Below are 460,624 nucleotides of genomic sequence, written 5' to 3'. Positions count from 1 at the left end.
AGAGTTTTCTTCAGCGGAAAAATATTACGTTATGCAAATGACCTCATAGTCAAGCATGACCAGGTTCATGTTTGTTGTAAATGTTACCATTAATAGTAACCACATTTATTTCCAGATGCATCTCAATTGCAAATGTGGGAAATTTGTGTTCCATTAGCATATCTGAAAACAGAGTTAAGCTCCAGGCTACCAACCCTCAGACTGTAATTGTAACTTCTTAGCTTCTCACTAGACTGTATTTTACACAGTGTCTGAAGATGATATGGATCCTGACTTTATTGGAACATATTCACTCACATCTTGGCCAACTCACTCATGGCTTGGATTGTTGAAGATAACCTTTTGCTAGTCACTCCATTAGCGTAAAGCTAGCTCACGACTACATTTTTAGCACACAACTGCTGTGGGTTCAGATGTTTTGGTGACATGTTCGAGGTTTCAGGACCTTTAACCGCTCAAACCCGGGGTTTGCACAGAATTGAATGTGTCCAGTGTCCTGTAATGACCACCGCTGGCCACAGAGGTCACTCTCTGATGTTGCACAGTCTGGATATTTATTCAAAACTGGTAAAAACATTAAACCGCTCACTAGAAAGAATTTAATGAATCACTGATGCCTACATATTTGTGATGCTTCTTGATGCAAAGTCAGATTGGAAGTGATACAGTAGACATTTTCGTCCTCTTTTCTATTATGGCACCAGTTTTTATGAGAGTGGAGTCAAATCTGAGCATAAGTGAACTGTGAAAGTAACAGGACTCCAGTGTCCAGTGTCTGATACTGAGGCATCCAGTGATGTGTACAATAACAGTCAGCTGCAGCAGGGTGACATGAGGTGACTGTCAGGCCGCTCTATCTGCATATATAACATGTGCTCCTTTGTCGTAGCCACTTACTCCTCTTGTCCATCAACGTCTGCATGTGACGGAGTCGAGCTACGGATCGGTGCCTCATAGACGTAGAGGGGAGGGGAGGGGTGAGTGGAGGGAGGAGCTGGGGAAGGACAGTGAGAACGAGGGAGACTGGAAGAGAACCAAGAGCTGGGATGAACACAGAGAGCCATTCACGGCGTTGACACCGTGGGATGAGTCATCTCGCTCGGCACTGCGCTGTGAATGAATCAGAACGGGGAGGGACACCTGCAGAGAGGGGCTGGAGAGTGTGTGAAAGAGGGCGAGAAAACAATACACACTCACTGAGGAAAAAAAAAAAAGGAAAAAAAAAACAACCACATGATGTCTACCTCACATTCTGTCAATGAAAGTGGGAGGGGGGAAGTCACAGACAGGAGGACACGAGGGAGGGAACAGAGAATAGCATCTGCATTTATGTGATGACGCAGTCCGGTAGGGTCACAAGTTGCAGCCTTAAAGCTGCACTAATCAATATTTTTATATTTAGAAAATGAAAATATGACTGTGACGTAGACAGATAATTATCATCTGACTCTGCAGTTCCCCTTCAGCTCTACAGTGTGTTTTAGCATCTTACAGCTCATTGGTTTTGCTTTATCAGTTTGATTATGTGATTGTATGTCAGTGCTGTGCTCACAGCTTGTTGCACAGCCTCCGACTGGCCAAAAAGTCGTTTAGGTTTAGGTCAGATCAGGACAGTGATATTTCCCTTGTGATTCAACTAGCCTCATTAGTGAACCAGCAAAGCAACTAGACTAACCCAAACTGTAGTGGACTACTTTGAAATGTAATACTTTGTTAAAAAGACTCATGTAATTACTAACTTGAGAATGAAACTGTTTAGTCCCATTGAAAACCTGCAATATTGTCTTTAACATTAAACTTAGTCATTCCTATAATCATGAATGTCGCTGACTGACTGACTGACTGACTGAGCATAGTTCCACCATTGTTCTCGCCGAAAGCCACATGACTGAGTTGGAGTTTCCCCATTGGCCTTTGCTCTTTCAAAATGAATGGGTGCAAACAGTTTCTATTAGGAGGGGGTGTTTATAATCTGCAATGTCGCCAACACAGTGCATTTAAAGCCAACCGAACTGAAGCCACCACTCTTTTGCCATTGCATATTACTCCTGCTGTAGACAGATCACATGCTATCGCACTGGGATACTCGAAAAAATGGAACCATGGTGCAGAGAGGAGGAGAGAAGCAAACAGATAAAGGGCTGAAACACTGGGCAGAATGCAAATAGCCTACGGCGCGGTTCAGGCAATATACTAGGTTTGGACCTAGTCTTGTCGTATCTATCAGCTGCTCACTTCCTCAGCCTGGCGAAAGGGGCCGTCTGTGGTATTTTGATGACTTTGCATTGTGTTCCACCGATGAAGTGAAATAACAAGTCAAGCTTTTAGACTTACAATCAAATACGACATCCCTGCAGTACACATGAGGTCGCAATGACTCATATGTTCACGTCTTTACTGGACTCCAGTGAAATGATCTGCTGGTGTTATTTCCTTGTGTCAAGACATTTAGCCTCAGGGTGCGCACCAGTTTTAATTAGAGGCCAATGACCGGGTCAATCAACCCATCAATCAATTATTTTAACCAATCACTTGTAAAGTCATTTGTCACAGCTCACCACCTCTCATCCAGTGCCAAGGGGGAGGCTGCCAAAAAATAACATGAGTTGGAGAGAAAGAGCAAAGGAAAGTCAAAAGAATACTGTGGTGCTATTATGCATACAAATAATTTAAAGCAGAGTTGTCAATATCAAAATGCCGATGGCGGCATCTATTGAGGTGGACAAAGACAAAAGCACAAACAATGGAGTGAGGATCAATAGATGGAATTGAAATCTATTGCTGAGCCAGTGGGTCAACAACCTGAAGCTAGATTGAGATCTATGGATCTGATTCCTTTGAAGTTGGACCTACAGGACAAGAGCATTAGAGATTAAGGTTTCACAAAGAGCTGCCCACTCAGTGTTTTCTCTTAACTCCTTTGTTGTTGTGTGGGACTCAACAATGGCATCTCACACAGCACCAGTTTAAAAATGTAGATGGATGATGCATATTGTGATAACGGATAACTCCTGTTTATGTTTTATTCTTTTAATAATTCATCCATGATGAAGGCCGATAGGGCAAAAACATTCGTCAGATGATCAGACAAGTAGTAAACAATGCAGCAGTTCTAATGATCTCAGGTCGTTTATTTGACATTTAACCAAAATTGAGTGCACATATAAATGTCATCAATAATGGATGATTACATGGCAGGACAAAACTATGAGTACGATCTGTGAACTGCGAGGGACAGTTGGGTTTGTTTTCAACATGTCTGATGATCTGTTTTTTTTTTTTCTTTTTGCGTTTTTGCCAGGTTCCAGTAGCTCAGTTATTCACAGAATGAGTGGTTTTATTTTTACTGATAGGTATGATGACCAAACTTTAGAAAGAAGACCCAACCTATGATAAACTGGAATTATCCTTGATGATCAAAATTTCAAAATATGAAACTCGACAAAACTTGAAAACTGTGTTATATATATTGACATTGACATATTGAGTTACCAGTTCTGATTTAGGCTAATCAACCTGATGGAACACAATAAAACAAAAATCAAGGGTAAAAACTCAAACACTGACATGAGACATGACATGTTAATTTTGTCTGTCTACTATATGATGCTAAGCAGCTACTGTAGTGTAAGGTTGCAGACCATAAAACCAAAACAATAAGCCAAAAGACACTAAGACAGACCCTGGAGCCAGGGGGAAGTGCAGAGTCAGGTGATAATTCTGTGTGTTCATTACCTCCCACAACTGCTTCACCATTACACATGGTCATTTGAGCCATTGTCAATGTAAAATATTGATTAGTGCAGCTTTAAAGTTAGAGATGTTAAAATAAAATGAACAAATTTAAATTGAAATCTCGTCATCGCTGATTCAGATTTGACAAATATTGGAGGCGTGATATATTACAGTGAAAGGCTGTTGTGCTGTGAAGGTCAAAATTTAAAAGTGAACAGCACTACCGTACCTTGAGGAATATTGCTTTGAGTGACCCCAAGGTGTGTGTGCATCATCTGCAGAGGATGTTTACTGTGTGCATGCACATGTCCCCAGTGTGTTGAATCACACTGGTGTTAATCACACCGTGCTGTCCTGATTGGTTTGGAGCTAATCCCTGTGGGAACATTAGCACTAACATACATCCTCATACAGACGAATGCACACACACACACACACACACACACACACAACACACACACACACACAAACACACACACATATACACACACTGCTCTGCCTCTTCCTCACACACCCTCTAATATAGAGCCATTCATCAGTGAGTTTTTCTGCTCTGATCCTCTGGCGAGCCGGCACTGCTGATGAAGATTTAGGACCTCCACCCCAGGTACGTGTGTGTGTGTGTGTGTGTGTGTGTCTCCCTGTGCTAGCTGTTAACACTTGCTTCACTGTATCTATCTGTGTCTACCCCCCCCAGCATAATGGATATTCATCCAGGGAAAGGCAGATGTCACACTCACAACTTATAAAGTTATCTAACATCTCACACTTGCACAAACCAGCTGACCTTGGGGACGCTGTCATGTGTGCAGGCTGCCTCTTAGCCTCTCTCACACTGCACACACATACATGCTCGTGGTGTGTGTGCCAACATGCATAGGAATGAAAGTGGACCCAGTGTTTAAATTAGTGATCAAACTGTTTATTTGCCTGATTCTTTGCACATATCTGAGTGTATTATTGACGATCTCCAAATGCTTTATTTTTCTGTGTGTGTCTTGTGTGTGTGTGTGTGTGTGTGTGTATGTGTGTCTCAAGGGTAGAGCCCAAGATGTATCAGAGTGATTGGGTTAGAATTATATCACTGGGGAAATGCTCTGCTGTGATTGGTTAGTTTCAGAGGCTACCATTCGGAGGAGGGGGTGCAGTGCATTTTGGTTATCAGTCCATTACCCTTCCAGGAAGATAAAGGATGTCCACTAGATGTTTTGGATTGTGTGTGTGTGTGTGTGTGTGCTGGTGTTTAACCGCCAGTGCATTAGGACATGTGTGTCTGGGTGCACACACACACACGTGCATGGTTCACCTCCACGTACAAAGTGTCCCATGTGTTTTCCATGCAGGAGAAGGTCGTAGGAGGCATCTGGAGTGTTCCTCCAGGTAAGGCAGTCAGTCATAGCGGAGCTGCTGATCCACTCACCTCTGCAGAGGTCATATCTGTGGTCCCCAAAGCCCCGAGGCCTCTGAAGGAACATCAATCACTACAGACCTTGGACACACGAATGCACACACACACACACACACCTCCATTTCAACATTAGAGGACTATAATGTGCTATAAGGACAGCAGTGGCCACCCCCTTTCATGGGTAAACACTGTGTTCTTTCATCATGTGAGGCACACCCCTATTGCTTCAGAAGGATATCTTAAGAGTAATTTCAGCGCTGTTTGCCTAGATGCCCACATATTGGGTAACGGGTTGGTTTTGTCATGTTATTGGCTGAGTGGAAATGTCACAGCATTTGATCGAGAGATCAAGGTTGTTTTTTGATGTCCTCATCAGTCACAGTAACTTCTCCAACCTCTCTCACCCTGAGAACATATTTTAAAGCACAAGGACAAGAGTCTCGCTTCAGTGTGTATCAATACTACTGTAAAAATTCTTTTTTTTTTCATTAATTAAACACAATGTTTACCAGCTAAGGAGGTCTGTGCTTGTTAAAGGAATAGTTCAACATTTAGGGAAATATGCTCATTAACTTTCTTTCTGACAGCTGGAAGAAGTATTAAGTATGAAGTTGCTGTTGGCCCTTTAGCTACAGTTGCTCCCTCTTTCTCAGCCCAAACTGGCTTTAAAAAGAAGCTAAAAACTGCTCTATTCTCCACTGCCTTTATTTACTCATTTAATCTTGAACCTTCATAAGATATTGCCTGTTTTAAAATCCGTTTTATAATCTGTGTTTTTAAACTGATTAGATTTTGCTGATCACCGTCCAAAGGTCAAGGTCAGTGTGATCGCACTATAAACTTTTTAGCCGTAACTCGAGGCTTCACACGGCAAATATGACGAAATTTCACATAAATGGTTCATGGACTCTGGATAAACAGGGATGTAGCCTGAAATTTCTCTGGGTGTCAGAAGCAGACAACTACTTTTATGCTATTTTTTTCATGGAACAAATTGAATGACCTCTGCATATGACAATGATCAATGTAATCAAATGTGCTTGTTTAGATCAACAAGCTGTGGAACATGTTAAAGATTGCTGCTGCCACGTCACAAATAAAGACTGAAAACATAACTCAGGCTCAGATTTGAGATCATCTGTGGAGGGTACCAGTTGGATGCAATCCGCTAAATGCTTTGAAGGTTATTTAAAGATACACTTGTTACAGTGCATAATAATGCTGCAAGAATAAAAATAAAAAAATCCCAGAGTTAATTTTAACTGCTGTGCAGTGCTTTGGTGTGTGTTAAGCCTTCAAATGCATTAATGTTCTCGAACTGAACTTCCTGGATCATATGTCTCACCAGTACCTGAAGCGACACATGCCAACCAATCCAGACCTGCACATTTTTTAACACAGGGCTGTTGTTTGTCTGAACTGCCACTAACTGTAGCCCAAACACTAAATAAATAGCAGTAGTAGGAGTTCATCTGTCTTGAGGAATATGGTTTCATTAATAAGTGAAGAAACCCAACTGAGCAAATAACTAATATGCATTTTATGTTTTGCCTCTCGCTGGTAGAATATGAGAGAGGGAAGGTCAGCAGAGCCGCTACCATGAAACTCTCATGTGCTAGACATGAAGCATGGGGGAAAAGGAGGACAACATGTACAACAAATACCCCCGCAGGTGTTTTCATTCAGTATTACTAACAGTGACTTTTTAATAAAACCCTGAAGATAATAAATCAAAATGTACAGCAAAGACAACTTTTCTTTGGGGACTGGGCTGCGCGAGGTTTAAAACTTTACATAGTGACTATAAGAGCAAACCAAACAGAGATGATAAGTGCTCTGGCCTAGATTGTACGAGTCCTCTTTGTGCCTTCCAGCACAGTATCAGCAGTATGGTTACTTATGCATGCATAGCCTGGTCAGGGCTGCACAGATGAGTTTGGCTCAGCTTAGTGGAAGCAAAAGCCATCTTCTAGTGATAACAGCAAATACTCTTACGGTAATTTATATTTTAATTTTTTTTTTTTCTTAAAATATTAAAATCCCAGATACACAAAAAAAAAACAGATACACAAACACTGTCTTATGAATCCAAACCTCTTGGCAATGCAGGCTGTTTGAACCAGAGACTTGTTTAGCTGAGCCAAAATGTATTGAAAATATTAAAATTAAATGCATCTAATGTCCAGTACAGTCAGCTGAAATTTTAGTCCCATGTTCAGTTTAAGCATAGAAATGAAATGTTCACTGACAAGGAGTAGAATTATTTTGAAAGAGTTATATTTCCTGTATTTCATAAAAATGCTTTTGATGACACTGGTCTCCATTTGTGTAACTGTTTACCTGTTTTCAGAGGCATCTCTCTTCTCCACAGGTTGTTCCTACTTACCAAGTATCAATGTGATAAAAAAAAGAAAAAGAAAAGTTAAACATATTGTTGGGCTGTACGAGAGGGTTTTCAAAACCCTGAAAAAGAACATTAGAGTTAGAGAAATCTTTATGCGTAAACAGTAACTACAGAGAAAATGATTAAGGGGTTAAAATGAATAGTATTTATTTAATGGATTTAAAGACTATCATTACAGAGACATGACAACAGCAACTAAACACAGCATGTCATCTTCTGCCACAAACCAGGGAAAAAGGCACACACTCCCTTCTTCTTCTTCATAATTTTATAGTCCTGCACCGAGGATTTCTCTGTCTCCAGTCTCTGTCTACCTCCAGCTCGTCAACCATGTAGACAACGACATTGGTCTCCAGTCTGACCAATGATTCGCTCTTAACATGATGCATAATGGCTGCCAAAGAGACCTCTGGAGAAGCCTCCCTCTTTTCCACAAGCTGTTTCTGCAGCTCTGGTGTGGCAAAGACATTTGGAGAAGCCTCCCAATTCTCCAGAGGTCCAGCAGTCTGCACTGTGTGGTCCATGTCCTGGATGGTGGAGATGATGCCCTCTCTGGCAGGGAGACAGGTGTCATTGCAGTGGAAGGACTCTAACCGTTTGATGATCCTCTTGAAGATCCTATGGTGCAGACACCAAGCACCAGAGATATAGGAGCCAATCAAAACCGAGAGAGGCAGGGAACTACCGCGTTAGTCGGAAGTAAGCCAATCTCAGCGCTGGCAGCTTCACTCTTCTCCTGCTCTGGTTCCTCCTGCAAGAACTTCAGAGCAGCTTCCACCACCTCTGGTTCCAGGGGTGCAGCGCTCTGTTCTACCTCCAAGAGCTCGGTTGGAGAGTGGAGCGGTGGTGCAGAGTTGGGAGGAAGGTTTTTACGTCTTCATCTGCTGCTGGGTGGACAACAGAAACAAAGGAGTTCTTCTTCCATATGAGTCACACAGAAGTGTCTGGCTGTGGTTCAGGCCTGTCAACATCAGTCTGTTAGTCTCAACACCAAGATAATGAAGCTGATAGTAAACTCATTTTGCGTGAAACTAAGATGGAAAGATGGGAAGTTTAGTATAAAGATGTATTGTTTTACATTGTGACTGAGACTCTGTCATGGGCAGAAATTCAAACACAATTTGATTTTCCTAGCAACCTGTCTACCTGTGCTCTAGATAACATTTGATTTTACTTCACTTAAGTGAAGTACTTATTCTATCCCAATTGAAATACAACATTTTACATATTACCACCATTGAAAGTTGTTTCTAATGTGTTAAAAAACAGTTAGCTATTTCAGTCCAATACTCACTCTCCTATTAGCTGTGTTTTGGTCGCTAGCTAGTTGCTAACATTGCCTGTGGGCTGATAACACAAAACAATGGTGTAAAAAGGACTAAAAGTGTATGGGAACTGAAGAGCTGGGTGATAATTATCTCTGGATTTCTCACTTTTCACATTGCACATGGTCATTTGATCCATTGTTAGTATGATAAATACTGACAAGTGCTGCTCTAAATTTCAGTTTACAGTGAACCCTCGCTATAACGCGGTTCACCTTTCACGTTCTCGCTGCTTCACGGATTTGCATTGTGCATTGTGTTCTGCATTCTGATTGGCTAAACAGTCTCCCCGCTTCTTCTCTACCTGTGTGTCAATAACGTTACGGTTTAATATGTATATGTACGTAAAACAGCTTGCCAAATTTAAGTTTGCAAATTTTCTCTAAAACCCATAATGTCGACAAAACGTTCTGCACCGACAAAGGCACTTGCGGTCGGGCCCAAAAGGCAGAGGAAGATGCTAACTATCGCAGAAAAGTTAAACTTCTGGACATGCTAAAGAAAAGGTAGAAGCTATGCGGCTGTAGGTCGACATTACGGAATTAATGAATCTTCCGTTCGTTCCATAAAGAAGGAGGAAAATAACATAAGGACGACAGCAGCAATAAGTTTTAATAAGGATGCAAAAAGGGCTGCAACTGTCCGCAACAAGACCTTGGTAAGGATGGAGTCTGCATTAGCTTTGTGGATTAATGACTGCAGAAAAAAAAACATTACGCTGGATACGAACGTTATCTGCACAAAAGCTAGAACACTGTATCAAACCTTTGCTGACAGCGATGACATTCATGACAGGGAAGAGGAGGAGGATGCAGATACCGGGCCATCATCGAGTGCTGTTCACGCAGTACCAAGCGCATTTAATGCTAGCAAGGGCTGGTTTGAAAAATTTAAGAAACGCTTTGGACTTAAAAATGTTTCTCTGCACGGAGAGATCGCCTCTGCGAATACTGCTGGAGCAGAAGCGTTCGTGAACAATAAATTTAAAGCGATCATTGAGGAAGGGGGATATAAGCCTGAACAAGTTTTTAATATGGATGAGACTGGCTTATTTTGGAAACGAATGCCCTCCCGCACCTTCATCATGCAGGAAGAAGCCAAAGCCCCAGGATTTAAAGCCCAAAAAGATTGTTTGACTCTGGTTATGTGCGGAAATGCTTGGGACTGTAAAAAGGTTTTGTTCTTTGGTTTCAATGTATTATAGAGTATTTCATTGTATAATAATTGTAAAAAAAAAAATAAAGGTTACTACTTCAACGCCACTGACACCAAACCAGTGTGATATAGCAGATCCCAACCTGAGATCTCCCCACGCCCAGAAGGACATTAGCTCTCTTCATGTAAAACAGATGTTCCTCATTCCTCAGCACTCGCCACAGCTGCTGCTCTCCACCCGAAGAATACAAAATGGATGGGCTCTCCAGGATATTTATCATTAAGTAATTGCACGCGAATGCAAGCGAGAGTCATTATACCGAAAGTGGAAAATAATCTGAGTGATTTGACTCCCCCCACCCCTCCCTCCTTCAGCCTTCCTCTTCCTTCTCTCTCATCACCGACTCCTTTCTCTACTTCCTCTTTCATCCTCCACCTTCTGCCCTTCCCCTTTCACCCATCTCTCCTTCACTTCTTCTCTCTCCTCTTCTTATCCCCCCAGAGTGACCAGATGCCGGCAATTTCACGACTGTTGACTTATTTACATTTCTGCAATCATGGGAATGAATGAATATTTATGACGCTGGTCTCTCGCTGTGGGGCATCTGCCTATACAGCCTGCTTATTTGTGTGTGTGTATGTGTGTGTGCCTGTATGCATAATACCCATGAATTGTGTATCATTTCTCAGTTGGATTCTGTGTGTTCATCAGCCATACTTTTTAAGTGTGTATTTTTTGTCGGCAAGTAGAGAAGACGGAACAGCTGGTCAGAGTGTGTGAATGTATGTGTGTGTGTGTGTGTGTGTGTTTGTTTTGCGTTTTAGTTTCGTGAGTGGTACAGTACTACAGATCCCTCGGCTCGGCCTCTGAGCTGAGGTTTCTTTCCAACTCTCCGTGACGACATGCGAGTGAACGGAAGAACAGGGAAAGGCCAGATGAAAAAAAAAAGTCAATCAATATTTCATGAGAGTTAAAACCTCAAGGCACACTCAGTTTTATCTTTTCTCCCCCTCAAACTTGTAATAAATTGAGGGTGTATGCAAGTCTGTTGGTAATTTTGTGTCATCAGAGCCTCTTCAAAAGTCCTCCTGTAGAGTCACTGTCCTGTTCCTTAAATGTATCAGCGTGTACTGCCACTTGAGCTGTGTCTCAATTCACGGTCTACATCATTCATCTTTCGGTCTACGAAGGTGCAGCCCTTCGTTGCCTTCGTAGACCGCGAAGGTCAAACCGAAATGAAATGCTCTAGTCTACGGGGGCTTTTCGCTGTGAGTCGCCAGCTGTGCCCACCCTTACCGCTTGGCCAACCTTCTTATCCTGGGCCACAAGGCATCCAACAGGTGGATCCTTCGTGGAAAAGAAGGTTGCATTTGAAGGAGCCATCAAAATAGGGACAACCTGTGACGCAGTCAGACTTCAACTGCAGCCTCCAAAATGCGGCACCTGAATTGGGACAAAGCTTTGGTTTGGCTACTAGTTGGATTCAAAGAGGAGGAATGTAAGAAAAGTATTCAAACGAGACCATCCTCACCAGAAAAGTGACAATTTGTCAAATTTTGTCGAAGCAACGTAGACGTGTCTGGCACAACTTCGCCCACGTCCACCGTGCGTGGAAGTCTAAAGATGTGAAAACTCCAGTAAAAGTACAGCATACAGAAGAACTTTAGACCGGGGAGTTTTTTCAGCTTGTGGCCTTCATCAGGGTCATCACAAAAACACATTACAATCTTTTATTTTTGCAAAAAAAAAAAAAAAAAAACCTACTACGAATGTGCATCATTATTGTCGTCATATCAAACCCCCATTCTGTGTTTTACTCTTATGTTCCCATTATAGCCTGTGTTCAGGGCTGCTGTAAAAGAACTGCACAGCAATCAGGACTCATTCTGTTTCATCAAAGAGAATGAGATCAAAAATAGAAGCTGGATCATCAGCTGAGTTCATTCAAGTACCTTTTAACAGCCCAAATGATTATCACTGCCTCTCACCAACCGAAATGGTCATTAAATGAGACGAAACTTGGGCGGAACGTGATAGAAACATGAACAGGGCTCCGCATGGCTGCTGGCGATGTGTAGAATGGTGAATGGACTGCATTCAAATCGTGCTTTTTTTAGTCTTATGTACCACTCAAAGCGTTTTACACCACAAACCACATTCACACACATATTCATGCAGCGCTTTTCTACGCTTTGACACGCAGACAGGAAGAGATGAGAATCAAACCGTCGACCTTCCGATCAGTGGACTGACTCTACCTCCTGAGCCACAAAAGTGTTTCCAATGGGAAAATCAACTTTTATTTTGCTTATGTGTTATACACTGCCGCCCATAAAGTTGGAATAATTTTGTTTTCAGACACAATCCTCTGTTTATTCCTATTTAAATGCATCAGTAGTCACTTTTTACCAGCTACAATGATTACATTATGTGTCCCAGTTACCCAGGTGAAATGAACTCATGCATAACATTTGTTTGGCGCTGTAAAAGACATTTGCTGTATTGTACGTTTCCTGCTTAAAGCCTGTATGCAACAGGTCCACGTTTTCAGAATTGTCTGAAATAAATTCCAACCAAATTTAACACAGAACTTCCCTAGGCTATGCCTCGTCCGACGCCACTGGCAATACGCCAAAGAGTGCTGGCACTCTGACAGGATGGACACAAACAAGCCAATATTGCTGATTTGCTTGGAATATCCCAGGGTGCAGTCTGTAAAATCCTCAAAGTTCATCGAGAATAGGGTTGCACGGTATACCGGTACCAGTATAGTACCGCGATACTAGAGTTTTGAAAACGGTACTATACCAGCATTTAAAAACAAACGGTACTTTTATTTTATTTTATTGAATGCAAATGAATTGGTAAATTGGAGCCTGTCTCTTTAAGCACAGCGAGGCCAGCGAGTGTGACATAGTTGCCCTAGCGGATTTAAGCCGCCTCCCACGCGCACTCGCATGTTTAGACTGAGGAGGAGAGAGAAACGACAAGTCGCGTCTTAGACAGACGGAGCGGGTTGAAGAAAATACAGTATATAGAGATGGCAGCTGCAGAAAAGCCCGTACTTGTGGTCAAAATGGGGGCTCGAAGTACGGTGTGGAAATATTTCGGGTTCAAACCGAACGATAAAGGCGAGCCACTGAACCCAGAGGCACCGCAGTGCAAGCGATGCTACAAAGTGTGTCTCGCAAAAGGAAGCAACACTTCAAACCTGTAGTCGAAACATTTAAAGGACAACCATGCGGACTTGTTCCGAGACTTCAGTCAAGAACGACAGGTGATAATGTTGTTCACCAGTTCACTGCACTGTAATGTCAATGAAAGAAGTACAAAGCCCCTCCCAGCCCAGTAGTAAACCTACAGTAGCCTGCAAACAGAGAGCTAAAACATGTCCATGGTTAATAAATACATTAAAAAATATATTTTTAAAAATTAAATTATATTCTTTAAATATTTAAATAACCCATTAAGGCAATACATAATATAATGAAATATTTTTTACAAAAAGTATCGAAATACATATTGGTATTGGTATCGAAACAGAAATTTGGTATCGTGACAACCCTAATCGAGAGGAGGGTCATTTGAGGCCACGAAAATCTCCAGTACGACCATGTCTGACTACCAGACGAGATGTTCGGCAACTGCTTAATCTGTGCCGTAGAAACCGGAGCTGCCTTCATCATTTGCGGAGAAGACACCATTGAATCAACATTTCCCGCCAAACTGTAAATCGAAGGTTGCTTCAGCATGGTTACCGAGCAAGACGAATGACCAAGTGTCCACGCTTAACTGTTCAACACAGAGTAGCTTGACTTCGCTGGGCTAGGGAGCACAAAAGATTACAGCTCTGGCACTGGCGACATGTTATCTTTACGGACGAGAGCTGCTATATCCTTAACCATTAGTGATGGGTCATGCGCACAAGCATCGGCTCCGAGAGCCGGCTCTTTGTAGTGAATCAGAAGAGCCGGCTCGCATCGAGTGAGAGCCGGCTCCCAGTTTTTTGCCCATTCACTACTTAGGTTTCACTCTCAGTGCTCAGTCCCAGCTCTGGTTACAACAGAGCTTTGTTATGATTGGCCAGCATGGCGACCAGCATGCAGCATTCACGTGAGAATTAAGGATGTGTAAACAGAGAGGGGGGCGGGGCAGACACACCACTTGACTCCACTGCAAGTGAAGAGAGAGACAGAGCGGTGAGGACTGAGGAGCGTGTGTGCGTCTTGCATTGTCGTGTAGTTTAACTATGAGTGGCACTAGAAAGCGAAGCAGCATCTGGCTGCAGTTTATGTATGAGTGGTTTTGTCACAGAATAAATGCACAGAATTAGGCAATTATAAGGTCTCTCATAAAAACACTGAAAGCAAAAGGGTTTTCTTGCAAAGTTAAGGTAAAATACAGGCTACAAAAATTCCTAAATAAAGAGCCGTTCGGGAGTCGAAAGAGCCGGCTCTTCTTTGGGAGCCGAGTTATAAGAGCCGGCTCTCGGAAAAGAGCCGAACTTCCCATCACTAATGCAACAGGTCCACGTTTTCAGAATTGTCTGAAATAAATTCCAACCAAATTTGACACAGAACTTCCCTAGGCTATGCCTCATCCGACGCCACTGGCAATACGCCAAAGAGTGCTGGCACTCTGACAGGATGGACACAAACAAGCCGATATTGCTGATTTGCTTGGAATATCCCAGGGTGCGGTCTGTAAAATCCTCAAAGTTCATCGAGAGGAGGGTCATTTGAGGCCACGAAAATCTCCAAGACGACCACGTCTGACTACCAGACGAGATGATCGGCAACTGCTTAATCTCTGCCGTAGAACCCGGAGCCGCCTTCATCGTTTGCGGAGAAGACACCATTGAATCAACGTTTCCCGCCAAACTGTAAATCGAAGGTTGCTTCAGCATGGTTACCGAGCAAGACGAATGACCAAGTGTCCACGCTTAACTGTTCTTGTACTTCGCTGGGCTAGGGAGCACAAAAGATTACAGCTCTGGCACTGGCGACATGTTATCTCGACGGACGAGAGCCGCTATATCCTTAACTATACAGATGGAAGACAACGTGTTCGGTGACTACGTGGCGAAAACCTTCACGACGACTGCATCCAGGAAACCACTCAAGCTGGTGGCGGCTCAGTGATGGTATGGGCCGGTATTCATTATGGAGGAAAAACACCATTGATGGTGCTGAATGGAAACGTCAACGCCGTTGTGTACAGGGAGATCCTGGAACAACTTTCATCTGCAAGACGACAACGCTAGAGCACGTAGGGCAGCTGCAGTGAGAGAATTTCTTGATGCAGAGGGGGTGCAGCAGATGTCACGGCCCGCTTGCTCCCCTGATATGAACCCTATCGAGCATGCCTGGGATGCCTTAGGCCGAGCCATCACAGAGAGGGACAATATTCCTCAAACTCTACAGGAGTTAGCCCAGGCTCTGACCGAAGAGTGGGACGCCCTGCCCACTGACAACATCATCAAGCTTGTGGACAGTGTTCCCTGACGTCTTAATGCACTGATCCGTGTCAGGGGTGGCCAGACTCGATATTAGTGACTGTGTGACATTTGAAAGAGTAATATTTGACATTCATATGCATGAAATCTCCTCAAATATGTTTCCTGTTAAAACTGACAAAGGCTGAAAATGTTAAACAAAGCCTTAATCCTATTGTTTCAATAGCCCAAAGCCTGACAACAGTTTGTAAAGGTTAATTGTGGTTTCATTTTCATTGTGATATGTTTGGAAGATGTTGACTACTAAAGTTTTGAGAAGATATAGACTTTATCTGTCAAGAATAAATCAGATTGTCGCAATCATTTCATGGAAAGAGGCAAAAAATATTTTATTCCAACTTTATGAGCAACAGTGTTTATAGGTTCTGTTTATAGATTTTTACACATATAAATTCCTGTGTTTCTTTCGAAATGTGGGAATTATTCATTTTTTCACAACAGCAGTTTGATACTGCATGAAGTGTGACTGTTCATCAGGTCCATGTGGCTACAACAAGCTGAAAATGGATTTGAGCTTTTCCTGCAATACAATTTTGACTTGCTACTAGCCAGTTTTCTGCAGCGCTGCTCATCCAACAGACAGATTATTTCTAGTTTTATTGACCAGCAGACACCGCATAGTTGGATTCATTTGATTAGATTAGCTTTATATTTGTTTAGAGTTTTATTTTATCCCTCCTGACTTTTAAAAGACTTTGATGATTGTGATTTACTGCATTGACTCTTTCTTGTCACCACCCTGCTGTTAAACCTCTCAGTAAAGGTTAAAGGCTGTGTACATGTGGTTTTATGTTGTGTGTGTGTGGTTGTGTGTGTGTGTGTGCGCGCGTGTGCGTGTGCCTGTGAGCGACAATGTGACATGCACATGGAAAACATTGGTGCTATTTATTCCACTGGCCGAGAGAGCAAGTGCATACATATACACACACACACACACACACACACACACACTAGACTATGCCATGACAACTAAGGGCTGCATGATTTAAGACTCTGGTCATCCTCTCCTCCATCTCTTCTCCAGCATGTACACACACACATACGAAATGATATACAGACCCTTATAGCCTGTTGCATGGTAAAAGCACATGCATTGCCATAGACCCAATTACACACTCACATCAGAGTAAATAACTCAGGGTTCACTGAAGTCGACTGAGGTTGACAGCGTGACCCCGCCCAGTAATTGTCTGTCTCTAACAAGCGGCAGATTGACAGGGGTCACAGCCGCGCTGCATCTCCTACCTTTTATTATCCCTTTAACCAGCAGAGAGCTCCGAGCCACTCCCCCAGCTCCCCGTAATGTCCCACCGGCCCCAACAACACACTGACTCACCACGGCTGCATGATGTAACAGCTTTATTTAACAGTGTCTGCTTTTGTATTCATTATATTAGACCTGAAGGGCTCTTTTCATCCTGGGACTTGAATTATGTTCATCTGATTTTTTTTCCCTGCGACACAGGCTGATTAAAATACACTTGTTTTGTCGTCACTGAGGAGGGGTCTGGAGGGATCCAATGGCAACAGAACGAACATATGCAATATGGTGCTTTTCTTATCCATAGCTGCGAAGATTGAATCATCACTCATCAGTCATCATTAAATCATAAAGGCAAAATTTCATTTTAAACTTTTGCGTCCAGATTGTATGACAACGTTAAAATAAGAATATAAAGAATGTTTGAAAAATGAATTACTAATTAAAATTACTTTAAAAATAAAATCTTGCACTGCTGGCCAGAACACCGTGATTCAGATACACCAGATTTTTATGAATCTATCAATACGTTTATGTGTTAAGTCTCAAATGAGTGATTTACTAAATCAGGCTGCACCATGAAAACTTAATAAATGTCTTAATTAGAAAAGCCCTTTTTAATGTGTGAATGGTAAATGGATTACACTTGTATAGTGCTCGAAGTGCTCCTCTCACACACTTATTGTATATTCCTCCACAGCTTTTTATTGGTTCACTCCCAAACCCACTCATACATTTTAGTTGCTTTCCAATCACTCCCAGACTCTTGAACCAATTTGTTTCCCTCTTTTCTCTGGGCAATTCTCTAATAACCTCATCATCATCATCATTATCAACATCATCCTCGTCTTTCAGCGCACCTTCTCTCCCTAACGAGTGTGACTGGCTCAGTATTCACCTGTCATCACTTCCATTATCTCACCAATATAAACTCCCCATCAGTTATTTAGGAATATTCAAAATATTACAGCCAGTGTTTGTGCTTCTAAACTGTCAAAGTCAAGTAAATAATCATAGTTATCTGCTTGAACACTTCTAATTCAAACAAAAAAATGTGAATTTAAAATGAAATCTATACGAACAACAAAGAAGCAAACAAATAAATTTAACAGACAAGAGATGAAGGCTTTGTATCATGGTCCCGAGCCGAGTGATCACCAAACTTCAGCTCTCATCAGGCACCCAATCAGCTGCAAGGTTGCCTCAGGGAACCGCCCACTCAGAGCGTGGGCCTTATATGACAGAAGTGATCAGCTGTCAGTCATGCTATATGGAGGATTGTCCCCTGGCTGCTGCCATCATATTTGTAATCCTCGGTGATAATGGCTAATCTAATTTAGCAAATCCCTGCTGTCAAAAACTCAACTGTACAGTATGGAACGTAAATATAAAATACACATAGGACATCATGCTGTGTGAAAAACTCTCCCTCCCTAACACACACTCATGTATCACAGAGCTAATACCATCAAAGGCCACTCTGCCATCTCTCTTCATGTGCCAGGCAGTGCTGGAAAACACTGAGCCACTTCCTATAGGACATGAAGGGAGCAGTGAGCAGAGGGACGTGAAAAGAAAAGAAGAAGAGGAGGTTTCACACCAGGAGATGTCATAATTGTTGGGATTAGAGGACAGGGCTGAGCAGCAGGGACACACTTCCATATTTGAAATGAGGGCTAATTTACCCAGGGGGTCGACTGGGAGGCGTATCTGCCTGTCAAGGTAAAGCAGGGATGAGATAATGATGAAGCCTGAGGCGAAACCAGAGAAGAAGACAAAAGAAAGGGAGATAAATTGAACAGGAAAAAGAGTTTAGAAAGTGGACATCATCCAATCACTGTAATATTGGCAATACTGAGCAGCAACAAAAGTACTACTGTGTGTGTGGAGGATATGACAGAGGAGGAAAAGAAAAGATCTACTTTGGAGGATACCCCCTCCCAAATTATGAAAGCCGCTCTATAGCTCTATCTCCATTTCCCTCTCCATCCCTCGCTTCCACTTCCATCCTCTTCCAACTCTTTTCTCCTCTGTGGATCATGGCAGGCTAATCTCAATCTGTTTCGCTGTGATATCATACAACAGCTCTATAGCTGCAGCGGTGCCAGCCTATTGGGCTCGGCTGCCCCCAGCGCCAGCTCTCTGCAGTCTGCCAGCCGGCACCGGCTCGCAGCACTGGCGCTCCGCACACTCCACGGTTTAGTGGAGGGTTTTTCCGTCAGCTGCGTCCAAACGCTCGGCTCTGCTGCTGCTACAGTGTGTCCCAGCCATTGTGCCGCTTGTTATGTCCTCCTCCAGAGTGTTCTGCCTTTTTCTACACATTTTGTTTTCTTTCAAGTGCATCTTATGCTGAGGTGTCACGCTCCACTTCCTAATGACAGTGAGAGCAATTAGGAAAACAAGTAGACGTGTTGGCTTTTATGCAGGCCTCTAAAGCAGGGGTGTAAATCTACTAAAACAGTCAGGAATGGATCTGGTTTGATGGGTCACATCTGAACTTGGTACATGTTTAAACTCCACCAGTTTTTAGAGGCAGTTTCACTTTCAATGGCTCCAGTTAATACATCAGCAGTGGACCAGGTGCTGATGGGAGCTCCTCTGTGAACAATTGCTTAAACTGTTTTAATTAGATACAGTGTGTGTATGTGTGTGTGTGTGTGTGTGTTTGCTCTCTATCCAAGCTGTTACTGGAAGTGTGAGCACAGTCTGTAAAACTGCCTCAGATGGATTTCCCAGTTGTGCACCTACATTTCTTTCTATTTTATTACACTTTTTTTTTTTATTACTATTGACCACTGCAGACTGTTAATTACAGTTAACCACTGGAAAGGAAGATACTACAGCTTTTTAATGATGATTACAAGATCCAATTTTGGTAAACCAGTTTCACAACTGCACCAAGAATCTGCAACTTTTTATATCTAAAACTTTGAATATAAGATGAAATATGTCACTGTATTCTGGATTTAAGACTTATGGTCTACATAAACTAAGCCAGAGTCTCTCACATTACCTACATGCAATCACTTATCATAGATTTCACATGTTAGTGTGGTGTGGTGGCATGTTAAATTAAAGAATTATATTGTTTATCTGAATGCCTTTAATGCGCCTGAAAATGTAAAATTATTCAGTAAGCAGTAGTTCACAAGCAAAAAGTAAAGTTTGTCCAAAAAGTCACTAGATTTGTGGCTAAGTGCTTTTTTGAAAAAAAGTCTCTGTGCAGGTTGTAAATGCCCCGATATAAACTGTTTGCGCCAATTCATTTTGAAAGCACAATGGCCAATGGGGAAACTCCAACTCAGTCATGTGACATTCAGTTGACCAATGGTGGAACTATGATCACTCAGTCAGTCGGTCATGGACATTTTACATTATAAGAGTGGCTGTGCTGTTGCAGGCCAGCCAAAAATCACATGACCTTTTGTACCACAAATGTATTTACTGCTTTTCTGTCCTGCTAATCATGTCATGACATCTCTGGTTTATCCTGTGACCCAACGGGGCGCCCTGACTTCAAAGATGGGAACCAGTGATCTAAGACATTGAAAACTGTAAACAATCCTGTTATTTTGTATTTCATCCTTTTGTTTCTTTTTACCTTAAATTCCATCGTGTCTCGTAAAGTGGTAATTACCCTGTACTCAGTGAATGTGGTGAGTGTCAGGAAAAGATAATATTTCAGAGTGGACCTGCCAGAAAGTGGCTCGTAATAGACTCAGTGGAGAAATAAACAAGAAACAGCCTCTTCTCTCACATTAAAGTGCTTCTGTGCGACAAAGTCACTGTACATTTATTTGCAGGTCTACTACCTAATAAAGGACAACCTGCTGTCACTTGTAGAGAGTATCTTTTTTATACACAGTACTTTATTTTATTATTTTGAAAATCTGATGAGTTTGGAACATGATCAAAGCAATTATCACAGCTTAAAGGAGATCTTTACTGATTTTAGATCAGTTAACTTGTCACCCTGCCCATGAAAACCGATGTCATCTGTGGCTCTGGAGGAGCTTTGGCAAGTCTGATGATGTCATCAGGGTTGTTTCTGTTCAGGCTTGGAGATGACAGCCTTATAACAGAAAGTCTGAGTTACCAACTACATTGCTGTTGCTTCTAACTAGTCAAATAGTTTTATGTTTGGTGCCAAAACAAGAAATGCCACTGTTGTACCTCCAAGAAAGCTGCAACCCACAATTACACCATTTTCTTAGTACAAGTGGCCTTCTGTTTTTGGCCATGCTAATGGCTCAATGGATGTTGGGGGGTCCACCACTTTGGTCCTGACTGAATTACCTCAACAACTATTTGATTGGATTGCCATGCATTTCTGTAAGTGGTCAGGGTCAGGTCATCAGGCATAGACTGTAAATTAACATGGACATAGCCTCTGTGATGTCACCCACAGGCTTCTGAAGAGCGTTGTTGAAGCTCAGAGTGAGCTGCTCTACCAACGCCATCTTGGCAGTGTCTGACTCTTGCCTAATTCCCAACTAATCTAAAAACAGGCAAAGACGTGGGGCATGTGTGGAGCATGCTGGTTTGTGGCAAACATACGCTCACCTGCCCTGTCATTCAAAGCGGCCTCATTTATGCAGAACTTTAAGCTTTAACAAAATTTAAATGAGTGAGCTATGTAAAAATTCACCCTCATATAGTTGTCACGAAGGAGGAAATAAGCTACAGAGACCAAATTTGCTTTTTGTACCAGGCTATAAACATGTTAATTTCTGCTGTAAATTTGGGCATTTTAATATGAGAATCTAGGGGTTCAGTTTCTCGAGTCAGCCTCAAGTGGTCATTTGAGGAACTGCTTTGGGTATGTCCATGCTGGCTTTATTTTGCAGCCTCGAAGGTTGCTGCTTGACATCAGGTCAAAGTTTAATTTCAAATACATTAAAAACTGACATTCCCATCCGCCTCAGCTGTACTTTGTTTTTAGTGCTAATTAGCCTGTTTTCTTGGGCAGTGAGGTATTATTACCACCACTCAGACATGTTATTGTTTTACTGCCATAAAAACAGTTTCTTGCCCCATCGGATTTGTGGCTGCATTCCCAGATCTCAATAATACCCAAGTTGTAATAAACCTGAATTATCCTTCAGTTGAAGCTTTACCAACAACTGAGGGTGATAGCAAATATGTGGTCCAGCTTCTCTCACAGGGGAAAAGCACTGTCACAGTGGGTTTGCCTTTGTCCATGAAACTGTCCTCATTTCCCCCTGTATTTAATCTGTACTGCATCCATCTCCCCAGCTGTCAGAGCGGGTAGCAACACCGCACCGTGCATCACACCCTTCATCACCCAGGAGAAAAAGCCTCACGTCGACACACACTGCTGCCGTCACGTAACAAGTCATCAAACACTTTCATTAAAAATGAAGAAACACAGGGTGTCGTATAGCTCAGTTGGTTGAGCATCCGCCTCATATACAGAGGCAAAGGTCCTCGCTGCAGTTGGCACCCGGTTCGAGTCCCGCATTGGACAAGCCCTTTGCTGCATGTCATTTCCCCCTCTCTCTGCCTCCCCATTTCCTGTCTCTCTCCACTGCTCTATCAATAAAAGCCCAAAAAAAATAACTTTAAAAAAAGAAAAATGAAGAAACACAGCTCATTTGCAAGGATAGGGGATTGACGGTGCAATGGTGTGAAAAAACAAAGTTTTACTAGCAGTATATGTGCGCCCCACTTCTTCCACAAATCTCAGAGGAAGTGAAGAAACTTCTAATGAACAGAACAAAGGCGGTGGAGCTGGTGGAGGCCACAGAGCTGAGTCCTGTGCTGTGCTGCGGAGAGATTGTCCGCTTTGCTCGACTGGGTGTTGTATCTCCACAAGACAACGGGTCAGTTCTCTGCCTCTCTCTCCGTCTTCCTCAGTCCGCTGTGGCTCTTTAAGTATTTAGAGCTGCTAGCCTTTTCTTCCTCTCCTCTCCTCTGTCGGATTGAGTGGGTCTAATGCTCTGTCCCTTGTCAGCTTCCTCCCTTCGTCTTTCTGGGTTTTTTTTTTCATCTTCTTTCATTTCCTCTCATGTCTTCTTCCCTTCATAAGCACATTTCTGTCTCTGGGCATAATGTCAGTGTTTCCTCTTGTCTCCTTGCTTCTCTGTTGTTGTTTTTTTTTTATTTATTTCAAATCTGTGTTGCATCTTTGTTGTCCTGTCCTGTCATGTCCTGTTCTGTCCTGTCTCCTCAATAAAGCTTCAATGAACCCCTCCTGTTTTTAACCTCTGCTTAGGGGTCTAGACTTCTTATCTGCGCGTGCACACACATGAATATTCATGGTTGTGTCAGCAGAAGAGACACATGTACAGGCTGCATGTGTGACTGTGAGAGAGACTGACTGGTCCACAGATGGAACAACTGCTGTTTGGATCAACACCAGTGGACATACAGTATACTCAGCAGCAGGAGCACACACACACACACATACACACATGACACTAGAGAGGAAAGGGCTGTTTCTTGATCCATGTATTGTTTCAGACATTGCCAGAGAGCCTTCTGAACTGAGACACTTTCATTTTGCTGTAAAGGGGAGCTTTATTGTGGAAGTGGCTGGTGGGATCCTGCCTTAATTGGCTTGATTCATTAGGTTTTCTCAACCTCTTTGTTCTTAAGTGTGTGTTAAGCAGATCCACAAGGAAGCAAAGACACAAAGTGCTTCTACTGACACAGTAAACGCATTTCCATCCACCTGATTTTCTGTGCATTTTCTGTTTGTGCATAAAAAAAAAAGGAGTGGAAATGCCGGAGAATAAAAAATGATGTATAATTAGCAAGCAAATAGATCATGACACAGAGCTACATCCACCAAACGTCCAGTTAAGCAGGAGCAACAAAAAACTGCAGCAAATGAAAACATCAGATTTTGGTTAAAATCTGCTTTAATCTGATTTCAATTTAAACCTGGATGAAAACTGGACAGATGAAGCAGAGAGTGAAAGGCGTAAAGTTCTGGCTATGCTGTGTAAAGAATACAGAAGTTTTAGACAAAGGCTAAGGCTACGAACATGTCATGTCCAAGTTAACAAATTAAGACCATGGCTGTAACAGTGTAATATCAACCATCTTAAGGTCTCCAATGATGTGAACGCTTTCAAGTCTTTTACAACTAAACATGGAAATCTTTCAATGACTGCCTTAGACCCACCATGACATGAGCGCTGCACGTTTTACCTGCTAGCTTAACCCTGAGCTAGCTGTCTTAGTTTAGCGGTCAGGTTCGGAAATGCTAACTGCACAGCTAGAGTGCAGTTACAGTGGTTTGGCTTTAGCTCCATTTGTAACTCAAACTTTACACACTTCTCAGGAATGGCAAATTTCAGTAGAATATTTAATATGGGGTAAAAAATAAAAGAAGAAAGATTGGCTTTATAGGGCAGTGTGGGTAAATGTTGGCTAGAAACTCATTTTAAGGGATTTTTCAACTTTTCCTTAATGAGACAAGATGAGTAAAAGCAGACTCATCTACAACAAAGCTTTTACCACTGTAATAGGCCAATATGTAGTATTTTGGGGTTCTAAGAGAGCGCCAACTGTCAACTGAAGTTAAATGTAATTATAAGTGCTATTTCCTTGTGTGACTTTGTGATAATCTAACGACACTACAGGCAGTGAAAAGGCACTTTGAAATATGAGATTTTTTATTCATTAAAATTGGAAATGGAAATGTTTTTTTTGGATGACTTCGCCCTGTAAAATGCCTGCAACATGTATGGATTCAGTGTTGGTTTATAATATTTCTCACATTTTCTTCTTTTTTAAAAATCAAATATGGGTAAAGAGATGAAGGAGGACGCTACTGTTGCTCTTTAGTGTTTGATGGTGACATCTCTGTAAGGGTCAACTCATGTTGAGTCATTTCCTGTTTAATTTAGCATCTTGTCCTTTTGTGAGGAAGCTGCTCTATCATCAAATGGCTCCCGCGTCCTGATCTGTGTCCTTTTTGTCCTCTCCCATTCATTCCTGTCTGCTCTCTGAATGGCCAAATCACAATGGTAAACATTCAATGCAGGCATTTGGTACTTACAAAAACAATCTTAAAATCACATCACGTCGTATCATCGTATCATACCTTCTCTTTCCCGATCTTGATAGCTGATTGGCTGGCCAGGTAACCACTTGCCACAGGCAGGAAAAACAACCTTGACCGAGCGTGACTACACCTTCATCTCTCTGCGTCGTAGAAACAGTCCAAGGTCTGGCTTTGTCTAAAATGAATGGCGACAGAGGGTGGTGCAATATTTATGACGAGAAAATAACTAGCAAGTTCTGCCAAACCTTCAACCTAATGAACCTCTTAATAGTACACAGTGTTGACTGGAGGCAAAAAGAGCTGTGCTGTGTTTCAAACAGACACTTTATTTAAGTGTGTCACTGTGTGTTATTGTGAGTGTGAAACTATTTTGTAGATGGCTATAATATCTGAAATATTAATAAATTGCTTGTACGAGCTTGTATTTTTACAGCGAAGAAGAAAATTACGCTTTATATATTAAGGAAGAATAATGACAAAACATTTACGCATCAAACTAAATGTAGTTTGATGTGTAGTCACCCCTCCGTGTACCCTCCTCTTTAACTGAAGCGAACAGCACCTGTACTCATGTTAATTGTCACATTGGTTCCAGTCTATGGCCCTGAGCTGTGTACAGCTACAGTGTGAGTTTGTTTATTGAATCATTAATGCATTTTTGTAACAGCCTTTGTCTTGTTACTTGTGTTGTACTGCAAACACCGAAATAAGGAGAGGAATGCTTAAGTGCACTCACATTATCATTTGCAGATAACAGCTTCAGTTCCTTGCACAGCCATAAATTAGAGTTAAAAAAAAATATATGAATCCTACAAAACCTGTGACAACAATTAAATTATTGCTTCTTTTTTTTTCACTTTACATTGCTAGAAACCTGTCCACCTCACTGCATTCTACCCCGTGCCTTGGAGTACTGTGGTGTTATTGTGCTTGTGAGGTTCAGGGTACGATTAGCCCACTTTGGACCACTGGCTGACTGCTTGAATAACTGTATGAGTTGCTGCATTTAAGCGCAGAGAGGTTGAGTCTTACATTTCAGAAGATCAGCTGGAAGGAGCGTTCAATAAGGATATCTTACATTGTTTTCAGAGAAGCGTGCTCTCTGTTTACTTCATACCCGTACAGACTGAATATCTGTGAACCCTCATCTCTTGGCCTTTGGCTCTGCTGCTGTGGGGAATCACAGCTGGATAACGGGTGGACACTGGAGATAAAACAGTGCTGGATTACATGCCGGGTCATTTTCCTGTGAAGCCCTCATGCCTCAGTGGGCAAACTGCGGTGCAGGAATGTCAGACTCTAGAAACTACCAATAAAAACTAATGTATAACAAGCTAATTACGACATGTAAAAACATTGAATGGTTGACAAGAAATACCATCAGAAATGAAAATCTTAAGGATTTAAACTTTAAAGTTGCTTCATTACTGTTGTGATTTTTGCATCTTTCTAACCTTTTCTAATTGACAAACTCACCATGTACAATAATTAACACACAGCAACTGAGCAATATTCCTTATCTGCTGCTATTTTTTGACACGTTTTAACACTTTTTTAATATCTATTTGTACATACTATATTGCTATACTATATTATTTATATACTATTTATCTTTTGTAAATCTTCACTAGAGGACTATCTTACCTTATTTTATCTTATCTTATGTTATCTTAATTATTTTTAAATGTTTTTATTTGTGTAGTTTTTTATTGTAGAAAAATACAGTCTGTTCACTGCTGGGACAACTGACTCCAACTCCAGGAGCAACTGACTACAAACGTTCAACATTTCACCAGTAAATACTATTGGGAAAGTATTTAAAACTACTTTTCCTCCTCTCGCCAGGCTGAGGGTCAGTGTTGTATAATATGATATCCTGTAAATCTATGAGGGATCGTCCACATCTGTGAAGCGCGGCGATGAACATCCAGTAAAACACTGACGACTAAACATTAGCATCCTGTTCCAGCCTCACTCACTGTCACCAAGAGGTTTATTTGCAGCATCTAATGAGGCCAAAGTGGCGGCTACCTGCATTATGTGTTCATTAAAGTCCCCCACAGAAAAGCCCTCCATATCAATCCCAATTTGGGGCCCATTTGTCTCAGACAGGCACTGACTGAGACAGAGGGATGGCGCATTATTGCATTATTTGAGGCAGCACAGCGCCGCTGAGGCATAATTTACCAGAGCCTAATCCACAGCTGTATCAGGGGATTTAGAGGTGAGCAGGGGGTAACACACAGATGGAGCTGCACTTACACACACACACACACACACACACACACACACACACACACACACACACACAAGCTAACTAACATTCACAAACTCAGTTCAACACAGTTCATAAAACACACAAATGATAAACATGCACTTTTGAACCTCTTGTATTCGCTTTGACAGAGCTCCATTTGTGGTGTTATAGATGCACCGTGTGTGTTTTCTATCTTTATTGTGTATATTTATCTGTGACACCAAGTCTGGGCGGGACGTAGGCTGAAATATGAAGTCATATGTATTAGCGCCCTCAGCTCCCTCCACGCAGTCGCTGAAGTCAAGATGACAAATCCTGAGATATTCGTTATATAGCTCTGTCTGCACTGTAAAGGTTTGTTTTTTTTTCCTATACAATGTATATGCTTGAATTCGATAAAGAGAACGCTCTCCTTGAAATCCATCAACACTTCTCCAATTTCCTTCCTGTGCTTTCTCCCCCAAGCAGATTCAGCTGATAATTCTCTGACGGCTGATCATTAGGAGTGACCCCCTTTGACACCGGCCACACTGTTTCCTCATTCTCATTTGAAAGTTAGTAAAGTAGCAGCTATACCAGGACAGTTGCAAAGTCTCCCTGTCGGTGCGTTCAAGGATCTTTCAACCCACATGATTTCATAGTTGCTTCCCAGGAAATTCACATTAACCTTTACAAGACATTATTGTTTGCAAGTTTTCCCTCTGTGTTGGATTTTCACAGCACAGTAGCTCGTAACCTTTAACACTCATATGTCAGAGCATTCCTGAATGCACCTTCCAGAAATGTTGTCTCCACTGCCACTTCTGCGAAAATTCACACACTATAGGTGACGCTTAGACCAAGTACAAATAACATCACCCAGCACTGACCTCCGCTGCTTACAGTACCTAGTTTTATTTACATTAAATAGAGCAATTTTTACCCCTTCCCTTCCCTGCTGCTCTTGTGGCGTTTTGCAGACCTCCCTGCACCACCGAATTCTGAATATCAGTGAGCTGCCCGCAGCGAAACCCTCACTGTGTGATCAGTCATGCAAACACAAAGTGGGGATTTTTTTTTTTTTTTTAACTAAATGTTTTCCATCTGTGACAGGGAAAACAAAACAACAATTCACGCCTGATGTTCCCTCCTCAGTATTTAAATATATAAATGATAATAAAACACTCTAAATGCCACAAATTTAATAGGTCACTTATCACATTTTAAAACCAAAATGTAGATGATACCTCAGAACACAAGGGAGGAACCCTTCTCAAATAAGGGCAGTGTCAACCGATAACAGAATGATAGAAGGAGGTGGAGAGAAAGAAAGGTGAAAACCCCCCCCAACCCTAATCAAGTTTATTGGAGCCAGAAATAACAAATGAGCCAACACACCTTTACATAATGAGCCTGAGATTAGACTGAGAGGCAAAACAGGACCAGTCACCTCTACAGTGTCAGAGAGAGAAATACGGTTATATGAGGAGAGACGGTGGGAGGGGAAGAGACAATGGAAGGAATAACATGAAGAGGAGGAGATGGAGGAGAGAAGTGTTACATGTGAAGAGGTGGAAGATAAAGGCACAAAGAGCTTTAAAGAGAAAGACGGTAACGATGATGATTTGTATTTTAAACTAGTGTTAGACAGTACATATTTTAAAGGAATGCGATCATCTCTGTATAGTTTCATATGCTTTTGTAATATTCTGTATGCCAAAAGTCATGCCAGGTCACTGAGTTGAGATGAGACAGAGAGACAGAGAAGATGAAGATTGGAAGGGGAGTGGGGGTGGATAAATATAGAGACAGAGCAAGATAGAGGAAGAGGCAGTAACAAAGCTTTTTTGCCAGCCTAATTATTAGGCTGGTTAAATAATTGAAATGTGTTTGATAGACATCATTATCAAAATTTACTGCGGACATTCATGGTCTCCAGGGGGTAAAACATGAAAACATTGGTGATCCTCACTGTTCATCTAACTTCATATGCAGGTAATTGGTTCCACCTGTGAAACATGAATGAATGACATGACACCTCTACAGTAATTTAATACCTTTCATGAGCAGGAGAGTGGGAAGGAGAGAGAGAGAGAAGCAAAGCTAAAGAAACTAGCAGATTTGAATAGTATGTAAACAAAAGAAACGCCAGAAACCGGTAATGAGACATTATGCATACCGCAGCACAGCAATAAAGGCCCTGTTAAGAAAAAAAGGTTTTCTATTCACTGAAGCGGGCTTTTAATTTGAAACGATTACAGGAAGTGTTTAGTTTGTATTAAATAGTAACGCAGTAAGTCAAACAACAGAGCGGAGTGACTCAAAACGAGGCATCTACTGAAGTACTGCTTTGACTAATTGTACATGTCAAACAGAGAGGAATTAGAAATAAAGACCTGCCTGTAATACAAGCATCGCCCAGATAAAGACCCGTAGACCTTCTGCAGTCGAGGTAAATGAACTTCCCGATCACTTTTTGAGGAGATACAGTAGTTGAAAACTTTTGCGGATCCCAGACAGAGGCTGTCCACTGTGTGACACACAAAATAAGAAAGATATTCTGTCGCTCGTAACTTTCTCACTGAGTGATAGTTTTACAAGTAAATCTAGCCGAATTAACAGTCTTTATCTTTAATTTATGTGATTAGTGATTTCGTCAGATGACGTCGTGGTTATAAAATCAGGATTAGCTGCAGAGCAGCAGTTTACAAATAGCTTGGAAGTTATGTAGTCGCAGTGGGCTGCGTTTCTGTCACTGTCTCATACTTTTTCAGTCACTATCTCATACTTTTTCTGTTACATACAGAAATTTTTTTTAAATGAAAACAGCTTTATTGACAATTTGGCTGTATTAAAATACTGTATGAGCACAGTCAGTAGGAGACAATAGGATGCAATGATGTCAGTTGTGCTAGTCTTGTTAACATAAGCAGGACAATGTTAGCATATTAGCAAGCTGTCTTTTAGCTCAAAGTGCAACTGACCTTAAGCTAAGGTCGGTAAAGCACACCTGAGGCTGATAAATGTCTTAAGGCCATTGTAGAGAGGATTTTGGTTCAGGTGTGGTCTCTAATCTCTCACCACTGTTAATTTACAGTCACACCAGAGAGTTAATGAGTGCCTGCCTCACAGGATGACCGGTGAACTACTGCAGCTAGCCAGCCAACAGAGTTTAGCTAACGCTGGTAAGTCAGAAAAAACTCTTTTTATTTTATTTGCTCTCTACTGGGCCGTTTGCTTCAATAAAGAGTTATTGAAGAGGGGAGGAAAAACCTCTCCAAGCTAACAGGCTAACTCACCTAGCAGTGAGTTAGCTTAACCCAGTTCGCAAACTTGTTAGCTTGGTTGCTAAGGCATTTGTTTTCACTGACTGTTTAATGACTGCCTGAAAATAATTCTTGTTTTGTGGTGCAGTTACTAGTCAGAAGAGATTTAAGTAAAAGCAGACGGTGCAACAGAGCTAAAAAGCTATGATAGCCTCCTTTATCCATATTCTCTGGTTCTGTGTTCCCTTAAGTTTACCAAAGTTGAACCTGAGGTGAAATGCACTAATCACAGTGATCGTGTAGAAATGAATTGATTACACAGTGGATGTTTTAAATGCTGTTGTGCCTGTTCACAGTTGCCCTCTGCCTCTCTAGTGGCGAGGATCTAAGAATAGCATCCATTGGCATCATCATTGATTTACAAATTTTGTTTCCTGGTGTGTAGTGAGTGTTACAGCCTTGCTAGGCTGTTGGTGTGGCTGAAATCCCAAAATGTAAACTCCCATATGTGTAACAGCAAATTCATGTCAGCTTGCTCATTATGGAAACATTGCAAATTAAAACTCATATTTGGTTTCTCTATTAGTATATCATTCACTCAAAGTAAACAGAACTTTAGCAGAATCTTTCTTTGTTAATGCTGCGTGTGTGTTTTATAGTTAAGCTCTCCCCACTCAACCAGTAAGGAACCTTGTGATTTGAACTGAACTCGGAGACATTGCAGACAGAACTGGGCCACTCTGTCTGGGTGAGGGAGGCAGGGCGGGGGGATAGATGGAGGGAAGGGGCAGGCAGGATGGAGAACTATGCTGTGGCTGCCCTGTGACTGGTGAGCCTGATCACGGTGTCACCCTCAGAGGCATTTGCCAATGGAAACTGACTCACTCAAAAAAACAGATTCATGACCAGCCACCCATGGATGGCATTGGCGCAGGCACACATGAGCACGGACGTAAACGCACACACACATGCAAGCTTGCACACACAGATGTTGCACAAACTCAGTGCATATCTTTGCTGCTCTTGTCCTCTCTGTCCCTCTTTGTTTCATTGTCGCTCTGTGTCTTGGCCAGAGTTTTTGTCTGTCTCCTTGGCGGCTTTGTTCTCCCTCCTAGTACTCTCTGTACCGTGTCTTGGCTCGTCTGTGCCCAATGATGTCTTCATTGCAATCCACCAGCGTCTGTTTCTCTACACCCCCATAAACCAAAACTCGCCTCCGTGCAATGTGCATAAGCTGCTAGGCATTTCCCACAGCCTAGTGGACTGTGCCTCGGCAATGGATCAATGTGTGATTGAAGAGGTGGCGCTGGAGCTGGGGATTGTGGGGTAACCTCCAAAATAGGTGGGTGTGTTTGGGGAATGAGGGATGCCCTTGGGTGGGGTTTGGGAAAGATGGCCATGGTGCAGTAAGAGGACAGGAGAGAGAGAGAGAGAGAGAGAGAGAGAGAGAGAGAGAGAGAGAGAGAGAGAGATAATTACGTTATTTAACAGCTCAGGAAACTGCAATACGGAAGTGATAGGTGACTGAGTGTATGTGTGTGTATGTGAGAGAATGTGTGTGTAGGGGAAATCCTGCAGGGTTTTCTCTTCACGTTCCCTGCTAGGCCAGCAGAAACGGAGAGGGGGAGCCCAGTAGCAGGTCTGCCTGCAATCACAGAATCCCACTATCATTATACATTTGCCTTCTCAGGGGAACGCCGACTGCTCCGGGGGTGAGGTTCTGTTGCTCTGCTGTCATCACAGTTTAATGTAAACCTTGTATCACAAACAGGAGGGGATTACTTTTTTCTTTTTTTTTTTTAAAGCCGTGTGGGCAGTTTATCACTGGAACTGCCCTTAATAGTTCTTCACTAGTCTAGTCCAGTGTAGCTGGTATAATCAAGGAATCTAAACTTCCTCTAAACTAGCTGCTACCTACTCTAACAGAGGGTGGTCGTGATGACTAATCTTGATGGAAAAACAACATGAGATTTGGCTTGAAATGTTATGACATATTGATTTCAGGTCATTATTCAGTATGAAATTATCTTCATATTCGCCATTTTCGTATTTTCCCTATCGTTTCTGTTGCCCTATTTTATTGCGGTTTATCTGGTGCTGGCACAGGACGATGACGTCTCTGTCACTAATTCTGCCAGCAGAATGTTAAGCAGAGAAAATCAGGTGATTACATTTTGTACCAGTGCACATAAATTGGGTAATTTATGAGGAGAATTTGATGTTTAGACTATAGTTCTATAATTTGTTCATCCTTTTGGATACATTGTTCGTAATAATGCCAAAATAAGTTATTTAATCAGCATTTTTAAACAAGTATTTGTATTTTTTTTTTTTTAAGCTCAAAGAATACCCCATGATCAAAAATGGCAGAACATTAGTTAGCTTATGTGTTTCCTGTTTTGACAGTAAAAATATCACTGACAGTTATTTAAACTTGTTCTCAGGAACGGTGTAGTAAAGTATCACTGCTTTTGTGATCAATGAGATGGATGGAAGATATAAGATTGATACTTTTGGCTTGATGCGATTCAGTGATGTAGTTTCACCATATCCCCACATCTTTGGCTACAGAGTGATGAAAATCTTGCCGTGTTGCCAGCTTATCGCCAGGGTTATTCAGCCCGGGCAATGATGAATTCACCCTCACGGACCAGAGTTTGAATGGAGGCCAATAGAGAAGGTACAGAGATGTCAACTGAAGTCAGAGGCAGTACCAGCACACTCAGAAGATTAAATTGCGGGATAAATTTGATGTTGGTATTTCCTCTTGCTATAGCTGGCTCAAGCCCTGTGGAGTTTTATTTATTTGTACTTGTTTTATTTTGGCCTTAATTTAACCAGGATGGTATCTTTAGGTTGAATAGTATTTTCTGTGATAGAGGGAGATAGTCTTGGCTGAAAAGGCAGCACAATTACAGTATGTTAACATCTAAGTTAACATCCACTGGCTAAAGTAAGTGTGGGCATTATTAATAGTTTTTATTTGCTGTCTAAAGAGACACATTTGGTACCAAAACCTATCTTACACTGACCTCACCTCTTACTTACTGATAAATGTTCCTGACATTGACTATGACTCGGTCTCCAAGGATTCACAGTTTACTCCTCCTTTCATCACATGCTAAACTTCCAGAGCTGTCAGCTACATCGCATTGTCTTCATCAGCAGATGCAGTTTGCTCAGTTGCATCATGTGTCATACGTGTGACCTCATCGCTGCCCATACCTGTGCTTAAAGGATAATTGTGTTTTATTACAACAACCTGGATCTTATGTTGCCATGGTAGTTAAACTGTGAGACTATGCCTAGGCACCACGCTGCTGTGAGCTAAATGCTATTGTCAGTGTGCACACAATGACAATGCTAACATGCTGATGTTAGGGAGATGTTTACCATGTTACCATCTTAGTTTAAGCTGTTAGCATGCAACTATTTGATAAATAGCACTAAACACAAAGTACAGATGAGGCTCATGGTGATGTCATTTGTTTTGAAAAGCTAAGGGATGACATTTTGTGCCAGTTCCTCCAGTAGGTGCTGGAATATTTCACTGGCAGTTTGGTAACTTTGACCTGCCGGTGGTGCCAATCGAAAAGTCAGTAGGGTTCATTCTCTGAGGTCTGTGAATGTGTGTACAAGTTTTAATGGCAATCCATTAAATATTGAGTTATTTCAGCAGACTGACTATCCCTAGAGCCATGCTCCTAGCGTGCCTGAAAAAAACAAGTTGAATGTTGACATCTGGCAAAGTGGATACATCTCTAAAAGGAATTCCAGACAAGTACAGACAAGTAAACAGACAAGTTTTTAAATGTACTGTTAATTTTTTTTGATAATTAAAAGGAAGTAACGAAAAAAAACCCCATAAATGCTCCATTTGTGTCTCAAGGGCTGGAGGGACATGTCTGCGTCTGTCGGTGGTATTAAAGAATAAGAACAGCACCGGCATCTAACGGACTGCAGTGACATTTCAAGTTTACGTGCTGTTTAATGTGCTGCAGCTGAGCAGCTAATTGTCTATCTAGCCTGCAAACTGATGTTAAGAGGTGCACCTTCCTCTGCTGAAGCTCAGGCGCAGTGTGTACATGTTTGTATGTTGCGTATGAAGGAGAGGACACAGCACAGTTAGGGATTATTATCCGAATTTTGGGCGCAAACACTTGGTTTTATATCCAAATAAAGTAGTTCAGATAATCTGATCTCACAGCTAGTTTCTTGCCCCGTCGGACTTGATTGTTTACTGTATGTGCAGTGTATGTGATCGAGTGTGTTTGTGTGACTGACTGATGTGTTAACAGATGTATGGGCGATGTGATGGCAGTGACGCAAGGTCCCGACTGACTCAGACTGTGTCATGGCATCTATACGTCCTTGTCATAGCTGAGAGAACAACGCTGACAACCTTGCTTAGTTTGTCTCTTTAAGACAACATCACATCAGAGATGGTGGGGAGTGGGAGGGCGGAGGGGGAGCACCCCAGCCCCGACCCGGCCCAGCTCAGCCTGGCCCTGTTGGCAGAGAGGTGATGGAGAAAATAGGGGAGACTGGGGAGGAGGAGACTTTGAATCACAGACGTCGAAGGAGGGATTTGAGTGACAGAGGGGGAGGAGAAAGGGGAGGGAGAAAGAAGAGCAAAGGGGAGGGTTTAGGGAAATAGACTTGGAGAGAGAGTGAGAGAGTGTGTGTCTCTGTATGAGAGAGAGAGAGAGAGAGAGAGCGTGTGGAGCACGCTGCCAGCGCTCGCTCGGTAATGCACTGTGAACAGGCAGAAGCAAGAGAGTCTCACACACACACTCGCATTCACACACATACACGCTGCCTCTGTCACACACCCTCACACCCATACACCTTCACACTGTGCTGCCTCCTCACACACATATGTACACTCTCCCTCACACGTGTGCACAGAGGCTGAGAGGTGCCTTGTTCAGGAGACACACACTTCTTTCACACACACACACACACACACACACACACATGGACACACAATGGACTCAACAGAACCGGATCGGACTACTGTCACCCGCCGGTGGAGACTCTCACATGAGCAGCACAGCATCTACCGTAAGGCATGGCTACCTGCCAGCACACCCCTCTCTCCTCCCCACTCCCCCTTCACCTCATCTCCTCTCCCTCCCTCCCTCTCTGTCTCCCTCCATTCATTCATCCCTCGTTCTCCCAACTGCGAGGTGGCATGCGTGGCTGAAGGACACAGCGCTGCGCTCTGCTGTGGTGTTGCGCGCTGCCGACAGAGTTGGAGAGCCCGATCCGACGGGGGGGATAGATAGACTCACAGCACTCCCTCCCTCCCTCTCTCTTTCTTTTCAGTGTCCCTGTCTCTCTATCCCCGCGCTCTCTCGTTCATGAATGTCACCTCTGTCTCTGGGAAATGCTGGATTTATCAAGCCTCTGTCTGTTTCCCTCTTTCTCTCAGGGTGTGGGTGAACACAAGGGTGATGCCAGGAGAGCTTGAACGACAGCAAGGGAACAAGCTGCACTCCGTCCAGCAGTGTCTGTCCGCATCCCTCCATCCCTTGTCCCAGCTTGCGGAGCTGATACCTCAGGTCGGACGGTCCCCACTTCTTCTTCTACTTCTCATGCTCTGACATTGTTTCGGATGGAGAAATTTCACAGGTGAGGGACAAGAAGAAAAGCAGCTGCAGTGTGTCCCGACAGAGTCACTCCTGTTATTTTGGAGAGTTGGTATTTGGACGTTTTTCATCCCACTGAGTCGGATCGGGTTTCTGATCTGCAGGACTGAGCGGGTTAAGAGGACTAAATGTGATTTTTGTTTGGGTCGGGTTTCACAATGCGAAGAATGGTTCCGTTGCTGAACCCTTTCGGACAGGATTGAGTCAAACTTCCCAGGACCTCCAGGACGAGGGTGAGGGTACAGTCGGACTGGGACAGAGGCATCGGGGCACACTGACTACAGCGCATTCGTTTTTGGGTGGATAAGACCATGACTTGTCCCAACAGAGGAACAGTGACGTATCAAAGCTTCACCTGAACCTGACTCCCAAGCAGAAAACAAACAACCAGAAGGACATTTAAAGGCAAACGCTCATCAGTCGAACTGTCAACGACGCAAGTTGCCTGTTTTGGGTGGGCCTTTGAGGGATCCACCCTTCTTTCCTCCACCTCCTCATCTTCCTCCCCTCCTCTCTCTTTTTCTGCCCTTCTCCCCGCCGCTTCGGTCCATCCTCAGAAGCCCCCTCCTCAGCTTTGCACCCCTCCCTCAGCGGTGTCCCGTCGCCCTGGGTGAGCGGGCAGGGGGGTGGCCCACGGTACCCCCCGACACCTGGGCGCCACCGAGCCGCCAGCGACTGGTGAGGCGGCGGCAGGGTCAGCGCTGGGAAGATGGCCGCTCTCGCCAGCTCCCTTATTCGCCAGCGCAGGGAGGTCAAGGACCCCCAGGCAAACCGGCAGATCGCCAGCAAGCGCAAACCCTGCCCCAAGAGCAACAAGTCGCTCTGCCAGAAGCAAATCCTCATATTAATATCCAAGGTTCGACTATGTGGCAGTCGAGGGAGAAAAATGGAGAAAAGACCAGGTGAGTTCCCACAGGCCTTCCTGTTAAAATCTCACGCTTTCCAGTTTCTCCCTTCCTTCCTGCACCCTCCTCATCTTCTCTTCTTCTTTGCTCCGTTTTCTGCCTGCACTGGATAACTGGATTTTGATGGTTGACTTGCCAGACTACAGATTAATCCTCAACTGTAAAGCCTCAATACAGAACATCCACAGCTTGTAATTTCTCGTTCAGGACTTAATCTGAATCTGGGAAACATCCCAGTCCATCTTCCTGGTAGCTGCACACAACATGTCCTGTATTTATGGTGGTACAGGAAATAGACAGAGTAAATTCCAGCTTAATACGCACAGATCTGTACCACGGACCAGAGGCAGGACCCTATCCCATGCTGTGACTGAGGTGATGACTTTGTCGAGGTGCATGTCAACACATCTACACACACAAGCCGGTAATCTGTAAGCACACAACGAACTTGCCTCATACATACGGTGATTTACCGTGATATAAAAATGTCAAGAGGCGCCTCATTTGTGATTCTGGGAGCCATTACTCTCCCTGTGCTTCCCTCAAGGCAAGTGGAACACAGTGCGGCCTAATTCATCTTGTGTGTTTGCATGTTAAATGTAATTGCAAAATTATTCATTGAAGCTAAATGAGACAATGACACTTGATTTGCGTGGCTGTGTGTGTCTGTGCTGCATATGGTGATGGTTTTTGACATTATGAGCCAAAGATAAATTGAATATTGAATCTTTTGTCCTGTTGATTTTGTACAATAATATGGTTCTTAAGAGCTTCTGTGGACTTAATGAAACCATTTGGCTCCATTTGGAAATACTTATCTATATTTAGATATGGATAGGCAGGAGACTGAGCAGTACGAACAAACACACACATAAACACACACACTGAGTTGACTAAAGGTCCATGAACAAAATGTACTTTGGTACCAAGGTTTGTTGGAAATGATTTGAATAATAACATATAATAGGTTTTTTTGGGGGGGTGGAGGCTTTTTTCAGGAATCATTTTTTCTTAAAGTTAATTAGGCTTTGTTTAATTTGAGATTTTTTTTTAATATCACATTGCAATTTTTTTTCTGTTTTGTCTAGTTTTTTTGGTTTTTGCTTTTTTAGTCTTTTGTTTTTAGTTTTGGAAGTCATATTGTCTACTTATTTTTAAGGTGTCATGGGACACATTATACTAATTTGTATGTCCCCTGACTGAGCTTGTCCTTACCTCACCACTGTGCTCCTTTTCCCATATCTGCCTTTCTGTACTTCCACATACAGTACAGTCTGTCTGTGTCCTTTCAACCCTGTGCAATATGTTTGTGTGTGTGTGTGTGTGTGTTCTGTGATATTTATTGCCTCGGTGTGCCAAGTTCATCATGATAATTACGTGGGGAACCTCTAACGTGGGAAGCAGCATCTGCCATAGAGGCGGCTGCTCTCTATATTGTAATTATGGTTGTAAAATATGTTGGACAGGTCGTGGCAGTGCCAGCTCTTTGGGAAAAGGCCACACGTGCCACATGCCCATTGTTTGAAGCCATTTTCATCCTAATGGCTTCAGTGCTTCTCACACTCTTATGGATTTATTGTGGTAATCATGGGGACATGACGTGGAGGCTTTGGTTAGAGACACATTGCCACCTTCACCACTTCAGGCGGTGACCATTACAGGGGTCTGTGTTAAGTCCTGTGTGTGGCAGTGCGCGTCTTCATCATTCTCTCAAGGAGTTGGTGCATTTGCGTAAGTGTGTGTTCAGCATATGGAGGACACAGCTGACCCCTGGCCATGAGTGTGTGTGTGTGTGTATGCTGGAGCTGGTATATGTGATTGTGTATACTCATCATGTGTGAGTTTCTTCCTCCCTCTCTGAGCTGCAGCCCGAGGCCACAGTTGACCCCTGGCCAGGAATAAACTACTAGAATATTCCTGAGCCTCCACCTCCTCCTCCTCTTCTTCCTCCTCCTCTTCCTCCTCCTGGCAGGACTTCAGAGTGGCCTGCTTATAGCTTGCCTTCACTTTGCCTCCAGCTGGCCTCCATTGTTTCTACTGGCATCATTTGGCTTCTATTGGCTTATTCTGCATCCCGTGGCTAACAGGCTCTTGCGTTGACTTGTATTTTGGTTGGTTCCCATTGTTTTCTAATGGCATCCATTGTCTTCCATTGGCTTCCTTTTGGCTCTGGTTACCTATTTGTTGACTTCTGTTGACTTTTGATTCCTCTTGAAAATATAAACAGGGATGATAAAATTTCAGGAACTACCCGAGACTTTCAAATTAAAGTTCCACCAAGCATTCACTATAGACCTCACATGACATTGATTAAACTCCTAAAAACTCACCTTTGTTCCTCAAAATCACATATTTAGAAGGTTTTTCCTCCTGATCGTGATCTTGATCTTCATGATCTTTGAACATGTAAATTAGCCACCTCTCAGCTGCTTCCCTACAGCTCTGACGCTGCTTATCAAGCACACTAACTTCTAAATGTTTTCTGTTTTACTAGCTACTACACAACAGCAAGTGGTAATATAAGAGTAATCCAGGCATCCATGTTGGAACTGGAAACCGACCTGTACAGGGTCGCCTACAAGTCGATGTATCACAATGGTAATGTATAAAATGTATTGCTTTCTACAATGTTAGAAGCAGCGTAAGAGTAATAGATACCATGAGCTTTTGGCTTGACTACATCATGAAACAGCTAATAATGTGTTACTAATGTTAGGTTAACCGTGATCCCTGTCACTACATGATTTGAGTCGCAAATGCACCATTTTACGACAGTAGCTGACTGCGGCTAACACTAACACATGGTAACACATAGTAAAACCCCAGTCATCATCGGACGGTGCCAAATAACAGCTGTACTGACAGGGTGGGAGATGTGAGAGCAGTATTTTCCCTATGAAAAATCCATAAACTCCAGACTGTGGGAAAGTGGCCCATGATTTCATATACTGTAATTCAGTGCAGTTACAAATTCTTGAAATGTGGTGAGATTGTTTCATTGGCTATACTCCAGCATCTGCTTATTCACATGAAACCTACTGTACTTTGCTTTATACACTACAACACGCAACGATTTGCTGACTTGTGAAATACATTCTAAACATTAAGTAGATCTCCAATGTGAGACTCACACTGTGTAGTGTCTCAGGTCATGTAGTGACAGTCCCGATTGCAAGCTCTGACCTAGCTACCTTAGCTAATTTAGCTAACTTAGCTTGCAAAATACCAACAGTAAGCTACACCTGGCTTCCCCTCTGATGCCCCTCGTTTCACTGTAGCACGAGGGGTACAAGCACGCTATGGTGAAACGATATGGAAACTGTCATTGGTCACTACAGTTGCAAGTTGGAAATACTATTATCAGACATGATATAGATAGAAGGGGTCTTTTAAAGCATCAGAACTGGTTACAGCCTTACAATTCCTAATACAAGATGAACAACACATTTGTCAGTATTATAGATGCAGCCCTTATTGATCATTATAATGTTTGCATCTCCCCTAAATGTCAAATGACATCCAAGACAACATGTGCAGGTACGGCCAAGTCAGTAAGTCAGGGGGCAGAGAAACACTCACCAGCACCAAACAATATGGTCACACTCATGGAAAGTTTCACCAGAAAACCGATAGAAAACTGGCAGCTTTCTAGGTCAGTGGCGTAACATCAAACAAGTACCAGTTGTAATATAACGTCTCTTTGTGGTTTTATTGTTTTTCCATTTTACATTAAAATCATAATCAGGAGCAAGTAGCTGCGTCATTGAGGCTGATCACGTCACATGCCTCTATTGAGAGTACCCTAAACTGTCAACATCATGTACCAACTTTACTCTTTTTAATTCTTAAATATCAGTAGTAGATTCTACTTGTCTCTACTGAATGCTGCTACTGAATGCATTCAACTATTATCTGTTTGCATTGGCTTCTGCAAGCCCAATTTGAAATAACTTAAAAGACTGAGGATGTTTCCTTCCAGCTTTACCAGTTTTTTTGGAATAAAAAACAAAAACAGTGCAGAGGCCAGAAGTCTGCGTAACCTGGTTGAAGTTCTACAAAAAGGCAAACGATGAAACACCTGATTGAATTGGACCCACTGGGTTAGTGGATGGGAAAAAGGCACTCTTATTTTTAATTTGCTTTCATTTTAGGATGCTTGAAACTCAACAATATCTTGATGAAACCATTGCTATTGTAAAATGTCTGAATTAGCTATTATAACATAGATAATCTGATGAGTCAGTCTTTTCAGTAAAGGTAGAAATTCTCCTCTTGGAAAACAGGAAAATCACGTTAAGCTTCGTTAACAAGAATCAAAACCTTGACCTAAACCCATGTGAGCTCACACAGAGTCCTGTGACTCAGATTTTAAAAACCCGGTCACTCTATTTGCAGACCAGTATGTTGTGACACTTTCCACAGATAAACTAATGGCACCTCAAATACACAGTGTGTCCATGTATGTGTGTGTGTGTGTGTGTGTGTGTGTGTGTGTAGATGTTATCATGCAACAACACCGTCTGCGGGTGTGTGAGTGCATTGTAACCGGATAGTTCAGGTTCCCTTTGTACTGTTGAAGGCCATTTGAGGCTATTGTGGCAGAGGGGGGAGTAGTATTAAAGAACCAGTTTGTGTGTGTGTGTGAGAGAGAGAGTGTGAGTGTGTGTGTGTGTGTGTGTCCTCAAACATTTGCTGTGTACCTGCTTCCAAGTGATGGGGAGGGGGCAACGTGTGTTTGTGTGTCCCGGCCTGACCCACATACGTTCCCCTCTTATGTCCTCTCTTACACTGTCATCCCCCATCTCTCCCCACTCTGTCACCCCCCCACCTTTATATACACACACACACACACACAAACACACACACACACACACACACACAACACACACACACACACACACACACACACACACACACACACCCTCTAACCCTCACCTAACCCATACTAATGATGCCCCAGCACTACAGCCCACTCAGCTTATAACAAGGTCAGCTCGCCCTGCACAAACGCACACCCACACTCGCAAGCACACCAGCCTTTTGCAGACACACACGTTCAAGTGCAGATATACACAAACACGTCTGTGTGTCATCACGAACACGCACACTTACACAAATACAAACAGAAAAACACACCCACGCACATTCACACACCAAACACACAAACAAATGATGGGATTTCATGATAATCTAGGTAGGGAGTGTGGGAGAGAGATAATTTTGCTCCGGCCTTGTGTGTTTTTGTGTGTGATGTGTGTGATGTGTGTGATGTGTGTGATGTGTGTGTGTGTGTGTGTGTGTGTGTGTGTGTGTGTGTGTGTGTGTGTGTGTGGTGTGTGTGTGTGTGTGTGTGTGGTGTGTGTGTGTGTGTGTTGTGTGTGTGTGTGTGTGTGTGTGTGTGTGTGTGTATGGGGCTGATATGATCTAATGAGGATGTTAAGCCGCCTATTGGATATCAAAGCAAAACTGAAATAGCTTGTGTTGTCCTCTGACTGCCTGCTGGAGCTGCTGTGGAAGCCCTCCTCTCTTCTGTTAACAGGATAGAATAACACTTGGAGTTGTTACTGCAGCATGGGGGCCAAGTGTTCATCCAGCTACCGCAAATTGGTGTGTGTGTGTGTACGTGCGTGCGTGTGCACGGTAGAGGGAGAAAATATGTGCGCGTTTGTGTCGGAGACAAACGACAAATGACAGTGTGACGCACCTCGGCCAGACTCTGAGGTTGTGTGTGTAAGTGAGAGTGTGTGCGTGTGCGAGGCTCATTGTTGTGCTGTGATTCATCAGGCCACATCAGCTCCTCTCATTAACACACACTGATTTATCAATAATGTGCGGCAGCATTTGGAGAGCACACATTGAACTGGGGCGATTTACTGCCTCATAGACCGGACAGGCCACACCAGGGAGGACTATATTTCTCTCCCTCTGTCTCTCTCTCTGTCTGTCTCTCTCTCTCTCTCTCTGTCTCTCTCTCTCTTTTTATCAGCTTTCTCCCTTTTCTACTCCTGCGTCTCAGTCCATCCAGTGACTGGCTTTCTCCTCATCTCTATCTCACCTCCCTTTCTCCCACAGCTTTGATCACCCTGTCCCCTTGCCACACTTATCTTCTCAAGGACATCTGGCTTTCTTATAACTGTCTCTCTCTCTCCCTCTCTCTCGCTCTCTCCCTCTCCCCCTCTTTGTCTGCCTGTCTCTCTTCACTCTCTGTATTTTCCCCCTGTGTCTAATCATCTTGTCTTTGGGCCAGTCACTTAGTCACTGGATGCTACAATGGCAGAGATACTGTAGGTATTGTGCTGCCATGTTGCGTAACCGCCGTTCTATTGTTAAAGGATCAGGAGCTAGCATGATGCCCGTCTAATGTATGGTACTATAATCTCTGTTTTGAATTTTGGTTTTTGTTCTTCCCTTTTAGTGTATAGATGAGATGGAAGACGTAGGTTCGGTTGAGGAAACAGTGGAATCTGAAATGTTGTTACCTTCTCCTTAATTGAACGTAAGATTAAATGCAACTTTGCTGCCTTGTCTTTTAATTGTGCTGTTCTAGCATCTTTTTTTAGAAGCATATAAATTGTAAATCAAATTATAGATGAGGAGATTTTTGTAACCAAAACATATGCAGAGGAGGTGTAAATACCCTTCTCAGCCCTCCGCAGTGTCTCCAGAGCTTCCTCTGCCATTTTTTCACATGGCTCCTGTTGAAAGATCTGTTATAAACTATAGTGAGCTTGTTGTAATATTGCTGTGGTTGTGTTTTACATATTGTTGCTACTTTTGACTTGCTTTTTTTTATCCATCTGCATGTCCACATTTTTCTTTTTCTTCCTTGCCCCATAGTGGATTTGCTCAGAGTAATCCTTACTTTCTCCTTGTTGACATTTTCGATGACTTTTTGTTGTCCGTGGACAGAAACTGAATCGGTAGTTCCCTGTTTTCATTCAGGAGAATCACCCATATTGAGACATTACGGTGTGAGCATAGTAGACCAATCAAAACTTGAGTGATTAATAACACTGCAGTGTCTGCAAAGTGTAATACAGCAGTACTTTCCATGTGGCAGATTTTTGTAACTTCCAGGCAAAAAAGTCACACATTACTGTTTCTATTTTCATCACTCAAACATGAAAAATCTAAAACCACATTCATCTTTAATACAAATGAGTACAAGGAAAAAAACTGAGTGAAAAAAAAATTCTATTAAATCCATTAAAATTAGCATTTTGCACTATCCAATTATTTTTTGACAGACCTAAGGCTCAGAATGCCCCATCAGTGTGATTTGTTTATCATGTGATCACGTCCTAAATAGGAACCACTTACATGCCAACTGACGACAGCGTAACATATTCTGAAACTAACAATATAGGGAATGCCTGGCTGAGGGATGATGTAGTGACTGTACCATGAGCCTGTAGATGAAAGCAGTGAAAATAAAGCAGAATGAGCCTCGAGTTCAGAGTTAAAAGACGCTGCCGCCTTTGAAACAGTGCAGTGAAGATGCAGACATGAACAGCTGTACAGTAAAACACAGTAAATTAACCTGCTGCAAGCCAGTGGGCATTTGAAATTGCTTCATTACATGGTTGTTTCCAAAAGGATGCTCATGAAAGGATTTTTACAGTACGCTCGACCGCCTCTGACTCTGATCCTGTACTGGCCCTTTAGTGTGTCAGCTGTTCTGTAGCGTCCACAGATATCATTTGATCACACAACACCACTGAAAGGGTTTCTCCCTCCTTTTTTTTTTTTTTTTTTTAACAAAATGGAAACAGCGTGGGCTGATATCCCAATGGAAATAACCTTTGCCACAAGAAGTACTTCACTATTCTCAAGTGGTAACAGATAAGCAAACCTTCAGGGATAGATTGGACCCATCTATCACCTAGAAGAAATATGGCCACGTGCCGTACACTGCGTGCATTACTGGCCGCCGATGGCCTCTGTTGTTTTGTAACAGGTTCTGCCCTCTGTCTCTGCCAGTGCGGCAGATGTTGTGTATGAAATGGTGCCCGGAATAAATGATTTGGAGATGCTAACATTTGGCCTGCGTGATGATCAATGTGGGCTTTCAGTGCCGCCCCTCCCAACCAATTGATTTATGGAGCCGACCACCATTTGTTTTGCCGCGGAGCTTTTTTGGATGGGCATCAATCATCATTATCAGACAAAATAGAATATTTCTGGTGGACGTGGCCTCTGTGTGTGTATGTGTGTGACTGTGTGTGTGTGTTTTCTGTTGTACTTCAGTGTGAGCTAAAAGTTTGCTTGTGAAGAAGCCTCTGAAGTATGTGTGAGTGTGAGTTGGTGAGGACGGGTTGGGTTTATGAAGGCTGCAGTGCCCTGCTAGGAATGAGGTGAGCTGCTTGGACCCAGTGTGGCACATTCTTGGCACGGCACGGCACAGCACGGCTCTGAGAACACCCAAGTGTAATAAGAGCAGGGCAGTGAGGCCAAAGGGTTTCAGATCTAGAAACTTTGCTCTTCAAATGACCTCCAGCTGAGATTACGACACACACACACACACACACACACACACACACACACACACACACACACACACACACACACACACACACACACACACGCTCAGTCACACACACACAAAAACACACACACTTACAGTGAAGCATGCATGCAAATATGCTTATGTATGTATACATTTATCTACACCAGCACTCAACATCTTATTTTGCATCAGACGATTTCCACTCTGCTGGGATTCACTGTCTTCAGAGCCCAAGTAACAAACGACCGGCGAGCGTCGAGTCAGCATCTTGCACCCCCCCCATCCCCCGCCCACCCACCAACCAAACCTTGCCTTCCTCAATGTCACAAATCCCCACAGAAAGAGTGCACTGTCCCTTTAATCAATACCTATTGTTAAAATCACAATATTAACATGCTGAGGACAGTAAAGCCTGCATTAGCATTTTATATGCAATCAATTTGTCGCATGGTTTGTGTGGACGTGTGTCACATGGAGATGCCAGCACACACACACGTAAACAGACGCATAACAAGGGGAAAACACAGACAGCATGAAAGCCTCCGGCTATACCCCGAACAAGACATAGACATACACAACAACACAAACACACTCACACACATCACCCTAAACACTTCAATCCTGCTGTCGAGTGATGCACGAGAATAAAGCGGCCGTATGGGAGAAGTCTGTGTGCGCATGCTTTCCTGCTTGCGTCGGTATCTGATTAGGTGTTAATTTACTTTGATCACATAGACTGTGGCACCCAAGGGTGGTGTAGAATTTACTGACAGGTGTTCAGGACCAACAGCTCAGCACACTGCGGCAGTGCCTCGGCCCTCACATTCATCTGTTCCTGGAAAGATCAAATGTGTCTTTCTGTGCCCCGCAGAAATATTTATTACATGAACTTTAAAATGTGATTAAATGAATATTACTTCACTTATGAAGAGGAGTGATAGAGAAAGACAAAATATCACAGTTATTTGTCTGAAAGTCAGAAACTCCCCGAATTTTCAAGCCTCAGTAATATGCAAATTCTTTAGCCTTCAGTATGTAGAATAATTGAAGATCATTAGCTGCTGGCAGCGGTAAAACTGGATGGTTGGTTAGTTTTAATGAGCATAAACCGACCAGGCTTGTTTAGTGGCCTCACTGAAATACACCTCATGTATTTATCAGACAAAGAAGTTTTTAAGCTAATTGTAATTTTGCCTTCAAAAATTACAAATATTATGACCGTTAGGGAAATAAAAGATTCTTTTAAAGGCTCTTTAAGAAAAATTACAAGGAAATGTTTTCACATATGCTCCATAGGTTTATTATTGGGGCCGTTGATTGCACAGTTTCTGTGTAAAAAGCCAATGGTTCCGATGCTGTGAGCACCACAAATGAAATTCCATTCTTACCCAATATATTGTGATAGGGTTTCCTCAGCCCTGGTTTTACAAATATATGCATGGCTAGATACATGGGAACATGCAATTTTTATCATTGGTGTAAACTTTCCCTTTAAATTAAAATGCATATCATCATATTTAGAATATAGAAACTGTTTGAAATCTCTGTCACTGACAGAAAAAAATTATTTGAGTATCAATCATGTGCTATTGCGATCAAATGGCCAAGAAGTTTGATTTTAAAAGAAAGCAAATAATTAATCATAAAATGACATTTCATGTAATATTCTGAATTTTTTTACATGGCATTAGATTTCACAGCTCTCGCATTAAAAGTTTACTGTGGAACAATAGCACACAAACAGAATAGTCTGATCCGCTATCGTTCAGAATGTCTCTTAGATTTAGACGTGAAGTTAAGGTTACTTGTCATGGGGAGTTTTATTTAGCCTGTAAAAAACGAGGTTTAATGTCCTGTGGTTCTGGAAAGAGCTAAAGTCAGGAAATAACCTTGACAATGTCATCAGGGTCAGAGATCACGAATTTACAAGAGAAACCCTATATATCAAACTGGGTATAGAGTTCTAAGGCAGAGAGGGTCCATCAAAAGATGGTTATAGAGTTGTATTATGGGAAATGTAGGATTAAGCATTTTGAGCCATACTTAGGACTAAAAGTGAAGACGTTTTGGCCTCTGATGGTTCATTTTTTACCATTTGTTTTAATGTGGAAGCACAATACTGAGTCTCAATCAATACTAAACACTTTGTTTATGTCAAAATGATTATAGTGTAGCAGCTAAAACCAGTATTCAGCCCTAATCATGGTGTGCCATCTAATTTTTTCTTGTCTTTGTCATCACCTCTCTGCCATTTCTTCCGTCTCTCTGTCCTCCACTTGTGCTCATCCACAGCCCTTAAACATGCATGGTGCATTTACTGCGCTTTAAGTGCTGTCACCCAGTCAGAACATGAATAACACTGAATAATGTAACTCGCGTGCATCTGTAGACAGACAGCGAAAGGCGAGAGTTCCCACCATATAGAAACAGTCCATTATGTTGTACTGTATAGAGACAGAGCAGGCATTCACGTAATGTACATGCACACAATCTGTGTAAACAAATGCAGACGCCAACAATTTCTCTCGTTTTGAAAAGAAATGTGGCAAATCACACCGACTGGCATGCGGCTTACATTTGCAGCCGCTCACTTTTTCACACTGGCTGCACACACACACACACACACACATACACACACACATACACACACAGAGGGATGATAAAAGGGGACGTGGTGCACAGAGAGCTGTGATCTATACAGTATCGACCCCTCCAGGCACAGTGTGAGCCTTCAAACACACACGTGTAGATGTTGACTCGAGACCTACAGCTCATACATGTTTTCTTTGCGTCAGGATTTGGCATGTGGTTGGTCCTTTTGAAAAAATATACAACATACAAGTCAGATACATTGTAAATTCCCAAGTGTATTTGTGTGTGTGTGCAGGGCACCTTGCTGATTGCAGCACCCTGTCTACCTGTGTGTTGTTCCTCTGTGGTACACAAGCACAGGTGCGTGACGCGTCCTTCACTTTAATGTGCTATCAATCTGTAAAGCTGGAGACACGCCAGAGCACAGCTTCCCCAGTCCCCTGCACACACACACACACACACACACACACACACACACACACACACACACACACACACACACACACACACGCACAAGAAAAGCCATCCACATGCATACGTCCAAATACTTCTAGAAATGCCTGCTGCACTCTCAGAAGAGATTTGGCGTGCAGATGATCAAGGCTCCTTTAAAACTGGGGCTTTACCTCCACCATTAAATTATCCATCATGCAATTAGACTCCCATTCTGCAGAGAGGGAGGGAGAGGCAGATGGAGACGGACAACGATAGAAAGCACTCGCAGCCATTCATTAGGTCGAGCACTAAGTCTTAACATCTTATTAGTCAAGTGAGAAATGTAATTTATTTTTATTTTGTCTTCAAAACTATTTTACTGAATAATTTTGCATAAACCAAGTGATTTTATCATGGAATAATAACTCAGTTCAGTGACATCAAGATAAAACTTAATGCTTGCACCTAAAAAATGTGAAATTATATTTACCCTGATTGTTTTGGGCTCATCCTAGGAATTAGACCAAATGACTGATAATTATTTTTACAGTTAAATCTCTACTAATAAAACATGTTATATTAACAGTATATTAGATAACTATATTTAATTTGAAAGTGGTTTGTTGTTGTGATCAAACGACTCTCAGTTCCCCTCATTCTGAGCATTTTTAGCATCTTTAGGCTCATTGTTTTGGTTTTGTGGCCCAGAACGTTTGATTCAATCTCACCACTCCATCAACGCAGCTTCCAGATGTTGGCAGCTGCTTCCCTACCCAGCACCAAATGGCAAACAAAGCTAAAGAGAAAGCTGAAGAGCCAGATATTTCCCCTGAGGAGTTTAAGGACACAAAAGACAGAGCTAAAAGAAGAATGAATATGCGCTGGCGTTCATCAGGTGGCAAGAAATGTGATTCCACTGCATTGTCCTGTACGCCAACACGTTCACCATAACAACTTTATTTAAGTTGTAACTTTAAGTTGCTAAAATGTCAAGTTTGCTCTGTTGGTCAGGAGCGGACAAAGAAATTCAGCAGGTTTAAAGTTATGATTCTTCAGTCTTTGTTGACCTTGTGACCCCTGTGGTCACTTGGAGTAATGTCACTATGTTTTACTGCAACAATACAGGTCCCAGAATTTAGTTCTAGACCTGTTTCCAAAAAAGTCCTAAATATCTGTGGGCTGAGGAGATTCATCATCACATTGTTCTACTCCGACACCAGCTGTTGTCTTCCATATTACAAATGATGAAATTTGCATGATGTACTATATTGAGAGAAAATGCAGCGAATGGCTTTTAAAAGCAGAATATTGGCCATATGGGAAAACGTAATGGATTATAACTGTGTTTATTACCAAATAATCTGTGGCCTGTATGTCCTGTATTTATTTAAGATCATTTTCTCCATGAGTTCATGTTTTATGTTTTTACTTGCTGCACAGCAGTTGACAGATATTCCAAGAGAGACGGAGGTCTCACTAAATCCTACTTATCCTCAAGATGAAAGTCCTGTAGGTTGGTGGGGAGTCAGTTGAAATAATTTTCATCCATTTACGTCAAATTAGAATAGCTCACGGTTTCATGCTGGATATGTGAATCACATCAGCACCAGACAGCTAAAGGGCAGAAGAGAGACAGAGAGAGGGGAGGGAGCACTGCTTGAAATCTTTGCAAGTTGAGACGTTGTAAGCCCCTTAAGGTCGTTGGGCCATGAAGGACAGCCATTCACAGATATTTATCATCATTATTTTTAAACCATTTCAGTTTTATTAGACGTTTTGAAGTGGTAAGTGACAGGGTAGAGCGGCGGCCGGGTGCTGACATTCACAAAGGTCACAAGACAGATTCAAACCCACGATGCCGTCTACCACGATGACTAATATCTACAGAACATCTATCGCTCGCCCCTTTAATTCATGTTCAGTGAATAAGTAGATATATTAACATATGTATTCATGTTCAGTGTGTTTCATGTAATCCATCTAAGGACATGCTGAGATGGAGGTCAGAAGCATTAAATCCTTATAATGAAACCATATGATATAACTTATTCAAGTCAGTTCTCATCACAAATTCATGTCACACTTTCAAATCAAGGCTAACTATTTCAGCGTTGCAGAAGATCAGATTTTAAACTAAAGAGACTACTTACATCATGTACATATAGTACAGTATATCAGAGTGAAACACACTCCTATGAGCTGTAATCCGACATAAACAACAGGAATAAAATGTTCATAGCACAAATTGATGGCGTACTGTAGAAGGTGAAGCTCAGATCCTTCCTAGAGGAGGGAGGTGGATGGATGATGATGAGATGACAGAGACATGGAGCTGCTCAGTGGATGAAATTGGATGTGACAGAGAACAAGCAGGATTCAGAGAGCTGAACCACAATTAGACAGGTCTGTCACAGATTCGTACATGCTAACGTGTTTGAATTGTGCGGGTCTTGTGCACGTTCATGACTGATCCTCCTGGAAAAGCTCTCTCCTCCAAACCCAGCTGTCCCCCAGCTGTGGGCCAAGTCTATCTCCTCTCATCAGGCAGTGGTCGGCCTCTGCCAGGGCCTCGGCTGCTTGTTCCCCGGGACACGGACTCTGTGGCAGGACGCCATCTTAGCACCATGGCAGAGAGAGTGAGTGAGTGACTTGAGCCCATCATTCTGCGGCTATGTCCACACTACAACTTTTTAGTCGACCTCTTAAAACATAGATTTTTGGAAGCACTGCTGGACCCGTTTTAGGGTGAAAACTGAGACCTTTTGGAAACGATGACAAAGAACACCCATGGTTACTCCCTGATTGGTTCTCGACTAAGCAACGTGGATGACATATTACAGGTGTTACTGACCTTGTCGTCTTTGCCAGCAGCTGCTGTGCTGTTAAATTCTGCATTTTAACGCCACAGCTGTATTTGCTGTTCCTCCTTCGTAGTATTTTGTGCAACTACTCAACTGCAGAGTAGACAATCTGCTTCCTGTTTACACCGTCTCACGCATGCCCAGTGTATGTGAATGGTCATGTATGTATGTGTTAGTGTGGACGGAGATCTTTTCTGATAAGGACCCATACAGTTGCCTGGGTGGAGATCGTTTATTGTCTTTTAAAATGCAGTTTTAAATAGAAAACATACTAGTGTGGACGCAGCTTGTATGCAACAATAGTTTTCACTGTGGCTTCTGTGTTGCTTCTACAATATATAGGGTTATCATCATTCTATGATCAACTCCCGAGCTCTACAGGCAAAACGGCAGTAGAGTAGGGGGTTTATTCAGCCAAACGTGTGCAAGTAAATAACATAATATTATACAACATATTTCAGTGTTTTCCTGTGTCGCAGGAGAAGGCGTCTTACAGCACGGTGGGACATTTCTTTATGCTACTGCTGTAACCAGCACAAACATGCATTTATATTTATCACACACTATCGGCACAGCAGCAGCCCATCTGTGAGGAAAGTTCATCACCATTTGCCGATTCCATTCAGAGCTTAAACATCATGATTTGCATTAAAAAAAGAACACACACACACATCCAAATTTACACAAATATTTGCTTTTTTTTTCTGAGTCACCACAAGAACAATAAGTGTGAAAAAAAAGAAACCGATGATTTTTTATTAAAACAATTTTCTGTGTGTGTATATATGTATGTAAATAATTCACTTTTCTAAAGAAATGTGTGTGTAGTGAAGTGAAGCATCCACCCCCTCTGTCTCTCTCTCTCTAGGACTAAAAGTGAATTGGGAGATGGTGTGATTAGAGCAGACAAGGACAGACTGAAGTCTGACCTCTAGCTAGAGGTAACCAAGAGAAAAGAGAAGGAGGAGGAAGGAGAGATAGAGAGATAGAAGTGTGATGCCAGAGGTCAGGAGGTCAAGAGAAGAGGAAGACATGAGTATCTATAAATGATATTGTATTTTAATCATCTGACATTAATGTGATGATGAAGCTGATGGATGGAGGAATCATTTTCTTGTGTTTCCAGCCTCGCACATGTTTACACTGAGATGTAGTTGTATGAGGATCACTTCACTGAGCATGAATTGGACACATAAGTGTATTTTGGTTGCAGCTTGCCATGTCTGGATTTTGCAGGTGTCTCTTGCACAAAGTGGGAGCCTGTGGAGAGTATTGACTTTTTGTCAGCTCTTGTTGAACCAGAGAGTTGGAGTGGAGGGCTTTAACTCTGAACTGCCATGATATCAGGACATCTCTATTTGGGTTTGGAGATACATAAGCACAACCAGCAGCAGAGTGTGTGTGTGTTCCCACCCAAGAGTGTCGACATCGCACTGTCTGAGTGTTTGCTCACGTCATGAGGGTGTGCCATTTTAAAGTAAATGACAGCCATTATTCATGTGTCAGATTGGAGAATGGCAGAAATCGTGTGTGTGCGTGTGCGTGCCCATACCGGCCTATTTACATAGCAGTATTTGTGTCAGTTAAAATTAACAATATTTTTAATTAGATTTTCTGAACAGTGAGCATTTTTTGGGTTTTTATAATTTATGTTTCATAAGCTGTGTATCCTAAAAAATATTGTAGCTTTATACAGTCCAGCAAAGTGGAATAGCCATACTTTTGAACGAGATAGGGCAAAACCTAGTTTATGGCTGGAGCCCATTGTCGGCTATTTCAATTCTGCCTGGTGTTTCAGTTGGTTTCAGCCCTTTATGTGTTTGCGTCTCTCCTACTGACTGTGCTCACATATACAGTATCATTTACCTGTTTTTTCTGTTTCTGTTGTCAGACAACAGAACAATGTGAAATAGTGACTGAAACGTGGTCCATTAAGACTACATGTTAACCGCCAAGCCATTTAAAATCCTGATTTCTAACAATAACAATGTCTTCAGACAAAATCACCAAACATATGAGTTAAAGACAATGACTGTGTTGTGATTTCCGCTATATTAACTTGTAAGTTGTTCACTCAGAGAGAAAATTAGAAGCTCAATCCTGTCAGCTGCCGTGGGGTCAGCACAGAGAGGTGTATCTGTGGAGAAAAAAAGTCCAACCTTGCGCTCACCGAGCAATACTGGCGACTGTCCCCTTTGGAAAGTCCCTAAGGTTTGTCCAAAAAGTTGTTAGCTCTGTTGTTAGGTGCTCTCTTGAAAAAAGTCGCTGGAGGGGTTCTGAAAAGTCGGTTAATCTAGCGACAAAGGGGCTAATTGGCAACACTGCTCATTTGAGCCATTTTGAAAGAGCAAAAACCAATGGGGAAACTCCAACACTCAGTGGGCCAACCAATGATATAACCTTATCACTCAGTCACACAGCATTCGAGTTACTCTGTCAGTCAGTCAGTCAGTCAGTCAGTCAGTGACATGTGCCAACTGAAACAAACAACAAAACAGGTATAACTTCCATTGAAACAGAAAAATATAATTTAAAACATCACGAAATATAAAACATTGTTTACGAAAATTAGTTAAAACAAATGGATTTACAATAGCATGAACTAGATTTCAAGACCAATGTTCTTTGCAGTATTCTTTTTAGTTTTTGATTAATTTCAGACCTCAACATATTTCACGTTTTTAATAAAAAGGCTACAAGGACTGGCGGTGTTGCAGGAGCTGAGGAGAGGGAGGTAACACGGTAAAGAGGTATGGGTGTGAGAAGGTAATTGAGTAAGGAAGGAGGGAGCATACATATATCTTGGAGAGCCAGAGAGAGATGGACAGATAGGGAAGGGGAAGCAAGAAGTAAAAGCAGCTCTAAAATGGCGAGGAAGAGATGGTGTGATAGAGAGATAGAGGGATAAAGTGGAGAGAAGGTAAGCGGGTGGGTGGAAGCAAGGAGGGAGGTAAGAGGGTGAGGAGCAGCAGGGAGAGATGGACTGATACAGAGAGAAGGGAGGGATAAAAGATGGAGGGAGAAAGGAGGAGATAAACACAGGCATGGGAGCGATGAAGTTCCTGCAGTGCTCAATTATATCATGAAAGGGGGATGTGGTGGAGGAGGAGGAGAGAGAGTAAAATGAAAGACTGAGTGAGGCTTAAGTCAATTCATGACTCTCATTGGAGCCTTTATCAGATAATTTAGTCTAAAAAATGCCAGCAATTCAGTGAGTGTGTTTGTAATGAAGATTTCAGCACCGACACGTATATAAGTTATGTATATAGGGTGTGTGAGAAAGGTTTTATGTAAACATGTACGTACGTTGGCGTTGTGTGTGTGTGTGTGTGTGTGTGTGTGTGTGTGTGTAGCGAAGCTGAGATTAGAGTCTGGGGGCAGTGCCCGGGCTTTAGAAGAAGATAAGCAGACATAATTAAGAGGCCATTAATAAATTTGTTAATGAGCACTCCATGTAACAGAGAGAGAGAGACGGAGAGAGAGAAGGGGAGCGATTGCGCGTAATTGTGTTGCATGCATGCGTGTGAAGCGGAGAGAAAGGGGGAGGCACACTCACTTTGTGTGTCTCTCATATTCCATATCGGGCGTATCTGCTGCCTGAGATAAGTTATCATTATGAGATATGTCCTGCCTGTGACACATACACACTGTCATCTCCGTTTCCCTCCATTTGCATAAAGAGGGCTTTTAGCGATGCCCTTGTACCCTCAATGACAGTATCTCTGCATTAGTCAATGCATGCACACACACACACACACACACACACACACACTCACTCACACTTCCACACACTCACACACATATGCTTACCCATACACATGTATATATTATGTATTAATTACTTAACATCTACAGTCAAGTTTTGAATATAAGGATAAATTTAATTTCTAAAATTTGGAATTACTAACTTTTAAATTATCCTAATGATATACCAGTAATGAACGCCTGCTTGTTAATAGACTGACCTAATAGAAATGGGTTAGATTTTATTGTTAAGAATATTATCCAATGTCATATTACATGCATGCATGCAAGATCGCATAAAAGACAATCAAAGCGATTTTAATGTGGAAGTATATTGTCGTTGCTGTGATGAAAAGCTCTTTTCCTGAGCTTTTGACTATTTTCTTCATTAAAAGGAACTTGCTCAGGTGTCATCATAACTTTAAACATCTCTGGTTGGAAAGTTAATCAAATGGCAACAAAGAGAAGAGAAATGATCACAAAGGGTCACAAAACGATGCCATTCTCAATCTATAATTGTTTTGTGTCTCTTTCAGTGTGGGTGTCTTGCTCCTATAGAGGGCTGCAATACTCAAGTATTTGCACAATTCACTTATACTGTCTAAGGTATTCTAATATATATACTGTCACTGCTTTAATTTATTATTTCATCCTCTTTATTTCATTCAAATAGCTTGTTGTAAATCCATTTTCTTACCTCTCTGCTTGCCTGAGTGCTAGGATCAGTACAGTCTTATATGAATATATCTCCCAGCCTTAAGTTAGATCTTTGTAGACTTTCTGACTCACCCTTAGTCGGCATTATTTCACTAGGAATTGGAAATGATACTCTGTGTGTTTGCAATGTTGGAAAATGTCCTGCAGTAAAAATAGTAAATGGTGTTATCTGGGTTTGAGGGCATGGGTCATATTGAGCTGAATCTATTATTTAATATTTTTGAAAACATTATTAAACCTGAGATGTGTGTGAGCACCAGGTTCCACGGGCAGATACAAATTTGGAAAACCAAAGCTTTGATCATGATCCTATCAGATTTACTCAGAAAGTCAACATGACACTGGATATATCTTTTAAGACACTAAAGAAATTAAACCAATGAAAGATAATCCAGTGATGACATCTCTAAACTCGAGATTTATACAGAATACAAATATTCAGTCAATAAACTTGTAGTTTTTGAAAAAAAAGATCTTGTAGTGTCATTTCTGACATTTCAAATCTGGATCTTACTAAGCTGAGCCACATAAAACGAAGCCCCCTTAAAGGATACCTGTTATACAGCAGTATGTGGGCGTAACTTGTACATGTGGAGCACTCCTCCTCCTCCCGCTACATGTCAAGGTAAAGTGAACACTCAAGCCTTAGACGCATCAGCTTCAAATATTGAGTAGCTCAGACACACACCCACTCACCCTCGGGGTCGTGTTGTGTTCTGTGTGGCTTTCAGCGGAAGTATAAATGTTAGATTACTGTAAGTCAGGGAGCTGGGGAGTGATTATGTCAGAGAGGGTTGTGACATAGGAAGATGAAGTGTGCGCGGATCACAGTTTACATTTGAGCATGTGTGAAGTTCAGCGAGTGAAGCACCGGGACTGATTTTTGCGTGCAGAGTCACTCGGGGGGGGGGGGACACCGGATGGTAACAAAGGAAACAAGGGGAGAATCCTTCCATGGAGAGAGATCGATCATTACTGTGTTACTGGACTTGCGGCTCGTGCACAGATGAGCTCGGACTCGTGCTGCTTCACCCTCTGCTTCTCATCCAGGAGCTTCCTTGAATCATAATGTTTTTTAAAATGAAAATTACCTTCAGCTCTTGTGGGCTACAATGCCTTGAAAGCTGCGCAGAAGCGGACATAAGACAAAGATAGAAATGGGAATGGAAATGGATATAACACTGACATTATGTTTTGTTCAGTGGATACAATTTAAAAGGGACTGGCATTCAATTTAAGAACACTCACAGGTTATACTTATAGCCTTGGACACTCGAGCAGCTACTTTCTGCAGGCCTGAAGCTACGGCACCCAGACTGTAATCTGTAATGTCAACATGATGTACAGCCTGGAGGTTGTCCACTGACAATGACTTTGTGGACTCACACAATGTTTGTCTGAATATATACATCCAAACAGGCTTTTTGCTGTGGTTCTGTAATCTCGCCAAAAGCAGAAGTACCTTTCATCGCCCGCGTAACACTGCCAGCATCAAATGGATATACGTGCTAAATGTATCTTGGCAACCTATCCTAAAAGTCCCTTATGTATAGAGCACATATTCACCTATTTATTTGTCAGATTAGTTTTTATAGCATATAATAATGGTTGTAGAAGCATTGAGACGATTGCTTTGAGAATTGACTCGCCCTGTGTGCCGGCCCTGTTGGTGTATTCCAGTTTTACCTGAATTACCCGAGTATAACTTCAACCAGGAAAAAGACGGTCCTCGCCTTGTTCAAGGTTTAACAATTATAGATTTAAGTCCACATTACGTACATGACAGCATTCAATATTCAGCATATGGTGATACAACACTATTTAACTCACTACAAGTGGTACTTTTGGACATTGTTAAAGAAAAACTCTTGTTTAATAGCACTTTATTTTTATTTTTGTTTGTCGGTCATCTTAACACATAGCATCATTGTTAAAAAGAGATCCGAGCTAACCAAAGTAGCTACTTTATTTGGAGGTACAACTGAAAGTCGGCTCACTTGTAATGTCACTAACAAACACCGTGTATCACAACATTTCATCGTGATTATTAACAGCCAAACATATCTACTGGATGCCTTGCTCACTTGACTTGAAAATCAATGTTTTACTTTATTGGATGTGTCCTCTTGTTTCACGTTACATTTAAATTACGTTGCCATTGGCGCCAACAACGTGTCCTCCTTCCTCGGTTGCCATTTTGAAAATAGGGTGGTGCTCCTCCTTCTTTGACCGTCTTGAGTGCACAGCTTGGGTACTCATAGTGCACTGCGTGTTGCCGTATTCGTCAGTGTGAGCGCATCTATGCACTTAAGAGCAAGTAAGGAAGTATGTGAACATGGCGCAACAGATGGTTGCCAGATGATTTTTCACATAACTTCACAGGTTTCATTCTCCTTTAAATTTAAGTGTTTACATTTCCACGTTTCTCAGCCTCCCTGCTCTCGATCCTCATGCAGCCTGAAGGGGCTTTGACTTAACTGTAATTACAAAAACCCTACTCCCACACCCGCCGCAATTAGATAGACAAAATGGCCCTCCACCACCACCTCCTCCCGCTCACCTCACCTTCTCTCCGATTAAACCAAAGAGATAGAGAGAGAGAGAGAGAGAGAGAGAGAGAGAGAGAGAGTTAAGCAAAATAGGCAAGCTGATCACTTTATTGAAAAGCTGCCTCTCTATCCTCCCTCCCTCCCCTCTCTACCCCTCCAGAAGCCATCATTTATGTACACAGTGAATCTCATGGGGCCTTAGAAGGAAGCAATTAGTCCTGTTTTGCCCGCCTGTTGCATGACAGTAATGATTGGCCTGACGATAGTCATTATGGCTTTACATGTCGGTGTGGGTCTGTGAGTTGTTTGCCAGATTCTTTGCATACGCCTCCTTAAACAGCGACTGAGTTGTCCACTAAAGAATCTCTGGCTCTTGAGGATTTTGGAAGATGATCTTAAGTAAGCTCCCATTAAGCCACCCTGCTGGGAGGCATCTGCTCTTCTGAGGTGACCTTCAGTGTCCTTCAGAAAGGCAGAAAACATACTGCCACTGCCAGAGATGCTCTGTGTCTGACCTTAACCTCTGACCTCCCTGTGGAGAGAGAGAATCTCTCCACAGGCTTGTAGTTATATGAATGAACTAGAATAGATGTAGTTAATTAAATAGGTTTTTAATTGGTTAGATATTGAAGTGATGGTTTTGTTATTTTGTAATCTGAGTTGCTACAGATTGATATTTAGCATAGTTTGTAGGTTGCAAAAGATGTTTTAGTATGATTTGTAAATTCTCCATTAACCCTCTGCGGGATGTAAAGCAATGCCGTTTTAATGCCGAATTTGCTATGTGACATCCCGCTGGTATCTGACAGACAGATTTAAAGCTATGAGCTTTAATAACTACTTAAACACAATTAACTCAAACATGTTATGAGTAAAACTGAATGTATTTACCGGGTGCAAGTGTTTTAGTGTGTTCGTCTAAATATCCTAATACTGGGTATCGATTTTGCCCAGCGAGCAGCAGGGTCTAAAGATTAGGTTGGTGAGTTGGTCCGTCTGTTGGTATGTCTTTGGTTCAGTGCAAGATATTTCCACAACTGGGCAGATTGCCATGAAATTTACTGTAGATATTCATGATCCGCAGAGAATCAATCTTAATCTCTGTGACCTTTCCTCTAGCACCACCAGCAGCCCAAGTTTTCCACATGGAACATCAAAGTGTAATGTTGTCAGTAAATGCACTGTGCTCATTGCTGATCTCAAGGAGTTAACCCGTTTTGACTTTTATGACCCAATAACGTTTCCTCTAGTGCCATTTTTAGCCCCATTACTGTTTGCTCTAATCAATTCACAATTAATCTTGATAATCGCTAATTACCATATTTTATTACCATATATGACGACTGTGATTATAAGATGACCCCATCTTTTCTAACATTTGTTTTGGAAAAAGACTATGAAGAAAAGAAATGCTCTCAGATTAGTCTCGTGGGAAGTTCCCCCCTATCCCTATTCATCAGGGAGAGAAGATAGTCCTCATCCGTTAAGTCTTTTCTCTTTTTCACATGTATCATCCTGGGAAAATATTACATGTTTGAGTGTTTAGCCACTGATTAGAGTAGCCAGTGATAAGTACAGCATGTACTGGTTTCCTATTCCTTTACTTTTCCATTCAACTACGATATACTTAACCTAAACTAGAAAAAGTTCTGTCTTAGACTTCATGGAAATGTTTTTGTAGTTGATATATAAGAAATAACTTTGAACGCACAACAGTCAGCTAAACTATAGTTTATCACAATAAAATGCAGTGTTAATCTTAGAATCTGGGGGGCCCCAGGCAAAGAAGCCCATCAAAGACATCCCCCCCTATATGCAGACTATTGGCATACCCTACAATTAACAGATATCCCCTAAACGCCTATCATGCAGGCTATCAATAGATTATACAATTTACAGATGTCCAAAAAACACCTCGCATACAGTCTATCAATAGATGCTACAATTGACAGATGTCCCCTAAACGCCTTCACATGCAGACAGTCAATAGATGCTACGATTTACAGATGCCCCCTTAACGCCTCAGATGCAGACTATCAGTAGACTCTACAATTTACAGATGTCCCCTGAATGCCTCACATGCATTTATAGTTGCCATTGCAACATGTTGCCCCTGATGGCCCCTCATATTGCCATTTGCCTTGCTTGTCACAAAAATAATGATGTGTGCTTTGGCCTGTGTCTTACTGCCACTGCCTCAGCCAGCAGACACTATGTGGAGGCATGTTGATGGTGAGTCAAGCTGACTGTCAGATGTCACTTCATGACAGAAGCAACAAAGTGTGTGCACTTGTCTCTGAGTGTATGATTCTTCAGACACAAAATTGTATAATTACATGTATAATTTTCAGTACAATATGCATACATAGTAAAGCAATACATCATCAAGGCGGAATTTAATTTGATCCCCGGCTAAATCTTGTTCTGCACCTGAATTACTCAGTAAATCACCCACACAAATACACTAAAGTCTTTCAGTTCTCCAGTAAATGTATTCAGTTACTTTCATCCTCTTGGATAATGCAACAGATTTCTCTAAACCCAATTCAAGCGGGTTTTATCTCAGGGTTTTGTTCCCTCGCAGGAAGCCCTGCCCCGCTGCAGCGTAATGGAGATACATGACAGTAATAAATGAATCACTAGCAGCGAGCCAGACAAACTGACCTGCCGACAGAAAAGGAAGAAGGAAGGTACTAAAGGGACGACTGGGAGAAGAGGGACGACGGATGAACAGATGGACAGATGTAAGAGGAGATCACTGTGCCTGCTGGAGATGATGGGGTTGCCCCGATGGGTTTTAAGGGGAGGCCCGTCTCTGTATGCATAAAGGGAATTATCCCCGTCCAGTTCAATAAAGCAGCTTGTATAATTACAGTGCAGTTTATTAACTGGAGGGAAATTGAATCCCTCAGAACTGGGGCGAGAACGGTGAGAGAAAGAGAAGGAGGTAGATAAGCCGGTGAACAAAGAGGGAAATTATAAAGAGAGGAAGAGCAGGAAAACGAGCGTACTGTAGCCCCACTTTTTGTATTATCTCTGTGCAGAAAATTAGACTCACAGGCTCAGGAGCTACTGTACAAACCGTGTGTGTGTGTATGTGTGTGTAACTGTGTTTTCTCTTGTTTGCAATGATTAGCTGCAGCAGGTTTAAAAAATGCAACACACCGCTCTGTGAGGATAACCCCATCTTGCTCCGTTTCAATTTCAGCTGACAATTGAACTGCATAAACAACGGCCGGGGTGACAATTTGACTCCTCAACCCACCCGAGGTGTCATTTCAGGACATTCCGGTCGGCTGTTTATTGTCAAGTCGTCGCCGTTTGGTGTCACCAATCAAAGAGCGATTGTACTGGATGGGGAGCAGCTGCTTCAATGAGATCAGGAAATAATTAGGAGTAACATTTTGTGAACTGCGTGGCATTTCGGTTGATTGCAGAGCTGCCAACGAGAACATAGGGGAATGAGGATGTACTGCATGAGTGTGTGTGTGTGTGTGTGTGTGTTTTGGTATGGGGGCATGAATGAATTGAGGACAGACTGGAGGAGAGAGTCTCTGCAAATCAGTTTAATTAAAGAGTACCGATGCATGAGATTAGATCGGGAGCCTATGGTGTAAAGGATATGATTACACAGTGAGAGAGACACACAGATTGGAGACAGAGGAAGGTAGAGAGAGAGAGAGCATGGGAAAGAGTTAAAGAGAGAGAGAGAGAGAGGGTGAATGATGACAAGAGATTTGGGAGAGAACTCCTCCACATTGCAGGAGATTCCTGTGGTGCTTGTTGCCCGTGGCGATGCACAGTGTGCCGGTCCCATGGTGCTCCTTAGGTTGTCACGGCACCTAGGGTGTTTCCTGTCTTGACGATGTGGTACCCTCTGAGTCAGGCAGTGTGTATGTGTGTCTGTTTGTGTTTGAGTGTGTGTGTGTGTGTGGGTGGGTAAAACATCTCTGACGCTGAGAGCCTAATTAGTTGTGTCATACAGAATCTGGTGACAAGATGCAACACAACTGCTACAGGACACACACACACACACACACACACACACACACACACACACACACACACACACACACACACACATTACTTTTATGTCCTACGTCCTTGTTCGTGAGCACGCTCAATCCCATGTCACACTCTCTGAGGACAGAAATTCTCAGACTGCAGGCGACTCTTTTAATGTCATGAAATAAAAAGCGTTTGCTGCACGGTCGGTTTACATTCAAGTCATTTAGAGTCAATCAGGTTTCTGCTGCAGTGCCTGAAACTGGATTTACAACTACCTCTGTCCTGCATTAATCTGCACCGAGTGTTGGATTGACGCTTACCAGCAACCAGTTTATATCACTAAGCTCAGCAATATGTATTAAACTGACTTGTAGTGAGGTTTGTTTGCTAGTTCGACTGAGTCCCTTCCTTTGTTGATACCATTCTTATTTGTCTACCGCTAGTCTGATGCTTGAGACCTGATTTGCCCATATTGTGGCAAGTTGGCATCATTTAAAAGTATGCCGAAAGAGCTATTAGCACTTCCTGTTTGTGTTCATGGATGATACTGAAGAAAACTTTGATGTTTCTCAGTCAAATTCTGTATAAAGAGCATCTTTATTCCATGATTTCCAAGCAGATTTATGGATGTTTACTGGCGATGGACATCAGAGATATCGATCTTCTCGTTAAACTCTCAGCTTGAAAGCAAGTAAGCATATTTCCCAAGACGTCACTAGATTCCTTTAAGGCTTAACATAATTGTTGAATGCGTTTTCCGACCTTGGAAAACATGTTCAAAGACTTTCTTGAATATTTTCAATCTGCAATGGCTCGATCTCTTCTTCTTGTCTTTTTTCAATTTTTTCAATTTTTAGGTAACCATTAGTTATATCTAGCGACACATCAATTACTCAGCAACAACTTAAAACATGACGTTAAATACACCAGTGTAACACAAGCTTATACCACCTTACACAAACAGTACAAGGACCCACGTATCAAAAGATTGATCTGCTAGTTCTCAAAAACTTCAAGGATGTCTTTAAAAGTTTGCCTCCTGATCGTAGTCTGACTCTCCCAGCTTATGTTTGAATCTTAGCTGTGAAATACATTTAGTTTCAAAACACAAACAGTGAAGTGAGAAGGGACTTAGGGACTTAGGGACTTAGGGACACTATAACCAAATTAGAGAGACTTCTTTGAACTCTGAAGTAATTCAATCACAAACACTGTCCCAAAAGTGGTTCATATTAGATTGATTAGATCCTTTTGTCGGCTACAGTAAAAGAAATGTGCGGCAATCAGCACTTTGATGAGTGAATTTTATAAGAGATGTGAGACAGTTAACAAAGCTGCAAAGAGGCCAAAGCATCTGGGATCTAACTGCCGGTGCTGAAGTCAGACAATGACTAAGTTACTCAAAGAATCAAAAGGAACAGTTGTGAAAATCAAGGGACTGACATGTCAAAGTAGTATGACCTACCTTTGCAGCAGTGGTTGGCATGGTGATGTAGTGATGTGAAAGTTAAAGTCATTAAAGGTCCCATATTTTACCCATTTTTATTTTTTTATTTTTTTATTTTTTTGATATCCATCAGAAGATATATTTCTGGTTTTAAGAACCAAATCTCAATGTAGTCTTACATCTCTACCTCAGGCATCTCTCTGGAGCTCTAGTAACAACAGGTTGGTGAGCCAAGAGTAGAGGAGGTTCTGAGTCTGACTGCTTTGTTGTGACATCACAAAGTTACAGAAGTCCTGACGGATGGTTTTAAGGCTCAGTTTCTGAACACACACTGTGCATTTCTCTGTGGACTGAGCGCTTTGATACTTTCACAGTATTAATATAGATCTGCTTTATAATCAAGAAAGAACATGGGACCTTTAAATCTTGAAATCATTTCCAGTGCCCTGTATGTGTCCAAGTGTTTACTTCACTTTAAACAGCAGGTATTTTGTTTAGTTTTTCCCTAATCCTGAACAAACCGAAGGTCATAAAAAAGACATGAGTGAATCACACGGATATTTAAAGAGCAGTGTCCTAATTGACTAGTTGGAAAGTGGACAGGAGGATGATTGGCTGGATACGATGGAGTAATAATTTGTGATTGCTGAAAATTGGAGCACTAAGACATGTATGAGAAAACCTTCACCAAGGCTTCACATAGTTTTCAGCATCATTTTGTGGAATATTTAGTATCTTTAAATGTAACTATATGTGATGTAGTGTCTTGGCTTGTCAGAATTGGATTTCCAGTTGATGGCCAATTTATCACACCTTATCACTCAAATGACACTATTGTTGTTCAACTTGGAAATGGATATACCACAGTCTACATGACAGATGGCTGTGAAGTGTTAGGGATATGCCCTGAGGAAAAAATACAGTATTATACTTCCATGGCTGTTGATTGCCTCATTTGGGAGCTGACGCCGACATAAAAGGAATAAAAAGAAAGAGAGAGGGGAAGGGACTGAGGGAGAGGACGAGGAAAAGTGAGGCAGATAAAAGGCGAGGTGAAGTTTTGGTTCCTTTTTACGACTCCTGACACTCGTTAGACGGGGTTTTCTATCTCGCGCGCGCGTGTGTGTGTGTGTGTGTGTGAGGGAGGGAGGTGTACTTACAGCGGGAGAGGCTGATTAGCATTGTGCTCCATGTTCCACTGCTGTGGCTTGGAGAGAGAGGGAAGGAGCGAGAGAGAGAGAGCATTGATGAAGAATGAGAGGGAGAGAGAGAGAGAGGGTTGAAGGAGGCAGAAGTGCTGGCTCAGCACTGTGCCAAAGGAAGAAGGAGAAGAAGAGAGGAGAATAGAAAGGAGGTGAGAGGTGTTGTTTCCATATGTTTAGAGATGAATGAGAGGAGAGAACGGTGCGGGAAAAGACAAGCAATTAGGCTAGGAGAAGGTAAGGTGTCCTCTCTCGCTCTCTCTCTCGCCCTCTCTCTCCCTTGCTCACGTTGTCTAAAGCTGCCTGAAAGCTTTGTGATTTTGGGCCGTCCCAGATGAAAGCTCACAGTCAATATCAGCTGGATCGCACCGTGAGACACGTCCACCGACAGATGATTGATCAGAAAATAACGTGCAATTACAGACACGGGCCATCACTCCATTTTCAAATAACGTAGCTTTCTCCTGCATGTTTTCCTTTCTGTAACACTAAGAACCACCATTCATCCCACACCCTGACCTGCCTTACAGTGGAGGTCGTATAGTCTGAGAATAGATCACTAAGACTTTATATGAGACCCATCTGGCACTGTGTAACATGCAGTTGACCTGTAAGACGTCGGGGCCCGGACACTCACTTTCTCCCTGTTCCTTGCAGGTCTCTGTCTTTAACTCGCACACACACAGTCTCCCAAAGCCTTTCCCACTCATATTCTTTTCTCCTATTTTTCAGCACACACTCTAAACTTCTCTTTATATGATATCAACAATGATCTGCTTTGATTTACATATCACATTTTTTTTTTTATGTTTTTTGTTTCTTTGCTGTTTCTTTTATAATTAAATTAAGTACTAATACGTCTGCTATAGTTTTTTGTCTTTGTTAAAGGATAAGTTTGGCCATATCTATATTTTCCTCTGTGTCATTGAGCTCCATTGTTGTCCAAAAACTACTAGGATCACATCAGTGAGCTATGGAAAGGATAGCTTCGTAATGTAAGAATAACAGTTCAGAATATGACAATAAAGCGGAGAATACTCTATATTTTTATTTTCAACAAATCCTGCTACCGTCCTTCAGTACTTCAAACCAAGCCCAATGGTTCCTACTGAAGACATAAATCTTCTGCTGTGCCCTTTAATTTTCTTTTTTTCTGCAAATTTACTGTAGCAAGATTAACCCGTGCTTCTGTTGGGGACTATTTTGGGCGGTGGATTAACACACATTTGTTGCTTTTGTGAGCATTTCACACAGCAGGACGGTGTATGTGGGACTGAGTCAAAATAAACCTCAATGCCGGTCATCATTCGATTAAAGGAACATGTCAGCCAGTGCAACAGTGCACTCATTGACTGATTTGATCATTTTTGGACAACAACGGAGCGCCATGACACTGAGAAAAATATACAATATGACCAACCAAAGACAAATCACTACATATCCTAATATTACATAGTATATAACAAAATAAAAATGACCATATAAAGTGTAACTAATCATGTGTCATATTTATCTAGAGGGCCAGTGTCTGTCTGAAATACTGTATCAGTCTGACCCTACCAGCAAGATATCACAATTCATTTCCTAATGCCGTCCTCTCATTTAAAAGCAGCACATGTGGAGCTGTGAAGTGTTTCTGATAATAATGTTGAAGCAAATTGATTTGTCCTCTTTCTATCAGCGACTCTGGATGAGATCCAAGTGAGGAACCGAGCACAGAGTCCTTCTGGGTTGTTTAAATTCGTCAAGTCATTGTCGAGTCACCCTTCCCTCCAGCCCATTACCCATCTGCTTCATCACACACACACACACTCACACTCACACTCTCTCACACACACACATACACACACACACACACACACCTGCACTGTCTCTTTTTGAGGATGAAAGAACCCCCCTCACCTGTGTTTATGTGTGTGTGTGTGTTTTGCAGCGCGACAGCAATTGGTCATTAACTAATGCATGGTGGGAGAGCGTGTCCGCTGCTGCCGGCCTAGTCGAGGTCAGAGGTCACTGACGCAAAAGCGCACCAGTCCCTTGCAGGGCCGTCTCTGCCTCATCCATCTCTGTCAGAGTCTCAGCCAAGAACACACACATGCTCACACACACACACACACACATAAAAACACACAAACAAGCATAGATGCACATAGACACGTATGCAGCTATTCTCAGGTGGATATGTAAACGTGCAGCTCTCATGTCAGTCGTGCAAACAAACATGTAAGAATGCATTGCGCACACACACACACACACACACACACACACACATAAACACACACAGATGGAGCATCCTCAAAGCATCTGGTGTCGCTCTCACATGAATTTTGTTTGCTTACTTTTATTTGTTTGCTCTCATGGGAACCAATTGAGAAAGAGAATGACAGAAGCGAGTGTCATGACCTATTTTTTGTCATGACCTTTGAGTGTGTGTGTGTGTGTGTGTGTGTGTGTGTGTGTGTGTGTGTGTGTGTGTTTGTGTGTGCCCATGCTTGGGGACTCATCTTGCTTTCTAAACAAATGAGGAGTAACATGATCTTCAGTTGCACACATGAACAGACACAAAACAAACATGTCTGAAGCCGTTAAGTACAGTTTTGAAGCAAAAGTATTTTCAGTACATATTACTGAGCATAAACATCCACAAACTATTTTCTTTTCGTTTTTAATTTTTTTAATTTTTGTCATGTCATTTGGTTGACTATTTCTGCTTTTGCATGTGTAACTTTGACAGGCAACACTAACCAGTTGCAAACTGCCTGCAGGGCTGACAGCGCTATCATATTAACTGTCCTGCACAACCTGCGAATAAATAGTCACTGTGTCACCCAGCTTCCAGTTAGAGGTCTTCATGGGTCCAGTCATCTTCTAAGAACTGAGACCCAAAGTTATTTTTAGTCTGGGTCTGTGGTGATTGTGGTTAGCTGTGATTAGTCTGTGCATCATAAACACAACAGGTTGGGGTTTGGTTTTCTACATGCCCGTGTCAGATTAGGTCCACACTTGTGGACGTGTAGAGACTGTGTTTCCAGCATTTAACAAATTTCACAGCGACATGAAAATGAATTTTTGTTTCCCACTTTCTAGTGTGACCATACATGACATGACATCTGACATCACAAAGTTACAGAAGTTCTGACGGTTGGTTTTAAGGCTCAGTTTCTTTCACAGTGTTAATGTAGAACCTAGACCTGCTTTATAATCAAACAACACATGGATATCTACCTTTATATACTATATAGGATCTCTAATAATGCTGATAATATGCTGTTTATCACATCATACTGTATGTGCACCTCCAGCAGACGTGCACTGTAATCGCTGATCCCTAATCAGACTGGGTTCATTGTGTTCCCTCTGAAGTTTCAGGACTAAAAGCTCAACATTTTTGCAACTTCTGTACTTGTATTCAGTTAATAACATTTATCAGTGCTGTAAACTTTGAGAATTTGGCCAGTTTGTGTCATTCGGGATATTTCCATCACATTTTCATGCGTGATATTTACTTCCTCCACTTGTGCGTCGCAGTGAGTTATGGCTTAATATGCTTTAAGTGTCATCTAGAGAGCATCTACAGACAGGGAATTGGCTTGTATTTGCCTCTAATGGCTCTTAAGGGAATTTTCCTATTTATCTCTGTATAGGTCAGCACTTACCAGGAAGAGCAGAAATATAGAACGGTGTTAAAAAGCTGAAAGATGTAAGGTGTCGTTAAGAGAGGGGGAGGAAGAAAGCAATAAACTGAGAGAATATACAGAAGAGGAAAAGGGGAGGGGAGGGTATTCCAGAGAAAGAGAGAGATGTTGGTGATGAAGAGAGAAAAAAAGTGTGTGGGTGGAAAGTTTGGTTCCCGGCCATTGACTCTTTTCAGTGGTACAACACCAGGGCCACTGGTGATTGATCTCTCCATTCGCCTCCCACCCTTCTCTCTCCCTCTGTGATCGCCCTCCACTCCTTGGTCTCTTGCTGATTCACTCGCTCACTTTCATCCCCGGTTTCTGCAAATGTTTTCACACAGTTTATCTCCGTCCTTATTACTACATCCCCTCTTTTTTTTTTTTTTAACTCATTGATCCTTCTGTGTTGTCCTTCCATCATCACCCCTTTGCTCCAGCATCCTTTCCTTTCCCTTCCTCCCCCTTCCTCCTTAGGTTCCTCATCTTCCGTCTCACCTTCACTTCTTCTGCCTTCCTTCCTTCTGCTTCAAGTGCCCCCCCCAGTCCAACTCCTCCTTACCTTACTTACTCCTTACTTTTTCTAATTCTCTTCTTCTTCTCTTTCTTCTTCCTTGCCTCTTTTATCTTCTTAACCTCTTCTATCCTTTCATTTTCCTTCCCTTTCTTCCCTCTAAACTCTTTCCCTCTTGCCTGCAGTGTCCTTCTTCTACACGCCTTCCTCCTAAAGCTCCACCCATCAATCTTCCCTTTTCACTTCTCTTCCCTCTCTCTGTGTCCTTTTTCCTTCCTTCCTTCCTTCCTTCCTTCCTTCCTGTCTCCTCTCCTCTCCTCCCTCCTCATGATCATGCTTTCCAAACTCCCTCCTGTTCCGTGTCCAAACAGTCGCTTCCTTTCCTCTTCCATGTCTCTTCGTCCTTCCTCCCTCCCCCTCAGGTGATATTGGGTCCTGGCCTGGATCCGTACTGGGTGGGCGGAGTCTGCCTGCTGATCGTTACTGTAATTAACATCAGTAAAGAAGGGTCCTGGGATACTGAAAACCTCTGCACTGGCTGACTTACACTGCTCTCCATCTCTGTCTCCTCCTCCTTTGATTAGGGCCTCTGCAATGTTCTGTTAACAATATAAGCTTTATGAAGTGAAGATAAAACATCACAACATTAATTCGTTTCAATCTGTTTTGTTTTTTTTGTTTTTTTGTCAGAAAACTAGCAGCTGCTGCCTTTGTGTTGGTTTGCAGATAGAGATCCGCAGTCCTTTATCACATCAGGGATTGTGGCTGTTCCACCAGCTTCTGTCATTGAGTTTCTTTCATCAGCCTGTCTGAAGACGTGAAACATATTCCTCGGGTTTCTGGGTGCAAACATTTGAAAAGTTCTTGCTTTGTACAACATCTGAGCATGGCAGCTACAATACGGTTAAAGTGGTAGTTAGGCTTATTGGACGTGGGGTTGTGTGAGGTAGTTATCTATAGTCAGTGTATTACTCCAGTAGATTCGGATCAATGCACCCTTTCCTTTCCGCTAAATTTTTTCAGCCATTGATCTACCATATTCCTACATACAAGCGCACCTAGGCTTACCTCTGTCTGACTCAAACCGTAGACGCGCTTGTGCGTAGTAATACGTTCAACGGTTACGAATGACCCCGTCCACAGAAGTACATCGCTCAGCTTCTGTGATGGTGCTCCAAACTTCTCCGAACTGGGAGCAGGCTGATCTAAACCTACTGCAGGTAACACACGCACTGTAGAGAAGTACCTCGCACTACCCCGACTAACCTGAGCTATCACTTTAAGGTCATTAAAATATCGTCAGATATTCTGCATGCCCGTCCACCACAACAAGCTCCACAACCTTAATTCCTGCCTTGCCACACATTTGGCACAATGCTTCAAGCATGTGCAGTGAACATTGGCACTGGACGTCAATTGTGAGGCACAGATTTGTCCAATATACATGTAATTCCTAGATAAACTGGACTGGATTAACCTGCTAGGTCACTACTAACCCCTCATTCCAGCTCTCTGTGCATTGTGTGCAATTTTTCTATGCAGGAATATAAGCTTTAACTTATGCAAAGTCCCACCCACTAACCAACTGCAAACTATCTTGTCAGAACCAGAGCGTCTGAAATGGACGGAGCTATAATGTCTTGTCCCAAGACCTGTTAGGTTAGTAGACCTGTCTCACCTGAGGTTCACAATCAATATTATCTATATTCTATAATCAATCTCTCTAGGATCTACTGCAGAGAGGTTACTGTAGAGAGAGACATGAGGTGAGACATGGGCGAAACGACGTGCAGTGAAGGTCCCCAACCTTCGCCGCACGACGCTGACCATGTCACTGCAACTGTCAACATGGTCATCGACTCAAACCCCCGCTGTAGGTCACCGCAACGCCTCCAATGTTGGTTACTCTTTACCATGATGGTTCCTTAACCTTCACCAAGTACTGTTTTTTTTTTGTAGTTTGGACAACTTGTTGGAAAATTTACAGTAAGATTTAGAGCTTGATTTTGGTAGATTTTTTTTTTAACTTCAGGAACAGGACACATAAGTTCAGATTTCACTTTGCTTCTCTATAAAACTTGTGTTCTCCTCCTGTGTCTCTCTAGTTTCCTCTTTCTGTCTCTTACATTCTCTCTTTGACACTTGCTCCCCCCCCCCCCCCCCGCCTTGTTTTATGTCTCTCTGTCTCTGATCTTATTCTGTTTTATTTTTTTTTCCAGTGGTTTGTTCTCTTACCCACGTTTTCCTCTGTGAGGTTAGGCCTGTCTCACCAGCCACCACACCTTCCCTTTCAGTCACTCCTTTGTTCCTCTTCTCTCATGGTCTCCACATCTCCATCTCTGTGTTTGCCTGTTACAAAAACAACCCCCCAGGGGGACCCCCCCCTTCCTCTTTGCTCCATTCTTGATTTATGCTTGCCATCTCTGTCTCACTCTTTCTCTTCCTCTCATCCCATTCTCTATCTTGTTCTTTATTCCTTTTTCCTTATCTTCCTCCCCATATACGCTCCCTCAGTCATTTTCCGAGACAGCTGATTTTGTTTCTGTCGCTCTCTCTTTCGCTCCCTCTCTGACTTAATCATTAGGCCATTCATTTAAGCTTTAAATCATTAAGCTTTAGAGCGCGGACTGAAAAAGTTCACCCGTTGCTTTTCTAATTAATCCACCACGTTTCACTCTCCCTGACCTATAAGTGTGTGTGTGTGTGTGTGTGTTTGTGTGTGAGTTGCGTCACTTCTTGTTGAAGTGGTTTCTTGTTCCCAATGAGCATTTTTCTCAGTGTACATTCCTGGACTGGTCGCGTCGTCACTGTTATAATCTATCTCGCCCAGCATCCACAGGATTTCCATTTAATCATTCGCCGACTGATTCCACGGCGCACAATTTACGTGCATGTCAACGTGTAGCACCAACAGGGGTTTGGATGTCGCAGTGGTTTCCATGACCGAGCCCAGAGTTTGTGCCTCATCACACCAATTAATGTTGTTACCTAAACTTAATTATATGGTGTTGGATAATATAAAAATAAATTATGTTGAATAAATAATTAAAATCATTATTCAGTATAATTTTTTAATGGGTTTGGCATTCCTATCAGTAATATTAAAGTGACTATAATTAATCTTTTTTTTTTTCTTTTCACATGACTTGGGCTTGAAAGGTATTGCACGTTTAGAGAAGGGATAGTCTGGAGACAGATAAGAGTGAGGGTTCCCTGGTTGGGAATTGAACCGTGGACATTGTTGGTTATGTTACGGACACCCTCAGGTGACTAATGTACTAATGGCGACCCTCATCTCTGTAGAGCTTTTAGCTCATTGTTCCGGCCCACTACTCCACTGTTTTGTTTGTTTTGGCCCAGAACCAAACTGCAGACAGACAAAGTCAGCAACTAGCTGGTGAACGGAGTGAATACTGCACTTCTGTTTAATTAGTGGACAGAAACTCGACTCCAATCCAATGATAATGTTGTTTCACGTCCGTGAACATGAAGCTTGTTTTTGCTGCCCTCAAGTGACCAAAAAATCCATTCATGCAGGCTTAAGAATATATTTAACAAACAGATTGCAGAGATTTGTAAATGCAGAAAAGAAAAATATATAGGTGAATGGTGAAACTTCTTCCTAAAGTGTTCCTAAACATCCATCATGGTCTATACAGACCAATTTCCTGCTTCAGCTTTTACCTGTCACACTTGCTGTAACCATGAGAAATAAAACCGTTGAAATAAGATCAAGTCGCAATAAACCAAAATCAAGTTGAAAAATGCTGCAGTGAATGTTTCACTACAGCGAGAATCATCAGTGTCCCGTTAGTTAGTATCCTGGCAGCTATGTAATCGAATGTTTCCATGTTGGTGCTGGATTTACAACTAAATGTTAATCATCTATCCCAAGTGATTGTCAGACGGTTGCACAGTGTCAGAATCCCACTGCTCCGACATCTAACAATTTCAGTAATTCTCTGGAATTCAGTCCAACAACAACACCCACTTCAGCTGTGACTGAGCATGCGTGTGCAGAGGCAGAGAGTTTTAACTTGTGTGTGTGAGCAACTGAGTGAATGTCTATGAACACCTTTGAGTTGGCACAGTCTGGAAATATGAACCTTAATTCCCATTTTAATGACATCCCCCCCTTTTTTACACTTCCAGTGTGACCATTCAAAACCACTGTAAAGACTACAGCTCTCAAGTCGTTCTGCTGTTAGTTGTGCGTTGGCATTGATCTCTTTGCTGGAGTCTGACAAATCAGAATTACATTTTCACAAATATCAACTTGATCTTCCCTTACTAAGCAATTTTTCTCCTCCTCCACCTTGTCCAGTTTCCGGCGCCGGGGGGGGGGGGGGGGGGTGTTCTTTGGCTGCCTCGCCTCGGCCTGCCACTGTGCTGTCAGCCTTGTGTGCAGTTTATGTCACTGCCGTGTAATTCACATGATCCCTCCTGTAAGGAAAAACACGTCTGAAGTGGGAGGCTGGTACACTTTCAGCAAGGTTGCACTTCATCACTATTGATTTTCCTAAAAGCTAAAGTCCGACTGCAGCGAGACAGAGAGAGAGAGAGAACTGATCGGATGAAAAAGAGGGAGAAGCAGTTTGTTTTGAAGGCGTCCCGCCCCTTTCTCCCTCTCCATCCTATGAGGGATGAGGCTGCTGGCGGTTTGGAGATGATTGATGGTCCTTGTAAATATGGCCATTACCATATAGGCTCTCCCGGCCTTTATCCCCATTATTCATTGTCAGCTGGGGCCACTGTGAGACCCTAATTTTATGCAATTTAGCTGTGCACGTAATGCGAATGTTGAAATATGAAAATATGAGACCACGTGTGGTGCTTCCTCGTCCTGAGTCCAGATGTTTTTTGAGCTTTTGGGAGGAGTGAAAATATGAAAGAATAACTCTGCTTTCACTGTGTTATGAAAAAAAATCTGCATATCATACTCCACTTGCTCTCATCTCAATACAGGATGTGTTGTTGCTTGTGTGGCTGCCGTCAAGCGTTTAAACATTGGATGCAATAAATGCTGCGGGATGAAATACTAGCAGTTGTAAAATCCATATGTCCGTGGATTAATAGCTTCGGGCTCTCGTGCTATAGTGGTGAGAAAGACAATATTAGAGTCAGTGGGGAGTAACAAGCTTATTAACTCTGGACAAAGCTGAGAAGTGTTTTCTAGGAGCAGTGTGCAGAGGCATGGTGTGTTGAATAGCAGCAACCGTGCAGGAATTTGCCCAAAGTGTTATACTTGATAAAAGGAGAATTACACTGGAATGACCGTTGCCCACTGGTTGATGGAGAGCAACCATGGTCTAAACTGGAGGATGGAGGCTTTAAGGCAACGTATATACAAACAGAACAACCGCAGTATTAAAGTGCAAAAGAGCCGGATACACTAAGTTTGCATCCACACCCTCAGTGACAGCAGTGGAGGCACAGACTGGAAAGATTACACTCTTTTTACGGCAGGAGCAGCATGCAACTGTAAATTACTGCTGCTCTGTTGCTCGGCCTCAAGGAGTAATTACTTGAAATATTCAACTGTGCTTTGTTTCCACCTGTCAGGCAGCGCAAAGAATAATCCGTCAGCCCCGTTGACTGAGAGTTTCGTGTTACAATATGCCTGTTCGATCCTGCCTGACAGTTTAATGAAGGTCTCTGCAGCAGTGTAAATTTTGGCACCTTATTTGGATTTAGTTTTCGCCTTCTGACAGTGAAAATGCATATACATTCGATTTTTCCGTTAGTTTTGGTGCCGTTTTCTTTCAGTGGAATAGTTTGAAAGTTAGGTTATGTGTTCCGAATGCCTTCGCCTGCTACTGCCGTCGCCATCCACTCGTTCCGTCCATCACGAGGTTAGTGGAAACAGCACTGTTTACTTGTTCACACACAAACATTGTGCATGTTTTTTTGTCACTCCCAAGTCGTCGCATGCAGGCGTTCGGTCGGGGCCCCTTTGGCGTCACCTTTTTTCGAAATGCACTGTGGTCCATTTAATTATATTTGTGTACAACCGAACTGCAACAGCAAACACGTTCCGTATGATATGTAATTACGACGGGATTTACGTTTTTAATAAGTAATGAAGATATCTCGCCGAACATTTGTTTGGACTCTCACAGCATTTGGTTAAATGACCAAGTGCTTTTACTATGCATGCTATATCCTTTAAATTATAGTAGGAGTTGCACTAATCAATATTTCTTACCTTAATTATGGGTCAGAAGACTTGTGGTGAATAAACCACAGATAATTATCAACCCCACTCAACACGTCAACATATTTCACCTGATTGGTTTTGGTTCATTTTCACAGCTCTCATAAAGCTTTGATTCAGCCGTGTTCCCCCATGACTGCTGGGAAAACAAAACGTTCACCATAAAAAAGTGATAAGTGCTGCTTTAGTTTTTCCCCTTTTACTTATTCAAATCTAGTTATAATTAGTATTCAGTAGTCACCACTCAAAATGCTCAGTTGTTTATGGCGATTATGGAAAGATATCAAAATCAATTTGATCGTAATATACAGAACAGATGTTTAAAAACTTCTTAAGGTGAACTCAGTATTATGCAAGTCCAGTCCTTACAGTTGACAAACAAAAAAGCGTCTCTACATAACTTTATCATGGACATTCATCAGTGCTGTGCGCGAAAACTGCTGATTCTCTCCAGGGAAGTTTTCAAGCTTTAATTCCGCCAAACGCTGAAACAGTCAGCGAACTACAATGACCATAATTCATCAGTGATGCTTCAGTGATGTAGCACATCTGTGCTCCCTGGAGTTTGACATTGTTGGTGCCGACGCAGACCGAATGGAGGCCATTTAAGATGACGCCTCCACAAACAGATGGGAGTATAATAATCAGTGATTGTCGCAGTGCCATCAGCTTCGTGCGCTTTGACAGACTTTAGTGCCGGTTATAAAAAAAAAAAAAAAAAAAAAAAAAAACCCACAAGAATTATTGCACTCGCTAAATGAAACATCAATAACAAGTCGTCATGGTGTCGCCGTGCTGCTGAGGTGAACTGACTACCTGTGGGAAACACATATACAAGCATAGTGGTACAATCATAGAGCTTTACTCTCATCTCACCCTGTTTCCTTCATCATGTCTTCTTTACTTGTCCCCAATACCCCTGTCTCCTCTTCTTTTCTTTTCTCTCTTTTTTTCTTTTTTTTAACCCCCCTCCCTCCTTCTGGCCCCTCCCTCCCAGCTACACAAACTCTGCAGAATGACAGACATGTCACTGTCTGTCATTCTGCAGAGTTTGTGTAGCTGTTCAGTGACGTTTTATTGATGCTTGGCTCAAATACCACTAGTCTTCCCTCTCCTTTTCTCACTGCATCAATCCTTCACTCCCTTCTTTCACTCTTGAGAAAGCACAAGTAAGGACTTCCCTGCTGATTGGATATACATTTTTCAGAATAAGAAAGTAGAGAGGGAGGGAGTGAAGGGGTGTGGGGGGGGGGCAAGATGAGAAAGAAAGGGAGAGATTGAGGAAGAGGGAAGGAGAGAAAGGGACAGAGGAAAGGCAGAGGGAAAAGAGAAATGTAGGAAAGTGAACAAGAGAGATATAGATTTTAAAGGTACCCTGTGAAGTTTTTTGACTACTCATGGAGCTGTGTTTTTAACGTGTGGGTCACATTTAGTTTGTATGAGGATGCTCATGCGTGAGCGTGAGTCGTGCGATTCACACTCTGTAGCACAGGTTTCACGCTGTTCTGCTGCACAGTTGGCGGCAGTAACGCGTAAAGAAAAAAAAGCAAGCGTGCTAACAAAGGCAGTGAAGAAGAAAACTGCAAGCTAGCAAACAGAAGTCTAAAGCATCAACAACAAAAAAACTTTCGCCTTGCAGATGTTTTATGAGGAAGGAAATTCATTTAACTCTTTTGTCAGGCCTCAGAGATGCACACAATCAATCCTGGTGGGAAACGATGAATGCAAACATAACTTTTTTTTGTTTACCAGGAAACACACGGCACCTTTAAATGTGATTGTAGTGAATAAAAAAAAAAAATAAAAAAAAAGTTTAGTAGCTCTGCAAAACCTCAAATTACCTCCAATACTAATTTTCATTTTACATCCAGTGCTGCAATGAACTACAATTGCTTTGCACCCGTTCACCACCCGGTCCTCTTCACCCTTACTTTCTGCATCACTACATACAGTACAGGGCACCTACTGTCTGCCCTGGCACTGAAAGTTGGCACCGGATATAAATTGTGCCCTCTGCGATCGTTCAGTACGGACATTACTCCTCGGCCGGACTGTAAATGGTGAGAGGACACTTGAGAGGGGAAAGATGGAGGGAAGGAGACAAAAATATTTCCACTGTGTGAGTCGTGAGTGTGTGATGACAGACAGACAGATATTGTCCCTGGCAGATCATCTCTGCTTCCTCAGCCAAGCCCATTCTATTGGAGGTGTCCAACACACACACATTAAGAATTGCACTGTGTAACAGGGGGTGAAAATAACACTTGCTGCCGCCCAGTTGTCATCTGACTTGAGGCTTCAGGGTGACTTTAATGGTTGAAATTCTTAATAAGTAAAATTAATCCTGCTCTTTATTAAGGTCACTCCATAATTGGCGTTGAATGTCTGTGGGATTATGGGCACAAATCCCTCCTCATGCATATAAACACGCACGCACACACCACACGCTCTTGTGCTGTAGGATGTGATGCACTCTGATAACAAAACTTTTGTCTGTTGACTAATGCTGTAATATTCCCAGGATACATTCAAATGTGACAGTCTGATTGCAGTCCGCACGAGCATGAATTTGTTTTAGTCCCATGGTCCTAATGCCATTTCAGAGGCTTTTCTATCCTTCCAAGAATAAAACTCTAAGGGAAACTGTGAATAGCTGTAATTTTGGGGGAAAATAGTGAGAATAAAAATGGGAGCTTTAATCCCAAAATGTCAGTGTGAGCTTTAAAAGCTTCCTTCAGTTAAACCCAAGGCTGGATCCAGGCTTTATCTGGCCCGGTGTTAGCCTCAAAAGCCTTAACCGTTACTGGGGACCAACAGTCAGGATATTTCTGCCATTGCGGATTTCATTTTCAACATTTGCAAAAAATAAAAATATAGTTTCTAAGGCCCCCAGATTTATGGAAGTACATGACCAAATTGCTGAAAGACTCTACTGACGATTTTTCAAAGACCTTGAAATTCCATGGGAGCCTCTGGTGGCTGACAGGCTGAACCAGGTAGAACATGCAGTATATATAAATAAATATAGACAGAAATACAAGCAGCTTCTCCTTCCGAAATAATCTGTTCCACTTCAGTCTGCAGGTTTTTAGTCTATACTCACATGCATATTCAATTCTGGTGTATGACGTTACTACAAACTAATTTTGCTAAATAAACAAATACAAATTTAGCATCATTTGCAAACGTGAGTACTGGTTCCACTGGATTTAATGGCAACATCCATCCATCTGTCCAAGTACGGCTTTTAGACAAAGATATCTCCACATTTACTGGCTAGATTTCCATGGACTTTGGTTAGGAACCTTCCTGATCCCCAGAGGATCATTTCTGATGATTCTGATCACCTCCTAATTTGTTGGGCGCCACAAACAACAAAATTCTCCTTGTCTTTCTCAACATTTTGGTCAGATATGTTTCAAAATCTAAATGTAACTTTGTTCTGGAATGTGTTGTCCTGAAGTGAGATATTTGTAGTCCTCAGAGGTTCAATCCCAGTGTCTTTGATGGACGCTGAGTTTTCCTCCAGTGCCACCAATTGACCAAACTTTGTGCACATCAGAATATAAAGGTTTCATTCACGCTGCAGGATTCATTGTGTGGAAGCTTTGTTTCTTGAGGAGAAAGCAAGGCTATAACCAAAAGATATAACTCTTATTGAATTATAATAGAGTTTTAAAAATGAATTTATAAAAACTATCATAAATCATACAAAACAGTCACACAGTCCGCACACTGTTTGTGTGTGCGCATTTACACCCTCAGTTTAACTCGCATCCTGCCTCAGGTATGACTCGAGGTAATTCCTCTCGGTTTTTAGCCTTCGCTTCTACCTGGATTAATCAACATGGATTTTTGTGTGTGTGTGTGTGTTTGTGTGTGTGTGTGTGTGTGTGTTGGCGCTGCACATGCACCAGTAGTCTTGCATGTCTTTCTGCGTTTCCTCTGAATGTTTTGGATCACAGCGCTGTTACCAAACAGCGCTGATCGGAGGCGGAGTCACGCTTAAAGGTCAACATCAGCCGCCTCCGTGTGTGCGTCTGTTGCTCGGCTCGGCTCTGCACTGTGGCAGATGTGTTAAGCAGCACATGGCCTGGTGTGTGGTCTGAGGCTTAATTTGAGATTAACACTCAGGATATTACAGATTACCACACTCCACATTTGACCTTCCGCGTCTAGTCGGCCAGCGATGGATGCATGAGCTTTTATCTTTTAGTAGTTACATATACTCAATCTGGCTGCTGAGGCCCGAGCCTCCAATGAAAAGCTTCCAAACATGTTGGGTCACACTGTCAGCATGAAAGGGAGGATTACGCACTAGTATTTCTTTGACGAATTCACAGACTTCAAGGCTTAACTCAAACCCTAATGAGCTTCAGCATGACACACCATGCAGGACTGTTGAAAAGTGTTTGCCATTATCCCTATTTGAACATTCATCACATCTTGCCACAGTCTGTGACAGCACGCCCTTTGAGTGTGGCAGTTCAGACCGACTTTACACTTTTACCTTTTGACGTGTTTGGAAAACACTTACACAAAGTAGCTCTTTTGAGGCATACCGAACCCTTGTCACATTGTACCGAGCATCTACATCTCAGTCCAGTATCTACATCTACTGACCAGCTCATTGGAGGGGGAAAAAAAAAAAAACGTGCACATTAGCCACTAAGTTGTTTTTCATTGGGACTTTCTAATTGCTGTATCTCCCATTGGGCGAAAACATAAAAGCTACAGATGTGTTAATGAACCAGAGGAAAAACAATCATCTCCATCATCACTGAAATTTTAATCCAAATAAAATCCAATACCATCACTAATACAAATAATTCAATTAATAATAAAATTATACACAGTTTGTTCTTGGTATTACACAAATGTAACACATTAAAAATGGGGTTAATTAGGCTGAATTTCCATTTCTGTGCTGGGATAATTGGAGTTAACCATCTCTGAATGATGTGTGAAGTCTCTCAAGGGGGAATAATATGAGGTTGCCCTGTTATGCCCATGTTGCCAAAACAAAAGACAGAATTGGGTTGCATTATGGGAAACATAGGATCCAAAAGTGTTGGCCCTAAATGTCTGGATATCTGGATATTTTCATCCATCTCTTATCAGCCCTCTAATGAAAATACAAAATTGTTGGAGTATCCTTTTGAGGCAAATTGTGGTTGTGGTAGAATTACAGAATGTGTTAAGTATAATTACAAAAAAAAAAAAAAAAAGCCCATACTGAAATATTAAAAAGGGTTTGAAATACCCAGAAAGATAAACTCAGAAAATTCCATAAAGAGATTTATTTGTGTTATATCATCTTTTTCCACGTACTTCAGGGACAATTTAAAGTCTCTGTATGAGTGTAAATGCCAGGCTGAATATTTTGCAGTACATGTCTCTCTCTCTCTCTCTCTCTCTCTCTCTCTCTCTCTCTCTCTCTCTCTCTATCTCTCTCTTTCTCACACACACACACACACACACACACACACACACACATATACCCCTGCTGTCAACCGAGGGCCAACTGCCAGCTGCCTCCGTACTTCTCTGTCCTCATCCATATTTGATGCGTCTCATTAAAACTTGATTGTGGAAACACTTCAGCATTCTGACATTCCTTCTGATCCACTATTTAGTCTCCCTCAGCACTTCGGAGTGAAAGAGCCCCCACAGTCATGCGTGTGCAGCCTGAGAAAGGAAACACAAACACGAGGTTAGAGAAAGACACGTCAGCTTATCTGTGGAGCGGCGGCGGCGGATGGAAATGCCTGATTGGCTCACTGAAACAAATAGTAGTCTGATGCTTCAGAAAGCTTCAGAGTAAATGACGACAGTTGGTATTTGAGAGAGGGGTAAACAGACGAGAGGAGATGGTTCATTAAACTTTCAGCATGAACGTGTTTGTTTCTTGAGCTTTTGCCATCTTACATGCAAGAGAGCGAATAAGAAACAGAGATAACTACACAGTGTAAGGGAGCTACACAGCTAGTGTTAGCATTAACAGCTGTTTATGTACCAGTCTAGAAGAAACTTTGTGAGTTCAGCATCAAACTTCATTCCTTTTCTCACCAAGAGCTGTCTCCAGTGGTGGCAAGCAACCCTCTTGTTTTGCTTCTATTTCCATCACTTCTTTTCTACCACTGAAGTTAGCATGCTAACCAGCTAGCCCTGCTCTGGCGGGCCCGCCTGATCACTTTCTGATACCGAGTCACTGTAGACTCCAGGCTACTGTGAAGTAGTAGCTGCACAGAGGGCGTATTGAAACCTCTTGTATTGTAAGCACAACAATGGCTGAAGCTCTTGACAAGACCGGTAGACAAACAGCTGTTAATGCTAACATTGGCCATGTAGCAATAGCAAAATAGCTCCTTTAAACTCATGTCTATTTATTTTCGACTGTACATGTAAATAAAACTGATCCCAGATACCCCAGAAGAAAAATAAAATGACAGCTCAATTGTGAATTGAAAATAACAATTTGCCTTAATATTTTTGAAATTAACCAAAAAATAAAAAGCCCCCCTACAAAATCTGATCCCTTTTAAACTGAACATTTCAGGAGTTAGCAAAGTAAAATATAAATCAGGCAGTATAAAGGTTTAAACAAGTGTAAACCTACTGTTAGGTAGGTTCTCTTTAGTCCTTTAGCTCTAAGACTGTTCTGCACGTTTGAAGTGCTCACCTCATTGTGTGTGACGGGCAGCTGCTGCAAACACACACACACACACACACAAAATGAACAGCTTACCTTCCTCACTTGAAGCTGTCTGCGAAAGATGCTTCTTTTTTGCAGACACCAAGGTCCCATCAATCCTGCTGAAAGCCACTGACACACACACACACACACACACACACACATGCAAGCGCACACACTTCACTGTTTGACTGTCTCACAGTGTAAATATCAAGACCCGCCTGTTGTTTAGTCAGTGTGTACGCTCATAGGCAGGTGTGTGCATTAATATATGTGCACCAACATGTGTGTATGTGTGTCCCCGGGTGCTAACCGTGTGTTTAACCCTGTGTTTGCTCTGCAGAGCCACAGCTGAAGGGCATCGTCACGCGGCTCTACTGCCGACACGGCTTCTACCTCCAGATGCTGCCGGATGGCACCATGGAAGGCACAAAGGACGAAAGCAGCTCCTTCTGTAAGTGAACAGTCAGACACACACAGACGCTTTCAGTTAGTCCGAAGAAGGCGTGTGTTTTTCGTGGCTCAGTCAGTACACGCAACACTGGGATTTCACCCTGCTTCTGTGACAGAGGACATTTAAAGGGGGACTTCCTGGTAGGACAGCCATATATCTGAACGTCTCAACGGCACATGAATGCACAGCAACACCGCTATGCTTTCTGGTTTGATTCACACTAGGATCAATCAGGCTGAAAATGTATGCAGACTTGGCGAGGTGCACTGGGCGAATGCCAGCTAAATGGGATGCGTTCGCATTACGTAATAAATCACAGCAGATCCCTGGCACAGACGCAAGCTTTTCAGATGCATGTTTTTAATTGTTTTGCTTACAATCATTCTGACCTTTAAGTTACAAGCCTCATGTATCTATGAATAACTCATCTGTGTGACTGTATTAGGTATACTATAGGTGTGAGTGCTTCTAATCCTGTCCTGGCTCTAATGTTCCCAACATCCCTGCTTATCTCAGGCACTAGGTGTCAGCACGACATTGAGATTCCTATAGAATTTTTTTTTACAGGATACTTTAATCACTATACACATTATTATACTGGAGCTAAATGGTGTCTTCTGCTGCCCACTTTGATCCTGGAGAAAAAGGTCACAACAGCTGCTTTAATGTTGCAAAATGGTCTCTACATTGAATCGGTCTGTCAGATTAGTGATAATCTGATTTTAAATGGTGATCGTAATATAATGTATAAAATATAATGATGACAAAAAGAAAAATACACACATATAATATAATTCAGTGTAAAAGTGACATCTGTATTAGCCATGTAGCTAAGAGATGTATGTATGTGCATGGGTTTTCCCACTGCCCCTCGATTTAACAGTGGTTGAACATTTGTATCTTGGCCATAGCAAGCACAGAAACACACACCTCGCCGTGTGAGGGGTCATCACCTGGGTGATTACTGACCAAAAACATCATATCCCATGATAACCCCAGAGTCCCTGGACTCCCTCCAACCCTCCCAGGAAGATCAATATTGTATTATAGGATATCCCTGATGTGGCAAGACAGCATTTTTTCTGTCAAAACACCAGTTTGGACGGAAAACACGAAGTTAGCACAATTTTGGATTTAGAATCTACAGAGAGTAGGAAAATAATCACACCTTCACTTGCAGTTGTGGTTCCCTCTATAAAGTTTGTATTTCAGCATTTTATGAAGATGTCAGAATACATGTGGCAGCAGCGCTTTTACCAAGTTAGAAAAACCCGGATTTAACCTTCAGGTATTTATCAGGAGGTTTTCCCTTGGTATATGTCCTGGAAAGAAAATTTAACAGCATGTTTTATGTGACTTAGACTTTGGATTATTTCTGCTGATTCTAAACTTGCAGTTGTGTTAGGGAAACTTGTGAGAGAGCCAGTATGGCACCAGGTTCATGGACCCTCCGTTCACATTGGTTTGGTTAAATTAGAACCCGCATCAGCTGCAGAAAGCTCCACCACAACTGATTAGACCCGCTCTCACCTCTCCCTCTTATGTAACAGCACACCTACACCGAGGCAAACATCGCCGCACGTTGAACTTTAAACATTCTCATGTCCAATCTGAAATATTCATCACATAATACCGCAGGGAAAATCCGAAGGCGAACAGGGCTCATTTCCAGATGGATGTAAAGACTGCTGTTGTGTAACAGCGTTTCTGTTGTGTCGGGGTGTTAGACATCAGTCAGTGTGGGGTCACCTCACAAAGTGTTTGTGTGGGTATGACTTACGGTTCAGTTTATAACAACTGTAATTCCATCAATCCCAGGATCTGGTTTAATACCGTCCCGGGCTCTTTGTATTCTCAGGGGACAGTGTGAGGGGGGAGTGACAGGTAAGTCCTGTGAAACTCATAAATTGTGCACTTTTTTTTTTATTTTTATTTTTTTTTATCTGAGTCAGATTATTTATTCATGCGGGAATAGTTGAGTGATTGACATCATTGTAACTGAGTATCAATCAGCAGCACAATCACCTGGCTGCACAGAATATTGAAAGGGTAGAAATAGCTGTGTGAGCATGTACTGTACCTCTTTGGAGGTAAGTGTGTGTGTGTGTGTGTGTGTGTGTGTGTGTGTGTGTGTGGACTGTCAGGCTTATCTTCAGTAGTCTCCTGGGGAGAAGAGACTTACTGTATAATGCAAACTGGCCTGGAACCAGACAGCTTTCAGTTTCACTCCATTTCAATTGTAGCTCCAATTTCCCCCTTAAATCTTCCTCTTCCTGTTTTTTTTTTTTGTTTTTTTTTTTTACAGCCAATAGTGATCATGTTTTCTACCAACTCTATCAACAAAGTGCTTCTTACTTTCACATTTACTTCTTTTGGATGGCTGAAGCAAAGTATCTGAAATGTAGCTCTTGATCTGAATCAAGACTTGAAGCTCTGCAGACTCAGTCATAAGAGGAGATAAAACTCATCTCAGAAGGTAATTAGCCAGGCCGCACCTTACTGCCCTTATCACCTTAGTTGATATTCATTAACAGACTTCTTTATCTCATCTTTTCCTCCTGATAGGTGACACACATCTTTTCTTTTCTAATAGGTCTTACAGGATCATTGAGACTTGGGTCATTTCCTTTGTTGTATATACAAGCAGTTAGATGATCTGACAGGTTGTAAACTACTCAGCAGTTTTGAGAGATTATCTGAACTACTTTGTTTGAACTGGACGCACGCAAAATTTCAGTGAGGATGCTCCTCTGCAGATTTGTGTCGGAGGGATCTCTGTCACTAACAAGTACTGCATTGTAGCACTGTATTATGATGTCCCACTCCTCAGACTGGGAATCCTGAGGCCTGCATGCTACATGAACCTGTCACCACCTTCCACTCCCCGTCATCTCCACATCAGTTGCAAATGAAATAAATAATTAAGGGCGCAACGGTGCAATTCATGTCTGAGGCCTTTACCCTGATGGACTGGTTGTCTGGACACTTTAGTGTTAAGCCCCTTTTCCACTGGTCAAAAAACCAGCTAAGACTCGCTAACATCAGGCTTTTTCCTGGCAATGGAAGAAATCAGCATTCACACTCGGGTGACACCCAAACGGTATTGATGTGAACACAACACCCGGGTGAACTTGCTAGTTTTCGCCCCCTTTTTCACGTTCAGATAAACACACCAACACACACACACCTGCAAACACACCTTTTCAGGCATGCACAGTACTGCTGTGACCCGGTGTAATGACTTCCATGGGGGCAGGAAGGAGCATGGAGGAACAAGGGTGAATGGTTTACATGTCTGACCCTCCTCTTGTCCCCTCTCCTCCCGACATGCCTGGCCTTGACCAGCAGCATTCACCTCCTGGTTCTCGTGTCTGAAAGGTAGGACTTGATGCCGGGACAAAAGATGGAAGGGAGGTACGGAAGCCCTCGGGGGAAGTAGCGAAAAGAAAAGTGACAAGAGTAGCTTTTGTATGGCTGTGCAATACTTTTATCTTTTTTTTTTCTTTTTTTTTTTTTACTAAGTTCCCTCAGGGCTTCCATAACTAGGTGATAGAGGAAGTTGTCAGGAAGCTGGAAGTGACTGGATATTAAAGCGAAGCGCGACAAAGGGATGGAAACAGAATAGGAGGATCAGAGAGTAGAAGAGGAAGAGAAAGAGGGCACAGTGGAACACGCCAGAGAGAACTGAGCCAGCGAGACAAGACGGGTTTGGCAGAGGAAGAGAGAGGAAGTGAGAGGGAGGGGAAGAAACAGGACGATGACGGAGAGAAAAGGGAGAGAGAGCGTGAGGGAGCGATGGGGACCAGTCCGGAGCAGCTGGCACACAGCTGATGGCTCCTCGATCACCGTGTCTCCCCCCTCTGGTGGGAGGTCAGAGGAGCTGCCACCCCCCCCCCCCCCACCCTGCTCCTTTCTCCCCTCTCTTTTCCCCCGTTCTTGGCTCCTCCAGGTTGTTATGTAATGAAGCTGGAAGAGGAATGAAGGAAGGAAAGAAGAGTATGGTGAGGGCGTTGAGATTTATTATCTAGTTGTTGTGGAAGAGGATAAAGCCATTAAAGGACGATACTGATGTTTTTTGCACATTGTAGCCACTGGAATCACTTATTATTTTACTGCTTACTGAGAGTTTTAGGCTTTAATGCACTTCTCAAGCTTCCAGGCAGCTGTAGGTTTCCATTCACCTCATTATATAGTAAAACACAGCTTCAGAGACATGAAATTTACTTGAGATACTTGAGATAGGTTTCTCTTTTCAAATTTACAGTTATGTGGTAATATGGTGATTTTAAAGGAAACCAACCTGTCACCGATAAACCACCTTTAGTCACAAGGCCATGTATGATTGCACAGTCATCAGTCGAACAGTTGCTGAGACATTTCACTCTGAACCACAAACGTCAACCTGCCGGTGGCACCAGAGGAAAAGTCGGGGGGGGGGGGGGGGGGGGGGATCAGCAACGTCATTGTGACACATCCTGTCAGGGCCATGAATGTCTGCAAAATTTCATCACACTCCATCCAAGAGTTGTTGAGATGTTTTCAGTCCGGACCAAAGCGGTTGACAACCCTTGCCATCCTAGAGTCACGCTGCTAGCATGGCTAAAAGTCTGCACAGCATTAAATGCATAGTGTGAACTGTGATGGTGTGCACTATTAAAGCCACTGCATGTGACTTTTTCTTTATGTGCCTGGCATAAATAGTTAATTGTGGGTGCCAAGGTGTCTTTGTTGGTACTATCAATAGCTTCATCGAAGTCCAACACACTAAGAATGATTTGCAAAATGCTCAAAAATACATTGCAATAACCAGGGGTGGACAGTTACAGTAAGCACTGTACTAAAGTATATTTTTTGGAAACTTATGACTTTTACTCGACTACACTTAAAAGACAAATATTGTACTTTTGACTCCACTGCATTTCTATGAAGTTCTTGTTACTTTGAAGCTTTTAGCTTTTAGTCAGAGGAATGAATTTTATTTTATTTTGAAAACATCTGTCAGTCATGTTGTGTCCTACCGATGGCTGTGTTAGATAAAGATGAGGTCCATGTTTGAAATTTTAGAAATAAAGGAAGACTCCTTTCCTTTTAAACGTATGCTGCGTTTACCGTGCAACCAAACTTCATCACTGCCAAAAAAATAATTAAAATAAATGCCAAAACAATGGCCGTCCTTTTTCCTTTTGTTAAATTAATTGTGTTTTTATGGCCATTCCTATCAGCTTTGTATCATATTGTACAAGCTTTTTATTCTACAGTTTCTTTAGACAGTCAGTTCATTGAGCAGGTTGTTTCAGAGTCATTAGGTTCTGTAAATGTGGAACAATACAACAATGTGGTGACATAAGAAAACGTAAATACTCAAGTATTTTTTAAAAAGAAGCACTTAAATACTTTACCTCAAGTAAAAATTTAACTGAACAACTTTGACTTGTATTGGAGAGATATTTGACCAGGAGTATCTATACCTTTTATTCAAGCAGTGGAGCAGTGTACTTTGTCCACCTCCTGGCAATATCACAACATTCATGATATTCACCAGTAGTTTATAGGAAATGTGACCTCTTAAACCAAAGCAGCCGAGTGGAGGTACGTTTGTTTCCCACATTTTACATGAGAAGTTTTTGGAGGCCTGAATTAGCCTAAAAGAAAAACAAGATACACTGGAGGAGTATCTGAAAAAATATAAATGGCCTATAATAACATACAATTATAATAGAGAACTGTCAGATTTCCGCCCTTGTAGAACTCCCAACTCCAGGGTTGGGAGTCACTTCTTTAAAGGCCCTGGAAACTTGTTTTCAAGTGTTTCTCTATAACATTAAGTATTCATGACTAAGTTAGACTTTGTTATTATTTATTTAAAGATTTGATTGACAGTGCTGGTAACTAAAGCAAACAATCTCACAGCTAACTCCAGTGGCTCTAAATGGTGCAGGGAAATGTGTGACTTTTTCCGACCCCCCAACCCCCCCACACACCCCCGCCACCCACTTCAAACCAGTGAAAGCAGCAGACAATATATCGCTTATATGAAATAATCCAAAAAAAAAAAGTTGAAACTTTACCAGATTATTTTGTAGGATCCTGCAGCTCATGGTAAGAGGATTGAGAAAATAGGTTTTCAGGGTTTTTAAATGTTCACGCCATAATCTGGGAGATTGTGTGTCCATGCAGGGGTTAATCCAAGAGTAAAATGGGACATTAGAAAGAATCCCACAGCTACAGCGGAAGGAGCAACAAAAGCGCGACAGGTAACAGAATCTGTCACTAAAGAAAGAGTAATAATAGAAACAGATCTCAAAAGAGCTGAAGGAAGATTAAAAAATTCATAAAAGAAAGCGAGGAGAGAATAAATGTAGTGACTAAGAGATGACGGATGGAGCTGCTGGTGTGGTTGTCACTGGATTTGGGCTCTTTCTGAATTCTGTTTTTTGGAGAGGAGGAAATGAGACAAGGAGACAGACAGCTTGACAGACAAAGAGAAAAGAGAGAGAGATGAAAGCTATTGACTCTCACTGTGTACATCGGAAAGCCATAAGGAGGAGCTTGATTCCCTGACTACTATCCACTGTAATTACCATCTCCCACTGTCGGAGGGGAAATTTTACTTATCTCTGTCTGGGCTCTGGAACAAGTCTGCTCTGTCTCTCTGTCTAACTTTCCCCCAGTGCTCGATAACGCCGCTTCGCAGAGGGCAGAGGGAAAAAAATTCAAAGAGTTGAAAGGCGGACGAGGGAAACTTTGCTCTGTGTGAGAGCTGCAGCATTCAAGGAGGAAGAAAGAGAAAAAAAAATGCGAAAGCTGTCTCAGCCAGATGAGGAGGAAAGGTAAAAGAGGAGCAGATCGGGCTCGCGAGGATGAGAGGAAGAGCATGAGGAATACCAAACGAGGGGAAGTGAGGATGGGGGATACAAAAGAGGGGAAGCAAAGACAAGAAGAGTGAGTGATGAAGAGACAGACAGAGAAGGCTGCAGGGCAAAATAGGACAAAGATGAATGGACGGCGATGGGAAAGTATTGGTTTCAGAAGTCTGAGAGAACGACAGCAGGCGACGAGGGAATTGAAAGGGAACAAATAAGGAAGAAAAATGGAGAGATGTATAAAAAAAAAAACAAACCCACAGTGAGAAAAGAAAAGCGTTGTTAATTCATGACAAGACGGGGTGAAAAGACAGAAAGCACCGGGGAAAGAGAGGAGAAGAGAGGAAAAAGGGGAAAGACAGATGGAGTGAAAGGAAGACAGATAAAGGCACAGAGAAAATCAGTTATGGAGAGGAAAGCCTGGGGGAAGAGGTGGAAGTTAAATAACAGGAGAATGAAGGTAGTTGTTGTCACAGCCATCGACCACCAGGGAAATCAGGCGTGAAGCTCAGCGACAAGTCATTTAATCTACTATTGAGTCTTTAAAGCTCTTTTTTTTTTTTTTTTTGCGCAACATAAATGACAGTGTGTGAATGGACGCAGGCTGTTAGATTTGTAGCCAGTGCAAATCAAGCTGTTTTCTCCAAGTGTAATTTTCCTGATCCCAGCGCAGTGGCCTGTCCTGTTTCAAGATGTCGGTTATTTATCAGGTCGATTTAAGTATTTAATATTTTTAATATAAATTTTAATATTAAATAAATATTAAAATTTCATTTTCGACCTTGCCATGCAGTTTAGGCCTTGACCATTTTGGATGCTAATTATTTCTGTATGAAACAAATTTACTGTACCTCTAAAAATCCATGCTCATATATACACGTAGTGTACTGTAGCTAAATATATAGTGTATTTTCTACATTTTTATTTTTATTTTTTTACAAAATTAAATATACCAAAAGTAAGTATGCATGCTGCAAATATCCACAGAAAAAGTTCACAAATATAAGAGATAAGTTTTAACCATATAACAAGGTTAGCAACAGACACATTAGACTCTATCCATCTGAAGCATCTTTATTGAGTGTGTAGGCTCATATGAAGATGGGAGAGAGGACAGGACCCCCGGAGTCCACACACTGGTGGCGGTGGAGGAAAGCCATGGCAGGTGGATGATGGATCTTAGTTGAACATCCAGAAAAGCCCGGAGGTCGTGGTGATGATGGGGTAGTAGTGGGTTGGGTCTGTGACAGCCTGGTTGACGAAAAAGGTAGGAGAATAAAGGCTGAGGTTAAATTAAAAGATCTCTACTGTTCACACACTTCATTCAAAAAGCATGAAAACAGTATGTGTCAGTTACTAGTAGTACTTATAATATTACATGAAGTATGGAATATGGGATTGGGTAATCTACTAATTGCACTCTATTGCGGTCTATGACGAGGCTCGCACAGTACACTCACACAAACACCTGTCGGAGCTCACCTGCGCAGCCTACGAAAGGTGTAGCCCTTCGTGGACTTTGTCCCTCTTTATACTACCTCCATCACCTGACTTCCATTTTAGATGCCTATGCAGCTATCGCATCACAATGCTCTTATCCAGTCAGCTCGTTCACACAGGAGACAGAATAAAGAGTGGCGCCCGTTCAGAAGCTAAACTCTGTGTGACTTCTCACAGATGACTGTAATCCTCTTCTCATACCAGTGGAGACCGACTGGGCCGCACAGTCCCAACACTGCAGAGCGACAGCGCAGTGTGCAGGCCTGCAGATGCCCTCTGCTCAGCTTAACTTTGTGTCCTGCTACCACCCCCACCCCACCCCACCTCCCCTCACCCCATCTCCACTTTCTCCTTGTTTATTTATTGTGCAGACGATCTCGAGCCTCAAATTGACTTGTGGGATTGATTTGGCAACACCCTTCTCCCTCCCCTTCATTTCCCTCCCCTCTTCTCCTTTCCCCTCCCTCAAAAGACTTTTGATTAATCTAGCGGCTCCCAGCTCACTCTGAGCAGCAGAGGGAAAAAAAAAAAAAGGAGTCAAACAGAAGGACAGAGAGAGGGACGAGGATAAAAAGGGAAAACTAAAGAAAGATGGCATGCCTCTATTATCCAGGCAGAAAGTTATGTGATCTATATGATAAGCAAAGCTCTTTTTGACTGAGGATGGGAATGGAAAAACTCAAACTCTTTGTATAAATAGAGATATACTGTATGCACAGAGAGGGAGAGAGAGGGAATGAGACGCACGAATGAAAAAAAAAAGCCTTTATTGCTACTGGGCCTGTCAAGCTTCACAGTCTCACACTTTACATATGCAGTTTACATTGGTGAAAGTGGCAACGTTACCATTGAAATTCTCTGTAATTTTCCAAACAGTGAGTCCTTGATGACAGACAGAGGCAGATAAAAGTTAAGCTCTCATTCTCAGCCGGTGACAATTTTTGCAGGCTGAAATGACAACTGTAAGCAGCTGTAGCGAGCTAGCTAATAAGGCTAACAGTAGCTTCATGAGTCGGTTGAAAACTGTCCAACTCTCTCATGTTTAAAGCTGACTGGTTTTAAAACAATAGCCATGTAAAAGGGTCTAAAATGAACAGGTGATAGCTACATATACCACATCAAGCTTAAAGATGGAGGCTAAAGCTACATTTCCAAGGTAAAATGGCATCATCACCGGTTGATAATTCACGTAGAAGATATTTAAATAGAAAAAAATGCAAATTATGAGCAGAAATAATGTAAAATCACACTGATATTTCAGTCTAACATTAGCTTAGCATAAGCAAAACAGGGGTTAGCTGTATGCCTTATTGTTTATATTTACATCGTAGGTTTCACTTTCAAAATGACAAAAGAAAGGATTTTTAAATATAATGCAATATCCTTCATTCTGATCTAGTATGTATAGTTTGTGACAAAAATGTATTTACCATTTTACAACCGCTTAACATATGGCTGGGCCCAGAGTCTGGCCCATATACTTCCACATCTGGGCAGATTCCAGCTGTTATCCTCTAGTATTGGCTGAAAGCCAGAACATTTTCTGTGTGTGTGTGCATGTATGTGCATGTACGTGCATGTATGTGCTTGTGAGTGCATGCGCTTGCCAGAAATGTTCCAGATGTGGAAGTAGCATCTGACAATTGTCAGATTCGGGCCGTGGAACCGGGCGTATACTGGGCCAGAAGAAAACAAGCATGTGGCCCAAGTATGGGCCGGATTTATTTAACTACTGGGGACTTTCTAGTGATTGTGTATGGGGAAAAATTATGTTGGTGCCATCACGAGATGAACATAGAAATTGTAGTAACCCGGTTTGGCCACCAAAATCACTTCACAATGCTTTTCCTGGGGGCTTGAGATAAACACACTGTTTAATCCTTTCTTACACTCATACTCTTGTATTTTTTAGTATCGCTCTTACTACAGCTGCATTCACACCACTTCAACATGCAGAGATAAGAAAGCCTATGAGAAACCCTCTTTTCATTATTGAGGCCAGTACAGTATGTGCGCTGGTGGTGTACTCTCTGTGTGTGTCTGAATGTGCAGCAGGTTATATGGGGTCATCATCACCACAGCCAAGCTACTAGTGTATGTAACAGAGCGAGAGGAGGGAGAGAGGAGGGCTAGAAGCAGGGAGGTGATGTGTGTGTGTGTGTGTGTGTGTGTGTGTGTGTGTCTGTCTGTCTGTCTGTGTGTGTGTGTGTGTGTGTGTGTGTGTGTGTGTGTGTGTGTGTGTGTGTGTTCCCTGCTCTATTTGTCATCCTGGCCATGGTCTTTGGTGACACCTTGTTCATTTGCGAAACCGACTGTTTGAGATGCAGTGATCGATCGAGCAAATAGAAGCACGGCCCTGAGGATAGAGAGGGAGGGAGAGAGAGAAAGGGAGGGGAGGGGGACATGTATGTGCACTTTTCATTACAAACATTTGCACCTTCAGTCTGGACACACATCACTATCTTGACTCTTGGACTGTGGACTTCCCTCCTGCTTAATGTGAAAAAATAGTAAAAATCTGACTACACTCACATTGGTGGTAAAAGTAGAATTTTTTTTTTTTTTTTTTGCACCACACGTTTCCAAACTACAAAATGTAGCTGGGGGTGGAAGAACCTGTGGCACCTGATCTTTGAACTAGTTTATTAGTGCCCGAGTTTACACTAATAAACAGAAAACCAAACTTTTGAGGAGGCTGACTTCTCCAGCACTGACTTTCTATCGCCATATAACGACTTACGTCATACATCACATATGACTTAACTTCCATCCATTATGTTAGCAGAACCTCTGATTCGAAATTGATTTGTCTAATAGCAACTAATGGCTCCATGAATCTAAAACATGCTTCTGAGAAATCAGTCATCTTGACAACCAGGCTGTCACTTTATAATGTACACTTGTAATTTGTCACAGAAAAAATAAAAATCACAGTGATGCAAGTTTTTGTATTTCTTCCCAGGGCTGCATGTGTCTACCAAAAGTATTGAAAACCAATTATTTATGTTGGAGTCATACAAATATGACTGAAGGTAAACAAAACACAGAACTTGATGCTGAGTCAATTATTTGTCTTTGGGCCATGTTTTTATCCACAGCCTCTGACAACAAGACATTGATCTCATATAAGAATGTCAAATATACAGTATATACCTAAAACATGGATTGATGCAAAAAAAAAAATCAAGGGCCATTTACCCCCCTTCTTCCAGAGCTTTTAACTGTGTCGTATGGTCTTCATGAGCAGAAGGATTTTACTGAGTTGCCCATGACAAATAAGCAACTCAACTAATATATGAACTCAATCACCTAATTAACCCATGAGATTCGATTGAAAGCTCAGATGAGGTTAGTAAGTTGACCTTGAAGTAGTACAGTACTATATAGAAATATAATAGCATGAGTATGGAAATTAATTTTGCTTTCTTGCTCAGAATTAGAGGAAAACATTGATGCTGCTCTCATATCAGTAGATTTGAAGCTACAGCCAGTTAGCTTAGCTTAGCTTAGCATAATGTTGGCTTGGTCCTGCCCAAAGCTAAATAAATAAATCTGCCAACTAGCACCCCTGGAGCTCACTAATTAACATGTTATTTTTCATCGGTTTATTCCACCCCCCCCCCCCCCCACCACCACCACCACCCCAAAAAAAAAAAAAAAAGTTGTTTTGTTGTGGTTATGAGTCAGACATCATTTTGAAAATAGCTGTGTAATAAATCTTTTGAAACTCATCTTTTTTTAGTTGTCTCTCTCTTCCCCAGTGGAATCCGCTCGGGGGACTTTGATCATCATGGTAGCATTTGGTCATCATGACAACATGACCACAGAGCAGCTGGGAGCCAGAGGCCATTTTGTCAGTGTCACTCAAGTTGTCACATCTTATAAAGCATTATTTTGGGTGACGCACTAAGCACACACTCCAGAGATGTATAACACGTACAAACGCACAAGTGCACGCGCATGCACACATACATATTGGATGTATCACACAGACAGAAGTTCAGAAGTGCTATACACACGCACGCATGAACAGAAACTAATTACGAGAGCATACGGTGTGTACGCAACCCCCACTTGTGATGACAGACTTAAACACACACTGACACACAAACACGCACACACATAAATACACAGTGTGAGAGCTGCTCCAGTGGCCAGGCTGAAGATAGTTTATATGGAGAGCTATGCACATAAGAAATCCAAGGTTCCACGGGAGGGGATTCAGTGAAGTGCATTACAAAGTGCTGTTTACTGTGTCGAGATGGAGGAAATGAATTCAAAGCAGGCTCAGGAGATGTCACTTTCTAATGTACTGTATTCTTAAATCTCTCTGCTAAGCCATGCTGTCTCTCTCTCTCTCTCTCTCTCTCTCTCTCTCTCTCTCTCTCTCTCTCTTTTTCTCCCTCTCCTGCAGGGGAATTCTCCGTACTGTCACTCCTGGGTTTGTCCGCCCTCTGGTGTACCATCACCCAGACTTCATTCCTCTTAAATCTCCCTCACCTAATCCCTCCTTCCTTCACTCACTCTCCTTTTCACACACTTCCTATTCCCGCCTTTGACAGATATACTGTACAACAGGGAGGATGAAATAGGAGACAGCTCGAAAGCAATTGTTTTTTTTTATGCCACAAAGAAGCACTGTGAGGGTTTAAGAGAAAGAATGATTGCTCTAACACCACTCCTCCCTGTCTGTTTTTTTTTTTTTTTTTTCACAGTGCAGTTCAACTTGATTCCTGTGGGGCTCAGGATAGTGGCCATCCAGAGCACCAAGACAGGGCTCTATGTTGCCATGAACAGCGAGGGCTACCTCTACACTTCGGTACGGTCAGCACATACACTAAAGTGTTGCTGTTTAAAGATCTAATTTGTGATTTCATTACAGCAGTCCCGGTTGAAAAACTGCCACCCCACTGCTGACTTTGTATTTGTTTTGTACTTAGTTAAACACTGTGTACAATGTGTGACAGCTACACATGCATTTCAGATGTTGTGGCAGTGTTTGCTGAAATGGGGGTAACTGATCTTTGATAGCCTCGGACACATGACTTCATGTCGCCCTTAAAAGTTCAAGAAGAGAGAAATAGGCCTCTTCATCTTTATTGATTCTTATATTAGAGTTGAAATCTGTTCCGTAACTTACCACACACTACGCTGCACATTACACCCTGCAGCAGCAAAAGGTAATTGCAAGTATATGCGTAGTATTACAAACAATGCAAACGATTATGATAAAGTTGCTTTGTAATTGTTGCAAAACCTAAATCAAGCAGAAGCGGCATATGAAAATGCATTTGTGTCTCATCTGCTGCATTTTGCATAGACTTTATAGCCACTGTCCAGAAATACAATACACACCAGATAAACTGATGGATATGTATAAATAATGGATTTAAAGAGTGTTACGTCACTAAATGTGCAGACCCCCAGGGGTTCTAGAGGTGGTTCCTGGGGGTCCCAGCAAAAAGGTGAATCATTTATTTTCACTATAATTCCATCAATTAGTAACACAATGACATGTCTGACTACTTTGCTCATGGGTTTCAAACACTTTCTGTCATAAAACATCAGAAAGCAAAGGATCACAAGATCTTATCAATTAAGGTCCGTGGTCTAGTTTGTGTCAGTTTAGGGGTCCTTGATATAAAACATTGAGTACCTCTGGTTAAAGTATAATTGCCATTTATACTGTTCTTTTCTCAGTAGTGGATCAACTGCAAATATTTTCGTCCGTATTAATCCTAAGGCCCAGGTTAAAAAATCCTGGAGTTATAGCTTCGCAGATACCAACTTTAGTTTTTTGCACTGTAAAACCTGTTATACGAGGGGCGTCGTGTGGCGTAGTGGTTTGAGCGGGCGCCCCATGTGTAGAGGCTGCAGTCCTCGCTGTAGTTGGCCCCGGTTCGAATCCCGCATCGGACGGCCTTTCGCTGCATGTCATTCCCCCTCTCTCTGCCTCCCTGTTTCCTGTCACTCTCCACTGTGCTGTCCATTAAAGGCATAAAAGCCCAAAAAAATATACTTAAAAAAAAAAAAAAAAACCTGTTATACGTTGTTATGACTTAAAAATATATAAATCACAGTGATTCTAGTTTTTGTATTTCTTCCCAGAGCTGCATGTGACAAAAAGTACTGAAAACCAATTATTTATGTTGGAGTCATACAAATATAACTGAAGGTAAACAAAAACTGAGTATTAGGCATCATGTACTAATCAGAATGGGATGAAAGAGAATAGAAAAAACACAGAATTCGGTCCATCAAGTTTGGTCAACTTAAATTGTGCCGTTGTCGCTTTCAGAAACTTTAATCATAGGCTCAGTCTGGTAACTTAAAAGGATGAGTTGATTAAATGTTTTTTTATATAACCTAGTTCAAGGTCCCATATTTTATGTTCATAAGAAGATGTGTTTATGGTTTAAGAACCAAAAAGCATCTCATTGTCGTTTTACATCTTCTCTCTCAGGCTTCTCTCTGGAGCTCTAGTAACAACAGGTCAGTGAGCCAATCAGAAGAGAGGAGGCTCCGAGTCTCTCTTTGAAAAAGTTATGTAAGAGAATTTACATTTCTGAATTGGACAAAGTCAAAGTTCATATCATGTCATTTTCCTTTAGATACATGTCTTATTACTACAGTATAATATCATAAATGAATTCGCCTGAGAAGCAGCCCAGACACATAAGCACGCTGTGACTGATACACACAGCAGCACCAAGTGACGCTATGAGGTCATATGAGACGATCTGAGACTAAGTGTTTTCACCCCAGCCTGGTTTTTTCTCTTTGCTCACGCAGTGGCAGAGAAAGGCTGAGGTGGTAACATCTCAAACTGTACGTACCGTCTGTGCATCAAACAGCTTCCCGCTCGCGGTCACAGCAGCACTTGTATGCTACAACTCATGAAACGGCTCATGCGACGCTTCCTGAGAGTTGTTTTGCATTGATGTGCGGAGAGAAGCGGATTTGAGAGCTAGATGGAAGAGTAGATGAAGAGACAGAGGAATAGATCAGAGTGCACTCCATCAGGATGCAGAGAAAAGGTTTTTTTTTCTTTTTTTCAGCCTGTTTCCTCGTGGCACGCAGGCAAACTATGTGAGATCTTGTTTGAAGTGCATCAGCGCGCTCACTTCAAAGTCCATCCAACGCTGCCTGCATGCAGCACACTGGCAGAGACGGGGGAGGGGGGGAGATACAAGGTTTCTATCGGGTGCTACAATGGAAGATCAGCCTGGGAAAAAACACATAGACTTATATGCACAAGTCATCCCTCTGCTGCGTATCCAGTCATCCTGCTGAGACACAAACATGCACGCTGCTTAATGTCTGTCCTTAATTCTGGCAGCTTCTCACTTTGCCAACCACAAACTGCAGCGAGATGTGACAGAATTCTTGTCTCTTCAAGTTCAAAGCCCTTCTCGGCCCAGAAATCACATAACATGACATAAAGTAGCTGGCAAGTCTGGTTTGGACTGAGTTCTTGCAGCCTCCTGAGGTTTGTTACTTCATGTTTGATGAGGAAAATGTCCCATCAAACTGTACAAGAATTCCAGTAAGGAATGTGCAATCTATGAGCCGCTGTTTCAAATCTCTGCTTGTGGTTAAAGAGATATGTCAGTATTTTTCAACTTGGGTCTTATACCTATAACTGTGGCCATTTTCACTGCAGCTTTGAACTTGTAGAGATTGCAAAACAACATAAATCAAGGCAAGTAGCACAAGCCTCTTAAAGCTTTCCAAATAAAGTTACATTTGATCATTTCAGATGCTTGAAAAGAGGAATTAGGGTTGGAATGTAGATCGACTGGTAAATCGAAAGCTTTGCCTTCCGGCTCAGCTACCTCTGCACACATTACTGCTGATGCTGCACCAATCTGCCTGTCAGTTGTACACTCCATATTTAACCTCACTCGTGAACAGGACCCCGAGGTACTTCACTTGAGGCAGCAGCTCGATCCTAACCCAAAGGGTGGCAATCCACCTTTTCACAGCAGAGTACCGTGGCCTCGGATTTGGAGATGCCGACTCTCATCGCAGGTGCTTCACACTCAGCTGCAAACCATCCCTCACCTATCTGCTTTTTCAGGAGACCCCCCTAGGCCCTCCCTCTTCAGCTTCATGGCCTCCTTCACTGCTTGTGTCCACCAGTGGTTCTGAGACACCTACAACCTTCTGACTCTCAACTCCAAGCAGCTGCCACCGCAATGGCGGCTTTGAACACGGCCCACTCAGTTATCGGGATGCACGAGAAGTTCTTCTGGAGTCGAGAGTAGAAGACTTTGCCGACAGGGGCCTCAGTTGGGTGTGAGCTAACCAGGAGAGGTTAGCTAACTAGCAAACTAATGCTACAATTTCATCTGCAGCAATAAACTTTTATTACTTACACAAATAGCATGATTTTTATACCAGTCACGTTTCTGAGTTCTCTATAATGGGAGATGGCAAAGGGAAAATGGTGGGAGTGGCCATCATGGTAAATAAAACACAGCTTTAAAAATACCAGAATTTCCCTTTAAAGCTTTTTCATCACAAAAACCTCCGTCAGTGCAACTGCTGAAATGTTAAAACATAGCCCCAATCCATATTTCAGCCTAACTCTAAACCCTACTCTGGCCCCAACCTAAAAACAAAAAAAAAACAGAAAAAAAACTTTTCCCCTAATGAGCCCCAGAAAATGGTCCTTGCACATGACTTTTCCAGGGCTTGGAACCCCCCTAGACAGTAAAAAAAAAAACCTTGTATGCACACATGGATATAGAGGTTATACTTACCCAGGCATTCTCCTGACAGAAGAAAGGTGACCCATTTTCACTAAGGGAAAAAACCACAGGGAGAGAGAGAGAGAGAGAGAGAAGGGAAGACAAAAACTGTTTGAGAAAATCCCTCTGAGATGAGAAAGGAGGGAGGACAAAGAAGAGGAGGAGGAATTTTTTTTCTTTTTCTTTTTTTTTGTACCCTCTCAACTCAAACTACCTGCTCTGCTATTGTTCTGTGCATATGTGAGAGACGGAGAGGAAGACGGGGAACAGAAATAGAGGAGGAAGGCATGTTTTGCACTCGTTGCCCTCAGGCCTTCAGAGAGCGGCAGCGCGGAGCCTTAACACCCTGTTATGCAACCGTTAGCATGTGCAAGGGAACAGGCCTCCTGCATCATTCCCTGAAGGGGAAATAAGCAACTGTTTGCTAACGTGTTAGCTATATGAACTGAAAAAAACAAAAAGTGATGATATTGCCGAGCTGCTTCTATAGCTTGTTTCTGCCCAACTCAACTAAAACAGCCTGAGTTAAAAAGTTTAAAGAAAAGTGTTGTTCCAACCAGCTGTTACTGCCTGGATCACGTTCTGTGGCCATGTTTTTTTTTTTTTTTTGTGTGTGAAAATTCTTCAGTTCAAGTCACTGTTGGCTTTTTCAGTATTTAACCTAGACAATGATCTTTTCTTAACCTAAACTGTAAAGGCCTAAACATAACCATACATGCTTTTATGGTTAATCCTGCTTCAGCTGCTGTAACGGCAGAGGGGATGTTGTAGGAAAACAAAAGAACTACATCGTTAAGTGAATGGTTTGCAAACACTTTGCCAAATTCAATAATTAAGAACGTTTCAGTGTTATGTTGATTTAAAATTGTAGCACAGGGGGGCGTTCTTGCAAGATGTATTCACGTAGGTAGTATTCTAAACCTACTTTCAAGGAGACAAAGCTGACAGTTACAACTTCATGATTTGCTTTCACAAGCGCAGATCAAAGAATATTCTCCAGCAGCATCGGTTAGAAAAAGTGTATCCAAGGTGGAGAGGTGTTTCCTTTTTTCGTCTCCGTAGCAATAACAAAGGCTCACCTCGGCTGCGGCAGTGTTCCAGTGGCTACTCAGCATTAATCTTTCATGGGCCTCTGTGGCAGACGTGTTCCCCTCTGCAACCACGCACACACAAGCAGATAATTACAACACTTATTTAAAGGATCTGAAAATGAAGTACCTCCTCCCAGCTGTACATTTGCCAGTAATGGCAAAGAAAAAAGTCGTTTCTCCGGCTCGGCCTTCCTTAGACCCATCATTTATCTTTATTTATCAGTTGCATCATTCCTATTTAAAGCGTCTTTGTAATAATTTTTTTTTTTTTGTATTATCTTCAGTGATTTCTGTTTGTTCTTTTCTTATTTATATTCTCCAGTCCGCTTTCACCACAGCTCATTTACCCCATGAGAATGATGGAAATTTCTAATCTAATCACCTAATCTAATTTAATGATAACACCTTTCATAAATATTTCAAATATTTGCGGTGACCTCAGTTTATCTGGCAAGATGATTAAACAGCCTGAAACACAAAAAGATTTTCTTTAAAGAAACGTGTTTGATCTTGTATTCCACTCTTCTTTTGTTGTTTAATCTTATATGATTAGTCAGTAAACATGGCCTTGAGGAAGGAAAGAAGTGATTAGAGGAAGACAAAGTCCCATAAGCAATTTTTGGTCAAGGTCACAGATGCCCGTAGAGGAAATGTCTTTTCCCCGTCTCCTCTGCAAAAAGGTCAAAGGTCAGGGGCGAGGTACAGAACAGCAGTACTAGCTGATGTGAATTTAGTCTCTTGCTCACTGACACAGGAAGGTTTTAAACCAGGGTCTGGTAGAAGTGCAGTGTTTACGCTGCTTTGCCACCTCATGGGGGCACTCTGGTGCTTTTTCTTTATTTGTATACTTGATCAAAATTGTAATTACCAAAACGAAGAAATTTAAATGATATAATTCCTTGTATTCATCATGAGTGAATGATGAATGAAAAGGATTTATTCTGTCTTTAAATTTTTACTAATTAATCATTTAATTCACTGAGCAGCTCAGAGGCTATGGGCAGCATCTTTTAAGGTGGAAAGCTGTCTTTCTTCTTTCTTCCTCCTTCTTTCTTTAGTGTTGATTTCGATCTTCAACTGCTTAAAATGTAGATAAATATCAGCCAGAATGAGAAATCCAAAAAAAGCAAGCATGTCTCATTTTGCTGCCTCTCTCCCTCATTGACTCCAAAAGTTCTATTTACCACCATAAAAAGCAGCAGGATAAGAAACCAAACTAAATGACGTGTGATTTTAGCTCGGCCTTCGTTAATCTGTGTCATGATTTGAATCATGGCGAGGTTGTTGGTCTGGTCATTTGCCACCAACACAGCGAGGCAGCTAACACTAGCCGGACGGCGTCCCCTGCTATAATGTGTGGTGAACACTGAGTGTGCGGGAGCTGACAATGACTCAGCAGATGTTGAAATAACATAAATGAAAACTAACGTCTAGTAGGAATTAGTTTTATTGTTAGGCTAACTAGCTTCCACTTTCCAAAAGGAACACAAACTTAACAGTGCGATGGATCCTTCCAAATGTTAAATGTTGTAAAGAGACAAACAGCTGAAATTGATAAAAGCTGATAGCTAATGCTATGGGGGGGGGGGGGTCATGTACACATTGATCTGTGTACATGACGTTTGATTACTTTAGTTGGCGCCGTGGTGTTTCCCTTGCAAACACACAGCATGAATAATTGATCACCTGCAAGTGTGGTAAATCCCAGACTCCCCTCTTTGGCTTTTTTCAACCAGACGACACACTCAAACCTCCAGACACATTTTAACACAGCGGCAGTGAAAGCAGCTCCTGCCCAGGACAAGAGGGAAAAAAAACATAAACAGCAGTTACTGAAGAGGACTCAACCTTTACCTCTCTGGAGTGTAGATTCACTGATACCCGAGTCAAGAAGTAGGCAGCCGAACATCTCAGGGTAGCCGCGGGAGATATTTTAGGATCACCCAAGTAACACTCGGGGTGCTTCTTTTGGCACTCAGGGGAGCGCTGGAGAAAAGGAAAGACAAGGCTCAATGCATATTTCCACAAAATAGACTACTGCAGAGAGCAATAACACCCTTCTAATGCCTTAAACTGTTTGTGGATTTGTGAGTTTTTGTGCGCAAGATAAATAAATATGGAGTGGGAGTGACAGGCTAAATGATGGAGCAAATGTCCTTTCGTCCTTACATGAGCCTCTTGTTTTGGGAGGATGAAACGAGATGATAATAGAGGCGGGAAGGAGAACAGAGGAGTGCGGCACTGCAAAGCGTCACTTTTTCTGCATTTACATAAAAAAAATATGCAGGAAGAAGATGGAGTCTTGTTTAAAAGGAAGCACCTACTGACACCTAAGCTTTAGTAATTACTTTTAAAGGGAACGGAAAGCTCTTTTTTCTCTTTTTTTTTTTTTTTTTAAGAGAAACAAACAAACAGATGAAACATTTTTGACCTTCTCATGCAATTTGTAAAGCTGGCTGGTGTGTACCCGTACAACACACACACACGTGAATCTGTATTCAAGGCCATGGCTCCTCAGGCTCCTTGAGGGTAAAGATGGTGGCAGGGCAATTTGATTGACAGGGTGGGCTGGATCTTAGCACTAGTAATAACAAACAGGGGCTGATTGTTGTTGCTATCCTGAGAGGAGGGAAGAGAAAAGGGGAGAGAGGAGGATGCTGGGAGGGAGAGGAGGAGGAGGAGAAGGATGGCCTGACAAGCCCAGACTCATACCGAACATAACGTCTCCGCTGGGAGCAACAACCGCCGCCATGCTCATCTTTCTTCCCCCCTCCCTCCTCCATCTCCTTTCACCGCCTCCCCCCTCTCTGTCTCACTTGTACAGCTTTTACTCGCCTGTCAGTCTGTCTTACTCCCTGTCCGGCCATTTGTGTCTGTTGGCTTCTCTTGTGGTTTGCCTTTTTCTCTCCCCTCCACCATCACCACTTCCCTCCTCCCTTGCTTTCTGTCACCCCGTGAACCTCTTTAATTCAGAGTATATATCCCCGTCTTGATGTGTCCCTTATCTGCTGTCCTTGTCCTAGCTCTGTCCTCTACCTCTCTGCTCTCCTTTCCCCTCTCCCCCTTTGTCCTCCCCGAAACCTTTCCCTTTCGCCGTCAGCTCTACCCACTCACATTTTCACCCCCCCACCCCCTTTATTTCACCATTCCTTTTGCTGCACCCTGTCTTTCTACAATCTTTGTTGAATCAATGATCGAATGATTTCTGTATATCTGTTGCAACATCTTCATTGTAATTTTGACTGAAATGAAGCCTCTCCTAAGATACCAATCAAGTGATCTTACTCCATGTCGTCCATGTTAATGCTCGCTCAGCAATTGTATGTTTTGTAAGTAAAATTTTAATCAGTAAAGTAACTAGTAACAATAGCTTTCTCTGATAAATGTTGAGTAGACAAAAGTACAGGAGTATCCTCTGAAATTTAGTGGAGTAGATTCACAAAGTAGCATAACAAGGACATGCGCAAGTAAAGAACATAGTGACTTCACTCCACTGTGCACAGTATAATTCAATCTAATCATCTAAAACAGCCTTGGAACCATATCCTGGTGAAGCTTATAATTTTTTTCAATATTTGAATATATTAATATATTTAATATTTTGCTCTAGATTGCATGAATAAGTACAGGTGTTGAAGACCCATTTCCTGTGAGTTTAAGCTAAAGTGTGAAAAAATGAGCGAAAACACTATTTCACATTCACATCACAGTCCTCTCTGTTCCAGTTACTGAGTGACCTACATCTAAACATTTTTAAAATTCCACTTTGCCGCAATTCACTGATAATACTAATCAGATATAAACGAAGCCCGACTTTGTGATGATAGCATGCACAAGCAGGAAACTTTTGCACGGCAGAGCCAGAAACACCAGCTGTATGAAGAAAGAGGCCAGATGGACTGTGTGTATCCATCTGTCTTTACACGTCCCCAACAATACACACCTCCTCTTCATCATCCCCTTGTCGCCTTCACCTCTGCAGTACCTTTACTCATCTGGTCACCATACATCTCTGTTTATTCCCCAGCAACTGCCTCTGCTTCCGTCATGCCTGATGCCCAGCAATTCTCAAGTCATACATACTGAGAAAGAACTAAAGAGCAAATAACAAGCATTTGACTGTGATCAGTCATGTATCCATTTTGTCTGAGTGATTTAAGGTAAAGTAAATGGGTTTTGGAAGTTTTGATATTGATCCAGGGACCAGGATCAGGTCCATGCAGACCTCTTTGGTGGCTGTGCAGTGCTCCTGGAGCACCGGGGCGTTCACGAGAAGCTCAGCAGAGGTTAATGGCAGGGGGAAACTCCTTGTCATGGCTTCATTGTCTGAGGCGCTGGGACCCGCTTACCTGTGGGCACCTCCTGAAAATTGCTTTCTGATAAAAATAGTGCTCAGCCGCGGACCTGGCCCACTTTATTAGCCGTGCGCTCTGGAAAAGCCTCCCGGGTAGAGAGATGGCTGTGGAGAGGGAGGGAGGAGTGATTTGTGGAGGGGTGGGGGGGGTGGGGGGGGGGGGGGGGGGTAGGCATGGTGTTTTGCGATGTAGTCAAAGGCATACACACACACACAGCAAAAAATGAACCTCTACGCATGCACGCACACACACACACACACACACACACACACACACACACACACACACTCACACTCACACTCACACTCACACTCTCCCCTGTGCAATTTAGCCACTCTCCACATCCCCACAAACACACATGTGCAGCCAGGTATAAACAATCTGACAGAGGCAGGCAGACATAATTGGGCCGGACTCCGATACCCGAGACTAGCTCCGGCCAAACTCTTCGCAGCTAACAGGGGAAAGTTGGACAAAGTAAAACTTTACTCTGCCAGATGACATTGTGGATCTACACGCAGAGGATAAACGAACACAGCTCCGCTTGTGACCCAATACAGAGAACCATTGATGGGAAGAGAAATAAAACCCATTTCCTGCCGTTTTTCACATGCAGTGTCAGGGGAGAGACAAATACAGATTCACTGTGTCAAGTCATGTTGGGGTGTATGAGTTTTTCATGTGTGAGTTGTAACATTGTGCGTATTCAATGCACACTGACGTCCAGATAGTTTAAAGTGAGTTCAGCAACAGAATGAGTTTTTATTAATAGATCACCGACATGACATGCGAGCAAAATTCAGGGGGCCAAAGGCCACATTGTTCACATGAAAGACATGTCCTGGCCGCCATTTTCTACCTGTGTGGAGACGACACACATGCACATATCAAGTTTCGTAGTCACAACATAATTTAAAACACTAACATCTTGCCGTAAAATCAGCTCATTTTAGTTGAACTGACACCAGCTCATCAGCTCAATGGCACCAATTAAATCCAAGATTATTTTCCATGTCAAGTTCAAATGCAGTGAACTTTGAGGCATTCATTTGCGCTGTTGACTATTAGTAAACGTCTTAACGATGCTAACTTTTGGTATAACTTTGTTGCATCATTTAAAAACCTTCTCTGTTGGACTATAAACTTTCCTCAAAAGAGGAAATGTTCTCAGACAGTTATGAGACTTGAGCTAACGAGCTTGCGAACTAGCAAGCAGTTGGCAACCTGGTTAGCCCGCCATTTTTCCCTCATCAATGAAACTGAACCTGAACTGAATGAAAAGATGTACAATCTCGAGAATAAAAAGAAACTCGGAGAGCTAATAGCGTTGACTGGCTAATGGCTGGCTATAGCGGTTAGCACGCCAGAGAGAGTAGTTCACCAAGCTTGTTTTCTGTTGTTAAGAGGCCTCGTTACCTTTCCTCCCTTCTCTATACTCTATTTTTTATTATCTCTCCCACCACTTCTCCCCAACCTCTTACTTGGTTGTTGCTCAGCCTCCCTCCCTTGTTTGTTCCCTCCCCTCCCTCCCTGCTCTCTGCACTGTTTGTGGCCTCCTCTAAGCGCTCCACTGGGGACTCCTTTAGAGATGCATGGAGGCACCAGCTGCTAAATAGGGAACACCTCTGCTCACACGACCAACCTAGGTGAGATAGGAAAGAGGGAGGGAGGGGGAGAGCAAGGGAAGCAAGATATGGTAAAGAGATGAGTCAGGAAGGGCAGGGGAATGGGTAAAAAAAGATGTGGGGCATCATGCAGGAAGAGGAGGGGGGTGATATGAAACAGGATTTCATATCTACCTAAAAATGCTGCAGCTGCATCCAGAGCCAACACAATAGTCTTGCTTTATTTTGACAAGAGTTACGGCTGTCCCAACGAGCAGAAGGGGTAGAGCCCTGTTCCACATTCTGATAACTGCTAACAATCCATAAACACCCTCACACAGGGTCACATACATGCAGGAAGACGGGGATACATATATAGGTGTATGCACAGATACATATTATCTGATCATTTACAACATACCGAACACAAATTGTTAGAGTAAGTTTAAGTACACACGTTTTTTTACTGTAAATGAATTCCTATGAGTGGAGTTGTGCTTTATAAATTCCATGCTGTGGCATTCTGCTGCCATGTTTCACAAAACCAGTTAATTGGGATGGATGGTCTTTGGTGATATAGAGAGTTACCACATCCATCATCACACTGTGTTCTATAACAGCGAGCAGTTCCTTTCTCTGTGGAGACTGGCAGAGAGGAAGTGTGAGAGGGAGAGTGTGTGTGTGTGTGTGTGTGTGTGTGTGTGTGTGTGTGTGTGTGTGTGTGTGTGTGTGTGTGTGTGTGTGTGTGTGTGTGTGTGTGTGTGTGTGTGTGTGTGTGTGTGTGTGTGTGTGTGTGTGTGTGTGTGTGTGTGTGTGTGTGTGTGTGTGTGTTTTCCTGCACTGCTATTGTGAAGAGTAGGTCACAGGATCTGTGCAGGGCTGAGGATATACTCGGGAGTTTCTTTTTTTTTTTTTTTTTTTTTTTGTTCAGTGTTCTCCTTAACTTTTCTCTAAGTAAAGAGACTAAGGTTTTAGAAATTAAAGCTACATTTGTTTTATTTAAAATCATTTGAATTCATAGTTTTAAATAATTATATACAATGTTGGCAATGTACAATGTTTGGCAGCATGTATTCATCTACTATAATTTTTTGAATGCACAGACCCTTACCTGTCATCTCGTGTATGTACAGTTTATGTACTGTTTGGCAGTGAGACCTTAAATCTGCAATAGTGGATGTTTATGTCACATAGTTGGCAGGAGAAACCAGCTGTAAACACAACATTGACATATTATCACCTTTTTAGTGAGAATGGCAAACTTGTTAATGCATATTTGCTTGTAGATGTGTAGCTGTTAAAGTTGCTAACTGACTTGTGTCTTTTGTCCTTGTCTTTTGTCTTTGTCTATTGTCTTTGTATTATCTGTTTTGGTGCTGAGTAGGCAGAGTGCAGTGGGTTTTTTTGGAGCTTTTTCACTGCCTGCTGTGGCTGCATATGTCATTATGAGATTAGTGAGAGTGAACTTAAAGTGTAAAGTTAAAACCAAAGCAATAAGCTAAAAGATGCTACAAGGCTTCATAGAGCTGGGGGGAACTGCAGAGTCGAGTTACATACATGTTCAGGAACAAATGAAGTCAATGATTAGACATGATGGGCCTTATTTTTGTGGCAGCACAACAAGCAGCGCAAGCAGAAGCTCTTACAGCCTTTTTAAACTCCCTGACATTGCAATTTGCTTTGCCCGTCTGTGTTGTATTTCTGTGCCCACAGCAGAGCGTATGGTGCACAGGCACATTCAGCCGAGATGGCGCAAAACAAGTTGTTGGTATTTAATTTAGACTTTGATCTGAGAATAATCCTCTCAGAACCACATCTGTTTCTGGCTCCTCATCATCAATCTGCTGCCACTTTGGTGATTTTATCATCAAGAACAAAGTAAAAAGAAATTACAGAATAATGCTCAAATAAACCTGTTTAACTAATCACTCCTAGGCCATCTGCATAAAAAAGCATCATTTATTGTGTTTAAAGTATGAACGTTAGTAAATCAGTCTATATATATATATATATATATATATATATATATATATATATATATATATATATGTGTGTGTGTGTGTGTAGAGAGAGAGAGAGAGAGAGATGATGAATATGAAGCTTGAGAAAGAAAGGTAGAACACCCTGGACAGCTCCCTGGCTGCTCCCTGCAGCAGGATCAGCACCTTGGACAGTACCACATCACACAGTCACTGTAAATGGTAGTTTGCAAAAAAGTGGTGCTTGTATAGGCAGATTGGCAGATGGAAATATTCTTAACAATGATTGGCTCATTTACAGCTGTGTTTGCCACAATTTGTACCGTATTTATATTCATGCATGTATACAGTGCGGCCAGTGCTATTTGCTGCCACAGTTCCCTCATGGGTATGGGTTTATTAAGGGGGATTAACTCTCACATCAGAATCCTTGTTGTGCAATATGAAGTACAACAATATAATACCGATAACACTAGTGGTCAGAAACATCAGCTGTGTTCTAGTTTTTGACTAGTGGTCAGAAACGACACTGGGTACTTTTTAAGTTGAGTGAAATGTTGTGTTACATTCTGCAGGTTTTAATTTAAAATGTAATTATGAAAAACTCATCACCTAGGCTTTAACGCTGAAGGAGTGGACCCTGTTAGAATAAATTATAGAGTTAGTATGCAGCACCAGAACAGTCTACTATATAGTCATGAATAATTTTACCCTTTATATTTTCATCACAGCACTTTTCAATGTGGTTCACTTCATTCATATTTTCCTATGTCACACCATGCCTTTAATGTGTTTATGGTCTATGCAGGTCAATAACAGCCACATATGATAATATATAAGTGTATATAGTATCAGCATGTAGTATATAAAACTACTACTTGGTCCCTTTTCCTCACCACCACACACACACACACACACACACACACACACACACACACACACACACACACACACACACACACACACACCTGACAGGTGGCAAACCGGCAATTAGTCAGGCCCCTCAACAAAAACCTTTAACAAAGTTCCTATAGAATGACCTGAGAGGACCGAGCTGCCTGCACGCACACACACACACACACACACACACACACACACACACACACACACACACACACACACACACACACACACACACACACTCACGCCTCCTCCCGTCTCCAACTCCCCTCCTCTGACCTTCCTCAACCACCCATCGAATCAGAAACCGCTTGTCTCTTTTTCTTTGAGTCAGCACCCTTGTTTCCTTTCCTCTGCTCCCCTTCCTTTCTCTTTTGCTCTCTGTGTGTCTTTCTCTCCCTCCTTCACACTCTGATTGACCCCCTCCTCACACACACACACACACACACACACACACACACACACACACACACAGCAAGGTGCGCCTGTGCCTCCTCTGATGTGGCAAAAAAAAAAACCCAAAAAAACATGCACACACATGGCCTTGAGGAAGGAGATGGGGGGAGGCTGGGAGGGAGGAAGAGGAGTAGAGAAGGAGAGATGAAGAAGGTAGTGTAGAGGTGAGGCAGGTTATCTCTGGTTCCCTTTGGAAAATCCCCAAACGCACAGCGAGGGTCTGGCTGTCAAGGTGAGAAGCAGAGAACATCCCTCCCTCCCTCTCTGCTTCTTCCCCCTTGTGCACTCGCCTGCACCCTCTCCAGCTGTTCTCATTACACTATGTGAGTTTGTGTGTGTGTGTGTGTGTGTGTGTGTGTGTGTGTGTGTGTGTGCGTGTGCGTGTGTGTGCGTGCGTGTGTGTGTTTCAAGTGTGTGTGTGTGTGCGTGTGTTTTTCGTCTCCACTCCATTTTTCTGTGTGTGTTTGTGTTGAAGGGTTGTTTCATGCATAAATCTTGTTTATTCATCCTTTTGTGCAGCCAGACCTCATGAACATGTGTTTACATATATATGTTTGCGGACAGTGTTTCTCCAGCCTGCCTGCGTGTGTTTTGCCTTATGGTGCACATGTGCCTCTCTCTCTGTGTGTGTGTGTGTGTGTGTGTGTGTGTGTGTGTGTGTGTGTGTGTGTGCGTGTGCGTGCGTGCGTGCGTGTGTGCGTGCGTGCGTGCGTGCGTGCGTGCGTGCGTGCGTGCGTGCGTGCGTGTGTGTGTGTGTGTTTTCTGGATGCTGAGAGCCCATCAGACCTGGTCGAGCTCCAGCACTCCTCAGGGCGTCCCTGTAAATGCCAGAATGTTGGCACAGATGAGGACCCCTCTCCGCCTGAACTGCTAAAAACTTCTTTCTCCTCTCCGTCGGGCAGCAACTCACGGACACTCGTGAATGTTCACAAGAGAACTCAGAGGCCAAAAGGTGGAAATCAGACAGAGGAAGACAGTAAAAAGACCTTTAAAGCCAGCACCTAGGTTGTTGTGAGGTCTGTATGATTCACAATGAGCCGGGAGAACTGTCTGATCATTCAAAAATCAATTCCCTGAGGAGAAGTGGGTCATTCTCTGAGTCGAATTCGATTTTCAACGTCGATTCTTGGCCTTGAAAACAGCTTAAGGCTGATTTGGTAGCTGTTCTCCAGCTTTCAATCATGTCACATGATAATTTTGCTCAGCTTTAGATGTTTAAAGAGCATTTTAAAGCTGCTATAATCAATATTTTTACATTAACAATGGATCAAATAATGTGCTAGTGAAAGTGGCTTTTCACTGTGATGAACTCACAAAAGAAAAATGATGAGCCAACTCCACATTTCCCCTCAGCTCTACAGAGTGTTTTTTTCAGCTCATTGTTTTGGTCTTCAGGCCCACAGCCTTACTGATTTTGCTTCCCGCTCTTGTCAGCAGTGTTTCCAAGAGCAGCAGGCAACATATATGCTATCAACGAACAGACAGCTAGTTAGTGACTAGCTGGTGAACACAGTGGAGCATGTGGTGGCAATTTCTGTTCAATTAAGCACAAGGTCAACAGTTGTCGTTCTGCGAGTTTAATCCAGCATCTGCAGACGGACTCGCAGCACAGTCAAGTACATGATACGCACGACCGAGCGCCAACTTCAGTGTGTGTCACATTACAGAAATCACAGCGGATAATACAGAGTTTATCTCGTCTTTGAACATTCTCGGGAACATCGATTTAAGGGTTTCACAAGTAGCGAGTTACAGAAGAGAACAGGAGAACACGCGGTTGTGTGTTTTCATGGTCATCTGTAATCAAACTCAAAATCTTGCAATCTCGTAAACTCGTAATAATATCATGGAGACTACATAAGCAAAAAGAAAAGTAAAAGTAATTAGATGAATGAATGAGTCGGTGGAGACCAGGACTCCAAATTAATGTTATTGTTGCTCTGTGACTGTTGGATGTGTAAATTAAGCATTGTTTGTTAGGAAGATAGGGCACTGTTGTACGAGCTTATACGTTCTTGACCTTGAAAACAGCAACTGACGGTAGGAAGTGTGAAAGCTCTTAGGTTGTATAAAAAAAAGTACATGTAACCGACTCATGTACATATGATCACTTCAGGGCGTTTCAAAGCACAGGAGAGATGAGGACGTTTGTGGCACATACCATTATATAAACGTGTCATATATTTAATGTGTTATTGTTTCCCAGTGCTGTTAGAGTCTTGTTTACATCAGGAAGTTGTGTAACGTCAGCCATACATTTCAGAGAGGCCTTTGAGATCAGCTCCACCAGGCACTACTTTAAAAAAAATATATATATATTTTACAGCATGTTATCTTCCACTATTACAGCAGATTCACACACAGCTACAGTGAATATGACACATCCCTCTTTTTCAGAGTGAAGCATCTTTTCGTCTGTGGATATTTCCTAACGGCACCGCTCACCAGTCGTAGCACAAGTCAGCTAGAAAAATGTTGCTTTGAAAACTGGAGTGAACAGACTATTTGCTGGTGCTGCTATGGGATTTGATAAAGTTGCTTTGAATGTCAGAGGTTGTTTTTCATCTTTTTAACACGGGAGCTGGCTGCTCTGTCACCCTGAGAATACTTTGCTCGTTTGCGGGGAGTTCTCCTCCCTAAATGCTGAGTGATGGTTTAGACAGAGAGTTCGAAAGAGCAGCGCTGTTGATAACACTACAGAGAGCGCCGGCGCGGCTACATCTTGTCCATGCATAAATTAATAAATGATAATTACTCCTATCTTTAGTCAATTATTTTGCCGGCTCCTGTGATGCTTCCTCAGCTGTTTGTCCTCAATTAAAGCTGTTTTTTTTCTGCTCATCTGCTCAGATAAAAATCAGCTTGTCTGGTAAACAAGCTTTTGCAAGGCTAACCTTGCTCTGTGTGCTTTTAGTGCTGATTCTTATCCTTCTGACAGGGGTTGCATCCGCAGGTAAATATTTCATCATTCATTGAACAGAAGCAAAAAACATCCCACTTTATTTCTCTTTTTAGATTTATCATGTGATGATTACAGTTTGAGCACACAGTTTCATTAACACAAAGTAACACTTCACAGGTGTAGCGTAACAACAGCTGCCACTTTTGAGCATCTAAATATATTGAATTTTTTTTTTTTTTTTTTTTTTTTTTTTTTTTACATATTATTGGATTAAACACAAAGTCTCTTCCTGGAACCATTAAGTGTCTTAAACTCAAGATGCCTCTGCCGACAGCACTGCAGCAAGTGTTCTTTTTTTTTTTTTTTTTTGGAAGAAAGAAAACATTTCTCACTTCATGATCAATCCAATATATTTTTATAACCTGGAAATCCCTTTAAAGCCCCCCCCCCTCCCCCCCCCCCCACAGCATATTTTTATGACAGGTTGTTTTTTTCATTGGATTGAGAAGTGAAGAGACAGCAGGGACAGGAGAGAGAGAGAGAGAGAGAGGCTGGAGATGTAATCCGACAGACTGTTGACTGATGTTGAAGTTTTGAAGTAAACTTGACATTTTGACCTTTATCATGACCCTCATTCTCAAAAAAGAAGCAAAAAGCAACATGAAATAGCCTGTACACATTCGTCTTTGCACTATTGTTTAAAGCTGCTTGAATCAATATTTTTGCATTAAGAACAGATCACATTACTACATGTAATGTGGACAAGGACAGTTTTTGTCAGGCCAGACCGCAGAGGTGTGGACTCAAGTCACTTGACTTGTGATGGAATCATGACTCATCATTGATAAAAATTAAAAAAGACTTGCAACTCGAGAGGTGGGTCAGGCAGAGGAGACGAGCAACAGACGACACCTCAGTTCATCAAACCTTATCAGTTTCTTTTGAAATGGAATGAAATTTATTTCAAAATAAACACAATTCTATTACAAACATTCATTACTTCTGAAAATTTTGGAAAGTGTTATTCTGTTTCAAAAATGAAAATTGCATTAGATTTAATGAAGCACACACAATAGATTGATTTTGGATTACTGCAGAAAATTAGCAAAGGTTTATGATACTGGCATGTTTTGTTCAGCAGGATCATCTTCACGAATGAACATCACTTGTGTTATTTGTCACCAGAAGTAAAAAGTTAATGTTAGGCTATAAACCAACTACACCACGGTCACATGACGTCAACTTCTACTACCAATAAACTTCCAACTTGTAGTTTGATTTAGCTCTTACCTGTTTTGGGAAAGGCTTTACTCTTACAAAGTTAGTATTAGTTTCCAAATAGCGAGTATAACAAGGTTGCAGTCTCACTTAGCCGCTTGTAGCAACTGTTTTTTTATTTATTTTTTATTTTAAGGGACGTAAAAGCTTAAAGAAATTACGCTGGAGTATTTCCTGATGTATCTTATGTCCTAGAATAAAACGTGAAAGTGTTTTGAGCTTGTGTTAACCACAGACATTAGTTCATCTAACCAAATAAACCCATTTAAACCAACCCATTCAGAGGAACCAGATGTGTTTAAATGCTAACTCATTTCTGGGTTTTAAGGTGTCATTCCTGCAGCACTCCGAATGTCACATCTATCCCGCCTGTCATATCTGTCATATCCATCATATCTGTCATCAGCAGAGCTGTGGGCTAATAAAAACCCATTGTGCTTGAATGAAGCCATCCACCCTCCTGTAATGATCAGCTGTATCAGCTGACACATGAAACTACAACCATCATTTACTGGAAGCTGTAAAAATTCAGTCCATCTCCTAGTGTTTCCTCAGTCATGTACAGTACAAACACACACACACACACACACACACACACACCAGTCATCTCGCACATGTGAAATACATTTGTCCTCTGAGACGTGGTCGATAAGTGTCTGCGACTCAAAGCCCCTGGATTAACCTGTGGTTGCCTGAACGCAGCTTGTAAGTCGTTTTAAGTTCCTCACGGTCGGTTGCGTTGCCACGTCGCTCGTCCAATCAAAGCCTAATCCAGCCTTTTTTCTTTTTTTTTTTTTTTGACCTAATGCCTATTGACTTTTCACAGAGGTCTTACATAGAATCAATTCCCCAGCCGAGCGCACGGGAGACTCAGTGGTTTATGGCAGCCATGTGCCCGTGAGCAGGGCTGAATAATGTCTTTAAGCGTCAACTGATGGAAATGAGACGTGTGTGTGTCATTACTGGCGTGTAATCCTACTGTATCTCTCCGTGTCTCCTCCCTCAACTCTCGTCACTTCTTTTTTTTTTTTTTTTGGTGTATTTTTTTCTTCCTTCGCTTTCGCTCCCCCTCTTCTTCCTCCCTTCCTTTCATCTTGTCCCCTCTTGTCCCCTGCCGCTCTTCCTCTTTCCTTCCTTCCCTCCTTTCCCTCTTCTGTCTGTGGGAGTGAGTGATGAGGTAGGCAGCCGCTCCATCCGTCACTGTTGATGTTGCGCGTGTGTGTGTGTGTGTGTGTGTGTGTGTGTGTGTGTGTGTGTGTGTGTGTGTGTGTGTGTGTGTTTGTATTCATGTCATCTGGCGCCGGGTGGCCTCCCACTGATGTAAGAGGGATCTGTCATGTCTCTCTGTCACAACAGCAGACACGCATGAGTGGATGTACACACACACACACACACACACACACACAGAATATTGTTGTCTCCTTTAAAACCATCTGTGTGTAACAGAAGATTGTAGTCATTTTAGTCATTTGTCATTTGATCCTGACATGATCTGATTAGTGAGTGTGTGTCTCAGTTTCTCAGTGTTTTTCTTTTTCAAATTCATGAGATATCACGTCCTAATTTTCTTTCTGAAATCAGTTAAAAGCAGCATTTGAAGCTGCTGAAAGTTTTTACTAACCAATAATTTATCCTAAATCTTTCAACAAATTCTGCCTAAAAATATAGAAAACAACACGGAGTTTGGTGCATTTGCGGCTGTTCTACAACACAAGTTGTTTTCAGCGTGCTACACAAGATCCTATGGGGAGGGAGCTGAGTATTATGGAGTCGGGAGCAGTTCATTTCTGAGCAGCAGCAGCAGCAGCAGCGACAGGAGCTCCAGACTGCCTGTGTGTTTGGAGCAGCCCCTGCTGAACACAAGGCGAACTGCACCGCTGACAGTAAAGTCTGGTTCGTCTCCGAGCTGAGGGGAGCGACGGATATTCAGACTCAGGTGACGGATAGCTTTCTCTGTTTTTATTAGTCGGAGGCTCTGCTTTAGCGGCTTGTTAGATGTGCGGGGTTGAAGAGGTTGCAGGAGAGTCAGCCCCTCTGCAGTTCACGATAAACAGGAAATGATCAGTCAGAAATCAGCCTGGAGTGTAGTCAGGGTAGACGCTCTGCAGACGGATGCGCACGTGTCCCCTGTGTGAATAATGACTGCTTAATAGTGTGATATCCCATAAAGCAGTGACGCTGATGGCACCTCTGTGGCTAAGTTCATGTGGCTGGCTTCTGGCCAAGACTAAAGATTTATTTAATTAAAATCAGTTTTGACATGTGAGAGAAATTTCCAACACAGTAAGGAGGTGTTTTTACTAAGAATAATATAAAGAAAGAAAAATATATAATGATGAAAAAACTGTTTTGGAAATATTCCTCTGACATTCCAAACACACAAAAATGAATCACATTAACTCCCCTGTATTGTGCGCAGAAGTGAGTGAAACTCATGCAGTCATGCATGCGAGCTGCAACTAAGTCTCTCTGTTTCTCCTGCTGGGAGATTCAGTCAGTGCAGCACCATTACACTGAGCCAAATTACATGAAATATTAAGGCCGGATTTTACAAGAGGAAATCATAAATTAAAGATTCCTTGAAAGCAGAACTGATTTCTGCTCATGTTCGCTGCTTGTCCGATCATGTTTACTGACTGTTAGGTCGGATTGTATCACCTTCGCGCATGTGAGCCTTGAACAGGGATTTGTAATTTGATGCATTGTCATTTTTGTGTGCAGAGTCATTTTAAGGGCTACAAGTTTTGAATCGCTTAAAAGAAACATTCTTCGATAGAATCTCTTCAACCGCTGTTTATTTGCTGCGGAGACACAGATTTCAGTGACGAAACAGTCCAGGTAAAATATGGCATATATGAAAATGAAACCCTAAAAATATGGTCTCCCTACGTTCAGAGCCTGGAGTCTGGAATAAAGGTTAAGATGTTTTAGTCTGTGCAGCTTTGATTGTGAACAAATCACCAGAGTATCTGTTTAAATGTGAAATCTGTGTCTCGGTGGAAAAACAGATGCAAGCAATGCACAGTGTTTGACATGAATCCTCGTTGAGAGTTGTAAATATAAGATGATTTACCAGTGATAAAGTTTGAATTATTACATTTATTTTTTATAGCATTTCTCAAACCAAGGTTGCGAGGACATAGAGGATATAAAAAGACCTACGAGAATATGTCTCCTTAATATCTTGATCTATACTGAGAGAGGAAGAGATAAAGCTGTAAACTCAACCACAGGAAATGAAGTGCTGTTGATGTGATCTTGGTCAACAGTTGGATATTTAGGCTCTTTGGCTTCATGTTTTGCTTCTAGATGATAAAGACCATTTTCACACCTTAACTTAAAGGGGTTTTTCCACCGAAAGTTCCAAGTAATTTAATTTCCCAAGAGCTGATAACGTTCCCAGGGGAAAGCGTATTGTAATTTACATTCCCACAGCGGCGCTAAAGCCCCACAAAGATTAAATAAAAGGTTGACATAAAGAGGGCAATGGATGAAAACGCAAAAACAGTGCTTTGGAAAACAACTGCGTACGTGACCAATCGGTGACATTCAGCCCGACCCCGAAAATTCCTGAAGTTCCAGCGAGTCCTGCGCCCAGAGCAGGGACATTTTCATGGATAAAACTCTCTCCCCGGAACTTAATTTACATCCTGGTTCCTCCGGTAGTGGAGCTAAGTTCATCCAAAGGTTCCTGTTCCCTGGTGAAAGCTGTGGTGGAAAAAGATTATTCTGATACGAAGGGATGATGTTATAATTTCCCAGTACAATATAATATCAACTTCCAACATTCATATATTGTGGTTTTGCCGAAAGAGAAAACGTATTAACATGACTTTAACTCTATGTCTCCACAAAGCGCAGTCAAAGATCACTAGCTGTGACTTTCTGGTGTTTTCATTTCTGGTATTTAGTCTGCACAACAACACAAAAAAAATTGGATTGCCCCACATGATTTTGCGGAGGAAAACAATGTCGATGGCCACAGAAAATATTCAGAAAATCAGATTTCTCCTGACCCAGTTTCTGTATCCTCCCTCTGATGCTTGCTCGTGGTGGTCCGGCGGCTAATCGAAAAGCTCTCTTTTGCACATGGCGGCTCATGGACTGGAAATGATACAGCCTCAACACACACTCATTGACGCACACACACACACACACACACCCTGCACATTGTACTCATATGGCCCGACTCATTTTAATTCACATAATTAATCAATTAATGAACTTTGAGCATGTCTGTCTTCGGGGTGTGTGAGGTGGTGATGAGGCTTTACAAAGCAGCCTTTAATCCTGTAAATTTCCACACACACTCACACACACACACACACACACACACACACACACACACACACACAAACACACACACACACACACAGAAAGAGTGTAGAGAAGATGAGATGCATCACACTGCAATACAAACACGGTTAATGGTAGCAATCTGATTACACCTTCCAAGAGTATCCAGACCTTTGGGTTCGGCTCTGTACTAGAAGAGCGGAGTTAATAGGTGGGTGAGAAAAATGAATGGCTGCCCGAGTGAATGGATGTGTAATTAAAGAATGGGCGATACAGTCAATGTAATTAGCTTGTTTATGTGTGGTACAATGGCTGTAGGCAGGCGTTGAGGCCCTGCGTCTGCGGTGGCAGACGAGCAGAGAGAGCGAAGAGATGGAAGACGGAGAGCAGGAGGAGGAGAGAGAGTGAGAGAGGGGAAAAATGAATGAGAGAGGGAGAGAGAGAGGGAGAGAGAGCAAACTCCTTATTCAGGCCTTTTCTGCTCACCCGTCACATCAAGGCTCCAAATCAATCCTGCAAATTGGTTTGTTCCTCGACAAGGTTACCAAATGACGGAGGGATGGAGGGACTGGAGTGGAGGAGAGGCAGAATATGAGATAGAGAGGGAATATGTGAGAGCTGTAACGAGAGAGAGATGAGGGGGAGGGTGGTGGTGGTGGTGGGGGGTTTGGTGTTGATGTATTGTCTAATGCAGAGCTATGCGTGTCTGTGTGTGAGTGTGAGTGTGTGTGTGCGTGAGCCGAAGGCCGACGACGGGGTCGTTAAACTATAGAGGGGGTGAAGGATCCGGTTGATTGTTGTTTGTTACAGGTAAACCGAACCGGCTGAGTTATGGCATCCCCGCTCACGAACCACTTTGTCCATGTGGCGAATAGGCGTGCGCACATGTTGGAATGAGTTTGTCTGAGTGTGTGTAAGTGTATGTGTATGTGTGTGTGCGCAGTGTGTCGATGCAGCCACAGATGCTCCTGTAACCCTGTCACGATGAAATGTGGGGCCCATTTCCTCCCATTCCCAGCTGAGCCAGTGGAATTGAAGAGTAAATATATAAATAATAGAACGGATAAAAAATGGCAGATGCTCCAAATGTGTTATTCTTCTCCTCTGACCTGACGTGCGTGTTTCTTCCTCCTCTTGTGCGGTGTGTTTCAGGAGCACTTCACGCCGGAGTGTAAGTTTAAGGAGTGCGTGTTTGAGAACTACTACGTGACCTACTCGTCCATCCTGTACAGACAGACCCAGTCGGGGCGGGCGTGGTATATCGGCATCAACCGGGACGGTCAGGTCATGAAGGGGAACCGCGTCAAGAAGACCAAGGGAGCCGCTCACTTCCTGCCCAAACTCATTGAAGGTACAACAGATTAACATTTCCTGTCGAAGCTGCTCTAGAGGCAGAGGCCAGTGGGTAGTGTCTCCCAAGATGCTTTTATTTTGTCTCCACCGTTGATGCTCTTAAACAGTGTGTTCAGTAAAATAAAGTCATTGACCTTTAGGCCAAGGATGGATTACCGAGGAAACTTGCACCACACACATACAATATCAACTATGGCAGTGACAACATGTGAACAGATATCACAATATATATATTTTTTGAATAGTGCTGTTTTAATATTTTATTAAGTATAATTATTTTTCCGCTATAGATTATATGCTTTCCAGTTTTATTTGATTACATTATTAATTAGTTCAGTGTTGAGTTAAGACAGAACAATGCAATCACTTAAAGGAATATGACAAACTGACGAATTCACCTTAGTTTCAATTTTTAAACGTTGCTACAAAGTTGAGTCATGTTACGATAGGAAAGGTTCTAAGTTTGATTGAGATTGAGGAAAAAGTAGTTGTGTGCGCATGTAGTCGCACATGAAGGAGAACAGATGTAGCAGAGAAAAAGGCAGAGAGTAGCTGTAACTGTGATTTGACCCTGCTGCCCTGATGAAGACCCAATCAGGTTGAAACACTGTGTTATCTACTGAAAATGAAAGTTTGGGAGCAACAGGGCACTTTGCAGCCTCTGCACAAACACACTGCCAGTCATAAATATACAGCCGCCTTCCTTAGTAGAGCCTTAATCAAAAACACTGAATACGGAGGCATAATAATACTAGCATTAACCACAACCCATTATGTTGTCATCCTTAAGTTTATTACATTGCTCTACTCTTTGTGTACTGTTCATAAACTTGTAACAGCGGCCCACCTGCTTTGTCCAGGAGCTACAATCCTTCCTGCTTTTATTTCTACATAGTTTCACCTATGTTCCCCTATGACATGTGTTTGAAGCTGATTTGCATTTTGAGTAAAGAGGTCATGTTCACACTGCCAAATGTGTGATTTGCACATTTCTGACTTTGTGGCGGACAAAAACGCAGGTCAGTGCACTGAGAGATAGGAGCTTATCAATGTCGCCATCGTCCATCTTACGCCAAGAGCATATTTTTAAGAATCGGCGATCATCAATCAAAATGTCAAACAAACAGGGGCTTTAAATATTCGTCATTCGTGGGACCTCGTTTAACTCTGTGTCGCCTTTTCCCTCCCCAGTGGCCATGTACAGGGAGCCCTCTCTGCATGACGTTGCTGAGCAGAGTCCGCCCAGGAAAACGCCCAAGACCTCCAGTGACTCGCCCGTGCTCCAGAACGGCAAGAAGGACCCTCAATCCAAAACCAAAACCTCCTCCTCCTAGCGCTCAGAGACACAGGAGGGAGGAGGAGGAGAAGGAGGAGGAGGAGGTGGGAGCGGGGACAGATGGACACGGGCACTGGGCACCAGCGGAAACCTGAATAGGGTTGTTAGGGCTACTCCCGCCCCACCTCCCCCACCCCCCACCTGCTGCCTGCAACACTGACCCCCACAAAAACTCTTATGTACCACAAGAAAAGGAGCAGGGTCTGGGCAGAGTGGAGCTGGCCAATGAAAAGCCCCTTTTACCTTCACAGACCCCCCCCCCCCCCCCCCATCCACACCAGCCCTTCACCGTCTTATTAAATAACCTCTGAGATTATCAGAGCCTGGGATGTAAAAGCAATAACTCCATGAAGAGGTGAACAGTCGCCTAGCATCGTATAGCATGTCACCCCAGCGTGTCTAACCAGCTGGAAGGAAATCCCACACACCCTCTAAGATATCATCAGTGACATCCTTCCAGCCAGCCAAATATCTGAGCAAAGTCTTCCTGGTTTTACCACCAACAGGTGCAACGGTCAAATCCGTCCCTCTGCAGCACATACTTTACAAATGGGTTGTGTTTTTATTTCCCTGCGGGGGTTCCATGCTAATGTTAGCCTGACACAGAGCCATGCAAATGCGACGCCGCCACAGAGGCCCTCGCAGACTTTTGTTTTGCGGCCATCTGCTCAGTCCACGTCTTGTGTGTGTGTCAGCGACTTTTTGTGAGATGGCCTGGATACTTGTCAGCCTTGTTGGTGTGTGTATGTGTGTGTATTTATGTATATATGTGTGTGTGTGTGCGCGTGCGTGCGTGCGTGCTCCCTTCTTCTCCCATTCACCTTTGGCGTGGTTTGATTAGTTTGTGACATGGACTCAATTTTCCACTCGGCGACACAAGAAAACCCCTCCCGTCCTCTCTGGCTCTGTTAATGGAGTCTGGGGCTGATCAGAATCTTTCGACCCTTAAACGAGGGGCCAAGAGCTCCCTTGGCACCCTGCATACTACACACACGCACACACACACACACACACAAGCGCACACACACTCATTATCACACTGACATTTACACACATGCGTGGCGGTGTGTGTACTGCTCGCACACACTTTAGCGCCCTGATATCCGTGGGCGACGACCGCAGAAAATGATCTTGGGGCTTAACACACTTAACACAATGACATGCATTAACACACACACGCACACACACACACGCACACACACATGCACGCACGCATTTGGTTTGTGTGTGTGTGCACGTGTGCGTGTGTGTGCAGATTTCTGGGAGATGATGAGGATGTCATCAGTGAGATGGGGTACTGATGGAGCCTGACTGTGTGGCTTGTGATTGCGCTGCAATAGCCTTTTTTTCCCCCACTGTTGCTGGCCACCTGAAGCCCACACGGTGTCTGCCGACCCGCGTCACTCTGTGTGGTGTTGTTGTCTAAAAATATACAGAAAAAAATGTCTCCTATTTACTCATTGTTTGCTACCACATAATTATTTTGGGCACATAATAACAGTTTCTGCAGATTCATCGCTACCCCATCACTGTCTCCAAGCCATAAATATTCTGTATACTGTATTTCTATCACGGATTTAAAGGGGCAGTCCACCTGTTTTTACATGTCAAAGTTAATTATCATGTCATGGAGATTACTACTCAGCCTGTGTAGTTTTTGATTCATTTGATTTGTTACTGACTCTAAGGCTAAAACTGCACTTTTGCTGTGCTACAGCTGTGTCCCAAATCCATATTACATAATAATTCTGAACAGGTTTCAGTCAAGCTTTTGCAAACCGTAAGATTTTCAAAATAAAGCAAACTCAAAAGCATCAATATGCTGACTAAAAACATGCTTGATTCTTCAGTGGGCTGCTAATGTACACTCTTTTTCCCCACAATGCAGTGCACATAACGGAGGAGCAGCAACACGATAAAACAAATGTTGAATGGTTGTGAAGCAGCTTTGTGAAGATTCTTTAACCAAACATTTTCATGTGTATATGTGAAGTTCAATTGTTCATCCTGTCTTTGACGTGCTAACTTTAAAACAGTGTACCAAAATAATTAGTGTGTAGTATGGAATTGGGTAAGTCCTCCCACAGTTTTAAAAAAAATCGATGCAGCAGAACCAGAGATGTCATCTTTTTTTAAATTCCTCTTTCAATTCGACCAACAACAGTTTGGTTTGAGATTTGGATGTGTAATGCTAGTAGCGACCAGCTGTTCGCCCTAGGCAGAGATGAGGAGTGGGCTGCAGAGATCTGCGACTCAACAAGTCCAGACAGATCCAGTGTTTTTGGAGCTCGACTAAAACTCGAGACTAAAAGTCAGGATATCTCAGCCTCTGCTGCTCCGATTTTATCCGTCCCTTTTAAAAATCTGTTCCCCAACTTTATGGAAGTTTGATTCTATATCACTGGAGTGCACTTTCCGTCACACATTCACCTGTGTGACGGAAAGTGATAATTCCTACCGCTGGCAGCTGAGTAGCTCCACTGACACTTTTTTCTTATTTTCTCGGAAAAAAAAAATCCAACAGAATTTTGTGAATCTGTTTCTAATTGTCAGCTCATAAATTAACATGAATTTCTTTGGTTATGATGCAAAAAGAATTCAAGTCTTCTTTACCCGTCATTTCACAAGTCCTCTTCTGTTATGAGTTTGATTTCTGTGACTGTTTTGTAAAGAGGAAAAATAAGAAAACCAAAGTCATGTATAAATAATGAAATTGGTAGCTGTAGTATAAACTGTAAGTAGAATGATGGTTTAAAAAAAAATGGAAATGGAAGGATAGATGTGTGATATTTTTGCTTTGATCACATTTTTGTCAGTATTTATTTGGTAGATTCTCCTGTTAAAGAAAGTAACTAAGAAATTTTAATATTTCATATTCCAATCTTCTCTTGCAGGAGAGCTTGTTTTGTGCTTTTCCAGTTGTTCTTTCCATTCAAAGGGAAAAGCAATCATTTTTCATATCAAACTTTCATGGAACAATATGCCAGGCAGGGTAATTGTTTCCGCCTAATGTTTATGTATAGGGAAGCGAGGGAGTCCCGTGTGTTCAGGAGGTAGAGGCGAGGACAGATTGATGATCGGGGGCTCAGAGGAAGAGAGAGAGAAGGATGAGGCAAAGAAAGGAAACCCGAAAAAGAGAGAGCTTTTTAGGGAGGAAAATTTGTGATGATGAGCAGAACAAAAAGAGATTTAAGAGGGAATTATGGTAATGTGGACAGCGTTCCCTGAACACACACACTTCTCCCTCCATGCATAATCCTCTGCGCCCCTGTAACTCGTGGTTGTAAATAATAATAGCTGATAACCCATGCAGAATAGAGGCGAGCTGCTGAGCAAAGTAATCTGCAACCTGAGATGATGAAACAAACTTTACCTCTGCTTTCCTGAGGAGAAGCAAATTTACTGAGGAAGGAAGGGGAGCGTGGTTAAGTGATGACTCAAAGGAAAGGAAAAAAAACAGAGGAAAGGAACAAAGGAGGGATGAATAGGATAAAAAAAAGAAGAGGATTCAACAAATAAACTAAAGGAGGGACTTGAAAAGCAACTTTCAGCTGAAAGAATTGCAACCCATTAGGGAGTTGCTCCCATTATTTTTAGATTTAATCAAAACAAGTTACTGTTAAAACCTCACTTGCAAACTAAAGACCTTAATTAAACTGTTAAATAGACCTTCAGGTTGGTGTGTTTGACCAGACGCCCCCTATGGATCGCTAAATCCAGAACACAATGTTTGACTATTATTCGCAAAGTAATTACACAAATGTTTAATTAAATGAGGCTCCTGCCTGCTAGAGTCGAATTAAGAGCGTCTGGGACTAGATGGAAAGATACTGTTGGATGGGAGGAGAAGAAGGGAGGAATTACAGCAAACACACACAGCCATGACTTCTGTTCCATGACAATATATTTTAAGGGCTGGGAAGTCTATGTTGCAATATTTTCTTATGTATGTGTCATATTTGTTGTTTTGTTGTTGTTTGCAGAATCGCAAGACAAAAAGCTGTTAGGGAGAGTTAAGGGCTAATTTAGCTGAAGTAATTAATGTGGATTTTAGAAATGATGAAAACGTGCTTTAATTTAGATAAAGTTCAGATTACAGATACAATGCATTGCAATCACGCGCACAAGAGTAGTTAAAGGGCCACTCCTCTGATTTTACACATGAAGGAAATACTAGACTGTTAAAATGGTTGTAAAATGTCTGTGGCTCTGGAGGACCTTCCTAAAGGTGCGTTCAGAAAGAAAGGGAAGCAGCATGTGCATCACACATTGTTTATGCAAATAACCATAGTGATGTCATCAAGGCTGTTTTTGGTTTTGGCTCGGATGTACGTTTTCTTTACTGAAAGCCTGCATTACACACTGTAGGTATGGCGTGTAAGTGAGCATTCATGAGGCAAAGGGAGCCTTATGTTATTGAGTTCCATTAAGGGAAATGTTGGATCAAGCGTTTTTGGAGTTTTGCCCGTACTACAGATTTAAAGTCTGAACATCTGAACCTCTGATGCTTTTATTTTGAAAATTTCTTGAAAACCTTTTTTAAAATGTGTCTCTCGTGAGTCCCCCAACTGTATGGAAGTGCAATACTAAATTGTTGGAGTGGCCCTTTAACCCTCAAAATCAATGCAGTATTATATTCTCTTAGTGCAAATGCCTGTACAGATGCAAAAAAAAAAAAAAAAAAATAGCACATGGTAGATTTGTAGAGAGGAGGACATGAATTTAGATTTTTTTTTTTTGTGTGGTTACAATCATCTCATTTCCTGCCTCAAACTCTGAGTTAAAAAGACTTCTCTGCATTCAAGTGACTTTAAAGAAACGAGAGCCACGATTTTATTAAATCAAGCCATCAGGAGCGCCGCTCAATTCCAGTGACTGAGCGGCGGCGCACACTGACATCTAGTGAGCGATGGATTCATATCTCGCTATCGAGATATTCATACTATGTGTGGACTCAGCGATTAAAATGCAGTCCGTCACAAATGATCCATCAGCCACTTAAAGTTGCATCAGTCATCAGTATCTCACTTTTCCACTGTGGGAATATGCAGATAAATTAGCTTTTTAATACAGTTTGTAGACTGTTATTGGAATTCACCCTCATATTCAACCAGGATTCATCATGTGTTTGTGGCATTTAAAATTATTGTTCCTGCACATAATTTTTCGAGTAATCTTATAAATAGTCGCCTATTTTTTCAGTGACATCTATAATATAATTACTGTATTTTTTTTGCAAAAGCTGTAACAGATATTATCTTTTGTAAATCTGATTGATCATAGATGTAACATATTGTTCTTTGATTATTTCAAATGTGTTTTTCCCGATCTGTTTGCAGTGTCAATGATTTCACTTTTAAGGTTGCAGAAAGGTAGAACTACTGTGCGTGGATAGTTTGCATGATTGCACGAGTGTGTGTGTGTGTGTGTGTGGGGGGGGGGGTTGTGTCACAGACTTGTGTGTGTTTTGCTGTGTTCACACACTCCCTTTTTTTTTCTCTGCTGTAAGTCCTTTGTGGAGTCTGAAATCAGCTTCTCTGTTCCAGCCTGTCTGCTCTCCGGCCTTCAGGCTTCACTTCAAACGATTCTGTGTGAATTACAGGATGTAAAGATTGCCATTTATCTCTGTGGCTGTCTATCTGAGCACATGTTTGATTAGTGAAACCCCCCCCTCCCCATGGCTGAATTTACTGCTTTTAACTCTCTGATGAATGTCTCTGGATTCGGCTCTAAATGTTAAATATTGGCCCTCTGGAGAGCTCGCCGTCGCCGTTCCTTTAGAGTATATGAAAAAAGATGAGAGAGGTGTGAACGTGTGTGTGTGTGTGTGTGTGTGTGTGTGTGTGTGCATGGATATCCAAGGAGGTTAAATGATGTATATCTGATTCAGCTGCACGCTTCACACATCACACACACACACACACACACACACACACACACACTTCCCTCCCCGGGGACTCCCTTCCCTCCCATTTCTCCCGAGTCAGGGCCCTCCCTGCTTACTGAGCGAATTACAACTGCAGAGAGGGTCATCCAGGGTTGTGAAGGACTCAGAGAGAGAGTGAGAAAGAGAGAGCGAGAGAGTGAAAGGCATGTGTCACATACCGTAGTGTAGCTAACTCGTACGCTCACAGCCTCCCTTTGAAGTTTCACTTCCTCTCTGCGATCACTTTTGCAAACACAACTTCCCTTTAACCTGGAGGCAGTATGTATGTGCATGTGTATGTGCATATATACGTGTGTGTGTGTCTGTGTGTGTGTGTGCGGTGCCTGCTCACACTCATACATCACACTCATCAGCTTTGGTCTTTGTGTGTAATCGTTGCGTAACTGTGATTGAATATCTGTGTATATCCATTATGTGTATCCAAGAAGAGAGGGAATAAAATACGGAGAGAAAGGGAGAGAGGAAAATAGAGGATAAATCAGAGGCCAAATCAATGAGCACGCGTCCTTGGGCAGAAAGCAATAAACTCCATTAACAAGGTGCAGCCACATTATCAGGAAGGGTGTGGGGAAAAAAAGGATTAATATTGATATAGAAACCAACTGCGTGTTTTATTAGAGCTTTTATTTTTCTAACACTTTGCCCTTTTTGTGAGCTGGGTTTGCTGTTTAAGTGTGTGTGTGCGTGTGTATGTGTGTGTGTGTGTGTCTGTATTACTTTGAGGTGGAGTCCCTTCACCACATCTGCAATGCAGCAGAAAACACAAAAAAGAGAGGGAGGAAGAGCGAGGCTCACGTGCTCCGACAAAAGAGTGACGCCGTCCTCGGACGGATTTTCTCTCTCTCTCTCTCTCTCTCTCTCTCTCTTTTTTTTATTTTATTTTTTTTTATTAGCTGCTTCATAAAAGAAAAAAAAAAAGTGGTTATATATTGGAATCCAGAGCTCCAGCATCTAATGTCACATCCTGTATAGCATTAACCAACAGACTAACTTCATGTATAAAAAAAAATCAGGCTGTGTTTTTAAAGGCACACCCACAATCCCTGGACACATCTGCATTGCACACAGCACCCTGCACCAAGCCGGCGCAGATGTGGCTAACTGGGGTGACCTTTACAAACAGATCATGGAGGGACTTCACCTCTTACAAGCTAATGCACCACCAATGTTTTAGAGGTGACTTTACAATGTAAACTATACTAAACAATGTATTTATTTACCCCCCCTTTTTTTTTCAAGTGTACTTTGTTTAAAAGAGTATGGATTGTGTTATGGGTCTTTCTCAGTGGAAGTACTGTGACTTGTAATGAAGTGATATGAGGAAATCTAAGTATTGGTATCCATTGTAATGCCCTTTATGAATCACTGTTAGTCTGTTCACGTGTGTTTGTTGATTTGATGTGTTTATTTTGCTGTTTAAATGCATATCTGTGTCTGTTCTCCTATGACGTGATGTGGGATATTGAACAAAAAGGCTCAATCTAAAGTACGCCGGGACTGAAGGGTTTCAAACCTCTTCCTCCTGATCCCCCAGATTCCTCCAGCACTCACCTGTCAATCAAAGATCTGACTGAACTGACTGACCTCCGACCTTTGATCTCTTAAGGGGATTTTAATTGGCTCACCGGCAGCATCATGTGGACTGCTCATTCGTCGTCTGTCTCGCACACAAACACATCTTCTACCTGTGTGTGTGATTCTGTGATCAATCCTCCAAGGATTTTTTGACCTTTTTTTTTTCTTTTTTCTTTGTACTGCATGGACGATCCAACTTATTGTGACAAAGTCTTCCAGAAAAGATTTTAAGGAGATCACCATAATCTTACTTTCCTTCCTGTCTTCCAAATGCAAAAAGAGTGCTTCAGTCTTCCAGCTATCAAAGCCACAATGACACTATTTTTGTATTCAAATGGGGCAAAAAAATATATCTATATATCTCTACATATAAATATATCCATGCAAATGTGGTTGGGGTGCAATAACTCCCCCTGTTGCTGGCAAGGAATAACACGACAAAACGCCATCCAATCCCATGGATCACCTGGAGAAATGAGCTGAGAGGGACTACGGAGAGCCGTGGGGCTTGCAGTTTGAAACTCCTGGGTTGAGGTAAAGGATCACAGATGGGCGGGACTACAAGCATGCATGCGCCAATCATTTACTGGACACCTTCAAAGAAACAGTCCTTACCCAATATTTACTCTTTAACCCCTTTAACCCCTTAACCCCCACCCCCCCAACACTCTATTATCCCAAACTCTTGTCTCTGCATTTGCAATATGATCTGTATTTATTTCTATAATAACTTACACAAAGTCAACGGAGACATATTATTGGATATAATTGAATAAAACAAACTAATATATTTGTATGATTGTAACGCTGGTCTCCTGAGAGTTTTCTTGGGTGTTTTGATGTAATTCCTGCGACATACAACTTCTTGTACATTTTTACATTTAAAGGTCCATATTTTACACTTTTCCTGTGTTTCATTTGAAGTGTTGATCCATAAGAAGACATATTTGTGGTTTTAAGCACCAGAAAGCATCTCAGTGTAGATTTACATCTCCTCTCAGGTTTCTCTCTGGAGCTCTAATAACAACAGGTCAGTGTGCCAATCTATTTTAGCCTTTTTTTTCATATTTTGGTAAATTACCACCATTAAAGATTTGCAAAATTAGTTATTGAACAGCTCTTGTTTGAAGTGTACTTATTGACGTACTGACTTATTTTCATACTGAGGACAACTTAAAAATGTAGTGATTCTCGGGCAAGTTTTGGAGTTATACAGGAGCATCTTTTTTCTATGATTTATAAGAAAATTGACAGATGTTAATTCACAATGGCCATAGGAAATAGTGATATCCTTGGAAAAGTGTAAGTCACTGTGAATCTAATGATTTGAGTATCACATCTTTGTGTTGAGATTTGACTGAGTTACTACCCTTAGAATAACTTCAATTTCGATTCAATAAAATATTAGTTCATGAAAGGTTAAAAGGGTACAGTGTAATATATGTTTTAAAAAAGGCTTCGGTTGCATAATTATAAAAATTCAATTTTATTGTGAAGGGGAAGTGGTATTGGAGAGTAAATTGAGGTGAATGGAGCACAGGGATGTGCAAGTAGAGAGAGAGAGAGAGAGAGAGAGAGAGAAAGAGAGAAAGAGAAAGGGGAAGTGACGAAGGAAGTGATAAGAGTTATAATTTGGGGCCTTGACTGACTAGGTCGTGACCTGTTGTATGTGTGAAGTTTACGCAAACAATTATGTCGTCAGTATCTCAGCTTATTTACTCGACAGTCTTCCCCAGGACACTTGTTCTACATATTTTCCTGTGAGCAACTGAAGATATTTTTACTCAAAGTTGTTTATTAGCTTCACGTGTTTAATTAGCTCGTGTATGCCGTTAGCATTCATTAGCCCCCGAGCCACTGTATAGCTAACCCAGCTCATGCTTTAGGCTCTAGCTCAGTGTTTCCGACATGGAAACATGTAAGATTTGTCGGAGCGCGACGAGACAACTCGTCAACTCTCAAAGTTAAATGAACTCCGCGGTAGAGACGACTTTGAGACGCCATCTTCGTACACCTGCTGATCACCTGGTCCTTTGTAGGAGACAAAGAAACTGGTCGAAGCTGCAACTGGACTCACGACTCCTAACTAAGGTACCACACTTTTATTTTATTGCTCTTTTGACTAAAACGGCCATAGTTGATTTATATATTTTATTTATTTATTATTTTATTTAAGAGATGTCGGCTGTGTTGTGTTTGTGCTTGTGCTGTTGCACTTGGAGAATATGGGAGAAGTTTGCTGTAAAACTGAATTAGATCACTTTTAAGTTATTGAAGGTCGGGATAGTGAGACTTAAAGAAGAATATCTTTCATTTAATTTGTATTGTTCATGCTCAACAAAACAGTTGAGCATGAATAATAAAAATCCTGCACCACTTATAAGGGTGTCACCATTATGCATATTTAAAAATATAAATACGATCCCATTCAGCTGCGTCAGGACTGTCAGTAGCAGATGCTTCAGCTAAGTACAGACATTCACGGTAATTGTCACGTTGAGCACAGACAGGGCAGAAACTGTCTGCTCACTGATTTGTCTTTACTGTTTGTGTTGACAAGACATCAGCCTGATATCTGCAGACAGCTGTTAGCTGGTGTTAGCTCCCTGGCAATGACACAAACCACACACTGTTCATAGCAGCCATCATCTAGGTTACCTTTTAACTTGATATAACCTTTTTGTGCACACTGTGACAACTCAATTTCCACATCATGCAGCACTAACTGAAAAAAGTATAGCCATGTGATATTTGGTGCAGATGCAAAGATCAACTTGTAAGATTTTAAGAATCTGTACTGGATCATTCAAATACAAATTGTGATTGATCAGTCCTTTTGCTAACTGTATATTTAACTCCCTGGTGTTAAATAGCACAAGAGATTTGGTGACAGTCCAAATGAACTCAACTAAACAGGCAAACACACCGCAGTTCATCTGAACCAAACAGGCTAGTTGTAAAAGCACACTTTGTTCCAATTGTGTACAAAGCCAGGGTCCAGAAAGGGACACCCTTAGGGGTGAACTGGAGTGCTGAATGGGAATCGGGTCTGATCGCTCAACATAACTGGATGGGAACTAAAGAGGCTGTTATAGCAGCATATCCATACTTTGGGAAGGGTGTATTAGATGTGTTTGTGTGGTGTGCTTTGAATACTTTCAATTGAAGTCTGAACACACATTTCAATTGGCAGACTTTTAATTTGAAATCTCAGATAAGCCAAAGTTTATCTGTGTGAGGTAATTAGGAGAATAAACAAAAAAAGAAAGCGATTAAATGGATGAAATTTCAATATAATTAAAGCAGAAAATAAAGTGGGAACTTTGACACTATCTTGGAATGAAATATAATGATCATCTCCCACATCGAACTGTAATTTCATTGAAGTGTTTCTACGGTGACAGCATCAACTTTTTTATGTGATATGATTAATGTAATCCAGTTACATGTCATCTAAAATAACAATCATCACGGGTAAACAATCAATCCAATTTAAGTTAACTACTTACTTGAGAATTACACAGTGATCTATAATGGCTGCTCTGGGAGAGATCACTGAATTTGAGTCACTGCCAACAGGAGCTTTATACACTCTCTCCTGACCACTGATTTGATGTGTGACTTGACACTGGCTGCTAGCTGTTAATAGTTAGCTTCTATGGTAATTAAATTGGCGACAGGCCCAATGGCAGTGACAGTGAACCGTAAATTACAGCGGATGGCCGACGAATGTGTGCAAGAGCAGAGTGGCATGAAGAGATGAGTCGGGGGGGGGGGGGTCTAAAGGCAGGATCGAGACGTTTTACAACAGGCCTTCAGAAAATGTGTTAGCCACTTTAACGATTTGATCAACTTAGCGTTATACTGTGAGAATAATGGCCCCCGTATCACCTCTATATGTCCAGGTATTACTGTGGTTGCCTGTACAAGATAGCCATCTTAATCCAAGCAAATCTTGTATCACAACAACATTGGAAAAGAACATAAAATCTACATTATCTGGAATAGTATGTAAGGGCATTGAAGCGCTGTAGCTACCAGGCAGTCACCTTCTCAAGTAAAAAGGGTGAATGAAAGCCTGCCTATTCTTACTCTGCATGTTTTTCTCAACTGGTTAATCTCTGCATGAATTGGGCATAGTTGTTGGATCATCAGTTTTGCAAAGTTACAGAAGTTCTTAGACACACCCTGACTGATGTCAGAAAGATGTGGTGGCAAGAGGTTTCAGACTCAAAAACTCACTTAAAAAAACACTTGAAGCATGTTTTTTCTTTTCATGTGAAGCACTTGGTGCATGTCATTTCTTTGTTGTAAAGCACTTTGTGTTACATTTCTTGTATGAAAGGTGCTATACAAATAAAGTTTATTATTATTATTATTATTATTATTATTACCATGTAGACCAAAAGCTTTCGTGATCAGGAACCCAGGGAGTCCGACTCAGGTGGGGCAACATCTCATAGCAACTTGCCGTAAGGAGAGAAAGGGAGGCAAGAAAATAGATAGAGGAAAATGGGTGAGAAGAAAACATGGTCTTTGTTCCCAAATTACAGTCAGAATATACAGTGAGTCTTTATCCTGTATTACTTTTATCAGAGCAATCGACTCAACAGCTGATAGTTGTGAATGTTATGGAGGTAGAAGTTTCTGACACAAGACTTGAGTCTTATATACTAACTCTTACAGCACATTCAGTAGATCAGAAAGGAAAGTGTTAACTAATGTAAGCAATGAGCAGTTTGTCTCAATTGACCTTGACTAACAAACATATATTTACTTATACATGCATATACTTTTATTTAACTGCATGTAATCATGATAATACTCCATTTGAATGATTTCTGCCATTGACCAGTCATGGGCCTATTTAGCCCTTTAACACCAACGCATTTTTTAAATGGCTGTGAATTATGCTTGAATATCACCTCAGTCAAAGTAAAGTTAACTCCATCAACCAGAAAAAAATAAAGCATCTAGTTGTTTTGTGATATCATATTTTGCCAACCTATTAAAGATTAAAAAAATAACTGGACTTTCCAAGCAAACCGTCCATGATTTACTAGGTGAGGTCTATGGGTGTGTGTGGTCGTAAAATATCTCTTCTCAATAACATATATAGCTTTATATCTGTGAAGGTGGGGGCTTCATGTCCCAGATATTTCCATGTTTTGATTTGTACAGTAATGTGATTGAAATGAACGCAAAGAAACAATGGCACCGCCTGCTGGTGAGGATTCATCTCTGTCGCCACAGAGGCCTTTAATCAACCTACAATAACATCACTATAATATTCTCCAGTGAAATATTTATGAAATTTAACCTTCACTCTTTCTCTTGCAGACCCCCATGGAAAACCCACAAGGACTCCAATGGTACCTCGGCCACAGTTTGAGAACCAGTGGGAAGAGTCATGCCTGTTTCCCGCTGACTGGGGGGGGGGGGGGCAGTGTCTCTCTCACACACACACACACACACACACACACACACACACACACACACACACACACACACACACACACACACACCCCCTCCCCTCCCTCCAAGAGGTAATTGGAGCAGACAGCAGTTGGCCAGGCTGGCCTGACTGACAGACAACAACAGTCCAAACTGAGCAAACCAAAACTCTCAACTAGACTTCCAGTGAGTTGCACTGCAAACGAAGAAGAAGAAGAAGAAGAAAATCATTTTTTAGGTGTTGGATTAACCCACTGAAGACCTGTTTGGAAGACTTTTTGGTTTTGGAGGTCACCATGAAAAGCCTGGATCTGCTCCTGCTGGCATGTTGCTTATGCAGCCTGAGCACGTTGGGAGGTAAGCCACCAGCTGACACAATATACCCATGTAATAAAGCTGTAGTGGTCATGTAATACTTCTTATGTGGATACTACATTAAAATCATATGTAGTATGCTACATAGAAAAATAATGTTCACTAGAAACCCACCAGTAAATACCAGTTAAAGACTGTAAGCCACCAGAGAAAGATCATTGGAATATTATTGTGTTTCTGGGACAGTGCAAGTTCCTATGTGTGTACAACAGTGATATCTCAGTTGGAGAAGGTGCTCAGATTGGCTAAGCAAAATCCATAGTGTTTGGCAATATAGGTCCTGTCAATGAAAACAGCCTTTATTTCATTTACATGCTCAATATATACGCTGTCTTTCACTCTCATGTTGCTCTAGGGAATGTCTTTCCCCACAGCCTCACTGATGAAACTGAATCTCACTTTTGCGTGTTACCATACTAGCATTTGCTACTTGGCACCAAACACAAAGTTGAGCTGATGCTTTACAGGTATTTGGTCATATCCAATTGAATTGGATATGACCAAATAATGGACCAATTCAATATTTGCCAAAACCGTGAATGTGACCCTCGTGGTGGAGCTAGATGAAACATCAGGGGATCCTCATAGTTATGAGGATGTATCCCCAAATCCGTCCCCAGGTCCATGCAGCAAAAATGTCATATATATAATAGAAATTTAAAACTTTGGTACCGTAAAATGACTATTAACATTCACCACAGATACAAATTGTCATTTTGTCAAGTAGCCCGAAAGATTTATTGCATCATTTTTTCAATTCTGATAACAGAAAGATGTTGCTGTTGCACCCAACAATGTGTAACTCATTCCGAGTTTAAATCTTTTCCTTCCGACCTGTGCAGAGAGCTGGTGTATTAATTAGAAGCCTATGAGAAAAAAGGGGAAATAGAAAAGGGAAGGAAAAACAAAAGTAAGAAAATTGAAATAGGGAAGGAATGGTGCGGTGACAGAAGATATTATCTCAAAGAGAGAGACCCGGGTCACTGCTCGCAGCAGTCATTAAGTCAACTAAATATCTTCAGACACTATAAAGCCATGAGTAACCATTATCAGTGAAGAGGCATCCACTACTTCAGAGAAATCAATGACTTTGTCGTCCTCGGGCAGCTGATTTGATAACTAACCACTGCTTCCTGGACAAGAACAGTGCACTCACACCACTCAGAGAAAGATGTAGTTCATACTGAACTTTGCTGTTGTCACTGTCAATGTTGTAATAGCATCACTGGTCAGCAAGTGCACCTGCAAGTTATCATGTGGGAAAACAGCAGAGAGGTCATTCAAATGCCTTTTGAAGTATGGGGGGGGATTATAAATTCTTCTTCTGTCATTTATCAAAGAGACTTCAGAAAAGCAAATGACCATTAATGTTTTATTGCCTTAAGTTATATTCAATGCCAGCACCCTTCACATGCTCAACGCTAGCCTTCGGCATTGTCTTACCTCATCTGATCTCACACGTCTTGTGCTTTAGTTTGACTTATTTACCAAGTCATCTGAACAAGGCAGAGAGAAGAAATGCTAATTTCCAGCCTTCCACATCCACCTCCCGTTCTCGCCCATCAGCAGCCATGCATCCCTGTGCCTAGCTAATGGGGGTGCCTCGCTGGGTGATCGTTGTCATTTATTCCTGTCAGGTCAGATCCTGCTGGGGCCACAGCGATGCCAAACGTGATGAATGCTGCGTCACCAGAGCTGCTGATTATAAATGCTTCTAACCTTCCAACACTGAGGGGGAAATAGCTGGAAATAAAACAGGAGTTTTGTATAAAAATGCAGTGGAATGGAAGCATTTTGGGTTTAGGGTTGAGTTCACAACTTTGCAGACATTTACATCACTGCTAATTGGCCTTTAGATTTAAACAATACGCAAGCACAAAGGCCTTCATTTAGTGTTTTTGATTTACCCATGGTTATTGCATCATTCTCCAAGGTTTTGCTTATTATATTCATCTTGAAATTGCATTTTTTTTTGTAATAAAACTTAAACTCTTTAATGTCTCTCAGACTGGATGTGGGAATTTTACTAGGACAACTGTCATGGTCCGGTCACACCAGAAAGTTGCACAGCAAAATTCATTTTTGCATCTAAAAGCTTGGTGACCACTTGCTGGACTCACTGGTTAAGTGTTGCAGCTTGTGAGCTACCCAGTCGGGCTAGCACTGGTCAGTCACAACCGTTCACCAAGCTGCTTTCTATTTTTTTTGTACCTTTTCTGTTTACTTCATTGGCGTTTTGTATCAGGATTGTTCATTTACTTCAGTAAAGAGCTTTACTGAAGAGAGGAAAAACCTCTCCAAGCTAATAAGCGTGCAAACTTTTAGTTGGCAGACTAGTTGGCTTAATCTCTATTGGGCCAATAAGTTCACACAGTTCATTAAAAACATGAATTTGTACCATCAGCTCTTGTCTTATAACTGTCTGTTAACCATTCCTTAGTGTACTCAATTACAGCTCAGGTAAATGAAAGTGGATGATTTAACACAGCTAATAAGCTATGGTAAGGTCCTCCGTTGGACTCTCTCTCTCCTCAGAGCTCATCACTGTTCAGATTAGTTACCATTGGTCATGAATTTGTGAGTCGCTGAATGCGAAGAATTCATGAAATCCACTTCTTCATTTAAATGAATGAGTCTGCTGGTGGTGACTTCACTTGGAGTGAACTGATTTTGTCACAAAAGTTTCCTGTTTTTAGTGCTTGTGTGACCAGAAGAACATAAAGTAAACACACACATTATGCACCTTATTTTATGCATCATTGCTCCTTTGCAAAAAATCAAACTCTGCCCCACATCCTACAATTACTTAGTCACTGAGAATTCTTTCCCTCTCAGTTCTGATGAATGTGGACCTGTTGCAATATCTGTGGGCTCTGTGGTCGATGTGAGTGGGTGGTAGTGAGACAGAAGGTGAGACTGAGAGATGGCAGTGTGGGAGGATATTTTGTTGGTTTGAATTTAAATTTTCTCACTTATTTAAATTAGGTACAATTAGTCTGGTTAACCCTTGCTAGACAACACATCATGTTTTTATTAACAAATTCTGGAAAGCATCCACTAATTGTGAACTATCACCTCAGCCATGCAGGTAAAGGGTTCAGTGGTTCTCACCTTGCCAGCCAATTAGTTAGCTACACCCCCACTTGCCACCAGTGTGATGGGACTGAGCACCCAGCACAAACTTTATTATAAGTGTTTATATTATATATATATGTTTATATATTATTATAAGCTGTTCAAGTCCTCCAACCTAAACGACCAAATACGTTGATTGATCCTACCCTCGCATACAACCCATAGTAGCGCAGCAGCAGGTGTGCTGAACCTTCATTTGTCATGGTAACGATAATAAACACACAGTGAAGGGTGTGGAACAGGCACAGGTTTAGGTTTAGATACATAAAGTACTTGGGTAGTTTTAGCAAAAGATCACTGTTTGGGTTTGAATAAGTCGACATAGTTACAATAACAAACCTGCGGTTTAGCTTTTGGAACAGTCATGAATAAAATAAACATTGATTACTGGTTTGGCATGGGAAACAGACAGTGGTCTCCCATGTGAAAGTCCTTTGTTTGGCCAACCCATCATCCACCCCAACGTCCTCTATGTCGCTCCACATACTGTCACCTGACCTCCTCCTCTGCTCCTGTCATTATCACTATGGCTGCTACAGGTCGCCTCACAGTAAAACATAACGATGGGCAATAAGCAGACACTTGCATAGATGATAAAGGCAATGGGCAATGATATAAATTTGAAGTCATTTGAAGACAATTAGTTCACAACTGTATCAACTATGTTGTTAATACTGGCTGATGAAGGGGCGATGAACATAAATCTTGCTGAACGATGCAGTGGCGTCCTAACTGGATGGTTTTCATGGTTGTGCATTAAAAGGACTACCAGCAATGGGGTAACAAAAGTCATATGTCATGTGTCATTCAGGTGCATCTGAAATGGAGCAGATTATGATGAAGAAGCTCTTCGCCAACTACAACGTAAAGGTCCGGCCAGCACCCAGCCCTGAAGAGAGGGTGGTGGTCCGTGTGGGAATGATCCTCTCCTCCTTCGTTGGACTGGTGAGACAAAAAACCCCAACACTTTCCATATAAACATAGACAGTACATGATGCACAGAAAATTACAAACAGATGAACAGTTTCAAAGACGAAGAGGAGGAGAGAAAGACACATTTGATGAACATTACACCAAAGGAAGGTTAGAGTTCAGAGTTCTGTTCATCTCAGACTGTTTGAAAAGCAGTAATAATGGGGCTGAGTAAACATGAATGGATGATCCAGTATCACTACCTCTTTAGGTCTATATCATAGGTTTAAATATTAAAAAAGGTAACTATAGCTAATACAATATAGTGTACTAATGACTTAACTTTTATTTCTGCTGTGCTAGATATGATGTTGAAGGTAGATGCGTTATAGTCTAGGTAGCTACAGGGTATTCTGGTTGACTTATTATCTCTGATCGTGCCTTAAAGGAATAAGTAGTAATTTGGGGAAATATGCTTATTCACTTTCTGGTGGAGAGTTAGATGAAAAGATCAATACCACTCTGAAATCTGTCTTTGTATAAGGCTACAGCCAGATGCTGGTTACCTTGATTTAGCACAGAGACGGGAAACGGGGGAACGTTTAAGCTGCCTTTGTCCAAAGGCAACGAAAATCACCTACTAGGACCTCTAAAGTTCAATAATTAACATGTTGTATCTTTGTTTTTTTTTTTTATCTGTACAAAACCTGAATAATAAAAACAACAATGTGTAGGACTTTTTCCTGGCCAGGACCAATTGCTAGGCAACCAGCAGAGACCTCACTGAGAGAGAGTCTAACCCTAACCCGTAAAACAGCGACTTGTTGTTTGTACAGATCAAACAAACTGGATATAATGTGTCAGTGAGTGAAGTAAAGTGGTGCTGGTAGGTGGTTTCCAGTCTTGGTGTGACACTAAGCTACTCTGCTGCTAGCTACAGCTTCATGTGTTATGTACTGTATTTTCTAAAATGTTGAACTAGTGCTTTAAAATAGAAAATTGCACAATATGTTCGTCAAGTTTTTGTGACTCTTCAAAAAAGTTATTTTTTTTAAGTTTTTTTTTTTTAGTTTTTTTTTTTTGAGAGGCCTAACCTAAAGAACTGGGGCTCCTCTCCCTCAAGCAGCTTTGCCTCTAATAGATATGTCTTTAAAATGAAATCTGATTTACACAGACTGACGGATGTCTCGATAAAGGTTTTCAGCACAGTGGTTGCTGCCCATGCTACATACCACACTCCTATAGTCACACATGACAGGATAACAAAGTATTCTACATGTAAATGTAATGTCTTTTTATTCACAACCTAACCGTAACGTATATCTGAGTGCCATCTGGTTCTCACTTCAGTACCTGCTGGCCTGCTGAGTCAAGTGGTACAAAGAGTCATGCTACTGAAGTGAAGTTGTGTGTTTTTATTCATCCATGCTAGGAAATAGTGTTATAGCAGCTTGCACCAACAGAGTCTCTGCCTGCGTGACTCCATAAAAAGGTAATACAGGAGTGCTACACCACGGCACTATCTGCTCCTGAATTTCTCCTTGGCTTCTATCTCCATAGCATCCATACACACACACACGCATAACATAGTGTCACATTTGCATACACATCTACAGCATGCTCCGCTCAAGGTCAGTCTGACTCTTGAGAGGAAGTCACATGGGCTCCTTAAGTTATGGGGTGTAATGATGTTGAAAACTGACCCACTTGGATGCTCAGTCCTCCTCTGACCAAAACTAGTCAGCTGGATAACTGCTGTGTTGTTATTAACATTTACCCCCATGGACACCCTGAGGCCAATTCACTTGGCCAAAACACTTACAGGAAGCATCAGTGAGTGATAAGTCAGTGATGAGGTAGGTATTTGTGTGTCTGTGTGAGAGTGTGTATGTGTGTGTGTGTGTGTGTGTGTGTGAGAGAGAGAGTCTCTTGCCCCCACCCCCTTCTCTGCTTCTGTCCCAGCTGTCTCTCTGACATTCCTCCCAGCGTTTTAAATAGCAGCACCGGCTCAGGGAAGCTCTGCCTTCAAGCTGGATGGACAATCACATGCTCTCACACACACACACACACACACGCACACAATGCAAACACACATGCACATTTATTCATTGCTCACAGTGGATACTTCACATGCAAACACCTTCACCAAAGCCTGCATCATGAACTCTTTCCTGAAAATGACTGGTGTGTATCCATTGCTGCCAGTATCTAGCTGGTATCTCAAATCAGCTGTTGTCATAATTCCCATGTACAGTGTGGTGCTATCATGTCCAACAGCAGCACTGAAACTGTGTTTAACAGAGTAACTAGTAACTTTAAAGAGTAACTGTTTTGTTATGGGGAAAAAAATAATGCAGATTTCTCAGGTGAATTTTGTTATTCCTGTTTTTGAGGTAACAACTCGAAGTAACACTGATGACATTGAATCTAGCTAATGCATTATCACTGGTCCAAATTCTTAAAACTAAACGAAGCCCAGAAAATATTAGCCGTAAGTCCATGTTGGGTGGTGTGAGCCGCCTAAAACTTTCCAAATAAACGGTACACAGTAGTAATGCTTAGTAAACATTGCACTCCAGGAGTCCAGTGGATCAGCTGACTGCACAGGTATCTACTTGCAGCAAATCAAGCTAACTGTAGTAATAACCAACATTTCTTTATCAGGTCATAAATCTCAAATATTTTACAGTAAGATCCATGCAGCAACTGTGAGGTTCCAGGTTTGTGTGTTTTTGTTCAAAATGTTGGGTATTATGATAAAGAGTGAAAAACTAGGATACAGGGGCTGTTCGACTATTATCTGGCAACTCATCTCCAAACTGTGTTACACATTGTTGCACCATCATTGCAACAGCTGCAGCCCGGCAGGAGCAGTAGTTGATATTATATTTAAATTTCAGTGGTTAAGACTTGTCTCCCAAGGTGAATTAAGACATCAGCTTTACTGAAGTGTAAGTAACAGCTGAGCTCAGCTAATAAGAAAGTTCTCTAATCAATCCAAACATGTGTCTTATTTAAAATTATTTGGATCAAGAGCAGAGCTCTTACTGCATATGGGACAAGACATGAACATTATTTATAAAGTAAGTTGACCTCCGCTTATCCGACTGCTTTGAGTATGTCAGGCATCATTTTATTCTGAAAATCCTGTCAGCAGCAGCCTGAGCAACACAGACAGTTGAGCTTCAGCCTCTTAAGATGAGCTCTGATGTCAGACACACAGACAGGTGAGCTGCAGGCTCTCAGGTGAGCTCTGATGTCCTAGGGAAAGATGTTGCCATAAGTTCAGGAGCTAAATGAAAATGATATACTAATAATATACTATTTCAGTCATTCATTTTTAATACATTTGCAAAAATTACTAAAGTTCTGTGTGGTTGATTGGTGGAGACCAGTGAGGAGTCCTCTGACACAGTCTTATTAGTCCCGCCACAGTTTCATAGGCCTTGTTCAGATCTGGTATTAACATGCGTCCTCAATAATCCGATCACAAGTGGACAGCTCTCAGTTCGTCAGTTCACACCTGACTTTAAAATGCGTCTCCACATGCGTCTCAATTGACCACTTGTGATCGGATCTCACGTCCCCGCTTTACATGCAAATAAACAGCTACGCGTTGTTGTTTTTAGCCATTCGACAGACGGGTCCGTTGGTAATGTGCCTGTGTGTGAGTCAAGCAGGAACCTCCGAGGCTGAAAAACATAGCAAACAACGGAAGCACCCAAAACTGCAGTCCTTCAAGCGAGTTGATCTCCATAGACTCCCATATTAAAATGTCCACCTTTACAGCAGAATTAAACATGTTTACAGCCTGGTACAAAAACAGTTTTGGTCTATATAGTTTATTTTCTCCTTCATGACAACTGTACGGGGGTGAATTTTTACATAACTAACTCGTTTGAATTTTATTAAGGCTTAAAGTTCTGCATAATCGAGGGTGTGCCGCTTTGAGTGAATCCTCTCTGCCCGTTTATAGTTAGCCGGGAGTTCGGCGGAGTCAGGTACAGGCAAGATGGCGATGGTGGAACGGCCCACAGTGAGCCTCAAAACCGCTCTTCAGAAAACATGGGTGACGTCACCGAGGCTACGTCCATCTTTATTTACAGTCTATGGTGTGTGAGAGCGAGCGAGTGGGGCACGGAGGGGTAATTTAATATAAAGCGGGGAAGTGAGATCCGATCACAAGTGGTCAATCGAGACGCATGTGGAGACGCATTTTAAAGTCAGGTGTGAACTGACGAAGTGAGAGCTGTCCACTTGTGATCGGATCACTGAAGATGCATGTTAATAATAGTGCTGACCGATTAAGCTTATTTTCGTTTGTCATCGCGATATGAACATGTGCAATAAACGCATCACAAAAGACTGACTGAAACGGACTGAAGTGACTGAATTTGAAAAAATTTTATAAATTTTATTTACACATGCCAATCATGCAGGGTTTTCAAGGCGCAGCGCCTGAGCCAAATGAACCAGGGAAAAAAATCTACTGCATTTTGTTGTCGGGCTGCAGCCTCTCTCTCTCTCTCTCTCTCTCTCTCTCTCTCACTCACACACACACACACACACACACACACACACACACACACACACACACACACACACACACACACACACACACACACACACACACACAGCACAGAGGCGGCAGTGCCAGTGAGCAGTGAACTTTTTGCCGGAGCTGACAACTACAGCTGTAGCTCTGTGAGTGTCATCACAACCTTTGCGAGTAAAAAAAGCAATCGGCGTCCTTCATCACGTCACCTGTTCCACAAGATTTAAACACAAAGAAAAGCTACATTTTCAACATCTCCATCCACTGCGGTTTGTTCTACACGAGCGCAGCGCCAACATTAACCTAATGGTGAACTGTTATAAACAAGCAAACAAAAAGAAACTGTATGTAGACTGCAGCTTCATTTGCCATAAACTTTTAGAAATGTATAGCTATGTACTATGTAATACTGGAATTTTACTTTAGGTTAAAATCACTACGACACTGCTTGGACGATACCATACTGTATTGTGGGAGATGTGTATGTACTGTATGAACATGATCATAATCTTTACATACATTACCACTGAATTTTTTGTAATACAAACTGAGCTACCATAAGTTGTGATTTTCATCAATAAGATACTTATTTTCTGCCTGCTTCCTCCTTGTATTCTCCCTTCAGAATATGAAAAATGAAGAGATGAGCACTGTGGTTGTCATGAATCTGGTAAGTCCGTTTACGTCCCCTGCATTTTACTGCATGTTTGTTTGAAGCCAAAATAAATGAGCTTGTTGCCTCACTAAAACAGAGTTACATGATGAGGAACCTCCTTACGCTTCATTAACATACAGTGCTGCAAGTGAACAACCTCCTACTATGTGTCATCAGTTTGGCCAACTCAACCATGACTCCAGCTCCAGTGGAAATGCGCAGCTCAGTGACAATACACCACACAAACAGGCTGGAACACTTGGAGTCGACATAACAATACAGAGTAAATGCAAAATGAAGAATTATGCAAATTGTATTTTGTTATGCTAAGACAAATGCTGGGGGAAAACGTCCCAGTAGAATCTAATTACAGCAGTGAAGCAAATGAAAAATAAAATGATGAAATCACCAAATGCTTTTGTAAATGCAAAGTCTCCCCTTTTGTTATTATCCGTGTCTGTCTTGTTCCTGTCCCCTTTTTATGCACTAGTGTGTAACGTCCACATCCTTGTTTACATAAACACTCTATATGTAGTAGTTCTTTTTATTTATTTATTTTTCCAACAGGAATGGACAGATCATCGGTTGACATGGAAACCCAAGCAACATGATGGGATTGAAGTGTTGCGTATCCCCGCTGCAAGGGTTTGGCTGCCTGACATCGTCCTCATCAATAAGTAAGCAGTGAGCACCGCACACACTGTGACATTAATGAATCAGCACCAACATTTGGCCACTTTTCTCGTTTTTTTATTTTTTATTTTTTATTTAACTTTTTATCTGGGATGGTTTCTTTGTAGGCCCTAAGGTGCATTTTGTTTTTTACCCTCCCATACATATTAATGTGCCCGCTCCATGTTGAATAAGTTATACACAATTATATTAAATATAACAAATGTCCTATGAGGCAAAACTGTGGTTTATGCCAAAAATATTTCTTTTTTCTCTTCCACAGAGCTAAAGGTGGTGTTTTGTCTGTTTGAGTCGATATAGATCCAACCTGCTCCTGCTATACATCTACAGCTAGCTATTCATGATTGTCAGCTTTAATTCTTGCCGGTTAGCTATATAATCAACTTTGAGCCTGCTCCATACACCTCCACTCAAGGTCATAATCAGCTCTTATAAAGTGTTTATTGATCAGGTTATAAGAAGAGGTGATGTTAGCACTGTCCTGCGAATCTGTATTAAAAGCATCTTAACCTGCCCTCACCCCCAATGTCTCTGCTGGAGAGACTCTGCTGCCATTCTAGATAGTGTCGCAGTGTCCAACACCTAGTTTTACTTGAGTATCCATTTAGTTTTTCTCTGCTGTAATACTTCACATGGGGGTGTACTTTGCCAGACAAGCTAGTGAATTTATATAAACCTACTCGGTGTCGAATTAATTTTATTTTCATGCATGTCATTATTTATTTAATTATCTTTTTATGAAGACTTAGCAAAGCTAGATTTTGTTTGTTTTCCGTTACACCTCCAGAATCTGTGCAGCAGTTTAATGAATGCTACACTATTTGCTCTACATAAATACACTATACGGGGAAATGCAGAAATGAAATAAAGGCATATAAGGTATGTTATACAGTTATGAAGTTTCCATGTTAGTTTCAATGTTTATCGTGAATGCAGGTTTTCCGTACCAGTGGCCCAGGGGTTAATGTGCCAACTATGAACTGCAACATCCCCGGTTCATGTCTGGCTGCTGACCTTTGTTTGCTCAAAACAAAATCAGAAATATGTCTGCTGAAGAACAGACAGCTCCACTTCCAAAACACATCCAGTAAACTTTTAAAGCCCAACACGGGACAGAGCTGTGACGCAGCCAGAACATGAACCTCGGTGAATCTTTGTTGTGAATATTAATGTCACGACATTTGTCAATAATTGGCAGCAGATTGTTATCGGCGTGACGGCGCTAGAATGAAACACAGCTGCTCCCAGTGGACATTAGGGTTACAGTACAGTACCCGTGTAATGGAAAAACTGTATGTCACATTATTAAATTAGAAAATGTAGATATTTAAGGAGCATAGTCTTCCTCTTTCCACATACAGTACACACTCCCGATAAACACCCCTGTATATCTCCCACTGCTCCATTCATCAACACTTTATAGGCAATTAAACAGCATGGCTCCCTAATAACTGAGCTGATGGCACTGCTCAGCTACTTCATCTCAGGAGGCATTCCCTTGGAAGCATGCACGTACACACACAAATATGTGCACACAAATGCCAAAGAGTGTATACCCTTCTGTGTGTGTGTGTGTGTGTGTGTGTGTGTGTGTGTGTGTGTGTGTGTGTGTGTGTGTGTGTGTGTGTGTTTATGATCAATGCCGGTCATTTTAGCAGCAGCCGCACCTTCACGGGGACGGGGTTTTAGGAGAGCCCACTTTCAGGACACAAGCTTCTCTCCCTGTTAAATTAGCAGAGGCATAAAACCAAACACTGCAGAATCTGTGTCTAATTGACTTGATGACTTTGTTGTATATTGTGTTATGAGCTTAACGGCCAAAACAGCTCTGTATACATCCAACATGAGTGCCGCACTTAGAAGTGTCCTGTGAAATGTGTTGAGTTCCTCCCTTTTTATCTGTGTCAATTAAAATGTTTTATTGGGGTCTGGCAGAATGGGACTGCAGCCAGATGTTGATGTACTCCGCAGCTGTGGCCAGAGAACAGAAGGAAGAGTGTGACTGCAATAATCAGACATATACGAGACATGGTTACTCAGATTCTCCTCACTCTGACCACAGCTTTACCCTGTCTGTCTTTTTCATGTAAATTCTGCTTTATTGTGCAGAACAAAGAGACGTGAAAGCAGAGTGAGAGGAAGTGGGATGACATGAAACAAAGGCCCCAGGCTACAGTCAAACCCCAGATGCTGCTATTACATGATATGTGCATCTGAGTCAGCACGATACCACATTAACATGCTAATATCGGCTAATAATGATTTGATTATTTATAATAATGACTTGATTATATAAAGATCAGTGCAAAACTACCATGTTACACTTTTGCCTTGTGTCATTGGTCACTTCAAAAAGCCGTACTGCTCTGATATTTTATCTGAACCCACCTGACAACCTCTGTAAAAGTTACTGAAGGTCAGACTACACTCTTAGCCCCGTCTAGTGTAACCATCAAGTCTAACCAATTGCTTGTTGTTATTGCCTTTCAAAATAACCAGTATCTGGTCTGGCCCCTTGACAGAATGACAAGTGTTTCTAAAACAAAATGACCATTACAAAAAATATTTCATTCCCTGTGTTTTAATAAACAACCAATGCTGCTGTCTTTCTGGTGAGGACAGGTTTGACATTACAATACAATCTGATCAGATTTGATACAATATGCGATACAGTAGGAGACCAGATTAGATGGGACAGGACATCACGAGACAATGTGATGCATTGTGTGATACGAGATGAGATTATGGACTATGCTACGAGACAGTGTCACACAATGCATTATGATATGATGCGAGACGAGATGATACATTTGGAGATGATGCAGAACGAAATAAGATGAGACGTTACAAGACATTAAGAGATGATAAAATATGAGATGGTACAATACATCATGATATAATGTGAGACAATATGAAACAAGTCAGTATGTTATGTTATATTTTGTGGCTACTGTCCTTTTGACCTGTAGCCTATGTGTTTGTAGTGTTGGAAAAAAAAAAACTATGGGCAAACACAAACTCTGAAGAGCAGCTGGTGAATACCACCTCGCCATGTCTGCAACATGCAGTGTAACTGGCAGGTTCCGGGTGTGTCGCCTCACATTAGCAGTGATTTACTATGATTTAAAGTAGAGGTTTTTATGTACAACATGAAGTGAAGTTACATAAATAAAACCACAAACAAAAGGTTGAATTCATTGAATTAAGAAAAGAAGTCAAGTTTGTAATTAATGCTATGTTAATCTCTGTTTGCAGTAATGATGGGGTGTTTGATGTGGCCTTGCATGTCCATGTGCAGGTTTATAGTAATGGCAGAGTAACCTGGACTCCCCCTGCACTATACTGTAGCTCCTGTGGAGTTAAGGTGAAAATCCACACAGACACACACACAAACTAAAACTCTTATGCATTCCGTTTCAATTCCTCCTAAACTTTGCTCCTCCTCTCGGACTCTTTCTACATCCCTGTTTCTCCGTGTAGGTAACGTACTTCCCATTCGACTGGCAGAACTGCACCATGCAGTTCCGCTCCTACACGTATGACTCGACAGAGATCGACCTGCAGTATGCACTTGACTCAAAGGGCAACGAGATACGGGAGATCCAACTGGACGAGGCTTACAGCGGTGAGGGTTTGGTAGGATTGATGGATAGATAAAAGGGAATTGTGAGCTTTTTTTTTAAATAAATATGAAGATTAGTAATATTTGTATGCACAATAAATGACACTGTACTTGTATTTAGAATGGATATATTCCTTTGGATGATTGACGTTGTTCCCTGTTTCTAATTTTCTCTTATTAGCTACTTTACACTAACTTTTGCTTAATATCTAAACCATGGTCACAGGAGTGTCTTTTACCAGTTCGACTGTGTTTGCACTTTTGTTTGGACCCCTTGTGGTATGCAGATTTGTTGCTTGTGCTGTTAAAAAATAATAATTTTGCTGATCTTAATTAAAATGTTGTGTAATGCTTAAAATGTGGATGTTCCTCCAGAGGGCGGCGAGTGGCGCATCATGCACAAGCCGAGCAGGAAGAGCACGAATGACGATCTGTACGAGGACATGATCTTCTACTTGATCATTGAGAGGAAGCCTCTGTACTACGTCCTGAACATCATCCTCCCCTGTATTCTCATCACCATCATCGCCATCTTTAACTTCTACCTGCCTCCTGATGCAGGTACACAGAGTAATACATACAAACCAGTTTACTATGATAGAGATGACTGAAGATCAGTTTGCTTTACTATGACCGTCTCCAGCCTGATGCAGCTTTGGTTAGGATTACACTGGCATGTCATTGCTCTCTAGAACTGCTAATAGCATCTCCTAATTGTGTTTGTGTGGTCCGTTTAAATTGGGCAGTCTCATGGAATTACTGGAACAAAAGGATTCAAGTCCCGATTAGATAGTTGTTTCCTGAAGCACGGCTGAATCGATAACCTCAAAAATTAAAACGGTAGAAATCAGCCCACCAGCTACTGAGAGTAATCAGCTCACCGCTCTCCCTTTGTTCACTATATTTGGTTTCTATGACTGTCTGGTTCACACTGATGCACCAAGTGATCAGTCTTTAGTTTTATGCTTCTGCACCACAGCAGGTTGCTGTGAATGTAACACCCATGTTACTGTACATGGAGATGTGCCTTTTGGCCTCATTGAATCAAATGGCCGAGAAGAAATTTAGATGTGTCCACTGAGTTATGCACATTAAAGGGGTGCTCCTGTAATGTATTATTGGAAGACTTGCGAGAAAAAGATCTAAAGGGCCGATGCAGCAGAGGAGCAGATATCTGGACTTTTTATTCAACCTTTCCCATAATGAAAGCAACTCCTCCAACCTGGACAAGGATACACAGGTTGTTGGTTTTTTTTCCACCCTCTGATATGACCTTTTCCTTAGTTGAAGGATGTCTTCCTTGAGTGTGAATACAGATTTAGGTCTGACACCCTGTAAGATGCCCACTGCATAACCATGTGTGATGACTCATTTAACCACATAACACAAGAACACACAGAAACCCTTTATCCATAGCTGTAGGTTGCATGTGTGTGTGAGAAGTTTTCTCCAGCCCCTGTCTTTTTTTTTTTTTTTTTTTAATCTTTTCTAGTTTCTGCATGCATGCCTATAAAGTATGATCCTCCCCCCCTGATACAGAGACAGGTCAAGGACATTTAAGTTGCAATCCAGTGTTTTCTCTTCTTGTTTTTCTGCTGATCAATAGTTTCATGCACTGCACTTTCTAGAAATCACTTGTCAACGTTGACAGAACTCAGACATGTTGACCTTTCTGGTGATACAGGGTGATGGAGTCAGTGAGAGAACTCCTACTGCTTTGACAGCCACTGAAAGATCACACACTGCTTTAATACACATCAATTACTCATTGCCTGCGGACTGTAACCAACCCGAGGTAAACACAGTTTGTGACTGGCTTTGTAGAGGCCTTGCCCTATTGTCCACTCAGGTTCACTTAGAATGGGAGATAAATTTTCCATTAGAGTCATTAGTGGTGAATTACTTCGGCCAGATGTTGCTAAAACAGTAGATCTCACCAGGTTGGAGGAGGAGAAAACCTTATCCTGGTGAAACTCAGGCCTGAAGGAACACTATGTAATTGTTACTCTCCTAAATAAGATTTTTTTTTTGTCCCCAACAGGTGAAAAGATGGGTCTGTCCATCAACGTGCTGCTGACCCTCACTGTGTTCCTGCTGCTGCTGGCTGATAAGATCCCTGAGACGTCACTTGGCGTCCCCATCATCGTCAACTACATCATGTTCACCATGATCCTGGTCACCTTCTCCGTCATCCTCAGTGTGGTCGTCCTTAACCTGCATCACCGCTCGCCCAACACCCACCTGATGCCCATGTGGGTCCGCAAGGTGAGGTCTTTGCCTCCCAAGTACAAAATATCATAGACTACAGATTAAATTATCCGATTGGATTCTGTGTGTATGTGTTTGATTCATGATGTGTTGCTGGACTCGGGAACAAAAGAGTATTTGAAATTTTAACTTAAGTGGAATTTATTGTGAACAGAAGGAATAGACTTTGGCGCTTAGACCTGGCAGGAAGTGGATCACCAGGGGAAGTGGTCCATAGGTTTAAGGTCCTTCCAGTTAGCGGAAACTTCCCCCAGAGCCTAGACACTGGTGGTGGTGATGAGGAATGGAGCTCGAGGATGGGAATGTCTTCATGAGAGGGAAACTTCTGATCACATAGTTTGGTTGGAGATGGTAAGGCATCCGTGCTTGAGGTGGTGAAGGGGTGGAGGTGGGTTACGAAATGTTCACGATGCTGAAATGACAGCAGAGAGAGGGAACAGTTTTAAACTTTGACAGCTTACAAGTGATTGGCTAAAGGCCAGTGTGTCAGGTTGTGATTGGATGAAGACAAGAATGAGCTGGTGGAGCTTTGAGACAGTGGCAAGCGGTGCTTGTGACTTTCACTAAGCTTCATTTGTCTGTTGCCAAAGTTTTTTTCATCTAACTATATAATTACTCAACAAAACAACTACGACTACTACGACTAGACAATAACTGATTAACACTAATACATAATTAAGGGTAAGGATTAATATTCAAATTAATCCAATTTATTGTAGAAAATGAGTGAAATCAGATGTAAAATTATGTACACAATTTATTACATTGTGGGCACCTGAGCAGAAATGATCAGGGTGTCACTTTACAAAAAAAATGTGAGCAAGTATAAAATTAAATTAAGCAAAACATTATGTGGACACGATTTTAATTCATCAGTGAAGTAATTGTGAACTTGATAATTAATATAATGTTAATTTGTGTGTTAATTTGGTAACAGACGCAGTAGTAGTTTAGGTTCAGACACTCTACTGAAGTAAGTCCATACAGTCCTCAACACCCTGAATGTCATGTTGTACCATTAACCCCCATCAGTTGCCGTTGCCCTCGCTGCACATTATGTGAAGCTAATTGCGTCTGAGCAGCAGCTCTCCACCTTGCTCCGAGTTCTGTCACGCTTTCAGGTAACAGTCACCACAAAAACGCTCATACACATGCAGGTGATTTATGGAACTCATCTGCTTAGTACTGGATTCATGAGGAGAGAGACATTATAGGTTCTGCTTCCTTTCACTCCTACTCTTCAGACGATCAGTGTCAGTGTTGGAAGGAAAGATTTGTGCACAGAACATTAGTTGTGGAAGATTTCTTGACCCCAGAACTCCTAGTAATACTGTGCTATAATTTTTTTAAGCTGCACTAATGAATATTTTTATTCTAACAGTGGATCAAATGACAATGTGAAAGGGGTCACTTACAACTACGATCAGGTATAGAGGGCATTATACCATTTTCCCAACATATGCCTGGGTCGTCGGCCCGAGTCCGGCCCATATATTTAAACATCTGGGCAGATTCAGGCTGTTATCCTCTGGTATTGGCTAACAGTTGCAAGACTTTCAGTGTGTGTGCCAGAATTGGTCCAGATGTGGAAGTAGCATCTGATAATCATGTGGTATATGGGCCGGGTCCATGCCATGGAACCAGGCATTAACTGGGCCAGAAGAAAACAACCATGTGGTCCAAGTATGGGGAGGATTTATTTTGCTATTGTTTTAGTTGTGCAGCCCCCAACTTTACTGCTCTCCTGGCTAATATCAGCAGCACGCAGCCGTTTGCTGTGTCTTTTTAGCAAAAAGACTAGCTAAGCTACCTGCTTAGTGCTAAAAGGCAAACAGACAAACTTAACCAGCAACTAGCTAGTGAACATTTAGAGATAAAGAGCCAGTTATTTTTCTCAAGAGTTTGTGGAGATTGAAACAGATAAAAGGAGAGTGAAGCCTATTGGACAGGTTGCCAGAAACACAACTCCATATCAGTGCTTCTCTGTGTCTGCTGGATGGTTACTGGGCAACTGTTTGCTAACATGTTAGCCATACAAACTTTATAAAGTGACAATATGTTTGTTGTGCTCTCCTCTTGGTGTCAAAACAAGTACATTAATGCATGTGATTTTTTTTATTTTTTATAACTTTGGACATGCTTAGGACAAAAGTAAAGACAATTTAAAGCCATTGTATAACCTATGTATTTTTAAAGATGCAAGAACAAGTAAGAAATAGAGTGTACTGTAAACTTATATATATATATATATATACATCTTGTTTGCATTATAGCATTTTAAGGAATTGTAGGTAACAAACTCCAAATAATAATTTCATTGTAAAAAAATCTAGTCAATAACCAAAATGTGGCATTCATCCATATAAATGTGCTGATAATACAATAATTATATTCCAAAAACATGAGGGAAATATTAACTCTTCTTCTTTCAAATTTTCTTTTATTTTATTGTTGAGCATTAATGGCACCAAGTGCCACAGGGATGTCTGTTTAATAATATGTTATAATATTTCTCATCTCTCACTTATCTTCTCCTCAACGAGTTTAAAGAGGGAACAGCAGGAAGCCAGAGAGGTTAATATCTCCTGATGCTGAGGGAGCAAACCTGGTGTCAGGAATTATACGAGTGTCAATAATATCTCCCGTCTCCAGCTGTAGAATCACTGTAAAAAACAAACCCAAATTAGCCTTTCTATTTAGGAATAGATCAGTCTTAAACAAGAAAACACCCATCTGCTTATCAGAGTGGCCATCATTAAATCTAAAGTAATAGATTCCTCTTCCAGGCACAGTGAAGGTGTCTGTAGCTCGATTTCAGGCATTTCCAGTTTTTCATATAAAACCCATCTGACTTTTTGCAAGTGTGTTAAATGGTCCATATGTAAGACTAAAGCAACAAAGAACGCTACGTTAGGTGGGTCAATTAAGTTTTGCACAAGAAAAAAAAAAAAAACACCTTTTGCAAATGTTTTATCGGGACAGAAATACATTCAAGTCATTTGTTAAGCCTCGAGGATACGCACAATTTATTTTGGCGAAAAACACTGAATGTAAACATACATTTGTTTGTTTACAAGAAAACTCTAAGGGCATCTTTAATTATTTAAATTATTATTTAATTTATCTCTATTTCTTTCCCCAGCTTGAAGGGATAAATGCTGTTTCAGGGTTTTCTAAACCACTTCAAAAAGTAAGAGTTTGGTTATAGAATATAATCCTCAGTGTCCTCAGTGATATCTATGACCCTGTTATTTAATTTGAATGAAAACTTGTTTATTTCAGTATTTATATTTATAGGGACAACTATATAGCATTAATTAATGCCACACACCACAGAAATTGTAGCCTCAGCATGTTTGCAGTGCCCATCCTTAGATTTTGACCATTAATAAGTAGCACTATGGAACTGTTTTTGTACAAGATGGTCCAAACTTGTGTGTTGCACACACATAAAAAAATTGGGGACATACCCACATGTGAAGATTCAGGCCTCGGCGTGGATTAATGCTATTCACTGGTTCACAGTTGGTGATAGTGAGGCACAAAGAAAGGTAGTAATGCACCAAGAAAGGCACGCTTTGACAGGTTTTAAAAATTGGCTTCGCAGAAGTGTTTCATTTAAAGGAGGAAATACATTAAGCACGATTGTTTGGCCTCAAGAGTACAGACGTTGTGTTGTGTTTGTTCTCAAGAAACTGAACTGGGCACCTTTTTAAATGTGCAAAAAAAACTTTGGCTAAAGGTATTTCCTATGTTTATAGTACTGACACACAATAACATCTTGTCTCCTATCTCCCTCAGTTTAAACCGACTGACTGTTGTTGATCATCTCACTGTTTGCTGCCTCATACAGAGATAATAGTGACATGACAGGTGTCATAGTAAACTGTGAAACAAAAGGTCAGAGGAGGTCATGTAAGGAAAGAAACATATTTGCTACTGACTTAATTCAGTGTCACTATTAAAGTTATTTAAGCCAAGATGTTTCACCTCACGCTACATTCACTATTGCAGCTTCAGCCGGTTCCTTGCCAGTAGGCCATTAATGGCATCCATCTGTCAATACAGGCAAGCCAAGAGTTATTTTAAAAGATGGCTATAAAATCACCTAAAGTGCAGTTAAAGAAGCCATTTACAGCATTCATGATATCGATCAAGACAGACATTTGGCCCAATGATTTACTTATTTATCATCAAATCCTTTGATATCCTTCTGAAAGGTAGTTCCAAGTCTGAAAGCCAGGTAGTACCAACTGATGGTTATAGAAAAATAAGATTTTCTTGATTTTTGTCAGGTGTATTTAAGTTTTAATTACACACATCTCAGAGTTGCCCGCAATCCTTAACTAAAGAGCTCCACTGGAGTCTCCAGCCTTCATGGTCTTTGGTCAAGGACACCTTGAGAGTAGACGTTGAAGAATTGGAAAAAATGACCCATTTGGTTTCCCCTCCCACATCATTCAGTAGCAACTGTTTTCAAAGGTTATCTCAGCACTACATTCAACATTTTCAGTCATTTCTCACCCTTAATATGCAAAAACAGGACAAGTACATTTCAGGTGTCCAATAAATCATGAAACAAGAATCCAAACAAGTGGAATTTTAATACCAGGAAAGACGATGGACTTGGGAGAGGTCTGTGTGAGCCAACAAGCTATCTGCTGAAAGTGGAAAGTACAGTTAAATGCCCAACTGATTGAATTGGACAGTTGTGATTTCCAGTTTTAAACTCAACAACGGCTCAGTTCTTTATTTGCATCAGGTCCAAAGAAGCGTGAAAGAGAAGCTGACTTTACTGTAAACCGCAGAGGTAACTGTAACTGTTGTTCCTCACCTCTTCTCCTAGATCTTCATCCACATGCTACCTCCTTACCTTGGCATGCTACGGCCAAAAGTGGAGACCCCCCTGTCGCTGGAGACCCTGCCCCGCCGGGAGAAAAAGAAGATGGCCATCAGCAAAGTGGCCGATGAATACTTTATCCGCAAACCGGACTCCTCCATCTTGTTCCCCAAGCCTAACAGGTGAGACTCTGGGGTTATAGGTGTTTGTGCTTGTGCATGTGATTGCATATGGTTGAGCGTTTTGGTCACCATCTAGTGTACAGGTATGCGAATACCTGTGCAGACCTTAACTGTACTGACCTTAGCTTAGCCTCTGACTTATCTGGATTTGGAGCACGTTCCCTTTAATGTCTGTGCTTTCTGTGCTTCCTCCATATGTTTACATGTTGACAGTTGTACAGGACCTTGCTAATATGTTTATTAAGACCTACACTACCGGTCAAACATTTAGAACAACTCAATTTGTCCAGCTGTTATTTAAATTTACACAGTGTGTAAAAGTCTTTGTGTTTCTAAAATTAAAGCAGCAAATACACAATTGGAGATTTTAAAAACAAGGAAACAAATTCAATCTAAATCTTTGCCTTAAATGTGTTGCACGTTTGCTTTGCTTGCACCTTCTGTCCAGTTCATCCCAAACCAGCTCGATTGGGTTAAAGTCTGGTAACTGTGCTGGTCTCATCATTTGAAGCCACCATTCAGTTATTTTCCTCCAGTGGTTTGGCTCATTATCTACAGAGAGTAGTGTGTAGATTGAACTTCTGACCAATCAGTCTGCCTTCCTTTGTTACTTTTTCCTCACCATTCTGACAGCAACATACAGTACTACTTCCTTCAGTACTGCCCTGACTAACCCTAACCCTAACTACTACAGTATTGTGCTAATAATGCATTAGAGGGTGCAGTAACAGTTAGTTCCAACACTGGCTTTGTACAGACACAAGGTTTTTCTAAGTCATCAAACTGTAGGAATTGTTGCTTTAACTTTCAAAGCTTCACTTACTTCCATTTCTGGAGGAAAGCTACAGGTTAACCAATTTCTTTATCTATACTTGCTCTTAAATCAAGTAGGTATGTTATATATTTTTAGCCTATTTATACATTAGTAACCTTAATAATGTAATTATGAGTTATCTTTTTATCAATGCGAGAAATTAATTCTATAGAATATAGAGGAATGTGAAATATCTATTATGAGCTTATAACTTTCATAATGTTTTTGTATTGGTTTTGTATTATTACTATCTATTATATGTTCAAATATCTTGTGGTATGTGTTAGTGTGTTCTGTCCAGCATGGGGTAATTCCATCGGTCTGATATATGTGAGGTTGAGAGCTTCTATATATTGGCTATAAATCTGTCATGAGTTACTATCAGCTACACCAGTAGGACAGGGGTTTCTTTGCTCTCTTTAATGGTATAAAAAGGGAGTTTCACTGTTGTTTGAGGGAGTCTGTGCTGGCACTGTGCCTGTCTTAGTGAATTTTCCACTATATTGTACAATATATTTTTATACTCATCCTCTATACGGTTTTTGTTTATGAGATTCAAGCCATTTCCACTGCAATACACAATCCATATCTGACTCTTTAACAACGGGTTGTATGTAAAAGAAATAACTTCTTGCAGCAGAAGTGATTAAAAACACTTTAAAAGTAAACTGCCAAAGTGTGTTAGATAGCACTTTGAAATGAAATCCAATAGTTGATCTAACTATGTTTAGTATTCATAGAATTTCAAGTCTGTGGAGCAGGTTATCTTTGAAGTCAGCTGCCCAGCACTTTCAGTTTTTTCCCCACAGCTTGCATTTGTCCTGTGAAAGTCAACTCTTTTAAGTACACAATTACACACCTTTTCTTCCCATACCTGTATCTTAGTTGTCATCTGGATTGCGAAACTGAAGTGACGTGCTCAGGCAGTATTAGTTGCATTGCTTTGCTACAAGCTGCGCCTATAAGTACACTTGAGCAAACACAGTTAGGCGTCAGCAGTCACTGTCACCTATTATGTATCCTGTATGTAAATATTACAGTTTCCTTTTTTATTATTCTGTGGTAAATGCTGCTCTTATTGCCAAAATTTAGGCTGTCAAAGTAAATCCTCATGTCTGGAGCAGTTGCAAATTAAAACTGATCAGGGAACAAGTCTGGGACATAAAATATATTAGTTCACTCTCTGACCTTTGATGTAGACCAGTGGTTCCCAACCTTTTCCAACTCATGGCCGAATTAAAAATCTCAAAAAATAGATGTGATCTTTGAGCGCGCAATAAGACAAGAGATAGCAAACAAGTACACAATGTGGTCCGCCGGCAACAACATAAAAGTTCCTATCATTGGCTTATCAAAAACAATGAAATTTTTTTCACTGTATATTTTTATAATTAAATCTTTTCACCTGAATTGTACTATTTTGCAAATGATTGAGTATTTCAAATTGTGGGTGCATCATGCAAAAACAGCTACAGAACAGAGTTACTTTGTGTGGAAGTTCCTGTGAAAAGAGCATTAAGACCATAGTTCCCAAACACCTCCAGAGAAACCCAGACTGATGAGTTTCATCAAAGGTTTTACAGAGCGCTGCCCCTGAAGCTGTTGAGTAAGGAGCTGGATCTGGGCCAATGTTGGCACACAAATTGGCGACAAACTGTTCTATCTGTCGAACCCTGGTCTTCGTACTTTGTACACAGGAAATCTGTGACCTTGGTTTGGTAGACTTCATAGTATCTGGATGCCAGCTCCTATGTGACATCCTTAACTAGCCTGCCTCCCTGCTGCTCTATTAATACACCCCAAAAAATGTTCCTCTCATTCTGTAGCCGTACCTCCCTCTCTCATCCTTCACCTCCTGCGAGAACTGAAATGTGTCTAGAGGGAAAGACTGGAGGCGGCAGAGAATCACTGCTAAAATAATAATGACCCACGCAAATCGACTCTGACACATTAGAGCAGGACGCTGCGTGTCTAGGTGAAAGAACGGGTGACGGAGGAAGGGGGGGGGGGTCTATTAGAGCAGTTTGATGAGACAGCACTATCTCTCTTGAGTCCACATACACACACACACACACACACCCCTTCTTAATTGGGTTTAGTGCATGTCTTGGCACCAGATGCAGCCAGTTTTAGTTGAATTAGTCTCCTGAATAGTCATTTACTTCTCGCTGATGAAGTGCTACTTTGAGCCACGTAGGAGGGGAAAGGGAGGAGGGGTTAAGAGGCCAAATTATTCCCCCCCCCCTTCCCTCCCCCGCTTATCTCGCTCTCTCGATCTGACGAGGCTCCACCTATTTCAGGTCACAGCCTCCTCACCTGCCACACTCACAGGAGCAGCAGCGGTGGCAGCGCTGCATTGTAAACCCCCATATCCCTGCGTTGAATACCAAGCAGCTCTCTGCTCTGCCGTGCCTGCTGGGTTATTCTACATGTTTCCTTATAGACATGGTGCCATACTGCCCTCTGGTGTCGAGCTGCCTGACCTACAATAGATTTTTTTTTTTTTTTTGTCAAAGGCTCTAAAACTGTTTGTGGAAGAGGTGTTTAATATTTGAGGTGTTTCATAAGTAAACAGATGTCTGGAAAAGATAGAGTCCAGCTGTGCTGCACAGAGGATAATGTAAATTTATGTTGGTTTGGACAAGGTCATGAGGACCAACTGGAGATGAGCAGACTTTGTTAATGGGTATTGCCACTCAAAATGCAAAATATATACATGTTATCTCCTGTCGCTTAAGAGGCAATGCATCGTGGCTGAAAATGTATTTTTTGAGCCTGTGTGACTGTGTTTGTGTGTTTCTTACTCATTTGCTCGTAATAAGATCAGAAATCTCATTATTCTCTAATTTTGTTAGCGTTCACCCTCAGTCCTTTGTGTTTATAGTTACATGTGAAATATAGTGACATCAATAAAAAGAGGTCTGACAATCCTGGAGATACAAGGATTCAGACAATCAGTCAGGTTTAAACAAACACCCAGGTCTTCCAGCACAAAAAGAAAAACTGTAAACTTGTTGCCCAATAGTTTCCATCTTAAATACATGTATCAGGATATAGTGACCAACTTTTTAATTTAACTATGATCTTCTGTACTTGCCATAGTTGTGTGCACACAGTTCTTCTGTACAGTAATGGGTTATTACAGACACCAGATGTTTCACCTCCAAGTAATGCCGTTTAGATCATCTGGCTAATCTGTCGTGTGCCTGTGTGATCTGACTGCTTGTGTTTCTTCCGGATCTCAGGTGATAACCATATAGCTAGATAACCATAACCATATATATCATAACCAACAGAAATAACAACCAACATCTCAAATTATTACCCATGTTGTAATAAACCAGAATTATCCTTCAAATTCGGAGACAATGTCATTTCTCAACCAAACATCTTAGCTGTGATGTCCCACTGAGAGAGACGTGCTTTTATTGCTTAAGATTACAGGAGTATTAGACCGCTGGGTAACTCTCTGTACTGGAAGCAGCCAATGGAAATCCATGTGTTATTCAAGGACTCACCGGACTATACAGGGGAAATCAGAGCAGGCTTTGTTGATGGGTAATGCTTTGAGTTTCTTCAGTAGCTGTGTGTTAAAGTGACACTTACAAAGCAAATAGTCCCTTCCTCAATTCATTACATTCAGGGGTTTTGCTGCTGTAGCCTTTCTTGGTCTGGTATGACCAGTAGTTAATGTGGCTATGCTAATGCTAGCAAACATGGTTCAATGTATGCAGACAGATATCTGTGCATAATTGAACCTTATGACTCTTCTCAATTTGTACCACTGTTAAACTACAGTATATTTCAGCATTTACCTTTTTAAATGGTAAATGGACTTGCACTTTTTTAGTCTTACTGACAACTCGTAGCGCTTTACAATACTTACCACATTCACTCACATTCATACATCACACTCGTACACTGATGGAACAGCCATCAGGGGAAATGTGGGGTTCAGTATCTTGCCCAAGAACACTTCGACATGTGGTCCTGGAGGAGCCGGGGATCAAACCACCGACCTTCTCATTAGTGGATGACCCGCTCTACCTCACACAGTGTTGCAAGTGAGGGTTTGTAGTTTTACCGGGAGGCTCACATTTGTGAATACGTGAAGATGCATACAGAATGAAACTGGATGTGAGAAAGGAAAAATTACACCTTAAAAAAAAAAAAAACTGACAAATGATAAAGCTGCTCCCACACCAAGAGCAGCTTTCTCCGAGCCTCCCCCAGCAACTCCTAGGACCCCATAGCAACTGACGGTTGGTAACTGAAGGCAACAAGCAAACACAGAAACGTGCACACAAACATTCTCTCACTCACACACACACACGCACACAGGGTTTCTCAGGCAGAACAGCCCAGTCAGCATATGCAGAGCGGTGACTCCCACACTGGCAGCGTGAGCCCGGGGAGCTCCTCTGACCTTCTCTTTATTCCTCTCTGAATGACAGCAGAGTGCAAAGGAGACGTGCAGCCTGGCTCATAAATGCTTCACTATTTTACAGCTTTTAATTAGCGTGCGCTGACATCTGCTCGCACGTTGCTACATTCCACAGGCCCGTGTGCAAAAAATTTGGCCAGTTTGGGTGTTGACACTTTATGTGGTCTGAAAATACTGTCCTTTTGATAATCTGTGTGTGTTTTGTGACGTGCAGGTTTCAGCCAGAGGGCATGTGTACGGACCTGAGGAAATTTATCGACGGCCCCAGCAGCTACCTATCGTTACCTGAAGAGCTGAAGTCGGCCATAGACGCCATCACTTATATCGCAGAGGCTCTGCAGGCTGAGAAGGACTATGAAGCTGTAAGTCTGTCCATTATTTTTCGTCTCCATATCCCTCAGCTCTCTTCTTTCTCTTGCACTGATTTTGTTTTGATTTTCTCCTTCCTTCCTTCCTTCCATCAATCCATCTTTGCATCACCATCTCTACCATCTATCCCCTCCCTTCTCCCCATCGTCCTCCTTATCCTGCTCACCTCGTCCAGCTGAGAGAGGACTGGCAGTACGTGGCTATGGTCGTGGACCGCATGTTCCTCTGGATCTTCGTCGTCTTCACCACCGTGGGAACCTTGGCCATCTTCGCCGATGCCAGCTTCAACCACACTCCCACCGACCCCTTCAAGTCCCCCTGAGGCGTTGGATCTTTTGCGTTTCTTGAACCGTCTTCTTCCTGATGTACCACCTTTTTTTTTTTTTTTTTTTTTTTTTTAAATACGGGGAAGAAGAAATCGCTGTATTAAAGTGCCAACTGATTTTCCGTGTGTAGATCACTATGGGCACATCCCAGCCTCAGTATTGTTGCCATAGATCATTTAAACTGTATTACACATGCAATGGCATTGATTATTGCATGATACATAACTACCAAGCCAATGTTGTAGCATGTCTTACGTGTAAAACTACATTTATCTAAACTACAGGTGTGGGTTTTTTTTTTTGTAGTTATAGTAGATCTGAAGGGTGTGGATCCAGCGTCTGATATTCATATGTGGTGTTAACAGATAAACACCAAGGCAAAGCAGAATGAGCGAGCTGTATGCCTTTCATTTCCCTGTGTCAGAATGTGCCGGAGTGTGGCACATGGCTCGGTGGATATTTTTGCAACCGTAGTAATCCTCTTTGTATTTCCAGCACGGGTGTATGTGTGCGGAGCGTGGAGCGACATGCCCGCTCTTTTCACCAGCTGCGCCAATAGCCTGTGGAATTCCCCATCATATAGAAGACCCGTGCCTTTCAGGGTTTTGTTTTCTTGCAGCCACACACACACACACACACACACACACACACACACTCGCACACGCACACAGCATGTCATTTTGGTTTCTCTCACATGACACAAACACACACCTGCTTTTTTAATCTTGTGCTTTCATTCTCATGTTTTGTTGTTGTTTTTTTAAATAAAGATCTGAGGGGAGGCTCCATCTGTTGTCAGAATGCTGCCGTGAGAGCTGCGACCCTCACTCCATCTCCTGCCCGCTCTGCTATTAATAACCGTCCTCACACACACACACATACACACTGGCAGTGTTTTCTGCATGGGCTTCCCTGATATTTCTCTGTGTGAGTGCACTCATGCATGCATACATGCATCAGCTGAGGCATTTGAAGGCTGAAAGTCTGGAGTCAGTCTCAACGGCTAATTGTGGCGACAGTGCTGATAGGGCTTCAATATTCCAGACCTGGCTGCAGCGTTATTGCCACACTACTGTTAGAATCACACTCATCTCTATCCTCGGCTTACTATCTCACTCTCTGACCTTGCATGAAACTGTCGCATCGAGAAGACGGGGCCTGCTCGACAGATGCACAAAAACACAAAGGGGCCATTCTGACTGATGTATTTATACTGGGAGTGGCGGTATGCAGGAGGGCAAGTCGGAAACATTCTCCTTCTCTCAACTCAACGTGGCGCTGATTTATGGCCTGTTTGTGTTTTTGCACAGGAGACCCTGACCAGGATGAGGGCGAGAGGGGAGAAAAGGAAGTAATAGGAAGTAGAGGGAGGGCCAAGTAGATATTTTCTTATCTTGTGTAACAGACAAAATAACTTTATGACCCTTGAAATACAGATATCAACTTCGTTTAAATCAACTTGAAGGTTTCAAGAAGCAGCGGGACCCGGAGTTCATCCCAAGGGCCTTCACCTCATCGATCACAGCGCTTGTTGTCTTCAAGTCTCAGAACTTTCCCGCACCATTTCTATGGCAACAACATCCATCTCTATTTTTACATCCTTTTTCGACAGTCTATTCTTGCCTCAAACTGACTTCAAGCTTGGTATCAGCAAGACTGAGAGATGCTCTGTCTCCGCTCAAAGAGCCCACCATCACCACTGACGACACCTCGCCTTCTCCTGCCAAAGAATTTGGTAACTTGTTTTTCGGCAAGTTCATCCAGTGCACATCTCCCTGGAGAGTCTTTCAGTGTGTCTCACTTTAATTCCCACTTATACTTTTAGCTTGTAATGGGTTAGAGACTTATCAAGTCAAATCATGTCGGCGTTGCTCTGCTGACTTTCGGCTCTTTATCTCTCTCCACTGTCACGACCACTCTGATATCACTAATGTAATGCCAGGGCTGCTCTTACTTGTGCTTTTAAGAATGGCTCGTTTTACAGGTGCTCTATATAAAGGTAATACCAGGTACTATCTCACATCTGATAATCAATTTGCTCCAGCACAGAATTCCTTTTATTTAATGTGATTAAAGCCAGCCGTTTGTAGAAAAAATGATCCCAGTTAAAGACAACCTGATCACATCCATGGGGCATTGTGACAATCATGGCCGTTCCTTCACCCCATCCCACGCCTTCCCTGTGCGTGGGTTATTGTCTGCCACAGTGTCATTTTTGATTCTGTCACTGGAAAGCACAAGTCGGGAAGTTTGGGAATGTTACAACTGTTCTTACAGCTGTAAAAAGGAATTAAAATTGGACAACTGATGACAAGTTCCTCCTGTGAACTAATGACCAATAAGTCATACATTAACATTAAGTGTAATTTCTCTTAAATTAGATAAATGTGATTATTTTCTAATAAAACCAAATGACCTAAATACCATTTGGGAGAGATTTGATTAAACAGGAAAGACTAACAGGGGGAGAGGTCAATTACAGGATGAAGAAGACATTAGAAGTGAAGAGCCACCTCTTTGTCCACAGAGAAATTCTCACCCCCCACCCCCCACCCCACCCCACCCCAATCAGCTCCACGCTCCACCCCGCCCGCTTGTTCTCTCCCCCAAAAATATCTCCATTGTCATAACCTGTAACCCACTGCCATTCCTTTACCCCATCCCAGCCCCTCCACTTCCTTTTTCTCCCACCCACAGTCCTAACCTCAGATTGGCGAGCACCAACAGGTGCCTGCCCCACAGGCTTCCCAGTACAAACACATTCCGCCCTCTCGTCACTCCCAGCACGCACACCCAATCAGGCCGTGGTTTCACCCATGGAGCCATGGTTCCACAAAGGAGAAGAGGAGACGGGAGAGAGAGAGAGGTGCGCGCTGCTGAAGGTGCAATCTAGCAGTAAATCCCACTGGAGGTGTGCGTTCGTCTGCCTGGGAGACCTTCATCCATGTACAGTAGGTTCCGGGTGGAGGTGCCGGGGGGGTTCAGAGTGTCTGGCCGTAGCGGAGACCGGGGCCTTTGATTGGCACGTTGAAGTGTAAGAAGATGTCATGACTGCCACGATGGGACAAATGAAGATGAAGCTCAACGTGAACCTGCGAATGAACACGCTTCTCGTCGTGTGCGGCAGCCTTTGCCTCACATTCACTGGTAAGGACATTGGTATGATTTCCAGAGCGTATTGTTATTTCCTGTAGGAGTTCAATTTAAACTCACAATATTGATTTTCTAATTTGAAGCTTAAGTTTTGATCAAGTCAGATTTATTTTTTATTTTTTTAAACTCCAAACAAACAGATATATCACTCCAATGCCTTTTTTAAATTAAGAAGTTGAATGGCACAGTGAGAAGGAGAGATGGAAAGAGGTGAAGAGAGCGACAAACAAAAGTGTTTGACTGCCTTTGACTTTGACCCTTGACCCCACATTGTACTCGGAAAACAAACAGTTGCCCTGTGGTTGCTGGCGACCTGCGATGCAGTGTTCCCATTCCTCGGCCTGTCCTGACACTACCACCTATTTCCTGTGGAGCTGCTCAGAACTGGATCCTCTCCACCGCCATTTTGGAAGCACGCACTTCGAAATTCAGGCATTTCTGCGCTTCGGGATATAGTCGCACTACAATCAGATAACAGACGAGCATCTCGCATCCCTCTGCGTCCTGTCAGTTCAGTTAAATTGGTATTGATTCCACTTCCTCTGTTTCTTTGGATAAAATCATAATTAGAATCGATTTGCGATGACTAGTTCTTATCTGGGCTCAGCTGAAGGGCTTTGACTTTGACCCTCTGACCACACAGTGGGAGTGGAAAGCCAAAAAGCTTCCCCTGCACCGGCTGGTGACCTCCACAGGGGTTGTGATGGATTGTTCGTGTCCCGCCGTAAGTCCTACGACGAGGGTGATTCTGCATCTGTTTTCCCCAAAGAGAAGGGCCAATGTAAAGAGGACAAAGAGGGAAGAAGCGGGGGGGGGGGAACCCCAGTGGAGAGAAGTCCTTATTCTCTGTCCTATAAAAGATGTTTATGTTGTTCTGCTTGAATAGCAAAAACGCTGCTCTGGAACATATAATGAATCATATTAACACATCATTGTTTGTTAATCAGAGTTTATTTTTGTCCCTGATGGAGCTGGTATCCCAGACATCCCTTTGATCCCATTCCCCTGCTGCATATCAATTACATTAGCTCAGTCACCTTTGCTACCCATCGTACAACACCAGCACCTGCCCTGCTTCTTTTGCATGTCCTGTCTGTCCTTCTCTGTCTTTCCCACTCGTTGTTTAGTCGCATATTTGGAATGGAAGTCAGTCCATCATCAGCAGGAAATACAGAGTGCGTAATTCTGCTAAATGATAGCACTTCAAACTTAATGTCCACCTCTCCCCGGACTGAATTATAGGCAATAAATAAAAAACAATTTTTGTTTCAGTAATGATTCCTCCTGCTCTGCCACATGGCTTCAATATTTATTTTCAGATCAGAGAATAATGATATGTATATATATTATTTCCTTGATTGGAATCTGAATCAGAAAACACCCGTACCAGTCCATCCATACTGAGTATACATGAGCATATAGTATATTAATAGCACGAGTCATCCCAGAGGGAATTGAACCCCTAACCACTGCAGGCCTGACTCACTGATCGACATTGAACAAACATGCTGTGGTCTGGGTGTCAGTGGATTAAAGGTCTTATATTGTATAAAGTGAGACTTCCATGTGCTGTTTGATTATAAAGCAGGTCTAGGTTCCATATTAATACTGTGAAACGATCAAAGTGCTTTTTCTTTTTTTTTTTTTTTTGTTGTAAGATTTATTCTGAAGTTGGTCATTGTTTGGTTAGAGCATTTTCATTGGATGGATGGAAAGTACAAATGAATATGAGTCACCTCCTTCTTTCATCCAGGAGCCTCAGAAACAGAGCGGAGGCTGCATCAGAAGCTATTTCAGAACTACAACATGAAAGTCCGACCAGCTCGTTACTGGGAGGAGAAGGTGATGGTGCGAGTTGGGATGACCCTTTCTCAGCTCGTCAGCCTGGTAAACGCAAACACCCGTGCATTCACCATTCTGAATTATTTTGAAAACCATCTATTGTTCTATGAAGTTAACTTATGAAAATGCAGTCCTATGCCCCCCGCCCCCCACCCCCACCCCCCACACACACACACACACACAACTTCTGGCTCCTGCAGCGTCATCCATTCTTCCATACCCAATTAGTTTCTAGAGAGCAGGACTGGAAGTAACAGCACTGTCATGCACCACAAGATACAGTGGCATCACCAATGATTCTCTCTCTCTCTCTCTCTCTCTCTCTCTCTCTCTCTATCTCTCTATCTCTCTCTCTCTCTATCTCTCTCTCTCTCTCTCTCTCTATCTATCCCGCTACAGAACGAGAAGAATGGTGAGATGACAACCAACGTGTTCATGAATCTGGTATGAGCATGAAAACATTCATCTTCATCACCTCACCACGCTCTGCTGCTCTGTCTCCTCTGTAACCCTGCTCCGTCCCCTCCTCCCTCAAATGGACTTGCCACTTTCTATAACCACAAATTATTTCTTGCGTTATCGCTCTCGTTCTCCGACTCGCTCTTTCATTTCTGTCCCTCGCTCTCGCTAATTAGGATTCAGGACAGCCTTAGTGTTTGTGACAGTGGTGTGTGAGTCTGTGTCGTAATCAGTGCCTTATCAAAGGCAGGAGAAACAAGGATGTAAATGACAGAGACGTCAGGGCACCGCACTAATGATTACACTTTTTGTCTGCTGTGCTATGCCAGTTAGTCACGTCCTTTCTCTTTCCCTTTTCTTCTTCCTTCCTTCCTTCCATCCCAGGAATGGACAGACTACAGGTTGTCATGGACCCCGGAGGAATATGACAACATCAATGTTTTGAGGATTCCTCCCAACAAGGTGTGGCGTCCCGACATCTACCTCATAAACAAGTAAGCATCTATCTACAGTCGCACAGTCTCCGCATCATCCGTCATATAGTAACTAACAGAGGATCTTCCGCAGTGACAAAGCTGATGAACATGTTTCACTTTAAAATGGCTGCGCAGGGCACATACCACTTAGGCTCAGTCCTACCTGCAGTGGCCCACGTTTGAATCCAGCCTGGGCCCTTTGCTGCATGTCAACCCCTCTCTCTCTCTCTCTCTGTCTCTCCCTCCAACTTTCCTGTCACTCTCTCATTGTCCCTATCCCAATAAAGGCAAAAACCTGCCCAAAAAATAACAATAAGGAAGGTCAAGTTTTTGTTTTATTTGTTTGAATAGTTTGACATTCCCACTGTATACAAATATATATGTGTGTGTGTGTGTGTGTGTGTATATATATATATATATGTATGTGTGTGTATATATATATGCAACAATGCATTGAAGAAACTTGTATCTGTAGGGTTCAAAATATACTTGAATCCCTTAACAGACACTCGCATTTTTGTGCACAAGCCCAAAAATAAAATGGCTACTGTTCTTCAACCTTTTTGATTATAGACATAACATTGTCTCTTTTGAGAGGTATGTCTTTCAACCAAAGAGTCAGAATGGATGTAAGAGACACTGAACCAAAGTTACAGAGGCACAGATGAGGTATAGGTGTATTTTTTCCTCACATAAAAAGGGAATACAAGGCCTGTAGCAGTTCCTTTTTGTTTGGAAAACACCTTGGAGCCACAAGTCTTAAACAACTGCATGACACCAGCTGTTGCGGTGATATGGGGATCCTTAAACGCCATGCACTGATACAAGCAAATACTTGGAGCTATCAAACGACATTTCACTCGTCAAGGTTGCGCAAACACTGACTGCAAACCACACCTAAAGTAGCGTGTAAGCTACAATAACATGTCGCGGAGATGTATCGGTATGAAATGTCATGGGATATTATCTCCGACATAGTAGCGTCACATTTGTCTTTCTCTTTTTATCCCCGCAGTAACGACGGTCAGTTTGACGTGGCCTTGTACGTCAACGTCTTGGTTTACAGTGATGGGACCGTCAACTGGCTTCCCCCAGCCATCTACCGCAGCTCCTGCTCTATAGAGGTACTGCCAAACCACATGGGCACCGGTACACCGCCGAAACTTACATCCTCCTGTTATTCATTTGTCTCCATGCGGTGTCGGGATCTTAGAGAGGACACTATGGCTGATAGGCACTACTCTGCTGTTTTACTTTATTCTCCTGTTTTTATGGACTTACATCCATCAATCCGCAGGTGGCGTACTTCCCGTTTGACTGGCAGAACTGCAGCATGGTTTTCCGCTCGTACAACTATGACGCCTCTGAGGTGGACCTGCAGTACTTCCTGGACGATGGCGGCAAAGAGATCCAAGAGATTGTTATAGATGACAATGCTTTCACTGGTTGGTGCCTACAGTAACTTTGGTCACTTCACTCATAGACTTTTCTCCTATGAAAGCTCAATAACTCATTGTTCATACAGTATATCGTCTTCTAATTTTAGCTGCGAGGGCTAACTGATTCCAAGTGGTAGATAACAATTTGTGGAGTACGTACTGCATCTTAACGGGAGGTTTATACGAGGCCGCAGAACATCTAACTAATGTTTAGTGAACTTATTTTTCCTCTCATCGCCACCTTCGCCTTCTCTCCGCAGAAAATGGAGAATGGGCAATCTGTCACAAACCCTCGAGGAAGCACGTTAAGGACGACCTATACGAGGACATCACTTTCTATCTCATCATAGAGAGGAAGCCTCTTTTCTACATCATCAACATCATCGTGCCCTGCATCCTCACCAGCGTGTTGGCCATATTTGTCTTCTACCTGCCTCCTGGAGCAGGTCAGCACATCCAACATGTTTTGACATCGCGACTACACATCACTGTCAGGAGGGGGTTATAGGAAGTGAGGCTACTCTTTTAATACACCGTCTCATGTCATGACAAGAAGCATGTTGTCTAATATGTCATGAGGCAGGGCAACCTTTGAAGGAATGGACGATTTGTTGATGCATTAAGGATTGACGGAACGTGACCTTGCCCAGGGATGTACTTTGTCAATCTTTGGCCCTGTGTGGTCGGATTTCATATGTTTCACTGACACAGTGGAAAATATAGATTCAAGAGAAGGCGAACAAACAGAGTGCAGAATGTTTGGGGCACATAACCTTAATTTCTTGATTTCATGTGATCTTTCCCAGTTGAGTGTTTCTCCACAACGGTCAAATGCAGCCATGTCTCAAAGTCTGCCCTTGTCAACATGAGACAGAAACTAACAGAGTAATACTGCGCTGTCATAACTAATTCTCCAAGCTGTCCCTGTCATCTGCAGGAGAGAAGATGACTCTCTCCATTTCTGTCCTCATCGCTCTGACCGTCTTCATGCTGCTGCTGGCTGACAAGGTCCCGGAGACTTCCCTCGGCATCCCAATTATCGTCAACTACGTCATGTTCACCATGATCCTGGTCACCTTCTCTGTCATCCTGAGCGTAGTCGTCCTCAACCTGCACCACCGGACGCCCAGCACACACATCATGCCAAACTGGGTTCGAAAGGTGACGCTGGGTTTGACAGTTATCCAGATTCACATAGAATCAATTTGTGTTTTATGATTTCACTGATTTCCGAACCTTGAATTTCCAGGCGTTCATTGACTTCCTGCCCAAGTACATCGGCATGACGAGGCCAAACCCTGGGGAACCTCTGTTGAAGGAGGAGTCTAGTGACTATAACAACACACCTATCCGAAGCTTCAATGGACGGCAGCCTGGAGGAGAGTACTTCTTTCGCAAGATCAACCCTGATCTCGTCATTCCCTGGAGAGGCAGGTAAGGACGCATTTTACCAACATGGAGTCTACCAGAGGCGTCGCTCAGTCACTTTCATATTTCAAATGAAGAAGCACAACTTGAAACCTCCAAACTAGCAGTTTGTTCAGTTCGTAAGGTGTTCTTCAATAACTAAGGAACTGGAGAAAGTTGCTCTGGTCATCTAAGAAAAGTAAATAATTTACAAACATCTCTGTTCTCAACATCCTATAAAAGTTGAAAAGTATGTAATGTCCAAAAAGAATGCAATTTTAACACCAACGGCCTCAAGATATTTGACTCTACAATGGTGGTTTTCATAAGACACCTTTCCTAAAAGGTTGGTTGGTCTGTATTAATGATAATTGTTGTATTTTAGTCCTTTCAAGAGCAACAGGCGTCTTTCTTTTGGGCATTTTTCTGCCTTTTATTTGATAGGTCAGTGGAAATTGGATGGAGAGGAGGGGAATGATATGTAGCAAAGAGTCCGGTCAGTCGACCTGGGGACTCGCCGCTCAGGGCAATCTGCACCCACACGGTACGCGCTCTAACCCCTCGGCCATCAGGTCACCCTGGTACCAGGCATCTTTGGATAAACGCCTAAGTCAATTTTCCACAGCCCGATGTTTTGTAATATTTAGATTGGGTGCTGTCGTACTTAAAGGTCCCCTGTGGAGTTTTTGACCACTACTGGCAGTATGGAGCAATGTTTTTACAAGCGGCTCCCAGGTTTGTTTGTTTGATACGGACACACATCCATCCGCCCGAGGCCCAAATGTGGTGCAGTTCGTATGCTGATGCCAGTTGTAAAGCTATTCTGGTGGTGCTAATGTCCCAATAAAGAAAGCAATGCTCTAACATAGGCACAGAGGAGGATGACTGCTAGTAACTAACCAGGTCAACAAGGCAGAATTAAAGTGTTACAAAAAATGGTTTTGCAAATGTTTCATGAAGAAGGAAATGTAATCAACATATTTGTTAGATCTCAAATGTACACAAAATATCTTTTGTTTGTTTGTTTAATAGCAAACTTCCCAGGGAACCTTTAATATAATATTGATTAAACTCCTATATTCTATTTAATGAATGATTAAATTTATTTAGATAATTTATTAGGGGATTCACTAATGAGTGAGACCATAATGTTAGTACATTTATAATAATAAAATATAATATACTTGACCGGTTTAGATTCCAAACACAAACCAAACTCTTGAAAGAGATAAACTTCTAAAAAGTTATCATACATATTAGGCCTCCCTGTCGAGACTGAAAACCATAGACCTGAAGTAATGACCACGCGGGTCATCCATCCTATTTCCAGGCTAAGATGTGCTGATCCTGACGTTACACCGGGGGGAGAGCTATTTCTATTAACGTTAATAAAAGCCAGCGCGGGCATGAATCTTCTTTGTACAGCGTGCCAAAGTGTGAATGTTGGATCTGATGCCAGACCAGCCATTATAGTAAAGTACACAGTGTGCTAGACTTGGCAGAATTACAGCAGCATCACCACAGCAGCACAGAGAATCTGTCAAGACAAGAAGAGTATGTGCTCTTCCTTCAGCCTCAGATATTTAATACGGTATTTAATACAGCCACATGAAGGGTATTCTGACAAACACAAAAGAAGGATTAATGATTCATTCATGACTGTTGTTCACATTGTATTAACGATCTTGAATGAACGCCTAAACTCAGCGTACTTTGTTAGACATTTTACCCTTGTACATTATTATTATTATGTTTATCTCATACCCTGACTTTCAGAGTTTTAGTACTCATTTGAGATGTATAGGATATTTGGATGTCACTCATTAATGCACAGTATACGTATATATTTCCTTATGTGGAACTTCTGTAAAGTATTTTTAAAAAATACACCTGGTCCTATAGGGACAGCAATGTCAGTGTGTCATCAGTCAGTCCACCGCTTTGGTCGGGACAGAAACATCTGAACAGCTAGTGGATGGATTGCCGTGACAGTTTGTACATATATTCATGCTCCTCAGAGGATATGTGCCTGTGACTCTGGCGATCCTCAAGCGACACCACCAGGTTGGCTTTGTGGGCTCTCTGAGTGTTAGAACGCTAACTTGCTAAACTAGGAAGGCAAACATGGAGAAACTTTGTCTGCTAAACATTAGCGTCGTAAAGTTGTTGTATAGCTTTTGGATATTTATTTTATTTTTTTTATATTGCATTAACCTGAATTTTAGTGTTGCCCACAGGTATACTGTGTATGTAGTTACTTAAAGAGTAGCCTAAACTAACATTTATTTTCTGTGATATAGCTGTCTTGCTTATGTACTAGTTTTCATCACAGAATCACACTTGTACTTGAATAAACTATAAAATAAAAACACCAAACTCTGTCTGTTTAGCCACGATGGTTGTCACTGCTTAGAACTTCTTCTCATTGACCAGGTAGACGTCATTCAGATCAACAGGATGAGGTATATCAATCTAGATCAAAAGACATTATATATCTAAAATCTTCAGTCTGTGCTGTGTGTCCAACCATGCCGGCTTCTCTCTGATTAATCTGCCAGTAGGCCTCTGCCTTTGCCACACAGCCCCTGGCATTACAAACAGCTCCACAGTCCCCTGAACCAGTCCTGGTGCTGGGCATCTCTCATCCCATTCCAAAGGCATCAGATTCGGCCCCAGCTAAGCCCCACGCCCCCGTCCACAGTCGCCAGCCACTAAGCCTCTGTTTAGGTTAGGCATTAGGGGGTAATTCCGCAGACAGGAGGGGGAGGGAGGGGTGAAGAATGGATAGGGGTAGATGAGTGGAAGGGGAAGACCAGTGCTGAGTGATCGGGCAGAGGAGGATTTTGTCATTTTTGATGTGGAGGAGATGGTGGTCGGGCGCCATCGTCCAGCCCATGCCATGTAGACACCCCCCCCCCCCCCCCTCTTTGTCTTATTATTCTGTCAGGGGGGGTCGTTACAGCAGGTGTTGTCCTTTACAACACATTATGAGAATTTGCTGGATGTTTGGTGATGTGAGCTGCTTGCATCATGCATCATTGTTTGTGTATAATTAACTGGTATTACTGGGTGTGTGAAAATCAGTTTAATTAACCTGGGGTGTGTGTTTGGGCGAGTGTACGGTTCTGTCATGAGTCAAAGTATCAGTCAATATGCATACATCCACTGTACTGTGTGTGTGTGTGTGTGTGTGTCATAGTGAAAAGGGCTCCTTGTGTCTGCGGTAATGAATACAAGCTGTGGAATGTAGATGGCATGCAGCATGTAGAGCACCACATAGCTCTGCTGTGACACAAACACACACACACACCCACACACACACCACTCACACAGGAGTTCTTGGTCACTCATTTTTATTGTCCTGCAATCCATCTGTTGTCACGCCGTCTTTCTGCGACACTGATAACTTGTCCTGCTCCTTCTCTGACGCCTTCCTCTCTCCGGTGCCGGAGGTTCTGCATATAATCAACACCACACACACACACACACACACACACACACACACACACACACACACACACACACACACACACACACACACATTATGTATACACACACATACGTGGCGAAGGTGCTGATACGACAGGTGCACTGTGGTGCCGAGCCAGGTTTTTTCTGAAGGTGATACACGATATGTATCCTTTAAATATCAACGTTATAGTGACCTTCTGTTAAAGATACAGTACAATGATCTGACGTTACACAATGAAACCAAAGGCAGTAAAGCTACTTATTATCTGAAATGGATTGTGAGCAAATGCACCGATGACTGATCGTCTATATCTGGTCACATGAGCATCTCCTATATGAGGAAATGTATTTAACAACAAGATAAAAAGACAACTAATAAATAATGAACAACCAGAAGTTCTGGGATTAAAAAGGGGACAATGAGAGAAACATTTATTTTAAAACTTTAATGCTTGTTTTTAAGGCCACACATGGTCTTGCACCTCAGTATCTTTCTAACCTGCTTGTGAGCTATGATCCAGCTAGACCCCTCAGGTTCAGCTGGAACCGGCCGTCTGGTTATTCCCCGGGTCTCCACAAAAACTGGCGAAACCGCCTTCAGCTTTTATGCTCCTAGCCGCAGGAACATGCTGCCTGATCATATTAGAGATGCTCCTACACTATTAAGTTTCAATTCTAAACTGGAAACATTCCTTTGTAGCCGTGCTTTCCAGTAGTCTGCTTTGCTGGCCTCAATGTACCATTTTATTTGACTTTTATTCCTTTTATTGGTTTTATCTTTATTGGACTGTTTATTATTCTTTTTAATCACATTTTACTCCTATTTTTTCAATAGTTTTATTTTACACACCTTTTTACTGATCAGTTGTTGGACCTAATTATTTTATTCTCTAATTTATACGTATCATTTATGTGTTTTAATTTGTGTCTAATGTTTTATCTTTACACTATCCACCTGGAATGAAATGTGCTATATAAATAAAGTTTTAAAAATCAAAAATCACACCTTTCATCACACTATTATATATTCAGTAATGTGACATGTAGCTGAGGGGGGGGTTGTGTCCTGTTGGAATGTATACACATACCAACAGGGGCTATATACACCCCTTGTTACTGTAGCAATGTTGAAGAGTTGATCAGGTTGTCATGGTAAATGACTGACATAAGTACATAGTATTCAAACATAGAGCTGCCAAAACATACATAACCGCAGAAACTGATGTTGAAAGAAAAAAAAGACATGCAATGGAATTATATATATACATCTATATAGTATAGATTATATATAGTTTATCCAAACTGGGTCTGGAAGGAACAGTATTCTAATCAAATTAAAATTTGTAAAAATTAGAAATATTTTTTTAAGTGCATCATGATCAAACAGAAAGATACATTCTGAGTTTGTTTGTTTGTGTGTTTTTGCAAGAGGTGAGGGGTGAATGGGGTTAGCACCGGGCAGCAGGAGGAAGTCCAACCGGTGGCAAACAGTAAACACCTTATTTAAGTGTGTGCTTAAACCTGTGCGACGTGTGGTCGGGCAGGAGTGTCTGTGACCTGACCGGACATATAACCACAGTGTATATTGTTGGGTCAGATGATCAGAAATGTGAACTTTTCAAACAAGGAATAGAGAAAGTCACAGATATTTTAGGTTTTTGGCCAAAAAGTAAGTTAGATAAACAAAGTGTTTTGATATGAACATAATAGAAATAACACAACTGTGCAAATCCCTCAAATACATGTATTCTGGTTGAAGTTCCAGAGTCACGGCACGTTGGCTCGGCCTCTCTCCCTCTCTGCTCGTATGTTTTGCTTTATGGAACAGCTGTGGGGGGTGGGTGGGTGGCGGTGGGGGGCTAAGAATGAAAGGTCATGCCACAAATCAAAGGTCATGGCATCACATAAATGTTGACCCAGTGTTGTGTCAATGTCACCTCTCTGTCAGGAATGTGACGCCGTCAGTCAGCGCTCAGAGGAGCTGCCTGCAGGAAGACGCCTGCAGTAGTTCTGCTAGTCAGTGACTAGAGGGCACACGACACGTACTGTACGCTATGAAGACACGACACTGACATCTGCATCTGTGCTGCGCGTCCTCCACTGGACAGCTAATGTCAGTGACACTTTGTTTCACAATGCCGTGCAAGTGACTCGTGACATGCACAACATAAATTCTGAGCTGGTGAAGCGTTTGTGAAGAGAATAGCTTCGTGTTCTAACTTCTTCCAGAGGACATGTGTCTAAGTATTAACATGACAGTCTGGGCAAGTGACATATTCCTTAATTGGAAACATGCTAGGCTGACAATGTGCACAATGTAATGGTGATTTGAATTAGGATTTCTTAAAACACAAACTGCACATACATTAATAAATATGAAAACAAATAAAAATAGATTATGAATATTATCATCCATTTGTTTTGCATCTATAATTGTATATTTCTTAATTAAAAACTAAAGATAAGATACGATATGCTCAAATCATTGTGCCCCAGATGTACAACAAATTAAGTAATATACTTATATAATAATAATCATAATATAATTAAGTATAATAAAGAAATGAAAATCTAAAAATAACAAGAATAATTCCTTCGAACCTTCGGAAAACAAGTTCTTACAGTAAGACCTTTTTAAAGCATCAAGTCCTATGAAGGCAGACAGTTTTACAGTGTATATGTGAAAGTACTAGGATACAGCACAGGCAAGAACAATAGTTACAAACTTGTTCTCTGGTGAGCAGTATTAACTGCACTTGAGGATGAATGTTCATTCTTGGCATGGTGATACAAGCTTGACATTAAAATCTTTACTCCAGATGCAGTTGAAAGCTCTGGAAAAGGATAGAAAATGGCCCTTGAGTGAAGTTTTTTTTGTCTTATTTTTAGTATTTTATCAGCTTGAGTTTATCTTTAAGAAAGTTTTAACTCGACTTAATGTCTTATTTCCGATCCTTTTGCATCCCCCTTATCTCTCCATCCTCTTCTGTGTTGAAGTTCTCCCTCCGTCTCTCTCCGTGCTTCTGTCTTTTAGGTGTGAGAGCACGGTGCAGCTCCAGCAGCTCCCGAACTCTGACAGCTTCTGTCTGATCCTCCCTCCCAACCTGAAGTCAGCCATTGCCGCCGTGACATACATGGCTGAGCAGCTGAAGAAGCAAGACACGGACGACACGGTGAGAATCACACACGGCACGGCTCGGCACGGCTCGGCTCGCGCTGTCAGGCAGCTTGCTACCCGAGTGTTCCACACATGCCCCAGCGATGTTCATGTGTCAGTGCATACGTACAGTACACTGCTGACTCAGTGCTTACAGTAAGTGCTTAATGTGTGTGTGTGTGTGTGTGTGTGTGTGTTCCCTCCAGATGACAGGAGACTGGCAGTTCATTGCTCTGGTGGTGGACCGTCTCTTCCTGTGGTTGTTTGTCATCATCACCACCCTGGGAACCCTGGCCATGTTCTTGGACGCCAGTTTCAACTACACTCCTGATAACCCCTTCCCTTAGAAAACAACACACACACACACACACACACATACACAGTTGGAGCTTGACACATTGTTTGGTTGTCACTTGATTTCTACTTCTTCTCTGTGCTTTTTCTAAAATCACCACATCCGACTTACCATAAATACCTGCTCCATATTTCCGGGTGAGGTCAGGTGTCACTTTACATAAAGAGAAGTATACAGACCTGACACACAGCCAACTCTATAACACAAACCATGTATGGATCTATAGACGGTAAATCTATATGTGGTAACACTCAAAGGTTTTGCATCATGTATTTAACACGTTGTGATGTTCTTTATTTGAGTCTAAAAGCTTGAAATACATGTTTCTTGAAAGTGACAGCGTTTGTGTTTATTTAAAAATAACAAACAAAAAAAACGCTTTTACTCTGTGATACATGCAGGAAAATAGTCTGTGCTCGACTGTGATTACAGTTAGTGATTGTAATGTTTGCTTTTGGCCACTAGAGGGCAGTAATGTAATGTTAAGTCAAAGAAAAACACTACCGTTAGAAGAGGAATCAAAAGGTAGATTACAACTATAAATGGAGGAATCTGTGTTTCAATTCACCAACAAACCGCTCATCTGATTGATTTCAAACTTTGCAGGTGTATTGCTGAGGGAGGAAGGAAGTGCAGTGTTGACTGTGAAGGTTTTTGGACGAGCAGCTCACGAGAAAGATTCAAACACTGCTTTGTCTACATGTTATTTAACACGAGGAACGAGGGCAGTGCAGCACCAGGACAATTCAAAGCACACACATACATACCAGGGTTTTTAAGAAAGGCAGAACTCGGAACGGAGGAGTGGAGCTGCCAGCTCCAGCAGTAACAAACGAGACCGACTGACCACACACACACTGCAGGTCGTATTGTTGAAGAAGTTGAGTGTGAAGCTGTTTGGATGATGCTCTCAAGAATGCTGCAAAGTAGATTAACACAGGCCAAGCAAATAGGCATAGCACTAGTACATATAAACATGAATATATATATATATATATATAAATGTGACACACATATATATATATGTGTGTCACTTAAAAGTCTGATTGGTTGTACAGATAGTTGAAACCTAAAAAAAATGACCAACATAATGCTGCTTTCACTTTGTCTGCTATCCATGTGTAGAAAACAAGTGGGTCACTATTCAAACCCAAGACAACAGGTTATTTTGACCCAGTGTTTTTGACAAACATGGCAAAAATAACCATATTTTAGTTTGGGTGAGTACAGGGGAGGGTCTATTGAGATGGCCATGGGTGGAACGCATGCTAAAAAGAGATTAAGTCAAACAAAACGATCACAAAGAGATACAAAATGACCAAATGAGACAAAACTACCGAAGTGAGGTGTAAATCGAGCTGTAAAAACAACTACAAAGTGATGCAAAATGACTGTAAAGAGACATAAAACAGCTACACTGAGACATAAAACTACCACAAAGACATAAAACAAACAGAGATGTGCGGCATAAAGCCTCAGTGTAGCATGCATGTAGCACTTTCCAAGCGCTTCGGAGAAAAGAACACTTCTCTCTCTCATTGCCTCAGAGGGAAGATGAGAAGAATGAGTCCACAAGACCAAGAACACAATCTCTTGGCCCTGTCCTGCTGCTGCTGCACAAAAGCCAAGTGTTGTTGCATAAGAAGGCTAAAGATGGAGAAGACAGGGGACATGAAGAGAAGGGCGCCATCCCCCTCATTTGCGCACTCTGAGCTTTTCAGGGAAAAGCCGTGGGCCCAGCATGTTTTATTGCTAATGCCTCAGTGACTTCCAAGGGCACTTAAAGGACTTCAATCATTAGATTTGCACTCCACTCGCTCACTTCAGACCCAGAGGAGGCCTCAGGAGAATGTTGTTAGCGCCCTTCTTTGCGCTGATTTAGCTGTTTTCTTTTTCGCCTCCTATTGAGCGTTGAGCAACGGCTAAACCAGCAAGACAAATGTGTGTTTACGCTTTTAAAAAAAGAAAAGTAGTAAAAAGGGGAAAGAGAGAGAGCAGAGAGGGGTGAGGGGGGTTGGGTGGGGGGGGCAATGTTCTTTTTGTATTCTCTGCAATCCAGGACCTGGGTGGAAAAGCAGCCAAGAGGACATCATATAAATCAGGTTACCAGCGGCAACACCACTGGTAGGCCTGAGACTGGCCCCTGATCTTCTTCCTGCTCATCTTCCTCTTCCACACCTCACACCATCACTTTGTGCCCACCTTTCTTACCTTCATGTTTTTTTTTTTAGTCATTGTCTCTCCTTCATCTTCCTCTTCCCACCTTGACCTCCAGAACACTTTTAACCCCCAAAACCTGCCTCCTCCTCCTCCTCCTCCTCCTCCTGCTTGGCAACCTCTGTATCAAAGTGAAACTGACTCCTTGAGCTATCGGGTCATTCCTCCCCCGGCAACAATGAGGCATTTGTTGGCCTCTACAGTTAAACCTTGAGGCTTATTTCTCCAGCCTGGATACAGTAGACTGGGGGGGGGGGGGGTAATAGTCAGAGAAGAGGTGGGTGGAGGGAAAGGGCAAGAACATGGGAAAATGAAAGACCGGTTCAATGCAGAGGGGGTTGTGAAAGAATAAAACAGACCTGTGAGAGCGACCTAGCGAAGCCTCATTACATTTTAAATAGGTAACCCAGCCGGTAGGTGAGCACATTCCCATTAACCTGGCAGTAGGGAGAACTTCCTCCAGGCTTACGGGTTATTACTTCCTCTCCCATTGCTTGCAGGACTATTGTTTAGCCCCAGTGTGAAGTTGCACACACTGCACTGCTAAGCCGGACCTCTGATATGAACAATGCCCGCTATTGTCACTTGTTCTTTTTTTTTTTTTTTTTCCCCATTCACTACAGGAAGTGGCTACAACTTGCATGTTAATGAACCCAATGGAACAAATATATATGGTAAAATATAAATAAGTGACAACAGGTATGAAATGGTCACATCCAGTTGATTTCATTAAGAAAAATGACTGATTGCACAGATACATCTAGCAAGGAATAGAGCAGTCACTGTTTCCCAGTCTTGCTCCTTAGATCACCATAATACAGTATTGTTTGTATAATTATGTATTTCGACCTAACTCTTCATTTTAATGTGATGATCTTTGTATCTGTTTGTAGTGACGCCTCACATAATTTCTGTTTAATGCGTTTCTTCAAGTTTTATTAACCAGTTTTTATGAGTCCAATAAAGCCACAGTTAATTTAATACCTGAATATTACGGTGGCCCTGAGTGTTCAGTGCGCTGCGGCTTAAGAAAACACATGCAAATGCACACACCACAACCAATTAGCTACAGAAGTGCGTTGCAAGTAGCACAGACGTGTCTCGTCTAATGCATATGATCCATGTCCACTTGTTGTTCAATGCTTCATATTTGAACAAGTTCGGGTTCCCGTTTTGTCCCCTGGAAACACTTCCTTTATCGTCTGTGCTACTTGCAGTGCGTTTGGCTTTTTGGTTGTGTTGTCAAATTGATGATGTTTTCTGAATTAGCTTGTGATTTTGTCTGTTTGCATTTGCAGTGCATTGAGCTCTCAGGGCCAGAATATCTATGATTCATTTTCTGATTATCTTTCGTCAAATTAATTTTTATCCAACACAGAATATGTGACACTGTCAGACAAAGCCCATCCATCCACCCACCCACCCTTTCCTACTGTCTAATCTCACCTCAGCCTGTTACTGTACGCAGCTTTCCCCTTGAGTTTTTCTTCATTGAATTTGTCTGTTCTCATCCAGCAGGTTACAGTTCCTGGAAACACAGAGGTCATGAATGTGAACGGAGCCTGTCAGCAGCATGAGATTGGTGATCTGGGCTAAAAGGACAGTTGGGAGTTTACTTGACTTTGTACAGAGACGTGGACTTGAGTTATAGCTTCAATCTGGGTCAGTGGTTTTACTATAGAATATATAGTGGTATGAATACTGTACTTGCTCACACAGTCTAAAATATATGACTAAAGAGGGAAATTTGAAAATTAAAATGGAGCAAAAATAGTGCTTTTAATGCACAACAATATGAAATTCTGTATATTCTTTTTTTAACACACTCGCCTTAAGCTTGATGCTTAGATTAGAGCTGAATATTCAAAGCACAGGTGTCATGCTTTCTGTGGGTTTATTATTATAATGAATGTAAATGTGTGTGTGTGTGTGTGTGTGTGTGTGTGTGTGTGTGTGTGTGTGTGTGTGTGTGTGTGTGTGTGTGTGTGTGTGTGTGTGTGTGTGTGTGAGACAGCTCTGAAAAAGGTTAGACACTGAAGACAACCTGTTGCTTTGCTGGAAGCGGAGGGGGGAACATTTCCCAGCAGCGACTCCACCACCACCACCACCACCACAGAGGAGTTGCAGCTCCATGCATCAGCAGTCATGATAATTACACACCCACTTCACACCATCACCCACATCTTGGAAAGCCTATCCCCGACTGAAGACCCCCGGCATCACAACTCAGGAGCGACACGGACACCACCGGCGGCTTTTGCGTCATTTCATCACAATTAACAGAGTTTACCAGACATTCCTGGAGCGTTATACCTTACAGAAGGCTGTCACGGACACGGGATCATTCTTTAAAGTTAGAGGAGGGGATTCAAATCATTTTTTTTTTTTAATTTTTAATTTTTTTTTTTAAAATAATGGCCAACTCCGGTATTCAGCTGTTGGGATTTTTCCTGTCGCTAATCGGGATCGTCGGACTGATCATCGGGACTATCCTGCCGCAGTGGAAGATGTCGGCGTACATCGGGGACAACATCATCACAGCGGTGGCCATGTACCAGGGGCTGTGGATGTCATGCGCTTTCCAAAGTACCGGACAGCTCCAGTGTAAAATCTACGACTCCATCCTGCAGCTCGACAGTGAGTAGCCCAGTGTGGATGTAATCCATGCTGTAAATACATTACATGCTTATTCTTTTTTATTTTTATTTTTTTAATTAATACAGTGTCAGTAATTAATATCAACAGCTATTTACTTTGCTTGCCCCCCCCCTCCCCTTGAGAATTGGTGTTACAGAGCAGGATGGTGTGGATCATGTGTGATTCTCCACCTGGTCCATCAGAGCACCTCCTCCATCTGAATAAGACCTGGCTGTTGTTACCAGCTCAGGGTTGTAATCTGCTCATCACTTCTTAATTACCATCGGTATACAGTGTTACCATCAACAGAGCCCAGTGCAGTCCCTCACTACAGAGGGACATTGTTTCCTGTTTAGAAAAAAAAAGAGGCAGCTTCAGATTCCTGGAGAAAAAGGTTTGAAAAGAGGAACCTCACCCATACATTGTCACATTCAAGGAAACCCTCCCACCCCACTGCCCACCCACCCACTCTCTCTCTCTCTCTCTCTCTGTCTCTGTCTCTCTCACACACACACACACACACAATCTTCCCAGCACTCTCGCACACAAGATGACACATTATCCGAGCATCATGGTCCTGTGGTCAGCGTTAAAGCCTCTGGGTGAAGAAATATTCCTTTGAGGCAGAAAGCAGAGTTTCGTTTCATTTGACGCTAAGTGCGCGCTGTCAAATGATGCACCTCAGTTCCACCAGAAATCGCCTCACAAATAAAACAGACAAAACAAACAAAAAAAGGGTTGCCAAAAATGATCTGCTTCAATCCTTCACGGGTAGTGGTGACCATGGTAACTAAATTGGAGCACACAGGCATCTCAACCCTCGACTGAACGTCGACCAGCACACTGATTTATGATCATTTAACTAAAGCTTTGCATGCTGAAATACACACTATAATTCAGGTTTTTCTATAGCACCTGTTGCACGGTGATAACATGATGGAGGTCTTCAAACTCTCCGGAGCAGCTGTGAGGTAATAGATTTGGATTTTGAAGCCAATTATAACCCGATCAATGGACAAACACTGATGTTGTCTCTGCCGAAATACAATATATCTGTCAGAATCTACCCGTCTGTGTGAAGTGATCTAATCTGCATCGCACTGCGTTCACTACAATACAGAAGGTTTAAGTGTGCAACAGGCCTTGGGTTTCAGACCCTTGGTTTTAAGATGATCTGATTCATATTAGCTGAAATGTAAGGCCTCAGTGTGGGTCTGTCTTGTAGAGGGGCCTCGTGTTAAAATGTTTCTAGTGCATATTCCTGAATTAAAGTTTTAAATTCAAGCCTCTTGGGTGTTTGATCTATCTTTTTCCTAATGATTTCACGAACCATGATTGACTAAAACTGTGTGGTGCTGTTCAGTGCGACTGTGTGCATCCTGATGTGCGTTTACTATATAATCCACCCTGTTGTTTCCCGTTTCTCACTACTTTATAGAGTCCACCCCAACCCCCCCATCTCCTCTCTCTCTTTCTCTCTCTCTCTCTCTCCTCTACATCCTCTTCCCCTCTGCGTCCCTCTACCCATCCATCCGTCCCTCCCTCGCTGCTGGAGGGTTTTGTTTGTTTGGGCAGGGCAGGGATGGCCTAGACTGGCACAGACTGGTTCTAGGTGGACAGAGGGTGGGGTGGGGGGGTGGGGGGGGTGGGGGGCACCCTGTGATAGGTTTATAGTGTCAGGGAGGGGGGGGGGCTGGATGAGGATCGTGACAGTAGTATTTCAGCAGGCCTCCACCTCTCTAACAGCAACAGATGGGACAGTGGAAAAAAAGAGTGTGAGATGTGGGTGTTTTTTTCTTTCTTTCTTTCTGATTGTGTGTGTGTGTGTGTGTGTGTGTGTGTGTGTGTGTGTGTGTGTGTGTGTGTGTGTGTGTGTGTGTGTGTGTGTGTGTGTGTGTGTGTGTGTGTTCATGTGTATCCCATGGTTTCTCTTCCAGGAAAAGCTCACATTAAAGTGTCCTGACAGGGTGATGTTAATGTAATTCACAACCTCGGGACACTCTCATAAAGCCTCCTTGATAGATCGAGGACGGTTTATGAGTCGTTCCTGATCATTTTCCCGTTCGTGCCTCCAGATTTGCACTTTTACAGATAAGATTGATTATTTGACTCCATGTGCTCTTTGTGGTTTTGCAAAGTTCCCACATTCCAGCAAACAAAAGGACATGTATTCGCTGCCTCCCCGGACAGAGCCAACACACACACTTCCTGTACTCCTCTTCACCGTAATCATTACTTGTTTCCGTCTCTCCTGTCTTCTCCAGGTTCCCTTCAGGCAACTCGTGCCTTGATGATAGTTGGCATCATCGTGTCCATCGCGGGGTTGGGCGTGGCCTGTATGGGAATGAAGTGCACCACCTGCGGAGGGAGCGACAAACTACGCAAGTCCCGCGTCGCCATGACAGGAGGAATCATCCTCCTAGTGGGCGGTGAGGATGGAAGTGCTCCTTTACAGTTTTCGCTGATTTCCCTGTTATTGATGACCATTGATGTGAGAGAAATTCAATTACAGGTCGATGATGAATTAAAGGGGAAAACCAACAGAGAGGTGTCGTTCCACCGCGAGCTGCCAGAACAGCTTCCACGTGTGGAGCGCCTCTGGGGGGACACCAAGTCTTCCATCATATACTCCTTCATTTGATGTTCGGATGATGCTGATGGGGAGAAAAATATTCAGGTTTTTCAGCTGGGCGGAGACCAAGTGACCGTGAAGGCTCATCAAACCACTCAGCGAAGACCAACTCTGTACTGAAGCATCTGCATTTATTATATTCCTTTAATTAGGCACCCGTACGTGTCTGATATTTTACTCAGGCTATTTGAGCTTTTAATATACAATACAAACCTGGTTCCATACTATTTCACACCAAAACTCCACCTCATCATCACAGCATCTTAGATCTCCTGCACATCATACAATAGGTAGGAGGAAGTTTGATCCCCCAGTCCAAAAGCTCTCCGCCCACTCCCCTGCTCCGGCCCCTCAGAGGTCGTCAGACTGAATGAGACCAGAACTCCTGGCACTGATTCTGACATAAGGGCTCTAACTGGCTCTGAGGAGAAACACTAAAAGCTAATTGTGCTGCAGTCAGTGGCGAGCCGCCTGGTGACTATAAAGGGGGGATAAAAGCATGTCTGCGCTCTCAGGTTTTGATGATGTGCTGATGGACTGATTGATCTTTGTTGTTGACTTTCTTTTTCTCTCTCTCTCTGTCTCTCTCTCCTCACAGGGCTTTGTGCCATCGTGGCGTGCTCCTGGTTTGCTCATAATGTCATCCGGGCTTTCTATAATCCCTACACTCCTGTCAACACCAAGTACGTAACACAAACACCACGCTCTATTCAAGGCCTGTAACAAAAGAAATAGTTTAGGAAATTGCTAACTCACATATTTTTTTGAGTTAGATGAGAAGATCAATACCACTGTCGTATCTGTCTGTTAAATGTATAGCTAAAGGAAGGAGGTACTTAGCTTAGCATAAAGACTGGAAAGAGGGTGAAACAGCCAGTAGTAGGTTGTATTTTCCAAACTATTCTTTTAAGCATTATTTTGGAGAAAGAGTACTTTATTTGAATATTTAAATTTCTTCTCCTCCACTGTATCAGCAGGAAATATTGTACATTTTACCATTTGAGAGCTTTTGTTACTTTGCAGATTCACGTCTTCCATATAAAACACGATCACCTGATCATATATGCTTTTATACAGCTGAAACAATACATATATATATATACAGTGCTTAAAAAGTGCCCTACCTCATCCACCTTACATTAAATCCATCATATACATTAACGAGTCAGTGATAAAATCTAAATGATATAATATAGATATTAATGCAAAACTCTTTAGGGACCATTATGAATTAATAACTGATTTACTGAAGTCTAATTTTGAATTCAGGCCTTTGATATTGTATTGCTACTTAACCTCCTAGGACCTGGCGTCCACATATGTGGACCTCACATTTTGGGTTCTCTAGACCACAATACTAACTTTTTCTCAACAAGGGCCTGGTGACCACATATGAGGATATTATACTGCCACTCAGTAATCGAAATGTAAAACTAATGTCCTCATATGTGGACATAATTTTTCTCAGGTCCCAATCGGCCTAAATAGCAAAGAGAAATTAAAAATGCACGCCATGCAAGAGTTCGGGTCTTAGGAGGTTAAAGCGTCACTATGTAACTTTTGGAAAAAAAAAGAAATAACACTCTCTTATTCTTATGAATGAAAAGTTGTATTCATAAGCAAACTCATCCTTCCTGAATTCAAAAAGACCAGATTGCATCTTTCACCATTTCAAGTTTCTGTGGGAACGTTTGCGAAGGTCTAGTGAGAAATGTAGTTTTCACCTCTCCAGTGGTTCGGTTCATCTCTGTGAATCCTAAGTTCACTTTTGTGAGTTTAACCCGTCGGTATTGTCTCACTCCTCTGCCAGATTCGAGTTCGGCGCGGCCATCTTCATCGCGTGGGGCGGCTCCCTCCTAGACGTCCTGGGCGGGGCCATGTTGGCTGCTTCCTGTCCGAGAAAGAAGCAGGTATCCAAATATCCGCCCATGGCCAGTTCCCGCTCCGGCCCTCCGAGCAGCACGAAGGAATACGTCTGAGAGCGTCCCCTTATAGCCTGGGACTCGGACCAAGAAGCCCCCCCCCACCCCACCCCACCCTCCCTTCTCCCCTCCCAAACGAGTAAAAGTGAAGGTGTATGGGCAGTGTTGTGAATCATAGACAGATGCAAAGAGTTACTGAAATGGGACTTTTCTTTACTTTTACTTCAGGCCTTTGATAACCCCTTGATTATCATGCAGCAATCTCAATTGTTTCATGAATGATGTCTCGCACCCCGTCCACACATTCCACAGTTGTTTACAAGTGGTCTTCACAAACGCATTATAATTGGATCCCCTGACTTTAATAGACAACCCTCGGGGGGCGTAACCTCTGGAACAGTAGCCTAAATGATGGATTACAGCGTTGATAAAAGTGTTGGCTGTAATGATGGATTACAGCCAACACTTGCACGTCCGTGTTAGAACCAGCATCTATTAGCGTTTGCCATGTAATTGAAAGTAATCAATTCCAGTTTGGTGCCTCGGCTGCGGATCAGGGGCTCCGTACAACACAGACACACAGGGTGACAATACAGTGTTTTTTTTTTTTTATATTAACTGTTGGCGCTTCTAAAATAGACGTTACGATGAGCAGGGTGCGACTTCACACGCAGGGCTCGCTGTGTAAGGGCGACTGTATCACACAGGCCCTTTTACTACGACACTCCCGTCAGGCCCCTGCAGCTCTTCGTACCAGTCTGTTACAAACCCTGCTCAGAAATGAAATATTTTGTTGTGTAGTCACCGTAGCCATTGTCGCTCTAATAGCTTCCATCCATATCAGCCACTGTAAGAATAAACCGCCTCTATTTATTTTGTCAAACGTAGGTTGTTTTTTTTTTTTTTTGCTCCTGTGTAGATTCACAATAATCTGTAGTTCACTCTGGCCCTTTTGTAGCTTTCAGAGACTCTGTCATATTTTTTATTAAGATGTTTTATGCTCTGAACAGTGTCTGCTGTTTTTTTTTTTTTTTTTTTAAATGTCATAGTTTTATACATTTGGCTCATCTAGCAGATAAAAGAATGAATGAAAGAACATTTTTAACATGTCCAAGAGTACTTAAATAATAAACATTGCAAAAACCGTTAATTGTTAATTGTGTTTTCATACAATCAATAAAACCACATACTTGTATCTAAAAAGAAGAAAAAGAAAATCTTTTATACGATATATTTTAATTAAAAAAGTGCTTTGCTTGTTGTTGATTAACTGGGATGTTTGAGCTTCACTGTGCAGGATGATGTATGTGCAGAGTTTGACACTAGAGAGACGTTCTGACATTCATCCGCGGGCGGTAAGTTTCTCGTCGACGCACTATATTTATATATAGCATAAAGTCATAGGAAACAACTTGCACAAGCGTGACGAGGAAGCTTGACTTTTTTCCAGTGCTCGTACATGCACAGCGGGCCTCTCGGTGGAGCAGCACACAGGTTTTGTGTCGGTGTTTCAGTGAGGTGGATTTAAGTTTAATTTTTAACCCGTGTTGGAAGTTTTAGGTGGAAAAACCAAATCGTGTCACAGGTCAAGGTCAACTGGGGAAGTCTCACTCTGCTTGAGAAAATAAAGACTGATATTTTGTGGATGAGCCTCTTCTGAGCTGTTTTCTCCACTTTACTTTTGCATCTTTACCTGCATGTAACACCCTTTATGTATGACTGTATAGTAATTGTGGAGTCAAAATTTTGAAACCTCTGCATATGTTTACAGTTTTATACAAAAGTGTGAAAGGTACAAAGAACTATGAAGAAACTACAAAGCTTGGTAAATGCATTTTAAATGATTGATATGCTCTTTTGGCGACACAACTGGAACTGTGAATCAAGTCACGTTACATTCACTTCACATAAAACACAAAAAGATTCCACAAAGATTTCGTCTTTTATTTCCCGAGATGCATTTTTTTGAAAAGTCGACCATTTCCATGCAAATGGCGACCGCAACCCAAAACGACAACCTTTGAGTCAGAGAAGGAGCTGTGAAATGCAGTGCTTCCATAGTGCAAAAAAATAAAATTAAAAAATAAAGTGAACTAGTAACAATTTCACAGCTGACTAAGTAACATGACATCAGCATGAGCCTTTTATAGACAATATGTCATTCCGAGGTCCACCGCAATCTCTAAAAACATCAGTGTTCGTAGATTGTCTCAGCAATAAGAGCTAATCATAGGCTGCTTGTTTTCAGCTTGTTTTCATCGTCTCATAGTGTAATTGTAAAGTAAAGGTTGTCATTATCTTTAAAAAGTCAACAGACACTATGACGCCGCAGCTCAGCAAACGGATTAGTGCTGTGTCTTTTTCATGATCAATCCCACGTAGCATTAAAATATCATTTTGGCAATTTTTCTTTTATCACAGTCGTGTGGCCAACTGGGGAGAAACCCTGCCTTTTGAAAACATACAAAACATCCCATAACTTTGTTGTTGTTTTTGATATTTTCCTGCTGAGTCTGCGGCTCGAGGCCAACAATGAGCTCTGACTAAAAAACAAAAACAAAAAAAAAAACCCGCTGACTGCATGATCTAAAGAGGCCAAATGGTGTGTGTGTGTGTGTGTGTGTGTGTGTGTGTGTGTGTGTGTGTGTGTGTGTGTGTGTGTGTGTGTGTGTGTGTGTGTGTGTGTGTGTGTGTGTGTGTGTGTGTGTGTGTGTGTGTGTGTGTGTGTGTGTTTGGTTTGAAATACAACTACATTAGCCCTTTAATAACGGGATACCAGTTACGTGTTCTGATGCTTCAACAGACTTCATGCATAGAATTCTGCAACATGTCACTGCACATAACGGGCATTCCCACAAAAGTGCACCATTTTGGAAACATAAGAAATCTCAAGTTATAAATGACAGAAGCGATATCCATTCAGAAAACAAAGTAAAAACCATGTAGAAGCCATAGTAACAACACAACAAATGTCTGTTTTTTTTTTTGAAACAATAAATAATTAGCAGTAGTTGTTGTTTTGTTTTTTTTGCTGTAAATAGCGAGCTTTCATCCACTGGATAATAGTACATCACTTGCATCAGTGTGAGAGTAGAGAATGATAGTCATTGCACAACCAAAGCTTAATATTTTTACCTGTGTGATACACATTAACAGGCTTGTGTTCTCTCCCACCCCCCCCCCCCCCACCCCCCCACACACACACACAGACAATCAGTAACCCTCACCAGCAAACAGGGCGGGCGAGCGGCCGCCCGTCATCCAAATCGTTTGCTCAGTGCAACTTCAGAAACGTAGCCCTTGTTAAGAAGCTCTGAAAAATATAGACGCTCTCTCCAAATCTTTCTCAAGTCCCGACAGTCTGCCACCTACAGAGGTAAAGAGTAGAGGGCGATGCAATACAATTCATTCCCAGTCTGACCAACGTTAACTTAAATAAACACTATATACAAATCAGGGCCTAGGCGTCAGCTGGCGCTAAGTGAGCCGTGTTTGTGCCGAGTCGAGCCGTCAGGCGCTTCAGTAGGACACTTGACAGGGTCAAGGCCAAGATCACTGACGTGCAGGTTTGGCGTCCTAGGCGGGGCGGGTAGGGGGGGTGGTTGGAGGGAGGGGGGTTTGATGTATTTTTTAAATCTTTTTGGCACTTCATGGTGAAGTTTAGGAGATGGGCGACAGGGAAACAGGACACTGCCCGTTGTTGTTCATGATGTCGTCCAGGTCTTCGTCGTCCAGGTCCACTGAGGGAGGAGAGGTCAAAGGTCAGGAATGTGCACCGCTACTGAACAAAACACTAGATACGGCGTCAAAAATGGAGCTTAGATGCATCGATTTTTCTCCATTTTAAGAAATCAGTTCCCTTAAAGCAGCTGTTTGATTTGTCCTTATGCCAAGATCCATCTGGTTTCTCTGGCTTCATATTTACCCCACAGATATTACAGTGGTATCAATCCTCTCCTCTTACTCTCTGCAGGAAACTGGACTATTGCTTTAAATATTTAACAATTTTCAAACACTACCCCTACATCAGAGGCTGCAGTATCTGTAGATGACGTTTACATGATACTCAGACTAACTCAGCGCAGCCTTACTGCAACTACCGGCTTGCCTACGTTTTGAAAGATCAAGTTCATATTCACCAACTCTTAACATCATCTTCTTGCTCTCTGGAGACAGACAAACTGTGGAGGTCAATCTCAATTTAAAAATGTGTTACTGAATAATACAAGGTGCGTGATTGTGCTCCGATTTCTCCTGATCAGTTTATCACTGCAGCTCTATAAACCTTATGCAAAGTAAAAGAACAATTGTCTGTGTTCTCATGCACTTTGGTTTGTTCTGATTCTTGTGTGCCCCCACCCCCCCGAACACATGTCTTAAGGAGCCCTACATGAACATACATTATGATGAGCAGATTCTCTCCTCTCACTTCCTTTAAATGGGTGAATAGTATTCTCTCTATTGTTGTGAAGCCTCTGTCTCTGTCCAGGAGCCCTGCTGCTCCTCTCTCCTCAGGCTGGGACCACCTGCTATTAAAAGCTTTGCTGTGGTCAAACTCTATGTATCCAAAATACCATAATTACACCATTCACTTTGATATAGATAGTAAATACTGTAAGCAGCCTGCTGTATGGATATTACCTTATTCTAACTTGTTAGTGTCTGTTTGGATGCAGCTGCTGACTGTTGTCATTGTCATTGTTGTGAGTATGTAGTTGTGGACCCCTGGAGTAAAAGCTGCTGTCACAGGCTCTGCTCCCTGCACCTGTCACACAAACAAGCATCACTCACCTTTCTTGGTACGACCGATCTGCCCCAGTTTGGGCGCCCTCTGTCCGAGTCTCTGAGGGTTGGCCCCTTCGCCGTGGCCGTTGACCTGGGGGTGTCCCGGGTTGTACTGGCCTGCCGGGCCGGGCTGCCGCGGCGGCCCGCTGGGCGGGATGAGCTCGGGGATACCTGAAGCTCCGTACATCTCTAGGTAATGGGCGCCTTCTCCTGATCGGCCGCTAGATGTCCGCACAGTCCAAGCTTTGCGTCGTGTGGAAAAGCTCCTCACTTCCGCAATGAATGTATAGACAACGCACGACCAAACGTTGGTTATAACAGAGAGAAAGTCCTCGTAGCCTGTGAATGAAAGTAAACACGTCTGTCAGAAATAGCTCTCATGCGTCAGAGAGCGGCCGGCGTTTGGCAGGCGCGCACACACACTTCTCCGCTGTTTATACTGAAATAAACGATGTGGTCTTCTGTGTTTTCCACTGGATTTCTACTAACAGGTGTAGCAAATGCCTTCCTGGTCATTACAATAGCTGAACAGCACAACAACGTGTCTTCCGTTCAATCTACTCACGATAATAAACTGCTTTTCCGCCCGGTTATAAAACCAACGTTAACTGATCGCTTCCTCTTTCATCTTTTAGGAAAAAACACCGTTAAATATCATTAATATTACCTCACTTCTCCTCCAGCGAGGCCGCAGTTAAGAGCTGAATCCGGTAAAATCGGCTTCTGAGAACTGTGTTGTTGTTTATCAGAGCTCTCTCTCTCTCTCTCTCTCTCTCTTTCTCTCTCTCTCTCTGTCTATCTCTCTCTCTCTCTCTCTCTCTCTCCTGGCACAACACGGAGGAAGCGTCGATTTAAAGGGGCCTCTCGTCGCTCTCTCGGCCTTGGGGATTTCCTCGCATTGTGTCTTGACTCATATCGGCATGTGCACGTCACCGCGAGGTTGATATAAGCGACAGTGCTGACACTTCGGGTTATACAGTGGAGGTGTGCCAAAGTTTAGAGGGCGCGGTGCGTAATTACGCACTTTCAGTACTGAGAGAGTGACTCAGGCGCCAGCCAATGACGAGCGCTGCTAGATAACCCCCCCCGCCCCCCGCCACATCCACCTACCCCTCCCTCCTCCATACGTAACACATGTAAAGCTTCATGTCAGCGAAAGCAACTCAAGTCAGCTCTCCCTCGTTATCACCTACATGACAATGAAAAATAAACATAATTAATATAATAAAGAAAAATCTGTTTACTAATCTCATAGATATCCTCCATTGTTTCCCCAGTGATTTGTGTTTCCTCTTTTCCTTAGACTGAACTCAACCTTGTCCTAACCTCAACAAGTGTCTGCAATGTCCCAGCATAGCCCACTCACTGAGACTCATCCCAGGCCACATGCTGAGGTATGAAGAACAGGTTTCCAATGTTTAGACATAAACTTTTCTCTGTAAATATGTTGCAGAAATGTCTTTTGTGTCTTATATGTTTTATCAAAATTGCTCTACATCTGGACTCTGCCAGTTTTTCCGTGTTTAAAAACTCATACCATGCAGTTAAATTTTGGGCAGGTGTGTGTGTTTTGTACATAAAATGACGCACAACAACATCTAGAATATTTAAATTGGATGGAATGAAGCAACCATAATAAAAAATAAAAAAAAACCTGGCGTCTTGGGTTTGAATCTTTCACTCATTGTGAACATCATACAACTTGAATGGGGAGCTCGAACAAGCTGATACACAAAATAATAAAATCCTGTTCTTCAGTGAAGAAGCTGAAACAGAATAGGCTGATGTATGATATGATGACAATGTGGAATACAACTGTTTTTTTTCTATCTTAAACTTACTTATTAAGGAAAGGAATGAATGGGGAAAACTAGATGTTAAAGGGTTAATTATTAGGATACATAAATACTGTTATGTATTATTTTAATGATTTGAATCAATAAATTACCATGTAAAGTGCATTTGTATTAATGTTTTCAATATATAGTTCAGTTATTTTTTATATTTATCAGTCAATAATTGAAACATGTAAAAGTTCACCTGTATCTACTACAATGATGGCATTTGAACATTTAACTCATTTGGTAGAAGTAAATTCAGACGAATATGATGCATATCTAATACAGACGGGACTCAGTTTTACCCCCTTAACATCACGAGAGTAAACAGAGGTAGTTAGCGAGCAGATAGACGGCTGAAACGTCCAACGTCTGCCACTCCGAGTGGTAGTAGTCTCGGTGTAAACTTGACTAAAAAGAACAAAGAGACCAGGCCTAAATATCAACACCTCCTGTTTGGTACGGGCCCATATGTGCAGCCTAGGATCTGGCACAGCTTCTGTGTTTTCTGGGGTGAGGAGCATCTCCATGTAGTCACCCCGTCTGTTCTCCTTCAAAGCAAGGATAACTGGAGCCCATCTGATAGAGCCGTGACAGTACGCTCAACCAAAGAGAATAGGGATCATATCTCTTACATTCGCAGAATATACTGGTTGTCACTTACTTGAATGTTCAGTGTTTTTTTTGCATTTATATTCCTGTGTCTGTGTGTGTGCTTGTGTGTGTGTGTGTGTCTGTGTGTGTGTCTGTGTGTGTGTGTGTGTGTGTGTGTGTGTGTGTGTGTGTGTGTGTAAGTGCTATCTGCATGTCCCATCGCATTTTATGAATGAATCCATGCACAGTGTGGAGATTAACAGAGAAAAAATCCCCCCCCCATCAGACTTGCTGAGACTTATCTGCCCGTATATCAAACTGTGCAGGCCCACGTGGATGTGGACCGTCTGGACTGATATATAACTGTCTGGGTTTCTCTTCTCCTGTAGAATTATTTCAACACTTTCTTGTGAATGAAGCGAACACATTAGCTGCTGCCATCATGTCCAAGATCGTAGGTGTTACTCTCCTGCTCATCATTCTGGTCGACAGCTTCTACGAGAGCACAGGTAAAAACGAGGAGAATTTGCACTTTCATATTTTCCTGTGTCGTTTTACTCACCAGCTTCAAATCAAATAACTGACTCTGCTTGTGAAATACACACCGGGACGTACCACTCTGTCAATAAGTGAATTTGTATTTGACCGGAAGGTTCCAAGTGGTTGATGGGTAATGTATTATTGTTCCACATAAATGACTTCTTGCTATTTGTCTTTTTCCACTGTGTATAGCTGTATCTGTGGGATTTCGTCTGAGCAAAAAGCACATCCTCAAGTGCAGGTGCAGAGGTGAGTCTCTGTTGGTCATACTTTTTGGTTAAAAACTTGCAATGCAATGCAAAGCCAAACATTTTCTCCCACCAGATCCAGATTATTATCTGGATCTGCACCAAACTGTACAAGCTCAAGCTCTTTTTTTTACATCGAGTTTCATGTATTATTCCCTGAGAAATAGACAGAAATGTTGAATGAATTGTACAATGTTAAGGAATCAGATCTGCCCCCAAATTGAATGGGTTCTTCGTTGGTTCGTACACCATCCATCCACCAAGTACAGTGCAAATCCGTTCAGTACTTTTTTGCGTAATCCTGCTGACAATCAAACAGACACAGGTGAAATAACCTCCTCGGCGGAGGTAATAATCAGGGCTGTCATTATACCGCGGTGGGATTTCCTATTTTGAAAAGCACTGGTTATAAATGTGAGGCCTTTTCTCCCGAGTTTCCTGCCATTGTACACAACACTATGTTGTCGCAGACAAACAAGTTTGTGTGGTGTGAATTTTAGCAACCACCTCTGTTCTCATTGCAGTTTCTCCCAATGGCAAGATAAAGTGTCGCTCCCTGCGATTACCCACAAACCATGAAGATCTGATCAAATGCCTCTGCAGCAAAACAAACCAACACAGTAAGTGAAATGTAATTGTGCGTGGGTCTGTGTGAATATTCAGTAAAGATGTTTAATGTGTAATGTTGCCGTTCTTTTTCTTTTTGTTTCCTCTCTTAATTTTTAGCGTTTCCAGAGTTACAGGCAGCCTGCACATCGTGGCGTCCTGGTTTTCCAATCTCCCTGGTGTGAATGAGTGGAATCGTTCACCAGGAGGAAATATCTATTATCATATTCTCACATGATGTTAATCATCACATCACATGAAAAACAACACATCAAATCACTATGTCACCTAACACTCACAACATGAGGTAACATCACATTATCCTTGTAATATACTATAGATATCTGTGATCTTTTGTACATTTTAAATAAAGACATATTTTTGACAACAGAGATTGTTTTCCTCTTTGTTTGCTTTCTGCCTCCGTCCAAAGGTAACAACATTTTGTTTTATTGTGGGGTTATTTGTCATGTGTCTTTATCTTAAAGGTCCCATATTTTACACTTTTGTTGTAAAATTTTTTCTTTTATTTGAAGTGTTGATCCATAAGAAGATATATGTATATTTTTAAGAAGCAAAGACCATCTCAATGTAGTTTTACATCTCCTCTCTCAGGCTTCTCCCTGGAGTTCTAGTAACAAAAGGTCAGTGAGCCAATCAGAGCAAAGGAGGCTCTGAGCCCCTCTTCTGATTGGCTTTTTCTGAGTGATCGAATAAAAGTAAAGCAGATTTCAGGTAAACACTCAGAGAAACCAAATCCTGCAATGTTGGATCCATGGTGGGTGGGGTCCTGGTGGGCAGGTCTTGGGCATGGCTGAGAGCAGTGACCGCTTTATTTGTGACATCACGAAGTTACAGAAGTCCTAACGGTTCGTTTTAAGGCTCAGTTTCTGAATACAGGCTGTGTGCATTTCTCTGTGGACTGATCGCTTTGATACTTTCACAGTATTAATATAGAACCTAGACCTGCTTTATAATCAAACAACACACGGACATCTACCTTTATACAACATGCAACCTTTAAGCTAGCTGTTTCCCTGCACCAAGTCTTTCAGCTAGCTAGCTTTAAGCTGCTAGTTCCAGTGACAATTCTACTATATATCAATTTGTTTATCTGACTAAGCAAAAAAGTGATTTTTTCCCAAAATGCTTAACTATTGCCTTAAAGCTACATTTACTGTAATGATTGTGAAATAAATTACATTAGTTGTGAAGTCTTTCTGAAATATTCATCAGTCTCGCATGTATTACATAAACCAATACCTTTTTCTCTTTGTTTTCAAGAAACCTAGTGTAGACAGTATTTTTACTAATCTGTTTACATGAATGAAAAAGAATATTCCATGCATGCAGCCGTGCTGTGTTACCAAACCGCTGTAAAAACCCCAGTTGAGACACATATTCTGAAAGCGCTGTCTACATGTCCAAAGAAATCTCCTAAAAGTAGAATAATAGCGGCATATCTAAAATTTGGAATGAGATCTAATTCGGTTTATCCAAACATTACAATATTCGGAGTAATAGTGGAATATTATTGTGCATGTAAACATACTGCTTGTTGGTTTACACTGTAAATAATCAGGTCCTGATACCTCTCTGCCTTGTAGTCACAAAGACTGTCTCCTTTGTTAATCTGCTGTATGATCCTATGTGTCAGCTCTAGCCCCCATGGAAGACGAGACAGGCTTCGCTTGATAGGACAGGTTTTTCCCAGCCTCTATTTTACTCACTCCTATCAGGACATTGAAAAATCAGATATCACAGAAGAGGCATTTTTCTTATTTATTTTATGCACTGCTTCAGTGATAAGGATTTCTGGAAACCCTTCAAATGGTTCAATAATGATATATTATAGAAGATTATGTGTTTTTACCAGATCTTTGAGCAGAATCCTAAAAAAGAGAACGTCTGATAAACATCAAAATAGCTCACAAAAAAAAAACGATGACATTCAGTGGTGATTTGTGTGATGACATTCTGTGGTTTCTCATGGCTCTTACGCAACTGTTACAGATTAGTAATGTCCAATGGTGCAACTGTCAAACCAAAAACGCTTCTTTTTCCACAGGGGGCATTTACTGATAGAGAGGAATTACCTCTGTAGGTCAGCAAATACTGACATCCTTTTAAACATCAGCTAATATGTCTCTGAGGACTCAGAATACTGTGGGTCAGCACTCATGGGAACAGAGCGCCTTGTTTACCAATCTTATCTCAAGGTTTCATATTTACACCAAAACACTGCAGTCAAGCAACAAGCACACGCACACGCACACACACACACACACACACACACACACACACACACACACACACACACACGCACACGCACACGCACACACACACACACACACACACACGTGAAAGTCAGAGAGTGAGAAGACAGAAAAGGCCAAACATAGCAGCCAACAGTTGGACTTGCTTTTCCGAGGATTTTGATAACTAAACTCTTAAACAGGTAAGTCAGCTATTCTTTATCAATACAAGCCTGGTTACATATTTTCAGTCAGACTTCACTAGAGATGTTGGAGGTAAATCATTCTTGAGAGTCCAGCAGTCTGTCTCTGAGCCATTCACAGTACAAAGGAAATCTTTCTCTCCTCTGAGTTTGGCTTGTGGCGGAGGAGCAGAGCTAAAGAATAACTCAGGTCAGGAGACAGCGGTGTTTAATCCTTCCTGAGCGAGAGGGGCGTGGAAGTTTGCTCTCAGTGAGCTCCTCACTGGATTGTTGTTCTTATCTTTTGACCGAGATAGTGGTTTCCTGTGGATGTTGGCTTCAGTTATGGCAAAGAATTATAGGTCACGGATGCAAAAGTTAAATGCCCCGTGTAGAGCAGTTGAACTAGATAGATTACAGCAGCAACAACGTTTCCAGCAGAGTTTCCTTTGGATGCAACTACATCAGATATCCATTTAATCTCCTACAGATCTTACAGCTTTACTTGTAATTTGTTTTGCCATATATATTTTGGAGGAAACATAACTACGTCATGAATTCTCGGCTACTTTACTTTAAAAAAAATTTTTTTTTTAAATAAAATCACGAGTTATTGACCTAAGCAATAACCAACTAATAACCAGAAACATCAGCCAACCTCAGTGGTGCATTGTGACTAAAACTAAAAGTACATTTACTCAATGTAATTAATATGTATTCATATCTTTAATTGCTATAGAAACTATAACATAATGTGTTATTTCTATCTATTTTTCTTATTTGTTTTACTTATTGCGGCTTGTTCCTTGTATTGGCCCATGTATGCTGATCATCAGGCATATAACAGCTTTGCCTGTGAGTTTTGAAGCTGTGTGTATGAACTGGGTAAACTGCAAATGTATTTCCCCTCTTGGGATAAATAAAGTTGTCTGAATCTGAATCAATTACTGTCCTTAAGTATAATTTTGAGGTAATTGTGACCCCTGCCTCTATTTTATGGTCATGGATGGACAGTTGAACTATGTCTCGAAGGGTGGTCCAGGTCCAGCCGGGGAGCAGGGTTCATGAAGCGGGTCAGTGGAGCACTGGCCTGTGTGAGTGTCATAAAGACATAGGGGACTGTAAGTATACAGAGTGACACAAGCGTTTAGTGGATATACTGTCTATCTGACTGTTAATGCTGAATAACAGTGAAAAAAATGCACTTTGTACTGTTGTTTATGATAAAGAATTATTTTAGTGTACTGTGAGTTTACCTACTGTATATGTGTGTGTGTGTGTGTGTGTGTGTGTGTGAGTGTGTGTTCAGGCTGCTTTGCCCTGTGCTGCCTCCCAGTGTTTACTTGCAAGGTGACCAGTGCAGTGGGTGCGTGTCCCTGCCTTCCTCTGCTGGACTGTATGGGCTGTGTACCGCCTGCCTCTCTCGCCATGAGGGCTTCTGTCAGAGAACGATATGGAATACAGGTAATACAAAGCAAAAAAATAACACAAGATAAAAATGCAAAATAAATACCTCTCAACCAGACTGTGGGACACTGAGATTTTCAAATGCCATTTTGCAATGAACACACTTAAAATTCCATTTACCTCCACTGTTTTGGATTGGTGGCAGAAGTCTGGGAGGCGAGACAAAACTTCAACAAATAAAGGTGCATCTGCATGGTTTGATACAATACTGGGTGAGTGGGAAAACACATTAAGAAACTAATAGAATGTCTTGATTATAAAGTTTTTGTTCCATCATGAGCCTCCAGAGCAGTTTCAATATTCCCTGTCCCAGATTTGCCATGGTGGGATAAACCACATTTTTCCAAAAGATATTCCCTCATCTGATGCTTTAGTAATTGTGGCGGTAAGTGCAGTTTAAAGCTGTGCAAAGGCCTTAAAAGAATTAGGCCTCATTTTAACCCTGCACTGGTTTCCCTGGACTAATGTTAGACATGCACTTTGAATGGGTTTGAAGGGGATTTCAACACCTGATTAATTGCCTGAATGGATTTCTGTCATATCACAAGTTTTGGTAAGATGTATTGCAGTTTGAACACTTCCGTAATCTGATCATCCACATGGCTGCAGTAAAAAATAAACTTTTGAAAGAGCTGTCACAGCTAGTTAAACAGGTTCTAAGGTTTATTTGAGCATAAACATTATAACCAGTCAATCTGTTTAGTGTGATTATATAGGGTTGTATGTTTAAACCATATGGAAAATGTGATTAAAACATGCCGTGACACACAACGTCCAAAAGATTTTAAAGTTTCTTCTTTAGCTTAACATGTTTCTCCAAAACGTTGTTCAATTGGTTTGAGATCTGGTAAATGTAAAAGCCATCACTTTAATCATCAGCCTTCTATATGAGCTTCTAGTTAGCATCAGGTTTCTCCAGTCATTTATTCAGACTTTTCCTTTAATATGTCATGCATCTGTACATTTTGTGTAATTAAGGTGCAGAGATCCTTTAATATAAAACACTACATTGGCAGGACAATCTGTCCTTACAAAGGGATTTGGGATTTTTTGGACATTGACTTCCATTGTTTTACTTTAGCTTTACAATACATTCATTCGGATGGGAAAGATTAAAGCTGTTTACACTTAGACAGTCACTGTGCTCAAGCAATGCCCGTGGTGTTAATATCATTTCACTACACGGCCGTTACAGTAGTTGGTTTAACAGCCTTGACAGCTTAGCTGATGTAGCTTTGATCACTCTTCTGCAATGAAGAAACAAAGCGACCTTGAATACACTAGCGTTTTTCTGAGACCTTTTCCTCTTTGGGGTGGGAATGTGAGAGTTAAACTTGTCATTTTAAATTCTTTCAAGTCAAGTAGAGTGGCCCCTGTAGCCGAGATGCTGTGATAAACACCAGCTCGAACAATGCATCTGATTGCTTTGCTGGTACGACACCGAGTCCCCAGCTCAATTACACAGAGCAGCTGGAGCCTTGAATAATTATGACTGCTGCTAAGGAGATGGAGACTTTTCAGTGATGAAACTTAATAACGGCACAGTGGGGAAATAGATGTAGCATTGGTAGATGCCAGCAGTAATGACACTGTTTATTACTTCAGCATTGCAAAGAGTTTTGTGTTAATGCTGTGACATCAGATAAACCATAGGTATACTGAGGTTGCAGTGAAATCAGGATATGTTTATTAAATGAATAAATCTGCCCTAGACCTATAAATAACTTAATGAATAAACAACAAACTGTTATAGCTTTTAAGATACAGCAAGCTGCTCAGGCCTCCCATCCACCCCTTCACTGCTGTGCTGTTTGTCCACACTGAGCACTCATACACCTGCGACACGTGCGACCACAGATCTCAGCAGACATCAGGTCTCCGTCACTGATCAGTTCACATTAAAAACCCAAAAGCAAGTGGCACATTCCATGGCCAAGGTGCGAGTTTAGATGTTGGATAAGCCGATTCTGGGACAGTGAAGAGAGGGAGAGATAAGGCAGGAGGTGGGAGTGGTTGGAGGCCAGGCAGACAGGAACTGGAGCGCTGCCATCGGAGAGAAGGAGGTGGTTGGTAATGTTGGCTTCCCCGGAGGTGGAGTGGGCCGTGGATCGCTGTCAATACTGCAGAGCATGAGCTAGGGAAGGTGCACAGAAGTTCTTATGAAAACATGTTCCAGCATGTAGGTTGTTTGAAAAGCAAGGCAACAATTCTCTCACGGGTGGACGGAGACGAAAAAACAGTGTTTATCATGAGAATAAAACTGTAGTCAGACACGTTACTGCAGCCATTTTGATATAAACTAGTGCTCGATCATATTTCTCTGCAAATTATTACATTTTCTTGTCTTTATTTCCTGAAACTAATATTGTCCTTAGAGTTCATTTTTAACAATGCTAGCAGAGTGGTTTGAATTTGGTTTGGCTTATGACAACATATTAGTAAAACTAACAACATTTCCATTAGCCTATGCTGTACTTTGTGATTATAGCAAATGCTAAGATGCTAAACTAAGATGGTGAACATAGTAAACATTAAATACCAGCATCTAAGCATTGTCCTTCCGAGTATGTTAGCTTCCTGATATTAGCATTTAGCTCCTATTATATGCCAACATATTTTATATGTCAGCAGAATAGAACCAGAAAAACACCCTTTGCTCTGACTTGGGAGTGTTCATGCAATGTTAGCTCTAGTGCTAACCTTGTAGTAACACCATATAAATAGCCTAAATTAGCTACATTTGTTGTGTTATTTGTTTGTTTATCACCACGTAAAACCAGAAACAAACAGTGGTTAGCTTCTATGAATTGAGCTGAATCGATTGAGCTAATGTTAATATGGGATTTATTTTTGATAGAACTGCATTTGGAACCATTCTGCCAACAGTTTGTTGACATATCTCCTGATAAAATCTGACTCAGAATTACAAGTCAGACGCTGATGTGACATGTGTTTTCCCACTCAGCTGCTTGTAATTACGATTTCACACAAACGTGGTGTAAATACAACCTCAGAGAGCTGTTAGCATGGCTGGTGACAGTTTTGTCTTACATAATTCAAAAGACACGACCAATGGACCAATAAATCATTCCAACATATGCAAATGAGGATTTGAACTGCTATATTTTCTTTGTTTATGTTTATAGTACATGCAAAATTCAAGTCACAAATGTTGCATGTTGCATTCAGATCCCAAGACTGATAATTTTAGTTAATGTCACCCTCCCACACTGAATTCACAGGGGAGGCAGCGCAGTAGAGAGAGTGTGGTACTGAGCAGATCTGCCGCTCAACAAAAACAAGTGTGTTTGGTGTTTTTGCTCTACAGTTGAATCAGAATCAAAAAGTTGCATTGAAATCCAAAGACCTGCAAATACGTTTGTGGGTTGAGAATTATTGTAGTTGTTTATGCCAAATTAAAATTCACAGAACGGTTGTATTCAAGATGTTTCATGACATCCTTTTGGTAAAAGTTACAAATGGCACTTATATAGTGCTTATCTAGTCTTAGTCAAAGCACTTTTCATTATGAGCCATATTCACCCGTTCACACACAGTCTCACACCGATTATACATAGGAGATACATTCAGGGTTCAGTATCTTGCCCAAGGACACTTCAACATGCGCACTTGAGATGCCAGGAATTGAACCACTGACCCTCTGATTCCCGCTCTACTGCTCTACTTCGCCAGCCCCTAACTGCATTATGATCAAGCAAAAATGAAAGCTGGTTTTCTTTTGAGAATTTGATATTATGTAAGTATAATTGGTGCTGACTCAGTATCACGGTGGGAATATCACATGCACAGGCTGCACATCCAACTGCCAGCACCTGCCTTCTTACTGCGTCTCTCAGACTTTATTGATTTATCAATTCTCACCCACCAACATTTCCATCTTGACATTACTGACATGCTCCTCGTCGTGGTTGCTGTTGCTAAGAGCAGAGACTTGGCCGCAAGTAACTCAGTGTCCTCAGAGGGAGGATAGAGCACGATTATTACTGATACACTGACAAATACACTGCCAGCTATAACTTCAAGGAGCCATAAACTGCTATACATCATTGGTTTTTGCACTTTGGTTACTGGCGTGTTTACTTAATTTGGTCCTCTGTAGCACAAGCTTACATTTATCATGGTAGGAATGTGGTAAAACTGTGAAAATTTCGAACATTTTTGTGTAATTAGTCCAAATTACTTCAACTAATACTGTTGATTACAAAGGATGTGAGTATAAGCTCATAAAGGCAAATAAAAGACAGAACTTCTGCATTGTATGTATCAGCAAAAAATCCTTTGTACCTAAATGCAAATGTTCATCTTGTGTTCGAGCCTCCCACCTGTGTTCAGACCTCTCTCTCTCTCTCTCTCTCTCTCTCTCTCTCTCTCTCTCTCTCTCTGTGTTACAGGGGAGCGTGTGGAGCGATTGCCTGTACGGATGCTGCTGCTATCCGCTATCTTGGCTCCAGATCTCCAGAGAGCTGAAGAGAAGAGCAGCATCCCACGCCGCCTCCTCCTCCTCGTCGGCAGCCAGATACACCGCTCTGACCTCCCTGCAGGGGGCGCACTTGGTCTAGACACATCCAGCACTTTTTTTCTTTTCTTCTGGCCTCGGCCGCCACCACCAGTCCTCCAGAGCATGGGAGCTGATTTAATCACACTTCCCCTGGTCGGCAGCCGCTCCCTGTTACCTCAGAGTATTCAGCAGGGACACAATGTCTATTAGAGCAGGGGGTGTTTTGCATGTTATCTTGGGTTACCAATCATTTATTCTTTCAGTGGTGGAAAGTAACTAAGTCCATTTACTCCTGTACTGTACTTAAGTTCAGTTTGGAGGTTTGTGTATCTCAACTTTATGCTACTATATACTTCTAATGAACTGCATTGAGAGTGATATATTGTGCTTTTTACTCCATTAAATTTCTTTGACAGCCATAGTTACTAGTTACCTTTCAGATTAAGATTTTACACTTCCAAAAATCAGTTGCCCCTTGTCACATTTCAAGTGTCTATGAGCTGTTATCAGCTCCACAAAGGATATCTCTTCTAAGAGTAACTTAAAGGTCCCATATTATAAAGTGAGATGTCTGTGTCTTCTTTGATTATACAGCAGGTCTAGGTTCTATATTAATACTGTAAAAGTATCAAAGCGCTCAGTCCACAGAGAAATGCACACAGCCTGTATTCAGACACTGAGCCTTAAAACCAGCCGTAAGGACTTCTGTAACTTTGTGATGTCACAACAAAGCATGCAGCGCTCTCTGCCATGCCCCAAGCCCCGCCCACCTGGACCCACCATCCAACCTTGCAGGATTTGGTTTCTCTGAGTGTTTACCTGAACTCTGCTATATTTTTATTCAACCACTCAGAAAACACTCAACCAATCAGGGGAGCAGAGCTCAGAGCCTCCTCTCTTCTGTTGTTCCTAGAGCTCCAGAGACAATCCTGAGAGAGGAGATATAAATCTATATTGAGATGGTTTTTGGTTCTTAAAACCACAAATATCTTCTTATGAATCAACACTTCAAATAAAACACCAGAAAACTGTAAAATATAGGGCCTTTAAATAACTAACTTAATCATCTTACATCCCCTCAGATTTATCCTGGGACCACTTGATCACTTCAAGTGGTCCTAGTCCAACACCAGATTGAGAATGAATCGATCAAACATACTGTATCTAAAGTAACTAAACAATCGGTTATGTACATTTGGCATTGAACAATGAAGACATTTGCTACAAATCAGTGACATCATATGCTACTTTTGTTAACAGTCCAACTTGTTAACATTTGGAACAACTTCTGCAAATCTTGAAAACCCTATGATTATTCAGAAATGTTCCGGTTTAACTTGTGCTTTTACTCCATTTCCCATCCCAGTCCTTCCAGCTGCTCTGGTCTCGTGGTTCAGATAGAAAATCCAAAAATTTTGTGTTGAATTGTTTGAATGAACTCTAATAAAACATCCATGTTGCGAAAACAATAGGGAGATGTGAATCCAAGGAAACGGCAGGATCAACAACTTCTCAGCGAATGTGACGAGGACCTTTGAACCGTTCAAACAAAAGGCACAGAGCCACGCGTCACTGAGGGGATGAACACTGCAGGACATTCCCTTTTGTTCTTATCACATACCTATGTCTAAGAACTGACTCGCACACTTTAAATATGAGGTCATTTTTCTTGCATGATGACGTCTGAGATTTAAAAGGATGTGAGACGGTCAGATACTCTGATGTCTGACTGTCAGAGGTGTTGACACATGGCAGACTGGACAGACCAGTCAGTGACAGGCATCCCATGTCATGTTCACCGCTCCTATAAGATGCCACACTGTCTTACAGAGTCTTCAGTCAGCCAAGTTTCAGATTTGACCAAACTCTGCTCCCTCAGGAAAGCAAGGTAAGACCATCCACTTAGTGAGGAAGAATTAGAGCCATGACAGGAATACTGGGATCCTGCAGGCCTAAACATTTCCAGGTTACATGTATGTTTTCAATTTTTGGCAATGGACATGGCTTAAGAAATGGCTATGGGCTCATCTGGAGTCTCACATGATCATGGGCTTTCGTGTGACTTTTGTGTTGTAACTTGAAGTGAAAAGATACATGATGCTGTAACTGTGAGGGAAATTCTGCAACTCGTGAATTTATGAAACTCTTCAGTATACAGAAGTAGATGAACTCTTTAAGACCATTCCATCCGCCACCAAGTCTGTACTTCTTGTGAAAATTAAGTTTCTGCTTCTTAGAAAAAGTCAGTTCTCAAGATGTAGGACGGTTTAGTAGATAATTCTCAATGTGCGTCACTCTTAAAGATGTGAATTTTTTGACATCTAATCTCATGTTCAGCCTCTATTTTGTATTCCAGAGAAATCACACAGAAAACACTCATACAAATTCTCAAAGTGAGGAGCTTTTCTAAAGTACTTTGAAAAAAGACATGAATTTATTACAAAGGGTTTGATTCTCACTGAACAAACACAGTGTGGTGAATAACTGCGCTAAATCTATGCATGTAAATCCACCATATCTATTCTTACTGCACATTTCATTACACTGCAAATGTAAAAACTTCAACATCATTAAGCATTCGTTACAATGACGTCTGCTTTGTTCACTGTGGTATATTCAGTCAGTATGTGTGAAAAATAATGACATATTGACCAGAATCACACCTAGATGCTATAATGGACAAAGAACGGACTTTCGGCTTCTTTTTAAAATTTTTTATAATAACATGACAAACAGAAAATGACATGGAAGACACATGGTGACTTGGAAATCATAAAACATAATAGAAGGACGGTTGACATAAAATAGGACAGTTACAGGGGAAGATTGGATTATTATTATTATTAATAATAATAATAATAATAATGTCATAGCAAATATATGATGAACGTCTTTATAATAATAATAATCAAATAAAAAAAATCAGTAATACAATAAAATAATAATATAGGATAATTATACTCACGATAATTATTATTATATTCATGTAAAGGTGGGGAGAGGCCACACCAGCATGCCAGAGTGACTGTCTGCTTCAAATGAAATGTCTCTGCTGTCAGAAGGAAACAGTGTCTGCTTTTGAGGAACTAAGAAAGAAACCCTTCTTCTTTGACTCATAGTGACGGTGCACATTTGAAATAACCCAGTCAGTTTGAAAGAAATTGAAAAAAAAAATTGCGCAAACCACAAAAGGAGGAAAATCTACAGCATGTACTTATTTGGCATAAATCACGACACTAGATTCACCAGACAATGAGTATCCAACTGAACAGGCCATTAATACTATAAAGCTTTGTCAAGTTTATTCTGATATTCACTGTTTAGCAAGAAAAGCCACTGTCGGATCACGACTGAATGTTTTCTTTAGAAGCTGTAGCCATGTCTAAAAATATGGTCGTGACCCAACCCCGGCCCTACATCATGACCACTGTATCCAACCAATGGACGTCTGGCATCTGTGACTGCTTCCAAGACCTGCCCCAGTGTGAGTGCACATGTTTTATATACACATTTTTAGATTGGAGTAAAAGGAGAGATAGCAGTAGTAGTAGTCCTCGTGTTGAGACAAGCACTCGCCGTCTGAATCTGTGTCACACGCATGAACATTGAAAAACATGCTGATCATTCAGACTGATCTAGGTGGAGGAATGCCGACAGATTGGCAGATTGGATGTCAGCGGATGTAGCAAAGTATTGTGCTTTAGATTTCAAAAAGGGGATATTTGGACACGACCTCAAGTGTCCATGAAATCTCCCACATGAGCAGATTACTACCCCTAATGTGACCTGCTTGCCTGCCCTTTGTGCAGGCTGCCTGGCCTTTTGGTGCCTTCCCTGCTTCACCTGTAAGACCGCACACGAGGCCGGGGAGTGTCTGTGTTTACCTCTGCTGGACGCCTTTGGACTCATCCCACCTATGACCACAGCCCTCAGGGTGTCAGTGCGCCAGAGATATGGCATTGAGGTACAGACACTATGCTACACTATCCTAAACCCCCATTCATTATTCTTTTTTTGGGTGTAAATCCCATATGCAAATGTAATATATGTACACATTGAATTTACGTATATGAAATATAAGTACATCAACATATATGTGTTGTATTAGAAATTGGAACAATTTCATATATTTACATATGTCTAGCCCATACAAATATGTATGCTTATGTGTGTATCAAAATTAATGACAAATTGTATTGTGTGTATGTTTTAATGAACTTGCATATATAAGTTAAATATATATCATTAACATATGGTTGCAACATGAAATATTCATCATATAGATATTTTATCGGTATTTCATATATATTATAAACTTATATTTTCATGTATCCAGGGGATATCATACGTTACATAACATGCTCCTCAACTGCATCAATATTTACGAGCATATTATTAACCAGCATAAAAGTCACTGTTGCCTTCACTGCTTATCTGATCTCTGATGACTCTTAAACCTGTTTAGCTCTTCGTCACAATCTCTATTTACGTTCCTCGACAACATCCGGGAATTCATGAAGGATTGGTCATTGAAGACGGTCACATTACACCCTGTCCCTTTGTTCCAGCCCATATGTGTAGGGAGACTTTGAGCAAAAAAAAATCACCTGTGCTTTGTAGCTGTAAGCCTACGCAAATAAATCTAGTATTGGATGCATTAGTCTTATCCCATGACTGTTGTACTTGTGCATGTTTCATCACTCCGGCCGCCTCTAACTGTGTCTCCTTCCCCACAGGGCACAGTCTGCAAAGACTGTGTGTACGCCTTCTTCTGCGGGCCCTGCACCTGGTGTCAAATAGCAAGAGAAATCAAAACAAGGTCGAGCCCCATTACCCTCGTCAACATGTCGGCCCGATAAGAACAAAGAGTTTTTTTTTATCATCATGTCATCAGTAATAAAAAACAAACATCACCACCATCATCAGGGACTATGTTCTTCATCATCAGCGTTGTCATGCTATTTGGAATAAGAGGGGACACACTGACCTGTGTTTCTGAGCACGTCTGCTGCTGTGGAATGTCACAAAGCAGCTGATTAGAGATCAGCACATGAGGGTCACAAATGTTTCATAAATTACTGTAATGACAGAGGACAGAGATAAGCAGCCACAGTGACATCCACTGACAGATAGTAATGAGCACCAGCCAGTGACAATGATATAACTGCATTGTTTATTATCTTAAAATTTTGGTTTAAAATTTGTTTTTTTTTTATTCTTATACTTCGCCCGTCACATCCCAGATGTTCGTTACATGTGTTCCTTTAATTGCATGAACCATTGGATTGGTTATCCTTCAGAAGTATGTGTTTAACTATAAATTGGCTTATTTTCATTTGTTATATGAAAAGCCAAGGAGGAAAATCATTAAATCATACATTGGAATTTTTGGAGCCATACAACGTGCCCAGATAATTTAGAAGCCTATTTTGTATTTAAAACATAGCGACTGCATGTGAGTCCTCTAGAACAGTGCAATAAAACTCTGACTCATCAAAGCCTGTGTGAAGGTCATCACAGTAAATCTCAGTGTGCAGTGTCCTATGCAAACCACACATGCAAATCTGCCAGTTGGGCCGTGCCTTGAAGCATCAAATATCCACTTTTTGCTCCATGTGTTCAAACCAGATGTTCCAACGCGACAAAGAAGTTCCAACGGCAGGTGAGTGTTTATGAAATTAAAGTCTGTATTACTGTATTAGAAGGCCGTGGGCTGGATTTTCTAGTACCCGTGTGAAGATGCTGTATGAGTCCGTTTATATTATGAACACGGGCTTCGGGTTCATGTGAAATTCGTGCTGAAATGTGTTTTGATTAATAGTAAACAGCTGTCACCGAGTGATAAAACATGCCAGGTATGTGAGTAAATGGTGTGAACAGTGTGATGGGGGTTGAAATGAACCATATCATGACGCGGAACAATTGAAGGAAGGAAAGGTTTTGAAGCAGCGAGCGTCTGGGGAGCTTTGTTAAGATATTTGGGCTCGAGGTCAACTTTGAAAAGGTGCAGTGAATGTAGACGGAATCCCATGAGGAAAAATAGAAATACATGTTTGCACTTTCAGGCCTTCCTGATTTGAGTGGTCGCCATGACAACAAATTTGATCATCAACAACCAGCAGCCTCAGCCTCAGCCTCCAACGCTGGTCGCTGTCCAGTCTATTCAGTGGAGCACTGGAATCTGTGACTGCTTCGATGATCTTCAAATCTGTGAGTCTGGTTCTGTGCAGCCACATTTTGCAGTTTTCTCACTACGACGCCTTTCACCGGTGCATGCAAATAGTGACATTACAGTCTGGACTCTTGAGCTTACTTTAAACTAGGGCTGTAGTCCAGATTACTGAAGTGGAGAAATGTCAACGTTATGTATTCTGTTGTGATGACAAGCCACAATTAGTCTCAATTTGCTTATAAAATTCTGATCTTTAGGGCTGAGACAATTAATAGATAACAGACTACAGCCCTACATTAAAGGTTCCATATTTTATCGAGGTAGATTTCCATGTCTTTTCTGATTACAAAGCAGGTCTACGTTCTATATTAATACTGTGAAAGTATCAAAGCGTTCAGTCCACTGGAATGCACACAGCCTGTATTCAGAAACTGAGCCTGGAAACAAGCCATCAGGACTTCTGTAACTTTGCGACGTAACAACAAAGCAGTCACCACCCTCAGCTCTAGCCCCAAGCCCCACCCACCCGCACCCACCTAGAGCTCCGGAGAAAAGTCTGAGAGGAGATGTTAAACATTAATTACATTAATTACTTAAAGGTTCTGTAAACGATCGTCACCGCCACTAGATATGGCACCAGACCACCAGCATCTCAGAACAAAACAAATGTTTCGTAAGACACACCTCCGACCTCTGTTTGGCCACAACCCCCTTCCCCTCCTTTCACATTGTCAGTCAGCAAGGTCTTACGGAGCACAGTGAAAGTGGCCACTAAACACAAAACAAGAAACACAACTGAATATAGTTACCATGTACACAGCAACAGACACAATAACCCAATCTAACCACAACCATTAGCCCACGCTAGGAGTCATGCTTTCACGGTCCACCACCTGACCGGGATTTGAGCCAGTCCGCCTCATGGCCAGTCTGCCTCTGCTCTGGTCTTCTCTCTTTCTTTGTTGGAGGCGTTTTTAGCCGAATAACATGAGAATCAGTGGAGCACCTGAACGCTGCTTACTGCACTAGTTGTTGATAGTTGTTTGCTGCTATATTATTGTTTAAAATAATTTACAGAACCTTCAAAACCACAAATATATCTTCTTATGGATATCAAAACTTCAAATAAAATGCAAGAAAAGTGTAAAATATTGGACCCTTCTGATTCAATTTGAAGAAAAACTGTGCACAACCAGAATAAAATGTGATCAATATTCATGGACAATAAAAAGCAGACTGGTCTAAAAAAATGCAAAGACAGGCTTCCATACTTTAGTATATATTTTCATATAGCAAACGTCTCAGCATCAAGTTTGTAGTTGCCTTTTAAACCTTAGCACATAAATCCCGAGAAGCAGTTTTTCCTTCTACATGTAGACCAGTTTCGACTGCTCTAAACATAAATCTGAAATCTGAAATGTTTTCCAAAATTACCAGGCATATTTAGAATAACGATAAAGGAGCTGTTACTGCCTCTCGAGATAGGGCCTGTTATCATCTGTGCCTCGTTCCAGGTTGCTTTGGCCTCTGGTGCTGCCCTTGCCTCACCTGCACCACCAGCACTAACTTTGGAGAGTGTTTTTGTCTCCCCCTGTTGGATAACATCATCCTCTGTCCAATTGTCGCCATGTCCATGAGAGTGGCCATGCGCTACCACTACAAAATCCAGGTGAGTTTAGATAAAGGGAAAACTTCGCCAGGTCTTTTTTATATATATATTAACAGCTGTTACATTTTTTTTCCATTTTGTGTGTCTCTGCTCAGGGAGACATGGGATCTGACTGTGTGTATGCCTATTTCTGCAATGTCTGCTCATGGTGCCAGATGGCCAGAGAGATAAAGAGACGCAGGCTGACTCTCGCTGTCCTCAACCCCCAGCAACCGTACATAGGTGCCCAGCAAATGCACATCCAGCCCACAGTCATCACCTCTCAGCCAATGATCTCAGCCATTCCTTAAGAGGTCGTGACCTCCAGCGCCATTCAACCTCTTGTTCTCTACTTATTTCTACATATTTTTTTGGTCGCTAATCTCTCTAATCTCAAAAATCAGTTGTGACTTAGACAAGTCACACTGATGCATGTTTGGATATACTTTTAGACGGAGATGTAAAAGAATTTTATCAGCTTTCCTAGTCCAGGCACGTCATCCTATCACATCTACGGAGCTGTCTTAACCTGTTTGGCAGCAGGTGGAAAATGATAAGACAAATACGTGCGAACAGTCCAGAATATGATTAAGATGACTGACAGATACTGATAGAACTCCCAGGACTCCACAGACAAAACTTACAAATTCCAAATAACATGATAACACTTTCTATCAAGCCCTTTCTAAGTGATGTATCATATCATTTCTGCTGATCTTAAATACATTATGTTATCTTTGTCATTCATTTCACTTAACCTGCATCAAATCATCTCTGAGCCTTTGTGTTGAATTTGCAGCTGAAGTCGTGATCAGTTTTATTTTGTTTTGCTGTGATGAATAGGAATAGCTCTCATGTCCTGCTCTGAGGTAGGGATTATTTTTAGTTCCAAAAATTTAAAAATGTCTAAGCACTATTTCAAGTAAATAAATAGATAAAAATAAATAAATATGGTCCCTCATTTATTAAACTGCCTACTAACACTGTTTGGTCAGCTGACTACTTTATATTTTCCTGTTATCTGGGCTCCTAATTAAAGGTCCCATATTTAGGTAGGTATATTTAGGTCATGTCCCAAGCCCCGCCCACCTGGACCCACCATCCAACCTTGCAGGATTTTGAAGCCTGAGAGAGGAGATATAAAACTACACTGAGCAAATATATCTTCTTATGGATCATCACTCAACACCAGATCAGTGTACAGTATGGAACCTTTAAAAAAAACAGCTAAATGGGAAATTTGGGACTTAAATGAAAAAAAAAATCTTTCACATTAATTCTTGATTACTATGATGTAATAGTTTTATCCTACCAGCTGCATTTGTGGCTTTGCTGTAAGATGTCAAATGCCCTTTTGTTGGGACGTAGGCCGCTGGTTTGCACTGTTGTGGGGTGCAAGCAAAAATGATAAAGCTGGCATTGTTTCCAGACTCTGTGCGTGTCAGTGTGCTTCTTCCCTTTGTGTTGTTTTGTTTGTTTTTTTCTCTTTTTTTTTCTGACCTGTGCCTTCTCTAACAGCAGCAGATTTCACTCTTTCTTCAGTTCGGCTTTTCCAATTTCTTACAATTCTTATAATTCAACAATTTATATAGTTGGTAATACTTATTAAATACTATTGGAGACATTAAAGACTCACACATGAAGAGAAAATGCATGTTTTTTTAATTTTTTTATTATTTTTTACAAACTGATCTGTGGGACAGAAGTGCTGTGAGATGAAATCTTTGCATCTGATTGGATGCTCCTGCTCTGACTGGACATCTGACTAATCATGTGATCGCTTGAGCTGCTCTCAGAGGTTACTGCTACACTCCCACTGTACATAGCAGTGATCATTAATGCATCTTATTCTTTTTTTTTTGTTGATAAGATGGCTGCTCTGGGGACTTTTTGGAAGGTAATTCTCATAACTCACGATACAATAAGACTGATCTGAAACGTTAGCTCTTGTTAGCCATTGAGGCGAGGGAGCAAAAGAAATGTAGCAACCTAATGGACTTCAGTCGACACTGTATCACTGCGGTAAATGTACTGTATTCATCTACGAGCTGCATGTCCTCATCTCTGTGCTCTGCTGTTACCTCTAGCCGACTCTTGTTCGCAGACTCAGCTTTACATAACTCCACAGAGGCAAGAGGAGAGGAGGGGAAGGGTGCAGTCCACTGATATGACTGTTGAACGGTGAGTCGTGCCGTTATTGTAATCACCCATGTTCACTTTATTTTCCCTCCGCTGTGTGACCTTGCTACTTCCTCCTTCCCTCCTTCTCTGCCACTCCCGTCTCATGCTTCCCTGAATTTTACCCCTTGTTCTCCTTCTAGTTTCCTCATCCAGCTCAGACGGATTAACTGCATTTTTATCCTCTGCCTCATGAGCATGGGAAGGCGGCAAGTGAGAGGTGCCTGTGAGTGCTCACATGGGAATCTAGCAGCAGTGTTGAGCTGAGCAGGGAATGAACTGAGGAGTAACTTTGCACTGACACACACACACACACAAAACCAACCCATTGATTGGGAAAAAAAAAAAAGAAGCCATTCAAGTCCATCTGATAACTTTATCTTGTACTGATTCTGTTACATGAGTGGACATGTGAATAGAAAGCCAGGAAAAATTGAAATGACTTGACATTTTTAAGATAAATGTAAAATGTGGGGTAACTCCATTGACAAAGCCATAAATGATATCCAATACGCACACTAGTATGGTAACTCATACCAGTGCTCTTAACATCAAGCTTTGCTATTTACAACACTTGAGACCTTTGTAAGTTACATCTGATCCGCACACTGGACTTTGTCCTGGACGAATGGGGCCCATGTGTGTAAAAGTTAAGCTGTGTGGAAACACAGATACCACATAGTCCTGGCTCACTCAGGACCTGGAGCTCAAGACAGATTTCTGGATTTTGATACAGCAAGAACGAGGTGAGACACGTGATTAACTTTTAACAGAGCAATTTAATTACACCGGCTTCAACTAGTACTGCATTAAATACAATCAGATCAGATGTGATTATACCGTTTATAAAATACATTTTTAGAACAGTTATAGTTCTTCTTGCTTTGCTGGAACAGCCTTCAGCCCCCTGTGACCCTGAGCAGAACAAGTGGCTTAGAAAATACTTTTGATGGTCACATTTCTGAAGTGCATATGTCTTAAAATGCTGCTGAACAGACCACATGCGGAACAGCTTGGCTAGAGTAGAAGAGAATGGGAAAACAAACAAATACTGTGACATTTACTTTGCCATTTCTTGCTTGCTGCTGTGGGTCTGTATAATATAACATATAAATGATTATAGTGTGTATCTGTAATCCCAGAGGTAAGAGACATACAAAAAAGGACCCCTCACTAAAATACTGATCTTCTCCTCCACAGACCACAACAGGTGAAGACTAACCTTCTTGACTCAGCACTTCATCGCTGTCTCGTTGTCAGTTTTGCAGCTCTGTAAATCATTCTGGAGCAGGCAGGAAGATATTGTTCATTTCCTCATTTACTCCCTCTTCCCCAAAATGCCCTGCAATGCAATTCGTTTGCATTCCATAGAAAATGAATTGTGGAAAACTTCATATCACGCCTGGTCTTGTGAAGACCAGGCGTGATATGAAGCTTCTGATCTCTGCTCCTGTCAAACACAACTTACTACTGACCACATCTTAGATATTATTACACAGCACAAATTACAGATGTTGTTTCAGGTTCAGACAGACAGTGATGTATTTGTGTCTGTTGTTTCTCCCAGGTCATGTCCAGCACAATCCCCATACTCCTGACAGGGCTCTGCTTCCTGCTGCTCACACCCAGTTGTTGCAGTGGCAGCAGGATTGTGGTGGTGCCCGTTGATGGCAGCCACTGGATCAACATGGAGGTGATCCTCCGAGAGCTGCACTCCAGAGGCCACGAAATCACCGTGCTGCGCTCGGCCAAGAGCTGGTACATTCCCAGTAACTCTCCCATTTATACCTCTATTAACGTGACCATGCTGGAGGACGAGTCGGACAAGGACTACTACAATAAAATGCTACAAGACGTGATGGAGTGCCGCAAGTCGCTGAGTTTCTTAAGCAGCTTCTGCCAACGGCGCTTACTCACATCCATGTTGGCAAAGGGCCACAAGATCCTCGCCAGAGCGGCTGCTACAATGTTGGATGACCCTGTTTTCATGAAGAAGCTAAAGGATGCCAAGTTTGACTTAATGTTAACAGACCCTGGCCTGACTATAGGAGTCCTTTTGGGTAGTTACCTCAAGCTGCCCATGGTTTTCAACGTGCGCTGGATTAATACTGGGGAGAGCCATTTCACCATAGCTCCCTCTCCTGTCTCTTATATCCCCGTGCAAGGAACTGAACTTCAGGATCGGATGGATTTTCCGGAGAGGACCAAGAATGTGTTGCATTATCTCATCAGTCTTGTCGAACAGCATTTTATCATCAACGCAGCCTACTCGGATCTGCTCCAACGCCACTTCCCTCCTGGAACGGACTTGCTGTCTTTGGAGTATGCAGCTGATATCTGGCTAGTGAGGGCGGACTTTGTCTTTGAGTTCCCGCGGCCCACCATGCCCAACGTGGTCTACATAGGGGGGTTCCAGTGCAAGGAGGCCAGACCCCTCCCTGCTGAGCTGGAGGCCTTCATGCAGAGCTCTGGGGAGCACGGCGTGGTGGTCATGTCCCTGGGGACGTTCGTGTCGGCCCTGCCTCGTGATGTCACGGAGGCCATCGCCGCTGCTTTTGCGGAACTCCCTCAGAAGGTGGTGTGGAGGTTTGTGGGGGAAAGGCCGTCGTCCCTGGGGAACAACACCCTGCTGGTAAAATGGCTGCCTCAGAAAGATATCCTGGGACACCCCAAGACTCGTGCCTTTGTGGCCCACGGAGGCACCAACGGGATGTATGAGTCTATCTACCACGGTGTTCCCGTTGTGGGCCTGCCGCTCCTCTTTGACCAGTTTGACAACCTGCACCGGCTGAAGGTGCGCGGGGCAGCACGGACAGTGGAGGTGAAGTCACTCACCAAGGAAGACTTCCTCGAGGCTCTAAAGGACATCCTGGACACTCCCTCATACCGAAGCAACATTCAGCGTCTCTCCAAGCTACATCACGACCAGCCGATGTCTCCGATGGACACCGCCATCTTTTGGATTGAGTACGTCATCAGGAACAAAGGAGCAGCCCATCTGCAGGCGGCAGGTTTCAGTCTGCCTTGGTACTCCTACTTCTGCCTGGATGTGGCTCTTTTAATCACGGCCGTCATCGGAGCCTTTGTCTGGGTTTCAGTCTTAGTCTGTCGGATTCTCTGCTGCCGGAGGTTCAGGAGAAAGATGAAAGCAGAGTGACGGATTCAAACATAACCGCTGAGTGTTTTTCAGTTCAATAAATCATTACCACTCAAGCATCCATATGAGTTAAAGAGCAGCTGAGACTTATTAACAGTTTACACACATTTCTGCCTCGTGCTTTAAACTTTTTCAGAAAATAAAAATCTGAAACTGTAAATTAGTGTGAAATGTTTATTTTAGACGCAAGCACTCATAGAAATGTTTTTACCAAAGATGTTGGAGGAAAAACCCCAATTCCAATTCCAATCCAATTCTGCCCAAACCTTCTGTTTTCAAGCTTCCCAGTCCTAAACACTATTTTTCGAAGCTAGTTTCCATAGTTGTAGTTCTGTTTGGATTGGAAACATGTCAAACTTTAATAAAGCAAAGGACTTCTTCTTCCTGACAATAGCAGCGTGGTACATCATTGCATCACTCCCATATTAACTAAAAAAGTTGACAGTCTCCACCTGAAAACCTGATCACGGTGAGTTTCTGATTAGTTTTTTTTTTAGTAGCTACATTTGGAGAAAAACCTCAGGCAAGATCAAACAGAGCTCAGGCACCGAGGAGAAAAAGTAGTAGAAATGAAACCGGCAGCAGAGCTGAAGATGTTTCACCATATTCTGCTCAAATGTCCTTTACAAGCCTGATTGGAATTAAACCAGAGACCATCTGGGGTTGGGATCACACCAGCCATGGCATCAAGCAGACCACACCCTTTACTTTGATCTAAACTACACATGAGTAAAGTTTTGTGTCTGTATCTTGTGCAGTTGTGACATTATCATGGTGACAAAATTTGTCCATAGATGCCTACAAAATAATAACTAAAAACCACCTCTATGGTAGGCCACATTTGCCAATGGACACACACACACACACACGCACGCACGCACGCACGCACGCACGCACGCACGCACGCACGCACACACACACACACACACACACACACAGGCTCACATAGTGAAAACAAAACCAGCCCCCTGCAGCCTCTAAAAATAAAGTAAGGAAAAAAAGAGTTTAAAAATAAGAAAAGAAAAAGGTAAAATAAACATAAAAATAAAAATAAAGAGTAAAATCTAATTTTTGTTCAGTGATCAGCAAAGTGTGTCGGTATCCATGTGTTATTCCACAGAGCTAGAGGGCCCCAGATGAAGTGTTAGGGTGATGATGCTAAACTGGTTGCAGCAGTGGGAAGTGGGAGCTTCAGTATTTACTCTGTAACTTCATATCTGTTTCTCCCAGAGCTTCCAAAGAGAGTTAACAAGTAGATATTGAAAGACAGAACATATATTAAAATGAATGTTGCATTGTAGTTGTTTACAGAAGCACTCTGAAGCAGTTTACCGTTTATTACTAGCCATGTGACAGGTGATCAGCCAGACTTTGTCTTCATGCAGCAAATACCATAACTACAAACTGGCGCGGTGACTTTTTAAGTGACAGGCAGATGCAGCAATGAGGTTGCCAGTCTTTCACACTGCAGCTTCCTGTATGATCTTCATTTTGCAGAACTCTGTCGTGGCAGCCAGACTCAGGAATTTAAGCTCTGACCCCGTTTTTACTGACTGATGCAGGTTCTCACGGCTCAAGGCTGATGGAGCTCACATGGCAGTGACTTCATCCCCATCTCTCCATGTGCATACAGTATGTACGGCTCCCTCTTTCATGGCCATTCCTGTAGAGAACAGATGACTTCCTGCAGTGTGCAGCCAGCCTGCTGCAGGAACAACTTATCATTCTGCCTCTCTGCTGGGCCTTTCCCCTTGTAGCTGATTTGCTGTTTGTGCAGTGCACAGCTGATATGTGTCTCCTCACAGTGATCTACGCAGGGGCACGGAGACCTTCATGCGGAGTTCTGGTGAGCGTAGGGTGGTCTGCTTAATAGCGGGATATTCAATAAATCACAGATCGGTGACATTTAAAGGAAACAAAGTGAGTGATAAGACCCTCCTCCCTTTGAAACCATGTTGTAAAAATACTGCCTTACACCCATTGTCTCAACATACCCATTCTTCAGCCACACAATTTCAATTGTGTTAGATGTTTTTCTCCCCGTGCTGCTTGAGAAAAATTAATCCTGGGTGAATTTAATAAATGTTCACCGTCTACAAACAGTAGCAATTATATCATTTCTGGGGGAGTGAAAATGTTTCGCTTTAATCTGTCACACTACAGGGTTGGTTATCTGCTCTTCCTTTCTGTGGTTTTAATCTCATCCGTCTATCGATTCTCTCTTGCAAATCAGACGTGTGCACTCACACACACAGCTTTTTGGTTTTGTCCTTTAGGGAGGCGTTGCATACACTTGCACTCATACACTTGCACTCATTCTCCAGAGACTAAGCCTCCTGCAACCTTGACCCCAAATCTAACACACACACACGCAACATACACTTGATGGTTTACTTCGAGGAAACCTACTTTTTGAGTCCCCGTAATGCGGTCATATGAACAGATTCATGTTTCCTTGTTTCCTGTGCACACATATACACACAAACACACACACAACCACACACACAACCACACAACCATACACACACACACACACACACACACACACACACACTAACACACACAGACACACACACACGCACACACACACACACACACACACACACACACACACACACAGAAATGTAACTCTGTTTAGTTTTAAAACACACCTAAAGCTGCAAAATGAAATTCCTGCACACTTACATAGTAAAAACAATATTCCAATGTGTTGAAAAGAATGCTTGAAGGCAGCATATAACAGAAGGGTTAATGTGTTTAATGTGTTTAAAGGCACAGAGCCAGCAAGCGACAATCTAAAGGGCATTAGTGGACACTGTGTAGTAGTTCCTCCCCTCCCAGCCCCTTTCCACCTCAATCATCCTCTCTACTACTGGAGTAAGAGAAGGAGAGAGTGTATGTTTTTGTTCTGGGGCAGAAAGGCGTTCTCCTGCCTCAGGATGTTGCCTTTAAAGCTGAAGAAGTGGGTTTCCTGTGGAGGAAACGATCACAGAATAGACAAGGCTTGGTCGAGACACCGTGTTCCCAACATTTCTTGAGCACAGGTCACCGAGCCGCAGAGCGGGCAGCGAGCTTCAGTGGAGCAAAGTCGGTCTCACAGCTTAGAGAGGTGAGTGGAAAGACTGTTATATGGTCTAATTCCCCACGCACCTGCTGATAGTAAACCATCTGAGAATGCACATGCTGTCTGCTTTGCAGGTGTTTTTTTCCCCTGATGGATCCTGGATGCTTTTATGACTGGTCGGCTGACAGCACAAAACCTGGAGCTGACCTGCAGAGGAGAATACATTTCTGAATACTACACAATGGACTATTAGATGAGTCAGACTGAGACTTTTTGTTTTTTCTTTTGCTTTGAGTTTATGAATGGGTATTTCTACACCAACTCGTCAACCTGCGAGTGTCAGTCCACGTCTGAGTGAGGTCTCCTCTACTCTCCCATGTCAGGCAGAGACATGTCCAATGACAGCTGCGACCTCCCCTTGGACACGGACACGTTCGGCCTGACCTGTATCTACGGCCTGATCTTCTCTTTGGGTCTCCCCAGCAACCTGCTGTCTCTCTGGGGACTGTACCAACTGGGTCGCTCAGGCGGGGGAGGCTGCCAGCTGGTCTACATCCTCAACCTGCTGCTGTCAGATCTCCTGCAGCTGCTCACCCTCCCACTGTGGATCCTTTACCTCCAGGGTGCGCACCGCTGGCCCTACGGCCAGCTGACCTGTGAGTTGGTCGGCTACGTGTTTTATGTCAACGTCTACGCCAGCGTCATGTTCCTGTGCCTGATAGCGCTGGACCGCTGCCTGGCCATCGTGTACCCGCTGAGCAGCCGCAGGGTGCGGACTGTAAGGGTGGCGGCAATGTTAGGTGTAGCGGTCTGGACCCTCACCTTCCTGTTCTGTCTGTGTGGGCTGCTGCCGTCAGTGTTTGACTCTGAGAGACTGCTGTGCCTGGAGCAGTACCCCGTCAGTCCCAGATACGCCCACTTCAAGATCACCACTGTGGTCCTTGGTTTTCTGCTGCCATGTACCATACTAGGGTGAGTTGACCCCAAGCTATCAGTGAGGATGTTCCTAGTGTCTGCAAACCTGTCCATGTACAGATTCTGTTCTGTGTCAAATGAGTTGACTTTCTCCAAGAACTTCTTTCAAATTTCAAATTTTCAATATTTGAAATAATACACTAAACATATTAGGAATTTGTCTGGTATCATCTGAAAACATGGAGTGAATGTAGACCAGGGAACATCAGGGCAATCCCTGTGATACTGAGGTACTTTCTTTCAGCTGGGTTCAAGAAAACCTCAGTTTCTCCTGTCTCTCTGGGACACACTGTCACTTTGTCTATTCTGACAAACAGTCTGAATTCTAATCTACACCTCTGCTTCCTCCCTCAGCTACACCTCAGCCCACATCGGGGTGACACTCCGCCGATCTCCTTCTCTCTCCGACCATGAGCGCCACAAAATAGTAGGCATCCTGGTGGTCATCACCGTCAATTTCATCGTCGTCTTCGGGCCCTACCACCTCGTGGGCGGATACAGGTTCGTCTCCTTGCTGCTGACCGATGAGCCATGTGGACTGGAACGTTCCATTTTCCTCATCTACCGCCTGTGCTACGGTCTCACCAGCCTCAACACTCTGCTGGATCCCCTCTTCTACATCTTCCTGTGCCCTGATGCTCGACTAGAGTTGCAAAGGTCTCTGCCCTGTTTGGGAGGGGGGCAAGACACTCGAAAAAAGATGAGCCTCAGCACCAGAGCTCATACAGACACACAGGGGGAGAGTGAAACTGGACATAATAATCTTCTAACTGTATAACTTGGATTTGACCACAGACCTGAAGCAATTGCACCACCTAGTGGACATGCATGTGCACTGTTTATGTGGATGTCATCTAAGAATTCTACTAGTACAGTTTTTAATTTGAGATTCTCCTTTATAATCATCGAAACACTGATTCAGGAGATGATGAAAACAGAAACATTTGTGTGGAGCACAAAGATTTCAAAGTGCAAAGACTTGAACTTCAAAATAACTTCAATACTTTATAATGAATTATAAATATGGAAATTCACTGTTTCATATTTTCCAACAATGAAAATATTTTTGATGACCAACACAACCAATTGCGCCTTCAAAGTAAAGACATATAACCATCGGAAATACAACTTTATTTAGATGTGTTTTTAAAGAGACTGACCTTTAAATGGAAATGAAAACCCTTATGGATTTTTTTTGTTTTCTTGTTGACTGTAATGTTTACAACACAATAGAATTAAAAAAAAAAAAAAAAAAAAATGCTTAATCAGTTGTTTGCTGTCAGTAACTGGAAAGAAACAGCTGGTGTGAAACACAACGGAAACACAAGCCATGACTGCATTTCTATAATTGCAAGGCAAGTGTCACACAGCAACACCACAATGCTTTTCTTTTTCTTCTCTTTTCTTCTTTATTAATGCCACTTCATTGCATCAAGGGGAATAGACATTACATCGAAGGAAGCAGATGTACAATGCAAAGGCATGCATTTTCTATCGTATCTACATATCATAAAAAGAGCAACTGTGCAGGGGATTTCAAAAGCATGCTTGTGTCAATTCTCACAGCTACTGATAACATCTGGTGAGAGACCTCATGCATGTGACTCACAACTCAAACTTTCAAAAGAAGTAATAACTTCTCTCCACAAAGGTTAAGCAGGTTAATATGAAAAAAAAAAAAAAAAAACCCACAGAATACTGCTCATTTTTGGGGTTTTTTTGTCCTGTGCCAGCAGTTCCTCGTTCATTTAGAAGGATAGGAGCTGCAGTGTAAGCACATAGCTGGTGCGAGTATTAAGTTAATGCTCTATAGTAGTCCTAACTAAATTCTCTAATGCTCTTGTTAATTATTATTTTTGTTAAAGTGATATCAGTCAGGTGAGCTAATCAAACTCAAAGTGGAGTAAATTCTAAAATTAAATCAGTATTCAAATATAGGTCATGGTAGCTGGGGGTGTGGCTGACACAAATACTTGCTAATCAAAGTTGGGAAAAAACACTGAGGAAAGATGATACACATAGCGTAATATAGCATAATGTACATGTCGACACCACTCTTTCCATCCGTACTGCCATGTCGCCGTGTGTCGACTATTAAATCAGCATCAATGAAACTTAAAGGTATAAGTGTGTGATGTCACAAGAAAGCAGTCACAGCTCTGAGCTCACAGCCATGCCCTAAGCCCCACCCACCCAGACCCACCATCCAAACTTACAGGATTTAGTTTTCTGTTTTACCTGAAATCTGCTATATTTTTTATTCAATCCCCCAGAAAACAGTCAGCCAATCAGGTGAGAGGCCCTGAGCCTCTCTCTTCTGATTGGTTCACCAACTTGTTGTTACTAGAGCTCCAGAGAGAAGCCTGAGAGAGGAGATATAAAACTACATTGAGATGGTTTTTGGTTCTTAAAACCACAAATATATCTTCTTATGGATCAACACTTCAAATAAAACCCAGGAAAAGAGTAAAATATGGAGCTTTAATGCCACTTGTAGATGTTTCAAATTAAAAGCCTGCTAGGAACGAAAGGGATTATGCCATGTCGGCTACTGGATGGCTTTTAATTTGAAACATCTGTGCAGGCAATGTGAAATGTTTTAGGTTATTAGGTTAAAACAACTAAACATGGATTATGCTGAAAATAAAAATATCAACGGCAACTCCAAACTAGAGAAAAGCAGGAATCAGAGAATTTTGCTTTATGTTTTTTTTCACTGCTGAGTGGAATTAGCAGTACTTTCAGCCTTATCTTGTTCATCGGTTTTCAGACACACAGTTGCATTGGAATTCCTGTGCTTCATCAAAAAGTCGGAGGTGCTGATAGAGCTGCGAGCGGTGCTGCGGCGCCGGGCCAGCTCCATCAGATCCTCAGCCAGAACACTCTCCATCACCGCTCCCAGAGAGTGTCTGATCTTCTTGCACAGGTCGGGGCAGCTGAACACGTACAGGATGGGGTTGATGATGCTGTTAAGGAAGCCGATGGTTGCAGAGATCGGGAGGGCCTTGCTTGCGTGTTTCTGCAAAGGACTCCCATTTGGAGCCATCACCTCCATGATGATGAAGAAGTGGTATGGAGCCCAGCAGAGCACAAAGGTCACCACCACGGCCACGACCAGCCGAACGAAACGGAAGGAGCGTTGGTAGCCTCTGCGCACCAAGGTTGCGTTCACGGCAGAATAGCTGATGATGATGATGAGTAGAGGGATCAGGAAGGCTAAGAAGAGCTTCATGAAGGCCAATCCCTCCTTGCGATGCTTGCATAAAGCTTTCAGGTCGAACGGCTCACTGGGGAGGAGGGCTCGGGCATAATCGTAGTAACAGAGAATCTTGCCATTGGGTAGGTGAATGGTGCCACGATATATGTAGAAAGGGATGGTGCAGAGCACAGCCAAGGCCCAAATTCCCCCACATATCTTCTTCACAAGTTCTGGGTTTCTGTTGTTCTGGGCCCAGACAGGTCTCACAACCACCAGGCAGCGGTCCAAAGAAATCACCGCCAGCAGGAAGCCACTGACAAACATGTTGAGAAAGAAGATGGCGGAATGGATGCGGCAGAAGGTTGGGCCCAACGTCCATGTGTTGCCTCGTGCCATGTAGAGCGTGAAGAAAGGCAAGGAGGATGTGGCCAGCAGGTCGGAGGCCGCGAGGTTCAGGATCCAGATGCTGATGACAGAGCGGCGGACATGGAAGCCCACTACTCCGAGGATAAGGAGGTTTTCTATGATGCCAATGGAAGAGACCAAGCCGTGGAGGGAGATGGTAAAGATATTCAAAGAGCTCAAGTTGACCTTTTGGGGTGACGGGTTAATGCTGATATTTCCCATCATGTTGAAAAGACAGTGAACCATCCTGAAGGGAAAACGTCTGGATCCTCTAACTTCACACTGCTGAGATCTACAACAGAGATTAGAGCATATAAAACTAAACAGGCACTTAACAAGTGATCAGATTTGTTCTGAAGCAGGACAAGCATATGGTACATACATATGGTATGGTATACATATGGATGTTTTGGCTTTCTTCTGTTTTCTCCTTCAGTAACAGTAAAGGGGTATTGAGATATTTAGTTATATAACAATTCAAACAGTTTCAATTCATTGCAAAAACGTGTTTATGACATGTCAAATATGTGCTCAAACACATGTTGTGGGTATTCTAATTATGCAAAACATGTCTTACAAGCTCACGTACATTATCACCTTCTTCACAAACTAACTACTAACCAAAACGGAACAAGAAACCAACCAGAGGTGAGAAGAACATGGGTGCTACTTTAACAGCTGACGCAGACTTCTGCATGCTATTGATCTGTGCAAGTTTGTTTCACTTTTAAACCCTTTTCAACCCTTTTAAAATCAATCATTTATTAATTCTTTATAGATCAGTACTAAGAAGTTAAATAGAAAAAATGAAATTAAGAAAAGATGGGAACATACGGACGGGGACAATAACAAGAAAGTTCACACGTCGCTAAATTTCTCATAGAGTGTCAAAAACAGAAGCCCAGTCATGAAACCTACTACTTTATCATCAAAAAAACCAACTGATCAATATAAATCTAATAAACTAACATCATATGTTTAACCCATCTACCTCTAATGTAAGTGTAATGAGTAAAATCAATACCAAAGCAAGAAATCAGCACAAAAAAATGTATATAACCTATATCAGTGGTCGAAACTTATACACAATGTCCTAAGTGTGCACCTAATACCCTCTTTATCTTCACTGGACCATGTCACAATTTCCTGCAGGAGGGTCCCCCCCCCCCCCCGCAGTCTGATTTTCCCATTGGTGGTCTGGAGCTCAGGCAGTTTAAAACTTCACTGTTCAGCAAAAGCAAATTTCACCCACTAACAATTACATCTTGTGGTATTAGTGGGTGTTAAACAATGTTTTGTTTTTTTTTCTTTTACTCGTGTACACTTTGTGTATGTAACGTGCGAAGCATCTTTTGCTGTGTTCGAGGCTGCTCGACAGTCACTTTCTCTGAAAGAGGAATTTATATTTCTGCTCTCTGCCCTTATTTTTCTGCAGACTTATCTTTCACATCACCACATCCTCAGTACAATTTTACTCAACCTGTCTGATTTTATCATCTGACACAATGTGCCACTACATGTTAATGATTTTCACAAACAGTAATGAAGTCACACGTAGTTGCTGAATTGCCATTTTTAAGTTACACAGTAATGCATTAACAGTGGTGTATCATGTTCGAGATGGATTTAAATGCCTAAATTAGACATTGCATAGCTGTAGCAGATTGGGTAGAGAACCCTGGCGATGTGGACTTTGATGATCACAGCTTAAATAAAATGTAATGTAATGCATGTTTTCAATCCTGCGTGGGCAATGTGTTATTTGCCAGCCATTTGTAGTTACTACTCTGCCGCTGATGCACACTGCATAAAGACTGAACTTTAAAAAGTTATGTCTCCGAATCTGATTTTTACTAAAAGAGCAAATAATCAATGCACATTCAATTAAAATTTTAAAATCTGTAATGAGTGCCTCTCACTTTAACCCACTGGTACAAACAGAAAAATAACTCACCTGTTTGTCTGAATCCAATGAGGTCTGTGTCATGTTATGTTGCTGTAAGGAATAGTACCCAGCACTATATTCATGGGCGTATAAGTAGAGTAATAGGAAGTTACAAACCTCAAAAGGAAGAACAGCTTAGAAGAACCAACCTAATTTGTTGAGACCTCTAAGCCAAGCCTATGATTACACATTGTTTGGTCTGCTGATTTATGAAAACAAGCTGTTACTCAGGAAATGAAAGGTGTAATTTATAGACCACTGTGTTCTATGAATTGAGTACATTCAGTTAGTTCAGTGATTTCTTAATGACAACAGAGACATACAACCAGACTGTATTAAATACACAGGGGACGGATGGGAAGGTTTTCATAAATGCAAGGCAGTGCTGAATTAAATTAAAGGTGCTATGCAAGTGATACTTAAGGTGTCACTACAATGTCATAAGCCCCGCCGTAGAGATAGGGTAAGAAGCTCTGAGTAGAGTTTGGAGTAAAGCCTTTGCTCCTTTGTGTCGGAACCAGTTGAAGTGGTTCGGGCTGGAGAGATTATATTTCTCATCTGGCCTGGGGACGTCGCAGGATCCCCCAGAAGGAGCTTGAAAACGTTGCTGGGGAGAGGGACATCTGGACTACTTTGCTTCACCTGCTGCCACGGCGACCCGACTTCGGATAAGCGGAAGAAAAAGGATGGATGGACTATTTCCTGGTCTAAGTTGTTTTACTGCTGTGTGGAAGTTTTTGCTCACTGATTGCAGATATTATTTTTTTTCCAACATTGGAAAACATCCGATCCACCTGCAGCACAACTGACGTAACGATTTATGAAACAGTCAGATTTTCTCTGAGGGATGAACTCGAGGTCTTCCGTCTTTGCATTTCAGTTCTGGTGATAACTCGAGCTCCTTCTGAGCTGATTGTGGAATTTAGGAAGACGCAACAGAGGCAAAATATATCCCTTATGATCAGCAGGACAGTTGTTCAGAGGGCACCTGGGAGTCCACGTCACTGAGAATCTGACAGGGTCCACACACAGGCAGCTTCATCACGTCGGACAGCTAACAGTCTCTCTGAGGGTCCGAAAGACCTTTTACTGTGGGGCTGTTGGAAGCATCCCATCAGGGGGCACCTGTCCTCCTTGGGACCATAGAGCCTTATGGATTGGCCTACCAATGGATCTCGGACAAACACCTCCACAGCCCCCCTTTCCTCAAGTCATCACAACAATGACCTCTGTCTCTTGACCTCAACATATTCTCAGGCCTTTCCTGCACATTAGATATTTACACTTGTGACATAATATACTTTGTTTTTTTTTTTTTTTTTTTTTTTTAAATATCTATAATTTTTTATGTTGAATCCTTTATAATTCTTTTTCCTAAAGTCTCAGGCAAAGTCACAAACAGGTAGTTGCTATATGATCAAATACTATTGACTATATTGGTATTAGACTAAATTTAGTCATTCCTTATTTCACTCTCTGTGCTATATCTGTAGCTCTCAAAGCGTTTCTGAAGTTTAAAGGTCCCACATTTTACTTGTTTCCTGTGTGTTGATGTATAAGAAGATATATTTGTGGTTTAAAGAACCACACACCATCTCAGTGTAGTTTTACATCTCCTTTCCCAGGCTTCTCTCTGGAGCTCTAGTAACAACAGGACGTTAAGCCAATGAGAGGAGAGGAGGCTCTGAGCCTCTCCTCTGATTAGCTGATTATTTTCTGAGTGGTTGAATAAAAATCTAGCAAATTTCACGTAAACACTCAGAGAAACCAAATCCTGCAAGGTTGGATGGTTTGTCCAGGGGGACACGGCAGAGAGCGATGACTGTTTTGTTGTGAAATCACAAAGTTACAGAAGTCCTGACGGCTGGTTTTAAGGCTCAGTTTCTGAATACAGGCTGTGTGCATTTCTCTGTGGACTGAGGCTTTGATACTTTCACAGTATTAATATAGAACTTAGACCTGCTTCATAATCAAACAACACATGGACATCTACAACAATGGGACCTTTAAAGTTTTTAGATCTGCTTCTCTTAAGACATTAAGATGTCAAGAAATAAAAGCAAGCAAAGCAGAAGTTTTCAAAATAAAGAAAAAGAGAGGGTGTCACAATCCAGTCAGACTTTTTCATCAGTACCAAATGTCATTTTATCTCCTAATATCACGACCTGCGTGTGTTTATATTTGTATTTTTTACCCACTGTGAGGGTGCAGGTGTCTGTGACGATACAGCAACTACAGCTCATGTTTGATTGTGTTGTCTTCAAGGTTTACACTGAAACCTACTGGCTTGTTGCAAGTTTTTTTTTGGCACTTCCTCTTTATGAAAACCAATACTTCTGAATTATTACAATGTGTGCACTTTTATAATGAATCTCTTTTTTACAAAATGCACATAACGTTACTACATCATATCTTTATTTTCAAATGCATGACATGGAGTTAAAAATAAGGTTCAAATTAGGATTAAGCTAAAGATAAAGTGACAAGCACTTCTGCTTTTTGTCTCACTGCTGTATATATCGAGGTGTGCATGAGTGTGTATGAGAGAGAGAAGGGGGGTGGGTGGGGGGGGTGACGAGGCAACCAAAAAAAAAGTTTTCACACTGCAGTCACATGTCAAAACCACCAAACATTTTGTACTTGGCTATGAAGACAAAAACAAAAAGTAAACGTCTCTTTCTCATGCAAATATGAGATAAAAGAGAGAATGATTAGATATGACCCACAATTCAAGCAAGATTCCAAAAATTTGGGGTCTTTGAACACAACTTCACAACTTTAAAGGTCCAGTATTGTATTAAATGAGATCTCCATGTCCATTCTGATTACAAAGCAGGTCTAGGTTCCATTGTGTAAACATAGGCCTACATATGCACAACGGATATAAATGTGTAAGTTAACAATATAAACACTAAATATAGTTTTTAAAAATCAACTCAAATACACAGTATGAATTCATATCTACAATCAATCTTACAGTGTCTGTAAAGTCCAGAGAGCTGCAGCTGATTCAATGTCAATGTAAGATGGAGAGAGTGGACCACATTGTTCCAGTTCTCAGAACTTTACAGTGATGTCCTGTTTGTCAAATAATTGACTTTAACAATACACCTGTTCGTTTATAAAACACTGACTGGTTTAGGGAAAAAATACATTTGTTATGACCTGTCCTGATATCTCAGGCGGTCTGGGACAGGTCTGTTTGCTTTCCCCAGAGTCCAAACTAAACAAGGTGACGCAGCATTCAGTTTTTATGCATCGCATAAAGGTCTGTTCCAACTCTAGTTCTTTAAATCAATACTGAATTCTTTGTTATTTGGTATTTATTTATTTGTTATTTCAAATTCTATTCCATTTGTTTTCTTACTACCCTTTTTATGTCTTATGTTATTTAAAGGTGATATAGAAATGAAGAAGAAACAGACAAAAGACAAACCCTTTGTGAGACTCACTGCTTGACACAAAGTAACAACAAACATCCCACCCAGTAAACATGTTGGAGTGCTGTTGGTGCCCCCCTCAGGCCAATCAGCGTAATGCATCCCTTCTGTGCATTTGCATGCACAGAAGGGATGCACGCAAGCCTGGCGCACTTTACACATCTGAGAAAGCATCCAAACCACAAAAAGTGGAACAAAGTTCAACCACAAAATGGCTGAAGATGTTCTAGTAAAATCCCTTTGGGTTATCTAAGGCCAGTGGAAAATTCTAAGAGCTGCTGGACAACTGTTTGAACTCTGGTAAATGTTTCCACCTTAATGCAAAATCTGAGAAATATGCCAAAGGAACGATCTCAATGTGAAATGTCAAATCAGAGCTTCTCACTTCCTTTTGTGCAACAATTGACACCCACAAATATGCACGACCTGGTAAAAACTGCTTCCGCTGAAGGTGTAGCTTTTTTGTCTTCGACCCCTTTACTGAAACTGCCATCACACTGGAAGAGTCTGAGCACCGGAGGGTGAAGGATGTTCAAGTTTTACGTGCTCTTGATTCACCTCTTTGGAGCCTGTAAGTCATTACGTATTCTGTTTTTTCAAGCTAGAAATGATTTGAATCTTAAGAAAGCACCTTGAAATTGTTATTCAAAATCCCGAGAGAGGACTTTTAGAACTATTTTAATGTGTACAGTCATATTTTCATCCAATGGCCATTAATCTATCTTTCTCTTTCAGATGGTGCTCTGCTCTACGCTAACCTTGGAGACAATGTGACTTTACCTTGTTTCTATTCTTCCAGTGCCAAAAACCTGTGTTGGTACAAGCAGGTTGCAGGGGAACAACCTCAAATAATTTCCTCTTTCTACAAACATTCAGTCACCTACAACACCTTTTACAACCAGTTTAAAGACGACAAACGATTTTCAGTTCACACTGGAGCAGGATTCTATCATCTGAACATTTCTAATGTCCAGGACTCAGATTCAGCCATGTACTACTGTGGACAAACCAGTGTAACAGTCACTGAATTTAGCAATGGAACATTTTTGGCTGTCAAAGGTGATCTGCTTTATGTTTTAGATTTTTGTCATCACACTTCCTGCATTTAATGTCCTCCTTTTCTCTTTCTAACATCTTATTTCTGTTGTTTCCAGAGTCCAGCTGCAGGTCTTTCCTCCAGCAGCCACTGTCTGAGTCTGTGCAGGCAGGAGGCTCCGTGAGTCTGAACTGCACGGTGCACACTGGGACCAGTGACAGAGAACACAGCGTTTACTGGTTCAGAAAGGATACAGGAAAGTCCCACCTGGGGATCTTGTACGTCCACACACACAGCAGCAGTCGGTGTGTGAAGGCCGCAGGGTCTGAGTCTCCCGCACAGAGCAGGTGTGTGTACAATTTATGGAAAAGGAGTGTGAGCCTGTCTGATGCTGGGACGTACTACTGCGCTGTGGCTTCGTGTGGAGAGATACTGTTCGGGGGAGGAACGAGACTGGAGGTTGAAGGTGAGCAAAACATTATCTACACTTGTTCCCCTTCATTTCATGTGATGTATTTACAACTAATATCACAAATCCATCCATTTTCAAAGACAAGAAACATGTCTGCATCCTGGGACATGGTGTCTTATATAAAATCCAAGCTACTTCTTTTTTAATCCAATTTTTTCCTTAGTCTACATTGGATTTTACATGACGTTTACATTTTTATTACTTTATTTTTCTCAGAGAAACAGTACACTCTTCCTGTCTTGCTGTGGAGTGTGGTTGCAGCTCTACTCTTGTCTTCTATCTTGAACGTCATCCTCGTCTGTATCCTCTGCGAAACGGCCACTAGAACATATCTGCAGTCCGAAGGTGAATGAATTCATTTTAACCACAGAAGAAGTCTGATTTCACCGAGTGGTATTGAGCCATGCAGATTGTTTTGGTTTTTAGACTGGTCAGTTGATTAAATCTGATTTTTTTTATTTTTTCTAAGGGTCACATTCCCAGCAGAGTGTTGCAGTATGCGCCACTGAAACTCAGGTTAGCTCAAAATATATCCTCCCTACACGAGTGGCGTTTCTTTGTGTGTGGACCCATCCTGTAATTTACTGCAGTTTTCTTGTTTTCCTGCAGAGTGAGCAGTCTGACGCTGTGCAGTACGTAGCTGTGGACTACAGGAAGAAGCAAAGCAAGAGCAGGAAGCAGAGGAGCGAAGAGGAGGAGACGATTTACTCTGGAGTCAGACTGACAGAGCTGGAGTGAGAAACCACGACTGCTGCTGCTTCTTTCTGACTCCTGTAACTTCAGTCAGTATTAATATCTGATATGAGATCAATGGAAATGCATTTGATTATCTTTCATCCTTTAAAGTATATTCTGAAAAACTGACACACTCTTTTTTTTCTGCATTTATTGAATCATATATATTGTTATTGCTTCTTAAAAGGCTCTGGTTTCTATAGCAACATAAATGATGTACGCTTGTACCTTTTTATTCCTAAAAAGACACTGTCCTCATCAATGGGTTTACTGTCATTGTTCCTGTTTTCATCACTATGCATCAGTGGTTGTCAAACTGTTGAGAAAAAAGCTGACACCCCCCCGACTCCACAATTTGTTATCATTTACTAACATTGACCGGAGGAGCAACTAATATAAAGGACAAACTGTATGTTGAACTTTAGTGAACTAAAGGTTAGCATGATAGCATTTCTCTGCATACATCATATTCATTTAACTATGTCTCACTCCATTTTCCTCTGGTCATCCATGCCCCCCCCCCCCCCCCCCCCCCCAGTTTGAGAACCACCGCTAAACATGTATGTATTGAAATTGTATAATCTAAACTGGCAGGGGAGCTAACACAGCGTGAGGTGGTCTTACGTTCCTTTTAAGGTCCGACTACAGCTAAAGGGGTATTCCAACTATCTAGTACCAAGTATATATACATATATATATATATATATATATATATGTGTATATACTAGTGTGTGTGTGTGTGTGTGTGTGTGTGTGTGTGTGTATATATGCATGTATATACTGTATGTATATGCATTATAGTATACATGCATGTGCAAGTGCTTAGTACAGGTATAGCCTAATTGTATCCGCAAGTGTAGTATTTTCGTCCTCGGCAGTTTCTCATACATGCACGCAAGCCTGGTGCACTTTACACATCTGAGAAAGCATCCACACCACAAAAAGTGGAAAAAAGTTCCACCACAAAATGGCTGAAGATGTTCTAGTAAAATCCCTTTGGGTTATCTAAGGCCAGTGGAAAATTCTAAGAGCTGCTGGACAACTGTTTGAACTCTGGTAAATGTTTCCACCTTAATGCAAAATCTGAGAAATATGCCAAAGGAACGATCTCAATGTGAAATGTCAAATCAGAGCTTCTCACTTCCTTTTGTGCAACAATTGACACCCACAAATATGCACGACCTGGTAAAGACTGCTTTCCGCTGAAGGTGTAGCTTCTTTATCTTCGACCCCTTTACTGAAACTGCCATCACACTGGAAGAGTCTGAGCACCGGAGGGTGAAGGATGTTCAAGTTTTACGTGCTCTTGATTCACCTCTTTGGAGCCTGTAAGTCATTACGTATTCTGTTTTTTCAAGCTAGAAATGATTATTATCCTTACAGAAGACTTTTGAGACAATTTAAATGTGTACAGTCAATCTTTCTCTTTCAGATGGTGCTCTGCTCTACGCTAACCTTGGAGACAATGTGACTTTACTTTGTTTCTCCAGTGAGAGAAACCTGTGTTGGTACAAGCAGGTTGCAGGGGAACAACCTCAAATAATTTCCTCTTTCTACAAACATTCATTCTCCAACATCTTTTACAACCAGTTTAAAGATGACAAACGATTTTCAGTTCACACTGGAGCAGGATTCTATCATCTGGACATTTCTAATGTCCAGGACTCAGATTCAGCCATGTACTACTGTGGACAAACCAGTGTAACAGTCACTGAATTTAGCAATGGAACATTTTTGGCTGTCAAAGGTGATCTGCTTTATGTTTTAGATTTTTGTCATCACACTTCCTGCATTTAATGTCCTCCTTTTCTCTTTCTAACATCTTATTTCTGTTGTTTCCAGAGTCCAGCTGCAGGTCTTTCCTCCAGCAGCCGCTGTCTGAGTCTGTGCAGGCAGGAGGCTCCGTGAGTCTGAACTGCACGGTGCACACTGGGACCAGTGACAGAGAACACAGCGTTTACTGGTTCAGAAAGGATACAGGAAAGTCCCACCTGGGGATCTTGTACGTCCACACACACAGCAGCAGTCGGTGTGTGAAGGCCGCAGGGTCTGAGTCTCCTGCACAGAGCAGGTGTGTGTACAATTTATGGAAAAGGAGTGTGAGCCTGTCTGATGCTGGGACGTACTACTGCGCTGTGGCTTCGTGTGGAGAGATACTGTTCGGGGGAGGAACGAGACAGGAGGTTGAAGGTGAGCAAAACATTATCTACACTTGTTCCCCTTCATTTCATGTGATGTATTTACAACTAATATCACAAATCCATCCATTTTCAAAGACAAGAAACATGTCTGCATCCTGGGACATGGGACAATTAAAAAGTGCAGACTTTTTATGGATGGATTTGTGATATTAGTTGTAAATACATCACATGAAATGAAGGGGAACAAGTGGAGATAATGTTTTCCTGAAGCTACTTCTTTTTTAATCCAATTTTTTCCTTAGTCAACATTGGATTTTACATTACGTTTACATTTTTATTACTTTATTTTTCTCAGAGAAACAGTACACTCTTCCTGTCTTGCTGTGGAGTGTGGTTGCAGCTCTACTCTTGTCTTCTATCTTGAACATCATCCTCGTCTGTATCCTCTGCAAAACGGCCACTAGAACATATCTGCAGTCCGAAGGTGAATGAATTCATTTTAACCACAGAAGAAGTCTGATTTCACCGAGTGGTATTGAGCCATGCAGATTGTTTTGGTTTTTAGACTGGTCAGTTGATTAAATCTGATTTTTTTTATTTTTTCTAAGGGTCACATTCCCAGCAGAGTGTTGCAGTATACGCCACTGAAACTCAGGTTAGCTCAAAATATATCCTCCCTACACGAGTGGCGTTTCTTTGTGTGCGGACCCATCCTGTAATTTACTGCAGTTTTCTTGTTTTCCTGCAGAGTGAGCAGTCTGACGCTGTGCAGTACGTAGCTGTGGACTACAGGAAGAAGCAAAGCAAGAGCAGGAAGCAGAGGAGCGAAGAGGAGGAGACGGTTTACTCTGGAGTCAGACTGACAGAGCTGGAGTGAGAAACCACGACTGCTGCTGCTTCTTTCTGACTCCTGTAACTTCAGTCAGTATTAATATCTGATATGAGATCAATGGAAATGCATTTGATTATCTTTCATCCTTTAAAGTATATTCTGAAAAACTGACACACTCTTTTTTTTCTGCATTTATTGAATCATATATATTGTTATTGCTTCTTAAAAGGCTCTGGTTTCTATAGCAACATAAATGATGTACGCTTGTACCTTTTTATTCCTAAAAAGACACTGTCCTCATCAATGGGTTTACTGTCATTGTTCCTGTTTTCATCACTATGCATCAGTGGTTGTCAAACTGTTGAGAAAAAAGCTGACACCCCCCGACTCCACAATTTGTTATCATTTACTAACATTGACCGGAGGAGCAACTAATATAAAGGACAAACTGTATGTTGAACTTTAGTGAACTAAAGGTTAGCATGATAGCATTTCTCTGCATACATCATATTCATTTAACTATGTCTCACTCCATTTTCCTCTGGTCATCCATGCCCCCCCCCAGTTTGAGAACCACCGCTAAACATGTATGTATTGAAATTGTATAATCTAAACTGGCAGGGGAGCTAACACAGCGTGAGGTGGTCTTACGTTCCTTTTAAGGTCCGACTACAGCTAAAGGGGTATTCCAACTATCTAGTACCAAGTGCTTCTTGTGTGTGTGTGTGTGTGTGTTAGTATGTACATGCATAACTGTACGTGTGTATATGTATGTATCTGCAAGTGTAGTATTTTTGGTCTAAGCAGTTTTTCTCACATGCACGCAAGCCTGGTGCACTTAATACATCTGAGAAGGCAAACAAACCACAAAAAGTGGAACAAAGTTCAACCAAAAATTGGCTGAAGATGTTCTAGTTAAATCAATTTCAATCAGTGGAAAATTCTAAAAGCGGCTGCTGGACAAATGTTTGCACCCTCGAAAACTTCTTCAGCTTAATGCAAAATCTGAGTAACGTGTGAAATGAACTACCTCTGTATTAAGCCTCAAATCAGAGCCTCTCACTTCCTTTTACGCGACTGTGCACCCACAAATATGCACGACCTGGTAAAGACTGCTTTCCGCTGAAGGTGTAGCTTCTTTATCTTCGACCCCTTTACTGAAACTGCCATCACACTGGAAGAGTCTGAGCACCGGAGGGTGAAGGATGTTCAAGTTTTACGTGCTCTTGATTCACCTCTTTGGAGCCTGTAAGTCATTACGTATTCTGTTTTTTCAAGCTAGAAATAATTATTATCCTTACAGAAGACTTTTGAGACAATTTAAATGTGTACAGTCAATCTTTCTCTTTCAGATGGTGCTCTGCTCTACGCTAACCTTGGAGACAATGTGACTTTACCTTGTTTCTATTCTTCCAGTGCCAAAAACCTGTGTTGGTACAAGCAGGTTGCAGGGGAACAACCTCAAATAATTTCCTCTTTCTACAAACATTCAGTCACCTACAACATCTTTTACAACCAGTTTAAAGACGACAAACGATTTTCAGTTCACACTGGAGCAGGATTCTATCATCTGAACATTTCTAATGTCCAGGACTCAGATTCAGCCATGTACTACTGTGGACAAACCAGTGTTACAGTTACTGAACTTGGCAATGGAACATTTTTGGCTGTCAAAGGTGATCTGCTTATGTTTTAGATTTTTGTCATCACACTTCCTGCATTTAATGTCCTCCTTTTCTCTTTCTAACATCTTATTTCTGTTGTTTCCAGAGTCCAGCTGCAGGTCTTTCCTCCAGCAGCCGCTGTCTGAGTCTGTGCAGGCAGGAGGCTCCGTGAGTCTGAACTGCACGGTGCACACTGGGACCAGTGACAGAGAACACAGCGTTTACTGGTTCAGAAAGGATACAGGAAAGTCCCACCTGGGGATCTTGTACGTCCACACACACAGCAGCAGTCGGTGTGTGAAGGCCGCAGGGTCTGAGTCTCCCGCACAGAGCAGGTGTGTGTACAATTTATGGAAAAGGAGTGTGAGCCTGTCTGATGCTGGGACGTACTACTGCGCTGTGGCTTCGTGTGGAGAGATACTGTTCGGGGGAGGAACTAGACTGGAGGTTGAAGGTGAGCAAAACATTATCTCCACTTGTTCCCCTTCATTTCATGTGATGTATTTACAACTAATATCACAAATCCATCCATTTTCAAAGACAAGAAACATGTCTGCATCCTGGGACATGGTGTCTTATATAAAATCCAAGCTACTTCTTTTTTAATCCAATTTTTTCCTTAGTCTACATTGGATTTCACATGACGTTTACATTTTTATTACTTTATTTTTCTCAGAGGAACAGTGAACTCTTCCTGTCTTGCTGTGGAGTGTGGTTGCAGCTCTACTCTTGTCTTCTATCTTGAACATCATCCTCGTCCGTATCCTCTGCGAAACGGCCACTGGAACATATCTGCAGTCCGAAGGTGAATTAACTCATTTTAACCACAGAAGAAGTCTGATTTCACCGAGTGGTATTGAGCCATGCAGATTGTTTTGGTTTTTAGACTGGTCAGTTGATTAAATTTTTTTCTTTTTTAAATTTTTTTAAGGGTCGAATTCCCAGCAGAGTGTTGCAGTATACGTAGCTGTGGACTACAGGAAGAAGCAAAGCAAGAGCAGGAAGCAGAGGAGCGAAGAGGAGGAGACGGTTTACTCTGGAGTCAGACTGACAGAGCTGGAGTGAGAAACCACGACTGCTGCTGCTTCTTTCTGACTCCTGTAACTTCAGTCAGTATTAATATCTGATATGAGATCAATGGAAATGCATTTGATTATCTTTCATCCTTTAAAGTATATTCTGAAAAAGTGACACACTCTTTTTTTTCTGCATTTATTGAACCATATGTATCGTTATTGCTTCTTAAAAGGCTCTGGTTTCTATAGCAACATAAATGATGTACGCTTGTACATTTTAATTCGTAAAAAGACACTGTCCTCATCAATGGGTTTACTGTCATTGTTCCTGTTTTCATCACTATGCATCAGTGGTTGTCAAACTTTTGAGAAAAAAACTGACACCCCCCTGACTCCACAATTTATTATCATTTACTAACATTGACCGGAGGAGCAACTAATATCAATCTCAAACTTTTCAATAAGATCAGCCTCAACATTGTGTAATTTAAACTGGCAGGGGAGCTAACATGGCTTTAGGTGCTTTTACCCATTTTTCCAGCTAAAGGGGTTTTCCAACAATTCAGTACCAGGTGCTTATATTTTCACAGACTGAGTACTTCTCTTCATGTCAACTGAACTGAGCGTCATCCCTGGCCCTCTAAACTCAGCGTAAGGCCTTGTTTGTGTGTTCTCAGTAGCTGTGTGCAGTTCAACTGATAGCCAGCAGGGGTCAGCAGACCACCTACCATAGAAATAACATCAGCGCTACATCATGATGCTTAAACACCTTTTGCTGTTGCCGTGACCACCAGACAGCTAAGTATGGAAAGATAAGTCATTCAAAGCAAACACACCGCGGAGAGAGGCCGAAGAAGTGCGTGTGTGGTGTGTGTCCTGTTTGTTCATAACTCGCTGAAGCCTCCACACCACAGACTTCTGTGGTCAACTGACATATAAAGCCTCCGTCTACACTTTGTTAAAGCGCCCGAGGGGCCGTCAGGACCCTGACAGCAACAGTTCTCATCCTTTTGTTTTTCAGCTGAAGACTTAGGTAAAAGTGACCTCTGTTGTCATGAAATTTCAGCAGGCGCGTTAAATGAGTGTGTGTGTCGGCCTTTTGTCGTCCTAATCAAATCTGACACAAACACACTTTGTCTGTCCTGGTGAGTTAAGTCTGAGTTTCTGGGTCGTGTAGTCAATGTTCAGCTTTGAAGTTGTTTCTACTTGTAAAGGCGGTTATGTGTTTTCAAGAACTGCAGCCTACTGACTAATACGAAGAAAGAAAAGAAAAAAACAAAAGAAAAGAAAAAACATTTCTCGCTTCTGAGTTCCCGCTCTGGTCAAACTCTCTCACATCAAGTTCAACCAAAGTGGTTTTGTCACCTCCACCCCCCCAACCCCCCCACCCCCCTCCAGACAGGATGTCTTTGTGGTTGAATTTGTGTTGCTTTTTGTTTGTTGGCTACAAACGCTTCTGTTCTTCCACTCCTCACTGCCCGTGTACATTTTTACACTTAAGTCTATTAACAGGTTAGAAAACAATACACAAAGCCACACTTTCAACTTCATATGAACAACAACTAAAAAGAAGTTCTAACAAACAGGCATTCACACCCTGGGGTCAGCTGCCTTCACAGCAGATATAGAGGAAAGAGGAGGAGGAGCTTTATGACAAGGTTGTTGGGGGCCTGGCAAAATTTTGTTCTTGTCTATAATCACATTTTTTTTTTATTCTAGTCAAGGTTTGCCTTTATCTTCCTGCTTTTAAATATATACTTATATGAACGTAAAAAGAAACACATTAAAGCTGTAAATAGCAAGATGCTTAAAAAAAAGGCATTTGCTCTTTGTGTTTAGCCTTTGCGAGTTACAGAGGAAGTATATTCGCACCTCACTGACCTGAATTTACTTCTCCCTGCCAAAACCACAGTGGAGAAAAAAACAAATTGTTGTATTTGCAGCCCTTTGTGGTGCTCTGATAGCCATCTCACAGTGTTCTTGACCTATTTTCTTTTTTTTGGGGGGGGGCTTTTTTGTGCCTTTAATGGACAGGACAGTAGAAAGTAGAAAGAGACAGGAAATGGGGAGGCAGAGAGAGGGGGAATGACACGCAGGAAAGGGCCGTCCGAAGCGGGAGTCGAGCCGGGGGCCGGCTGCAGCGAGGCCTGTGGCCTCTATATATGGGGCGCCTGTGTAACCCACTGCGCTACGCGATGCCCCTCTTGACCTATTTTCTACATTTCTGAAAAACAAATTGACCACAAGAAACAAATGAAGAATTGTGTGCAAAAAAAAATTCACTGCCTCTACCAAGGCTATTCTATCGTTTGGGTATGAAGTGTGGAAATAATGGGGGTGAGATAAGACTATATAGATATTTACTTACTTCACTAACTCTCAATATAAAGTCTGAAAAAACCTGGAGGGTGAAAAGTTATTGAAAATGTGTAGTTCAAAGTCTAAAATGAGTTCAATGAGTTTAAAGAGTAAAAGCTACCACTTCAAAATAACTTATGTTAAAAGTTTTTTTTCTAGGGGTTTTAAATGATATGAAGTTTGGATGTGGACGTGTCGAGTAATGAAAACATGAGATCATGAGATTATTATTTTATAAACTTTCTACATTGACCGGTGAAACTCAGACAGTCAGAACTTAGGTGTCTGTCATTTAACAGCTTTCTGTATTTGTCACGGCTGCAGCCCTGCAGCAGCTCCGTGTGCTTCCCCCACGTCCCGCGAGCCGGAGGTGAGAGGAGAAACTACTTTTAATCAGTCAGAGACACTGAGCATACTCGCTTTCACAAAATGCATGGGGAAATGTGTGCATTTTGTGTCTGTAGTGTGTTTTAAATAAAGAAAACCCATGTGCTTTTAAGGGAACTGCAGCAGAAAAACACGACAGCACTGAGCACTTATCTCCAAATGACACTGATCTGGTCTTCAAACGAGTATGGGAGGGTCTATTTTCCATTGTAGCTCTCACTTCACAGAAACAGTGAACATTAGGCCGTCCTACTGTCGCCTTGCACGACGAGCATGAGCATGGGTCAGTAATGCCTCGTCTCGAACGAGTCAACAGCCGTACAGCGTTTACCACCTTTTTTTTTCTTCTTTAAAGCACGAACATACAGACCACAAACATCAAAGGACGCATCTGAGTCGCACGCAGCAGCTTGCTACTGTTGCATCTGCAAAGGGCAAGGCTGAGGGAAGAGACACAAATGCTTAATTGTGCTTACAGCGCGGGAACAGACGCACATACCTGACAACTATCAGACCACTCCAACACAAACACAAACTCCTACACAACTATACACACGTGTACAAGTACATGTTAACCATGTTACGATCAAACACCATGTGTGAAGCAAATTTTTCAACCTACTATGTAATGTTGATCATGTTATTGATCTGTAATCGTCAATACTTGTAATAGCACATTCAGGGTGGCACTACACTATATGACTTGATCCTGATCATATTAATTCAGTATGATTGTATTAAAACATCATGTCACAACAAATCCTGTCATAATATTTTCCAAACCAGAGGCCCTACAGTCTAATCACGCAGGAATCCTGTGCTGCATCTCTGTGGTTAGAACTCTTTCCCTTTACCGACTCTAAAAGCAGCACGGCATGGCGGGGCAGTGGTTAGGACTGTTGCATCAGGTTAATTGGCGTCTCTAAATTACCCGTAGGTGTTGATGTGAGTGTGAATGGTTGTTCGTGTCTGTGTATCTGTGATGGACTGGCGACTTGCCTGTATGTTTTGCTATTTGCTACATAGCCAGCGTGAGCATTAACAGCTAGAAGAAATATTGCGAGTTTAGCATCAAAGTTCATTCATTTACTCACCAACGTTAACTGTTATCTTTATCACGTCTTTTCTTCTACTGAAGTTAGCATGCTAACTAGCTAGCCCCGGCCCGTGTCATCACTTTCTGATAGCGACTCACTGTAGCATCCTGTCTGCCCTGAAGACATAGCGCTGCTCAGAGAGCTATTTATAACCCTTTGTCTTTTAAATGTAACGATGGATGAAGCTCTTGTGAAGCGATAATCGCCACCACCCACTCCCAGCAAGAAACTGCGTTCAGTGGCAGAGAAAACTGAGAAAAAACAAGGGATCATGAAATATTCTTGTTGGACTAAATTTGATCTAAATTTCTGACTCATTCAGAGTCACTGTCGCTGTCTATCAGCAGTGGTGCTGAACTGTTTGTCAGTTGATGCGTGTAGAGCATCATGTGCTGTCCTCGGTGCTGAAACATTTGAATATGACTGGTAATCTGTTTTTTTTTCTTTCTCTTTTTTCTTGTTTTTTGCAACAAGCTTGTAACAAGCTTGTTTGTTCACAATAAGATGCAACATTACGCCTCAACAATAAGTAAAGAAAAAGCAACATTAGAGGGCAGTAATGCAATGTTCAATTATATGTGAAATGCCATTTAAAAACACCAAAAAGAGTAAAAACAGTGGTTCTGTGAAAAACAGTTGTCACTCTAGATGTAGTTTCCTCTAAATGGAAGACTGGTGATATTGATGATGATAATGATGATGATGATGATGATGATGATGATGGTTATATGGTGTGTTGTCCAGTTTAAGGTCCCATATTTTACACTTTTCCTGTGTTTTATTTGAAGTGTTGAAGATATAGTTGTGGTTTTAAGAACCAAAAACCATCTCAATATAGTTTTAAATCTCCTCTCTCAGGCTTCTTTCTGGAGCTTTAGTAACAACAGGTTGGTGAGCCCATCAGAAGAGAGGATCTGAGCATATCTTCTGATTGGTCAATTGTATTTTGAGTCATTGAATAAAATCATAGCAGATTTCAGGTAAATACTCAAGAAACCAATTCCTGCAAGGTTAGATGGTGGGTCCAGGTGGGCGGAGCTTGGGAGATAGCTGAGGGTGGTGACAGCTTTATTGTGAGATCATAAAGTTACAGAAGTCCTGATGGCTCGTTTTAAGGCTCAGTTTCTGAATACAGGCTGTGTGCATTTCTCTGTGGATTCAGCACTTTTATACCTTCACAGTATTAATATAGAAACTAGACCTGCTTTATAATCAAACAACACATGGAAATCTAACTTACAATATACATACATATAAATACAATATTCGACCTTTAAGTCAACCAAATATAAGTCCAGCCTGTAACCACTGCAGCCATTACATTATAAATATATACGCTCAACATTTACTTACAGTTTTTTAGATGGGTTAAATCACTTGACCTGATTTCCTGATTTCTTTTTTCTTTCTGTGTCTCACCCACTCCACCCCCCTCCCCCAACCCACTTAACCCATTTTAAACACACACTTTCTTACACAAGTAATAGCAAATTTAAATCTCTAAACACTCTGCATATTATGGAAAACAAACACTGATTTGCACCAACCTCTACACCTCTATGCAAACATGGACTTGAGAGAATTTCCATTTCATAGCATATACACACATACATGTCACGCCTACTGTCCTCCAGTGGACAAAAAACAACAATGCAACCAAGAAGACTCAATCAACCCCGATTACACCTCTAGTCACCTGATCAAGCTGATCTTATGGAAAAGAACAAAACGCAAGTGTGAGTCTAAACCAAAGAAGTCAGCTTAGCCAATCACAAACAGCCTTCGTGTCCTCTAAGAGTTGGGTGCGCCCGTCGAACACACCGGATATAGACTGCAGAGCTTCAGAGATGATGCCACTTTGCATTATTCTTGTGCTTCTCAGTGAAATCTGTGAGTATTTTAAACCATTTTTTTCCTACTTTTTCTTTGTGCATGAATATAATTTTGAATGAGAGACATGTTTGAAAAGTATAAATAATATAATGTTATGCCTTTCTTCACAGGTCAGGTGACAGCTGCTGTAAATATAACCTCAGGTATAATTCAGGACAGTGGGGTCATAAAAGCAGGAGTTGGGGAGAATGTGACTTTGAAATGTGCTTGTCAAGACAATGCTGTAACTTTCCTGTCTTGGTATCAGCAAAGCTTGGGAGGTAAACCTCAGATCATATCAACTCGGATGAAGCACAAAAAAGAAGCGGACATGTACCCCGGGTATAAAGAAAGGTTTCAAGTCTCTACACAAAATAAAGAAGGCAACAACCATCTCACAATCACAAACCTTCGCCCGGCAGATTCAGCCATATATTACTGTGGGATTTTAGAATTCAACGCAATCGAATTCGGACAGGGAGCTTTCCTTCACGTCAAAACGCCAACGTCCAACATCCAAGCTGTTGTCCATCAGCCCGATTTTGAGCTACTTCGGCCGGGAGACCCTTTGAGTTTGAGCTGTACAGTATACGCCGAACCGCTGTGCGAAGGGGAGCAGAGCCTCTACTGGTTCAGAAATGGTGCATCTCAGCCCACAGTCATGGACCCCAGTGGAGGACAGTGCACAAGCCTCTCATCTCATGTGAAAAATTGCACTGCCGACCTCACATTAAAGTCTGCGAGCTCCTCCGATGCCGGGATGTACTACTGTGCTCTGGCCTCCTGCGGCGAGATCACCTTTGGGAATGGAACGAGAGTAGAGATCGTAGGTAGGTGATAATGGCTGATATTACATATTACAGTTACCTGTAGACCTAAAATGGCCTTTTTAATTAACCATATTAATCGTATGTCTACAAAAACAGCTTTTATATCTGCTTTCTTGACTCCAGATGTTTCTACCAAAGTCTCCCCTCTCATGGTGTATTTCTTGAGTGTGGCTTTGGCAGTTTCCATCATCATTCTGCTCGTCCTGGCTTTCAGCGCGTACATGTTGAACAAAAAGCTGTGCTCTCTCTGCAAAGGTAGGGTCTTCAGAATTACTAAAATATTGCTGTATCGAATTGGCTTGACCATTACTGTATTTTGATTTGCAGGAACTGTTTCTCATCTGACATGCTCTGCAGCCTCTGACACCAGGGTAGGTCAAATAACTGTGTGGTAAAAGTCAGATTTATACCTACAAAGTCATGGAAATATGAATAATGATTTCTCTCAATTGTTATTTTGTCCTTAACAGAGCCAAGATGCGGACATGCTCCATTATGCTGCTCTGAGTGTGAAGAGAAACAGCGAACGACATGGTCAAGACGACAACATGGACACTGACTGTGTTTACTCCAGAGTAAAGAGTAGAAAAGAGTCATGTAAAACTTAACATTCAACCTCATGCAAGGATTCACATGACTATATGTACAATGTAAAATAATGTCGAAATAAATAAAATATTTCTTTCTTTGCAGTAATTGTATGTCAAGTATGTTTTGAGTCACACAGATCAGCATATCCGTACGTGCTGTGTAATACTGGTTGCAGATAAGAGACAGAGCAGGCTCATGAAAAAAAAAAAATCCCCTGTGTTCTATTAATAGCTTCTTCAACCAGAAACGCAAGTGCTGGCTGCACCTTTCAATCTATAGCCGTCTCTCACCATTTACCTTTCACTGCTGTGGTGAAGATGGTGTGAGCTGCAGAGTATAAGTTTCCATTGGTGGAAACGTGAGTCCCAGTAGAGCTTAAACACAGGAAGACCGGCCTGTAGGTCCCTTCGGTCACAGCAGTGTCTTACACTGAAGCGAGACTGGGTCCCACAGGACTTTGTGAAACAAACAACAACACAGCTTAAATGCAGAAAACAAGCGGTGCATACAATAGACTATTCAAGAAAATGTGAAACAGTAACTGACCTTTACTTAAGAAGTCTTGATTTATTTCTTAGCTCATGTGAAGACTGCTTTCAGTTCAGTCTAATTCTAATGTTATTTTGTTGATCCACAACCTTTTCACAGTTTCAGTTCCCTAATACTCATATGCCCAAACTTGGCCTGTAGCTATGCTTCTTAGGAAACTCACCATGGTGACATGTCCAGAATGTGCTACATCCACTTTCTTAGAAAGAAAACACACAGTAACATGAAGGCCAGCAGCTCGTACTCCCATATTAGGTTACTGTGGCTGAAGGGGAAGTGGGCTAAGCCACATCGAAGGGAACATGAAGAAACATTTATTCAGTGGTATAGAAATGTAACCAAAGACTATTGTTTTTACTTCCAACATTTCATATCTTATCTTATATCTTATGAAAAAAATGATGAACATAACGTACATAATGACAAAATATCTATTCCAGATACTATATCAACTTTCAGTCTCTTACTGGTGACACAACCAAACTGGCATTTTCAAATAGAGAGCTGCAGGGATGATGTATTTTTGTGGCTAAGCTAGATGTTAGCATCATCCTGGTTCCCGCAACAAAAAGCCAGTGGGATTTTTACATCGACTTTTGGATTACTGCAGAAAATGAGCAAAAGTTTAAGATACTGACACGTTTTGTTCAGCAGGATAATCAATCACTTTTGTGATATTTGAAGTGTTAATACAATCACCAGGAGTAAAAAAACTAATCTTAGGCTATAAACAAACGGTCACATGACTTTGATTTTGATTTCGCTCTTACCTCTTCTACAAAATCCTTTGCTTTTACAAAGTTTTCAAAACAACAGCGCGAGAATATAACACTACGTTGTAAAGGTGGACTGGTGTTTGCATGATGTTGTTTAGCCACTTGTTAGCAAATGGCTTTTTTTTTAAGACACAAAAAAGCTTAAAGAAATCAGGACTGGGGTATTTACTGACATGTTGTGTCATAGAATAGAATGTGAAAATGTCTTGAGCTTGTGTTGATTTAAGTTTATTTCAGTCACCTAACCAAAAACCCATTCAAAAAATAAGTGTAAAAAGGTATAATATGTGTTTCTTCTTAAGTCAGTAGGAAACAGTAGATCTATGGCATAGAGTGATGGGGGCGAGGTGTAGGGGGGTGGGGTGGGGGTGGGGGTGGTATTCATCTGGGCTTGCCACCTGGTCGATCATGTTCATTGCAGGAAATTCTACCCCACTGACTTCAGAAGCTCGTCATAGCTGAACAGGGATCCATCTTGAAAACACACATTTCATTTTCCAATTCAGTCTCACTTCTTTCCATGACAATCTTCACACAGACACAGACCAACCTTACACTGCTCATGTGTTCATGCAGAGTCAGTTCTGATTGGCCAGTAAAACACAGCCCGGTCTCTCAAAAGTAGAGAACGAACAGAGATTCTCTCAATTAGCCAACAAAATGACACCTCCAGTGTTTGCTTTGTATGCGACGTGTCTGCTCTGTCTGGGGAGAATAGGTAAGTTGTTTCTTTTTACAAATGCATTTTGTCTCTTTTTCTCTGAAACATATGTTTTTAAAAAAATATATATTTCTATTTCTATACATTCGTTTGGTATCATATCTCCTTTTTCTCCTCAGCTGATACGACAGCAAGTAAATTATCATCATCTTTACATTTCGTGTCAGTGAATGTTGGTGAAAACGTGACTCTGGAGTGTTTCTATAAAGAGTCTGCCACTGCAGTGATGTTTTACTGGTATAAACAGACTCTGGGAGAGAAACCAAGGCTGGTTTCTAAGTTCTACAAGCATGAGAAAAACGGCATCCTGCAGGATGACTTTAAGAACAATTCACGTTTTGAACTGGAATCTACCACTGGTAAAAATCATTTAAAGATCTCAGATGTGCAAATGTCAGACTCAGCCACTTACTACTGTGTGAGTAGCTTTTCTTACGTGTATGAATTTTTGGAGAGCATTACTGTCACTGTAAAGGGTTCAGGATTGAACAACCAATCTTGGATCCGTCAGTCAGCATTTGAGATCCTCCAGCCAGGAGGCTCTGTGACTCTCAACTGTACAGTACACACTGGGACCTGTGACGGAGAACACAGTGTTTACTGGTTCAAAGACTCTAAAGAATCTCATCCAGGACTCATTTACACTCATGGAGACAGGAATGATCAGTGTGAGAGGAAACCTGAGACACAAACACAAACCTGTGTCTACAACTTGCCGATGCAGAGGCTGAATCGTTCTCATGCTGGGACCTACTACTGTGCTGTTGCCTCATGTGGACAAATACTGTTTGGAAACGGGACCAAGCTGGAGTTTGAGGGTAACTACAATTCCTGTCGCGTTTGGTGGAAACTTTTTAATCAGATCTGATTACAATCTAAAAGCTCCAATGTCTCCTGATTTCTGGCTCTCTGCAGACGAGGTGAAGTCTGTTGTCTTGGTGTATTTGTTGAGTGGAGCTTTGGCGTTCAACGCAGTCCTGGTTGTTGTCCTGGCATATATAATGTACAAGGCAAACAGCTGCCAGTGCACAGGTGGGTTAAACTTTCCTTCTATATATTTGACGGTGTGTGTTCAAAGTACTACTGATGAGTGTTCCACCGTATGACTTAGACATGTAGAGTCCAGTCCGAATTACATGTAAATAGCATACATTGAGAATTTAACATGCTATTTTTGTATACTGAAGAAAATACACTTAAGATAGTGTGAGTGCTGCAGCTTGACGGTCAAGACTTTTTATAAGGTATGCAAGTCTCATATTTATACTATAACAAATACTATAATACTAGTAGCCTGTAGTTTATACATTGGTCTTCATTGATTCCACTATATAAAGTCCTACCTGCACCTGTTTCTTTCACAATAAAGTAACAGATGAATAAGAGGAACTGGTTCATTACATTTGGTCCAAAGGATCCAGCTAAGTTAAACGGATTGTGTCACCTCCAGCTTGTCGCATTTTGAGCAAAGCTTTTGTTGTTGTCTTTTGTCACAACTAGACTCTCAGGCAAGATCTGCAGCTGCCCGAGCTCCGAGTACAGAGGTAAGCATTAGTGTTGTACTACTATAAGTGTAACATATATCGCATCACAAAAGATGACGATAATACAATTCAGTCTTGCTGTGATGACTGATTGTAGATTTGATGACTTAGGTCGTTGCTGTTGTACTAGATTACATTGTATTTGGATGTATTTGTTATTTTGTCCACCATTTCAAATACAAGAGCCACAACAGGAGAATTAACACCTCTCTGACACAAGCTCAACAAATTAAAAACAAAAAAAATACATGCATTAGTGATAGTGCTCTCAGTTCTTGCCTATATCAGTTATGACACATATACCAATATGGCAATGAACTCTTTTCTCATTTTATTACCAGGGTCACCGAGATGCAGACGACCTCCACTATGCTGCTCTAAGGGAGCACAAGGCCAGCAGCTCAAGAAGACAGAGAGATGACACCATGAGTGAATGTGTTTACTCCAGTGTGAAGCAGTAGAGCTGGACATGTTCCACCTCCAGCTTTCACCACTGAATGTGAAGCTTTGCCTTTGCAAAAAAACATATACCTTCAGGTTCAGTTAAGCCAAGTTCCCTTGATGTGACCTGTGCTTTCAGAGGTGTCATGTTTCCACTCTCGCTATACCTGTCATTTACAATGTACAAACACATAACCACACGGATCTCTGTGGTGCTTGTTGGGTCAGACACTCGAGAGAGTTTGACGTGTGGAAAATAAATATTAAAAACAAAGTCAATACCTTGCTGTTGTCTACATCTGTCTGCACGAACACTGTTTAATCTGCAAAGCACAACCTGTACATGTATTTCCCCCACTTTCACACAACGCTCATTATCTGGTGCTTGTTTGTGGTCGGAGACGTATAAAACTCTCAGCAAGACGAGTCAGTCACATACTAGACATGATGCTCTCAAGGCGTGGTCGGTTGCGTGTTCAGAAACAGCGAGGCCAGCCTTCTCGGAGCAGGAGACCCGCCAGCATAAGATTTATAAAATAAACACCGGTGTCCAAAAGTCTGAGACCACTTTCCTCGTTCACTTGACTGGCAAAGTGATCTCAGACTTCTGGACCTCGCTGTACATGTGGAATGCAGCACAAACACCTCTGTCAGAGAATGAGTGCCTGCCCTTGGTGACACGATACAGCCCTGTTGTTTACTGTAAGCGTTCTGACTTTGCACCACAAACCCGAGATGTGAGGATCTTTATTTAGCCTCTAGTGTTGTCGGCAGTCGAAAGACCCTCTGCTCTCTTTGTCTGTGCGGTTTCAAACAGGAAGTCTCTGCAGTGTTTCCATGCATGCATGCCACAGAGTATACCTCTGATGCCCCGGCTACTTCAAGTAAATAGCAATTAAACTAATATGGATTGCTTAAACTAGAACACGGTTTAAAAAGTAAAAAAAAAAAATATATAGAAAATATTAACCCATAACTGTGTTTGTCATTTAAAGTGCTGGGTTATACAAGTATTCCTAGTCCAGAGTCCCACAGACGGCTTACATGGGAAGTGATGTGTTCACTTTGGTATTAGCCTTAGCTTCCTAGCATTACCCCCCACCAAAACCCAGTGTGTCTGTGTGTCATTTACATTTACTTTTGTATCAACCAAACAGTGACCATGATATATGTGCTTGAGAAGGTACAGATGAAGCAATGTAACAAGTTACCAGCTACATTAGCCACTTATGCTAATAATACCATCAGGAAATAAAAAAATTTATTTGCTGATTTAATATGGACATAAAGTTACAGCAACACCCCGCCATCGTCTTAAATTTGGCATTGGTTATTTCTTTGTGTTTTCAAGCCAATTGGTATCCCACTCATTGGTTCCGTGGTCGAGTTCACACAGGAAACTAAATCGCACCCATCAAACAGGTCACAGTGCAGACAACTGTTATTATGATGTACCATGCAAAGTCAAAAATCAGCTAAATTTACCTTTAACATGCCATCAGTGTGAAATACTACCAAGCATCTAATTGGAGGGACCAAGGACGTCAAAGGTGTTCATGCTTTTACATTGGTGATTTTATCAAATAAGAGTCAGGTCATCACCGGACAACACATTTTAAATGTTAAGTACTCTAATGAGTTGTCTAATAAATAATAACACATTACAGAACATTAACTAGACCAAGTAACAAAGACAGATGAGTGAGACTTGCCCACATTCCCAGCAACTGAACATTAAAGAGCCTGGTGGTGTGTATGGACGGAAAGAGTTGAAATCAGGTAAGGTAACGGCTGTCAAAAGACCTGTGTGAACTTTTTTTTATGTAGTTCATTCGAGGCAGCACTGAACATGAGATCACTGTTTCCACATCAGGATAATAGGTGTTACTTCTCATTAGCCAATCAAACGCAGCCTTCTCTCTGAAGAGCAGAGAACGTGCAGTGTTTCAGTTCATTCAACGAGGCATTTTGGACACGATGACAAATTTGAAGTTTGCGTTGTATCTGATTTATCTGTTTTTAGGGAGTTCAGGTAAGTTGTGTGTTACATTTTCCATTACAAATTTTGCATTATGATCATCATCAACCTATATAATTGATCAAATTGCATGTCTTCAATCCATTTCCTCTTCAGGTCAGATGAATAATCTGAAATCGTCCAAATATGTGCTTCAAGACAGCGGTTTTTATCCAGCTGACATTGGTGAGAAGGTGACCTTGCGATGTTTCTATGAGGGTAATGCAGTGATGTTTTACTGGTATAAGCAAACTCTGGGACAGAAACCAAGGGTCATCTCTACCTTCTACAAGCATGAGAAAAATGGCTACTTTCTTGGTGAATTTGAGGACGATCCTCGATTCGCACTAGAAGTTGGAAACGGTAAAAATCACTTGACAATCTCGGATTTGAACTTTTCAGATTCAGCCACTTACTACTGCATAGGTTGCTACGCATATGATTTTGAGTTTGTAGATGGAGCTACTATCAGTGTACAGGGTTCAGGCTTTAACATCCAAGCTTTGGTTCATCAGTCACCATCCGACACCATCCAGTCAACTGAACAGCTCAGCTGTACAGTACACACTGGGACCTGTGATGGAGAACACAGTGTTTACTGGTTCAGAAATTCTGAAGAATCTCATCCAGGACTCATTTACACTCATGGAGACAGGAATGATACATGTGAGAGGAAACCTGAGATACAAACACAAACCTGTGTCTACAACTTGCTGACGAAGAGCCTGAATCTTTCTCATGCTGGGACTTATTGTGCTGTTGCCTCATGTGGACATGTTCTGTTTGGAAACAAGAAAAAGTTGGACTCAACGGGTAAGTAACAAGATAACAGTGGTTTCATATATACTGTATATGCTATGATCACTCCTGACTCAATTTTCTAAAGCTCTGTAATATCTCTTACTGTGTGTATCTGCAGATAAGGACAACTCATATGCCTTGGTGTATTTGTTGAGTGGAGCTTTGGCATTCACCACCATCCTGGCTGTTTTGCTATCATATGCAGCATATAGAATGAACAAAAGCTGTCATCGTACAGGTAGGCAAACTGTCAGTTCTTACTTTTGATAGTGTGTTTTAATGTAGTTAATACTGGAGGTAAAACACTTGAAGCTGATATATGATACAGTGAAGCCACCAAATCAAGACAAGTGTCAGAAACCTAAGACATACAATGGGAATATATTTCTATTCCATACTTATCACCTGCAAACCTCATCAGCAAAAACATTTGAACTTCAAAGTTTTAGTCACCAGTTTGTAGAGAATTGAGCCAGTAAATAATGTAACTTGGTGGAAGCTTTATACTGTTAAATGGTGGAGTTCTAGGATGAAGTGGTTCAGTTATATTGAGATACATTGCGCTTGTGATTCACTCTCCATCATGTTTGAATAGTACGTTTAAATCAAATGAAGTTTAAAGAACCCTTCTCTTTCGTGTCATCTCATAATCAGACTCTCAAGCAAGATCTTCCCCTGACTCAACTCCAAATGCAGAAGTGAGTATTATCAAAGCACCACCATAACAAAATATATTCTAGTAGGAGAAAGTGCAGGATATAGCTGTTAGGTTTTTTCCACTAAAGAAACTTACTGACCTATAGCCTGAACTTTTACGCTTGCGTCTTGGCTGTGTTAAACAGCAGAACATTTTAGATATACTGTATGTCCATGAAATTATATATGAGCATGCTAATATGAGCTACATGTTTAGTTACAGGTCATTATGTTCCTGTAGTGGGAACACCTGTGTGTAAAGCACAAAGTTCTATCATATCAATGTGAATTATAATGTTGCTATTGGGGTGTTCAGTATAGAACAAGTCATGTATATTAATATTGTAATTTAATGCTAATCTGACATTTTATCACCAGGGTTACCAGAATTCAGACAACCTTCATTATGCAGCTTTGAAGAAACATAAGATCAACAGAACAAAAAGACACAGGGACAACACGGACCCTGAATGTGTGTACTCCACTGTAAGGCAGTAGAGCTGGACGTATTTCATTTGTACTTTGTTTCTGTGTAAGAAGTGATTGTCTAAATCTGTGTATCAAGCTTGATATTTTTCTTTCTTTAATAGAAGCACTATTGTAGCAATGCTTGTAATGTCCTAATAAAAGAAATGCTTTCAGCAGGCAGGTGTCAGGTTGTTAAAAGTATTATTTTAAGCCATGCTAGCTAGCGGCTCATGGTCTGTCTATCAGTTGGTCCACCTCTGTGGTCCAACATCCACTGGATGGATTGGCACAAATATTGTTTCAAATACCCAAGGTGCCATGATCATGAATCCTACTGACTTTGTTGATCTCCTGACTTTTCATCTAGTGCCATCACACGATCAAAATTATACATTGTCCAAGAATTTACAAAACCTGCTAAATGTCATGCATGTTAGCATTGTTGTTTTGAGCATGTTAGCATTGTTGTTCTGAGCATGTTGATAGTTGTTCTGAGCATGTTAGCACACTGACATATTGTATTTAGCTCAAAGCTCCACTGTGCTGAAGTACAGCTTCAGAGAGCTGTTAACATGGCATAACTTTCTGTCAGATTTCAACGCCATATACAGAAGGAAAAATCTTGATCTTCAATAAACTAATCAAACAAGTTCTGGATGTGACTGGTGTCATCTAATATGCTATATTCCCACTCAAACCATGTCTACTGTAGTTTAATTTACTGGCAAACATCTAAGCAACTCATCTCCATGGTGTTGTAGTGACAGATAGAGTTTGCACAGTTGGAAAAAGAGTAAGCAATAAAACACCATCAATAACTACTGTAGACAACCTGCAGAGAAACTCCCTCAGAGCCACAACTAACCAGCTGCCTCACACTGACTGAGACACTTTCTCATATTCATGTACCAGATACTAAATATAACTGAAACCTTACAATCTCATTAACATCTGGCCATTTATTGTCTATTTGAAGATATAGATGGAAATTTATCTTTTAAAAATGAGAGAGAGAAAGATACAAGTACACAAGAGAAAGGAAGAAATTCTCACTCTATAGAAAGTGAAAGTTGGCGCTACTGCATCTTTGTTATTGATGAGTGACTAAATCAAAAGCAACTAAAGCTGTCAGCAAAAGCTACCATGCTCACATCCTGAAATGTAAGAGAGAAACAATAAGGAAGCCAACCATGAACTTAAAGAACTTTTGATACAGATGTGTCTTTCCAGACACAGCTGCAAGCTCAGACAGAGCAGGGCCGGCCTTCTCATTGCAAATGAGCAGCATCAAAACCCACCAACACCTGCTGAACATGGCGGGATGAGAAACCAATCTGTTGAACAGTGTACTGATGAATACCTTCCTACATGTCTTTGCATGTTTTCTATTGATACACATTGTGCTGGTCCTACACCACAAATTCACAATCTTATTTTAGTCTCCGTGTGGTTGGCAGTCAGTTGAACTTTCAGTATACTGTGGTCATGTACTTTTCTAGGACCCTCTGCTTTCTTTGGCTTTATGGTTTCTAACAGGAAATATCTGTAATATTTTCATGCACAGCTGCCACACAGTTTAACTCTGATGCCCATACTATTTTAGTAGATTATATCAACTGAAGACTCACCTCTTCTGAGAGCACCTTCTCTCCTACCACCTCCAACATCCTAACATGCTGATACTGTTGTATCAATCAAACAATGGCCATGGTATGTGTGCTAAGGAGAAGCAGCTGGAACAAAATTATATCCCCATATATCAGTGAATATTTACCAGCAACGTTGTAGCCAAAGCATGACAGTAGGGATGGAAATGTCTCTCAGTCTGTTGACCACTTCGCCCAGACTCAAATATCTGAAAAACTAGTGGAGATTCATGGTCCCCAGAGGATAAATCCTACTGATTTTGAGGATCTTTTCCTTTAGCACCACCATGAGGTCGACTTTTTAGGCTTTATGTTACACGTCTTCACAATTGTTTCACGGATATCCATGAAATTTGGTACAGATATCAAAGGGGCCCAGAGGATGAACCCTCGTGACTATGGTGATCCCCTAACTTTTCCCGTATAGTGCCTGAAGCAGGTTATATTTTTTACTTATCCCCTGAATTGTCTCAACAAATATTGGATGAACTGACAAAATCTGTACCGACATTCATGGTCTCCATATGATGAATGTTGATGACTTGATGATGATGTCCTGGCTCTTCGTCTCATCATATGATATATGTGGTTTTGAGCGATATGTCTCAAGAATTATTGAATGGATTGCCATGAATTGGGTTGCCATATTCAGCTTCCCATCTGCATGAATTTTTACATTTGGGGGTCCTTTAACTTTTTCTTTGCCATCATCAGGTCAAATATCTAGGTTGGCCAATGCTTTCATGACCAAATACCTGCAAAGGTAACACCTCAACAAAACCAACAAGGAAACATCTCAACAAAGAATCCCAAACTGATGGTTGGGGTCATTGTATAGTAATTGCAAATGCTCATGCTTTTTGAATAAGAATTAAAAAGAGCTAGTGAAAAGTTTTCCACTGGTGGAAACTTTGGTCATATAAGAGCTTCAAAACAGTAAGAGTGCCCTCTTACCTAAAATGGGTGGTACGTTTGAAAAGCAAACAATTGACATTGTTGAATAAATTATGTGAAATATTTCTCTTTGTGGACCATCATTTCCAATACAGAAAAGAACTAAGTGGTTTACTTTCAGCAATTTTTTTTTCAGCTGACCTTGACCTTGACCTTGACAGAAAGCTTGACCTTACCCTTTGCCAAGTTGTTTTATATGCCTCCAGTTCCCTAACATCTCTTATTTACCTTTTCATTTGACACAAATTAAAGGCTTGTTTGTATCATGACAGAATCATTTTGTGGTAGATAAAAGAAATCTTCACTCGCACATAGTGGTTTGGGGTTGTACTAGTAGATCGCACTAGTGTTGAGCTCAGCAGTCTTAAGATGTGTTTTCCTGGGTTGGGGTAGCAGACCATTTGACTTTGATATGGCACTATAAGTGAGATTCAGGATTTCCGCTAGTTCTACACTTGTCTGTTAGGAAAAAGTATTGTCAAACATTGTGTATCTTTGTCTTTGTAACACCCACATATATACTGCTGCTGATGTCGGCCAGTGAAAATGAGTGGTCTGTGAATTAGAGAACTTTAGTTCAGCAAAAGTTGAATCCACTTTAGCTTGTTATTCCTGTTTTTATTGATTTTAAGCATCAGACGTCTGAGTTATATTGTGGTCCTGGTAACTGCTAACTCTCTCCGTGTGTCTTAACTCAAGAGCCAAAATTTGCAATGGAGGGGGCGCTGAGCATGTGCTCACTGTTTCCAAAATAGGACATTCAGTGTCACTAGTTGTCAGCCAATCAGAATACAGTCCTCTGTCTGAGAGCAGAGAATGTATGGAGGTTCTCCACATTCATCAAGACATTTTGATCACGATGACATCTCTGAAGTTTGCTTCACGTCTGACTGTTCTGTTCTTGTGGAGAATAGGTAAGTTGGAGCTTTTGTGGATAAATGTACATCCTTAAATATTTATATCTATTGTTGTTATCTATATATATTTTTTTCAGTCATTATGACAGATTTTTTCATGGCATTAACTCTATATTTTCTTGATCTCTATTCTCCTCAGCCTTTGTGACTAATCTCAAGATGTCCTCATCGGTGCGTCAAGACAGTGGTTTTATACCAGCTAAAGTTGGAGACAATGTGACTTTACGATGTGTTAATGAAGGTAAAGCTTTAGTGATATACTGGTATAAACAAACTCTGGGAAAGAAACCAAAGCGCATCTCTTCCTTCTATAAACATGACAAAAGTGGCAGTCTTATTGACGAATTCAAAAACTTTTCACGGTTTTCAATCGAGATTATTCATGGTAAGAACCACCTGACAATCTCAGATTTACACATTTCAGACTCAGCGACTTACTACTGCTTAAGTTACTATGCAAACAGGTTTGAATTTACAGAGGGTGTTACTGTCAGTGTAAAGGGTTCAGGATTGAACATCCAAGCTTTGGTTCATCAGTCAGGGTCTGAGACCATCCAGCCAGGAGGCTCTGTGAATCTCAGCTGTACAGTACACACTGGGACCTGTGATGGAGAACACAGTGTTTACTGGTTCAAAGACTCTGAAGAATCTCATCCAGGATTCATTTACACTCATGGAGACAGGAATGATCAGTGTGAGAGGAAACCTGAGACACAAACACAAACCTGTGTCTACAATTTGCCGATGAAGAGCCTGAATCTTTCTCATGCTGGGACTTATTGTGCTGTTGCCTCATGTGGACATGTTCTGTTTGGAAAACAGAAAAAGTTGGACTCAGCGGGTAAGTAACAAAATAACAGTGGTTTCATATATACTGTATATGCTATGTTCAATATTGACTCAATTTTCTAAAGCTCTGTAATATCTCTTACTGTGTGTATCTGCAGATAAGGACAATTCATATGCCTTGGTGTATTTGTTGAGTGGAGCTTTGGCATTCACCACCATCCTGGCTGTTTTGCTATCATATGCAGCATATAGAATGAACAAAAGCTGTCATCGTACAGGTAGGCAATCTGTCAGTTCTTACTTTTGATAGTGTTTTTGATGTAGTTAATACTGGAGGTAGGGGCGTCGTGTAGCGTAGTGGTTTAAGCAGGCGCCCCATGTGTAGAGGCTACAGTCCTCGCTGCAGTTGGCCCCGGTTCGAATCCCGCATCGGACGGCCTTTCACTGCATGTCATTCCCCCTCTCTCTGCCTCCCCGTTTCCTGTCACTCTCCCCTGTGCTGTCCATTAAAGGCATAAAAGCCCAAAAAATATACTTTAAAAAAAAAAAAAAAATACTGGAGGTAAAACACTTGAAGTTGATATATGATACAATGAAGTCAAACAAAGCAAGATAAGACTGTCAGAAATCTTCCACATGCATATTCCTTATTCCGAAGTTCCCATCATGTTTGAATAGTACATTAAAATCAAACAAAGTTTAAAGAATCTGTCTTTTCTTTCATAACCAGACTCTCAAGCAAGATCTTCATCTGACTCAGCCTCAAATACAGAAGTGAGTATTATCAAAGCAACACTATAACAAAATATATTCTAGTAGGAGAAAGTGCAGAATATAGCTGTTAGGTTTTTTCCACTAAAGAAACTTACTGACCTATAGCCTGAACTTTTAAGCTTGCGTCTTGGCTGTGTTAAACAGCAGAATATTTTAGATATACTGTATGTCCATGAAATCATATATGAGCATGCTAATATGAGCTACATGTTTAGTTACAGGTCATTATGTTCCTGTAGTGGGAACACCTGTGTGTAAAGCACAAAGTTCTATCATATCAATGTGAATTATAATGTTGCTATTGGGGTGTTCAGTATCAAACAAGTCATGTGTATTAATATCGTAATTTAATGCTAATCTGACATTTTATTACCAGGGTTACCAGAATTCAGACAACCTTCATTATGCAGCTTTGAAGAAGCATAAGATCAACAGGATAAAAAGACACAGGGAGAACACACAAACTGAATGTGTGTACTCCACTGTAAGGCAGTAGAGCTGGACGTATTTCATTTGTACTTTGTTTCTGTGTAAGAAGTGATTGTCTAAATCTGTGTATCAAGCTTTATATTTTTCTTTCTTTAATAGAAGCACTGTTGTAGCAATGCTTGTAATGTCCTAATAAAAGAAATGCTTTCAGCAGGCAGGTGTCAGGTTGTTAAAAGTACTATTTTAAGCCATGCTAGCTAGCGGCTCATGGTCTGTCTATCAGTTGGTTCACCTCTGTGGTCCAACATCCACTGGATGGATTGGCACAAATTTAGTTTCAAATACCCAAGGTGCCATGATCATGAATCCTACTGACTTTGTTGATCTCCTGACTTTTCATCTAGTTCCATCACAGGATCAAAATTATACATTTTCCACGAATTTACAAAACCTGCTAAACGTCATGCATGTTAGCATTGTTGTTTTGAGCATGTTAGCATTGTTGTTCTGAGCATGTTGATAGTTGTTCTGAGCATGTTAGCACACTGACATATTGTATTTAGCTCAAAGCTCCACTGTGCTGAAGTACAGCTTCAGAGAGCTGTTAACATGGCATAACTTTCTGTCAGATTTCAACGCCATATACAGAAGGAAAAATCTTGATCTTCAATAAACTAATCAAACAAGTTCTGGATGTGACTGGTGTCATCTAATATGCTATATTCCCACTCAAACCATGTCTACTGTAGTTTAATTTACTGGCAAACATCTAAGCAACTCATCTCCATGGTGTTGTAGTGACAGATAGAGTTTGCACAGTTGGAAAAAGAGTAAGCAATAAAACACCATCAATAACTACTGTAGACAACCTGCAGAGAAACTCCCTCAGAGCCACAACTAACCAGCTGCCTCACACTGACTGAGACACTTTCTCATATTCATGTACCAGATACTAAATATAACTGAAACCTTACAATCTCATTAACATCTGGCCATTTATTGCCTATTTGAAGATATAGATGGAAATTTATCTTTTAAAAATGAGAGAGAGAAAGATACAAGTACACAAGAGAAAGGAAGAAATTCTCACTCTATAGAAAGTGAAAGTTGGCGCTACTGCATCCTTGCTATTGATGAGTGACTAAATCAAAAGCAACTAAAGCTGTCAGCAAAAGCTACCATGCTCACATCCTGAAATGTAAGAGAGAAACAATAAGGAAGCCAACCATGAACTTAAAGAACTTTTGATACAGATGTGTCTTTCCAGACACAGCTGCATGCTCAGACAGAGCAGGGCCGGCCTTCTCATTGCACATGAGCAGCATCAAAACCCACCAACACCTGCTGAACATGGCGGGATGAGAAACCAATCTGTTGAACAGTGTACTGATGAATACCTTCCTACATGTCTTTGCATGTTTTCTATTGATACACATTGTGCTGGTCCTACACCACAAATTCACAATCTTATTTTAGTCTCCATGTGGTTGGCAGTCAGTATAACTTTCAGTATACTGTGGTCATGTACTTTTCTAGGACCCTCTGCTTTCTTTGGCTTTATGGTTTCTAACAGGAAATATCTGTAATATTTTCATGCACAGCTGCCACACAGTTTAACTCTGATGCCCATACTATTTTAGTAGATTATATCAACTGAAGACTCACCTCTTCTGAGAGCACCTTCTCTCCTACCACCTCCAACACCCTAACATGCTGATACTGTTGTATCAATCAAACAATGGCCATGGTACGTGTGCTAAGGAGAAGCAGCTGGAACAAAATTATATCCCCATATATCAGTGAATATTTACCAGCAACGTTGTAGCCAAAGCATGACACTAGGGATGGAAATGTCTCTCAGTCTGTTGACCACTTCGCCCAGACTCAAATATCTGAAAAAACTAGTTGAGATTCATGGTCCCCAGAGGATAAATCCTACTGATTTTGAGGATCTTTTCCTTTAGCACCACCATGAGGTCGACTTTTTAGGCTTTATGTTACACGTCTTCACAATTGTTTCACGGATATCCATGAAATTTGGTACAGATATCAAAGGGGCCCAGAGGATGAACCCTGGTGACTATGGTGATCCCCTAACTTTTCCCGTATAGTGCCTGAAGCAGGTTATATTTTTCACCTATTCCCTGAATTGTCTCAACAAATATTGGATGAACTGACAAAATCTGTACCGACATTCATGGTCTCCATATGATGAATGTTGATGACTTGATGATGATGTCCTGGCTCTTCGTCTCATCATATGATATATGTGGTTTTGAGCGATATGTCTCAAGAATTATTGAATGGATTGCCATGAAACTTTGTCTCCACATTCAGCTTCCCATCTGGATGAATTTTTCCCTTTGGAGGTCCTTTAACTTTTTCTTTGCCACCATCATCAGGTCAAATATCTAGGTTGGCCAATGCTTTCATGACCAAATACCTACAAAAGTAACACCTCAACAAAACCAACAAGGAAATATCTCAACAAAGAATCCCAAACTGATGGTTGGGGTCATTGTATAGTAATTGCAAATGGTCATGTTTTTTTTAATAAGAATTGAAAAGTCAAGATATAGGTATAACACCATCTTTTAACTAGATATAAGAGGCTGGTTGCATCTTTCACTATGCAGTGAAGGTGGTGTGAGCTAGTGAACAGTTTTCTACTGGTGGAAACTTTGGTCATATAAGAGCTTCAACACAGGAAGAGTTCCCTCTTACCTAAAATGGGTGGTACATTTGAAAAGCAAACAATTGACTTTGTTGAATAGAGTATGTGAATTATTTCTCTTTGTGGACCATCATTTCCAATACAGAAAAGAACTAAGTGGTTTACTTTCAGCAATTTTTTTTTCAGCTGACCTTGACCTCGACCTTGACAGAAAGCTTGACCTTACCCTTGGCCAATTGTTTTATATGCCTCCAGTTCCCTAACATCTCTTATTTACCTTTTCATTTGACACATATTAAAAGCTTGTTTTTATCATGACAGAATCATTTTGTGGTAGAGAAAAGAAATCTTCACTTGCACATAGTGGTTTGGGGTTGTACTAGTAGATCGCACTAGTGTTGAGCTCAGCAGTCTTAAGATGTGTTTTCCTGGGTTGGGGTAGTAGACCATTTGACTTTGATATGGCACTATAAGTGAGATTCAGGATTTCCGCTAGTTCTACACTTGTCTGTTAGGAAAAAGTATTGTCAAACATTGTGTATCTTTGTCTTCGTAACACCCACACATGTACTGCTGCTGATGTCGGCCAGTGAAAATGAGTGGTCTGTGAATTAGAGAACTTTAGTTCAGCAAAAGTGGAATCCTTTATTTTAGCTTGTTATTCCTGTTTTTATTGATTTTAAGCATCAGACGTCTGAGTTATATTGTGGTCCTGGTAACTGCTAACTCTCTCCGTGTGTCTTAACTCAAGAGCCAAAATTTGCAATGGAGGGGGCGCTGAGCATGTGCTCACTGTTTCCAAAATAGGACATTCAGTGTCACTCGTTGTTAGCCAATCAGAATACAGTCCTCTGTCTGAGAGCAGAGAATATCTGGAGGTTCTCTACATTCATCAAGACATTTTGATCACGATGACATCTCTGAAGTTTGCTTCATGTCTGAGTGGTCTGTTCTTTTGGAGAATAGGTAAGTTTGGGCTTTTTTGGATAAATTTACATCCTTAAATATGTATGTCTATTGTTTTTTCCAGTCATTATGATGGATTTTTTCATGGCATTAACTATATATTTTCTTGATCTCTATTCTCTACAGCGTTTGTAACTAATCTCAAGATGTCCTCATCGGTGCGTCAAGACAGTGGCTTTATACCAGCTAAAGTTGGAGACAATGTGACTTTGCGATGTGTCAATGAAGGTAAAGCTGCAGTGATATACTGGTATAAACAAACTCTGGGACAGAAACCAAAGCGCATCTCTTCCTTCTATAAATATGACAAAAGTGGCAGTCTTATTGACGAATTCAAAAACTTTTCACGGTTTTCAATTGAGATTATTCACGGTAAGAACCACCTGACAATCTCAGATTTACACATTTCAGACTCAGCGACTTACTACTGCTTAAGTTACTCTACAAACAAGTTTGAATTTACAGAGGGTGTTACTGTCAGTGTAAAGGGTTCAGGATTGAACATCCAAGATTTGGTTCATCAGTCAGGGTCTGAGACCATCCAGCCAGGAGGCTCTGTGAATCTTAGCTGTACAGTACACACTGGGACCTGTGACGGAGAACACAGTGTTTACTGGTTCAAAGACTCTGAAGAATCTCATCCAGGATTCATTTACACTCATGGAGACAGGAACGATCAGTGTGAGAGGAAACCTGAGACACAAACACAAACCTGTATTTACAATTTGCCGATGAAGAGCCTGAATCTTTCTCATGCTGGGACCTACTACTGTGCTGTTGCATCATGTGGACACATACTGTTTGGAGACGGGACCAAGCTGGACTTTGAGAGTAAGTGCTATAAAATTTAGGCAGAGAATTAATCACCTTTTACATAAGCACAAAGATAAAGCTAAACTGTCCGTCTTCAGATGCCTCGCTCTCTGCAGACGAGGTGAACTCAAGACAAAAACAAAAAAGTTCTACAATTTCTCCTCTTACAGATGAGGGAGACATTCTTGTCTTGGTGTATTTCCTGAGTGGAGCTTTGGCATTCACCACCATCCTGAGTGTTTCACTGGCTTTCTCACTGTACAAGATAATCAAGAGAGACTTCCGCCACTGCACAGGTAACTGGTACTGCTTGTATGTTACATCAAGTATTCACTGAATAGGATTTTTACATGAAAATATTTATTTTCTTTCACATCAGAGTCTCCAGCAAGACTTTCAGCTCCGTCCGCAGCTAATGCAGAGGTGAATATTATCTCTTTACATTAATTGGTTGAACTACCCTACAAATACTGTATGTACTGCACCAACTATGTGTTTTGTGAACTTATTTAATTCATGTTCCATAATCAGATTCACTTCTATATTTCATACCAGGGTTATGAAGATTCAGACAACCTCCATTATGCTGCTTTAAGGGAACCAAGAGTCAACCGAACATCAAGGCAGAGGGATGACACCTTGACTCAATGTGTGTACTCTGGTGTGAGGCAGTAGGACTGTTCGATCTGTACTTTGTTTCTATGGAAGTGGTAATTTCTTAACATGTGTTTTGAGACGTAATGTAGACTTTCTTTAAATAGGAGAGGTTAAACAGGAATCATGATGAATAGTGATGATAAATGTAAAAGTCTTGGGTTGCAGTACTTGAACAAGCTTGAGCTGTGTTTTGATATGTTTTGGCAAAGGTGACATATTTCCACTGTCACTTTACCCACTGCATCAGTCTCTCAGTGCTGCACTAAACGCACCATCACTGTAACATATGATAAATAAAGACATGCCACATGTTACTTTTGAGATTTGATGGCTAAAGAACTACAACATCCAGTCCTATGTACTTGGGAACATCTGTTATATTTATGTTTGTCATAGATGTTGTTTCAGACTCAGTGCTGGAACAATCTCTTCTATTATAGCTTCCCTTGTGGTCTGCAGTCAATAGATGAGATCGCTGCATGCTGTGCTAAGGGTCGCTCGTGCATGTTCATACACCTCTGCTTTTGTTTTTGTATCAGTGTTTATTTTTTTTATTGCCAAAGCAACTATCTATTTTTAATTTGTTTAGTAGATATATATATATATATATATATATATATATATATATATATATAGTAGATATATATTTAGTGTTGTATATTTTTTTGTTTTGTTTTGTTTTTAATGAAACCAGTACATTATAAATGCCAGATTCAATGATGTGGTACGAGAGCAAATGAGTATAATGGAAATAAATTTTGAACTATTTTGTTATTAATTGTTTTATTATATATAATTTTCAACCAAATGCAGTGTTGTGCTTTTTTGTGTTTTTAATGATTAAATCACTGTGATTTAATCATATTACACTGAGAAAATGTGTGGGTGTATAGTATATAAACTATAAATATCATACAGTACGTGTAATGTCAGAAAGCTAGAAGGGAAGCTTACATCATTACTGTTGTGTTAATATGATGCTTACTATACGACTGAAGTCATTAAAGACATTTGCACTTCCTCTTCCTGTACTCAAGCAATTACTCACAAACCACCATCAGATCACACTGCAATCCAGCGGCCACTGCACTGCTGCACTTACACTGCTGCAGACATCTGGATTCAGCCTCCAGAAGCACTCATTCCAAGTTATTTGTGTGTTGCGGCGACCAAACCAGGAAATGTTTGCAGGTGGGAAGCCAGTGAGGGATCATGTCCTTGATGGCAGGTCAAAAGAAGTGGCTGGTGATTGTAGGTGTATCAGAGGAGGGACATGATGAAAAATGAATAGATAATTAAAATAAAAATATGTTTTAATTTTAGATTTGAAAGTCTGAATGGAGTCAGAGAAGTCTGATATCAGCAGGGAGGTTGTTCCAGAGCAGAGGGGCCCGTTAGGAAAAGGCTCTGTAGCAAGCAGAAGTCTTTTTAACTCTGGGAACAGACAGGAGCCCTAAATTCTGGGAACGGAAAACGCGAGATGGAGTATAAGGTTTCAGACAGGTATGAAGGAGCAACTCCATTTAGAACCTTATATGCCATCAGAAGCACCTTGAAGTCTGATCTGATGTGGCCAGGAAGTCAATGAATGACGTAGGTGAAAAAAGGCAGTCTTGGTGATATCTTTAATGTGCTGATCAAAGGAGAGGGAAGTATCAAAAGTGAAGTTTGAATTTAGGAGCAAAACATTATGAGACATCCAGCTTTTCACAGCAGACTATGACGCAGCAACATGGCCGTAGACCTTCTGTCAGATTTCACCTCCATATACAGAATGAAAAATCTTGACCTGCAATTAACTAATCAAACAAGTTCTCGATGTGATTTGTGGCATCAAATATGCCATGTTTCTAATCAATATGTCTGTACTGTAGTACAATCGAAAGACAAACAGCCAAGCAACTCATCTCCATGGTGTTGTAGTGTCAGAAAGAGTTTGTACAGTAGGAAAAAGAGTAACCACTAAAACACCATCAATAACTAGTGTAGAGAACCTGCAGAGAAACTCCCTCAGAGCCACACCTATTAGTCTGTCAACTGCATCACATGACTGAGACACTTTCTCATAGTCACATACCAGGGACTAGATATAATTGAAACCTTGACACTCGAACGCAAAGCATGTCAGAGTTTTCACTTATCTCCTAAAATGTCTCAACAAATAGTGGCTGCATTGGAACAAAATCTATTACATACATTCATGGTTTCCATATGATGAATGCCGATGACGTTGGCAGTCTCCTGACTCTTCGTCTCCCACCGGCATGAGTTTGACTTTTGTGGTTTTGAGTGAAACGGCTTAACAATTAACGGATTGATTTTCCAAGAAACTTCGTCTATACATTCAGCTTCCCATCAGGATGAATTTTTACCTTTGGAGGTCCTTTAACGTTTCCTTTAGCACCATCATCAGGTCCAATTTTTAATTTGCCCAATACTTTTACGACCAAATACCTGCAAAAGCAATGGCATCCTCATTGTCCTTAGACCGATACTTGCAAGGTTGAAAATCAGCCAAATGTCCCATAAACACCATATTAATGTGAAACACTTTGACAAAAAGCCAACACTGATGGGTGGGGTCATTGTATGGTAATTGCAAATGAACATGTTCTTTCAAATAGTAATTAAAAATTAAAGATATGCAGTTATAACACCCTCTTTTAACTAGATATAAGAAGCTGGTTGCATCTTTCACTATGCAGCGAAGGTGGTGTGAGCTAGTGAACAGTTTTCCACTGGTGGAAACTTGGCTCACAGCAGAGCTTCAACACAGGAAGAGTGCCCACTTACCTAAAATAGGTGGTACGTTTGAAAAGCAAACAATGGACTTTGTTGAATAGAGTATGTGAAATATTTCTCATTGTGGACCTGGTGATTTGTTGGCTGCAATCTGTATTTTACATTGAAAAACTGCGTTAAAAGTAAAAGTGGAAGGGGTGAAGGATGAGGGATGGGCAGACATTACACTCAACAAATCCTGGTTCATTTTCAATTCAGAAAAGAACTGAGTGGAGCTTTTATTTTCAGCCATTTTTTTTCAGTTGACCTTGACCTTTACGAAAAGATTGACCTTACCCTTGTCCAAGTCGTTTTAGATGCCTCCAGTTCCCTAACATTATCTAAACTCTTATATACCCTTTCATTTTACACAGATTAAAAGCCTTTTTTATGATCAAAGAAGAAATCTTCACTCACACATAGTAGTTTGGGGTCCAAGGTTTGCACTAGTGTTGAGCTCAGGGCGCTGAACATGTTCTCACTGTTTCCATAATAGGACATTCAGTGTCACTAGTTGTTAGCCAATCACATACAGTCCTCTGTCTGAGAGAAGACAACGGATGGAGGTTCTCTACATTCATCAAGACATTTTGATCACGATGACATCTCTGAAGTTTGTTTCATGTCTGACTGTTCTGTTCTTGTGGAGAATAGGTAAGTTGGAGCTTTTGTGGATAAATTTACATCCTTAAATATGTGTATCTATTGTTGTATATATTTTTTTATTCAGTCATTATGACAGATTTTTTCATGGCATTAACTCTATACTTTCTTGATCTCTATTCTCCTCAGCCTTTGTAACTAATCTCAAGATGTCCTCATCGGTGCGTCAAGACAGTGGTTTTATACCAGTTAAAGTTGGAGACAATGCGACTTTGCGATGTTTCTATGAAGGTAAAGCTGCGAAAATGCTTTACTGGTATAAACAAACTCTGGGACAGAGACCAAGGCGCATCTCTTCCTTCTATAAACATGACAAAAGTGGCACTTTTACTGACGAATTCAAAAACAATCAACGGTTTTCATTGGAGACTAATAATGGTAAGAACCACTTGACGATCTCTGGTTTACACATTTCAGACTCAGCGACTTACTACTGCATAGGTTGCTCTGCATTCAAGTTTGAATTTGTGGAGAGCATTACTGTCAGTGTACAGGGTTCAGGTTTGAACATCCAGGCTTCGGTCCAACAGTTCGGATCTGAGATCCTCCAGCCAGGAGGCTCTGTGACTCTCAACTGTACAGTACACACTGGGACCTGTGATGGAGAACACAGTGTTTACTGGTTCAAAGACTCTGAAGAATCTCATCCAGGACTCATTTACTCTCATGGAGACAGGAACGATCAGTGTGAGAGGAAACCTGAGACACAAACACAAACCTGTGTCTACAACTTGCCGATGCAGAGCCTGAATCTTTCTCATGCTGGGACCTACTACTGTGCTGTTGCCTCATGTGGACACATACTGTTTGGAAACAGGACCAAGCTGGACTTTGAGAGTAAGTGCCATAAAATTTAGGCAGAGAATTAATCACATTTTACATAAGCACAAAGATAAAGCTAAACTGTCCGTCTTCAGATGCCTCGCTCTCTGCAGACGAGATGAACTCTCTCTACTCTCTTGTGTATTTCCTGAGTGGAGCTTTGGCATTCACCACCATCCTGAGTGTTTCACTGGCTTTCTCACTGTACAAGATAATCAAGAGAGACTTCCGCCACTGCACAGGTAACTGGTGCTGCTTGTATGTTACATCAAGTATTCACTGAATAGGATTTTTACATGAAAATATTTATTTTCTTTGTTTCACATCAGAGTCTCCAGCAAGACTTTCAGCTCCGTCCGCAGCTAATGCAGAGGTGAATATTATCTCTTTACATTAATTGGTTGAACTACCCTACAAATACTGTATGTACTGCACCAACTATGTGTTTTGTGAACTTATTTAATTCATGTTCCATAATCAGATTCACTTCTATATTTCATACCAGGGTTATGAAGATTCAGACAACCTCCATTATGCTGCTTTAAGGGAACCAAGAGTCAACCGAACATCAAGGCAGAGGGATGACACCTTGACTCAATGTGTGTACTCTGGTGTGAGGCAGTAGGACTGTTCGATCTGTACTTTGTTTCTATGGAAGTGGTAATTTTCTTAACATGTGTTTTGAGACTTAATGTAGATTTTCTTTAAATAGGAGAGGTTAAACAGGAATCATGATGAATAGTGATGATAAATGTAAAAGTCTTGGGTTGCAGTACTTGAACAAGCTTGAGCTGTGTTTTGATATGTTTTGGCAAAGGTGACATATTTCCGCTGTCACTTTACCCACTGCATCAGTCTCTCAGTGCTGCACTAAACGCACCATTACTGTAACATATGATAAATAAAGACATGCCACATGTTACTTTTGAGATTTGATGGCTAAAGAACTACAACATCCAGTCCTCTGTACTTGGGAACATCTGTTATATTTATGTTTGTCATAGATCTTGTTTCAGACTCAGTGCTGGAACAATCTTTTTATAGCTTCCCTTGTGGTCTGCAGTCAATAGATGAGATCGCTGCATGCTGTGCTGAGGGTCGCTCGTGCATGTTCATACACCTCTGCTTTTGTTTTCGTATCAGTGTGGTTTCAAGTGTTGCTACACAGTGTTTTTTTTTTTTTTTTTTTTAAATGAAACCAGTATACACATTTTGAACTATTTGTTGTTTTATCATATATTGTTTTCAACCAAATGCAGTGTTGTGTGTGTGTGTATTTTGTGTTATTAATGTTTAAATCATCGTGATCCAACCATGTTACACTGAGAAAATGTGTGGGTGTGTAGTATATAAACTGTAACTATCATACAGTACGTGTCATGTCAAAAAGATGGAAGAGCAAGGAGGCTTACAGCATTACTGTTGTGTTAATATGATGCTTACTATACGACTGAAGTCATTAAGGACAACCAAAGTTGCTAATATACACTTTTTATTTTATGTATAATAACACCATCAGACATAGAACTCAAGACATTCTGGTTGAACAAGCAGTTAGCCTACACATTGTGACTCTTTCTAATATTACTGGACTCAACATACGGAGATTAAGCTGAACATCAATCTCCTCATCCAGGTAACTAGGAGTAATGCAACAAGAGGTTATGAGGTTCTGCAGTCATCGCTTTGACCGAGTATACACAGGAGGGGGTTGGGTCAGGCTTTGCAACCTTAGGAAGCCATTGTTAATTTAGTTACTATTTAGTCATTATGGCTCTTTGTCGACTGCGAACACAGGAACTGAGCAGTCTTTTCACTGCGGCCTGTTAACCTTGCAGCTATTTTGCAGTCCTTGTGGTCTTCAGCATGGTGCAGAAGTGTTGACACCTCTTAGCGAGGATTCAGACTGAAAAGTGTTTGTGGGTGTGTGTTGTTTATGGTAGCGGTGAGGCAATGGACTGAACTACACACTACACTTGACAAAAAAAAAACCCCTGCCAACATCTGCCATTTGTTGTCAGTGTGAACGGGTACAGTGAGCTTTCCAGGTCAAATGGCTCTGCAGTAGTCACGGGTATTCATCGGCTCCACCTCTGATGAGCAGTGATGTAAACTGTGGCGTCTTTCAGAGCACGAAAATACTGTGATCACACCTGAAACCTGCCCAGCACGGTGCTGTTAAACCACGAACTCCACGGCTACGCATGACGCGACCATGGATGCAACGCTTTCATTTTACTAGTCTGCATGGTAGATAGCAGCTCACTGTTTGAGTCTGTGAAGATATTCCCACCCCTGTGTGTGTGTGTGTGTGTGTGTGTGTGTGAGAGTGTTCGGTTCTGTAAACGCCTATGATGACTTTGCTCCCTGCAGTTGTGTGTCTGTGTCCTCTCTTCGTCCAAACAGAGGCAAGGCGAAAGGCAAACTCATTTGACAGCGTGACAGGAGTCAGTCACCCTTTTTTTGCGGGTTTAGCCACATTTAAACTGGGGCGCTAATTTCAGTGTGAATAGAGTAAATGAAATGCAAACCAGGAAGTCTAGTTGGTTTGGAGGCTTATCTATGGTGGCCCTAAAAGTTCAGCACACTGCAGGTTAAGAAGCAGATGTAAATACACAAAACACAAGCAAACTCAGAAAACATCGTAACCAATTTGACAGCATTCGTGAAAATACTGAATAATTAGAAAACACAAACACTGATCGACCAAAAGATTATTATAAAAGATTGTTATTGATCAATAAAGAGACAAGGCTTACACAAAGTTGGTAAGTATAATCGTTCCTTTACGCAACAATACAGAGTCAGATGAACCTTTTTATAGAACAAGAACAAAGGACAAAGAAATAAACAGGGATACATATCAGCTTATGATTGCAACCAATAGCAAACAACCAAGGGACATACATATACATGTCTACTATATATATCTATATATGTGTGTCCTAAGACACAAGAAACCTAAAGTTACACAAAGACTCAAACCACGTGCAGCTCCTGACTTCTTTAAATATGAACAGGATGAGGACAGTCGGCTTCTTCAGCATGTAACAAAAGCAAATTCACTTCTTACAATACAATCAATATCACAAGAGAAACGCATGACTGAACGCGTGGTCAACTGATAATTTCACTTCCACACACTTACAGGTTGTGTTTCATCACTTTGCACTACTTTTTTTCTAAATGTCACACACTTGTGTTATCAAATTAGTGAAGATGTTTTTTTAGTTTGCTAGTGTTTTGTCTGATTGGACGCCAGCTCCTCCAACCTGAACAACCATACAGGGCGTTCTCTTCAACCCCCTGATAGAACCGACAGGAGTGTCTCCTGAAATAGCGGCCCTCCGGTGGCGGGCGTACCAGACCCCGGTTGTCATAGGTACGATAATAAACATGGGAACTGTGCCAAGAGCGACGTAGCTACCTCTGTCATGGTTCGGTTAGATTTAGGCACTAAAACTATTTGGTGAGGTTTAAGAAAAGATTGTGATTAATTTGGGTTAAAATAAGTACTTCCTCAACAGTAGACGAGCTTTGTTGTCATGGATAATAGAAACAACATTAACTGCTGGGAAGTGAGCACCGCTCTCCTTTTTTGTTGACCCATCCATCCACCACAACCTCCTCATAACGCAGACTGTGTCTCTCTTTCTATTTGTCACCGCACTTTCCCCTTTTTGCTCCTGTCATAATTACTACGACCACTAGATGTCACCTAGCAACAAAACGTAACTATGGGTCTTAAAAACCTGCTGCACAAACGACGTATCGGCTCGTTTTTTTTTTTTTTTTTTCAGGAGAACAGTGTCCTATATGGATTTGGGATTTTTCTTCAATTGTAATGTGTTGAGCTCTCAGGAACACCAGAACACTGCGCAATGGTTTATAACAACTTTATCTTTTCCTTTATATTGTTTTGAGGTAAACAATAGATATACACTTCCCTATTGACAACGTATTATGTTGTGGTAAAATCTGAACCACATTCAATTACTTTGCAGGACATATTTCTCTCTTCATAACAGCAAATACTACAAACATTTATTTTGGGTTGTTATATATTCTCAAATATCGATAAACTGCATACAATCATGAGCTGATGCTGTCTTGCAAATTGTTGCCATGCAGTGTTGGTGTAATTGGCAGGTTGTTGCTAAATTATCACTGAACTCTGCTCTTCTTTGCTGTACATACAAAAGTGCTTCAGATGTTGTCTCACCATGTGTTTCTTCTTCAGGAGCAAAAAATCATTGGTGGCAGTTGACATGTGATCATCAGTGCTGCCTTGTTGGCCAATCAACACTGGTCTTATGTTTTAAGAGTGGAGAATGCTTCGGGGTGCTTGTCATTCAGCACGGAAATTTCAACATGAGGACATCTCCAGAGTTTTTCTTTTACCTGACATGTTTGCTCTTGGGGAAAATGGGTGAGTTTTGTATTAAAACATAGTTTGTTTTAAGGTTTATCAGTCTTAATAGAAGTTTTTGTGTTTTTTTTTTTCTGATTACATTATAATTTCTGTCACACAAAATTAATTGTGTATTTGTTTTTTCTCCTGTTTCACTTCAGCTCAGATGAATGATTTCATTCTCTCCGCAACTGTTTATCAAGACAGCAGATTAATATCAGCTGATGTTGGTGACAACTTGACTTTGCAATGTTTCTATGACAGTGATGCTGCAAAGTATTACTGGTATAAGCAAACACTGGGACAGACGCTACAACTTATCTCCATTACCTATAAGTTTGATAAAAGCGGAACTTTCCATGATGAATTCAAGGACAATCCACGCTTCACACTGGAATCTAAAATTGGTGTGAATCATCTAAAAATTTCAAATGTGCAACTTTCAGACTCAGCTTCTTACTACTGTGCAAGAGGTTATTCATTTATGTTTGAATTCGCGGAGGGAGCTACTGTCAGTGTGAAAGGTTCAGGATTGAAGATCCAGGCTTTTGTGAATCAGTCTGGATCTGAGACCATCCAGCCAGGAGGCTCTGTGACTCTCAACTGTACAGTTCACACTGGGATCTGTGATGGAGAACACAGTGTTTACTGGTTCAAAGACTCTGAAGAATCTCATCCAGGACTCATTTACACTCATGGAGACAGGAACGATCAGTGTGAGAGGAAACCTGAGACACAAACACAAACCTGTGTCTACAACTTGCCGATACAGAGGCTGAATCTTTCTCATGCTGGGACCTACTACTGTGCTGTTGCCTCATGTGGACACATACTGTTTGGAGACGGGACCAAGCTGGACTTTGAGCGTGAGTAACCCTCTTCCAGGTTCTTTCTCATTTGATAAATAGGGAGCTGCTTCTTTACAAGTAAAAGTTCTACAATTCCTCCTATTGCAGATGAGGAAGAGTCTTTTCTCTTGGTGTATTTCTTGAGTGGAGCTGTGACATTCACCACCATCCTCAGTGTTTTACTGGCTTTCTTAATTTACAAGATGATCAAGAGAAACAGCAGTTCAGGTAACCTGTACTTTTTATGCCAGGCATTATATATTCATTGAATTTAACTTTTGAATGAAATATATTTTTCTGTGTTTCACGACCAGAGTCCCATGCAAGATCATCAACTCTCTCCACAACAAATGCAGAGGTAAATATCATCTCTTTAGCTTAATAGTAAATTTACATTCAGTGTCTTTTAATAGCACAAACAAATGTATAATTGTCTTGTGGACATTTATTTGTTTTAATCAGGAACTATACTGTTGTGTATTTTGTTACCAGGGTTTCCGAGATGCAGACAATCTCCATTACGCCGCTTTAAATGTGAAACTGCCCAACAGATCAAGCAGACAGAGGGACAACACTAAGACTGAATGTGTGTACTCCAGTGTTAGGCAGTAGAACTGTTTCCATTTTTACTGTCTTTGGTAGTAATATGGGATTTCTCAGTTTCTCTTTAGAGATGTATCATGTATTTATATGTAGATTTTATCTAAATAAAATATCTAACTGTACATCTATGGCAGGGATTGGCAGGTAGGTTTGGTCTTGGGCCGTTTTTTTTTTTTCAAATCCAGCACACAATCAAAGGATAGTTTAAGAAACTGATTTATGAAAATGCAACTGGAATTGGCTTTGTTACTGTTAACATGTGTGACGCTGTGGCCCACAACCCACAGTCTCTGCTATTTCAGAAGTCAAGTAAACAACAGAATCAAGTTAGAACTTTTCAGAATAAAAGCTGTCAATAGCTCACTCTAAAGTATTGTTGCAAAAAACAAGCTTTCTTGCATTTTTATTTTCTAGACAAAATCGCTTAAATGGAAGTGATTCTGTTGCCATGACGGAGATCTAATTTGGCACTAGGCGCTGTCCCACCGACAGTGCAGCCCCGATTCTTGATTTTTCTTTTTGTATCTGTCATTAAGATTCTCTATTTGGACATTATAGCGAAATGTGGAACTGTCAGTCCGATGTTAAAAAAGAAAATCTGACTGTGAAAATAATCTGGCCTGTGGGCTGCCAGTTGCCGACCACTGGTTTATGGTTTCAAGCAGAGTTATTCTGTTGGATTCAGTGATGCTGTATTTTGATGATAACAATGGAGCTGTCGTGGATTCTTGTCTTTCATCCTCACTGGTTTTTATCCGTATAAAGTACATTTTGTGTGATTAATATTAAAATAAAACTTGTAATGCAATTGTGAAACACTTTGATGGTTAATATATGAGTTTGAGAATGTCTGTGTGTGTGCAAGATAACAGTGAGCAACACATAATAAATCAATCATCCAATTTGAACTGGTCTACACAAGAGGGCCTCAGGAAACTCTGGGAGGAAAGAAATGAAAAATATTTTACATTTCGTTCAAAAAAGCTTTGGTTCCATGGTCACTTTGATGATGTCATACATAAAACCATTGTTTAACCTTTCTGTTCTGTCCCACGACCCCTAAACCTGATTTGTCTTTCTGCTGTTGAGGACAAACAGGATGTTGGTTGTGTGCACAGTGATTGTTGATCAGGTCTCAGCAGGCTGTTACTTTAATACTCATGCTGATACGCAGGATGGAATCAACATACCTTGCTCACCGAGAAAGCTTTACACCAATGAGTATGGATGACAAAATGTGGCACTGCTCCTCCTACTATAACCATATTTCTCCACTGACACTACCGCTACTAGTATTTAGCAATGCAGTTTTGGAGTTTTTAGGTTTTGAGTTTGGGTTGACTACAACAAAGACGAAGGAAATTTTATTTCTAGTGCTCAATATCACATCAATAAAGAAGTAGATAGTTAAGATAGTTTGAAATTTTGCCAGAAAGTTTGACCTTTAATTTACTGTAAAAAGTTGTCTCTTCAAAATAAGACCACAAAAAAAAAGATGTATAGGGGCTTCACTTGACACCACATGTGCTCGGTTTACTATAATCCTCAATTTATCAATTTCCTGCCTGAACTCCACCAATGGACTCAGCATTTACAGTAAGCCTCTGATTACTCAAAATTCACCCTTTTTTAAGTGCTGTTGCATAAATGCTTGATGTTCATGATACATAATTGATAAATGATTCATAGCTGATTCTATAATTCCATGCAATAAATAAATAAAGGTAGACATGTCATGGTCTCAGCCTGGAGGCTCCAGGGTTTTGGTTTTTTGGACTTTTTTGGACTTTCTTGATGATTTAGTTTTCTGTGTTTTGGGTTTCTGTTCTGGGTTTTGAGTATTTCTGGTTTGGGTATTTCTAGTGTCTAGTTTAGTCTTCCCTGTGTTGTGCTCTGTTTCCCCCGTGCACTTCCTGTTTAATTTTGATAGTCGTGTCGCCCCAGTGTCTGAGTTCTAGTTTTGCTTCCTTTGGTTAATCATCCCTGATGTGTCCCACCTGTGTCTGCTTCCCCATCTGTTCTCCATCGTTAATCAGTTCCGTTCCTTTAAAAGGCCCTTGCTCTGTCTGGTCTTTGTGGGATCATTGTTGGTTATGAGGTTTGGTGTCTGGTTTGTCGTCGGCATCTGCTCAAGTATGGACTTTGGGTTTTTGGGTTTGAATAAATTCTTTCACAAAGTTATCCTTTCCATCAAGCATTGGCGAGGTTATACGACCTTCACAACTTTTCACATGCAAGTTTCAATGGATATGGTGCATGTTCGATTTTCTGAGCAATCGGTGGAACAGGACAGTTGCCCACTCGTCATGGGAAAGGCAAGAGTATCCCCTACCAAACTAATGACTATTCCAAGACTTAACTGTCATCAACTGTTGCTTCAGTCTGCAACAGCGATGTCGTCAAAAGAGAGCTCAAGGTTTGAAACCTGCAAGAGGTTTTACATGTTTGTAGCCGACTGGATCCAGCACATAAGATCCATAGACTGTATATTGGTGTCACCCATAGGTTTCTGAATAGTGGTTTTGAAGCTCAGAGTGGACTCAGAGTTGAGACTTCCATGCATGTCGGTTAAATAACTGTGACAAGCGTATGCTCCTGTTAGCGTCATTAACACAGCTGGCCATTTTGCTCGAAGGGAAACGCAAGGCTGATTCACTTTCTGGCTAATTAGCTAGTTAACGAGCTCAGGTAACAAGCTAAGTATGGTGAGCGCAGACATAGATACCTGCTAATTAGTGCTAACATATAAATAATACTAAAATTTCACTCACCTCAATAAACAGGAGCTCAGACTTCCTCACGTTCAGTTAGTCAATTAACCGTACAGCAAATATTATCCGTCTGATATTTGCCTGAAAAATCCTGCAAAATGCACAAACATCACAAACATGGCCGAGAAGTCACGTTTAGTGATTCGAATTAGTTGAGGTGACAGAGCAGATAGCTAGCGGCTAGTCAAATTAGACGGCACTCACCTGTCACTCAAATTGGCCACACCTTCAATTATGCATAACTTTCAATAAAACTGAAACAAGTGAGTTATCTAAAAATTCACCCAGCATACAGGATATTACCTATAGAGACCAAGACTGTTTTTTGCACCAGGCTGTAAACACTGTAAAAGCCTGCCTCAAGTGGTCATTAGAGGAACTGCAGGCAATTGCACTTCCAGGTTTGCTTCATTTTTCAGCCCTGGAGGTTGTCGCTTGATAAGATCTCGCACAAACCCTGAACAATGGTGACATGTTAGTTCCAAAAACAACCCAGCCAACGATGCCTTAAGAGGGTTGAGTGCCGTTCAGCTAACTCACTGAGAAGACCTGACTATGGCAACTGAAACACTAATGGTGGGAGAAGTGGAAACGGCCGACTCTAACTTATATAGATAAATTACACATCTGAATGCATGTATTTTTGTTCTATGTTCATTCACAAATATGGTTTTCATGATGTTACCAAGGAGTGCATACATCAGAGAAACAGGATGCGCTCAAACAATAAACGCACATTTCAAAGAATCACCCTGTGTCTGTGTTCTTAGGAAGAGAGCTGCAATATTATCCAAAATCCTCTGCCAACTAAGTACTCCAATTGCCTTCATTACATTATTATTTCATTGTTGTTATTAATGTGGTTTTAATATTATTCTAACTAAACTGAAACACTACTAGTTTCACGATACTTTCCATTTATTTTGATCATTTTCAATGTCAAGTATAATTCTAAGATTTGTGATCAGTCATTTATGAGATTAATCGTATGAGACTGATCTGAATTACCTGATTGTGCCCATAGTGTATATCTGCAAATGACTTCTCTCATGTTTATTACACAGGTATTCGTTAAATTAACAAACCTGCATGTACATAAAGACAGTCAGTCCCTTGCCAAATGTTGAGCATAATTAAACTCCACTGTATGTCATTACTGGTATATATACTGTATATACCTGTAATTTATTTCCCCATAATTTAAAATATAATGTCAAGATGAGGAGGCTTTATGTACTTTCTTTTAGATTTCTATCAGCATGTGAATCTTCTCAAACTTGACACTATAGGTGGCTGTGAACATGTGATCATGTTTCCTAAGTAGGACAAAGTGTTAAGTGCAGTGTCACCTCAGGTTGGCCAATCAAACACAGCCTTGTCTCTGAAGAGTGGGGAAAGTATCGAGATACTTTTCATTCGAGACAAGTATTCGAACATGATGGCATCTCTAAGGCTTGTCCTCTGTCTGACATGTCTGTTCATGGGGAAAATGGGTGAGTTGTGTTTTTGTGGCTACAGTTTATATTTGAATTCATACCTCTCCATTCAATATCTTCTCATATTTTATGTAGATATAATGCATCTCTCAGATTTAATTGATTGTGAATTTGCTTTTATTCTCATTACACTTAAGCTCAGGAGACTGGTCGGGAATCGTCCTCATCTGCGCACCAAGAGAGAAGTTTTATATCAGCTAATGTTGGAGGCAATGTGACTTTACGATGTTTCTATCAAGCAGATGATTCAGCATGGCTCTACTGGTATAAGCAAAGTCCGGGACAGAAGCCAAACCTCATCTCTACCTTTTATGTGTATGATAGAAGAATCACGTTTTATCATGAATTCAAGAGCAATCCACGCTTCACACTGGACCCTGAAAATGGTAAAAATCACTTAATCATCAAAGATTTACATATTTCAGACTCGGCTACTTACTACTGTGCAGATAGCTACACGTTTGTATTAAGGTTTGCGGAAGGCACTATTGTCAGTGTGCAGGGTTCAAGTTTGAACGTCAAAGCTTCGCTCAATCAGTCCGGATCTGAGACCTTCCAGCCAGGAGGCTCTGTGACTCTCAACTGTACAGTACACACTGGGACCTGTGACGGAGAACACAGTGTTTACTGGTTCAAAGACTCTGAAGAATCTCATCCAGGACTCATTTACACTCATGGAGACAGGAATGATCAGTGTGAGAGGACACCTGAGACACAAAATCAAACCTGTTTCTACAACTTGTTACTGGAGAATCTGGATCGCTCTAATGCCGGGACCTACTACTGTGCTGTTGCTTCATGTGGACAAATATTGTATGGAAATGGGACCACGCTGGACTTTAAATGTGAGTAACATCATAGCAGAGCTTGTATGATTTTGATGAATAGTTATTCATGGCAATGAACACAGAGATAAAAGCTGAAAGCTCTGTTTCTGATGTCTGCCGCTCTGCAGATGAGGCAAACTCTCCAAACTCTCGTGTGTATTTCCTGAGCGGAGCGCTGGTATTCAATACCGTCCTGGTTGTTTTACTGGCTTCCTCAGTCTACAAGATAATCAAAAGAAAAAACTGCCACTGTACAGGTAAGTTGTAATGGTTGTATATGATAACTTGCATTGACTAAACATAACTCTTGAATAAAAGAGTCTTTTGTTTCTACAACCAGAGTCTCAAGCAAGATCATCAGCTCCCTCCACAGCAAATCCAGAGGTGACATGTATTTTGATAATCTATTAAAGGTCCCATATTGCATAAAGGTAGATTTCCATGTGTTCTTTGATTATAAAGCAGGTCTAGGTTCTATAATAATAACATGAAAGCATCAAAGTGCTCAGTCCACAGAGAAATACACACAGCCTGTGTTTAGCAGTTGAGCCTGAAAACGAGCCGTCAGCACTTCTGTAACTTTGTGATGTCACAACAAATCAACACTTACACGGGACCTTTAATAACCATTTGAATGCACAACAATCACTTCTTTTGTGAATGTTTTTACATTTTTCTCAGCACTGATTCTTCCCGTTTTGTTACCAGGGTTACCAGGACGCAGACAATCTCCAATATGCTGCTTTAAATGTTAAGCCACCCAGCAGATCAAGCAGACAGAGGAACAGCACCAAGACTGAATGTGTGTACTCTAGCATAAAGCAGTAAAAATACGAGTGTTACGTTTATACTTTTGAATAAAATTGTATTTTGTTGTATGTCAATGTGGGTGTAGATTTTGAGATATATTTCTGTTACTTTCTTGTGGTCTGCAGTCATATGATGCTGTTAAATATTCCTAGGAATTATGTTCATGCCTAAGGATTCTGCACCTCATGGTTTATAGCAACATCAAGAAGTTTTCCCTTTTATGAAAAAGAGTAGGAAAAAGAAAGTAGGAAGTGGACATTGGGGTGTTCTGTGGCTGTGCAGTACATCATATGTTTGTGCAGGTGACCAGAAATGACATTATGACAGACTTATAGTTTGTTTGTTACATTTTGACTTTTTTAAAACCATAAAAATACACTTTCCCTGATCTTTACTAAGTTACTTAGTTAACCCACCCTATCCATACTTTAACCATACAATGATGTTTCCCTAATATTAACCAAACCATAGTTTTCATACTCAAATATTGTAGGAAGCAAGACTTTTATTGATTGTAACACTGTTATCTGGAGACATGGAATTGAGGAGGTTCATATATGTCTAGATCAACCAAACCAAATCATGTATTTGCTTTTGTATGCCATTTTATTCCATGACTGATCTAATAAAGCTCTTCTAATTGTGGAACATGTTGATCATGATCACGATGATGTGTTCATGTGGTTTCATATCTGGTAGCTCATTCAGTCTTCAGCGGCTGGTGGCACCACGTGTATCAGGAGAGCATGTGGTTGACCTCACCCACCTCAATCAGCAAGTGAGTGGTAAAGCTCAGTTGTTCTGGTATCAGATTTTGTTGTTGACATAATTCCTACACATGTCTTACACATGTCCAATGTGCTGACCTGACTAATGACCTGAGACAGTAAAGGCCCAGCACTCTTTTAGGAAATATGAGGCACATAAAGTTCACTATGTTACTGTTTGGGTTACAGTGAGTTCTGCCAGATGTTTACAGATACTCTTTGGAGTTGGCCTATATATGACATTGTCTTTCAGGTATAATTAGAGAGAAAACATCTGTCTCAAGTGTTCATGGGACAGATCTGACCTTCATTTATGCCTTTACCACCACATTTATGCCTTTACTTTTATTATGTAATTGTGAACAACACTATAAGCTCCAGGTCTACATGATCAAACCAAAATTCTTTTCACAGCTTGCTTGTTGGTATTCACAGTGACAACTGAAACAAAGAATGAAAAAGAAAGTGTTGATTTTTACACTAAACAGCAGATATATTTTTTTTATTTAAGCAAACAAAGTACAATCACTCAAAACTAAACTAAAACATTTCAGGTTTGACTGCAGAACCTTAAAAACAAGGTGGTAACCTCTGAGTCTGAAAACTGAAACCAACACAAAAAACTGCAGTTCTTCTAATGACCACTTGGGACTGGCTCAAAAAGAGTCATACCCCATAGACTGCTGTGTTAAAATGTCCAACTTTACAGCAGAAATGAACATGTTTACAGCCTGGTACCAAAAACAGTTTTAGTCCCTACAGCTAATGTCCTCCTTTATGACAACTGTACGGGGGTGAATTTTTATATAACTCACCTGTTAACATTTTATTAAGGTTTAAAGTAATGCATAATTTAAGGTGTGCCACTTTGAGATACAGGTAGGTGAGTGTGTGCTACTCCTCTTTGCCCATTTTAGATTAGGAGTCAGGCACTGCCAAGATGGCGACGGTGGAGCAGCCCACTCTGAGATTCAAAACTGCTCTTAGGAAACCTATAGATAACATCACAGAGGATATGTCCATCTTCATTCACGGTGTATGGGTAAAAAGCCTACAAACAACACATCATATTATTCAGTGCTTCATCTTCACTTTATGAGAACTTGTCAGAATAGTAAAATAGTACCGAGGGAGAATTTAGATTGTAGTTTTCATAGGGTGACTTGAAACATCTGATTAAAGGGCAGTAAAGGAGCCTTTTAAAAACTACATTCAAATCCGTTTAAACATCCTAATAAAGAAGTTATAATTCATAATTCGTTAGCTGAAGAGCAAACAATTTAAAAATCAAAAGCCTGAACTGTAAAATTGTGTCTGTATACAGTATACAAAATATAGCTGGTTATCTAGGCCATATTATTACATTGTATATGTTATCAACTCTGGATGATCTGCTCAAAATAATGTATTTGTGGTCTCCAAATGTTGAGCATTGTGCGAGGCATAGGCTACAGCTCATACATAGCTCACCACGTAAATGTTCCGATAGGTGGTTGTGAGCATGTAATGTTTCCTTTGAAGGATATACAGTGTCTCTTCAGGTTAGCCAATCAAATGATGCCATGTCAGAGAAGAGAAAAGTACCTGTCAGCATTCCTTCACTCGGCTTAGAAACTTGAACAGGATGACATCTCTAAAGTTTGTCTTCTGTCTTATATGTTTGCTCTTGTGGAAAACAGGTGAGTTTGGATTTTATGGTTCCAGATGATATCATTTAGTGTATGGGTTAGTTTCTTAGATTTTTATTTACTGATTACATGAATTTTGTCACGTTAAATTAAATCTGTGTCTACTTTGTCTCTCATTTTACTTCAGCTGCTCTGAAATTCTCCTCATCTGTGTGTCAGGACAGTGTTTTTTTATCAGTTAAAGCTGGAGACAATTTGACTTTATGCTGTTTTAATGAGGACAGTGCTTCAGCACGGCTTTACTGGTTTAAGCAAACTCTGGGACAGAAGCCAAGGCTCATCTCTGACTTCTTTGTATATGATAAAAATGGCATTTTTTATGAAGAATTCAAGGACAATCAACGCTTTACGCTGGATACTAAAAATGGCACCAATCACTTGACAATTTCTAATTTACGCAATTCAGACTCAGCTACTTACTACTGTACAAAAGGTTATTCAGTCACATTTACATTTTTGGAGAGCATTATTGTAAGTGTACAGGGTTCAGGACTGAACATCCATCAGTTCGGATCTGAGACCATCCAGCCAGGAGGCTCTGTGACTCTCAGCTGTACAGTACACACTGGGACCTGTGATGGAGAACACAGTGTTTACTGGTTCAAAGACTCTGAAGAATCTCATCCAGGACTCATTTACACTCATGGAGACAGGAACGATCAGTGTGAGAAGAAACCGGAGACACAAACAAAAACCTGTGTCTACAACTTGCCGATGCAGAGGCTGAACCGTTCTCATGCTGGGACCTACTACTGTGCTGTTGCCTCATGTGGACACATACTGTTTGGAAACGGGACCAAGCTGGAGTTTGAGGGTAAGTCACTTTACAGAAAAGATCTAATTTGAGTAGCAGATAGTAGATGGTAGCATCCTGGTACTTATTCAAATTGAGGATCTAAAAATAGAGTGTTGTAAACCCCCTTTGAGGCATATTTGTGATTTTAGGCTTTATTGACTTGAATCAACTTGGTGATACTTTCAAATCAAACTACGGATGAAAACAGAAAAGGCACTGATTCTCTTTTTAATGAATTTTCAGATGAGGGAGACTCCCCTCTCTTGGTGTATTTCCTGAGTGGAGCTCTGACATTCACCACCTTCCTGGTTGCTTTACTGGCTTTTTTACAGTACAAGACGAATAAAAGCAACAGCTACCAATCTCCTGGTACCGTAATGTTTACTCTTTGTATCTGCTTGTGTCCACTGAACATGCCTTTTGAATAAAAGTATCTTTTCTGTGTTTCACTATCAGAAGCAAGATTCATAGCTCCCTCCACAGCAAACATTGATGTAAGATTTATCTAAATTTAAATTACCCAAATTATTATACATTTATTCATTTGTTGCCTGGTTCCATGTTGTGATCGACTTTTACATGTTTTGGTACCAGGGTTTCCGAGATGAAGACAACCTCCATTATGCTCCTATCAGTGATAACCTGCCCGACAGATCAAGCAGACAGAGGGACGACACCAAGATTGACAGTGTGTATTCCTGTGTTAGGCGGTAGAAATTACTTCTTTAAGTAAGACTGGATTATTTACTTTTAATTTGAAGGTTAATGTAGGTTTAAACTAGATTTAGATGTAGATGTTGAGATTGGCTTTATGTAGAGTGTTGACAGGAAGTGCTTTTAATTTGAATGCCTCCTGATTCTTTTCTCACCAAGAAAAATAATCTTTAGGTAAGTTTTTGTACACGTGAATAAATTCTCTTTCTGACAAAACCAGAACATTTAAAAGCTCAGATTCATCGATGGTGCAGAAGTGACACCTGGGCTTAGAGGTTCAAGTATGTCAAGAACTTCCTTGTTTCACCCTCAATGTTTTTTAACTAATCTCTGTATGTGCATTTTATGTCTCTAAAGATCTAATAAACATGTTAATTTTCACCTTGTGTGTCCTTGTGTTCAGTCCTTATAGTCACAGTAACTCTGGCTTTGTCATTCTTGAGTGGCTGGGGGGGGGGGGCAGTGGTGACCAGAAACACATACGTGACCTCGCCCGCCACGGTGAGAGGATGAGAGTGTGGACACTGAACAGTTGTGACACAGAAGTGCAGTCGGTGAACTACTGTCAGTATTTCAAACCATAAATGTCTGAGTCTGAGATGGCCGGTGAGCTGACGGCACTGGGGGAAAAGTTCTTTGTCATAACTTCTTAATCAATTAAGCATGTAACAGATGAATTCATATGTGACAGGTCGGCCTAGTGAAGCCACCATCTCTCTTCCCCCTCCATTTAGGCCCCACCCTCTGCCTCTTTCACAGGTATACACACACACACCAGGTGACTATTGTCTCATTACCTCAGATCTCTGTCTTGATGCATTTTGGGCCATGTGGCTAGGGAACAGGGCTGTCTCCCAGAAGTTATGCTTTAAGGCAGTTTGTTTTATCTTTGACAAACACTTTTTAAAGACTTTTACTGATCAGTTTTACCCTTTTAATACAGGCACTTTAAACAACCTGTTGCCCAGGCCTTGCAGGCTGAATTAACTGTTTCGAAGGTGATTTGTGGCTTATCTGAATCCTGGGTAACACACGGCATTAGGTCATGGGGACGTTTGTAACACATTTTATAGGTAGCTGTTGTGCAGGAGCTCGACACAGAGAAGGCATTGGAAGTTCATACCCCCCACTGAGGTAAAAGTTCTTCTTGTAGTTTAGCGATTAGTATTTATATCATTTATAATGTATCATTTTGGTTTATATTATACAGCAGTTGCCCTGAATGCCCTGTGGCTCTGACTCTGGAGCCAGATCTGTGTTGCCAGATACTGCACTGTTTGAGGTAAATGGCCTAAACTAAACTATTATTTAGGATGTTCTGTTTTGTTACTGTTTGTAGACGGGACCAAGCTGGTATTTGAGGGTAAGTCACTTTATAACCACTGTCGTCGCATTTTAAAAGAAGTCGTTGTTACTCCCCAGTCAAATTCGTGAAAACAGAAAACTCTGGCTTTCTCATTGTGCATGATGGCCAAGAGAAACAGCTGTCGATCTCCAGGTAACTGGCACCTTTTTTAATATATATCCAACAACTTCTATCGACTGAACATGGCTTTTGAATAAAGCGACCTCTTCTGTGTTTCACAACCAGAGTCTCAACCAGCATTTACCGCTCCCTCCACAGCAAATGCAGAGGTGAGTAACAGCTGTTTAAATTAATTGATGAATTGCCTTTAAGACACCTTTTTAATTGCGCAAGCATAGATACTTTGTTGCCCACTGTTTTAATCGTTACTGATATGTGTTTTGTAACCAGGGTTACCAACACGCACTAAACCTCTATTATGCTGCTTTAAGCATTAACCTGACCAACAGATCAAGAAGACAGAGGGATCAAACCTGGACTGAATGTGTGTACCACAGCATAAAGAAGTAGAACTGGACAAGTTAATACCGTAATACCCATAATGCATGTTTAACATAGTCTTTTTTTGGGGGGGGTCTGAAGCAGGATAACTCACATTCACACAACGTTGCTTTGTTTTTTGCAAATGTAATGTATCTAATATTATAAGAGCATTGTTGGTACATATACGTGGTATCATTTGCTGTACAGCCATAGTGTATAGACATAACATATTCTCTCCCACTATTGCCAACTCATCACACTGCTCATTTCATTATTATTTTCCTCTTTATGATTATTACACCTTGCATTTACTCTGTAGATAGTAGTTTAGTTAATAAACTCCTGTATTTCCACCCAGCTGTTGTCACCCAGCTGAGTGGCCTGCTAACAGCTAAAAATTAATCCTGCCCCCTGAAAGTTGTAGAAAAGGGACATTTTATATTTCATGACACTGGCACAAAGGTGAACAGAAGAAAAATAACTGAAGCAGTCATTACTCTCAGACCACTTTTGACCGCCATACTTTTTGTTACTAGGTGTTGTTCTCAGTGCAGCAGTCTTTGTGGTTGTCAGCAGGATGTATAGGTGTGTGCTGTCGGAAGTCTTACATAGATGCCCCTGAGTCCAAAGACCACATGAAGTAAACAGCCAAAAACATTACAGAGTCTTTGTCCGGTCGTATTCAACAAGACTGTGAATATTAATACTAAGAGAGACTAAGTTTGTAGTAGGAATAATGTTACTGAAAATAATGAATAAAAGTAACTGCTTCTATTAAATAAAAATAGGCATCAGACAATAGACGCATAAAGCGTGAATTCATACCTTTATTCTGAAAGTATTATTTCCACTTAAAATTTATAATAAAGCCATTGACGGTTATTGGAATTTTGATTGTGGTCATCAAAGGTTTAACAAAATACATGAGAAAAAAAAGCAACAAATCGGGTCAGAAACATTAAAGCTTGAAAAGAGAGTCAGTGTCTGCTGCATTGATCCCCTCTGTGATTCACTGTGCATCAGTATTTGTCAAGTATGAATGAACTGCTCAAATCTTTATTTAATATTAAGTCTATTTTCAAAACTTGAAAATTAAAGGACTCTACTGCTCTTGTTAGTGGTTTTTTTATTGCATTGGATTTAGTGGTTATTTATTTTTAGGAGCACCTCAGGAAACATGTTGACACGCTCACAGTCACACTATGGGTGACTGTGAGCATGTCATCATGTTTCCTACTAAGGGCACATGCACAAGCTGGCCAATCACATGCATTCTTGTCTGTAAAGACTGAAGAAACCATAACTATCTTTTCATTCACCTCAGCAATTTGGACATGATGACTTCTCCAGTGTTTGCCTTCTATCTCACGTGTCTGTTCTTGGCGAAATCGGGTAAGTTGCATTTTTGGGACTCCATCTTGCACCTTTTAGTGTATGGTTGACATCACACAGATTCTTTCGCAATAAACTAAGTGTGCGTTGGCTTTGTCTTTCATGTCACTTCAGCTCAGATGGCTGATCTGAAATCGCCGGCACCTGTTCCCCAAGAGAAAAGTTTTGTATCAGCTCATGTTGGCGACAAGGTGAATTTGCGGTGTTTCTTTGGAAGTTTGACTAAGAGGCTTTACTGGTACAAGCAAAGTCTGGGACAGAAGCCAAGGCTCATCTCTAGCTTCTATAAACATGATCTCAATAGCACTTTTCATAATGAATTCAAGAGCGATTCACGCTTCACACTAGACACAGAAAATGGTAAAAATCACTTGACAATCACAGATTTACGCACATCAGACTCAGCCACTTACTGCTGTGTTACTTATTTATACACATTAGAATTCTTGGATAGCATTATTCTCAGTGTAGGGGGTTCAGGTTTGAATATCCAGGCTTCGGTCCATCAGTCCGGATCTGAGATCCTCCAGCCAGGAGGCTCTGTGACTCTCAGCTGTACAGTACACACTGGGACCTGTGATGGAGAACACAGTGTTTACTGGTTCAAAGACTCTGAAGAATCTCATCCAGGACTCATTTACACTCATGGAGACAGGAACGATCAGTGTGAGAGGAAACCTGAGACACAAACACAAACCTGTGTCTACAACTTGCCGATGCAGAGCCTGAATCTTTCTCATGCTGGGACCTACTACTGTGCTGTTGCCTCATGTGGACACATACTGTTTGGAGACGGGACCAAGCTGGACTTTGAGGGTAAGTCACTTTATAACCACTGATTTTAAAAGAAGTCGCTGTTACTCCCCAGTCAAATTTGTGAAAACAGAAAACTCATTGAAAGCTTTGTTTTGCAGATAAAGTTGACTTGATGTATTTCTCATATGGAGCCTGGGTGTTCACCACCATCCTGAGTGTTTTACTGGCTTTCTCATTGTGCATGATGGCCAAGAGAAACAGCTGTCGATCTCCAGGTAACTGGCACCTTTTTTAATATATATCCAACAACTTCTATCGACTGAACATGGCTTTTGAATAAAGCGACCTCTTCTGTGTTTCACAACCAGAGTCTCAACCAGCATTTACCGCTCCCTCCACAGCAAATGCAGAGGTGAGTAACAGCTGTTTAAATTAATTGATGAATTGCCTTTAAGACACCTTTTTAATTGCGCAAGCATAGATACTTTGTTGCCCACTGTTTTAATCGTTACTGATATGTGTTTTGTAACCAGGGTTACCAACACGCACTAAACCTCTATTATGCTGCTTTAAGCATTAACCTGACCAACAGATCAAGAAGACAGAGGGATCAAACCTGGACTGAATGTGTGTACCACAGCATAAAGAAGTAGAACTGGACAAGTTAATACCGTAATACCCATAATGCATGTTTAACATAGTTTTTTTGGGGGGGGTCTGAAGCAGGATATCTCACATTCACACAACGTTGCTTTGTTTCTTGCAAATGAAATGTATCTAATATTATAAGAGCATTGTTGGTACATATGAATGAATGTTTTTTGTGAGTTAATATAATCAGATTAACTGATACTATGAGGTAATTTGTTGCTTTGAGGATCGCAGCTGTTTTGGGCTTTTTCTGTTTGTCCTCATTGATGTTCAACCACATCAAGTAAAGTATTGTTTTTTTTATGTGGATTTTATTTCATTAATGATCAAATAAACATCATTAAAATACTTTTGTGTAGACATGTTCGATGTGTTCATCCAGCAGTAGCTCAGACTGCTTCTTAATACGTGACTGGCCAGTGGCTTTACGTTTTGTTTGTCAGAGAATGTGGTAGGACCTCACCCCACTCCAGTAAGTGAGGCGCAATTGTTCTGGTGCCGAAATAAAATGGCACAGGAGGGTTTTTCTGTCGACTGAAAAACATGCGGTTCTGCTAATTTACAGCGTCGTTGTGTGGGCGAAAATGAGGCTTGTTTAACTTATCGTTTGGCGTGTTTGTGACTTGATGATTCATATATAGTGATACCTGACATTTCACGTCTGTCTGACCTCTACTCGAACTTGATTATTATCATAGATGAAGAGTCACGGTCCAGAGCTGAAATGCTGAGACACTGGCAGAATCCTTGACCGTGATAACAGGACACGGCCTCTCGGAGAATCCACCTCGATCCCGCATCTCCAGGGTTACCACAGCAACCACAGCCACTTGGCTTCCAGCCAAGGGTCTTCAGCTACAGCGCAAATCACAGTAGGCCGGTCTTAACACTCTGCTCATGACTGGGTTGATGTCGAAATAAAGTCATATTTAATTACCTAATCTCATTCATAGACGTGGTATCATTAGCTGTACAGCCATAGTGTATAGACATAACATATTCTCTCCCACTATCGCCAACTCATCACACTGCTCATTTCATTATTATTTTCATCTTTATGATTATTACACCTTGCATTTACTCTGTAGATAGTAGTTTAGTTAATAAACTCCTGTATTTACACCCAGTTGTTGTCCTGTTGTATTCTTTTGACGTAGGGACTGGAGATCCATTGAACCGAGAAGTCATGGCTTCCGATATGAGATTGATAAATTTATCAATATTGTAATTAATTGTTGTCCTCCCAGAGGACTGGTGCCCCCTTTCAACGAGAGAAAATTCTAAATTGTGGTGTTTTAATGCTACAAGGATAACTAACGAGTGAGTAATATTATATCTGCTAGTGCTAGCTGTTAGTCAGTACGCCACTGCTATGTAGCTACAGTGGACTGGAAAAGCATGTTCACATTCACTCACATCATATATTAAGTGCCAAGACACATCACTCTGTTGGTCTTTGTGAACAGCAAAGAGATGCAAACCACCACCACAAATACAGTTTCAAATGCATGTTGATTGGGTAACAGCCAACAGTTTCATTTTTTACTTTGGGTGATGAGTGGCTGCTAACAGCTAACAATTAATCCTGCCCCCTGAAAGTTGTAGAAAAGGGACATTTAATATTTCATGACACTGGCACAAAGGTGAACAGAAGAAAAATAACTGAAGCAGTCATTACTCTCAGACCACTTTTGACCGCCATACTTTTTGTTACTAGGTGTTGTTCTCAGTGCAGCAGTCTTTGTGGTTGTCAGCAGGATGTATAGGTGTGTGCTGTCGGAAGTCTTACATAGATGCCCCTGAGTCCAAAGACCACATGAAGTAAACAGCCAAAAACATTACAGAGTCTTTGTCCGGTCGTATTCAACAAGACTGTGAATATTAATACTAAGAGAGACTAAGTTTGTAGTAGGAATAATGTTACTGAAAATAATGAATAAAAGTAACTGCTTCTATTAAATAAAAATAGGCATCAGACAATTGACACATAAAGCGTGAATTCATACCCTTATTCTGAAAGTATTATTTCCACTTAAAATTTATAATAAAGCCATTGACGGTTATTGGAATTTTGATTGTGGTCATCAAAGGTTTAACAAAATACATGAGAAAAAAAAGCAACAAATCGGGTCAGAAACACTAAAGCTTGAAAAGAGAGTCAGTGTCTGCTGCATTGATCCCCTCTGTGATTCACTGTGCATCAGTATTTGTCAAGTATGAATGAACTGCTCAAATCTTTATTTAATATTAAGTCTATTTTCAAAACTTGAAAATTAAAGGACTCTACTGCTCTTGTTACTGGTTTTTTTATTGCATTGGATTTAGTGGTTATTTATTTTTAGGAGCACCTCAGGAAACATGATGACACGCTCACAGTCACACTATAGGTGACTGTGAGCGTGTCATCATGTTTCCTACTAAGGGCACATGCACAAGCTGGCCAATCACATGCATTCTTGTCTGTAAAGACTGAAGAAACCATAACTATCTTTTCATTCACCTCAGCAATTTGGACATGATGACTTCTCCAGTGTTTGCCTTCTATCTCACGTGTCTGTTCTTGGCGAAATCGGGTAAGTTGCATTTTTGGGACTCCATCTTGCACCTTTTAGTGTATGGTTGACATCACACAGATTCTTTCGCAATAAACTAAGTGTGCGTTGGCTTTGTCTTTCATGTCACTTCAGCTCAGATGGCTGATCTGAAATCGCCGGCACCTGTTCCCCAAGAGAAAAGTTTTGTATCAGCTCATGTTGGCGACAAGGTGAATTTGCGGTGTTTCTATGAAGGTGTGTCTGCGAGGATTTACTGGTACAAGCAAATTCTAGGACAGAAGCCAAGGCTCATCTCTAGCTTCTATAAACATGGTGTCAATAGCACTTTTCATAATGAATTCAAGAGCGATCCACGCGTCACACTAGACACAGAAAATGGTAAAAATCACTTGACAATCACAGATTTACGCACATCAGACTCAGCCACCTACTGCTGTGTTACTTATTTATACTCATTAGAATTCTTGGAGAGCATTATTCTCAGTGTGAAGGGTTCAGGTTTGAACATCCAGGCTTCGGTCCATCAGTCCGGATCTGAGACCATCCAGCCAGGAGGCTCTGTGACTCTCAGCTGTACAGTACACACTGGGACCTGTGATGGAGAACACAGTGTTTACTGGTTCAAAGACTCTGAAGAATCTCATCCAGGACTCATTTACACTCATGGAGACAGGAACGATCAGTGTGAGAAGAAACCTGAGACACAAACACAAACCTGTGTCTACAACTTGCCGATGCAGAGGCTGAATCTTTCTCATGCTGGGACCTACTACTGTGCTGTTGCCTCATGTGGACAAATACTGTTTGGAGACGGGACCAAGCTGGACATCAAGGGTGAGTCACTTTCAAGAAAAGCAGATAGTAGATTGTGAGGATCTAAGAGTAGAGGGTGTTTGCTGGACATATTGTAAACCCCCTTGTCAGGCAAATATATAAAATTGACTTGACTAGACTAAAACTGTAAATATACCGATCCTCTTTCTGTGTGGGATTTTCAGATGAGGTGGACTTTCTTGTGTATTTCTTGAGTGGAGCACTGACATTCACCACCGTCCTGAGTGTTTAATGGCATTCTCACTGTACAAGATTAACAAGAGAAACATCTGCCGAACTCCCGGTAACTGGAATTTTATATAACCAGCAACTTTCTTTCACTAAGTCTTGATTTTTAATGAAAAGGAACCTTTTACTGTGTTTCGCAACCAGAGCTCCAAGCAAGATTTTCTGCTCCTTCCATGACAAATGCAGAGGTGAATACACTTTATCTTGTCTACTGAATAGCCATTGAAACACTAAATTATCTGATGTGTAGATCTTTTACATTATTGTTAAGAACCATACTGAGATCAACATTTTTACATGCTTTGTCACCAGGGTTACCAAGACACAGATCTGCATTACGCTGCTTTAAGTGTTAACCTGCCCAAGAAATCAAGAAGACAGAGGAACGATACCGGGGATGACTGTGTTTACTCCAGTGTCAAACTGTAGAGCTGGATATGTGTCATTTGAATTATGTAGTAAGAGCAAGATGACAATTTTTTTGAATTTATGTTGAGGTGTAATGTAGATTTAGAAGTAGCTCTTGAGATAAAAATGTGTTTGTAGCTCCCTTGTGGTAAGATGTGAACATTCAGGACCTTTTACTCTTGTTGCTGTTTTTGTATGAGTGGTTTAAAGGATGTCTTCTTACAAACAAATCGATGTAAAATCCTTACATTATATTATTTTTGTAAGGACACATTAATTTAGGCTGTACAGCATACTACTCTTGTAGACCACAAGAGTAATAAATGGTATAAGTCGTTTATCATGAGTGATTTAAATCTAATTTCATGCAATTTGCATTTCACTGTGTTGCATCATTAATAATCAATTAAATCTAATCTAATAAAATAAAAATTAAGAAAAAAGAAAAAAAATTAAGAAAACATTTTCAAATTCACAACATGTGTGCTTGTAAATACTCACCACACAACAGAAGTGTTTCCAGAGGACACAAAAAAGTGGTGATCCTGGCTGTGATGCACTTGCGTTGATATATTATATAATACATGTACTGTAATACATCCATTCACACTTCAATGCTTTTAACTTCAATAGTCACAAAGCATTGAACAACAAGTGCGTCTAACACTTCCGTTTGTCATCTTTGTTACTTCCGATGCGTTTCCATATTTGGCTGTGTTGTGAGCACTTGCAGTGTGTGTTTTCAAATTGATGAAAATGTTTTCTGAATTTGTTTGTTTTAGCATTTATTTTCTTAATTTGTAGTGCGTTGAGCTCTCAGGGCCACCGTAGTTTCAGAAACAAATTGAAAATGGTCCAAAAAAAAAGAAGAAGAAGAAACCATCAAAAGAGAACGGCAAAAAAAAAAAAAAGGGGGGGGGGGGCGTAATCATGTGTGTCGCGACCATCGACCTCCTCTGTGAAGCAGGAGCCACACAACCAGCAGCAAGACTTTCACCTCACCATGAAGCTGCACAAACTCACTGGACTTCACGTTGTGATGTCTGCTTTGGTTGTTGGTGAGCCACAGTGTTAAGTTGATACTAGTATGTTCCAACACATGCCTGTAGCTCCAGTACCTGGACTTGGATGCAGCTAACCATCTCTTTTAAACTGACAACCTTTAGCCTACATGAATTGGCCTGTACAAAGAAACGTGTGGTCCCAGTGGCCATCTTTGCGTCCGCCATCTTGTGTAGTTCCTTTTTGTTTTACTGCCATCTTGGTTGTAGTTCCCTTTATTTAAGCCACGTGGTCCCAGCTACCATTTTAAATCAGCCATCTTGTCTTTGTCTGCGTCCCTACAGGGCACACACACACACACGCACACACACACACAAACACACACACATCCGTATTACTGTGAGTTTTTACCACCGTGATCTTGTTATAAATGTCATTGCCTACTGGTGTATTTAATGTTGTACCAGGGGGAATATTGCCAATCTCAAAGATTATTCTGCCTGTAGTTAAGTAGTTAGTTAGTTAGTAGTAGTTAGTTAGCAGTCAATAGTATAATTTCAATATTAATATTTTGTTAATTTCTGATAGCCAATGATTAATTACCTATACCCAACAGCATTTAACCTCCCTAGAATTGAAGGAGTCAGATTCATTTCTTTTTTTGGGTTTATGCTGTTTGTACAGATCATCTATTTTTTAAATGATTTGAAATCTATTGCCCACATGAGAAACCATTATGTTCTTCATTGCCTCTCACCATGTGATTCTATTAATGGAAACAAAGCACACTGTGGGTGGATCATATCTCTTATACGGGAGATAGTGTGTCACTTCAATCAGCCAATCAAACACGATCTTGTCTCTGAGGAGAGGAACAAACGGAAGTCAGATATTGAACCTCAGAATGTCCTGTCAGATAATTGTAAATAAAATACAAACACGTGATCATTTTTTTCAGTAGTTTTAAAGCTAATGCAAAGCTGAAAAATCTTTATGTTCTTCATATGTCTCCCACCATGTAATTCTCTGAAACTAAAGTTCACACTATGGGTTACAGTAAACATGTGATCAAGTTTCCAAATTTGGACATACAGTGTCACTTCAGTCGGCCAATCAAACACAGTCTTGTCTTGTCAAAAGTGAACAAAAGATCAAGAGTCTTTCCACTCAGCCAGAAAATTCGAGCACGATGACATCTGCACAGTTTGTCTTCTGCCTGACATGTTTGTTCTTGGGGAGAATGGGTGAGTTGTGTTTGTGTGATTGCAGTTTGAATCTTTGAAATGTTTTCATGTGTTCATTATGTGCCTTTGCTTTGTCTGTCATTCCTCATCAGTTCAGGTGACTGATCAGAAATTCTCCTCATCTGTTCGTCAAGAGAGAAGTTTTGTATCGGCTAATGTTGGTGAAAGCTTGACTTTACAATGTGTGATTAAAAATAATGATGCAACACGGATGTACTGGTACAAGCAAAGTTTGGGACAGAAACCAAGGCTCATCTCGACCCTATATGCTTTTAATAGAAATACAACATTTCATGATGAATTCAAGAATGATCCACGTTTCACTCTGGACAGTGGAATTGGTCAAAATCACTTAAATATAACAGATCTGCGCATATCAGACTCAGCTACTTACTACTGCGCCAAAAGGACTTCATTCATTACTGAATTTGAGGAGGGAGCTACTGTCAGTGTGAAGGGTTCAGGTTTGAACATCCAGGCTTCGGTCCATCAGTCCGGATCTGAGACCATCCAGCCAGGAGGCTCTGTGACTCTCAGCTGTACAGTACACACTGGGACCTGTGATGGAGAACACAGTGTTTACTGGTTCAAAGACTCTGAAGAATCTCATCCAGGACTCATTTACACTCATGGAGACAGGAACGATCAGTGTGAGAAGAAACCTGAGACACAAACACAAACCTGTGTCTACAACTTGCCGATGCAGAGCCTGAATCTTTCTCATGCTGGGACCTACTACTGTGCTGTTGCCTCATGTGGACACATACTGTTTGGAAACGGGACCAAGCTGGACGTTGAGGGTAAGTCACTTTTCTAGCAGCGGTCTAGCAGATAAAAATGGGAAAAACACTGAAAGCTGTGTTTCTGATGTTTGGCTCTGCAGATGAGGAACACTCTCTTGTCTTGGTGTATTTGTTGAGCGGAGCTTTGACATTCACCACCATCCTGGTTGTTTTACTGGCTTCCTTCATTTACAAGATGAAGAAAACCAACAGCTTCCTATCAGGTACAGCTCATAGATAGTGTGTATATCTGACAGCTTGTTTTCAGTCAGTTTGGCTTTTCAGTCAAATTGTTGTTCTTGTGTTTTAGAGTCACAAACAAGATCTTCATCCTCCAGAGCAGATGCAGAGGTAAATTTCATCTGTTTAGATTTACTGTTAAATGAAAATTTAAACATCGTTTTTTTCTCGATATTTTTGAACATTTCTGTCAGTTTTGAAACTGTTTTAATTTTTGTCAGGGTCCATATTGTAATTTGCTTTTACAAATTTTGTTACCAGGGTTACCGAGATGCAGACAGTCTCCATTACGCTGCCTTAAATGTGAAAGTGCCCAACAGATCAAGCAGACAGAGGGACAACACCAAGACTGAATGTGTGTACTCCAGTGTTAGGCAGTAGAACTGGACGTGTTTCATTTCTACTTTGTGAGTAAAATGGAGAATTTGCAGAATCTATTTTAGTGTGTAATGTACATTTATATGTAGATATTGAGATAAATATCTTTTAATATTCTTCTTGTTGTGTGGGACGTGTAAAGTTTCAGATATGGATAAAGAACAGCCCAAATATGCTGAAAGAGAAGCTGATGAATGAATGAATGTAAACACCTGCAGTTAAATACCATGTAGTGCTATAAATAAACTGAGGGAATCAATCTAAACGCAGATGGTTTATTATTCTGTAGCCATTACATTGTGCATCATTTACTACATAATAATTCAAAGAAATAAGTTTAGAAAAAAATCTCTAAATTACTGTAAGAGTATTTGATGTCTTCATTAGAAGATGGCTTTTGCTGTGCAGCCCTGATCAGGCTGCATGCATAAGTAACCGTACTGCTGATACTGTGCTGGAAGGCACAAAGAGGACTGGTACAATCTAGGCCAGAGCACTTATCACCTGTTTGGTGGTTTGCTCTTGTAGTTGCTATGTAAAGTCCCCAAAGAAAAGTTTTGTCTTCACATTGTGACTTATTTTCTTTAAAGTTAATGAAGGCTAGAGGTTACAGCCTGACTCTGACCCCTGTCAATCTGCTGCTTGTTAGACAATTACTGGGAGGAGTCACACCATCGACAAGTCGAGTTAGGTGACCCCAGAGGTGTTTACTCATTTGTGAGTGTGTAATTGGCAATAATGTGTAATTGTCAATGGTAATGGCTGTGCTTCCATCATGCAACAGGTTATAAGAGTTTATAAATCTGTCAAGCACACACTGGATGTGGACCCACAAAACAGACTCAGACGAGGGTCGGGTTCAAAGTTTTAATCAGTCCAAAAATTGGTACACAGGTGATCAGTCAATATGGCAAAAGTATCAAAATCGTCAGGCAAAACTCACTGGTCAAAAAACATGTAAAATCACACAAACACGAGGGACTTCCCGAGAAAATGCTGGAACGCTCACACGGGGGTAAAAGACGATCTGGCAACACATGAGGGGAAGACAAGGACTTAAATACGCTAAGGCAGGGGAGACAATTAGACACAGGTGAAACACATTAGGGCGGGGCAGGTAATCACACAGGAAGGAAACTTGACAGGACATGGGATCCGAAACGAGACAAGACAATGATTACCAAAATAAAACAGGAAACACAGGGAAACAATAAAGACAAAGAACCATGAACTTAAGTAAGTTGGCGGGTCATGACAAAATCATTACATGTGTGTGCAAGCAGTTGTGGGGAAAAGGTGGAGGAGAGGATGACCAGTCTTAAACCAGAGTCTGCTGGGCATCACCTCAGCTGATTCGAGTCAATAAACGTCACCTCCCGGCTGCATTTTTGTTGTTTGAACCTACTGGAGTATTTTCATGTAAATATCGGTCAGATAATATGTCTTGCTGTGCAGGGAATGGACTAACAGAACGGGAGGAAGTCTGTGCTCCTGTATTTTGAGGTGAATTAAATTTTAGTATTATTTTGCATATATATTAGCACTGATCAGCAGGTCTATGCTCATCATACCTGGCTTGTTAGCTTAGGTTGCTAACTACCTGAATGGCCAGCAAAGTAATCACCCATTGGTTCACCTTCAAGCAAGATGCCCAGCTGTGCTAACAATGCTAACAGGAGCATATTGCAGTTTTCAAACTGGTATGCACTGAAGTCTCAGCTCCACCCGCCCCACCTCCTTACCTAATTTTGGATTAGCTTTGTGTTAAGCAACGTCAGGCACTGCCAAGACAGCAACGGCAGAGCAGCTCACTCTGAGCTTCAAAACCACTCGTCAGAAAGTGGGTGACATCACGGAGGCTAAGTCCATCTTTATATACATTCTATGGTCAGTGCACACTGATGCTATTACAGGATGGAACATTTATTCTGCTGGACAACTTTTTATGAAGCTCTGATGGCAAAAAATTACCAACACAAACACACACACACACACACACACACACCCTCATCTTTCACCACTCTTACTTACTGCCTCAAACACACTATTTAATTTCTTGAACATCCTTCAACTCGCCAAAAGTAATCCATTTTTAACAGTGTTGATGGAGAGAGAAGAAAATGTGTGTGTGCCATGAACCTTTGACTGTTGAAAAATAGACTTTTTTAATTTGGTCCTTCCCTGTTCTTCCGTACACATGCATGTGATCTGTGGTTCTGTACCATTCACAACAAAAAAACACATAACACACACAATCTCACATGCACACACACACACACACACACACACACACACACACACACACACACACACACACATATACTTTTAACATTATGAGTCTGTTAATGTTAAACAGAAGTGAACTGCACTGCGTCATCTAACTGATGTTAATGCAGATCATTTATTTTATAGTTATTCAAGATCATTTGCCAAAATTAGAAACCATGTTGTTCTTCATTTACCTCTCGCCATGTGATTCTATTCAAGGAAACAATTCACACTGTAGGTGGCAGTAAACATGTGATCAAGTTTCCAAATTTGGACATACAGTGTCACTTCAGTCGGCCAATCAAACACAGTCTTGTCTTGTCAAAAGTGAAGAAAGGATCAAGATTCTTTCCACTCAGCCAGAAAATTCGAGCACGATGACATCTGCACAGTTTGTCTTCTGCCTGACATGTTTGTTCTTGGGGAGAATGGGTGAGTTGTGTTTGTGTGATTGCAGTTTGAATCTTTGAAATGTTTTCATGTGTTCATTATGTGCCTTTGCTTTGTCTCTCATTCCTCATCAGTTCAGGCGACTGATCAGAAATTGTCCTCATCTGTTCATCAAGAGAGAAGTTTTGTATCGGCTAATGTTGGTGAAAGCTTGACTTTACAATGTTTCTTTGACAATGCTGATTTACCAACGCTTTACTGGTACAAGCAAAGTGTGGGACAGAAACCAAGGCTCATCTCGACCCTATTTGCTTCTAATACAAATGGAAGTTTTCATTATGAATTCAAGAACAATCCACGTTTCACTCTGGACACTGGAATTGGTCAAAATCACTTAAAAATAACAGACCTGCGTATATCAGACTCCGCTACTTACTACTGTGCAAAAATGACTTCAATTGTTATTGAATTTGATGAGGGAGCTACTGTCAGTGTGAAGGGTTCAGGTTTGAACATCCAGGCTTCGGTCCATCAGTCCGGATCTGAGACCATCCAGCCAGGAGGCTCTGTGACTCTCAGCTGTACAGTACACACTGGGACCTGTGATGGAGAACACAGTGTTTACTGGTTCAAAGACTCTGAAGAATCTCATCCAGGACTCATTTACACTCATGGAGACAGGAACGATCAGTGTGAGAGGAAACCTGAGACACAAACACAAACCTGTGTCTACAACTTGCCGATGCAGAGCCTGAATCTTTCTCATGCTGGGACCTACTACTGTGCTGTTGCCTCATGTGGACACATACTGTTTGGAAACAGGAACAAACTGGACTTTGAGGGTAAGTCACTTTTCTAGCAGCGGTCTAGCAGATGAAAATGGGAAAAACACTGAAAGCTGTGTTTCTGATGTTTGGCTCTGCAGATGAGGAACACTCTCTTGTCTTGGTGTATTTGTTGAGCGGAGCTTTGGCATTCACCACCATCCTGGTTGTTTTACTGGCTTCCTTCATTTACAAGATGAAGAAAACCAACAGCTTCCTATCAGGTACAGCTCATAGATAGTGTGTATATCTGACAGCTTGTTTTCAGGCAGTTTGGCTTTTCAGTCAAATTGTTGTTCTTGTGTTTTAGAGTCACAAACAAGATCTTCATCCTCCAGAGCAGATGCAGAGGTAAATTTCATCTGTTTAGATTTACTGTTAAATTAAAATTTAAACATTGTTTTTTTCTCGATATTTTTGAACATTTCTGTCAGTTTTGAAACTGTTTTAATTTTTGTCAGGGTCCATATTGTAATTTGCTTTTACAAATTTTGTTACCAGGGTTACCGAGATGCAAACAATCTCCATTACGCTGCCTTAAATGTGAAAGTGCCCAACAGATCAAGCAGACAGAGGGACAACGCCAAGACTGAATGTGTGTACTCCAGTGTTAGGCAGTAGAACTGGACGTGTTTCATTTCTACTTTGTGAGTAAAATGGAGAATTTGCAGAATCTATTTTAGTGTGTAATGTACATTTATATGTAGATATTGAGATAAATATCTTTTAATATTCTTCTTGTTGTGTGGGACGTGTAAAGTTTCAGATATGGATAAAGAACAGCCCAAATATGCTGAAAGAGAAGCTGATGAATGAATGAATGTAAACACCTGCCGTTAAATACCATGTAGTGCTATAAATAAACTGAGGGAATCAATCTAAACGCAGATGGTTTATTATTCTGTAGCCATTACATTGTGCATCATTTACTATATAATATTTCAAAGAACTAAGTTTAGAAAAAAATTCTCTAAATTACTGTAAGAGTATTTGATGTCTTCATTAGAAGATGGCTTTTGCTGTGCAGCCCTGATCAGGCTGCATGCATAAGTAACCGTACTGCTGATACTGTGCTGGAAGGCACAAAGAGGACTGGTACAATCTAGGCCAGAGCACTTATCACCTCTGCTGGTTTGCTCTTCTAGTTGCTATGTAAAGTCTCCAAAGAAAAGTTTTGTCTTCACATTGTGACTTATTTTCTTTAAAGTTAATGAAGGCTAGAGGTTACAGCCTGACTCTGACCCCTGTCAATCTGCTGCTTGTTAGACAATTACTGGGAGGAGTCACACCATCGACAAGTCGAGTTAGGTGACCCCAGAGGTGTTTACTCATTTGTGAGTGTGTAATTGGCAATAATGTGTAATTGTCAATGGTAATGGCTGTGCTTCCATCATGCAACAGGTTATAAGAGTTTATAAATCTGTCAAGCACACACTGGATGTGGACCCACAAAACAGACTCAGACGAGGGTCGGGTTCAAAGTTTTAATCAGTCCAAAAATTGGTACACAGGTGATCAGTCAATATGGCAAAAGTATCAAAATCGTCAGGCAAAACTCACTGGTCAAAAACATGTAAAATCACACAAACACGAGGGACTTCCCGAGAAAATGCTGGAACGCTCACACGGGGGTAAAAGACGATCTGGCAACACATGAGGGGAAGACAAGGACTTAAATACGCTAAGGCAGGGGAGACAATTAGACACAGGTGAAACACATTAGGGCGGGGCAGGTAATCACACAGGAAGGAAACTTGACAGGACATGGGATCCGAAACGAGACAAGACAATGGTTACCAAAATAAAACAGGAAACACAGGGAAACAATAAAGAACCATGAACTTAAGTAAGTTGGCGGGTTATGACAAAATCATTACATGTGTGTGCAAGCAGTTGTGGGGAAAAGGTGGAGGAGAGGATGACCAGTCTTAAACCAGAGTCTGCTGGGCATCACCTCAGCTGATTCGAGTCAATAAACGTCACCTCCCGGCTGCTTTTTTGTTATTTGACCCTTCTGGAGGATTTTTCATGCAAATGTTGGACAGATAATGTCTTGCTGTGCAGGGAATTGACTAACAGAACGGGAGGAAGTCTGTGCTCCTGTATTTTGAGGTGAATTAAATTTTAGTATTATTTTGCATACATGTTAGCACTGATCAGCAGGTCTATGCTCATCATACCTGGCTTGTTAGCTTAGGTTGCTAACTACCTGAATGGCCAGCAAAGTAATCGCCCATTGGTTCACCTTCAAGCAAGATGCCCAGCTGTGCTAACAATGCTAACAGGAGCATATTGCAGTTATCAAACTGGTATGCACTGAAGTCTCAGCTCCACCCGCCCCACCTCCTTACCTAATTTTGGATTAGCTTTGAGTTAAGCAACGTGAGGCACTGCCAAGACAGAAACGGCAGAGCAGCTCACTCTGACCTTCAAAACCACTCGTCAGAAAGTGGGTGACATCACGGAGGCTAAGTCCATCTTTATATACATTCTATGGTCAGTGCACACTGATGCTATTACAGGATGGAACATTTATTCTGCTGGACAACTTTTTAAGAAGCTCTGATGGCAAAAAATTACCAACACAAACACACACACACACACACACACACACACACACACACACACACCCTCATCTTTCACCACTCTTACTTACTGCCTCAAACACACTATTTAATTTCTTGAACATCCTTCAGTTCGCCAAAAGTAATCCATTTTTAACAGTGTTCATGGAGAGAGAAGAAAATGTGTGTGTGCCATGAGACTTTAACTGTTGCAAAATAGATTTTTTTAATTTGGTCCTTCCCTGTTCTTCCGTACACATGCATGTGATCTGTGGTTCTGTACCATTCACAACAAAAAAATACGTAACACACACGTTCTCACATTCACGCACACACACACACACACACACACACACACACACACACACACACACACACATTTAACATCATAAGTCTGTTAATGTTAAACAGAAGTGAGCTGCACCGCATCCTCTAATTGATGTTAATGCAGATCATTTATTTTAGATTGATTCAAGATCTTTTGCCAACATGAGGAACCATTTTGTTCTTCATTTACCTCTCGCCATGTGATTCTATTCAAGGAAACAATTCACACTGTAGGTGGCAGTAAACATGTGATCAAGTTTCCAAATTTGGACATACAGTGTCACTTCAGTTGGCCAATCAAACACAGTCTTGTCTTGTCAAAAGTGAAGAAAGGATCAAGATTCTTTCCACTCAGCCAGAAAATTCGAGCACGATGACATCTGCACAGTTTGTCTTCTGCCTGACATGTTTGTTCTTGGGGAGAATGGGTGAGTTGTGTTTGTGTGATTGCAGTTTGAATCTTTGAAATGTTTTCATGTGTTCATTATGTGCCTTTGCTTTGTCTGTCATTCCTCATCAGTTCAGGCGACTGATCAGAAAGTCTCCTCATCTGTTCATCAAGAGAGAAGTTTTGTATCGGCTAATGTTGGTGAAAGCTTGACTTTACAATGTTTCTTTGACAATGCTGATTTACCAACGCTTTACTGGTACAAGCAAAGTGTGGGACAGACACCAAGGCTACTCTCTACCGTATATGCTTTTAATAGAAATGGAAGTTTTCATGATGAATTCAAAAAAAATACACGTTTCTCGCTGGACACTGAAAATGGTAAAAATCATTTGAAGATCTCAGATTTACGCACGTCAGACTCAGCTACTTACTACTGTGCAAGTAGCTATTCAGTAAAATTTGAATTTGGGGAGGGAGCTACTGTCAGTGTGAAGGGTTCAGGACTGAACAGCCAAGCTTTGGTCCATCAGTCCGGATCTGAGACCATCCAGCCAGGAGGCTCTGTGACTCTCAGCTGTACAGTACACACTGGGACCTGTGATGGAGAACACAGTGTTTACTGGTTCAAAGACTCTGAAGATTCTCATCCAGGACTCATTTACACTCATGGAGACAGGAACGATCAGTGTGAGAGGAAACCTGAGACACAAACACAAACCTGTGTCTACAACTTGCCGATGCAGAGGCTGAATCTTTCTCATGCTGGGACCTACTACTGTGCTGTTGCCTCATGTGGACACATACTGTTTGGAAACGGGAACAAACTGGACTTTGAGTGTAAGTCACTTTTCTAGCAGCGGTCTAGCAGATGAAAATGGGAAAAACACTGAAAGCTGTGTTTCTGATGTTTGGCTCTGCAGATGAGGAACACTCTCTTGTCTTGGTGTATTTCTTGAGCGGAGCTTTGGCATTCACCACCATCCTGGTTGTTTTACTGGCTTCCTTCATTTACAAGATGAAGAAAACCAACAGCTTCCTATCAGGTACAGCTCATAGATAGTGTGTATATCTGACAGCTTGTTTTCAGGCAGTTTGGCTTTTCAGTCAAATTGTTGTTCTTGTGTTTTAGAGTCACAAACAAGATCTTCATCCTCCAGAGCAGACGGAGAGGTAAATTTCATCTGTTTAGATTTACTGTTAAATGAAAATTGAAAAAACGTTTTGCTGCTGAATTACTTTGTCTTGTCGACATTTTTGAACTTTTCCGTTTGTGAAATTTACCAATTGAACTGCATTGTATTGCAAAACATTTCTGCTGCAATATTCACTTGTTGTTTTAAAACTGTTTTAATTTTTATCAGGGTCCATATTATAATCTGCTTTTACAAATTTTGTTACCAGGGTTACCAAGATGCAGACAATCTCCATTACGCTGCTTTAAATGTGAAAGTGCCCAACAGATCAAGCAGACAGAGGGACAACACCAAGACTGAATGTGTGTACTCCAGTGTTAGGCAGTAGAACTGGACGTGTTTCATTTCTACTTTCAGATTGTAGTGTGTAATGTACATTTATATGTAGATATTAGGATAAATATCATTTGATATTCTTCTTGTGGTGTGGAACGTGTAAAGTTTCAGATATGGATAAAGAACAGCCCAAATATGCTGAAAGAGAAGCTCCATGTAATTTGTGAGTAAAATGGAGAATTTGCAGAATCTATTTTAGTGTGTAATGTACATTTATATGTAGATATTGAGATAAATATCTTTTAATATTCTTCTTGTTGTGTGGGACGTGTAAAGTTTCAGATATGGATAAAGAACAGCCCAAATATGCTGAAAGAGAAGCTGATGAATGAATGAATGTAAACACCTGCAGTTAAATACCATGTAGTGCTATAAATAAACTGAGGGAATCAATCTAAACGCAGATGGTTTATTATTCTGTAGCCATTACATTGTGCATCATTTACTACATAATAATTCAAAGAAATAAGTTTAGAAAAAATTCTCTAAATTACTGTAAGAGTATTTGATGTCTTCATTAGAAGATGGCTTTTGCTGTGCAGCCCTGATCAGGCTGCATGCATAAGTAACCGTACTGCTGATACTGTGCTGGAAGGCACAAAGAGGACTCGTACAATCTAGGCCAGAGCACTTATCACCTATTTGGTTTGCTCTTTTAGTCACTTTGTAAAGTCCCCAAAGAAAAGTTTTGTCTTCACATTGTGACTTATTTTCTTTAAAGTTAATGAAGGCTAGAGGTTACAGCCTGACTCTGACCCCTGTCAATCTGCTGCTTGTTAGACAATTACTGGGAGGAGTCACACCATCGACAAGTCGAGTTAGGTGACCCCAGAGGTGTTTACTCATTTGTGAGTGTGTAATTGGCAATAATGTGTAACTGTCAATGGTCTTCTTCTTATTGTGTCCACAAGACAGTCAGTTACAAGGCTTGGCTAGATGTGGTTCAGCCACAGCTGAACACATTTCTGTCCCTTCTCATTAAACTCTGCTAAGTCCGATGCTGTGCAGGGCTGTTCCAGCAGGGGGCATATCAGAAGGTGCTGCATGGTCTGTGGTTCAGTGCCACAGTCACACACGGTGTCCCCATCATTCAGATGTCCCCATTTGGCGAGAGTGCCTTTTGCACATCCAACACCACATCTTAGTCTGTTTAAGCATTTCCACATTGCGTAGTTGGTGTCTGCTCCGGAGGGCAGTGCTTCGCTCGTCTTGAGCTCCATTGTTGTTTCTGGTGGAAGGTTGTCAAGTCTTTCTTCCCACCGAGTGACTCTTTCACTGCTTGTGCTCGATGTTCCGAGGGGTGGGACACTTTTCAGGAAACTTTTCCTGGACTTAAGGCGGCTTTTGGCTGGTACATGGCCGAAGAGAGGATGTCTTTGGCCAGTGGACTGTTGTTGCCGCTCTTTCTTGCTTGCTGCTTGTTGTCGTATCTCTGGTGGGGCTATTCCTGCCAGGATGTGCAGGCGCTCTGTAGGTGTTGGTTTTAAGCAGCCAGTGATAAGACGGCAGGTAGCATTTAGGGCGGGGTCCACCTTCTTGGCATGGGGAGCTCGCTCCCATACTGAGCAAGCATACTCTGCAACTGAGTAGCAGAGAGCAAGTGCGGTTGTCTTAAGAGACTGTGGATTAGCACCCCATGTTGTGCCAGTGAGCATGCGGGTGATGTTGTTCCTCGCACTCACTTTACTCTTAGTCTTCTCAATGTGGGTCTTAAAAGAGAGGCATCTATCCAGGGTTACCCATAGGTAGACTGGGTGCTCACAGTGTTCAAGGGAGGTTCCTGACCAACTGACCTTCAGTTGGCGCTTAGCTTCACGATTTTGCAGGTGGAAGGCACACACCTGTGTCTTAGATGGGTTTGCACGTAGGTGGTTCTCTTCATAATAAGGTGTTAGCTCTGTCAGAGCGTTGGAGAGTCTGTCTTCCACGATTTTGAAGTCAGTGGCTTGTGCACCTATGCCAAGATCGTCTGCATAGATGAAGCGACGGATGTCTGCACTTTTTGGTTGGTCGTTGGTGTAGATGTTGAAGAGGAGTGGTGCAAGCACGCTTCCCTGTGGGAGACCATTCTTGAATCTTCGCCACCTGCTTTTCTTTCCTCCAAGTTCAACAAAAAAGTGCCTGTTTTCAAGCATGCTTTCAGTCAGCTCTATCAGACGGATGTCTCTTGTGGTCTCCAGGATCTTGCTGAGGAGGCGTCTGTGATTGACTGTGTCATAAGCAGCTAAGAGGTCGACAAACACCACACCAGTTACCATCCCTTCCTCATTACCATCTTCAATGTACTGAGTGAGGTTGAGTACTTGGCTAGTTGTCGACTTGCCTGGGCGGAAACCTGCTTGTTCAGGCATGAGGTGTTCGTCAACCAAGGTGCCAATTCTGTTGAGGATTAGACGTTCGAAGAGCTTGTAGGTGTGACTCAAAAGTGAGATTGGTCTGAAGTTCTTGGGAGCGGTTGGATCTTTCCCAGGTTTCAGCAGTGCTATAATGTGGGCTTACTTCCATATGTTCGGGAGCTTGTGTGTTGTTAGGCACTCATTGTAGAGCTGTAGGAGCCATGTCTTGGCCCTGTAACCGAAGTGCTTGATCTGTTCGGTTGCGATGTTATCCAGTCCAATTGCTTTTCCTGGTTTGAGGGTAGCAATTCCCCCTTCCAGCTCTTCCATAGTGAGCTGTCTTGTAAAAGCAGGGTCCTCGATGTATTTCTTGTGGTTCAGCTTGATCTTTTTCACGCTCTTTCCACTCTTTCCATTTTCAAGCAATTGGTTGGCAACTTGGTTGGCAGTGACTTTTGGGTGCTGAGGAGCTGCTTTAGGGTCACCCCGTAGCTTGTGAATAAGTGTCCATGCTTTCTTGCTGTTTTTTGACATGTCTGTGGACTCAATAAGAGTGTTCCAGGTCTTGCTTCGCTCTTGAGCGATGCCCGGCTATGCTGATAATACTAACGGGAGCATATTGTAGTTATCAAACCGGTATACACTGAAGTCTCAGCTCCACCCGCCCCACCTCCTTATCCATTTTTGGATTAGCTGGGAGTTAAGCAACGTCAGGCACTGCCAAGACGATAACGGCAGAGCAGCTCACTCTGAGCTTAAAAACCACTCGTCAGAAAGTGGGTGACATCACGGAGGCTAAATCCATCTTTATATACATTCTATGGTCAGTGCACACTGATGCTATTACAGGATGGAACATTTATTCTGCTGGACAAGAAGCTCTGATGGCAAAAAATTACCAACACACGCGCACACACACACACATACACACACACCCTCATCTTTCACCACTCTTACTTACTGCCTCAAACAAACTATTTAATTTCTTGAACATCCTTCAACTCGCCAAAAGTAATCCATTTTTAACAGTGTTGATGGAGAGAGAAGAAAATGTGTGTGTGCCATGAGACTTTAACTGTTGCAAAATAGACTTTTTTAATTTGGTCCTTCCCTGTTCTTCCGTACACATGCATGTGATCTGTGGTTCTGTACCACTCACAACAAAAAAACACATAACACACACAATCTCACATGCACACACACACACACACACACACACACACACACACACACACACACACACACACACATATACTTTTAACATTATGAGTCTGTTAATGTTAAACAGAAGTGAACTGCACTGCGTCATCTAACTGATGTTAATGCAGATCATTTATTTTATAGTTATTCAAGATCATTTGCCAAAATTAGAAACCATGTTGTTCTTCATTTACCTCTCGCCATGTGATTCTATTCAAGGAAACAATTCACACTGTAGGTGGCAGTAAACATGTGATCAAGTTTCCAAATTTGGACATACAGTGTCACTTCAGTCGGCCAATCAAACACAGTCTTGTCTTGTCAAAAGTGAACAAAAGATCAAGATTCTTTCCACTCAGCCAGAAAATTCGAGCACGATGACATCTGCACAGTTTGTCTTCTGCCTGACATGTTTGTTCTTGGGGAGAATGGGTGAGTTGTGTTTGTGTGATTGCAGTTTGAATCTTTGAAATGTTTTCATGTGTTCATTATGTGCCTTTGCTTTGTCTGTCATTCCTCATCAGTTCAGGCGACTGATCAGAAATTCTCCTCATCTGTTCATCAAGAGAGAAGTTTTATAGCAGCTAATGTTGGTGAAAGCTTGACTTTACAATGTTTCTTTGACGATAATGATTTACCAAAACTTTACTGGTACAAGCAAAGTGTGGGACAGACACCAAGGCTCCTCTCGACCCTATATGTCTTTACAAGAAATGGAAGTTTTCATTATGAATTCAAGAACAATCCACGTTTCACTCTGGACACTGGAATTGGTCAAAATCACTTAAAAATAACAGACCTGCGTATATCAGACTCCGCTACTTACTACTGTGCAAAAATGACTTCAATTGTTATTGAATTTGATGAGGGAGCTACTGTCAGTGTGAAGGGTTCAGGTTTGAACATCCAGGCTTCGGTCCATCAGTCCGGATCTGAGACCATCCAGCCAGGAGGCTCTGTGACTCTCAACTGTACAGTACACACTGGGACCTGTGATGGAGAACACAGTGTTTACTGGTTCAAAGACTCTGAAGAATCTCATCCAGGACTCATTTACACTCATGGAGACAGGAACGATCAGTGTGAGAAGAAACCTGAGACACAAACACAAACCTGTGTCTACAACTTGCCGATGCAGAGCCTGAATCTTTCTCATGCTGGGACCTACTACTGTGCTGTTGCCTCATGTGGACACATACTGTTTGGAAACAGGAACAAACTGGACTTTGAGGGTAAGTCACTTTTCTAGCAGCGGTCTAGCAGATGAAAATGGGAAAAACACTGAAAGCTGTGTTTCTGATGTTTGGCTCTGCAGATGAGGAACACTCTCTTGTCTTGGTGTATTTGTTGAGCGGAGCTTTGACATTCACCACCATCCTGGTTGTTTTACTGGCTTCCTTCATTTACAAGATGAAGAAAACCAACAGCTTCCTATCAGGTACAGCTCATAGATAGTGTGTATATCTGACAGCTTGTTTTCAGGCAGTTTGGCTTTTTAGTCAAATTGTTGTTCTTGTGTTTTAGAGTCACAAACAAGATCTTCAGCCTCCAGAGCAGATGCAGAGGTAAATTTCATCTGTTTAGATGAACTGTTAAATTAAAATTGAAACACCGTTTTGTTGCTAAATTACTTTGTCTTGTTGATATTTTTGAACATTTCTGTCAGTGAAATTTACCAATTGAACTGCATTGTAGTGCAACACATTTCTGCTGCAATATTCACTTGTTTTTTCAGTGTTTTAATTTTTATCAGGGTCCATATTATAATCTGCTTTTCCATATTTTGTTACCAGGGTTACCGAGATGCAGACAATCTCCATTACGCAGCCTTAAATGTGAAAGTGCCCAACAGATCAAGCAGACAGAGGGACAACACCAAGACTGAATGTGTGTACTCCAGTGTTAGGCAGTAGAACTGGACGTGTTTCATTTCTACTTTCAGATTGTAGTGTGTAATGTACATTTATATGTAGATATTGAGATAAATATCATTTGATATTCTTCTTGTTGTGTGGAACATGTAAAGTTTCAGATATGGATAAAGAACAGCCCAAATATGCTGAAAGAGAAGCTGATGAATGGATGAATGTAAACACCTGCAGTTAAATACCATGTAGTGCTTTGTTTTGCTCTTCTAGTCGCTAAGTAAAGTCTCCAAAGAAAAGTTTTGTCTTCACATTGTGACTTATTTTCTTTAAAGTTAATGAAGGCTAGAGGTTACAGCCTGACTCTGACCCCTGTCAATCTGCTGCTTGTTAGACAATTACTGGGAGGAGTCACACCATCGACAAGTCGAGTTAGGTGACCCCAGAGGTGTTTACTCATTTGTGAGTGTGTAATTGGCAATAATGTGTAACTGTCAATGGTAATGGCTGTGCTTCTATTATGCAACAGGTTATAGGAGTTTATAAATCATTACATGTGTGTGCAAGCAATTGTGGAGAAAAGGTGGAGGAGAGGATGAGCAGAGTCTTAAATCATGTAGCCCTCGGTTCTTATGGCCTTTTGTATGTGTGTGTGTGTGTGTGTGCGTGTGTGAGTGTGTGTGTGTGTGTGTGCGTGTCTGTTTGTGTGTGTGCGTGTGTGTGTGAGTGTGTGTGTGTGTGTGTGTGTGTGTGTGTGCGTGTGTGTGTGTGTGTGTGTGTGTGTGTGTGTGTTTTAGTACACAAACACAAAAATGTGAACTGACAGGACAGGATGAATAAATGAATATTCAGATTAAAAGAAACACAAACCAGTCATGGGGGGACATTGTATAAAACCTTTAAAATAGTCTGAGACATGTACAAAGCAACATATTTAAGATTCTCTCTGGTTCCCAAGATCAGTCTCAGAGAGGTCAAGGAGGTCGACCTGATACTGGGTTCACACTGGGGAAAGTATCAACTGGATGAACCGACATGAGCAAGATTAAGTCAGTGAGAAATGTGGTGATACATTTTCAGTTAATTACCCAGCTCTGACATACATGCAAGTGGATTGATTGCAAATGGTGGAAACTCTCACCCACCACAAAGAGATATGACATCAGTCTTCTAGTATCTTCTTGGTACTGCTCTGACTGCTAACCCCATTTACTGAATGCCTCTAGATCAGTAGCCTCTGAGTTCTCCGCACTTTCTTCACATACATTCACACTAATACATTTTACTTTTCAAACACTATTTCTAAGTTTACGCCTGGCGTCCACAGTGCCTTGAAATGGACACTTTTGGAAACCCTGCTGGCTCTGTGATTTTTAAAACTCCAGGTTTGTATCTGGACGATCAGAAACGATGGTGAAAATATTCACTTCTGCTCCTGACTGTGTTTTATCAGTCAGGACGTGCCCTCTGTGATTCTTCATGCTCCTATCACTTGAATCTTTTCAACTGGAGAACATTTGTTCCCAATCTATGTTTTCTGCCGCCATGATGGTCTTATGGTTTCAATTTGGTCTCAGCAAAGAAATCTCTGGTCTGACTTCCTGCCATTGCTTTTCCTCCTTCATAGTATTTTCTGCAACCAACGAGTATCTGCTTCCTGTTTACATCAGCATGCACATGGAGACTATGTGAATTGTTTCCATGCTCTAAATACATTTTTCACCTGCCAAACACTGATTGGTTCATTGCCAAAGGTTTAGCACAACTGAAGCATGTTGTATGCTGTTATTAGTTTTAACATTAAATGGAAACACAGTGATGAATAATCTATATATGCTTAAGACTAACCAAACACACCCTGGGTGATAAACCAATTCTACTACAGAAATTAAATATTAAACCTAAGAAGTCAGAATGTCCTGACAGATCATTGTAAATACAATGTAGTCATTTATTTTTCATTTATTTAAAAGTTAATGAAATCAACTCTGTATGTTCTTCATGTCTCTCACCGTGTGATTCTCAGAAACTAAACTAGACTCTATGGGTGACACTGAACATGTGATCAAGTTTCCAAATTTGGACATACAGTGTCACTTCAGTCAGCCAATCAAACACAGTCTTGTTTTGTCAAAAGTGCAGAAAAGATTTTGATTATTTCCACTCAGCCAGAAAATTCGAGCACGATGACATCTGCACAGTTTGTCTTCTGCCTGACATGTTTGTTCTTGGGGAGAATGGGTGAGTTGTGTTTGTGTGATTGCAGTTTGAATCTTTGAAATGTTTTAATGTGTTCATTATGTGCCTTTGCTTTGTCTGTCATTCCTCATCAGTTCAGGCAACTGATCAGAAAGTCTCCTCATCTGTTCATCAAGAGAGAAGTTTTGTATCGGCTAATGTTGGTGAAAGCTTGACTCTACAATGTGTAATTAAAAATAATGATGCAACAAGGATGTACTGGTACAAGCAAAGTGTGGGACAGAAACCAAGGCTCATCTCGACCCTATTTGCTTCTAATACAAATGGAATTTTTCATGATGAATTCAAGAACAATCCACGTTTCACTCTGGACAGTGGAATCGGTAAAAAACACTTAAAAATAACAGACCTGCATATATCAGACTCAGCTACTTACTACTGTGCCAAAAGTACTTCAGTTATTATTGAATTTGATGAGGGAGCTACTGTCAGTGTGAAGGGTTCAGGTTTGAACATCCAGGCTTCGGTCCATCAGTTCGGATCTGAGACCATCCAGCCAGGAGGTTCTGTGACTCTCAACTGTACAGTACACACTGGGACCTGTGATGGAGAACACAGTGTTTACTGGTTCAAAGACTCTGAAGAGTCTCATCCAGGACTCATTTACAATCATGGAGACAGGAACGATCAGTGTGAGAGGAAACCTGAAACACACACACAAACCTGTGTTTACAACTTGCCCATGAAGAGGCTGAATCATTCTCATGCTGGGACGTACTACTGTGCTGTTGCCTCATGTGGACACATACTGTTTGGAGACGGGACCAAGCTGGAGTTTGAGTGTAAGTCACTTTTCTAGCAGCGGTCTAGCAGATGAAAATGGGAAAAACACTGAAAGCTGTGTTTCTGATGTTTGGCTCTGCAGATGAGGAACACTCTCTTGTCTTGGTGTATTTGTTGAGCGGAGCTTTGACATTCACCACCATCCTGGTTGTTTTACTGGCTTCCTTCATTTACAAGATGAAGAAAACCAACAGCTTCCTATCAGGTACAGCTCATAGATAGTGTGTATATCTGACAGCTTGTTTTCAGGCAGTTTGGCTTTTCAGTCAAATTGTTGTTCTTGTGTTTTAGAGTCACAAACAAGATCTTCATCCTCCAGAGCAAATGCAGAGGTAAATTTCATCTGTTTAGATGAACTGTTAAATTAAAATTTAAACATTGTTTTTTTCTCGATATTTTTGAACATTTCTGTCAGTGAAATTTACCAATTGAACTGCATTGCATTGTAAAACATTTCTACTGCAATATTCACTTGTTATTTTGAAACTGTTTTAATTTTTGTCAGGGTCCATATTATAATCTGATTTTACAAATTTTGTTACCAGGGTTACCGAGATGCAGACAATCTCCATTACGCTGCTTTAAATGTGAAAGTGCCCAACAGATCAAGCAGACAGAGGGACAACACCAAGACTGAATGTGTGTACTCCAGTGTTAGGCAGTAGAACTGGACGTGTTTCATTTCTACTTTCAGATTGTAGTGTGTAATGTACATTTATATGTAGATATTGAGATAAATATCTTTTAATATTCTTCTTGGGGTGTGGAACGTGTAAAGTTTCAGATATGGATAAAGAACAGCCCAAATATGCTGAAAGAGAAGCTGATGAATACATGAATGTAAACACCTGCAGTTAAATACCATGTAGTGCTATAAATAAACTGAGGGACTCGATTTGAAAGCAGATGGTTTATTATTCTGTAGCCACAAAGAGGACTGGTACAATCTAGGCCAGAGCACTTATCACCTGTTTGGTGGTTTGCTCTTCTAGTCGCTATGTAAAGTCCCCAAAGAAAAAGTTTTGTCTTCACATTGTGACTTATTTTATTTAAAGTTAATAAAGGCTAGAGGTTACAGCCTGACTCTGACCCCTGTCAATCTGCTGTTTGTTAGACAATTACTGGGAGGAGTCACACCATCGACAAGTCGAGTTAGGTGACCCCAGAGGTGTTTACTCTTTTGTGAGTGTGTAATTGGCAATAATGTGTAACTGTCAATGGTAATGGCTGTGCTTCCATCATGCAACAGGTTATAAGAGTTTATAAATCATTACATGTGTGTGCAAGCAATTGTGGGGAAAAGGTGGAGGAGAGGATGAGCAGAGTCTTAAATCATGTAGCCCTCGGTTCTTATGGCCGTGTGTGTGTGTGTGTGTGTGTGTGTGTGTGTCTGTGTGTGTGTGTGTGTGTGTGTGTGTGTGTTTTAGTACACAAACACAAAAATGTGAACTGACAGGATAGGATGAAAAATGAATATTCAAATTAAAAGAAACACAACCCAGTCATGGGGGGACATTGTATAAAACCTTTAAAATAGTCTGAGACATGTACAATGCAACATATTCAAGATTCTCTCTGGTTCCCAAGATCAGTCTCAGAGAGGTCAAGGAGGTCGACCTGATACTGGGTTCACACTGGGGAAAGTATCAACTGGATGAACCGACATGAGCAAGATTAAGTCAGTGAGAAATGTGGTGATACATTTTCAGTTAATTACCCAGCTCTGACATACATGCAAGTGGATTGATTGCAAATGGTGGAAACTCTCACCCACCACAGAGAGATATGACATCAGTCTTCTAGTATCTTCTTGGTACTGCTCTGACTGCTAACCCCATTTACTGAATGCCTCTAGATCAGTAGTGTCTGAGTTCTCCGCACTTTCTTCACATACATTCACACTAATACATTTTACAAACACTATTGCTAAGTTTACACCTGGCGTCCACAGTGCCTTGAAATGGACACTTTTGGAAACCCTGCTGGCCCTGTGAGTTTTAAAACTCCAGGTTTGTATCTGGACGATCAGAAACGATGGTAATAATATTCACCTTTCCTCCTGATTGTGTTTTATCAGTCAGGACGTGCCCTCTGTGATTCTTCATGCTCCTATCACTTGAATCTTTTCCACTAGAGAACATCGATTCCCAATCTATGTTTTCCGCCGCCACGATGGTCTTATGGTTTCAGTTTGGTCTCAGCAAAGAATCAGCAAAGAAATCTCTGGTCTGACTTCCTGCCATTGCTTTTCCTCCTTCATAGTATTTTCTGCAACAAAGCAACCAACGAGTATCTGCTTCCTGTTTACATCAGCATGCACATGGAGACTATGTGAATGCTCATGTGATACAAGTTTTCAGGTTTGCTAGTGTGGCAGGATGAGCATTTTGCTCCACTCCTGGTGTGGTTCCGCCCCTTTAATTGAGCCCCAGAGTATATAAGAGGGAGGGACCCTTCGTGCTGCCCTTTCTCTGGCAGCTGGTGCACACTTCCCCTTCCTGGGTTACCTGGTCTCCGGTGCTGCAGACGCGCTGCACTCTCTCTCTCTCCCTCTCTCCCTCTCCTCCTCTTGGTGCTTCAACCACAACGCTGACGGGGTATGTACTTGCTTGTTCTGGCCCCTACCTGCTATAAGCCACCTAGTTGTTAATTTTATTGTATTTTACCTTACAGATGGGCCAAAGGCTCGGCACGAGTGTGCGTTTGCTCCACTGATGAAGATCCAACAAGTCGCTTTGTTTTAAAGTTGCTCTTTGTTGCTCGAGCTACACTACTCGCAACTTCGCTTTTAGCGTGCCTGTAGCAAACAGGAAGCGGATAGTGTGTGGGGTTTTTCTTTGTTTAATAATTTTGGGGTTATTTTGATTTTCTAATTGAGATGATTTGTCTGAATTATTATTTTGATATTTGTTATATTTTGAGTATTTTTGTTGAAATATATTGTTTGGGTTTTGTTGGTATATTTGTGTGCTGACCTTTCTTTTGGTTGTTTTGTTTCAGTTAGTGGGTCAGTCACAGTAGTTTTCTTTCATTCTTATTTTTCTTTGTTCTTCATTTTTATATGGTTTCATGCTGCTAACTGTTCCTCTGCTCGCTTACTTCCAGGTGCTGAGGACCTCACTGGTGACCTGCCCCCCCTGTTTTGGTGATGGTGTCCTATCGTGTGTAGTGTCCTTTCACTCCTTTTTGGCTTTGCCCTTGTGTGTGTGTGTGTTTAGTGTTTAACATGTGGATTGTGGTGCTCCCCTTTTAGTTGACGCCTTCACTCCCCCCTCACTCACCTTAATCATAGTGGCCCCAGCCCTGGAAGAAGCCCAGTTCTTATCTCAGTCTAAAGGAAAAATACTTTATTTTTAGGGTAAATGCCCAGTGTTTTCTTTAATATTGATGAAATAAACTCTTGTACATTTTTTTTGATTGGAAACACGTCTCCTGCCTTTTCAGTAAAGCGAACTTGTGTTGTCCTTGGTTTAGAATATTTAGTTTATTGCTTTATTCACACATTTACTTTTTTGTTTTCTTCTTTCCTCCTCCCCCCCCCCCCCCCCCCCCCCCTTCAGGGTTAAACCCTGGGGTGGCGTTGTTGGTTTTGGTTATTTGTTTGATTTGAGTTAACTATAATTCAAGTATTCCCTCGCCCACCACACTAGTATGCTACATAGATAAAACACTTGTCTGGATGGAGATGGTTTTCGTTATAAAACACTGTTTTAAAATGAAAACACTAGTGTGGACGTGGACAAAGTCGTTCTGACTGCTTTGCTTGTGCTGTGAAAACTGCTCAGACATGAGTGGTGTGTGTTGTTGAAGTGATCATCTTGAAGAACAGGCTGGAGTGATCAGGTGTTACTCTGCAGGCCTAAGTCAGGCAAAGGCTTCGTGAAAGAACGGAAACAAAATGAGGCAGTCATCACTGTCAGGCAGTGAACCTCTGCCCCTGCGCTTTATGCTTTTATATACTGTAGTTGGTTGGAGCAGCTTTTGTGGTTTTCAACAAGATACTTTCATACAGAGCGGACACATACAATGACACACACCGCTGTGAGGTTGAGACCAAACACCATTAATTGTAAAATAAGATTTATACAATGATTCTAAAGGTTTGTTTTTCCTTTAGCCCAAACACTTGAGATTAAACATTGGAAACTGTTGAGGCTTTGGTTCTACTAGACCTCTGCTGCCTCCCCAGTACAGAGGAAGTGGACAGAATCTGGGTGTGGTGCTCACAGCACTGAAAAGTAGCATTTACAAAACAAAGAAACAACAATTGGTATTCCTAGAAAAAAATTTAAATTTTTTGCATCTCATTATCAGTCCAATATTGTGTCAAAGTAAATTTTAAATTCATTGTGAATGTTTTTAGCCATGCTGACAGGATGGCTCTGTGGTGATGTTGGTCAGTCCAACACTTAGGTCCAAACTCACATATGTATTGGATGGACTGGTGTGACATGTTGTACAGAGAGACCGTCCTCAGAGGAAGAATCACCCTGACTTTGATGATCCACTGACTTTCTGTGTAGCACCAGCAGCAGGTCAGTGTTCACTGAACTGACTCAGTGAAGTACACACATTTATTTTTCACAAATTTACAAGCTAATGCAGGAAACTCTTTTCAACTCTTGTTCTTCATGTCTTTCACCGTGTAATTCTCAGAAACTAAACTTCACACAATGGGTTGCTCTGAACATGTGATCAAGTTTCCAAATTTGGACATGCAGTGTCACTTCAGTCGGCCAATCAAACGCAGTCTTGTCAAAAGTGAACAAAAGATCAAGAGTCTTTCCACTCAGCCAGAAAATTCGAGCGCGATGACATCTGCACAGTTTGTCTTCTGCCTGACATGTTTGTTCTTGGGGAGAATGGGTGAGTTGTGTTTGTGTGATTGCAGTTTGAATCTTTGAAATGTTTTCATGTGTTCATTATGTGCCTTTGCTTTGTCTGTCATTCCTCATCAGTTCAGGCGACTGATCAGAAATTCTCCTCATCTGTTCGTCAAGAGAGAAGTTTTGTATCGGCTAATGTTGGTGAAAGCTTGACTTTACAATGTTTCTTTGACAATGATGATTTACCAAGGATTTACTGGTACAAACAAAGTGTGGGACAGAAACCAAGGCTCATCTCGACCCTATTTGCTTTTAATAGAAATGGAAGTTTTCATGATGAATTCCAGAATGATCCACGTTTCACTCTGGACAGTGGAATTGGTAAAAATCACTTAAAAATAACAGATCTCCGTATATCAGACTCAGCTACTTACTACTGCGCCAAGAAAAATTCAATTGTTATTGAATTTGCTCAGGGAGCTACTGTCAGTGTGAAGGGTTCAGGTTTGAACATCCAGGCTTCGGTCCATCAGTCCGGATCTGAGACCATCCAGCCAGGAGGCTCTGTGACTCTCAGCTGTACAGTACACACTGGGACCTGTGATGGAGAACACAGTGTTTACTGGTTCAAAGACTCTGAAGAATCTCATCCAGGACTCATTTACACTCATGGAGACAGGAACGATCAGTGTGAGAGGAAACCTGAGACACAAACACAAACCTGTGTCTACAACTTGCCGATGCAGAGGCTGAATCTTTCTCATGCTGGGACCTACTACTGTGCTGTTGCCTCATGTGGACACATACTGTTTGGAAACGGGAACAAACTGGACTTTGAGTGTAAGTCACTTTTCTAGCAGCGGTCTAGCAGATGAAAATGGGAAAAACACTGAAAGCTGTGTTTCTGATGTTTGGCTCTGCAGATGAGGAACACTCTCTTGTCTTGGTGTATTTCTTGAGCGGAGCTTTGGCATTCACCACCATCCTGGTTGTTTTACTGGCTTCCTTCATTTACAAGATGAAGAAAACCAACAGCTTCCTATCAGGTACAGCTCATAGATAGTGTGTATATCTGACAGCTTGTTTTCAGTCAGTTTGGCTTTTCAGTCAAATTGTTGTTCTTGTGTTTTAGAGTCACAAACAAGATCTTCATCCTCCAGAGCAGATAGAGAGGTAAATTTCATCTGTTTAGATTTACTGTTAAATGAAAATTTAAATCCTGTTTTGTTGCTGAATTACTTTGTCTTGTCGATATTTTTGAACTTTTCCGTCGGTGAAATTTACCCGTTGAACTGCATTGTAGTGCAACACATTTCTGCTGCAATATTCACTTGTTGTTTTAAACTGTTTTAATTTTTGTCAGCGTCCATATTATAATCTGATTTTACAAATTTTGTTACCAGGGTTACCGAGATGCAGACAATCTCCATTACGCTGCCTTAAATGTGAAAGTGCCCAACAGATCAAGCAGACAGAGGGACAACACCAAGACTGAATGTGTGTACTCCAGTGTTAGGCAGTAGAACTGGACGTGTTTCATTTCTACTTTGTGATTTTAGTGTGTAATGTACATTTATATGTAGATATTGAGATAAATATCTTTTAATATTCTTCTTGTTGTGTGGGATGTGTAAAGTTTCAGATATGGATAAAGAACAGCCCAAATATGCTGAAAGAGAATCTGATGAATAAATTCATGTTTGTGGAGATGATAAATATCTCACAGTAGTTTATGCATAATAGTGCACAATTTTGTCACAGTAAACACCTGCAGTTAAATACCATGTAGTGTTATGAATAAAATGAGGGAATAAATCTAAATGCTAATGGTATGTTATCCTGTTACCATTACACTGCATCATTTACTACATAATAAGTTGAATAACTAAGTTTAGAAAAACAGTTTGATGTTATTTGATGTCTTCATTAGAAGATGGCTTTTACTGTGCAGCCCTGACCAGGCTGCATGCATAAGTAACCATACTGCTGACACTGTGCTGGAAGGCACAAAGAGGACTCGTACAGTCAAGGCCTCTGTTTGGTTTGCTCTTATAGTCGCTATGTAAAGTTGTTAACCTCATGCAGCCCAGTCCCCAAAGAAAAGTTTTGTCTTAATGTTTTGATGTGTTTTCTTTAAGGTTAATAAAGCGTAGGAGATAAAGCCTGACTCTGACCCCTGTCCATCTGCCACTTGTAAGAGAAGATTACTGGTTAGTCGCATCGTCAACCTCAGCTGACGTAGGTGACCCCCAGAGTTATTTACTCTGGTGTGAGTTTGTAATTGGCCCTGTTGCAACAGGTTATAAGAGTCTGTGTATGAATCTCTGTGTGTGTGCGAGCAGTTGTGGGGAAAAGATGGAGAAGAGGATGATGAGAGTCTTTAATCATGCAGCCCTCGGTTCTTATGACATTTTTGTGTGTGTGTGTGTGTTTCATGGGAGGTTCAGTACCACAGACCACATGCGTATGTATGGAACAATAGGGAAAGACCAGATTAAAAAAGTCAATCAATACTTTATGAGAGTCAAAACCTTAAAGACACACTCATCTTATCTTTTCTCTCCCTCAACACTGTGATAAATGGATTATTCCTGGCGAGCTGAAAGATGTTCATGGAATGAAATAGTCTAATTGAGCCAGTACGTATGTCTGGTGATAGATGAGCATGTGTGTGTGTGTGTGTGTGTGTGTGTGTGTGCGTTGTGCAAGACATTTTACTGTACTTGGCTGATATTTGCAGGAAAAATCCTCCATAAGGCACAAACATCACAAACGCGGCCAAGAGGTCAAGGTCAGTGACCCCAACTCTAGCGGCTAGCCAACTGTGACGGCAGCGACCTGTCAATCAATGTGGCCACACCCACAATTATGATTTATTTTAGGTCCAATACAGATGTCTGTTAATGTTAGACAGAAGGGAGCTCCACTGCGTCCTGTTACTGGTGTTAATACAGATCATTTTAATTTAGAGTGATTCAAAATCTATTGCCAACATGAGGAATCATTATATTCTCCATTTACCTCTCACCATGTGATTCTATTCCAGGAAACAAAGTTCTTTAGTACAAAGTACAAACTAGTTTATATGTACATATATTTCATATATTTCATTAATTTCCCCTAGGGAATAAATAAAGTATCTATCTATCTATCTATATGGAAATTCAATGTGTACATTCATTGCATATGTGTTTGTGTTTTTGACTATTACTTTGAAAGAAAGCCATTTAAGTCCTAAACTTCTGTCAAACTGCTGAGTCTCGTCATTATTTCAAATGCTGTATGTCTATGCAGACATGGGAGGGGCACTGATCATGTGTTCAGTGTTCTCAAAATAGGACGTACAATCTGATTGGCCAGTCAAACTCAGTCTTCTCTGTGAAGGGTGGAGAACGTAAAGAGATTCAGTCATTCATCTCAGCATTTGAAGCACGATGACACCTCCAAGCTTTGCTGTGTATTTCACATGCCTGTTCTTGGCAAATATGGGTGAGCTTTGTTTTCGTGACTGCTGGTTGTGTGCTTTAAACCATGTTTGCATGTTTTCATGCTTTCTGTAATCCAGATGAATGACTTGTGTGTTTGCCTTGTCTCTTCTCCTGCAGCTCATTTTACAGCTTTGAAACAATCATCATTACATTTTGAATCAGCTGATGTTGGGGACAGTGTGACTTTGCAGTGCGTCTGTCAGGATGATGAGGCAGTGATGTTTTACTGGTACAAGCAAACTCTGGGTCAGAAGCCAAAGCTGATGTCTACATTATATAAACATAACAACAACGGCAGCTTTACTGGTGAATTTAACAATCCACGTTTCTCACTGGACACTGGAAACAGGGAAAATAACTTGAAGATATCACATTTGCAATTTTCAGACGCAGCTACTTACTACTGTGTACGTAGCAACTTATATGAGTTTGAATTTTGTGAGGGCACGACTGTCACTGTGCAAGATTCAGGTTTGAACATCCAGGCTTCGGTCCATCAGTCCGGATCTGAGACCATCCAGCCAGGAGGCTCTGTGACTCTCAACTGTACAGTACACACTGGGACCTGTGATGGAGAACACAGTGTTTACTGGTTCAAAGACTCTGAAGAATCTCATCCAGGACTCATTTACACTCATGGAGGCAGGAACGATCAGTGTGAGAGGAAATCTAATACACAACCACACATTTGTGATTACAACTTGCCGATGCAGAGCCTGAATCTTCCTCATGCTGGGACCTACTACTGTGCTGTTGCCTCATGTGGACACATACTGTTTGGAAACGGGACCAAGCTGGACTTTGAGGGTAAATCACTTTATATCAGAAGTTCATAGAAATATATTATTCCCACATGGGATGAACACAGCTAAAAGCTCTGTAATGTTCTCTGGTGTCTGAATTTGCAGATGAGGACTCTCTTGTGTATTTGCTGAGTGGGGCTCTCGGGTTCAGCACCATCCTCAACGTGTTACTGGCTTTCTCAGTGTGTGTGATCAGCATGAGAGGAAACTGCCTCAATACAGGTAAATAGTTTGATATACAGATATATAATGTGTATTTATTGAATGTGACGTTATGAAAAAGAAGGGTTTCCTTTCGTTTTTCAGAGTCCACTGTGAGATTTTCTGATCCCTCCAAGAACAATGTAGAGGTATTTTCTTCTTAGATCAAAAACTCTCCTACTGGTTTTATAGCACCACATTCTTTATGTTTTTTATTTCAGTCATGGACCACTTTGTAATTCACACTTTCATCACCAGGGTTCCCAAAATGAAGATGCTATTTATTCCAATGTTTTAAAGGAGAACGAGATCATCAGGCGAAGAAGACTGAAGGACACCTGGAGTGAATGTGTGTACTTCAGTGTAAAGCAGCAGAGCTGAGTACGTTTCTTTTTTTATCTCTGTGTTTCCTGCTGAGGTTCTGCGTCTCTTCTAAAGTATAATATGGCTTCTTTAAAGTTTAGTAATGTATGTGAATGTAAAGCCTTGCTGTAAATACTTGTAAATATGTGTTGTAGCAGACTTACCACAGAGGTCCTGGTACCTGACCCCATCATGAGTACTTAGACCACAGTGTTGAAATTCCATCCAAACAAAGATCTACAGCCACAAAACCAACCCTCTATCACTGACGCTGCCGTACAGGAAGTATAAAGACTTCAGAAACAGGCCTCTTCTATTAGTGGCTGATTGCGCCACAAAGCAACAGTTATGAGCGTCTGTTTATCGCTCCCATGCGGTCAGCAGTGTAAAGATCAAATCTCTGATTGGTTCTGTGATGTTTATCCTGAGGGTCATGTGTAAATTTTATCCCACCGTCTGAGTGAGTTCATTTTATTTTGTGTTAAAAAGAATAAATTATTTGTGCTTATTTTGGGGTTTTTTGTTTTTTTAGTACAGATTAAATGATGTTATATGACAAGCAACTGTGACATCTCAAACATGAGAGTCCGTGTGTGTGTTTGTGTGTGTGTGTGTTTGAGCACACAAACACAAAAATGTGAACTGACAGGATAGGATGAATAACTGAATATTCACATTAAAAGAAACACAAACCAGTCATGGGGGGACATTGTATAAAACCTTTAAAATAGTCTGAGACATGTACAATGCAACATATTTGAGATTCTATCTGGTTCCCAAGATCAGTCTCAGAGAGGTCAAGGAGGTCGACCTGATACTGGGTTCACACTGGGGAAAGTATCAACTGGATGAACCGACATGAGCAAGATTAAGTCAGTGAGAAATGTGGTGATACATTTTCAGTTAATTACCCAGCTCTGACATACATGCAAGTGGATTGATTGCAAATGGTGGAAACTCTCACCCACCACAAAGAGATATGACATCAGTCTTCTAGTATCTTCTTGGTACTGCTCTGACTGCTAACCCCATTTACTGAATGCCTCTAGATCAGTAGCCTCTGAGTTCTCCGCACTTTCTTCACATACATTCACACTAATAAATTTTACTTTTCAAACACTATTGCTAAGTTTACGCCTGGCGTCCACAGTGCCTTGAAATGGACACTTTTGGAAACCCTGCTGGCTCTGTGAGTTTTAAAACTCATGGTTTGTATCTGGACGATCAGAAACGATGGTGAAAAGCCATGATGGTTTTATGGTTTCAGTTTGGTCTCAGCAAAGAAATCTCTGGTCTGACTTCCTGCCATTGCTTTTCCTTCTTCATAGTATTTTCTGCAACCAAGCAACCAACGAGTATCTGCTTCCTGTTTACATCATGTAACCGGTAGGTTATGTCCTCCCCGCCACTTGGGGTTGCTGTGTAATCCCAGCTCCTTCCGGTCCCACACCTGCAGCAAGTTCCCTAATTCATGGGTCTCAAACTCACGGCCCGCGGGCCAATTGCGGCCTGTGGGACGTTATTTTGTGGCCCCCTACTTGACATCAAAGTTTAGTGTTAGTGCGGCCCACGCGTTTTTCTCAAACGCACCTTTTTGCCGAGTTGTTGGGCGAGCCGCGCTTGCCCTGGGCTTTTATTTTTCACTTATGGGCTACCATAGCGCAGGCTCATGACAGCTTTCGGTGTCGCGTTTGTTGTCAAGTTATGGTGCGTTCCCGTTAAGTTGGAACTTGTAAATTGGAACGACTCGGATTTCAGACTTCCAGTTGAAATGTCCAACTCGGAGCTCAGAAAGTCCGACTTCCGAGCACAACTTGAACGCACCATAATGTCCAGCGCGAATTAGCGACGGTTGAAACTTGGTTGAAACGTGAAGAACTGTTAATAATAAAGATTGAGAAGATTGGATCTGTTGTACTTTTTTTTTTTTTGAATACTTGCGGCCCAGCCTCACCCAGACTCTACTTCCAGCGGCCCCCATCTAAGTTGAGTTTGAGACCCCTGCCCTAATTAGCAGCACATAAAGACAGGTGGTAGCACTAACCAGTTCAGATCTTCTTGCTGCTGTTCCTGGTTCGGTGCCATTACATTCGTTGGAACCAACAAATGGTGTCTGTGGTCCCCCATGGTTGCCACATCATATGCATTGATTGGATAATATACAGCCAAGGTAATGGCATCAATCAATTGCAAGTTTCTGTAAATGTACTGAAGACAAGATTAACCTGTGTTTTGTCTCAGCAGGTGATTGCCACTGCTGCTTTGTATCTGTTGAAACTCACTTGAATTTTTAATTTCTTTTATTGAGTTTTAAATACTAGGTTTTCTTCAGTGATTTTAGTCTATTTATGTTTATTTGGTATATTTGTAAATTTTTAAAATATTTTGGTCTAGTGGTGAGGCTCATTTTTTATATCGTGATTGTTTTAAAATAATTTTGATTCATACAGAAGTGGTTTAGCACTAACTTTTAAAAGGTGGCCTTGTGATTTTATTTATTTTCTTGTGTGCTTTTATATTTTATGGTGATTTGTTTATTGTGTTCTAGTTTAACGCCTACCTAATAGTGTGACCCCTTTATTATGTTTCCGTTTTAGTCCAGCTCTCCAATTTTTTTATAGTTCTTTTCTAAATTCAGTGTGTGTGTGTGTGTGTGTTTGTGTGTGTGTGTGTTAGTAAAGGCTCGTCCGATGCAGGACTCGAACCTTCATAGTATTTTCTGCAACCAACAAGTATCTGCTTCCTGTTTACATCAGCATGCACATGGAGACCTTGTGAATCGTTTCCATGCTCTAAATACATTTCTCACCTGCCAAACACTGATTGGTTCATTGCCAAAGGTTTAGCACAACTGAAGCATGTTGTATGCTGTTATTAGTTTTAACATTAAATGGAAACACAGTGATGAATAATCTAATATGTTTAAGACTAACCAAACACACCCTGGGTGATAAACCAATTCTACTACAGAAATTAAATATTAAACCTAAGAAGTCAGAATGTCCTGACAGATCATTGTAAATACAATGTAGTCATTTATTTTTCATTTATTTAAAAGTTAATGAAATCAACTCTGTATGTTCTTCATGTCTCTCACCGTGTGATTCTCAGAAACTAAACTACACTCTATGGGTGTCACTGAACATGTGATCAAGTTTCCAAATTTGGACATACAGTGTCACTTCAGTCGGCCAATCAAACACAGTCTTGTCTTGTCAAAAGTGAACAAAAGATCAAGATTCTTTCCACTCAGCAGGACGCTTCGAGCACGATGACATCTGCACAGTTTGTCTTCTGCCTGACATGTTTGTTCTTGGGGAGAATGGGTGAGTTGTGTTTGTGTGATTGCAGTTTGAATCTTTGAAATGTTTTCATGTGTTCATTATGTGCCTTTGCTTTGTCTGTCATTCCTCATCAGTTCAGGCGACTGATCAGAAATTCTCTCCATCCGTTCGTCAAGAGAGAAGTTTTGTATCAGTTAAAGCTGGAGACAACTTGACTTTGCAGTGTTACTATGAGGGTGATGTTGCTGCAAGGTATTACTGGTATAAACAGAGTCTGGGACAGAAACCGAGGCTCATCTCTACCTTCTACAAGTTCAAAAAAAATGGATCTTTTCACAATGAATTCCAGAACAATCCACGTTTTGCACTGGATACAGAAATCGGTAAAAATCACTTGAAGATAAGCAACTTGCGTAGATCAGACTCAGCTACCTACTACTGCGCCAGTAGCTTTTCATACAAATTTGAATATGCAGAGGGCATTACTGTCAGTGTACAGGGTTCAGGTTTGAACATCCAGGTTTCGGTCCATCAGTCCGGATCTGACACCATCCAGCCAGGAGGCTCTGTGACTCTCAGCTGTACAGTACACACTGGGACCTGTGATGGAGAACACAGTGTTTACTGGTTCAAAGACTCTGAAGAATCTCATCCAGGACTCATTTACACTCATGGAGACAGGAACGATCAGTGTGAGAGGAAAATTGAGACACAAACACAAACCTGTGTCTACAACTTGCCGATGCAGAGCCTGAATCTTTCTCATGCTGGGACCTACTACTGTGCTGTTGCCTCATGTGGACACATACTGTTTGGAGACGGGACCAAGCTGGACTTTGAGGGTAAGTCACTTTGTAGCAGAGGTTGTCTTGAGTTTTTTGATTGTTTTTTTAATTGCTCTGTAATATTTCCTTTTATCTTCCTCTCTACAGATGAGGAACACTCTCTTGTCTTGGTGTATTTCTTGAGTGGAGCTTTGGCATTCACCACCATCCTGAGTGTATTACTGGCTTTCTTTATGTTTGTGAGCAACAAGAGAAATAGCTGCAAATGTGCAGGTACTGTAACTGCTATTCATTTATATGTGACAGTGTGTACTCACTTATGGTAAGGGCACTTTTCATTCTTCAGAGTCTCATGCAAGATCTTCAGCTCCCTCTACAATGAATACAGAGGTAAGGTTTTCAGCATTCAATACCATTCAAACATTTAACAAGACTAGATCAAACACTATATATATATATATATATATATATATATGGCTGGACGGTGAATCGGTTAATGTGCAAAATTGAGGACCTAGTTGAAAACTGCTGTAAACAACCATTTTTTAACAAAAAGTAGCTAAGGCCTGTTTGAAAATTAATAATATAATATGGAAATTAGCATATTCATGACATCATCGCATCTTGTTTGCATTCTGCCTAGTGTCAGGTAAATTCAGCCCTTTATCTGTTTGCTTCTCACTAGTTGCTCAAATGTGCCCCATTAATAATGCATGTTAACCAGCAGTCGCTTCCATACCATTTGTGGCACAATACTGGCGGATCTCTTTTACAGAAAGTAACTACGGTTTATCCAAAAAGCTGCCAGATTAATTGCTAGGTGCTTTTTTTTTTTTTAAAAAAGTCATTAAGGGGATCTGAAAAGTCGGCAAATGATCGGAAACAATGTCTGTAAACGCACCCATGATGACATAACAGAAACTGTTTGTGCAAATTTATTTTGAAAGAGCATGAGTCAATGGGGATACTCCAAGACTCAACTGGCCAACCAGTAGTGTAACTTCATCCCTCAGTCAGTCAGTTATTTAGTCGTGGACATTCGCGTCTCTGAGGCTGGTCTTGCGGTCCAGCTAAACACTTTTTTTAAACTCCATATTCATTGAGCTCAAGTACTAAACTAGGATTTTCTGGTTTATGTTCTATTATCAGGGTCAGCAAGATGAAGAAAACATCCATTATGCAGCTTTAAAGGAACACAGAGTCAACAGATCTAGAAGACAGAGGAACAACACCAAGCCTGAATGCACGTATTCAAGTATTAAGCTGTCAAACTGAACACGTTTCATATTTGTTTCTGTGTAACAACACAGCCCTATATAAGTGTGTCGAAACAACTTTAGAAGACATTGAGGTTGTGTTATGAGTGTATTTCACTTGTGACTATAATCTATGAAGTAGTTTTACTGCAATAAATCAAGACTGTGTTTGATAGGGAGGAAACGGAAAGGAAAAGAAAGTAGTGTGAGGTAGAAAAGTACATTATATGTATGGTATGACTAATAGCAGGTACAGTATAACCTTGATCCCAAAGCATATGAAACTTAAAGCCTGAGGGAACTGTCAGTCAAGGCAAACAAAGCCTTAATGTCTGCTTGATAACAAGTCATCATCAAAATAAGAAAATAAACATCAGGGAACTCATCAAAACATCAATCAACATCAATTTGACTTTTTGAATCAGAATATTAAGGTAATTGTTGGGTCGATTGCTCATTTTGCCGGGGGCATAGTCCTGATGAAGCAGATCAGCTGAGAATATGCGCGTTAAACTCTTCATTATAACACCTAATGATGTTATTTACCAAAGGGTTGTGTAATAACTTTGCGTTGCTTGAATTTTGTGCAGTAGTAATAAATTTGGATAAAGAATGAGCAAAACTTTCTACCTGTGAGCCTTATCATATTTACTTTTTTTTAATACACAAAACCCTTTGGCATGTCATGAGATGGTTTCATCTGCTTTATGTGTTGAGAAGAAATTAGGTGCCCCCCCCCTTTTCTTAACAAAGTTACAAAGTGCTTAACAGAAAGAAAAGGGGGGGGGGGATTTTAACACTGACAATCCACTTAATAGTTATCAAGGCATTTCAAGAAATACCAGCAATATCATCCTCTTGGTGGTGGTAGAGAAAAAGGTTGTGGAATCACCGAAGTCATTAGGAATCGTCCTCTGGGGACCATGAACACAGCATGTGCGATCCAGCCAACATCTGTGGAGCCACAGCCACAACATGGCCGAATAACTGAGGCAAATGACAGCAGCCTCAAAATCTACAACTCTGCAATTAACAAAATGTAAAGTTCGTTTGATGACCAACAGATACACTCAAAGTTAATGTGGAAAAAATCACTTTGGAATACAGTGGAGCCACCATATGGCTTCGGGCATTGTTTTTTTTTTTTTTTTACCTTGTCAGTTTGTTTTATGAATGGATCTGGTCAAATAAAATAACACCTGCATACATACAGTTTATATACAGTAGTTGCCCCTCCCCTTAACTCTAATTACCTAACAAGACAAATCGACTCTCACTCACACAACACACAGGACACCCGAGGTAGAGCAGTATTATATACATTTAAACATTTTTCTTTGTGACAATGAACATTGCACCTGTTTCAAACTCAGTGTTTGGACCAGGGAATTAAAAGAGTTGTAGGTATTGTCATAGATGTAGTTTAAACTACATAGGAGCCGATGGTTAGACGAAACTGACTGACGCATTTAATACTTAATCTTTATCTTATTGTGATACATCAAAACATATTGAGATTCTGTACATTTGAAGAAAGCAAACTAACAAAAACTACAGTGAGTCTGGCTCATCTAATACGCCTGAAGACGCAGTGTTGTACTTTAGTAGGAATGTCTTTGGTTATTTGAATTTTGGTGATTTAAAGCTGCTGCCATTAGGAGCCATGACGTTCTTCATAGACTTCTCAAGCAAGGTTTTCTCAAAAGAAATAACTTCACATTCTAGCTGTCAGTGAACATGTGACCACATTTCCTGCAGTATTTAGGGCATTGGGCTAAAACGCAGCCTTGTCTGTGAGGAGAAGAGAAGGTATCAAGAGTCTCTTCACTCAGCGCAGCAAGAAGAGCACGATGACACCGTCACAGTTTGTCGTCTCTCTCATGTGTTTGTCCTTGGGTGAGTTTGTGGCTCCATATGTTTTCTTTTATTGTACCGTCCCTTCTCAATGTCATTGCTTCTAATAATTTCTCCAATATGTATGCTGAAGGATTTAGTGTCAGTGTGAAGGGTTCAGGACTGAACAGCCAAGCTTACCAAGATGTTATACTTTTTTTCCCCTTTTCTGTACTTTTAAAGAAACTAGAAACCAGAAACTAACCTTGAAACTATAGGTGGTAGTGAACATGTGATCATGTTTCTTTAACAGGACATAGTCACTTCAGATTGGCCAATCAAACACAGTCTTGTCTGTGAAGAGGGAGAAAAAATCAAGACTCTTTTCAGTCCAGTCAGCTATTTGAACACGATGACTTCTCCAGAGTTGGTTTTATATGTTGCATGTTTGTTCTTGTGCAAAATGGGTGAGTTTTTTTTTTTTGGGCTGTTCTAACTTTTATAGAGTATGGTCACTCTAGGTGTGATTGCTTCTTATTTATTCTAAAGCTTTCATAGTTATTATGAAGAATTAATTTTGTGTTTGCCTCATCTCTCCTGTCACTGCAGCTCAGATGAATGATCTGTCCTCATCTGTTCGCCAAGAGAGTGGTTTTATAGCCACTCATGTTGGCCGAAGTATAATTTTACAATGTTTCTATGACAACGATATGGTAACAAGGTATTACTGGTACAAGCAAAATTTGGGAGAGAAACCGAGGCTCATGGCTACCTTCTACACATATAATAAAAAGGACACTTTTTATGATGAATACGAGAACAATCCACGCTTCACACTGGACACTGAAAATGGTAAAAATCACTTGAGGATCTCAGATTTACGCACGTCAGACTCAGCTACTTACTACTGTGCAAGTAGCTATTCAGTAGCATTTGAATTTGGGGAGGGAGCTACTGTCAGTGTGAAGGGTTCAGGTTTGAACATCCAGGCTTTGGTCCATCAGTCCGGATCTGACACCATCCAGCCAGGAGGCTCTGTGACTCTCAGCTGTACAGTTCACACTGGGACCTGTGATGGAGAACACAGTGTTTACTGGTTCAAAGACTCTGAAGAATCTCATCCAGGACTCATTTACACTCATGGAGACAGGAACGATCAGTGTGAGAGGAAACCTGAGACACAAACACAAACCTGTGTCTACAACTTGCCGATGCAGAGCCTGAATCTTTCTCATGCTGGGACCTACTACTGTGCTGTTGCCTCATGTGGACACATACTGTTTGGAAACGGGACCAAGCTGGACTTTGAGGGTAAGTCACTTTATATCAGAAGTTCATAGAAATATATTATTCCCACATGGGATGAAGACAGCTAAAAGCTCTGTAATGTTCTCTGGTGTCTGAATTTGCAGATGAGGACTCTCTTGTGTATTTGCTGAGTGGGGCTCTCGGGTTCAGCACCATCCTCAACGTGTTACTGGCTTTCTCAGTGTGTGTGATCAGCATGAGAGGAAACTGCCTCTGCACAGGTAATTGGTGATATCTGTCTATATAATGTTTATTTATTGAATGTGATGTGATTAAAAAGAAGGGTTTCCTTTTGTTTTTCAGAGTCTTCTGTGAGATTTTCTGATCCCTCCAAGAACAATGCAGAGGTATTTTCTACTTAGATAAAAAACTCTCCTACTGCTTTTATAGCACCACATTCTTTGTGTTTTTTATTTCTGTCATGGACCACTTTGTAATTCACACTTTCATTACCAGGGTTCCCAAAATGAAGATGAAGATGTTGTCTATTACATTGTTTTAAAGGATAACGAGATCAGGCGAAGAAGACTGAAGGACACCTGGAGTGAATGTGTGTACTTCAGTGTAAAGCAGCAGAGCTGAACACGTTTCTTTCTTTATCTCTGTGTGTCATGATTATAGATTCTGCCCTTTTCAAAGTAAAATATGGCTTATGTCAAGTTTTGTAAAGCCTTGCTTTCCAATAAACTCATCAAACAAAGACAAGCACAGCATTTCCTGTTTTTTATGGTGTTGGTGATGTCATGGCTGACATTAGTGAGCCAAACCAAATGGAGGTTTCTTTTGTTTGACTTATACGTTCAAGAGTAATCTGGATTATTTACCTTGTGTAGAGGCTTTTAGAAATGTAAATGTATTTATAAAGGAGTTCAAGAATATTAGTTGATTTCTTTGTATTAATATTACTGTTGGTCAACCTGCCCTGTTGTGGTTCTGGCAGAAGTCTAGGTGAGAATTGAACACTCTCTATAAGCAGTTGGATTTTTATCTTGTGTTGTATGTAATGGAGAGCACTGTAAATAAAATATTCACCTCTGAGAAATCAAGATGTCTGCCGAGTCTGCCTACCTACCACCTTCCTTGACCTTCAAGCTAGACTATTAAACAAAATGTGCTACAAAGCCACATCTCTATCACCGACGGTGCAGTACACTCTGTGTGTGTGTGTGTGTGTGTGTGTGTGTGTGTGTGTGTGTGTGTGTGTGAGCGAGAGAGAGAGAGAGAGCCCACAAACCACAAAATGCTCTGTACTAGTGTGGTGACAAAAATGTGAACTGACAGGATAAGATGGAGCCGATGTGACGTCACCTCTCAGGTTTCTGAAGAGCAGTTTTGAAGCTCAGAGTGGGCTGCTCTGCCGTCGCCATATTGGCAGCACCTGACTCCGCCTTACTCCCTGGCGAAGGCGGAAATTAGTTTTAGAGACCAAAACCATCTTTGTACCAGACTGTAAACATGTTTCTTTCTGCTGTAAAGTTGGGCATTTTAACATGGGAGTCTATGGGGACTTTTGGAGCTAGCCTCAAGTGGTCATTAGAGGAACTGCAGTTTTTGGCACTTCAGTGTTGGCTTCTTTTGTCTGAAAGAAAAGTACTATAGATAATCATTTTAAGTGGGTCAATATTTACCTTGTTTGAGTGCAGCACCAAGACCTTTACAGTTCAAAGAAGTAAACATAACCTGGCTTCCCCTGAACTGGCAAACAGGATTAGTCTGCACATGCCAAATGACACAAAATGAAAATCAAGCATGTATTCATTAAAAGTGTAAAGTGAAGTCCTTTCTAAAGCAAAGAAATAACAAAACCCATCCAACAACAACAACAACCCTGGGTGTGTCTCCTCTATATAAAAAAATCTATCAATTCTATCATTAGTATAGCAGGTAGTATAACTTTGTTTCAAACTCAATTGGGGGAACACATAAACATATAGGCTTCTAGAGCACGATCTGCAATGCAAGAGAATACATTGGCTGGTAGTGTATCTTCTAAATAAGGAGGTGATATAAAAAACATGGCCTCTTACTCTAATCCTGGGAGCTTCATGCACCCACGTCATCCCTAAATTAATTAGATATAACAGAAGTCAAGTGTGATCCTCTAAGGAATTGAAAAACTATTTGGTGTCGGCAGGAGGAGTTGTAATCGACATGACACTTGGCTGGGAAATGGAGAGTACCCTTGGCTTGGCTGCTGTTAACATCTTCCTGACATGGTTGAAAGAATGCGGTCATGTATTCAGGAAAGACGTACACCCAGGCGTCAAAAGCGAAGGGGTGCTTGAGAATGTTGACTAGATCCCTGTTGTTGTGGATCTTGGTGGTAATAACCAGTTGTTCCTCAGCCGTGGGTTTGTCCCCAAGCAGCTCCAGAATCAGACAGTCACAAAATGGGGTGGCTGACATAGTGTTAGTGGTTGTGCTAATGCTAACTCTCTCTCACTGTACTGACAAGGTTTCAGGTTTATTTAGCCCCGCCCCCTGTCCCCACAAGTTGACAGGATTGGTTCCTTAAGTTTGTGACGTATGAAACCCTGGCTGTCTGAATCTGTTTTTATGAGACTGTCACTGGTTCCCTGCAGTTCATGGGGGAAACACTCAGTCATGGCGTTAACTGTTTATTACGCTCATGATATGTCTAATATCATATTATATTATGTGTTATATAAATATATTATATATTTATATATTTATATATAAATATAAAAGACCATGTGGACATGTTAACAAGGTTTAAAACTGGATTTTAACCAGAGGGGGTGTTAAGAAGAGGTTGATAAGAAGACCCGTATTGCCACCTATTGGATGACCAGCATTACCAAGTTGTTATACTTTTTTTGCCTTTTCTGTACTTTTAAAGAAACTAAATATTAACCAAACATGTAAAATAGAACCCAAAGTGAGATCAGTACGGTGTTGCATGAGTGAGGATGAGAATTCTATTATATTTTGGCGATTTTAAATCTAATGTCAAGTTGAAAAGTAATTCATAGATCTCTCATCATGGAAAACTTTTCAGAAACTAACCTTGAAACTATAGGTGGTAGTGAACATGTGATCATGTTTCTTTAACAGGACATAGTCACTTCAGATTGGCCAATCAAACACAGTCTTGTCTGTGTAGAGGGAGAAAAAATCAAGACTCTTTTCAGTCCAGTCAGCTATTTGAACACGATGACTTCTCCAGAGTTGGTTTTATATGTGGCATGTTTGTTCTTGTGCAAAATGGGTGAGTTTTTTGTTTTGGCTGTTTTAACTTTTATAGAGAATGGTCACTCTAGGTGTGATTACTTCTTATTTATTCTAAAGCTTTCATACTTATTATGAAGAATTAATTTTGTGTTTGCCTCATCTCTCCTGTCACTGCAGCTCAGATGAATGATCTGTCCTCATCTTTTCGCCAAGAGAGTGGTTTTATATCCACTCATGTTGGCCGAAGTATAATTTTGCAATGTTTCTATGACGATGATGTGGTAGCAAGGTATTACTGGTACAAGCAAACTTTGGGAGAGAAACTGAGGCTCATGGCTACCTTCTACACGTATAATAAAAATGGCACTTTTTATGATGAATACGAGAACAATCCACGCTTCACACTGGACACTGAAAATGGTAAAAATCACTTGAAGATCTCAGATTTACGCACGTCAGACTCAGCTACTTACTACTGTGCAAGTAGATATTCAGTAGCATTTGAATTTGGGGAGGGAGCTACTGTCAGTGTGAAGGGTTCAGGACTGAACAGTCAAGCTTTGGTCCATCAGTCCGGATCTGAGACCATCCAGCCAGGAGGCTCTGTGACTCTCAGCTGTACAGTTCACACTGGGACCTGTGATGGAGAACACAGTGTTTACTGGTTCAAAGACTCTGAAGAATCTCATCCAGGACTCATTTACACTCATGGAGACAGGAACGATCAGTGTGAGAGGAAACCTGAGACACAAACACAAACCTGTGTCTACAACTTGCCGATGGAGAACTTGAATCGTTCTCATGCTGGGACCTACTACTGTGCTGTTGCCTCATGTGGACACATACTGTTTGGAAACGGGACCAAGCTGGACGTTGAGGGTGAGTCACTTTTCTAGTAGAAGTTGTTTCAGCTGATAAATACTTATGATTATATTATAATTAAATGGAAGATGAACACAGCCTCCTCATGTCTGTCTCTCTGCAGATGAGGGTGATTCTCTTGTACTGGTGTATTTCTTGAGCAGCGCCTTGGCATTCACTACCATCCTGAGCGTCTTACTGGCTTTCTTTATGTACATGATAAGTAAGAGAAACGGCTGCCATAGTTCGGGTAATTGCTACTGTTCGTATCTATAGTGTGTACTTGCTGAATATGACATCATAGAAACGCGCTTTCCACTGTTTTTCAGGATCTCATGCAGGATTTTCAGCTTCTTCCACGATGAATGCAGAGGTACTTTCTTTCTGCCTGTAGATTCGTACATTCAAAATGATTCCAATGCAAATATTTCTTAAATGCAGTATATCATGCGCCACATTTTGATTTATTGTTTGATATTGTCGTTACCAGAGTTGCAAAGATGAAGAAAACCTCCATTATGCTGCTTTAAATGTAAAAAAGTCCAACAGTTCAAGAAGACTAAGGGCTGACACAGAGGATGGATGTGTTTACTCCAGTGTAAAGCAGTGAAGCTTTGTCTCTGTGACAGGGCACGGCTTTAACTATGTCATTTCAAGTGCTTTACCTTGTTATGAACTAACTACAGAAGCTTTTAAAGTGACAATATATGAAGATTTGAGGTGCGTGTGAAAGATTTTACACCGCAGGCTGCAAAATGATGGATGAAGATAAAGGTATTTGCAGCCTTGGAAACAGGCAAATAATGAGTGTATGTTCATAATCATTAATGCTGCAATTGAATTTGTAATTGTGTTGATTACAAGCCGCAAACCTTTGGCATGTGCTCAGTGGCGTAGTGATAAAATCTCTTTATGGTTTTGTAAAGCTTTGTAAATGTGTGCGTGTGTTTATGTGCGTGCGTGCACCCACAAATCTATAAATGTATTTATATATTTCTCTGCTTTCATGTCTGTGAAACATTTTGCAAACTTGTTTTTGAAACATGCCTGATAAATAAAGTAAAGATTATTAATAAAATAAGATAAGTCAGAGTTATGAGAAGAAATCACATATTGTATTTCCCAGAATTTAAAAGCATGAAGAGGAGATTTTCAGCGACGACAGCTACATTATTTATTTTTTATGTGACACGGTCAGTTCTCATAATTGTCCTCGTACAACCACACATATTACGTAGGAGTCGAATTCTGGATTATATACTCTCAATTAATGGATAAACTGCACAAAATCATAGGGTTTGGGAATATTTATGTTCCTCATTAAATGATACAGGTTATATTGCAAATTGCTGCCGTGCTGTGTTGGTGTACTTGGCAGGTACACCGGGCCTTTTGCTGCATGTCATTCCCTCTCTCTCTCTCTCTCCCCTGACTTTCCTGTCCATCTCTACTGTTGTTACAAAATAAAGCAGAAATGCCATAAAAATAATCTTTAAAGAAATATGCACATGTGGTCAATACAACATAGCAAGCTGAGGCTAATCTCCTCTGCTGTACATGCAGAGGTCATCCGATATGTCTCTCAATCACCACGTGATTCTTCTTAAGGGACAAAACTAGACATCACGGTTGGCAATGAACATGTGATCAGCGCCGACTTGTTGACCAATCAGCACAAGTCTTATTTTTTATTTCATTCGGCACAGCAATTTCAACATGAGGACATCTGCAGAGTTTTTCTTCTATCTGACATGTTTGGTTTTGGGGAAATGAATAAGTGAGTTGTGTTTCAGTCCTTAGTTGGTACAAAATATTCCTTTGGTTTTTCCCTCGCTGAGCTGCAGTGGAGGGAATAAAGAGAGAAATTCACATGCATTTTTGCACAGAACAGGGACTTTTGCATTTTGTGTTCCATCCATCATGTTTCGTGTTAGTCATGTTGCTGCCGCAGAGGTCTGCACATTCACTGTGACATCTGAAATGAAACCACAGCTGCTGAAAAACCACACAAAGTTCAGCGTCTCAGCAGCCAATCAATGTTCTGCAAGTTTAGGATGATGAACCAATCAGCCTTGACGGACGTGCTGGAATGTAGGACAAGTTGGTGCTGGTGAAGTCTGCTCCGTCAGTGCAGGTCAGACTGCTGTGACAGAAGAAGCAGAGCCAGAGAAGCAGATGAGATGATGCTGTACTTTTTAGTTGTTTTCCACCTGGAAGCTATTCATGAGCACCTTCACACACAAAGCCAGTGAAGCTCGGAGGTCCACCTAGTGTGCGGTGCAAATTTACTCCAGGGAAGAGACTGCAGCTCCATTTGCTGATGATTTTCTTTATTCAATCAAATCTGAGCGTATCTGCAGCAACATGCGAAGACGCTGTAGCATACATGTGGGGAGTCATTCATTTAAAGTGATAGTCTGGGTTATTTAACATGGGGTTGTGTGAGGTACTTATCTACAGTCAGTGTATTCCCTGCAGTAGATTGAGATAAGCACACTACCAGTTTAGAGAAGAAGCAGGAGCACCGGCACAGAAGCTGAGCGACATGCTGGCGTAATCAAAACGAGTTCTAGCCGCTGTTCACCCTGTACGCGGCGAACTTTATACAACCGTGAGTCCCACCACATCCAGAAACACTCGGATTACACAGCTGCTGTGGCGCGTATCAGGAACGGGCAGGAAGAGGAGTACAGGGATCTGATGATGGCCTTCAGTGAATGGAGCGACAAGAACTGCCTCCTTCTGAACTCCTCCAAGACCAAGGAGATGGTCGTGGACTTTCGGAGGTGTAGGCCCACCCTTCAGCCAGTCAACATTTGAGAGCAGGACATCGAGGTGGTGCACACTTATAAATACCTAGGTGTGCACCTGGACAGTAAACTGGACTGGTCCCTGAACACGGGTGCCAGAGCCGGCTCTTTTTCCTCAGGAAGCTCAGGACTGAGAGGTTCAGGAGAACCTTTGTCCCCACAGCCATCAGGCTGTGTAACACCTCAGCCAACGGCAGTGCCTCATGACCTGGTCTGTTAAAATCAAACGAGAGGCTCAGAGCCAACCACAGGCTATGTATTCCCTTCCCTTACCATCTTTTCATTAAACAACCTTAAACTCGCTCACCTTGTCTGTCTGCTGCTTTTGGCTCTAATGAAAATACTAAAACCGTCACAGAGGATCAGAAGAATGTTCCCGTAAGTTTCCCTGAAAGGTTCCCAGTGCTATTTTAGACCTCTGTATGTGTCTATGGGACTGCTGTTCTATGAGTGGGTTTCAGTTTTGTTTATCTCCAGCACGAGTACATAAATGTGAGAACACACATTCAATAGTGTTACACTCTTCTACTAATCTACAAATATATGCTGTCACGCACCAGTAAAGACGGGGAAGTACTAGACTGCAAGCCAGTACACCAGAAAACACATGGTCAGGATCTTAGGACAATTCACTCACCTCACAGTGAGCAGTTCCCGTGGGGACTATTTCTTCACAGTAAAGTAGTTCCACGAACTACGAAGTTGGTCAATGTGATACCAAAAGTAATTTTTCAAAGCTTTGAGCAGCTCAAATGAAATCTGTGAATCTCAAGGAGCAGTGACACCATGAATCTCAAAGATGCATATCTCAAAACTTCAAAACCCTAAAACATAAAGAGGTCAGTGACTGACTTGAGTGAACTGACCCTTTAATGTAAAGTGAGGACGTCATCATTGACAGAAAGTCTGTTGCTGAAGACTAAAGTAAGTAGTCACTATTGGTGGTAACATAGGCGCAGTGGGTGTCTAAAGTCAAATGTATGTGCTAAAAGCCACCACAAAAAGATTGTCATCTACAACAGCAGTGGATGCAGACATTGGCATGTAAAGCTCAAAAGTCGCTTTTGATCTATTATTACCTTCTTCTTCTAAGCGGAAACGTAAGCGGCTATCTAGCCAGCTCTCAGCGTTTGACTTTTGTTTTGACTTCTGTGGTGACAAGGGTGTGAACTACTGTGAACAGGTTTCCACTGGTGGAAACTTAACTCTTTCGCTCAAACACAGGAAGACTGGCCCGTGGCCTCCAGGCCACAGTGCACAGCAGCTCAGGCAGAAGGCAAGAGCAAAGACAAGTCATTGTTCAAAGGCAGCTGTGTAAAATTCAAATAACGTGCTGTGCACACACCAACGTGAAATACAAGACCCCGCGACAAAAGAACTGAAGGGTCATGTAATGAAACGTAACCTGGAGAACATCAGATCTGATGTGACACCTGTCGACATGTTGACGTTCCAGCTCATGAGTACTCAGAGGTTTGATCTCAACTGCACACCTGTAAATCCCATTGACAAATCTGTCCATATAACCCCCCCTGCCATAGTACTCCAGACTCAAGAGCCCCTCTGTGGTGGTTCCTCCTACAGCAGCTGTCTCCAGGAGCACATTTTGCCATGACATATACACACACACACATACACACACACACACACATGAGTCACAAGGTGAAGACAGTACCAGCCCCGATGTAACAGCTGGTGATAATGCAGCCATCTTATGTTAACTAGTGCTCTCCTCTATAACAGTTTTAGTCATCTAACGTTCATTAGAAAGTTTGGAAAAACCCAGTTATTATATCATCTCTACGCCCACCAAAATAAGAGGCTGTCTGTGGGAGTTCACAAAAAAAAGTGTTGCAAACATCTGCAACAAATCAGCACGGTTTCTTGGCAATGTCTTCCAATCACCAAGGCAGCCATTGCCATAAAAACCACACATGCCTTTATATACAGTTAAGTGTAATATATATTTCATATTCATTTTTGCCTGACGTTTTGTCACCAAATACCAAAATGATCTCATATTCCCTGAGGATAGGTGCTCACTGTGGTCACATGTCACATCTTACATACTCTATATACACATTAGTAAGTAATATAGGTTGAAGCGTGATTTAAGTTATTAAAGTGGTCAGATGTCTATTTCATTTTAATTTGACCATCAAGCCCTTCGTTTATTGCCAACATTTACCTGTTAAACACTTTGTATTACTGATACTTTGGACTTTTACTTTGAAAGAAATATCCTGAACTACTGATCAAGCTGCTGAGTTTCTATCTTAAAAGTCATTATTTCAAATACTTTATGTCTATACATATATTGCAGGTTGTTATCAAATCAACAAATAGTGGTGTTGATCAAGCTCTTCTCAAGGACAAAAAATTGCCAGGGTAGGCGGCACTGATCATGTGTTCAGTGTTCCCAAAATAGGATGTTCAATCTGATTGGCCAGTCAAACTCAGTCTTCTGTGTGAAGGGTGGAGAACGTAAAGAGATTCAGTTATTCATCTCAGCATTTGAAGCACGATGACACCTCCAAGCTTTGCTGTGTATTTCACATGCCTGTTCTTGGCAAATATGGGTGAGCTTTGTTTTCGTGACTGCTGGTTGTGTGCTTTAAACCATGTTTGCATGTTTTCATGCTTTCTGTAATCCAGATGAATGACTTGTGTGTTTGCCTTGTCTCTTCTCCTGTAGCTCATTTGTCATCTTTGAAACAATTATCATTATATTTTGAATCAGCTGATGTTGGGGACAGTGTGACTTTGCAGTGCGTCTGTCAGGATGATGAGGCAGTGATGTTTTACTGGTACAAGCAAACTCTGGGTCAGAAGCCAAAGCTGATGTCTACATTATATAAACATAACAACAACGGCAGCTTTACTGGTGAATTTAACAATCCACGTTTCTCACTGGACACTGGAAACAGGGAAAATACCTTGAAGATATCACATTTGCACATTTCAGACTCAGCTACTTACTACTGTGTACGTAGCAACTTATATGAGTTTGAATTTTGTGAGGGCACGACTGTCACTGTGCAAGATTCAGGTTTGAACATCCAGGCTTCGGTCCATCAGTCCGGATCTGAGACCATCCAGCCAGGAGGCTCTGTGACTCTCAACTGTACAGTACACACTGGGACCTGTGATGGAGAACACAGTGTTTACTGGTTCAAAGACTCTGAAGAATCTCATCCAGGACTCATTTACACTCATGGAGGCAGGAATGATCAGTGTGAGAGGAAATCTAATACACAACCACACATTTGTGATTACAACTTGCCGATGCAGAGCCTGAATCTTTCTCATGCTGGGACCTACTACTGTGCTGTTGCTTCATGTGGACGCATACTGTTTGGAAACGGGACCAAGCTGGACGTTGAGGGTAAGTAACCTTCTACCAGTGGCTGCCCATTTGAAAAATACTGTGTATTTTAGGTCTATCTTAATACAGCACTTAACAAGAGTTATTGGTGTAATAATTCCTCATGTCCACAGTGGCCATTAAGCAATTCCTTCCTGGCGCTATTTCACTGAGTGTTGTAACTGTAAGTCCTTGTTTCCATCAAAATGCATTTCAAGGTGGTGACTTGATGGCCAAATGATTAAGGCTCCTACCACATGGATGGGTTCATATGCCGTGTGCAATGATCCTTTTTTGCATGTAACCCCCCTGCTCTCTCTCTCTCCCTCCACTTCCTGTCTCCACTGCATTATCCAATAAAAAGTCATAAAATGCTGAAATAAAAAATTTTCAATATATGCATTTCAAAGTTCAGTCAAGGCTGATGTGAGGCTTCACATGTCAATGACCAATAAACCATTCAGTGTACAAATGAGCATGTCGGCATTGTTTGAAAATATCTATTTATGTCCTTTAATCATCACTAAGATAGAAATCTAAAAGCTCTGTTTTGTTTCCTGGTGTCTAACTCTCTGCAGACGGTGCGAGCTCTGTTGTCTTGGTGTACTTCTTGAGCGGAGCTTTGGCGCTCACCTCCATCCTGGTTGTTTTTTTGGCATTCTCAGTTTACAAGATTTACAAAAGAAACTTCCAATGTACAGGTAAATGTTACTATGTGAAGATGAAAGCAAGTGCTGACTGAAAATCGCATTTCAGTAACAGGACTTTTTATGTTTTGTGTCTCATAATCAGACTCAGCAACCTCTACTCCAAATGCAGAGGTATGTATCATTTCCTTATGAAAAATAAAGAATTTTTAGAAGATTATATTTCTTTTCACGTTGGCCCGACAGAAGCCCGGCAAAAAAAAAAAAGAAAAGTGTCAAGGCTTGTGTGTATAACATAGTCGAACATTTGTGTTTTCATTGTTTCAGTTTTGGCTGCCACCGATTAGATGTCAGTTTTGTGTTGATTTTGCTGATATACTTCGGTTTATGATTGTTAAACAACACTGTGTTATCTTTGACACACTTTAAACCTAAGTTAACAAAGGTTAACAATATTGTTTAAGGTGTTATTTTAAATCAATGCACACAAATGATTAATTTGAGAGTATGAATTCGTCTTTTTCTCCATGACACCTGCCGGGTTCTGTGCATGTCTCTCCTGTGCTGTATGTTATACTATATATTAATAATGAACCTTTTTATCTTTTATTACCAGTTATGTCAAGATGCAGAAAACCTTCATTATGCTGCTTTAAAGGCTCCTACGGTCAACAGATCGAGAAGACAGAGGGATGACACCCTGGGTGAATGTGTGTACTCCAGTGTAAGGCAGTAGAGCTGGACGTGTTTCATCTCTTCTTCGTTGGAATTATTTTTTGAATCACCAGCATTTCTGTCAATATGATTTCACCTACATTTGCCTTTAAATAAACTAAGCTCCTAAATTAAAAAAAAAAAACCCCACCTGTCTTCTGTTAGAGGGCAAAAGTCGTCACAGAGTAACCGCAGAGCATTGTTTGTGGGTTGTTTATTCTACATGTTGCCACAAACACAGATATGCAAGAGGCTTTTTATAACCTCTGTGCAGTTGACAGTAAAAGAGAAGATCTCAGACCCTGTCATGTTTCTGTCTTTGTCTCTGTGGTTTCCAGGAGACTACATCAGTAGACTGAGGTCGGTTTGTTGTCTGTGCTACCAGTCACACACAAACTATATTCAGACAGGTGAATATGAAATTAAACTATCAGGGAGAAAGTCATTGAGTCAGTGTGTGTGTGTGTGTGTGTGTGTGGCTTTACAGTAGATTAGAATAAAATCTTTGTGGCTTTTTAAGTTCAGCGCATTCAGTTCGCTGTGGGCCTGACATGATGGAAATCTGCTTTGAGCTTGCGCAGCAGTCACTGTTAATGCGTTTACACGCCAGCAGAGAAGGCTGTGATGTCAACTGCAGGACTTCAGTGGTGTAGGTGTGTGTCCACCCACTGACAGCGGTGGATGGATTACATCATACAAATAGAAAACAACAGTTCATTAATCATTAATAGTAGTATTGCTCTTATTTATAATTAGTGTAGTTCCTCCAAATCATATTTCCGGTATACGTGGCGACATAACCACGTTTTAAAAAGCTTAGCTGCAGGAATTGAAGAGTTACGGAGGCAGGCAAATTTAGGAGGACCTAAAATAAAGATAGTTTCAATCAAGTTTGTTCAAGAGGGAGAGAAAGTTAGTAAGACAACAAGGAGGCAAGGCAGCTTAGAGGATGCTTGTGATTGGGAAATGGAGGTAGATTTAGGAGGAAAGCTTGTTGTTCCCCAGGAAATAGCCAGTACAAAGCTAAGGCCTGACATAGTCTTGTGGTCTAGGAGTAGAATGAGAGTATATTTCATAGAGCTGACTGTTCCGTGGGAGGCTTCAGTTTTAGAAGCATATGAAAGGAAGAAGCTCAGGTATGCAGAGTTAGGGGCAGAAGCAGAGCAGCGAGGATGGAAAGTTAGGATTTGTCCAGTGGAAGTAGGATGTAGAGGATTTGTAGCAAGGTCTGTTGTTTCTTTGGTGAGGGAGTTAGGAGCAAGTGGACAGAGTGTGAGGAAAATAGTAAAGGACATGTCAGATGAGGCAGCAAGATCCAGTCAGTGGATTTGGATGAGAGGAAGTAATGGTAGCTGGGGGCCCAGCAGGGGGAGCACTTAGGATAGACAGACTCTTGGGGGAAGCAAGGAAGAAATCCAGGAAGAGGAAGTGTTTTTAAGTAGGGGGTGTGGCCTGTGTGAGCCTCTTTGAGACCATGCGGTTAGTCCAGGTGAGGTGGCCTGTATTGTTTGCTTGTATTGTTTGAATTGGTTTGTAGTGTGTCTTTGGCTGTTTAGGTGAGTATGTTTGTTTTAGGTGAGTTGAATGGTGTGGTGTTGGAGAGCGGAGGGGGGGGGGTGTGTCGGTGTCGTGGGACCAACTACACGAAACATTGGTGAAAGCAGGTTCTCACCTGATGACCCCAAAGACATGTTAGTTATCACTGCTCATTAGTCTGTATAGCTAAATTAATAGTTATCATAGGACATGTTAAGCTTAGGGAGCTATTCACTGAGTCTGGGCCATTTTCTGTAGCACACGTTTCTTGTGTTTACCTTAAAACAGTAATGAACCTTCATTTTTTCGTTTATAACAGACTGAAGTGTGTTTAAAGCGTGTGGACTAGGTTTCTGAGGCTGTTTTGAATATAACTGATATTGTTATTGACATAAAGAGATATGTGTATGGTGCAACTATCAAAGTTGCATTTCTTCCATGAGTCACATGTTGCAACTTCATCACAGAAACAGGATAAACCTTTCAGTGTCAGCGTAGCATTCTTGTGGTCAGCAGTCAGAGAAGAGATCTTTCTGTATATTGGTAGAGTTGGGTCACGTGCATGTGTCTAAGAGCCTTTGTGTTTGTATGTAGGTGGTTTGAGGCAGGATGTCCTCATTTTGTTGCAAAGAACCAGTGGAACTCCACCTGTGAAGACTTTCAGTAGATCACAGAAATGTATTTTTATGATCAAACTACATGTTTAGAAGTTCATTGATGTTCCACAACACAGTGAGTTTCTTTGTGTGTGTCGCTCTCTGATGACACAGCTTGTGAAGAGAAATCACAGATGTTATGTGGCACTGTGGTTAGCAAAACCTAAAGTCATGTTTATGGGTTGATCAGACAATAGATTCGTGGAGAGCAAGTGTCGAGGTGTTCTTAAGGCTTTTTTGGTCTCTTAACCATCAAAGGTGCATTTTCCTGACATGCACAATGTTTCAAAAAGTTTATTTATACAGCACATTTCATACATCAGGCATAGACTCAATGTGCTTCAAGATAGAAAACAAAAATAAAAGACATACATAACAAAAACATAAAAGATAAAAAGGTATTACTATAAAAAGGGGAATATAATACGGAGATATTTTAATTATTATAAGAATAGAATGATCATAATAATACGGATAAAAGTTTTAGCTGTAACAATGTTGATGGTATTTTTGAGCTAACGTGAAACACAGATTAAGATGAGGCCAAGATTTTACCAGCTCTTATACATGTAAACCAAAAGACAAACCATTACAAAGAACACGAGGATCCCAGTTCTAATGATGGAGAACCAGACAAAGATACTCGTCTGTGCCATTTGGTCTTTAACATAATCTGTGACAAGCAACTTGCTTCCATTACCAAACAGTATCTCCCCACAGGAGGCCACAGCACAGTAGTAGGTTCCAGCATCAGAGGAGCTCAGGTTCTTCCTCTGCAAATGGTACACACAGCTCTGTGAAGGAGACCCTGGTGTAGAGACGTGTTTACACTGACTTTCGTGTGTGTAAAGAATTCCTTGGTGATGTCCATGTCTGAACCAGTAAACACTGCGATCCCCATCACAGTTCCCAGTGTGAACTGTACAGTTTAAAGTCACAGAGCCTCCACGCTGTATGGTCTCAGACACTGGCCCCTGGACAATTTTCTGGAGTCTGGCTTCTAAATCCAAACGTAAAAAAAAAAAAAGTTATAAAAGGGTTAAAAAAAAAAGTAAAATATAAGTTAAAAAAATAACTTATAAAATAAGTTTTTACATATATGTATTATGAGTATTAGCCTCTGTATTTTAAATCCAGTTTTTTTCTGGCTCATGATAAGACTTATGAACAGAGGGAGACCAGGGACAGCTGTAACATGAAATGACACAGAAATTACTAGCATGTGCCAAAGTAGCAGTCAAGCTAATTCACATGAAGTGAAAACATGGCTGGTGACGCTTGGACGGTTATAACGCCTACAACCATCCCTGAACCAAGTTGTCAGTGTGTTTCAGTGCAATGAATGCTGTTGCGTGGACTACAGGGCCAGCACCCACTGTGGCAACAGTGGCATCCTACATGCCACTTGCAGCATCCTCCCCTGTCACACCATGTGTGACTGAGCCATCATCCTCTGCTATGGATACAACCTTTTCACACCATTTGTCCACATCCAAAAGCTGGACCAAGAAAACAGACCACAATGGAGAGGAAAAGAAGAGAAACTGCTGTCCTTATGTATACTCCAATGAAAAAACAACTGGAGGCTGAGAAAAGCAGGTCTAAAGCTAAAAGAAAAATGAATTTCAGCTCAAAAAAAAATCCCAAATCCAGGAAGAAGCCTCATCTGATGAATATGAATTCTACATTGTGTGCCTGGAGAGCTACTCCAGGTCAAGGGAGGTCTGGCTCCAATGCTGGTCCTGTAAAGCCTGGGCACACAAGGACTGCACAGATGGAAGTGACGTTTACACTTGCCACAACTGTAACTCTGAATGACTCCATCAATGTGGACTAACAAGTCCTCAAACTCTTTCATTTTGATTTCATGTTTAAACGTTTTTGAGGATGTGTATTGTACCCATTAAAAAATGTTCTTGCATTATAATTTGACAGCTTCCACTCTTCATTATTAAGTAATCATCAAGTAATCATTGTTTCGAAAAAGAATTTAGTAATCAAAACAATGTGAATGATAGATAATCCTTTTCATTTTGAGTATTTAATTAATTAATTATGTATATTTTCGACATGTTACAACTGTCCCTGGCATGTGTTACGACCCCTGTACACTGTTGTAACAGTGGAGTGACCATATTTAATCAATTTTGCAACTAGTTCATATTTCCACTTCAATACATTATTTCAGTAGTTGACACACTGAAGTTTATAATATAGATAAACAAATTGGCTATCCATGTGGAAATAGTTTTTATTTTATTGGAAAAACTGCAAAAAGTGACAACAACCGCCCCTGGTCTCCCTATATTTCAAATTGCCTACAACTATCAAGTGTGTTATTTTCTAATTCATATTTACTTGTTTAAAGACTTTATTATTTTTCTGATACTTCAAGGGATTAAAGAACAAAATAAAATTACTTTGGATGCAACTCTTTACCAATTTCTACAATTTCTGCATTTCATCTATAGTCAAAGCCAATGAAATAAAAAAAAAAAAATAAAAAAAAAGCACAATACCTTTGACATTTAAGAAGACCCCCTCTCCAAATTCCACCATGTTGGAGTGTGAGCTTCCACAGAAGTATGTGGCTGAATCTGAGAGGTGGACGTCAGAGATGTGTAAATGATTGATCATTTCCTTCATCTGTACAGAGAAACGAGGGTTCTTCTCCAACCAGTGGAAGACTTTGGAAGGTTTGTCGTATTTGTAAATCGTAGACAGGAGCTCAGGTCTGCTTCCTAAGGTTTGTCGGTACCAGGAGAAGTGCATCGACACTTGGCTGTCATAGAAACAATGTAAAGTCACATTGTCCCCAACACCGACAGATACAACACCAGTGTCTTGTTTGACTTTTGCCGACTGGATCACAGCCGACAGGTGAACTGGTTCAAAAACATATAATGTTAAAGAAACATTAGCTGGTTTTCGTTTCTTTTTAGCTTCAATTAGAATCACAGACTGAAATTATTATTTATCACAGGACTTACATACTCCACAGAAGATCGTATACAGGTGCATCGTCTCTGAGGTCTTGAGAACTGAATGTCTTGAGCACAAGAGCAAACAACAGCTTTAAAATGAGGTTACACTTGATTGGCTGCTAAGAGGGTCAGCGTGTGGTGCTGTCTCGGCCTGAGTAGGAAATGAATTTGTTTGGCTCTACCAGGCAGCTGAAGTGTTCCATAAAACACTTAACCCCTGCCAAATGCAAATGGGTTTTTTTTTTAAATCACTAAACATTTGACTATTTGACTACATGGACGGGTTTGGTGGGATTTGTTTTTAGGAAAGCTAAGTTCACAGCATACACAGCAAAGTCATTTCAAATGCTGGATTTAAGAGGTGGAGTTCAGAGCATTTGTTTTGGTAGACAGAGTTATGTAGCGCCTTCTGAGGGGGGGGGGGCAACTTTATACTACAGGGGTTCAGTTGATTGATTGAGAGAGTAAGATCTTGGAGAACCAATTGATTGCGCAAGAGGAGGGAGAGTGGTAGTGTGCACATGAACAATGGCTTGTGTGTGTCTAGTAATAGAGGTTGTGGATAGTTGTAGTGGTAGTCTGTGACAGCATTTGTTCTGCATGAGAGAAACCCCCTCCCCCTATCACTCTGCTTTTGATATTTAACAGGGACACCACAGAGCATTTGATGACCACTGGTGTCCCACAGGGCTACGTGCTCAGCCGACTGCTTTTCACACTATTCACACTTAGTAGCTTACATCATTCACGTTGAAGACAGTGTTGTGGTAGATTGTATCAGTAACTATAAGGAAACAGAGAGGAAGTGAAGAGGCTGCTTGGGTGGTACAGAAAAAACGACCCGACCCTCAGGGTGTATGAGACAAAAGAGATGGTTATGGACTCCAGGGAGAAGCAGATTGACCATACGCTTTAGCAAGCAGTTTCTTGGGGTTGAAACAGCCAGTGCTGCTGCCTGTGATTATACCTCTCCTTGTTCTGTAGATCACTTATTTATCATTTTTTATTATCATCGAACACAGTATTATTTTTTTTATTCTATATTGGCTTCGAAGACATCCTGATTGATTGTTCTGTCCCTATTGTTGTGTTGTCCGTGTTTTGTGTTTTTGTACCTCGGCTGAACAGGAGAACATTTAGTCCAACAATTTACTTGTATATGGATAAATGACAATAATATTCAACTTGCATGTCTGACTGTCTGAGCTTCTATACGCGACTGTTACAAATTAGATGAGGGTACCTTCATGGAGATTGTTTAAATCTTGACAAACCTCTAAAGTCAAAGTCCTAAAATCAAAGTGGTGAAAGATTAGAGCCGCCTTGCATGAACTATTCAATACCCCGCCCCTTTCCAAAGACACAATATAAAGTGCTCTTGCTGTGACATGGTTATGCGCACAATGAGGAGCTTCACTTTAATAACAGCTTTACTTCTCTACAGCTACAGTAAGTACTGCTATTAAATTATTCTCAGCAACAAATAAAATGTTGGTCACGCTTTTACCCAGAAACCTTTGATTTAAACACGTGTTGAATTTATGAAATGTCTTATTATTAATTTATCAAACGAGGAGTAAATCTCTTGTTGTGTCTGCTGTTTGTTTCAGGCTGGATCTCTGTCTCTGTCTCAGTCTCTCAGTCTCAGACTGTGAAGGTCCAGTCTGGTGAAGACGTCACACTGCTGTGCTCCAACATTTCCAGAAGTCCAACTCAGACAGACTGGTTCAGAGTGGTCAACAGAACCAAAGCCAGCTGTATCTCCTCTATGTATGAGTCTGGAAATGAAGCTTCATTCTGTGATGGATTTCAAAATAGATTTGAAATGAGCTCCAACATCTCTACTGTCTTTCTGAAGATCAAGAAAGTGGATGTATCTGACTCTGGACTGTATTTCTGTGGATTTTACAAAGGCAAACATACAGTCATCACTGATGCAATACATTTAAATGTTAAAGGTAAGACTGTATTTAAGTCAGACATGTCATTGTCTGATTGTATTTACACTATATCTCAAATTTATTATCACAGTAAAGTGAAAACAGCACAAAGACAAACTTAAAACCAATACATGTCAAACAATTGAATCTCGCTTTTTCACAGGTAATAATGAATCTGATTATGAAGAGGATTGTAACTCTGAAGGTAAGGTTCCTTTCTCTCTGTTACCATGGGGTGTATCATTTCAATGTTAACCATGTCTAAATCCACCTGAGCTGAATCTATCATCTTTATTGTAGAAATACCTGGTGGAATGACAAACCTGATGAGTGTGGTGCTGGGGGGTCTGACTGTTTTGCTCACTATAGTCGTCATTGTTCTGGCTGTTAAAATCAGCAAACTTCAAAAAGGTACAGCTGATTTATAATTTAAATTATGCTGCACACGACCTTGTAAATTGTGTCAACGTGACAGAAAACTCCACATTAAAGTATCAGTAATAATTAACTTATCACACTGTTTTCTTTTGCTACATAGCTGTGAATGAAAAGCCGCAGCCAGAAAGAAAGAAGGTAATACAATTTTTTTCAATCATATAAATCAAGGTTTCTGTGAGATACGTGATTGCGTCCATGACTAAAAGGACCGGTAAATCCTTCATGGATTATTTGATGATACTGCATCCCACCATGTTGGGCTGGCATACCCGATTGCAACTGTAGTTGTTCATGTTCAAACGGCGTACCAAGGGCAGGTTGTTTCCAGGCTGTGCTTCATCAACCCAAGGCTGGGTTCAAACAAACAGATGTATCTGGTGAACTTTCCAACCATTTTATCTCAGTTTCCATATGTACCGCCAGAGATTCCATGGTGTTATCATAGTCCTGCGAGTAGCATCAAACAGCACGTTCAGGAAAACAGAAAGTCATGATAGTCCTCTTTAACCTCTATTAATATTAGCCCTGTTAGTTCACATAAAATTCAACATTAAGAGGAGTTTTACATTTTTAAATGTGTCATTGCTCCATTAAATGTCTTAAATTAAATTTTAGCTCAATTAGGATTATTACAAACCTATGGGGTTCCATTTGTGCCAAGACTATATCCACATGTGCACTGTCTATGTCGACTGAACATGTGACAACACATTTGTCTGTCTGTTCAACTTTGAACAAAACTTTTGCTGTCTTGTTACACTCTCTTGTTCTTCGACTATGTTCTGCATATCGTCCAGAAATTCTGGCACAAATAGAACCCCAGACAATTCCACTAGTTTCAATGACTGTTGGGAAATGAAGCTACACTGTGTGCTGTTTTTTATGTCATTACGTGACTCTAAATATTTTTTACAGAATCTGGGCTCAGGTGACCTGAACTACGCAGCTCTAAGTTTCCAGACCAAACCAAAAAGAAACCACAGGCCTGCATCAGAGAGAGAGCTGGAGCCCAATGTTGTGTACGCTGCCACCAGATAGACTCAGGGAACCACTGGAACAGCAGCTCAGAGAGGAGCTCAGGCTTTATCATATTCATGTACTGATATAGTTTTGTGCGTGTGTGTAGTGGGTGGAAGGACTCAATGCCAAAAAATAAACGTTTCTTTCAGTTTCACGGTCAAAGTCTGTGTCGTTCTTCAGTTTCCTGTTGTCTGAGAGGAACAAAATCATACTTGATGTGTGACAGAGGAGGAGTCAGAAAAGACTCTGATGACTGTCAAACTGACTTATAGAGAGAATGAAGTGGGCTGTGGGGGGAGGAGGGAGTGAGATACACATCATTTGGTTCACAGGAAGATATAGTACAGTGTGGTCTGGAAGACTTCAGCCATGATCACAAACACCAGAGGACTTGCTCTTCTTACAGAAAAGGAAACTGCTGTTTATCAATCTCATCTGACTTTGTTAAATCACTCCACTCCTCATCACATCACTCAAACTGAACCACTTTACATTCACACACTGCATCAGTAAACTGAAATCAGTAACAGGTGTTCTCATAATCGAGATCAGAAAGGGTAACAACAACAAAAACCATTTAAAAAGAAGTAGATTGATACACAAATTTTTTGATTGGTTTGACCAGGACAGATCTGACCATCAACAGAAAAAAACTCCACTCCACTCCATCTTTAGAATGAACTCATACAATGCATCCATAGAAAGCAGCGTCAGTCAGTGAAAATATGATGCTAGAGGCCCTTGGTTTGTTTCTTGTCATATTTCATGTCATCATACCAGACTCTTATGGATGTCAGGGGTCAACGGTAACTGGACCCAAACACAGACAAGACAAATGAGTAAATGCAAAGAAAGAGGTTTAGTGAACACAAAAGTCTAGAAACTTACAGGATGCTGAAGAAAAAACTGAAGTAGATGCAGGAACACAAAACTCAGAAAATCCAAACCAAGGTCATCTAAAAGCTCAGGAATAATCATAAGAAATCTCTAGAGGAAACTCAACAGGAGGAAAGCAGAAGAACTGACAAAGAAAACTGGGAGCAAAGAAACTAAAAACCAAGAAGCAACTTCCAGGGCTGAAAAATGAAGTGCCAAAAACTGCAGTTCCTTTAATGGCCACTTGAGGCTGGCTCCGAAAGCAAGTCAATCTCCATAGACTCCCATGTTAAAATGCCCAACTTTATAGCAGAAATTAACATGTTTACACCCTGGTACAAAACAGTTTTGGTCTCTGTAGCTAATTTCCTGCTTCATGACAACTGCACAGGAGGGATTTTTTACATAACTCACGTGTTTACATTTTATTGAGGCTGAAAGTTATGCAGAATTGAGGGCGTAGTCACTTTGAGTGACAGGTGGATGAGTGTATGTTTGCCACAAACTGTCATCCACCTAAGTCTCGTCTTCACAGGCCCAACCTCTTTGTTCATTTTTAGATTAGTTGGGAGTTAGGGGCGGAGTCAGACACTGCCAAGATGGTGACAGCCGAGCAGCTCACTCTGAACTTCAAAACCGCTCTTCAGAGGTTACGTCTGTCTTTATATACAGTCTATGCTCAATACACACAAAAGGAGCAGGTAACAAGACACAGGTGTAACACACCAGGGTGGGGCAGGCCATCACATTAGCTTGAAACTAGACAAACACAGGGAGTAAACCAAGCAGTGGACACACGAGGTAAGTATTTCAAAATAAAACAGGAAACACATCAAAGTCCAGAATACTGCAGGAGTCAATGAACAGTTGATCCTTATGATTCTGCAGTTCCTTGTGGCAACTTTTGTCTCTGCATTTGTTTCTACCACAGACATGACATGGTACCTTAAGATAGTGACTCTCCTACCAACAAACTTTCCAGTGAGGTCATTTTTAACCCTTTTTGAAAAGTTTATCTTACTGGACATTTGCTGAAGCTAAAATAGAGTGTTTATGCAAAGGCATTGCATTATATTGGCTGGTGAGTGTGACGAGCAAGAAGAAAAACTAAAGACACTCCGCCCCTCTAAACGTCTTTATATGAGCTCAGTAGTTCAAACAGTCTTTGTAGTGTCACAATTACACGCAACAATGAGGAGCTTCACCGTGGCAACAGCATCATTTCTCTGCTGCGTCAGTAAGTACTTGAACTGTTTGAACTAATGTAACTGATGTAACCAGTATACCACCAGAGTTTAAACTTGCATATTAGAGCTGAGTTGATTGTTTCTGTTGCTTTATTCCAGTAACTGTTACATTATACACTCAGAGGTAAATCTCTTGTTGTGTCTGCTGTTTGTTTCAGGCTGGATCTCTGTCTCAGTGTCTCAGTCTCAGACTGTGGAGGTCCAGTCTGGTGAAGACGTCACACTGCACTGCTCCAACATTTCCAGAAGTCCAACTACGACAGAGTGGTTCAGACTGGTCAACAGAACCAAAGCCAGCTGTATCTCCTCTATGTTCAATTCTGAAAAAAAAGCTTTCTTCTGTGATGGATTTCAAAATAGATTTGAAATGAGCTCCAACATCTCAACTGTCTTTCTCAAGATCAAGAGAGTGGATATATCTGACTCTGGACTGTATTTCTGTGGATTTTACAAAGTCGCACACACAGTCATCACCGATACAATACATTTAAATGTTCAAGGTAAGATTGTATTTAAGTCTAACCTCTTTCAGAGATTTTATTTTCTCATCATATTTACAGTACACTGTGTCTCAAATTTATTTACAACACAAAGACAAACTAAAAACAAATACATGTCAAACAATTGAATCTAGTTTTTCCACAGGTAATAATGAATCTGATTATGAAGAGGATTGTAACTCTGAAGGTAAGGTTCCTTTCTCTCTGTTACCATGGGGTGTATCATTTCAATGTTAACCATGTCTAAATCCACCAGAGCTGAATCTATCATCTTTATTGTAGAAATACCTGGTGGAATGACAAACCTGATGAGTGTGGTGCTGGGGGGTCTGACTGTTTTCCTCACTATAGTCGTCATTGTTCTGGCTGTTAAAATCAGGAAACTTCAGAAAGGTACAGCTGATATATAATTTGTTGTGAATTGTTTCAACATGATGCAAACCTCCAAATTAAAGTATAAGATAATATATAACTCATCAGACTTTTGTCTTTTGCCACGTAGCTGTGAATGAAGAACCACAGACAGAAAGAAACAAGGTAAAACAGTTTTTACTCATATAAACCAGGGTTTCTGTCAGATACGTTGTTGAGTCCAGTTACACTGACAGGACAAGTAAAACCTTTATGGATAATTTGAGCGATGCCACGAACCACTGTGTGGGCTTGTTACACCCGATTGCCACGTGACAGTGACTGTTCTTGTTCTAACAGCATTATTGCCTTTCATCAACCCAAGACTGGTGGGTCAACGAGGCATTTTAAGCAGATCTAACCAGATGTCTCTGGTGAACTTTTCAATCATTTTATCTAGATTTCCATACGAGCCGCCAAAACATCACTGATGCTTTGGCCTCACAACTGAGGCCCAGTGAGATTATTATGCACTGCCTGAAAACCTGTAAACTATAGGTTATGGTTTCAGAGTTGAATTTAAACAGACGACTGTTGTGTTAATGATTTTTGTCACATAGTCCTGCAAGTGTGAACAAACAGCAAGTGCAGGCAAGCAGGAAGTCATTGTAGTCCTCTTTAACCTCAATTAATATTAGCGTTGTTAATTCCTATAAGATCTAACATTGGTTTAGGTCATTAAGATGAGTTTTATCATTTTGAACTGTGTAATAGTTCCATTAAAAGTCTTAAATCAGATTTTAGCTATACTATGACTAGGACTTTTAATGTTCTAAATGATTCCGTTTTAGTTCAACCCACAAATCTATAGGGATCCATTTTAGCCAAAACTGTGTCCACATGCAAACTGTCGACTGAACATTTGACAACACATTTGTCTGTCTGTTCAACTTTGAACTAAATTTTTTGTCATCATGTTACACTCTCTGTTGTTTGACTCTGTTGTTGTACGTGTCGTCCAGAGATTTTGGCACAAATAGAACCCCATACAAATCCACCAGTTTCAATGACTTCTAGCAAAAATGAAAGTTTCACTGTGTGTAATACATTACGTGACTCTCAATATTTTTACAGAATCTGGGCTCAGGTGACCTGAACTATGCAGCTCTAAGTTTCCAGACCAAACCAAAAAGAAACCGCAGGCCTGCATCAGAGAGAGAGCTGGAGCCCAATGTTGTGTACGCTGCCACCAGATAGACTCAGGGAACCACTGGAACAGCAGCTCAGAGAGGAGCTCAGGCTTTATCATATTCATCTACTGATATGGTTTTGTGCGTGTGTGTAGTGGGTGGAAGGACTCATTGCCAAAAAATAAAAGTTTTCTTTTTGTTTCTCTGTCAAAGTCTGTGTCATTCTTCAGTTTCCTGCCTCTTGTCTGAGAGGAAAAAAAGATCATGCTTGATGTGCAATGAGGAGGAATCAGAAAATATAAGAAGAAGCAGTGAGAACTAACCTTAGGACAAAATAAACTCTCCTTTGGCATTGTAAATAATTAGCTTTTAATTACCTTAAATAAAGGTTAAACAAAGACAAAGAAACAGGAAGACTTCAGCCATGACCGAAAAACACCAGAGGACTTGCTCTTCTCACAGAAAAGGAAACTGCTGTTTATCAGTCTCATCTGACTTTATTACATCACTTCACTCCTCATCACTTCTCACAAACTGAACCACTTTACATTCACATACTGCATAAGTTAACTGAAATCAGTAACAGGTGTTCTCATAATCCAGATCAGAAAGGGTAAAATAAAATATTGAGTTAGACACAGTGGAACCAGTTAGAGAACAATTTCCCAATTTCATTTTAACTATTCATTCAGCACAAAGCATCAGTACTCATTACTGGGAGTTTAACAAAATGCAGTGACTGGAGAGGAAGAAACCATGTGCCTCCGTTTCTGTTGTTAATGTTTCGCTACATGAAACGGGTTCATAACTGCAAGATCCTACAACTGCTTTTCATGGAACTGGAAAAACAACTGAAAGCATTTGAAAAGAAGTGGAGATTGATACTGAAATTTGGGAAAGCTGTTGCTGTTGATGGGTTTGACCAGGACAGATCTGACCATCAACAGAAAAAAACTCCACTCCATCTTTAGAATGAACCCATACAATACATCCATAGAAAGCAGCGTCAGTCAGTGAAAATATGATGCTAGAGGCCCTTGGTTTGTTTTCTTGCCATATTACATGCCATCATACCAGACTCTTATGGATGTCAGGGGTCAATGGTAACTGGACCCAAACACAGACAGGATAAATCAGTAAATGCAAAGAAAGAGTTTTAATAAACACAAAAGTCCAGAAACTTACAGGATGCTGAAGAAAAAACTGAAGTAGATGCAGGAACACAAAACTTAGAAAATCTAAACCAAGGTCATCTAAACGACAGATAAAGCTCAGGAACAATCACAATGAATCTTTAGAGGAAACTCAACAGGAGGAAAGCAGAAGAACTGACAAAGAAAACTTGGAGCAAAGAAACTAAAAACCAAGAAGCAACTTCCAGGGCTGAAAAATGAAGTGCCAAAAACTGCAGTTCCCTTAATGGCCACTTGAGGCTTGCTCTGAAAGCAACTCAATCTCCATAGACTCCCATGTTAAAATGCCCAACTTTATAGCAGAAATTAACATGTTTACACCCTGGTACAAAAAACAGTTTTGGTCTCTGTAGCTAATGTATTCCTTCATGACAACTGCACGGGAGGGTTTTTTTACGTAATTCACGTGTTTACATTTTATTGAGACTAAAAGTTATGCAGAAGTGAGGGCGTGGTCACTTTGAGTGACAGGTGGGTGAGTGTATATTTGCCACAAACTGTCATCCACCTAAGTCTCGTCTTCACAGGCCCCACCTCTTTGTTCATTTTCAGACTAGTTGGGAGTCAGGGGCGGAGTCAGACACTGCCAAGATGGTGACAGCTCAGCAGCTCACTCTGAACTTCAAAACCGCTCTTCAGAAACCTGTGGGTGACATCACAGAGATTATGTTCGTCTTTCTGTACAGTCTATGCTAAATACACACAAAAGGAGCAGGTAACAAGACACAGGCAATCACAATAGCTGGACACTGGAAAAACACAGGGAGTAAACCAAGTGGTAAGTACACACAAGGTAAGTATTTCAAAATAAAACAGGGTATAAATCAAAGTCGATAATACTTCAGGATTCAATGAGCAGTTGATCCTTATGGTTCTGCAGTTCCTTGTGGAAACTTTTGTCTCTGCATTTGTTTCTGCCAAATATCTGATATGGTACCTTAAGATAGTAACTCCTACCAACAAACTTTCCAGTGAGGTCATTTTTCAAAAGTTTATGTTATTGGACCTTTGCTGGAGCTAAGAGAGAGTGTTTATGCAAAGCCATTGCATTATATTGGCTGGTGAGTGTGACGAGCAAGAAGAAAAACTAAAGACACTCCGCCCCTCTAAACCTCTTTATATGAGCTCAGTGGTTCAAACAGTCTTTGTAGTGACACAATTAAACGCAACAATGAGGAGCTTCACCGTGGTAACAGCATCATTTTTCTGCTGCATCAGTAAGTACTTGAACTGTTTGAACTAATGTAACTGATGTAACTATTATACCACCAAACTTGCATATTAGAGCTGAGTTAATTGTTTCTGTCTCCTCATTACAGTAACTGTTACATTATACACTCAGAGGTAAATCTCTTGTTGTGTTTGCTGTTTGTTTCAGGCTGGATCTCTGTCTCAGTGTCTCAGTCTCAGACTGTGGAGGTCCAGTCTGGTGAAGACGTCACACTGCTGATCTCTAACATTTCCAGTCATGGTACTCTGACAGAGTGGTTCAGACTGTTCAACAGAACCACGGTCAGCTGTATCGCCTCTATGTACAGGTCTGATCATGAAGCTTCATTCTGTGATGGATTTCAAAATAGATTTGAAATGAGCTCCAACCTCACCAACGTCTTTCTGAAGATCAAGAGAGTGGATGTTTCTGACTCTGGACTGTATTTCTGTGGATTTTACATAGGGAAACACACAGTCATTACCGATACAATACATTTAAATGTTCAAGGTAAGATTGTATTCAAGTCAGACATGTCATTTTCTGAATGTATTTACACCACTGTCTTTCTCAAAATCAAGAGAGTGGATGTATCTGACTCTGGACTGTATTTCTGTGGATTTTACATAGACCCACACACAGTCATCATCGATACAATACATTTAAATGTTCACGGTAAGATTGTATTTAAGTCTAAACTCTTTCAGAGATTTTATTTTTCTCATCATATTTACAGTACACTGTGTCTCAAATTTATTTACAACACAAAGACAAACTAAAAACAAATACATGTCAAACAATTGAATCTATTTTTTTCACAGGTAATAATGAATCTGATTATGAAGAGGATTGTAACTCTGAAGGTAAGGTTCCTTTCTCTCTGTTACCATGGGGTGTATCATTTCAATGTTAACCATGTCTAAATCCACCAGAGCTGAATCTATCATCTTTATTGTAGAAATACCTGGTGGAATGACAAACCTGATGAGTGTGGTGCTGGGGGGTCTGACTGTTTTCCTCACTATAGTCGTCATTGTTCTGGCTGTTAAAATCAGGAAACTTCAGAAAGGTACCGCTGATATATAATTTGTTGTTAATTGTTTCAACATGATGGAAACCTCCAAATTAAAGTATACGATCAATAATAATTAACTCATCAGACTTTTGTCTTTTGCCACGTAGCTGTGAATGAAGAACCACAGACAGAAAGAAACAAGGTAAAACAGTTTTTACTCATATAAACCAGGGTTTCTGTCAGATACGTTGTTGAGTCCAGTTACACTGACAGGACCAGTAAAACCTTTATGGATTATTTGAGCGATGCCACGAACCACTGTGTGGGCTTGTTACACCCGATTGTCATGTGACAGTGACTGTTCTTGTTCTAACAGCATTATTGCCTTTCATCAACCCAAGACTGGTGGGTCAACGAGGCATTTTAAGCAGATCTAACCAGATGTCTCTGGTGAACTTTTCAATCATTTTATCTAGATTTCCATACGAGCCGCCAAAACATCACTGATGCTTTGGCCTCACAACTGAGGCCCAGTGAGATTATTATGCACTGCCTGAAAACCTGTAAACTATAGGTTATGTTTTCAGAGGTGAATTTAAACAGACGACTGGTGTGTTAATGATTTTTGTCACATAGTCCTGCAAGTGTGAACAAAGAGCAAGTGCAGGCAAGCAGGAAGTCATTGTAGTCCTCTTTAACCTCAATTAATATTAGCCTTGTTAATTCCTATAAGATCTAACATTGGTTTAGGTCATTAAGATGAGTTTTATCATTTTGATTTGATTTGATTAATACATTACGTGACTCTCAATATTTTTTTACAGAATCTGGGCTCAGGTGACCTGAACTACGCAGCTCTAAGTTTCCAGACCAAACCAAAGAGAAACCGCAGGCCTGCATCAGAGAGAGAGCTGGAGCCCAATGTTGTGTACGCTGCCACCAGATAGACTCAGGGAACCACTGGAACAGCAGCTCAGAGAGGAGCTCAGGCTTTATCATATTCATCTACTGATATGGTTTTGTGCGTGTGTGTAGTGGGTGGAAGGACTCAATGCCAAAAAATAAACATTTCTTTCTGTTTCACTGTCAAAGTCTGTGTCATTCTTCAGTTTTCTGCCTGTTGCCTCTTGAGAGGAAAAAAAGATCATGCTTGATGTGTGATGGAGGAGGAGTCAGAAAGGACACTGATGACTGTCAAACTTACTTATAGGGAGAATGAAATGGTCTGTTGGGGGAGGAGTGAGTGAGATACACATCACTTGTTTGACAGGAAGAAATAGCACAGTGTGGTCTGAGGTCAGCTAAGCTGAGAGTCACGAGGGCCTCTAAAGGCAAAGCTCTGAAGGAAAGTATCAAAGGAAGCTGTGAAAACAAACCTGTTGTTTCGGACAAACCTTCACACACTACATCAACGTCTGCTTTCAATATTGAATAAAGACATCTGATGTAACGGCCTCATTTCTGCCACAGGACACAGCTCTCCATTTTGAATATATTCTAAACTATCAGGTCTGATGGTGAGAGGTGTTCATGAAATACTCTTACAGTCTACAGAGTCTACAGCCATGCTCGTCACTCTGTGACAGTGATGGTTTGAGCTTAGTGCTAACATTGTGGGTCATAAAAATTTAAACTTAAACTCATGTTGGTGCTGCAGGAAAAAGATTCCTCCTCTGGGGACCATGAATGTTTGTGAAAAACTAATAGTCGTGAGTCTCTCCGATGTTTCCTCCTCTAAACATCTTGATACTCTCTGCTCTTTCACCTGTCCACCTGGAGCCAGCAGGTGGTGGGCGGGGCACAAGACCTGATCTAGAATTTCTCAACAAGGAAGTAAATGTATATGAGCTTACAACCCCAGTTTTCTTTTTTTTTCACTTTTCATGTGGGGAAATTCATGTTAAACAAAACAGCATTTTTACATGGTTTAAAACATGCCTGGAAAACTTGAGATTGATACAGAAAAGTGACTGAATCTGTTGGTTGGTGTAGTATCAACCAGAAAGCTCCATGAAGCTGTTGGATGTTTTAAAACAACAGTATCAAGGATGTAGAGTGAATGAAATGCCAGCGTAATAATCTCTATATTATATGACAGCTGGTGCTTGGTTGACTGAACACCTTTAGAGTGAACCTAATGCATCCATAGAAAGCAGCATCAGTGATGATAATATGATGCTAAAGGTCCCTGGGTTTGTTTTCTTCTCATATTCCATAAGTCATACCAGACTCTTATTATTAGATGAGGATACTTGTATAAAACTGTAGGAGTCACTGAGCAGTTGATTCTTATGATTCTGCAGATACGATAAGACGATGACTCTCCTAGCAACAAACTGTTACGTTTTTGGCAGAAAGGAAGTTGGACCCCAGAGCAGACACAGAACACAAAATACACCAGCAGTAACTGTGCAAAGGAGTTTATTGGGGAGAGGGCTCCGAGGGCTCCGGGGAATCCAGGTGTCTGGTGAGAACACGAAGCACGGTTAATGGAGGACACTGGAGACCTGAAGCAGGTGAGGAAACACACTCCGGAACACGAGGGACAGGTGGAGACCAGGGAGGTGGACGGTGCGGTGCGGCCACATTGGAGTGTGGCAGGTTCAGGAGCCCACGAATCTGGAAGTCCTGAGGAGTCACAGGAAACACAATGAGTCAGTTTGGACAAAAACACCAGGAGCTCACTGAATGACAAGATGACTCTGTAGTCACTTAAACTAGTCGGAGCAGCCGAGAGAGCTGCTACCACCGTGAGGAGCTGAACAATCTGGCGACGAATGGATGGATGACCGGGGTAGATGTACTGCAGGTGATGAGTGATAGATTGCAGGTGTGGTGGTGAGCTGCTGTCACCTGATGGCAAGGGAAGCACACAGACACACACATACACAGGGGAGACAAACAGGAGGGGAGACAAACAGGAGGGGAGACAAACAGGAGGGGAGACAAACAGGAGGGGAGACAAACAGGAGGGGAGACAAACAGGACGAGGGGACTGTGACACAAACTTTCCAGTTAGGTCCTTTTTCAAAGTTTACATTATTTGCTGGAGCTACAATAGAGTGTATATGCGAGACATTGCGTTATATTGGCTGGTGAGTGTGACGAGCGAGATGAAAAACAAAAGACACTCCGCCCATCTAAACCTCTTTATATGAGCTCAGTGGTTCAAACGATCTTTGTACTGTGACCCGATCAAACGCAACAATGAGGAGCTTCACCGTGGCAACAGCTTCATTTCTCTGCTGCATCAGTAAGTACTTTATGATGAACTCATTAAATTTCAGCAAAAACTGATGTTTGCCAGTAAACCACCACAATCTGAATTTGTTACTGAGAGCTGAATGAATTGTTGCTGTTGCTTCATTCCAGTAACTGTTACATTATACACTCAGAGGTAAATCTCTTGTTGTGTCTGCTGTTTGTTTCAGGCTGGATCTCTGTCTCAGTGTCTCAGTCTCAGACTGTGGAGGTCCAGTCTGGTGAAGACGTCACACTGCTGTGCTCCAACATTTCCAGAAGTCCAACTCAGACAGACTGGTTCAGACTGGTCAACAGAACCAAAGCCAGCTGTATCTCCTCTATGTACGAGTCTGAAAATGAAGCTTCATTCTGTGATGGATTTCAAAATAGATTTGAAATGAGCTCCAACATCTCTACTGTCTTTCTGAAGATCAAGAGAGTGGATGTATCTGACTCTGGACTGTATTTCTGTGGATTTTACAAAGGCAAACATACAGTCATCACTGATGCAATACATTTAAATGTTCAAGGTAAGACTGTATTTAAGTCAGACATGTCATTGTCTGATTGTATTTACACTATATCTCAAATTTATTATCACAGTAAAGTGAAAACAGCACAAAGACAAACTTAAAACAAATACATGTCAAACAATTGAATCTTGCTTTTTCACAGGTAATAATGAATCTGATTATGAAGAGGATTGTAACTCTGAAGGTAAGGTTCCTTTCTCTCTGTTACCATGGGGTGTATCATTTCAATGTTAACCATGTCTAAATCCACCACAGCTGAATCTATCATCTTTATTGTAGAAATACCTGGTGGAATGACAAACCTGATGAGTGTGGTGCTGGGGGGTCTGACTGTTTTCCTCACTATAGTCGTCATTGTTCTGGCTGTTAAACTTCGGACAGGTAAAGATAATATATCATTTGTTACACATCTTGTTGTATGTTTTGTGAAGTTGTGACAATCACGTCCACGGCATTGTAACTAGTCAGCGATAATAAACTAATCAGACTTTTTGTATTTTGTCATTTAGCAGCAAATGAAGAACCGCGTCCTGGAAAAAACAAGGTGAAGAATCTTTTAATAAAATAACCCTCGCTAAAATATGATGAACCATAATCATGTGTGTTTTGTTTCAGCATGTTTAACTGCTTAGACAAAACGACTAAAACACTATTTGCTAAGATGTCCTGAAAAAATATTTTTTCTTCTAGGAAGCATGGGCCTTACTGATTCTGTGCTGGTTTCTGAAAAACAGTACATGACCCTAAATACTCTGTTTTACAGAATCTGGGCTCTGAAGACCTGAAATCTGCAGCAGCTCTGAGGCTCCTTTCAAAGACAATGAGAAACAGGAGACCTGCATCTGAGAGAGAAGTGGAAACTCATGTTGTCTATGATGCCACCAGATAGACTCAGGAAGCAACTGGAACTCAGTGGCGTGTGGTGAAACCACCATCTCAATGCGTAATTCAGCTGTTTACTACATGCATGAAAGAAACCTTTCCTGTCTCATGATTATGTGCTGCTGTCTTTCCTGTGCTGAAAGTCTCTCTTCTGCCTCTCGCTGCAAAGTATAGAGAAAAAACTTGTGTGGTAATCCTCAAACTATTTACTATTAACTGTCAATGACATACTTGAGTGACAGCGCAGAATCTTGTATTTTCCTGTCTCAAACTTCTGCAACTTAAGTCACAGTAGTCACACGTCTGAGAAGGCTGGAAGCTGAGTCAAGGGCAACTTGACCAGCACACTTGTCTGTAGCTAGCTATAGCTAGTCGGCCAATTATCCTCATTGCGCAAAGGTCCAAAGAAGCTGCACCCATCTATGCTCGACAAGCCCTTGTCAACGGGACATGGACACACCCACAAAAATTACAGAAATGAGAGGCGCAACGGGCGATAGTTACCCTAGCTTCCAGAGACAATAGCATACTGAGGCCACAAGAAGGCAGTAAATTACAAGATGAATACAAACAGGCCAAATCTGATCCTTTCTGTGACAGTGTTGATATTGTTTCCACTTCCAATATTGATTGATTGTGATTTTAGCCTTAACTGGTCAAGCACTGCTAGCCTTGTTTCCCCCTGACCGCACACCACTGCTGAACATGCAACCTTGAGTATTACTGATGTTTTGTCTTTTTTATCTGCTATTTTGTCGTTCTGTGTGGGTGGTGGCAAAAAGATTTTTTTGTAATGAAGTCCCAAAATAAATTGAAAGTTTGCCCCTTTTGGCTAATGGTCAACGTCTCTGTCTTATTGTCTGCATCCAATCTGAGAGGAACAAGGACATATTTTATGTTTGTCTGAGGAGGAGCCACAGAGGATGACTGTCAAACTTACTCATAGGGAGACTAAAATGATCTGTGGGGGGGGGGGCTCTCCACAGGAAGTGACAGCACAGTGTGATCTGAGCTCTTTTTCTTGACTAAATAATATCGGCCCGCTGTACCTGTGAAGTAAATAAATGACAGTGGATAATAAATACCATAAACCAACAGCCTTTGATGACAAACATTGTCTGTATGAGTCAGAAATAAAGTCCACCACAGGAAGACTTCAGCCATGACCACAAACATCACATGATTTGCAGCTTTTAAAGTGCTATGCTATATACATCTCTACTATACACAAACTTACCTACCTCCTTTAGCTTCACGGGCTACATAAACACCTGCATTCACACTTGCAGATGAACATACCCATCCAGAGATTCAGGTCACACTCTCAATCTATCAGGTTTCTAATGCTGGTCTCTGAATTCATTCGTAGTCCAGATGACGAGTGAAAAAAATTATGTGGTATGCTGAAAACACCCACACCAACTGTCTCTCTGTCCTGGTAGCTTTAGTGTAATGAATGTCATGAATTTCCACTATGTTATAAATAAAGTATCTATCTATCTATCTATCTATCTATCTATCTATCTATCTATCTATCTATCTATCTATCTATCTATCTATCTATCTATCTATCTATCTATCTATCAACAATTTGATCAAATACACAAACAGAAGGTAAAAGGAGATAGTTAAGATAGTTAATCATCCCTTTGTGGCAATAGATACAAAGTGAAGAACAGTAGTCATTCGGTAACTTCATAGTTGCTTATTTTGTCTTTGATTGTAATCTTAGGAGGAAACATAACTCGTTCAAAGTTTGATGGAGGAGGAGTCAGAACAGGACACTGAAGTCTCTGTGAGGAGGGAGGGGTGAGTTACACATCACTTGTTTGAAAGCAAAGCACCGTTATGGTCTGAGTCAAACCTCGTTTGATCAAATCTGATATGAGGCGATGAATACTGCGTTAGTTTCCTGTGTAACACAAGCAATAGATTGGGCCTCTACTTTAGGGAGAGTGTGCAGGGAGGGAGGAGTTGTGAGGTACATGTCACGTCTTTGACAGTGACAGCACACTAAGTCTTCACACTATACAGCGTGAAATATAATGGAAACAACATGGTCAATACAAATCTCAATTTGTAATAGTTCTAATTGCTTTTCAGTTATGTGACATAACAATTTCCCTGTTTTTCCCAGTTGGCATCATAAAACACATGATAAGATACATAGGTGAGATTGGATCTAGTAAGAAAACTGACAAAAAAAAAAGAAATTTTTTATGAAATAGGATTCAACAAAAAAAACGAACAAACATTATACCCTTTTTGTGTGTGGTTGTGATGCAGACAGCTGAAGGCCTGTCTTCCTGTGGTTCATACTTCACTTTTAGCACCATTTATCACCACAATGGAAAATAACAAGCAGGGCATCAATGCTTATGCATCCTCACTACTGCATATGAGCGCATATCAGCTGTGCTCACACCACACTGCACACTGCAGACCAAAACACTGCAGTATCTCTTCCTGTCACACAAGTGATGTGACCCCCTCACTCACACCTCCACTGCTGCACATCTTAATTTAACTCTCAATATAGAAGAGTTTGAACAACCGTCAGTGTCTTCACTGGCTCCGCCTCCATCACACACCAATTGCGAGCTGGACTGAGTCTGTCAGACAGAAGACAATAAAAAAAAACTGATGAGAATTAAAACTCAGAACACAACAAATTACTGCTGTTTGGCAAGAAGCAAGAACAAAAGTAAATGTTTGAACAAAGGGATGGCCACAAATATGCCTTTGACACGTAACTCTTCCAATGCACAAGATGCACAAAATGACATCACTTCCTCTCTGAGCTGCAGCTCCAGAAGTTTCCAGACTTTCTCTGATGGCAGCCTATAAAACATCTTATGCAGGCCTGCAGTTTCTTTTTGGTTTGGCCTGCAAACTTAGAGCTGTGTAATTTAGGTCATCAGAGGCTGGATTTCGTGCCACCGCACTATCGTGCCACCACATCACAAAGTTGTTGTATAGAAAAGCTTGCAAATGTTATAGTATAGTAGGGCATGAAAAGTCTTATTATAATAAGTCATAAAAATTCATAGTATAGTAAGGCATTAAATGTCAAAAAGCAAAATACTATACTAAGACATAAAAACATCAATAAACTTCATAGTATAGTAAGGCATAAAGCATCATAGTATAGTAGGGCATGAAATACATCAAAGTAAGCGTAATAGTATACAAAGGCATAAGAAATGTAAAAAAAAAACCTCATACTATACTAAGGCATAAAAATGTCAAAAAACATCATACTATAGTAAGGCATAAAAAATGCAAACTCCACATAGAACTGCCCTTCCCGGGGTTCGAATCTATAAGCTTGTTTTAGAGGAGTAACGGTGCTACCCATTAGACTACCGCGCCACCACATCACAGTCATAGTGTAGTACGGCATAAAAACATCAAAACACTTCATAGTATAGTAAGAAATAATCACCACTTAAACATCAAAAAACTTCATAGCATAGTAAGGCATAAAAACATGCAGACTCCATATAGAACTGCCCTTCCCAGTGTTCAAACCCATAACCTTCTCTCAGATGGGCAACAGTTCTAACCATTATACTACCGTGATGCCCCATCACAAAGTCCTTGTAAAGTATGACATAAAAAATTCATACTATCATAAGGTATAAAAATATTATAGTATAGTAAGTCATAAAAACATTTAAAAAAATCATGATGTAGTATGTCGTAAAAATGACAAAAAAACATCATAATATAATAAGGCATAAATATAATATTGCATAAAACATTATAAAACAAAATAGTATACTGAGCATTAAGACGTTATTATGGTAAGGTATAAAATGTCAAAAAAACGTCATACTATACTAAGGCATAAAAACTTCACAATATTGTAAGGCTAAAAATGTCATACTATTGTAAGGCATAAAACATCATTGTATGGTTGGACATTGTATGGTTGGACATAAAAACTTCATAGTATGGTAACGTTGAAATAGTCATAGTATAGTCAGGCATAAAAATGTAAAAAAAAAATGCCACAGTAATTTAAGGCATAAAAACATCAAAAGACATCATAGTATAGTCATAGCATAAAATGCATAGTACGACTAAAAAAAATCATAGTATAGGAAGGCATAAAAAAGTCATACTATAGTAAATATAAAAATGTCACATTATTCTTAAGCATTGGAGTCGCCACTTAACCTCATGTGCTTGTCTTGGGATCGCAAGAGGAAGCCAGAATACCTGAACAAATCCCATGCAAGCAAAGGGAGAACATACAGACTCCACATACACTGGCCCCTCCCGTTTGAAACCATAACCTTAACCTATCATAGTAAGCCATGAAAATGTCTTAATATGGTGAGGCATAAAATGTCATCGTATAGTAAGGCAAAAAAAGTCATAGTATAGTAAGATATAAAAATATCATAGGCAAAAAAAAGTCATGGTATAGTAAGGCATAAAAGTTCATACTATGGTGAGGTACAAAAAATAAAATATTGTCATAGCAATAAAAAAAAAGTCATAGTATAATGAGGCATGAAAATGTCATAATATGGTAAAGCTAAAAATTTCATAGTAGGGACGTCTCGGTGGCTCACCTGGTAAAGCGCAAACAAAAGAAAACCACCCACTCCTCTTTTATACTGACATCACCCTCACTACACAGTTCAGTTAGAGACATTGCAGCGCTGCAGTCGTACACACCATGAAGACCTTCACCTTGATAACAGCTTTACTTCTCTGCAGCTTCAGTGAGTACTGACACTGAATTACTCAATTACATTTAGATCTATGGTGACTCTGACCCACCAGAGTTTAACCATCCACATTAGAGCTGAATGAATTGTTGCTGTTGCTTTATTCCAGTAACTGTTACATTATACACTCAGAAATAAAACTCTTGTTGTGTCTGCTGTTTGTTTCAGACTGGATCTCTGTCTCAATGTCTCAGTCTCAGACTGGAGACGTCACACTGCACTGCTCCAATCTTTCCAGTTATAACTCTCTGACATTCTGGCTCAGACTGGTCAACAAAACCAATGTCAGCTGTATCTCTGTTCTGATCAGGTCTGGATCAAAGATTGAATACTGCGATGGATATCAAAGTAGAAAATTTGAAATGAGCTCCAACATCTCCACTGTCTTTCTCAAAATCAAACAAGTGGATTTATCAGACTCTGGACTGTATTTCTGTGGATTTTACACAAGTGGACGTCCCATTTTCAGTGTAATAGATTTACATGTTCAAGGTAAGATTACTGTAAATCATCTTCTAACAATGCAAACATACGTTTACAGTTGTATACCTGGGCAAAAAAGTGGCTTTTTAGACATCAAAATGTGATTTTAATGCAGATCTGTCAAAATAAGATCAAGGTTACGTTTATTTCCTTAAAAGGCAGTGATCGATCTGATGATGACGTGGACAGCAAGTCTCAGAGTAAGATTTCTCTCATTGTGCAGATTGTTAGCCTGGTTTCAAGCCACCAAATGGAAAGTTTATAGTCTGACTTCATGAGTTTTGTTTTAGAAACGTCTGATGAAAAACCAGAGCTGACGAGTCTGATCCTGGGCGGTCTGACTGTTTTCCTTGTAATGGTCATCATTGGTCTGGTTGTTAAAATCAGGAAACTTCAGAAAGGTATTTTCTTACGCTTCTGTATCTTTTTTATTTGAGAATATTTTTCACATCTTGTAGCATTTGAGAAATGACATTTAACTGAATCTCCCCTGAGTACTGGATGGAAGTACAGAAGTCATTCGTTTTGCAGGTATTTGTGCCAAACCATCAAGCAGATATAGAGATAATTGAAAACATTGACCTTTGACCTTTAAACTCTTTATGAAGGCACAGAATCACAAAGTGCTACTCAAATGAATTTCCCAGTTGTGGGATAAATAAAGTTAATCTAATCTAATCTAAAAAGATTTTACACTGAACGTGACTCATATGACCAGATGTCTTATCTCTGTCATTAAGGTGAGGATGAAGAAAAAGACCCACAACGGAGAGAGGTGAACCCAGTTTAAACATTGACTTTAATACACATGATTTAACATGTCACATCATCACTTAGTATAAATACTCACTACATTTACAGAATCTGCACTCTGGTGACTTGAACTACGCAACAGTGGATTTTGGTCCAGCAGCAAGAAGAAGAAGAGAGCTGGAGCCAAATGTTGTGTACGCTGCCACCAGATAGACTCATTAACCTGCTGTTTGGATGAGGCTAGTGGAGGGGGAGGGGTCACTATTACTCTTGTCCAGAAGTATTCATTTTACAGTGAAGGTGCCATGAAGACCGTCTCATGTCTAAAAGAATATGGCTGGTGTTGCAGCAGAGGAGGAGGGAGTGAGAAACACATGACTTGTTTGACAGGAAGAGACAGCACAGTGTGGTCTGAGCACAGAGGGGGAATCATGAGGCCTGAAAATTAAAACCTGAAAACACAATGAATGAAGTCTGCCTCTCTTCTGCTGACATGTGGAATAGCCTCACCTGTATCTCTCTGGACTGAAGAACATTCTGCATCAATATAGTAACAGTATGTTTTAACTGAGGGTGTGTATAACAACGTGCTGAATGTTTGAATTAAGAATAAAATTTGGTTAAAATTTTCAGTGAATATATTGTATGAGCAACTCGTCACTGTTTTTGCCACGGTGGCGACAGAGTACTTTCTGTATCACTGACGAATCTGAACTTCAACTTGAAGTAAAGCCACCGACACACACACACACACACACACACACACACACACAACACACACACACACTTCTTAACTTGTACTAGTTGAGGATAAACGTTTGCATCAAATCTTGTTTTCCTGGAAGTGTTTATGTGCTCAGTTAAAGGAAGAAAAATAAGAGCACCCTCCTCTTTACGTTGGTAACGCACCCTTCCTGGCCTCAGACACTGCAGAGCTTCAGTCATACAATATTGAAATTTACATTTACCTTGATAACACGTTTCATTCTCTGCAGCCTCAGTAAGTTCTGCAGCTGAATTAATCTTGACTTCACTGCTAATTGTAGTAGTGTGTGTTCAACCAGCTCTAAATGAAATTTATTCATTACATTCTTGCTGACTTTTATTAAAAGCAGTAGTTCATGTTGTTTAGTTGTTAAAACAACTAAATGTGGTGTTGTGTGTGCTGTTTGTTTCAGACTGGATGTCTGTCTCTGTCTCACATCACTTGTTTGACAGGAAGAGACAGAAAGGTGTGTGTGAGCACAACTGAGGAGAAAACCATGAGGCCTGTGAAGTCAAAGCTTTCTAGTGGTAGAATCAGAGAGGGAGCAGTGAACACTGACTTCCCTCTGTGATATCTTTGGATGCGTATGTGTAGTCATATAGCTGCCAGTCAATTCACTGCACTAACAAACAGCACTGACTGTGTCAGTCGCGTATCTGTATCTGTATCATTAGTGAGGTGTCAACCAGAGGAAGCTTGGCCACCAGCTCTCTGCACCAGAACCACACCTAACAAAGGTCGCCATGTGTCCAAAGAGAAACAACACTTGTTCAAAATTCATCAACAAATATGATTTTTGAGTTGTGCTGAGTGCCACTGCTCCTGTTGACAAAGGTCAGACTTCAAACACTTGCCTGAAGCAGCATTTCAATGACTAATATGAACAAAGGCAAAAAGAAGAAAAAAGGCAAATCTTCTGTTGTGAATGTGAATATCACATTTGATATTCATTTGTTCATTTCTAGACTTAAGTTAAAACATTACTGAGCTTTGCTTTGTCCCACCTTCCTCCAGACTTTGAGCCTGAATGTGGTGAGTTTGAGACAGCAGGTTAAGTACCTGGCCTCTATATGTAAAGAGCAGCCTCCTTGGAGAATACTTCAGTTATAAACATTTCAGAGCCGCAGTTAAAACACACAATAAAGAACTTTACCTTTGTAGCAGCTTTCATTCTCTGCAGCCTCAGTAGATACTGGAACTGAATTACTCTTGCTGTCACCTGCACTGCAACTGACCCATTAAGACGTATTGTTCACCTTCATGTTACTGTAAAACATCTGAATCTCTTGTTGGATCAGGCTGCCTCTCTGCCTCTGTTTTAATATTTCATTTGGACATAATAGCAACTAAAATATAAAAGGATTGTCAATAACATGCTCTAAAGAAAAACTTGAGACTAAGATTCTGATCAACTTCTGCATTTCGGGGCATGTCAGCATGAGCCAAGTTTTCTTTGATCAAAAAGAAGAACAGCCCACCTCTTTATATTGTTATCACCCTCACTACACAGTTCAGTTAGAGACATTGCAGCGCTGCAGTCGTACACACCATGAAGACCTTCACCTTGATAACAGCTTTACTTCTCTGCAGCATCAGTGAGTACTGACACTCAATTACTCTATTACATTTAGATCTATGGTGACTCTGACCCACCAGAGTTTAACCATCCACATTAGAGCTGAATGAATTGTTGCTGTTGCTTTATTCCAGTAACTGTTACATTATACACTCAGAGATAAAACTCTTGTTAATGCCACGGGTGCTCAGCTCCGAGGCATCTATTAATATTCTGTTTCGGGTTTATTATTCTTCCGCCAAATTTCGGCGTGTAACTTGTCCCGCAGCTTTGAGAAAACCCCGGTAATATATACATCAAAACGTGCGTCTTGATCCCGAAAGGGGTGCTATGACTTTTGGTGTTAAAATTCCAATTTTTCCCAAAGTTATTCCCAAAAAACTAGGAATAAATAATGCATTAGAAATGCATTGGAATTTTCTTTAGAAACCCACCTTTTTCTACAAAATTGCACCTTTTTTCTGAGTCACCCAGCTCTCTCATACCTGCACGTAGAAATGTGATTCAAACTATAAAACGGAGGAAAACTTCTGCTCTCTCAAAAAGACAGGAACTGTTTTTACATAACATGTAAACTTTTCACACTGTGAGCACTCAAAGGAGGAGTGCAAATAACTTTTTCTTCAAAGTAAGAGTGAAAGCGTCAGTTGGCTAGAGTGCGTGAAGCAGTAAAAAATAACCTTTATTTTTATTTTTAACTCGAGCTCGCGGCCAAACCGTAAAAAGGAGACAAATAATTCTTTCTTAAAATGTAGACATAGTTGTTGGGATTCATAAAATGTAACTTTGAAAGGCAGGGTCTGCACAAAATTTAAACGGGGGTGCCGAGTCCGGCAGCAATACCTGTCTCACTCTCATTGACACCTAATGTAATCGTCTTTTTTTTTCAAAAGAATCTCACTCTGTGTTCGCACTGAGCTTACGCACTCATTATAAGGAATATCTGAATAAAATAGAGACTGTAAAAACTTCTGGCTTCAGTGTCTGGCACGGTCTTTTCGGTTTATGAAAAGAAGTAACGGTTTTCTCAAAATTTGCAGTTGTTTGAAGCCATGTAGAAACCAAATTCTGGGCAGATTTTCACATTGCCATGGCAACGGCAGCTCCTGACCCGTGTGCGTACCTTTTGGCTGTGTTACAGCTGAGGGTATGGATGGAAAAACGTCATAGTATAGTATAAAATTTCAAAAAACGTCATAGTATAATAAGGCATAAAAATGGCAAAAAACGTCATAGTATAGTATGGCATAAAATTTCAAAAAATGTCATAGTATATGCATTACTATACTTTGATTTTTTCATGACATTTTATGCCTAATGGACAATCTTTTGTGATATATCATGGATTAGTATGCTAAAATATCCTTAATACCTTGCTATACTATGAGCTTGTGATGTAGAAGTATTGTGGTACAATGGTCAGGACTACTGCCTAACACTAACAAGGTCATGGGTTCAATCCCTGTTTTGGGGCTTTACTGTCCTATGATGCTTTTTGGCATTTTTATGCCTCACTATACTATGACGTTTTTTGAAATTTTATGGCATATTATACTATGACGTTTTTTGACATTTTCACGCAATAGTACACAATGAAGTTTTTGGGCATTTTTATGCCGAAGTATACTGTGACGTTTTATGCCATACTATACTATGATGTTTTTTTGCCATTTTTATGACTTATTATACTATGACATTTTTTGAAATTTTATGCCATACTATACTATGACGTTTTTTTGAAATTTTATGCCATACTATACTATGACGTTTTTTGCCATTTTTTTGCCTTACTATACTGTGACTTTTTGTGCCTGACTATACTATGACGTTTTTTGCCATTTTTATGCCTTATTATACTATGACGTTTTTTGAAATTTTATGCCATACTATACTATGATGTTTTTTGCCATTTTTATGCTCTACTATAATATGTATTCTTTTGGCATTTTTATGCCTTACTATACTGTGACGTTTTGTGCCTGACTATACTATGACGTTTTTTGACATTTTTATGCCTTATTATACTATGATGTTTTTTTGAAATTTTATGCCATACAATACTATGACGTTTTTTTACATTTTTATGCTCCACTATAATATGACTTTTTTTGGCATTTTTATGCCTTACTATACTGTGACGTTTTGTGCCTGACTATACTATGACGTTTTTTGCCATTTTTATGCCTTATTATAATATGACGTTTTTTGAAATTTTATGCCATACTATACTATGACGTTTTTTGCCATTTTTATGCTCTACTATAATATGTATTTTTTTGGCATTTTTATGCCTTACTATACTGTGACGTTTTGTGCCTGACTATACTATGACGTTTTTTGCCATTTTTATGCCTTATTATACTATGACGTTTTTTGAAATTTTATGCCATACTATACTATGACGTTTTCTGCCATTTTTATGCTCTACTATAATATGTATTTTTTTGGCATTTTTTTGCCTTACTATACTGTGACGTTTTGTGCCTGACTATACTATGACATTTTTTGCCATTTTTATGCCTTATTATACTATGACGTTTTTTGAAATTTTATGCCATACTATACTATGACGTTTTTTGCCATTTTTATGCCTTATTATACTATGATGTTTTTTTGAAATTTTATGCCATACAATACTATGACGTTTTCTGCCATTTTTATGCTCTACTATAATATGACTTTTTTTGGCATTTTTATGCCTTACTATACTGTGACGTTTTGTGCCTGACTATACTATGACGTTTTTTGCCATTTTTATGCTCTACTATAATATGTATTCTTTTGGCATTTTTATGCCTTACTATACTGTGATGTTTTGTGCCTGACTATACTATGACGTTTTTTGACATTTTTATGCCTTATTATACTATGATGTTTTTTTGAAATTTTATGCCATACAATTCTATGACGTTTTCTGCCATTTTTATGCTCTACTATAATATGTATTTTTTTGGCATTTTTATGCCTTACTATACTGTGACGTTTTGTGCCTGACTATACTATGACGTTTTTTGACATTTTTATGCCTTATTATACTATGATGTTTTTTTGAAATTTTATGCCATACAATACTATGACGTTTTTTTACATTTTTATGCTCTACTATAATATGACTTTTTTTGGCATTTTTATGCCTTACTATACTGTGACGTTTTGTGCCTGACTATACTATGATGTTTTTTGCCATTTTTATGCCTTAATATACTATGACATTTTTTGAAATTTTATGCCATACTATACTATGACATTTTTTGAAATTTTATGCCATACTATACTATGACGTTTTTTGCCATTTTTTTGCCTTACTATACTGTGACGTTTTGTGCCTGACTATACTATGACGTTTTTTGCCATTTTTATGCCTTATTATACTATGACGTTTTTTGAAATTAATGCCATACTATACTATGACTTTTTATGCTCTACTATAATATGTATTTTTTTGGCATTTTTTTGCCTTACTATACTGTGACGTTTTGTGCCTGACTATACTATGACGTTTTTTGCCATTTTTATGCCTTATTATACTATGACGTTTTTTGAAATTTAATGCCATACTATACTATGACTTTTTATGCTCTACTATAATATGTATTTTTTTGGCATTTTTTTGCCTTACTATACTGTGACGTTTTGTGCCTGACTATACTATGACGTTTTTTGCCATTTTTATTCCTTATTATACTATGATGTTTTTGGAAATTTTATGCCATACTATACTATGACGTTTTTTGCCATTTTTTTGCCTTACTATACTGTGACGTTTTGTGCCTGACTATACTATGACGTTTTTTGCCATTTTTATGCCTTATTATACTATGACGTTTTTTGAAATTTAATGCCATACTATACTATGACTTTTTATGCTCTACTATAATATGTATTTTTTTGGCATTTTTTTGCCTTACTATACTGTGACGTTTTGTGCCTGACTATACTATGATGTTTTTTGCCATTTTTATTCCTTATTATACTATGATGTTTTTGGAAATTTTATGCCATACAATACTATGACGTTTTTTTACATTTTTATGCCTTACTATACTGTGACGTTTTGTGCCTGACTATACTATGACGTTTTTTGCCATTTTTATGCCTTATTATACTATGACGTTTTTTGATATTTTATGCCATACTATACTATGACGTTTTTTGCCATTTTTATTCCTTATTATACTATGATGTTTTTTGGAAATTTTATGCCATACAATACTATGACGTTTTTTTACATTTTTATGCCTTACTATACTGTGACGTTTTGTGCCTGACTATACTATGACGTTTTTTTTGTCATTTTTATGCCTTAGTATACTATGACATTTTTTGAAATTTTATGCCTTACTATACTTTGACGTTTTGTGCCTTACAATACTATGACGTTTTATGATATTTCACAGAGTAGTATACTGATATTTTATATACCTTGCTATACAATGAGTTAGTGATCCAACAGCATGGTGGTACGATGGTTAGGACTATAGCCTCACACTGAGAAGGGCAAGGGTTCAAACCCTGTTTTTAGGCTTTCATATGCTGTGACATTTTTGCGCCATCCTAAACTATGATGTTTTTTGACATTTTATGCCTTACTATACAATGATGTTTTCATGACATTCTATGCCTGATGGACAATAACCTTTTATTATATATCATGGATTAGTATGCTAAGATATTCTTAATATCTTGCAATACCATTAAGTTGTGATGTAGCAGCATGCTGGTACAATGGTTAGGATTGTTGCTTCACAATGAGAAGGTCATGGGTTCAAACCCTATTTTGGGGCTTTACTCTCTTATGATGCTTTTTGATATTTTCACACCACAGTATACGATGAATTGTTTTTCCATTTTTATGCCTTACTATACTATAATATTTTATCCCTCTCAATACTATGATTTTTTATGATATGTCACGGAGTAGTATACTGATATTTTATATACCTTTCTATACAAGGCGTTCATAATGCAGCAGCATGGTGGTAGAATGGTTAGGACTATTCCCTCACACTGAGAAGGGCAAGGGTTCAAACCCTGGTTTCAGGCTTTTATATACTGTGACATTTTTGCGCCATCCTATACAATAATGTTTTTTGATGTTTATATGTCTTACTATACAATTATGTTTTCATGACATTTTATGCCTAATGGACAATCTTTTGTGATATATCATGGATTAGTATGCTAAAATATCCTTAATACCTTGCTATACTATGAGCTTGTGATGTAGAAGTATTGTGGTACAATGGTCAGGACTACTGCCTAACACTAACAAGGTCATGCGTTCAATCCCTGTTTTGGGGCTTTACTGTCCAATGATGCTTTTTGGCATTTTTATGCCTTACTATACTATGACATTTTTTGAAATTTTATGCCTTACTATACTATGACGTTTTTTGAAATTTTATGCCATACTATACTATGACGTTTTTTGCCATTTTTTTGCCTTACTATAGTGTGACGTTTTGTGCCTGACTATACTATGACGTTTTTTGCCATTTTTATGCCTTATTATACTATGACGTTTTTTGAAATTTTATGCCATACTATACTATGACTTTTTATGCTCTACTATAATATGTATTTTTTTGGCATTTTTTTGCCTTACTATACTGTGACGTTTTGTGCCTGACTATACTATGACGTTTTTTGCCATTTTTATGCCTTATTATACTATGACGTTTTTTGAAATTTTATGCCATACTATACTATGACGTTTTTTGCCATTTTTATGCCTTATTATACTATGATGTTTTTTTGAAATTTTATGCCATACAATACTATGACGTTTTCTGCCATTTTTATGCTCTACTATAATATGTATTTTTTTTGCATTTTTATGCCTTACTATACTGTGACGTTTTGTGTCTGACTATACTATGACGTTTTTTGCCATTTTTATGCCTTATTATACTATGACGTTTTTTGAAATTTTATGCCATACTATACTATGACGTTTTTTGCCATTTTTATGCTCTACCAAAATATGTATTTTCTTGGCATTTTTATGCCTTACTATACTGTGACGTTTTTTGCCTGACTATACTATGATGTTTTTTGCCATTTTTATGCTCTACTAGAATATGCCTTTTTTTTGCATTTTTATGCCTTACTATACTGTGACGTTTTGTACCATTTTTATGCTCTACTATAATATGTATTTTTTTGGCATTTTTATGCCTTACTATACTGTGACGTTTTGTGCCTGACTATACTATGACGTTTTTTGCCATTTTTATGCCTTATTATACTATGATGTTTTTTTAAATTTTATGCCATACTATACTATGACGTTTTCTGCCATTTTCATGCTCTACTATAATATGTATTTTTTTGGCATTTTTTTGCCTTACTATACTGTGACGTTTTGTGCCTGACTATACTATGACATTTTTTGCCATTTTTATGCCTTATTATACTATGACGTTTTTTGAAATTTTATGCCATACTATACTATGACGTTTTTTTGCCATTTTTATGCCTTATTATACTATGATGTTTTTTTGAAATTTTATGCCATACAATACTATGACGTTTTCTGCCATTTTTGTGCTCTACTATAATATGTATTTTTTTGGCATTTTTATGCCTTACTATACTGTGACGTTTTGTGCCTGACTATACTATGACGTTTTTTGCCATTTTTATGCCTTATTATACTATGACGTTTTTTGAAATTTTATGCCATACTATACTATGACGTTTTTTGCCATTTTTATGCTCTACTATAATATGTATTCTTTTGGCATTTTTATGCCTTACTATACTGTGACGTTTTGTGCCTGACTATACTATGACGTTTTTTGACATTTTTATGCCTTATTATACTATGATGTTTTTTTGAAATTTTATGCCATACAATACTATGACGTTTTTTTACATTTTTATGCTCTACTATAATATGACTTTTTTTGGCATTTTTATGCCTTACTATACTGTGACGTTTTGTGCCTGACTATACTATGACGTTTTTTGCCATTTTTATGCCTTATTATAATATGACGTTTTTTGAAATTTTATGCCATACTATACTATGACGTTTTTTGCCATTTTTATGCTCTACTATAATATGTATTTTTTTGGCATTTTTATGCCTTACTATACTGTGACGTTTTGTGCCTGACTATACTATGACGTTTTTTGCCATTTTTATGCCTTATTATACTATGATGTTTTTTTGAAATTTTATGCCATACTATACTATGACGTTTTCTGCCATTTTTATGCTCTACTATAATATGTATTTTTTTGGCATTTTTTTGCCTTACTATACTGTGACGTTTTGTGCCTGACTATACTATGACATTTTTTGCCATTTTTATGCCTTATTATACTATGACGTTTTTTGAAATTTTATGCCATACTATACTATGACGTTTTTTGCCATTTTTATGCCTTATTATACTATGATGTTTTTTTGAAATTTTATGCCATACAATACTATGACGTTTTCTGCCATTTTTATGCTCTACTATAATATGTATTTTTTTGGCATTTTTTTGCCTTACTATACTGTGACGTTTTGTGCCTGACTATACTATGACGTTTTTTGCCATTTTTATGCTCTACTATAATATGTATTCTTTTGGCATTTTTATGCCTTACTATACTGTGATGTTTTGTGCCTGACTATACTATGACGTTTTTTGACATTTTTATGCCTTATTATACTATGATGTTTTTTTGAAATTTTATGCCATACAATTCTATGACGTTTTCTGCCATTTTTATGCTCTACTATAATATGTATTTTTTTGGCATTTTTATGCCTTACTATACTGTGACGTTTTGTGCCTGACTATACTATGACGTTTTTTGACATTTTTATGCCTTATTATACTATGATGTTTTTTTGAAATTTTATGCCATACAATACTATGACGTTTTTTTACATTTTTATGCTCTACTATAATATGACTTTTTTTGGCATTTTTATGCCTTACTATACTGTGACGTTTTGTGCCTGACTATACTATGACGTTTTTTGCCATTTTTATGCCTTATTATACTATGACGTTTTTTGAAATTTTATGCCATACTATACTATGACGTTTTCTGCCATTTTTATGCTCTACTATAATATGACTTTTTTTTGCATTTTTATGCCTTACTATACTGTGACGTTTTGTGCCTGACTATACTATGATGTTTTTTGCCATTTTTATGCCTTAATATACTATGACATTTTTTGAAATTTTATGCCATTCTATACTATGACATTTTTTGAAATTTTATGCCATACTATACTATGACGTTTTTTGCCATTTTTTTGCCTTACTATACTGTGACGTTTTGTGCCTGACTATACTATGACGTTTTTTGCCATTTTTATGCCTTATTATACTATGACGTTTTTTGAAATTTAATGCCATACTATACTATGACTTTTTATGCTCTACTATAATATGTATTTTTTTGGCATTTTTTTGCCTTACTATACTGTGACGTTTTGTGCCTGACTATACTATGACGTTTTTTGCCATTTTTATTCCTTATTATACTATGATGTTTTTGGAAATTTTATGCCATACAATACTATGACGTTTTTTTACATTTTTATGCCTTACTATACTGTGACGTTTTGTGCCTGACTATACTATGACGTTTTTTGCATTTTTATGCCTTATTATACTATGACGTTTTTTGATATTTTATGCCATACTATACTATGACGTTTTTTGCCATTTTTATTCCTTATTATACTATGATGTTTTTGGAAATTTTATGCCATACAATACTATGACGTTTTTTTACATTTTTATGCCTTACTATACTGTGACGTTTTGTGCCTGACTATACTATGACGTTTTTTTTGTCATTTTTATGCCTTAGTATACTATGACATTTTTTGAAATTTTATGCCTTACTATACTTTGACGTTTTGTGCCTTACAATACTATGACGTTTTATGATATTTCACAGAGTAGTATACTGATATTTTATATACCTTGCTATACAATGAGTTAGTGATCCAACAGCATGGTGGTACGATGGTTAGGACTATAGCCTCACACTGAGAAGGGCAAGGGTTCAAACCCTGTTTTTAAGCTTTCATATGCTGTGACATTTTTGCGCCATCCTAAACTATGATGTTTTTTGACATTTTTATGCCTTACTATACAATGATGTTTTCATGACATTCTATGCCTGATGGACAATAACCTTTTATTATATATCATGGATTAGTATGCTAAGATATTCTTAATATCTTGCAATACCATTAAGTTGTGATGCAGCAGCATGCTGGTACAATGGTTAGGATTGTTGCTTCACAATGAGAAGGTCATGGGTTCAAACGCTATTTTGGGGCTTTACTCTCTTATGATGCTTTTTGATATTTTCACACCACAGTATACGATGAATTGTTTTTCCATTTTTATGCCTTACTATACTATAATATTTTATCCCTCTCAATACTATGATTTTTTATGATATGTCACGGAGTAGTATACTGATATTTTATATACCTTTCTATACAAGGCGTTCATACTGCAGCAGCATGGTGGTAGAATGGTTAGGACTATTCCCTCACACTGAGAAGGGCAAGGGTTCAAACCCTGGTTTCAGGCTTTTATATACTGTGACATTTTTGCGCCATCCTATACAATAATGTTTTTTGATATTTATATGTCTTACTATACAATTATGTTTTCATGACATTTTATGCCTAATGGACAATCTTTTGTGATATATCATGGATTAGTATGCTAAAATATCCTTAATACCTTGCTATACTATGAGCTTGTGATGTAGAAGTATTGTGGTACAATGGTCAGGACTACTGCCTAACACTAACAAGGTCATGCGTTCAATCCCTGTTTTGAGGCTTTACTGTCCAATGATGCTTTTTGGCATTTTTATGCCTTACTATACTATGACGTTTTTTGAAATTTTATGCCATACTATACTATGACGTTTTTTGCCATTTTTTTGCCTTACTATAGTGTGACGTTTTGTGCCTGACTATACTATGACGTTTTTTGCCATTTTTATGCCTTATTATACTATGACGTTTTTTGAAATTTTATGCCATACTATACTATGACTTTTTATGCTCTACTATAATATGGTTTTTTTTGGCATTTTTTTGCCTTACTATACTGTGACGTTTTGTGCCTGACTATACTATGATGTTTTTTGCCATTTTTATGCCTTATTATACTATGACGTTTTTTGAAATTTTATGCCATACTATACTATGACGTTTTTTGCCATTTTTATGCTCTACTATAATATGTATTTTTTTGGCATTTTTATGCCTTACTATACTGTGACGTTTTGTGCCTGACTATACTATGACGTTTTTTGCCATTTTTATGCCTTATTATACTATGACGTTTTTTGAAATTTTATGCCATACTATACTATGACGTTTTCTGCCATTTTTATGCTCTACTATAATATGTATTTTTTTGGCATTTTTTTGCCTTACTATACTGTGACGTTTTGTGCCTGACTATACTATGACGTTTTTTGCCATTTTTATGCCTTATTATACTATGACGTTTTTTGAAATTTTATGCCATACTATACTATGACGTTTTCTGCCATTTTTATGCTCTACTATAATATGTATTTTTTTGGCATTTTTATGCCTTACTATACTGTGACGTTTTGTGCCTGACTATACTATGACGTTTTTTGCCATTTTTATGCCTTATTATACTATGATGTTTTTTTGAAATTTTATGCCATACAGTACTATGACGTTTTTTTACATTTTTATGCTCTACTATAATATGACTTTTTTTGGCATTTTTTTGCCTTACTATACTGTGACGTTTTGTGCCTGACTATACTATGACGTTTTTTGAAATTTTATGCCATACTATACTATGACGCTTTTTACCATTTTTATGCTCTACTATAATATGTATTTTTTTGGCATTTTTATGCCTTATCATACTGTGACGTTTTGTGCCTGACTATACTATGATGTTTTTTGCCATTTTTATGCTCTACTAGAATATGACTTTTTTTGGCATTTTTATGCCTTACTATACTGTGACGTTTTGTGCCTGACTATACTATGACGTTTTTTGCCATTTTTATGCTCTACTATGATATGTATTTTTTTGAAATTTTATGCCATACTCTACTATGACGTTTTCATGACATTTTATACCTAATGGACAATCTTTTGTGATATCTCATGGATTAGTATACTAAAATATCCTTAATACATTGCTATACTATAAATATGTATTTTTTTGGCATTTTTATGCCTTACTATACCGTGACGTTTTGTGCCTGACTATACTATGATGTTTTTTACCATTTTTATGCTCTACTATAATATGTATTTTTTTGGCATTTTTATGCCTTACTATACTGTGACGTTTTGTGCCTGACTATACTATGATGTTTTTTGCCATTTTTGTACCTTACTATACTGTGACGTTTTGTGCCATACTATACTATGATGTTTTTTGCCATTTTTATGCCTTATTATACTATGACGTTTTTTGAAATTTTATGCCATACTATACTATGACTTTTTTTTCCATTTTTGTGCTCTACTATAATATATATTTTTTTGGCATTTTTATGCCTTACTATACTGTGACGTTTTGTGCCTGACTATACTATGACGTTTTTTGCCATTTTTATGCCTTATTATACTATGACGTTTTTTGAAATTTTATGCCATACTATACTATGACGTTTTTTGCCATTTTTATGATCTACTATAATATGTATTTTTTTGGCATTTTTATGCCTTACTATACTGTGACGTTTTGTGCCTGACTATACTATGACGTTTTTTGCCATTTTTATGCCTTATTATACTATGACGTTTTTTGAAATTTTATGCCATACAATACTATGACGTTTTTTTACATTTTTATGCTCTACTATAATATGACTTTTTTTGGCATTTTTATGCCTTACTATACTGTGACGTTTTGTGCCTGACTATACTATGATGTTTTTTGCCATTTTTATGCCTTAATATACTATGACATTTTTTGAAATTTTATGCTCTACTATAATATGTTTTTTTTGGCATTTTTATGCCTTACTATACTGTGACGTTTTGTGCCTGACTATACTATGATGTTTTTTGCCATTTTTATGCCTTACTATACTGTGACGTTTTGTGCCTGACTATACTATGACGTTTTTTGCCATTTTTATGTCTTATTATACCATGACGTTTTTTGAAATTTTATGCCATACTATACTATGACGTTTTCTGCCATTTTTATGCTGTACTATAATATGTATTTTTTTTGGCATTTTTATGCCTTACTATACTGTGACGTTTTTTGCCTGACTATACAATGATGTTTTTTGCCATTTATATGCCTTAATATACTATGACATTTTTTGAAATTTTATGCCATACTATACTATGACGTTTTTTTACATTTTTATGCTCTACTATAATATGACTTTTTTTGGCATTTTTTCGCCTTACTATACTGTGACGTTTTGTGCCTGACTATACTATGACGTTTTTTGCCATTTTTATGCCTTAATATACTATGACGTTTTTTGAAATTTTATGCCATACTATACTATGACGTTTTCTGCCATTTTTATGCTGTACTATAATATGTATTTTTTTGGCATTTTTATGCCTTACTATACTGTGAAGTTTTGTGCCTGACTATACTATGATGTTTTTTGCCATTTATATGCCTTAATATACTATGATGTTTTTTGAAATTTTATGCCATACTATACTATTACGTTTTTTGAAATTTTATGCTCTTCTATAATATGTATTTTTTTGGCATTTTTTTGCCTTACTATACTGTGACGTTTTGTGCCTGACTATACTATGATGTTTTTTGCCATTTTTATGCCTTATTATACTAGGAAATTTTTTGAAATTTTATGCCATACTATACTATGACGTTTTTTGCCATTTTTATACTCTACTATAATATGACTTTTTTTGGCATTTTTTTGCCTTACTATACTGTTACGTTTTGTGCCTGACTATACTATGACGTTTTTTGCCATTTTTATGCCTTAATATACTATGACGTTTTTTGAAATTTTATGCCATACTATACTATGATGTTTTCTGCCATTTTTATGCTGTACTATAATATGTATTTTTATGGCATTTTTTTGCCTTACTATACTGTGACGTTTTGTGCCTGACTATACTATGATGTTTTTTGCCATTTTTATGCCTTATTATACTAAGAAATTTTTTGAAATTTTATGCCATACTATACTATGACTTTTTTGCCATTTTTATGCTCTACTATAATATGTATTTTTTTGTCATTTTTATGCCTTACTATACTGTGACGTTTTGTGCCTGACTATACTATGACGTTTTTTGCCATTTTTATGCCTTATTATACTATGATGTTTTTTTGAAATGTTATGCCATACAATACTATGACGTTTTTTTACATTTTTAGGCTCTACTATAATATGACTTTTTTTGGCATTTTTTTGCCTTACTATACTGTGACGTTTTGTGCCTGACTATACTATGACGTTTTTTGCCATTTTTATGCCTTAATACACAATGACGTTTTTTGAAATTTTATGCCATACTATACTATGACGTTTTCTGCCATTTTTATGCTGTACTATAATATGTATTTTTTTTGGCATTTTTATGCCTTACTATACTGTGACGTTTTTTGCCTGACTATACTATGATGTTTTTTGCCATTTATATGCCTTAATATACTATGACATTTTTTGAAATTTTATGCCATACTATACTATGACGTTTTTTTACATTTTTATGCTCTACTATAATATGACTTTTTTTGGCATTTTTTCGCCTTACTATACTGTGACGTTTTGTGCCTGACTATACTATGACGTTTTTTGCCATTTTTATGCCTTAATATACTATGACGTTTTTTGAAATTTTATGCCATACTATACTATGACGTTTTCTGCCATTTTTATGCTGTACTATAATATGTATTTTTTTGGCATTTTTATGCCTTACTATACTGTGAAGTTTTGTGCCTGACTATACTATGATGTTTTTTGCCATTTTTATGCCTTAATATACTATGATGTTTTTTGAAATTTTATGCCATACTATACTATTACGTTTTTTGAAATTTTATGCTCTACTATAATATGTATTTTTTTGGCATTTTTTTGCCTTACTATACTGTGACGTTTTGTGCCTGACTATACTATGACGTTTTTTGCCATTTTTATGCCTTATTATACTATGACGTTTTTTGAAATTTTATGCCATACTATACTGTGACGTTTTTTGCCATTTTTATGCTCTACTATAATATGTATTTTTTTGGCATTTTTATGCCTTACTATAGTGTGATGTTTTGTGCCTGACTATACTATGACGTTTTTTGCCATTTTTATGCCTTAGTATACTATGGCATTTTTTGAAATTTTATGTCTTACTATACTGTGACGTTTTGTGCCTTACAATACTATGACGTTTTATATTTCACAGAGTAGTATACTGATATTTTATATACCTTGCTATACAATGAGTTAGCGATCCAGCAGCATGGTGGTACGATGGTTAGGACTATAGCCTCACACTGAGAAGGGCAAGGGTTCAAACCCTGTTTTTAGGCTTTTCTATGCTGTGACATTTTTGCGCCATCCTAAACTATGATGTTTTTTGACATTTTTGTGCCTTACTATACAATGATGTTTTCATGACATTTTATGCCTAATGGACAATCTTTTGTGATATATCATGGATTAGTATGCTAAGATATTCTTAATATCTTGCTATACCATTAAATTGTGATGCAGCAGCATGCTGGTACAATGGTTAGGATTGTTGCTTCACAATGAGGAGGTCATGGGTTCAAACCCTATTTTGGGGCTTTACTCTCTTATGATGCTTTTTGATATTTTCACACCACAGTATACGATGAATTGTTTTTCCATTTTTATGCCTTACTATACTATAATATTTTATGCCTAACAATACTATGATTTTTTATGATATGTCACGGAGTAGTATACTGATATTTTATATACCTTTCTATACAAGGCGTTCATAATGCAGCTGCATGGTGGTAGAATGGTTAGGACTATTCCCTCACACTGAGAAGGGCAAGGGTTCAAACCCTGGTTTCAGGCTTTTATATACTGTGACATTTTTGCGCCATCCTATACAATGATGTTTTTTGATATTTATATGTCTTACTATACAATTATGTTTTCATGACATTTTATGCCTAATGGACAATCTTTTGTGATATATCATGGATTAGTATGCTAAAATATCCTTAATATCATGTTATACCATGCGCTTGTGATGCAGAAGTATTGTTGTACAATGGTCAGGACCGCTGGCTCACACTGGCAAGGTCATGGGTTCAATCCCTGGTTTGGGGCTTTACTGTCCTATGGTCCTTTTTGATATATTTTTTGCCTTACTATACTATGATGTTTTTTGCCATTTTTATACCTTATGATACTGTGATGTTTTTTGGCGTTTAATGCCTTACAATACTGTGACGTTTTTATGACCTTTCATGCCTTTATATACTATTATGTTTTTGTGACATTTTATGCCTTACTATACTATGACATTTTTTGACATATTCAAGTCACGCTAAATGATTACGTTTTTTGACATTTTTTTGCATTACTATACTTTGATTTTTTCATGACATTTTATGCCTAATGGACAATCTTTTGTGATATATCATGGATTAGTATACTAAAATATCCTTAATACCTTGCTATACTATGAGCTTGTGATGTAGAAGTATTGTGGTACAATGGTCAGGACTACAGCCTAACACTGACAAGGTCATGCGTTCAATCCCTGTTTTGGGGCTTTACTGTCCTATGATGCTTTTTGGCATTTTTATGCCTGACTATACTATGACGTTTTTTACCATTTTTATGCCTTATTATACTATGTATTTTTTTGGCATTTTTCTGCCTTACTATACTGTGACGTTTTCTGCCTGACTATACTATGATGTTTTTTGCCATTTTTATGCTCTACTAGAATATGACTTTTTTTGGCATTTTTATGCCTTACTATACTGTGACGTTTTGTGCCTGACTATACTATGACGTTTTTTGTCATTTTTATGCTCTACTATAATATGTATTTTTTTGAAATTTTATGCCATAGTATACTATGACGTTTTTTGAGATTTTATGCTCTGCTATAATATGTATTTTTTTGGCATTTTTATGCCTTACTATACTGTGACGTTTTGTGCCTGACTATACTATGACGTTTTTTGCCATTTTTATGCCTTATTATAATATGACGTTTTTTGAAATTTTATGCCATACAATACTATGACGTTTTTTTACATTTTTATGCTCTACTATAATATGACTTTTTTTGGCATTTTTATGCCTTACTATACTGTGACGTTTTGTGCCTGACTATACTATGATGTTTTTTGCCATTTTTATGCCTCAATATACTATGACATTTTTTGAAATTTTATGCCATACTATACTATGACGTTTTTTGAAATTTTATGCTCTACTATAATATGTATTTTTTTGGCATTTTTATGCCTTAATATACTGTGACGTTTTGTGTCTGACTATACTATGACGTTTTCTGCCATTTTTTTGCCTTACTATGCTGTGACGTTTTGTGCCTGACTATACTATGACGTTTTTTGCCATTTTTATGCCTTAATATACTATGACATTTTTTGAATTTTATGCCATACTATACTATGACGTTTTTTGAAATTTTATACTCTACTATAATATGTATTTTTTTGGCATTTTTATGCCTTACTATACTGTGACGTTTTGTGCCTGACTATACTATGACGTTTTTTGCCATTTTTATGCCTTATTATACTATGATGTTTTTTTGAAATTTTTATGCCATACAATACTATGACGTTTTTTTACATTTTTATGCTCTACTATAATATGACTTTTTTTGGCATTTTTTTGCCTTACTATACTGTGACGTTTTGTGCCTGACTATACTATGACGTTTTTTGCCATTTTTATGCCTTAATATACTATGACGTTTTTTGAAATTTTATGCCATACTATACTATGACGTTTTCTGCCATTTTTATACTGTACTATAATATGTATTTCTTTGGCATTTTTATGCCTTACTATACTGTGACGTTTTGTGCCTGACTATACTATGACGTTTTTTGCCATTTTTATGCCATACTATACTATGACGTTTTCTGCCATTTTTATACTGTACTATAATATGTATTTTTTTGGCATTTTTATGCCTTACTATACTGTGACGTTTTGTGCCTGACTATACTATGATGTTTTTTGCCATTTTTATGCTCTACTAGAATATGACTTTTTTTGGCATTTTTATGCCTTACTATACTGTGACGTTTTGTGCCTGACTATACTATGACATTTTTTGCCATTTTTATACTGTACTATAATATGTATTTTTTTGGCATTTTTATGCCTTACTATACTGTGACGTTTTGTGCCTGACTATACTATGACGTTTTTTGCCATTTTTATGCCTTATTATACTATGATGTTTTTTTGAAATTTTATACCATACAATACTATGACGTTTTTTTACATTTTTATGCTCTACTATAATATGACTTTTTTTGGCATTTTTTTACCTTACTATACTGTGACGTTTTGTGCCTGACTATACTATGATGTTTTTTGCCATTTTTATGCCTTAATATACTATGACATTTTTTAAATTTTATGCCATACTATACTGTGACGTTTTTTGAAATTTTATGCCATATTATACTATGACATTTTTTGCCATTTTATGCCTTACTATACTGTGACGTTTTGTGCCTTAATATACTATGATGTTTTTTGCCATTTTTATGACTTATTATACTATGACGTTTTTTGAAATTTTATCCCATACTATACTATGATGTTTTCTGCGATTTTTATGCTCTACTATAATATGTATTTTTTTGGCATTTTTATGCCTTACTATACTGTGACGTTTTGTGCCTGACTATACTATGATGATTTTTGCCATTTTTATGCCTTAATATACTATGACATTTCTTGAAATTTTATGCCATACTATACTATGACGTTTTTTGAAATTTTATGCCATACTATACTATGACGTTTTTTGCCATTTTTATGCTCTACTATAATATGTATTTTTTTGGCATTTTTATGCTTACTATACTGTGACGTTTTGTGCCTGACTATACTATGATGTTTTTTGCCATTTTTGTACCTTACTATACTGTGACGTTTTGTGCCATACTATACTATGATGTTTTTTGCCATTTTTATGCCTTATTATACTATGACGTTTTTTGAAATTTTATGCATACTATACTATGACTTTTTTTTCCATTTTTGTGCTCTACTATAATATGTATTTTTTTGGCATTTTTATGCCTTACTATACTGTGACGTTTTGTGCCTGACTATACTATGACGTTTTTTGCCATTTTTATGCCTTATTATACTATGACGTTTTTTGAAATTTTATGCCATACTATACTATGACGTTTTTTGCCATTTTTATGATCTACTATAATATGTATTTTTTTGGCATTTTTATGCCTTACTATACTGTGACGTTTTGTGCCTGACTATACTATGACGTTTTTTGCCATTTTTATGCCTTATTATACTATGACGTTTTTTGAAATTTTATGCCATACAATACTATGACGTTTTTTTACATTTTTATGCTCTACTATAATATGACTTTTTTTGGCATTTTTATGCCTTACTATACTGTGACGTTTTGTGCCTGACTATACTATGATGTTTTTTGCCATTTTTATGCCTTAATATACTATGACATTTTTTGAAATTTTATGCTCTACTATAATATGTATTTTTTTGGCATTTTTATGCCTTACTATACTGTGACGTTTTGTGCCTGACTATACTATGATGTTTTTTGCCATTTTTATGCCTTACTATACTGTGACGTTTTGTGCCTGACTATACTATGACGTTTTTTGCCATTTTTATGTCTTATTATACCATGACGTTTTTTGAAATTTTATGCCATACTATACTATGACGTTTTCTGCCATTTTTATGCTGTACTATAATATGTATTTTTTTTGGCATTTTTATGCCTTACTATACTGTGACGTTTTTTGCCTGACTATACAATGATGTTTTTTGCCATTTATATGCCTTAATATACTATGACATTTTTTGAAATTTTATGCCATACTAATACTATGACGTTTTTTTACATTTTTATGCTCTACTATAATATGACTTTTTTTGGCATTTTTTCGCCTTACTATACTGTGACGTTTTGTGCCTGACTATACTATGACGTTTTTTGCCATTTTTATGCCTTAATATACTATGACGTTTTTTGAAATTTTATGCATACTATACTATGACGTTTTCTGCCATTTTTATGCTGTACTATAATATGTATTTTTTTGCATTTTTATGCCTTACTATACTGTGAAGTTTTGTGCCTGACTATACTATGATGTTTTTTGCCATTTATATGCCTTATATACTATGATGTTTTTTTGAAATTTTATGCCATACTATACTATGACGTTTTTTGAAATTTTATGCTCTACTATAATATGTATTTTTTTGGCATTTTTTTGCCTTACTATACTGTGACGTTTTGTGCCTGACTATACTATGATGTTTTTTGCCATTTTTATGCCTTATTATACTATGAAATTTTTTGAAATTTTATGCCATACTATACTATGACGTTTTTTGCCATTTTTATACTCTACTATAATATGACTTTTTTTGGCATTTTTTTGCCTTACTATACTGTTACGTTTTGTGCCTGACTATACTATGACGTTTTTTGCCATTTTTATGCCTTAATATACTATGACGTTTTTTGAAATTTTATGCCATACTATACTATGATGTTTTCTGCCATTTTTATGCTGTACTATAATATGTATTTTTATGGCATTTTTTTGCCTTACTATACTGTGACGTTTTGTGCCTGACTATACTATGATGTTTTTTGCCATTTTTATGCCTTATTATACTAAGAAATTTTTTGAAATTTTATGCCATACTATACTATGACTTTTTTGCCATTTTTATGCTCTACTATAATATGTATTTTTTTGTTTTTTTATGCCTTACTATACTGTGACGTTTTGTGCCTGACTATACTATGACGTTTTTTGCCATTTTTATGCCTTATTATACTATGATGTTTTTTTGAAATGTTATGCCATACAATACTATGACTTTTTTTACATTTTTAGCTCTACTATAATATGACTTTTTTTGGCATTTTTTTGCCTTACTATACTGTGACGTTTTGTGCCTGACTATACTATGACGTTTTTTGCCATTTTTATGCCTTAATACACAATTACGTTTTTTGAAATTTTATGCCATACTATACTATGACGTTTTCTGCCATTTTTATGCTGTACTATAATATGTATTTTTTTTGGCATTTTTATGCCTTACTATACTGTGACGTTTTTTGCCTGACTATACTATGATGTTTTTTGCCATTTATATGCCTTAATATACTATGACATTTTTTGAAATTTTATGCCATACTATACTATGACGTTTTTTTACATTTTTATGCTCTACTATAATATGACTTTTTTTGGCATTTTTTCGCCTTACTATACTGTGACGTTTTGTGCCTGACTATACTATGACGTTTTTTGCCATTTTTATGCCTTAATATACTATGACGTTTTTTGAAATTTTATGCCATACTATACTATGACGTTTTCTGCCATTTTTATGCTGTACTATAATATGTATTTTTTTGGCATTTTTATGCCTTACTATACTGTGAAGTTTTGTGCCTGACTATACTATGATGTTTTTTGCCATTTATATGCCTTAATATACTATGATGTTTTTTGAAATTTTATGCCATACTATACTATTACGTTTTTTGAAATTTTATGCTCTACTATAATATGTATTTTTTTGGCATTTTTTTGCCTTACTATACTGTGACGTTTTGTGCCTGACTATACTATGACGTTTTTTGCCATTTTTATGCCTTAGTATACTATGGCATTTTTTGAAATTTTATGTCTTACTATACTGTGACGTTTTGTGCCTTACAATACTATGACGTTTTATATTTCACAGAGTAGTATACTGATATTTTATATACCTTGCTATACAATGAGTTAGCGATCCAGCAGCATGGTGGTACGATGGTTAGGACTATAGCCTCACACTGAGAAGGGCAAGGGTTCAAACCCTGTTTTTAGGCTTTTCTATGCTGTGACATTTTTGCGCCATCCTAAACTATGATGTTTTTTGACATTTTTGTGCCTTACTATACAATGATGTTTTCATGACATTTTATGCCTAATGGACAATCTTTTGTGATATATCATGGATTAGTATGCTAAGATATTCTTAATATCTTGCTATACCATTAAATTGTGATGCAGCAGCATGCTGGTACAATGGTTAGGATTGTTGCTTCACAATGAGGAGGTCATGGGTTCAAACCCTATTTTGGGGCTTTACTCTCTTATGATGCTTTTTGATATTTTCACACCACAGTATACGATGAATTGTTTTTCCATTTTTATGCCTTACTATACTATAATATTTTATGCCTAACAATACTATGATTTTTTATGATATGTCACGGAGTAGTATACTGATATTTTATATACCTTTCTATACAAGGCGTTCATAATGCAGCTGCATGGTGGTAGAATGGTTAGGACTATTCCCTCACACTGAGAAGGGCAAGGGTTCAAACCCTGGTTTCAGGCTTTTATATACTGTGACATTTTTGCGCCATCCTATACAATGATGTTTTTTGATATTTATATGTCTTACTATACAATTATGTTTTCATGACATTTTATGCCTAATGGACAATCTTTTGTGATATATCATGGATTAGTATGCTAAAATATCCTTAATATCATGTTATACCATGCGCTTGTGATGCAGAAGTATTGTTGTACAATGGTCAGGACCGCTGGCTCACACTGGCAAGGTCATGGGTTCAATCCCTGGTTTGGGGCTTTACTGTCCTATGGTCCTTTTTGATATATTTTTTGCCTTACTATACTATGATGTTTTTTGCCATTTTTATACCTTATGATACTGTGATGTTTTTTGGCGTTTAATGCCTTACAATACTGTGACGTTTTTATGACCTTTCATGCCTTTATATACTATTATGTTTTTGTGACATTTTATGCCTTACTATACTATGACATTTTTTGACATATTCAAGTCACGCTAAATGATTACGTTTTTTGACATTTTTTTGCATTACTATACTTTGATTTTTTCATGACATTTTATGCCTAATGGACAATCTTTTGTGATATATCATGGATTAGTATACTAAAATATCTTAATACCTTGCTATACTATGAGCTTGTGATGTAGAAGTATTGTGGTACAATGGTCAGGACTACAGCCTAACACTGACAAGGTCATGCGTTCAATCCCTGTTTTGGGGCTTTACTGTCCTATGATGCTTTTTGGCATTTTTATGCCTGACTATACTATGACGTTTTTTTACCATTTTTATGCCTTATTATACTATGTATTTTTTTGGCATTTTTCTGCCTTACTATACTGTGACGTTTTTTGCCTGACTATACTATGATGTTTTTTGCCATTTTTATGCTCTACTAGAATATGACTTTTTTTGGCATTTTTATGCCTTACTATACTGTGACGTTTTGTGCCTGACTATACTATGACGTTTTTTGTCATTTTTATGCTCTACTATAATATGTATTTTTTTGAAATTTTATGCCATACTATACTATGACGTTTTTTGAGATTTTATGCTCTGCTATAATATGTATTTTTTTGGCATTTTTATGCCTTACTATACTGTGACGTTTTGTGCCTGACTATACTATGACGTTTTTTGCCATTTTTATGCCTTATTATAATATGACGTTTTTTGAAATTTTATGCCATACAATACTATGACGTTTTTTTACATTTTTATGCTCTACTATAATATGACTTTTTTTGGCATTTTTATGCCTTACTATACTGTGACGTTTTGTGCCTGACTATACTATGATGTTTTTTGCCATTTTTATGCCTCAATATACTATGACATTTTTTGAATTTTTATGCCATACAATACTATGACGTTTTTTGAAATTTTATGCTCTACTATAATATGTATTTTTTTGGCATTTTTATGCCTTATATACTGTGACGTTTTGTGTCTGACTATACTATGACGTTTTCTGCCATTTTTTTGCCTTACTATGCTGTGACGTTTTGTGCCTGACTATACTATGACGTTTTTTGCCATTTTTATGCCTTAATATACTATGACATTTTTTGAAATTTTATGCCATACTATACTATGACGTTTTTTGAAATTTTTATACTCTACTATAATATGTATTTTTTTGGCATTTTTATGCCTTACTATACTGTGACGTTTTGTGCCTGACTATACTATGACGTTTTTTGCCATTTTTATGCCTTATTATACTATGATGTTTTTTTGAAATTTTTATGCCATACAATACTATGACGTTTTTTTACATTTTTATGCTCTACTATAATATGACTTTTTTTGGCATTTTTTTGCCTTACTATACTGTGACGTTTTGTGCCTGACTATACTATGACGTTTTTTGCCATTTTTATGCCTTAATATACTATGACGTTTTTTGAAATTTTATGCATACTATACTATGACGTTTTCTGCCATTTTTATACTGTACTATAATATGTATTTCTTTGGCATTTTTATGCCTTACTATACTGTGACGTTTTGTGCCTGACTATACTATGACGTTTTTTTGCCATTTTTATGCCATACTATACTATGACGTTTTCTGCCATTTTTATACTGTACTATAATATGTATTTTTTTGGCATTTTTATGCCTTACTATACTGTGACGTTTTGTGCCTGACTATACTATGATGTTTTTTGCCATTTTTATGCTCTACTAGAATATGACTTTTTTTGGCATTTTTATGCCTTACTATACTGTGACGTTTTGTGCCTGACTATACTATGACATTTTTTGCCATTTTTATACTGTACTATAATATGTATTTTTTTGGCATTTTTATGCCTTACTATACTGTGACGTTTTGTGCCTGACTATACTATGATGTTTTTTGCCATTTTTATGCCTTAATATACTATGACATTTTTTAAATTTTATGCCATACTATACTGTGACGTTTTTTGAAATTTTATGCCATATTATACTATGACATTTTTTGCCATTTTATGCCTTACTATACTGTGACGTTTTGTGCCTTAATATACTATGATGTTTTTTGCCATTTTTATGACTTATTATACTATGACGTTTTTTGAAATTTTATCCCATACTATACTATGATGTTTTCTGCGATTTTTATGCTCTACTATAATATGTATTTTTTTGGCATTTTTATGCCTTACTATACTGTGACGTTTTGTGCCTGACTATACTATGATGATTTTTGCCATTTTTATGCCTTAATATACTATGACATTTCTTGAAATTTTATGCCATACTATACTATGACGTTTTTTGAAATTTTATGCCATACTATACTATGACGTTTTTTGCCATTTTTATGCTCTACTATAATATGTATTTTTTTGGCATTTTTATGCCTTACTATACTGTGACGTTTCGTGCCTGACTATACTATGATGTTTTTTGCAATTTTTATGCCTTATTATACTATGACGTTTTTTGAAATTTTATGCCATACTATACTATGACGTTTTTTGAAATTTTATGCCATACTATACTATGAGGTTTTTTGCCATTTTTATGCTCTACTATAATATGTATTTTTTTGGCATTTTTATGCCTTACTATACTGTGACGTTTTGTGCCTGACTATACTATGATGTTTTTTGCCATTTTTATGCCTTATTTTACTATGACGTTTTTTGAAATTTTATGCCATACTATACTATGACGTTTTTTGCCATTTTTATGCTCTACTATAATATGTATTTTTTTGTCATTTTTATGCCTTACTATACTGTGACGTTTTGTGCCTGACTATACTATGACGTTTTTTGCCATTTTTATGCCTTATTATACTATGATGTTTTTTTGAAATGTTATGCCATACAATACTATGACGTTTTTTGCCATTTTTATGCTCTACTATAATATGACTTTTTTTTGGCATTTTTTTGCCTTACTATACTGTGACGTTTTGTGCCTGACTATACTATGACGTTTTTTGCCATTTTTATGCCTTAATATACAATGACGTTTTTTGAAATTTTATGCCATACTATACTATGACGTTTTCTGCCATTTTTATGCTGTACTATAATATGTATTTTTTTTGGCATTTTTATGCCTTACTATACTGTGACGTTTTTTGCCTGACTATACTATGATGTTTTTTGCCATTTATATGCTTTAATATACTATGACATTTTTTGAAATTTTATGCCATACTATACTATGACGTTTTTTTACATTTTTATGCTCTACTATAATATGACGTTTTTTGGCATTTTTTTTCGCCTTACTATACTGTGACGTTTTGTGCCTGACTATACTATGACGTTTTTTGCCATTTTTATGCCTTAATATACTATGACGTTTTTTGAAATTTTATGCCATACTATACTATGACGTTTTCTGCCATTTTTATGCTGTACTATAATATGTATTTTTTTGGCATTTTTATGCCTTACTATACTGTGACGTTTTGTGCCTGACTATACTATGATATTTTTTGCCATTTTTATGCCTTATTATACTATGATGTTTTTTGAAATTTTATGCCTTAATATACAATGACGTTTTTTGAAATTTTATGCTCTACTATAATATGTATTTTTTTGGCATTTTTTTGCCTTACTATACTGTGACGTTTTGTGCCTGACTATACTATGACGTTTTTTGCCATTTTTATGCCTTATTATACTATGACGTTTTTTGAAATTTTATGCCATACTATACTATGACGTTTTTTGCCATTTTTATGCTCTACTATAATATGTATTTTTTTGGCATTTTTATGCCTAACTATACTGTGACGTTTTGTGCCTGACTATACTATGACGTTTTTTGCCATTTTTATGCCTTATTATACTATGACGTTTTTTGAAATTTTATGCCATACTATACTGTGACGTTTTTTGCCATTTTTATGCTCTACTATAATATGTATTTTTTTGGCATTTTTATGCCTTACTATACTGTGACGTTTTGTGCCTGACTATACTATGACGTTTTTTCCATTTTTATGCCTTAGTATACTATGGCATTTTTTGAAATTTTATGTCTTACTATACTGTGACGTTTTGTGCCTTACAATACTATGACGTTTTATATTTCACAGAGTAGTATACTGATATTTTATATACCTTGCTATACAATGAGTTAGCGATCCAGCAGCATGGTGGTACGATGGTTAGGACTATAGCCTCACACTGAGAAGGGCAAGGGTTTCAACCCTGTTTTTAGGCTTTTCTATGCTGTGACATTTTTGCGCCATCCTAAACTATGATGTTTTTTGACATTTTTGTGCCTTACTATACTATGACGTTTTATATTTCACAGAGTAGTATACTGATATTTTATATACCTTGCTATACAATGAGTTAGCGATCCAGCAGCATGGTGGTACGATGGTTAGGACTATAGCCTCACACTGAGAAGGGCAAGGGTTCAAACCCTGTTTTTAGGCTTTTCTATGCTGTGACATTTTTGCGCCATCCTAAACTATGATGTTTTTTGACATTTTTGTGCCTTACTATACAATGATGTTTTCATGACATTCTATGCCTGATGGACAATAACCTTTTATGATATATCATGGATTAGTATGCTAAGATATTCTTAATATCTTGCTATACCATTAAATTGTGATGCAGCAGCATGCTGGTACAATGGTTAGGATTGTTGCTTCACAATGAGGAGGTCATGGGTTCAAACCCTATTTTGGGGCTTTACTCTCTTATGATGCTTTTTGATATTTTCACACCACAGTATACGATGAATTGTTTTTCCATTTTTATGCCTTACTATACCATAATATTTTATGCCTCACAATACTATGATTTTTTATGATATGTCACGGAGTAGTATACTGATATTTTATATACCTTTCTATACAAGGCGTTCATAATGCAGCAGCATGGTGGTAGAATGGTTAGGACTATTCCCTCACACTGAGAAGGGCAAGGGTTCAAACCCTGGTTTCAGGCTTTTATATACTGTGACATTTTTGCGCCATCCTATACGATGATGTTTTTTGATATTTATATGTCTTACTATACAATTATGTTTTCATGACATTTTATGCCTAATGGACAATCTTTTGTGATATATCATGGATTAGTATGCTAAGATATTCTTAATATCTTGCTATACCATTAAATTGTGATGCAGCAGCATGCTGGTACAATGGTTAGGATTGTTGCTTCACAATGAGGAAGTCATGGGTTCAAACCCTATTTTGGGGCTTTACTCTCTTATGATGCTTTTTGATATTTTCACACAACAGTATACGATGAATTGTTTTTCCATTTTTATGCCTTACTATACTATAATATTTTATGCCTCACAATACTATGATTTTTTATGATATGTCACGGAGTAGTATACTGATATTTTATATACCTTTCTATACAAGGCGTTCATAATGCAGCAGCATGGTGGTAGAATGGTTAGGACTATTCCTCACACTGAGAAGGGCAAGGGTTCAAACCCTGGTTTCAGGCTTTTATATACTGTGACATTTTTGCGCCATCCTATACTATGATGTTTTTTGATATTTATATGTCTTACTATACAATTATGTTTTCATGACATTTTATGCCTAATGGACAATCTTTTGTGATATATCATGGATTAGTATGCTAAAATATCCTTAATATCATGCTATACCATGCGCTTGTGATGCAGAAGTATTGTTGTACAATGGTCAGGACCGCTGGCTCACACTGGCAAGGTCATGGGTTCAATCCCTGGTTTGGGGCTTTACTGTCCTATGGTCCTTTTTGATATATTTTTTGCCTTACTATACTATGATGTTTTTTGGCATTTTTATGCCTTACTATACTGTGATGTTTTTTGGCGTTTAATGCCTTACAATACTGTGACGTTTTTATGACCTTTCATGCCTTTATATACTATTATGTTTTTGTGACATTTTTTGCCTTACTATACTATGACATTTTTTGACATATTCAAGTCACGCTAAATGATTACGTTTTTTGACATTTTTTTGCATTACTATACTTTGATTTTTTTTCATGACATTTTATGCCTAATGGACAATCTTTTGTGATATATCATGGATTAGTATACTAAAATATCCTTAATACCTTGCTATACTATGAGCTTGTGATGTAGAAGTATTGTGGTACAATGGTCCAGGACTACAGCCTAACACTGACAAGGTCATGCGTTCAATCCCTGTTTTGGGGCTTTACTGTCCTATGATGCTTTTTGGCATTTTTATGCCTGACTATACTATGACGTTTTTTACCATTTTTATGCCTTATTATACTATGTATTTTTTTGGCATTTTTCTGCCTTACTATACTGTGACGTTTTCTGCCTGACTATACTATGATGTTTTTTGCCATTTTTATGCTCTACTAGAATATGACTTTTTTTGGCATTTTCATGCCTTACTATACTGTGACGTTTTGTGCCTGACTATACTATGACGTTTTTTGTCATTTTTATGCTCTACTATAATATGTATTTTTTTGAAATTTTATGCCATACTATACTATGACGTTTTTTGAGATTTTATGCTCTGCTATAATATGTATTTTTTTGGCATTTTTATGCCTTACTATACTGTGACGTTTTGTGCCTGACTATACTATGACGTTTTTTGCCATTTTTATGCCTTATTATACTATGACTTTTTTGAAATTTTATGCCATACAATACTATGACGTTTTTTTACATTTTTATGCTCTACTATAATATGACTTTTTTTGCATTTTTTATGCCTTACTATACTGTGACGTTTTGTGCCTGACTATACTATGATGTTTTTTGCCATTTTTATGCCTCAATATACTATGACATTTTTTGAAATTTTATGCCATACTATACTATGACGTTTTTTGAAATTTTATGCTCTACTATAATATGTATTTTTTTGGCATTTTTATGCCTTAATATACTGTGACGTTTTGTGTCTGACTATACTATGACGTTTTCTGCCATTTTTTTGCCTTACTATGCTGTGACGTTTTGTGCCTGACTATACTATGACGTTTTTTGCCATTTTTATGCCTTAATATACTATGACATTTTTTGAAATTTTATGCCATACTATACTATGACGTTTTTTGAAATTTTATGCCATACTATACTATGACGTTTTTTGAAATTTTTATACTCTACTATAATATGTATTTTTTTGGCATTTTTATGCCTTACTATACTGTGACGTTTTGTGCCTGACTATACTATGACGTTTTTTGCCATTTTTATGCCTTATTATACTATGATGTTTTTTTGAAATTTTATGCCATACAATACTATGACGTTTTTTTACATTTTTATGCTCTACTATAATATGATGTTTTTTGCCATTTTTATGCCTCAATATACTATGACATTTTTTGAAATTTTATGCCATACTATACTATGACGTTTTTTGAAATTTTATGCTCTACTATAATATGTATTTTTTTGGCATTTTTATGCCTTAATATACTGTGACGTTTTGTGTCTGACTATACTATGACGTTTTCTGCCATTTTTTTGCCTTACTATGCTGTGACGTTTTGTGCCTGACTATACTATGACGTTTTTTGCCATTTTTATGCCTTAATATACTATGACATTTTTTGAAATTTTATGCCATACTATACTATGACGTTTTTTGAAATTTTATGCCATACTATACTATGACGTTTTTTGAAATTTTTATACTCTACTATAATATGACTTTTTTTGGCATTTTTTTGCCTTACTATACTGTGATGTTTTGTGCCTGACTATACTATGACGTTTTTTGCCATTTTTATGCCTTAATATACTATGACGTTTTTTGAAATTTTATGCCATACTATACTATGACGTTTTCTGCCATTTTTATACTGTACTATAATATGTATTTTTTTGGCATTTTTATGCCTTACTATACTGTGACGTTTTGTTGCCTGACTATACTATGACGTTTTTTGCCATTTTTATGCCATACTATACTATGACGTTTTCTGCCATTTTTATACTGTACTATAATATGTATTTTTTTGGCATTTTTATGCCTTACTATACTGTGATGTTTTGTGCCTGACTATACTATGATGTTTTTTGCCATTTTTATGCTCTACTAGAATATGACTTTTTTTGGCATTTTTATGCCTTACTATACTGTGACGTTTTGTGCCTGACTATACTATGACATTTTTTTGCATTTTTATACTGTACTATAATATGTATTTTTTTGGCATTTTTATGCCTTACTATACTGTGACGTTTTGTGCCTGACTATACTATGACGTTTTTTGCCATTTTTATGCCTTATTATACTATGATGTTTTTTGAAATTTTATACCATACTATACTATGACATTTTTTTGTCATTTTTATGCTCTACTATAATATGTATTTTTTTGGCATTTTTTTACCTTACTATACTGTGACGTTTTGTGCCTGACTATACTATGATGTTTTTTGCCATTTTTATGCCTTAATATACTATGACATTTTTTAAATTTTATGCCATACTATACTATGACGTTTTTTGAAATTTTATGCCATATTATACTATGACATTTTTTTGCATTTTTTATGCCTTACTATACTGTGACGTTTTGTGCCTTAATATACTATGATGTTTTTTGCCATTTTTATGACTTATTATACTATGACGTTTTTTGAAATTTTATCCCATACTATACTATGATGTTTTCTGCGATTTTTATGCTCTACTATAATATGTATTTTTTTGCATTTTTTATGCCTTACTATACTGTGACGTTTTGTGCCTGACTATACTATGATGATTTTTGCCATTTTTATGCCTTAATATACTATGACATTTTTTGAAATTTTATGCCATACTATACTATGACGTTTTTTGAAATTTTATGCCATACTATACTATGACGTTTTTTGCCATTTTTATGCTCTACTATAATATGTATTTTTTTGGCATTTTTATGGCTTACTATACTGTGACGTTTCGTGCCTGACTATACTATGATGTTTTTTGCAATTTTTATGCCTTATTATACTATGACGTTTTTTGAAATTTTATGCCATACTATACTATGACGTTTTTTGAAATTTTATGCCATACTATACTATGATGTTTTTTTTGCCATTTTTATGCTTACTATAATATGTATTTTTTTGGCATTTTTATGCCTTACTATACTGTGATGTTTTGTGCCTGACTATACTATGATGTTTTTTGCCATTTTTATGCCTTATTATACTATGATGTTTTTTTGAAATTTTATGCCATACTATACTATGACGTTTTTTACCATTTTTTATGCTCTTACTATAATATGTATTTTTTTTTGCATTTTTTATGCCTTACTATACTGTGACGTTTTGTGCCTGACTATACTATGACTTTTTTTGGCATTTTTTTGCCTTACTATACTGTGACGTTTTGTGCCTGACTATACTATGACGTTTTATGCCATTTTTATGCCTTATTATACTATGACGTTTTTTGAAATTTTATGCCATACTATACTATGACTTTTTTTGCCATTTTTATGCTCTACTATAATATGTATTTTTTTGGCATTTTTATGCCTTACTATACTGTGACGTTTTGTGCCTGACTATACTATGATGTTTTTTGCCATTTTTATGCCTTATTATACTATGACGTTTTTTGAAATTTTATGCCATACTATACTATGACGTTTTTTGAAATTTTATGCAATACTATACTATGACGTTTTTTGAAATTTAATGCTCTACTATAGTATGTATTTTTTTGGCATTTTTATTCCTTACTATACTGTGACGTTTTGTTCCTGACTATACTATGATGTTTTTTGCCATTTTTATGCCTTAATGTACTATGACATTTTTTGAAATTTTATGCCATACTATACTATGACGTTTTTTGAAATTTTATGCCATACTATACTATGACGTTTTTTACCATTTTTATGCCTTAATATACTATGACATTTTTTGAAATTTTATGCCATACAATACTATGACGTTTTTTACCATTTTTATGCTTACTATAATATGTATTTTTTTGGCATTTTTATGCCTTACTATACTGTGACGTTTTGTGCCTGACTATACTATGACGTTTTTTGCCATTTTTATGCTCTATTAGAATATGACTTTTTTAGGCATTTTTATGCCTTACTATACTGTGACGTTTTGTGCCTGACTATACTATGACGTTTTTTGCCATTTTTATGCCTTATTATACTATGACGTTTTTTGAAATTTTATACCATACTATACTATGACTTTTTTTGCCATTTTTATGCTCTACTACAATATGTATTTTTTTGGCATTTTTTTGCCTTACTATACTGTGACGTTTTGGGCCTGACTATACTATGACGTTTTTTGCCAATTTTATGACTTATTATACTATGACGTTTTTTGAAATTTTATGCCATACTATACAATGACGTTTTTTGAAATTTTATGCCATACTATACTATGACGTTTTTTGAAATTTTATGCTCTACTATAGTATGTATTTTTTTGGCATTTTTATTCCTTACTATACTGTGACGTTTTGTTCCTGACTATACTATGATGTTTTTTGCCATTTTTATGCCTTAATGTACTATGACATTTTTTGAAATTTTATGCCATACTATACTATGACTTTTTTGAAATTTTATGCCATACTATACTATGACGTTTTTTACCATTTTTATGCTCTACTATAATATGTATTTTTTTGGCATTTTATGCCTTACTATACTGTGACGTTTTGTGCCTGACTATACTATGACGTTTTTTACCATTTTTATGCTCTACTAGAATACGACTTTTTTAGGCATTTTTATGCCTTACTATACTGTGACGTTTTGTGCCTGACTATACTATGACGTTTTTTGCCATTTTTATGCCTTAATATACTATGACATTTTTTGAAATTTTATGCCATACTATACTGTGACGTATTTTGCAATTTTTATGCTCTACTATACTATGTTTTTTTTTGGCATTTTTATGGCTTACTATACTGTGACGTTTCGTGCCTGACTATACTATGATGTTTTTTGCCATTTTTATGCCTTATTATACTATGACGTTTTTTGAAATTTTATGCCATACTATACTATGACGATTTTTGCCATTTTTATGCTCTACTATAATATGTATTTTTTTGGCATTTTTATGGCTTATTATATAGTGACGTTTCGTGCCTGACTATACTATGATGTTTTTTGCCATTTTTATGCTTTATTATACTATGACTTTTTTTGAAATTTTATGCCATACTATACTATGACGTTTTTTGAAATTTTATGCAATACTATACTATGACGTTTTTTGAAATTTTATGCTCTACTATAATATGTATTTTTTTGGCATTTTTATTCCTTACTATACTGTGACGTTTTGTTCCTGACTATACTATGATGTTTTTTGCCATTTTTATGCCTTAATGTACTATGACATTTTTTGAAATTTTATGCCATACTATACTATGACGTTTTTTGCCATTTTTATGCCTTATTATACTATGACTTTTTTGAAATTTTATGCCATACTATACTATGACGTTTTTTACCATTTTTATGCTCTACTATAATATGTATTTTTTTGGCATTTTATGCCTTACTATACTGTCACGTTTTGTGCCTGACTATACTATGATGTTTTTTGCCATTTTTATGCTCTACTAGAATATGACTTTTTTAGGCATTTTTATGCCTTACTATACTGTGACGTTTTGTGCCTGACTATACTATGACGTTTTTTGCCATTTTTATGCCTTATTATACTATGACGTTTTTTGAAATTTTATGCCATACTATACTATGACGTTTTCTGCCATTTTTATGCTCTACTATAATATGTATTTTTTTTGCATTTTTATGCCTTACTATACTGTGACCTTTTGTGCCTGACTATACTATGATGTTTTTTGCCATTTTTATGCCTTAATATACTATGACATTTTTTGAAATTTTATGCCATACTATACTATGACGTTTTTTGAAATTTTATGCCATACTATAATATGACATTTTTTGCCATTTTTTTGCCTTACTATACTGTGACGTTTTGTGCCTGACTATACTATGACGTTTTTTGCCATTTTTATGCCTTATTATACTATGACGTTTTTTTACATTTTTATGCTCTACTATAATATTACTTTTTTTGGCATTTTTTTGCCTTACTATACTGTGACGTTTTGTGCCTGACTATACTATGATGTTTTTTGCCATTTTTATGCCTTATTATACTATGACGTTTTTTGAAATTTTATGCCATACTATACTATGACGTTTTTTACCATTTTTATGCTCTACTATAATATGTATTTTTTTGGCATTTTTATTCCTTACTATACTGTGACGTTTTGTTCCTGACTATACTATGATGTTTTTTGCCATTTTTATGCCTTAATGTACTATGACATTTTTTGAAATTTTATGCCATACTATACTATGACGTTTTTTGCCATTTTTATGCCTTATTATACTATGACTTTTTTGAAATTTTATGCCATACTATACTATGACGTTTTTTAACATTTTTATGCTCTACTATAATATGTATTTTTTTGGCATTTTATGCCTTACTATACTGTCACGTTTTGTGCCTGACTATACTATGATGTTTTTTGCCATTTTTATGCTCTACTAGAATATGACTTTTTTAGGCATTTTTATGCCTTACTATACTGTGACGTTTTGTGCCTGACTATACTATGACGTTTTTTGCCATTTTTATGCCTTATTATACTATGACGTTTTTTGAAATTTTATGCCATACTATACTATGACGTTTTCTGCCATTTTTATGCTCTACTATAATATGTATTTTTTTGGCATTTTTATGCCTTACTATACTGTGACCTTTTGTGCCTGACTATACTATGATGTTTTTTGCCATTTTTATGCCTTAATATACTATGACATTTTTTGAAATTTTATGCCATACTATACTATGACGTTTTTTGAAATTTTATGCCATACTATAATATGACATTTTTTGCCATTTTTTTGCCTTACTATACTGTGACGTTTTGTGCCTGACTATACTATGACGTTTTTTGCCATTTTTATGCCTTATTATACTATGACGTTTTTTTACATTTTTATGCTCTACTATAATATTACTTTTTTTGGCATTTTTTTGCCTTACTATACTGTGACGTTTTGTGCCTAACTATACTATGATGTTTTTTGCCATTTTTATGCCTTATTATACTATGACGTTTTTTGAAATTTTATGCCATACTATACTATGACGTTTTTTACCATTTTTATGCTCTACTATAATATGTATTTTTTTGGCATTTTTTTCCTTACTATACTGTGACGTTTTGTTCCTGACTATACTATGATGTTTTTTGCCATTTTTATGCCTTAATGTACTATGACATTTTTTGAAATTTTATGCCATACTATACTATGACGTTTTTTGAAATTTTATGCCATACTATACTATGATGTTTTTTGCCATTTTTATGCCTTATTATACTATGACGTTTTTTGAAATTTTATGCCATACTATACTATGACGTTTTTTGCCATTTTTATGCTCTACTATAATATGTATTTTTTTGGCATTTTTATGCCTTACTATACTGTGACGTTTTGTGCCTGACTATACTATGATGTTTTTTGCCATTTTTATGCCTTATTATACTATGATGTTTTTTTGAAATTTTATGCCATACTATACTATGACGTTTTTTACCATTTTTATGCTCTACTATAATATGTATTCTTTGGGCATTTTTATGCCTTACTATACTGTGACGTTTTGTGCCTGACTATACTATGACGTTTTCTGCCATTTTTTTGCCTTACTATACTGTGACGTTTTGTGCCTGACTATACTATGACGTTTTATGCCATTTTTATGCCTTATTATACTATGACGTTTTTTGAAATTTTATGCCATACTATACTATGACTTTTTTACCATTTTTATGCTCTACTATAATATGTATTTTTTTGGCATTTTATGCCTTACTATACTGTGACGTTTTGTGCCTGACTATACTATGACGTTTTTTGCCATTTTTATGACTTATTATACTATGACGTTTTTTGAAATTTTATGCCATACTATACAATGACGTTTTTTGAAATTTTATGCAATACTATACTATGACGTTTTTTGAAATTTAATGCTCTACTATAGTATGTATTTTTTTGGCATTTTTATTCCTTACTATACTGTGACGTTTTGTTCCTGACTATACTATGATGTTTTTTGCCATTTTTATGCCTTAATGTACTATGACATTTTTTGAAATTTTATGCCATACTATACTATGACGTTTTTTGAAATTTTATGCCATACTATACTATGACGTTTTTTACCATTTTTATGCCTTATTATACTATGACTTTTTTGAAATTTTATGCCATACTATACTATGACGTTTTTTACCATTTTTATGCTCTACTATAATATGTATTTTTTTGGCATTTTATGCCTTACTATACTGTGACGTTTTGTGCCTGACTATACTATGACGTTTTTTACCATTTTTATGCTCTACTAGAATACGACTTTTTTAGGCATTTTTATGCCTTACTATACTGTGACGTTTTGTGCCTGACTATACTATGACGTTTTTTGCCATTTTTATGCCTTATTATACTATGACGTTTTTTGAAATTTTATACCATACTATACTATGACTTTTTTTGCCATTTTTATGCTCTACTACAATATGTATTTTTTTGGCATTTTTTTGCCTTACTATACTGTGACGTTTTGGGCCTGACTATACTATGACGTTTTTTGCCAATTTTATGCCTTATTATACTATGATGTTTTTTTGAAATTTTATGCCATACAATACTATGACGTTTTTTTACATTTTTATGCTCTACTATAATATGACTTTTTTTGGCATTTTTTTGCCTTACTATACTGTGACGTTTTGTGCCTGACTATACTATGATGTTTTTTGCCATTTTTATGCCTTATTATACTATGACGTTTTTTGAAATTTTATGCCATACTATACTATGACGTTTTTTACCATTTTTATGCTCTACTATAATATGTATTTTTTTGGCATTTTTATGCCTTACTATACTGTGACGTTTTGTGCCTGACTATACTATGACGTTTTTTGCCATTTTTATGACTTATTATACTATGACGTTTTTTGAAATTTTATGCCATACTATACAATGACGTTTTTTGAAATTTTATGCCATACTATACTATGACGTTTTTTGAAATTTTATGCTCTACTATAGTATGTATTTTTTTGGCATTTTTATTCCTTACTATACTGTGACGTTTTGTTCCTGACTATACTATGATGTTTTTTGCCATTTTTATGCCTTATTATACTATGACGTTTTTTGAAATTTTATGCCATACTATACTATGACGATTTTTGCCATTTTTATGCCCTGCTATAATATGTATTTTTTTGGCATTTTTATGGCTTATTATATAGTGACGTTTCGTGCCTGACTATACTATGATGTTTTTTGCCATTTTTATGCCTTATTATACTATGACGTTTTTTGAAATTTTATGCCATACTATACTATGACGTTTTTTGAAATTTTATGCCATACTATACTATGACGTTTTTTGCCATTTTTATGCTTTATTATACTATGACGTTTTTTGAAATTTTATGCCATACTATACTATGACGTTTTTTGAAATTTTATGCAATACTATACTATGACGTTTTTTGAAATTTTATGCTCTACTATAATATGTATTTTTTTGGCATTTTTATTCCTTACTATACTGTGACGTTTTGTGCCTGACTATACTATGATGTTTTTTGACATTTTTATGCCTTAATATACTATGACCTTTTTTGAAATTTTATGCCATACTATACTATGACGTTTTTTGAAATTTTATGCCATACTATACTATGACGTTTTTTGCCATTTTTATGCTCTACTATAATATGTATTTTTTTGGCATTTTTATGGCTTACCATACTGTGACGTTTCGTGCCTGACTATACTATGATGTTTTTTGCCATTTTTATGCCTTATTATACTATGACGTTTTTTGAAATTTTATGCCATACTATACTATGACGTTTTTTGAAATTTTATGCATTACTATACTATGACGTTTTTTGAAATTTTATGCTCTACTATAATATGTATTTTTTTGGCATTTTTATTCCTTACTATACTGTGACGTTTTGTTCCTGACTATACTATGATGTTTTTTGCCATTTTTATGCCTTAATGTACTATGACATTTTTTGAAATTTTATGCCATACTATACTATGACGTTTTTTGCCATTTTTATGCCTTATTATACTATGACTTTTTTGAAATTTTATGCCATACTATACTATGACGTTTTTTACCATTTTTATGCTCTACTATAATATGTATTTTTTTGGCATTTTATGCCTTACTATACTGTCACGTTTTGTGCCTGACTATACTATGATGTTTTTTGCCATTTTTATGCTCTACTAGAATATGACTTTTTTAGGCATTTTTATGCCTTACTATACTGTGACGTTTTGTGCCTGACTATACTATGACGTTTTTTGCCATTTTTATGCCTTATTATACTATGACGTTTTTTGAAATTTTATGCCATACTATACTATGACGTTTTCTGCCATTTTTATGCTCTACTATAATATGTATTTTTTTGGCATTTTTATGCCTTACTATACTGTGACCTTTTGTGCCTGACTATACTATGATGTTTTTTGCCATTTTTATGCCTTAATATACTATGACATTTTTTGAAATTTTATGCCATACTATACTATGACGTTTTTTGAAATTTTATGCCATACTATAATATGACATTTTTTGCCATTTTTTTGCCTTACTATACTGTGACGTTTTGTGCCTGACTATACTATGACGTTTTTTGCCATTTTTATGCCTTATTATACTATGACGTTTTTTTACATTTTTATGCTCTACTATAATATTACTTTTTTTGGCATTTTTTTGCCTTACTATACTGTGACGTTTTGTGCCTGACTATACTATGATGTTTTTTGCCATTTTTATGCCTTATTATACTATGACGTTTTTTGAAATTTTATGCCATACTATACTATGACGTTTTTTACCATTTTTATGCTCTACTATAATATGTATTTTTTTGGCATTTTTATGCCTTACTATACTGTGACGTTTTGTGCCTGACTATACTATGACGTTTTTTGCCATTTTTATGACTTATTATACTATGACGTTTTTTGAAATTTTATGCCATACTATACAATGACGTTTTTTGAAATTTTATGCCATACTATACTATGACGTTTTTTGAAATTTTATGCTCTACTATAGTATGTATTTTTTTGGCATTTTTATTCCTTACTATACTGTGACGTTTTGTTCCTGACTATACTATGATGTTTTTTGCCATTTTTATGCCTTATTATACTATGACGTTTTTTGAAATTTTATGCCATACTATACTATGACGATTTTTGCCATTTTTATGCCCTGCTATAATATGTATTTTTTTGGCATTTTTATGGCTTATTATATAGTGACGTTTCGTGCCTGACTATACTATGATGTTTTTTGCCATTTTTATGCCTTATTATACTATGACGTTTTTTGAAATTTTATGCCATACTATACTATGACGTTTTTTGAAATTTTATGCCATACTATACTATGACGTTTTTTGCCATTTTTATGCTTTATTATACTATGACGTTTTTTGAAATTTTATGCCATACTATACTATGACGTTTTTTGAAATTTTATGCAATACTATACTATGACGTTTTTTGAAATTTTATGCTCTACTATAATATGTATTTTTTTGGCATTTTTATTCCTTACTATACTGTGACGTTTTGTGCCTGACTATACTATGATGTTTTTTGACATTTTTATGCCTTATATACTATGACGTTTTTTGAATTTTTATGCCATACTATACTATGACGTTTTTTGAAATTTTATGCCATACTATACTATGACGTTTTTTGCCATTTTTATGCTCTACTATAATATGTATTTTTTTGGCATTTTTATGGCTTACCATACTGTGACGTTTCGTGCCTGACTATACTATGATGTTTTTTGCCATTTTTATGCCTTATTATACTATGACGTTTTTTGAAATTTTATGCCATACTATACTATGACGTTTTTTGAAATTTTATGCATTACTATACTATGACGTTTTTTGAAATTTTATGCTCTACTATAATATGTATTTTTTTGGCATTTTTATTCCTTACTATACTGTGACGTTTTGTTCCTGACTATACTATGATGTGTTTTTTGCCATTTTTATGCCTTAATGTACTATGACATTTTTTGAAATTTTATGCCATACTATACTATGACGTTTTTTGCCATTTTTATGCCTTATTATACTATGACTTTTTTGAAATTTTATGCCATACTATACTATGACGTTTTTTACCATTTTTATGCTCTACTATAATATGTATTTTTTTGGCATTTTATGCCTTACTATACTGTCACGTTTTGTGCCTGACTATACTATGATGTTTTTTGCCATTTTTATGCTCTACTAGAATATGACTTTTTTAGGCATTTTTATGCCTTACTATACTGTGACGTTTTGTGCCTGACTATACTATGACGTTTTTTGCCATTTTTATGCCTTATTATACTATGACGTTTTTTGAAATTTTATGCCATACTATACTATGACGTTTTCTGCCATTTTTATGCTCTACTATAATATGTATTTTTTTGGCATTTTTATGCCTTACTATACTGTGACCTTTTGTGCCTGACTATACTATGATGTTTTTTGCCATTTTTATGCCTTAATATACTATGACATTTTTTGAAATTTTATGCCATACTATACTATGACGTTTTTTGAAATTTTATGCCATACTATAATATGACATTTTTTGCCATTTTTTTGCCTTACTATACTGTGACGTTTTGTGCCTGACTATACTATGACGTTTTTTGCCATTTTTATGCCTTATTATACTATGACGTTTTTTTACATTTTTATGCTCTACTATAATATTACTTTTTTTGGCATTTTTTTGCCTTACTATACTGTGACGTTTTGTGCCTGACTATACTATGATGTTTTTTGCCATTTTTATGCCTTATTATACTATGACGTTTTTTGAAATTTTATGCCATACTATACTATGACGTTTTTTACCATTTTTATGCTCTACTATAATATGTATTTTTTTGGCATTTTTTTCCTTACTATACTGTGACGTTTTGTTCCTGACTATACTATGATGTTTTTTGCCATTTTTATGCCTTAATGTACTATGACATTTTTTGAAATTTTATGCCATACTATACTATGACGTTTTTTGAAATTTTATGCCATACTATACTATGATGTTTTTTGCCATTTTTATGCCTTATTATACTATGACGTTTTTTGAAATTTTATGCCATACTATACTATGACGTTTTTTACCATTTTTATGCTCTACTATAATATGTATTTTTTTGGCATTTTATGCCTTACTATACTGTGACGTTTTGTGCCTGACTATACTATGATGTTTTTTGCCATTTTTATGCTCTACTAGAATATGACTTTTTTAGGCATTTTTATGCCTTACTATACTGTGACGTTTTGTGCCTGACTATACTATGACGTTTTTTGCCATTTTTATGCCTTATTATACTATGACGTTTTTTGAAATTTTATGCCATATTATACTATGACGTTTTTTGAAATTTTATGCAATACTATACTATGACGTTTTTTGAAATTTTATGCTCTACTATAATATGTATTTTTTTGGCATTTTTATTCCTTACTATACTGTGACGTTTTGTGCCTGACTATACTATGATTTTTTTTGCCATTTTTATGCCTTAATGTACTATGACATTTTTTTAAATTTTATGCCATACTATACTATGACGTTTTTTGAAATTTTATGCAAAACGTCATAGTATAGTAAGGCATAAAAATGCCAAAAAACTTCATCGTATACTATCGCGTGAAAATTTCAGAAACCTCATAGTATAGGATGGCATAATATTTCATAAAAACCTCATCATATAGTCTGGCATGAAAATGTAAAGAAACGTCATATCATACTAAGATATAAAAATGTCAAATAACATCATAGTATGGTCAGGTATAAAACGCCATAGCATAGCAAGGCAAAAAAATATCATTAGAATTATGGTATATTAAGAAATAAAATGTCATAGTATATTAAGGCATTAAAATGCCAAAAAACTTCATTGTATAATATGGCGTTAAAATGTAAAAAAAATCATAGTATAGTATGGCATAAAATTTAAAAAAAGGTCATAGTATAATAAGGCATAGAAATGTCAAAAAATGTCATAGTATACTATGGTATGAAATTTCAAAAAACGTCATCATACTGTATTGTGTGAAAATGTAAAAAAAACCTCATAGTATAGTATGGCATAAAATTTCAAAAAACATCATACTATAATATGGCATAAAAATGCTAAAAAACGTCATAGTATACTAAGGTATAAAAATGTCAAAAAAAAGTTTTAGTATAGTAAGGCATAAAACGTCATGATATAGTGAATCATAAAAATGCCCAAAAAATTCATCGGATAGTATGATGTCAAAATGTAAAAAAAACCTCATAGTATAGTATTGCATAAAAATTTCAAAAAACTTAATAGTATAGTAAGGCATAAAATTGTCAAAAAATGTCATAGTCCACTATGGCATGAAATTTAAGAAAAAACATCATCATACTGTATGGTGTGAAAATGTTATAGTCAGGCACAAAAATGCCAAAAATCTCCATCTTATAGTACGGAGTGAAAATTTCAAAAAACGTCACAGTATAGCAAGGCATAAAAATGTCAAAAGACGTCATAATATTGTAGGGCACAAAACATCATAGTATACTAAGGCATAAAAATACCGAAAAACAAGACAGAATATGAGATATTTGCCACATAATACATGATGGAGGGATGTGACATTGTTTTATATCAGAGTCTTTTATATCAAGACATTTCTCAAAACCAGAATATGATCAGGGTGACTTTTGAACACTGGAAATAAATCATGTACTCATCCCGGCAGTAGCCCCCGTGGCACTCAAAATTTCCCTGGAATTTTCTAGTTGTGTCTGCTGTTTGTTTCAGGCTGGATCTCTGTCTCAGTGTCTCAGTCTCAGACTGTGGACGTCCAGTCTGGTGGAGACGTCACACTGCACTGCTCCAAAATGTTTAATTATGACCCTCTGACATTTTGGCTCAGACTGGTCAACAAAACCAAGGTCAGCTGTATCTCTGTTATGATCGGATCCACGATTGAATACTGCGATGGATATCAAAATACAACATTTGAAATGAGCTCCAACATCTCCACTGTCTTTCTCAAAATCAAAACAGTGGATTTCTCAGACTCTGGACTGTATTTCTGTGGATTTTACACAAGTGGACGTCTGGTTTTCAGTGAAATAGATTTACATGTTCAAGGTAAGATTACTGTAAATCATCTTCTAACAATGCAAACATACGTTTACAGTTGTATACCTGGGCAAAAAAGTGGCTTTTTAAACATCAAAATGTGATTTTAATGCAGATCTGTCAAAATAAGATCAAGGTTACGTTTATTTCCTTAAAAGGCAGCAATCGATCTGATGATGACGTGGACAGCAAGTCTCAGAGTAAGATTTCTCTCATTGTGCAGATTGTTAGCCTGGTTTCAAGTCACCAAATGGAAAGTTTATAGTCTGACTTCATGAGTTTTGTTTTAGAAACGTCTGATGAAAAACCAGAGCTGACGAGTCTGATCCTGGGCGGTCTGACTGTTTTCCTTGTAATGGTCATCATTGGTCTGGTTGTTAAAATCAGGAAACTTCAGAAAGGTATTTTCTTACGCTTCTGTATCTTTTGTATTTGAGAATATTTTTCACATCTTGTAGCATTTGAGAAATGACATTTAACTGAATCTCCCCTGAGTACTGGATGGAAGTACAGAAGTCATTCGTTTTGCAGGTATTTGTGCCAAACCATCAAGCAGATGTAGAGATAATTGAAAACATTGACCTTTGACCTTTAAACTCTTATGAAGGCACCGAATCACAAAGTGCTACTCAAAGATTTTACACTGAACGTGACTCATCTGACCAGATGTCTTATCTCTGTCATTAAGGTGAGGATGAAGAAAAAGACCCACAACGGAGAGAGGTGAACCCAGTTTAAACATTGACTTTAATACACATGATTTAACATGTCACATCATCACTTAGTATAAATACTCACTACATTTACAGAATCTGCACTCTGGTGACTTGAACTACGCAACAGTGGATTTTGGTCCAGCAGCAAGAAGAAGAAGAGAGCTGGAGCCAAATGTTGTGTACGCTGCCACCAGATAGACTCATTAACCTGCTGTTTGGATGAGGCTAGTGGAGGGGGAGGGGTCACTATTACTCTTGTCCAGAAGTATTCATTTTACAGTGAAGGTGCCATGAAGACCGTCTCATGTCTAAAAGAATATGGCTGGTGTTGCAGCAGAGGAGGAGGGAGTGAGAAACACATGACTTGTTTGACAGGAAGAGACAGCACAGTGTGGTCTGAGCACAGAGGGGGAATCATGAGGCCTGAAAATTAAAACCTGAAAACACAGTGAATGAAGTCTGCCTCTCTTCTGTAATGCTGACATGTGGAATAGCATCACCTGTATCTCTCTGGACTGAAGAACATTCTGCATCAATATAGTAACAGTATGTTTTAACTGAGGGTGTGTATAACAATGTGCTGAATGTTTGAATTAAGAATAAAATTTGGTTAAAATTTTCAGTGAATATATTGTATGAGCAGCTCGTCACTGTTTTCGCCACTGTGGCGACAAAGAGTACTTTCTGTATCACTGACGAATCTGAACTTCAGCCTGAAGTAAAGCCACCGACACACACACACACACACACACACACACATATATGTATACACACAAACACATACACACACATACATGCATAAACACAAAAACACACACATACACACAAAAACATACACAAACACACACATGTATACACACAAACACACACACACACATACACACACACACACACACACACACACACACACACACACACAAACAACCTTCTTAACTTGTACTCCTTGAGCATAAACGTTTGCATCAAATCTTATTTTCCTGGAAGTGTTTATGTGCTCAGTTAAAGGAAGAAAAAGAAAAGCACCCTCCTCTTGACTTCACTGCTAATTGTAGTAGTGTGTGTTCAACCAGCTGTAAATGAAACTTACATTCTTGCTGACTTTTATTAAAAGCAGTAGTTCATGTTGTTTAGTTGTTAAAACAACTAAATGTGGTGTGTGTACTGTTTGTGTCAGACTGGATGTCTGTCTCTGTCTCACATCACTTGTTTGACAGGAAGAGACAGAAAGGTGTGTGTGAGCACAACTGAGGAGAAAACCATGAGGCCTGTGAAGTCAAAGCTTTCTAGTGGTAGAATCAGAGAGGGAGCAGTGAACACTGACTTCCCTCTGTGATATCTTTGGATGCGTATGTGTAGTCATATAGCTGCCAGTCAATTCACTGCACTAACAAACAGCACTGACTGTGTCAGTCACGTATCTGTATCTGTATCATTAGTGAGGTGTCAACCAGAGGAAGCTTGGCCACCAGCTCTCTGCACCAGAACCACACCTAACAAAGGTCGCCATGTGTCCAAAGAGAAACAACACTTGTTCAAAATTCATCAACAAATATGATTTTTGAGTTGTGCTGAGTGCCACTGCTCCTGTTGACAAAGGTCAGACTTCAAACATTTGCCTGAAGCAGCATTTCAGGGACTAATGTGAACAACATTTATGCTAATCTTCTGTTGTGAATGTGAATATCACATTTGATCTTCATTTCTAGACTTTAGTTAAAATATTACTGAGCTTTGCTCTGTTCCACCTTCCTCCAGACTGTCATGTTCTGTCACGATGCGGGAAAGGCTGGACCCAAATGCAGCCAACACAGGGGAATGAGGTGCAAAAAGTTTATCAGCTTAAGAACCGGCTGGTGAACCACAAAAGAAAACCGAAACACAAGGGTTACACAAGAACTTAAACAGCGGGACAAAACACGAGGAACCACAGGGGATGACAACAGAAGACAAGAACTGGCAACATGAACAGACTGAGGACCAACCAGACATGAACAGATCACAGAAAAACCATCGATCAACAGATGAACCAACAGACAAAGGGGAGCACAAAGACTGTATAGACACAAGGGAGGCAAGGGTGATTGAACACAGGTGAAACACATTAGGGTGGGGCAAACAATCACCACACAGATAAACAGGACCAAGACAGGAAGTAAAAACATTGAGACACACCAAGGAAACCAACTACAAAATAAAAGAGAAAGTGACGAAAGTCCAAACAAACCAACAAAAGTGTCTGCCATGGCAAACCATCACACCCCCCCCCCCAAAGGGTCAGATTCCAGGCGACCTTTTAAAAAGCACAAACACTAAGTCAGGCGGGAGGAGGGGTACCGGAGAAGGGATTCAGGGGCCAGTGGACAGGAGGGAACGCAACCAGGCAATGGAAAGAGCCTGAGACCACAGGGGCAGAGCAGGAGAGCATCCTCTGATGCTCAGGGGCAAAACAGGGCAACTCAGGGGGGCGGCTCGGAGGCCTTATGGACAGGGTGGGCAGTAAAGTGGAGCGACCCGCAGGTCGGGCAAATGGATGGAGCCGTTCTGGAGGCCGACAACGAAGACCTGGTCTCTCCAGAGGTCAAGGCGGAAGCCAGCATGGCAGGCGGAGCCCCTCTGGATGGCAAGCACGTTGACGGCGGCGAAGACGAGGTCTCTCCAGAGGTCGAGCCGGAGGATGGCGTCGCCCCTCTGGAGGGCAAGCAGGAAGCCAGCGTGGGAGGCAGAGCTCCTCCAGAGGGTGGCCAGGAGCCGACTGGTTAACAGGACCAGGAGACAGTTGGTCTGCCGACAGAACACGAGGAGCAGAATTCGGCCGGACCACTGACTGGGAACCAGAATCAGCTGGATCGCCAATGGGACACAAGGAGCAGGATTCAGCCATCCTGCCAACAGGACACTAGGAGCAGATGTTGGCCAGACCACCGACTGGGAACCAGAATCAGGAGTCAGCTGGGCCATCGACAGGACACTAGGAAAAGGATTCGGCTGGATCGCCAACAGGACATGGGAGCAGGAATTGGCCGGACCGCCATCAGGAAACGGGGAGCAGGATTCTACCGGACCACTGACTGGGAACCAGAATCAGGAGTCAGCTGGGCCTCCGACAGGAAATGGGGAGCAGGTGAGACATTGTCCAGAACACCTAACTCAGGAACAAGGGAGGAGTCGACTGGGACCGCTGATGCTGAGACAGCTGATGCGTCAGCCAGGATGGTCGACCCGGGAATTGAGTCAGGAACCGACGAAACGCCAACTGGGAACCCTGACGCTGGAACAGCTGATGCGTCAGCCAGGGTGGTTGGCGAGGGTTCCTGGCCACAGGAGAGCAGAGGCTCTGGACAGTGGGGTAGCTGGGGCTTGGGCTGGAAACTGAGGACCTGGGACTGTGGCTTGGGCTGGAAACAGGAGACCTGGGACTGGGGCTTGGGCAGGAAGCGAGGAACCTCGGGCTGGGGCCGAGCCTCCCTGTGGCAACGGGAGCCATGATGACCTCGCCTTCTGTGGCCACCACAAAACCCCGTAAAAATGGCCATATGAGTTCCCTTGAAAGGGGACTCGTCAGAGTCGTCCAAGTCCGAGTCAGACAGGGGATCAGCCAGCGTGGAAAGGGGCCTGAAGACGAACCGACACAGACAAAGGGGAACACAAAGACTATATAGAGAAAAGGGAGACAAGGGTGATTGAATACAGGTGAAACACATTAGGTTGGGGCAGGCAATCACCACACTGAGAAACAGGACCAAGACAGGAAGTAAAAACATTGAGAGACACAAGGAAACCAACTACAAAATAAAAATAGAAGTTAAAAAAGTCCAAACAAACTAACAAAAAGTGTCTGCCATGGTAAACCATGAAACAGACTTTGAGCCTGAATGTGGTGAGTTTGAGACAGCAGGTTAAGTACCTGGCCTCTATATGTAAAGAGCAGCCTCCTTGGAGAACACTTCAGTTATGGACATTTCAGAGCCGCAGTTAAAACACACAATAAAGAACTTTACCTTTGTAGCAGCTTTCATTCTCTGCAGCCTCAGTAGATACTGGAACTGAATTACTCTCGCTGTCACCTACACTGCAACTCTGCTGACTTCTCTAACCCATTAAGACGTATTGTTCACCTTCATGTTACTGTAAAACATCTGAATCTCTTGTTGGATCAGGCTGCCTCTCTGCCTCTGTTTTAATATTTCATTTGGACATAATAGCAACTAAAATATAAAAGGATTGTCAATAACATGCTCTAAAGAAAAACTTGAGACTAAGATTCTGATCAACTTCTGCATTTCGGGGCATGTCAGCATGAGCCAAGTTTTCTTTGATCAAAAAGAAGAACAGCCCACCTCTTTATATTGTTATCACCCTCACTACACAGTTCAGTTAGAGACATTGCAGCGCTGCAGTCGTACACACCATGAAGACCTTCACCTTGATAACAGCTTTACTTCTCTGCAGCATCAGTGAGTACTGACACTCAATTACTCTATTACATTTAGATCTATGGTGACTCTGACCCACCAGAGTTTAAACTTCCACATTAGAGCTGAATGAATTGTTGCTGTTGCTTTATTCCAGTAACTGTTACATTATACACTCAGAGATAAAACTCTTGTTGTGTCTGCTGTTTGTTTCAGGCTGGATCTCTGTCTCAGTGTCTCAGTATCAGACTGTGGACGTCCAGTCTGGTGGAGACGTCACACTGCACTGCTCCAAAATGTTTGATTATGACCCTCCGACATTCTGGTTAAGACTGGTCAACAAAACCAAAGTCAGCTGTATCTCTGTTCTGACTGGACCTCGCACCATGGCTAAATACTGCGATGGATATGAAAATGGAAAATTTGAAATGAGCTCCAACATCTCCACTGTCTTTCTCAAAATCAGACAAGTGGATTTCTCAGACTCTGGACTGTATTTCTGTGGATTTTACACAAGTGGACGTCTGGTTTTCAGTGTAATAGATTTACATGTTCAAGGTAAGATTACTGTAAATCATCTTCTAACAATGCAAACATACGTTTACAGTTTTATACCTGTGCAAAAAAAGTGGCTATTTAAATATCAAAATGTGATTATAATGCAGATCTGTCAAAATAAGATCAAGGTTACGTTTTTCGTTATTTCCTTAAAAGGCAGTGATCGATCTGATGATGACGTGGACAGCAAGTCTCAGAGTAAGATTTCTCTCATTGTGCAGATTGTTAGCCTGGTTTCAAGCCACCAAATGGAAAGTTTATAGTCTGACTTCATGAGTTTTGTTTTAGAAACGTCTGATGAAAAACCAGAGCTGACGAGTCTGATCCTGGGCGGTCTGACTGTTTTCCTTGTAATGGTCATCATTGGTCTGGTTGTTAAAATCAGGAAACTTCAGAAAGGTATTTTCTTACGCTTCTGTATCTTTTGTATTTGAGAATATTTTTCACATCTTGTAGCATTTGAGAAATGACATTTAACTGAATCTCCCCTGAGTACTGGATGGAAGTCATTCGTTTTGCAGGTATTTGTGCCAAACCATCAAGCAGATATAGAGATAATTGAAAACATTGACCTTTGACCTTTAAACTCTTATGAAGGCACCGAATCACAAAGTGCTACTCAAAGATTTTACACTGAACGTGACTCATCTGACCAGATGTCTTATCTCTGTCATTAAGGTGAGGATGAAGAAAAAGACCCACAACGGAGAGAGGTGAACCCAGTTTAAACATTGACTTTAATACACATGATTTAACATGTCACATCATCACTTAGTATAAATACTCACTACATTTACAGAATCTGCACTCTGGTGACTTGAACTACGCAACAGTGGATTTTGGTCCAGCAGCAAGAAGAAGAAGAGAGCTGGAGCCAAATGTTGTGTACGCTGCCACCAGATAGACTCATTAACCTGCTGTTTGGATGAGGCTAGTGGAGGGGGAGGGGTCACTATTACTCTTGTCCAGAAGTATTCATTTTACAGTGAAGGTGCCATGAAGACCGTCTCATGTCTAAAAGAATATGGCTGGTGTTGCAGCAGAGGAGGAGGGAGTGAGAAACACATGACTTGTTTGACAGGAAGAGACAGCACAGTGTGGTCTGAGCACAGAGGGGGAATCATGAGGCCTGAAAATTAAAACCTGAAAACACAGTGAATGAAGTCTGCCTCTCTTCTGTAATGCTGACATGTGGAATAGCATCACCTGTATCTCTCTGGACTGAAGAACATTCTGCATCAATATAGTATGTTTTTGTGGATGTGTATAACAATGTGCTGAATGTCTGAATTAAGAATAAAATTTGGTTGAAACTCTGGAGACACATTTTAAAGCCAGGTGTGAACTGAGGAACGTAGAGCTGACCACATGTGATCGGATTACTGAGGACGCATGTTAACACCAGGTCTGAACAATGTGGTGGCAACTACCATCCATCACTCACAGCCACAACCCCGCCCACCCACAGACCACCATCCCAATGTGTGATTCAAGGTGTTGACCACAAAGAGGAGAAAAGTGAGTCAGTCTACAACAAACCTTTTCATGAGAGTATCAGTAACAAATCTCTCCTGCCTCAGGATTTTGTGCTGCCTGTGTTTCCTGTGCTGAAAGTCCCTCTCCTGCGTCTTTCTGCACTCCTTCCTGGCTAAAGAAACATTAACTACATTCATAACGTGTGTGCATAGCGATTCAACTATTGTATCTGCTGAAACAATTTGGGGCCATAAAAGGAAAGGAATGCTTCTTTATTTTTACAGTAATTGAACCTCCTTTGGCCCTGCCCCCTTTCTTCTTTCGTCCTGACTGCTTTTAAGGCGTGATCAGGTAATTCCTTCCTCAGGCAGTCCACACCACACACCTGACCTTTGAGTAGTGCATGTGCAAAAGCCACCGGTGGGTGCTGCTCAGTGCTCGCATGGAGACGACGTCACTGTAGATAAACCGTCTGAATCTCTGTCTGAGGAAGAATCACCATGGTCATGCTGAACCGGTTAGTGTGTACCCAACCAAAGCTGACATCAAGCACCTGTTTTATTTCTTTGCTTTGTGTACAACCTGTAAACAACTACGTACTTTTGCAATAAACTCAACCGAGTGGCATTTTTTGACTTGCAAGTGACTTTGTTGTATTATATTTTTTTATAATTTCAAATCACATTTTCATATTTTAGTTTGAGCTACTTTTTCAAACATATACAATTTGAGGTGATAATCACAGTGTAATGGATTATCATAACTGATCTCAGAACAGCGAATTTCCATCAAGAGTAACACAATGAAAGAATATGACTATTTTGGTCATGGGTTTCAAACACATTCTATAATAAAATGTGTAAAAGCAAAAGTCATCAGATGGGGGTCCTTGGTCTAATTTGTGTCAGTTTAGGGGTCCTTAATGTGAAAAGGTTTTTAGAACCACTTGTACTTCAGGGTGAGATACACATCTCTCCACAGGAAGAAACGGCACAGTGTGGTCTGAGCTCTTGTTCTTGACTAAATAATATCAGCCTCTCTACCTGTGAAGACAATAACAATGGAATAAATCAGCACTCTGTGGTGATCAACATTGTTTGGGGTTTGATGGAGGAGGAGCCAGAAAAAGACACAGATGACAAATTTACTTGTAGGGAGTCTTCTGCAAAGAGGGAGGAGTGAGATATATATGATAGAAAAGCCCAGTGTGGTCTGAGGACAACTGATGTAGAAAAAAAAAAAAAACAGAGGCATCTACAGTCAAACCTAGGTTTATACAATCTGATATGAAGCCATGAATACTGGGTTAGTTTCCTGTGTAACACTGTCAATAGAGGGGCCTCCTCTTCAGGGAGAGTCTGCAGGGAGGGAAGAGTTGTGAGGTAAACGTCACGTCTTTGACAGCACAGTGCGGTTTGAGCACTGGTGACAAAAGACTGAATTTGTGTAAGGCACAGGATAAAAGATACACTGACGTCTCATAAACTAATTCTCTATTTGTATATACTGACTGTTTTAATTGAATATTAGTCTCTGCTGTATGCTGACACTGTGAATGTGTATATGAGAAACACAAAGGGTTAGCTTTCTGCCCTGGCTGTGTTTGCCTGCACATGTGCACAAGCAACAAGTGTTGTGCCTCCTCCCACTGTCATTTTCCACTGTGGTGAGAACGCGATGTGTTTCAGCTAGAATAACAGCCTCAGCTTGCTGCTATAAAACCACATGCAAAAAAGCTGTGCTACTTTCACACAAAGAATCTACTACTTTCATTTTAACTGATAAAACATTATCATTGTATATGGCGACATGCAATTAGATAGAATGAATTAGTACTGAATCCATCTCTTTTCACATGGTCTTCTCTACCTTCTTCACCTTGACACTGCACGTGAGCTCCCTGCTTGCAGTAACAAAAAAAAGCCTTTTGCAGGTTCATGCTACATACAGCCTCTTCCTCTTTAAACTGAGACACCCACAGCATTGGGTAGAAGTAGCAGGCTACAACTTGTACGGCACAAAGTTGAAATAGTGCTACAGCCAAGTGCAATAATTATAATGCTTCACATGACTGTTCAGGCATATGGCATCTGCTGAATGTGCTTTCTGCAATGTTTGTCTCCCTGGTGATCCAGCAAGAAATTGGGACATAATTATATAGGGCCAACTGGACTCCATTCAAAACATAACTTACATTGTTGAAAGTTCTGCAAAAGAGATTTTAAACAATAATACAGCAGCAAACAACTGTTTCTATATAAAGATATAGTGGAGTAATGGCTTCCTGAGCAGAGAAAAGAGTCACACTCTCTGTCCCTCCCAGTTTAACCATTGGTCCTCCTCACATTTATACACACAGGGAGCACCCACATGCAAGATGGCACACGGCAGTTTGCATTGTTGAGGTGAAAGTGACCTTCCAGAGTTTCCTCCACTAAAGAAACCACATTTTCCAGCTAAAAAGTCCTTCTCTTAAATAAAGAGATAAGACCGGAGCACAGATGGACTGGTCATGTGGAATACCAGCTCAAATCCTGGTCAGCCATCAAAGTGCTCACCGGCTCCGGCATGGTCTTTACTGGACCTCTGTGAGTGCTTGTCATTCATGCAGGGTTCCAGTGCATAAATCCATGGCTGAATTTCTTCCCCAGTCCGGCTATGGAGTCAATACTGGTCTTGCTTTTCCAAGAGGAGATCCCTACGAGCGGCTAAAAGGTTCAGCTTGACTCAGAACTGGCTTTTCTTCTCCTCTGTGTGTAAGTAACTTGATGGTTACATAAAGCTACATGACTGGTCATTACTGACCGGCTACAGAAGGCATGATAACGTAAAATATAATGCCCTTATTTTGAATTTGTTCTGCAAATGTTGCTATCACTAACTGGCTTACTGCTAGCATTGCCATGGAGCATATTATGGCAGTTTGGGTTACTGGGTGTGGCTAAACTCTTTTTTGTTGGCTCCCGTGTTCACAGGATAACTTTATTTAGTTGTGCTTCTTGGCCTGTGATTAATGACCGCTTTCACTGGGCTTCGTAACACTTTACTGTAGGTGTGGCCAACAAAGCGTTAGTTTTGGTACGAGATGCTGGTGGCCTGGTGCGACATCTAGTGGCAGTGGCGATCGTTGACAGAACTTTTTAAGATCCTTAAATTAGAAAGAGTCTCCCATTAGCGTGTAGACAACGTACTCGGGTCTCTTCCCTTTCATTTGGTGATTCCTAAACAGCTGCATCTTTCCCAACAGAATCAACAGAATCAAGTCTTCAAGAAGGTAACACGGCAAGAGGCTCGTCAGACTGAGCGGCCATTATAACTGTCAAAGGCCAGGTGGAAACGCAATATTGTAAAAGCTTGATTCTGTTGCTGTTGTTGTGGGAAAGGGTTTCAGAGTTCAATGACATAATGAACAAAAAAGTTATTTAAAAAAATTGTCCTGACCATAAAAAAACCCATTTTGTGTCCTGAATTGACAAGATAAAAAGACAAAAAGAAAAAAAACTACCTCCCTATATAATGACACCTACTTCCTGAAGCTTAGTCATTTTAAGCTCTGCTGCAGTAAGATGGCCTCACACACAAAGATGAGCTTAACTCTAATAACAGCTTTATTTCTCTCCAGCCTCAGTAAGTACTGACACTGAATTGCTCTCGTAATGTACTAATTTATGTCTAATTGATAACCACCAAAACTAAATTTAGTTGGTACTACAGTTGTTTATGGGAATTGTTGTCTGTTTGTTGCATTATCAGCTTGATCTGAATCTCTGCTGTTTGTTTCAGACTGGATCTCTGTCTCAGCCTCTGAGTTTCAGACTGTGGAGGTCCAGTTTGGTGAAGAAGCAACACTCCTGTGCTCCAACTTCACCAGTTCTCCTTCTCAGATAATCTGGTTTAGACAAGTCAGCAGAACCCAGCCCCGCTGTATTTCCTCAATGTACAATTCTCTTACACCCGCTTTGTTCTGCAATGGATTTGAAGCGACATCCAACATCTCCACTGTCTTTCTCAAAGTTAAGCATGCAGATTTGTCTGACTCTGGGTTGTATTTTTGTGGATTTTCCATCAACAAATACTCAGTAATTGTCAGCGCAACATATCTAAAGGTTCATGGTAAGGATGTTGTAAAGTGTCAGTTTACCTGCTTACATGAAAGAAAACATATGTATCTCATTTCAACATGGTCAAAAACAAATTATGATTGAATACTGAATATGTAAAAAGAGCTTGTAATCAACATCATCTATAACAGAAGTGACAATGTGAAAGGATAGCTAAAATGTTCTGCCTGCCTCTCATTAACATTTAATATGCAGATAATGCATTGAAACTTTGTTATTTATTATTTGATCATTGTCCAACAGAAAAGCAGATTGTCTAATTGAATCATCTTTCTTGTAGAAGAGCCCTGTGAAATAACAACCCTGGCGAGTGTGATCCTGAGTGGAGTCACTATTGTTCTCACGAAGGTCATCACTGGCCTCGTCGTCAAAATGAGGCTTCAGACAGGTAGGTTTGAGGGCTGTCCTCCATCCTCTGTGAACTGTCATATATCGCAACTATCAGTCAGGATGAATAAAGAGCAGTTTGAACAAATAATATCCACCATGATAATGGATGAATCCATTTTTAAGATTTGGTATATATTAGTGTACAAGTTTGTTCAATCACTTCAACAGTTATTTTATTGCATCTGGTAAGCTCATCTGTGTTAAAATGATCCCTACAGAATCTGGACTCTGACCTGAAATACCCTGGAAACTCTTAATTCACGATCAGAAAGAGTGAGAGACCATCAGAGAGTGGGATACGGAAAAAAAATCAAGTGGGGAAAAATTACCGTAGGCAATCTGCTATTTGGGGCATGTTAAAATATGTAAGTAAGACCACTGTTTTAAGTAAAAGGGCATTCAGAAGTTTCAGACCCCCACCAAGGCCAATGTCAAACAACACATACTAGACTTCTGAGAAAAAAAAAATCTAATTCAAAGTAAATGATCAGGATTTGCCCAAAATGTTATGGTTGCTCCCCTGGCCCATGCCTCAGCCCCCCAACAAGGTTGGTGCAAATCGACTCAGTACTTTTTGTGCAATTCTAATGACAAACAAACCAACAAACCAACAAAACCTCAACCTTCTTGGCAGAGGTAATCAGTAGCATTACTGCAATAGAGCCTCTGGCCACCAGTGGCAGCTTTGAGAACAGTGATGCTGAGCAGCATTACAGCTGGGACTCAAATGGCAGAGACTTAATGTTATAAAAATGCTTTCAGTGACTTGCTTCTGTATTTTTCCCTTCACTTGGCAAAATCTGCCTTCAGATTTGTGAAAAGGTGCAGGAAAAAGGACATTTCAAATATTGTGGTGATTATCTACCACTAGTTACTGAAGCCATTTCTGACTTTAGCCATTTGCTTGGCATAAAACATCTCCATGAATCAGCTTTAAGACTATATTTTGCTCATCTCAAAAGGTACCGAGAAGGTACACACACTTCATCCATCATCTGTTATGGGCCCATGCACCAGAAGAACACAAAGATCAGTATTATTAGTATAAAACACTTGTCATGTCATGAATTAGATAATGTAAGATAAGTGCTGCCTGAGGATTAATGTCCACTCTGAGTTATGTTTCCCCCTCTAAGCATCTTGATACTCTCTGCTCTTTCACCTGTCAACCTAGTGCGAGCAGCCGTGGTGGGCGGGGCATTCTTTATCTGGGAAAATCATGTTAAACAAAATATTAATCACAGCAGAGATTTTAACATAGTCTAAAACTTGTCTGAAGAGGAACTTTCATCATAACAGAGAGTAGTTTTACATACATACATAAAGTCCCGGGGAATTTTAAAGTTGTGCTTGAAAAATGCAAAACTCCTAATATGATCAATTAACTAACAAATGTGTCTGCCATTTAGCTTATAAAGAACAAAAACCAGAGCAAATGTAGGTGACTCCAACTTTAATTTGATCTCTGTATTGAAATTGTATTGTCTAGGCTGATATTTTATTTATGGTTGTAATGTACAATTGTATAATGTATTATTTATATACGAGTAATGCGTGTTCAGTTTATATTTTAAAGATGACAGTTTAACAAGATGTGGTGAGACCACAGGTTACTGCAGGTGAGAAGAAAATAAATGCTGCTGCATTTCACACACACTGCCATCTGCAGGAAGTGAAGGGTATTTTGTGACGCACACATCACTTCAGGAAGAGAGAGCACAGTGTGGTCTGAGCACAGCCGAAGTGAAAATCATGAACCTGTCGCCTCTGAATAAAGTCTGACATGAAGTAGAAATCTCTCTTTTTCTTGTGGCAAATGAACATACAGCACAATAACATGCTCTGATGCTTATTTCGAGGCAAATCGTTGCGTATTATCACTTACGTGTCAACGACCAAACCTATCGCTGGCAGCAGTATGTAGTGATGTGTCGCCATTTTGTTAAAGTATGAGGTATTAAAGAAAAGAGTTATGAGGCAGGGAACATCAAACAAAGTTAGACTTTTTTAACATTTAGGCTGGAAGATTAAAAAAATCATTTACAGGGTTAACTTAGTCTCATTCTCTTTGTGGCTCTGATGCACTTTTGTCTGAAAGTTTTTAAGTTGTTAGCCTGAGTGAGGCAGTTGTCAAAAGACACACCTATCTTGTTACACTTTGAGCACTCTGACTAGAGAACAGTTCAGCACTGCAGTCTTACTCTACATTTTATCATGGACCTAACCTTTATTCTGTAAGTTTGTCGGACCAATACGGCTGTAGAACAATTTCTAACAAATTTCTCCAAAACAGCAACGGCACTGAAACAACAAAAAATGTTTGTTAATTGCAAAACTGATTCAGACTGAATCTTTGCTTCTAAGCATTTCTATTGTCCTTCTGAGCGACCAGATCAACAGAAGAACAGCCCGCCTCTTTACGCCGACACCACTCTCACTGGAGAACAGTTCAAGTTCACAGTCACCTACTCTGAAGTGGTGCAGTCCTACTGTACACGCAACGATGAACTTCAACTTGGTAACAGCTTTACTCTTCACCTGCAGTAAGTACAATTATGTATTTTTTCTTTATAAAACCATTGTTAACTTTTCCTTCAGTAATCTGCCAGAACTCAAACTTAGAAACTGTTCATTAATAACATGATTTACATGCATTGTTTGATTCCTGTTGAATTAAAGGTTTGTGAATAAAATACTTTCTGTTTGTTTCAGGCTGGATCTCTGTCTCCGTCTCTGAGTTTCACACTGTGGAGGTCCAGTCTGGTGAAGAAGTCACACTGATGTGTACCAACTTCACCAGTTCTATCAGTCACACACTCTGGTTCAGACTGGACAACAGACCCAATGCCACCTGCATCTCCTCCATGTCCAGCTCTAATGCCAATGTTACGTTCTGTGATGGATTTCAAAATGGAAAGTTTAACATGACATCCAACATCACTACCCTCTTTCTCCAGATCAAACAAGTGGATTCATCCGACTCTGGACTCTATTTCTGTGGATCTAACTGGAACAATTGGTCAACAATTGTCAGTGCAACGTACTTAAAGGTTCAAGGTAAGATTGTTGATGTTTTGTCTGTGTTTTGGTTGGAAAGAAACAGATATGTGCCTTCTGTAGTCGCTGATCTCAGGCAGTGTATGATACAAAAAGTTAAATGTATTCATCTTTCTTGTAGAAGAGTCTGTTGAACTAGCAACTCTGACGAGTGCGATCCTGAGTGCTCTGGTTATTTTCCTCATTATCGTCGTCATTGTTCTGGGTCTCAAAATCAGGAAACTTCACACAGGTGAAGTATGTGTTTTTTATGGTGCAAGTGCACGACTTTACAAATACAAAACTTCCTGTTTACCAACAAAGTAGGAAGAGCGATATTTTTGATCAATGCACTGACCAGATGTGTCGTTTCTGTCATTCAGATTTAAAGGAAGAGGGACACAATCCACAACACAGCCAGGTAATCACAATGTAACCTTAGATTAAGATCAAAGTCTAGTTTACATGTTGTCTGGTCTTATATTTTCTCACATACTCAGCTGTGGGACATTAGTGACTATATATTGTCATTTACAGAATCCAAGCTCTGCTGATGTGACCTATGCAGCGCTGGGTTTCCTTAAGAGAGCCAGAAAGAGCAGAGGGTCTGTATCAGAGAGACAGCTGGAGCCTAATGTTGAGTACACTGCCACCAGATAGACTCAGGAAACCTCTGGAACAGCTGCTCAGTTACCGTCACTGTCAAAAAAAATGTTGTAATAAAGATTGTATGTTCATGCAAATTGTGAAATCTCATTATCCATCAGTATCTGAGGGCAAAAGAATATGATTGCTCCAAGCCAGTAAAGACACTGGTGACTGTTCAGACTCTCTGACACTGAGAGTTAGATGGAGGTCTGCAGCAGTGAAGGAGTGAACGAGCCACACTTAGCTAGTTTGACAGGAAGAGACAGCAGAGTGTGGTCTGACCACGGCTGAGGTGGAAATCATGAGCTCTGTTAGGCTTCATCGTGACGATGAAGGTCTTCTAACCTTGAGAAAACAAAAGCGCTATCTTCTCTTTCCGTATTGGTTGCACAATGACAGACGCTCTTCTTTTGTGCAGTAAATGAAGCCAACAGAATTTCACCGTGAAAGTGGGTCTTATAGGGAACTAGTCTATACGCTGATGATGTCATTATTCTATAGCCTTACATTGTGCGATTAACATTTACTTCATAATAATACGCTGAAGCAAAGAAAAAAAACAGACAAAACAAAAAAACAGTCTATTGTCACTTTAAATATTGTTACAAACTCACTTGAGAGCCTTTTGACAGAATTGAGCTTTAAGCAGAACAGGTAGCGACTGACTAACATGCACTCGTAGAGTGGAGTTTTTACTTGTAGTGTCTTTAAAGTGAGGGCATGACAGTAAAGTCTCCAACTACTATTTGTACAAATATTTAAGGATGTGGTTCATACCTGGGAATAATCACTTTGGAAAATTAGTTTTCAAATATGACTTCCCCCCCAAAAAAAAGTTTCTCTTGGCACAATCTGGGGCTACTACTCGACATCCAACTTGCTACGTAACACTTTACTGTAGGTGTGGCCGACAAAGCGTTAGTTTTGGTACGAGATGCTGGTGGCCTGGTGCGACATCTAGTGGCAGTGGCGATCGTTGACAGAACTTTTTAAGATCCTTAAATTAGAAAGAGTCTCCCATTTGCTTGTAGACAACGTACTCGGGTCTCTTCCATTTCATTTGGTGATTCCCAAACAGCTGCATCTTTCCGAACAGAATCAACAGAATCAAGTCTTCAAGAAGGTAACACGGCAAGAGGCTCGTCAGACTGAGCAGCCATTATAACCGTCAAAGGTCAGGTGGAAACGCAATATTGTAAAAGTTTGATTGTGTTGCTGTTGTTGTGGGAAAGGGTTGAGTTCAATGACAGTTACTTAACATAATGAACCTCTTTCACCTGTCAACCTAGTGCAAGCAGCCATGGTGGGCGGGGCATTCTTTATCTGGGAAAATCATGTTAAACAAAATATTAATCACAGCAGATATTTTAACATAGTCTAAAACTTGTCTGAAGAGGAACTTTAATCATAACAGAGAGTAGTTTTACATACATACATAAAGTCCCGGGAAATTTTAAAGTTGTGCTTGAAAAACTTGCTTGCAAAACTCCTAGTATACTAAAGACAATGATCAATTAACTAACAAATGTTTCTGCCATAGGCTGCACGGTAGTGCAGTGGTTAGCGCTGTCGCCGCACAGCAAGAAGGTTCCAGGTTTGAGTCCCGGCTCGGCCGTGGGATCTTTCTGTGTGGAGTTTGCATGTTCTCCCCGTGCCAGTGTGGGTTCTCTCCGGGTACTCCGGCTTCCTCCCACAGTCCAAAGACATGCAAATGGGGACTAGGCTAATTGGATACTCTAAATTGACCATAGTTGTGGCTGTGAGTGTGAATGGTTGTCTGTCTCTATGTGTTTGCCCTGCGATGGACTGGCGACCTGTCCAGGGTGTACCCCGCCTCTCGCCCGAAAAGATGCTGGGATAGGCTCCAGCCCCCCCGCGACCCTACTAGAGGATAAGCAGTAGAAAATGGATGGAGGTTTCTGCCATTTAGCTTATAAAGAACAAAAACCAGAGCAAATGTAGGTGACTCCAGCTTTAATTGTATCTCTGTTTGGAAATTGTATTGTCTAGGCTGATATTTCATGTATGGTTGTAATGTACAATTGTATAATGTATTATTTTTATACGAGTAATGCGTGTTCAGTATATATTTTAAAGATGACAGTTTAACAAGATGTGGTGAGACCACAGGTTACCGCAGGTAAGAAGAAAATAAATGCTGCTGCATTTCACACACACTGCCATCTGCAGGAAGTGAAGGGTATTTTGTGACGCACACATCACTTCAGGAAGAGACAGCACAGTGTGGTCTGAGCACAGCCGAAGTGTAAATCATGAACCTGTCGCCTCTGAATAAAGTCTGACATGAAGCAGAAATCTCTCTTTCTTGTGGCAAATGAACATACAGCACGATAACATGCTCTGATGCTTATTTCACGGCAAATCGTTGCGTATTATCACTTACGTGTCAACGACCAAACCTATCGCTGGCAGCAGTATGTAGTGATGTGTCGCCATTTTGTTAAAGTATGAGGTATTAAAGAAAAGAGTTATGAGGCAGGGAACATCAAACAAAGTTAGACTTTTTTAACATTTAGGCTGGAAGATTAAAAAAATAATTTACAGGGTTAACTTAGTCTCATTCTCTTTGTGGCTCTGATGCACTTTTGTCTGAAAGTTTTTAAGTTGTTAGCCTGAGTGAGGCAGTTGTCAAAAGACACCTATCTTGTTACACTTTGAGCACTCTGACTAGAGAACAGTTCAGCACTGCAGTCTTACTCTACATTTTATCATGGACCTAACCTTTATTCTGTAAGTTTGTCGGACCAATACGGCTGTAGAACAATTTCAAACATGTCTTCAAAACAGCAACTGCACTGAAACAACCATAACTGTTTGTTAATTGCAAAACTGACATGTTTGTTTAGTTCCTGTTTGATTCAGACTGAATCTTTGCTTCTAAGCATTTCTATTGTCCTTCTGAGCGACCAGATCAACAGAAGAACAGCCCACCTCTTTACGCCGACACCACTCTCACTGGAGAACAGTTCAAGTTCACAGTCACCTACACTGAAGTGGTGCAGTCCTACTGTACACGCAACGATGAACTTCAACTTGGTAACAGCTTTACTCTTTACCTGCAGTAAGTACAATTATGTATTTTTTCTTAATAAAACCATTGTTAACTTTTCCTTCAGTAATCTGCCAGAACTCAAACTTAGAAACTGTTCATTAATAACATGATTTACATGCATTGTTTGATTCCTGTTGAATTAAAGGTTTGTGAATAAAATACTTTTTGTTTGTTTCAGGCTGGATCTCTGTCTCCGTCTCTGAGTTTCACACTGTGGAGGTCCAGTCTGGTGAAGAAGTCACACTGATGTGTACCAACTTCACCAGTTCTACCAGTCACATAGTCTGGTTCAGACTGGACAACAGACCCAATGCCACCTGCATCTCCTCCATGTCCAGCTCTGATGGCAATGCTACATTCTGTGATGGATTTCAAAATGGAAAGTTTAACATGACGTCCAACATCACTACCCTCTTTCTCCAGATCAAACAAGTGGATTCATCTGACTCTGGACTCTATTTCTGTGGATCTTACTGGAATAATAAGTTAGTAATTGACAGTTCAACGTACTTAAAGGTTCAAGGTAAGATTGTTGATGTTTTGTCTGTGTTTTGGTTGGAAAGAAACAGATATGTGCCTTCTGTACTCGCTGATCTCAGGCAGTGTATGATACAAAAAGTTAAATGTATTCATCTTTCTTGTAGAAGAATCTGTTGAACTAGCAACTCTGACGAGTGCGATCCTGAGTGCTCTGGTTATTTTCCTCATTATCGTCGTCATTGTTCTGGGTCTCAAAATCAGGAAACTTCACACAGGTACTTGTATGTGTTTTTTATGGTGCAAGTGCACGACTTTACAAATACAAAACTTCCCTTTTACCAAGAAAGTAAAAAGAGCGACATTTTCGATCAGTGCACTGACCAGATGTGTCGTTTCTGTCATTCAGATTTAAAGGAAGAGGGACACAATCCACAACACAGCCAGGTAATCACAATGTAACCTTAGATTAAGATCAAAGTCTAGTTTACATGTTGTCTGGTCTTATATTTTCTCACATACTCAGCTGTGGGACATTAGTGACTATATATTGTCATTTACAGAATCCAAGCTCTGCTGATGTGACCTATGCAGCGCTGGGTTTCCATAAGAGAGCCAGAAAGAGCAGAGGGTCTGTATCAGAGAGACAGCTGGAGCCTAATGTTGAGTACACTGCCACCAGATAGACTCAGGAAACCTCTGGAACAGCTGCTCAGTTACCGTCACTGTCAAAAAAAATGTTGTAATAAAGATTGTATGTTCATGCAAATTGTGAAATCTCATTATCCACCAGTATCTGAGGGCAAAAGAATATGATTGCTCCGAGCCAGTAAAGACACTGGTGTCTGTTCAGACTCTCTTACACTCAGAGTTAGATGGAGGTCTGCAGCAGTGACGGAGAGAACGAGCCACACTTAGCTAGTTTGACAGGAAGAGACAGCAGAGTGTGGTCTGACCACGGCTGAAGTGGAAATCATGAGCTCTGTTAGGCTTCATCATGACGATGAAGGTTTTCTAACCTTGAGAAAACAAAAGCGCTATCTTCTCTTTCTGTATTGGTTGCACAATGACAGGCGCTCTTCTTTTGTGCAGTAAATGAAGACGACAGAATTGCACTGTGAAAGTGGGTCTTATAGGGAACTAGTCTATACGCTGATGATGTCATTATTATATAGCCTTACATTGTGTGATCAACATTTACTTCATAATAATACGCTGAAGCAAAGAAAAAAAGCAGACAAAACAAGAAAACAGTCTTTTGTCACTTTGAATATCGTTACAAACTCACTTGAGAGCCTTTTGACAGAGTTGAGCTTTAAGCAGAACAGGTAGCGACTGACTAACACGCACTCGTAGAGTTGAGTTTTTACTTGTAGCGCCTTTAAAGTGAGGGAATGACAGTAAAGTCTCCAACTATGTTGGGACTCACCATTCAGGAGACCAAATGTTTCTTTGCTCCACTGGCCAGTGTGGGTCAGCGTGTGACATGTGACCCCCAAGGGTCTCACCAGACAGAACCAGTCCTCTGGCCCTCTCTCTCTTTTTTTCTTGGCTTGCTCTGGAGTGCAGCTCCAGCCCTCTCCTCTTGGTTCTTCAAAGGGCAACAAGGCCCCAGCCCAGGTCAGCTCTGCTACCTGAGAAACCAGCTCTCTCACCGGCCTGCTACCAGCAGCCTGCAAACACTCTTCTCCTCAACAGCAGCGACCTGCTTCGGATTAACTGTGAGTGAACCAAATCCTCTTCAGAGTCAGCAGCTACGACACAAGGCCAGCTGATTTTCCAAGCAACAGGAATCGTAGCAGAGTTAGCATGGAACAGCTAACTCTGTGAGGAGAACAAAGGAGATAACCACAAAGCAACACAGCCAGACAGGACTTTACTCCACCAGGAAACCTCCCAACTCACTGGACTTTACAACAACACTGGAAAGGACCTCTTTGTTTGTTCCAAGGACTAGGTAACGTTAACTGACTGGGCCTAACCTTTCCCAGCACAGCATAGCTAAGCAGCAGAAGTCTTAACTTTGTTAATGTTCTCGTTGATTGATGTCTTGTTGTTGTAATGTTTGCTTAGGTGGTGGTCAGTCATACAGTTAATCAGGTACTCGTATGTTCACACACAACAGTACGTCTCAGTTCTAGAACCTGCATGAAGCTAAGCTTCCCCCTCTAACCTGGTACCTGTAGATTACATGAGCTAGGCTAACAAAGAAACTCACACCTTCCCTCTCAAACACACTATGTGGTCTCAGCGGCCATTTTGAGTAGTTTCTTTGTTTACCGTCATCTTGTGTAGTCTCCTTGTTCAGGTCATGTGGTCACAGTGACCACTGTGAATCGGCCATCTTGCCTTTGTTTGTGTCCCCACAAATACACACACATACACATACCTGTACATACTAGATTAGACATTGTGTTTTACTCTGCTCCATTGTAAATAAATGTGTTTAAGTATAACTACTAGTGTGTTTAATGTTGCGCAAGCGTGAATATTGCCAACCTCTACTTGGTAAAATTCCAATCCTTCAACTGTAACTTACTGTTGATATGGAAATTTGGTTATAGTTTGTAAGCTAACGGTTAATCAGAGTTCCAGATTAATGGTAATAAATTGAGACTAAAACCATATTGGCTATTTTGCCTATTAGTTTAGGCTGGTGCCCGAAGGACTTTAATTCATTTTAAAGTTATTATTTACTATTAATATTTTTAATATTAATATTTTCTTAATTTATGGTAGCCAATAAATTGATAGACAATCCAACATATTTGGTGTCCAGCTCATGAGGTAGAGCTCAGACACAACAACTACTATTTGTACATATATTTAAGGATGTGGTTCATCCCTGGGAATAATCACTTTGTAAAATTAGGAGTTTTCAAATATGATTCCCGCCCCAAAAAGAAGTGGTCTCTTGGCACAACCTGGGGCTACTACTCGACATCCAACTTGTCAAAGCTGCAGTGGAATATGAACTTTTTTTCTCTTTGAATGTGAAGATGAGCTTTCCATCATCAGCACCACTGGCTCAACTTCCCCCACACCTTTTGGCTCAAATTACCCCACCACCATTTTAAATGACTTGTGTCATCCAGCAACATTGTAGCCTCATATTGTAACTTCCTAAAGCTCTAACCAATGTGTGAGATTTTTTCAAACTTGTCTGTAATCATTCAAACACAATAATCACAACTCCTCAAACATAAAAAATTACTTTGGAACTGTTGAAACAGTTTTGTGAACTTAAAAGTGCTTCATCACTTCATCTATTGGCTTCTCTCCATCATAAGGCGAGGGTTAGTGTGTGATCACATGACCAATTTTGTCTGTGGTTGCCTAGAAACAGGCTGAAATCACCCCACTGTACTCCACTTACTGTAGGTGTGTGCGCTCACTGCTGACCCATACAAACCTCTACGCTCGACTCCACATCCCAAATAAATACACAGTGACTCAATAAATAAATCAATGTGGCAAAACATGCACAAAATATGTTATTAAGAATAAATACAAGCTATGAATTCAGTAATAAAGGGGAAGAGGGAGGAGGGAGAGAAAGTGAGAAGGGGGGGGTAAAGGGGAAGGGGGTGGGGGGTTAAATGTTCCCTGATCTCCAACGTGCCAGCAGGTCAAATCCGTCACATACAGGAAGAGCCATTCGAGGCCTCCCGTGATGCGTGGAAGACTCCATCACTTCTGTGTGCAAGGTGGAGGGCTGCATCACATGTGACTGTAAGGTGGAGGGCTGCATCACATGTGACTGTAAGGCGGAGGTCTGCATCACATGTGACTGTAAGGCGGAGGTCTGCATCACATACGTCTGCACTGGTATGACACACAGCTTCTTGGCTTGCTGTGTGACCTCCTCGGGTTGAGACGCAGACGCTGCAACACAAACGCACAAAAACGCAGATCAGTCACGTCAGAGACTCGATAACATTCCTTCAAAACCAGATGCTGCTTCTTAAACTTGCATTGAGGCACATTTTTGGTACCGATGTCGAATAGAATCACATTTCATTTCAAAAACATCACAATTTCTGTTGTATTTATCACATATCACATGAGAGCGCACTGTGATCCACAGAAACATTGTCTCACCATCGGCTGTGGTGCGAGCTTTCCTCCTCACCCTCTTCCTCTTTTTGCCCTACACAAAAACAAACACATTAAAAATTTCCATGTGATGTAGACATGTTTGAGTTGTTATGTGAGCACGGTGTAACATACATAATTGTCACTGCAGGACCAGTCTGGGAACTGCTGGGAGTGGAGCGTCCTCTCCTTCTCTGCCTCCTCATGGTACTTGGCCTGCTCCTCCTTCGACATTGACTTCCACTGTGGACGCACGACGACACACTGTCAGCGACACACAACTACACACAACTACACGCAACCACAGGCCGACTAGTGCACACACACAAGCATGAACACATGTTAACGGAAACACACACAGATCCACGTGAATAGGTGCAGTGTATTCGTGTCAAAATAAAATGCTGGAAATCCTGTTTAAATGTAGACTTGTTTTCGGGGTCACATGATAGGAAATACAAATCATTCTGTTTCAAGAAAAGAATGATATAAAATAAAGAATAAAATTTGCTGCAGGAAACTGTGACGAAGTATCTCAAATCACACAGAGCAAAGACACTTACCCTCTGTCCAATGACAGTATTCACTGTCGCGTTATTGTTGTTGTTCAGCTCTGCAACAACCTTCGCCCTCTGCTCCTTCCTGAAGAGCATGAAGGCATTGGGCGGCTTCTTGATGTATGGCCGGCCTTCATCCTGCTGGATCTCACTCTTTCTCTTTCTGTGGGAAAGCGTGGAAGAAGCAGAATAATAGTTGAAGAGATAAAAGTTGGCGGTGTTCTCGATCGACAGATAACAGGCACCCAAAGCTGCAAAAAATGACATATAAGGTGACTGTCATTCGACTTTGAGCCCGGCTTCATTGTGGTCATGAGCTCATGAGCCGGTCAGGCTGACTTACAGTGACATGGAGGTGTTCGGTGAAGGAGCACAAGGAGAAACGGGAGGGAATCCCTCTGCAGGAAATCCGTACACCAACTCTCCATTCCTACGTGAATAACAGCAGACAGATACATTAGACAGCAGACAAAGTACGTTTGAAGACACAGACAGAGGCTGACAGATGTGTGCACTCATGTGCGTTTGTGTGTGTGTGTGTGTGTGTGTGTGTGTGTGTTACATACACTATTCCAATGGTAACCAGATTCTCCTTCATGGCGTCGGGGAGCCTCAACACCGGCACGCCGTCATACTGGAGACACAAACACACACGGAACAGGTGATTACCCGAGCTGCATCGTCACACGTGTCACCGGCACCACCGCCTGCGGAGTAAAAGCTCCGAGCTCCTCCAGTGGAATTCCTGCAGAGTCCATGACCATGATACAAAAGTGTGTGAATGCTCCTGCAGAGGGTCACAGAGGTCAGGAGCATGTGTTCATGTGACGTTCAGACCACAGTAGAAAACACTTATAGCATAAAGCATATAATGTTTCCCAGCATGATTTGAACAAACCTACATACCTCTTACATCCTGTGAACTGTAGCTTTTTGATTCAGCTTATTAAACCTGGCTTTGGGAACTTGAACCTTCTGTACAAACAACTAACTATTCTAAACTTCAGTGGTGAATGTTTTTGTTATTACTGAATACCAGTAGTTAAGAGACTGCTGCCAGAACAAATCTATTTAAATGCAATTATTGTTCTATTTGAATACTTCTGAAGGTTTTGAATTGAAACGGCACAGAGTCCAGCTGTAAAACGGCTCAGGCACTGGTATCATTGATTTCACTGTGACGCTGCTAAAACTGACGTCTACTACAAGGGTGAAGATGCTTCAGAGTGCATGTGGTAATCCAGGGTCTTGCCTGGTGTGGAGGAGCACCGACAGCTGCTGCTGATGCTGGGACATTGTATCCAGGCCGCTGATACGGCAGGTACTGTGGAGAGAGAGGGAAGGTTAACCAGCTTGCTGGCTCAGACAATTCTCTGCACTTCTCCAGAGTACTTTAGTGATATTTATACCTAACCCAGCCTTGTATGATCCCCATCGTGACCTTATTGTCATCCCAAACACAACAAAACCACCAAAGCAAAGATGAATCATATCATCAGCCTGTCATAGGTGCTCTTCTGTAGAACGTCCCAGAACTCCAGCTCTGAGACAGTCCACAGAAAGACTAAAGCTTTCAGCTAGTGCTGAAACAATTAACCGATTCATCAATCAGCTGTTCAAGAGGAAATCAGATGAATCACAGAAAATTCTGTGTTTTCTTTTTTCCAATTTAATGGACAAATTACGAATTGAAATCATAATATAATAATACATATTAAATATCTTGAAGCCTCTGAGAGGACGTGGAGGCCACAGGAGATTTCTAACGAAGTCTTACATGCTTTAAGTCACTTAACAGCTTCACTACACTGAGCACTCATCAATTATCACTTTTGAATTACGACTAATTGGCAGTCATTAAGGATACTGATGTGCAGGGCCTCACAATACTGTTGCATAACTCAACTCATTACATGAAGCAGCACATGGGACAGCAGCTGGGCTTAGATTAAAATCATCCTGCTGTTGGCCTCAAGCTTCCACCATTAATAACTATCTGTTCTGATTCAGGTGTTGATGAAATTCTTATGAACCTATCTCTAAACTCTGCTCAGTTTCTTACCTGTCCCTGAGTGTAAGCACCTGCCTGGTTGTGCAGGTGACCTGGCTGCAGGACATTTTGCTCCTGGTAGATAATGGGAGCAGCATGCCCGACCTTCAAGCAGCGTGGAGCTGCTCCCAGGGGGATGCACCCACCGTATCCTCTGTCCACCGGCTGAGGGTGGGTGTCAAATCTGAGCTCATTGGGAGGAGGAGGAGGAGGAGGTGGACGCTGGGGTGGAAGGTTGGGTGTGTCTCCCAACATTTCCCCAACTAGCGCCTGCACAGTGTCAAGCACATCGCTCCACTCCATCTCCTTTATGACATGTTCAAACACTGCTCCGAGATCCATCACAGATGTTTGTCACTGATTCTGTCTCTAGGAAGCTGGTTTTAAGACATTTTTATAGGGAACAGCATTGAGTTATAAAAGTGCATAACTTCTACTTCACTACATTTCAGAGGGAAATACCGGACATCTTCCTTTTCTACATTTACCTGACAGCTAAAGTTACTTCTCACTTTGCAGATAAAGATTTAATGTAGGTTATTTAACATGATCAGCTTGTAAAATATGATTAAACAATCCAACAATATATAATAATTGCTCTCACCTCAGCATGCAGAATTTAAATGCAGCTTACATGATGATGAATAAGTATTGATAAGAGATAAGATATTCCTTTATTAGTCCCACATTGGGATAATTTTCAGTGTAAAAGGGAAAAGGAAAAGGGACATTGCACAGTTGGTGTGTGTTGATTATTATTGTACATGCTGAATTGTCAGTTTTTGGGGTGTAATTAAATATATATATATATAATATAATACAAAATACAAAACTTTAAACTTTAATCAATTTTGCCAATAAAACTGATGAACTTTTATTTCAGTAAAACGTTGAATTTACTTGTAATATTTTTGAAATGTGGTTTTGCTTTTTCTACTGAAGTATAGGATCTGAAGCTCCTTCATGAGTGTAACTGTGTTAACCATCAGCCAATATCTTTTTTTACTTTTTTTTTTACTTTTTCAGCAGTTTTTTGAGTTGAGACACAATATCAATATTTAATTTTATTGACAACTAGTAGTTCATAGACGTGTGTGTTTGGGGAGTTAAGTCTATCTGAGTTATGGCAACTGAAAACTACTAAAAATGACTGCTTCTGCATTTGAAAACAACACGTTCAAACCTTGCTAAAATAAAACTCCCCATTTCAGTACTCACCTGCTGCTTTCACTGATGCTCCGGTTAGTTAACAGTCTTTGTCTTGAACTGTGTGTTTTGTGTCTCTGAGGCTGTTGACCGTTAACTGTGTGTGTTATCTACAAGTGACCTGAACCAACAGAATCTCTCATTGTGAGTCACATTCCATAGAATCACCGACATAGATTCATTTGAATATTCTATTCTGTGGGCAGATCGGACAGGATCATGTTACTGCCTCATCCATAACCGATACAGTTGACTCCCCCCCCCCCCCCCAATACTCCTTATTTCACTCAGTGCTGGAATGTAACTAAGTACATTCACTCAGTTCTGAGCTACTTAATAAAGTATTATTACAACGACGTAAAAATACTATTGTAAAGTGCAGAAGTATAATCAGCACTTAGCATATATTTATTAGTATTGTTAGCATATATAATATTATTAGATTGCTAATACTATACAACAATGTGTAAGCAGCACTGTACTGTTGTAGCTACTGTACAGACTGTGGGGTAGGTCTGTGGTTTCAAGCCATGGGGTCGGGCCCCTCCAGAGGGTCACAAGATCAATCTGAGGGGCTATTTATTTATTATTTATTAATTAATTAATTTATTATTATTATTAGATTCTACATACATGAATAGGCTACAACTACACAATGCTGATTTTCAAGGTCAGACATGTTTGTAAAAGGGGCAGAACCATGAGAAAAGAGAAGTGGAAGCATCAAATCTGTACAAGAGAAACATTCAAGTAGGAAGTAGTTCGGAAAGAGAATAGAAACCAGCACAGCTGTGGGATTAAACAGCATTAAATGTATGGTTGATTCAAATGAAAACCAAGTGCTCTCAATGCCCATTCATTTAGACGGTACATCATTATCGTTAATGTGTGATGAATTCACCCTCAAAGATGGAGAAAGAGAGGACAGAAGAAGATTACTTTCCAGGGTCAGGGCTGCTCAGCATGTGATATTTGATAACCTGGTATGAAGCGTAACCAAACAGGGGAAAGAGAGGGAAAGAGAGGCAGATAGAGGAGAGCGAGAGACCAGGAACAGCTGTATAGACTGTTGACTGTTGATTGTTATAGTGAAAATAATGACAGTAACGCCCATGTGTAATGGTGTTATCAAAAATAACAGCAGCAATGATAGCAGCACTGTAATAATAATAATAATAATAATAATAATAATTTCTTGTTTTCAAAAACCAAGTTACAAAGTGATTCAAGGCAGCAAAATGAAACAAGCCATAAAATCATCAGGTTTAAAGAGATACAATTTGGTGTATGAAAACCAATCTGGTAAATACAACTGAGAAAGAATATTTTAAAGGAGAATGAACAGTTAAAACTCAAGGAAAATCTGGAAAGACTCTCAAAAAAAAGAAATTGCTGAGTCTGCTGATTTCTTTCCAAGTCGTTGAAGGTGTGTAGGATGGTCTCTGTGTCTTTAAAAGTTGAAATAAATTCTGTTTTTGAAATATCTATAAGATGATAAAAACATGATTGCACAAACTTCATGGTCAAACTTAAACTACTATCAAACCAGATGCCAAGATTCCCTGCAACATGGCTTGAAATATTCCACCAGGCAACCAGCAGAGGGGAGCAGAGGGCAGAATGTGTCTCACCATGTGCTGATACTGTTTCGAGTTCACCTGAAGAAAACATCACACCATCAAAGGCTGGCATTGAGTGAGCTCAGCCTTCCAGGGTCTGTGGGTTTAACAGGCAGGTACATCTGTGTATCATCAGTATAACAAGGGGAAGCATGTATGAAGAAAATCAAATTGGTCCCAACACCAATCCCTGAGGCATACCATACTTACTAGAAGAAAGTGAAGAGAGAGTCGTTCACATAGACACAGAACCTCCTCTTTGACACGAAAGTTGAAAACCATCTTAAAGCTGCACCAGATAGACCCAGGGCCTCAGTCTGTTCAACAGGATGCTGCAACAGATCGTGTCAGAGAAACAACCAAGAAAGGAAACCAAAATAAAGAATCATTTACAGTAATCTCACCTAAGTATATTACAATGAAAATCAGACATCCATTTGTTTAAAATCCACAAAAATACAGTCCAGAGTGATAAATCCACTTGTTTGATTTTGAGAAAGAGGGTGGAGATGTTGGAGCTCATTTCAAATGATATCCATCACAGTATGAAACGTTGCTGCGAGACCCGGTCATAACAGACGTCCACAGTCTGAGACCGAGACACTGAGACAGAGATCCAGCCTGAAACAAACAGCAGACACAACAAGAGTTTATCTCTGAGTGTATAATGTAACAGTTACTGGAATAAAGCAACAGCAACAATTCATTCAGCTCTAATGTGGAAGTTTAAACTCTGGTGTGTCAGAGTCACCATAGATCTAAATGTAATAGAGTAATTGAGTGTCAGTACTCACTGAAGCTGCAGAGGAGTAAAGCTGTTATCAAGGTGAAGGTCTTCATGGTGTGTACGACTGCAGCGCTGCAATGTCTCTAACTGAACTGTGTAGTGAGGGTGATGTCAGTATAAAAGAGGAGGGGGTGGTTTTGTTTTGTTGTTTTTTTCCTGTTTTGCTCAAACTGAAAATTGCTGATGCTGACATGCACAGAAAAGTTTACAGGAAAGAGAAGTTGAGCAACTTTACATTTGTCTTTTTCCTCTTCATGTTATTTGACAAAACAAATAGTTTATTTTTATATTTTTAGTCGCTATTATGTATAAGCTAAATATCAAAACCTTTATGCAAGATTGTCAGATCTCATCCCTCCTTCCAAAATAAAAGATACACATAACTTTTGTTTGTCTTGACAGTGAAAATGACCTCAAATATCAGACAGCTCACCACTGAAAAACAGCAGCCAAGCCACAGATGTTAAGATAGTAGTCTACATGTTTATGCTGATGATTAAAATGCCTTATGTATATAGGTGTACATAAGATGCAGTGGGAAACAAGTGCTTCCAATTAACTTTTCTTTTTTTTTTTCAAATATTCTGATGCAAGTAACATTAAGAGGCTGCGATAAATAGTGTCACTTTTTGTGAGTGAGGAACTTTTGACAGTGTACGCTCTCAAGGAGAGAGAGAACCACAGAGGGGGACATGAAGAAAAGCATCCTTCCTCTTTATGGTGAAAACACAGCCTTCCTGGACTCATTTCAGTTAGAAGCCCTGCAAAGTTTCAGTCATACACACAATGATGAACTTAAGCTTGAACACACCTCTCATTCTCTGCATCCTCAGTAAGTACCAGAACTGAATTAATCTTTGTGCTAATTTTACTATTGTATGTTTAACTCATTTTAAATGAAACACATTTACTTATTATGTTCTTGGTGACTTTTATTAAGAGCTATTGTTCACGTTGTTTTAAAATACCTAAATCTATTGTTGTGTGTGCTGTTTGTTTCAGGCTGGATCTCTGTCTCAGTGTCTGAGTTTCAGACTCTGAGGGGCCGACCTGGTGAAGAAGTCACAATGTTGATCTCCAACATTTCCAAATTCGACTCTGTGACATTCTGGTTCAGGCAGATCAACAAAACCAAGGTCCGCTGCATCTCAGTTATGATCAAATCTGACAGCGCAGCAGATTTCTGCGATGGATATAATAATGGAAATTTTGAAATGAGATCAAACATCTCCAACCTCTTTCTCAAAATCAAACACGTGGATTTATCAGACTCTGGACTGTATGTCTGTGGATTCTACAATAGTGGCAGTCCGATTTTCAGTGTGGTAGATTTACATGTTGAAGGTAAGATTGCTGCAAAGTCTTGTTTTTCAATTGGTACCTGTTGATCATTCATGTACAGTTATGACCTTAATACATTTGTACATTCGTACCTATCTTCTTATGGTTCTTGAAACATGGTACAAATGTTAATATGCGGCAAATCAGTCATAACAAATCAAGACTAAATTCATTTTCATTTCATTAAAAGGTGGTGGTGAAGTGATGAACATGGGCTCTAAAGGTAATTTTTTTCTACAGAATTCTGCCATTGTGTAAGTTGTCAATCATTTCCAGGTAAAACTGTAAAGCTACATTATACCCTTTATCACTCCAAATCAGCGGGTATAAACAGGTTTTTTGAACGCTAAGAAAAAGCTGATTGACCCTTTTTCGACGACCAGTCGAATCTGCCTTTCTGTTCAGACTGAGGACACGCGTAACAGCAGGGAGTGGTATCATCACATGCAGTTACAGAGCACACACGCAGACACAGGGGAGAGAGTGAAACGAGAGAGAAAGAGAAAAAGGCATCTGTCGTATCTCATCCCCGGGTTGGTGCTCCTGTCAAACTGTCAGGGCCTCCATGGGAGACACTTCGATCTGTAATTGTGTGTGTTTTTTTTTTTTTATTTAATGGCTGCAGCTCACTCTGTCATCCTCACACACAGCGTAGCGGCAAGCACCATGCTGGACAAGTGTTAGCCAGTGTTTGTGGTCTGAGGTGTTACAGCAGGGGAAGCGTTGAACATTAGTGGGTTCACCCAGGTCTTGTGTTTACATCAAGACCGGTTTTTTGACCTATGGCTTTAGTCAAATTTTAGTCAAATTACATGATACTTTCTTGTAGAAGAGTAAGATCAATTTTTAAGTGTGTGTGAAGGTAAGATTATTATAAAATCCGGTGGTATCCATCCCTCTATCCAATTCAATAAAATGACATTCATTTTAGTTTGTTGAAAACATGAATCTCATGATGACACTGACAGGAAGTCTCAAAGTAAAGTTTACAAGTTCTCATGCCAGTAAAGGAAAAATAGAAGCATGTTATATTACTTTTCTTTTCCCAGAGGCTGAAGGAGTAACCAAGCTGATGAACGTGATCCTGGGTGTTCTGACTGGTTTCCTTGTGATCATCATCGGCCTTGTTCTTAAATTCACGAAACCTTGGGCAGGTACTTAACAAAAATTGCTGCATGTTTGATTTACAGATTATTGTTTTTATACATTCTGCAATAATGTGTGTCAGCGTGATGAAAAACTACAAAACTACTTTTGGCCAAAATGTAATAACATCAAACATTAAGGAAAATGAACTGATGAGATGCATTCTTTCTTAAATTCAGCTGCCATTGAGGAACCACAGCGATGTAAGGTAAAACAAGAGTTATCATTTATCGTCATGATTTAATACATTAAAGGAGCTATTTGTAAGTTTTGCTTTTTCTACATAGTCAGTGTTAGCATTAACAGTTGTTTACTTATCAGTCTAGAAGAAACATGAGTTCAGCATCAAACTTCAGTACTTTATTCACCAAGAGCTGTCACCAGCGGTGGAAAGCAACACCAATGTTAGCTCACATCATATCACATCTTTTCTTCTACTGAAGTTAGCACGCTAACCAGCTAGCCCCGGCCCGTCTTGTCACTTTCCAGTAGCAACTCACTGTATCTACTCTGAAGACGAAGCGCTGTTCAGAGGGCTTATTATAGCCTCTTGTATTATAAAGACAACAATCACCACCACCCGCTCCTGGCAAGAAACCACGTTTGGCAGCAGAGAAAACTTACAAATAGCCCCTTTAAAAGTGGGAGAATGTCGACGTGATTATGAATTTTTTGGCCTGTGTAACTGTGTGGACTCTTATTGACAGAGTCTGGACTCGAAAGTGAACGATGCAGCACTGAGTGTGTATTCACGAACAATGAGAAACGGGAGGCCTGCACCAGAGAGAGAAGTGGAGACTCGTGTTTTTTACTGTGCCAGCAGATAGACTCAGAGTGGATCTGATTCTTTTATCATGTTTCTGTGCTTTTCTTCTCATGTCTCTCTCTCACTCTGTCTTCCTAAATTACTGAGACAGCACAGTGCAGGCTGAGCTAGAGTTGTTCCGATACCGTTGTCGGTTAGCAAAAGTAACAGTGTTATGGGTGATAACATGGTTAGTTCTCGACTAGCCTATACATACGGGACAGATGTGTAATGATAACGCTTATTCAATATTCTGATAAGAGTCAAACTGTCTCAGTAAGAGGGCAACATGTGCAGTATACAAAGCTTTAATTTCTTTTAATAGGGGCAGCACTAGTGTTAGGACAACTATTGTAGGAATTGTTATCTATGCCTACATTTATAAATTTATTTACTCAAATTAGACATTACAAAAAATTATTATATTGCATTCAACAATGACAGCAATCAGTGCCATACAGCCGTTATGGTAAATTTAGGTTTCGATATTGGGAAGGAAAAAACGGTATCGGAACATCTCTAGTCTGAGCTAGACCAAAATGAAAATCAGGAGGCCTGTGGAGTCACAGTTCTGTATGAATGAAGTCAGAAATGAAGCAGTGAATCATGGGTGACTTTCCCCTGTCAAATAGACGCAGTGATCAAGTTCCACATTTGTATAAACACCGTGGCAAAACATCAATGTAAAAACTGGATATTTTAACTGTGATATTAATGTGCTACATGTCTGAATTAAAAACTAAAATTTACCCAAAGAAGAATGATTGTTGAATTGATGGTTGCACACTCACATATACCCAGAGTTCCACGGTGCACTGTGGTTACAAGCAGCACTGTGTGCATTAGTGAGATATCTATGTGCAGCTTCACACTTCTGACAAACTCACACCGCTAGTTTATCTTCACAATGTGTATTAACGTGTATGAACTTGTGAAAACACGCCTGAAGCAAGGTGACACTTACACAGCCTCATATGAAACCGTTCACTCTGCTCCAAGCTGTAGAGATTTAACACGACACACTACGGCAAAACTATAACAGGTGCAGGTCCCATCCATCTACACTGTGACAGTTCACTGTCTTCTCAATGCTACTGCAGGTTACTTAACAAGGACTACTTAACCGCTTCATAGACTATATGCATTCTCCGTAGGTTTCAGGTTTCTAACCCTAACCCAATACTTATTTTAACCCAAATCCTTTCCTAAACCTAACCAAGAAGTTTTTGTGCCTAAGCCTAAAGAAGCCTTGACCGTTATTATAGTAACCATGGTGACAAAAGTAGATACGCCACTCTCGGCACAGTCTGCGTGTTTATTACAGTAACCATGACAACTGAGGTCCGGTACGCCTGTTGCTGACACTCCTGAGACACTCCTGTGGGTCATATCAGAGGGCTGAGAAAAATGACTTATCTGGTTTTTCAAGTTGGAGGTCTTGTTGCTAGTAGTCAGTCAGTCAGTCACAATCATTCGCGTTTTTAGGGCTGATGTGGTCCAGCCAAAAATGTCAGTTACTCATTACTTAAAAAAAATCACATTACTATAACGACACTTTCCAACAGCTCAACAGTTTCACACTTACACGTCACATCTGTTGTATTTAATGAGTAGGAACAAAAATGAGACACTTTGGTTTAAGAAGACACACAGAGTGTAGCAGTCCACAAAACATAGGCCAGTCACCACACACACAACTATACTCACAAAAAACTAAAGTCCCACGTTGACACACACACAAACACACACACACACACACACACACACACACACACACACACGCACACACACACACACACACACACACACACACACACACACACACACACACACACACACACACACACACACACACACACACCCATGTGTCCAAAAAAATCCAGTCGGGTCCCAAATATAGCAGCTAGCAAGCGAAGAAGACAAAACAGGTTTGGACTTACCCTGGAGTACCCCTGGTATCCCAGTACCAGAGCTGACACATCCTGGACCAGTGTCTCTCTCCACTGACTGCAGGGACAAGCTTCATGTTGAACTCTAATCCAACTAAGACAGCAAGCCCACCTATTTCTACCTGAGCCAGTTTGTTTTCCAGTGTGTTTGATGTGAAAATCAACATAAAGCACTTTAAACATATAGACTATTATCTCTAATCCTGAGACTGACACACACACGTACACATACACACACACACACACACACACACACACACACACACACACACACACACACACACACACACGCACAGCCTGTTATGGAAGCATTATATCAGCTGTCTGGTAGTGATTTTTATGATGACGATCATGGTTATTTGAATCTTTTCAGTCTGACCGTCTCATATTAAAGCCCCGATACATCTTATGAACATTCTTTACATGGAAACTTAATATGAAATGACCTCACGCAATTGTTTATTTTTCTAATTATTTGAATTATGTGGTTTACTTTCTCATCACAACTAAATCTCTTGTTGTGTCTGTTGGTTGAACTTTGTGGCTTTCACATTTCACATTGCTCAAGGTATTTACGTTGTTAGTGTGAGCGAGGAGAAAGAAAAACCTGCCTTTTAACCCTGAGACCGCTCTTACTGGAGAACAGTTCAGTGCTGCAGTCTTACTCTACACATTATGATGGACCTCGCCATGTTAACAGCTTTATTCTGTAAGTTTGTCAGACCCATTGTTTTTAATAAAACACATTTTTTAACGTCTCTTCAAAACAGCAACGGCACTGAAACATACACATTCCTTCTTAATGATTTAATGAATGTATATAGTTTAGTTCCTGTTAAATTACGAGTGTTATATGTTTCTGTTTCAGGCTGGATCTCTGTCTCCGTCTCTGAGTTTCACACTGTGGAGGTCCAGTCTGGTGAAGAAGTCACACTGATGTGCACCAACTTCACCAGTTCTACCAGTCACATATTCTGGTTCAGACTGGACAACAGACCCAATGCCACCTGCATCTGCTCCATGTTCACCTCTGATGGCAATGCTACGTTCTGTGATGGATTTCAAAATGGAAAGTTTAACATGACGTCCAACATCACTACCCTCTTTCTCCAGATCAAACAAGTGGATTCATCCGACTCTGGACTCTATTTCTGTGGATCTTACTGGAACAATTGGTCAATAATTGTCAGTGCAACGTACTTAAAGGTTCAAGGTAAGACTTCTGTAAAGTCATTTCTGCCATTGGCAAAGTAAGGACTATGGTAACAACAGATTATAACAGATTGCAGATTATATTTATCATTAGTCTATATATCGCTACCCTCAGTCAAATTTCATTGTCACTGTTGTATTTAAGGAAGAGCTGTCTCCAACAAATAACATTCCCAAATGTCTATTTATATATGAGTCAGATCTTAAGCCACTGGAGATAAAGTTCTGTAGAGAAAGTCTAATTTAAAAATATTTCTTGTAGAAAATCCTCATGCAACAACAAGTGTGATTCTGGGCGCTGTGACTCTTTCCCTCATCATAGCTGCCACCGGTATAGCTGTCACAGTCAGCAAACTTCAGACAGGTACTTGCTGAAAACAGTTTAAGTTGTTCAATATGAAAAACAAATCTAAAGCTTCCAGTCTATTAATGGAAATGTTTTTTAAGTGATAATTATTTAATTGAGATTTATTGTTTTTATCTTGTAGCTGAAAATCAAGAACAGAATCTACAACGGAGTGAGGTGAATCTAATTTTAAAATAGAGTTAAGATTAAAGGTCCCATATTTTACACGTTTCTGATGTTTTGTTTGAAGTCTTGATATTCATCAGAAGATATATCTGTGGTTTTGAGAACTAAAAGGTTTTACATCTCCTCTCAGACTTCTCTCTAGAGCTCTAGCTACAAAAGGTCGGTGAGTCTCTCTTCTGAGGCTCAGTGTCTGAATACAGGCTGTTCATTTCTCTGTGGACTGAGGCTTTGATACTTCCACAGTATTAATATAGAACCTAGACCTGCTTTATAATCGAACAACACATGGACATCTACCTTTATACAATATGGGACCTTTAAGGTTAAAGTCAATTTGAAGGTTTTGTGATGGAATTACTTTGGTAATTTATCAGTGAATGACTTTATTTCACCTCAGCACCTCAGCTGTGTAAGATGTGTGACTGTAAATACTTTTATTGACAGAATCTGGACTCTGGTGACCCGAAAGATGCTGCACTGAGTTTGTGTTCAAAAACAATAAGAAGCAGGAGGCCTGCATCAGTGAGAGAAGTGGAGTCTCATGTTATGTATGCCGCTAGCAAATAGACACAAGGACCTAATGTAGCTACACCTCATGCTGGAGCAGGAGCTGCATCATTTTGTCAAAAAACAAAAAAAAACAATTTAGTTTTGTGATAGATTCTTCATTTATAAAAGAAGTGTGATCATTTTTGCATCATCCCACTCTGTTTCTCAGCTTAACTCTGTTTTATTGATGTTGTCTAAAGAGTACAACAAGTGTTTGATGGAGGAAGAGCCAGACAGAGCAGAGTCTGCAGCGCTGAAGGAGACACATCACATGTGTGACAGGAAGAGACAGCTCAGTGTGGTCTGAGAACAGCTAAGGTGAAAATCGCGAGGCCCGTTAATGCCATGTTTTGCAAGAAAAAAGTGTGAAATTAGCTTGTGAACACTGGCTGACTTTCATTTCAACTTCTGTTCATTTGAAAAAAAAAAAACACATAGCACAAACTAGTAACTGCATATTTTAATGGTGATGTCAAAGTAAGTGTGTGTAAGGATCTGGTAAATCTATGAGGAAAAGTACATTTGTAGTTGAGCATTTGGTCCCATCTACCGACCTAGTATTCCACTGTGGTGACAAACAGAACCGTCTGTGTCACTATCTGTATCATTAAAGGGGCTATTTGTAAGTTTTCTCTGGTTACTTGACAAGAGCTTTGGCCATCGCTGCCTTTAGAAGACCAGAGGTTATAATACATCCTCCTCCTGCTTCACTTTGCTGACTTTGCCTGTATGTCCTACATTTCCCACCTTTAACACACGTCTCAAACATCGGCTTAAATCGAACCAGATCAGTGATCACTTTAAACTCAGTATGCAGCAAAATGTATGTGTCTTTTTATTTGTATAGTTTGTTTGTAGTTGTGTATTTTGCTTTATGTTACCTGCCTAGGGACGTCGGATGTATGTTTACATTGTTTTTGTACCTATGTTCATTAACATGCACTGTCTCTATCAAATAAAGAAATTAATAAAATACTTACATTTCAAAAGATTCCCTCACTGAGTGTGAGGTTCATTTTTCGACCTAAGTGGTCACAGCAACGTTCAAATGCACTTCAGTACATAGTTCAGTAAGTAAATACATCATCATTTATGCAGCCTGATGCTCAGCACTGATTCACACTCAGTTGAGTGGTAAGTCCTCGTTAAGTCAGTTGTTAATCCAACCAGTGACGAATAAAACTTGCCCATACTAACATAATGCTCAGAAGCCTGTTATTCACAACAGAACCATCAGATTACAATTGTTTGTGGTTTTAATTATAATAAACTTTTAATGAGGAGGTAAGGTGCTATGAAACAAAGCTGGGCTGACAGCTTTCAGTCACCAGTGAGGAGCTCCACTGCTACAATCAGATTGATTGACTGATTCAGTCACAGAGTGGAGACTCAGTTTTTAGTCAGTTTGAACGTCTGCTAAACACCTGTAGATCAATGAGCATCCTGTCAGTGGTACAGCACTCTCAACCCCGTCACTGCTCCCCTCATCACAAGTCACACTTTACAAACTTGCATCACTACATTGTTGTAGCATTGTGACACTTGCCCAGCCTCAAACCAACAAATTTACTCCACTTAAAGGCTGCACATTTTTCAAGGTATGTCAAAAAGCTTGAAAGCTGCAGCAGGTGTAGGTCCCATCCAGCTCCACTGTGAAATTTGCATTTGAACTTACTGACGCTTCAAACATTAATCCAGTAATTATCACTGTCCAGGTAAGATTTAAAATGTTATTACTGTAGCAGCTTATTGTAAAGTTTACCATTAACATTAGCATCACTGCACAAGCTAATTTTGTTGATCATTATTTGGATCAACTGCAGCAGTTTATATATTAGTTTAACATTTTTGCAGCCATTTTCCAGAAAGCATTTCTATTGTCGTTCTGAGCGACCAGATCAACAGAAGAACATCCCGCCTCTTTACGCTGACACCACTCTCACTGGAGTATATGAATAGTTCAGTCACCAACATTGAAGTAGTGCAGTCCTACTGTACACACAACAATGACCTTTAACTTGGTAACAGCTTTACTCTTCACCTGCAGTAAGCACTACTTTACTTTTTCTCTTTACAACCATTGCTAACCGTTACTTCAGTAATCTGATGGAACACAAACTTAGAAACTGTTTATTAATAACATGATTAACTTGGTTCCTGTTGAATTACAGCTTTGTGAATAAAATACTTTCTGTTTGTTTCAGGCTGGAGCTCTGTCTCCGTCTCTGAGTTTCACACTGTGGAGGTCCAGTCTGGTGAAGAAGTCACACTGATGTGTACCAACTTCACCAGTTCTACCAGTCACATATTCTGGTTCAGACTGGACAACAGACCCAATGCCACCTGCATCTCCTCCATGTTCACCTCTGATGGCAATGTTACGTTCTGTGATGGATTTCAAAATGGAAAGTTTAACATGACGTCCAACATCACTACCCTCTTTCTCCAGATCAAACAAGTGGATTCATCCGACTCTGGACTCTATTTCTGTGGATCTTACTGGAACAATTGGTCAATAATTGTCAGTGCAACGTACTTAAAGGTTCAAGGTAAGATTGTTGATGTTTTGTCTGTGTTTTGGTTGGAAAGAAACAGTTATGTGCCTTCTGTACTCGCTGATCTCAGGCAGTGTATGATACAAAAAGTAAAATGTATTCATCTTTCTTGTAGAAGAGTCTGTTGAACTAGCAACTCTGACGAGTGCGATCCTGAGTGCTCTGGTTATTTTCCTCATTATCATCGTCATTGTTCTGGGTCTCAAAATCAGGAAACTTCACACAGGTACTTGTATGTGTTTTTTATGGTGCAAGTGCACGACTTTACAAATACAAAACTTCCTGTTTACCAAGAAAGTATGAACAGCAACATTTTCGATCAGTGCACTGACCAGATGTGCCGTTTCTGTCATTCAGATTTAAAGGAAGAGGGACACAATCCACAACACAGCCAGGTAATCACAATGTAACCTTAGATTAAGATCAAAGTCTAGTTTAGATGTTGTCTGGTCTTACATTTTCCCACATACTCAGCTGTGTGACATTAGTGACTATATATTGTCATTTACAGAATCCAAGCTCTGCTGATGTGACCTATGCAGCGCTGGGTTTCCATAAGAGAGCCAGAAAGAGCAGAGGGTCTGTATCAGAGAGACAGCTGGAGCCTAATGTTGAGTACACTGCCACCAGATAGACTCAGGAAACCTCTGGAACAGCTGCTCAGTTACCGTCACTGTCAAAAAAATGTTGTAATAAAGATTGTATGTTCATGCAAATTGTGAAATCTCATTATCCATCAGTATCTGAGGGCAAAAGAATACGATTGCTCCGAGCCAGTAAAGACACTGGTGTCTGTTCAGACTCTCTGACACTGAGAGTTAGATGGAGGTCTGCAGCAGTGAAGGAGTGAACGAGCCACACTTAGCTAGTTTGACAGGAAGAGACAGCAGAGTGTGGTCTGACCACGGCTGAGGTGGAAATCATGAGCTCTGTTAGGCTTCATCATGACGATGAAGGTTTTCTAACCTTGAGAAAACAAAAGCGCTATCTTCTCTTTCTGTTTTTGTTGCACAATGACAGACGCTCTTCTTTTGTGCAGTAAATGAAGACGACAGAATTGCACTGTGAAAGTGGGTCTTATAGGGAACTAGTCTATACGCTGATGATGTCATTATTCTATAGCCTTACATTGTGTGATCAACATTTACTTCATAATAATACGCTGAAGCAAAGAAAAAAAACAGACAAAACAAGAAAACAGTCTATTGTCACTTTAAATATCGTTACAAACTCACTTGAGAGCCTTTTGACAGAGTTGAGCTTTAAGCAGAACAGGTAGCGACTGACTAACACGCACTCGTAGAGTGGAGTTTTTACTTGTAGTGTCTTTAAAGTGAGGGCATGACAGTAAAGTCTCCAAGTACTATTTGTACATATATTTAAGGATGTGGTTCATCCCTGGGAATAATCACTTTGGAAAATTAGGAGTTTTCAAATATGACTTCCCCCCCAAAAAGAAGTTTCTCTTGGCACAACCTGGGGCTACTACTCGACATCCAACTTGTCAAAGCTGCAGTGGGATATGAATTTTTTTTCCTCTTTGAATGTGAAGATGAGCCTTCCATCATCAGCACCACTGGCTCAACTTCCCCCACACCTTTTGGCTCAAATTACCCCACCACCATTTAAAATGACTTGTGTCATCCAGCAACATTGTAGTCTCATATTGTAACTTCCTAAAGCTCTAAACAATGTGTGAGATTTTTTCAAACTTGTCTGTAATCGTTCAAACACAATAATCACAACTCCTCAAACTGTCACGGGTTTAGTGGTAAGTAGGACCCAAATGCAGTCAACACAGGGGAATGGGGTGCAAAATGTTTAATTAACAAAAAATCCAGACGTGAACGTGACATGAAGACAACAGATCGAGGACATACCCAGAGAACAACAGGACGTGAACAAACCCAGAACTAAACAGACAAACCGACACAGACAAAGGGGAGCACAAAGACTATATAGACACAGGAGGCAAGGTGATTGCACACAGGTGAAACACATCAGGGCGGGGCAGACAATCACTACACAGAAACAAGACAGGAAGCGAAACACTGAGACACACAAGGAAACCTTATTACAAAATAAAACAGGAAGTGACAAAAACTCCAAAACAAAACTAACAAAAAGTGTCTGCCATAGCAAACCATGACACAAACATAAAAAAAATGACTTTGGAACAGTTTTGTGAACTATTGACTTCTCTCCATCACAAGGCGAGGGTTAGTGTGTGTGATCACATGACGAATTATGTCTGTGGTTGCCTAGAAACAAGGGTTGGCCCAACTTCCCCCAACAGGCTCAAATCACCCCGCTGTACTCCACTTACTGTAGGTGTGTGCGCTCACTGCTGAGGCCGCTCATTACTACTCACCCATACAAACCTCTACGCTCGACTCCACTCGGGTGCTGCCGATAACTATGCAGGACTGAAACTGCCGAAATCCCAAATAAATACACAGTGACTCAATGAATAAATCAATGTGGTAAAACATGCACAAAATATGTTATTAAGAATAAATACAAGCTATGAATTCAGTGATAAAGGGGAAGAGGGAGGAGGGAGAGAAAGTGAGAAGGGGGGAGGGGGTGGGGGGGTTAAATGTTCCCTGATCTCCAACATGCCAGCAGGTGAAATCCGTCACACACAGGAAGAGCCATTCGAGGCCTCCAGTGAGTGTGAGGTGTGAGGCTCCATCACGTCTGTGTGTGAGGTGTGAGGCTCCATCACGTCTGTGTGTGAGGTGTGAGGCTCCATCACATGTGACTGTGAGGTGGAGGGCTCCATCACATACGTCTGCACTGGTATGACACACAGCTTCTTGGCTTGCTGTGTGACCTCCTCGGGTTGAGACGCAGACGCTGCAACACAAACGCACAAAAACACAGATCAGTCACGTCAGAGACTCGATAACATTCCTTCAAAACCAGATGCTGCTTCTTAAACTTGCATTGAGGCACATTTTTGGTACCGATGTCGAATAGAATCACATTTCATTTCAAAAACATCACAATTTCTGTTGTATTTATCACATATTACATTGTCAACATTGTCTCACTGTCTCATTGTCTCGGAGCGCGGAGCTGCTCCCAGGGGGATGCACCCACCATATCCTCCATCCACTGGCTGAGGGTGGGTGTCAAATCTCAGCTCATTGGGAGGAGGAGGAGGAGGCGGAGACGGACGCTGGGGTGGAGGGTTGGGTGTGTCTCCCAACATTTCCCCCATCCATCCATTTCTTCGACTTTTTCAACAGTTTTTTGAGTTGAGACACAATATCAATATTTAATTTTATTGACAACTAGTAGTTCATAGACGTGTGTGTTTAGGGAGTTAAGTCTATCTGAGTTATGGCAACTGAAAACTACTAAAAATGACTGCTTCTGCGTTTGAAAACAACACGTTCAAACCTTGCTAAAATAAAACTCCCTATTTCAGTACTCACCTGCTGCTTTCACTGATGCTCCGGTTAGTTAACAGTCTTTGTCTTGAACTGTGTGTTTTGTGTCTCTGAGGCTGTTGACCGTTAACTGTGTGTGTTATCTACAAGTGACCTGAACCAACAGAATCTCTCATTGTGAGTCACATTCCATAGAATCACCGACATAGATTCATTTGAATATTCTATTCTGTGGGCAGATCAGACAGGATCATGTTACTGCCTCATCCATAACCGATACAGTTGACTGGTAACCATGGCAACCACCATCAATGCCCCCCCCCCAAATACTCCTTATTTCACTCAGTGCTGGAATGTAACTAAGTACATTCACTCAGTTCTGAGCTACTTAATAAAGTATTATTACAACAACGTAAAAATGCTTTTGTAAAGTGCAGAAGTATAATCAGCACTTAGCATATATTTATTAGTATTGTTAGCATATATAATATTATTAGATTGCTAATAGTATACAACAATGTGTAAGCAGCACTGTACTGTTGTAGCTACTGTACAGACTGTGGGGTAGGTCAGTGGTTTCAAGCCATGGGGTCGGGCCCCTCCAGAGGGTCACAAGATCAATCTGAGGGGCTATTTATTATTTATTTATTTATTTATTTATTTGTTTATTACTATTATTAGGTTCTACATACATGAATAGGCTACAATTACACAATGCTGATTTTCAAGGTCAGACATGTTTGTAAAAGGGGCAGAACCATGAGAAAAGAGAAGTGGAAGCATCAAATCTGTACAAGAGAAACATTCAAGTAGGAAGTAGTTCAGAAAGAGAATAGAAACCAGCACAGCTGTGGGATTAAACAGCACATCATTATCGTTTATGTGTGATGAATTCACCCTCAAAGATGGAGAAAGAGAGGACAGAAGAAGATTACTTTCCAGGGTCAGGGCTGCTCAGCATGTGATATTTGATAACCTGGTATGAAGCGTAACCAAATAGGGGAAAGAGAGGGAAAGAGAGGCAGATAGAGGAGAGCGAGACCAGGAACAGCTGTATAGACTGTTGACTGTTGATTGTTATAGTGAAAATAATGACAGCAACGCCCATGTGTAATGGTGTTATCAAAAATAACAGCAGCAATGATAGCAGCACTGTAATAATAACAATAATAATAATAATAATAATAATAAAAATAATTTATTTTTTTCAAAATCCAAGTTACAAAGTGATTCAAGGCAGCAAAATGAAACAAGTCATAAAATCATCAGGTTTAAACAGATAACATAAGAAACAATTTGGTGTATGAAAACCAATCCGGTAAATACAACAGAAAAAGAATATTTTAAAGGAGAATAAACAGTTAAAACTCAAGGAAAATCTGGAAAGACTCTCCAATAAAAGAAATTGCTGAGTCTGCTGATTTCTTTCCAAGTCGTGGGGCCCTGACTGCAAACACTGGGGCCTCTGGAACAGATGAAAGACCTCTGCCCAAGGATCTCAAAGTATGTACCAGCATGTAAGGTAGTAAAAGGTCCAAGATATACTAGGGAGAGAGGCCTCAAAAAGCCTTAAAGTCATCAGTAAGAGCTTGGCATCAGTTCTAAAACATACTGGGAGCCAGGATAAAGAGGCTAAAACAGGAGTGATTCTAGTAGAAAACCTTGCAGCTGAGTTCTGTACAGTTTGGGGACGATCAGTAGGTTTCTGGTTCAGGCAAGTAAAAAGGCAGTTGTAGTAATCCAGAAATGATGAGATGAAGGCGTGTAGGATGGTCTCTGTGTCTTTAAAAATTGAAATAAATTCTGTTTTTGAAATATCTATAAGACGATAAAAACATGATTGCACAAGCTTCATGGTCAAACTTAAACTACTATCAAACCAGATGCCAAGATTCCCTGCAACATGGCTTGAAATATTCCACCAGGCAACCAGCAGAGGGGAGCAGAGGGCAGAATGTGTCTCACCATGTGCTGATACTGTTTGAGTTCACCTGAAGAAAACATCACACCATCAAAGGCTGGCATTGAGTGAGCTCAGCCTTCCAGGGTCTGTGGGTTTAACAGGCAGGTACATCTGTGTATCATCAGTATAACAGGGGGAAGCATGTATGAAGAAAATCAAATTGGTCCCAACACCAATCCCTGAGGCATACCATACTTACTAGAAGAAAGTGAAGAGAGAGTCGTTCACATAGACACAGAACCTCCTCTTTGACACGAAAGTTGAAAACCATCCTAAAGCTGCACCAGATAGACCCAGGGCCTCCAACGGGATGCTGCAACAGATCGTGTCAGAGAAACAACCAAGAAAGGAAACCAAAATAAAGAATCATTTACAGTAATCTCACCTAAGTATATTACAATGAAAATCAGACATCCATTTGTTTAAAATCCACAAAAATACAGTCCAGAGTGATAAATCCACTTGTTTGATTTTGAGAAAGAGGGTGGAGATGTTGGAGCTCATTTCAAATGATATCCATCACAGTATGAAACGTTGCTGCGAGACCCGGTCATAACAGACGTCCACAGTCTGAGACCGAGACACTGAGACAGAGATCCAGCCTGAAACAAACAGCAGACACAACAAGAGTTTATCTCTGAGTGTATAATGTAACAGTTACTGGAATAAAGCAACAGCAACAATTCATTCAGCTCTAATGTGGAAGTTTAAACTCTGGTGGGTCAGAGTCACCATAGATCTAAATGTAATTGAGTAATTCAGTGTCAGTACTCACTGATGCTGCAGAGAAGTAAAGCTGTTATCAAGGTGAAGGTCTTCATGGTGTGTACGACTGCAGCGCTGCAATGTCTCTAACTGAACTGTGTAGTGAGGGTGATGTCAGTATAAAAGAGGAGGGGGTGGTTTTCTTTTGTTGTTTTTTTCCTGTTTTGCTCAAACTGAAAATTGCTGATGCTGACATGCACAGAAAAGTTTACAGGAAAGAGAAGTTGAGCAACTTTACATTTGTCTTTTTCCTCTTCATGTTATTTGACAAAACAAATAGTTTATTTTTATATTTTTAGTCGCTATTATGTATAAGCTAAATATCAAAACCTTTATGCAAGATTGTCAGATCTCATCCCTCCTTCCAAAATAAAAGATACACATAACTTTTGTTTGTCTTGACAGTGAAAATGACCTCAAATATCAGACAGCTCACCACTGAAAAACAGCAGCCAAGCCACAGATGTTAAGATAGTAGTCTACATGT

At 40.2% G+C, this 460,624-nt stretch overlaps 46 protein-coding genes, 3 long non-coding RNA genes and 1 pseudogene across 70 annotated transcripts; 45 read left to right on the top strand and 5 right to left on the bottom strand.

Moving 5' to 3' along the window:
• Positions 1–29,391: 29,391 nt before the first annotated feature.
• fgf11a (fibroblast growth factor 11a) lies at positions 29,392–129,773 on the top strand. Of its 3 annotated transcripts, XM_056369155.1 has the most exons (7): positions 29,392–29,527; positions 30,173–30,260; positions 35,776–36,894; positions 82,398–82,508; positions 95,587–95,690; positions 119,638–119,836; positions 121,030–129,773. In XM_056369155.1, exons 3-7 carry the CDS (start codon positions 36,702–36,704, stop codon positions 121,170–121,172), a joined length of 750 nt encoding a protein of 249 aa, XP_056225130.1. In that variant the 5' UTR covers positions 29,392–29,527; positions 30,173–30,260; positions 35,776–36,701; the 3' UTR covers positions 121,173–129,773. The 3 variants fall into 3 exon arrangements, with proteins under 3 accessions (XP_056225130.1, XP_056225131.1, XP_056225129.1); XM_056369156.1 differs by lacking the exon at positions 35,776–36,894; XM_056369154.1 differs by lacking the exons at positions 29,392–29,527; positions 30,173–30,260 and adding an exon at positions 35,143–35,405.
• A 4,487-nt stretch (positions 129,774–134,260) lies between these two features.
• Positions 134,261–162,122, top strand: chrnb1 (cholinergic receptor, nicotinic, beta 1 (muscle)). The gene is made up of 11 exons (XM_056369153.1): positions 134,261–134,507; positions 138,472–138,605; positions 143,753–143,797; positions 144,350–144,459; positions 147,731–147,839; positions 147,956–148,100; positions 148,473–148,658; positions 150,139–150,362; positions 155,212–155,387; positions 160,860–161,007; positions 161,190–162,122. The coding sequence occupies exons 1-11, from the start codon at positions 134,447–134,449 to the stop codon at positions 161,334–161,336; spliced, it is 1,485 nt and encodes a 494-aa protein (XP_056225128.1). The 5' UTR covers positions 134,261–134,446; the 3' UTR covers positions 161,337–162,122.
• A 128-nt stretch (positions 162,123–162,250) lies between these two features.
• chrnb1l (cholinergic receptor, nicotinic, beta 1 (muscle) like) lies at positions 162,251–177,424 on the top strand. 2 transcript variants are annotated; one of them, XM_056369151.1, is made up of 11 exons: positions 162,251–164,487; positions 166,247–166,380; positions 166,735–166,779; positions 167,179–167,288; positions 168,286–168,394; positions 168,568–168,715; positions 168,970–169,155; positions 169,647–169,870; positions 169,959–170,143; positions 176,622–176,760; positions 176,951–177,424. In XM_056369151.1, exons 1-11 carry the CDS (start codon positions 164,388–164,390, stop codon positions 177,089–177,091), a joined length of 1,521 nt encoding a protein of 506 aa, XP_056225126.1. In that variant the 5' UTR covers positions 162,251–164,387; the 3' UTR covers positions 177,092–177,424. The 2 variants fall into 2 exon arrangements, with proteins under 2 accessions (XP_056225126.1, XP_056225127.1); XM_056369152.1 differs by lacking the exon at positions 176,951–177,424 and having other exon boundaries at positions 176,585–176,663.
• A 3,046-nt stretch (positions 177,425–180,470) lies between these two features.
• cldn7a (claudin 7a) lies at positions 180,471–187,652 on the top strand. The gene is made up of 5 exons (XM_056369432.1): positions 180,471–180,978; positions 181,331–181,953; positions 184,218–184,382; positions 185,184–185,268; positions 186,396–187,652. The coding sequence occupies exons 2-5, from the start codon at positions 181,731–181,733 to the stop codon at positions 186,562–186,564; spliced, it is 642 nt and encodes a 213-aa protein (XP_056225407.1). The 5' UTR covers positions 180,471–180,978; positions 181,331–181,730; the 3' UTR covers positions 186,565–187,652.
• A 778-nt stretch (positions 187,653–188,430) lies between these two features.
• Positions 188,431–192,269, bottom strand: si:dkey-112a7.4 (uncharacterized). Its single transcript, XM_056369433.1, has 3 exons — positions 191,960–192,269; positions 191,299–191,631; positions 188,431–190,247 (listed from the first exon to the last, which is right to left on the bottom strand). The coding sequence occupies exons 2-3, from the start codon at positions 191,477–191,479 to the stop codon at positions 190,168–190,170; spliced, it is 261 nt and encodes an 86-aa protein (XP_056225408.1). The 5' UTR covers positions 191,480–191,631; positions 191,960–192,269; the 3' UTR covers positions 188,431–190,167.
• Positions 192,270–197,509: 5,240 nt separating this feature from the next.
• On the top strand, positions 197,510–204,315 carry LOC130164708 (PLAC8-like protein 1). Its single transcript, XM_056369609.1, has 4 exons — positions 197,510–197,576; positions 198,570–198,676; positions 198,865–199,019; positions 203,435–204,315. Exons 2-4 carry the CDS (start codon positions 198,577–198,579, stop codon positions 203,600–203,602), a joined length of 423 nt encoding a protein of 140 aa, XP_056225584.1. The 5' UTR covers positions 197,510–197,576; positions 198,570–198,576; the 3' UTR covers positions 203,603–204,315.
• Positions 204,316–205,295: 980 nt separating this feature from the next.
• LOC130164231 (cornifelin homolog A-like) lies at positions 205,296–211,272 on the top strand. The gene is made up of 5 exons (XM_056368831.1): positions 205,296–205,429; positions 206,909–207,025; positions 207,351–207,505; positions 208,278–209,203; positions 211,228–211,272. The coding sequence occupies exons 2-4, from the start codon at positions 206,920–206,922 to the stop codon at positions 208,398–208,400; spliced, it is 384 nt and encodes a 127-aa protein (XP_056224806.1). The 5' UTR covers positions 205,296–205,429; positions 206,909–206,919; the 3' UTR covers positions 208,401–209,203; positions 211,228–211,272.
• Positions 211,273–212,950: 1,678 nt separating this feature from the next.
• ugt5g1 (UDP glucuronosyltransferase 5 family, polypeptide G1) lies at positions 212,951–217,089 on the top strand. Of its 11 annotated transcripts, none has more exons than XM_056368819.1 (5): positions 212,952–213,258; positions 213,449–213,542; positions 213,683–213,759; positions 214,740–214,830; positions 215,107–217,089. In XM_056368819.1, exon 5 carries the CDS (start codon positions 215,110–215,112, stop codon positions 216,694–216,696), a length of 1,587 nt encoding a protein of 528 aa, XP_056224794.1. In that variant the 5' UTR covers positions 212,952–213,258; positions 213,449–213,542; positions 213,683–213,759; positions 214,740–214,830; positions 215,107–215,109; the 3' UTR covers positions 216,697–217,089. The 11 variants fall into 11 exon arrangements, with proteins under 11 accessions (XP_056224796.1, XP_056224795.1, XP_056224791.1 ...); XM_056368818.1 differs by having other exon boundaries at positions 213,683–213,765; XM_056368815.1 differs by having other exon boundaries at positions 213,683–214,285.
• A 2,261-nt stretch (positions 217,090–219,350) lies between these two features.
• si:dkey-165a24.9 (probable G-protein coupled receptor 132) lies at positions 219,351–221,974 on the top strand. 2 transcript variants are annotated; one of them, XM_056368828.1, is made up of 3 exons: positions 219,351–219,805; positions 219,895–220,732; positions 221,090–221,974. In XM_056368828.1, exons 2-3 carry the CDS (start codon positions 220,137–220,139, stop codon positions 221,511–221,513), a joined length of 1,020 nt encoding a protein of 339 aa, XP_056224803.1. In that variant the 5' UTR covers positions 219,351–219,805; positions 219,895–220,136; the 3' UTR covers positions 221,514–221,974. The 2 variants fall into 2 exon arrangements, with proteins under 2 accessions (XP_056224803.1, XP_056224802.1); XM_056368827.1 differs by having other exon boundaries at positions 219,351–220,732.
• Positions 221,975–222,999: 1,025 nt separating this feature from the next.
• On the bottom strand, positions 223,000–245,355 carry LOC130164226 (prostaglandin D2 receptor 2-like). 2 transcript variants are annotated; one of them, XM_056368824.1, is made up of 2 exons: positions 245,302–245,355; positions 223,000–224,631 (listed from the first exon to the last, which is right to left on the bottom strand). In XM_056368824.1, exon 2 carries the CDS (start codon positions 224,583–224,585, stop codon positions 223,449–223,451), a length of 1,137 nt encoding a protein of 378 aa, XP_056224799.1. In that variant the 5' UTR covers positions 224,586–224,631; positions 245,302–245,355; the 3' UTR covers positions 223,000–223,448. The 2 variants fall into 2 exon arrangements, with proteins under 2 accessions (XP_056224799.1, XP_056224798.1); XM_056368823.1 differs by lacking the exon at positions 245,302–245,355 and adding an exon at positions 226,294–226,335.
• On the top strand, positions 230,229–232,479 carry LOC130164229 (uncharacterized). The gene is made up of 6 exons (XM_056368829.1): positions 230,229–230,295; positions 230,460–230,783; positions 230,879–231,226; positions 231,449–231,577; positions 231,702–231,748; positions 231,842–232,479. The coding sequence occupies exons 1-6, from the start codon at positions 230,253–230,255 to the stop codon at positions 231,968–231,970; spliced, it is 1,020 nt and encodes a 339-aa protein (XP_056224804.1). The 5' UTR covers positions 230,229–230,252; the 3' UTR covers positions 231,971–232,479.
• Positions 233,253–234,365, top strand: LOC130164862 (uncharacterized). Its single transcript, XM_056369850.1, has 4 exons — positions 233,253–233,295; positions 233,400–233,714; positions 233,810–234,157; positions 234,244–234,365. Exons 1-4 carry the CDS (start codon positions 233,253–233,255, stop codon positions 234,363–234,365), a joined length of 828 nt encoding a protein of 275 aa, XP_056225825.1.
• LOC130164232 (uncharacterized) lies at positions 234,470–235,319 on the top strand. Its single transcript, XR_008826580.1, has 3 exons — positions 234,470–234,592; positions 234,717–234,763; positions 234,857–235,319. It is a non-coding gene; the product is annotated as an uncharacterized LOC130164232 (long non-coding RNA).
• On the top strand, positions 235,327–239,501 carry LOC130164230 (uncharacterized). Its single transcript, XM_056368830.1, has 4 exons — positions 235,327–236,188; positions 236,293–236,616; positions 236,711–237,409; positions 237,536–239,501. Exons 1-3 carry the CDS (start codon positions 236,146–236,148, stop codon positions 237,208–237,210), a joined length of 867 nt encoding a protein of 288 aa, XP_056224805.1. The 5' UTR covers positions 235,327–236,145; the 3' UTR covers positions 237,211–237,409; positions 237,536–239,501.
• LOC130164227 (tyrosine-protein phosphatase non-receptor type substrate 1-like) lies at positions 242,959–244,860 on the top strand. The gene is made up of 5 exons (XM_056368826.1): positions 242,959–243,352; positions 243,466–244,164; positions 244,288–244,419; positions 244,492–244,535; positions 244,635–244,860. The coding sequence occupies exons 1-5, from the start codon at positions 243,310–243,312 to the stop codon at positions 244,770–244,772; spliced, it is 1,056 nt and encodes a 351-aa protein (XP_056224801.1). The 5' UTR covers positions 242,959–243,309; the 3' UTR covers positions 244,773–244,860.
• A 1,194-nt stretch (positions 245,356–246,549) lies between the features above and the next one.
• Positions 246,550–249,124, top strand: LOC130164579 (uncharacterized). Its single transcript, XM_056369394.1, has 5 exons — positions 246,550–246,798; positions 246,921–247,619; positions 247,717–247,833; positions 248,302–248,345; positions 248,687–249,124. Exons 1-5 carry the CDS (start codon positions 246,741–246,743, stop codon positions 248,804–248,806), a joined length of 1,038 nt encoding a protein of 345 aa, XP_056225369.1. The 5' UTR covers positions 246,550–246,740; the 3' UTR covers positions 248,807–249,124.
• Positions 249,125–250,645: 1,521 nt separating this feature from the next.
• Positions 250,646–251,624, top strand: LOC130164861 (uncharacterized). Its single transcript, XM_056369849.1, has 2 exons — positions 250,646–250,818; positions 250,921–251,624. Exons 1-2 carry the CDS (start codon positions 250,764–250,766, stop codon positions 251,622–251,624), a joined length of 759 nt encoding a protein of 252 aa, XP_056225824.1. The 5' UTR covers positions 250,646–250,763.
• A 4,597-nt stretch (positions 251,625–256,221) lies between these two features.
• LOC130164582 (uncharacterized) lies at positions 256,222–258,955 on the top strand. Its single transcript, XM_056369396.1, has 5 exons — positions 256,222–256,282; positions 256,425–257,126; positions 257,233–257,352; positions 257,805–257,848; positions 258,225–258,955. The coding sequence occupies exons 1-5, from the start codon at positions 256,228–256,230 to the stop codon at positions 258,342–258,344; spliced, it is 1,041 nt and encodes a 346-aa protein (XP_056225371.1). The 5' UTR covers positions 256,222–256,227; the 3' UTR covers positions 258,345–258,955.
• Positions 258,956–261,862: 2,907 nt separating this feature from the next.
• On the top strand, positions 261,863–263,934 carry LOC130164859 (uncharacterized). The gene is made up of 5 exons (XM_056369848.1): positions 261,863–261,917; positions 262,044–262,748; positions 262,901–263,026; positions 263,110–263,153; positions 263,286–263,934. The coding sequence occupies exons 1-5, from the start codon at positions 261,863–261,865 to the stop codon at positions 263,403–263,405; spliced, it is 1,050 nt and encodes a 349-aa protein (XP_056225823.1). The 3' UTR covers positions 263,406–263,934.
• A 2,760-nt stretch (positions 263,935–266,694) lies between these two features.
• LOC130164646 (uncharacterized) lies at positions 266,695–268,837 on the top strand. The gene is made up of 5 exons (XM_056369513.1): positions 266,695–266,822; positions 266,961–267,668; positions 267,749–267,895; positions 267,983–268,026; positions 268,159–268,837. The coding sequence occupies exons 1-5, from the start codon at positions 266,729–266,731 to the stop codon at positions 268,276–268,278; spliced, it is 1,113 nt and encodes a 370-aa protein (XP_056225488.1). The 5' UTR covers positions 266,695–266,728; the 3' UTR covers positions 268,279–268,837.
• Positions 268,838–272,018: 3,181 nt separating this feature from the next.
• LOC130164438 (uncharacterized) lies at positions 272,019–274,306 on the top strand. The gene is made up of 5 exons (XM_056369181.1): positions 272,019–272,082; positions 272,226–272,930; positions 273,021–273,140; positions 273,227–273,270; positions 273,405–274,306. Exons 1-5 carry the CDS (start codon positions 272,025–272,027, stop codon positions 273,522–273,524), a joined length of 1,047 nt encoding a protein of 348 aa, XP_056225156.1. The 5' UTR covers positions 272,019–272,024; the 3' UTR covers positions 273,525–274,306.
• A 3,347-nt stretch (positions 274,307–277,653) lies between these two features.
• LOC130164434 (immunoglobulin kappa light chain-like) lies at positions 277,654–280,055 on the top strand. Its single transcript, XM_056369176.1, has 5 exons — positions 277,654–277,779; positions 277,920–278,627; positions 278,738–278,866; positions 278,950–278,993; positions 279,318–280,055. The coding sequence occupies exons 1-5, from the start codon at positions 277,722–277,724 to the stop codon at positions 279,435–279,437; spliced, it is 1,059 nt and encodes a 352-aa protein (XP_056225151.1). The 5' UTR covers positions 277,654–277,721; the 3' UTR covers positions 279,438–280,055.
• A 1,717-nt stretch (positions 280,056–281,772) lies between these two features.
• On the top strand, positions 281,773–283,731 carry LOC130164441 (uncharacterized). Its single transcript, XM_056369184.1, has 5 exons — positions 281,773–281,865; positions 282,002–282,688; positions 282,914–283,039; positions 283,127–283,164; positions 283,265–283,731. The coding sequence occupies exons 1-5, from the start codon at positions 281,811–281,813 to the stop codon at positions 283,382–283,384; spliced, it is 1,026 nt and encodes a 341-aa protein (XP_056225159.1). The 5' UTR covers positions 281,773–281,810; the 3' UTR covers positions 283,385–283,731.
• Positions 283,732–286,565: 2,834 nt separating this feature from the next.
• On the top strand, positions 286,566–289,110 carry LOC130164439 (uncharacterized). The gene is made up of 5 exons (XM_056369182.1): positions 286,566–286,625; positions 286,740–287,441; positions 287,540–287,656; positions 287,750–287,793; positions 287,915–289,110. Exons 1-5 carry the CDS (start codon positions 286,568–286,570, stop codon positions 288,032–288,034), a joined length of 1,041 nt encoding a protein of 346 aa, XP_056225157.1. The 5' UTR covers positions 286,566–286,567; the 3' UTR covers positions 288,035–289,110.
• Positions 289,111–290,708: 1,598 nt separating this feature from the next.
• On the top strand, positions 290,709–292,355 carry LOC130164442 (uncharacterized; annotated as a pseudogene).
• Positions 292,356–294,239: 1,884 nt separating this feature from the next.
• Positions 294,240–295,944, top strand: LOC130164435 (immunoglobulin kappa light chain-like). The gene is made up of 5 exons (XM_056369177.1): positions 294,240–294,303; positions 294,396–295,103; positions 295,187–295,309; positions 295,396–295,436; positions 295,587–295,944. Exons 1-5 carry the CDS (start codon positions 294,249–294,251, stop codon positions 295,704–295,706), a joined length of 1,047 nt encoding a protein of 348 aa, XP_056225152.1. The 5' UTR covers positions 294,240–294,248; the 3' UTR covers positions 295,707–295,944.
• A 2,188-nt stretch (positions 295,945–298,132) lies between these two features.
• LOC130164436 (immunoglobulin kappa light chain-like) lies at positions 298,133–300,049 on the top strand. Its single transcript, XM_056369179.1, has 5 exons — positions 298,133–298,403; positions 298,496–299,203; positions 299,287–299,409; positions 299,496–299,536; positions 299,687–300,049. Exons 1-5 carry the CDS (start codon positions 298,349–298,351, stop codon positions 299,804–299,806), a joined length of 1,047 nt encoding a protein of 348 aa, XP_056225154.1. The 5' UTR covers positions 298,133–298,348; the 3' UTR covers positions 299,807–300,049.
• A 2,400-nt stretch (positions 300,050–302,449) lies between these two features.
• Positions 302,450–304,375, top strand: LOC130164440 (immunoglobulin kappa light chain-like). The gene is made up of 5 exons (XM_056369183.1): positions 302,450–302,504; positions 302,597–303,304; positions 303,388–303,510; positions 303,597–303,637; positions 303,869–304,375. Exons 1-5 carry the CDS (start codon positions 302,450–302,452, stop codon positions 303,986–303,988), a joined length of 1,047 nt encoding a protein of 348 aa, XP_056225158.1. The 3' UTR covers positions 303,989–304,375.
• Positions 304,376–307,698: 3,323 nt separating this feature from the next.
• Positions 307,699–309,677, top strand: LOC130164437 (immunoglobulin kappa light chain-like). The gene is made up of 5 exons (XM_056369180.1): positions 307,699–307,964; positions 308,057–308,764; positions 308,848–308,970; positions 309,057–309,097; positions 309,326–309,677. Exons 1-5 carry the CDS (start codon positions 307,910–307,912, stop codon positions 309,443–309,445), a joined length of 1,047 nt encoding a protein of 348 aa, XP_056225155.1. The 5' UTR covers positions 307,699–307,909; the 3' UTR covers positions 309,446–309,677.
• Positions 309,678–311,634: 1,957 nt separating this feature from the next.
• LOC130164858 (immunoglobulin kappa light chain-like) lies at positions 311,635–313,445 on the top strand. Its single transcript, XM_056369847.1, has 5 exons — positions 311,635–311,638; positions 311,731–312,438; positions 312,522–312,644; positions 312,731–312,771; positions 312,985–313,445. The coding sequence occupies exons 1-5, from the start codon at positions 311,635–311,637 to the stop codon at positions 313,102–313,104; spliced, it is 996 nt and encodes a 331-aa protein (XP_056225822.1). The 3' UTR covers positions 313,105–313,445.
• A 1,544-nt stretch (positions 313,446–314,989) lies between these two features.
• Positions 314,990–319,572, top strand: LOC130164433 (uncharacterized). 2 transcript variants are annotated; one of them, XM_056369175.1, is made up of 6 exons: positions 314,990–316,974; positions 317,096–317,305; positions 317,398–318,105; positions 318,189–318,311; positions 318,398–318,438; positions 318,669–319,572. In XM_056369175.1, the coding sequence occupies exons 2-6, from the start codon at positions 317,113–317,115 to the stop codon at positions 318,786–318,788; spliced, it is 1,185 nt and encodes a 394-aa protein (XP_056225150.1). In that variant the 5' UTR covers positions 314,990–316,974; positions 317,096–317,112; the 3' UTR covers positions 318,789–319,572. The 2 variants fall into 2 exon arrangements, with proteins under 2 accessions (XP_056225150.1, XP_056225149.1); XM_056369174.1 differs by having other exon boundaries at positions 314,990–317,305.
• Positions 319,573–320,685: 1,113 nt separating this feature from the next.
• On the top strand, positions 320,686–322,603 carry LOC130164638 (uncharacterized). Of its 2 annotated transcripts, XM_056369496.1 has the most exons (5): positions 320,686–320,754; positions 320,871–321,560; positions 321,662–321,778; positions 321,863–321,906; positions 322,016–322,603. In XM_056369496.1, the coding sequence occupies exons 1-5, from the start codon at positions 320,700–320,702 to the stop codon at positions 322,136–322,138; spliced, it is 1,029 nt and encodes a 342-aa protein (XP_056225471.1). In that variant the 5' UTR covers positions 320,686–320,699; the 3' UTR covers positions 322,139–322,603. The 2 variants fall into 2 exon arrangements, with proteins under 2 accessions (XP_056225471.1, XP_056225470.1); XM_056369495.1 differs by having other exon boundaries at positions 320,743–321,560.
• A 2,786-nt stretch (positions 322,604–325,389) lies between these two features.
• Positions 325,390–327,562, top strand: LOC130164050 (uncharacterized). The gene is made up of 5 exons (XM_056368437.1): positions 325,390–325,446; positions 325,539–326,246; positions 326,337–326,462; positions 326,536–326,579; positions 327,339–327,562. Exons 1-5 carry the CDS (start codon positions 325,392–325,394, stop codon positions 327,462–327,464), a joined length of 1,059 nt encoding a protein of 352 aa, XP_056224412.1. The 5' UTR covers positions 325,390–325,391; the 3' UTR covers positions 327,465–327,562.
• Positions 327,563–329,246: 1,684 nt separating this feature from the next.
• Positions 329,247–331,606, top strand: LOC130164051 (immunoglobulin kappa light chain-like). 2 transcript variants are annotated; one of them, XM_056368439.1, is made up of 6 exons: positions 329,260–329,341; positions 329,592–329,745; positions 329,888–330,589; positions 330,691–330,807; positions 330,890–330,933; positions 331,043–331,606. In XM_056368439.1, exons 2-6 carry the CDS (start codon positions 329,691–329,693, stop codon positions 331,166–331,168), a joined length of 1,044 nt encoding a protein of 347 aa, XP_056224414.1. In that variant the 5' UTR covers positions 329,260–329,341; positions 329,592–329,690; the 3' UTR covers positions 331,169–331,606. The 2 variants fall into 2 exon arrangements, with proteins under 2 accessions (XP_056224415.1, XP_056224414.1); XM_056368440.1 differs by lacking the exon at positions 329,592–329,745 and having other exon boundaries at positions 329,247–329,341.
• A 2,105-nt stretch (positions 331,607–333,711) lies between these two features.
• Positions 333,712–336,303, top strand: LOC130164971 (immunoglobulin alpha-2 heavy chain-like). Of its 2 annotated transcripts, none has more exons than XM_056369991.1 (5): positions 333,712–333,815; positions 333,956–334,657; positions 334,764–334,862; positions 334,969–335,012; positions 335,130–336,303. In XM_056369991.1, exons 1-5 carry the CDS (start codon positions 333,761–333,763, stop codon positions 335,247–335,249), a joined length of 1,020 nt encoding a protein of 339 aa, XP_056225966.1. In that variant the 5' UTR covers positions 333,712–333,760; the 3' UTR covers positions 335,250–336,303. The 2 variants fall into 2 exon arrangements, with proteins under 2 accessions (XP_056225966.1, XP_056225965.1); XM_056369990.1 differs by having other exon boundaries at positions 334,764–334,889.
• Positions 336,304–339,958: 3,655 nt separating this feature from the next.
• On the top strand, positions 339,959–344,357 carry LOC130164972 (immunoglobulin kappa light chain-like). The gene is made up of 5 exons (XM_056369992.1): positions 339,959–340,028; positions 340,145–340,834; positions 341,392–341,514; positions 341,606–341,634; positions 342,077–344,357. Exons 1-5 carry the CDS (start codon positions 339,974–339,976, stop codon positions 342,194–342,196), a joined length of 1,017 nt encoding a protein of 338 aa, XP_056225967.1. The 5' UTR covers positions 339,959–339,973; the 3' UTR covers positions 342,197–344,357.
• A 33-nt stretch (positions 344,358–344,390) lies between these two features.
• LOC130164857 (uncharacterized) lies at positions 344,391–347,333 on the bottom strand (the record flags this gene model as incomplete). Its single annotated transcript, XM_056369846.1, has 2 exons — positions 344,391–345,366; positions 346,886–347,333. Coding segments are annotated over 2 exons (897 nt in total), but the record flags the coding sequence as incomplete, so codon positions are not given.
• Positions 347,334–348,753: 1,420 nt separating this feature from the next.
• Positions 348,754–350,896, top strand: LOC130164856 (uncharacterized). Its single transcript, XM_056369845.1, has 6 exons — positions 348,754–348,799; positions 348,925–349,308; positions 349,454–349,495; positions 349,591–349,701; positions 349,829–349,863; positions 350,644–350,896. Exons 1-6 carry the CDS (start codon positions 348,754–348,756, stop codon positions 350,764–350,766), a joined length of 741 nt encoding a protein of 246 aa, XP_056225820.1. The 3' UTR covers positions 350,767–350,896.
• Positions 350,897–352,815: 1,919 nt separating this feature from the next.
• On the top strand, positions 352,816–355,068 carry LOC130164647 (uncharacterized). Its single transcript, XM_056369514.1, has 6 exons — positions 352,816–352,861; positions 353,030–353,371; positions 353,517–353,558; positions 353,654–353,764; positions 353,874–353,908; positions 354,857–355,068. Exons 1-6 carry the CDS (start codon positions 352,816–352,818, stop codon positions 354,977–354,979), a joined length of 699 nt encoding a protein of 232 aa, XP_056225489.1. The 3' UTR covers positions 354,980–355,068.
• Positions 355,069–357,202: 2,134 nt separating this feature from the next.
• LOC130164729 (uncharacterized) lies at positions 357,203–359,400 on the top strand. Its single transcript, XM_056369645.1, has 6 exons — positions 357,203–357,322; positions 357,484–357,825; positions 358,137–358,178; positions 358,274–358,384; positions 358,498–358,532; positions 359,155–359,400. Exons 1-6 carry the CDS (start codon positions 357,226–357,228, stop codon positions 359,275–359,277), a joined length of 750 nt encoding a protein of 249 aa, XP_056225620.1. The 5' UTR covers positions 357,203–357,225; the 3' UTR covers positions 359,278–359,400.
• Positions 359,401–361,333: 1,933 nt separating this feature from the next.
• LOC130164655 (uncharacterized) lies at positions 361,334–363,806 on the top strand. Its single transcript, XM_056369533.1, has 6 exons — positions 361,334–361,583; positions 361,762–362,103; positions 362,249–362,290; positions 362,386–362,487; positions 362,616–362,650; positions 362,870–363,806. The coding sequence occupies exons 1-6, from the start codon at positions 361,538–361,540 to the stop codon at positions 362,993–362,995; spliced, it is 693 nt and encodes a 230-aa protein (XP_056225508.1). The 5' UTR covers positions 361,334–361,537; the 3' UTR covers positions 362,996–363,806.
• A 3,872-nt stretch (positions 363,807–367,678) lies between these two features.
• Positions 367,679–369,003, top strand: LOC130164855 (uncharacterized). Its single transcript, XM_056369844.1, has 5 exons — positions 367,679–367,724; positions 367,899–368,200; positions 368,350–368,470; positions 368,525–368,614; positions 368,954–369,003. Exons 1-5 carry the CDS (start codon positions 367,679–367,681, stop codon positions 369,001–369,003), a joined length of 609 nt encoding a protein of 202 aa, XP_056225819.1.
• Positions 369,004–414,860: 45,857 nt separating this feature from the next.
• On the top strand, positions 414,861–415,989 carry LOC130164759 (uncharacterized). The gene is made up of 4 exons (XR_008826657.1): positions 414,861–414,901; positions 414,992–415,102; positions 415,390–415,424; positions 415,511–415,989. It is a non-coding gene; the product is annotated as an uncharacterized LOC130164759 (long non-coding RNA).
• A 3,836-nt stretch (positions 415,990–419,825) lies between these two features.
• LOC130164692 (uncharacterized) lies at positions 419,826–422,447 on the top strand. The gene is made up of 6 exons (XM_056369580.1): positions 419,826–419,871; positions 420,046–420,387; positions 420,544–420,585; positions 420,676–420,786; positions 421,066–421,100; positions 421,187–422,447. Exons 1-6 carry the CDS (start codon positions 419,826–419,828, stop codon positions 421,289–421,291), a joined length of 681 nt encoding a protein of 226 aa, XP_056225555.1. The 3' UTR covers positions 421,292–422,447.
• A 2,979-nt stretch (positions 422,448–425,426) lies between these two features.
• Positions 425,427–433,043, top strand: LOC130164072 (uncharacterized). Of its 2 annotated transcripts, none has more exons than XM_056368500.1 (8): positions 425,427–425,490; positions 425,647–425,976; positions 426,265–426,372; positions 426,593–428,917; positions 429,087–429,431; positions 429,553–429,663; positions 429,794–429,831; positions 432,926–433,043. In XM_056368500.1, the coding sequence occupies exons 4-8, from the start codon at positions 428,878–428,880 to the stop codon at positions 432,944–432,946; spliced, it is 555 nt and encodes a 184-aa protein (XP_056224475.1). In that variant the 5' UTR covers positions 425,427–425,490; positions 425,647–425,976; positions 426,265–426,372; positions 426,593–428,877; the 3' UTR covers positions 432,947–433,043. The 2 variants fall into 2 exon arrangements, with proteins under 2 accessions (XP_056224475.1, XP_056224474.1); XM_056368499.1 differs by lacking the exon at positions 432,926–433,043 and adding an exon at positions 429,948–432,604.
• Positions 433,044–433,050: 7 nt separating this feature from the next.
• LOC130164070 (uncharacterized) lies at positions 433,051–436,028 on the top strand. The gene is made up of 5 exons (XM_056368498.1): positions 433,051–433,140; positions 433,310–433,654; positions 433,776–433,886; positions 434,018–434,055; positions 434,172–436,028. Exons 1-5 carry the CDS (start codon positions 433,101–433,103, stop codon positions 434,292–434,294), a joined length of 657 nt encoding a protein of 218 aa, XP_056224473.1. The 5' UTR covers positions 433,051–433,100; the 3' UTR covers positions 434,295–436,028.
• Positions 436,029–437,179: 1,151 nt separating this feature from the next.
• Positions 437,180–438,927, bottom strand: LOC130164794 (transcription factor 7-like 1-A). Its single transcript, XM_056369762.1, has 6 exons — positions 438,827–438,927; positions 438,604–438,690; positions 438,267–438,423; positions 437,839–437,946; positions 437,710–437,758; positions 437,180–437,493 (listed from the first exon to the last, which is right to left on the bottom strand). The coding sequence occupies exons 1-6, from the start codon at positions 438,856–438,858 to the stop codon at positions 437,204–437,206; spliced, it is 723 nt and encodes a 240-aa protein (XP_056225737.1). The 5' UTR covers positions 438,859–438,927; the 3' UTR covers positions 437,180–437,203.
• A 3,877-nt stretch (positions 438,928–442,804) lies between these two features.
• Positions 442,805–444,012, bottom strand: LOC130164613 (uncharacterized). The gene is made up of 3 exons (XR_008826636.1): positions 443,930–444,012; positions 443,540–443,756; positions 442,805–443,467 (listed from the first exon to the last, which is right to left on the bottom strand). It is a non-coding gene; the product is annotated as an uncharacterized LOC130164613 (long non-coding RNA).
• Positions 444,013–444,531: 519 nt separating this feature from the next.
• LOC130164612 (uncharacterized) lies at positions 444,532–447,958 on the top strand. The gene is made up of 6 exons (XM_056369443.1): positions 444,532–444,754; positions 444,925–445,266; positions 445,454–445,486; positions 446,313–446,417; positions 446,589–446,617; positions 447,117–447,958. The coding sequence occupies exons 1-6, from the start codon at positions 444,709–444,711 to the stop codon at positions 447,234–447,236; spliced, it is 675 nt and encodes a 224-aa protein (XP_056225418.1). The 5' UTR covers positions 444,532–444,708; the 3' UTR covers positions 447,237–447,958.
• A 5,127-nt stretch (positions 447,959–453,085) lies between these two features.
• LOC130164639 (uncharacterized) lies at positions 453,086–455,368 on the top strand. Of its 2 annotated transcripts, none has more exons than XM_056369498.1 (6): positions 453,086–453,171; positions 453,322–453,502; positions 453,661–454,005; positions 454,127–454,237; positions 454,369–454,406; positions 454,523–455,368. In XM_056369498.1, the coding sequence occupies exons 2-6, from the start codon at positions 453,463–453,465 to the stop codon at positions 454,643–454,645; spliced, it is 657 nt and encodes a 218-aa protein (XP_056225473.1). In that variant the 5' UTR covers positions 453,086–453,171; positions 453,322–453,462; the 3' UTR covers positions 454,646–455,368. The 2 variants fall into 2 exon arrangements, with proteins under 2 accessions (XP_056225473.1, XP_056225472.1); XM_056369497.1 differs by having other exon boundaries at positions 454,127–454,243.
• The last annotated feature ends 5,256 nt before the right edge of the window (positions 455,369–460,624 follow it).

Source organism: Seriola aureovittata, chromosome 23, assembly GCF_021018895.1.
Source record: "Seriola aureovittata isolate HTS-2021-v1 ecotype China chromosome 23, ASM2101889v1, whole genome shotgun sequence".
Lineage (NCBI taxonomy): Eukaryota > Metazoa > Chordata > Actinopteri > Carangiformes > Carangidae > Seriola > Seriola aureovittata.
Note: the sequence above shows the minus strand (reverse complement) of the source record. Positions and strands in the feature narration are given on the sequence as shown.

What these genes read in the sequence shown, in the direction of transcription:
- LOC130164729 (XM_056369645.1), top strand. Translation starts at nt 357,226, where the DNA reads ATGAGCTCAGTGGTTCAAACAGTCTTTGTAGTGACACAATTAAACGCA. An exon ending in ATCATTTTTCTGCTGCATCA is followed by an intron (nt 357,323 to 357,483) that starts GTAAGTACTTGA and finishes TGTTTGTTTCAG; the next exon opens with GCTGGATCTCTGTCTCAGTG. An exon ending in AATCAGGAAACTTCAGAAAG is followed by an intron (nt 358,385 to 358,497) that starts GTACCGCTGATA and finishes TTTGCCACGTAG; the next exon opens with CTGTGAATGAAGAACCACAG.
- LOC130164859 (XM_056369848.1), top strand. Translation starts at nt 261,863, where the DNA reads ATGACATCTCTGAAGTTTGCTTCATGTCTGAGTGGTCTGTTCTTTTGG. An exon ending in TCTGTTCTTTTGGAGAATAG is followed by an intron (nt 261,918 to 262,043) that starts GTAAGTTTGGGC and finishes TATTCTCTACAG; the next exon opens with CGTTTGTAACTAATCTCAAG. An exon ending in GACCAAGCTGGACTTTGAGA is followed by an intron (nt 262,749 to 262,900) that starts GTAAGTGCTATA and finishes CTCCTCTTACAG; the next exon opens with ATGAGGGAGACATTCTTGTC.
- LOC130164861 (XM_056369849.1), top strand. Translation starts at nt 250,764, where the DNA reads ATGACAAATTTGAAGTTTGCGTTGTATCTGATTTATCTGTTTTTAGGG. An exon ending in TCTGTTTTTAGGGAGTTCAG is followed by an intron (nt 250,819 to 250,920) that starts GTAAGTTGTGTG and finishes TTTCCTCTTCAG; the next exon opens with GTCAGATGAATAATCTGAAA.
- LOC130164856 (XM_056369845.1), top strand. Translation starts at nt 348,754, where the DNA reads ATGAGGAGCTTCACTTTAATAACAGCTTTACTTCTCTACAGCTACA. An exon ending in AGAGGATTGTAACTCTGAAG is followed by an intron (nt 349,496 to 349,590) that starts GTAAGGTTCCTT and finishes TCTTTATTGTAG; the next exon opens with AAATACCTGGTGGAATGACA. An exon ending in CGCAGCCAGAAAGAAAGAAG is followed by an intron (nt 349,864 to 350,643) that starts GTAATACAATTT and finishes TATTTTTTACAG; the next exon opens with AATCTGGGCTCAGGTGACCT.
- LOC130164692 (XM_056369580.1), top strand. Translation starts at nt 419,826, where the DNA reads ATGAAGACCTTCACCTTGATAACAGCTTTACTTCTCTGCAGCATCA. An exon ending in AATAGATTTACATGTTCAAG is followed by an intron (nt 420,388 to 420,543) that starts GTAAGATTACTG and finishes TTTCCTTAAAAG; the next exon opens with GCAGTGATCGATCTGATGAT. An exon ending in AATCAGGAAACTTCAGAAAG is followed by an intron (nt 420,787 to 421,065) that starts GTATTTTCTTAC and finishes TCTGTCATTAAG; the next exon opens with GTGAGGATGAAGAAAAAGAC.
- LOC130164434 (XM_056369176.1), top strand. Translation starts at nt 277,722, where the DNA reads ATGATGGCATCTCTAAGGCTTGTCCTCTGTCTGACATGTCTGTTCATG. An exon ending in TCTGTTCATGGGGAAAATGG is followed by an intron (nt 277,780 to 277,919) that starts GTGAGTTGTGTT and finishes ATTACACTTAAG; the next exon opens with CTCAGGAGACTGGTCGGGAA. An exon ending in CCTCCACAGCAAATCCAGAG is followed by an intron (nt 278,994 to 279,317) that starts GTGACATGTATT and finishes TTTTGTTACCAG; the next exon opens with GGTTACCAGGACGCAGACAA.
- LOC130164435 (XM_056369177.1), top strand. Translation starts at nt 294,249, where the DNA reads ATGACATCTGCACAGTTTGTCTTCTGCCTGACATGTTTGTTCTTGGGG. An exon ending in TTTGTTCTTGGGGAGAATGG is followed by an intron (nt 294,304 to 294,395) that starts GTGAGTTGTGTT and finishes ATTCCTCATCAG; the next exon opens with TTCAGGTGACTGATCAGAAA. An exon ending in GACCAAGCTGGACGTTGAGG is followed by an intron (nt 295,104 to 295,186) that starts GTAAGTCACTTT and finishes TTGGCTCTGCAG; the next exon opens with ATGAGGAACACTCTCTTGTC.
- LOC130164070 (XM_056368498.1), top strand. Translation starts at nt 433,101, where the DNA reads ATGAACTTCAACTTGGTAACAGCTTTACTCTTTACCTGCA. An exon ending in AACGTACTTAAAGGTTCAAG is followed by an intron (nt 433,655 to 433,775) that starts GTAAGATTGTTG and finishes TCTTTCTTGTAG; the next exon opens with AAGAATCTGTTGAACTAGCA. An exon ending in ACAATCCACAACACAGCCAG is followed by an intron (nt 434,056 to 434,171) that starts GTAATCACAATG and finishes TGTCATTTACAG; the next exon opens with AATCCAAGCTCTGCTGATGT.
- LOC130164638 (XM_056369495.1), top strand. Translation starts at nt 320,813, where the DNA reads ATGCTTTCTGTAATCCAGATGAATGACTTGTGTGTTTGCCTTGTCTCT. An exon ending in AGGAAACTGCCTCAATACAG is followed by an intron (nt 321,779 to 321,862) that starts GTAAATAGTTTG and finishes TTCGTTTTTCAG; the next exon opens with AGTCCACTGTGAGATTTTCT. An exon ending in CCTCCAAGAACAATGTAGAG is followed by an intron (nt 321,907 to 322,015) that starts GTATTTTCTTCT and finishes TTTCATCACCAG; the next exon opens with GGTTCCCAAAATGAAGATGC.
- LOC130164231 (XM_056368831.1), top strand. Translation starts at nt 206,920, where the DNA reads ATGTCTAAAAATATGGTCGTGACCCAACCCCGGCCCTACATCATGACC. An exon ending in CTTCCAAGACCTGCCCCAGT is followed by an intron (nt 207,026 to 207,350) that starts GTGAGTGCACAT and finishes CCCTTTGTGCAG; the next exon opens with GCTGCCTGGCCTTTTGGTGC. An exon ending in GCCAGAGATATGGCATTGAG is followed by an intron (nt 207,506 to 208,277) that starts GTACAGACACTA and finishes CCTTCCCCACAG; the next exon opens with GGCACAGTCTGCAAAGACTG.
- LOC130164437 (XM_056369180.1), top strand. Translation starts at nt 307,910, where the DNA reads ATGACATCTGCACAGTTTGTCTTCTGCCTGACATGTTTGTTCTTGGGG. An exon ending in GAACAAACTGGACTTTGAGG is followed by an intron (nt 308,765 to 308,847) that starts GTAAGTCACTTT and finishes TTGGCTCTGCAG; the next exon opens with ATGAGGAACACTCTCTTGTC. An exon ending in AACCAACAGCTTCCTATCAG is followed by an intron (nt 308,971 to 309,056) that starts GTACAGCTCATA and finishes CTTGTGTTTTAG; the next exon opens with AGTCACAAACAAGATCTTCA.
- LOC130164439 (XM_056369182.1), top strand. Translation starts at nt 286,568, where the DNA reads ATGATGACTTCTCCAGTGTTTGCCTTCTATCTCACGTGTCTGTTCTTG. An exon ending in TCTGTTCTTGGCGAAATCGG is followed by an intron (nt 286,626 to 286,739) that starts GTAAGTTGCATT and finishes ATGTCACTTCAG; the next exon opens with CTCAGATGGCTGATCTGAAA. An exon ending in AAACAGCTGTCGATCTCCAG is followed by an intron (nt 287,657 to 287,749) that starts GTAACTGGCACC and finishes TTTCACAACCAG; the next exon opens with AGTCTCAACCAGCATTTACC.
- LOC130164612 (XM_056369443.1), top strand. Translation starts at nt 444,709, where the DNA reads ATGATGAACTTAAGCTTGAACACACCTCTCATTCTCTGCATCCTCA. An exon ending in TCTCATTCTCTGCATCCTCA is followed by an intron (nt 444,755 to 444,924) that starts GTAAGTACCAGA and finishes TGTTTGTTTCAG; the next exon opens with GCTGGATCTCTGTCTCAGTG. An exon ending in ATTCACGAAACCTTGGGCAG is followed by an intron (nt 446,418 to 446,588) that starts GTACTTAACAAA and finishes TCTTAAATTCAG; the next exon opens with CTGCCATTGAGGAACCACAG.
- LOC130164440 (XM_056369183.1), top strand. Translation starts at nt 302,450, where the DNA reads ATGACATCTGCACAGTTTGTCTTCTGCCTGACATGTTTGTTCTTGGGG. An exon ending in GAACAAACTGGACTTTGAGT is followed by an intron (nt 303,305 to 303,387) that starts GTAAGTCACTTT and finishes TTGGCTCTGCAG; the next exon opens with ATGAGGAACACTCTCTTGTC. An exon ending in CCTCCAGAGCAGACGGAGAG is followed by an intron (nt 303,638 to 303,868) that starts GTAAATTTCATC and finishes TTTTGTTACCAG; the next exon opens with GGTTACCAAGATGCAGACAA.
- LOC130164433 (XM_056369175.1), top strand. Translation starts at nt 317,113, where the DNA reads ATGGGTTGCTCTGAACATGTGATCAAGTTTCCAAATTTGGACATGCAG. An exon ending in TTTGTTCTTGGGGAGAATGG is followed by an intron (nt 317,306 to 317,397) that starts GTGAGTTGTGTT and finishes ATTCCTCATCAG; the next exon opens with TTCAGGCGACTGATCAGAAA. An exon ending in AACCAACAGCTTCCTATCAG is followed by an intron (nt 318,312 to 318,397) that starts GTACAGCTCATA and finishes CTTGTGTTTTAG; the next exon opens with AGTCACAAACAAGATCTTCA.
- LOC130164441 (XM_056369184.1), top strand. Translation starts at nt 281,811, where the DNA reads ATGACATCTCTAAAGTTTGTCTTCTGTCTTATATGTTTGCTCTTGTGG. An exon ending in GACCAAGCTGGAGTTTGAGG is followed by an intron (nt 282,689 to 282,913) that starts GTAAGTCACTTT and finishes ATGAATTTTCAG; the next exon opens with ATGAGGGAGACTCCCCTCTC. An exon ending in CCTCCACAGCAAACATTGAT is followed by an intron (nt 283,165 to 283,264) that starts GTAAGATTTATC and finishes TTTTGGTACCAG; the next exon opens with GGTTTCCGAGATGAAGACAA.
- ugt5g1 (XM_056368822.1), top strand. Translation starts at nt 215,110, where the DNA reads ATGTCCAGCACAATCCCCATACTCCTGACAGGGCTCTGCTTCCTGCTG.
- LOC130164229 (XM_056368829.1), top strand. Translation starts at nt 230,253, where the DNA reads ATGTTCAAGTTTTACGTGCTCTTGATTCACCTCTTTGGAGCCT. An exon ending in GATTCACCTCTTTGGAGCCT is followed by an intron (nt 230,296 to 230,459) that starts GTAAGTCATTAC and finishes TTTCTCTTTCAG; the next exon opens with ATGGTGCTCTGCTCTACGCT. An exon ending in AACATATCTGCAGTCCGAAG is followed by an intron (nt 231,578 to 231,701) that starts GTGAATGAATTC and finishes ATTTTTTCTAAG; the next exon opens with GGTCACATTCCCAGCAGAGT.
- LOC130164855 (XM_056369844.1), top strand. Translation starts at nt 367,679, where the DNA reads ATGAAGACCTTCACCTTGATAACAGCTTTACTTCTCTGCAGCTTCA. An exon ending in TTCAAGCCACCAAATGGAAA is followed by an intron (nt 368,471 to 368,524) that starts GTTTATAGTCTG and finishes ATGAAAAACCAG; the next exon opens with AGCTGACGAGTCTGATCCTG. An exon ending in AATCAGGAAACTTCAGAAAG is followed by an intron (nt 368,615 to 368,953) that starts GTATTTTCTTAC and finishes TCTGTCATTAAG; the next exon opens with GTGAGGATGAAGAAAAAGAC.
- si:dkey-112a7.4 (XM_056369433.1), bottom strand. Translation starts at nt 191,479, where the DNA reads ATGTACGGAGCTTCAGGTATCCCCGAGCTCATCCCGCCCAGCGGGCCG. An exon ending in GATCGGTCGTACCAAGAAAG is followed by an intron (nt 190,248 to 191,298) that starts GTGAGTGATGCT and finishes CTCCTCCCTCAG; the next exon opens with TGGACCTGGACGACGAAGAC.
- LOC130164972 (XM_056369992.1), top strand. Translation starts at nt 339,974, where the DNA reads ATGACACCTCCAAGCTTTGCTGTGTATTTCACATGCCTGTTCTTGGCA. An exon ending in GACCAAGCTGGACGTTGAGG is followed by an intron (nt 340,835 to 341,391) that starts GTAAGTAACCTT and finishes AACTCTCTGCAG; the next exon opens with ACGGTGCGAGCTCTGTTGTC. An exon ending in CCTCTACTCCAAATGCAGAG is followed by an intron (nt 341,635 to 342,076) that starts GTATGTATCATT and finishes TTTTATTACCAG; the next exon opens with TTATGTCAAGATGCAGAAAA.
- LOC130164862 (XM_056369850.1), top strand. Translation starts at nt 233,253, where the DNA reads ATGTTCAAGTTTTACGTGCTCTTGATTCACCTCTTTGGAGCCT. An exon ending in GATTCACCTCTTTGGAGCCT is followed by an intron (nt 233,296 to 233,399) that starts GTAAGTCATTAC and finishes TTTCTCTTTCAG; the next exon opens with ATGGTGCTCTGCTCTACGCT. An exon ending in AACATTTTTGGCTGTCAAAG is followed by an intron (nt 233,715 to 233,809) that starts GTGATCTGCTTT and finishes TGTTGTTTCCAG; the next exon opens with AGTCCAGCTGCAGGTCTTTC.
- LOC130164230 (XM_056368830.1), top strand. Translation starts at nt 236,146, where the DNA reads ATGTTCAAGTTTTACGTGCTCTTGATTCACCTCTTTGGAGCCT. An exon ending in GATTCACCTCTTTGGAGCCT is followed by an intron (nt 236,189 to 236,292) that starts GTAAGTCATTAC and finishes TTTCTCTTTCAG; the next exon opens with ATGGTGCTCTGCTCTACGCT. An exon ending in AACATTTTTGGCTGTCAAAG is followed by an intron (nt 236,617 to 236,710) that starts GTGATCTGCTTA and finishes TGTTGTTTCCAG; the next exon opens with AGTCCAGCTGCAGGTCTTTC.
- LOC130164438 (XM_056369181.1), top strand. Translation starts at nt 272,025, where the DNA reads ATGAGGACATCTCCAGAGTTTTTCTTTTACCTGACATGTTTGCTCTTG. An exon ending in TTTGCTCTTGGGGAAAATGG is followed by an intron (nt 272,083 to 272,225) that starts GTGAGTTTTGTA and finishes GTTTCACTTCAG; the next exon opens with CTCAGATGAATGATTTCATT. An exon ending in GACCAAGCTGGACTTTGAGC is followed by an intron (nt 272,931 to 273,020) that starts GTGAGTAACCCT and finishes CTCCTATTGCAG; the next exon opens with ATGAGGAAGAGTCTTTTCTC.
- LOC130164436 (XM_056369179.1), top strand. Translation starts at nt 298,349, where the DNA reads ATGACATCTGCACAGTTTGTCTTCTGCCTGACATGTTTGTTCTTGGGG. An exon ending in GAACAAACTGGACTTTGAGG is followed by an intron (nt 299,204 to 299,286) that starts GTAAGTCACTTT and finishes TTGGCTCTGCAG; the next exon opens with ATGAGGAACACTCTCTTGTC. An exon ending in CCTCCAGAGCAGATGCAGAG is followed by an intron (nt 299,537 to 299,686) that starts GTAAATTTCATC and finishes TTTTGTTACCAG; the next exon opens with GGTTACCGAGATGCAAACAA.
- LOC130164226 (XM_056368824.1), bottom strand. Translation starts at nt 224,585, where the DNA reads ATGGTTCACTGTCTTTTCAACATGATGGGAAATATCAGCATTAACCCG.
- LOC130164227 (XM_056368826.1), top strand. Translation starts at nt 243,310, where the DNA reads ATGATGCCACTTTGCATTATTCTTGTGCTTCTCAGTGAAATCT. An exon ending in TGTGCTTCTCAGTGAAATCT is followed by an intron (nt 243,353 to 243,465) that starts GTGAGTATTTTA and finishes CTTTCTTCACAG; the next exon opens with GTCAGGTGACAGCTGCTGTA. An exon ending in AACGAGAGTAGAGATCGTAG is followed by an intron (nt 244,165 to 244,287) that starts GTAGGTGATAAT and finishes TCTTGACTCCAG; the next exon opens with ATGTTTCTACCAAAGTCTCC.
- LOC130164639 (XM_056369497.1), top strand. Translation starts at nt 453,463, where the DNA reads ATGACCTTTAACTTGGTAACAGCTTTACTCTTCACCTGCA. An exon ending in AACGTACTTAAAGGTTCAAG is followed by an intron (nt 454,006 to 454,126) that starts GTAAGATTGTTG and finishes TCTTTCTTGTAG; the next exon opens with AAGAGTCTGTTGAACTAGCA. An exon ending in GAAACTTCACACAGGTACTT is followed by an intron (nt 454,244 to 454,368) that starts GTATGTGTTTTT and finishes TCTGTCATTCAG; the next exon opens with ATTTAAAGGAAGAGGGACAC.
- LOC130164655 (XM_056369533.1), top strand. Translation starts at nt 361,538, where the DNA reads ATGAGGAGCTTCACCGTGGCAACAGCTTCATTTCTCTGCTGCATCA. An exon ending in TTCATTTCTCTGCTGCATCA is followed by an intron (nt 361,584 to 361,761) that starts GTAAGTACTTTA and finishes TGTTTGTTTCAG; the next exon opens with GCTGGATCTCTGTCTCAGTG. An exon ending in CGCGTCCTGGAAAAAACAAG is followed by an intron (nt 362,651 to 362,869) that starts GTGAAGAATCTT and finishes TCTGTTTTACAG; the next exon opens with AATCTGGGCTCTGAAGACCT.
- LOC130164971 (XM_056369990.1), top strand. Translation starts at nt 333,761, where the DNA reads ATGACTTCTCCAGAGTTGGTTTTATATGTGGCATGTTTGTTCTTGTGC. An exon ending in AAACGGCTGCCATAGTTCGG is followed by an intron (nt 334,890 to 334,968) that starts GTAATTGCTACT and finishes ACTGTTTTTCAG; the next exon opens with GATCTCATGCAGGATTTTCA. An exon ending in CTTCCACGATGAATGCAGAG is followed by an intron (nt 335,013 to 335,129) that starts GTACTTTCTTTC and finishes TGTCGTTACCAG; the next exon opens with AGTTGCAAAGATGAAGAAAA.
- LOC130164647 (XM_056369514.1), top strand. Translation starts at nt 352,816, where the DNA reads ATGAGGAGCTTCACCGTGGCAACAGCATCATTTCTCTGCTGCGTCA. An exon ending in AATACATTTAAATGTTCAAG is followed by an intron (nt 353,372 to 353,516) that starts GTAAGATTGTAT and finishes GTTTTTCCACAG; the next exon opens with GTAATAATGAATCTGATTAT. An exon ending in CACAGACAGAAAGAAACAAG is followed by an intron (nt 353,909 to 354,856) that starts GTAAAACAGTTT and finishes ATATTTTTACAG; the next exon opens with AATCTGGGCTCAGGTGACCT.
- si:dkey-165a24.9 (XM_056368828.1), top strand. Translation starts at nt 220,137, where the DNA reads ATGTCAGGCAGAGACATGTCCAATGACAGCTGCGACCTCCCCTTGGAC. An exon ending in CTGCCATGTACCATACTAGG is followed by an intron (nt 220,733 to 221,089) that starts GTGAGTTGACCC and finishes TTCCTCCCTCAG; the next exon opens with CTACACCTCAGCCCACATCG.
- LOC130164050 (XM_056368437.1), top strand. Translation starts at nt 325,392, where the DNA reads ATGACATCTGCACAGTTTGTCTTCTGCCTGACATGTTTGTTCTTGGGG. An exon ending in TTTGTTCTTGGGGAGAATGG is followed by an intron (nt 325,447 to 325,538) that starts GTGAGTTGTGTT and finishes ATTCCTCATCAG; the next exon opens with TTCAGGCGACTGATCAGAAA. An exon ending in AAATAGCTGCAAATGTGCAG is followed by an intron (nt 326,463 to 326,535) that starts GTACTGTAACTG and finishes TTCATTCTTCAG; the next exon opens with AGTCTCATGCAAGATCTTCA.
- chrnb1 (XM_056369153.1), top strand. Translation starts at nt 134,447, where the DNA reads ATGAAAAGCCTGGATCTGCTCCTGCTGGCATGTTGCTTATGCAGCCTG. An exon ending in CAGCCTGAGCACGTTGGGAG is followed by an intron (nt 134,508 to 138,471) that starts GTAAGCCACCAG and finishes TGTGTCATTCAG; the next exon opens with GTGCATCTGAAATGGAGCAG. An exon ending in ACTGGACGAGGCTTACAGCG is followed by an intron (nt 148,101 to 148,472) that starts GTGAGGGTTTGG and finishes ATGTTCCTCCAG; the next exon opens with AGGGCGGCGAGTGGCGCATC.
- fgf11a (XM_056369155.1), top strand. Translation starts at nt 36,702, where the DNA reads ATGGCCGCTCTCGCCAGCTCCCTTATTCGCCAGCGCAGGGAGGTCAAG. An exon ending in AAAAATGGAGAAAAGACCAG is followed by an intron (nt 36,895 to 82,397) that starts GTGAGTTCCCAC and finishes TTTGCTCTGCAG; the next exon opens with AGCCACAGCTGAAGGGCATC. An exon ending in AGGGCTACCTCTACACTTCG is followed by an intron (nt 95,691 to 119,637) that starts GTACGGTCAGCA and finishes GGTGTGTTTCAG; the next exon opens with GAGCACTTCACGCCGGAGTG.
- LOC130164072 (XM_056368499.1), top strand. Translation starts at nt 428,878, where the DNA reads ATGAACTTCAACTTGGTAACAGCTTTACTCTTCACCTGCA. An exon ending in AGCTTTACTCTTCACCTGCA is followed by an intron (nt 428,918 to 429,086) that starts GTAAGTACAATT and finishes TGTTTGTTTCAG; the next exon opens with GCTGGATCTCTGTCTCCGTC. An exon ending in AACGTACTTAAAGGTTCAAG is followed by an intron (nt 429,432 to 429,552) that starts GTAAGATTGTTG and finishes TCTTTCTTGTAG; the next exon opens with AAGAGTCTGTTGAACTAGCA.
- LOC130164794 (XM_056369762.1), bottom strand. Translation starts at nt 438,858, where the DNA reads ATGAAGGAGAATCTGGTTACCATTGGAATAGT. An exon ending in ATACTGTCATTGGACAGAGG is followed by an intron (nt 437,947 to 438,266) that starts GTAAGTGTCTTT and finishes GTGCGTCCACAG; the next exon opens with TGGAAGTCAATGTCGAAGGA. An exon ending in AGCTCGCACCACAGCCGATG is followed by an intron (nt 437,494 to 437,709) that starts GTGAGACAATGT and finishes TTTGTGTTGCAG; the next exon opens with CGTCTGCGTCTCAACCCGAG.
- chrnb1l (XM_056369151.1), top strand. Translation starts at nt 164,388, where the DNA reads ATGACTGCCACGATGGGACAAATGAAGATGAAGCTCAACGTGAACCTG. An exon ending in GCAGCTCCTGCTCTATAGAG is followed by an intron (nt 168,395 to 168,567) that starts GTACTGCCAAAC and finishes ATCAATCCGCAG; the next exon opens with GTGGCGTACTTCCCGTTTGA. An exon ending in AGATGACAATGCTTTCACTG is followed by an intron (nt 168,716 to 168,969) that starts GTTGGTGCCTAC and finishes TTCTCTCCGCAG; the next exon opens with AAAATGGAGAATGGGCAATC.
- cldn7a (XM_056369432.1), top strand. Translation starts at nt 181,731, where the DNA reads ATGGCCAACTCCGGTATTCAGCTGTTGGGATTTTTCCTGTCGCTAATC. An exon ending in CTCCATCCTGCAGCTCGACA is followed by an intron (nt 181,954 to 184,217) that starts GTGAGTAGCCCA and finishes TGTCTTCTCCAG; the next exon opens with GTTCCCTTCAGGCAACTCGT. An exon ending in TACACTCCTGTCAACACCAA is followed by an intron (nt 185,269 to 186,395) that starts GTACGTAACACA and finishes CTCCTCTGCCAG; the next exon opens with ATTCGAGTTCGGCGCGGCCA.
- LOC130164582 (XM_056369396.1), top strand. Translation starts at nt 256,228, where the DNA reads ATGACATCTCTGAAGTTTGCTTCACGTCTGACTGTTCTGTTCTTGTGG. An exon ending in TCTGTTCTTGTGGAGAATAG is followed by an intron (nt 256,283 to 256,424) that starts GTAAGTTGGAGC and finishes TATTCTCCTCAG; the next exon opens with CCTTTGTGACTAATCTCAAG. An exon ending in CAAAAGCTGTCATCGTACAG is followed by an intron (nt 257,353 to 257,804) that starts GTAGGCAATCTG and finishes TTTCATAACCAG; the next exon opens with ACTCTCAAGCAAGATCTTCA.
- LOC130164646 (XM_056369513.1), top strand. Translation starts at nt 266,729, where the DNA reads ATGGAGGTTCTCTACATTCATCAAGACATTTTGATCACGATGACATCT. An exon ending in GACCAAGCTGGACTTTGAGA is followed by an intron (nt 267,669 to 267,748) that starts GTAAGTGCCATA and finishes GTCCGTCTTCAG; the next exon opens with ATGCCTCGCTCTCTGCAGAC. An exon ending in AGACTTCCGCCACTGCACAG is followed by an intron (nt 267,896 to 267,982) that starts GTAACTGGTGCT and finishes GTTTCACATCAG; the next exon opens with AGTCTCCAGCAAGACTTTCA.
- LOC130164708 (XM_056369609.1), top strand. Translation starts at nt 198,577, where the DNA reads ATGTCTCGAAGGGTGGTCCAGGTCCAGCCGGGGAGCAGGGTTCATGAA. An exon ending in TCATAAAGACATAGGGGACT is followed by an intron (nt 198,677 to 198,864) that starts GTAAGTATACAG and finishes GTGTGTGTTCAG; the next exon opens with GCTGCTTTGCCCTGTGCTGC. An exon ending in GAGAACGATATGGAATACAG is followed by an intron (nt 199,020 to 203,434) that starts GTAATACAAAGC and finishes TCTGTGTTACAG; the next exon opens with GGGAGCGTGTGGAGCGATTG.
- LOC130164051 (XM_056368439.1), top strand. Translation starts at nt 329,691, where the DNA reads ATGACTTCTCCAGAGTTGGTTTTATATGTTGCATGTTTGTTCTTGTGC. An exon ending in TTTGTTCTTGTGCAAAATGG is followed by an intron (nt 329,746 to 329,887) that starts GTGAGTTTTTTT and finishes CTGTCACTGCAG; the next exon opens with CTCAGATGAATGATCTGTCC. An exon ending in AGGAAACTGCCTCTGCACAG is followed by an intron (nt 330,808 to 330,889) that starts GTAATTGGTGAT and finishes TTTGTTTTTCAG; the next exon opens with AGTCTTCTGTGAGATTTTCT.
- LOC130164579 (XM_056369394.1), top strand. Translation starts at nt 246,741, where the DNA reads ATGACACCTCCAGTGTTTGCTTTGTATGCGACGTGTCTGCTCTGTCTG. An exon ending in GCTCTGTCTGGGGAGAATAG is followed by an intron (nt 246,799 to 246,920) that starts GTAAGTTGTTTC and finishes TTTTCTCCTCAG; the next exon opens with CTGATACGACAGCAAGTAAA. An exon ending in AAACAGCTGCCAGTGCACAG is followed by an intron (nt 247,834 to 248,301) that starts GTGGGTTAAACT and finishes TGTCACAACTAG; the next exon opens with ACTCTCAGGCAAGATCTGCA.
- LOC130164858 (XM_056369847.1), top strand. An exon ending in AACCAACAGCTTCCTATCAG is followed by an intron (nt 312,645 to 312,730) that starts GTACAGCTCATA and finishes CTTGTGTTTTAG; the next exon opens with AGTCACAAACAAGATCTTCA. An exon ending in CCTCCAGAGCAAATGCAGAG is followed by an intron (nt 312,772 to 312,984) that starts GTAAATTTCATC and finishes TTTTGTTACCAG; the next exon opens with GGTTACCGAGATGCAGACAA.